This window comes from Acinonyx jubatus, chromosome A2 (genome assembly GCF_027475565.1).
Source record: "Acinonyx jubatus isolate Ajub_Pintada_27869175 chromosome A2, VMU_Ajub_asm_v1.0, whole genome shotgun sequence".
NCBI lineage: Eukaryota > Metazoa > Chordata > Mammalia > Carnivora > Felidae > Acinonyx > Acinonyx jubatus.
In genome coordinates, this window is record NC_069383.1 from 95,324,251 (window position 1) to 95,873,556 (window position 549,306).

Consider the following 549,306-nt stretch of genomic DNA (forward strand, 5'->3'; position numbering starts at 1 on the left):
CCCAGCCATCAGTGTTAGTTGCATATTGACTGTACTACCAATTGTGAATTATTTTACAATTATCTTTAAGCCACGGAATTTTAGAACTTAAGAATCATTAGGTGTAATTTTGGTCAGTCCTCTTATTCTAGTCTGAATTAACAAACAAACAAACAGGAACCGCTGAATTCAGTGATTCCCAAACTTGTATGCCTGCCCCCAAAGCCTTGGGAACCATACACGCAGATTCTTGGTTCCCCCTGGAGATTTAATTTAATGGATATTTGGAAAGGCCCTGTAATCTAAAGTTTTAAAAATGTCCTAATTGATTTTGATGCAGCCAGCTCAAGGGTGACATTTTGGAATTAACGGTCTAGCTGGTGGTTGAACATCTGTAACAATAGGAAACTCATAGCTTTTGGACCTTGAAATAAAGCCTTGTGACTGAACTCCTACATTTAAAAGAGTAAAGGAAATAAAGGCAACTTTTTAAAGTCTTCCAGGAAAGCTTTATTGTTATTTCAGGGAAATTACCTAATGCCAGATCTATGAACTTTTAAATAATGTTACCTAATTTTTATGGCATTGAATAATACTTTGAACGTAAAAGAAGATATTATTTTACTAAAAAGGTGTACAGTTTGTTAATTTTTCTGATTATTTCCTTTCTTAATTGTTTTTAATGTTTATTTTTTGAAAGAGAGAGACAGAGCACAAGCAGGGGAGGGGCAGAATCCAAAACAGGTTCCGGGCTCTGAGCTGTCAGCACAGAGCCCAACGTGGGGCTTAAACTCATGAATCGCGAGATCATGACCTGAGCCGAAGTCAGATGCTTAACCGACTGAGCGTCCCAGGTGCCCCTCTATGGATTATTTCTTCTAGCAAAGTACTTACCCAGAAAAGTTGCTCAAGTAACTTTCACCAAAATTCTGAACAAAATTCAAGTATGGGCATGAGGACTGACTTCGTTTTGTGCACAAATTAGACGATGGATTTTTAAAGATCTCTGTGTACTTTTTTTAGAACTGTTTTTTTTTAAGAGCAGTGTTAGGTTTACAGCAAAATTGTAGGAAGGTACAGATACTTTCCGTGTGCTCTACACCCCCACATATGCACAGCCTCCTGCATTATCAACATCTCCCACCGGGGGGTATGTTTATTGCCACAGATGAGCCTACATTGACGCATCAGTAAGGGTTCGGTGTTGGTGCTGTAGATTCTGGTACGTTCTGCCTCTTACTGGGGCTGTTGGCCTCACACAATTATATGTGGCGTGGTGACCTGACTCACAAAAAAATTATGATTCTAAGACCTTTTCCCACCCAGTCTGGAAAAACTAACCCGCAGCCCACCTTCTTGGATCAAGGCCCAGAGAGAGTAGGGAGTAGTGAGAGATGTCTGCCCTTCAACGGTTAAGAAGTTAGATCTCGCTGCGGCTACTTTCTGCGCCATGTGTGCCTACGAATGTGTTCACAGAAACCCCTTCCTATTGAAAGGGCGGTTTACATTTGTGTCCAAAGTCAGCTGAGATTTTTGTGTGTGAGGCCAAGCCTTGAAATTTGTATGCTCAAAATATTTCTAATGAGGAACGGTAACCCTTGCATATTTCATTCATTTATTTATTCATTGATTCATTGGGAACTCAAGGGCTTGCGTCCCAATAGTAAGTTAGCGGTAATGTTCAAAAATAAGCTGCAGGCTCCCAGTTGTGGTTCCACGAGAGAGCCACCGGACCACGTCGACCCCCTGCCTCCACCTCCTAGGCCCAGGCAAACCCCTCTCTCATCTTCCAGTTGACTTCTTTGGAAGCAGGTTTCCAGGAATGGTATGGCCAGATGGAGAAATCAGCTGGGAACTTTCTGCCTCATTGACAGGAGAGGAGGGTGGGGAAATTCTCCCAACTGAAATGTTAACTCATTGCCTATTGTGGTTACTTCGGACTGTCATCAGGAAAGTTTCCAGTGGCCGGTAAGGAAGTGGGATGTTTTTCAGCTTTCACGCTTGTGCAATATGATTTCAGAAGAAATAAACAGAGAAAACCGTGTGTGTGTGTGTGTGTGTGTGTGTGTGTGTGTCTGTGTTCAGCACAGAAATGAAAGATCGTCTGGAAGTATATGGGTATGTATTGAGAAAGTAAACAACGGACGAACCCTCACAGTGCACTCATGAGCGTGACCCTGGGCTCTATGTCGTTTGTCTTCAACGGTCAGTGTCCAACAGTCAGAGCCCAGACTGAAGCCAGGAGCTGTGCCATGGCAGGGCAGGGGTGACCCGGTGTGGGGTAAGGATGCACTGGAGATGAATTTAATGGGAACAATGCTTAGGTACATATGGAAAACTGCACTAGGGTGCCACTGCCAGTCTAGGAAATGAAGCGTCTCTCTGGAGTGGTGGCTGATCCAACCCAGACTTGCCGTTCACCCCCAAATGATATGTGCACACATGTGCAGACAGAAACTTGAACTGAACAGAAGTGAGAGGTGACGAAAGTCCTGCTGACTTCTATTCATTCAAAGTGGGAAGAAGAAGAGGCAGTCCTGGTCATGAAGGGAATTCCCGGGGTTGGAATGACTTGTCTTCAGCCTTCTAAGTGGCCTGTGATGGGCAGCAGAGTGACGACCCGTCTGGACGCCTCTGGGCTTTAGGGCCACAGGACAGACACAAACCTCCTGAAATAACCAGCAAAGGAACCCATGTGGGAAAGAGCTTAAATCAAAGGGAGCCCAGCTTACAACCTCCTGAAACTGACACTCACCCTCCACCTCCTTCTCTTCTCCTTTCTCTCCTGTAGACCCTTACCAAGTATCCCAGTTGGCTAAATTTAGATTCCTGCCTTGTGCCCTTCCCTCGATCTTCTCCAGGAAAATTCAATGAAGACCGACAAAAAGAAAAAGGATGGGTGAGTCGTAAACCCTGTTGTCCGTTAGGACCCTCACTACTCACAGCGTGGGTGGCAATTTTAGTGTCACCTGGGCCTTCATAGAAAACACAGCATTTGGGGCTCCATTCCTACCTACTGAGTTAGAATCTTGTATTTTAACAGGATCCCCAGGTGATCCCTGTGTGCTGTAACATTTGAGAAACACTGCTCTGGGACCTTCTTTCCACTTTCCTATGGTCTAAATTTTTATGTCTCCCTGCCCAATTCATATGTTGAAATCTTAACTCCAAATGTGACAATAGTAGGAGATGGGCCTTTGGAAGGTGCTTGGGTCATAAGGGTGGAGCCCTCTGGGATGGGATTAGTGCCTAATACAAGAGGCCCCGGAGAGATCTCTAGTCCCTCCCACCATGTGAGGCCTTTGCAATAAGATGCCAGCCAGGAACAGGAAAGGGGCCTTGATGAGAAGACAGCCATGCTGGTGCCCTGATCTTGGCCTTTCCGGCCTCCAGAGCTGTGAACGATAAAGTTCTGTGCTTTATAAGCTACCTATTCTGTGGTATCTTATTGTTATTTTTTAAAGATTTTTTTTTAATGTTTATTTTTGAGACAGAGAGAGAGACAGAAAGACAGACAGAGTGTGAGTTGGGGAGGGGCAGAGAGAGAGGGAATAGACACAGAATCTGAAGCAGGCTTCAGGCTCTGAGCCATCAGCACAGAGCCCAATGCGGGGCTTGAACCCATGGGCCGTGAGATCATAACCTGAGCCGAAGTCAGACGCTTAATAGACTGAGCCACCCAGGCACCTCTCTGTGGTATGGCAGCCCAAACAGACTAGGACTCGTTGTTTTTATCCAAATGGCCAATAACTAATAGCAAATGTTAGCTACATTTCTCTTGTCCTCATCTTTAATCTCCAAGGTCCCGGTGGTTGGCTCCGTAGCCATATAAAGAAAGCAAAAAAAGGGAAGAGAAGAGAAACATCTCATAGTTCCAGGTTACTGCAGGTGTGGTCCTCCGACGGCAGCATCCACACCACCTGGCAGCTCCCTGAATCTCAGGGCCACCCCAGATCCACTAACCCCAGCGTTTTACCAGGATCCTTGGTGACGTGCGTTTGTGTGTGTTAGTTTGAGGAGCCCTGGTCTGAAAAGCCATGAGATTGAACATTCCCATTTGATTTTACTTCTTGCTTGTCTTCATTTGAACACATCCTCTCCTACAAAGTTACGTTGAGAACCCACGGTAAGAGCGCTCACACCCTTTGGACTTAGTTTCTCTGCGTATCTAGTCCAGTTCTCACAGTTGGCTGAGAAGCAAAGCAAACGTTGGCTAATAAATGGGATAACTTCCGCCACTCAGTCTGCTGCGGCCGGATGGAACCGTCACCCTGACCAGGGCCAGCACACTGGGGCTTCGGCACGACCTGAGAGACAAGCTTAACATTTCCTTCCTTTCATCAAAACGTCTCTGCTCTGCACCCTCTGACTTACGTAAGCCTATAGGAACCACAAATGACACAGGAATATCTGTATAGAAATCAAACTTTCATTTTTCTACTTTTATTTCACAAAGTCTTCCTTTCCTTAGTGTCTAGGTTTCAAGTTTGTTAATGTGACTGACTAGAAACTCATTATGCTCTTATGTGTAAACACTGTATTCACGACAGATATATTCCTGAACTTTTTTTGGTGGGGTGACTTTTGTAAGGCATTGAATACCCACGTATGATAACCCTGCTTCTAATGCTTCATAGGTACTGGTGAGCCATTTCAAATGACACTGATACCTAGTGTCTCAGAACATGGGAGACAGATTCCCTGAAGCCTTCTTCCTTGGACAGCTGTTGAGAGTAAAGGAGGGAAATTATCTTACCTGTGTTAACTTTATAGCTAGCACAGGGGGAAAGGTACATATGACAGGTGGTAAATCTCCTCCAAAGCCCAGGAGACCAAGGAGAGGAAGGAACCCCTGCCATTCTACATGGAGCACAACAGGTGTTCTGGGTGTTTCGATGCAAACATTAAGTGACTTCAGAAGCAGTAGAGATCAGTGAAAGGGCCCAGATTGAAAAAAAATGTATGACGACTATCAGCTACTTCACAAAACAGGCTTCCTGTAACAACTAGGCAAACCATTGAAAGGGGACTAAGGAGTCTGCCTTGGGCAAACCAGGGGAAACTGAATCAGGGATTGATGGGAAAGTATTTGTCGCCAAAAACTCATGAGGTCTGAGGTAACCTGTTACAAATCAATTCAGTGCAAGCTGTCCGTCCAGCACCTCAGGGCATCAATAATGTTTTCTCGGTAAAGAAGCCATGTGGCCCCTGTGGTGGCTGATAGCCTCTTAAAGATAGCATGCTTGAATGTAGAATCTTCCCGATAAATTGGGGAGAAGAGTTATCATCAGCCTCGCTGTGCTGGTGAGGAAAATAGAACACAGACGTCCAGTAAACTATACCAGCCAGACCATCCTACGTCTTCCAGGCTTGCTTATCTTAGAAATCCATTTCAGGTAAGATAAATTCACCTGAAAAGACCTTATGCTTGATTACATAAAGTCGGCTACACGACTTTATTTTCTTTCATTTTGAGTCACTGTCCAGAAGGCCAAATGCAGTTCCCTTTTGAGTGAAGAGGAGGAAAACTGTTCATGGAAATTATAATTGGGGTGGGAGGAAGAAAGCAGAAGTGAACTTAGTCAAAAAGAGAGAAGAGTTTTTCCTGAATTTTCCATCTTCAGATTTCTAGCCTCTTAAAGTACCCATATAGGCTAAATCGGAACATTCCAGGGGGCGTAAACTGGGAAGTTTAGCAACCTACATCAATACCTCTCAATTCTTCATGCCGAAGAATGAAGGGGAAATTCCTATTTTTGTATATCTTTCTCAAAGGAAAATAATCTAAGTTCTAGGCCTAACTGAGTCCAAATAATTTCCAGAAAGCAGGATCCTCATCAACCTCTGAGCTCTAAAGAATTTCCAAATAAAAGCGTCTGTATGAGACAAGATCAACCTAAGGCCTTGACCAGCCTACAAAGAGCTATAGATTTCTTGGAATCCAAGCAGCCAAGTGGCAGCATATTTCATAAAACCTTGGTGAGAGCATTCTGGAATTTTCTTTCCAAATATGTATTAAAGACGTTTCATTCAGTTGTGAATTACAGTGCTTTGGCTTTGAGTTCAGGGTTAATGAACCAGTAACATGTATCCAATAAGGTGTCTTTAAACAGAAAGACACTTAAAACCAGCTTCTGTATTGATCTGTTGATGAAAACATGATGACCAAAGGCCTGCAGGAACGCCCCTCTCATTTCTCCTGGGAGCAATGGCTCCCCATTTGCTAATTCAGTGCTTTCAGTGACTTTATAGAATAATAATCGCCTTGATATGGAGAATCAACTACATATCTGGGTAACACAAGAGAGGCAGGAAGAGAAAGATTGGACAATTACAGGCATCCCTCCCCACTTTTCCTTTTCTTGAAATTTTTATTGTTGTTCATTGCTCTAGGGAGAAAAGGTTAAAATACTAAGGAAAAGTTCCATCACCAAAGACTACATTTCACTAATTCTACCTAGAAGTCAAGCTTCACACCTCTCACAGTTGAGAAATTTTATTTTACAATCTCAGTTGCCTTCTGTTGATTAGCTCTTCTTTGGGGGCACAAAAAGGGAGGTCCTCCAGCCCAACACACAAAATCCTTGGAGTTATTTACTCTCTAATTCATGCCAAGAACATCGGGTGATTGAAGTGTTCCTTTGATTTTCACAAACTTTATAAAACATTTCCTGAAAGATGCATTTGCGAGCTCTTGCAGGCCATGAAACATTCCTTTTTTCATTTCAGCTATTATTTTTCAGAGGGAAATTTCATTAACACCAAGCATGTTTTTCAAATTAAGAAAGAACTTGTGCTAGGAGAGCAATTAAGATTCTTGTTTGATAATTATCTTTGGTTAAGCTTATAAGGCTGACTGGAGAAGAGAAATTAAAAAGAAAGAGAAGAGAAAAGAGGGAGAGCACGCATCACTTTTAGCCCGGCCCCACGATCCGTAGGACTGTGAACAGTGTTTTATATTTAGCTACCCAATATTTTGAGTAGTTCTGAAATTGGAAAGCAATGTTTTTCCATGAATTCCCTGTAATAATTTTTCCTAAGGCAACTCTGACCAAAATACTCCCTTTTCATTGTGTTTTTCCAAGTCTAGAGAGAATCACAGAGTTTCCCCCTGCTACAATTATATCTTCCCTTAGAAGAGTGGAGAAGTTTGCCAAGCAGGGCAGACCCAGTCTAGTCAAACCCGGACTAAATTCACGATGTGTGGATGGACACGATAGACAGGTTTGCTCTGCTGAGAGGAATAGTGAGCCACAGGATTGCTCTCCACCACCACACCCCCCCCCCAAATGCAATGAGTTCACAGAACATCCACCATGTTTTTTTTCCTTGGACTTCCATCGTCCCAGGTGGAAACCCATGCATCACTGACCACCTACATCCTGTGTGACATCTCTGAGCACATCTATTGGCACCGCCTAAAAATCCCTCCCCCAGTATACTCCAGGAACACAAATAAATCAACTGTTCCTCAGATACAGTTTTTGATTCAGAAGTCTTAGTAGTTACATTGAGGGTATCCTTAATAGCAGCCCTGGAGTTGCAAGAACTCAAATGGGTGTTCATGGATTGGACCTCTCCTCCAGTCTGGAAAGTGTGTGCCTTCAACGTATCTGCTATGGACAGGTGGCTTCAATCCTTGGCACCATAGTACCCTTTATGTGTCTCCACCATAGCTGGGTCCCCGTCCAGCCAGTCCTACCCATCCCTCATATCTTCACATACCTACATACACATGGGACGGAGTGTATGTGCTTCATTTTGATTGCAAGAACTGACAGAAGGTAGCAAAGGAGCACTGATAAAGCCAATTACAGAGATGATATTATGAAAAAATGATAGAGTAATGGCTTCTCCAGGAAGCATACCATCAAGTCAATGGAAAGAGCGTCTTGAGCCAGGAGTGAGGAAGCCAGAATGTGATCAAGGAGGTTTCTGTGAGTGTTGGAGGAGAACAGACCCCGAGAACTGGAAACAGGAGCACTATGTGCAGGTCTCTAAGAGTTTTCTGATACAAAGAAGAAAATTGCAACTAGTGGAAGGCCAGTGATTTCAGGGGTATGGATGCAATCAGTAATGGTTGTCTGTTTTGTTTTGTATTTTGGGCTGTGTGTGTGTGTGTGTGTGTGTGTGTGTTTTCCTAGCTTTATTTTTTTTTAAGTTTTTGTTTAAACTCCAGTTAACGTAGTATAATATTAGTTTCAGGTGTACAACTTAGTGATACAACACCTGGTGCTCATCACCAGCGCCCTCCTTAATCCCCATCACCTCCTCTATGGTAACCATCAGTTGTTCTGTATAGCTAAGAGTCCGGTGGTACCTGGGTGGCTCAGTCAGTTAAGTGTCCAACCTTGGCTCAGGTCATGATCTCATGGTTCATGAGTTCAAACCCTACAGAGGGCTCTCTTCTGTCAGTGCAGAGCCTCCTTGGGATTCTGTTTCCCCTGCTTTCTCTCTGCCTCTCCCCACTCATGCTCTCTCAAAACTAAAACAAACATTTAAGAAATATTTAAAAAAATAAAAATAAATGCAAGAGTCTGTTTCACAATTTGCCTCTCTCTTTTTTCTTCGTATGATCATTTGTTTCGTTTCCTAAATTCCACATGAGTGAAATTATAGGGTATTTGTCTTTATCTCAGTGACTTATTTCATTAATCATAATGCTTTCTCTGTAGCTCCACCCACGTCATTGCAAATGGCAAGATTTCATTCTTTTTCATGGCTGAGTAATATTCCATGGTATGTATACACCACATCTTCTGTATCCATTCATCAGTTGATGGAATTTAGGCTGCTTCCATAATTTGGTTATTGTAGATAATGCTACTATAAAGACTGGGGAGCATATATCACTTTGAAGTAGTATTTTTGTATTCTTTGATAAATACTTAGCAATGGAATTGCTGGGTCGTAGGATAGTTCTATTTTAACTTTTTGAGGAACCTCCAGAGTGGCTGCCCCAGTTTGCATTCCCACCAACAGTGCAGGAGGGTCCCCTTTCCCCACATTCTCACCAATACCTGTTACTTCTTGTGTTGTTTATTTTAGCTATTCTGACAGGTATGAGGTTATGTCTTAATGTCATGATTCTGCTTTACCGAAAATTAGATCTCATCACTCCCTACCCAACCCCCTCATGCATGTCTTATTGCACTTAGAGGAGAATCTAAGCTTCTTACAAATCTCATCTCACTACCAACACCCAAGGCAAACCAGATCCATTCTATTCCCAGAACATGCCAAGTTCTTGACCATCTCAGAGCCTCCCCACCTGGTTCTCTCTACCAGCATGCCTTCCCCCAGGCTCCCTGCATGGCTGGCTCCTTCCCATGCTTTATGATCATCCCTTGTCACCCTATAAAAGCCTTCCCTACTCCAAGTACTTCCAACTCTTACCCTCTCAAATATCACTCTTTACTTCCTCAGTGGCACTTTGTTGCAACCAAAAATTGCTTTAGTGATACAGTTGGTAAGTCTTAAGATTTATTACTGAATCCCCATTGCCTGATAGAAGTAGAAAATCAACAAATACCTCTTGAATGAATAAATGATGAATAGGGACTGAAAAAAAATGAATCAATTTATCTCATTAGGGGAAAAACAAGGAGAAAACTCAAGTTTGGGAATCAACCCAAAGAGTACAAGTATTATTCAAGCATCGTGCAATTTGGAATATTTAAGAAGAGTCACTCTGTGGAATCTTAGAAAACAAGATCAAGGTGATATTTCCTTGTCGCTTTTAATTTAAAGGACTTCCTTAGAGGCTCATAAATTATCAACTTGTTCTGAATATGACTCACCCCCACCCAGATTTGAACTGCTTTTCCTTTGAACTTTGCATACGAATATTGACCTAGGCAATATTTTCACCAGCAAATGTCTGATGGCTTCCCAGGTAGGCTGCCAGAGCAATGAGATCCTAATGAATATGAATCACTTGCCCTGACTCTGCTGTCTGAACACAATGCAGGACATGCCTGAATGAAAGTTCTGTGCAGCCCCAAGGAGCTGGCCTCACCCTCCCTTGAACGCAGCTGGCACCTCAGTGAGAGCAAAGAAGTGAGAAGAGAAGTCTGTACAGTGGAGAGAATTCCCCCTTGTCAGTTACCAAGCTTGCAAAACTTTGGAAATTCATTTCTTCTGACCATTGTCTTTCAAAAAAAAAGATAAGTATTCAGGCAATGTACTTTTTAATTTAATTTTTAATTTTTATTTATTTTTATTTTAAGCCAAAAGGCTAACACTTTGGCCTCATGACAGGTTTCTGAAAAAGTAATTTCTCGACTTAAATCATTTCAAAACAAGTGTATTTCTAGCCAGATCATACAGGATTATAAAACAGATACTTATGTCTACAGAGACAAAAAGGCACTGGCCAGCATGGACAATCCTCCTGGATCTCCCAAAGCCCAAATGCATATGATATTCATGCAAATAATTATTAATTTGAGTCCCCCAAATAAGAAAGAGCTGTCTGAGACAGTGTATACACGAGTGCAAGGGATATGGGTGCACATATGGAATTTCTGTAGGCTGATGACAGGATCAATTTTAGTCCAATGAATAGAGAATTTGCAAATGTCACTAGCTTTCTTCCAGGTCTCTGTGGTTGTTGTGGCAAAGCGGGCAGGTTATTTTTTAAAGGTGCCAGTAAATTAAATGTGCTATTTAAATTAATAGTTCAATTTTATATAATGTGCATACAACAGATATAAACCCAATTAACAAATACGAAGCTAGTTATGTATTTTTGGAAAAAAAATTTTCCATCTTTTGGAACTTTCTTACAACACAGGAGCTTCCCTGTGAAAGATACAAAAAAAAAAAAATTCTTTTTTAAATTCCTTAAAATGTTAACTAGTCAAAACTAGCCATTTGGAATTAAAAGTTATGACTCCACAACAAAAGAAAGCTGGCAGATTTAATCTAATTTATTGAGATTTAAGGAACAAGGAAGAAATAATTGTTTTTGCAGGCTCATCAGGAGCTTATTTCCACGAAACATCCATAGGACGCTTTCCCACCACATGTTTGTTTCCATTATTAGGCACTTGGCCGGGATGTGTTTACTTTGGCTGCTTGCCAAGTAGCATTCATTGGGTCTCAGTGGTACCGAAATTGACAGAAAGCAAAGCACAGGGGGGAAAAGGTATTTCCAAATCACTCTTTTCACATCAAAAATATAAAACCAAAAACCTCTCTGGCAAAATGAAAATCTTGACTATGCTTCTTCTCATTTTTCTGTGATGGCAAACCCAGGCATCCTACCTTCATGGACACCTCCAAGCACTGGCTGGCTGGAGGAGGTCCCCAACCTGGAGGATGGGGGTCCTGCAAACTCTCAAAGGCTGATCTGGTAGAACTCCCAAGCATTTGTCTTCGCTGTGTCCCCCTCGCCCTCACAGCGCCTCTTCTTGGCTTCTCAACCTCTTCTGCACACTTGGAATATTCCTTCATTATGCGTGACACGATGCATTACACAGTGATTTCTAAGTTTAAATTAGATGGTGAAAATGAGTTATTGATTTGCCATAGCCCTGACATGGATATCTGCCATAAAAGATTGTATTATTGTTCACAACCATTCACTCCCCTCTACCTGTAAGAAAAACTCACATCACCGTCACTTTCTCTGGAAGACTAGTGTGCTTATGTGAGCGGATACAACGTTTTCCATCACAAGTTTCCATGAGCTCTCTTCCCTTCTCCCTCTGCCATAAGAAGGACATACACAAATAAGGGATGAACCTTTAGCTTTAGTCCTGGAATGAGAAGGTGTGCGGAGGCTTGAGGTGGAGGGAAACCATGACAGATGGCTCAGAGCTGCCCACATGTAATGGGAAGAAGAAACCAATGTATTTTTTATGTAACCGTTGAGTGTAGGAACGTTGGTTACTGAAGCAACGCGAATCCATACATCGGTCCCATCTCTAATGTCATTGAGGAGATGCATCCCGGAATATAACAAAATATTTATGCTAAACAATATCATAGTCTCAGAGCCACGAAATAAGGAAACTTCAAAGATAGACTTCAAGACTTCAAGACAGCTCCAGAGTCGAAAGCTGACTACCATTTACAGCTTTGAACTTGGACAGATGGCTTCTAATTCCTTACCTGTACAATGTGGATACTGACAGTAGCTATGTCACAGACCAATTGAGTATGTTTAGAGAGATGATCTATGCAAAGCGACAGCACAACATGGTAACCACTACATGGATCATGGTGTCATTGGTGAGGTTCTCCAGGAAACAGACACTAAGATCAGTATTAGCTGGCAGGGGACATGTTGGGGGTATGCTGGGGAGAGCAAGAGGACAGAAGGTCTGGGCAGAGGAAGAAGGGGAGTTGCTACAGAGGATTCCCTGATGAGCCCTGGAGCTGCAGCGGCCCTTCAGAGATGTCCCAAACTGAGGGTGCCCGGGGGGCTCAGTCGGCGAAGCGTCTCACCCTTGACCTCAGCTCAGGTCACGAACTCGTGGTTCGTGAGTTCAAGCCCTGCTTCAGCACAGAGCCTGCTTGGGACTCTCTGTCTCCCTCTCTCTGTCTCTCAAAAATAAATAAATCAACATGAAAAAAGGAAAGAAAAAAAAGAGATGTCCCAAACCAAAGCAAAGGGCCAAGCTTTGTACCTTCACATCAGACCAGTCATTCCGTGTGGATTGTCCCCCAGGGAGGAAGGTAATAGCTATGGGCGAGGCTGCTCTGTCAGCCAAAGGCCGTTCCTAGAGAGACTTGGCTGTCAGCCAAGGCAGGCGATCCTCCAGCAGCGGGAGGAATGAAGGCCTAAGTCCAGGAGGGGCTATGTGTCTGGGGGGCACCCCTACGTCCACCACAGCTCACTACTGTGCGACCCAGGGGTGCTTCCTTCATGTGATGAGTTTCCCCCAACTGGGTAAACCTCTTGCAGAATCCTAGGTGGCTGCTTTTCCGGAAAGAATTAGACACCTCTGTCCTTGGGACGGAAGACAACCCTCCTTCAATATCTGGGTCTCAGGACCTACACTGGGGCTCATCATCTCCCTCCTCAATAGCCATTCTAGATTCCCTTGACTCACGGCCATCACCTTCCCACGCTAGGTGACCTACCTGGGTGGTATTTCCCAGACTCGAAGGCTACAGTTGCTACCCTTGTTCATTGACTGGCAAAACCGGGCAGGAGACTATCAAGAAATGGCCCAGTGAGTCATGTGTTTATTCCTACCCCCCTCCCCACTCGGTTACAACAGCCCCTTCTCACGTCATAGCCAGGCTACCTACCCCGGGCCAGGTTGCTGTCTCCTTCCTTTGCCCGCTGGTCTACTGAGGCAGGGCCAACACAGCCTGGTGAAAATGTCCCCATTCGGGAACTACGACTTCTAACCCCACAGATTTTTGAGTTACAACGATAGGAAAAACAAGTTACCCTTAGGAACGCCCCTCAGCTTGTTTTAAAAGATGTTTACAAATGTTTTGACATCCATCCCTTCAAAAGGTGGACCCGATTTCCCCTCCCCTTGAATGTGGGTCAGTCATGGTGACTCACTTCTAAAATTTGGGAGGTTGTGGAAGTGACGTCTGAGGCCAGGTCATTGAAAAGGCAGCTTCCCCTTGGCGTACCCTCCTTCTTCTCTCGAGTGTTCCGTGGGAAGCCAGCACCATGGCAGGAGGACACTCAAGCAGCCGCTTTGTTCCTAACAGTTGAGCCCCATCGGCCGTCCTGTATCATTTCAAGATCCCACCATCCTTCTGGGATGGATCTTTTCAAGATCCCACCATCCCCTGGCACTTCCTGGTTGTGCACGGCTCTCCCCAGCATGTTGCTTACCGCTTTGGGCAATGAACTTTGAGTCACCCCGAGGAACGGAGTGGGAACAGAGTGAGTTTTCTGGCCTGCCTCCAGCGAGTCCATTTCTCTGAAGGTTTTGATCATTTTGCCCACACACGTGACCAAAGAATGATGGTTTCAGCTTCGCTTGGTGTGACTGTTGCTTTCTCCAAGCCTCAGAAGTCATCATGGCAATGGGCTAGCATTGGTCCTTAGGGTCCTCGCTGCTGCAAAGCTCCTGAGAAACTCTCACCTTATCCAAATTTGTGCTGCACATGTTTGGAGCCAATACCCTCAGCATCCTGCTGTATATACACCCTCTTCCTTCCTGCTGGTCCAGGTAGGCTGGTCTCACAGCTCTGTGGAGATACAGTCCCTGGCTTCCTCTGAGGTAAGCGCATTTCCTCCCCCTTGTTATGTGGTTGTTTGCAGCCAGGAAGGGATATGGGGCACGTCCTAAAGGAAGAGAGTAGGAGGCTTTAGGCAGAAACCTCTCAGTACCTTTAAGCAAGGGGAGGTGCACTAGACTCTTACAGGGTCAAGTGGCTGTTTCTGCAGGCCCAAAGTGTCAGGGGAGTTTAGGGTAATTCCACATTTTGACCACACCCCAATCCCAGAGTTCTCCTCCTTCCCCAACAGGGCTGTGCCAGGGGCATAGCAAACTTGCCAAGGCTAAGAAGCCGGCCTTCTCCAGAGCTCGGCTACCCCTTTAAGGACCCTTGAGCAGTGTCCCAGGACTTATCCTTAGTGTTCCTGCCCTCCATCTGCAGAAGATGAGTTTTTTCAAGCTGTCAGTGAGGCCCTATCGTTTTCACATTTCACTTTATTTTATTATTTTTTAAGTTTATTTATTTATGGTGAGAGAGGAGAGTGCATGAGAGCATGAGGGGGGAGGGGCAGAGGGAGAGAGAGAGAGAATCTTAAGCAGACTCTCTGCTCAGCGTAGAGCCCGACTCGGGGCTCGATCCCAGGACGGTGAGATCATGACCTGAGCCAAAACCAAGTGTCGGCCACCCAACCAACCGAGCCACCCAGGCGTCCCTCACATTTCACTTTAAATTGGTGATTAATCACTCTCAGGCTTGTGCTGCCTGGTCACAATATAATACCTGTGTGTTTCCACAGTTCTCACATCTACCACTGTCCTTGAACTGTGGAGGCACCTGCCTGCCAATGCATCTCTTTCCCATCCCAGGCCACTGCCAGCACTGATCACCCCGCTGCTGCATGCCAGAGGTGATGGTACCCCACTCATCGCTAGTGATGGGGTCCCCAGTACTAGCCAGCTGGCGGTGGGTCCATCTTCCACATTGAAATATGCCTGCTAGCCCCCTGTCGGCAGCTGCCGTAGGTCAGTTTCCCAGTGTAGTTGGCTGAATAGGTTCCCCTCACCGAAACATGCGCCTGCCCCAAACCTATGAGTATGACCTTATCTGGAAAAGTGTCTTTGCAGATGTAATTCAGTTCAGAATCTTGAGATGAGATCTTTATCGGTTACCCTGATGGTAAATCCTACCCCAAGCCCAATAACAAGTGTCTTTTTAAAAACACGCAGAGAAGAAGGTGTCTGAGATAGAGATTTGCATGCAGGTAGGAGCAAGATGGGGCAGAGAGAAAAGGTGAGCTCCAGTGTGTTTGCAGCATCAGTCTCGGCTGATCCCACAGGAAGCTTGAAGCCGATATGACCCTTCAAATATTTCCTCAAGGATAAGGCAGCTCCTTCCAGCCAAGGGCAATTCCAGGCTGCGGACTTGATGGCCATCCGGCAGCCAGCAACATGCCTGGTAGTTGGGGAACTGAAAGCTTCAATCCAAAAAGAGGGAATGTGGGTGGTGCTTCTGGCAGTTACCACAAGAGACTTTGATTATTATCATCATCTTTTTTTTTTTAATTTTTAAGTGCTTATTTATTCGAGAGAGAGAGAGAGCAAGTGGGGGAGAGGCAACTGAAGAGGGAGACACAGAATCCAGAGCAGACTCCAGACTCTGAGCTGTCAGCACAGAGCCCAACGCGGGGCCTCAAACTCACACGAACCGCGGATGAGATCATGAACTTAGTCAAAGTTGGATGCTTAACTGGGTGAGCCACCCAGGTGCCACTGATTATTAGCATCATTGTGAGAGCCACCTCAAAGATCGGGGCACCGGGGAATGAGCCGACCAGAGCAGATCTGAGTGTATTGATTTTACCCCCCAAAAATATTTTTACCAGCTGAATCCAAGGCAAAACACGAAGGGAAGACTTGAAGGCAAAAGGAGGTTGCCAAAAGGCCACAAGTGATGTGGGAAGAGAAAGTGAAATCAAGGAGGCCCGAGAGGCGGCATCACAGACTGACTCCAGGCGGTAACAAGGGATCAGTCTCAGCACCAGCAAGCGGAACTCGGTCTTCCCGGCTGCCGCAAGAGGGGTGGTGATGTCACATAGTAGACAGCTCTCTCTTGTTAATAAAAAGCTTCTGTTTCTCAAAAGGACGGGCAGCAAGCCTGCGAAAAGATGCGCAACGTCCGTAGTCATCAGGGAAATACGAAGCCAAACTCTGCTGAGATCCCAGTGCACATTAGCTCACCTTGGCTATAACGAAATGACGGGCAATAACAAGTGCTGGAGAAAACAGAGAAATTGGAATGCTCATTCCCTCCTGGGGTGGGGGCAGAGCGGCGGGGAGCTGAAATAGCCCAGCTGCTTAGGAGAGAACTGCCGGACCCTTCTATAGTTCACCAAACAGCTATCACATGGCCCAACTGTTCCTTTCCCAGCTCTCCACTCAAGAGAAGTGAAAACCCATGCCCTCGCAAAGACCTGCACACCAGAGTTTAGAATAGCTGCATTCACAAACAGCCTCAAACTGGAAATAACTCAAATGCCCATCCACACGTGACTGGAAAAACACAATGCTGTACCGTCCTGCCATGGAATACCATTCAGCAACGAAAAGAGATGAATGCGAATGTTTGCAAGCCCACGGGTGAACCCCATAATCACTGAACTGAGTCGAGGAAATCAGGCATAAAAGAACACATGCTGCGTGGTTGCCTCTATACAAAACTCTAGAAAAGACCAATGCAACATACAGTGATGAAAAGCACATCAGAGGCTGCCTGGAGCCAGCAGCTGGGGGAGGGCACGGGGAAACTTTTGGGGGTGAAGAGAAGATTCTAGATCTTGAGTGTGACGGTCATGACACAGGTGTATACATTCGTCAAACTTCTTCCAATTGCACACTTAAAATGGGTACGATGAAATCGACTTTGTAAAGAGACTGACCGCACGGAAGCCTCTCTGCCACTTTTCCTGGAGAAAACTGGGGCTGTGGGCGGTGGCAGAATGACTCCTCTTTCCTTAGCTCCCACAGTGATCCCAGAGTTACACATCAAAGGCTTTCTCCTCCCCTCCACAAAGCAAAATGACAGGGCTGTCTGCTGCAGCAATTATAACTCCCCAGACGGAAGAAGCCGCAGAAGGTCACGAGCATTCTCCAATTCCAATATCATCATGTATTTACCTAGGAGACCGCCTGGCCTGCTCAATCGTGTTACTTTTGCCCCCTGCTTCTTTCCATGTGGGTTCATTCACTAAGACACCGAAAGGTCAAAAGTCTTACTCAGAGTTGGTGACAATGAGTCAATGACCATCTTCCAGCCTGTAGTCTGAGCATTAGCCCAAAGTAGGAGCATTATTTAGAGTTTCCACCACCCCCAGCACCTCTCCCCCATCCCTTTTTTCCCCTTGTTCTATACTCCCATCCTGCCATGGAACACCCAAGAATACCTTAACATCAGTTTACTAGAGAAGAGTTAGCAAATGTGTTTTCATGCAACAAATAACTTCCCTGAACACCGACCAGCTGGTGGCCTCAGGGGAGTTGCCGAAGCGCCCTGTTTTATAAATGTTTAGAATAATGTTCACCTGAAAAAAAAAGGGGGGGGGGACAGATTTGCATAGGAATTCACCGTTGTGGAGCTGACCTGGTGAAAACACCTACAGGATCAACGTGGCATCTTTGTTCAAGCAGCCTTCCAAATTGCGCCTTGTGCATGGCCAGCTGTGTAAATGCCAGAGCTATTAGATAGAACTGGTGACCCAAATGTCAGGAGAAATCATCCAACTCAGTATGGAAGACGTCATTTCCTTTGCCACACAAAGACACGATTAGCTCTGACTGAGCAAGTTCTTATGGGTAACTGTACTGAGAACGTATTCAGCCGAGTGGAGGCAGAAAAAAGGAGATGCTGTTCACAGTGCTAGTCCAGACAGGAGAAAGGTTTCAAAAGTACCGATTCTTAGGTCTCATGATGAAATTCCTACTTAAGGGTCCTGGAGTAAGTCCCAAGACTCTGTATTTCTTAAATGTTCCCGAGGTGATTCAGACGTGCAGCTGAGTGTAGTCTAACCTTGGCTTCTCTGTGACTTTCCTCTTTCTGAGCACTGTGCTCAAAGAACCCCGGTCATATGCCATGGTCTACAGGAGCAGTATCCAAATGTTTGGGAATTGCTCCCCTATAACCAAGGGCACACCCCCGATATGGGTATATTTATTTAATTGCAAATGGAAGGGGGTGCTCGGTGGCTCAGTCGGTCAAGCATGCGACTCTTGGTTTCCGCTCAAGTCATGATGGGTCTCATGAGTTCCAGCCCTGTGTCAGGCTCTGTGCTGACAGTGGGGAGCATGCTTGGGATTTTCTCGCTCCCTCTCTCTCTGCCCCTCCCCCAGTTGCACTGTCTCTGTCTCCTGCAAAATAAACAAGTAAACTTAAAAAAAAATAATTGCAAATATAGGCATAAATGCATCACATTTCAAATGAATCGTGCTCAAATCCAGAACTGACCCCCAAAGACAAGCAAATCATTCAGCTGGTCTTCAGCTGTGGGCATCTCCAATAGAAAGAATAAGGATATCACAGTCAGAGTCAACATAAGCAATCTGTATCTTCTTATGTAGTGACACATCGTAAGGCCCATCTCTTTCGTTTTGAGATGGCATTATTTCCCAGTGGAATGTAAATATTGCCACTTACGTGAAAAAGCAATCAGTGTAACTTTGGGAATTTGTAACCTCCTTCCTCAAGAGATTTTTGTATTTTATTTTATTTTTTTGAGATTTTTTTTAATCCAACCACAGAATGATATATACAAATATTTATTTGTTTCACTTAACGACCTGTTCTCAAAGGATGTACAGTGAATGTGTGCCCTTGTACAGCGATGGGGAAGTCCAGATCATCAGCCCATTAGACTTGGAGTCTTACATCATCTCTGAATATGAGGCAAGGTTGAGGAGTCTTCATCCAAATTTACAAAGCGTCCTGAGCATATGCTCCCTTGCAGGGTTTAAGTGCCTCGGAGTAAAGCAACCAGAGCTCGAATTTCCCAAAATCAGAGCAAGAGAGTACAGCCCCAGCCCAGTCATAGGCCACGGAGCTGAGATGGTCTCTCCAGAGCACATGCAGAGTTCCCTTGCCCCGTTCTAAATTTCCTCTGGCTTCTTTTCCTGTTACCAAAATACAATTCCATATTTAAAGTAAATAGTGCTGTGTTGTCACAGATCTCTGATCTCCGTTCAACATTCTGAGCTGTCCCGATGAGTCAAGATCTCCAACTACTTGGCAACCCTAGGACAGATCACTGGGCCCTCTCCGTCCTTTCCTCCTTCTTGGCTTCCTGCTCCATTCTCTGGGCTTCAAGCTGCTATCTCATCTTGTTTCTTTCCCACCGGGTGCCTCCCTGGGTCTCTCTCACGAACTCTCTTGGCCTCACTTTGTCGGTGTATCTCTGTTTCTCTTTTGCCATCCAACACTAAGCATCCCTTCGTTTCCCCTGTATAAATACAAAGGAGCTGGGAAAGTGAGCCCCAGGAATAGACAGCCATTCAGTTAGAGCATTATGCCCTACAAACCTGGGAGAGGGCCTGGCCCATCCCGGCCCTTGTCAGCCCCTTCTGTCACGAGGGCCCTTCAGAGCCGCCCCTTGGACACCTGCCTTCTCACCACAGTCCTTGCGCCCATAATGCACGTCAAAGTCAAACTTTTGGCACAATGCAAGAATAGTCTGTGCTGAGCGGAAGATATGGTCTCTAACCTCAGGTTGAACTAAAAAGCACTGGAAATTTTAAGAGGCTGTCTTGACCTTTCAGGGTCACTTAGGACAGGGATCTGCCTGGCAGTTGTTAATGGCGGTTTGATTGGGCTCCAATGCTGTTTTTAAGTCTCTACTTAGAGTCTGGCCAAGTTAAACACACTTTCTTTTCATCTCTAGTCAAAAGGCCAGCCCCAGCCCCAGCCCCAGCCCCACGTCTTCAGTCATTCCTTGGTTCTTCTCTGGATTCTCTCCAGTTTGTTGACAGATCCTCCAGTCTTCATTCAAAATGACTTCTTCGCTTCTCCCCGATGGTATCGCACCGCATTTCCTCAAGATCAGCATTTTATTCTGCTTCTGCCCACACATCGAGCTGACTGTAGGAGCAGGAGCATAGGGAGAGCCAGGCAGGGCTGCTCAGGCAGGCCAGACCGATGCAGGGCCTTTCCAGAAAGCAGACTCATGTTCTCCTGGGGCCGGCAGGGTGCTTTGCCTGGTGTTTTTTGAAAATGAATGCCCTTTCTTGATTCCAAAATCCATACAGTCATTGCTGAAAACTCGCAAATCTGCAGATGAATGTGAAACCCATGGGTAATCGACAAACTACAGATAATTTCCGTTATTATTTTTTGGTTTTCTTCCATGGCTGTGTGTGTGTGTGTGTGTGTGTGTGTGTACAGATAGATAGATAGATAGATAGATAGATAGATTTTTTTTAAAACAAATTTAATTCCTTACTTTTTTATTTATTTTTAATTCAAGTTAGTTAACATACAGTGTAGTCTTGGCTTCAGGAGTAGAACCCAGTGATTCATCGCTTCCGTATGACAGTCAGTGCTCATCCCAACAAGTGCCCCCCTCAATGCCCATCATCCATTTTCCCTTCTCCCCTGCCCCCCATCAAACCTCACTTTGTTCTCTGTATTTAAGGGTCTCTTATGGTTTGCCTTCCTCTCTGTTTTTATCTTATTTTTCCTTCCCTTCGCCCGTGTTGCCATAGAGTTTCTAATATATATTTACAACTGATCCAGTCCATTTCAAATAGCACTGTACTAATCCATGGGTGGCCTAAGTACTTTATAATAACAAAATATTCCTAATTCTTTTCTCCCTCTCCTTGTATTATTATTGTCATTCATTTCCCTCACATATACTCATATGTAAATATATATGTATAATCAAATACATCATTGCTCTTATCATTTTGAACTATTACCTGTTACATCAAATAAGAGTGTGAAAAATGTTGAATTACTTATTGTTTCTCTTCTAATGCTCTTTCTTCCTTTATGCAGATCCAAGTTCCTGACTTGTACCATTTCCTTTCTTTCTAAAGAACTTCTCTTAACATTTCTTGCAAGGAAAGTCTACTGGCCACAAATCCCCTCGAAGTTTGTCTGCCTGAGGAAGTCTTCTTTCTTCACCATTGAAGGATTAATTTCTCAGAATATAGAATTCTAGGTTGGTAGGGTTTTTTCTCTCAGCACTTTAAATATTTCACTCCCTTCTCTTCTTGCTTACACAGTTTCTGAAAGACAGTTGAATGTAATTCTTATCCTTGTTTCTCTATTGGTAAGGTCCCCCGCTACCCACCTTGTGCTGTTTTCAAGACTTTTTCTTTATCTTTGACTTTCTGCAGTTTGTATGTGACATGTCCAGGTGTAATTTTTTGGCATTTATTCTGCCTAATTTCTCTGAGTTTCCTAGACCTGTGGTTTGGTGTTTGTATGAGTTGGCTTAGGCGACTGCAACAAAACACGTCGTCTGGGTGGCTCAAACCACGGAGATGTATTGCCTCACAGTTCTGGTGCTAGAATTCCAAGATAAACATGCCATCAGGGTTACTTTCTGGGGACACCTTATTCCCACCTTGTAGACGGCTGTTTGCTCTCTACATACTCATCCGGCCTCTTCTCTGTGCATGCATGAAGAAAGAAAGATAGGGAGGTGCCTGGGTGGTTCAGTTAGTTAGATGTCTGACTTTGGCTCAGGTCACGATCTCACCATTTGTGAGTTCGAGGCCTGTATCGGGGGTCTTTGCTGTCAACACAGAGCCCACTTCGGATCTTCTGTCTCCCTCTCTCTCTCCCTCCCCTGCCTGCTCTCTCTCTCTTTTAAGAAATAAACACTTAGAAGAAAGGAAGGAAGAAGGAAGGAAGGAAGGAAGGAAGGAACGAAGGAAGGAAGGAAGGAAGGAAACAAACTAGGATCTCTAGTGTTTCTTCTTCTCTTATATGGACACCAGTCCCATCAGTCTATGTCCCCACCCTCATGTCCTCTCTTAACCTCTATTATTTCATTATAGGGTCTATCACATTAGGTTAGTGCTTCAATATATGAACTTGGAGAAGGACACAATTCAGTCCATAGCAGTGCCTAATATTAATGTGGTAAATTCTCTGTCATTATCAGTTCGATTATTGCTTTCATTTCTTTCTCTCTTTCTTCTTCTCCTAGTATTCACATTATGCACATGTTCCGCTCTTTGTAGGTGTCCTATGTTCTTGAATATTCTCTTTCATTTTTTCCAGGCTGTTTCCCTTTGCTTTTCAATTTTGGAAGTTTCCGATGATACATCCTCAAGCTCAGAGATTCTTTCTTTAGCTGTTTCCAACCTAATAATGAGCCCATCGATGGCATTCCTCATTTCTGTCACAGTGTTTTTGGTCTTTGGCATTTCTTTTTTATTCTTTTTTAAGAATCCCACCTCTCTGCTTACACTACACATCTTTTCTTGCATCTTGTCTAATTTTTCCACCAGAGCTCCTAGCATCTTAATCACAATTGCTTTCAATTTATAGTCTGATGAGCCCAGCATCGCTGCCATTTCTGAGTTGGGCTCTGATGCTTGCTCTGTGCCTTCAAACTGTTTTGCCCTTTGGTATGACTTGTAGTGTTGTTGTTGTTGTTGTTGTTGTTGTTGTCATTAAAGCAGGACATGGTGTACTGGGTGAAAAGAACCCAGGTAAATAAGTCTTCAGTAATGTGATGGTAAAGTGAAGAAGAAGGCGAAGTATTTTACAGTCCTATGATTTAGCGAAGTGACTAACTAGTCACTCAGTCTTTTAACAAGCGTGTGCCCCTGGGCTGTGACCTTCACACGTACCCTTCCATTTTTCCCTGCCTTAGATGGGACATGATGTCTGGAAGAGGCAGAGGTTGGGTATCCCCTTCCCCAGTTAGGAAGACTGGTGGGGCTGAAATCCAGTATTCCTCTCCCCTCCTCATACGGCAGGCTAGCGTGAGCTGGAGTTGGGTATTTCTCTTTCCCCACGTTGGCTAGGCTCTGATAAACCCCAATAGTTTAGGCTCTGGTAAAATAGATTCTTTTGAAAGCAGCCCTTTTTCCAAAGCAAAGAACACTCTGGCATGTTTTAAAATGGCGTGTTTTCTCTGATAGTCCCTGTGAGAACCTGGTAGAGCTCCAGGAGGTAAAACTCAAAAAAGCACCCTCCTCCTGGAGTTTTAACTCACAGACTTGTCTACACTTAACATCCAGCAATTGGCCCACTGCAGTCTAGGTTTTCCTATCCTGATACTGTTTCCAGCAGACGTTTCTGCTTGTGGGTTTCAGTTCCCGTTAATGTGATTCTCTGTATCCACCTGTCTGTCCAGTTCTGGGGGACAGCAGTCTGTCTTGTGACTGCATTGCTCTGATGGATCCAAGAAGAGCTGGGTTTTCGGTTTCTACAGCTTTCTACTTCTTGTTAATACAAAGTACTGACTTCCAGACTCTTACATGCTAGACCGGAAGCTGGAAGTCCTTTTTACCCATTTTTCTATTAGGTTGTTATTCTGTTATGTCGTTCAGTTATAGACTTATTGATTATTCTGGATATCATCTGGATGTTTCTCAGATATATGGTGTGCGAATATTTTCTTTTTCTCCCATTCTGTGGATTGCCTTTTCACTTTATTCATAATCTTTTGATGCATGAAGTTTTAAATTTTGATGAAATCCAATTTATTTATCTATGTTTTTTTTCATGGCCTGTAGCTTTCCACCTCATAGCCAACAAATCATTGCCAATTCAGATTTCATGAATATTCCCCCTTTGTTTTCTTCTAAGCATTTTGCACTTTTAGCTCCTATGTTTAAGTCTTTGGTTCACTTTAAATTAATGTTTGTTTTTTTTTAATTTTTTTTAACGTGTATTCATTTTTGAGACAGAGAGAGACAGAGCATGAACACGGGAGGGTCAGAGAGAGAGAGAGGGAGACACAGAATCTGAAACAGGCTCCAGGCTCTGAGCCGTCAGCACAGAGCCCAACACGGGGCTTGAACTCACCAATGGCGAGATCATGACCTGAGCCGAAGTCGGACGCTTAACCGACTGAGCCACCCAGGCGCCCCAAATGTTTGTAAATAGTGTAAGGTGAGGAGGCTGCTTCCTTTCCTTCCGTGTCGCTATCCCGGTTTTCCCAGCACCACTTATTGAAAAGGCTGTCTGCCCCTTTGCCATTGGCTGGTCTTCATACGTTCGTCAAACATTATTTAACCACATATGCAAGGATTTATTTTGGAGCTTTATATTTTATTCTTCCGTTGGTCTCCATGTCTGTCTTCATGCCAGTACCATACTGTTCTGGTTACTGTAGTTTCGTAGTAAGTTTTGAAATGAGGAAATGCGAGACTTTCAACGTTGTTCTTTTTCCAGATTGTTTTTGGCTATTTGGAGTCCCTGGAGATTCCTTGTGAATGTTAGGATGGACTTTTCTCTTTCTGTAAAATGGGATTGGGGTAGGAATTACACGGAATCAATCTATAGATTGTTTTGAGTTGTCTTGACATCTTAACAGTATTAATTTTTCCAATTGGTGAACATGAGATGTTTTTCCATTTACTTGTATCTTTAATTTCTTTCAGCAACATATTATAGTTGCACATATTATAAAAGCACAAGGCTTTTACCTCATAGGCTAGGTCTATTCCTGTATTTTATTCTTTTTGATGGCATTATAAATAGAATTGTTTTCTAAACTTCTTTTTCCGAATTTTTCATTGTTAATGTATGTACAGAAATAACTGGGGTGTTTTGAGCCTCTCATCCTATTTTACCACAATTTGGGTGACCTTGAAGAAATCCATTAATCTCTCTGAGCCTCAGTTTCCTCATTTAAACAATACAGATTAGCTAAAAGGTTTCTATAATTTTTCCCTCTATGAAGTTCTGTGATTCTGTCTGGATATTAATTTCCCTTAATCTTTCATGTAAGGAAATCAATTCAACTTTGATGGCCTAATTCAGAGGTCATGCCTTCTGGGAGGGTCTCTTCAACTCCCTCTCCATTTTCACATGAATTCTATTACACCCATAGCACAGCTCTCTAGGTAGTGTTCCACTTACTTTTCAACCACAGCAACTAGAAAGATTCCGAATATATAATAAGCAAGAAACACATAGGAGTTGACGCATAAACAAATAAATATGGCTGACTGTCCTATAGCCAAAACCATTGGGAAGGCTCCTGGTAAACACGCATTAAAACCATTTTAAAAATCCCTTCATACAAGAAGATGGACTTAAAATTTTCTTTTACATGAGAATTTTCCCTAGCTATGAGAATGTCTTTTACATGAGAATTGTCCCTAGCTAGCATATGTATAAAACTAAAAAAAATTTAAAATAAATAAATAAATAAATAAATAAATAAATAAATAAATCAGGCTAGCATGTAAATATCAACTTTAAAAAAAGGGGGGGGGGGGAGGAAAGACTCTTTATATCTTATTTATGGGAGAGCCATGGAAATAATAGAATTGGGACATCAAATAACCCTTAGATTGTCTTAATCTAATTTAAATGATTTGCAAGGTGATATAGCCAGACTTAATTCTGAAGTATTATATTTGGCTCATATTCTCTACTATTCTGGGAGACTTCCTGTTTAGCATAGGCTTTTGTTAGAGACTAATTTCACACATATTCTTTGTTATCCATTCAAAATATCAAAATCATGTAAGTACTGTAGGTATTGGAGAAGAGTCAGAGAAGAAGCTTGGAGCTGACCTGGAGAGAGTCATTAATTTAGCAGGGTAGAAGAACAAATTTCAAATATTTTAAGGACTTTCACTTAGCATGGGTACCAAGAGTATTAGTTTTCTAGAAGAGAACAAGTCCAATGAGTGATATTTGTAATGAAACAGCTTTGGCTCAATGTAAAGGAAACCTGTCTGCGTATTAGAGCTATTCTAACAAGGAGTCGATTATTTCAGTGGAGGATGGATTCCCTGTCATTGGAAATACCTCAAGAGCTGAAGAGTTTTCTGTCACTGAAAGTTTTCATAAAGCTGAACACTCACTGACCAAGAAAAGAAGACTCGGGATACAAATTAGATGGTCTCTGAACTTCTTTCCAACTCTGAAAGTATATGATTCTATGATTCTAACACCTCTTCACAGGGAGGCCACTGGAGTATCTGAATTCACTTACACATTGTCCTCATTTATTGGTCTAAACAATACAGATTCCTTAAGAAATCCTCATAAATGGTATTCTTTCTTGCTCTTGTTCCTTAGATTATTTTTGACCACTCTTTTTTTTTTAATATTTATTTATTTTTTGAGAGACAGAGAGAGACAGAGCATGAGCAGGGGAGGGGCAGAGAGAGGGGGAGACACAGAATCAGAAGCAGGCTCCAGGCTCCTGCTGTCAGCACAGATCCCGACGCGGGGCTTGAACCCATGAAGCGTGAGATCATGACCTGAGCCGAAGTAGGACACTTAACCAACTGAGCCACCCAGGCACCCCTTGACCATTCTAATTCTAGTAATTCACTCCAAGTCCATTTTTACTCTTTTTCTGCAGCTATATGATCCTGCTTTACTCCTATTGAACTCAAAATTCCAGTTTTGTTCACACATTAGTAGAAAGAAGACAGACATTTGAGTGCAAAAGAAGAGTGAACACATACTCTCTCTTCGGACAACTCTCTTAGTTTCTCTGATCATGAGTGTACAGGATATTGATACACACCACCAAGATCCAAGATCCCACCTCGACACCAAGACACTGCCAGTTGCCAATAGTCTTGTTTGCCGGTGGCTCACAGCCATCGTTCCTGTGCAATTTCCCCTCAGCCACAGAGAAATGCCTTGTCTGGATTATTCCCCTTACCGGAAGATAGCCCACATGCAATGAATAGACACTGGAGGTCCAAAGGCTGGACCCTCTTCGATGCACAATATTTCTAATAAACGATCTCAGCTCCATCAAGCCCGGGATTAACTGAAGCCTCTGTCACAACCACATTGTGGTTCAAATGCTCCCTCTGCCAATCTTGCCCCTTCATTCTTTTACAGATTTTGTTCCTCGGAGCACTCCCAAGTGATTAACTTGCACTTAGATCTCTGCTTTCGCATCTCTTTCCTGGAGAACTTGACCTAAGAATTATCAGTCTTTGAAATGAGATTAATACTACCTCATATGGAGAAGACCAAATGAGATTTTCAAAGATGAAATTACTGAGCACAGTAAGAAACAGCTGTAGGTGCAGTCAAATTTCACTCATTTTTTTTCTTTGAACCACACTTTCTCTACTAGATACTTGACAGCTATCTTTAAAAATTCCAAAGGTTATTACACAGAGGAATGAAGCTTGTCCTCTATTGTCCTATGAGGGAGAACTTCAACAGTGGCAAAATATCAGGTGCCAAGGAATGCTTGGTGCCTAGTTGGCATTCCACAAATGCATAAGAGTAAAAGATGGGTAGATGGATGGCCAGATGTATGGAAGGATGAAAAATTAGCATAATCTTAGAAAATTCTATTATTGTTCTCGCAGAATGCAGCGGATGGCCACAATAACCACTTAAACACAATTTAACTACTTAACTCTCTGTGCTTCCATAACCCATGAGATAATACATGTTAAGCATGCAAAATTGTGTCTTCTCCCACAGCAAGCAAAGACTAAATATTACTTAGTATCGAACATCCATTTCATGCTAGGTACTGAATTAGGCTGTTTATAAATATTGGATCAATTTCTCCTTACACCAACACCAAAACAGGTATTTTTTACTTAAGTTTTTAACTTGAATTCCAATATAGTTAACATACAGTGTTATATTAGTTTCAGGTGTACCATGTAGTGATTCAACAATTCCACATGCTACTTAGTGCCCGTCGTGATAAGTATACTCTTAATTCCCTTCACCTATTTCACCCATCCCCCCACCCACCTCCTCTGTGGTAAGTATCAATTTATTCTCTATAGTTAAGAGTCTGTTTTTTGGTTGGTCTCTTTTTGCCTGTGCTCATTTGTTTTATTTCTTAAATTCCGCATATGCATCAAGTCATATGGTATTTGTCTTTCTCTGACTGAATTATTGCCCTTAGCATTACACTCTCTAGGTCCACCCGTGGACCATTGTTACAAATGGCAAGATCTCATTCTTTTTTGTGGCTGAATAACATTGCATTGTATTATATACACCACACCTTCGTTATCCATTCATCTACCAATGGCTGCTTCCATAATTTGGCTATCATAAATAATGCTGCAATAAACATGGGCTCATGTATCCTTTCCAATTAGTGTTTTTGTATTCTTTGGGTAAATACTAAGTAGTGTGATTACTGGATCATAACGTAGTTCTATTCTTAACTTTTTGAGGAACCTCCATTCTGTTTTCCACAGGGCTGCACTAGTTTGCATTCCCACCCACCTAAGCCAACAATGCACAAGTGTTCTTTTTTCTCCACATCCTCGCCAACTCTTGTTGTTTCTTCTGTTTTGAGTTTTTTTAAGTTTTTAAACTCCTGTTAGTTAACATACAGTGTAATATTACATTCTGAGAGGTGTGAGGTGGTATCTCATTGTAGTTTGGATTTGCATTTCCCCGATGACGAGTGATGTTGAGCATCTTTTCATGTGTCTGCTGGCCATCTAGATGTCATCTTTGGAGAGCTGTCCACACGTGTCTTCTGCCCATTTTTAATTGGATTATTTGCTTTTGGGTGTTGACTTGCATCAGTTCTTTATACATTATGGATATTAACCCTTTGTTGGATATGTCATTTGCAAATATCCTCTCCCAAGTAGGGTTGCTAGTTTTGTTGATTGCTTCCTTTGTTGTGCAAAAGTTTTGGTTTGTTTGTTTGTTTGTTTGTTTTGATGTGGTCCCAATAGTTTATTTTTGCTTTTATTTCCCTCACCTCAGGAGATCTATCTATAAAAATGTTGCTATGGCTGATGTGACAAAAATTACTGCTTGTGCTCATTTCTAGGATTTTTATGGTTTCTGGTCTCACATTTAGGTGCTTAATCCATTCTGAGTTTATTTTTGTTGTATGTGTGAAGAAGTAGTCCAACTTCATTCTTTTGCATGTAGCTGTCCAGTTTTCCCAATACCATTTATTGAAGAGACTGTGTTTCCCGCTGTATATTCTTACCTCTTTTGTCAAAGGTTAGTTGACTATATAATCATGGGTTTTTTGGGGGGTTTTCTATCCTGTTCTGTTGATCTGTGTCTCTTTTTGTGCCAGTACCATATTGCTTCAATTACTACAGCTTTGTAGGGGCACCTGGGTGGCTCAGTCGGTTGAGTGGCCAACTTCGGCTCAGGTCATGATCTCGCAGTCTGTGAGTTCGAGCCCCACATCAGTCTCTGTGCTGACAGCTCAGAGAGTGGAGCCTGCTTCAGATGCTGTGTCTCCTTCTCTCTCTGCCCCTCTCCCACTCGCACTCTGTCTTTCTCTCTCCCAAGGATAAATACGCATTAAAAAAATTAAAAAAAAAAAAAAACAACTACAGCTTTGTAGGACAACTTGAGGCCTAGAATTGTGATACCTTCAGTTTTGTTTCCCTTTTTCAAGATTGCTTTGGCTATTCAGGGTCTTTTGTGGTTCCATACAAAACATAAGATTATTTTTTCTAGTTCTGTGAAAAATGCTGTTGGTATTTTGATAGAGAATGCATTAAATCTATAGATTTCCTTGGGCAGTATAGACATTTTAACAATATTTGCTCTTCCAAATCATGAACATGGAATATCTTTCTATCTATTTATGTTGCTTTCGATTTCTTTCATCAGTGTTTTATAGTTTTCAGAGCATAGGTTTTTCATCTTTTTGGTTAAACTTATTCCTAGGTATTTATTATTTTTGGTGCAATTGTAAATGGAACCACTTTCTTAATTTCTCTTTCTGCTGCTTCATTATTAGGGTTTAGAAATGCAATAGATTACTGTGCATTGATTATGTATCCAATGACCTTACTGGTTTCATTTTTCAGTTCTAGTGGCTTTTGAGTGGAGCCTTTAGGGTTTTCTATACATGGTATCATCTCACCTGCAAATAGTGACCATAGCAGGTAATGTTATATTTCAAAAATAGAGCCTAAAACTCATAGGGCTTAAGAAACTTTCCAAATTCATCTTTTTTTTTTTTTTTAATTCCCAATCTTCCACTCCACCTTACTCTCATTCAAGACTTAATTAAAACAAACTTTCTTCTGGATACTTCTATGAGAAATTTGGAAATTATTTTAAACTATTCTCTCTCCTTTATCTCCGACGTCCAATACTTTATTCATTCTGCCTCTTATTGCCTCCTTTTGCAGATGCTGTTGGCACCCTGCCTCTATCTTTAACAGTCATTATTCCTGAGCCCATCAATAGCTTCTGACTTCAAGCACTCACAATTCCTTGCCTGAAGGCCTCTCTCTCCTCAGAAACCTCCTTTGTCTATGTATTGGGCAGGTCTAAAGTATCAGAGAGCTAACCCTTAGGTGTTACTCCAAACCCAATGACAGGTGAGAGTGGATAAATAGCCCCACTACCCCACCGCTTGGATAGGACAACACTGTTAATCCACTCTGGCTGCCCAGTAGAATTCTGCCTCAAATCCAATAATCTCATCGTTTTGCTACATCCTGGATTCCTTCTTTCTGCAACATCTCCAGCATACTATCCTTTATCTATATGCACCCAAATAAGTGACTTGCACTCAAACCCTTGTCTCCAGATCTGCTTCTCTGGGTACCCGGCTTCACGCTTCTCCCCTTCATTCCCACTTCAGTTTAGAAACTTGTTTCCTCCCACCCAAACTGTGACCATAATATGCTCATGTTCTTCTTGGCTTCATTCTCTCCCCTCAAATACTTCCTTCAGAGAAATATTTCTAAAATATAAATGTGATCAGGCCGCTATGCTCAGAGTTGCTTGAGGACAGACAACCATTTCCTGGAGCAACGTGGCCCCAGCCTCTCCCTAGCACTCCACACACAGTAGGTCCTTTAGGAAAGTATATCGGAGTAATAAATGGCTAAGTGCATAATGCACACAGTCTAACAGCTATCGGAACTGAACTCAAGCATACATGTGTCCAGTCCTAAATCTTGGGTTCTTCCTACCACAGTGTGCTTTATAAAGAAGGCAGGACACCCTGGGGCCAGTGACACATAGGTGCAATGGATTTGCAATTGTCTCACGTTTTAATGCATAAGATCCTCCAACCTCTTTCCATGGTCAGGAAGAATGTGATAGAATTTGAAGGGCCTTTGAAGCACCTCCATGAGATTTATTTCCTCTTTCCTCTTGTATCAGGTCAAATATGTAACAGAGACTCCTTCAGGTTTTGACCACATTAAACGCCTACTCCTTCCTTCTCCCTAATGTAAGTCACAAGGAAAGACTGTCTGGGGAGAGCAGAGCCAGGAAATACGATCGTATCAGGATGGAGCAGCTCTCTCAAGAGGGCAGGCAGTGAGGAGTGAGGAAGCTGGGAGAGAAGGCTGGCTGAATTGTTCCTTTCGTGAGCAAGAGTGAGGAAGGACAGGGTTCATAGGATTTTCCAGGCGACTCAGGAAACAGTGTCTTTGTATCTCAACCACCCCCTTGTTGGTATGTCCTGTGTGGATCTGAACCAGCCATTAAAGGACTGTCGAAATTGCATCACCCATTTGCAATTTAGAGAATGTTTTTACTTTTAACATTTCGAAAAGACTTCCTTCATCAGCTCTCCTCATGCTGGAGTTGGGAGAGGGGAGCTGGAAGACAGACAGTGAAAGCTTAGCTAGCACTTATAGTGACAGTGAGCATTCCACGGGCTCTCCGCTAGCCTCCTTCTTTGGTTGCAAACAATCTGCTTTTTGGTTCCCGAGCCCACCCTCCAAAGATCCAGAGATGCCCTAGTCTCTCAAGATGGCTCTTCAATAGGCTTTGTAGTTTCCCAGCTCCCCCCACAGATGCCTCTCTCCACATGGCGAGTCTTGCCTGGCCATGAGTGGGTCTTTGGTTCTGGTGCCAACATAGACTTAACTGGTACTGGAACAAACACAATTGTCATGTGATCAAATACAACTGAATATTATGTTTATTATTTACCTCCCATTCTGTCATTGTAATTACTTCAGGAGATGGCCCTCCACTGTCCCTTTATGAAAACTTCAGTAGTCCCAAGAATTTTCTGCCTACCCTTAAGTATAAGCAATATATCTTACATAATAACTTTTAAAAGCATTGATTCTGAAGTCAGTATGTCCAGACCAAGACTTAATCAAAACATCAAACTTTTCTAATATCATCAGATCTCCCCTCCTTCATTCTGAGGGCCGCAGTCTTAAGGAAGATAGTAGGTACTTCTTCCTTTTTCCTTCTGACCCTTCCTTCCTTATTGTTCTGTACTTACTAGATGTTTTCTGATCAGATCAGAACAGGCAGAGGATGAAGCAAAACGAGGAAATGAAAGGTCATGCTGATAGGTACTGATGAGGGCTGACTGCACGCTTGGGCCTGGAAGATGAATAAGGCTTATCCCTTCCCTTCCCTTCCCTTCCCTTCCCTTCCCTTCCCTTCCCCTACTGACACTTTCTTTGTTCTTAGGAGTTTCAATCACCAAGAGGTTTACTTGTGCTGTTACTTTGATCCTGAAAGTCACATCCTATTCCAAGTAGAGAATCAATCTTCAGCTTCTTACTGTTGGATTTCTTTACTTATGGATAGCACCCAAGACAGTCACATCCATGGCCTTGCTCTCCCTCTGTGTGTGTGTGTGTGTGTGTGTGTGTGTGCGTTCCTCTATCTCCCCACACTGCTGCATGAGAAATGAATAAGCATCCTTCAACCCAACAAGTACTGGGAACACAGACAAGTTGCAGGAACTGACATCTTGTTGTAACAGGCTGATTTAATGCTCTAGGTATCAGACTCAGGTCCCCCGTGTTTCCAAATGCAAGGGGCACATTGCATGCTCTTCAATTCGTCTGTGGAAGCCTCTCACTGGGCTTATGATGGAGCATCATCCCATTCCTACTCAGGGTGGGGGGGGGGGTACTGCAACATGGTACCACAACACCTCTTCACTAAGATATCTCCTTCCAAACGTTCCATTTTTCTCTGTTCTCAATTCTTGTCTTGTTTGAAGTCACTGTGGGGGTCCAAAAACCAGGTAACTACTTTACAAACAATTTCTGTAAACGTTGCAAGTAGCAATCTCCCTGATATTCACCTTGGTGGATGGCATTTCTTAAATTCATACCCAGGTCAGAACTGTGGTAGGAAGGGTCTTCTTTTATTTTATTTTTTTTAATTTTTAGTGTTTATTTATTTTTGAGAGAGAGAGAGAGCATGGGGGAGGGTCAGAGAGAGAGGGAGACACAGAATCCAAAGCAGACACCAGGCTCTGAACTGTCAGCACAATGCCCAATGTGGGGCTCAAACTCATGAACCGTGAGATTATGACCTGATCCGAAGTCCAACACTTAACCGAATGAGCCACCCAGGTGCCCCGGAAGGGTCTTCTTTTAACATCTTGATCCTGCCGCCAAGCTGTAAGAGGGCTCACTCCCTTCCAGTCTCTAGCCTACTTTCTGATATTCTTTCTTTTCACAAACTAAGAAATGGAGGCTCTGAGAGATTAAGAAACCACTCAAGATCACCCAGCCATTAGACCGAAGAGCAGAAATTTGAACGTAAGACTCTGTGTCCAGTCCTGGTGTTTTTAATCTCTTGGCCATGATGTCCACTGTGCATGGTCAGCAAAGTGCTTTTCTGGATTTTAGGAAATTACAGGAACACAGACTTTCCCCCAATGTTATAAAGGTTAGCTGTGTCCCACACTCCCGTCAGACACTGGAACCAACTTTGCTACAAGGGTACCAATCATACTGTCCCATGGCTAACTCAACCCTAGAGTCTTCAATACTTTGCTACTCAGAGGGTGATCCGAAGACAAGCTGCAGTGTCTGAGAGCTTGTTAGAAATGTGTTCTCAAGAGCACCTGGGTGGCTCAGTTTGTTCAGCGTTGGCTCAGGTCATGGTCCCGCATGGGGCTCCATGCCGACAGTGCAGAGCCTGCTTGGGATTCTTTCTCTCTCTTCCCTCTCTCTCTCTCTGCTCCTTCCCTACTTGCACACACTCTCTCGCTCTCTCTTTCTCTCAAAATAAATAAATAAACTTAAAAGAAGAAGAAGAAACGTGTCCTCAGTGCCTCCCCAGTAACCTCCCTACGAGAGTCTGCATTTTAGTAAGCACATTAAGATGGAAGAAACATTGGTCCCCACCGTCACTCCACGGAGACGGAGTGAACCTTCTAGCACATCTACAATTTACCTCCTGTAGCTTCCCAGGTGTCTTTTAAGAGACCCGAAGACTAAACATAATCCTCACTACACCTGTTACTTTATCATATTAGGTTATGACATTAAACTATCTTCACCCCGAAATGTCACTTTGTTGATCTAATTCTTCAGTTTTCCTAGTCTATCCTTTCAAAATAAACTCTGCTCTTTGTCTCCAAGACTATAAACTGAATCTCTAGATTAAAAATAAGTCTCCAATTGGCGAATTGATGTAGCCCAGCAGGGCAGGGAGCACTTGGGCTAAAGAGTCAAGTCTAACTGCACCTAGAAAATGAGTTGGTTCTTCCGTTCTCATCATCACAGCCTGCCTGCCCCACCCCTGCGTGTTCATGCCAGTGCATTGCACACCCGTTTCTTACACTCGTTTTTTAAATGAGTCAATAAACGTTTAGCAAGGAACGACTGGATTCCAGGCACGGTGCAAAGAGTAATAAATTAAAAGATGGGTCACACACAGATTCACAGGAACTTAGAGTTAATTAGGAAGAAAAGATACATACATGAACACTGAGCGTTTAAGCGGAATATGAAACCTCTTGTATAAAGCATCTTTTGATGGACTACACGTTGATAATACAACCGCAAACCTTCAGTGGCTCCCAACAATTCCTGCGTGCAAAAGCCATTCATCGGTCAGCTGCATTTCTGCTCCATGCTGTTGGCATTCCTGGAATCAGGCAGAGGGGCAGTCTCTTCTGGGACATGCTGACTCTGTGGCCACACCACGTGGAGTCCCTTAAAGCTTCTGCGCAGAAGTAGAAGTCACTCCCTCTCACGTTCCTTGGGCCTGACGAGGTGGGCCATGTCCAATGCCAGTACAACTCCAGGAAGGGGCCACAGAGATGGGTACAGCTGTGAAGGCAGCAAATGTGTGGAAAAATATAACACTGATCTCTCACACGCGTCACGAGAGAGGAAGAGCTGTGGTGCTTTGAGAATCTGGACACCTGAAGAACACCTCTAACTGAGAGAAAGAAGGAAGACCTCCTGAAGAGGTGTTTTTGAAACATGTGCCATGGGAAGAAGGGTGGAGGGAGGAGGGGTGGCTTCCTGGAGCCACGGAAGCAAAGACTGGGGAGGCACTATGCAGAGGGAGCAGAGAATGGGATGGCAGAGGGCAGTGATGGGAATGAAACTGAGGAACAATCACGGGAGGTCTTAAAATCCAGCGGAGGTGCTGGGACCTCACTGTGGAAGCTACGGCTAGGGAGTCAGGGCAGACAGTGGTGCGGAGGAGATGACTCCAGCCATGCTGCAGGCAGATTAATCTGGTCTGAATGCAGTGCTTCTAGGACAGGTCATGGATTTCAGAGCCCTAGTCTTGTCCTCTCTCTCTCCCTCTTTCCTCCGCCACCTCCTCTCTGTCTGTCTGTCTTTGTCTCTCTCATTCTCTGTGTGTGTGTATGTGTCTGCTTTCTCTCCTTTCTGTTTGCCTCTCTCTCATTCTCTCTCTCTTTCTCTGTCCCCCTGTGTCTCTCTGTCTCTCCCTGTCTCCCTCCCTCTCTCTCAGCATCTCTATCTCTCATTCTCCCTGTCTTTCTCTTTCTCACACTTGCCCACTTCCTAAGACCAGCGCATATATTCCCTCGTTTGTTCCTGACCCTCTCAAGAAAAATTAATTTTTTTATAACCATGGTCCTTTTACATTTACCTGTTATCTTTAATGTGCGTGTGTGTGTGTGTGTGTGTTTCCCTTACAAAGACATGAGTTCTCAAAGGGAGAAGTCTTGCTCTCTCCATTTTTTGTATCTTCAATTCCAGATCAGAGCTGCATATCTCTTGTCTGTGGAAAGGACAGGTTGGACGAGGAAAGATACAAAGACTTAGTTTGATGAACATTGCAATAGGTTATTAGTCGGGTGAAAACTTGAATGGAAGGAGTCAAATGAAATATACGGGTTGGTGTTAATATGTTTGTGTATGTGCTCTTTACTTCCAGTACATTCGGAGGAAATTTATTTCTATTTTCATAAAGTGCCTTTGTATTCCTGTTATGGAATACACTTGTAACCACATGCAAGTGAAGCCAGACCCTTAACAAGTCTGGACATATGTGCTTAATCCAAGACTAACTGAAAAGTCCTGTGGGAGCAAGATGTTCCAGTGAACAGAAACCCACTTCTCCTCTCCTGTCTTATGGGCAACCAGGATAGAAGGGGTCAAAGCGGAAGCTCAAATAGGGAAGTTCCAAATCCTAAAACCTGCTTTAATATCCACAAGGTCAATTAGCCATGAATATTTTCTTGCCTGAAATTCCCAATTGTCAGGGATTGTTCACTAATGGGTATTTCTCCAAGGCTTTCTGGATTTTGCATTTCTCTGCCTCATTAGGACTGGAAACCTATGTGATCTCAGAGAGAGCCCGGTGAGGTTCAATGGGAGAAAATAAGCCTGCACTCCTTGGAAAGGATGCTAGAGGTGACTTCATTTTTCAACAGCCTCTCTGAAGGAAATAACAGGAATGGTGCAGATTACAGAACCCCAAATTTCACCGTCAGGCTGCAGTGACGGTTACTGGGGAATTGTGGTCAAACTGGTACAGTGCAGAGGACGGTTTACGTGATCATCGCCAAAGGTTTACGTGATCATCGGCAAACACCCACGACCTTTGCGTGAGCAGGTGTTTATTTCTTGGGGCTGCCGAAACAAATGGCCACAAACTAAATGGCTCCAAACAATAGAAGGACATCCTTGCTCAGTTCTGCAGACTAGAAGTCTGAGATTAAGAAGTCAGCAGGGCCATGGTCTCTCTGGGGACGCCAGGGGAGGATCCTTCCTTGCCTCTTCCGGTGGCTGCCTGCAAACCTTGGCGTTCATTCCTTGGCTTACAGCAGCCTAACTTCAATGTTCACCTTTGGCCTCTGTCTCCAGCCTCACGTGTCCATCTTCCTTTCCCATCTGTGTTTCTGTTTTCTCTTCTTGTGAGGACAGTAGTCATATGGGATTCAGCGCCCACCCTAATGCACAATAACTTCCTTTTAACTTGATCACATCTGCAAAGACCCTGTTTCCAAATAAAGTCACATTCACAAGTTGTGGGTGGATATGAATTTTGGGGTGATTCCATTCAACCCAATATAGTAAGTCTCTGCAGGAAGAAGTGAAGTGCGGAGAGGGGACTGTCGCATACTTTGTTATCCAAGGAAACTGAAAGCCAGCCCCATGAAGGCTGGCGCACAAAGGGCTGGAGAGCTGAAGTCATGTGGCCATTTTGACGAGGTCAAGTTAAAGTAATAATAATTGAATGCACATTTTCAGATACTGTCCTAGAATTTATTCCTGAGCTCTTTATGTGTCCATGAGTCCTTGCCCTGTTTTATGTAAAAAATAAATAAATAAATAAAATAAAATAAATTGAGATATTCAGTCATAGAGATTAGAAGAATTCCATATTCCTCAAAGAATATTCTTTCTCAAGGAAACCAGCATTAACTGAGTAGATACTATGTGCCTGGCACAAATCTAAATGTCTTGCTCATGTTATCTCATTGAATTGTGGTATCAGTCCTGACAAGTATGGGTTATTTCCTGCATAATACAGGTGAAGAAACTGAACAGATGGTTTCCTTTTCCTAAGATTAGTCATGCAAGTATTTAATTACTTTTGGCACTCAAATGGAAGTAAATATAAAACCCTATTTAAAAATTCATTTACAACATTTTCTGTAAAATATTATCTAAAGTCACACTTGCTATGGGTGATGGATCCAGACATTCAAATTGTGTTTAGGTCATACATACAAACTATAGGGCAGAAATTCTCTTACTTTTCTGCGTTACCTCCATGATATCTCAGTACATGAAGAGTACACAGATGGCCTCTGATGGTAGAATTGTAAATTATTTTCATAAATCCTCAAATCGAAATTCACACTTTGATCCCCAATAAAGCAGAAAAGACCACTGAAAGTCATAAGATTCCAATTCTGCTCTGCAATCTGCCATATAACGATGACGCCATTTGGGAAACTCAATTCTCTCTTTTTCAACTCTCTTGTTTGTAAAAACCGCTGTCGTACTTCTCTATCAAGGACTCTTTCACCTTATTGCTTTATGATAGTAAGCACTTTCAAATCATAATATCTTTCTTAAGCTTCCATGAAAAATGCATGGAAACACATAGCATTTTAGATTCAAATTCTTATTTGACCACAGTCTGATTTCTTTCAGACCCATGCTAATTTGTGGGAATGTGTGGCACCGTATTGAGAATAGATGAGAATAGTTGTATCATCGCAATGTCATCTATCAATAACACACACTTTTACTCTTGACGCTCATTTTCTTTTGATTATTGTCTTCCCAGATATTTACAATTTTAAACCCATGTATATCTGAGGACAAGGGTATTTTTTTGCTCCTTGCGGGTAAAGTTATTCTCCTGGACTGCCCATAAGATCGCCTCCCTTTGTAGGAAAACCTTGGGTCCATGTGTTTGGCAGATGATGAAAGTGAGCCTTGTTTACAGGTTTTTCTCTTGACCCAGTAAAATCAGAAAAAGAGAAAGAACACATTAGTGACTTTCCTCTCTGCAGGGATTTTTCAACCTTAGGAACGTGGACATGATGTCTCCTGAAAATGAGTACTTTGGATTCATGTTGGCAAGCATGCCAATAAACAGAAGAACTGGGGAATAAGCCTTTAATAAGGTTATCTTTTATTTGCAGTCCTTGAATAGACCTGCTTGTTAGATGTAGGATAAGATTTTTACAAGGGCTAAGGTTGCAAGGGGCGAGCTTTACCTAGAGAGGCTGAGAAGCCATTGTTCACTGATGAGCAGATGTGTGGATTCCCTTGTCTTGCCTTAAGACTGTCAGGTAGCATTTCAGAGCCTCTGTGTTCGCTTATTACCAACCTTGAGTCTGAGCCTTCAGCATCATTCGCTACCTGGAAATCCCAACAGACATTTTACCGTATTTACAATGCATGGATTTAAGTAATTCAAAACAGACTATCAGTTTTCTATCAGCAATTTTAAATGGATCCCATTAATTTTTATAAAGATATAAATTTTGACTATCTAATTATCTAATAATTATGTGTTAGCTTCATGTGCATGCCTTTGGGGAAGTATATTGCCCGAACAATTAGTTCAAATATGGTTTTGGATTGAAAACCAAATATTTAAAGGGGAGAACCGGTCTTGTCTGTTTTGAAACAGGTTTCTCAGTGGTTAGGATGTGGTTGCGACAAAGAAAAAGTCCCATGATAAGCATTCAGACTGGAAGAGAATTTTTGGACTCCATATCATGTACGGATACTTGTTTCTCATGAGCAGGGTGAGTCAGTTTTAGAAATTGTTTCATCACTTAAGGACCCCAACATCTCAGGAGAAGCCATGAAAACAGCCATTAGGCATAGAAAATAACAGCAGGATTTAATGTGAAATCTGAAAGTTACATTAGTATACTAAATTCTACAGACAAATCATCTAAGAGTAAAGTAAATTTTACAACCAATGAAAATATGGAGGCCACACTCCCCCTATGGAAGCGAAGGATAAAGATGACAAACCATGGATCAGTTAGTCGGGAGAGTGGTCATTTGGGGAGTTGCTAGTTTGTAATAGGTAGCACCCCTAGACACCATCTGGACACCTGCTCAGCCGTATTCTGTATTCCGTGATTTGCCCGATCCATCCATAGCCCTGGAGAGAGCACTGGCTCCTACCAGCCTCTTTTGGCCATATGTCTTTATGGAGCTAGATTTACAACTTTTCCTTGAATTCCAAGAAAGGCCTTGATATCCTGCCAATAAAAGTATTTTTAAAATAGCTCACCAGAATCGGTTTCCAATACTTCCGATAAGAAGAAACTTGACAGGAAAGTTAACTACAAGCCTCCAACAACGGCAGGGATGGTTAAGTCTGCTGTGTTGTCAATCACGGGTCATGGGTGGGAACGTCCTTCTGCCACTTGTGACAGGCAGCTTACTCACCGTCCTGGCAACTTCACTTCCAGTAGGAGAAAGTCACTCCGGAAGGCTGAGTCCTCCCAGAGAGGATGCGTCAGTTGTGACACCTGTTACTTGGGAAAGAAAAGCTGTCTTCGAATCAACACAGTGAGAGTGAGGATACAAGTTACTCTTCCCTAAGCACGAGCACGGATTCCAAGTTAATGCCAGCAGACTCCAAAAGTCTTCTCCACTCAGGGTACTCCGTTCTCATTTTGGTAACCACATTATATGAATAATGGGCGGTTGAGATCAGTACCACTTGGAACTCGTTTGGAATTTATGGCTTCCCCCAACTCCTGTTTTCTGGATTCAGACTCAATTTATGGCTTGGAACACAGTGTTTCCTACAGGAAAAACTTTGAAATGTGCAGAAGAAGAAAGGGCTCTTGGAGAATATTAAATATCTTACAAAACATCATGCTGATGAGTAAATAAGAGTGTAAATGAATCCAGATAAAAAGTATTGTGTTTCCATTGGAATACTCAGGGGCTTAAGAGTTAAGGGAACAAGTTTTGTGGGGAAATGTGTTTCAGGTTATGCCAAATGCAAAACGTGTGCAAAAGCGTTTGAGATGTTTTTCCTCGATTAAGATGCCGCCACATTTCTCCCTCCCGGTAATTAGTAAATTAGACAAGTAAAATTTATGTGTAAATACTCAATGCGATTCATGAGCATGAATAATGACCTCAAACTTACAAACTGAAATTAAACACGGAATATTTGCAGAGTTTCCCTGGAGTAAACTTTAGACTCTAAAGAAGTTGTGAATTAGGCCATGAAGAAACAGATGAAGGCATCGACTTGTGGATTGTGATTTTATTCTTAATGTGGCTTTTAAATTATTTTGAACTTAGCCATTTTAGGAACGCCAATGTGAGAATAAAACAGAATAAACTATTTTAAGGGGGAACACAGGTTAAATTCTCATTCTCTCTAGTCCCAGAAGGGGGCAAATGCAATTGGACTTTGGTCCAGCGCAAAACAGAATCGGATGGTGTTGAGTCACACGCACGGGCCCCCCTTCCACTCTGCTCCCTCTTCGACGCTATGGAGTACAACACGTTCTTTGGTGTCTCGTTCTCTTTTCTATGCCATTACACTGAGTACTTTTGCCCAGTGTGTCTAAGAAAGTAAACACCAGGGCAGTTCTCGCTTTCTTTTCCACTGGCATCCACTGCTCTGTAGCAAACACTGAAGATCTGCTTTGGAGATCCAGCGATGAGCAGTCATGGCTTCTTCTCCGGAAGATGATGATGTCAGAGAACAGAGAGGACGCCCAACAAACAAATCCAACCTAAAACAGTTCTGAGGGTATCGAAACAGAGGAATCAAGCAACACGAGGGGCTGGGAGAAGATATGAAAAAAAAATTATCTATTTTACTTTTTTGATGAACCTTCTTGAAGAACTTTATTCCACACTTATCTGTGTCTCATTTTCTGAATCCCTCATTTCCTTGCCACTTAAATAATGTGTCAACCATTCATTGTCAGTTCCATGCAGAAGGCTTTTGTCTTCTGCATCCAGAAGCTGTATGCATCCAGGTCCCAGTCGAAGCTTCTTGGCTGTGATGTGAATTTCAAGTCGTCTCCTTCTTTGAAACTCCGTCTATTGTTTGCACATCGTAATGTGTAATAATCGTTCGTTATTTTTTTAAGTAAAGCAAAGGGCTATTGTGAAACATATCCACTGAGGTTTATAAATTGTTTTATTAAGTTAAATGCATAGTCTACAATGTAATAAATTCACATTTCAAAAAGACTATTGGGTAGAATTCTCTCAAAGAAAGGTGGATTTTGCCCACGTGAGTTAAACTTAGTTCTGTGAGGATCAAAACAGAACTGTGCATGCTTTTATTTGGTTGGTAACGATAATCCCAATTCGAATATTTGGCAAAGCAGAGGGATTCTCCTGGGAAGACAAACCTTAAATAAAAATCGTACCCCTCACATTTTCATTATGGCGAACACCAACTATGACCATAATTTACTTGCAGTGTTTCCAAGCAAACCACACTACAGAAGTGTGGAGGGATTTGCAATGTAGAGAGGAGGATCCCGCTAAGGCTTCTGAGTAACACAGACTTCACAGTTGGACCACGTTGCTTCGAGTTCTTATTCTAAACATAATCTAGTTATTTAGTCAGGGGGTGGGTAAAGTCAAAATGAGACCAATTTTAGTCTAATACCATCAGCAAGAAGAAAGAGGTACTGAGATCATGTGGGTGGGCTTCCAAATTGCCTTTTCAAATTGTTTCCCTGACAAATGGCTAGAGGCCAAGTGAATACACATGGAGGAGATATCAAAATAGCACTTCCCAAAAGCTCCCAAATGGGCCCTATTTATGGGGCATTCTGAAATGCTGTAGCTGACACCAATTACAAAGACACTGTGCCTCTGAGAATTGGCATGAAAGTAGAAGATGAACCTTAATGTGAATTTTTCAGGGCCAGGAAAAGTGCAGTGAGGTAGAAGTTACTTCTCCCAAGGCAGAAGGTACTTTCTAACATGGCGCTGCCAGTAAGGTTATGAGCCATTGGAAAGAAATCCCTTTGGAGGGAAAAAAAACGTGGAGAGAGGCCATTTCTTTGAAATTGGGCAACTTTTTTGAGCTTTTATTTCAGTTTGAATTCACATGCTGGAGCAAGTTATATCTTTATTTTTCATGATCCCTTAGAGAATGATCACTACATAGCACTTCGGCAGTGTGTTGTATCTTTCTTCTCGGAGCATCCCTTGTGTGCCAGACATTGTGCTAGACAGGGGGATTGCAAAGGTAATTAAGATTCAATCCCTGATATCAAGGAGCTTACTGTCTAATGGAGTAAACAGATGTCCTCCAGATGATTATTCCAAACTATAAGTTCCGCTCAGCAGTGTTTCTCAACCTTGGCACTACTGATGGTCGGGTTGGATATTTCTTTGTTATGAGGGACCACCCTGCATAGTGTGGAAGGTTCAGCAACATCCCTGACCTTCACTCAGCGGGTGCCAGGAGCGAACCTCCGGTGTGCCAACCCCAACTCTCTCCAGACATGGTCAGGTGGTCCTGGGAGGTGAATTCATGCCGGATGGGAACCACTACGTCAAAAGCACAGTCAAAGAATTGTGGAGGCACAGAGAATAGAGTCCATCTACCTTGGGAAGTCGGAGAAAGGATGTTGGAGTTGAGTTTTGGAATCTATCCCTGCAGCAAATATATTGCACACCTACTGCGTGCCAAGTGTTTGGTTGTGCATGAAGGTAAACAGGAGTTTCCCTAATGATGGGAAGCAGCTGTACATGGAGCTACACCATGTCCACGTACATCCGGGGAACCGTAGGGCATTTATATTTGTGACCTGTGGCAATTGGGATGGGCAGCGGGGAAGTGAAGCCAGAGAGCTACAGATGACCAATTGCGAGAAACGCCTTGGGCCTCCCGCCAAGGGAATTAGGGGTTTGGAATTTACACTGTGGGTGCTGAGAGGCTACGGAAAGGTTTTAAGCAAGAGATTCCTATGCTCGAATCACACAGAGCGTGTGTACTGTTGGCGAAACAGCCTTTTGAAAAGTCAAACATCCTGTCAACTACTGTCTGCCCCACAACACATGACCATCGTGTCTGGGCCTCCTCACTGAATGAATCCCACAGATGATGGCTCAGCACTGAGTTCCCCAACTTCACAGCTCCTGCAGGAAAATGCATCTCCGCCCCTTTCTCTGGACGGCTTGCCTTTACAAGAGCTGTGAGGTAAAAGATCATGGCTGTGTGTGCTAGAAGCTGGAAGAGAAGGAGACAGGTGGAAGTAAAACCCAAATGGAGAAAGCAGTTTGCAGAGCTCCGTTTTCCTGATGCCCTAATTTCTAACTTCCAGCTTATAAACGGTTCCTTTTGAAAAAGAAAGTCAGCCACTTGGATCTAGGTGGTTTGCGGCAGCCTGCCAGGCTCCCAGATTAAGTGAAAGTCATTACAAAATGTTTTACACACATGGGAAGAACAGGGCTGGTTCAGTGTTGGTTTGGCCCTCCAACATTAATTCTCATTATCTCAAAATGCAAACATGCTCTAACCTCCAGCAGATGACATTACTTTCTCCTTGACATCAGACATAAAAGAAAGAAAAATAAACACAGGATAGTGACAGCATTAAGCTGGTAGTCATTTTTCTTTAATATTTCAAATTCAATTCCAGACCAGATTCTCCGTTTTGTCCTAGAGATTAGGATAGGAAGATTGCCATTTTAGTCTGATGAAAGCCTTTCCTTTCCAGTTAGCTTAATTAAGGGGAAGAGGGAGGGAGCCAGGAGGAAACCAGTCTGGTTTAGATCAGGGTGAGAGTCATCATTTTTTATAAACACACCACAGATTTTTGTTGTTCTCAATGTTTCTCTGGTTCTTGGTAGAAACACCAGTTCCGTTTTCAAAACAAACTAACCCCATGGGTCCAGTGACTCGGCACTCTTGGTAAATGTTTGGTGTTTCTAATGACAGTAGACCGGAATCTGTAGACTCTAACCTGGTCTCATAAACCTGAGTGATGATGGGCAATCAGTACGGCTCCCTTGTCCTCACCGTCTGTAGGTATTAATACCATTTATCCAAACACTCCTAACACCACTTTAAAAAATCACATACGGTGTAAATTCTACCTGCTGTGGAGACTATGCTATAGTAAGTTCATAACCCAGTCCTTAAACTCCCAACTTAATGCTGACTCTCATTACCTCTCATTGCTGAGGGATAAGCTGTTTAGTGTGTAGGATATAAAATGTGTTATGTATGTTCAGGTATGTATGTTATGTTTTTATATTTAGGGTGACTAGCTCATTCCGACTCATGTGGGGCTTTCCTGGTTTGCCTAAGACTTTTCTGATTTCAGCACTGAAAGCCCCTCATCCTGGGGCATCCCTCAGTCCCTTGTAAACCAGGATAGTCGGTTGCCCTATTACACATGACATTGCAAATCATAATTTGTAGGGAAGGGACGATGGTACACCGAGTGTACTAAATCTCTGTCTCCAGTGATTGAGCATGATTCTTCTTTGACCTTAGATATATGAGTTACTTTGTTTTTTTTTAATTTTCCCCTATTTGCACACTTGGTGAAACTGACACCCTATGCAGTCAATGTCAGATCTGATGAAAGTTTCCATTCACTGTTGGTACTTACATGACAAGCAACAAACGAAGATCAAGGCAATCATATATATTTTACCTCTGATGTTTTACCAATACAGTTGGAGGGTTCTTTTCTCATGAATAATTTTTAACCATTCCATGAGCACACACAGAGTACTAGACTGCCAGAGCGTGCATTGCATCAGTGAAGTTGCCATTGAAAGGAGGAGAACCCCACTATGATGCAAAGATCGTACATTAGGAATCTATACATTACAGAGTTGGTGTTTGAGAAGGGTCATTATTCACATCCGTCTGTTTCTAATTATGCATTTATTCAAATATTTATTGTCCTGGTCTGGGCAAGATGGGAAGAATCAGAGAAATTACTAGTTCCTTTCTTCCTCAGGGAGATCAGTGATACTGCCTAAATTCTTGACAGTAATGATCAGAGGAATCAGGTGGGTTTTTTTTTCTTTTCCTTTGATTTTATATTTGTTTCTATAATGAAATGAGTATTACCACAATAAGTCTAGTTAACATCTGTCACTATACACAGTTACAGAATGTTTTCTTGGGATTACAACTTTCAAATATGCAATGTGGTATTAATGATGATAGTTGAAGTCCTGCACATTACATCCCCATGACTTATTTCTCTTTTAACTGGAATTTTGTACCTTTTGACTCCCTTCACCCATTTCACCCACCCCCTACTTTCTGTCTCTGACAACCACCAATCTGTTCTCCACATCTATGGGCTTCGTTTTCTTCCCCCTTAGATTCTACGTATGAGTGAGATTATATGGTATTTATCTTTGATTTCTTTCACTCACCATAAAGCCCTCAAGGTCCATCCATGTTGTCACAAATGACAAGATTCCCTTTTCTATGGCTGAATAATATCCCATCGCACACGTACAACACATTTTCTTTATCCGTTCATCTACCAGTGGACACTTAGGTTGCTTCCATGTCTTGATAGAAATGATGTTACAATGAACATGGGAGTGCAGATATCGTCAGGTGTTTTTTTTTTTTTTCTTAATTTGAAGGAATATACCAGAGGAATTGAAAACTGAGTTCATACCTTCTAATTATCTAATGAAAAAGTATAAAAGAAAACTATAGGTAAAGGGGAGTGGGAGGTACAGGCTTCCAATTATGGAATGAGTTAAGTCACAGGTACGAAAGACACAGCATAGGGAATACAGTCAATGGTACTGTAACAGTGTTATAATGTGATAGACAGTAGCTACGCTTGTGAGCAAGCATCAGTAGACAGATGTTGAATCATTATGTTTTACCCCTGAAACTAATGTCACATTGTGTGTCAACTACACTTCAATAAAAAAAGAAAACAATGTATATAAGAGCTAGAACCAAAAAAAAGCAGCCCAGAAACCTTAAAGAAGGAAGGGAAAAAAAATGAAAGAAAATGATAGTAGCATGGTCGCATTCTTACTGTGACCACAAATGAGGGCTGGAAAATACAACTGTGTTTCACATGTGACTGGCATTGAAAATAGTTAAATATAAAACAGGTTGTTTGTTTTTTTTTAAAGAAAGCAACTTTATTGATGTATAGTTTGTAGGCAGTAACATGCACTGATTTTAGGTGCAAATTTCAATGAGTTTTGACAGATTTAGACATCATACAAGCATTACCACAAGCAACATATAGAACATTCCATGATCTCAGGAAGTGCCTCTTCCCAGTAGATTCTCCCATTTGCCCACCCCTGACATACTCCTGCTGAATTTGAGGTTAATTATTTTGAAAATCTCAACAGGAGAAATAATTTTCCAAGACTATTATTACTAAAGTAATTGAGTCAGAAATAAGGAAAAAACCTAAATAAACCAAAAGCTTTGGAATACATTTTAAAAGTTGGCAAACAATGTTGGATGATTTCAAGGAACCTATCATTTCCAGGCAGTTTGAATGGTTATAACACATAGAAGAGGGTGAGAGTGTTCTCAATTCGATCGTAAAATCTGACAGTGATATAAAAAGGGGGAGACAGAGACTAAGACTAGACGCCCATCCCATTTGTCAATTACACATAAAAATTCTAAATCGAATCGTATCCATTCAATTTGAACAGTATATCAAATGTGATCTACATTTACTGTAGATCATTTAATAAAATCAAATAAAATACATTTAAATAAAACACAAATGGAATATTTTTTCTTGGAATTTGAAAAATGAATTCTAAAACCAAAATGCAGGGGCGCCTGGGTGGCTCAGTCGGTTAAGCGGCCGACTTTGGCTCAGGTCATGATCTCGGGGTCCGTGAGTTCGAACCCCACATCGGGCTCTGTGCTGACAGCTCAGAGCCTGGAGCCTGTTTCAGATTCTGTGTCTCCCTCTCTCTGACTCTCCCCCGTTCATGCCCTGTCTCTCTCTGTGTCAAAAATAAATAAACATTAAAAAAAATTTTTTTTAAACCAAAATGGAAGGACAAGTGAACAGGGATAGCAAATAAAATATTGGAGAACTTGATCTTAAATATGAAGCTATAGTAATAAGACTATTTAGTCCTGGTACCAGAATAAACAAATCCCTGTGATAGAACTGAATGTCCCAAGGAGATCAACCAATATTGAGCAATGAACATGCAGATTTAAGGCCTCAAGCCTGGGGGTGTTTGTTGTAGTAACGAGCTAGTGTTATCCTAACTATTACGCCATATAATTTACTGCTTAGAAAAATATACGAAGCAGGGCACCTGGGTGGCTCAGTTGGTTAAGCATCAGCTTCGGCTCAGATCATGATCTCGCGGTCTGTGAGTTCGAGCCCCCCCGTCGGGCTCTGTGCTGACAGCTCAGGGCCTGGAGCCTGCTTCAGATTCTGTGTCTCCCTCTCTCTCTGCTCCTCCCCCACTCACACTCTCTCTCTCTCAAAAATAAATAAACATAAATAAACTAAGTAAGCAATCTACTTCACTTTAGTGTAGCTGTTATATCAAAATTTGACAATGTAGAAGAGAGAAGGAAACATAAACTTTCCTTTGTAAACACAGACAATACATAATTGTCTTACATGATTTTCAACATTTTAATCAAAACCCAATTAATTAGAAAACAACCAACAAATAAGTGTGTGAACAAGTGGAATTCACTATAAAAATACAAGAATGTTTTAGGGTTAGAAATTCCAAATTTTATCACAGTAGATGGAAGAAGAAAATTGTATTAGTATTGTAGCAGATTCTGAAAAAGCATTCTGTAACATTCAACACCCAATCTTAACTAGCAAAACCTAGGGAAGCCTGGTGATTCAGTCAGTTGAGCATCCAACTCTTGATTTTGGCTAGGGTCATAGTCCCGGGGTCCTGGGATTGAGCCCCATGTCAGGATCCATGCTGAGTGTGAGTGTGGAGCCTGCTTGGGATTCTGTCTTGCTCTCCCTCGACCCTTCCCTGTTCATGTGCTCTCCCTCTCTCTCTCTAAAAGGAGAAGGAGAAGAGAAAGCAAAACCTGTACTAAGTGGAGATTTCCATAACATAAGAAAGTGTATGGATGCTAAACAAGCAGCCAATATCATATTCATGCTGAAACATGAGAATTCAGGAACAAGATAAGGAAGCCCATTCTTTCTTATTTTACTTAACGTTGCTCTGAAGTCCTGGCTATGCAAATGAACAAGAAATGAAAATTAACAGGTAACTCTTGGGAAAGAGGAAGGCAAAGATTCCTTGTACTTAAGTTTGTGCATCCAGGAAACACTAAGATTAATGGAAAATTTATTATGAAAAAATGTATAAGAAAAAAAAAGTACAAATATCTGTTATATCTTCCCCAGTAACTTCCAGACCTAGATTGGAATTTGTGGACAGAGATACTTCTACACAGCTGCCAAAACTGCAGTTGGAGACCAGAATAATTTCATAAAGAGGTCCCTGGGCTGAATCTCATCTCTCTTTTCAGCCTGTGCATTCTATTCCATTCTATTCTATTCTATTCTATTCTCTCTCCTTCGTGCACATACACAGCCTTGAACATCTGCTAGATAGAAGAATAAGTTTTCCTATATTTTTTTTCCTTATGGAGAACAGTGAAGGTGGAAATACTGTAAAGCGGCGGGGGGGGGGGGGTGGAAAGCTGAGTTTGAAGCTTCATTTGGTGGATTTCCCTGTTTTTAAGGATGGAGATCTTTTAAGTTTAGCAGCTCACTCTCCTGAGTGTGATACCAGGAGAAGATATGGTGACTTGTTGAGAAGAAGCCGTGCAAAGGAAAGCTCAGAGTCTGATTTGGCTGGAGAACAGAAGTCCTCAGCATGAAGAAAGCACAAAATTTTGTAGCAATTGACCAGAATCTGGCCAAGAGGAAAAGAGAGGGAGTGAATCTTACAACATGGCGGGAGATCAGTCAAGGAAACAGGCTAAGCGTCTAACCCATTTCCCTTCTCTCTTCCACAGCTAAGTGGTCTTAGAGGTTGTCTCCTTCCTCACCTCCACATCCATCTTCAAAGAATTCCAATTTCACTTCCTACCCCAAATTCATCTCTGATCCTGCCTTTGTCCAGAGTAACTATGTCCATATCTCCAAACACAACAGTAATGTTTCTAATTATATCTGACCTCTCTGCAGCATACAGGACAGCATACAGGACAGTTGGCTACTCACACGTTCTTGCAAATCTTTCTTACTTGACTTCTCTGCTTTTCTCTCTGTTTCACTGTCTGCTCCCTCTTGGCCCAGTACGCTGGGCATTGATAATCCCTGATGCACAAAGTGTGTGGAGTTATAGGTACAATAAAAGTTATAGAAAATAATAAACTTAAAAGGAGATGGCATCTTAGGTAGACGCTGGGGCTCAGGGGGTGACCTAAAATGATCCTAGACTTCAGATCGGACAAACCTTATTTCACAAAAAAGTATACTTTAAGTAGGGGGTGATTGAAATGGTGGTGATGCTAATGATATATCATCCCTCACTGGGGGGGGGGGGGGCTTGTGCTTTTTTCTCCATGAGAGAGAGGGGGCAGGGGGAATATGGTCTGACATCTACCACGTACCCTCATGTGGGTGAAATGTAGCAGATGGGGTGGAGTGGGGGGGGAGTGCTCCCAGGAGGGAAGATGGCAATTCCAGACTGCCTCATGTTGCCTGATCAGATGCACCTAAAGCCAACAGATCAGTTTACTTTTTCTCTATCGCAGACTTGGAGTCCTTGTAATTCAGTGGACACATAGACAAGTGCCCTTCCCTGTGCCGACTACAGCACAAAGCCACCCACTCCATGAAGGATGCCTCTCAAGTTCTCGTTTCTGCTGTAACTCTGTCAACCCCTTTCTCCTCCTTCCTCCAGAGTCCAAGAGTCCTTGATTTCTTATTCGGCTAAAACATTTACCTACATGGGGCCACTTTAGGGTTCAGGAGGCTCAGGAAGTCTCACAGCCTTCTGTGCGGTCAGTTGCTGACCACGCTAGGTGTTGTGAGGAAACCAAAGTGGTACAGAGACGATCCTTGTCCTGGAGAATATAACCACGTTAAGTGGGGGAGACCAAACACCTATGAAAAGGAGAATAACAGCGCAAGGAACCTTCAGCGAAACTTCATGGACCATGAATGTCCAGGGCAGAGAGATGAACAGGGGTGCCACATGGAGTGAGGGGACCAAGGGAAGCTTTACTGAAAGATGGGGCTTGAGCTGGACATGGAGGGGAGCATGGGGTTTACACACGTGGTGAGGAAGAGAAAGACGCAGGTGACAAGGACAGGGGCTGGGCTGACTGCTGCTTCCACATTCATCCAAACAGCTCCTCTCCTCGTTATATTGTCCCCACTCAGCTGCCTTCATCTTCATTTCCTGGAGGGAGGGCTCATGGTTAACCCACAGGAGATCCCAACGTCAACACTGTGGAATCAGGGTGGGTATAAGTCCAAGAGTGGCCTGTGGCTGGTCTCCTGACGCTGATAAAACTGGATGTCTCTTCTCTAATTTGGTTTTCTTCTCTCATAACTTCTCATGGTAGGACTCCCGCCATGTCCTCTCTGTAACATTGTTCTGGTGGAAGACACATGTTTCGTGTTAGAATTAATCAGAAGAGCCCTCTGCCTGTCAGTGCTCCGGAACCCCAATTTGTTTTTTATAAGCTTGTATGTAAGATGGGATTACGAAATTTAAATCAAAAGAGAAAGTTAAAAAATAATTAACGGCTGACACGGCATGGGTAACCCCCATGGGGGCAGCTGGTATGGGTACATACTGGCTGCGTATCAGACCGGTTGGGGCAGATGCAGGTAAGCCCCAGTTTCCACTCAGATCCTGCAAAGACACAGCATCAGGTGCTGGTTGTTTGGGACGCCATGGCTGAACACATCAGCCTGGGGAAGAACAAAATGCAGCCAAGTAAATTCGAAGATCTAACGGCTTTATTAAACGATTCATGAATCGGGCAGCACCCCATTGAGCAAATAGAAAGGAGCTCCAAGGAGCTTCACAAAATGGCAGGTCTTTACAGGAAGAAGGGTGGGGCAAGAAGTATTAGAAAAAGAACAGATTGTTTTAGACAAGGTCACTTTCCCTTGGGGGTGGGGATGGGCAGGGGGGTCTTATTAGGTGAATTACCTCATCTTCCTTTGAGGGATAGAGAGGGCCCGTGGGACAGATTACTTCACTGGTGCCGACCAGAAAATTCCTGACTGACTGGTTAAGACTACATTTTGTAGAGGCGAGTGTTGAAGCTGCAATTAAGTTAGGTATTAAGTTTGGTGACATAGCCTAGCAGAAGCGACTCCATTTTGGGCCTGTGGTTTTCTTTTCGACAGCACCATTAGAAACAGTTTTCCCCGGAGCACTCAGAACATTTGCTACCCCAACCCTGGCTCCTGAACTTAATTGCTTGCCTGCACTTCTCTAGTTAGTCTAGACATCTCAGCACCCAGGTAACACTCCACCTCGTGTCCAGTTTCCCCTCTTGAGCAGAGTGAGAGCTGTTAAAACTATTCTCTTCGCTTCTCTTACGATAGCCTGGGATGGAAAATCCAGCCCCCATTTCAATTGTCTACACATCATTTCCACTCTATCCTCAGAGACCTCCCTCTCTACACATTCCTCACTTTTGCCACCACCCAATTCTGTTGGCTATTTCACTGATGTGTATGTGGGTTTAAAAACTTCCCTGAGATCAGCCTTCTTATCTGGAATCGAAATGATCAGATCTGGGATTCTTCACATTCATGTTAAGGTTAATAATGTCCAGGGGTTACCATAACGAGTTGAAACTCTAAGGCCACCTTCTCCAGGTTTCCCTCCCCACCCCATTTCACCCCATCCTATAGATGCACGCACCCTGGGAAACGTTGTTTTCCAGGTACACCCAGTCCTAATTAAATTTCTTCCCGGGGTTAATGCAATAACCAAGTCCACTCTGAACGGTCGCTTCATGGCGGTGAAAAAACACCTTTCATCTACTCCAGGCCTTGAACTGAAACCACACAACCTCATATTGAAGGTAGTTTATAGCTGGCCAAAGGCTACTTCCAGGTTTGAGGAAGAATGTTTTTAAAGCACCATGTAAAAGTTAATAAGACTTCTTGAACATCAAATAACTATTACAACACAAGGTTCTGAGGAGTTACTGTAATTGCAAATGAACCAGAAACAGAGGAACTAAATCTCTTTTACGATACACAAGGGATTAAAAATTTAGAGGAAAAAGTGATTGGCCAAATGCAATTTGGGCCGTTGGCCAGCCGTTTGGAAAAATCCTACGTCGTATGCGCCCCAACCAAATTGTAGTCGTATGAGCTGCGGCATGCTCTTTGGAAATACAGTGTTGAGTGGCAGGTGTGGGTGGGGCATGGACCTATAGTGAGGAAATTCTGGAACATAGCTGGAAGCCAAGAAGGGGAGAGATAGAGAGGAAAGGGGTGGAGAATGTGAGATAGAGCAGGGGATTGCTTTCGAAAAGGCCCCAGAGGAGAAAGTGGGACAGAGGCAGCTGACTTTGTAGAAGAGTTGGAAGAGTAGAAGCCCCACCTCCCCAGCCACAGTGCCCTTCACCTATCAGGTGCGAGGATAATCTTGTTCTTTGAAAGGGGCCCCCAGCTTAGAACCTAGAGGGGGGCTGGGCCTGCAGATGTGTGTGCAAATGCAGTGAGTGATTATACGATATATGGTTGGAGAGGGGCACGTGCTTGGCTCAGTCGGTTGAGCATCCAACTCTTGATTTCAGCTCAGGTCATGATCAAGCCCCGGGTACGGCTCTGTGCTAACAGCGTGGAGCAGGCTTAGGATTCTCTCTCTCCCTTTCCCTCTGCTGCTCCCCTGCTCACATTCTGTCTCTCTCTCCCGAAAATAAATAAACATTAAAAAATTTAAAAAGATGGGTGGTTAGACAGACTTGTCTTGAAAAGTGTACAGAATAATTTTTATTTTTATTTATTTTATTCGTTTTTGAACAAAGATGAATTCAGATAAAATAAGTGTCAGGGGTAAAATATGAACAAATGTTTTATCTTGTTTCAAGCTTCTCTCCAAGTTAAAATACACATGCACACACATGCATGTTTTGGAAGCAAGATTTACAGGAAGAAAAAAATCACTGAATTTTATTGAAGACATTAGCACCAAGGGGGGTAGCCCAAGAGGAAGGGAGAAAGAGGAGGCTGTTCCACCTCTAGGAGGAAGTGGCTTAAAGTGCAAGTCAGGTTACCGCAGAGTTTGGAAGTCGGAAGAACAGTCCTTTGCCTTTGTTCAGGCCTTCCTTCCCCTCACAGGTGCAACAGCAAGAAATTCTCAGGTCAAGGCCAACCTGTCTACTTCTCTTGGGTAATCTCTTCTCAGACTCTCAGCCCTTCAGCATCCAGGACAATGACTAGGTAACTAAAGCACGTTTATGGGGATCCATTCGAACCACATGCCCACAAGCACCTGTATGTGTTCGGCTTTTTCAAGTACCACACGTCCCTCAGCCTCCCAAAATCCATGTCACGGGCATGTGCTCACTTCCCTCGTCTCACAGAGAAAGAAGCACTCAATAGAAGTGGAAAGAGTGGACAAAGAGAAGCAAATAAAAGAGCAGCATCAACTCTATCCGCAGGAATGGTGGATAAATCAGAAACAAATGAGATGGTCACTTGCTGAACATTTTGCAGTGACTCTGTCCTTCTGTGATTCATTTTGGCACAGATTTCAGAATCTTTGAGGCCACTGTATTTGGATTGCACTTTATAATGTCATAACCTTATAATTAGTGTATCGAACATGTTCTTGCTTTTCTTCTACTCTGCCTAGCAGCAGGGTTTGGACAAGGGAAATATAGATAAGAAACTATTAATTATCTGCCAGGAAGAAAAAATAAGGCTACTTATCTTTTGGGGCAAAATAGATCTGCTGAGCACGTGTAAGAATTATAACTATTTTTTGCATAAAATAAATAGTCTCGTTTCTGTAGTCTCTAGAAGGCGTGGTGGATTGTCATTTATCTTCAACTCCCGGCCTGTGTCCTTGATCCTCCTGTAACCCTTATTACTTACAAGAGATGACAGCAAGATCAGAATTCTGTGGAGCTGAAAATTGGACCGTGATTTGGCTGGAACAACAGTAAATGTCCTTGAAAGTGCCTCACTCCTGAAGACCGTCTGGGTTATTATGATTCTCTGGTATTTGACATTTGGTATTAAGTCCAGCTGAGCAAAGCTGTATTTGAGAAATTGTCATCTATCTCATGTCAGTGCCCCAAGTGGCTCCAAAGCCCCAGTCATCTGGTCAGCCTGCGCGTTCCCGGGACTTCTCAGCCCTGACTCAGCACCAGTACACGTCAGGGGGTCCCACTTCCAGCCTGGTCCCATTTGTAAAGCTCCGAACCTGGAGAAAGAGAAGCAGAGAAATGGCGCTCCTACCTGATTCACTCGCCGTGGTGAGTTCACAGAGCAGCAGTGAACTTCGGCTTTCTTTGAAGACAGGTACAGACCAGGCTCCGTCCTCAGAGCTCCTCCCCCAGTTTATCCAAATGAAGTCACATTGGAGACAGCAAATGTGCAGAGCAGATTTATCTATGCAGATTCACAGTCCTTGGGATTTAGGAGAGGTTGTTGCAACATTATTTTCTCCAGTCCGGGCAGAGAGGCTTGAGGGGCTTCATACTGGCCACTTGGACATACGGAAGAAGAAATAAAATGCATATATTTGAGGATGCAAAGGAAACTGTTTTCAACCCCCCCACTCACAAGAAAAAAAAAAGAGGCTAATCACAGGAGAGTTTTGCAAAATTGTCCAAGAGCATGCTTAAAGAATGATAGATTTAACATTTGCTTTCTTTGGCCTGGAAGTTTCTCAGAGTCTCCTTATATCCCTTCTTGATACATAGTATGTATTCTAAAAGGGGAGGGAGGTGTGGATTGTAACTTGGCATGATCTTCCTTTCATGTAAATCCTTAAACTAAAGGGAAGGCTGGGCAATACACTCACATAGGCAATGGGAAAGGAAATAAAGAGGAGAAACCCTCTTTTACTGTTTTTAATGGATTTTAATGTTTTAATGTTTTTTAATGTTTTTAATGTATTTTAGTGTTTTAATGTTTTTTAATGTTTTTAATGTTTTAATGTTTTAACGTTTTTTAATGTTAATAAAACTCCGGCTTAATTTAGTATAACAACACTGTGACTAATTTAAAAAAAATGTTTTTTAATGTTTATTTATTTTTCAAGAGAGAGATTGACAGAGTGTGAGCCCGGGAGGGGCAGAGAGAGAGGGGAAGACACAGAATCGGAAGCAGGCTCCAGGCTCTAAGGTGTCAGCACAGAGTCCGACGCGGAGATCAAACCCAGGAACCATGAGATCATGACCTGAGCCGAAGTCAGACGCTCAACCAACTGAGCCACCCAGGCGCCCCACGTTGTGACTAATTAAAGTACACACTAAATAATGAAGAAGTGCCTGCTTAAAGAGATTTTCAGTAAATGTGGTAAACAATAACTGGCTTTGCTTTATTATCATCAATGTTGCTGCTAATAACAGCATTGCATGAAATCAAAAAACATCTATGACTGACTTCTTGCTCTGTTTTGCCACATGTGGTTGCATCATTTAGCCACAAATATAAGATGAAAGCTATTTATAGATAGCATTTTCTTAGCAGATGAATTAAGAATGGGTAGAGTAGTATGGGGTGCCTGGGTGGCTCAGTTGGTTGAGCATCTGACTTCAGCTCAGGTCATGATCTCGGGGTCTGTGAGTTCGAGCCCGGCGGCGGGCTCTGTGCTGACAGCTCAGAGCCTGGAGCCTGTTTCCGATTCTGTGTCTCCCTCTCTCCCTGACCCTCCCCCGTTCATGCTCTATCTCTCTGTTTCAAAAATAAATAAATGTTAAAAAAAAAATTTTTTTTTTTTTTTAAAGAATGGGTAGAGTAGTGAGGAAGCACTCAATAGACGGAAGAATAAAGGGGAAACAAGTGACTCTCTCCAGAGTATTTCCACAGCTCTGGCCTTGAAGGAAGGAGCACAGCCAGAGTGCCAGGAAGTGTGGGCAGGTGAGGGTGGCAGGAGGGGGGCTGGACATGCCCCATATTCAGACCAGAGAGAATACCGTGGGAATACCAGAAGACCAGGAACGGGAGGAAAGCCACCGTCCTTCCTGCTGAAGCCCTTTAGGTAGCAGGAAGCTGCGTGGGCTCCTTTAACGCCCCGGGGTCAGCACCAGCTCCGGGCCAGGCCACGCGGGAGCCAGCCGCAGGGACATGTGGCTTACTTCTTACTGGCCGCTGGGCCTTGGCCCCCAAGCTTCCCGAGGCCAGCTCACAAAGCCAGTGTGGACACTGAGAGAGCCCTTCAGGCCATCCTACCCGGGCTCTGGACCTGGCAGGTCTCCAACTCACCTTCATGATTTCCCACCGGGCCGCATTTTGAAGGACCAATAGAAGTTTATCCAACAAAGAAACACTGAAGGTAGTGGTGATTAGAGGAAACCAGGTGGTCAAAGACACGGATGAGGCAGCACGTTCCAGGCACCTGGGTGGCTCAGTCAGTTAAGCGTCTGACTCTTGATTTCAGCACGAATAAAGTTAAACCACTTTGAAAAAGAGAAGAATGCCACCTTGACTGCGGCCTGGAAGACAGCCACCGGCCCATCTAGATCTTGCTGGGCTAAAGATTGCTCAATTTGGAGAGCTCTCATTGAACGAAAGAATTCAAATAATTGAGTATGAAAGCAAAAGCTTATTTTGAATGACAAAATAATCCAAAACAAAGTATAAATTTTATTTTTTTATTTTAAAATTTGTTTACTTATTTTGAGAGAGAGAAAGAGAGTGGGAGGGGCAGGAAGAGAGGGAGAGAGAGAATCCCGAATCCCACGTGGGGCTTGATCTCACGAACTGTGAGATCGTGACCTGAACCAAAATCAAGACTCAGAAGTTTAAGCAACTGAGCCACCCAGGCAAACCACGAAATGTAAATTTTAGAATGATAATAAACACCACGAACACAAGCGGAAACATGGAAATTCCAATAAATCTCTTGCAGAATGTTTAGAGAGAGAGAGAGAGAGGAAAAGTGTGGTACTTACAATAAAATACACAGCATGACCTAGTACACTCCCCAAAGGAGAAAACTTTTGTTGTGATTAGTTGTTGTGGAAAACAAAGTCTTCTGTTTACAATTTTCTGTATCTGACGTTTAGAAGGATCCTTTACAGACCAGCTCCTGCTTTGTACATTTTAAACTTTGCTTCTCCTTGACTCCTCAGAAGTAGCTGGTTTCAGACACCACAGACACTCCTTTTTAAAGTTTCTTTTATTTTAAATTTATTTTGGGAGAGAGACTGAGAGTGAGCGGGGGAGGGTCAGAGAGAGAAGAAGACAGAATCCCAAGCAGACTCCTCGTTGTTAGCGCGGAGCCCGATGTGGGGCTCCAACTCACAAACCATGAGATCATGACGTGAGCCCAAACCAAGGAACGCTTAACTGGCTGAGCCACCCAGCCGCTCCGCAAAAGACACTCCTATCACAACATGAGTGCTGGCCTGCTTTGTGTCACAGAGCTGGGTGCGTCAGTGCAGGGGGCCAAAGGAATATGCCTGAAAGTCACTCCTGCACCAGGATGCAATAACTTAGCTGCATTTGGAAACAAATGCCACCCACAGAAGAACCCTCTATGAAACCTGAACCAAATGCATCTCCAACTCAACTTCCCCAGAGCCTCCAAATGCCCATGACTAAGCTAACACGCCAACAGTAGAGGTTGGAGAAGTTGGAATGGAAAGAGAAAACAGTTTTTTTAAAGTTTACTTATTTTTGAGATAGCGCCAGTGGGGGAGGGGCGGAGAGAGAAGGGGACAGAGGATCTGAAGTGGGCACTGGTGCTGACAGCGAACCCCATGCGGGGCTTGGACTCATGAACCCTGAGATCATGACCTGAGCTGGATCAACCGACTGAGCCACCCAGGCGCCCCGAAAGAGAAAACAGTTTTAACCAATAAATAGATCATACGTTTCATACATTTTATCATATTTTTCATCATATTTTTCATACATTTTAATGCAGATGTAGATATAGACGACCACATTGTTCGGGCTCCTCCAGCTCTTGGCAAGGGAGAGGCGCTGAAGCTGAAGCTTATCCGTGTTTTAGGAGCTACAAGGCGAAATCTTTCTCTGAGGATAGGGAATCTCTGGAGTAACAGTCAAGGAGCCAAGGCAGAGAGAGCGCGGTGGGAGTAAAAGAACAGATGTGAATGGCAACGCACAGGTAGAATCAGAGTGACTCGGTGATGACTCAACACGGAAGATGCCCGAGAAAAGAGTGTGGCACCATGTGGTGTCATGCTTGCCCCTCTTGCCTTGTCCCCAAAATGCCTCAACCCCCAATCGTGATGTGCCAGGCAGAGTTCCCAGCCCAGCAGAGGGGGGGTCTGTCACCAGCCACAATGTCTGTTTCCGAGGTTACTTAGCAAGGCTGGGATCTTTCTCTTTGTTCCTCTGAATGAGGCCACCCAGTGAGACGTGTCTAGATTCCCTGCCACCCGGACACACCCATCTATTGGCTCTTTTTGATTCAAGCTGTACTTTGCCCCCCAACCTGGCCAAATCCAAGTCTCACACCTAACTTCCATTTGCAGGGGTAAACTGAGCGGGACACAGTTTTAAATGTTTGAAGTTGTATCTTCAGCCTGATTTTCCTCTCTGGACCTCCCCCTCCCCCCCCACCAGATTAGTAAAAACACAAGCTGAAAATAGACAGGAAGGAGAAAACCCATCCGCTAGCCCCTGGACACAACCTCGGCACGCTAGAGGGAAACGAGAAAGCATTTTTCCATCATTACGGCTACGCTACTGAAGAATCCATACCCCTGAGAACGCGGAAGCCAGCAATTGGGGAAACCCCACCGAGAAGTTTAGCTAGGCGATATGGGGATGACTCCCACAGGCACTCGATCTTTGCACAAAGTCTACAGCAAACATGCTCTTTTCACAAGAAGACTTTGCTGCTTCTCGAATAATCCCCAAAGGGGAATCGCTGGATGTCCCATAATGGATAAAACTGCTGATAGGAATGGAAAGAGTTTATGAAGGATTTTTAAACCCAAAATACCATATGTAGAGTTCAGAACATTTTATTTATACCTTTGCCTGATACTTCGCCCACGCACACAGGATTAAGGAAGAAATATATGACTGCCTGCTGGCCCAGAACTCCCTCCCCCGCTGGCCTGACGGGAGCATCGCTGACCTGGGGCCAAACGTTGATCTGGAGCACAAAACTCCTTTTCAAGTTGAAAGGAAAAGTAATAGAGAATAAAATTTTAAATAGTAAACAGGGTCCCATATATTTTGTTTTTCTTCTCAGTCTGCAAATAAAAATAAGCCTAAGTGGCCTCTTCTGGCATGAGATTACAGGTTAAAAAATAAATTCCCCAAGTATTATATAATAATAAGATAAGAATAATTAAGAATAATACAGTTCTTTTTACAAACCTTGATGGATAACCTTTAAGATGTTCTGAGGGTTGTGTTCAGGCCACACACATGATGGGCGATATTTTTTCTTTCTTTTTTATCAAAAAGACAAAAAGAAAGAAAGAAAGCTAATGTTGCTTAAAATAGAAGGAGGTCTATGGGTCTTGCATCTGAGCATTTTTTTATCACACAAAATTATCTCTATTTCAAGGACATAAAACAAAAGCCAAATGCACAACGGCTTGTGTGCACACACACTGGTGATGCGTGTGGAAAAGAGAAGCTGGTTGCTCAGGGGCCCTCAGGAGAACTAACATCTTGTATTCTGGCCCTTCTGCGACCCCAGAGCCTGCGTGGAAGCACAGCTGTGACAGAGGTGACAAAATCTACTAGGTTCCAAGCTAAGTTCCGTTTGCCCTTTCTGCCTCTCGGGACTCCACAGGCAGCTCTGAGCCCAGCAATTTTCAGCCCCTCAGGCCCCTTTTCCACAAGGTATGGAGATAAAAGGAAGGCTCCCCACTCAGTCTGCCTCTAGGAAATGAGGAAAAGACTGAAGGATTCCCCTTCACAGAGACTGGTGTGGAGGGAGCACAAAATGTCACATGACAGCTTCCGCGTGGCCCTGCCTGTGGAGCAAAGCATGGTTGGAAGGAGAGGGACGTGAGAAGGCGACGACACCTTGTCTACCATGAGCCCAGCAGTGTCACAGCTACTTATCACCCAGGATCCCTCCAATTCTCACCATAACCTTGCGAGGTGGGCGCTGCATGGGTCCCATCAGTGTGAAGTAGACAGAGGTGAAGACACTAGCCCATTCACCCAGATCAGCTCGGCTGGGCTCTGGTCTCCAGACGGTTCTAGATGTTGCTGGGCAGGTGTCTTACAGATGTGATTAGCACTGAAATCAAGAGATTTTGAGGAAAGCAGATCATCTGCCATTATGTGAGTGGGCCTCACGTATCCAGGTGAAGGTCCTGAGACAAAAAAGACTGAAGTCCCCGAGGAAGAGGGAATTCCGCCCGCAGATTGCCTTCAGACTCGAGCTGCAACGTCCACTCGTCTACTTGTCCTTGGGTCTCTCTCCAGTCTGCCATCGGCCCTGCAGAAATCAGACGGGGCGGCCTCCACAATAATGCACGAGTACTTCCTTAACATAAATCTCAGTCTCTCCCTCTCCCTTTCCCACTCTGTCCCCCTTTGCCTATATATCTCCTATTGGTTCTGTTTCTCTGGAGAAACATCCTGCCACTATTGGACCTACGATTCAAGCAGAGGGCTCTCAGTGTTTTCGTGGCACCTGACTGTCAGAGGATCTACAGACACTGTGTTGAATCCACTTCCTCGTTCATTCAGGACATACTTCTAAAGCATCTACTATCTGTTGAGTCCTGTATCAGATTCCAGAAATCCCGCAGAACTATATAAGCAGGGTCCCTGCCTTCCCAGAGCTTGGGAGTGACTGTCAAGTAAACATGCGATTACAAGGAACAGGAAAGAGAGTCAACAAATTGATAGCTGGGAGATCAGGAAGGGCTTCTTAGGATAAGTAGATTTTTTTTTTAATTTTTTTTAATGTTTATTTATTTTTGAGACAGAGAGAGACAGAGTATGAACGGGGGAGGGTCAGAGACAGAGGGAGACACAGAAGCTGAAACAGGCTCCAGGCTCTGAGCTGTCAGCACAGAGCCCGACGCGGTGCCCGAACTCACAGACCGCGAGATCATGACCTGAGCCGAAGTCGGACGCTTAACCGACTGAGCCACCCAGGTGCCCCTAGAATAAGTAGATATTTAAGTGGAGACCCGGAGAATGAATTTGAAACAGCCAAGTAAGAAAGAAGAAGTTTATTCAAGCAGAACCACTGTGTGTGCAGATTCAGAGGTGAGAAGAGTGGCCCAGAAGCCAGAGGTGTTGAGTGCCATAGGCTGAGAGGCAGAGATGCACCAGCTCTCTTTCTACAACCTGATAAGGCCTGTTAGAGCTTTGGACTTTACCCTGCTAGCAGATGGAAACATGGAAACCCTTTCTGTAGAGTCATAGTTAAAGATAACTTAAGTGTGGTTCGGCATAAGACCGGGGGAGGAGACATCAATCGGTTGGAGGTGAGAGTGGGCGCAGGGGAGACTGAGAGCTGTAAACTTAACCAGACCTGGTAATTGGATTACCAGGTCTGGGGATAGGGACCAGGGGTCATAGGAAAAGAGGAGCCATTTGGGGAGTAAGGATTCTAAATGAAATTTGGGTTTATCGTGTTTGCGTTTTCTATGTGACACCAGGGGACAGATGTCCAGCTATCCCTCCATTCATTTACTGCTCTCTCCTCATCCTCTTACTTACCTCCTGCCCCAAGGTGCTGCTGGCAGCTGTAGAGTGCTTCCCCCCCACACACATGGCACTGGGGTAGGACTGAATCCCCGCTGGCCTGAGAATAAGCATGGCTGCTATGCATACCTGGGCCTAAGTCTCCCCCTGCTAAATGCAAATGAACTCTTCTCCCAAATCTTCAGCTTTTGTTTTTGCTGAAGGTTCATTCAGCTGGGGACCTATCTATTACCCAGAAATACACACGCAGGATCTCCCTGCCTCAACTTGACTCCCGAGTGGTCCTAGGCAGGCCCGAAGCAGCACGCATCCTCCCCTGCTGAAGGCCGGGACCAAGAAACCCACCACGGTCAGCGCAGATCTGTCACCGGAAGACAAGAGAAGGAGAATGCCTGACCCAGCCACTTCTGGCTCTCTGCTCCCTGCCGGCCTCCGCCCACCACGGAGCAAACGGGGCTTTCACCCCTGCAGTCCGCATCTTGCTCCCAGAATCTGCAGGCTCCCGCCGGACTCCCGACAGAGGCCCTTGGACGAGGACAGAACGTGGTCCTGAAGGATGACTGAGCTTGTTTGTGAAAGCCCCGGGCTGGGCGGTGTCTGAGTGCTTCTGGCTGACGCCCAGGGAAGCTGAGAAGCTCCTTGGGAAACGCGCAGTAGGCTTGCCCCCGGGCCCGCAGACAGAGCCCTTGAACCTTCTCCGGGGGCGCTGTCTGCGCACCTTCTGCCCGGGCTGCTGCAGAGGGGCGCTATTTCCGCCTAAGCCAGCAGGAGCAGGGGGCTGTCTGTGTGCGCGCGCGTGCGCGCGTTTGGGGGCAGGAGGGTGTTGACACGCGAGGGGAGAGCGGCAGGGAAGCCTCTCCTCCTCCGTCCCCTCCGCCTTCCGTGGCATTCGGACAGATCACAGGATGGAATGAAAGGCAGGGAGCAGGGGCATTTTTGTCTGATTGCGGGTGCGAAGCTCCCGGGTGGGCCCCGCTTCCGCGGCTCGGATCCCGGGCGAGCCCCCCGCCCCCCGCGGCGCGGCCGCGGGGACACGTGCCGTCCGGAATGAGGGGACTCCCCCCGCCCCCGAACCCGGGCGCTAACCCCCGCCCCGAGGACGCGCCGCCCGGAGCAGGGCCGGGAAAGCTCCCGCGGGGCCGCGAGCGGGGAGGCCCGGGCGGGCGCTGCCGGGAAGGCCCTCCCCCCGCCCCCGGGGGGCGCTGTTCTCCCCCCCATCCCCCACCCCCCGCCCCGCGGCTGGGCCCGCACACTTCGCCGCCTCCGGGGCCCCGCCGCGCCGCGGGCAGCCGGCCACACGCCCGCAGGGCGGGAGCTCAGCCGGCGCCCCCCCCCCCCCCCCCCCCCCCCCCCCCCCCCCCGTCCGCCTTCCCGGAAGCTGGGGCGCAGATAAGGAGTGGGTCCGGCACTCCCCGCTTCCAGAAGAAACAGCCTCCCTTGGCCAGCTCTAGCGTGGCCACTACTACCCTAACAGTGGAATCTTCCCCCTCTGCTTTGTCACCCAGGGATGCCACGGGTCCTGGGACCGGTTTTGCTTCCCTGGGGCACAGAGCCAAATGCGTGGCCAATGTCCTGGAAATTACAGTGTGCGTTTTGTCCAAAAGCCCGCTTCCGGATCCCTCTCTCCGTATCTTCCCTTTTGCCTTATTTCTTCACTTGTTTTCATTGTCTCTTGCTGCTTTGTGGCCTCCTACTTCTGGAAATCAGCCCCCCTGGGCCTTGGCCTACTGGCCCCAAGGCCTTGAGTAGATCACTAAGAATCATCTCCTCCAAGTTCTTTACACCCCTTCCGCCAGCGAGTTCCAGAAGGCAGATTTTAGGCCTGGGGCAGGCTGACCTTGGGCTCCAAGTGGGAGCTTGAAACCTCAGGATAGGTGCTCACAGGCCGAGGGGAAAGAGCTGTAGACCTGGCCTGCCACGAACCACGTCTTCTCATGAGCTGGTCACCTTTGGATCCCCAGTATCCTCACAGGTGGAAAATGGAGGTAGGATCCCAACTTCTCAAGTGGGATGTAAGAAGAGCCCTCCCTCCCCCCATCTCTCCAGATCCATGCTCATTCCTGCCTCCCAGCAGCACCCATTCCCTCCTACCTGTGAGGCCCTTCCTCACCCGTCTGCCTGTGTTTCCGGTTCAGGCCTCCTTTGTGAGACCTTCTCCAGCCAAGGGTAAACTACAATACCCACATGGGACTCTACAGTTTATCAAGTGCTTTATATACACAATCCTATGGCATCTTCCTTGGATTTTCTCGACCAGTCCAGACAGGTCGACAGATTTTAAGAAAACTCTCTCATGTGAGTCAAACACCCCACACTGGATTCCTCCCTTTCCTTCCTGCTCTAAGTGAATGTGTGCCAACAATATTCTAAACTTCTTTTAGGTGAAGCTCACCTTAGTATCTTCTCTGTGCTACGATATCCTCATCCAGAAACAGACACAAACATGGTTTGCCATACACTTCCCACTCAAAATGGAATATATGTTCCTATTGAGTTATCCCCATTTTTAACATTGGGGATCTGGTGGCTGGTTCACCTCTTCCAGGCACTGAGGGCAGGACTGAAAGTCTGGAAGAGGCAAGAGGCTTCCTCTGTTTTCCTGAGCTTGAGATCCTTGTCACAGACACGGGAATTAATACACAAGTGACGTGGGTCACCTGTAGATATAAGCAGTGAAACCACTAAAACCCAGAGTATTATTTTGTGAAAACATCAAGTAATCCTCTCTCCCAAGGTTTCTCTACTGCTTTTCAGCCTTTTTCTCTGAAAAAAAAGAAAGAGAGAAAGAAAGGAAAGAAGGAAGGAAGAAAGAAAGAAAGAAAGAAAGAAAGAAAGAAAGAAAAGAAAGAGAGGAAAGACAAAGAAAAGAAAGAAAGAAAGAGGAAAGAAAGACAAAGAAAAGAAAGAGAAGAAAGAAAGAAAGAAAGAAAAGAAAGAAAGAAAGAAAGAAAGAAAGAAAGAAAGAAAGAAAAAGGAAAGAAAGAAAGAAAGAAAGAAAGAAAGAAAGAAAGAAAGAAAGAGAAAGAAAGAAATTCAAGGCCAAGTGACAAAATATATCGTTACTCTCTTTTCATAGATGAAAAACTGAGCAAGATGTGTTAAGCCACACCGAATGTCTCACGACCAGCCATGGGCTGAGCAACGTCTTAAACTGAAACTCTGGGCTCCGAAGGCAAGGGTCTCCTCAGGAAAACCTTTTCCTGTTGTGTTCAGTTTACTGTTAGAGAAAGAAAATGAGAACATCTTCCCAGGCAGGATCTACCCAGCCTACCCTGTGTTCTCTTGTCCACTTGCCACAGATGTGAGGGCTCCTTGTCGTGGCCCGGACACCGCTGACCAGCACTAGTGCGGTGCTGTGGGCCAGAACTACACAGCTTGGCCCACTCTTGGCTCAAATTCAGCCTCTGCCTGTTTGGTGCACATCAGCCCATGCAGCTGGCCTTCAGGAGAGAAATCCCCGTGAACCAGCTAACCCACCATGCCGCCTTCTTGTCCTAATTGTGATGTCCAGGGTTTGCCACAATCAAGAGACTGCGGCCAACAAAGAAAGCCTGGTAACCCCCCATGTTTCAGTGTCCCCTCTTCTTGGAACCCCATGTGCTCCACACCCCACATCTCCACACCTATCCTTCTCCTGTGCACTTAGTTGGCAAGCAGTTTGTGACTTAGGTATTGATTAGCTGGAAAAGTCGAGGTCCTTTGAGGGAGAAAGAGGAGGGGCCTTCTGGAAGTCATGTCCCATCCATGGCACAAGTCATCAAAGTAACTCAGATGGCAGGACTTCGGGGCCGGTGAGGGGATCGTGACACCGGAAGCAAGCTGGGGAGAGCTAGTCTTGGGCCAATCTCATTTTCTTCTTTGAAATCGCAGATATTAGCAAAGGATGTGGTGCAGAATTGAGGAGGAGGTGGGGAATAATAATCGTTCCCTTATACTAAGTGAGCACTCACTGTATGCCAGATGCTCTGCTTGATATTGAAGCACAGTTCACTGTGATAACCTGCTAAGGTAGGTAATAGCACTGTAGCCACTTTACAGATAAGAAAACTGAGGCACAGAGAGGCTGAGTCACTTGTCCAAAGCTAGTAGCTGGTGAGGCTGGGATTTGAATCCAACAGGGCTGACTTCTGAACTTTTCTGTGCTGGGCACTGTGTGTAGCCCCCTCATTATCCGTTCTCTCCTTCTTCCTTAATAACAGAACACCCATTGCTTCTTAGACTGAAAGACATTACTTGGCTTCCTTACAACTGGATGTCTTTACGTGAATGGATCTGCTCTCTGCAACATAAGTGGCAAAGAGTGAAGCAGGAACTCTGGGAAGTTTCCTTAACAAGGAGGGACTTATTTTTTCTTCTCCATATTCCTGCTTGGAACATGGGTGCGATTGCTGGAGCTCCAGAAGCCATTTTGGACCATGAGGTAACCTGGGGAAGGCCAGACCGGAGAGTCAGAAAGAGCCAAGGTCATTGATGACATCACAGATCTTCCTTCTGGCCCTAATTAGTTTACCTTCTGTGTATTGGGATGCATCTTATTTAAACCATTGCAATCTGGTTCTTCTCATAAGTGGATGAATCTTTCCTGACACACATTCTCTCCAGATATCATGCTTTCCTGGTTACCTGATTTAATCCTTATGTCCAGATTGTTAGGTGGGTGGCATCTGTTTTATGCTTGGGAAATGGAGGCAATAGGGAGGTTAAATACCCTCCACCCAAGTCACCCAGCTGGAGGGGGCAGAAGTAAGCACTCTGATGCCCAGGACAGTGGACGTCAGCTGAACATGCCCAGACTGGGCCGGGTCTAACTACATGAGAACCAACAGAGATGCTGATCCAGGAATTCTGGGTGGGGTCTGGGCGCCCCTCCTGGAAACAGTGTCCCGCGGGATTTTTAACACACAACCATAATCGCTGCCCCTTTCCATGTTTAATGATCATAATTCAGGAAAATGGTGGATGGAAAAGCGAGATTAAAGCAAGAAGAAATTGAACAAGAAGGAGAATCCCTGTGGATCCGACATATTCCAATAATGAGGAGGGAGAGAGAGGTGATCTTGCAGGCCAGGGGCTCCCGTCAGCTCCAGAGAATAGACTGTCTGCAGGGAGGTGGGTACCCTGGGCAGTTAAGGGGATCCAGGCTGGAAAGCAATGGCACTAACACATATATGAAGTGTGTTAATTAATACAAGGCCAAGGAGAAGTGTGAGATGTTGTTACAGTTACTCTCAGATCAAGGAGCCACAGCCTGCCTTCAGCTCCAGCTCATAACATCCATGTGGTTCTGTTCATGGCTAGTGTGTCTGTGGCCTTGGCCATTGGCTCCTTCCTCCTCTGCTTCTGTAGATCTGTTTTTATCACGGTGACCAAAGGGTGTTGACAGATGGAATAAGAAAGGTAATATTTACTTTCCTGTTTTCTGTCTCTTACTAAGGCTTATCCCGGCAGCGATTAGCAGTTAAACTGGCTGACAATTGTCAGACTGAAAAATACAGATATGTCATGAATTAAGACTAGCTGCAAGAAAATCTAAAGTATAGAATTTTAAAATGATGTTTTATTACTCAACAGCACGTAAAATAATGTGCCGTCTGTTAGACATTTTGAAATGGAGTGGTAATGGGATCCAGAACCTTTTGCACAGCTCGTTCTGCCCTAGCCACACCCTCCCTTTGACTCTTCCCCTTTCCTTCCACAAGTCCCCAACAGAGATTTGCATACAGGTGACCGCCCTTCTCTTTCACTCCTGTGTTACTTGAGTTCCCACCATGAACCAAGCACTGTTCTAGGTGCTCAAATACAGTGTTGATCATAAGCTTAAGGTGTTGTAAGGAAGATTCACAGTAAACAAAATCCAGAGGGTCCTCTGTGGGACTGGGCTCCGTGGGGGTGGGAGGTTCTTTTTTGTCTCTTTTGTTCAGCCCTCTCACCAAGCTAGAACTGCCTCTGCACTATAGCTAAGCCAGTCCTCCAAGATGGAGGCTGTGTGTCCCATCCGACCCAGACCTTTCCACAGCAGAGCAGCCAGAGCCTCTTGCCACACCAGGCCAATGATAGAAAGAAATGAACATAGAGAGGCAGGTGGGAGGGGGGTAATTTATAACGAGAAATACATATGTAGTCTGCATCCCTTCCTAGGCACAGAGCTTTTAAAAACCCTTGGAATTTTCTAACTGAGGAGAACCCCAAAGATGTGCTTTGTTACGTTAATGAGGTGGCTTTGGGAAAGTCCCTAGATTACCTGAGGTTAGAACTGGTTACCTGGGGAACCAACCACATGATTAGGGGGTTGAAACTTTCGGTCCAGACCCCTGACCTCCAGGGAGGGGCTGGGGCAGGAGGTTGAGTTCAGTCACCGAAGGCCAATGATTTAATCAATTATGTCTGTGTAACAAAACCTCTATAAAACCTTAAAAAGACAGGGTTTGGAGAGCTTCTGGGTTGGTGAATGTGTGGAGATTGGGGAGAGTGGTGCATATGGAGAGGACACATACCTTGCTCTACAGATCTCTCCCATCTGGCTGTTCCTGAGTTATATCCTTTTAAATTTTTTATGTTTATTCATTTTTGAAAGACAGAGAGAGAGAGAGCACAAGCAGCGGTGGGGCGGAGAGAGAGGGGGACGCAGAATCAGAAGCAGGCTCCAGACTCCGAGCTGCCAGCACAGAGCCCGACGCGGGGCTCAAACTCACGAACCGCGAGATCATGACCTGAGCCGAAGTCGGCCGCTCAACCGAGTGAGCCACCCAGGCACCCCAGAGTTATATCCTTTTATAATAAGTTGGTAACCTAATCAGTAGAATGTTTCTCTGAGTTCTGGGGGCTGCACTAGCCAATTAATCAAACCCAAGGAGGGAGTTGTGGGAACCTCTGATCTGTGCAGTAAGCCGGTTGGAAGAACAGGTGACAGCCTGGACTTGTGGTTGGCCTCTGAAATGGGGGCGGAGGGTGTGTGCAGTCTGATGAAGGAGCGTGAAGAAGCTGAGGGCAAAATACAGGCTGCACATTCCGCGCCCCACCCCCCCGGTGGAATATATGTGATATTTTTGGACACTCCTGGCTACCCAAGAACAAAGGAAAGGGGTTTAAGTGCTTGCCATGGCAATGTGGGAAACTAAGGCAAATGAAAACTTAAATTCCCCTACTGCCTACAGTTCATTGACAAGTCCTTGAAACCAGCCGAGTGACCTCCTTCTAGGAGCTCAGCTGCCTTGATGATGACACTTTGCTGGGGGCAAAAGAGAACCTTAGCTTAACATTATCCCAACCTTGAGGATCCCGTAAATCAACTTCCATTATCTCAACTGCCCCAAGATATGTGCTGGTAATCACACTCCAAGCTTATGGCTCCCCATATATGTCTGAAGGGTCTCATGACGGATTATATTAAACAGTAATTAGTGGTGTTTCCCTAGCAACCGCTAGCCCCTCAAGGTCCTGGAAACCTTGCTTCCAGAATACTTTAGAGACTCACTCTATCCCTGACCCGCTCCCAGCCTGAGAGTATATAATGACTTACCCATCACAACCCCAGTGCAGCTCTTCCTGCCAATGAGTCCTGTCCTCATGCTTTAACAAAGTGACCATTTTGTACCAAAGATGTCTTCAAGAATTCTTTCTTGGCCATCAGCTCTGATGGGGGCCACAAACCCCCATCACCCGAAAACTTCATCACAGTCTTGTGGGACTGAACCCTTACCATGTGGGATCTGACACTATGTCCAGGTAGATAGTGTCAGAACTGAGTTGTATTGTAGAACACTCAACTGGTGTCAGAATTTGGCTTGATGTGGAAAAACAGTACACACTCTCCAGAATTAGTGTCACAATTTTTGGGAACGGGGGAGAGAAATAAGAAATCAAAGCCCAGGATCAAGACCAAGTAATGTTCCCACCAGCCCATTCCCACAAATTACCTTGCAAGGTTGATGTGGGGGAAAGGGACAAGATATGAAGAGAGAGAGAAATCTGGTACTCTTCCCTGGGGCCAATGGCACTAATCCTGGAACCTATGGAAATAGAAGTCCTCATTTGTGGACACAATACAAGACTGCTAGGTACTCCAAGTTTCATTCAATGTAAAGAATAAAACCCAGTAAGACATGAATTTATCCTCCAAAAGCCCACAGCAGGGGATCCTATGAACTGTTTATGTTCTGATACCAAAACCAAAAAAGAACACTACTAGAGAAGAAAACTACAGGCCAATATCCCTGATGAATATAGAGGCAAAAATTCTCCATAAAATACTGGCAGGACCAAATTCAGCAGCACCCTAAAAGGATCATTCACCATGATCATATGGGATTTATTCCTAGGATACAAGGATGCTTCCACATAAGAAAAACAATCAGTGAGATACATCACATTAATAGAATGAAAGAAAAGAATTACAAGATCCTCTCCATAGATGCCAAAAAGAGCATTTGACAAAAATCGACATCTATTCATGATAAAACCTTTTAACAAATTAGACATAGAAGGAACATATTTCAACATAATAAAGGCCATATATCACAAGTCCACAGCTAATATCATACTCAGTGGTGAAAGATTAAAACTTTCCCTCTAAGATCAGGAACAAGACAAGGGTGCCCACTCTTACCACTTCTTTCCAACATAGTACTAGAGCTCCTAGCTAGCGTGATCAGGCAAGAAAAAGAAATAAAAGATACCAGAATTGGAATGGAAGAAGTAAAATTGCCTTTATCTATAGATAACATGATTTTATATATAAAAAATCCTAATGATTCAAATAACAACAACAACAACAACAACAAACCCATTGGATTTAATCAGGGAATTCAGTAAAGCTGCAGGATATGAAATTAATAAGCAAAAATTAGTAGCATTTTAATACATTAACAACAAATTTTCAGAAAAAGAAATAAAGAAATAGATCTCATTTACAATCACATCAAAAGCAATAAAATGTTTAGGAATAAATTTCACTATGAAGGTGAAAAATCTCTACTCTGAAAACTATAAGACATTGATAAAAGGAATTGAAGATACAAACAAATGGGAAGTATCCCATGTTCATGGATTGGAAACATCAATATTATAAGAATGTCAGTGCATTATTCACAATAGCCCAGACATGGAAACAACCTCAGTATCCATCATGGGATAAGCAGATAAAGAAAATGCTATGTAAGTGTTTTATACATATGTTTTATATATGTACATTATATAAATGTTATATATAATGTATAATAAACATTATATAAATATATATGTAAATGTGTATATATAAATATATGTGTGTGTATATATATATATATATATATAGAGAGAGAGAGAGAGAGAGAACAGGATATTTATTCAGTCATAAAAAAAGAAAGAAATCCTACTATTTGCAACAACATGAATGGAACTTGAGGCCATTATGCTGAGTGAAATATGTCAGACTGAGAAAGATGAACACTGTATGAGCTCACTCTTATGTGGAATCTGAAAACATGGAACTCACAGAAACAGAGAGTAGAATGGCAGTTGCCAGGGGCTGATGGGGTCGGGGAAATGGGAGATGTTCATCAAAGAGTCCAAATTTTCAATTGTAAGATGAAAAAGTTCCAGAGATCTATGGTGACCATGGTGACCATAGTTAACAATATTGTATTGTATGCTTGGAAGTTGCTATGAGAGTAGAGTTTTAATGTTCTCACCATAACAACAGACTGATAAATGTGAGGTGAAGGATGTGTTAATAACTTTATTGTGGTAGACATTTTGTCATATATGTATTTATAAACATATATATTTCAAATAATGATTGTACATCTTAAACTTATAAGTTATATGCCAGTTATCTCAATAAAGCTGGAAAAAATAATGAAAAACTCATAGCCTGAAAAAAAAAAAGTTTATGATATGATCCCATATGTGTAAATAAAAGAGAAGGGAATGATGCATGAATGAGTAGCAGGAAAGAAAGGAGGAAGGAGCGAAGAGGGAGGAGAGAGTGATGAAGAGTGGAAGAATTTACACTATAATATCAGCAAGGGTACTTTCTGAAATATGAAACCACATGATGTTTTAAATATTTCCTTTTGCCTTTTCTATATTTTCTAAATTTTCTAAAAGAATTTTAATTAGAGGTCCAACCTTCAGGTGCTCCCTTCCTGAAGCAGGTATATTCTGAGTTCCCCAGATAGAAATATACAGGACGATATCCCTTGACCAAGGAAGATACTGCTATCTTCCTTTGTTCACTGTCAGCCCCAGAACAACAACTCTAATATTGGTCAGCTCTACATGGTCCCGGGAACTAACACAATGAAACAGTGCTTTCAAGGTTTTTGTTTTTGGTTTTTTTTTTTTAATGTTTGTATTTATTTTTGAAAGAGAGAGAGACAGAGCGTGACCAGGGGAGGGGCAGAGAGACAGGGAGACACAGAATCTGAAGCAGGCTCCAGGCTCTGAGCTGTCAGTACAGAGTCTGACGTGGGGCTCAAACTCACAAACCATGAGATCGTGGCCTGAGCCAAGTTGGACACTTAACTGACTGAGCCACCCAGGTGCCCCTTCTAAAAAAATTTTTTAATGTTTTTTTTTTTAATGTTTTTTTCAAGGGTTTTTAACGTGTAGTTTGGAACAAGAAACGTTTACAGTAACTATTATCTTTTGTGAATCCAAAATATGCAGCTGTAGGGGCATCTGTGTGGCACAGTTGGTTAAGCATCCAACTTTGGCTCAGGTCATGATCTCACAGTTGGTGAGTTTGAGTCCCATGTTGCTGACAGCTCAGAGCCTGGAACCTGCTTCAGATTCTGTGTTTCCCTCTATCTCTGCCCCTTGCCCCTTCTCTCTCTCTCCCTCTCTCTCTCTTTCAAATATGAAAATAAAACATATATATATGACTGTTGTTCTTAAAGGCTTAGGTTAAGAAACTTATAGAGTCAATAAAATATCAGAGACTCTCCATTTAAGTTACGTGAGGCTTTGTTTTTGTTTTTTATTTTTGAGAGAGAGAGAGAAAGAGAGAGGGAGAGGGATAGAAAGAGAGAGAGAGCCACTCTCAGTGCGGAGATCAACACAGGACACAATGCCAGGACCCCAAGATCATGACCTGAGCCCGAATCAAATCAAGAGTCAGAAGCTCCACCGGCTGAGCCACCCGGGTGCCCCTAAGTCAGATGAGTTTTGATTGAGAAGGCTGTGTCAGTTCTTTCCCCTCGTCTTAAGCCCTGCGTCATCTTGTCACGTCCCCTGTTATGCACTATACAGTTATTTATGTCTTGAGTGGTGTCTTTTCTTACACTAGGAAATCTTCTGTTACTTGAAGGCTGTAATTTTAAATTTCGCACTTAAGGGCAGAGACTTGAGCGACTCTTATTCCTTCTCAACTATGCACAGATCTATGTGTGATGTGGGTAATGTTTCTGAGATATTAACCCAACGTATTGTCATTCCTGGAATGAAATGGTTCCAGTGTCTTGCAGCAATCAGCCACCTGACCTCTCATTGAATCAGATGCGTTCCTTGCTTCCCAGAAAGGAAAGAACCCATCTGAGAACGCAGAAGCAAACTTCTGAAAGGAAGCACTTTGCTGTTTGCAGTAGATAGGTATCACATCTATATCACATCCAAACCTGTGATTTCTAGATACTAGAAACACTCCATAAATCTCCCATAAATCTTAGGCGACTTCACAGCCACAACAGAATACACAATAGTAGCTCCTGGAATCCTGTGATTTGAGTCCCCTTCCCTGATAATTCTTGATATTTAAGCATTTAATGACCACTCTGGGGGCGCCTGGGTGGCTCAGTTGGTTAAACATCTGATTTCAGTTCATCATTTTGCAGTTTGTGAGTTCAAGCCCCGCATCGGACACTGCGCTGATAACTAACTCAGAGCCTGGAGCCTGCTTCAGACTATGTGTCTCCCTGGCTCTCTGCCCCTCCCCTACTTGCACTCTGACTTTCTCTCTCTCAAAAATAAATGAACATTAGAAAAAATTAATGACCACTCTGATGTGGACTTACAGGGACAGAACACTTTGGCTACAGAAAATTTCCAGGGGGGGTGTGGGGTGTGGAAAAGAAGGAAAGAATACTTACAGGCACTATTTGAAAAAAAAAAAATTCAAATCCATGGTAGGAGATATGACACCATTGGTCAAGCCCCAAAGACGCTTTCGCCAATGACGCCAGTCCCAATCCTCACCCACCATACTCACATCAATGTAGATCACTCCCCTAAAGTTCCACCCCTTTTTTCCCCTCTTTCAGACTACCTGGCAATTATTTCAAAGTCAATACCCCCTAGATCCAGGACTAATTGTAGGTGTTGTGGGAGTGCTTCTCCCTGAGATTGTCACGGCAACCCTGCTGATGATAACTCATTTGCAACAGTCAACATGGAATCCAACCCTTTCAATTAACTCTGCTAAGGGATAAATGTGCAGGAAAAGAAAGAGTTCTGTCCCCTTACACTCTAACAATAAACATGTCAAGGGCATAGTTATGGTTATGGCTCTGTTGTACTTATTCATCAACCGTTGTTATAAAATTGCTCAAATCTATTTTAAACACGAGTCCTATCTTGGACTCTGCGATTACCCCTCTGATATGGACAATCTTTTTCTGATAAGTGCTACTGAGATCGAGGGGGAGGAATCCCCAGAAAGGCATTTTCATAGTCATCCTGCAATTGTAGTTAAGTTTAAAATGCCAAAATGTCTGAGATCAGATCTGTGACCTAAACACTGACTCACGTGGTCAAATATAAAGCTGTAGAGGGATTCAAAGCAGAGTCAAAAGGCGGTCAGTGGGAGAAACAGAAAACCTAATCGCCTTAGGTGAGAAGCTGTGAGCTCTTTCAATGGTGGTTCGGGACCCATGTGTTTATCAAATGACTGTCTGGATGCTTTATCCCCTCAACGCTCTACAGGAACATACCAGGGATGGAACTGGGGGCCTTGCCAGGATTTGGCTTGATATTTCGCATTTTGAGCTGCCACTCCTGCGATAGTTATATCTCAAGGATTAAAACAGTATTTTCTCCCTAAGAAAAGCACTTTACTGTAGTCTCTAAGGATAGTTTATCAAATAAACCTTCAATGGTCTTTGCAACCAAGTCCACAGTCCCCATCAGAGTCAAACAGGCATCCGTCCAGGAAGCCTCGTGTTCAAGGCACCATTAGAATGATAATGTTCCTTTCTGCCTTCTCAAGTTAGCCCCCAATTTTTATTACAACTCTGTATTTTAAGAACCTTACCGAAAGAAAATATTTTTTTTTCTCTTGGTGTTCACGGAAAATTTAACGAACAGTAGGAGGTGATTTAGTGTGCCTGCCATGTGCAGAAAATAAACTACTTTGTTATTTTCATGTCTGAATACAAAAATCCACTGAGGCTATATTTTTCAGACATTCTTGATGATTACCATTATACAAGAAAAATTATTATCTTTCCCTCTGGTTCCAACAAAGATCAGAACAAGAGAGCTAAGCCAGGGCTTCTGAACAACTAGAAACAAAGTCACCAAAACACCCTCGCTGGCAGCTGAACTGGGGAGGAAACTGTGAAATGTACAAAATGGCAGATGTCAGCTTTGACAGGAAGCTGGTGATCAAACAGTCCATGTTTGTTTCTCTTTTACGTTCTCCAGGAGGAATTTGCCTTTCAAGTACTATTTTGTTTTGGTTTTTTTCACTTAATGGCATACTCTGTCCATGACCCATCATCTCCATCTGCCATGGAACAAAGTGGCTACCGGGACTTTCCCTCCGGGTTTTTTGAGCTATAAATGACAGTAACATTGCACCGGTTTGAGGTGAACAAATAATGATTTGATATCATTTAGGGCAAAGAGATCACCACAGTAAGTGTAGTCAATACTTTTCACTTCACATAGTTACAATTTATTTTTGTTGTGAAGAGGAGTTTCAAGACCTCATCTCCTAGCAAGTTTCACATATGTGATACAGTATTCTTAACTATGGTCACCGGGACACTTGGGTGGCTCAGTTGGTTAAGAGTCCGACTCGAGCTCGGCTCAGCTCATGATCTCACAGTTTGTGGGATTGGACCATGCGTCGGGCTCTGTGCTGACAGTGTGGAGCCTGCTTGGGATTCTCTCTCTCTCGCTCTCTTTCTCTCTCTCTGCCCCTCCCCCACTCATGCATGTGGTTTCTGTCAAAATAAATAAACTTTAAAAAAATGTTAAAAAAAAAAAAAAACTATGGTCACCAGGCTGTACATTAGATCTCCAGAACCTATTCACCTTATAATTGAAAGTTTAGACTCTTTGACCAATATCTCCCATCCCGCCACCCCACCCCTTAGTCCCTGGAAACCACCATTCTTCTTTGTTTCCATGAGTTCGATGTTTTTAGATTCCACCTATAGGTGAGATCATATGGTATTTGTCTTTCTCTGTCTGACTTATTTCACTTAGCATTATACCCTCAAGGTCCATCCATGTTGTTGTAAATAGTAGGATTTTTTTTCTTTTTTGTGAATAATACTTTATTCTGTATGTATATGTATATATCATATTTGTATCATTATATATATGTGTATATATACACACATATATATGTCACATTTTATTTATCCATTCATCTGTCGACAGGGTCGTTTCCATGTCTGGGCTATTGTGAATAATGCTGCAATGAACCTGAGGGTTTAGATATCTCGAGGTAATGATTTTATTTCCTTCAGATATATTCCCAGAAGTGGAGTTTCTGGGTCATATGGTAGTTCAGTTTTTAATCCTTTGAGGAACCCATACTATTTTCCTTAGTGGCTATACCACTTACATTCGCATAGAGGGATTTTTGTTTTGTTTTGTTTTGTTTTTTGTCCTTCATCTCACATGGTCGCTGATTGTCTCCCGATTAAGTCATTACATCCACATTGGCCACAGGACGAAACATTCAGAAACAGCAGGAGAACAAAAGCTGTTTCTCCTCACTGTTCAGCTTTGGTTTGAACTTGACCACACAGATATTGGTACTCACACAGATTTTTACCAAATTCACATTAGCATGGGTCAATTAGGAATGGATAAATGCTATTCCTTCAAAGAGGAGTGGCATGGATGACATGATTATTCTTTGAAACTTTATGAAAGGACATCGTGCTCTGAGAAATCAATGTGTGCTCAATTATCACTCCCAGGTGTTTCCGAGATGTTGATGCTAGAAGCGGAAGGGAAGGTGAGAGAGGATGGCCTCGTTTTCCAAAACTCAAGGGATGGAAAAGGGAGGAGCAAACCCTTGCCTTCAAAACTCTGGTATTTGTGATCCAAGAAAATAATCATTCGTGTATCTGGTTCCAAAAGTGCTCAAATGTCTCCCTACTGATTGGTGATGACTCATGACAGAGTCAGCAGTTGTTTGCAATGCAATGAGAGATAAAATAATATAGTGGCAATTGAAGGAGGCTTTTAAGCTAGACTTATTTCATTTAAAAAACATTGCTTTATTCCTTAATAATTTACTGTCTATGTTTTAGTGGTAACTTGTATTTTCAATAAGATAATGATGACTGTTGATGATGAGGGTTTGTTGGGATTTTAATACCTACATTTTGCCAAAGAAAGAAGCTGGTGATGCTGAGTCCTGGGAGCCACTGAAGTACCTTTGCACAAGGAGAGTGGTGTTTTCCATTCTGGAGTCTTCATCCCAAATCAATTTCATAGGCCTCTCTGAGGGGGGTTGGGGGGTGGTCTACATCACTATTATTTTATTTTATTTTGTTTTATTTTATTTTATTAGTTATTTTATTTTATTTTTTTAATTTACATCCAAGTTAATTAGCATATAATGCAACAATGATTTCAGGAGTAGATTCCTTAATTCCTCTTACCCATTTAGCCCATCCCCCCTCCCACAACCCTTCCAGTAACCCTCTGTTTATTCTCCCTGTTTAAGAAACTCTTATGTTTTGTCCCCCTCCCTGTTTTTATATTATTTTTGCTTCCCTTCCTTTATGTTCATCTGTTTTGTCTCTTAAAGTCCTCATATGAGTGAAGTCATAAGATTTTTGTCTATCTCTGACTAATTTCACTTAGCATAATACCCTCGAGTTCCAACCACGTAGTTGTAAATGGAGAGATTTCATTCTTTCTGATTGCCAAGTAATACTCCATTGTATATATACACCACATCTTCTTTATCCATTCATCTATCGATGGACATTTGGGCTCTTTCCATACTTTAGCTATTGTTAATAGCGCTGCTATAAACATGGGGGTGCATGTTCCCCTTCAAAACAGCACACCTTTATCCCTTGGATAAATAACTAGTAGTGCAATTGCTGGGTCATAGGGCAGTTCTATTTTTAATTTTCTGAGGCACCTCCATACTGTTTGCCAGAGTGGCTTCACCAGTTTGCATTCCCACCAGCAGTGCCAAAGAGATCCTCTTTCTCCCATCCTGGCCAACATCTGTTGTTGCCTGAGTCGTTCATGTTAGCCATTCTGACTGGGGTGACGTAGTATCTCAGGGTGGTTTTGATTTGTATTTCCCTGATGATGACTGACATTGGAGCATTTTTTCATGTGTCAGTTGGCCATCTGGATGTCCTCCTTGGAGAAGTGTCTATTCATGTCTTTTTGCCCATTTCTTCACTAGATTATTTGTTTTTGGGGTGTTGAGTTTGATAAGTTCTTTATAGATTTTGAATACTAACGTTTAATCTGATATGTCGTTTGCAAATATCTTCTCTCATTCTGTCGGTTGCCTTCTAGTTTTGCTGATTGTTTCCTTCACTGTGCAGAAGCTTTTTATTTTAAAGAGGTCCTAATAGTTCATTTTTGCTTTTGTTTCCCTTGCCTCTGGAGACGTGTTGAGTAAGAAGTTGCTGTGGCCAAGATGAAAGAGGTTTTTGCCTGCTTTCTCCTCGAGGATTTTGATGGCTTCCTGTCTTACACTGAGGTCTTTCATCCATTTTGAGTTTATTTTTGTGTCTGGTGTAAGAAAGTGGTCCAGGTTCATTTTTCTGCATGTCGCTGTCCAGTTTTCCCAGCACCATTTGCTGAAGAGACTGTCTTTACTCCATTGGATTATTTTTTGTTTTAATTTATTTACTTATTTGAGAGAGAGAGAGAAAGTGAGCAAGCATGAGCTGGGGAGGGGCAGGGAGAGAGAATCCCAAGAAGGCTCCATGCTGTCAATACAGAGCCCAGTGTGGGGCTCAAACTCATGAACCATTAGATCATGACCTGAGCCAAAATCAAGCGTCAGTCACTTAACCAACTGAGCCACCCGCGTGCCCCTGCATCACTATCATTTTAAAGCTCCCCAAGTAATCTTAATGTGCAGCCCAGTGTTAAGAACTTCTGAACTAGGGGCTGCAGGGAGCCCTATGCTTTTCCTTTTTTTGTCTCTCTACTCCAGAGCATTACTAGTTAACTATTTACTGGGTGTATGAGGTGTCTATTCAATTGAATCCTAAGATTCTAAAATGCAGTTCATGGCATCCTTTTCATGTCTTATTAAATCCTGTTCAACATCATAGTCTTTAAATGAAGAGCAGGCCTTCAGAAATTATTGCAGAAAGAATAGGGAAATATCCTTTTGACAGTAGGAGATTAAAGTTTAAAGGAGGATCCCAAGAAATATTGTTTTGTTTTCACAGAAACCATTTTAAAAGGCCTTTGAACTTCTCTGAATATAAGTGAGCCTAAATGAAAAATTGGAGAAAATGTGGAAAGAAGTTTTTGGAACATGAAACCTGGGAGAGATGGAAAAAGAAATAAATAGATAGTCTAACAGGAAATTTAAGACAATATGCAAACACTTGTACATGATTGCAGCCATTTTATAATCACCCAACTGGTGAATGTATTAACAGACTGCGGTACGTTCAAACAATGGGATAATATATGGCATTAAAAAGGAATGAACTGCCAATTCATGGGTAGCATGAATGAATCTCAAAAATAGGCTGAATGAAAGGGGTCTGACTCAAAGAGCTACACAATGTATGTGATTGTGTTACTAGTTTTCATTAGTTTAAGAATATTCCTCACCTTGGGGCACCTGGGTGGCTCAGTCAGTTAGGTGTCCAACTTTGGCTCAGGTCAAGATCTCGCAGTTCATGAGTTCAAGCCCCACGTCGGGCTCTGTGCTGACAGCTCAGAGCCTGGAGCCTGCTTCAGATTCTGTGTCTGCCTCTCTCTCTACTCCTCCCCCACTCACGCTTTGTCTCTCTCTCTCTCAAAAACAAATAAACATTAAAAATTTAAAAAAGAAAAGAATATTCCTCACCGTTATCCAAATATATATTCTCCACCATGGTTTCCACCTCTTTTTCTGTACTCCACTCACTCCTATGTAAGATTTTCCTACTCAATTCTCCACAAATTTTTATCTTAAACCTTCCCCGATTTTTTCCCTCAGTACTCCTTTCTGAATATTTTGTCTTATTTATCTTCCAGTTTACAAGTTCTCTTCTTTTGTGTCTAAAATGCTTTGAGATTCATCCAGTGAGTTCTAAATTTCAGTTAATGTCCACTGAGTTCTAAATTTCAGTTAATGTATTTTTCCAGTTGTTTATTTTCTGTTTAGTAACTTTTATACTTTCCAGTTATCTGCTAAAAAGTTCAGCCAGGATTTCATCAGAAACACAGTTGTAAAACTTTGGGTTTGAGTAATCTCATTGTCTGGGGTCCTTTGTCCTCTTCTGCTGTCTGCTGTCTCTGCTGAGTTTTGTGCCTGTTGTCTTACTTTTCCTTATTATGGGTATTTTTTTTCGTATGTCAGTAATTGAATTTACAAATTATTAAAAAAAAAAAAGTCTAGTCTAGAATGATATGATCTTCCTCTACAGGGGATTTACATTCATTACTATTGGGATCAACTGACTGGAGTCTCAGAGGTTGAGATGATCTGGGGTTGTAATTCACGCAAAGACTATGGAACTTCAGTTTACTCTTGGTCCTACTGTGCAGGGATATCACACAAGGTTTCTTCATTACCTTATTTGCCCATTCGTGCCTTCAAGTACATGTTTCTTAAATGTTTATTTATTTTGAGAGAGAGAGAGCATGCATGAGCAGGGGAGGGGCAGAGAGAGAAGAGAGAGAGGAGAGAGAGAATCCCAAGCAGGCTCTGCTCAATCAATGCAGAGCCTGACACAGGGCTTGAACTCATGAACTGTGAGATTATGACCCAAGCTGAAATCATGAATTGGTTGCTTAACCAACTCAACCATCCAGGCACCCCCTTAAAGCATATTTTCGTAATATTTTGCCAAGCTGTAAAAGATGTCTTCAGTGACCAGCTCGGTTTGAATTACTGATTCTACTATTAACAGAAGCACAAATTCTCAACAGATCTAAATATGAACACGTCCAAAGCAAATCACATCATGTCCCTGACACCAAGGCCTGCTTCGTGGCAGTCTTTCCCATCATGGTTAATGGTGACTCCATCCTTCTAGATTCTCAGGCCAAGTCTTGGTGTCATCCATAACTCCCCTTTGTCTCTCATACCCTGACCCAAACAAACCGTTAACAAAGTATTGGGTCTACCATCAAGATATATTTAATAATCCTGGGTGGTAAACAGCTGCGTGATAAGCAAAACGGTTTATAGTAATACACTTTATAGTAATAAATGCGTACTGTCTTGATCATGGGTCTGCAGATACACTGTGACTTGACCGACCAACGCTAGTTTCAGGGTGGCTCCCCTTTAAGAGGCAGTCCTGGCTGGGCGTGGCTCCTCACAGCGAGTTGGTCATCAGTCTACTACAAATGTGCTCACTCTCGACAAGTCTGAAGGGTCGGCAGATACTTGGGAGAAGCTCTTCCCAAAGTGATGGCAGAAGCAGAAGAGGGCAAACAAGAGCATGTGATGTCTCTTAGGCCCAGACTTGAATGGTACACGCAGGTCCATCTATATCCCCTTGGCCAAGGTCACACAGCCGTCCCCAGACTTAGGGAGCAGAGCAGTACATTTGACCTCCAGCTGGAAGGACAGTAAAGTCACATGACAAAGAGCTGGGTACAGGATGGGGTGAGTAGTTCAGTCTCCCAAAAGGCCCCTAATTACTTCTCCGCACTATCTCCTTGTACAGTCTCCTTTACGGAATCTGCTTCAGCCACGTTGGCCTCCTTGGTGTTCTCTGAAGCTTCCAGGCTTGCCCTTAGGGTCCTCACGCTGGCTGTCCCCTCTGCCTGGAACACTATTCCTCATGCAGTCATCTGCATGACTTTCTTCCTCATTTCTTTCAGGACTGTATTCAACATTGGACTTCTCCCCATTTAAAATTGCATTCCCTCTATTCTTACCTCCATACCTTCTTACCTCCTCATTCTCCCCATACCCTATCCCGCTTTATTCTCCAGCTCTGAATCATTTTTACTTTTGAGTAAACTGTACTTCACTGTGATTGTTGTCTGCTTGCCCCGCCAGAGTGTAAGATCCATAAACTTAGGAGCTTTTGTTTCGTTTGTTTACTGAGGAATTGCTATTTCCTGTTGGGCCCTCAATAGGTACTTAGAAATATTTGTTCATAAATCAACAATAATAGAAGACAATGCAAAATGAAAGGGAAAAGACAATTAGAAATTCCAAGAGAAGCAAAGAAGTTGTACATTACAGAAAATATAATCAATTCTATCTGGAGCAAGTAATATCTTCATAGTCATACTATAATAAATGCCGTTTATGAATTTAAGTAAAAATAGTAATTTAACTACAATAAATGTTCCTTTAAGTGGCCTCACTATAATTGACTTGCCAGATTAATTGACACCCTCTATTCCATCTGCAAATTATACTAACTCATTCCCATGCACACTGAATGCAAGCCCTCAGTACATCCTTTTCTAGCATTGTGTTTCCTTGGACAAACATTAACGATTCTTTGCCTTATTATCTTCATCTGTAAAATGAGGATGTCATGTAATTTTCAAGAAGACAAAATCATGACTCTTGTACAAATATAAAATGAACATGTGTCAAAAATTTTATTGAACTCATTAATTAAGGAGGAAAGCAGTAAGATACCAAACCAGTTCAAAGAGAATTTGAAGATACATACACACACAGTTTAATGATTAGAATACTAGAGTAAGATTGCTGGATTAAACACAAAATTGGTAATGCCCAACGCAGCCGTAAACCATAAACTTTGGGGTTATTTCTGCTTTCAGAAATAAATTATCTGCATTTCCATCAGACACACACAAAAAATCGATAAATTAACCTCTTTTCCCTGCATGGTTGTAAAATAGCCCAGTTAATAAGAGAATGTCAAATCTCAGTGCTGTACTGAAAGAACACCTCATCATCTCTTCTGGGTATTTCCAAATTTCAGATTCTTCAGCTGATAGGGATAATACTAAGAGGTAATACTAGGACTGTTAAGAGTTTTACATCAGCAATTATGCAGAATCCTGCAAGCAAGTCCTGGTATGAGGTCAGCATAGTCCATGCTGACCAGGACGGAAGAAGCAAGAGTAGAAAGTCAGTCCTGTGCTGTGCACTTGGGTCCCACTGGGGACTTCGATGCTTTCCCAAAGCCCCTGGGTTTGTTTCCAAACCTGTTTATTCTAATTGTATTTATTGTGGTCATTATTTGATTTTGCTTCATATTACCAAAACTAATGAAATAAGGGTGTTAACAAGGAGCTCTTTGTTGCTAACAAAGTAAAGTTGAAAAATTTGATAATGACAATTCACTAAAAATATTCTTAAGAATCTGAGAGGCAATTGTTAATGATGGGGGCGGGCAGGGATGAAACTCTACAATATTCTGCACCCAGTTTGCCTTGCAAATGCTTTTAATTTTTGTACCACTTTAAAGAAGCCAAAGCTAGAAATCAATCACAGAAGTTGTGTCCTGGGTTTGCTTTTCGGCAAGCACAACACTGAGGGACACATCCTTGACCCTCCATCAAAAGATCATTTGCTTTCAGTTAAAATTAAACACTCGTAAAATTTCATGTAGTTTTTTTTTTTTTAACGTTTATTTATTTTTGAGACAGAGAGAGACAGAGCATGAACGGGCAGAGAAAGAGGGAGACAGAGAATCGGAAGCAGGCTGCAGGCCCTGAGCCATCAGCCCAGAGCCCGACGCGGGGCTCGAACTCACGGACCACGAGATCATGACCTGAGCTGAAGTCGGACGCTTAACCGACTGAGCCACCCAGGCGCCCCAAAATTTCATGTAGTTTTTATGAATACCTGCTTTTTTTCAACTGAATGATCAACTACCAGTTCTGATTATATTGGGAAGATCTCCACAATACACAGGAAGGACAGGGGAATTAAGTAAGGCTAACATGGACCCTCATCTATCATAGCAAGTAATAAATAGAAAATGTCTCAAATTGATAAGCCAGAAAATCATAGTAAAGACATATCACTTGGAGATGTGGGGTTAAGTCACATAAGGTATCAGCACAACGGCTAAAATGTTTGCCCCTGGAGTGTAGGACTGGTTATTTTAAACATGTACATATATTTTAAAAATTCTTCAATGAAATAATTCTTTACAGTGATTTCAGGAAGAAGCCCTGAAAATAGCCTCTGTGACCTATACCATCCCTGTAGTCTCTAAATAAAGGTATAATTCTTCATTTCCATCAAATAGCCTGTTCTGCTAACCAAATCCTGCTCATTTTCTTTCCTTTATTCTATTAAATTTATATTGTTTGCCATCTACCTTTAATATTTACTACCTGTGGTGGTCTTAAAATATTTCCACAAATTTCTGACACTCCTCTCTTCCAGAGTTGGGGAGCTTAATTCTCCTCTCTCCTTAAAGATGGGCTCATGCTGACCAGACAGTGAGGTAGAAATGAAGGAGAATGACTTCTTTTTTTATTTTTTTTTCCTTTATTTTTTTTTTTTAAAGGAGAGTGACTTCTGATGATAGATCGTGAAAGCTATTTATTTCAGGTCTTTTCTTGTTCTCTCTTGAATCACTCACTCTGGGGGAAACCAGCTGCCATTTTGGAAGGGTGCTCTAGCTAACCCACGCAGAATCCCACATCAGGAACTGAAGCCTCCTAACAATAGCCTCCTAAGTGAGCTTGGTGGCAGACCCTCCAGCCACAGTCAAATCTTCAGATAACTGGCAGCCTGGAAGACACCTTGAGCATACAACTTGAGAAACCCTGGGCCAAAATCAGCCAGCTAAGCCATGCCCTAATCTATGATCTGTAGAAGCCACAGGATGGCATGTTTGATGTTGTATGCTACTTTCTTCTGGGGTAAATTTCTTTTTTTTTTTTAATTTTTTTAATGTTTATTTATTTTTGAGAGAGAGACAGAGTGTGAGTGGGGAAGGTGCAGAGAGAGGGAGACACAGAATCCGAAGCAGGCTCCAGGCTCTGAGCCATCAGTACAGAGCCTGATGTGGGGCTCAAACTCACGCACCGTGAGATCATGACCTGAGCCAAAGTCAGACGCTCAACCGACTGAGCCACCCAGGCACCCCTTCTAGGGTAAATTTCTAAACACAACAGTAAAATCACTAGCACACCATGAAAACCACATGGGTGTGGTCCCTTTGGCTTTTTCTCAGGAAGTACTCCAATTCAAAAGACATTGATATTAAATACTTTTGATTGAAGAGAGAACAGTTCTTCTCAGATTGAAATGGAGTTTATTCCAGACGCACAGGTTATGCAAAAAACACCAGAATAATACTTAACACTTATACAAGATTTATTATAGCTTATTCAGCCTTAGAATCTCTTAAGTCATTGGCAAGTTAAAATATCACAGTGTAACTGCCAGTGTGTTTAATTTTTTCTCCTCTCCATTCTTTTTTTCTTTTCACTATTCACCTGCCTCATTGCCCAAAGTCATTGAGCAAGGTCATCCCCACACCTGAATTATAACCTCAAAGAGGAAAAATAGGGGACTAGGGGCAACAAGGCTGTAGGTCAGAAATGGTCCTCAGGTCATGCTACAGAAAGCAGCACCAAAGCACAACTTGCTGTTTGCTGTCTGTGTGGTTTGTAAATGATACTCTCTTTTTTTTTTTTTTTTTTGGTCGCTAAAATTCCAAATCTCTCTCATAGGAGCTCCTAATATCTACATGGTCTTTTCAGTCTTTAAAACAAAGGGACCAAAGGAGAGACTGCCAAGCAAGGATTGAAGAACAGAGAAAGGTACAGAAAGATGACACAGAAGGGAGATAGAGAAAACATGGCCACGGTCATGTGGGGGACAAGCCAGCCGATTCCGACCACTGGTCTCCACGGAGGGCTCCACAGAGCATGTGGAACACGAATGTCTGTGACTCACAACACCTTTGACTGTCATCTCTTCACTACCTCAAAGGTGGTTTTACTTGTCATTTCATATCATCGATTCATACATTATGATTCATTGGCATCTGCCATTCATTGCAACTACTTTGGAATGACTCTTTTCCCTACAAGTCTCTTTCCCATAAACTCAAACATTTTTATCCTATTTACCCATATGTGTTAGTCTGTATTTTCCCAAATTTGACCCAGTTATATTTTCCTTGCATTTCTTCCCACAGACTAAGTATTACAAACCCCTCCTATGCAAGACTTGCTGGTAAAGTCTTTGATAAGCCGTATACTAACGGCATTAGTCAGGAAGTATTACATTTCAAGTGACAGAAATCAAACTCCAACTCAATCAAGCCTAAAAAGGACTTTATTTGCTCACATAAGAAGGAAGGGCAGGGATATAACTGGGGACAAGTGGAATAGGGACCTTGACACGTCCCCAACTCCGTCCCTGTCTGCATGGCTTCTCTGCCTGTGGATTTCATTCTCTCCTACTGCCAAAGGGCTCCGTGCCATGTGCGGGACATGAAGAAAGTACTTCTGTTGTTACATACTCACAGGTTTGCCAACAGAGAGGAAAAGGATCTTTAACCTCCAAGCAGAGTGAAAAATTCTGTAATGGGTTTTAGTTGGGTCACATGTCCATCCTGGACATGAGGGGATGGGACACTGAAGAGGGAAGGAAGACTGGCTAAAAACTCATAGAGTAGGAAAGGAGAGTGTTGTCAGATAAAGAAGGGGAAAGAAGGAGTGCCATGCAGGCAAAAATTATACACATATACTGCACCAACAGTCTAGATCCATAATTGTATGTCTATATCCATAATTGTAAATGATCTATAACAGTGAAATAAACATCCACAGAATCAGGGAAAATATTTGTGAAACGTATATCTGATAAGGATCTAATATCCAGAATATACAAAGGAAGTCTTAAAACTGCAAACAAAACCAAAAACAGCCCAATTTTTTTTTTCAACGTTTATTTATTTTTGGGACAGAGAGAGACAGAGCATGAACGGGGGAGGGGGAGAGAGAGAGAGGGAGACACAGAATCGGAAACAGGCTCCAGGCTCTGAGCCATCAGCCCAGAGCCCGACGCAGGGCTCGAACTCATGGACTGCGAGATCATGACCTGGCTGAAGTCGGACGCTTAACCGACTGCGCCACCCAGGCGCCCCGAAAACAACCCAATTTAAAAAGGGGTAAAAGACTTAGACATTTCTCCAAAAAAGATACACAAATGGCCAATAAGCACATGAAAAGATGTTCAACATCTTTAGGTGTTAGAGAATTGCAAGCCCAAGCTGCAGTGAGATACCACTCAGTATCATTTTTTTTTTTAAAGAAAGTAAGAAAATAATAATACGTATCGGTGAAAACGTGGAAAGCTGGAATGTTCATTCACTCCTGGTAGGAATGTAAAATGGCGCCACTGCTTTGCAAGACAGTTTGGCAATTTTTCAAAATGCTAACCGGGGCATTAGCACATGACCTACCAGTTCTACTCCTGGGTGGAGCTCCACTCCCATACCCAGAAGTGAAACTGTCCATGCACACAGACGCTTAGAAACTGATGTTCATAGCAACATTATTCTTCCCAGCCCCAAATGGAGACACAACCCAAATGTCCATCAATTAACGAGTGGGTAAATAAACATGGTAGATCCATCTAATAGAATATTATTCATCCATAAAAAGGGATGAAGTACCAACCCATGCTACAAGGAGGATGAGTCTTGAGAACATTACGCTAAGTGAAAGATACCAGACACAAAAGCTACAGGTTCTATGGTTCTATTCATACGAGATTTCCAAAATAGGAATATTCATAGGGAAAGAAAGGAGATTACTAGTTGCCAGGGGACGGGTGAGGGGGAATGCAGTGTGGCTGCTAATGGGTATGGGGTTTCTTTTTGAGGTGATAACAATGTTTTAGAATTAGATGGTGGTGGTGGTTATACAACCTTGTCAACATGCTAAACACTACTGAAGTCTTCACTTTAAAATGGGGACTTGTAGGGGCGCCTGGGTGGCCCAGTCGGTTGAGTGGCCGACTTCAGCTCAGGTCATGATCTCGCGGTCCGAGCCCCGCGTCGGGCTCTGTGCTGACAGCTCAGAGCCTGGAGCCTATTTCAGATTCTGTGTCTCCCTCTCTCTGCCCCTCCCCCATTCATGCTCTGTCCCTCTCTGTCTCAAAAATAAATAAACGTTAAAAAAAATTAAAAAAAATAAAATGGGGACTTGTATAGTATCATGAATAAATAGCAAATAAATAAATAAATAGCAAAAAAAACCCCTAATTTTGGGGTCAACTAAGACTATTATTTAATTGGGATTTGTTTTAGTCATGATATTTTTGTGTCTTTCCCAGCTGGAATGAAATTTTCAAGCCCCAGTACCAAATGATTTTGTTAAAAATGCTTGATTCAATTGGCTCTTTTTCCTACAAAGAAACAGAAAGAGGTTCTAAGAACTTTAGTCGAAATAATATCTATATCCTTTCATAGTTTCGTTTACTCTATTCTGGAAGGATTGTTGTCAACCCTTCTCTTAAAAAGCATTTCTTAATTATCTTTGGTCATGAATTCCAGGGTATTGTTTCAAGCTGTAATGATGGCATTATTCTACCAAAAGGGCTTGCTTTGTAATCCTGTTAATGTATTTTGAATTATCCATCATGCCGCTAGTGGAGAGGGAAGAAGAAATGATAAGTTCTAAGAATTAGGCAGGATAGTCAAGGCTGTTAAGCAGTGTGCCTTTTACTGCCCCAAACCAAGAGATACTCAAATATGAGAGGGAGGAAAACAGAAAAAGATGAAGGAAATTCTTAGAATTATCTTGGTATAGAGTCCTTTTGATCAGAAAATTAGCAATCATCCATACATGGAGGGGCTGAGTTTAACTGCACATATTTTAAAAATTCAAACTATTCTTTTCTCTTTTTTTCTTTTCTTTTTAAAAAATTTTTTTAACATTTATTTATTTTTGAGAGAGAGAGACAGAGCGTGAGCAGGGGAGGGGCAGAGAGAGAAGGAGACACAGAATCCGAAGCAGGCTCCAGGCTCTGAGCTGTCAGCACAGAACCCGATGCGGGGTTTGAACTCGTGAACCGTGAGATCATGACCTGAGCCAAAGTCGGACACTCAACCGACTGAGCCACCCAGGTGCCCCTCAAACTATTATTTTCTCAGTCATTTAGAAGTAATTTCATACTTAATATGTAAGTACTAAATTACCAAAGTGACAATTTATATTATTTAACCTGGTTCTCCTAGTGTCCAAAAGCCGTGATGAGCATTATTTATATATTCTGCCATACCATGATTAAAGTATATAGTGGACAGAAATGCATTAGTCTTGAAGTCCAAGCCCATCGTGGACTAACTAGACCATGTTTTGGTCACTGACTTCCCTTGAGTCTCAATTTTCTTATTGATGAAGAATGTTTGGCCCTATCTCTACAGAGTTAGCCGATTATCACTATGTCCCAGGCTAAAATATCTCTGCTCCAAGATGCCTTCCTTGAGCACCCCATCTAAAGTAGCTACTCAAGCTCTCTATCTCACAGCCTCATATTAGAATTCTCTGAGTAGCACCTAGGGTTCCTCCGTTTTTTTTTAAACTTATTGCTCATCATCTATTTATTCTTTCAGTGCCTGCCCCCTGTGGTATTAGACACGCTTCATGAGCGCCAAGAACCTGTCTACCTTGTTCACTAGTGTCTTGCCAGTGCCTGGCAAAACTTAGCCACTCAAACATAGTTGATGAGTGAATGAATATGAAAGGGACTCATACTAGCGGCCCCACCAGCTTTCAAAGGCTCTTGTGAGGATCAGAAAGAGGGAACAGATGTGACCAAGGTCTTTGAGGGATGGAACGCTCTGCAAATGGAAGATTTGACAACTCTGATATTGATTTTCTTGAAAGGTTAAACACACATGTCTACCTTTAAACTACCCGGATTATTTTTATACCTAATAACTTCTCCACATGGAGAGTAAGATGGCTCTCCAATTTTCTGAGGCAACATCACTCAAAAGCCATATGAAAGAGAACAAAGTGAAATTCGCAAGGACAATTACGGCCGGGTCTGTGTCTTTCTGAATTATGGTTTCTCAGCAGGATTAGTTCAAATATCTTTATTTGTCTCAGTAGTCAATGGAACGGCAGGAATCGAGTGTTTTCCCACAGCATTCCAAAAGAGGTCACTAATAAAAGGGAAGCAAATAATAACATGCCTTTATGTGAGCATGTAAGTCCTTGATGTTTTCTCTCATGGCCTGGCTCTCTGACTCAACTGGTCAAGTGATGACAAAGTAGTCAGTCACAGACCTAACCTGATGATGCAACTCTGGCCTCTGTGGTCTTTTTCAAAGTTGACTACACAAAGTCCTACCCCTTTCTTAAGGCTTCATGATTTATAGAAGGCAGTAGAATAAATAGCAGGCTGGAGCCTTGCTCAACATGTCAGTGCCTTAGTATGAATTCTTCAGGCCTTGAGTCACTTGCTTTTCCTCCTGGGAGTTGATGATTTGGAACGGTTTGAGATGTCAGTGTGGAATCTCCTAAGTCCACACAGCTTCCTGAGTATTAGGAAAACACAGTGGTTAAGACTAGAAGCTTTGGAGGCAGCCAGACCTGGGCCAGAAACCCAGCTCCTTCACCTGTGAGCTCGGTAACTTTGGCCAAGCTTCTTACTTCTTACTTCAATTGGGGTGATAATGTCCACCAACCTACAGAATCATTGGTAGGATTAATGGAAAATGCATACAAAACCCTTCACGGGTACCTGGAACATCGTGTATGCTTATTTATTGTTAATGTATATCACAGGTTAGAAAATATAGAACTCTAACTGCTAAAATTATAGGTTAAATTTTTAAAAAGTCTTGTAAAGTATACCCTCCAGTATCCAGAATGCATGCGGCCATGATGGTTGCTTCTTGACTGAAAGTTAATTTTCAAAAATCTTTGTGTGGAATATTTTTCTTGAGTGTATGGGTTTAATGTTTCAGTGAGTAAACAAAAATTAGATATATAATTTTTGCTCTATTCTATGCATAATAATTATAGATGTGTGTATATGTAAATTTACAAAGTGACGAGTGTCACTGCAGATGTAACCAGAAATGAGGAATTAAGTCTTTAGTCTGTATCTTCCCTTGAATAACTCTTAGTTTTCACAAGCCCTAGTTTACTCTTTATGATATGTAGAGATAAGACTAGATCATTGATTCCTAGAATGAACTCTCCAGAACATAGTTCAGTTGGATGAGTGTTTATTGGTTAAATTTTGTTTGGAAAATCTTGGATAACAGGTGTCTTACCATAGAATTTCCCAAATGTTTTGAGCTCTAAATTTCCCCCAGGGGAATGTAGTTGTCTACATTTCCCAAACATAATTGATTAGAGAATTTTTCTTTTTTGTCATTGAGCATCTTGTGAGACAAGAATTCTGAGAAACGCTTTTTGAAATATTGGGCTAGATAACACCCCAGATGCCTTCCAGCTCCAAATTCTAAAGCTCTGATTCACTTTTTCCTTCTTCAGGCCTAGACTGGACTTTGCCTGCTCCTTCCTACTCTTTCCCCAAGACCCAAGCTGCTAGACATTTCCGTAATCATCCTTCACTCTCCACTCTGCTTCATACAATAGATCCTTGTACAGCTTGACCATCAGCACATTGATCAGTGCAGTGTCAATCATCATGACTGCAGGTGTGGAAAGACGAGACCACGGTCTGCAGGGGAAGGGTGGAAATGGTGGTCTCAGGGTGTCCCTGAGGACTGATCTCACTACATGTCTGTTGGCTCTGGATTCCCAGGTAACGCTGCATTTCATCTCTTTCTTGGAGGACCGTGGCTGCTGCGAGAGATGAAGGATCACGTTGTTCCCCTGGATGGGTGCTTCTCAACTTTTGTCCCTTCATGACCCATTTAGAAAATGATACTATCTCTATGAGGTGCTGACGATGCTTGCAGCCTGAACTGAGAGGTTGATTAAAAAAAAGTGGGGGGGGGGACAAAAAGAAGGCCTGTGGTTTTATCATGTTTATGCTGAGGAAGAATGGAACCAAAGCATTTCAGAGTAGGGGGGGTTTAGCTTCAGGGATTTGAGGGTCAGAGATTTTTTTCTATGATGGAAGATAATAAAGACTATTTGTTTGGTATGAGTAATGGCCCCTGACAATACCAGCGACAAGAGGGAACAACCTGATGGGCACAGTCACAGAAATGATGAGGGGAACACAGCCCCAGGGAACAGTGGGCTCTTCCTTGGAGGAAGGTCAATCCTGCGCCATAACATGAGGCAGGAGATGGGTCCACGGGCAGATGGATTTGTGTTTGGGTGGAAGAAGAACACGGGGTGTCCCCATTCCTGTTGGCTGGCTTCAGTTTTTCTAATGATAGTGCAGCTGAGAGCACTGAGGTAAACGCTCAGTGGATATCTACCACTGCTCTCACTGTTGTTCTTATTGTGTGACTGTGTCTTTAACCTTGAGTGTGGTGGTTCCCATTCCTACACCTCTGAGATGGCCATCGAGAATCTCCTGACCACTATCTCTGATCCCACCCTCCTCACCTTGTCTGCAGTGTGGGTGACCAGCCTGGTATGAACCTTCTCCTCTGTGCCCTTTGGCGTTCAACCATCTTGGTTTCCCACCTGCCTCTTTGTTTCTTTCCTTCTTTTTCCTAAAGCAACATCCTCAGCCTTTTATCAGTTCCATTAGTTCCCCTTCCTTTCCCTGCTTTCCCTTCCCATTCTCCCCTTCTCTCCCTCTCTCCCCAGAAATTTATATTTATTTTAGAGATACCATTCACTTTTCCACCTTTATTTCTCACCACTGGGCCAGTCCACTGATACATTAATTTTTCTCCAAAACTCCAATAGAATCTCTAAATACTGGTTTCTTTCTGGATGCCCACCCATCATCTCAAATGCAACATGTTCTCAAACAAGTGTATCACCTTTCTACCCAAACCAGTCCTTCTTTGAAAATATGTCCAGATTCATCTGGAAGGAAGTTGCACTCTCATTACATCTATATTGGCTGCTATACCAAATTGCACAAACCAAGTGTGGCCCAAAACAACACAAATTTGCCCTTACCATTCTGGAGGTCAGAAATCTTAAAATCAATGTGTCAAGGAAGCTATGTGCCTTCTGAAGGCTCTAGGGGAGTAGCCTTTCCTTGCCTTTTCCAGCAGCTAAAGGCTGCCTGGATTCTTTGGTTTATGGACCCTTCTTCCATCTTCAAACCCAGCAACAAAGTATCCAAAGCATCTTCAAATCTCTCTACCTCTCTCTCACCATTGCTTCCATCATTAAATCTCTGACTCCGACCCTTCTGCCTCCCTCCTTCCTTTATAAGAATTTTGTGATCACATCGAACCAGCCAGAACAATATCATTTCAAAATCGATGATGTAATCAGGTTCAAAAAAATCTCTTCTGCCTCATAAGGTAGCATAGTCACCGGTTCTGGGGATGAGGACAGGAACACTCTGGGGAGCTGTTATTCTGTCTACCACAATCTCTGTTCTAGGTTAGACCTGTATGACTTCCCACACATACAACAGCTATTTAACCAGTTGCACGTCCTTTCTCCCCATTCAAATCTCTTTGTGCAGTCTTTAACAACAGTGTTCTTGCTCCCAAATAAAATTTAAAACTTTTAATATGTAATCCCAAGGTTTGATTGCCCTTGGCCGTTTCAGTTTGGCTAACACTGAACCTGTATGAAATTTTCCAAACATAATTTATGCTCTCTGGTAAAGCCAGGCTCTTCGCACCTTGAGTCTCCTTATCCTCATGCCTTGGTTTTTCTCCTAATCCTCAGAGAACAGCCATTCTCCATGTGAGCTAGGGGCTAAGAAAGGGTGAGCGTTCGAGACACCCAATGTCATGGGAGATCACAGGACCCAAGTTCACATAACATAGGGGTCTATTGTCACTGCTGCATTTCATCGTGAAAAAAAAAAAGATGCAGTTACTTACCACCCACCTTGAAAAGTCTCCTTGTCACATGCCCACCTCTCAAAGTCCAACCTTTCCCTCAAAGCACGGTTTCAAGCTCTTCCTTGAGGAAGACTTTTTCATCCACCCAGCTACAGTTATTTTTTTGTTTTTCCAAATTCCTAGAGCACTCTTCGTCTCTACAAACGTTTCCTCAACAGGCAAGATGTTGGTACTTGAGGAGGGAAAACATTTCCTTTCACCCAACTGTCCCAGACAATTGGAGACATTTAACAACACTAGCCCCTGCCCACTCAGCCCCTACTAAATCACCCATATTTCCAAGTGCCCTCCAAGAAAGTAAGGTTACCCCCCCTTTAGGAACCACTGGTTAACACCACCCATTTTATCAATCAACGATTAAAATCTTTGACCCCTGCTAGGCTATAAGTCTCTAATGAGCAGGGATTATGTACTGTGAATACCCTAAACTGTGAGTCACACAGAGCTTCCTCCACAGCACTTGAAAGCCGAATGAACTATCATTTCCCAATATGGTGTAGTAGAAAAAACACTGGATTTATAGCATTAAGAAAATTACTTGGAGGCGCCTGGGTGGCTCAGTCGGTTAAGCGTCCGACTTCAGCTCAGGTCACGATCTCGCGGTCCATGAGTTCGAGCCCTGCGTCGGGCTCTGGGCTGATGGCTCGGAGCCTGGAGCCTGCTTCCGATTCTGTGTCTCCCTCTCTCTCTGTCCCTCCCCCGTTCATGCTCTGTCTCTCTCTCTGTCTCAAAAATAAATGAACGTTAAAAAAAAAAAAAAAAAAAAAGAAAATTACTTGATCTCTGTGAGTGGTGATTCATCATCTGTAAAATGGGAGTAGAACACGATAACACCCGCATAGAACCTTCCACAGTGCCTAACAGAAGCTCTATTCAAGCCATATTCTAGATTCCTTCACTGCATGCTTTCTCTCTTTTTCCTTTATGTCCTTCACATCATATAAGCAAATATTTTTTCTCACCATTAAGCAGAGGAAAGAGGTATATGGACCACTCATGTCCCATTCACACACACATCACCCACCAGGCTCAAATAATGGATTTCAAATCGTTGTCCCATGGCACAGGGCGTTACACTGCAAGACGATGCCTCAAGAGAATTTCTTTCTCCTTCCTCCTAAACTAAATTAGTGGCATATGCTGCTTCCATTAAGAAGGATAAAATCCTTGCATTATTGGTTTAGGTAAAGTATAGCCGAAGGTTGTGACTAAATATTAGTTCCCATGAGAGGAAAGTGTATGTTACTTATATGAGTCATAGACACTACAAGGAAAACACCAGAAAGAGAAGGAAAGCCACACTTCTATGATACATTCCGGATGGCGGGAAACTCAGCAGATTAAGATAAATAATGCCCATGACCAGAAATTGTCTGACAACACTCATCCCAGCTGAGGACTTCCTTCCGGTACATTCAATAACCACATCTTCTGATCTCGATTCCACAGACAGTCAAGGAAAGGGGCCTGGGACACAATTCCCATGACCTGAAATTCCAGGTTTCTGGAAAAGGTGGATGGGCTGGGTCCCATTGGGGGGGGAGGGGAAGGGATGACAGAGGATCGGCTGTGCGTTCACACAGTGTCAAGGTAAGATGGAGCTAACACTCCTATGCTCTTGTGTCCAGGGAAGAATTCCCACGGGAGGAAGGGTTGGGATTTCTGACATGACATATAGCTGGGAAAAGTACACACACTTAAATCCCCTTACTCATCATAATAACTCAAGAGGAAATGATTATCATCTCTGTGTTACAGATAAGGAAAACTATAGTTCATAGAAGTTAAGTAACCTGCACAAATTTATAATGTTTCAAGTGGAGGCTTGAAATAGTCTTGCTTATTCTGTGTCATGCTCTATTCAACATCCTGTTAATGACAAAAATGGCCCCTAAAACAATCCTTACAAAACGTACGAGTGGATTATAAATTTAGAACACATACATGAAAATAAAAAAGTGTTTATTTTTGCCATAAATGGTTTCTAAAGTATTTCCAGAATATAATCAGAGTTCCTCCAAATTCTTCCTTGACACAAAATATCTGTTTTAGTTAAATCCCAACATCTTATTGGAGGCATCTACGTGCCAAAAATCAGTAAGTTGGTGTGCTAAGGGCTAAATAACTATTCTCTTACTTCTGGTCACCACAGAGGAAATGTTAAAATGACAGTAGAAAATTGAGGGCAGAACTTTGAATAAAGTCCCCCAAAAGCATACATGCCTCTTTCTAATGGGACTTTTGGCTTTATCAGGAGCCCTGGTCTGAGAGTTAAGCAAAGTGGATGCTACTTCTAAAGTATTGTTTCTGGGGGCACCTGGGTGGCGCAGTCGTCGGTTAAGCATCTGACTCTTGATCTTGGCTCAGGTCATGGTTTGTGAGTTAGAGCCCCACATCAGGCTCTGTGCTGATGGTGTAGAGTCTGCTTGGGATTCTGTCTGTCTGTCTGTCTCTCTCTCTCTGCCCCTCCCCCATTGCACACGTGTGCGCGCTCTCTCTCTCTCAAAAAATAAATAAAACTTAAAAAAAAACATTCCTATTAATCTCTTCATCTCACTCCTCCCTCTGAATTAAATTCACTTCTTACTGAAGCACCCCTCCAATAACAGACCTGTGGGCAGTAAATTCTCTTGGTCTCCGTCCACAAGTGTCTTTATTTTATGGTGATTAAATTATAATTTCAGTGTATATGGAATCTAAAACGACAGCTATTTTCCCTCCACACTCTGAAGATACTCTCATTCACTTGTTTTAGTGGCTTATGCTAGTCTAATTTTTGCTCCTTTCAAGACAATCTGTCTTCTCTTTCTGATTGTTGTTTAGATTTTTTCTTTGGTAATTCTACAGTTTTATTCCAATGTGTGTATGTGTGGGTTTTTCTTTTCTTGTCTTGTCTTCTCTTCTCTTCTCTTCTCTTTTCTTTTCTTTTCTTTCTTTTTCTTTTTCTTTTTTTTCTTTTCCATAATTTGTCTAGGTTTACAGTCTTCAAGCTCTGGTGTTTCCAATCCCGGGATCTAGGTATTCCTTCAATTCTGGGAAATTATCAGCCACAGTCCCTTCCATTGGCTTTCCTCTGACTCTCTACTGCTTCTTTTGAATAATTCCTGTGAATTATTACTACACAAATGTTGAATCTTCTCTTCTGCTTATCTCTTACCATCTTATTTCTTCATCCTTTTGTGAGGCTTTCTAGGTGATTTCTGTTGTCTCATTAATTCTCTCAACAATCTGCCATTTAAATTGTCTATTGAGGGCTTAGTTGCAATGAGTATTGTTTTCATTTCTGGTGCTATCAACATAGCAGGCTATTTTTTGTGTGTGTGCCAAATTAAAAAAAAATATATTCCTTCCTTTATTTCTTCAGTCATTAAGTTTGACTGGAGTACTAATACTAGAGTACTAGAGTACTAATACTCTAGTGTATAAGTTATGTTCCTTGGCCTGGGTTAGCAGGAGAGTAGGTTGGTTGCATATGGGATGCTCTGTGAGATGTAGCAGGTCAATGAAGGTCAAGGTGAGATATTTTAAGTGGGGACCTATAAAAAGGTTTTAGTAAAAGAGTGGTATGGCCAGGTCTCACTCTAGATAAAGTTCTCTGACAATAGCAGGTACAATGACTCTGAGGAGGCAGAGATCAGATTCCCGGAAGTTCTCGGAATATTCAAGAAAAGACTGTCGCTGGCAGTGTCCATGAGACCAAAAGTCCATGGTGGGAAAGACACTTTATATTTCTCTCAGTTTGACCTCCTGGAGAAAAAGAAACATTCGGTCTCCTGATTAGAATAGTGAAAATGTAACTAACATATCCGTGTCACTTTTTTTTTTTTAATTTCTGCTGATTATACACAGTTCCAACTCTTTTGTTTTCCTTTGACACACTTCTAGATTCATTTTCGTCTCCTTTCTATAAACACTTGTAAGGGCATTTTACTGATTGAACACCTCAGGCTTTACACGAAATTACTTTGGTTGTTAATCGACAGGGAGTTCATTATTCCGGAATTTTGTTTCTGTTTACATGGACTCAAGGCCAGAAGCTTTGAGGGGTGAAGAGGAGTGCTGGTGTTCAGCTTGGCTACTTGAGCTGGAGGCAAATTAGATAAACCCAGGCTCCACGGAAACGAGTGGGCCAAGATTAGGTCCCAAATAAACTCCTGTGGGTTGAAGATTCCTATGCAAGAACAGTCCTTTTTGAGAATTGGGATAATTTGTTTTTGGCAAAACACTGTTGCTTTTTTTGAGGGTGAGAAGAAAAGGGGTGTGGGAAAGGCTCTGGAAATCTTGCAAGACCTCTTGGACATGGACTATGTGTTACAAAACACATTTTTGACGAGTTAAATGTTAACCAATCAAAACCAGACAGATTGTCTTTCCCGTATTGGCTTCAAAATACAGCAGGGGAAGTGCTATTGCTGAATATGGCTGGGAACTTGCTGAACCCAGTCATTTGCAAGAGTGACAGAGTCCACATAATGAGAGGACAGAACTGGCTTTGCTGGATCCTCTTTGCAGGATGTGATTGCAGCCTCCTGGGAGGGAGAAAAAAAAAAAAAAAAAAGAACAATACCAAATCAAAAACAGCTCCAACTGTCAGTAGAGGGTGGTCCAGAATTAAAATTTAGAAGAAGAAGGAGATTAGTCTTAAAGCACCATGAATTCTTTTTGTCATTGAGAACTCATCCAAAAAGCATTTCATGACAACTTTTGACAGGCAATGATCTGGAAGCTGGATATACAGAGACAGTATTTCTTGCCCATTAAATAGCTCTTAAAGTCTCCCTGGGGAAATAGATTTATAAACAGAAAATTACAATATATTGTGATTTCATGGAATTCATGGGGGCAAAGGAAGAAGTGCTAACTCTGGTGAAATTGGAAAAGATCTCGCAGAATTGTTGGCTGTGGTGAGGGTCTCAAAAGATGTCTGGGCACACCAGGAGAAGGAAATAGCATATGTAAAGACTTAGAGCCATGAAGGAACATGGTGTTCATACATGAAGAAAGGGAAAGTGTGTCCAAGTTGCAGAAGATCAGATTGGGGCCACAGGTCAGATTGGAATGGCTCCCACGTGGCATGCTGAAGGCTTACTGAGCCCATAATGCAACAGTTGCTTAAATAAGCATTTCAGTCTTTAGATTATAACATCCCTTGTTCAATAGAGATATTTGCTTTACTTTCAGGTAAAAAGCACCTCAGTCTTCAAATATTGATGTAGTGGTAATAAGAAGACAAGAGCATTGCCCTCTGCATCTAACAGTGTTAAAAACAGAACACATCATAGAAAGACACAAAGATTTAAAAAACAAAAGAGAAAGAAAGTCCAGTTTAGAGACATCGAGGATAATTTAAATACTCAGTGTATGTCTGAAAGAAGTTCCATGAAAAAGAATGGAACAAATGGTAGGAAAGCAGCAGCATTAGCAAAAAATTTTACAGAAATGAGGGGAAAAAAAACCAACCCTTAGACTGAAAATGAATTCCAAGAATAAAGATAAATTCATATGCATATCATTATAAAATAAAATAAAACATAAAAGAAGGGATAAGAGAAATAAAATCAGGTATAAAGAAAATCTTGAAGCTGTTGAGGCTGACAAAAGAAATAGCCTAGAAAGGAATGGAAATCAGCAGCCTTCTCAATGATGTCTTCCAAGAGTGAAGGGAAAACAACCATTAAGCTTGGAGTTTATACCCAGCTAAACTATATTGAAGAATGAGAGAAAAATGCCATTTTCAAGCTTGTAAAGACTGTGGAAGTTTACTATCTGTAGAGTTCCCAAAAAGAACATCCAGGGAATGTGCTATTAAAAGAAGAAAAGCGAGGCACCTGGGTGGCTCAGCTGGTTAAGCATCTGACTTCAGCTCAGGTCATGATCTCACAGTTTGTGGGTTTGAGCCCCATGTTGGGCTCTGTGCTGACACCTCAGAGCCTGGAGCCTGCTTCCCTCGCTCTCTGCCCCTCCCCCGCTCATTCTCTGTCTCTCACAAGTAAACATTGAAGAAAACATTTAAAAGAAGAAAAGCAAAAGTAGGGATATATAATGAAATATTTTCTTAAATATTTTTAATTTAAGAATTTTTGCACTTATTCTTATGATTTTTTCATTGTTTTATTTTGTTGTTCATATTCACCTATTGTGATTATCTTCTAACTGAAAAAGTACTCAATTTTAAAGAGCAAATTAAACTCTAGACAATAAAAACAAGATTTGGGGATAGGAGAATGAAGTGTGTATAGCTTTCTATAGTGGTAACCAGGAGGGGAGAGTATATGGATTTGGTCGGAAAAAAGTACAATTAAAGTATATGTTAGAAATTTAAAGTAACCACTAAAAAAATAAAAGTATAATTTGTATATTCTAATCCAACAGAGAATGAGAAAAACATTAAGAAAACCATTTTAGTTTAACATAACACAAAAAAAGGAGAGAAAAAAAAGGACAAAGAATGAAAATGTTCCATAGAACAAATAAAAGTATATGGTTGAAATTAATCCAAATATATCATTAGCCATAATAGATATACACAAATTATATGTAATTAAAAGGTACAAATTAGCATGTTAGGTAAAAAAAAAAAAAAACAGGATCCAAAATGCAACTTACAAGATATATGCCTAAAGCTAAAATAAACAGAAAGGCCCAAATTAAAAGGATCGAACAATATATGCTACATAAATCCAAAAAAAGCTGATATAGCAGTATTGGTACCAAATGTAAGGCAAAATGTCTTAATAAGAATAAACAGAGGGTTGGGGCGCCTGGGTGGCGCAGTCGGTTAAGCGCCCGACTTCAGCCAGGTCACGATCTCGCGGTCCGTGAGTTCGAGCCCCGCGTCAGGCTCTGGGCTGATGGCTCGGAGCCTGGAGCCTGTTTCCGATTCTGTGTCTCCCTCTCTCTCTGCCCCTTCCCCGTTCATGCTCTGTCTCTCTCTGTCCCAAAAATAAATAAACGTTGAAAAAAAAATTAAAAAAAAATAAAATTAAATTAAAAAAAAAGAATAAATAGAGGCACAATATTTTAATAGTAGAATAATCATCACGCAGTTATAGTACTGATAAATTTGTATGTGTCTATGCAAAAATTCTCACAATATTGAAATTCTAAATTAACAAAATTAGAAAGAGATATTAATGGATCAACACAAAATTTAGTATAGTTGTATTAGAAATTGATAGTGCAAGCCTACAAATCACTAGTAAGAAGAGAGATTCTTTGAGCAATTACATTACTGAGTCAAAGGTCTCAGCAGCCCTAATTGATCTAATATGGAACATTCTATCCAACAACTATAGAATATGTGTTTTTGCAACGACACTTGGAACTTTTCAGTGACATATCTTTAAGTGAATGTTTCTCAGGATATTTCTTGTTCTGAACATATGTTTTCTCCTATTTTTCACTCAGATTTACTTTCTATGACTTATGTCTTCCATGTGTCTACCGAAGAGTCATCAAGCCAGTAAGATGGTGTCTGCTGTGGCTGTGATTTGAGACTGATGTGTCTCCTGGGAGCTTCCCAACTTGACCAATGTCTTCCTTTTCAGCCTTTGAACAGTCATTAGTAGAAGATTTAGTCACCCTGATGTGAATTAAGTTTAAACTTGTGGCCTTGAGTTCTGAGGGGCTCATGTTAGTTTTTGGAAGAAGAAAGTTTCCGTCTGGGACCCTCCTGCCTTTGTAGTAAGGCTCACAAGTCCAGTTGTTATCTGTCCTCTTTGGAAGTCTTCCTGAGGGTTAGTGTGAGGAATGTAGTGGAATAAACCCGAAGATGATGGACACTCACCAGTGCCCTTTAATGTCGTCACTACCCCTGACTACGTTAGCCTTTTACGGTCTTTCCCAAAGAGAAGATAATTAAGTTTTCATAATGGGTCAGGGTAAATGCATCCTCTGACCCAGGCCCATCACTCCAGGCTTCCATAGCAGGGCTGGGATGTTTCCTGTTTTCACTTTCCCAGTGACGTAGAAGAAATTAATATGCTGCCCTTTGTAAGTGACAGTGATACTCCGGTCTTACTCTAGTCTGGTCACGCATTGTGTGATGATAAGAGGTTTCCGTGGAGACATAACAACACTTCCATCTCCACACTCCCTTCCAATTTACTTTTCTGCTAAAGTGGTTTCATCTGGTATGACCCAAAATCTAATGATGTAGACAAGAGAGGTGTTGTTATCTCTGTTTGAGCGATTTGAGACCAAGAGAAGTAAAAATGACATCTAGAAGGTCTCATGGCTTTGTAGAAATGAAAGGATTACGATCCATGTTGCCTACCTAAAACTTCACTGGCACTCCCACTGCTGGACTCTGACGTACGTTGCACGCTGGTTTCACCAAACAGGGCGCAGTACCGCGCAGCTGCCCAGGAACGTATTTCATTCTGCCAGGTGGGCTTGACAACCCCTGAATATCCTCAAATCATACTTTTGGCTAAGAGCGCACACTCTGGGGCCAGACTGCTTAGGGTCAAATTCTGACTCCAGCGCATAGTCTAAGCTGTGTGACCTTGGGCAAGTTTCTTAACCTCTCTGAACCTCAGCTTCTTCAACTCTAAAATGACGATATGAATTTTACCCACCCCCTAAGGTTGCTGTAGAATGCAGTCAGGTAACGATCCACTCAAAGTGCACAGTAGTGCCTGGCAGGTAACGAGTGCTCTATAGGCGTTTGCTGCTGTGGTGTTGTGGTTACGGCATCAGGGTTACTTGGTTCAAGCAATGAGCTCCGTGTTTACCTGTTATGACCTAAACACCGCAAACAGGTCATGATAGAAGATGAGTTTAGAAGAAATGGAAGCACTTCCTCCATTGATGACACCGAGAAGATTGCATAACAATAAAGGCAGCTGGGTTTACACAGATCAAAGGTTAGACAGGCACACACGTTCTTCTCGCGGCTGCCGTGCTCCTGGACGTGGCAAGATCACCACTGCAATAGGGGTGATTCTTCTCTCATTAAGCCTCTTCTTTACCTCTATAACCAGCTCACTAATCTCAACCCTCCTCACCTCCACATGCCTTGGCGACCCCGCCTTTTGGATTGTGGTGGAAAGGAATGAACTAGAGTGCATGAAGTGCCCGCAGCCCAATCCTGTTGATGACAGGGGTCCACCGTCAAGCCACTGTGGCCCGGACAGGTTCATGCTGTTTTCTTTTCCATCACTTGGCTCACTTCAGTCCAGAACTCTTGGTTCAGCTGTGAAACTCAGGGGCGCCGCAATGCCTAGGTTGAAGTCAAAGAAAGCCAACAGGAAACGCTGGATAGTTTCAACTTTCTTAATTATCTGGAAAAGATTTTACTTCCCAAACATCCCTTTCTGTTCTTCCCTTGTCTCCATTCCCTCTTGTAGCCTGAGAGTCCCTTCCTGTGGTCTGCTAGTCTACCCGCGCCCGCCTGCTTAGGTGGGCTTTGGCCATCAGTGTGCAGGTAAGACTGTCAAGGACGCAGGATCTTTGCTTCTTGGGCTCCGTGAATAATTTCTGATCAGGGCTACCTCCCCTCCGGCCACCTCCCTCCCTGACCTCACATTTCCTCCTCCAAAGGATGTGCCATTCCAGAATTAGAGTCAGAATTAGAGTTGTCTCGTATTGAGTTGCAACCGTGCATCGTCAAGCGTCAGCTTCTAAGTAGAAGGTAATCGGTGGCCGGAAAAATTAAACTTAAGTACATTTCAATCAAACATCAAATGGCAGGTTACAAGTTCTATACAGCAAACGTATTAGGGAAGAAATGGAAGCCCTGGGACACACATAGGATCAGACTTGCTCTGAGTTAGAGCTGACCAAGCACACCCATCACCGCTACGTGAGCTTTTTGGAGCCTCAGGTAAATTACCCACCCTTCAGTTTCTCGTCTGTAAAATGGTAATAACAAGCACTGGGGCTCCTGGTTGCTCAGTCGGTTGAGCGTCCCACTTTGGCTCGGGTCACGATCTCACGACTTGTGGGTTTGAACCTCACGTCGGGCTTTTTGATGACAGCACCGAGCCTGCTCCGGAGTCTCTGTCTCCCTCTCTCTCTGCCCCTCCCCCCCTCAAAAATAAAGAAATGTGAAAAAAAATAATGGCACTTATACAACGGAGTTATGCAGATTAAATGAGCTTAGGTGTGCAAAGTACTCATGTGGTAGATAGTAAATATTCACTCGTAAATATTAACTGTTACGACGTTGCTACAGAATCTTTCTAATATTCTGCTTTTTGAGGGAACAAAATGGGGTAGCAAATAACAGATTCCCACTTGGAATCCTGGTCATTAGTCATAATCAGAGCCCCTGCATTGGTCCGGAAATATTCCAAATATAGTCACAAGGGTGACTAACCGTCCCCCCTCCTTCTTGTGCCGTGCAGTGGACTCAGGTAAGAGCAGAGAACCACGCTGTCAGTGTAGACGGACGGGGGAGACTGCTATATTTCAGGAAAACCCATCTCTGGCTTTTCTCAGACCCAGCGGAGCTGTGAGCAAACTCTTCCTGGCCGAAAAAAGAGAACACATTCATAAGCTGGAGACACAGCCCTCAGAGGTGTGCAACTTCCTGTTTCCCTGGCGAATGCCTCAGAAAACATTCAGTCGGGAATTTTAAAAATTTCCAGTTATTGTCACCCTCCAAATTGCACTGAAAGATGGATGGGGTGAGTCAGGGTGCTGGTGTGGGATAGTCGGCTGTGGGGAGGCTCACAGACTCTGCCTGGCTTTCTCAGTCACTCACAGGGGCCGGTGACCTCTGAATCCTGACCCTGCCTCTGGGTGAGACACTGTGACTTCTCACTCACACACCCAGAGCATCCGAAAACCGTAAGGTATTTCATGCAGGTCAATGACTAAACCATTCAGGGAAAACGAATGCCTATTTTTCTTAACAAAAATTTCTCCTGGGATAGTATCCCACTCTGATGGCTCATCACCAAGAAGTAACTGTTTAGTGAACTCAAACAGTCTAGTTTGGGCCCTTTCTGACGTCTCTGTGGCCCTCAGCAGTGTAGGCATGGGCTCCATCTTGAAGCCATTTTCCTGGGGCTTCAAGGACTAGACTCTCTTGTTCAGTTTGCCCCGTTCTTTCCCCCTGGCTCCACAGTCCCAAATGCACCCTTGTTCTCTAAGTGCCCCTCAAATGTCTGGAGTTTCAGGGTTTCCTTGGTCCTATTTATTCCCTTCTGGAATTGGGCCAGTGCTTCTTGACCGTGCCCCTATTACAGAGCACTTTAAAGAACCTAATCAATTTCATGGATGTTTCTCTCCGTGAAATTCACACTCGCACTCTGAAACGTGGCACACACTTTCAGGGGCTCCCAAGCCCGCCGGCGGCGTCCCCACAATCTCCCGTGGATTCATAGGAGAAGGGAGAAAATCATCTCTGACAACGGAGAACTGTCTGGCACTCAGGGCCGGCCGCAGTATCAGTAAAGGCTCGCGGGCATCCGCAGCTGGTCCGAATTATCCTCCCTGTGGGTGTCGGCAGTCTCACACAATGCCAATGCCACTGCCAGACAGCCACTTGGAGACCATGGCGAAGTGAGACCGAACACGCCTACTGCATACTTTTGACTAAGCACAGACAAAAACAGGGTCAGTGTGTAACCAAGAAAATACTGCACATCTCCCTCTTGGCAAATTGGAGTGACTTCACCTGACACTTCTTTATCAATTTCGGTTTGGTCCTTGCTCTCTGCCTTCCTTCCCTGTAGCCAAGATTGATGTAAATATCCCATCCTGGAATTGACTCTATTTTCTTTGTAATGCTTTTGTAACAGCTTTATTGAGATATATAAATTCATATACCATACAATTCACCTATTTAAATAGTATATAATTCAGGGGCACCTGGGTGACCCAGTCAGTTAAGTGTCCGACTTCAGCTCAGGTCATCATCTCCCGGTTCGTGAGTTCAAGCCCTGAGTCGGGCTCTGTGCTGACAGCTCAGAGCTGGGAGCCTGCTTCAGATTCTGTGTCTCCCCTTCTCTCTGCCCCTGCCATGCTCATGCTCTGTCTCTCTCTGTCTCTCAATAATAAATAAACGTTAAAAAAATAATAATAAATAATAAAGTATATAATGCAGTGGCTTTAGTACATTCAGAGTTTGAAGCCATCATAACAATTTTAGGACATTTTCGTCACCTCAAAAAGACACCTGTCACCCCTAGTGCTCCCCCCGCCCCCCATCCTTCCAGCTCTAGGCAACCACTCGTCCACTCTCTATTTTCCGATTCCGGTCATTTCCTGTAAATGGAATAGCGTAGGACCTGATGGCTCCAGCCCAGCCAGGGTCTGTCTCTAAGCACAGGAGAGACAGAGTAAGAACTGCTCAGCTAAGCCCAGCCTCCCCCAGAACTGTGGAGAGGTGATAATAACGTTGTTTCACTCTGCCACATTCAGGACACTTTGTTACACAGCGACGGATAAGCAGTTAGGACCAACCCTAAAGGAGCTCTGGGATCTTATTGGCGCCGACTAACAGGAGCCAGGAGGGGGACAGGAAGAACTTGTGCATATGAAAGGCCTGTCCTGTGATAGAAGATTCATGTGGGGGCAAGGCCCTGGCTTTAAGATAGTGCTGCTGATGTACCTTGGACACACTGTATATATACACACTTTGGAAGCTTGGACACACTTTCTGCAGAGATGCCAGACCTTTCTGGGTCAAACCGTGGAAAAGGGGCTCAAAATGCCCAGAGAAGTGAGCATACTAGAGTAGGTAACCTCTGTAAGGTCAGAAAACCTACCACGTTCCATGGGCAGAAGGGAGGAAGGCAAAGGAACTTCAAGGGGAGAGATTGGTGAGTCTAGCTAATGTCGCTCAGCAGTGCAGCACCTGCAAAGAAAAGCAGGCTTTAGGGTTTTTACGGCCCCGGGGCTTATCTGTGCTATTAGGTTTTGGGTGTAGTTTGGCGGGCTGTGCAAGGCAGGCGGACTCTAAATGGCAAAAATTATCTGAGTTGTGTTTACTACAATGGGACACATAAATATTTGGGTTCGATGCCAGCGGGCTTGTCAGCTAATCGGTCTCAGCTGGCTGTGAAGAACAGTCTGGAGACCCACGCACAGAGGGCATCCTCGGCTCACCCATGAAACAGTTGTGCAGAGCCTCACCTTGTTTTCCGAGCGGAGCCAAGAGCAGAGGAGGACCCCATAAAAGACTCCGGCTACAGCGCAGGCAAGCTGTCCCTGTGGGCCAAATGCCATCAAAGACCCCGTGGTTTTCATCTGATCTGTGGTGGGAACAGCATCGTGTAGAGTTTTTGGCAAGCTCTGAGAGGAAAAGTATAGTGCACACCCCTAGGGTTCTGGGGCAAGGCCATCTTGGGAGCTCCTGCTGCTGAGATTTCACAGAGGGCTGGACTGTAGGACATGAAGCCACCAACCACACAGCCAGAACCACCTGTCATGAGCCGGATGCTGTCAGACCCACCAGGCCATCATTTTAAGTTAGATGTGGTACATCAGTGCAAACCGGGATGGAGGGCACATATAAAATGCGTGCGTATGTAGCCCAGACCATCATGTCGACTACCCCTTCTGTACTGGAATCTCTGGCTCGGGTCTTGATCAACTGACAGAGGAGGAAACAGGCCAAATTTGGTTGACAAATGACTGGGCTAAGCATCGGGGTGCCAGCTAAAAATGGACTGTCCTAAGATACAGCCACCTTAGGATGTGGTCCTGGAAGTCAGTGATGAGGCTAAACCTCCCTCAGGGGCAGAGCTTGGGTGGTGCGTGTGGGCCATTCACACTGCGCGAAAAGAAAAGTGACGTGAAGTAAGAATATATATGGACTTGTGGGCAGCAGGGCAAGTCTTGGCTGTTGGTCACGGCCCTGGAAAGGGAGAACTTGCGACATCCGGAATAAGAAGGTCTGTGAAAGAGGCATGTGGGTAAGCCTGTAGAGCGGGCACAACGTGTGAGGATTCTGTGTCACATTTCTATGCCCACCTGTAAGTAAGTAGACAGACTGATTCTAGAAGCTGATAACAGTCAGCCTCTGTTACAGGCCACCTCCGATCTGCTGCAATAAACACATGATCAGTGCATTCAGAGTAACAGATAAGGAGGTTATGCAAGGGTCCCACAGCTAGGTTCTCACTCACCAATGCTGACAAGCTACTGTTCCTGCATTACCTTCAATATACCAGCAATAGATACTGATGGTGAAAGCATATGGCACCATTTCTCAGGGTAACCAAATGCCTACTTAGTGGCAAGCTGATTACACCACACTGGGCCATTTCCACCCTTGAAGGGATACAGAGATTCACCTTGGACAGGAAGAAATAGATATTCTGGGTACAGGTTTGGTTTTCTTTGCCTGTGGGGTCTCAGCTAGCACCATTATCCAGAATATTTGATCCACCTACATGGGATTCCACTTAACTCTGCTTTAGACCGAAGAGGTATAACAAAGCAGCTGTGTCAGGAAGTCACAGGCCCATGGACCCCACCAGTCCTGTGACATATCACACCGCCAGAAGCTGTCAGCCTGACAGACCCTCAGAATGACCAGCTGCAGCACCATCTTGGAGATGATGCCCCATGAGAATGGGACACCATCCTCCAGATTCAGTAGACGCACCAAATCATATATGATGTTCTGACCCTAATAAGAAGAATACAGAATCCAAGAACCAAGAGGTTGAAATAAGCATGATCTTGTTTATCATTGTTTCCAAAGATCCACTTGGGAAATCTGTTCTTCCCATTCCTGAAATCCCAGTGTCAATATAATTGCCGATTCCCAAGGTGGGGCGGGGGGGATCATGACGAATATTGCAAAGGTCCCATTAAACTTTAAGCTGTGTCTGAAGCTTCATAACTTCGGGGGTCCCTGTGTCAGTGGTCCAGCAATTGAGGAAGGGATCACCAGACCAGCAGGTGTCATTGACCCTGACGTTTGGGAGGAGGTGTAGCTGCTGTGGCACGATGCAGGGAAGAAAGAGATTTGGCCCTCAAGTGGTCCAGCGAGTGGCACTCTCCAGCCCAAATACGACAAGAAATCGGCACATGTAGCAGCCATGAACTGAGCATGTCCTATACCAGGGATCCCTCAGGGACAGAGGTCACACACCAGTAAGCCACCCATAGAGGTGCTGACGAAGGATGAGGGGCAACTAGAACAGATGGGAGAGGAAGGAAATGGGGAGTACGTCTTGCAGCTGAGGGCTGTTACGGTGGATATGGTTCCTTCCACTGACTTTCTTGTAACGTTTCCTCGGGAAAGGGGCCCAGCCACAGCGCCACAGCATCAGTTTCCATGTTGGGGCAAACTCACTTCCTGTGCTGGAAAGGGGAGGGGAGGCTGGACCCCCAAATCACTTGAGGAGCGTACCGAAATTGCAAATTCCTGACTGCCAGAGATTCGGACGGGACGGGCCTCAGGCATCTGTTTTTACGCTCACACAGTAGCCCGGGAGACTCTGATGTGGACGATCTCTGATTCCGTGTCTCCTGGAGTCCAACAGGCAGCAGCAGCCTGGAGCTCAAACACAGGGCCACGAATCAGGTCCGTGTCCTGTCCCCACATGGGCTTCAGGACCCAGCAATGCATTCTAGGGTTGCACGGAAGGCATGAGCCCCAAGGCAATCAAGCATTTGAAGTGTGGCTGGTCCAAACCGAGGTGTGCAAATACGGTGTAGACACCAGGCCACGCACGCCTGGTGTGAACCAAACATGTAAAAGCTCTCGTTCACCACGGGGGGGGGGGGCGTTGATTTCGAGCGGGACTGACAATATTTTGGATAGATGAGGTTGCATAAGACTATTAGGAAATGAATTTCACTTCTAAAAAACTTTTTTTTCATGAGGCTACTAGAAAACTTAAAACTGCATTTGTGGTTCATCATCTCTCTCTGTTAGACGGTGAGCTAGTCTGGACAGTCCACCCTGTCCCCAGACCTCAGATACGGTGTCCCCGGGGGGGGAGGGCGGGGGGACCTTTCCGGAAGCTCACGGCGCATTACTGAGAATGCTCTCCTGCAGTCTGAGTGCCCCACGGCTTATAACAAGCTCCTGGAGACCAGAACCCATCTCTTTGCCAACTGGGGCTTCCCAGCACAGTGGGCACACCCGAGGGCAGAGCCCAGCTGACCGAATAAAGAAGGGGTAGCCAGAGTAAGTGCCTTGCCCACTCTCTAGGTCACAGCTCCAGATTGGACTCCCGCCTGTCTGTAAGGCGCACACCTTTGGAACATGACACATACCGACTCTCGGGGGGGGGGGGGGGGGGGGGCGTCCTGGAAGGCGATGTGCAGACCCCACTTCCACACTTTTTCTGTGATTTTTCCTCCCTCCGGTGGGGTGTTCTGACTCCCAACTGTGCAGCTAGGTTGGTAAACACCGAAACTGGCCCTTGCCATTGACACTTGGGAAGGAGACCCGTAAGAAACCCAGACTAAGGCGGCCGGTGACCTACAGCCACCGTGCAATAACCGCCGCTGCCACCAGGGGGCAGTGTGTGACCGCCGTTTCTCACCCGGCTCCAGGCTTCACAGCCTCCAAGCCGTTTCAGCCAAGAGGGCAGGTCTCCGTTCTGAGCGGTGGCCTTTGCTGCCTCTCTCGACGGGACTTCACTGAGTGATAAAACTGAACTTTGTGACACAAAGGCCTACAACAGCCGCAGTCTAGGCCATTCACCGTGGCAGGAGAAGGTGGCCTTCGCTGCCAGATTACTGCTAGAAGGGTATCAAATCAAAGCATCGTTAGCCACCAATGGATAAGGGATGCCTGGCCTCTGTTCCCCAAGGCATGAGTCCTGTCTGGGACACTCCTGCGTTTCTTTTGTCGCTCTCCTTCCTTTCACACACAAGGACATGATTTCTGTTTGAAGTAACGCAGCAGGCCATCGGAGATGAACTCTGAGCTGAGAGGCCCCTCACTGGAGCTCCAAATTCCCTCACCTCCTGGACATTTGCACCCCATGCCCTCCTCACCTCCCCCAGCCCCCATGCTGGCTCCACGCCCCACCGCCCTGTGTCTGGCAGCCTCCCTCTCGCCCCCGACTGCCCATGACCTTGTTGTGCTCACTCTCACCAACTTTCCCCCGGTTCCTGCTGGGCCACCTGGAAATCCCACCTCCCTCTCATCTGGGGATCCCGCTGCCCCTGCACACTGAGCCTCATCCAAGAGACTTTCCTCCCTGTGAGTCTGTAACCCTCTGGCCTGCCCTGCTCTAGTCCGGAAGGCTGCCTGTGAACTGGCAGATGTGTGGGCTCTGCCCCCCCGACCCCCACCCCAGCTGGCTGAGCTCTGGCCACACCAGTTAGGGAGCCCTGGGCACCTGCCTTAATCTCTCTCACGGTCTGCTTTTCAAATCTGCTAACGTCCCTGTCCCCGGGCTTCCTATGGGGCACACATGGTCATCACCGGGGCCTGCCCCTCCCCTTTGGGAGGGCAGAGTTGCATCCTCTGGCTGGACAGACTTCACCTCTACCCATGTTGGAATAGATTACCTGGACTTGAATATAAGGACCACAACCCAATTAGCTGAAACAGTCAGGGGACTAAGGGGAAAGAGGACCTTGCCAAGTGGCCTGGGATGAGTGGAATGAACAGCAAACACACCTCCTTTGACCCTTACAACCCTTCTATCAGGTAGCGACCACCCCCATTTTACAGGTGAGGAAACAGAGGCTCACGGGAGGTTAAATAACCTGTGCCGAGCCGTCTGTCCGGGGCCCACAGTTCAAACACATTGGTGTGGTTTCAAAGTTCATCTTCGTCGCCTTGTAACTCTAGGCTCTCTGGACAACTGCTCTCACCCCATCTCGCAGAGGAAGTGTTCAGATGGAGGGAAGCCACAGCCGCCGTTTCTCACCCGGCTCCAGGCTTCACAGCCCCCAAGCAGTTTTCCCCAGGACAGCAGTCTTCCGTTCTAAGCGGTGGCCTTTGCCGCCTCTCTCGACAGGACTCCACCGAGTGATAAAACTGAACTTCGTGACAGAGATGTTTCGCTGAGTTCATACGGATGCAAAAATTTTAAATCCCAAGCACGTTTGAAGTGACAGTCCACTTCCAAAGGTACCGTTTTTACCTAATAGCCAATCCCTACGCTACACTTTTAAAAGGGAAACATTCCCGTGTGTCGGTCCCCGCCCCTGTTCTTTCCCCAGCAGCCCAGAGGGCAGAGGCGGGACACCGCTCCCGCTCCCGTAGCTCTGAACCGGGGAAGCGACTGGATGTAATTCCCTCCTCCACCACAGGGTGGCAGTACAGCATGGGAGGAAGGGCTGGGACAGTTCAGTTGTGCCGAGAAGCCACTATTCGACGTCATCCAGGCTGGCAGTTCCCTTTGAGGGCCCGCACGTGTGTGCTGAGGGGAGTGTTTAGGGAGGGAGAGAAGCTGTGTCCGCGGGCTGAGGGTTCTGGAAATACACCTTGCCCCATCTGACATGGGGACCTAGAGGGTCAGAAATACCTTGCTTGCCAACATGGTGCAACGGACCCTGCCTTTGGACCCTACACTCCCTAAGGCCAGGCCTGTTCCCCCTGCATAAAGAGTCGAGGTTCCCTGCTCGCTGGGCATCGTTGACTTGCTCTTGCCTCCTCACTCTCAGTCTAAAATGCTCTCCAAAACACACTCTCCAGCATACTCACCATTCCCCCCACCTCTGGTTTGGTCCTCATGGTCAAGCCCAGTTGCCGCGTCGGATGTCAGGGCCTGCTAACACTTAGCCTGAGTCTTTGCTCCTATCAACCCCCTCTGCCCATTTTTTCCTCCGGCCACACTTGTCTCCTTCCTGACTGCCCCTCACGGGGGTCCGCGTTCCCATCTCATGCCATCCCCTATGCCTTCCTCGGCCACCTCGTCATCTTCTGAAGGGACCCGGCCGTGGCCCAACATTTCACACATATCCCTGGACCCCTTCCCTGGGGCCTGAAATGTGAACAAGAATCAGCCCATCCCTTTCTCGCTGACTCAGTCACCTATCTCATGTCGTCTTGTTTTACAGATGAAGATACTGAGGCACAGCCGTGTTGACTTGCCCCAGGTCTAACAGCCAACATAGGCGGGTGGAGGACCATACAGTGCCAGCTCCGTGTGGATGAGCGCACCCCCTGCCCTGAACTCAGAGGGGGTGGCTGCCGCCATGTTGCTCGGTGACCGCGTCCGGATTTCCTGAACAGGAAGTGTGGAGATGAGAGTTGAGCCCTGCTTGGGGCACGTGCTGGCTGAGTGGTCTCAGGCAGGCGACGTTACCTCTCTCTGTTTCTTTATTTTAAAAAATGGTGGTACGGATACCAGGGTCGTTGTGATCACTCGCCCTAAAATACAGTGTCGGGTTAGCAGAGTCTGTGCCTGTAGTGACTACCCTACATCACTGGATCCCCGTGAGCCCAGACTCGGAAAACACCAAGAAATGCAGCCGGACCCCAATGGTTTGGTGAGGCTTCTGAATAAACACCGTAACTCAGAACCGTGTGACGGGAGACACGAATGCGATGGAGAGTGAAGGATGAAAATGCACGAAAAAGGATCAGAGGGGGGCCGCCTTGGCAATAACTCCCAAATAAAGCAAGATCCATGTGATTGCTGCCCTGTGGGGACCGGATGGAAGCAGGGGGGGCTCAAGGTGTTTCCTATTATTTCCAGAGAGCACCCCCCTGCTTCAGAAGGACCCCATTTCCCTTCAGCCTCCCGCCTGCAGCCTGAGGGGAGGGTGCCAGCCCCCGACACCCACCCCACCAGCCCGTGCACAGGGAGTCTCTCCGGCAGCCCTCAGGTGATTCTCCAGCAGCTCTCAGTTGACGCTTCAATCCCATAGCCTGACTAAGAGGAACACAACATCTAAGCTGGCTGAGCCACGCCTACACCCTCTCCAGGAGTGTTGGAGCCGTGGCCGAAACAAACAGTCTTTTCAGGTGACGGTCACTCTGAACTGAGAGCCCGGGCACTGTGGGCCACCACGTACCGCACCAGGCAGAGCCAGTCTGCTGGGAAAGAGGCATGGAGAGAAAGATGGAGAAGAGCAGCAGGAAAGGACGTTGGACAGAGAGCGTTCACAGCCACACTCGAGCCGTCGGCTCCCGTCTTCCTGAAGAGGACGCCTGCTCCTAATGACCCCCCTACCACCGGTGCGGCTGCCTCGGGTTGGTCTCTGTCACCTGACGCCTGTCAAGTCCTGGCTGCCCCATCACCCTGGCTGAGGTTGGAGGCCCCAGCACGCTGTGGCCAAGAATTGACGGCTCCTGGTGGCCTTGTCGGCAGCATCCAGGGCCCCACCGCCCCAACCCCTTCCCTGACCTGGCTGCACAGGAAGACCAGAGACGTAGATAGCACGGGTGAGAACTTGGCCGTAAAGAGAAGTGCCCTCGGCCTTAGCGGCTGAGCTCCTCTTGGGACAAGCAAGATCCTCACAATCCACCATCTGGGTGGCCTGACACCCAGCCGCCCTTGCTGATACTTTGGGCAGCCAACACCCGCACGGCCACCACCTTCGCACTTGCACACGTGGCCGGCCACAGGAAGCCGAGGCTGGACGGCAGGCACACAGGAAGCCTGGTTAGCATTCTCCAGCCCTGGCCGGCTCTGGGATATGGGTTACGTGTAAAGACCCGGATTGCCCATCCTGTCTTCACGGGCCCATGGTGTATGCTCCTGTGTCATCTGAACTGTCCCTGTCTGCCTCCTGGCATCTGGGGGCCTGAGTGGCCGCACAGGCTGGAGAGTTTGATCAACCTCTGAGCCTCTGCTGCTTTGACTCCCCCTTCACTGCACGTGCTCCATTCATGACTCACGTCCATTATCACCTGATTCCTCGGTCGCCAGGATGCGCTCAGCAGCTCTGCCCGCCTCTTCTGTATCTCAGGCTATGTGTGAAAATCATTACAATGTTGCAGATACACAAGCTCAGGAAGAAAAGCGCTCCTGCTCTGAGGCAGGAAGATCAGGCCACGGGGGCAGTGGTCCCATCCCGCGATCCCCTATCAGTGGTCTTTCCATCCCCTCCCCACAGCCACATGTTTGTTTGCTAAAGAACTTTGACGGAGATGGAAAAATGCTCACCGTCCAATGTTACCTGTGAAAGGAAGGCCGAGAACTAGATCACAAAATGTTAACAGCAGTTATTTCCGGGTGGTTGAAGGACAGGTGACCTTTTATTTTCCCTTCTGTTTTCTTTTTTCTATTTTCCACAAGGAGTGTGTATTCATTTTATGGTAGGAAAATAAGAGTTATCTGAAAAGAATTCATCACCAAAAAACTGGGGGGTAAGCATCTTAAGAGTGGCTGTCTTTGCCATTGGTGGGGACGCAAACTGGGGCAGCCGCTCTGGAAACCAGTGTGGAGGTTCCTCAAAAAATTAAAAACAGAACTACCCTCGACCCAGCAGTTGCACTACTAGGGATTTACCCAAAGGATACAGGAGTGCTGATGCATAGGGGCACATGTACCCCCAATGTTTATAGCAGCACTTTCAAGAATAGCCAAAGTATGGAAAGAGCCCAAATGTCCATCAACTGATGAATGGATAAAGAAGACGTGGTTTATATATACAATGGAATACGACTTGGCCATGAGAAGGAATGAAATCATGCCCTTTGCAATGACGTGGATGGAACGGGAGGGTATTATGCTGAGTGAAATAAGTCAGTCAGAGAAATACGGGTATCACATGTTTTCTTTCACTCATTTGTGGAACTTGAGAAACTTATCAGAAGACCTTGGGGGAAGGGAAGGGGAAAAATAGTTTCAAACAGGGAGAGAGGCCAACCATAAGAGACTCTTAAATACAGAGAACAAACAGAGGGTTGATGGGGGAGGTGGGGGTGGGAGGAAAGGGGTAATGGGCACTGAGGAGGGCACTTTTTGGGATGAGCACTGGGTGTTATATGTAAGCGATAAATCACGGGAATCTACTCCCAAAACCAAGAGCACACAGTATACACTGTATGTTAGCCAACTTTACAATAAATTATATTTACAAAAATGAAAATAAATTAAAAATAAAATAAAAAATAAAATAAAAGAGAGTGGCTGTCTTTGCACAGAACTATGTTTCTAGCCACCAGACTAACAACAACTGAGTCATGTTCTGGAGTTCTAGAGAAGATCATTTATCTCGAGATCTACATGCCTGAAGCATCCGAAGAACAAAGTTCGCGATAAAGTAATTGGTAAGAAATGACCGGGGCACCTGGGTGGCTCAATGGTTTAAGTGTCAGACTTTGGCTCAGGTCATGATCTCACTGTGAATTCGAGCCCCGCCTCGGGCTCTGTGCTGACAGCTCAGAGCCTGGAATCTGCTTGGGGTTCTGTGTCTCCCTCTCTCTGTGCCCCTCCCATGCTCATGCTCTCTCTCTCTCTCTTTCTCTCTCTCTCTCTCAATCTCTCTCTCAAAAAATAAATAAATGTAAAAAAAAAATTTTTTTAATGTTTTTTCAAAAAAGAAGTAACAGTAACAATAAACACTTTTCCTGGAGCACTTGCTGGGTGCTGCGTGTGTTAGGCATTTTATATCCACAATCTCAAGCCCTCCTCACAACAACTCGGGGGGTAGACACTGTAATTGAACCCCTTTTGCAGATGGGAACACTGAGGCTCAGAGGTGTCTAAGTAAGCCGCACATCCAGCTGCCAGGGAAGATGCTGGCACTTTGTCCTGAATCAGCCCAGACCCGCTGCTCTCCAGTGAGCAGGGACCTCACTCCAGAAACGTCATGTTCTCACTCATTCTCCTTTCTCAGTTCTGGATGTTTCTAGGGAGAAGCCCCCTGTTGCATAATAAAGAATTTGGGGAGATTTCAAAACCCTTTGCATTTCCCCAGTGAGAGCAGTGTCTTTGTCATTCATGAGCCCCTGGGAGCACGCCTGGGTTTATGTTCATAAGGTGATCCAAGGTGGGTCTCTAGATAGCTTTTGGATGGGGTCTGATCACCAGCGGAACTAACCATGTGATTAGAAGTTTGCAACCTTGAGGGGCGCCTGGGTGTCTCAGTCAGTTAAGCGTCTGACTTCGGCTCAGGTCATGATCTCATGGGTCGTGAATTCAAGCTCCCTATTGGGCTGTCTGCTGTTAGCACAGAGCCTGCTTTGAATCCTCTGTCCCCCTCTCTCTCTCTGTCCTTCCCGCATGCTCTTTCTCACTCTCTTTCAAAAATAAATATTAAAACAACAAGAAAAAAAGAAGTTTGCAACCTTGAGCCAGCCTGATCTCTGGATAAAGGGGTGCCAGCTATGGAGTTCGATCACATGGCCAGTGATTTGATCAATTATGCCTTTATAATGAGACCCTGATAAAACCTCTGGGCACTGAGACTCAGTGAGACTCCTGATTGGTGAGCACCCGTCAGGGTGAAGGTGACAGACCCTGACCGCACAACGTGGGGGCCGAGAAGCTCTGAGTCAGGACCCTCCCAGACTTTGTCCCTATGTATGCATTCATTTGGCTGGGTGCTGAACTGTGTCTTTCATAATAAAACTATAAACATAAGCATTTGTGAGTCATTCTAGAAAATTGTATGGACCTGAGGGGTCATGGAAACACCTGAATTTGTAGGCACTCAGTCAGAGTACGGGTGGCCCGGGGAACCCCAAACTTGTGGCTGGCTTCTGAAGTGGGAGCAGTTCCGCGAAAGTCACAGCGCTTAACTCGTGGGATCTGCACCAGCACCACTGTCCAGGTAGAAAGGGCCAGAACTACATCGCAGGACACCAGCTGGGGATGGCGTCACAACATGCCTTCCCTTCCCCCCACCTCACGCTCCTTCTTTGATAAGGGGGAAACCCTATGTCTGAAGGAAGCTGGAATTCTAGTGCACATGGCTGGCAAGGATGGATTAAAATCAGCTTATTTTCAAAAAAAACCTTCCTTTTGGCCGAATGTTAAATCCACTTGATGTACAATAGCTTCAGAATGCATTTCAAACGAGCTGGACGGCCGCCATGTTGGGAGCTGCCCCGTGCCTAGTCAGAACAGTGGGAAGTGATACGAAATCCCCTAAACCTGCACAGCAAAAGAGAACACTGTGGGTCAAGGCAACCCGCAGAAAGGTTGTTCCCTGACCTTCTGTCTTGTAGGTCAATGGAATGTCGGTCCGTTCTTCTCCCAACTGCCTCTGAGAGACTTGAAAGAGCGTGTTGTTGGGTGCTCCTCTGCAGAGGAGGGTGAGTGATAGAGGTCACACGGTTACCTGTGACCTCAAGTGCCACATTTATCTAAGCTCAAGGAGAAGGGGGAGGGAGCCTCAATGGGAACTGTGGCTTTTGTTCTTTGCGCGAACTTCAGGGGAAATACTCATCGTGATGCTTCATGACGTCATCTTTGGAAGGATGAGGGTCAAATGGGAGGCATCCAGGGCTCTGGGTTCATGGAGCAGCCAGTTTCTTAAGACTAGCAGGGTGGACACTGGCCTTGCAATGAATCTGTAACTGACAGCCGGCCCGAGAGCCTGAGACAGAAGCAGGGGGAAGCAGTCTCTCGGTCAGGGGACCGTGGACAGTCATGGAGCCATGACTCAAGGAAGACACGCTGGGATTTTCCATTTGTCCTTCGGCCAATGTGATTTTTCTTGCCTACCAGGTTTGCCGCTTCTTAAAAATTATCTCTGGGCAATACGTCCGGGTATGTTTTGGGTGAGCATTTGGAGGTTTAGAATCAGCCTCCAATGAAAATGCAGGTATTTCTTGCGTTGGCTCACTGGGGACATGGCCGCAGACCCCTCATCCTGGTGGTCAGGAGAGCAGCTTGGCTCCCTCCCTTTTCCCCCCAGAGCCCTGGCTGGCTTCCACCTCGGCAACGGAACTCCTTGGCCTGGCTGTTCAGTAATCCTCGGCCAGCTGGCTGCCTCCTTTTCCTCTGGGAGCGCAGTGAATCACACCTCCACAGTGCTGTTGGCCTCTTGCAAGCCCCGAGGGCCGGGGGCTTGTGTCTGCCAGCTCAGAGGATCCGCAGCCCAACTTCTGAGCGGGGATCACGTGGGACCCTTGAACTTCTGAGCACGGAAGGCTTCCCAGCTCCAGGGGAACAACACAGATCTGGAGACCCGCAGAATTCAAACGGTGCAGGGCTGGCTGCTCACCGGGTGGGGCAAGCTTTCTGGTTCCCCTCTCCTTAGAGGCCCGTGCAGGAGGGCAGGAGGTGGGGCTGGGGGTGTTCTGGCAGGCGGGCCCAGCAAAGGAGCGAACCACTTGGTCCTTTTCCCGCATCCCCCTCAGCTGCCCTCAGAGAAGGCACACTTCCATCTCACACAATCTCCGGCAGCTTGGTCGGGGCACGAGCGGGACACCAGGAGCGCGCCGGGTCATACATACTAGCAAACGCTTAGCCGAGGTTTCATTTCAATGGCTCGGGGCTGCAGCGCTGGGAGGGAGGTGACCCCTGCCATACCCTTTGTACCACTGGCATCAGAGGCACACGTTCCAAGGCTAGACCTTTTTCAAAAGGGGAGATAGGACAGGGTTTTAGCTGCCTCTACCTGGGGCGACTAAGGGATCCTCTGGATGGAGCTTGAGCAAGCATCCTAACTAGACATCAGCGGTGCGGGAAGAGAAAAGCCAGGCCACGCACGCTTCCCTCCCGCAGGATGGCCAGGCTGGACCACGTCTGCAACAGGCCTCTGGCCCGGGGAAGGGCCCTCAGGCAAGGTGGCCTGTGCCCCAGTGATGCCCCTGCTCCTTCCAGCCTGCCGGGCTGCCTGTCCCTCTCACCGGGCGAAGGCCTGGGCAGGCTCAGCCGATGTGCGGGCTGGGCCTGCAGGGCTGCAGCAGAGGCGGGTGGGGAATCAGCCTGTTACTTTCTTTTTTTTTTTTTTTTTAATTTTTTTTTTTTAACGTTTATTTATTTTTGAGACAGAGAGAGACAGAGCATGAACGGGGGAGGGGCAGAGAGAGAGGGAGACACAGAACCGGAAGCAGGCTCCAGGCTCTGAGCCATCAGCCCAGAGCCCGACGCGGGGCTCGAACTCACGACCGCGAGATCGTGACCCGAGCTGAAGTCGGATGCTTAACCGACTGAGCCACCCAGGAGCCCCTACCTGTTACTTTCTTAAAATGGTCCTGTCGCACGAAAAGAAGTTCACCCCATGCACTATTAACTGGGGGATTCCGTGGAAAGTTCCTTGCTTACCTGGTGAAGAGCCAGGGATGGCAAGCCCTCCCTGTGCGTCCCGGGCACCATCATTGCCTGAGGCGTGCTCTGCCTTTGCAAGGTGGGGATGGGGTCAGCCTCCCAGGGGAGCGGGTGTGGGGGGGGGGGAATCTGGGAGCGGATTGTGCAGAGCCCCCCTCGGCCCCTCTCTCCCCTCTCCTGCTTCCCCGGAGCAGAGCAGCTCTGGGCCCCGTGTGAGTCCAAGGACACCTCCTCCCCTCCCCACTCTCCCACATGCCGCCCGTCATATGCTGCCAGAAGGTGGTCTTAGAAGTCATTTTCCCTGAGAAGATCAAAATAATTTCCCACTCCAGTCTTGTCCCAGCAAATTCCATTCCACACATCTGTCAAAACCTGCCCTCGTCCTTGTCACCTTCTCTTATCTCCCAGAAGGGCAGGCATCTGTCCCATGAGCCAGTTGGTTTCGAGGCTTGTTCTGTTCACTGTAACGTCAACCCCTTTCTCTCTTCTGCCTCTTCTTTACTGGAGGATGGACACAGTTAAGCTTCTTGTATGACGGACAGAAGGAAGGAAGGAAGGAAGGAAGGAAGGGACGGAGGGAGAGAGGAGAGAGGGAAGGGCAGGGGAGGGGAAGGGAGGGAGGGGAACAATCACAAGAAAAATCCAACTTTCCTCCTCTCCTTGACCCACCGTGTCTTTCCTTTCCCTTAGAAGTAGCATATTTCATACTCTGATTTCTCCCACCTCAGTAACACCACTAATGCTGTAACATGTTGTATAGAGGATGGAAGCATCCTGTCACTTAATCACAGTGCTTTCTCTTTCTTCCTGGGAACACAGAGTATAACATGTGTCTTCGTCTAGGTGGCCATCTTGGATGTGATGAAATGTGGCATGCTACTCGAAAGAGGCCACCAAATTCCCCTTTGTAACACATTTTTTGTCCCTCAGCTGTTGTCATCTGGTTTCTGTTCCCAACCATTCCACTGAAAAGCGCTTCCCATGGTCACCCAGTTCTAGTTCCCGGCCCCAGTATTTTCCAGTCCGTGTTTTCCTTGACCTACGTGTTGTTTTTGGCAACATTGGCCTCCTGATATTTGCCTTACTGTTTCTAGACCACCCCTGCTGTCTCCTGCCATCCAACCTTCCTCTCTTCCCCTGCCACCCTCCTTCCCATGTGCCTACCCCTCCTCTTGGCCCATGGGGTCAGCGTTCTTGGGGCTCGTTCTTCAACCTACCCCACCTGCACCTGGCCATGGCACTCTTCACCATTTGCTTCATCTGTCACCTGTGTACCAGACGCTCCCGAGTCTGGACACCTGCCTGCAGCATGTCTGTCCTTGTACCTTCATTCCCTCTCAACCTGGAACCATTTTCTCGGCACGGAGCATAGGGCAATGTCTGGAGACACTTTTGGTTGTCACAAGCAGGAGTGGATGCTCCTGGCATCTAGTGGGCAGTGGCCTGGAATCCACTGAACGTCCTACGCCATGCGGGACTGTTCCCCCACAAAGGCTACCCGGTGCACAACGGCAACAATACAGAGGTTGAGAAGCCGTGTCACATGCCCTTCAGATGGACAATGACCCACCAAATGCCCTCTGATCATCTTCCACTGGGTACTCTGTGCTTGTCTGTCCCTCCCACTGGGCTAGATGCCTACAGGCTCACGGTGCTTTGTTCACCTCCCTGTCTCCGGTCCCCGTCGAGGAGTCTGAATAGTCTTAGGCATCCAGGCAACGCTGTGAATTAGTGGAATGTGTAACTACTACCAGCGTCATATCCCCAGATAGAATGTATGTCATCTGAAGGCAGGGACCCTCATAGCCTGCCAGTGGGTGTCTAGAGGGAAGGGTGGAAACCGCAGGGGAAGTGGAAGATTCCAGTTCAGGTGAGACGACGTATAGAACCCGGGATCCCACGCCTCTGCTGGGCTAATCATGCCTGTGGCCACATAATGCCAGGGAAATTTTAAAAAGCCAAAAAAACAGTTTAGATTCAATTACTATGTCTGAAAAGTATAAAGAGGTTGAATAACTAGGTAGAGGAGGCATGATCTAGGTCTACGTTGGTAAAGTGAGATTTTTTTTAAGCTAATATTAACAGAAAGATGGGCCCAGATTGTCCTTGGAATAGTAAGTCCATTATGAATTAAAACCAAAGGGGGAAAGCTGCCCAGAAAAGGAAAAAAAAAAAAAACCACAGAGAAAAGAATGAATAAGATATTTTGGCAGTTGATTAATTGTTCCATCTATTCTAGCATTCTCTTATTAAATTCTCATTTGGGTAATACAGAACATCTTTAGGTTCCCCAAATTATCTACACTTTTATGAAATGCCGAATAGATTGCACCCCTACCATTTCACCTCAAACTTTGCTTCTGAGTCTACGTGGGAGGTGGGTTTTTTTTTTAATTTTTTAATGTTTATTTATTTTTGAGAGAGAGAGAAACAGAGTGTGAGCGGGAAGGGGCAGAAAAAGAGGGAGACACAGAATGTGAGACAGGCTCCAGGCTCCGAGCTGTCAGCACAGAGCCCAACGCGGGGCTTGAACTCACGAACCGTGAGATCATGACCTGAGCCGAAGTTGGATGCTCCACTGAGACACCCAGGCGCCCCCAGCAGAAGGTGTTTTCTTTAAACAAAGCCTTGAACTGCACCCGACTGCCCGCTCACATGAACTGAATCTATGGCATGTGCCCCATTCCTCGGGAACCCCATTTTCCTCCCGTCCTGTCTATAAACCTTGTGTGTCGTACTTTACCTTGACCTACTCCACGGCATACGGCTTTGTAAGCCAACGATTTTTTACTGAAAGTGGAGAGCAAATTTTTTTCTTTATTTTTTCCTGTATTCATGTGGATGCCTTATGTGAGGGCTCTAGTTATGGAAGCAAAGACATCGGGGCTCATGAGAGAAGTCCTCCCTTGTGAATTAGGAAAGCTCAAAGAGTCCCTATGACTGCAGAATCCCTGCTGGGAGATGGGGCGGGACACCTGGGTGTCCCACAGGATGGAAGTCCCCTGGGGACTTGCTGACGTACCTACAAGCGTGTGCTCGAGGGCCACGTGCATTATCCCCTATATCCCTTGAAGAGAGAGGATCACTTATAAAAGAGAAACCAGTTTAGTTGTTAGACATCAAACCTTATTCGCATCCTTCCCCAGAGTCTGGTGAAGGGATAAAATGAAGGAAAACGATTACGGTCGTAACCGGCGTGCCTCCCAGGTAGGCACCCTCACGGACATCCCTGCCGGCACGTGCATCAGCACCCCAATTTGGGGAGGAGGAATGGGAGTGTCAGGACAGACGCACACTCAGCTTGTCTGTGTGTGGGGGGGTGGGGTGGGAGTGGGGGCGGGTAGGGTCTGGGTCCAAACACAAGCTCTGGATCCTTCCCAGGGAAGCTGCTCTCCCTTCAGCTACGGATCAAAGAAACGACCCTGGAACAATTTCAGTACAAAGCGTTTTTTATTGACAGTGTAAGAAACATGGTTCTTTCTTTTTGTTACAAAAGGAGTAGGTGGTTCTGAAAGCAAAAGTAGAGTCCACGCGTGGCGGGACCACAGCCCTGGGCATGAGGTGGGCTTGGGGGCCTCACCGCACGGCTGCAGGCTGATCCGAGACGGCCCCGGGCCGGCCACATCCGAACACTACGCCTACAATCCTTAAATGTATTTACAGGTGTTTTCTTTTAAAAAAGGATTACACGTTTTATTTTTTTAAAAATCTAAAAAAGGCGAAAAAAATGAACTTGTATCTTATTTTACACGTTTGCAGGATACACAACGGTAACTTGTCAGAAGAGAACATCCTCCATCAGTTCAAAACAACACGGGAAACCGGGTTACAAGACAGCTCAGACTCGGCTACAATCGTGTGCTCGCGGCCGGCCGGGGAGCGCGCGGCCCGGAGCCCCGGTCCATCCATCGGGCGACACCAACTGGTCCCTCGCATCGACGAGATTAACATAAAATAAGGCACATACATCGCAAGAATCACAACGGCGGCTCGAGAGGATGAGCCAATATATGAGGAGCAGGGTGCAGTCTCGTCAGCTCTCCAGAAAAGAACACGGAATGGTTTAACCTGTGAAACTATGGTGAACACAGATGTTCAACAGGAGGACCATGTACGAGCCTGCATTGAAAAGCAGGATGTGAAACTAGGCAGTTGCTGCTGTCTCCCTCAACGCATGGGGCAGGAAAGCAGAGAGAAGGTTGGAGGCTGGGGTGGGTCCTGTCCCAGCTGACACCAAGTCCACAGACTTGTACGTGGCCCCGACAGACCCTCCTTCCACTGACTGTCCAGCATCACTGCTCTCCTGGAAAAGTATGCCTTCTTCCTCCCTCTCCCCTCGTCCCCCTCTTTCTGAGATTTCCACGGAGAGAAGCCAAATGTGGAGCTGAAGCAAGAGTATCTCCTGCAAATCTAAGGGTAGAAGGTAAAAGTAGGAAAAGAAGAGGTGAAGGAAAACAGAGGCACAAGATGACAATGGTCCTCACCCAGCTGCCGTCCATCCTTCCACGAAGGACGAGGGTGACGTAGGAAACGATGGTAACTGAGAAATGGAGGTCGCCTCTGGGAATTTTACTGGGGAGGGCCGCGTGGAGCCAGGGACCCGCTGTCCTCACTCAGGAGACGGGAGAACGCCCGGGACCCAAGCTTTGAGACAGAGGGAGGACGGGGGTCAGACCAAACCGTGAGAGCATGTAAGATCAAGACCTGGAGATGCTCGGGTTTGTGGAAAAAGGAGACTCGGGGAATGGATCGCTGATTTTGTGACCGGATCCTGACCTGTGTGAGGAAAAAGCCTGGCTCTTTTCTGTTGGAACTTGGTAGACTCCACTCCACTGAGCTCAGATCAGTAGCTGTCTTTTGCTTTGGGGCTCTGTTCCACAGCAGATGCATCCTTTGACCTAAAAGTAGGTGCTGGCTGTGGGCGGGAAGGGTGTCAACATCCTTCTTGATTTCAGGAACATCCAATTGAAAGCAAACCCAACTTTGTTAGCCACAAAGTCCCAAAGGGCACGTTTACCTCCATGCTGAGATTCTTGGTCCAAATGAGAGAACACAAACGTGAGAAAAACGGGCTGGATCTAACATTTTGTTTTCCTATGACCTATTATTTTATTTTACTTGACTTTGTCTAATACTAATTCAAATGGCAGGAATAAAGGGAAAAAGCCACCCAATTGACTCATGAATCACTCTGGATAAATCCAAGTCCAGGGTCAATGGGAAAAAAGGAGCAGGTAGTCTGAGGTGTTAATATTTTATTATTAATAGTTTACATATTTGTAAATGTGAAATGCTGGATAATCCATGTACTCTGTGCACACATAGTATGTCTTTTATGTGTATCGACTGCACATGGGAAGTAGCTGTACTCCTTTTAGTCTTTAAAATGTTTTAATCCAAAACGAAAAGTACCAATTAAGTCCACATTCAGGACTAACTGCATAGAACATTTAACTTCTTAAATGGATGCATCGTTTAATAGACTGGGTGTAAGAAAAGGCATCCATCCACACAGCTACTAACCGTCCTCCCCAGTGCTCTTAAACACTAACAATTGTTAAAGGGATTTATTCCAAAGGTCATCATATGTGAGTTTTTCCTTTCACAACTAAGTTTTACCAATCCCTTAAAATAGGGCACTTAGAATAGAAATACTCTTTCACTACAGTGGAATTAATATATGGCAATGACATAGGCGGCTGCCAGGTTGTTTCAATACCTATATACTTGGAACTATATATAATCAATTCTCAGTTACCTATGACAACTGGTAAAGAGATGGAACTATCATTAACAAATACAGCAAACCCACAAATGTTCCCCCAACTATTTCTACCCAGTAGCTTCACTCTACAATCTACCTAACTTCTCGTCGGGACAGATGCAAGTAGCAAACTCGTGGCCCTTCCCCTCTCTCCCTGGAGCGCGGAACAGCATCGAAGGGTCATGGGGACGGAGAGAGAAAAAGCAAGACAGATAACTGAGGAGTTGAGCGTGTAGACGTACCTGCCCTGAGTGCACTCACGGACAGGAGAATTCTAAACCCCAACCGTGAACAAACTAGTTCATCTGCCAGAGCCCCAAATTCCCGCTGTGTGCAAGTGTTGAAAGCATGCCCTGACCTGAACTGGGGGGGGGGGGGCGCGAGGAGGGGGAGCAGGTAAAAAAAATCGGTTATCTCTGCTACAGCGCCCCCACCAGAGATTCTTAAACTCACTATCCTTATTCCCATTCTTGTGCCCAGTGTGGGAATTACCAAAAACAAAAACAAAACAAAACGAAAACCCTCCAAAAAACCAAAAACAAACACAGAGCACATGTAAAGGGAAATCTGAAAAGCTGGAAGCATCACCCCTCGGTCAAAAAGCACACCAACTCCTATTTCCTTTGAGTAACAGAGAAACATATCAAATCCTTTCGTCTGACCTCTCTTTGAAAAGAAATGAGAACATGCACATCGCACATTTACACTGGTTTACTAGAAAGGGGGATGGGCTTATAGTTTAAAAAAAAAAAAAAAGAGGATGGTTCTAGTGTAACAATACTGATTCAAAACTGAAATGGAAGACAGTTTCTCCCTAGAATACTTTAGGGTTGTTCAGAGTCCTTTTCCATAAAAGGAATATACTTGAAACACATCCCAGTTAGGTGAGATGAGATTGCTAAAATACATACAGAACTAAAAACAAAACAAAACAAAACAAAAAACAAAAAAACAGCAAAAAAACTGAGTCCATTTAATCTTTTAAACTCCTAAAGTTTCACGTTGGTTGGCAGCCTTCTCCCCTAACGCCCTATTGCATAACCGCAAGGAATTTGCTTTCTTCCGCGAGGGAGGTCAGCAAGGAGCTCATGTCCCCGATGGCCATGTTGGTGGTGCTCACGGACAGCGCGGGCAGCGGGAGGGACGCGCGGGGCGTCGTGAGGCGGGAGGAGGAAAGGGAAAGGTTCTGAATGATGCTGGGGCTCAGGGCTCCTGACATCAGGCTGGCGTGGTCCTCGTCGTCTATGATGGCGTCAAAATCAATCTGCACCCCTTCCAGGTCATGGCCGTCAAGGCCGTCAACCGTGCTGGTCACCTGGTTAGCACCCGGGGAAAGTAATTCAGAGTTTTCGGCGCTGGCCCCCTGTAGCAGGCAGTTGGCTTCCGAGATGGAGAAGGAACCAGTCTTCATGTCGTGCTGACCGAAGCCAACGGGTTGGTCATAGAACTGACCAGAGTAACCCTGCACGTTAGAACACAGCTGATGGGGCTGCCCTTGCATCTCCGTCTTGATGCCGTTCACCTTGCAGGTCTGACTTGTGTCACTGAGCTGTCCCTGCTGCAGAGAGAGGCTGCCCCTCAGCGCAGCCTGGCGCCGGCCGCCCCCGTAGCCGGCACACGGCTGGTAGCCCCTGGCGGCCGCCAAGCCTGCCGGCTGGCTGCCAATGCAGGGAGGCCCCGGCAGGCCGCTCTCCGGCCCTTGATAGACGTTGAGGTGTGAGGTAGCACTAACCTGCCCTAGCATCTGCTGAGCGCCGCGGCCGGCCCCTGGGTGGTGCACGCTGTCGCTGAGGAGCTGATGGGCCAGGTACCCCTGTCCCACCAGGTCTTGGGTGGCCATGCCACTCACCGCGGCGCCCGCGGACTCGCCGGGCACCCCCGGCGACAGGCCAAACTCTGGCTGGCTCCCGCTTCCCTGCCCTGAGGTGCTTTTCAGCTTTGCCGCTGGAATCCCGGCCCCGCAGACGCCCTCCGGCAAGCCGGGCGCCCCCGGCTGCCTGTTGAGGCAGTTCCCGTACTGCTGGGCCTTGTAGGGCTGTGCGTGGAAGGTGTTTCCGCTGTGCTCGGGGCCGCCGTACGAGCTGCCGGGCTCTGCGAGGCTCTGGTAGGCCCCGGCTGGGCCAGCTCCGCTCCTCAAGGCATCCTGTGGGTGCGCGCCCGGGTTGCCGTAGAGGCCAAAAGCTCGCGGCTGCGGCGCCGCGGTCCGCGGGCCGCATTTCAGCTTGGAGGAGCACAGGTCGGCGCTGCCGGAGCTGACTTCGTTCCACTGAATGGGCAGGTCGGATTTGCTGGCTTCGGTGCAGGGCTGCTCCAGCCGGCGGTACTGCTGGCCGGCGTGGCCGTCGGGCAGCCCCGAAGGCTCAAAGTCCCCGGGCCCGCTCCCCAAGCCGGGCCCGGGGGGCACTTTGCCGTCGTCAGAGACGGCGCTTTGGAAGTGCTGCTCGTATCCCGCTTGGTTCTGGGAATTCAAATACTGCACCACGTCATCGGGCAAGAAATCCTCATCGTTCAGGTTCACGTCGGCGTCCACGGTCAGGGACTCTAGGGTGATGTTCTCAGTGATGCTCGGAGGGCAGGGAGACGGCAGGAAGTGGCGGGGCGGGCCGCCCTCGGGCCGAGTGTAGTTCTGAAGCACTAAGTTCCGCTTGTCCAGGGATGGGGGCAAACCTGGGGGGTCGAAGCCGTGGAGGCTGCTGAACCGCTGCACGCGGGGCAGGGAGAGGCTCTCGGACACTGTCCTCACCGGGTCGCTGGCCCTCCTCACGCCGTTGCCCAGCACGTCCGGGGGCAGTAGAGGGCGGCGGCCCGACCCGTGGGCGCCCCCGTCGCTACACCTCCGCGGAGGGTGGACGGGGGGCAGGGCTACCGCGGGCTCCCTGCCGTCGCCGAGGAGGGCCATCCGGGTCTTCAGGCTCATCCTCTCCATGTTGGGCAGCGGCGTGGGGGGCGGCCCGCCCGTGGCCGCCGCGTACTTGGCTTTCAGCCGGTACTGCTGCGCGGGCGTGAGGCTGAGCAGGCTGGGCAGGCCCTCGCACTGGCTGGCCTCGCTGGACCTGCGCGACGCGTCCGTGGAGATGGGGTCGTACGAGTCGGCCACGCTCACGTTCTGGGGCCGGCCCTCGGCCTGGGACGCCTCGCTGGACCTGCGGCTGGAGAAGCAGGGGGAGATGCCCGAGGAGCGCCGGCTGCTCAGGTAGGCGGAGCTGATGGTGCTGGTGCTGCTGTCCCTCCGGTTGAGCATGTTCAACATGGTGATGTCCACACCAGAAAGGTCGCTTCTGTTCGGGAGCAGAGTCATGGGCCCGCCCAAACTGCAGCTGGTACTGGGCTGAGTGCCTGCGGAGGAAGGGTGGGAAACACGGATTCGTTTCAGGGTGACGTGGAACAGGCCCCGGGATTACAAGTCGGCGGGAAAGCTGGCTGACCCCCGGCGTAGACAAAACCGTAAAATCACCCTGGATCAGTTAAGCGGCTTCACACGTGGAGGTCTAGGGCAAGATGAAGAGTCCTGGGATGTGCACACAGTGCCTGGGTTACAGGAAAGGCCAAGGCCATTCCAGGAGTGTCATATGGACCGGAGGGCTTCCTCGGACATCCTGAGAAGGGGGAGTCTTCCTGAGCTGGTGGGTGGGGAGGTTCCCCCTTTAGGATACGCCCCGGTATTCAGTGCAATCTCAGGAGCGAAACCTGACATGGGTCTGCCAGTGCAAAAGGCTGCCTGGCTTCCCTTGAAACGTCAAATCAAGGTGGCTGCTGAACTGGGCCACCTGGGTGGCTCAGTAGGTTAAGCGCCTGACTTCAGCTCAGGTCATGATCTCGTGGTCCATGAGTTCCAGCCCCACATCCCGCTCTGTGCTGACAGTTCAGAGGCTGGAACCTACTTTGGCTTCTGTATCTCTGTCTCTCTGCCCAGCTCCCACTCTCTCTGCCCAGCTCCCACTCTCTCTGCCCAGCTCCCACTCATACTGTCTCTGTCTCTCTTAAAAATAAATAAACATTAAAAAAAAAAAAAAAAGGTGGCTGTGGAACTCCCAACTGTAGACTGGAAACCAGATGGCAATGCTAACCCCAAATGTCTTTGTTGCAGGGATCTCCCCACCCTGGTCTAACAGCTACAATTTCACCATCAGAACGGTAGTCATGCACACAGTATTATCATCCTATGTGCTACTTTCTGTTTCGGGATCATCCCCTTATTACCTGTTTTTAAAATATGGACTCCCCAGAAAGGCAACCCTGACACGTACGTATGGTGACAGTATAATGTGAGGACCAGGGGACATACCAACACACATCAAGCCTGGTTCCTCTCACACTGGTTTGTACAGAAAAGAACAGACAGCCCTGAGCTGACGTGAGGTAGGACACGGAACTCACCGTTTCCTATGAGAGGAGAGACTGCAGGGGCTTTGGGGGGTAGAATGGGGTTCAGTCGTGGCAGTATTCCATTCACTTGTTTGAGCCTTTCTAGTTTTACGTGTTCCATCCATTTGGTCCCTGCCGGATTCCTCCTGGCTTGCAAAGCGAGGGCCGTGGTGGCAGTGGAAATGGTCGAGTCCATGATTGGGGTTTCGTCGATGGCCCCGAGGTCTCCCACACCCCCGCCGTCGGTCAGAGGAAGCTCGAGCCCACTGTTGGAATAGTTGCTGATGGGGGACTGTTGGCTGCTGCATGAAGACTGACCACCAGGGCTTGGCTGAGATGTCTGCTGGGGTCGAGAGGAAAGCAGAGAAACGTCACCGCGATGAAAAAGGAAAGGGAGCCGGGAATGAGAGCTCGTGCAGACCTAGCCCCGCAGGGAGCTCAGAGGGTTGCATGAGAAGAACTATGTGCTGGTGAAGGGAGGCGGCCTCCCTCGACCACAGAGACCGATGGAATGCCAGGCGGATGTGCAGTGGGGGCGATGGAAGCCGGGCTTGCTGCACGGGGTGTGACTGGCACCACCTCCACTTGTGGAATCCCGCCCCAGAGGCCAGCTCTGCAAACACACTCCCTCAGGTGCAATCCTGCTTGCACGACCTGACTTTATCCTCCGGGCAAAATACTTGGTCACTCTGAACCTCAGTTTCCTTATCCCTTATAAAAGGGGGACATCTTCCTTATCTTCGGGACCGTTGTGGGAATTGTGAGGCCCGGAAAGCGCACGAAATATAAAAAGACCTGGGAAACATTTACTGATTGGCTCTGAGAGCATCAGCTGGTCTTATTATCCCAGGTGGCTTTGGCCCAGAGGTTCATGCTGCTTGGCTACAGCATACGTGGAAGCTGAGCACCAGCAGCACACGAGACCCTCTCTGAGCTATTCAGGGATGGTTCCCCAAGCTCTCTGTGACCTCTGCCTCTTTCTGTGCGTACTTGACTGCTCTGTAGAACCCCAACCAGGCTGTGGGTAAAGGCAGCTGTAGGAGGCACAACATCCATCACTTAGCTTCTGCTGTACCCGGAGGGGTGGTGGGGGTGGGGGGCTTGAAAGGCTGCAAGTTACAGCCATCTGAGTCTGGGGAATGATCGAAAGTGCCCTGGCATTTCTCTAGGAGAATCAGGCAACGTCTCCCCGCCCCCAACCGCGTGGACTGTGGAAGACAATTCTGCAACTAAACAGAAACTTGATCTAGTCCACTGATTCTCAGTCAGGGAGAGGATGCCCCCCCTGGAGCTCCTGGAGCTGGGGAGCAGAAAGCTGACTGTCCTCAGGTCTGGGGAGCACCATATAAAATGACCCTCAAGGAGCAGTCTGCTCTATCTAAAATCCCACCGGTGCCCTGGTTGATACACAGTATCACCCCTTTTGTGTTGATAAGAAAAGTGATATTTGTTCAGAGAAGTTCAGTGACTGACCAGAGTCACAGAGTCACAAAGTCAATGGTGTGACCAGCCTAGACTCCCAGCTGGGGGCTAGTTCCATTCTTCCACAGTGCCTTCCTCCACCATTACTCTATAAACTGGAGGCTGACAGCAGCCAGAAGAGCAAATCCTCCAGGGAGAGAGAACTACACACACACACACACACACACACACACACACACACTCAGTGACAGACACCTACCGCCCCAGGTGGGCTGCACGGTACCGTCGGGAAGGGGTTTTAGACAGAGGGCTTCTCAGTAGAACCCATTAACACTCGCTCTGCAACCACAGCACATACACCCAAGCAAATGAACACTTTCTAAGTGAGTGCCATGTGATACACGAAGTTTGTCCTGGGCAACCAAGCAGAGCAAAGTAAGACACACAAATGGGATCATGAGTTCGTGAAGCCTCGCTTGAGTTTTGCTTCCGCAGAATCTTGGGAGTGCCGGGCCACCTGCTCCTTCTCAAGGTACTTGGAGCATCCAGAGTTCTCTTGGTCTTTTCCTCTTGGACTGTCCACTCAGAGTGCGTGCGTGTGGATCTGTGTGGATGTGTACGTACACACGCACAGCAGACTCCCTTCCACAGGGCACAGGAGGAGATGCAAATGAGCTTGTAACGAGAGCTGCTCAGAGGAGCTCAGACATTTAAATACAGATTAACTTGCTAACAGCAAATGTATACAGATCGTCCTCAAAGAGGGAGGTACCTGTCTGGTCCAAGAATGAATTTACATGTGTCAATCTGATAATTAAATAGTCTTTGCGAACATCTGCTTGGTCGGCCCCAGTGTGATTTATTATGAAAGCCTAGACAAATAAAACGATGAGTTTCACCATCTAACTCCACATTTCCACATGCTGAACGTTCAAAACACATTGCTTCTATGTTTGAAACAGATCTGAGTAATGGTCACTACCAAAGATATCACAAAGCACAAAAAAAAAAAAACAAAAGAAAAATGGAATGCTTAAAAGTTAAATGTTAAAATGAACACAAAACAAAAAGGGCAGAGAAGCCAAAATTCCCTCACCTTATTACCCACTGTCCTTAGGAAGTGAGAACAAGACATTTAGGAGCATTACAAAGAAGAGATGTGGAGTTAATAAGAAAAAAAGAAGAAAGAATTTAATTCATAGCATGATGATCAAAGACAAGTTTTTAAAGAAAGAACATTAGAAATTAAATCTCATATGCATTAGTAAATGTTTATGAAGGTGTCTACTTCTATTTGCATGTGTATGTACACAATAACCCCAGTAGGAAATTTGGTTTTTTTTAGCCTTACCTATAAAATATGGAGCTTCGTCTCGATCTCTATGATCCCTTCCAGCCCGTGTTTCTATGATTTAATTACTTTATAAAATAGTTCACATCTTGGGGCATCTCAGATGTCACTGAGCCAAATAACTATAAGTTCCTATTTCTACCAATTTTCTTTTTAAATAATGGGTGTTTGGAGAGGAGATGACAAGTTTCCTTGGGCTAGGGATGTACATTAAAGGTACGAGAGGCTCTGGGTCCGTAGGATGTCCAAAGAACATAAATCATTGTCTCTCGATGACATAATCTAGGAGACTACAGATTCATTTTCCTTGTTTCATTAAACACTTGAGGATAAACTGTTGAATGTTCTGCACAGTACAGGTGGACTTTATTTTAGGAAATTGATATGTGGTCCCGAAAGAAAGGAGTATAGAAAACACTGCTCGTGAACTAATTAATTTTAAACTATAGTGATGAGTCATAACACACACATCAACTTTTGACTAAGGTGCCTTTTCTTTTTCTTTTCTGACTCAGGTGCTTTTTAAAAACAAAATACAGCTACCCTCTGGGAAGTAATGATAAATCTGGAGAGCTCATTTGTATTATTTTTGGCTAGACTTTATGTCGCTTTCTAAAACTTGTAAGACAAACTCAGTAAGTCGTTAAAATTCAATCAGTCATTCAACTGCACTCTGTCAACCCTGGAACTGAATGTGCATTCTTTCTTACCCATACGTACTGCTGTGTAGTGATATCACTCTGGAATTCACAGGATGTCCACCCGATTGCTGGACTGTCCTCATTTTAAGAAAACACTTCCTTAAACTGAGTATACATATGCCTGCCTGACCATTTCCAGGCATCTGTTAATCTAAGCGCACGGAGTACCTGGTACCTTTCCTGGTACCAGGAAATCTACCTGGTACATTTCCTCCATATGCAGAGAGCGCCAGACCAGAACCTGACACGTTCCCAGAGCTGACTCCATTAGGTACACTGCCAAATACAAATGTACTGAACCTCTTCGGACAGCTTCTCTTTTCATTTTTCTCATCTTTTAAAAAGTTTTAGATGTTTCAGTATGGCACATACATAAAGAAAAATCACCAACAGAAGTTTGAGAGAAGCTGCGAGTGTAGCATAAACCATCCATCAGTCACCAAACCAGAATGAGTTTTCCCTGTGACATCTTTCAAATGCCTCCCTTGCTCTCTGCCTCCTTGGTTCAGGTACCACAGCAGAAATGGTCTCTGGTCTATCAAGCCAATCCCTAGCCTGGAACTCAAGCTGGCTTTTCTAAAATAAACCAGCCAATCCCTAGCCTGGAACTCAAGCTGGCTTTTCTAAAATAAACCAGCTGTGCCAAGTCATTCCCCATCACCAGTAAAATCTAATCTTTCTTATACTCACTCGTTTTTACTTCTGCACATCCTCCCAGGGCCCCACGGTTTCTGCGGCCCTGCCCCTGCCCCTCTCTAAGTGCTGAACTTGAGGGCCACCCCCTCAGCCTCGCCAGTCACATCCTCAAGTGCGCGGGTGGTTTGTTCCCCCCTTGAATGGTCTCATGCAGACTTGTGTTAAAGACCCAGCACATGGAGTTGTAAATATTTGCCTATTGCTGGTCTGTCTACCCTGCTGGACTGTAAGTGCCTAAAGACCGGGGGCCACGGCTTATTTATCTCAGGGTCACCCGGGCAAAGCACAAGACAAAAAACATGTTTCCAGAAAGATAGAATGGATGATTTTCTACATTATGGCCCTGCTGAAAATGTAGACAGTCATGCCTCTCTACCTGCCACAACAAAGTGGTCTGGCTCCAGATTGATTTAGCTAACCGTTAGCAAAGCTTGATGCTCTTTTCTGAGCTCTTCTACACTGATTCACCTTGAGTAAGGAACCCAGGTCTCTGAGCTCCTGACCTCTTCAATCAGAGAGCCCAGGGCAGTGAGGACCCGGGCAGTCTGGTCCCTCCTAATGCCCTAGCTGGCTTTTGAGAACGACCTAGGGTAGCTTGAGGTCAAGCAGAAGGAAAGTGAATGACATACCATGGGCTTCTCTGCCTTGACTGCTTTCACTTGGAGGCATTCTTCCCGCTTTGAGGTAGTGTTGCTGAGGTCCTTCTGCTCACCAAGGGCTCCCTGAGTCTGCCGGCCAGGTGACCTGGACTGTGAGTGGCTGCCGGAATCTCGTGGTGGGGGAGGCCGAGGATGTATGTCCCCACGCTGCTTCTTGGTGACATGAGCCTCTGGGCCATGCACTGTCTTCACATGCTTCCGGAGGGAACTGGGGTCTGTGTAGCGCTTAGTGCAGCCTGGGATTTTGCACACATACGGTTTCTGCCAAAAGCCACATGGAACGAAATAAGAGACGGTTATCAAAGGGATAACGCCCCAGCCCAACAGTCTCATGGGTGCACACCGTATCTTGAATTCCTTCAAAAGCACTGCCGCAAAGCTGTGACGTGTTCAAATACCTCTACGTACTAAGTGTTTAATAAAGGCCATCTGAATACCGGTCAGTGAATCTAGCTTTAATAGGCTATTCTTTTAGAGAATGTGCTAGGAGAGCGAGGAGTGCGTAACTTGCCTGTATGTTCTTGGAAACATTTATCCTGAGAGTAGGAAGAAGTATCCTGTGTCACGGTAGCTACTCAATAGGTATTTGAAGATGATGGTAACAAAAGATGGTGGTAGTGACCACCATCTTCTTCTAAGAAGAAGGCTTAAAGACACCTGTCACCTAATCAGAAGAAAGCTATATGCCTTGGGGAGGGTCTGTGTGAAGAAATTCCTTAGGGATGTCCTGGTTCTCAGACCAAAAAAATCCCTACAGCCTTTGTGGAAATGTGCTCTCTATACACAGGCATAATTTTAAAACATTGCCAACCCCTCTTCAATGTTAGAGATCACTAAAATATGCCCGTTTGGGTGGCATTACCACGGTCTGGGATGAACAGGGCTCTGAATATCCAGAACCTTTCGGATTTTCAAAGCTCTAAAGCCCTGTTAGACCGTCTATGAAAGCTCACTCACAAACTGAGAAGGGCTGTTGGATGGTGTCCTGGACATGAGGGTTCCTGATCTAGGCTTTGCTCTTGAACACTGAGGCCTGTGAATTATTTCATTTCCTTTGTGGGCCAGCGATCAAACCTACAAATGCTGTCATTAAAAAGTATATGGATGCTTATAGCTAAATTATTCACTGAAATCACAGAATCACTGTCACCGACTCATGACCAACCTCAGAACTGAGATCTTGTTTACCCGGCTTGAAATATAACATATGCATGAGTGCTTATATGAGTAGATGTCTATGTATATCAGAAGGTAAGCTATTAAGTAAGTGATAGTCATAAAAAGCATGATTAATGTAATGTACCCATTATATTAAAAAAGATGTCCTGTCTTAAAGAATGTATGTGTCTAAAAGATGCTTTTTCACTAAAAGCCCAAGAACAGACTGAGTGCTACATAAAACGATGAAATGTCCTAATGTAGTAAGTGAAGACTCCGAAAATTATCCCGAGAGACTTCACCTCCAAATTTGCGATTCTTTTGGGTAGAATTGATTCCCATTAACTATGAATTACTTCTATTCAGAGGCTTGTGTGATTTGCAGCATATATATAATGAGACGAGCACATCAAATTCTATGCATTAGGGACAGAAGAATGGCTCCAGCGATCAGGGCCATTACCTTATAGTGTTCTGACATCGGCCCTGTGCCTGCTCACCTCACTGCCGTGACAGGCTGTTCCATCAGCGGGAACACTGGGATGTGTGGTGCAGGTGTCAGGGAGGGGTTGGGCCGGGGGAGGGCACACAGCCAGGCCAGCACTATGCATCTGAGAAGCTCCTGTTCCCATAAATATATGCATGTGTATACTATGGGTTAGTTGGGAAAGGAGGACACAGCTAGAAATGAAGAGTCTATGCTTCCAGGACCGACAGCACCTACAAATACATATGGACCCATCCATGTGCTCTTGTGTGTGAGCATACACACTATCCCCTTAAAAAAAACCATCAGAACACGGGTTCAGGAAACTTAATGCGTTAACGAAAAAACACATTAACCCAATTACGTGGCTTCGCCTCCAAATTCAGTTGTGATCAATGGCTGAGATGAAACAGAACTGTAGGTGAAGATAAATGTTGCCGGTCTCATGGTCCGAGATAACTCAACTTCTGCCATGGCTGTCTTCTTTTTGACCCCCTGAACCGAAGGTACTTTGTGAAAGCCATGGATACTTTTGTGTACTTGACTTTGTAGAATTTACCCAACTAGATTTTTCAATAAACATTTCGTGGTCCCTACTCTATGCAAGACTCTGTGAACACAAAGTTATATACCCTAGGAGTTGATGTCAGGGGATATAAAATACGCAGGAGAAATATGACAGCATGTAATTATCACCAGGGTAAACTCTGAATGCTACAGAGTGAGGTGGACACAGGGGAACCATTTTTCAGTTGGGGTGATTGGAGGAGGCATCGGTTATTAAGTTTTTACATCTGGGTATAATGCCCAGCTCACTGGGTCATGGTAAGGGTTAAACAGGACAACATACACGAAATGCTCACCCTGATGTGTTGCACACAGTAATTACTCAATGAACAGAACTTTATTAGGAGGAGGCATTGCAGCTGGGTCCTGAAAGAAGAACAAGATTCTGAGGGATAAAAATTAGGGAAGGGGATGCGAAAGAAAAGCCAAGGTCCAGAGTCAGGACTGCTTCGTGCACAGGGGCATGGCTGTCAGTGCCATTCACAGCCACAAAGGTAAGAGGTCAAGCCTGGAAGGGCAGGCTTGGGCCCAGTGACAGCAGGTACAAGCCCAGGGAGTCTAAACTTTCCCTAAAGGTAAGAGGGAGCCATTGGAACTTTCTGGAGAAGGAGATACAACCGAGTCAGACCCCAAGGAAACTTGTTTAGTGTGGCTTTGGGAAGACATAAGCTGTGTGGTCTGGAGGAAGGGTCCCTGGCAGAGGTCACTGCTACGGCCCCACATGGGTGAGGCAGCCTGGGGGTGGGTGGGGAGGGCCAGACTGGCTTCTAGCCCACGGTATTCTGTGCTGAACGTGGAACAGCAAGGCGCTGTGTCACCTAACTAGCTCTCCCTATTTGTTTAGCGAATGAATGAAAGTACAAATAAGAAAGCAAATAAGTGAAAGAAGATATCTAGGATTATCTAGGACCGTCTTATGACACAAATCTAGACTTCCTGGACAAACTTAATTTTGGTGGATGTGAAAATGTCCATCATTCGGAAGGCCCAAGCCTTTCATGCTCAAGGCTGTTAATTTATTTTAGATAAACTGTTCCACCCTGGTGAAAGAGAGGACTGACCGAGGTATCTATTACTCTCCTAATGGATAAACTTTCATACAGCATCGCACTCTTTACCTCACAGAAGTGTACAAGCTTAGCTGTAATGCATTTAAGCATAGCAAACTGCGGGGCACATATTTTAGGTCCATAAGAAAGACACAAAGCTGAGTAAGTATGTTTGTACATGTGCATACCACTAATCTTAACACACTCACTGCCCCAATTTCTCCATAAGAACAGGGGTGGGCCCTGGGCCCTGGGCCTATATACTATAGGAATGAATGTCTTCTAAATTTCTAGTCATAATTGTGCATATATATATATATATATATATATATGGAATGCAGTTAAGTATTTTAATTTAATCCTAAGTTAATCGCATTCCCTAAAACATTTTAAACTGAGATATAATTCACACACCATTAAAAGAACACTTCGAAATTGCACAGTGCAGTGGCATTTTGTACATCCGCAATCTTGTGCAACTGTCACTACTATCAATCAAATTCTAGGATGTTTTCATCATCCCCAAAAGAAATCCTTACCCTATTCCCTTCCCCTCAGCCTCTGGCAACCACTTACCTGCTTTCTGTCTCTATGGATTCGCCTAGACTCCCTAGAGGTTCTCACAAAACAAGTACAGTAGGTGACACTACAAGAAGTACGGGTAGTAAAAGCTTTTTTATTATGTTTTAAAATATTTTCCTTCGTTTATATTTGAGAGACACAGAGAGAGACAGAGCATGAGCGGGGGAGGGGCAGAGAGAGAGAGGGAGACACAGAATCCGAAGCAGGCTCCGGGCTCTGAGTTGTCAGCACACAGCCTGATGCTGAGCTTGAACCCACGAACTGGGAAATCACGACCTGAGCAGAGTCGGGTGCCCAACCAACTGAGCCACCCAGGTGCCCCTGTAAAAGCATTTTTGACGTGAAAATATGGGTATGTGGGATCTCCCCCAAAGCATCCTCAAACAGTTGACTAATAATGAGATTCCAAAGGATGCAATCTCCTTAGTCCACCATGACCCTTTCAAAAAGAGTTCACACATGTGAACCTGTACATATGAGCTTCAGTGTGAGTGTGCTTTTAAGAAAGTGTGGGGGACGGTTGGGTGGCTCAGGGGGTTAAGCGTCTGATTCTTGATTTCTGCTCAGGTCATGATCTCGCGGTATGCATCGGACTCTGTGCTGACACTGCAGAGCCTGCATGGGATTCTCTCTGTCCCTTTCTCTCTGCTGTTCCCCTGCTCGTACTCTTTCTCCCTCTCTCTCAAAATAAAGAGATAAACTTAAAAAAAAAAAAAGTGTCGTTAATCTCTTCAGAGATGTTTTTGCTCTGTCCCTTAAGCTGAAGGGACATTTGGCAAGGACCTTAAAGCCAATGGTCCCTGAGCTGAAAGGTCAAATGCTCCTCTCTCACACACTGCAACCACACTGATGACGTGCTTAGCGGGGCAGAACGATGTCTCCTGTTGACAAATTCTGGCCAGCCATCGCATTTTTACCCAAAACGTGAAGAGCTTTTTTGTTCATCTCTGGATTCATTCAAGAGAAGGCATCACAGACAAGTCAGAACTTGAGCTAGACCTTCAAATAGAAGCTGGAGGCCTACAGGTAGACATGCATTAAAACACAGGCAAAACAGGGGCACCCGGGCGGCTCAGCGGGATAAGGGTCCGACTTGGGCTCAGGTCATGATCTCACGGTTCATGGGTTCAAGCCCTGCATCGGGCTTTGTGCTGACAGCTCAGAACCCGGAGCCTGCTTCGGTTTCTGTGTCTCCTCTCTCTCTCTGCCCCTTCCCTGCTCATGCTCTGTCTCTCTCAAAAATGAATAAAAATTAAAAAAAAACCAGAACATAAGCAAAATAGTTTGGAATCATTTTCATTCTTACGCTCCTTCTGACATTTTGGGGGGATAAGTACCTACAAATAACAGCAACACAGCAGGAACCACCCATTAACCATGGGGCTTTTATTCAATATGCGGTCTTAAATGACTGACCAGCAACCATTCTGGCTTGCTGAGAATAGCTCTCCCAAGATCCTCTGGAATTGAGAATGTCTGGAAATCCTGTTTAGCCAAGGCTGGTTGCCCTGTGAAAGTCTTTTTGGATATAATGCATTTAAAGATACCACCTGGAGAAAGCAAACAAAAGTGGCTGTCTTAGCAGTAAGCTATCAGCTGTCAGCACACTGCTTCTGATCTATCCTGGGTGCTTACAGGGTCGTCCTCTGCATGGATCCGTGCTATTCCAGGCGGAGCAAGCGGTAGCAATGCCACAGTTAAATGCTCCGACTGTTTGACCAGTAGGTGGCAGTTCTGAACAACGTGAGACTAGTCAGGGGTTTGAAGTTCCCTCCTGATCTGCATTCCGCGGCAAACCAGGCCCCTTTTCAGCCCCTACCTCTGAGGCTCCGGGCCCCCACCTGCAGCCGCAGCCAGTGCACGCTCATGCTGGGGATGGCAGACAGGAAATCAGATGGGATGGGCCTCCCCTCCGTGTGCATTGCCCACGAGGGCTCTTTGTTTGCACCACGAGCTCTGGGCCCAAAGAATGTCTCGTGGAGGAGCCTCACCTCATTGGAATGCGTCCTGTTTTGGTGCTTGGCGCGATCGGAGGCATTTGAGAAAGCCTTGTTGCAACCTTCGTGCTCACAGACGTACGGTTTCTCTCCAGTGTGGGATCTCAAGTGCGTTTTCAAGTTTTCTAGTCTCGAGTAGGCCTTTGTGCAACCTTCAAACTGGGGACAACAGGTAAATCTGCATTACTCCACACAGTCCCGGCTAATGCCCAACAGTCCCTCAGAGTTGATGAAAGACTGACGTCTGGAGGGTCAGCAGCTTTTCAAAACCGAGGAACAAAAGTCCACTAAACTCTGCATTTATTGGGATTCAGATGGGGCTCAGTGCAGTTCAAGAGACTGCATTTTCGGGGCTAGTAAAAGTCCTGGAGGTCTTTTTTTTTTTTTTTTAATAGACCACTCAATGTGCACAATGGGTTTCATTATCTGCTCACTGATCTCCTCAAATTCCCACTGATTTTAGATTCAGCACAAAGTTCACTAATATGGCTTTGTGTCCATACAAAGGCACGGAATTTGATCATGTTTGTAAAGGGCCTTTAAGATGTAAAGTGCAGGGCTGAGCAGTGCCCATGTGTTTGGAGGCACCTCAGGGAAAGAGGCTGAGTCCCAGCCACCCTGCGGGTCGATACCAGGCCATGGGGACAGACTAGGAAGGCAAAGAAAAACTCTCAAGTCATCTGGGTTATACTTTTAAAAGTGAACTCAAGTGTTTCAAGTCCAGGCTTGTACCTCCTTCTGCCCTCCGAGTCCTCCAGCGTGATGGGCATTTGTGCTGGGGCCGGCGTGGTGGTCACATGCTTATTCCCAGTGCCTGCGAGGGCGTCCCAGCCACTGCTGCCCACTTGCCACTCCGCACAGCTGTGCTATCTGATGTGCTAGCTGCTTGCCAGCAGAGGCTGACTTTATATTTACCGTTCTTTAAATTAAATTAAATTAAATTAAATTAAATTAAATTAAGGGGCACCTGGGTGGCTCAGTCGGTTAAACGTCCAACTTCAGCTCAGGTCATGATCTCACGGTCGGTGAGTTCAAGCCCTGCGTTGGGCTCTGTGCTGATGGCTCAGAGCCTGGAACCTGCCTTTGGATTCTGGGTCTCCCTCTCTCTCCGCCCCTCCCCCGCCTCTCTCTCTCTCAAAAATAAACATTAAAAAAATTTTTAAATTAAAAAATTATCAGTTCCTTGGTTGCTCTGGACAAGTCTCAAAAGCACCCAAGAGGCACATGTGGCTCATGGCCACCTTGTTGGACAGCGCAGACGACTTCTACTGTCCCCCAAAACGTGGCTGTTGCTCTCCACTTCTGGCAATCCCCCCCATTTCAGAACCCCTTCTCAGAACTACCGGCGTTCAACACAGACCCCCGTGCCTCCAGCCACCCAGCCGCACCCCCCTCAGCTTGGTTCATCAGCATAGCATGTAGAGGCCCGCGGGTGACCCTGAACCCCAACCTGACACGCACTAGTGCCAGATGGCCCCAAGCCAGCAGCCTGTGCCGCACACTTACAGTGCATTTGTGAGGCTTCTCCCCCGTGTGTCTCCTCATGTGCACCACCAGCATGTACTGGGCTTTGAAGGGCTTCTGCTCTCTCGAGCAATCCAACCATCGGCACACAAATTCCTTCTTCTCACCATGAATATGGTCATTATTTATATGCTGGGGGTTGGAAAAAAAAGAAAGGGAGAGAGCAATGCAGGACTCCTTTCTGAAGGCTACAGAAGGGGGCACAGAAAGTGCCCCAACCGGAGGCCCTAAGGAACATAAGACAATTTTATATACAAGTGATTTTGTGTCAGTTGGTATGTTTCTTAAATAAATCTGTGCACGCTTCATTTCTAAGTAGCAGGAGTCTCCCTGTTCGGAGGAAGCTGGGTGTCCCAGAAATGCCTCTGAAGGTGGGGGGGGGGATTGTGAAATGAGGTGACCCGCACATCCTCGCTGGGCCTCTGCAAAGTGGGGGGTCTCATGGTCGACAGAGCAGCTGGGTGCTCCCCAGCTCACACGCGCTCTGGGTCCCGGATTAGCGCTGTGGCTGAGACTGCAGAGAACGGGAACACGAACACACGTGTGTGTGTGCACACCTGATTCTGCATAAAGGGCCAGCAAAAAACCAAAGCACCTTTTCAAACTACACTTTAGTTCCAATTTGTGGGGTTTTTTTCTCCTTGGGTAATAATCACAGACAAACGAACTAGATACTGAAGAGAACCAGGGAGCAACAAAATGCTTTAGTCTCAGGATCCTAGCCTTCCTCAGGGACAAAATAAAGGGATGGCTTCCCTAAGTGCTAAGGTTCTTTCCAGCTCTATGTAATTCTATTAACTTGGTTTTTAATATGAAGATAAATTTCCCTGAACTCCTTAGCAATTCAAAGTTTTCAAATAATGTTAGGCTCCCTGGATTCACACCCCAAGACCCAGGAAACCTAAGGAAGCACCAGAGGCAGAGAAAGTTCTCAACTAGGATCCCATTTAAGTCAATTTAAATAAGATGATGATGTGATTTAAGTGTCCAGTTATGGGTTAGTGAGGAAAGCTGGGTCCTGGGTGGAATCTGTTGCTTTTATTCTCTGGCTACCCCAGAGAATTATTCTCTGGTTGCCTTCATTTAAGGCTCTTGCAAGCCCTTTCTGAAACATCCACGGAAACCCCCCACAAATGACTCTGTTCAATGAGAGAACGCTCCCTTTGGGTTCCATGCACTGTGTGCTGTGACAGAACACTTAATTACTTTCTTGCTTAGGCTCCGGCTCCTGAATGAGTGGTCTCCAGGGGCCTGAGGGCAAGATGCCACCCTCAGTCGGCCTTTCTCTGTTCCTCCAGGAGGCGGCCCGCTAGAACAAATGACGTTGGTCCCACTTTCTGGAGTTGAAAAATGGGTGCGGGCAGAGAAAGGCAGTTGCTGTGAACTCTCTGTCAGAGAGTTGAGCAGCTGTCGGGAAGGTGGAAGAACCGAGGAGAGTGGGTGACTGAGCAGAACACAGCGGGAGACAACCAGGGTCCTCTCAGAAGCGCTGCAAGCCACAAGGAAACCACACAGAGTCACTTGGGTCCCCAAGGGTGTAGCAACCCAGGACACACAGACGTGGGTGTCCTCTGAAAAGCCAACTATCCTAAGTACTAGCATTTCTTAAAAGTTATGTATATGAGGGTATGAGGAGAACAGAGGTGCTGGACAGGGGACACCATGCAATCTTCAAATTTATGCTTCAAGCGCATCTTTGCGGCCCACACCTATCAGCCAGGACTGTCCCGAGGTATGCCAGAGCCCAGCCTTTAAGCCCATGGAACACACAAGGGCTCTGCAAACTCTCCTTTCCAGGGGAAACAGCTGCTGATCACACAAATCCATTCCCTAAACACTGCTCTTGGTTCACTTTCTCCCAAGCCATTGGAAATAAGCTACTTGGATTGAGGTACACAAAAAGAAAAAGGAGACAGGAGGGGAAGGAGGAAGGAGGAGAGGGGCAGGCTGAGCTGGAAAGCTGAATTAGAACCAGGGCTGAGCCTCCTCCTGGAGGGCAGGATCCACATCTTTTAGCTTCTTATTCTCAGCAACAGACCAGTGTCCCTGGCACCTGGTAGGTCCTCGGTAAATACTTGCTGAATTGATTCGGACTCATGTGCACACTGAACTTTCGCTGGACAGAAGAGCTTGAACTTGATGCTCCTGCTGATCTAACTCAGCTTCATTTCACCTGGTATCCATACAACATGACTGCAAGTAAAGGGTTCTATTACTTGAGGATAACACACTCTCAAGAATTCAAAAGGATTTGAATGCTATGCAGATGTGAGCTCTACCCTGCCGGGTGGAGTAAGTGAATACAAGGTGAGTTCACTCTATTTTGCATGTACACTTCCTGGAGAGAACTGAGTGCTTGTTACCCAAGACTCCCAGGTCTCCGAGGGGAGACGCGTGGGGCTACCTGAGCATGAGCTGGAAAATCAGAGTTTTCTGAGTGGATGCTGCATTTAAGCTGAGTCTCAAGTTTTCTAGAAACACTTTTTCTCATCAATTAACAAACTTTCCTGTACGATCTGCGATTGCAACGTTTTACTGGTCTCTCATGCGTGTACTGGGGCTGTATGTACTCGGATCCACTCCACACCAGGCCCTGTGCCGGGGAATCAGACAGACATGCTTCCTGCCCTAAGGAAATGACAGTCTACCGGAGCCAAGCAGATAATGGCTTAAATTACCATATAATTATAGTTGTGATCAGTGTTATGAAAGGAAGTAACAGTGTTTTCTAAAAATAATTAACAGGGGGTCTCAAATTTGTGTCCAAAGAGCAGGGTGAGTTTCTTCAATGACGTGGCAGGACCTAAGCGAGGGGCAGAGACCAGCCAGGTGTGCAGATCAGGAACGGGGTGGGGAGAAAGGGTCAGCACGGCAGAAAAGTGAGACCTGTGGGACAGAACCTGGTTCCTTTGAAGAATAGTGTGAGGAACATGCGTGGCAGGAGAGGATGGGTGGATGGGTCTAGCAGACACAGGAAGCTTCCAGCACTGCCACTGCGTGGTGCGGTAAGAAGGTAAGAGTTTCCATGGCCTGGGAGGATGCCGCTGAGGTAGGCGAGCTTGGGCCCACTTGGGATGCAGAGTGCTGGGTCAGATCACCAGCAGCACAACTGCAGGATACAACCTTGGACAGAACGTACGTCCAGAGAGCAGCACTTGGATGCCTGCCCCCAAGGACAGAGTACTAAGGTTAACAGGCCTTACTCGGGGCGGGGAGCTGGAATGAGCAACAGGGGAGGCATCAAGGGTGGCCAGTGAAGTCAGAGACTCTAGGAGGAGAGGGAAGGGGTCTGTGCCTCTGGGTGAGGTAACTGAGGAGAAGCCAACACCCCAGCAGCCCCCTCAAGTGCATGCCAAGAGATGGAAGGCTCTGAAGGAGAGGTTTAAACCGGAAGGCTGGGAAGTCACAGCAGCGGTCTACAAAGGTGTGGAGGGACCCGCTGCAAAGCTGGAAGAGAGAACTGACAAGGAGCCGGAGAGCACAGTGACTAAAAGATCCCCTTTTCTATTTATACCTCAACAACTCTCATCGATCTTGGCCTCTGGGATGATCTCTAACCCGGGGATCCCATGGAGATCAGCCATTGGATCCCCACATGGGGAGGGACGCAGAAGAATCTGCACCAGGAAGTAGGAGCGACCTCACTTTCCCAAAGGTTAGCATCTTGGGGATTTTCCTTCTTGGTCCCTGTACAGGAGACCTGAGTTCCATCTCATATGCTTTTATAATTTGCTGAAACTGCTCGAGTGAAAACTTGGAGTGAGACCACAAGTTATTTTTCTTGAAATGAGATCCTACCACCTCAGCCGGCAGGGCCCAGGTCCAAGTGCTGAGCACAGGACGTAATCAATTACTCTACAGAAATACGGATGCATCCTTCTGCCTACTTGGGCAGCTCAAATACATTTTAAGCTGAATACATTTCCTGGCCCTAGATTTCAAGTGAAAATTCAAATTCTAAGAAATCATAGATTTTACATGTCCATGGGTCCTAAATATTTACATTTCTTTCCCAAGCTGCTTTGGCCTCTGTGGTGAGTGTCCACAGGAGGGCTCATCTTAGGGCGGACCCTATGCTACAGTGGGAAGAGTGCGGGGCGGGCATCGGAAAATGCCTCCCAGATCAATTTCTGATGAGCTGTGTACCTTTGGACAGCTCAGTTCTCCCACTTGAACCTTGGTTTTCTTGTCTGTTAAATCTTGGTGATGAACCAGAGATCAGGTGTCGGCAAACATTATCTGTAAAAAGCCAGACAGTAATCTATTTTAGGCTTTGGTGGTCAGAAGTTTGTAGGCACTCAAACTCTGTCGCTGTTTTAGGCGAATGGCCACAGACAACGTGTAAGTGAACAGGTACAGCTGTTTATCCTTGACACTGAGCAGTTCACATGTCAAGAAATATTCTTAAAATTTTTTTCAAGGGGCGCCTGGGTGGCTCAGTTGGTTGAGCGCCTGACTTCGGCTCAGGTCGTGATCTCATGGTTCATGAGTTTGAACCCCGTATCTGACTCACTGCTGTCAGCACAGAGCCCACTTCAGATCCTCTGTTCCACCTCCCACCCCTGCCGTGCTCTTGCTCTCAAAAACAAATAAAACATTAAAAAATATTTTTTTTCAACCATTTAAAACTGTAAAAACCATTCTTAGCTCAAGGGCTGTGCAAAATCATGCAGTGGGCCAGACCTTACCTGTGGGCCATTGGTCTGCTCACCCCTGATTAGGTGATTTCAGTCTCTTCCTTGGACTAGCAGAGCCCATGACATTCTTTTAAAAGTTTTCTTTATTTTGAGAGCAAGAGTATGAGCAGGGGAGGGGAAGGAAGAGGGAGAGCAAGAATCCCAAGCAGGGCCTGTGCTGTTAGTACAGAGCCTGATGCGGGGCTCGAACTCATGAACTGTGAGATCATGACCTGAGCCAGAATCAGGAGTCAGACGCTTAATCGACTGAGTCACCCAGGTGCCCCAGAGCCATGACTTTCTTGGTCAGGCTGGCTCTCAAGCCTGAGGAAGTAAAATTAGAGGGAGGGAGGTTTCAGTGCAGGGCAAAGAAAAAGCCATGGGAAGGAAAAAAGCCAGGATCCTAGGCTAAACAAGGGAGGGACCTAGGCCAGACAGACTCCCCCTGCATCGTGATCCTAGGATGGGGTGGATTTTGCTCACCAAAATCCCAGGTAGCTAAGAAGGCTATACAGAGTGAATTCTTAACATTCCACAGACAGAATGATCCCATGTGAAGCTGGCCTGAAATTCAATGGGCATGTGTTTATTTGTGGTTTCATTGAACATTTGGCTTCCTTGCAGTGAAAACGTTAATCAAATATATAAATAATTTAATTGGGAGGGAAAATAATGCATGATTAAATTCCAAACTAATCCAACACAAAGACATGCAATTTGCCAGAGGCCCAAGCTCCAGAAAGAGATAGATGGTATAAATTACGGTGCTGTATGTCAGCTCTCTCAGCCGGGCCGCTCAAAACTCTCCCTGTCTGAACAAACAGGATGGGGATGCCAGGACCAGGCAACTCCCCGAAAAGGCCGGGTCCCACCACACAGCCTCTCCATGATTCCATTTTCCAAGCGGTGTTGTAAGCCTTTGCCTCCGGAAATTGATGGCTGATGAAACAAATAATACATCTGAGGTGCCCAGAGCAAACCAGCCAAGTTGCTGTTTCCCCACTGAGATGTGTTTGCAGCAAGGTGAGCCAGGGCCAGGCATGCATTCCCGTCTTGTCTGCTCCCCGTGGAGCCTCGGGGTGCAGAGGAAGGTGGGAGAAATCTCTCTGTTGTCCGCCTGGCCATGGAGGCAACCAGCTACTTGCATCAGCCTCGGAGGCTTCAGTGCTGTGGGAAGAAAGACCCTGAAGGAAAATGGGGGAAGGGAAGCTTTTCTGTCACCATCAGCAAAATGGAAGCCACAATGGACTTCACGAAGCTAATCAGAATCCTTTCTTCTGGCTTCGTTATTTCACTCCCAGTAAAGAGCAGGCAGTTCCTCTGCAGTCTAATTGCTAACCCTTCAGATGAAATGCACGCGTGTGGTCTATCGACCCCGAATGTTCGCGGCTCTCCAAATAAAGCTGCTATTCAAGCGGTTCGTGAACCTTGGAAGCACACTGGTGCTTTCTATCTGCCTCCCTCTCCTTCTGCCAGATTCCCCGCCGATTCCCACTCAGAAAGCACAAGCTTTCTAGACGGGTAAGCAGCTTCCATCTGAGCAACCGGGCGCGAGGTGGGTGTGGAAGCTTCTCTCATCCCCGTTCAAACTCTGCCAGCATAGCACACTGGTCAGCAGACAAAGTCCTTAAATCAGGGGCGCCTGGGTGGCTCAGTCGGTTAAGCGTCTGACTTCGGCTCAGGTCGTGATCTCACGGTTCGTGGGTTTGAGCCCTGCGTTGGGCTCTGTGCTGACAGCTCTGGAGCCCGCTTTGGATTCTGTGTCTCCCTCTCTCTTTCTGCCCCTTCCCCACTCGCACTCTGTCTCTCTCTCTCTCTCTCTGAAAACTGAACATGAAAAAGCCTTTTTTTAAAAATTAAAGTCTTTAAATCAGACAGCTCCTTAACATCAAGAAAGTAAACTCCCCACTGTCGTAATGAAAATGTTACCGTTACGCCCACTGAAAACCAGGGACAGCAGGAAATGTAAAAACTTGGGACCCAACGCTCACCACCATGTCCACATGGCTCCCCTGTGCATATACCTTACACACCAGTCTTTCTGTCAGTTTCTACTGTTTCTCAGATAACACAGAACCTTGCCACCGATGTAAAAGGCTTCCACAAAGTGCGCTCCCGCCAAGTTTTTCACAGCACGGGGTACGCGTAACAAGCGGACTGCGCGGTCTTCAGTAGAACGGCGCTCAAGTCGGATCTCTCTCCACACAAACCCATGTACGTAGGTATGTACAAACACACACATGGAGACACACATACACAGCACCCCTGCTTTGACGGAAAAGAAAATAAAGACTCAGAAAGTAGTGTATCTCATATATGAATGCTCAAGACAATGGAACTTGCATTATGGGCTTGCAGGTGGTTGGGTTCACTGAAGCCTGGGGACTCTTTCTGATTCATCCCTTTGCTACATTTCTCTGTTATCTTAACCCACGAACACTCCACTATTTGATGCCATGATCTTATTTTATTTTATTTCATTATTTTTTAAATGTTTATTTTTGAGAGACAGAGAGAGAGAGAGAGAGAGAGAGAGAGACAGAGCACAAGCAGGGGAGGGGCAGAGAGAGAGGGAGACACAGAATTTGAAGCAGGCTCCAGAGCTGTCAGCACAGAGCCCAGCGTGAGGCTCGAACCCACAAACTGCGAGATCATGACCTGAGCCGGTCGGACACTTAACCGACTGAGCCACCCAGGTGCCCCTTCGTGAATTTGTTTTAAAACCGAAGGAAATAGAACCAAAACCCTGCCTTCTCAGAAACTAGAAATGTTCAATTCTAAATCTTTTTGCATGGCCACCAGGTGAGCTCATAACCTAGGCTTGAGCCAGTGAATACATTTAACAGAATTCAATAATTTATTAACTTTTAGGGATTTGCTGAGGACGTAGGTTAAGGAGGCCCCCTATTCTGGTAGAGGATGGGCTATAAGCAGCTAAACAATTTTAAATAAGCTCCATTTTCAGTTTGAATCTTGACTTTATATTATCGATCTATAACAGCTGATCCTTGAACAACACAGGATTTAGGGGTGCCGACACCGTGCACAGTAAAAAATCCACATGGAAGTTGTGACTCCTCAAAAACTTGACCGGAAGCCTTACCGATATTATGTTAATATTATGTGTAATCAGTCAATTAACACACATTTTGTATGTTATGTGTATTATATACTGTCTTTTTACAATAAAGTAAGCTGGAGAAAAGACAATGTTATTGAGAAAATCATAAGAGAAAATACATTTATGGTGTTGCACTATATTTCTTGAAAAAAATCCACACATAAGTGGACCCACACGGTTCAAACCCATGTTATTCAAGAGTCAACTGTACTATCTCTTAGTAGTCCAGAAATATTTCTGCAAAAGAGAGAGGAAAAAATAATTTATATTGGATTAAAGCTTAATTTTTATTAAAGCTGATTTAAGAAACTGAAATTGCTTGTCTCCAAGAAACTGCAAGAATCCTTCAAACCTTTCATCTGAAAGGAGACACACGCCTTCTTGTTTTGTGTATTCTGTCACACATGGGCCATTGCTGGAAAGTTGTACAACTGTCGTGACACAGATTCCATTAGCAGTACCCTATGTTAGGATTTCTAACGGCATTGCTAGGCAGAAGCAGAAAAAGGCAGCAGCCTCAGACTATCAGAGCTGAAATAGGCCCTTTATCTCTATATGCACTTTAATTTTAGATAAATAAAATAATTCAAATGGTTTTGTTGGCACCCATCAATCTTCCTAACAGTATGTGATGCTTGCTGTAGGAGGGATCTCCACGAAGACCTCACAACACAATTGTTTGAATCCATGCTGGTTTATACAAGTATTCCAGCCACCTTCTAGTTTTCTGATATAACTAAAAAATTACACAGAGAAATATCAAAAGGACTCAACACGTTGGGTAAAAAACAGCATTCTCTTCTTCTTTCTGGTTTATGAATATTAAGAATTAGGTAGAGATAAAAAGCAAAAGTCCGCTTCCTGGTTAAGAGGGAATAAACGAAGGGGCGCCCAGGTGGCTTAGTCGGTTGAGCGTCCGACTTCGGCTCAGGTCTTGATCTTGTGGTTCGTGAGTTTGAGCCCCATTGTCGGGCTCTGTGCTGACAGCTCGGAGCCTGGAGCCTGCTGCAGATTCTGTGACTCCCTCTCTCTCTGCCCCTCCCCTGCTCATGCTCTCGGTCTCTCAAAAAATAAATAAACATTAAAAAAATTAAAACAAAAAAAGAAGGAATAAATGAATGGAGTCCTTCTGACAGGTATTCAAATCTTGTTTGTTTCAAGGCACAAATCTGTAACAAAACTATTTTCTTTTATGTGTGAGGAAGACAAAGTTCTTTAAAAGAAGGCAAATGTCAGACAAAGGGCCTCGCAATGTTGCAATTAGACAATGGAAACTAAGCTACCACCCTCAGTGCCACCCTGACCCCGTTGGCTGGAGGTATGCTCCACCCACTGGAGCTCCATCACATTCCCCCTCAAACTGAAAGGAATGATGTTCCGACACCTGTTACAACGTGGGTGAACCCAAACAATACGCTAAGTGAAAGAAGGCAGTCACAAAAGGACTCAGATTGTATGATTCCATTTATACGAATGCCCATAATAAGCAGGTCTCTATAGAAACAAGGTACACTAGGGGTGCCTGGCTGGCTCAGTGGGTAAAGCATGCGACTCTTGATCTTGGGGTTGTAAGTTCGAGCCCCACGTTGGCTGCAGGAATTACTTAAAAATAAAATCTTTTCAAGAAGAAAAAAAAAAAAGAAAGAAAGAAAGAAGGAAGGTAGACTAGTGGTTACCTGTGGCTGCAAAGAGACTGGGAGGTGGGATTTCTTTCTTTCTAATGAAAACATTATAAAATTGATTGAGGGGATGGTTGCACAACTCTGTGTTTATATCAAAATACACTGAGTTGTATACTTTAAATTTTTCTTAATGTTTATTTATCTTTGAGAGAAAGAGACAGACAGAATGTGAGTGGGGGAGGGGCAGAGAGAGAGGGAGGCACAGAATCGGAAGCAGGCTCCAGGCTCCGAGCTGTCATCACAGAGCCCGAAGTGGGGCTCGAACCCACGAGCCATGATATCATGACCTGAGCCAAAGTCAGATGCTTAACCAACTGAGCCACCCACGTGCCCCTGAGTTGTATACTTTAAATGGGTGAATCACATGGTATATGAGGTAGGGTTTCCCTAGTGTAGTGGTTAACATGTTTGCCTCACACAAGTATAGTAAGTGTATGTCAATAAAGATGTTACCCTCTCCTCCCTCCAAAAAAAAAAAAAAAAAGAAAACCATGAAAGTGTGCATTTGAACACTTTGAACAGCAGCGGTTTGAGTTGCATGGGTCCACTTATATGCAGACTTTTTACAATACATTATTATAAATTTATTTTCTCTTCCTTATGACTTTCTTAATACCATTTTTTTTCTAGCTTACCTTATCATAAGAATACAGTAAATAATACATGTGCAAAATATGTGCTAATCAACTATTTATGTTCTTGGTAAGGCTTCTAGTCAACATTAGGCTATTCGTAGTTTAGTTTTGGGAGAGACAAAAGCTATGAACATTTTCCACTGCATGGAGGGTCAGTGCCCCAACCCCTGTGTCGTTCAAGGGTCTACTGTACTTGGTGATGGACTTTGGTGACAGGGGATTGTGGGTGGACAGAGGAAAAGTGGTTGAGAAATGGATCTGACTTTCTCCTGCATCCATCCCCAGACAGAGTAGGGGTTGGGCCTAGCAAATGGTTTCTCTGGCAGCACCAGGCTGTACCTTAATCATAGCTTCTATTACAGAATTCACACACACACACACACACACACACACACACACACACACACGATCCACAGACAGAGTCAAAATAGAACATACTTCAATGATACAATATTTCCTGGTGGATTTCATACTGGACTCAGAGTTAACAACCTGAGAATGTCACATAAGTGACAACTTCTCTGTATATCCCTTCCTCATCTTTCAAGTTGTAGAGATGAGTAGAAAGACGGAGAAAAGGGAACTCTGTGCAGAGATGGAAGCAACACTAAAACATCCTACGCTTGTATTATTTCAAGTGAGTTCATGCAAAATAGTGCATGATTTGAAAAATCCGGTATTTTCTAATGCATTATATAGTTTAACATGTACTAAAATCTCATGGCAAATTCAAGGGTAGTCAATTCAGAATTTTTATATTTTTGGTTTTGTTGTTACCTTGAATTATAAAATTACCAGGTGTAAATGTCTCATTTGCGATATAACTGACCTGGCTTGTATCTCCTCCCACTCCAGAAGTGTGGCAGGTACTGGCTCAGAATCATGTATACACAACGATAGTATACTGGCTTCATAGTAGGATGACCTAACACCACAGGAAATTTTCATTTTTGAGAAGAATTTTTAAAAAGTAAAATGTAAGCGTTAATATAGATTAATGTTATTCATATTACTTAGTTAAAAGGAAAACATCTTCATTCTTGAAAATGGGTTCAGGGCTTCTAACTCCTTGTAAGGATTGTAAAAGTTCTTGATCTCTTGTAGTTTTGTTCTCTGAACTCTAAATTATTTTAGAGGGGTGGCTCAGTCAGTTGAGTGTCTGACTTCGGCTCAGGTCATGATCTCATGGTCCGTGAGTTCGAGCCCCGCATTGGGCTCACTGCTGTCAGCTCAGAGCCTGCTTTGATCTTCCTCCCACCCCCTAGCCACCCCCCCTCCACCACACCCCTGCGCCTTTCCCCCACTGAGCGCTTTGTCAAAAAATAAACATTAAAAAAAATTTCACAAAACATAAATGTAACTCTTCTCTTTTAAGAAGGTTCTCTTATAGTTTAATAAGGTGTTTTGTTAAACAAACAAAAAACCTTTTGAGAACTTTTCTGGAAGGGCCAGCATTTAAATCCCACCAAGATTTCAAAAAGAGAGGTAAAGTGCTTTCATCGCATCTTTCAAATTACTTTCTTTCTACAAATTACATTCTTTGTACAAATTACTGGGCACATTTTGTTTTTTATCTTATTCTTTCAAATACCAACTTTTGTTTGAGGCAAAATAACAATAAAAATACAAACGCGTCTTAAGGAGATGGACTGGGGGCCCAGTTGCCAAAAAGACAAATACAAAGAGTTAAGCAAGTAAAGATTTAGGATTTAGTAACACCCGTCTAGAAATAAGACTGCTAACTGCAGACAGGCAAGATAATCTTAGTTGTGTCATCACGGGATGAAACAGTTTGGAAAACCAATCTCCAAAACACATTTTTAAAATTTTTCATCTTTTTGCAATGAGCCAATCCACCAAATACAGTGAGTGCCAACGTTTCTGATCACAGCACTAGCTCCCAAGACACAGTGTGAAAGCCCCACCTTCTGGTTCTTCAATTGGCTCTAGACTAAGGCCACAGGGCCCAGGAAAGGTGGCCAGAAAATGCATCCTTAGTCACTCATAGGAATGGATCATCCCTACAAACCCAGTGTATCTGGAAAGTGTTACCATCCACAGTAATGGCAGATATCACCAAATTAAAGATTTCAAAAGTCTAACTGTGTCCCCGGGATTAAAATCCTCCCACCCTATGGACCTGGATTTTGGCCATGAAGAGAAAAGAAGGTTAATGGGTAGTTTCTCTGTATAATAATAATTCCTGCTAGTTTTTGTAGAGTAGTTATATTCTTCAACCTATGGTCAAAGCAATTCTTTTGTTATAAACTTTAAAAGGTAGGTTGGATTGGTACAATAATATAATGGCAATTATAACAGGACTCCTTGCACTTCTAATTTTAAGGAGTTTAATGCTTACACACACACACACACACACACACACACACACACACACACACACCCATACACATGATGAAGGAAGACTCAATTTTAAAGTCTTCCTGAATGCAAAAAGGTAGATGTAAACTGTTCCTGTTTGAGATGGAAGACAGAAAGAGTTTCCATTATCTAGAAGCAGAAAAAATTTTAGCTTTTAATGAGTTCTTAATTTTTATGATCTTGGCAATCCACATGGAGCATACGGGCACTGCCCTTTGGAAAGAGCCTGAATATATAGTGTGGTTGTGAGGACATTTGAAATTCAAGAATACAATAAACACAGAGGAGTAAAGATGAGACAGGATTTGAATGGGTGGTCTCTCTTCACCGCCCTTATAAAAGTGTCTATGCTCCATCCACATTACTGAAGACTGATTCTGGACATTACAACAATTGGCCTTGAAACTGGCATACTGTCTTACAAACTCTTATTCATTTTATTTATTCATTTTTTAAGGCTTACTTATTTTGAGAGAGAGAGCAAGAGAGCCAGCATGCATGGGGGAGGGGCAAAAAAAGGGGCAGAGAGAGAGAGGGAGAGAGAATTCCAAGCAGGCTCCACAGTTCCAGCACAGAGCCCAATGCGGGGCTTGAACCCACGAACTGTGAGATCATGACCTGAGCTGAAATCAAGAGTCGGATGCTTAGCTCACTGAGCCACCCAGATACCCCTTTGATAAATTTTCAACCCTAATTTTGAGGTCTAAAATATTTGTCAAAACAATGACAGATACAATAAAATATGTTTGAATTTCAAATGAAAGTCTATTTTTAACATTTGGAGAAAAGTCCAGACTCTTTTTTCCTGGGATCCTTTGAAGACATGAGGCAGAGAGTTATTCTGGTGCCAGCCCAGACCCAACCTCGTCCCTGAGGGTTTCTGCCCACTACACTGCTAGGGGAGGTTCCTGTCTGAAAAGTGCTGGGAGTCTTCCTTCAGAGTCAATGGGAGTTTAGGTGAGTGTGTGTGTATGTGTGCAAAGTAGGGGTGGGGGCTGCTAATGACAGAAACCCAGGCAAATCTCAAGAGCTATTGGAAGAAAGGAAAGAGGCAGGCAAGCAGGCAAAATTATCCACTTGGAAATCTGCCCACAAGTCCCCGCTGAGCTGACTTATTCATTCACTATTAACTCAATGCTTATTTATGATATCACAGTTACTGTGCTAAACCCTGAAGAGGCAACACTGAGTAAGACATGTCCACTGGATTTCGTCCAAGAGTGGCTGTTGGAATGCAGAAAGGAGCGCTGTTTAAAATTAGCTTTCACATCATGGACACCATTGTAAATAAAAAGCAAGCCACCCAAAGGAATGCACCACCCTCTTCCTTCCCTCACGGCCCCACATGACAGAAAACTAGTAAGCTCAAGGCCCCTGGCTTTGCCAGTTTGTCTTAGCAAAACAGGATGGAAGGGGAACCCTAGGACATCTCCACGTTAGCAAGCTTTTCAGTGTGTGGAACTTTTCCACCACTCTTCAATGAACTCTTATTCACCCTGGCGTACAGGACCCCTTCGAAACATCTTAGTCCCTATTGCTGGCACATGTGAGTATATAAGAATAAAATATCCTGTATGATATGGGCACATGCTAACTATTCCATATGCAGATTGTAATTTCCTTTATCATGTCAGTAGAAAGCATAGAGTTTATAGAAAGAACATTGGTCCAGGCATTAGGATATAGGAATTCATTCGTATACGGGGGGCAAGACAAGAAGAGTAAGGCATGTGCACTGTGTCTGAGATAATATTTGAAGTGGGGTGAGTGGGAAACAAGTGGTTTAACTACAGTGGTGACAGAATGAGGTCAGGGCAAGCTTCACATGCAGGTAAATGAGCTGAATCCAAAATAAAGAGAGGGAACCCGGCACAGAGAAAAGTGTATCCCAGAGGAGAGAGAGCTACAGAGGTCCAGGGTCAAGGAAGATCATGATGTGTTGGCAAATGCCACTGAGTGTGGGCTTAGTGTGTAAACACACACGTGTGCATGTACATAGTACAGGGGGACACGTGTGTATGTACATAGTACAGGGGGATGAGTGTATGTGTCCGTGTGCACGTACATGTATATAGTACAGGAGGGGTGTGTGTGTGTGTGTGTGCATGTACATAGTACAGGGAAATTTGTGTGCACGTGAGCATGTACATGTATATAGTATAGGAGGGGTGTGTGTGTGTGTGCGTGTGCATGTACATAGTACCGGGGGATGAATGTATGTGCGTGTGCATGTGCATGTATATAGTACAGGAGGGGTGTGTGTGTACGTGTGTGTGTGGGTGCATGTGCATAGTACAGGGGGCTGAGTGTGCGTGCCTGCGTGTGCATGTACATAGTGCAGGAAGGGTGTGCGTGTGTGCATGTGTGTGCATGTACACAGGAAGGGTGAGTGTGTGCGCGCATAGGTGCATGTCCGTGTACATAATACAGGAGGGTTGAGGGAGGGAGCTGGGAGTATACTGCAACAGGACTTCTGCTACCACCTAGGCTGGTGCAAAACCACGAGGGGTGCCGGATGCTCTAAAGCACCTATGCCCCAGACAGCCACCAAGAGGATGGAGAGAAAGAGCTAGATTGAGAGACAATTTGGGATAGTTTGTGGATGGTGAATTAGAGACAGGAGGAACAGATAATACTCAAGTTTCTAGCTTGAGAGATTCTGGGAGAATTTGAAAGAGATGATGTTTCTGTTTGGGGCAAGACATAATGCAAGTACCTCCAGGACATCTCCATAAGGACATCCGGCAAAGAAGACAAGTCTAAAGATTTAAGAATCTGAGAAAGGCCTAACCGAAGGAGGAGGGCAGCCCCTTTCCCCACGCCATATTATCTTTGGTGACCCCCACACACAGAATCTTAAGGACTTCACAAAGGCCAACGTGAAAGACCCTGACCTATGGAGACTTTGCGGAGGATGAAGGAAGTCACTGGAGATGATGAGAAACCAGTGTTTAAGAAACAGAATGAAACAGAAGTGGAAGAGGGACAAAGGAGACTGCATGCAATGGTGGGGAAGGGGGTGCCCTGGGTGTATCCGGAGGGCCCCCGGGCATAAGCTGAGACAACAAAAGTTAGGCTTTCTAGCAGCAACAGCTTCCCAGCTGTAGTATGTTTTAGGGAATCAGATAGGGAAGAGAGCATCATGGGGGAGCTTGGAGCTTCCGAAGGACAAGTGGACCATGTGTAACTCCCATGCTGGAAGGGACTAAAGAACATTGACAGAGACCACAAGTGTCCATTATTACAAGCTCTTTGCTGTTTTGGACCCTCCGTGATTCCCCTGAGCTGTCTGTAAAATTCCATTCTTCGTAACAGCATTTCGTCGAGGCCTGCAGGGCTGGAGAAGCAAAGATTGCTCCCCGCATCTCGCAGCATGGTCACCAGGGGCTGAGTGCCCGCAAGACGGGATGGACGGGGTGCGGGCGGGGGACACATGAGACCTGGCCCCTGCAGCACACGGAAGCAGTGCAGAACCAGTGCCTCAAAGGAAAAGTCCACTCCTGAGACTGAACGATGTAGTTGGAGACACCTAGCTCTCATCTGGGACGGGGTCACTAAGCCAAGATTATTGGACCTCCTTCAAGTCCTCCTTCCAGTGTCACCTCCTTAATGAGACTAATCACCCCATTTATAGTACACCCTCCTCACCTCTGAACTCCCCACTCCCTTGGCCTCGGCTGCTGGATTTTCCCCATGGCCCTCATCACCTCGCACACACTATACTTTACGTACAGACTATTTCTGATTTATTGTCTGCCTCCCCATGAGGATGTAAATTCCACACAGGCAGAGATTTTTATTGATTCTGTTCCCTGATGTGTTCCAAGTGCCTGGAATGGTGCCCAGCATATAGTAAATGCTCAATAAATATTTGTTGGAGGAATGTGTTATTGGAAATACCAGGTTGAGAACTGATGTGGGCCCAGATCTCAGCGTTACCCCCAGCCCATCGCCTTCCATTTGTGCTTTGAGAACCAGAAGCCACAGGAAACAGAAGCAATTTCCTGTGATTCTTCTTTTCTCAACAATCCGATAAACCTCAGCCTCCCATACGCCTTCAGGGTCCACCAAACAGAACCCCCTTTTATGCCGTGACTGTAGATTGAGGTTCTGAGCTAGTAATGACATAATGCAGAGTTATCTTAGTCGGTTCCTATACATATTAATGAAAAGGAATTCTAAAATTTATTTTTGCCCACCATCACGATGTTGATACAACTTTGGGGTAGGGGCTCTGGCATTTAAGTCCTAATTCTGTGGAAGTCAAATCATCTGAAGTTTTGCTAAGTTTCTCTTGAAATAATTCAAAATGCTTCAGATGAAGGAGAGAGGAAAAAAAAAAAAAGGTCAAGTTACCCTTGTGATTAGGCTCTACTCTGTCTCCCCGGAATTTTGCCCCCTGGCTATTGTGTTTGTCGATAGTTTATACAGAGATTTCTTCCTCATGCAGGGCTGTTAAATCGCAGAAGACTGAAGGGCATATTTCATCTTTAATCTGCTTGTGAAAATCTCATTAATGTAATGGAAATTTCGCCCCCTACCATGACTAAAGCACTGGAAAAGACAGCAATGAGGAAGTAAGGCTGCTCAGACAGAGTTTCAATTGGAGAAATAAATAGGGAAAACACAGGTTTAAACCTGGCAACTTTAAAGGTGTGTGTGTGTGTGTGTGTGTGTGTGTGTGTGTGTGTGTGAAATGATCTGTGGCCTTCACAAAAGAGAACTGGGAAGTTAGCCCCCCTTGTGCTAAAGCACCATCCTTCTTCACATGGTGAAATCACTCCCGGGGGAGGTGACTTTCTTTGAATTTGAGCCATTCCTGGATTTTGTTGTGTTTGTTTTGCCTTTTACCTCTCTGCCAAAGTAAAAATTTGATTTCTCAAGAAGTGCTAATTTATTCCTAAAAATATGCTTTTAATTTGGGGGTTTGATTCTATAAAACGTTATTTTTTTTATAAGCCCATTTTCCTAGGAAAACGTGGCCAGTATACACTGTGCAATCATGCAACTTTTAAAAAGTTTAATTTGACCCTTCAAATTGCCTCCACACTGCATATTAACAGAATATTAATATAGTGTAATTATAATAGTGCAGAAACTGGTTAAAACGTTATGAATTTTAACACTCTGTAGGGGAAAAATAGTGAATGTACTAAAAAAAAAAAAAAAAAAAAAAGCAAACAAAAAACCCAGAGACTGAAGCTAATTGAAACTCAATGTTTGGTCCAAATCTTGTCACCTGGATATTTAAAGCAAAAGTGTCCTATTTGCCATCTTATCTACATTACCTGCAAAGCGATTTCTGTGCATTTCAATTTTCAGGTAACTCAGCTACAACAATGAGGAGCAGCAGCATGTTTTAAGGAGGAGTCAAGTTGAGCGCTGGTCCCAGGCCCTCCTAATCGAGGCCCTTCCCATGAATGGATAGAAATCCACTGCACAAGGCCACGCGAAGGTGCTGGCCAGCATTATGATCATTCTTGCTCGGCCCTCTCCTCTCCTCTGTTTCTAGGGATGGGGCAGGCAGGCTGTGTGCTGAACACCTTTGCTCACACCAACTTCTATACCGGGCCTGCTTGACCAATGTCTTTCCACGTGGTTCATTCTCTCTGACCCTTTACCTCCTACAGGGGGATTTTCCTGATGCTCGGAGAGGTTCAGAAACTTACGTACTAGTGCACCACAAGTTTGTGGAAGAGATCAAAACAGAATCCAGAGCTAAACTTTTTACCTACACACAGATGAGGCTGAGGGAAAAAAGTGGCAGATTCAAGGTCAAGAAAGAGTGAACTCATTTGTCAGAAATAAAGAGCCAAAGGGCTCATCAGAGGGGGGACTTTTTTTTTAAATTAAATGCTACAGAAAGTGCACTGTCAAGAGAGGGTGACCTGCACCCTGAAGAAAGGAAAGAAGGAGGGAGGGAGGGAAGGAAGGAATGAAGGAAGGAAATATATATCCCTTTGGGGATGTATACGAACACACACACACACACACACACACACACACACAAACTGTATACTGCTTATACTTTGTATGAATTCCAAGATCCTAGACTCTGGGGTACTACCAAAACCATAACCAACATTACGGGGGTTAAATAAGTTATCCTTGGTTGGCAATGGCCTTGACCTCTGGCAGCTCGTGGTCTGGAAGGAGATACCGAGCCGGATGAATTCCCTTTTACTTCAAATGGCAAATTTGCTGGTTCTGGAGACCATGGTCTGTGGTTCAACTCCCAGGAGGTATGTGTTAACAATTCATAGGTCTGATGGAGAGAGAACTGTTTAGGGAACTCATTTTAGGTAGCTAAATGCCTTTAAATTCTATGTAACCTCCATTTACGCAAACTGCAATTCCTCTTTATTCCTGTCTTGCACCAGTATTATTAAAATAAGCGGGGTACTTTTCCTGACTTGATTTGTCATTAAAAAATTATTGGTTAGAATAGTGATTTTTCTCCCCGCCTCCCCACCCCCCAAGACCACGTGAGAAAGAAGGCAGCTCTTCCCAGAGCCATGGCCTCTTTCCCAGTGGTTTTCCCTGAGCTTCAGCAGTTCAAACATACCCAACCTGTGCCTTTAAAATGCTCAACACAGAGAATTCCCTGTGGGTTAGTCAACTGTTGGCTCATATACAAAGAAAATACTGTATTTTGCTCTGAAGAGCTTTCTGCATCAATTTAAACACAGTGAGACAGACACAATATCCCAGAGAGGAAAACCTACCTTATTACATTCCTGACCCAAGAGAAAGGATTTGCCCTTAGGACATAAAAGGAATCCGTGGGGGTGTGGGGGAAGAGTTATCTAATCCTAAACATAAGAACAGTTCATAATGCAGCATGACAGTGCTTTTAATCGCGGACATAATTGTAATATGTCTATATAATATGATACAAGGAAAGTAAACGAAGCTTGCTTTTTAGCCTTAAAGGCTTTCTTTGGTGTTCCACTTTAGGTCCTCTGGATTTTATACATGCTTGGGGGAATTTTCAGGGGGAGGTAACGTGATATTATAAGGATTCTTTCTCAGTAAGATCACATCTTGTTCCGATTTGAGCCGATGCGTCCTTATGTGGCAAGTGTGGTAAAGCGAAACGTTGAGCTCTGTGAATGCAGTGTTTTACAAGCCTTCCTTGATTTCCTGTGCAAGGTCCACGGGGCCATGAAACCATGGGCAGAAGCACTGGGATTTTTATTTCTTCATATTGGAAAGCTGCTGGGAGAGACACTCCCTTAATCTCAGCTGAGAGTGGTGTGGGCGGGAACCATTTCCCTTTTATGGCTATATAAAAAAGATTTTTTTCTAACAGAGGTTTGGGTTTTTCTTCTCTCTGATGTTTCTATACACTATATAATCTAAGTCTAAGATGCCTTCTCTCAGAAAAGAACTGCATCCTTGCCTTGCCGGTTGGAAGGCTGGTAAGAAAACCTGACTTTCTGAGACGTTCAGCTTTTATTTTTTCCCCTTTAACATTATTTATGGAAATAATTTTACAACATCCTTAAAAGCTGCTATGTGGTGGCTGGACTTCGCCAAGTTTGCAGCTGACGTTTTTACACTGGGCTTGCCTAGGACTAAGGATTTGTCAATGTTCACATTTTATTAAAGTGGATGCTATGGACTATTCCTGGCGGAGCCAACGATCATTCCAGATCACAGACTATCAGAGCCACTGCTGCTCTGGGCATTCATATGATCAGATGAGCAGAGAAGAAACATACCATGAGACAGAAACTTACAAAGAAAAGAGGGAAAGAAGGAAAGAGCTCGTGTCCCAACTGGATGGTAAATGTGCCCTAACTCTCCTGAACACTGAAATTCTTCTAAGGATAGTCTGCTCTGCATTCTACGTGGATTTATCTTAAATGAGTATGGCTGTTGGCCTTCCTAGTCTGCTTCCAGAGGAGGGGCTACGTCTCCTTCGTCTTGGTGCCCACAAGCCTTCCCCATGACCCCCACACAGCAGGTGCTCAGGAAATGGTGCTCAGCTGAACAATATGAATCCATAATGTGATGCAATCATGTCAGTTTCCTCATATTTCATTGTTGGGGGGGGGGGGGCGGTGGTAGGCTATTTACCCACCTAGAGGCCCTAAAAAAGATTATCTCAATTCAGCTCTCATACAGATGTTTTTCTTGCTGTACTTTGCATGGAAGCTTATACTCTAGGACTGAGAACATCTTCTACATGCCTAATGCACAGAGACTGTCTTTTTGTTTGTTGATTTTTTTGGCGAGAGGCAAGGATCCGGAATTCAACTGGCCTCACCAGGTCGTCCTAGGGTAATGCTTGGAAAGAGGAGGTGAATGAAGGAAGTGGTCATTAGGGAGTCAGAGGAGCCAAGAGCTGACTTCATTTATTTTATAACTAAACGGAGACAGCTGAAGTAATCAATATATGGCAGCTCTTCTAAGGTTATTCACACCACAGGCTCGAATTCCAAGCATGTGACAGAGAACACCGTATTTTCTTTACACATATTTAAAAAAAAATAGCTCTTTCACTGCTTCTTATCTGAAGTGTCCAGAAAGCCTGTAAAAACCGTTCAAAGGATGCCCGGGATTTGTGGTAACCTACTGCTTCTCACTATGGCAAGACATGGGTTATGTCAAACAAATTGGTAATGAAGCATTAATGGGCCTATTCCACAGCCATCAGAGAATTTTTGCCTTCCTTAATGCCTCCAAAATATATTCCAGTTCTAACTCTTAACACCTCTCATCGGCCTATGAAGTACGAAATGCATTACTTTTAACAAGAAAGTAAAATAATGAATTGCAGCATTTCAATAGCGCACTTAATTTTATTGGCAGAGGTTGGGAATGGTGTTAACATAATATTGGCTCCATACAAATTACAGTGACAGAGCCAGCTTAATGCTCAGGCGATGGCTGTGTCCCCCTCTGCATTGCTCACCAAATTATCTTTCAAGCTTTAGACACCAGACGTCAAATCACTTTTTTGTTAAATAAAGCTTGAGGTGAATGTGAATTAACATCTTCAATTAATTTCTTCCTTTCTTTTCGCCTAAAAGTATTCTTTTTCAACCAAATCTATTTCTTTTCTTTTTTTTTAATGTTTATTTATTTATTTGGGGGGGGGGAAGAGAAGGAGAGAGAGAGGGAGAATGAATCCCAAGCAGGCTCCATGCTGTCAGCACAGAGCCTGATGGCAGGCTTGATCTCATTAACCGGGAGGTCATGACCTGAGCCGAAATCAAGAGCAAGACGCTTAACCTGCCGAGCCATCCAGGTGCCCCTCGATCAAATCTATTTCAATGTCTGTTTACTTCTCTGCATTTCCTCCCCTATGGTTTTTCAGCCTCTATGGGGTATGATGAGCACATGGGTTTATTTATTTATTTAATTTATTTATTACTTTAATAAATTATTATTTTATTATTTTATTTTTAATAAAATTAAATTAAAAAAAATTTTTTTAACGTTTATTTATTTTTGAGACAGAGAGAGACAGAGCATGAACGGGGGAGGAACAGAGAGAGAGGGAGACACAGAATCGGAAGCAGGCTCCAGGCTCTGGGCCATCAGCCCAGAGTCCAACGTGGGGCTTGAACTCACGGAGAGTGAGATCGTGACCTGAGCTGAAGTCGGACACTCAACCGACTGAGCCACCCAGGCGCCCCTAAAATTAAAATTTTTTAATGTTTATTTTTGAGAGAGAGAGAAGAGTGTGTGAGTGGGGGTGGGGGGACAGAAAGAGGGGGAGACACAGAATCTGAAGCAGGATCCAGGCTCTGAGCTGTCAGCACAGAGCTTGACGTGGGGCTCGAACTCATGGACTGTGAGATCATGACCTGAGCTGAAGTCAGACACCCAACTGACTGAACCACCCAGGCGCCCCTATGTATTTATTTTTTGATGAACACATGGATTTGAATCTTGCTCAAGCGTATCCAAAATTTGCTACACGTAGTAGGGAGTTTTTTGAAAAAGTTGGAAGTTGACTTAGTATGTAAATCACATTATTCAGATGAGTTGGGTTTCTTGTTGAAAGAGGATAGTGTTCTATTTTCCTCACTTTCCATGGGACACAACTGCATGGGAGGAATTACTCTTCATAAAAGTCTAACCTCTGATGGCAAAAACTATTATGAAAAAAATTGAACCATCTGGATGAACATGGGCGACACATGGAGGAGACGGGGAACACCTGTTTCCACTGTCGTATCCAGAACAACAGCAGAGCTGAAAACTCAGGCCATGACTGACCTGTTACTAACTCAAGCAGCATAGTCTTGAATCAAGTCATGTTGCCCTCTGGACACATCTGAACCAGGAGGTGGACTTATCTGAAGAGGTGGAAAAAGATTTTGATTGATTTTACTGCATTCCATTGGCTCTGGGGACCGGGACCATACTGACCACAAAATTAGGCAAATATCCTCTCCCATAAAAACCACAATTGCTTTCAAGTCACCCCGTGGTTCTTCCCGCCTCATCAACCACTCCTTTCATGTTCGTCACACACTGTATCTCCAAGCACCTTACATTTATGGTCCTCACTCTCTCATGGTGAAGGACCCTCCCAGGCCACTCCCATCTGTACATGAGGGAGGTGTGGTCCCAGGTCCTGTCACACTAGTGCACTCAGCGCAAGAGTTTGAAAATACCCAAATTTGTCCACACGTTATTTAGTGAGAGGAGCCACTGATGACAACGCTTGGACGCCAAACTGGTGACAATACTAAAATGCCACAAAAGTGTCTAAATGAACAGTCTTTTCTATCCCAGGGCCTGCTACAGAGACAGAGAAGCAGGGGGTGGTCAGCAACACGCAGTGCATCATGGGCTGAGCCCTACTGCTGAACAGCGCTGGAACCGAGAGCCCAGCCATGTGTGAGGGCCACACCACGACACGATGCACCCGGGACAGAAGAACTAACAGTGGTCTCCCACCTAGATGGGTGGAAGGAACATTCCACCTCCGCCCTGCTGGGGTGACTGCTTGCCAAGCACGGAATCTGCTTGTGCTGAGCCAAGTGCATGCCTCTGTTTATACAGACAAAGAAAGCATGGAGGAGAATGACAATTTATATTTGTGTTTGCTTATGTACTCATAAAGGAATTCCAGAAAGATGCAGAAATCAAGAGCAGTTGTTACTGGGGCGCCTGCATGACTCAGTCAGTTAAGCGTCTGACCTCGGCTCAGGTCATGATCTTGCGGTTCATGAGTTCAAGCCCTGCGTCGGGCTCTGTGCTGACAGCTCGGAGCCTGGAGCCTGCTCTGGATTCTGTGTCTCCCTCTCTCTCTGCCCCTCCCCTGCTCATGCTCTCTCAAAATGAATAAACATTAAAAAAAAGAAAAAGAAGCTAGGCTGCCTCACACAAAAAAGCAATCGAGTGGAGAAAAAAGTACGTGGAAGGCTGAGGGGAACAGGGAGCTGGTTAAAACATGTGCCAGCAGAGCGAGATGGGCAGTGGGGGCAGCGGGGAGCCCAATGGAAACCAGAGAAACCAAACTGAACCAAATTAAATCAAGGTGCGTAGTATGAACACATATATGTCCCAGGAAGAAAATCGGTAGAATACTGAAAGTAGAGAGAAATCAAATTGGAGCAAACAAAATGTTCTAAGCATAAGCCACACCTGAACTTAATGAAACAGACCTAGCTACGTTTGGCATCATAAAGAAATGAAAACGAAGACAGGGGGCGCTCCATCAGAGGAGGGTGTGACTCCTGATCTCGGGGTTGTGAGTTCGACCCCACATTGGGTGTGGAGATTACTTTTGAAAATAAACTTCTTTTAAAAAACGAGAGACAGAAAAACCAGAAATATCCTTCCAAAGAAGCAAGCCCAGGATAACGCAGTTTGGCTATGTACCAGATTCCCAGACTTCATGGCTGTGCCCACACATTCTCCTACCGAAGGGCCACAGACCTACTGACAGTAAAGGATCAGGTGAGTCTTGGGACAAGACATGATGTATTTTGTTCATTCTAGCTTCTTGCCAGGCACCTGTCAGTATCCCACAGAACTAGTTTCTGCAGAACGTATTTTGGAAAATGTTGAAGTATATGGGTTAAGAGAAACTAAAATTTTCTCCCCCAAATAGTTGACTCATGTAAATTGCTACTAATGCAGAAAGGCAGATTTCTTAAAAAAAGTTTTTGCTGTTGACAAAGTGATCCAAAAAAGGAAAAAAAAAAAAAAAAACTCGAGACAGGAAAAGCCATTGCATGAGAGGATGAAGCACTGAGACCAAATTAACCAAAGAGCAAAGTAGGGAGGTTGCTGAAAATGTGGATATCACAGGGAAAATACGCAACAATACACGGGTGACTTACATGGTAAAATTAGTCATTGTTTAATGGTAACGGAGTCTGTACGTCCCAATTAAATTGATAAAGGCAGAAGAGAAGGGGGGGATAATTTTTTAAAATGATAAGTTATTTGTCCTGCAAAATAATGTACATGTGGGTTTATTTTTGGTATCGATTTTTTGGTAGTTAGAAATCATGCATATATTTAATAAGTGTATTGGTGAAGATACTGATATTTAGGACATTATATTTACTTTCTAATTGGCCATGGTAAAAATAAGAAAAATATGGCAACACACACACACACACACACACACACACACACACACAAATAAAGAGAAGAACGGAAAAAGCACACAAAAATTCCCATTCAAAATAAATAGCTCCAATCGACCCACTATAGGTAAAATCTCTCAGATGATTATAGACATAACCATAAACCTTATGAGGGGGTCAACTGAAAACAACATTATAGAGAATTGTTAAAAACTAAATGGATGTGATATTAGTGATAGTAACTTTGATATTAAATCAGACTTTAGGACAAGAAGATTTAAGCGGAGCAAAGAGAATTGTTTTCTCTTGATAAAAGTATAATCCTTAAAGAAAAGCAACACTTTTCTCTGCCAAATAATAGAACATCAAAATACATCAATCAAACCTGTTAAAATTACAGTGCCAGTTCATGATGGAGTAAGCAGACGAAGGAATAAGTGAGACAAACAGATTTTGAATAGCATCGTTAGAAAAGCTGAATGAATGAATACTGCCTCAGACTCTTTCTTTACTTTTTACTTGCCCAGAGAACACTGAAGGAAACAAATGCACAGCACGTGAAAATAACTTCATTCAAAGCAGGGTCTGCACACCCACCTCTTACATATAAAATTATGAAATAACATAAGCTTAAATGCACTCACAGACAGAACCCCAGGGGACCTAAGCAAACAGCCTCCCCATTCATGTACTTAGGAAGAGCTCCACGAGGGCTAGGATTTCTGAGAGGCATCTCCAGAACCCGCAACGGTGCCTGGCTGACAGCAACAGGTCAAAAATATTTGTTGATGAGTAAGTGACTTCCTATCTACTGAATAAATCATAAAAAACTAGAGAACGTTCTGAAATATCAAAAGACTGTCAAAATTATGAGATGGAGTCTGAATTAAAATGAATGCTGACATCGCTAAGTGCATTTGTTCTTTAAAAAGAAAAAAAAAAACTGGGGCGCCTGGGCGGCTCAGTTGGTTAAGCAGCCGACTTTGCCTCAGGTTATGATCTCACGGTTCGTGGGTTTGAGCCCCACATCGGGCTCTGTGCTGACAGCTCAGGGCCTGGAGCCTGCTTTGGATTCTTTATCTCCCTCTTTCTCTGCCATTCCCCCACTCCTTCTCTGTTTCTCTCTCTCCAAAAGTAAATAAACATTTAAAAAAAAGAAAAAAGAAAAAGAAAAAAAATAAGATGAACATTTCATTCTAGAAGTCATAGAAGAAAGCAAAACTCAATCCAAGAAAAGCATGAAAGAGAAAACATTTTTAAAAAACAGACAAAAGGACACAAATTAAAATGCAAACACAGAATTAAGAACTAATTCCAGAAATGCATTTTTGAGGAAAAAAGGAAAATAAGAGAAATTACTGACATGCCCAAGCAGTTGGGGGAAAAGACAAATGGCAGAAAATAAAATAAAAGTAAAGTAAAAAATAAAATAAAATGAAAAAGGTAAAAAGTAAAGTAAAATAAAAAATTAAGTAAGATAAAAGTGAGACAACTAAGCACACAGAGGGCATTTATAGAAGAGTTTAAGTAACCACAGCGTGATGACACTAAACTGAAAATCTCAAAGAAATGGGTGACTTTCTGGTAAAAATAAAAGTAACTCAAATCAGCTCAGAAGGTTGAAAATCCAGATATGACCCAAACCATAAGAAAAACTTTTTAAAGTTATTAAAGGATTTTATTCTCAAAAGACTCCTGACTCAAACATTTTTATGGGAATATTATTTCAAATATTCCAGGACCAGATTTTCATGCTATGTAAGGTACTCTGGAGAGAGAAATGATGGAAATAATTTAGAACGTTCAAAAAAAAAAAATCTGGCATGACTCTGATACCAAAGCGGCACAAAAAGAAACTAAGATACAAATCTCAGTCATAAAAATATGGAAATTATAAATAAAACAACTAAACCCAGTAATATAATGACTTAGCTGGCACATTCTAGAGTGACAAAGAAATGTACCATAGCACATGGTAATCTCTCTAGGTAGCAAAAAGTTAATGAAGTAACTAACATGACAATCTTTTGAGGTAACATTCTTAGAAATTTCCAAAAGAAAGATGGGCACTTCATTCACATGTCCCAATATTACACATCTTAAATGAGTTACACAGATGATATTCAGAGTCAACACAGCTTCATTAAAACCGGATACAAAAGAAGGCTTATAGCTACCATCAGAATTATCTGACTGGATTTCAAAAAATGTATCCAATGCAATGAGACAGAAACACAATACCTATCTATTAGAAAAAAGACACAATTATTATTACTGGCAGGTGATAGGCGTGTATTAGATAATAAAATACAGAACCTTTAGGCCATCAAGAGCATTCAGGAGGTTAACCGTACACAAAATAAATAGGAACAGACACAAAACCCCAGCACCTTCCCTTTGAAAAGCAACAGCCAATTGGGAAAAAAATGTGGGGAAAAACTTTCATGCTCAGGAATGGGCAAGGAAAGAAATGCAAAGTGGTCATAAGAAGACAAATATTAAGTTAAGAAAGCTCAGACATAAGTGCACCTGGCCGGCTCAGCTGGAAGAGAGTGCAACTCTTGATCTTAGGGTTTTGTGTTCGAGCCCCATGGTCGATGTAGCGATTACTTAAAAATTAAAATTAAAAAAAAAAAAAAAAAAGAAAGCTCAGATATAAAACAAATACCCTGTAATCACACGGGAAAATTGAATTTTGAGAAAATATGGATTCTTTTCAATTTAAGGTTTTAACAAAATTCTAGGCAAAATCCCAGTGGTATATTCTTTTACATTTAGTCAAAATCATCCTGAAGTTCATCTATAATCATCAAGATTATATTTGAAAAAAAAAATCCAAAACGGAAACAAAGAATTTTACACAAAGGTGTTTATTATTCCTTTTTCTTTTTAATGTTTATTTATTTTTGAGAGAGAGAGAGAGAGAGAGCGAGCATGGGGGGAGGAGCAGAGTGAGAGAGGGAGACAGAGGATCCAATCCGAAGCAGGCTCTGTGCTGACAGCAGAGAGCCCAACGTGGGGCTGAAACTCACAAACCATGAGATCATGACCCGAGTCGAAGTCAGACATTTGATCGACTGAGCTACCCAGGCACCCAAGATGTTTGTTATTTCTGACAATAAAAAAAAAGTCAGGAAACTCCCAAATGTTGAACACGGATGACTAAGTGATTGTGCTATATCCATATGATGAAAATAAGATCCAAAATATAAATGCACACACCAGTGCACTGAATATATTCTCTGTTGCAAAACCTACTGTAAGAAGAGAGAAAAATCTGTAACAATTTTAGTAAAAGTTGCCTTTGGTTTTGTTTATTTTAAAGGCATTATGGATTATTATTATTATTTTTTTTAGTTATCTGAACTTCAATGCTTCTGTGTTGCTTTGGGATTCCTTCTTACTTTCCTCCAGTTAAGGCTGAGTCAGTTGTACGCTCCTCTGGAAGGGTTCCCTTCTGTGTATCGTTTTAGTACTTAGAAGTCTACTTTAAGGATGGATGGAGAGATGGATGAATGGGTAGAGAAGTCTCGACCTGCTTAAAAAGTACTCTTCACCCTGAATTCACACACAGACACACAGATGCACTTTTGCAGCCACCGTGTTAAGGAGAAAACCAGTCGTCGTACAGGGCACTTACTTACTATACACCGGGCCAGTCTTGGTCCTGGGAGGACAGCAGTGAACAAACAAGGTTCCTAAGGTCATGGTGCTGCTCACAGCTTTGTGGTGGGAGGCAGACAATACAATGTTTAAAACAGAAACAAGAAAGTCATGTTTTCAACTGTGAGATCTGTAAAAACTTAAAAGGCAGGCTAAGGGGAGGGATGGAAAGAGTGTATGTGTCATTTTCTACAGGCAGGTCAGGGAGGCCTCTCAGATATGAGAACTTTGGCAAGGGCCTGGAGGAAGGTCTGTGGATTCTATGAGAAGATATAGATCCAGGCAGTGGGACTCACAAGTGCAAAGGTCCTGTGAAGGGCATGTCCTTAGTGTATGAGTAATACTAAAGAGGCCCATGGGGCTGGAAAGGATATGGAAGACAAACAATATTTGGGCTGTGAAAATTAACAGGAAGAGCCATTACACACTACATTAATTGCACACATTTAATTACCCCCCAAAACCCTTTTAAATTTTACACTGCATTGCAATTAAAAAATTTGGAAAGAAAGTTCCAGCATGTTGGAACTAACTGACTCTTTGACTTTAAACGCATCTACAGAGGCCAGCAGCTTTATAGAGTTTTATGAGTACAGACAAAGCACTTAATCCCAAGAGCCAAATTACAGGGTTGAAAAAACTCATGAAGTGTGAGGGAACGAAGAGTTCCAGCGAAGCTCAGGAGCTCTGAAAACAAAATAAAATGCTGGAGACCTGAGTTCTCATCATCCTCTGTGGTTATTCACTGCACCAACAAGCCCTTCGAGGGGGAACCGTCAGGTGCCTCCACTGCCCTGATGGTTTCTGTGACATACACACAGGGATCCATGGTGCCTAATGACCAAGAAGTCACCCCAGGAGAAGCGCTTCAAAATTCCCCCGGAGCCCCGCCCTGGGGACAGCACCAGCCTCTGCCCTGCTGGCAGGAAGCAGGGGACCCCCGGCCCTGGAAAAAGCCCACTTACCCCCATGAGCCTCCTTTTGTCCATTATCCAGACAACGTCCACCTTGGTTCTGCCTCAACCTAATGAGCCACTGGCCTGGATGGGGAGGGAGGGCAGGGATAAAGGCGGAGGACATTTATCTTACTACAATCCCTGCTTCCTGTCCAAAGTCAGCTGGCAGACTCCAGCTGGTGAGAGATGCTGAGGAAGAAAAGGAGGGAAGGGAGGGGGATTAGGCAGCTGTGGAGGAGGGGATAGAGACCTCAGGTCCTCAGATCACTACTTTCTCGAAGCCCCAGGTTCAGTGTAGCTTCTATAGCCGAAGGGATATAACAGCTCTTAGAGCCAAACTAGATGCACTGTTCCTACCGCTAGGAACCACCTTGTTTGACCATATGTCTCCTCTCAAAAGACAGCAAATATGTTAAGACAGTAAGGGACAGGAGCCCCGAGTGAGGCTGTCCAGCCCGATGGCGTGCCCTGCTCTGGAAAGTCAGTGGGGCAAGCGGTCCTCCGCTTTTTGCATGCACAGCAATTACCTGGGAGCTGGTTAGAAGTGCAGGTGCCCAAGTCCCCCATCCAGGGTGTGGCTCAGGATGAATAGGGACTACTGCTCTCGGGGCCTTGGGCCACTGAGATGATGGCTAGTCTAATCACCAGGGAGCAAATAAATGACCCAGTGCCCTCCCCAGAAGACTCAAGAAGGGAGGCAAAAATTCCACTTATCAGAGTTTTACCAGGGACAGCAAGGCATACAGGGAAATGAACATATGGGATATATCATAGAACATGGTAAGAACCCCAGAACCGAGGGACCAGTGGAAGCCAACATCACTGAGCAGTTCTGGTGTTAGACCTAGCAGAGAAGGGCCCTGCCTGGGCCCAGTGTTTCCAGGCAGGGGAGTCAAAACACTGGTCACTGACAAGAAGATAAAGTGCTCGTGTCTGACGGTAAACCCCCAAACACACTGTTCATTCAGCTGACAGAACTTACTTCTGAGGCAAGATTTTCTTGACGAAGAAAGAGGTGCTTTGATCTACGCTCGGCACAGCCTTCTTATCTCATTGCAGACCAGTGACGTCTGTGAACTGGCAGCTGGTCTGCAGACCATGCTCTGCTTCAGAGGGTCTTGGTGTAGCCTCTTCCAGCCACACACCTCCCCCACGGGGTGAGGAGTCAGAGAAGTGTGGCATCCAGCCTCCCTTCTGGACCACACCCTGGATCCTGGCATTCTGGAGCTCCCTGGCCAAACAGAATCCACGCCTGTTTCCAGGGCCTGGACAGGCTGGGCTCTTCTTGGGTTCCTCCTTCTGAAGATGAACCATGCCATCACCTGATGTACGTGTGTCCTTGGGCCGAGGGCTGGCTGCTTGGGGAGCTGGGAACGGGGCCTGGACGTGCAGACCCGCCTCTCCACGCCTCTCCAGGGCTGAGAGTGGGAAGACAAGGAGGCAGGCAAGACACAACCATCCTGGGCCACCACACCTAGCCCAGGACTCTGAGAAGCCTGCTAAGTCTCGATCAAACCTGGCCTTTCAGCTGTCGTGAAGGTATAGGAGACAAGACCAAGTAGAAAACGCTCAACAGTTTGTTGGCCTGACTTACAGCTTCTAAATATTTCGACAAACAATATATGAGCCTCTGTACTTTTGCAGATATTAGGGGGCAGGCCTAAAATGACCCAGCAGTGACTAAAACTCCAGATTTGGGCAGCCAGGGTCAGTTAGGCTTATTACCAAACTGGAGACGTGCTATTCCAAAGGAGACATCTATCCCTTCAGTGGGCCAGACAACAGCCCCAGACTCAAGAGAGACATTACTAACACGTACCAGATCCCTAAAAGGGATGGCCAGGAAAACAAACGTGCATTTAAAAATAGCTTTTTAGGGGCGCCTGGGTGGCTTAGTCGGTTAAGCATCTGACTCCCGGTTTCAGCTCAGGTCATGATCTCACGGTTTTGTGAGTTCGAGCTCCGTACTGGGTTCTGTGTTGGCCAACAGGGAGCCTGCTCGGGATTCTCTCTCCCTCTCTCTCTGCCCTTCCCCACTTGTGCTGTCTTTGTCACTCTCAAGTAAATAAATAAAAAACTTGAGAAAAAGGAAAAAAAAAACTTTTTTAGTACTTAAGGTAAAGGACAGTTTAGTTTTATTTGGCTCTGTTTACTCATTTCTCAGTTCCTCGGCATTTCTGAGGAATTCCTGATGACAAAAGCACACTCAGGGTAGAAGCAGTAATGCGGTCAGGTCACTTCTCAGGGGACAGAAGTGGTGCTGGTTTCACACGTGACAGGTGAGGCTCCACCAGGTGTCCTGGGCTCAGCCGAGGCTGGTGGCCTGACAACCGCTCACAATGAAGGGTCATTCTTATGTGTGACTCACGAAAAGAAATGGGGGGGGGGGGATGAAGGGCCTGGTACCTACTAGGAACTGACCAACATCGCTGCAGACGTCTTAGCTCAGGACACAAGGTGATGGAGTGAAATGAATTACCAAGATAAGGAAACTAAGGAAGGAAATTAAAAAAAAAAAAAAAAGGAAAGAAGAGAGAAAGGAGGAAAGAAGCAGCTAGTGAGAGCCATTTGCCACAGCACAATGGGGAGAAGGAGAGAGAGGAAAAGGTTGAAAGTATATTATGTAATTGTGAATGTGTGCGGAACAGTTGCAAAATCAACGCTGGGACTGCCCAGAGGACTGCCGTCTGTAAAAAAGGGATGAAACACGGAAAAATCGGGCTTCAAGTTGCCAAAGATGTATGCCACATAGCCACAGCCCGAACCCAAGAGAGACCCAAAGTCGTTTCTGAGGAAAAAAAGTCCTTTTCCAGTATTTGAAAGTATTTGATCATTTACCTGTCAATCAGGTTAGCACTAACACCTTTATCTGAAAGTATCTCAAAAAAAATAGAAGCGATTCATTTATAGATATGTGATCTCAGCAAACCAGACTGATTTCTGAAGAACACTCTAAGGCAAATTTTCATATATAATAACCACAGCAAAATAACATGAGGAAACCCCCCCGGAAATCCAAGAAGTTTTTGGGTTAGAGACAGTGCTGGCCTACAAGGAAGCCCCTGGCCTCACAACACACAAATTCTTATCCTAAGCTTGTCATCGGACGGACTCAGGGGTTCACTTTTCAAATGGTGTGCCAGTCAAGTTCATTTTACTAATTAGTAACATGTTTTATAATAAAAAAATTTTTTAAGTAAGGAAAAGCTTGGGAGAGGAAACACTGTTAGGAACTGATAGAAAAGGGAGATGATTTTATTAATTATTCCTAGTCAAGCTCAAATGCCAACCTGTCCTCTTCACAGAGCACATAAATGGTTTCAAGAAACATCTGTCATGTAAGAGGATCTCTCTCAGCTTTGACAGGAAGTAAAGTTCACCTAGTCCAGAACCCACTGGAAGCTCTGAATTACCTGTAACACCCCATTCCCAGGGCTGTCCAATTTCAGGGAGTTCAAGGAGTCCCTCTTTCCTGGGGCAACAGTGTGGCCAGCCCTCATTGTCAAATCAGTTCTCCTCACGTTGAACTTAAATCTGTTTGCCTAGAATTTCCAGGCATTTGGCCTACAATCTGATACTGAGATCAAGTCAGATCCACCTTCCACAAGATAGCCGAGAAACCCTCAAATATGTGAAGACAGTCAGCACGCCCCCAGATCTCTCTGCCCACCAGAAAACCCAGATATCTCTCCAGTCTTACAAGGCATGTCTGGATCTTATTCTGCTTGATCCAACGACCATAAATCTGTGTATCCTGAGAACACAGAACACTGGGCTGAGTGGTGTTTTCCAGAGAGAGTTGAAGCACAAGGCTAATAGAGTGTACTTCTGTTTCTGTAGTTGAGAATGCCATTAGCTAGTTTTGGCGGCAAATCTCAGTGCCTAGTAAAAGCGAATTTATAGTTAATTAAAGGCTTCTGTTATTATCATAATTTTTAATCTCCTTGGAGCGATTTCAGTATTTTGATTTTTCAAGATCTTTGAGGACCCCGATTCAGTCATTAAGTGGATTTGAAAACTCCTCGTAAACATCTTTGATGATAATTACACTCAGTGACTTCGTCCCGGAAACAAACAAACACCAAATTGTTAAGTAAAACAAGGCTGGGGGCCAAGCCCAGCAGCCTGCTTCTAGAAACAGCTCACTTGGCTGATGTCCAGCCATCCCTTATCATCCACCCAGTGACTACATCTCCTAACTGCTGTTTAACACAATCCTCATTTTCTGTCTTGGCCTAAGTTGCTTATTAAATGTCTTGCTGAAGTCCCAACACATACTTACTGCATTTTCCTAATCAACCAGTCTCACAATATTGTCAAAGAAAACATAAGCCCGGTCTAGAGTAACCTTTTTCTCAGTGAGCCCGAGAGTCCCGGCGATTACAATTTCATCTTGTAGTAAGACAACAAACTTTTAACAATAAAAATACAGTTTCTTCTGGAACTGGCTCACAAGTCTCCACCTGTGATTTTCAGAATTCATTTTCTTGCTCTCCTTGGAAAGTGCAGAATAACACTCACCAGCTTCAACTTTCCAGCACCTTATCCATTATTTAAGATTGTTCAAAACTGTTTGATAGTGGTTCATGGTTACGGGTATAAGGAACCTCAGCCCTCTGGGTCCAGAGAAGCCCATCCGCCCGAGAGATTCTGCCACCCAAGCTTCTGGTCTGCTTTGCAAGCCATGGTCTTACTTCCTGTTCCAGTAGGAAAGGCATTCTTCTTCGTGATGGTCTTGCTGCTCCCTGTTCTGGAAGGGAAGCCTTGAGGACAGGCCTCGGCCAGCTTCTGAATGCACCCTCAGTTCCTTGTCCCCCGTGCATGTTCACTCAAACACACAAAAAATAAGAGCCAAGTAAGAAGGGAGCTGTTCTGTTCTCATTCCCGTGTGTCACCTGGTCCCAGGGGAACGTGCTTCCCTCTCCCAGACCCTACCTAGTGCTTCAGAGGCCAGTGGAGAGGATGGAGGTCGTCTCCATGTATGCACTTCCTTTCCAGCTCCTGTCTGTAGGCTTTAAAAACCTAACTTTATCAAAGAATTCCGCTGGGACCTCTATTTTTCATATCTGTGCTAGCTTTAAAATTGTTTCTTAATGTTTATTTATTTTTGAGAGAGAGAGAGAGAAAGACTGAGCATGAGCAGGGAAGGGGCAGAGCGAGAGGGAGACACAGGATCTGAAGCAGGCTCTAGGTTCCGAGCTGTCAGCACAGAGCCTGATGTGGGGCTCGAACCCACCAACCGTGAGATTGTGACCTGAGCTAAAGTTGGGTGCTTAACAGACTGAGCCACCCAGGCTCCCAGAGTTGTATTTACTTTCAATGGTATCCAACTTGCATAATAAACCTGAGACAGCTTCCCCTTGCAAGACTGTAATGGATAAAGAGAGAGACAGAGACCACGTGGTCTTGGGGGAAGGGGTGAGGGGGGTGGAGCAGGGGAAGCAAAAATGCATACATTTAATAGCTAAGGAAGTCTGAAGGCCAAATCTTCATTACATGCACCAAACAGCCATTTAAAACAAGGTGATTTGTGTATAATGGGGCAAATTTCGTGGTCTTGAATAAGTTTGTTAGCTTTTCCAGACCTCACTGCACTTGGTTAAAAAAGAAGGGCAGGTTAGGTCATTCGAAGATTCTACAATTAGCAGTGGTCACAACAGTACCACCCAGCAAGGGGCTCACAAAGTAGCCCCCACACAAGGATTATGTTCATTCCACTAAGCTGAATATCAACTAGATCCCCATTCATCCAAATCAGCATTCAGAAATAAAATTTGGTCAGCCTATCGGTCTATTTGTCTAAGCTCATCTCACCTAATGCTTTGAATATTCAGTCTATGCATTTGTCCCAAACAGTCTTACCCCGTATGGGGGGGAAAGTAATGGTGGATGTACGGAGCTATTTGCTGAGGGATGCCTGCGAGCCCATGCATGGCAGTGCCACAAGGCACCCCAGGGTGCGGCACCCAGAAAGTAAGTCTGATCCACAGCCCAAGGAAGCTAGGCAAGGCCTGGGCATGGAGGTGAGGTGCCCAGGGAGGCAAAAACGGTGAGTATTTCAAAGAGGCTAATGAGGTTAGAGGTAAGACCACCTAGGAAGGCAGAGCCTGTACAACACAACTTCAAAGCTGCTATAAAGTCTGGTAGTTTCTCAAATATGTTAAACACACAATTACCATATGACCTACCAACCCCACTCCTAGAAACAGAGCCAAAAGCAGTGCAAGTAAGTGTTGAAACAAAAAAACTCACCCATGAGTGTCCATAACAACACAACAGCTAGCAGACAGAAACAATCCAAAAGGCCCACCAACAGATAAAAAGATACACAGAATGTGGCATAGTCATACAATGGAACATCCTTCAGCCAAGCAAAGGAATGAAGCACTGACATCTGTCTGCTACATTGCGGATGAATCCTGCACATGCTGTGCTACGTGCAAAGAGCCAGACACAAAAGGCCATATATTATATGATTCCACTTCTATGAAATATTCTGAACAGGCAAACAGTCCACAGACACAGAAAGCAGATGAGTGGTTTTCAGGGGCTGTGGAAGAGGAAGGAAGAAAAGTGGCTGCTTAATGGGTAGTTTCCTTTTGCAGTGATGAAAATGTCCAGGAATCCATGGTGGCGATGGCTGCACAAGATTCTGAATGTGCCAAGTGGCAATTAATTGCATGCTTTAAAATGGTCAACATGAGTATGTCCCGTCTCACTACTGCAAGTCTGAGCTATAGCAATTAGGCAAGAAAAAGGAATGAAAGGCATCCAGACTGGAAAGAAGTAAAATTGTCTCTATTTGCGGATTACATGATTTTAAGTATAGAAAACCCTAAGGGGCGCTTTGGTGGCTCAGTTGGTTGAGTGTCCACCTCTTGATGTTGGTTTAGGTCATGATCTCGTGGTTGTGGGATCAAGCCCCATGTCAGGCTCCACACTGAGCGTGGAGATTGCTTAGGATTCTCTCTCTCTCTCTCTCTCTCTCTCTCCAAATAAATAAACCCTTAAAAAAAGAAAACCCTAAAGACATGAGACCAAAATAAGGTTAGTAAACAAATTCAGTAAAGTTGCAGGACATAAAATCAGCATACACAAATCAACCGTATTTCTATACACTAACAATCAGCTATCTGAAAGTGAAATCAAGAAAGCAATCCCACTTACAACAGCATCAAAAATAATGAAATATCTAGGAATGCATTTAACCAAGGAGGTTAAAGACATGTATACTGAAAATCGTAAGATGTTGATGAAATAAATCAAAGAAGATACAAATAAATGGAGAGACAGTCCATGTTCTTGGGTTGGAAGAATTAGTTTTTGCTAAAACATCCACAGCACCCAAAGTGATCTACAGATTCAATGTAATCCCTATCAAATTTCCAGAGGCATTTTCCACAGAAATAGAAAACATTAACTCATAATGGACAAAAGACCTGAAACCATAAAACCCCTCAAAGTAAACATACAGAGAAGTTTCCTTGACATTGGTCTTGGCAATGATTTCTTTTGGATTTGACACCAAAAGCATAGGCAACAAAGCAAAAGTAAACAAATGGGACTACATCAAACTAAAACACTCCTGCACAGTAAAGGAAATAATTAACAAAATGAAAAGGCAGTCTACACAATGGGAGAGAATGTTTGCAAACCACACATGTGGTAAGGGGTTACTATCCAAACTATATAAGGAACTCCTATCACTCAACTGAAAAAAAACAAATAGTGCAATTTAAAAACGGGCAAAGGATCAAAAATAGACATTTTCCCAAAGGAGACATACAAATGGTCAAGAGGTATATGAAAGGGTGCCCAGCGTCACTAATAATTGGGGAATGCACGTGAGAACCACAATGTGATACCATCTCACACCTGTTAGGATGTCTTATAAAAAAGAAAGAGATAGCACATGTTGGCAAGAATATGGAGAAAAGGGAACCCTGTGTACTGCTGGTGGGACTGTAAATTGGTGCAGCCACTGTGGAAAACAGTATGGAGGTTCCTCAAACCACTGAAGCTAGAACTCTCATCTGATCCAGCAGTCCCACCTCTGTGTGTATACCTGAAGGGAATAAAATCTCAAAGACATGTCTGCACTCCCATGTTCATTACAGTATTATTCACAATAGCCAAGACATGGCAACAGCCTAAATGTCTGTCCACAGATGAGTGGATAAAGAAAATGTGGCAGATATAACTGACCAACAAAGCAGGGGTCAGCACACTTGAAAGTCCATGTATAACCTTTGACTCTCCAAAACTTAACTACTATTAGTCTACCATTGACCAGAATCCTCACTGATAATATAAACAGTCCATTAACACCAAATTAGTACATGTATTGCATACCGATTCCTACAATAAAGTAAGCTAGAGAAATAAAATGTTAAGAAAATCATAAGGGGCGCCTGGATGGCTCAGTTGGTTAAGCATCTGGCTCTTGGTTTCGGCTGAGGTCCTGGTCTCATGGTTCGTGAGTTTGAGCACTAACAGTACAGAGCCTACTTGGACTTGTCTCTCTCTCCGTCTGTCTCTGCCCCTCCCCCACTCACGCACACCCTTTCTCTCTCTCTCAAATAAACAAACTCTAAAAATAAAGAAGATCATAAGGAAGAAAAAATGTATTTATGGTCCTTATTGAAAAAAGCACAAATACAAATGGACCTGCAAAGTTCAAACCATGTTGCTTAAGGGCCAATTGTGTGTGTGTGTGTGTGTGTGTGTGTGTGTGTGTGTGTGTATAAATGCATATGTGTGTGTATAATGGAATATTATTCAGTCATAATAAAAGAAAGAAATCTTGTCATTTGTGACAACATGGATGGACCTTGAAGGTATCACACCAAGTGAAATAAGTGAGACAAAAAAAAAAAAAAAGGGCAAATACTGAATGGTATCACTTATATGTCAAATCCAAAAATAGGAAAAAGAAAAGTCAAACTCACAGAAAGAGAGACTAGAAGGCTGGTTGCCAGGGGCTGGGGCTGCAGAAATGGGGAGATGCTATTCAAAGAGTGTAAGCTTTCATTCATAAGATGAATAAGTCCTGAAGATCTATGTATAGCATGGTGACCAGGGTTAACAATACCATATTGCATACTTGAAATCTGCCAAGAGAACAGATCTTAAGAGTTCTCACCACATACATAAGAAAAGATAACTGTGAGGTGATGGATGTGCTAATTAACTTGGTGTTAATCATTTTGCAACATATACATATATCAAATCATCACTTTGTACACTTAAAAAATACACAGTTTCAGTCATCAATTACACTGACATAAAGCTGGAAAAAATAAGCTGGTCAAATGGTCAATTTCATATTATGTGTATTTCACCACAGGTTTTTTTTTTTTAAGTTGAAAAACACACATAAACTGGGCTGCAGCCAGGTGAATGAACCAGCTGCGCCCCTAACCAGGAACCTCCTTTCATCCTCTCTCCGGCCAGCCTGTATGGCTCATGCCTGAGGTTTCCTGCCTCTGAGCAGAAAGGATAAACCTAAGGAGCTCGAATGTCAGCGCGATATAAATTACGGCGGGGGAAAAAAAAAGAAACAACGTGATGCATGGCTGAGGATCTAAAAGAGGAATGTCCACCATTGTTTGTGATTATGGATCACATCACAATCTAATAGCAATTTTTATTTAATCAATAATTTCCATGCTGAACAGACAGCCCTGTTACAGAGAATCGACAGGCAGGTACTGATAGCGACAAGCCTCGTTATTAATCTTTCCTCCGCTGGCTTATCAGCCAAACTACTGTAAAAGGCACCGCCAAGATGGATTTTAGAAGCCACCTTTCTCCTCTTGCCCCTTTTCTTCTTCTCTCTCCCATAACATATCACATAACGTAGACTCTACATTTATTTGAGTAACCTGGGGCTTGAGTGGCATAAAAAGGCAGTTCACATTAAGCAATTTCACAAATCAGTGGGACCTCGACCATCGCTCAGGGTTGGCCATTATAGGCTAATAAATCATACTTTCTCTTTGAGTTGTCAATCGCCAAAAAGCTTTGTACAAACGTTGGCATCTGTAATTCCGTAAAGGCTTTTCATCTTGAAATAAGATGCTCTAGACTGATAACAAGAATAATCCCCTCTTGATCAAGAAAAAAAAAAAATCTGCATTTTAGCAATTAAAGCTGCTGCCAGAAGCCAAAAGGCTCAGTACTGAGACTCTAGTGAAGTTTATCTCCGCAAAACACAAGGAGAATACAGTGAGGGTTGTGTTGTATTTGCAGTCGGAACTGCTTTATCTTGCCCTGGGAAATGTGCCCTCTCTCCCCAGGTGGGACAGGAGAGGAAGGTGTGAGAACTTCCCATGCTTCCTGGAAAAGCCACTGGGAAGCCCTGCTCTTCCTGAACCAGGTACATAAAGAAGCGTCCTCCCCAGCGCAATCTGGTGACGCTGACAGGTGACAGGTGTTTTGTTCTCCTGACGAGGAAGACATTTTCAGAACTTCAGATTATTCATTCCTAACTAGAAAAAAAGGCACACCCCAAATTAAAACAGTGACAAAGAGAAATGTTAATAATCACAAAAACCATCAGTAAGTGGGCCCTAAAAACTTGAGTAACACTTACAGCCGCCATGTTCTGTAAGTCATCAGAGATCATTCTCCAACAGACCCAACCATTTTGCTTTAAAGAGAGACAGCAGGGTCGCGCTACCCTCAGGTAATGAGCCGGGGGCCATGCACACAAAACACAGGGGTCCTATGGGCAAAACTACCTTCCGGGTGCTCAACTGGCAACCTGGAAGCTTCTGACTGCTCTCTGAAGGTCATTTACAACATCCACATGAGCTGCAAAAACGGTCACTGTCTGACATCTCCAAATTCCCAAATTAAAAAAAAAAAAGTTTAAAATAACTTCCACTGCAGAGTCTCACTTCTGGCCCTGCCCCATTTAATACATTGCTGGTACAGCTTCTGGAGCTCTGCAGCGTTCGGCCCTGACCTTTCTGTGGCTCATACCGGTTCACTCCTTCTTCTCATCAGAAACCTCTGAATTCTCCTTACTCCACCTGGACCAGAAGTCACACTCCCAGTTCAGCAAGCAGGTCCCAGGAAACTCACTGTGCTTTAATCTCACTTCCGGTTGCCCTCTGCCTCCAGGAGCACTGTGGTTCTGTATCACCACACTACTCACCACTCTTCAAAACCAAAAGCACAGGATGTAATTGTATCTCTAACCCCACAAAGTGTCAAAAACCCCAGACTTTTATCATATTAGCCACTATCACAGATAAAATTCTCCTGTACTTTCCACTTCCATTAAATTCTTCCTGTGGTCACTTCCACACAGAAGCCCCAACACCTCCCCATAATGGTCTTTCCCTATTTGAATCCACCTGTCTTTTCAAGACCATGTCCAAATCCACAAGACCTTTCTCTTAAGACTTAACCTTACCTGTTTTCCTGCTGCTCTGCCTGTACCTCTGTAGTCCTCCCAATAGTCTTCCCCGTATGTTCCCCTTACTCAAAGGGGCAGACATAAAAGATATATGTGCCCGCTCTTGTTCCCTCTCACTGGCCCTGACCATGACCCCAACTCTGGAAGTCTGACATGCAGGAGGCTCTTTTCTTCTAACACTATGCCTGCAATTTGTGTAGTGGGCACCAGGTGGTGATGATGCATCGTTAACAGGTAAAATCACCAGCCTACACAGGTGAGAGTGAATCAATGACATATTCATAGCTTTCTTATTTTTTTATGAAAAGTCTTTACATATTCTTTTTTAAAATTTTGATGAAAAATCTCCTTAATCTCTCCATTCTTCAATTAATTAAGTTGATTAGTACTTATTCTTCCTCATATTTGAATAATGCTTTAGAGTTTTCAAAGGCTTGCTTTATATGATCTCATTCTGTCCCTACTAAAAAAATAAAAATAAAAAACCCTGTGAGGAAAGTGGGATGGTATTAACATCTCCACTTTACAAATGAGAAACCGAGGGCTGAAATTATAGAATGACTTATTCAGATTCAGAAACAGTTCTTGGCAGATGTAGGAATCAGAGATAAATGCCCTCCTTCCCACTCACTGATTAATGCTAGTTTTACTGGTAATTGGATGGGGTGGGTTTGGGGTGGCTTACATTTAAGGTCTTGGCCTATCCTTTAAGGATATGCCACTTATAGCTACCTTGCCAACATTAATTGTTCTAGAAATGAAAAAAAATTCATCTATGGCAGTATTTAGCTGATCCCAGAAAAGACTAAATGTCCCTGAATTTTCAAAAAAGTCCTTGCATTAGAAAATTGCTTTCTGTTTCTGGAGCTCTGTTTTCTGTCAAAGCAGGAGCCTGATCACCATGCTTGCCATGATCTCAGAAGCTGAAGTCTGAGTGACTTCTCTTGGTCTGCAAAAAAAAACAGTGATGGAATTTCTTTACCAAGACAAAGGACTTGGCTGGTAAGAGTCCTTGCTGAGTACCGAGTGCCTGACCTTAAAAATGTTGCTTTAAAATTAAGATCTGTAAATCTGTACATATACACACATGTACACAAACACACATACACACCCAAATACATACCCACAAGTGTACACACATACCACGCATGTACACACGTAAGCACACACACGCAAGCACACACACGCACACACACAGGCACACACACAGGCACACCACATATATGTATATTTAATAGCATTTTGTTTGAGACTAACAAGCTCATCTTTTCTTTTTTTTTTTTAATTTTTTTTTTTAACGTTTATTTATTTCTGAGACAGAGAGAGACAGAGCATGAACGGGGGAGGGTCAGAGAGAGGGAGACACAGAATCTGAAACAGGCTCCAGGCTCTGAGCTGTCAGCACAGAGCCCGACGCGGGGCTCGAGCTCACGGACTGCGAGATCATGACCTGAGGTGAAGTCGGCCGCTTAACTGACTGAGCCATCCAGGCGCCCTGCTCATCTTTTCTTTATAATCTGAACATTCTAGAGCACACTCAAGGAGGAGAAAATTTATCTTAAATCACAAATATCCTTTTTTTTTGTTTTGTTTTCCACACCACAAGAGGAAAGATTTGGGACAGAACAGGTGGCAGTTTTGCACGACCCACCCCCCCCCCCCCAAGGGATATTTGGCAATGTCTGGAAAGACTTTGGGTTGTTACAATGGGGGAGGTTCCCTCCGGAATCTAGTGGGCAGAGGTCAGCAATGCTGCTAACGGTCCCATGACAAGGTCAAGGATGGCCCTCACATCAAAGAATTCTCTGCGTTATTGTGCGGAGGGTGAGAAGCCTTGGTTTTGGGTGACCACCGAAGAGAACTTTGAGAAGGACATCAGGACAACAGAACATATAATAGCATGAGGCTCTGAATCTCAACACTGCAGAGGCAAGAATAAGGAGGGATGTACAGTATAAGGAACAGACCTGGAGACCTCTTTCCAGTCCTTCTCTCTCAGGAGTGGATGAACCAGGGACCCTTCGGCATCTCTATGCAATTATTAATTTCAGGGTGACATACCAACCCCAACACGGCCTGAATACCAACCTGAACCATATTTTTTATGGGCAACATACATGAAACTTAGCAGCCGGTAAATGTCTTTACACTTTTAACTTCTATGATTATTTTTTAAGATTTTACTTTTAAGTAATCTCTACACTCAATGTGGGGCTCGAACTTACAACCCGAGATCAAGAGTCCCACGCTCCATTGACTGAGTCAGGCAGGTGCCCCTACGCTTATCACTTTTAGAAAGAGAATCACTAATATTTCATGGAGTATAATTTTTAGCTAATTCCCTCAACAGTTTTAAGAGGTAAATGCTATTATTATCATTATTTCACAAGGAGGAAATGTGACGTGTCTTGGGTAGAGAGCAGGCTTTGAACCTGGGTCTGTCAGCTTTGAAATGTACATCGCACGGGAGTACAGTGGCAAGCCCAAGTATTCTTTCGGATCAGGTGCCATGTATTCTTACAAAGTCATCATCACCGTCACCATCATGCCTCACAAGTCGACCCCCACGCTCTGCTTTGACCTGAACTATTTCCACCTGTTTCCCAGAGGTCTTTTCTGATATTCCTTATGTACTTCTCTCCCTCCTGTAAGTCCCCAGAATCGCAACTACACAATTCTGGCTTCATTACGTCCTGCCTTATATGCAATCACTATGCTTTTATGATTCTTTGTCTCGCCCTTGCAATGAGAATGACCAGTCCTGGAGGATTAGGTCTAAGTCCTGTGGACAGTGTGCCCACCATGAGGCTGGGGCAGGGAGGCGGCATGCCGGCTTCACCCAACACTCTTCTGGTGAGCGGTTGAGCAAATGCCTGATCTACTAATGTCAGCCTCTCTCTCTCCTGATAAACAACAGGACACACTGTACTGGGCAAGATCTGCTACAGGCAAGTATATTTCAACAAGGTACACAGCCCAGCCCAAAGTGACCGTCAATCCTTCTTGTATGAAATGGGTCTACTCAGAATATTCCAGAGAATCTTACCTGAAGTATCATTCAGGACCAGCTCAGAGGAAAATCCTCTCCAAATGGCAGGAAGAGTTGCTTGGATTAAGAATTCCCATGAAGTATTTCAGCAGGGTACTATGAAACATTTTTGGGGTACACCACGGCAGAACAAATTTAAGACAGACATCTTACTTAAAACACTGGTTTCTTTTTTTAATTTTTTTTTCTCAGAGAGAGAGGACCAGGGTGGCGGGGGGGGGGGGGGGGGGCGGGGGGAGAGGGAGAGGGACAGAGAGAGAATCCCAAGCAGGCTCCATGCTCAGCATGGAGCCCGACACAGGGCTCGATCCCATGACCCTGGGATGATGACCTGAGCCCAAATCAAGAGTCAGATGCCCAACGGAGCCACCCAGGTGCCCCTTCAAAATATTGATTTCTTATTCTTTGTTCAAGAGGTAAGAACCCTTACTCAGTAAAAGAGAAATTTTAATTCCACAATTACTCAAGTAATTCATATACCACCTCTGAGAAGTGTTAAATGCAATTATTCTGGAGGGCACTTAATCTACAGGGTTGAAAAGATCCTGAAAAAGATGGCAAGGGACTGTGTTCTACAAAACCCCACCTGGGGGCAGCCATCTGTAACAGACTGTACATCCCACCTCACCCCCACCTCCCCGACTGCAAGGGGGTTCTCGCCAGGGCACCCAGGTGGGTTGCCAGGCAATAAGTGGGCACCTGAGAGGAAGCCTGTTTGCCGTCCCTATCCTAAGGACTATCTAATGCAAATCTTTCACTTGCTTTTACTAAACTGAGGTCCAAGGAGGTTAAATGGCTGGGCCAAGTCCCATCTGTTAGAACTACACTGGGAAGAATGGTTCCTGGCCTCAGTCAAGTGCACGTTCAGCAACGAGGAATATAAAATAAGCCTTGGAGCAGACTCCCAGAAGCCACAGACCCAACAGCATGGCTCCCCTCCCCTCCCCTCCCCCACTCAACCCTGAAAAAACAAATACATAAAACAAAGAGAGGGGAAGCACTCTTTTCCACCTCCGTCTGTTTCTCATTAGGCCTACTGCATGTGATCTCTGCTTGGCCTTGGATGCTGGGGACTGCATTTATTTCCATGGCTGTTTCACGGTGTGATAAGTGAGAAAATAACGTTCTGAAGGGTCATGTGGTTCCAGGGAGGTCATCCCCAGGGTCAGGGCAGAGATGGGGCTGCCACTCAGAATGTCGCTGGCCCTGGGAGGCCTTCCCTGGTGGACCACACAGCCCTTCGTGCCCCCCACTCAGGCTAATCTCCTGAGTGTCTCTATGGGAACGATTTCTGCAGGTGCAGCCCAGTCAGTAACTTTAAAAAGACGTGACCCTTGAGGCGCAATTGTCAGAGGATAGCTTTGAAGTTTGTGGTTCTTAGTCTGCATTTTACACGCAGTATTTCCAAATAATTAGAGTAACTAAATTAACTAGCAACTCCATGTAGGGAAAATGAGATCAAAATCTCCACTCATTCATTTTACATTTTATGTGCACACAAGACTAATTTCTGCCTCGTATCTGAGACCGCGATCACATCTTACACTTTTCTCTTAGGTAAAGATACACAATGCAACTTTAGCAAAGGGATCAAAATTAGATGGAAAATATTTAAAATGCAAATTTAGGATCATGGTATTAATATGAAAATAATGTCTTCAACACATCCTCACTTCCCCGCATTTCTACGGATGCACCAATTCTTCACAGATTAGATGTGCCTTCTTTACATCTAAATCTCTAGGATATTAAAAAGAAAGCCCTTCATTTTCATGCTGCCTATGTACAGAATTTGTTTTCAAATGGCAGCAAAGGTGATTATAACTGTATTCTTCTGATAAAGGGAACTACAGCATGCTTTAGAGATCAAAATTTGCAGCATAGGAAAGCATTTAAAATCCAAGTAGGTGGTTAATCACTCTACAAAAAGGTGAATTTCTGACACCATGCTTAAAAGATACAAATGGAGCACAGGGACTTAAATGCCACCCAGTTGAGGCTGGGACTAATATCGACACAACTCACGTTCTCTGCCCTTGGGCCCGCTGGCAGGAGAAAACACCCTCCTCGTGGAATTGCCTGAGGCCCTCTCTGCGGGCTCATTCTGCTAGGGATGGGTGGGGAATAAACAAAGGCTAGTATCCAAACTCTATAAAGAGCTCACCAAACTCCACACCCGAAAAACAAATAATCCAGTGAAGAAATGGGCAGAAGACGTGAATAGACACTTCTCTAAAGAAGACATCCAGATGGCCAACAGGCACATGAAAAGATGCTCAACATAACTCCTCATCAGGGAAATACAAATCAAAACCACACTCAGATATCACCTCACGCCCGTCAGAGTGGCTAAAATGAACAAATCAGGAGACTACAGATGCTGGCGAGGATGTGGAGAAACGGGAACCCTCTTGCACTGTCGGTGGGAATGCAAACTGGTGCAGCCGCTCTGGAAAACAGTGTGGAGGTTCCTCAAAAAATTAAAAATAGATCTACCCTATGACCCAGCAATAGCACTGCTAGGAATTGACCCAAGGGATACAGGAGTACTGAGGCAGAGGGGCATTTGTACCCCAATGTTTATAGCAGCACTCTCAACTATAGCCAAATTATGGAAAGAGCCTAAATGTCCATCAACTGATGAATGGATAAAGAAATTGTGGTTTATAGACACAATGGAATACTACTTGGCAATGAGAAAGAATGAAATCTGGCCTTTTGTAGCAACGTGGATGGAACTGGAGAGTGTTATGCTAAGTGAAATAAGTCATACAGAGAAAGACAGACACCATATGTTTTCACTCTTATGTGGATCCTAAGAAACTTAACAGAAGACCATGGGGGAGGGGAAGGAAAAAAAAAAGTTAGAGAGGGAGGGAGCAAAACCATAAGAGACTCTTGAAAACTGAGAACAATCTGAGGGTTGATGGGGGGTGGGAGGGAGGGGAGGGTGGGTGATGGGTATTGAGGAGGGCACCTGTTGGGATGAGCACTGGGTGTGGTCTGGAAACCAATTTGACAACAAATTTCATATTAAAAAAAAAATAAAGCAAACTACTCTGTGAATGTGAAAAAAAAACTGTTAAAAAATAACGTGCCTATTTACAGACCTTAGGAAAGAACACTGTATGTGTTATTTCTAAGCCAGAAAGGGGGTTACTTCACTGAAACAGAATGTAAGGAAGGACAGTGCTAGAGCAAACAGGTGCCCATTGGGGATGGTGATTAAACTACTTTTATTCGGCTCCCAGGCTCCCAGCAGTGATGTTTGCAAGCACACGCGGCCACTGAGCAGTGGCGACCCAAAGGAGGCGCGCATCCTCCGCAAACACTGAGGGGACGTCCAATGTCATTCAGAAACAAAGTGTGCGGGTTTCAGAGAACCTGGGACTGACTGACGGGTGCTCACGCTGTATGCGTTTCAGATGCCTCAACCCTCTTAGAGCAGAAGATGGGTTCTACCTTCTAGGACAGAATTAACGCAAGAGGGAAGTGGGTCTCAGGAAGGTTTGGAAGCCTCACTCATCCATGCGAGAAGCCAGGCGAAAAGACAAAAGTGGGATTTTTTACATTCCAACAAAAATTACAACTTCACCTCGGCTCGGGTCATGATCTCATGGTTCATGAGTTTGAGCCCCACATTGGGCTCTGCACCCACTTCGGGTTCTCTGTCTCCCTCTCCCTGCCCCTCCCTACTCTCTCTTTCTCTCTCAAAAATAAACAAACTTAAAAAAAAAATACAACAAAACCAGAAACACTTCAAGAACCAGTATTCTACAACTGTCAGAGATACATTTAAAATTAAGATTCAGGGACACCTGGGTGGCTCAGTTGGTTAAGTCTGACTCTTGATTTCAGCCCAGGTTATGATCTCATAGTTCATGAGTTCGAGCCCCGCGCCAGGCTCTGCACTGACAGTGTGGAGCCTGCTTAGGATTCTGTCTCCCTCTCTCTCTGCCCCTCCCCCACTTGTTCTCTTCCCCCCCCCACCCCTGTTCTCTCAAAATAAATAAAAATAAGCTTTAAAAAAGTAAAAAAAAAAAAAAATAAAGATTCATGTCTTTTGTAACATACAATACACAGCAGCAAAAAGAGAGTCTAATTAATTTGGAGTTGAAGGGAAAATGGGGACTTTTCGACTTATTTTGAGTCATTAGAATACGTGCTTTCAGATGTCGAGGGAAGAGAAAGCACTTGCATCTTGACAAATCAATAATAAATTCCGTCTTAATCAAAGGCGCTTTGAATTAATTTTTGTACCGTACCTCCTTCCTACACTCTCGTTCGTTCTATTTTAACTGACACCAAGGAAGGGACAAAGTATAACAAAAACGTGGTTCACAAAAGTACACATCTATCTTCTTAGCTTCTGGGCACAGAAATAAATTTATGACAAATTTAATACTAGCTTGAGAGTAACTAAGCCCAATTATAATTATCTGGCTGGGAAGAGAAATTAATTAAACATCCTGGTGATAAAGACCCCACAGCAAACCTAGAAGAAACACACCCATGGAGGAGGACAGGCGCTTGAAATAAAGGAGAGGAGAAGGGAAAGGCAATATTTAGCCCATCTGCTGGGACAGTAATGGGACGAGGTCATCTTTTCAAGAGAACACGGAGTGCATTACCCTGGAAGTGAGACTACCTGGCGGGCAAAGCCAGCCGGGTCCCTAATTCTCCTCTTCAACTTTGTGATTTGCTAATGGGAAACACATGTCTCCCTTTTGCACCAAGTTCAAATGACTCTGGAATTCCAACCGTGCAGCTCAGCGACTGAACCAGAACAAGGGGAGAACTTGTCAGGATTTAAGAGCTTTCAGCAAAGCCCTTCAATCGCAGCCAGCACCCTATTCCACGGAAGGATATCAATTATAGATAGTGACTTGCTTTAGCAGGCAGTCGGGACTGTCAGACACTAGATAGACAGCCATGAAGAATCATGAATCTTTCTATTAACTGTAAGAGGGGGAAAAAGAATGGGTCATGGCTATAAATAAGGCAGAGCATCAGAATGGTTTAACACCTTGCCTCTTGGTTGTATGTAGCATGAAAATGCAACTAATTCCCAAAATGTCCTCTCTCCGAGGAAAGCTGTGGGAATGGAAACAGTTAATACTGCCCTCCGTCTTTAAGAAAGTGGGTTTCGCAACTGGCATTTTTTCCACCTGCCACCAAAATAATGAGGTGGATGTGAAGTAGCTTTTCCTGCAATCAACAAAAAAAATAAAGTGTCCATGCTACAGCAGGCCATTGCTGGTGCTAACGAGACAGCCGTGAGTGGGAAGGTGCTCATGCATCCTGCAAAGTGAAATCAACTTAAACGCACGAATTTGGACTTTCCACACTTCAGATAACAAGTAAAAAGGTGGAAAATACGTGATATAAGCTGGTATTTTTATTTACGTCACCGCAAATCATAACTTTAATCCACTTAATTTGCTTAATTTATCTCAGACTAAAATTAACATCAAAAGTAATATATTGGATTTTCCCCTAATCCTGACATGAGTAACTCCTACCTGATTTGGAATAAAAAATTTCCACTGTACCTGGATTTGTTTATAATTTTTATGATACAACAGACAACACAGTGGTCATTCAAGGCGACAGTTTAAGCAGACATTCCTTCAAACTACTCAGATCTCTCTATGAAAACACCATCACTACCCAAAACCTTTCACCCCTGAGATTAAGTACAAACACCTACAAGAGTCACAGTCTTGTAAAAGCTTTCACATGAAACAGACAGCAAAAAGGTGGAGTTATTACCAAAATTCCCCCAAAATGCGACCTCCAACCTGGTGCCTCATGAGGAGCACAATTCCTTTTAAATGTAGGCTCAGAGGAAGCTCCCATTCCACCCCCACATTTGACAACAGCTGAACCATAATTACAGCCCCCCTTGGAAACTACAATGACCTATCCGCAGAGAAGGCACCAGGAGATGGGGACGTTGTCAAAAGCAAGCAGCCCAGACAGCATCTCGTTCGTGATGGTGGTTTGCATGCAAACAATTTCCCCCTCGTGGATGTCTGTCCACTCGTTGTATCACAAAGGGTATTCCTGACATCCTTCCTCTTCGGGAAAATTTGCCTACCCGAAAAGAAAAATTCCAAACTTTTTTTTCCCCCTTTAGTATTACAATGTCTGTGGTTCCCATTAAAAGTCAGCAAGCAAAAAGGGCCATTAAGTAAGGCTTGGCTTAGAAATAACACTTGCATCAAATTAAAGAGAGAGAGTCGAATTAGGTTCATGGAAAAATCTGGAAATACACCTTAATTAAAAACATTTGACTTTCTAGGTTCTTGCTGCGCTGAGAAATCTCTAATTCTTCCTGCACAATTATAAGGGGACATGATTACAAAAGAAACGTTTGGGGGGGGAAACCCTGCTGATGTCATCATGTTAACTTCCCAAAACATCCTGTACATAACGGATCTCAAAACCTGACAAACCTAAGACTATAATGTGATGGCAGCGTGCAGGATATATTACAGAGGATGAGCCAAGTTGCGGAAGACACACTGGGGGAGCTCACGAGGCCCATGAAAAACGTGGGCTGTGTCAGGGGATGTATAATTTTAGTGCTTAAATGGAGAAGGGCTCTCAAGAAGTATGGATCATCTACAATTAAAAGTTACTATAAAAGAAAAGAGACTGGGGGTAGTGTGTGTGATGTGTGCACGTGTGCTGGGTGGACAAAGAGTCCCCACGAAAGCTGTTCTGTCAGATCTTCTGTCACATTAAAAGCTGATGAAAAGGCCACACTCTGATGAAGCTGATGAAAAGACCATCCTTAATGCCTCGATGGGACCCCTGTGCTTCTGCACAGGAGTGTGAGCCTACAGCTTTTTATCCTCTATCATTGGAAGGCCCTTCCGTCTCAGTTCCTCTGGTGTGAAAGAAAAGTCCCAAATAAGATGAAGCACTGGTAAAGGAAATATGCCCACTCAGGTATGTGGGAGTGGGGAGGGCACTGCATTATCGGAAACAATACTCGGGCGGGGTGGGGGGGGGGTGGGCAGCAAAGACTCCTGAACCTGGAAGAATAAGACAGAGCGTGGATCTCAATGTGACCATGTTGCTGGTCTCAAAAGCACACGCCACAGGACACATTTTAAAATACACATCACTCTTTCCATGAGACTCTCCGCCCTGCAAGGCTTGGCCGGAAGTCAAGAAATGGTGCTAATGGCTTCTCCAAGCATCTACCTATCTCACACAGAGTACTAATTGCCTCATAAAATAGTGGGAGGCTCCTCAGATGGTGAGAGTTTGGAAGAAGAAGGCAGAACGGAAAAAAGGAATCCCCCACCTCTAAAATTTTTTCTGCTGTTGCCGGGTCTTAGAGAGGAGAATCAAACTTGGTTAAGAGGTTAATAATAATTCATGTCCAGCTTACTATTACTCAATAACCATCAAAGACGCTAACTCAAAATAGTGTTTTCTGGCTTACAGGATCAGAGTCATTACACTCTCTATTGAAGACTTTATTGAATTTTACACTAAGCTTTAGCTGACTGAACAGGTCAAGCACCGTGGCTCAGAGTTTTCTTTATTCTCAGAAAAGTCATAAAGCCCTCTCCAGTTTGCAACGCTGCTAGCTAAGAAACTTGACTCGGCGCAGGGTCAGGGACGCTGACCCCACCGACAAGGTCGCAGAGCTGTAAAGCCCAGTCCCCGCGGCCCCCCACTTACGTGCACCAGCTGCTCCTGGGTGTCGAACTCCCGCGTGCAACCTTCCCAGTGGCAGTTTGTTTCATAGATGACTTCAGGCTCCTGTTTGCTTTCGTCTTTGTCCCCTTCCTCCTTCACTAGGGTTGTCCCTTCCGGCTGTTCCTGGCAGGGCAGGGAGGAGAGAGGGAAAGGATTCAGACACAATGGAAAGAAGGCAAGAGAAAGGGGAAAAAAAAAAAAAGACCAAAAAAAAAAAAAAACCCAAAACCCAACCACGTGATTTCGGTTGGTCTGCCTCCTGACGCAATTTTTCAGTGAAAATAAAATACAGCCCGGGTCTATTAGCTGGATTTTGTGACTCGAAGAAGTCAAACATATAGAGTCATCTGTGTGCATGTTTTCTGATTTGTGGAATGTATCTTCAGAGATTGTTAATTTGGGATTAAAAACAATAGTCCAGGGGCGCCTGGGTGGCTCAGTTGGTTAAGTGTCCAACTTTGGCTCAGGTCATGATCTCATGGCTCATGGGTTTGAGCCCCGGCGTCGGGCTCTGTGCGGACAGCTCAGAGCCTGGAGCCTGTTTTGGATTCTGTGTGTGTGTGTGTGTCTCTCTCTCTGTCCCTTCCCTGCTCATGCTCTCTTTCTCAAAAATAAACATTTAAAAAAAAAAAAACAGCAGTCTAAGCTATGATGATGATAAGAAGTGGAGGCCAAACCTTGCCCCTGAATACAAGAGGAAAAAGAAATTAAAATGTAATCCCCTAAGAGAAGCAATTAAACTAGTTCATGTTGTCTTTACTCAAAAGACTGGTCTCTTTTGGTCAGATTCTTTCCAGTGTATGAATTTGTTTATTCTCCTACTTTGGAATCAGGGACGTGGTTTGCTAGTAATTCTGATTCTGCTTTCCCTGCCATTGGAGGCTGTGACCGGCACTTTGTGGGTTTTATAGGGATCGTGTCTTCCTGGTTCAACTTCTGATCTCCAAAGATGTGGCTCGCTGCCCAAGGACCACAGCATCTAAAGGTTGGCGGCATGGTCTTTTATCCTCTTCAAGGCAACTTCGCGGCAATGAAAATACAAACAATTTCCAGAATGCTGGGAGAGTATTAGGTGCATAGACTTGGGATCTAATCTGGGACAGGGTGACAAAAACCGTAAACAGGCACTTTGGTGTAACCGCCAAAGTTGTTGGCCGGCAGAATTCCAGCGGAAAGGTGGATCTCAGAACCTACTACACCCATTTATTCCATCCTCAAAATGCTCATGCAAAAGGAAATTTGGGTGGAGGTGGTCTGAGCTTGGGGCTGAAGCAGCCTTGGATGTAGAATCCAGATTCTGTGGACGTCCAGACTCCTGTCCAGCCCCTATTTCCAGGAATTAAAATTCACTGACCTCCTTCCTGTGTTGGGCACAGGGACCCTAGGAGATGGTATTATTATGCCTCTAGGCACAATAAACATATTTTACAACTGAAGCTCAGAGGATCTAAATGCCTAAAAGCAGAAACCAGATTAGAATTTCTAAACTTGTCCTTTCAGGACTTTGGAGAAAGGACCAGAATCTTACTGGCCTTCAGGTAGGTTAGCTGTGCCTTGATCCATGCCCTCCTGTTCTCCAAGCTCTCCTGGCAAGTGGAGAAGGCAAAATAAGAACAAAGAAGAACATGATGGGTGTAGGGAATATCACTAGCTCTGCCCAGCTCAGGCTTAGGGCCAGGAGTTCATTATTTCAGGCCTCAGACCAGGGCTAAGGACCAAAGCTATCAGCGGTCAGTAACAAATTAATCCAACCACTGACACCACACACTTCAGGTTATAGCCCACACAGCTTCTTGCATTTTCTTTGTGTTTGCTTCTGAGCGAGAAAAACAAACGGAGTCACTCCACAACTGGCCTTTTGTCAAATGCATGGGTACGGCCAAGGTCAAGGCCAAGGCCACAGTGAATGAGGAAATGCTGTGAGAGACGCCAGCCCAAGGGGAGCAACGAGCTGACCGGGGGAGCTGCGGTGCCTCACCTGCTGACCCCGTGGCCCTGGGCTGGGCAGGTCTTCGTCGGGTTTGATCTTGGACCGTTTGTTGTGCATCAGGTCACCGGTGCTACTCACCGCGGACTCACTCGTGGGCTTGTTCTGCCGGTCACATTTGCAGGGACAGAGACAAAAATTAGGTTTTCATCAATGAGCGGGACCATCGCTAAAACATGCAACTCTAGACAAGCAGACTTATTTGGCATTAGAACAATAACACTGATAATGCTCCCATCCCACGATTGCAGAGCTCAGAAAGTGTGTTTGAAGTGAGAAAATACATCCACGAGGCAGCTCCTTGTTTACACTCAGGACTAAAAACTCCCTGTGGCTTTTAAAAGCTAAGAGAATAGAGCAGGGGGGCCTGGGCTTTAATGAGCTCCCACAGCGTGTTTAGAAGAACAAAGTGGTGAGTTGGGTAGGGAACCAAAAGAAACCATCTGCAAAGTTCTCTAATTCAAGGATGCAGATTCTTCTCGGGGCAGTATTAGTGAGGCGATAAGAGGACACAGAACAGAGGGCACAGCATGGTTCTATGCTGCCCGTGAAGTATCCCATGATTCTAGGCGCCAGGGGGCAGTAACCGAATGAGAGCAAACCCTCATGCAATGTAGTCTACTGGGCAGGGTTAGAGACAAAACCAGGTCAGAGGGAAGCCTCATCAGGCAGCCCGCTTTTCCACCAAAGATGAGATGACTCTGGTAGAAGAAGCTACTGTTTGGTGAGGAACACATACGGGGTGCATTCGTCAAACCTGAAGCCTGCGGCCCTGGGTTAGGAAGACAGGTTACAGTAAGGAAGCCATGACCATGCTCGGAGCTCACGAGGTGACGTGGCTCTCCTCTAGGATTACAAGACGGATCAGCTCATCGAGCTGTCTCTCTTACCTGTGAGGACTCAGAAGGGCCAGAGCTGACCTGGACGGGGTTCAGAACCGTAGGGATCCCAGGAATAGGCCTCTGCGTTGGAAAAGTTGGGGCAGGGTGGATGAGTGGAGGGCTGTGTCCAAAGGCCGAGCCTAAGCTCTGTTGTCGGCTTAAGATTTGCTGATGCATATGGAGAGACACGGGTGCAGAAGGGTAGGTGAAGCTCAAGGCAGGGCTGCACGGGGGAAATAAAGAGAAGACCATCATTTACGCAGAACGCTGAGGTTACCGCAAGCGCGCTATGCGCGCATCTTTATGCCTACTGTTACATCCCAAATTACGTGAGGTCTGTCTGTTTAAATTAGAAGCTAAAAACAGTTATTGATGAACACCTTGGAAGCTTCCAAGAGAAACACGGGTACTGAGGCAGGACACGCGCGTGCGTGCACCCATACAGGCGCGCGCGTACGCACGCACACACACACACACACACACACACACACCTGAAAGAAGCTTCAGCAAAACGGAAACAAAAGGCGTCTGCTCAATAACGGCTATTTATTGCAATAACAAACTTCATATAAAAATGAGAATGGGTGACGACATGCTTTATAGTACTTTTATTGGCTCTCAGTGCTGTATGTTCCTTCGCATGGGGCAATTCCTTTAATCTCGGCTCACGCTGCGTGCTTTCATATGTCTCCAGATCTTATTACAAGAGGAAGGAAAATCAATTGGTTAAATGTGTTTTGAACACCATGCTTGTCATATCACTCATTTGTTTGTAAAGATGGAAAGCTTGGTTCATCCAGAATGCCACCTAAAGAATTTCCATCAGTGCCGTCTGGTTACAGAAGCTGATGGATTAACCTCTCCTGGCTGAAATCGGTGATCAATGGGCTTCGGTGGAGGAATATTCCAATGGGAGAGCACAGCCCCCTCTCCCAGCTAAATGGCATTAAATGTCTATGAAAGCCCATTATACATGCTAATGCCTGTCACCGCTTCATTATGCCACAGCGTCGCCCAAGCCACTACAGTAAATTCCGAGGAAGCCACACTATTACCTAAAGATTTCTCGACAAGTAGACAGTGCCAAACCATTCTTTGTGCCAGCACAGTTTAGGAGTCAAGTCCTCTTAAAAGAATGAAGTGTTCTTGAGGAATTTTCCAATGGTTTTAAAAAAATGCATGAAAAACTCTAATTGCATTCATGAACATTTCTTTCTTAAAAATAATCGGTGAAAAAAAACATATATATGTATTTCCCCCATCCTGCTGCATAATACCCAGAAAGAATCAGGGTTTCTTGTAGTGTCAAAGGTAGAATTCATGCAAATTTCCAATCTGGTGGGTTAATTACTATTGCTGTTAAGCGCATTAACTGAGAATATAATAATTACAATAACAAAATGCAAACCATTTCAACAACTTTAAGTAATAATTCCGAAGATATACTCTGTTCATTAATGTGACTCCACATTTTGCCTATTTGACTACAATCCATGAAAGGCGGCTTCAATGGGATTACATTACTATTATTCCTACAGAGAACCTTGCATTACAATAGCTTGCCCATTTAAGACTGAATATCATTAAGAATACCCTATGAGAATTTCGCCAGGCTTGGAGGAACTCTCCTTTCATTCTGTATTGTAGTTCTTTAATAAAGGAAAGCAGAAACATGGTGAAAACAGTCATTGTTCACAGTAAGTTAGGGAGAAATCAGTAATAATATTCTGTTTCTGCGGTGCTACAGTTTCTGCGTGTGTTTCCGAAAGCAACCATGAATGATTACGGCAAGACTCAGCTAAGGTAGCCGCGTGGATGATTGATAGGGCATTAATCAAAAGATGCATATCTGCCTCAGAATTTGTCCACAAGCTTTCTTCTAATAGCTGATTTCATGTTCACTGAGCTCTATGCCCGTTTGTCCAATTTATTTTTCAGTGTACAAGCCATTCATCAAAAAACACAATGATTTAACACCCCCACCCTTCTCCTTTTGGTGAATGGGTATTACGGAGTATAACTACCTTATTCTGCTCATTAAAAAAGCAAAAACCAAAAGAGCCCACTACACACGTATTTACAGTGAGACACAGACTTTGCAGGAGCCTCCAGACATCTTGCCAGAGTTTCCTGAGCCCACACGACCAGGCAGGTGTGGGAGGGAGCACGGACGGTCAGTTACACTTCTAATTCTCAGAGGCACGACATCTGGGGGCTCAAAAAAGTCAGGACCTGATTAGGAATCGAGGCCATTAGAGAAACCATTTCATAGGGCAGGAAACACCCTCAGTTGTATATATGAGCAACGTACAGATGTTCATAGCCACGCAGGATGGGTCTATTTTTCCTTTTAAGAAGACGTGGGAGAGCAGGAAAGCAAGGCCCAGCCTCCTGCTGCGGGGCGGGCCCTGTCCTCAAGGTACAATCAGTTTGACCTCAGCGGACAGAAGGAAGGGCGGGGACAGCTTTTGACACATTTGGGGAACCAACGTCCCGTCCCCTTGTGGGCCTGCTTTTTTGCAGGTGACAGGAATAAACCTCCAAAATCCATGTCAACTCTTAGGGATACCACGAGAACAGGCACAACGGATGAGCATGTTCAACCTCACTGCTTATTCCTAAGGAGCCAGCCACGGGAGCGCTCTCTCCTCCACACGCAAAGGGCAGGCGGTGGCGGGCACCCGCGGTGGCCTTGTCCCAGCCTGCAGAGCCGGGGCCACCGCTGGCTCCTCGAGGCGCTGCGGGGAGCTGGCTGCTCCTCTAGATCGCAGAGCCTCTGCAGAACTCGATGACAGACGTGGTTCTTGGCTCTGTCACAGCATCAGCCAGGATCTGGAGCCAAGGCTCTGCTCGCTCTCCGGAGAGTGTGGAGGGGGAGGCAGAGTTGGTGAGGAAGGAGCAGAAGAGGGGCGATGTTTGGGCACTGCATAGGGATGTCGGCAACAACGGAATGGATGCACGGGGAGAACCGCTGAGGAATTCCCACGGGAGGGGGGTCAGGGATCAGCAGGAGAGTGCCCGCACACCGGCACTGTGGTGTCCTTCCTGAGCTCCGTATGGCTGGGTCTCAGCTTTTACACGTCACCTGCTCAGACAGCAAGGCCTTCTGAGACTCACGGTCTGTCTCAATGAGCCCCTCGGCATGACTGGTCCAATCACTCTCTCCTGTTGGACATCTCTGTTCCCCAGTCACACCGGCATACTCCGAAGTCACACCCTCCCTCCCTCTAGACGGAAGGGTCCTGAAGAGCTGACCCTTTGGTGCCTGGAACACTGCCCAGCACACAGCGGGCACTCAACGGTGAGTCAGCGAGTCACCAAATCTCTTCCTCAGTTCCCAATTGCTGCCGCAGCAAATTACCACCAACTCAGTGGCTTAGTTACTATCACTTAAGTCACACACACTATCTTGGTGGCTCACGAAACCAGCGTGTGTTCGTCTGGAGTCCACAGGCACTTTAGAAGCTGCCCGCATCCTCTGCTCATGGCCCCATATCACTCCGACCCTCTTCTCCAACTCGAACTCTGACACACCCCTGCCTTCCTCTTGGAAGGATGCTTTTCATTACATCAGGGCCACCTGAATAATCCAAACTCATCTCCTAGTCCCAACATCCTTAACCACAGCTACAAAATTCCTTCTACCGTATAAGGTAACGTGCTCATGCGTTCCTGGGATTAAGACGTGGAATCTTTGGGGGCCGATCACAGTCAGAGCAGTCCATTCAAAGGAAAGCGTGTTTTCCTCTGAAAGCTACAATTTGACAACGTGTCTGTAAAACACAGTAGAAACTAAATTAGTGTCTAGGTTCCGATTGTTCTATAGGACGTCAGTGGCTGAGGATAGTCTTTTGCTGAACACGGAGGTCAGAATTAAAAAGAACAAAAAATAAATCCTACCTTTAGAAACCCTAAAAAAAAATAACTTGCTAAATAGTTCATGTATTCATTTCATAATTTCCTAGAGATATCAAGTATTGCTATTGTTGGGAATTTTTATAAATCTCTTCTGTGTCCTCTAAAGGAAGACACAGTCTATTTAAAACTTGGTCTACCTGAACTTTATTACTTCAAAGTCTTTTACATTTCTGTGCACCCTATTCTTTCCTGTGGATCACTTGAAGAAAGATTAATTTTACAATCGGACTTCTGGATCCTCATCACTCAATATTTAGCTATATTAAATATAATTAAAGAAAACTTTTTAGAGCTTTCACTTCTTTTCCCAATGACTACATGAAAGGTGGGGTAACTTAAAACACACAAACATTCATAACAATGTGACCTCTAATTATCTATATTTAGTCAATGAGACTAGGAGAGAAGCATCAGATGGCCCCCATCTTCCCAAGCAACGTGCTAACAAGGTCACAGGCCTGCCGAGACAACGATCCCAAAATAAGTCTTATGGAGGAGAAGAAAAAGAAGTGCTAAAGTCACAGAAGTCTGAGGAATATGGGTTCCACAAGCCCGGGATCCTGTGGTGCTGTGACTACGGGATGTGTATTCCAAGCGTCCCAGCCCAGATACAGCAGAGGATCTTCTAGAAACTAGTGATCCTGGCAAAACACTTTGAGCAACACTCTCTTAGGACAACAGTTATAAAGTCAGAATAAATTAATTTCAATACTAATTTGACCTTCCCTTTTCTCAAGAGCAGAAAAAGAGTAAAAGAGGGATTTTAGGTCGTTGACTATAATATAGGTGGTATTCTCTTCCATCAAATATAATTTCTATCCATTAGGACAGATACACAGTTATTAAATTTTTTGTTTTATACAATACCTTAAAGGGGCATTCCTCTATGTTTGGTGACTTGGGGATAGAACTCTGAGCACATGTAAATAAAATTACACACGCACGGTCACTTGGGCGCATGGGTGGCTCAGTTGGTTAAGCGTCCGACCCTTGATTTCAGTTCAGGTCATGATTTCAGTTTGTGAGATCATGAGATCTAGCCCCGAGTTGGGCTCTGCACTGACAGCACGGAGCCTGCTTGGGATTCTCTCTCCCTTTCTCTCTCTCTGCCTGTCCCCCATGTGCATGAGCACTCGCTTGCTCTCTCTCTCTCTCTCTCTCTCTCAAAACAAATAAATAAACATTTTAAAAAAACAATACAAAAAACAAAAACTACTCACGGTCAGTTCCCCCATTATGTTCAGCTCTGAGCTAAGCTAACAATGATCAACAAACTGTCAACTGAGTGGGAAAAAGCTCTTCTATTTTCCAAAGGTTTAAAATGAAAACTCCCAAAGTCTGAATCTTTGAGAGAGTTTTGATGTATTTATTCTCTACCAAAAATAGAGGTAAAGTTTTGTCAATCTTCTTTTGCGAAGCGTGGTTAAATTTTGCAAACTGGGCCTCATTTCTTAATTTGCAGTAAATACATAGTCTCACCTCACTCCTCCGGAAGTCTCCTGTCTGAGAATCTCAGCAAGTATCCCCAGTCTGGCTAAAATTTGGAGTGTTAAGTAGGAAGAAAAGATGTTAAATGAAATGTCCTAAAACGCACACACTAGGTCATTCTTCAACTCGGTTACGTTTTAACTAAGTACTTCTATAGATCTCATTTATAGTCCCAAAGCATAAAATCATTTTTAAAATTGGAAAAGTTACATATTATTACAATCAATATAGAGAACTCTGAAATTCATAATCAGTTTTTACTTTCACAACATTGTTTTTTTCACACCAAGGAAGTAATGTGAGTCAACATTTGTACAGAAACCTTGTGATCAATCTGTGAATCAAATTTATATTTAACTCCTAGAATGATAACGTAAGTGGGGACGCTAGAGTTGGTATTGCAGACAATCATTCCTTAAACATTTATTCAACCTTACTATACGTAAATGTATTTCACAGTCATTACTATTCAAGTCAGATGGATGAAACCCAATTTAAATGGCTGTAAGATAAGCCCGTGTGTTTTAGAAACAGTGCAGGAATTCTACACACGGTAGGAGTAAGAGGGTGGGTGGGGTGCCTGGCAGTGAAATATTGGAACAACACAGCCGCCTAATTTGGCCTGCTGCAGTCCTATATGTTGGGAGGGTAAACAGAGCGGATTACAATATTGAAAGAGCTCTGTCTGTCACTAAATAAAAACCAGGAAAATAAACCGAGGAATCATAAGAACAATGGCAAGGGGCCAGGGGCGCCTGAGTGGCTCAGTTCAGCGTCCAACTACTGGTTTTGGCTCAGGTCATGATCTCACAGTTTGTGGGCTTGAGCCCCGTGTTGGGGCTCTGTGCTGGCAGTGCACAGCCTGCTTGGGATTCTCTCCCTCCCTCCCTCTCTGCCCCTCTGCCACTCGTGCGGGCATACAAGTGCTCTCTCTCTCTCTCTCTCTCTCAAATAAATAAATAAATTTTAAGAAAGATAGCTAGAGGCTGGATCACCCAGCCACTGCACACTTAAAGGTAAAAGTTTCCGTTTTATCATTTAATGACTTCCATCCAGACGTAAGATGGCGATTTTCCTGAGAGCTGCCAAGGGACGTCCACTTGCACTGAATTGGCTATGGTCCCTGTGTGTTAACGTACAACCTAGACGGGGAAAGGAGGAGGAGACCGTGGGGCACTGAGCAGCGCTGCACACATCTCACTTAAATTTGCTTCAGCAGGGAGGCCAATCAGATCCCAGGGTCATTTCTGGAACCCTCACCATCTCCAGCCAGCGTGAAGGGTAAAGCACATGTGGTGCCTCTGGATTCTTGGGAAATGTCTTGTTTTCAGTATAAAATCGGTGCTAACTTTTATAAATGTGTTTTTCAATTGTTCTGGTGGTTGCATTTTGCTCAGACGTGAATTTCTGAAACGCCCTTAACAGAAATGCGCGTGATACTTTTATGATGTATTACCTTAGGCCCTGGCACTGGGATCAAGAAACTTCATGCTGTTGAGGCGCCTGGGTGGCTCAGTCGGTTAAGCGTCAGACTCTTAGGTTTCGGCTCAGGTCATGATCTCATGGCTCATGAGTTCAAGCCCTGCATCAGGCTCCGTGCTGGCAGTGCAGAGAGCCTGCTTGGGATTCTCTCTCCCTGCCCCTCCCCAACTCACTCTCAGAATAAAGAAATAAACTTAAAACAAACAAACAAAAAGAAACTTCATACTGTAATTTCTGTGTAAAGAATCCAATGGGGACATTTGCCTTTCCGGAGCCGATTTCTCCAAGCTCTTTGGCTCATGAAACTGGTATCAGAGGTCAAGTTAGGCAACAGTCAATGCCTGGTAACAAAAGGACCCCACAGTTGGACACACTGGCTTCAAGAAGAGAGAAGAAAGAAAAGTGGGGGCGGGGGGTGGGGGAGGAGGCATTCTAATCAAAACGGACTTTGTGGCCACTCTGTGGCTATTGCGCTAACGGGGTTGTCCACGTTCTGGTTACAGCTGTGGAATTTCCTGCACCACAGCTGCCATTCAAAGCAAGAACAATTCTTTGCAGTTTTGCTGAGAACAGGCTGACAGCTATTAGAACTTGTGTATGTACAGGCCCCAGGACACACATGCCTGCACGTGCTTTTATTTGAAAACAGAAAAATAAAGCTTCCACTTCCATCCGTAAAAGCTCCCAGGACAAGTTTACTGGAAAACCCAGCATCCTCGGAAGTAAGGAGCACACGAGTAAGACCCGCACACTCACAAAGCAAGTAAATATCACCCCCACATTTGCACTGACGCATACGTGCTCTGTGAATACTGCCTTGGGCAAAAATCCATTCGGCTTTATACGACAGAAGTGTTTTAAAAAGCTCTAAAAAGCCACTTTCCATTAAACAAACAACAGACAGGACCTCCAGCAACATGAATACCAGTGACACATTCTCCATGTAACTGCTCGGCCATGCAGACGTGGGTAGAAAAAAACATCAGTTTTTCAAAAACATCCTCAGGTATTAATACTGGTCCCCTGTTATGAAGAGCATTTCCTCCCAGGCCTTTTAACCGTGCCTCCCACTGGAGATTTTTAAGTGAAGGAAGGCCTCGCGGACAGAAAGAAGTTCAGGGTTGGCATACACTAGGCTCTGCCCCGTAAGTAGCTGAGCACCTCTGATCTAGCCCACTAGCCTCTCTGAGCCTCAGCTCCCTGGACCCTGACACAATGCAGCCTCCTTGGGAGCTTTGAAGGCTTCCTGCTGTTCCTGGATCAGTGGCCCGGGCTGTGCACAACCTGGCCCCTGCCTGCCTCCAACCTCAGGCTTTGGGACACCCTCCCTGTTCACTGCCATCTGGCGCCCTGGGCTGCTGACGGTCCTCAATAGCCAAGCTCTTCCCGTCCCAGAGTCTCATCTGCCCCACTCATTCTTTCGTACCTGATCGGAGGCTTGTCCCCTTCATGAGTTCTGTGAGGGCAGGGGTCATGCCTCTCACCCATTTTGGTAGCCCCCATGCCCAGCACAGTGACCAGCACAGAGCTGAATATGGAGCTAAATCTCTGCGGAGCGAATGACTAACTGATTAACTGAAGGGCTATATAAAGCCAATGGCCACCTATGGCAGTAAATAAGAACGATCTTTCTCCGTTAGTATTCATCGCTTTCGCTGCCACTGGGGGCAGGAGTTTGTTGCCACTTTCAGAAGATGCAATCAGTGTTTCAGGACCCTGGGGTCATTGGCACGGTGTTCACCTATCCCTCAATGTCGCCCCTCCCAACTTGTGACCAGCACACATAAGCTCGGAGCTGAGCAGCTGCGGAGGCCGAGCTTGTTCCTGTCCGGCCTCAGGAAGCGACAGCGGACCGGACAGACGCGCACTTCCTCCGGCAGCTGCCGCTGGACAGGGACACACAGGCTGTCCCGTCCCCAGCTGGAGCCCACGGTGCGGGCAGCAGACAGCCTGTTCCCACTGGTGGCGCTGCGGTGATGGGCACCTGACTCCCGCTTCCAGGGAGATGTCGGTCCTGGCCACGCCAGACCCCAAACCACTAAGGACACACACCCATCTTTGTGTTGGCCATTAAAGTCAAAGCTGGAACACTGGAACAATTGGATTGGAAATGAGTGGGTTCCTCATCATTCTGTTTATGTTCACCAGAAGACAACGGGGACAGGAGGGTCACTGGAAAGCCCTCTCTTCCGACAGCAGTTCAATCTTGAGGGGAAGGCAGCAGCAGAAGCAGGGGTACTGCTACGGTACTGCCCTTAAGGGGTATTTATAACATCCGCCTTAACCACATAGAGCAGAGGTTGCTGGTTGTCTTTGATAAATGGGAATCATCTAGGCCTAGACGGGAGTCTTCAGGGAGACAGACAAGGTAAAACTTCTTGAGACAGTCGAATATTTCACAACCTTTCTAAGTGCGTGGGGTTTTTCTGAATGGTCATTTTAGTCATGATATATATAAGAAAAAGGCTTATGGTGGACATTGGGACAAGATGTTTGAAAAGTGAGACATTAAAATCAAGTATCGTGTTTAAACATGCTTTTGGGAATAAATACTTGCTGCTTTTCTTTTTCCAAATGTTTATTTATTTTGAGAGAGAGACAGAGAGAGAGAATGAGCAAGCATGAGTCGGGGAGGGGCAGAGACAGAGGGAAACAGAGAATCCCAAGCAGGCTCTCCCCTGTCAGTGCAGAGCTCAATGCGGGGCTCCATCCCATGAACTGTGAGATGGTGACCTGAGCCAAAGTCAAGAGTCGGACGCTTAACCAACTGAGCCACCCAGGCACCCCAATACATGCTTTCCATGGTATTTTTATAGCACTCTGAAATATTAAGTAAGAACCATACACAAAGGGAGACATTTGCTTTTTTTGTCCCTTTATTTTGTATCCATCCCTCTATCTCTCCATAGCTATCAACCTATGGACATACACTATTCATAAAGACTGGAATATTCTGAAAGTCAGAATTATTCATCTACCACGTAGGAAGTTCATTTAATAAAGGTGGTGATGAGAATTCTAATTACTCACTAAAGAGCTCCTTCAGTTATTCACTCAAGAAATATCCACTGAGTGGGGTCAAGGTGACAAGGCACAGACGTTGTGGGGGGCAGTGTGCAGCCATGAAAACACAGCCCTCTGGCACGTGCATTCTAGCAGAGGGGATGCACACAACAAAGTTCTGGATGAGCCAGCAAACATGGCATTTCAAATAGTGGCAAGCCTGTTAGCAGCCTCTTGGAGAATAGCACCTGAACTGGACAGCTAGGTGAAGAAGATCGCTACGACGTTTGTTAGAAAACTGAACGTCCTCTTTACAACTTAACCAACAACATTATTCTGTGCACTGCTGATGTCAGAAGCAGGTTAGGTAATGAAAACAATGAAAAAGGCAAATGCGTTTGGGGTCAGTTAAAAAACAGGGAATTGGATGGGGCACCTGGGTAGCTCAGTGGGTTAAGCGTCCGACTTCAGCTTAGGTCAATCTCAAGGTTCATGAGTTCAAGCCCCGCATCGGGCTCTGTGCTGACAGCCCAGAGCCTGGAGCCTGCTTTGGATTCTGTGTCTCCCTCTCTCTGTGCCCCTCTCCTGCTCACACTCTGTCTCTGTCTCTCAAAAATAAGTAAACATTAAAAAAAAAAAAAAAAAGCAGGGAATTGGAGAATTGGCATGTGACCTTCTCCAACTTTCTCTTGCAAAGGCCCACCACGTTGATGCGTAAAACAAGGGGAAGAGTATGCTTTCCAAAATCACCGTGACATGAAAACAATGAGAGTGCCTCACACCAAGCACAGCAGAGATTACACGCATCCTAAGTCCACACTTGCTCCTGTATCTTGCCCTCTGGACAAAGTTAGCTACCCTTTCTAGCTTTCTGTGCTCATGCTTCTTCTCTTTCCCTGCCATCCACTGGTCCTACTATGTACTGATTATTTCCCAAGTGAGTTTTTAGTGCACACGTTCAAACTGAGAACAGGGCAAGCAAAGCACTAACATCACTCCCGCTACAGGACGGACAAACAATGCTGATGATAATGATTCTAATTACTGTATTATATGGCACGCCGATCACGTCCTGGGTTACCTGCATTGCCTTCCATGCATTAAAAGCTACATCTGACCCTAACACACACTGGCTGTCTACTGAAGAATGAGAGGTCAGGCTGCCGGAGAGAAGACAGAATGGAAAGGATCCAAAGGTGAGGAAGAACATGAGCACATGGTGGCTGGGCCAAATGTGAACTTCCTCTTCCAGCTCTAATGAGAATGACAGGGTCTGTGTGGCAGCTCTTTGGAGGCAGGGGAAAATGATCAAGCCAAGTCAGAATTTGGTACTAGATTACCTGGGCAAAGGTGAGCAGATCAAGAAGACAGAGAAGATGGGGGCAGGGGTGAGAATAAAGAAAGACAATGTTGTGACCGTCAATGGACCGTATTCAAATCTGAGGCTCTTAGATGCTGGAAAAAAACTCAAACTAGCTGGGCAGAGAGCCAGGAGGAGGAAAAATTAAAAAGAAGCAAGAAAAATAAATGCGTATAAGTGATTCTGGGTGAGTATCATTTGGGAATATCTTCGCATGCCATATTTCTCATACTTTGATGATATGACCTCTAGTCAAGCCACATAACGGTTACATAATTTCAGCAAATTGACATACAGCCACTGGCAGTCGAAGACGCTGTGAGTATTTGCCAGGAGTGCAGAAACAGCCAGGCTATGGTTCTGAAATGGGCACCCTTCCTCAGAGCCCGACTGGGAGGGTCATGGGGGTCGCACGGCCAGACCTTGATAGCTCATCTCCTGCACGGACCATCCAGGATCAGTCGTCCTGAGACTTTGCCAGTGGCTAAAGGTCTTCATCCTGGCACTGCAGATGCATGCCAGCGTCCGTAAAATGTGTCCTTTCCTACACAGCGGTGTCTTGTCTGTAGCTTACACATGTGAACACTGAACTTCAAAGAGCTGACAGGCAAGGAAAGTTGCAGAGCTGGGGGCAAACCTGAACTCTGACTACAGACGCGCCCAACTCTAAACCTACATCTGTGACTGTTGTGGCTAATCCTGAAGACACCCCAGGACCTCTCTCTGAGCACTGACTGCTATCATACAAGCAGAGTTACTTGCTTTTTCCTCCATGTTTCCACACTTCAATGAGCATATTAAAAGAACAAAGAAAAGCAGAAGAAAATGACATCATGTCAACATGGGGATTTACAATATTTAAACACTAACTTGTGTGCCAAGGAGCATTACTGATATTGAACAAGCAAAGAATTAAAGCTGTAATTGAGAACATTGTTGAAAAAAGAGTGGTATTCATCATTTGCTAATATGATATGTTACTAACTGCTAACCCTTTTTTTTTCCAGACTGTTGGGGCTTCCCTAGTATGTATATCTATCACGAAACACCCGTCAATTAAGAACTAAAGCTACTGTCCATTTGTAGAAACACATCTATAAACAAATCCTCACTTACTCAAAGCAAGTGGAAACAGCCTTTTTGATATGTACTTTTCAAAGCAAGGAATCATTCGTGGTTTGCAAAACTCCTGTTCAAAAAGATTGCTAGTCATTGAATCCTTCAACTATGGGGAAAAAACTGAGGGGAAAGGATCACGAAAGCTGATAATCACGGGGGCATAATGAATTAACCAGAACATGATCTAATTCTAGGCCTGAAATAACTCTTTGGTAATGCATAGAGTTCAAACCAAGTGTGAAGATACCTACAATTCATCGCCCGGCTTACTTTTATTCCCTACTTATTGACATCGGCCCAAGTTTGATCATTAGCAGTGAGAAGTATTTTATAGCAAGCATGTTTACAGAAGCCTGTGTTTGTCCCTTCATGTACAAGTACAGACACAATGTAGCACCACAGGAAGTGTCGAAATGTTCCCGGTGTACTCCAAAGGAGGATGACAAGAAGAGATCTTTCAAATTAAGCTAAAAATACTTCACAGGAAAACGGGGAAGTCCTCGTTTGCCCCATCGCCGCGAACAGGTAGGTCTTCCAATGTCATCACATTTATTTCCCATTAGATTAAAAACCCTGCTGACACCTTTCCTTTGTAGACCTTTTCTGCGTAGTGAACAGCTATGAATTACAACCACGCCTGGCCTTCTGATTTCCGCTCCTGTTCCTCCATGTGTTACACACAACCAGGTATGAAGCTGGTTTTCTCTCTAGAGAACTCGAATTAGTAAGACGGGCTTGGATGAAAGACTGGCCATAAGCACTGCCCCTAGACAGTGGATTCCATCATACGTGAGTAAGTCCGTATCTCCGTACAGGCTACTAACTAACGTCTGCGAAACAGTATTACTGGCCCAGTAACTGGCTCTAAAATCCACTGTAGTGATACCTGACCGGCATCCCGGGTCAGGCCCAGTGTCACGTGATTGTGTTTGTCCTCAGAGGCAGTGGGTCTTGCAAATGCAGGGCCCGCCAAGCGCTGACCCTTTATCGAAGAAACACATACTGGATTCGGGGGAAATACATACCTGATTGCACTTGCAGACAAGTGACCATAGGAACCACTTGCTGAAGAGCTGCTGCGGGAATTATTGAGAATCGTGACCAAGGAGTTGGGAGATGTCCTTATCATAGTCTGAAGGTCAAAGCTGTGATCGGACAGCGGTGATATGGACAGTGTACGTTTTCGGCTCGGCCTGGCTGACAGCCTGGGGCTGGGGAATCTGGTGCCTGTTATATAAACAAAACGGAGCCCGATTACCTGCGGTTGTACTCAGTACCTATTTATCGCTACTCGCCTGGGTGGAAGAAGCCGGCAACTTGCGGTGACAAGGACCTCTCCACCCACTTGTGATCTACTGGCTACAATTGAGGAAATTAGGGAGAAATATTTATCTTCCAGGGCTTACCTCAGGGGAGCTCTGTTTATTAATGTGCAGGCAAAATGATAAATTGCTAAACAAAAGGGAAAGACTTTTATGTGTTATCCCTCTCATTTCTAGTGATTTATGAATCTGACGGCTGCTTAGATATTCCCATCATTAATTCACCACAAGCGACGAAGACAGTGGTTCCCACAGTCACACAACACACCCCCCCTCCCCATCCCAACACACACCATTTTAAGGCAATGAGCCGAAGGAGAAAATGAATTAAAGCATCCTCAGATTAAAAATTCAGCTTAGTTAGGCTCTCATTTCCCCATGATTTCTATAGTTATCTGATCCATGTATACTTAGAGCTTTACCAGAACTACTGATAAATACATTATCCTAAATTAATGGCTCTCAATTGGGGGCAACTATGCCCCCAGGGGACATGTGACAACATCTGGAGACGTTTTGGTTATCACAATTCATGGGGTGCTACTCGTATCTAGTGAGTAGAGGCCAAGAATGCTGCTGAACAGCCTGAGATACACAGGGCAGCCCCCCACGACGAGAAATCATCTCTCCCCACTAGTGCCTACACCGAGGAACCCTGCCTCAGTCCCCTACACTAAAGGCATGAGTCCCAGTAAACATTACAAATCTCAGGATGCGGTTTGTTTGCAGATTTTCCAAATCTAGAAAAAACAGATTTTTTAGGGGGGAGGGGAAACCATGCAAACATTATAATGAGAGCTGATGAATCTAGTTTAATTCTCTGGACCTTGCTTCTCCAGTCAGAACTAATAGGGAATAAAGCGCTTATTAATAGGAATCTCAGTTTTTATTAAGATTCCCCCGATGAAGCTCTAATCTGAAGGTCAGTAACTCCTACTTAAATGAGTGCCAACGTAATACAATGCTTTTTATCTAAAGAGTTAAAAACTGAATGCCTTCTATTTGGTAGATACTAGAGGTCTGAATTTCAGGAACTAGTATCAATGTGTCCCAGAGGCCCACACTCCTGCTTTTTCTAAGGTCACATTTACATGACAGAGTCATCAAACTAAAGTTTAATGAAAGAATGAGAACATCATCCCACTCCATAAGAGGCACATCAAACATGATTAGCTCTGAGTAACAATGGAGGGTTTCTATTTCAGAGTATGGGTATACCTGCATATGTAGGCACGGCAATTTAGTAACAGCCAAAACCCTGAAGTAGAAGGTAAGCCTTCTTGATAGAAAAAAGTCAAGGCACTTGGGTCTCTGGAAAATTCAATGGGAATATTTTCTTCATCATGGACATTGACACAAGGTAACAATCCAACATGCTTCAAGATATTTAATGAAATGAAACAGAAGAATATGAAAGATTCTATAGATAATACTACAGAGTAAAGAGATATACTTTATAGTTAGAAAAAATAAATGGCAAACCGGAGCTTAGGAGGTTAAGTTAGCATCATCCATGTATAAACCTGGAGAACCAGTGTGAGAGACGAGTATGGTACCTTTTCAAATTTTTCTTTCAGAGATTCAAATTTGGGTTCTTCATTTAGATTAATTTCATTACCAGCCTGATTTAGGCCACGCTAGTAGAAATATAGCCTTCCCAACTATGTACACAGCTTTTAGTGTTTAAATCAGCATCTTACTTTTACTAAGGCATCTGCCTTACACACAAATGTTTCACATTTACTCACCAGGAGAGGCTAATTTCATCCTAGTTTTCGATGAAGAAACACTTTCCACTTCCAAATGACTCCGAGGACACACCAGACTTACTGTCCACCTCCATATAATCCTCAGCAATAACCCTTCTCAATGGGTCTCAGTTGCCACTGGCAGAGTTAAGAGTGACAGGACATTCTAGACAGAGATCATCCCTGGAACACCTCTAATTTTTTAAAATCACTAGATGAGGTGGCTATCTGATGCTATAAAGCGACAAAGGCCTCATACCCCCTTATATCATCCAAAGAGAGAGCCCAGAGGCCTTCCTTCATCCCTGCCATGGAAACCTTCACATTGTCCATGGCCTGGCTAGTCCAGCCTGTCTGTTTTTCCCTCCAAGATGGGCTCTTATATATGTCAGTTGCCACCAATACCAATAATACAGTTTTCAGGAGCCCTCAACTCTAGAATGTCCTTTATAGGGATTACTTGCTCTCCTATCTTTTAAGGCCATTAATCCCCAAAAATTAGGAATTAGAGCCATAAAACAGACTGGCTTCTTCAAACATGCAACGTAGGGTACTCTACCCTGTAAGTGGCTGAAACCCAGATATGCCCATTGCTGGCACATTAAAAAGTCAAGTGCTCATTAAAACCAGTTTCTTGTGGTTTCTGCCACCTGAAGAGTCCTGAAGATCTGGTTAACAGTGGATCACAGTGACCGGCTAGATCCCGGCCAGGCTCTGCCTCTGCAGGTACACATCCCAGTTAGGCATTTAATTTACAATCGTTTTGCTTCTCCACTGGAAAAGTCTCCTATGACTGAAATGCTGGGTACTCTTCTTATGTTGTGTTTAGCTAAATGTCATTTCCATTTTCTTAGCAGGAAGATAATATTTTAAGCACTTTCTAAGCCTTGAATATACTCTACCTAACCCCCTAATAATCAAGCAAACAGAGAAAGTCAGCATTTTGGAACAGTGATTTGGAATCCTCTGTCAAGGGGAACAGCTAAAACACAAGGTGAACATTTTAAAAACAGCTGAAAGAGGGACACCTGGGTGGCTTAGTTAAGTGTCCAACTCTTGATTTTTGGCTCAGGTCACGATCTCAGAATTCCAGAGTTCAAGCCCCGCATTGGGCTCCACGAAGAACCTGCTTGGGATTCTCTCTCCCTCTCTCTGCCCCACCCTATCTCTCTCTCTCAAAATAAATAAATAAACTTAAAAAAAAAAAAAAGCTGAAAGAGAAAGAGATGTGGCCCAGTTCTTCACTGATTATATGGATTCCTTCTGAAATATAAGCCCGGGCATTCTTAGCATTCCAACACAGATATCTCTGATCTGGCTTTCTGTTAATTGTTTTGTTTCTCTGCTCTAATAAAAAATTCTGACAAAGAAAAAGGAGGTTTCTTTTTATGTGATGAATGATAGGACATCTAAATTCCTACTTAATGACAATCAATTTACCATATACTCAGGCAAATTAAAATTCCTTTAATTAGTTTTTACAAAGTAAAAGGGTAGCTTCATCCTTTATTTAGATAAAAACCGCCATTGCCTGACTAAACACATTCTCATCAAATATAGAAGGTAATATGGGCTGACCTTCCAAGGATTCTCCCCTATTTTAATTCTTTATTTGCAGATTTTTAAATAACTAATTTGCATAATAACACTGAACTTGTTTTTTTCAACAATCCCTAATTGAAATGTGATTATGATGAATCTGAAATATAAGCTCTTGACTCTGCAAAGCCAAACAACGAAACCCCTGCAGAAGATGTAACACGTTTCTTCTACGTTGTGTGTGGTAACGAACTCCCCAGTGGAAACCATCGCAAGTTAGGATCCTATGTGACACACTGCGTTATTTCATGGCCGTCAGGAGACTAAGGCCGTAGATCTTACTCTGTGTAAGCCAATCACCCTCTCTTTACTCCAAACCCGAAGGCTGAATTACTCACCACTGCTAGTGAGCGGACCAATGCATACCTTTGTCACATAAGAGTCCAGAGAGACTGTAGATGAGAAAGCACTGCTACCAGGAAAAACAAACAAAACCCAGAGCAAATGCCCAACTCAAAGCCATACAGTTGTCATATTCATAAGGGTCGTGGCTTTCGCTGACACCTCCGCTGATGCTTCACGTCCTCTTTCTGGCACCTGGCAAATGGAACTTAAGGAATCTGAATAAATAAGAACTCTTGGGATGTTCTGAACCATGGTATTTATAGGCTCATTTGTCTACATGTCTAGATAAGTGACCCAAAGGAATCATCAGAAGCCTTGAGGGATCCAAAAATAAGGGATATAAAAAGCATTGGGGCACCTGAGTGGCTCAGTGGTTAGGTGTCCGACTTCAGCTCAGGTCATGATCTCTTGGTTCGTGAGCTCAAGCCCCACGTCGGGCTCTGTGCTGACAGCACAGAGCCTAGAGCCTGCTTTTGATTCTTTCTCTCCCTCTCTCTCCGCCCCCTTCCCACTCATGCTCTGTCTCTTTCTCTCTCTCAAAAATAAACATTAAAAAAAATTTTAAAAAAAAAGCATCAAATGACGCCCTTATCTTCTACTGTTAGGTCCTAAAAATAGCTCTGGTTTGGAAATGCTTTTTATTTTTCCTAGATAAAAGGTCTTCGTGAAATATAATTTTTCATGTAAAGAAAACATGAGGCAAAATAAATGCATGGAAAAATTTAAAAACCAAGTACAGATTTAAAAACAAAATCAACTCCCAAAGCATAAAATCCAGAAAACCAAGGAGTGAACTGGGTGAAGCCCATCCATGGAATCAAACACGTTCCCTGATTTTGTTATCACGACAATCAGGGCAGGAGAGCTTTTTGAACAGCTGCCAAATTACAATCGCCGGCATGTTCCAGCTCATCGGTATCCCTGAGCTCTGCAAGGAGTCTCGGGATGGCCAGATCTGTGGAAGCTTCTTAGCAGACCAAGGAAAGGAGTGCACCAAATATTCTTTCCCCTTCTCTGGTTTCAGAAGTTAGACAATCACCTCGTCTTTGCATCTTCCTCTGTAATTCACGCGTTAGCATCTGCCACCACCAGGACTACAGAAAACAGCCCCATCACTTACTGTCCATGGCGTGAAGATATTCCATGTGGATGGCCCCAGCGCCGGCAGTGGCCGCGGAGGGAATGATGTCTGCATAGGGGCTGCGCTGGCCAGCTAGCAGAGCCATCTGGTGATAGTATTCTGCTGGGCTGACCCCGGCGTGGGGGGCTAGGAGAGGAGACAAGGAAAGCGTGGTGACTAGCTGGAAGAAGTTCAACAAGAAACGCTTCTGGAGGCAACGTCCGTCTGCTGAGCCATCCACGTCAGTACTCCCTTTTATGGCTTATTCTAATAAAACGGCCGGAGCTCAAACTGTGTTTTCACTGAAGTCTGCTCTAGAGAGCTTCTATTTGAAAAATAAGACAGAAACCGGGAGGGAGGCAAACCATAAGAGACTCAAATACAGAGAACAAACTGAGGGTTGCTGGTGGGGCGTTGGGTGGGGGGATGGGCTAAATGGGTGATGGGCATTAAGGGGGGGGCGCTTGTTGGGAGGAGCACTGGGTGTTCTATGTAAGTGATGAATCACTAAATTCTACTCCTGAAACCATTATTACACTATATGTTAACGAACTTGGATTTAAATAAAATTTTTTTAAAAAGGATAGAAAAAAATGAAAATAAAACTGAAAAATAGAAAAAATAAAATACATCCTAAAAATCTGTAAGGCTAGTTTAAAGAAATAACCAAGAATTCCAAATGATTAGAATGTATATCTATTCTCCTCCCCACGTTCCCCCCCCGTCCCCAAGTTAAATTGTTTCTTATATGAAATCACCGTAGGTTCACATTTCTTACAGTGGTAGACAACTCAGACCACCGTGATATCTTTCCGGACACACTCAAAATACTTCCCGAAGCTTCTGGCAGGGGTGACCGAGTCAGCTCTCGCTACCTGGAGGGCCCAGGGCTTATAAGTGGAAAAGACAGCACAGCTTTAATAACACATGATGGGCTGATAAGCTGCAATTTTGTGTTCCATAATTTTAGAGCTCTTTTTTTTTTTCCTTTTTTTCATTACAAAATCAAAAAGGAAATATACCTATCAATCTGGGGCAATTTACTGGCAAGAGTCAGCTCAGTACGAGTGGGATAATCATGTGTTTCCACTGCCAATTTATGTGCAAAAGCGGCAAGACACTGTAGCAGTTCCGAGGGTGGTCTCCAGATTTTCCAAGAGCTGGATGCAAATCCCGACTCCTCTTACCGCTGCTGCAAGGGGCTGTTGGCAACAATGATTGCAACAGCCCTTGGGAAGTGTTTACTTAGCACATAGCATTCCATCAGGAAAAGTTTGTTTTACAATTACTAGGTAGAAGCATGGGGATTCTAGCAATAGGTCTGTGTATGTTTTCCATCTGCGTGCACATACTTTTTTCGTGATAAAAATATATGTAGATATATACAAACATCTCAGACTACACGTGAGAAACATCTGTGACTTGACTTTATGTGATGGAGTATTAGTTAGCCTCTTGAGAGGCAGGAAGAGGGAGGAAGAACGACCAATCAAAGAAAGCTTTATTCAGGAGCATCTGGGTGGTTCAGTCGGTTGAGAGACCAACTTCGGCTCAGGTCTCAGGTTTGTGTGTGGGTTCAGGCCCCGCGTAGGGCTCTGTGCTGACGGCTCAGAGCCTGGAGTCTGCTTCAGATTCTGTGGTCTCCCTCTCTCTCTGCACCTCCCCTGCTCATGCTCTGTCTCTGTGTGTGTCTCTCTCTCTCAAAAATAAGCATTAAAAAAAAGTTAAAGAATGTTTCATTCATACTCATCATCAAATATTATGGAAAACAGATGAGAAGGCGCTTTAACTAGAGGTGCCACTTTCCACTGGCCCAATGAAATTTCTGCAAGGCAGGCATAATTCCAAGTCTGTTGTGAGCTGGTCGCCCTCACCCATCTCTCCCTCTCTTCTCCTGCACTGTCATTCCCATGAACTCCCAAGTACTCATGGAGATGGCTCTCCATTTTTTCCCCACTGTGAAACCAAATCCAAAACAGGAGAACTTAACTTGGGTCTGATTCTCTTACATTAATTTTTTTTTTTTTTAATGTGAATCTTGTCCAAATGGCACAACTTATTCCTTAGGTACCTTACAACTCTACCCACTGCACTGAATCCAAAGGAAAGAAACGAGCCGACAGCCATTGCTGGACCACAGCTGCTCCTGGACTGTGACTGGAGAGATGCTCACTGAGAAACCTCCTGCGATCCGTGCCCCGCCCTCGCCCCCCCCCCCCCTTCCTACCATGCACAGCCGCCCCGGGAGGGGTCTGCAGGGAGGACGTGGGCGGTGCAGGTTCACACCACTACTCGGTGAGATGGCCTGCGTGGCGTTCCTGTGAGCTCCTACACAAGCACCAGCCGCTGCGGGCTGCCGTAGAAAACTCACAACCCATTATTTCTAATTAATATGGCTCACACCGTTCTGGACCTTAATTCAGATTCCAGCAATGGTGGACAAGTGAGTTTGCATATGTATGCACGTGATGGGAAAAGCTCTTCCTGAATCAAAGGAACGTTTCATAATTTGACAGTTACGGAATACACAGCTCCAATTAAAGAGTCTTGTGAGAAGTAATTAATTGGGAAGCTAATAGAACCAACAGGAATTTGACCCTTGAGAGTTTAAAATGAGCATCAAGTATAATAAAATTAAAGTCAAAGTCTGGTTCTTTTCCCGTACATCCCTCTTCCACTTCTCACTGGGCATGGCCAAGGATGGAGGGCACGTGCAACAGATCTAGACCATCATGTTCTCTAAGCCTGGCTGCTCAGAGCACGGTCCACAGACCAACAGCGCTGACGTGCCACCTGGGAGCTTTACAGTGTGCAGAACCTCGGCAGCCCCCCAGACCCACCCCCCGCACAGAATCACATTTTATCATCCTCCCCGGGTGGTCCGCGTGCACAGTGCAATTGGAGGTGTTCTGCACGTGCAGAACAGAAAAGTCTCCATCGGAAGGTAAGCACAATGGCCGGTTACACGTGCGTGCTGTGTGCACGTGAAGTGGCAGAACAGAACAGTGGATGGGAGCAAGGTCTTTGGAGTCCCTGAGTGCTGGCTGTGAGTTCCACGTACCACTTAGTAGCCACCGGGCCATGTTGCCTGTTACATGGCCCCTCTGCCCATTGCTCTCCTCGCCTGAAAATGGAGACGGTACCCCCACCCTCATGGAGGTGTCCCAAGGCTAAAGCGAAAGCATGTTCTTAAAGCACTTAGCACAGCACCTGGCACACGGGAAACATTCAGTAAACATCAGGGCTGCTCTATACCACGCTCCAGGTGAGGCACGATGGGTGGAACAGGGGGAAAGGGCTGGTCGGGGACTGACTTACCGTCTGTGGGGCTGAGCCCCCGGGCGGCCGAGATCATGGAGAGGGACGGGCTATGAAGAGACCGGATGTAGTCCATGTAGGGATTGATGTAGGGGTGCGGAGGGCTGAAGGGGGGCTCAGAAGCTGCAGCGGGGTTCCGGTGAGGGGAGATCCTGATGAAGGGCAGGTCTGAATACGTGGGGCTACTAGATAAGGCAGAAGGCCTGGACAGAAAGAAAACCAGACACAAGAGGTGCGGGTGAGACAAATATCTCCATAGGCACAGGCTGTCTGTGAAGGAAAAGAAGAAAGATTTTTAAATGTCTTGGGGGAAAATTTATCAGCCATATATGTTTCCAGTACCATTACCTTAAAACCGTGGTGACAAATGCAGGCAGAATGCTACCACGCGATTGTTTGGGCCAAGAAAATTAACCTGAGACATTTCGTGGCACTCTGAGTACAGAAAAATAAAGGTTGGCCTCTGGCTTCCCTTATGACAAAAAATTCTACACACCAGGCACCTGAGTTGAGCACAGTTCTGTGATTCTACGTTCCATTTGACCAGAACATTAGTTTTACCACTGCGGACTTACCTCTCACCATCATGGCATTGCACTAAAAAAGAAAGACCGAGAAAAGGAATTGCAAATTCATCCGGTCACGCACACAGCAGAGTTGTCCACAAATAAAGAACGCTAATTGCAAACGTCTGCAAGAAATGGGACAGGAGACACTCTATATCCGTGTTTGAATGCTTACTGCAGGGGTCATGCAGCTGTGAGAAAAACCAGTTTTACAGATCTGGGCTTCACTGTTTGGGAGACCACTCCTCCTGTCTGTGTGAGCCAGCACTGAGAGAGCCTTTCCTCTGACGCTCATGTTTCGAGTGGCGCCCTGGTCAGCCGTGTCCAGCAATGAAGTAATGAAGGAGTACCTGGGGCTATGAAGTTGGAAAAGAACGGGGTTTTGATCAAGTGCATGCCTTGGTTATAATGAGCTGATGAAAATAGATTCTAAAACACACTTTGCTGCCACCATGGCCTGAGTCAATCCTGGGGAGTCCTTCCCCGGGGGATAGAAGTTTCTAGAATGGCCAGTTTGGGCATCCACCCCGCCCTCACCGCCTGGTTTCGTCTCCAATAGGAAATGTTTTGTGTGGGTAATCCAGTGAACTGGCTACGATAGGCTGAATGCCTGTGCTCTCCGCTTCCTCATTCACAGAGGGGGTGGCCGTAACAGCAAGAGGCCACGATACAGACAGATCTACTGGAAAGGGCAAATTCCTCTTGAGCCACTGTGGCTTTAGGCGTAAGATGAAAGGGAGGGGAGAAACATTTTTTCATCACGCCTCCCGAAGCAAAGGCGCCCTGCCGGCCGGGTGCTGGGCCCCATCACCCTGTCAGAACATAATCTTGGGAGAAGCCAGCTCCACCAAGTGCACAGCGAGGCACGAAATAAATGAAACCGAAGATCAGATAATGCATTTTGTCTCAGCGGAAAATAAAAGAGGGTGAAATATGGTCGGTGGGGGGGATAGTCTCATTTGCTCTTTCTTACTCTTTTTCACTTTGAACTTAAAAAAAAAAAAAAGGAGGCTTTTTATTTGTTATTCAGATGCTACTTTTGGTGAAAATAAAAATCCAGAGTTTTCTAAATTTACACGTGGGCAGAGGGAGAATTCACCACCTGACAACAGCAATTTCTTTTCAAAACAACTTGAGGCTTTCTGCACCCACTCAGAAACTAGTAAAATTACTTACACTTACATAGAAATCAGCACAACCTAGGAGGCTCTCCTATTTTAGCTTTTTATGACAAAACAAGTTGGCTCTGTGTCCTTGGTTAAATCCGAAGTTCCCCCCAGACATGTTGCTACTTTAGAGCATGGGGAGCCTCCAGTTCACTAATTCCCTTTCTACTGGAAAGGAAAATCAATCTTTCCAGTTTGATTCAAAAGTAATTCCTACAAAATACAAATCTATCTGTAGATTTATGATGGGAGACCAACACAGCAGAGAGGTGGAAACGCAGACATTTCAAGAAATCCACTAGGTAACAGCCTGTGATCCCCAACATACTCGGTCTCAACAGTTTAGACTAAAACTCGGTGGGGGCGGTGGCGTTTCTTTTTCCTTTTAGACAAAAATTGCAACGTGTAATTTTTCTGGAATTCCAGAATTGACCAGGGTCGTGAGAATATTCCTAGAGGCCTAGATTTCATTTTGAAGAATCAGACACAGGAAATAAATAAATAAATAAATAAATAGTCAGCATCCAGAACAACGTGAAAATTCCAGAGGCGGGGCCGGGACAGTCACCAGTCCCAAGGAAGCAAGGAAGCCAGGAGACAGGCGAGGCCCACCTCCTCGTGCAAGTCCATGGAAATCTGACATCTGCACCCACCCGCACCTGCATTTGACCCATACCCACAAGAAGACTGAAGAGAACTGCAAGGAGCAGCCAGGAACGAGGACTGGTCACGGCCCCCCCACAAGATGCCAGGGCCCCGCCCTCCCTCTGCACACCAGGAAGGAGCAATAGCAGAGAAGAGGGCCGGTTCCTCGTGGAGGCGAAGTCGGGAACCTTCACCCACTGTGGTAAATGCCACGTTCACGCATGTCCCTTCCAGAGACATGATGCTGAGGAGATATGAGGTCTGATAAAGGTGGTAGGACATGCCTTCAGACAGGAATGCAAATAAGAAAGCTGTCAAGTTATTTAATTGCCCTAAAGCAACAAACCTTCTAGAATTCACAGGCCAGCCATCCCCAGGATACAAATAGGAAAATGCTCAATAAGGGTTACCCAGTGAGGGGGCCATCAGGAATTCTGGACACAGGTGAGTCAGACCACCAGACCAGTGGCACCGTGGAAGGGCTCGGGGGCTGAGGGGAACCCATGTGTGACTTCGTATGCAATGACCACCGTCTCTTAGTCCTTATGGGTAAAATGGGAAGGATTCCTACCCCCTGGGGGGTCTTGGCAACTTCATCTAAGGAAAACCTTATGCACTGAGTCTGGTATCTAATAAATGTTCAATGTGTGCATACATACATAATACATATTATACTAATTTGTTCTACTCTTAACATACATACGTATGAACAAACATGCATACATACTAGGGATGGCAAATATAGCATACTATGAGATTGTCAAACACTGAAATATTGGAACCCTCTTTTCAAAGCAATACCTGTCTGCTTCATTCCCCAACCCGACAGAGCCCTAGAAGCACCTCCTTGGATTTCCAAGTAAAATCGTAAAACCACACAAGGTGGTTAAAGCATGAACTCAGTAATTTTTTTATGTTTATTTATTTTTGAGAGTGAGAGAGACAGAGCACGAGTGGGAGAGGGGCAGAGAACGAGGGTGAAGAGAATCTGAAGCAGGCTCCCAGCTCTGAGCTGTCAGCACAGAGCCCAACAGGGGGTTCGAACTCACAGACTATGAGATCATGACCTGAGTCGAAGTCGGACGCTTAACCGACTGAGCCACCCAAGTGCCCCTGAACTCAGTAATTAAATGCAAGAGCTTTGAAAACACTGGACTTGAATGCAGTCTGTCGCTGACTCTGTCACTGAAGGTTAAGTTCCCTTTTACACAACATGGAACAACTGCCCCCTCCTGGGAGGGGCTCCGTAAATGCTAAAAAAGCCCTGGGCACTCAGTAAATGGTGGTGGTCGCTGATGTTCTTGGTGGTCCTAAGAACCACCCAACAAAACTGGTGTGTGTGACTCTGAACTCAGCAAACAAGTGTCCAAATAGCAAGACTTTTGGACATTCCTTTCCAATTTCCCTGCTGTTCCAAATTCTTGGCAGCGAGATCATCTGTCAGTTATTTTGTTTTAAACTGTAAAGCAAATCTGAGAGGGCAGGTTGAGGTCTTTAAATGTAACAGGTGGATGTGTTCAATGCTTGTATAGAAGCGCCATTCAAGATTACAACCAGACGGATGGATTCTTGAAGGAGGAGAAGGTGGGAGGTGTGGAGGAGGCACCCACAAAAATCTTCCCTATAAATGACATATATTCTTTCACAAATTATCATAAACTTGACCTGGTAAATATCTGCCAAGCTTACTAAAAGTCTGCAGTGGGGATTACAATACCACCAGGAAAAGAAACTACAGCTGTCTCCTTCTTGGTTTATATTTTTAGTAGATACACAGAAACGGAATTGAAGACTACCGTTGTCTTTCTCTGCCTTTATAGCTTTCTGTTCTTTCCCTGTTCTGGGGCTGTACGTGGCTCGCTCACCGAAGGCGGCAAAAACCACGGAGAGAAAAACCCAAACAATAAACATTCTAGGAAGAACACGGACACTTAGAACCTGCTCCAAGAACAGAGATTCTGCTATTTATGTTGTCGCCAAAGAGTATAGAAGTATGCCTGGGACCCTCCAAACTAAATCATACAAACTGCTGTCTGGGAAGCAGAGGCCCAAACCACAGAGGGTCGTCAGGGCGCAGCTGATGTCCCGTTACCCCTCCACATTGGCTCACGTGAACGAGGCCTGGCGTGCCCACCCAGGGATGACACCCCATATTCCGCTTCCAGTTCTTCCAAGGCCACAAAAACCCAGTGAAGGGCTGTCGTGTGGTTTCCACATTGCCCAACAGGTAGACGAAGTACAGTTTCAGATAAGAAAGAAGGTGGGGATCATTTTGGTGTTCTCCCAAAAAGACAATAAAGCAATATAAAGTTGTGTTTGTGGAGACAACTTGACCTCGGATTAGGTTCTTCACAAGGTCATGAAAATAGACTACGATGAAAAGAATAGTGGATTCTTATTAGAGCATTTTTTTAACGGCAATACTATGATAAACCTAAAAACAAAAACACATATTGCAGAGGATAACTGGACTTCTTAGTTAGAATGAAATAGCATTATATAATCTAATTTGTTACTGCCTTTTCATCTATCTTATTGGGTTACTGAAATGCCAAGATTAAAATCACAGTATTTAATCACCTGCATTACCCATTATGAGAGCATTAAACCAGGTTTATATGCTGGATTATTACAATGGCTTTCACATTGCTTGGGACACTGGAAACGTACACATACTTCTTGCACCTTTGCATGAAGGCTCCAACTACCAGAAGAATGAAGTGTTGGGGTTTTTTACCTAACAAGTTTACCTTTTGTTTAATTTTGTTCTTTGTATAACCAGTAGATACTCTTCATATTCAAGAAGTGGCCTACCAGAGAACAAAGGGGAGTTATCCCTTATAATGTATTTTTAACCAACTAATTAATTATTCAATAAGCATGATTTTAATAAATCAAACTTTATAATAAAAATTAGCTTTCCATTCAGTGAAGGAAACAAATAACACAAACGTCCGTGGCTAATACGCTAGATGCCCGTCAGAAATTTGCACAATCCTGGACTTCACCTTTTCCTCCATTCAGGGTGAGCTTCCAGATAACCTCCCTCTGTCCCAGGAGCATTGTGTGACCATGAAGTGTACAGACGGCTGTGTCGATTACTCTCTATTTGCCAGCCTTACCCCTGGAGCCACTGCATGCCCAGGAAGGCTGGTCTGTACAGACTCCCTTGATGGGCTGACTTTCCCTCTGGATTCTACTAACGAGATGCACTGGCAAGAGCTGGTGCTAGAGGAAAGAGTCAAGGTATTTACTCCCCTCACTTGCTCTCGCTGGCTGGAGTTTCACTGGTGGCGTTCCAATCCCAGGCCACAACTCCAGAAGTGTAATCCCATCCGAGCCTCTAGCCCCCACTGAATCACTTTTCCCTTCAATCTGCACCTTCAGATTAGGGTTGGCAACTGCTTCCAACTTCTGCTAGTCCTGGAGGCTTTCCTATCACTTTGGGGGCCTTTAAACTTGTCCACCCCTGTGTAAATACCTGCTCCGTTAAACTACCACAGCCTTGGGGTGTCTGGGTGGCTCAACTGGTTAAGCATCTGACTCTTGGTTTCAGCTCAGGTCGTGATCTCACAGTTCATGGGTTCAAGCCCTGCGTCAGGCTCTGCACTGACAATGTGGAGCCTGCTTGGGGTTCTCTCTCCCCCTTCTCTGCCTCTCTCTCTCTCTCTCAAAAATAAATAAATAAACATTAAAAAAACAGCTGCCACAGCCCTAGCTGATAGCATGGATCCGTTTCAGATCCCAATGCCATCACCTTTAGAGCTAAAGAGTATTTCCCAGGAGTGTGTAACTGACTTCAGGCTTTTACAAACTTACCATGTTGGATTTCAGTTTTTAAAAACTACGTGCATAACTACATAGATGAATATTTTCAATGATATGTTCATTTGATATACATTTTATGGAAAAGCCACTTACTAAGAATCCATTATGATTTCACCACTTGGAGGAATTTCAGGAAACAAAATACATGATCATTTGGTTCCTGCTTTCAAAGAGTTTATAGCCACATAGGATGAACAGCATATACACGTGAATGTCTAACCAGCAAGTGCTGAGCGCTGTTGAGTCAGAAAGCACCAACAGGAAGCTTCCAGGATGCATGTTGGTTACAAAATATATGGAACGTGAACTGCACTACAAAATGAAGATATGATTTGAATAGAAGTGGCCTTTGAAGATGAAGGCGAGTATATTGCTTGTTGTACACATTAGTGCTAGGGTGCTGAATATTATCTTATATAAAATTCAAGGGCTATGGTTAAGTTCTTTTTTTTTTTTTTAATTTTTTTTTCAACGTTTTTTATTTTTATTTATTTTTGGGACAGAGAGAGACAGAGCATAAACGGGGGAGGGGCAGAGAGAGAGAGAGAGAGAGAGACACAGAATCGGAAACAGGCTCCAGGCTCTGAGCCATCAGCCCAGAGCCCGACGCAGGGCTCGAACTCACGGACCGCGAGATCATGACCTGGCTGAAGTCGGACGCTTAACCGACTGCGCCACCCAGGCGCCCCTATGGTTAAATTCTTTAACAAATAACACAGAAATACTTGTTTTAATGGTAAAACATTATTTCAAAGGATTTTCCCAAATGATTTTCTTATTTGTGTTTCCTATTTACGTCTGAGTATAAAAGCAGTTTATATCCATAAATGGAAAAGTTGAAATTATTTCAAATCAGCATTAAAAAAGTTACTCCCTGGGGTGCCTGGGTGGCTCAGTCGGTTAGACAACCAACTTCGGCTCAGGTCATGACTTTTTGGTTCATGGGTTTGAGCCCCGCATTGGGCTCTGTGCTAAGGGCTCGGAGCCTGGAGCCTGCTTCAGATTCTCTGCCTCCGTGTCTCTCTGCCCCTCCTTGACTCCCCCACTAGCACTCGTTCCCTCTCTCTCTCCCTTTCAAATATAAATAAACATTAAAAAAAAATTTTTTTAAGTTACTCCCTATGTCCAAGCTATCCAGATCTAACCAAAATCAGTATTTTAACTTATTTAGTACCAGCACTTTTTTCAGGTATTATGTACTTTTTAAATACTCAAATTTTAAATTATACTTTCTCCCTCAATATTAAAAGGTTCCTGTAATATCTTTTACCAGACTGCACATCAACATCATCAATAAGTGCAGTGCAGAGTAAAGCCATCATGAATCATCAGTACGCATCCACAGAGTTGGCTAAAAAGAGGGACAGTGGCAAGTGTTGATGAGAATCTGGGGCAACAGGAACTCTCAAACAATGTGCATATATAAGCTGGCACGACATCTTTGGAAAACAGCTGGGTATTACGTACTCGAATAAATGCACACCCTATGGTCCAGCCATTCCTTTCCTTGATACATCCACAACAGTAATGTGTGCACGTGTGCCACAATGTCCTAGACCATTCAGAGCAGCGTTATTCATGTTAAAATCAGAAACATCCAAATATCCATCAAGACCAGAATGGTGGGGCGCCTGGCTGGCTCGGTCAGTGGAGCGTGAGACTCTCGCTCTTGGGGTTTTGAGTTTGAGCCCCACACTGGTTGTACAGATTACTTAAACAAATAAAATCTTTAGAAAAAAAAAACAGTACAATGGGTAAATAATTCATACAATGAAACAGGGAACGGCTATGAAAAATGGCCAACCACAATGTGGAAAACCTCACAATGTTGAATGGCAGAAGCCCGGTTACAAAAAGGGTATAATATACTGTATGAGCCAATTTATATAAAGTTCAATAACAGACAGATCTGAACGCTAGCATTAGGATAGTCAGGCTAATGTTTACCTTTGGGTGTGTGGGCTTCCAGGGTGCTGGTGTTCTATTTCTAGATTTGGCTAGTGGTCAGAGGTTCTTACTTTGTGATAACTCATTACAGTTCATTGAGCTATATGTGTATGTTTTATGTTTTTTTAAAAAGGAGACACACATCTCTATGTGCCACAGTGGTTTCAACCATTTCCATTAAATTCAGACAGTCAAATAGATATATATGTATATGTCTTGAAATTTACAAATTATTGATGCATAAAAAATACCATAAATAATAACATTTACTGCTGTTAAACAGACAATGTAGTTGCACATGAGTGTAAATTCAAAGTAAACCACGGAGGACAGGCTTCTGTATGTTAATTCTAAGGAAGGAAAGGTCCTGCTAATAAGCCAATCAAAGGGAGAGGCCACGTGAATATCCCCAACCCTTGTCAGTCACCTCCTCTGTCAACTGAACCAACGCTATATAGCTATCACACGGATAATGCAATTGTTTATGGCTGAATTTGACTTGATTCCTTCCTGAGAAGGCTGCAAAGAATAACTTGACAAAATTTACCTCCCTTCTGTACTGTAAATATAATTCTGTGTTAACAGATTGAGATTTCAAGGTCAGGAAAACAGTCAAAGAATTTTTAAAAGAAAGGCCATTCAGAAGGTACAATATGGGGGAATGTAGGTAATGGTACTATAATGGCACTGTAGGTGCCAGAGGGTGGCCACGCTTGTGGTGAGCACAGCAACGTGTACAGAGTTGTCCACACACGATCATGCGCACCCGAAACGAATGTAATATTGTGTGTTGGCTATACTCAAATAATAATAATAGTAAAATAAATAACAAAGTCCATTCAGGTAACCACAATGTGCAATGTGCTGTTATCAAAAAGAGTTCTTAACAAACACTATTGGTTCAAATAAACCCCTAGAGCTAAATGACCACCTCCCACGCCGTAAGTCTTCTTTCTGCCCCAACTCTTGGATAGAAGAAGCCTGATCGATGCGTGTCTGTAACACGTCACAAACGAGGGCAGAAGACAGAGAACCAGTGGGGAAGGCAGGATCCTCAACCCAAGTGGCAGCTGATCAAACAGTTTCTAAATAACCTGTCATTGGTTTTGAATATTTCAGTTCCATGAAAGCATATATATATTTTTTAGCAGCCTCTTTTGTTATCCTAATGGACCCCAAATACTCCATACGACGGTATGCTTCTTTTTCCGATGTGTAATAAATATATGAGAAATCATCTTCCTTACCTTCAGTCACTACCCAATCACTGTATAGTTTGTGAGAAAAACAGAACCATTAAAAAAAATTAACAGTATGCAGTTTTTAGAATTATTAATAGAATATATAAATACATATCTTAATATAGAACATGTGTTATTTATGAACAGATTAAAAAATAGAACTATAATGTATTAATAATAGTTAACGTATTTATAATGTACTGTAAATGTAAATATAAGGACTAATTATTAGAAGAACTAATATGTTGCCTTGTCACAAAGTCCACAGAGATACCACTTACAAGGAAACCACTCTGACTCCCTAGTGCAGAAGTTCAGACGTCCGGCTGTGATTCTTTTGCTAACCTGATGCCTGGCAGATGGAGGGGCATAGAGCTGTTCTCAGTGGTAAGATTCTGGAACACTGAACGGGGCCCTGTTTTCTAGAGAGCTTCCCATCCAGTTTGTGGTAACACAGCAAATGAACCCTGTCCTTTTCTCCTTTCCTCCTCTAAGACAACAAGCTGTCCTTTGGAATAGTTATCTTCGCCTGTGAATGCTCTCTCTCTTCCCCTGGGCAGGCCACGGGGGAGGCCAATCCCGCCAGGCCCACGGGGCCTCTGGACTCACTCCCCTCCGTTTCTCCCTGTGGAGGGTAATTCTTACACAGGTCAACGTTATAAGCCCTGAGACAGATTTGGTGCTGAGTGACCAGATCTTTAATTTTTTTTTTTTCTTTAACGTTTATTTGAGAGACAGAGAGAGACAGAGCATGAGCGAGAGAGGGGCAGCAGAGAGAGGAGGCCCAGAATCCAAAGCAGGCTCCAGGTTCTGGGCTGTCAGCACAGAGCCCAACGCGGGGCCTGAATCCACGAATTGTGGGATCATGACCTGAGCCAAAGTCGGCGCTCAACCAACTGAGCCACCCAGGTGGCCTCTGAGTGACCAGATCTTTAGAAGTCTGCTCTGCTGCAAGCTCTTTAGGCCAGGATGGAAATGAAGCAGTGTTGTACTGTTTAAGTGTTAACGAGAAAGAAGGCATAAGGCATTCAGCCTGGCACCTGTCCCATGGTAAGTTCTCAGCAAACACTGGCCCCTACAACCAACACCCTCCTTGCCGCTGCTATTTTCTAGAGCTCTGGGTTGGTTAAGGCCAAAGTCACCCAGCTTTCATGGGCTCCTTGTTCAGTGACTTCCCAGGACCCCCCAGGGATGGAGCTGTTCTGCAGCCAGGATGAGTCAGCTATTTGACACCCTTAGGAGCACCCCACCTGGCCTCACCTCACACAGCAGATAAATGAGCGACTTGACTTGACCTTAGTAAAGCGAACAGCATTTCTTTCCTCCCAAAGTAAATTCAAGGGCATGGTTATTCTTGGTTTTATTTCAAAAATTCATTGCCATGAGAAAAGAAAAAAATGGGGGGGAGGGGAGTTTTGACAAAAACTTCGAAGTCTGATTTCTCTGACATTCCTGCCAACTTTCCATTCATTCTAACAGACCTTATTTTTTTGGAATTTAATGAATTACCAATTCTATCCAAAAGCAGCACTCCAAGTGGCAGGGCAGTGTTCTTTTCCAAAAAGAAAACGCACAGCAAAACAGAAAGATACGGGAACCCAATAGTGTGGGGTGACTTGGCACAGACCTAAGCCCCGTGAGCTAACTAAGGGTATCTAGAAAAACCCTGGGCAATGTGACATTTGTTCGTCCAGGTGTTAGGCTTTCTGATCATGTAGAGTTCTATCAACCATGACATCCTTCAGCGGGGGAACTTTTGGATCTGAACCGTGATACCCACCAGGTGCAAAGAAAAAGGACCATAAAGTACATACAAGAGATTCGATTAGAACTGTTGGATTCCTGGGTGGCTCAGTCGGTTAAGCGTCCAAACTTTAGCTCAGGTCATGATCTCACAGTTCATGAGTTCAAACCCCCATCAGGCTCTGTGCTGACAGCTAGCTCCAAGCCTGGAGCCTGCTTCCTCTCTCTCTGCCCCTCCCCTGCTCACACTCTGTCTCAAAAAAAAAAAAAAGAACTGCTGGATTTAGAGGCACCTGGTGCCTAGTCAGTTAAGTGTTCAACTCTTGATTTAAGCTCAGGTCATGATCTCATGGTTCATGGGATTGAGCCTCATGTGGGGCTCTGTGATGATAGTACAGAGCCTACTTGGGATTCTTTCTCCTTCTCTCTGCCCCTTCCCAACTCATGCTCTCTCTCACTCACTCTCTCTCTCAAAATAAATAAACTTAAAAAAAAAAAAAAAACCAAACTGCTGGAGTTAACCAACTCAACACACAAGTCTGTGTGAATTTACCTGGAAATTTCAACAATTTAAGGTAAAGAGATATTTTAAAAATCTTGAGAGCCCCCACGCCAGGATCTGTTATTTCACTGAGAGATCACTTAGTAGGAGGCTTCAGATATTGGGTGCAAATAATTAATTAGAAACAGGAAGTTAGGTTCCAACAGTAAACCCTTACTTCACGTTGAACCCTTATGCAGGTGGTATGGGGAATATTCATGCCAAAGACAAGGCTGCATCTGGAATTCTGGGCCCAGATGAGTATGAGTCTTCTGTGTTAATTTCTATTTTGGGAGGTTATTTCAAGAACCAGCCAGAGTATCCTTTCTCAGCAGCAATCTGGCATGCCGAGCATAGGTCTGTCTTCCACTAGCCGGTGTCGACTTTCTGTATACTCCATCACTATGACAATCCTCATAATAATTATTATTACTATTAACTACTGACTAGGTTGTTTTCAGGGTTGTCTCTTATGATCCTTGGCAAAATATATCTGACTCACGCTTTCTCTCCTTCTTTAAGTTATCCTTACTTTAAGGGATAATAGGGAAGTTCATCAAGGAACTATTATTAATTACCTAAATGGCGCTCCTCCAGAATAAAATCCCCAAGATTCGCTAGGTGACTCCGGCCTAGTAAAGGTAAAATGAGTGGGCCCGTTTGATTTGGCAGGCTATTTAGATTTCACTGGCTATAGACCTCTAGGACTCTACTATGTGCTAAGACTTTATGCCCCAGTATACCTATCAACATTCCAGAATTTTCACCCTTGGGAAGGTATCAGACTTTTCAAAAATAAATTAAATACGGCACCAGAGTATATCTAATGTACTAGGGAATAATTTGTCTATATTACTCAACAGAAAGGAAGCATTAGCTTCCACGTAAGGGGATGAGAATTTCCGTAGGGTCCTGACTATCCTGGCTTCAGAAAACTTTGCCCTGGGCACAGGGAGGAACATCCCTGTGGAAAAGCGACAAGGAGCCTGGCCACCAGAAAAGGGCCCACCAGGTGTACTAACTACTATCCCCTTCTCCACGGCGAAAGCCAGGATTCTGATGCCACAGCAGGGGCAGATTTAAGCACATGGAAATGTCTAAATGGTGTGCTGGAATTCCTGGCTTGATCCTATGACCCTTAGAGAATGTGTGCCTAGGACCACACACTTACTGCAAATGGCTCTTTGGGCTTTACGTGCCTCATTTGTAAAATGTGAGTCTTTGGCAGAGAGGATTTCCATTCGACCCACCAGGCTTAAAGTCTCTCTGGTCCTAAAATCGCATAATTTTTCTATGGTTCAAATCTTTTGTCCCTGTCTGCCACTGATGAGCTCCGACACCTCATGTGATGAAGTCTGTTACTTAAACAAAGTTTGGTTGAAAATTTAGGGACTCTTTTCTTGAGTGTCCTACAAATGGGATCTCATTTCCTTTCCTTTCTCTCTTGAATGGCATTTTCCATCAGCACAGCGACTAATGTCCCCCCTGGGCCACTCTGGACTTCGACTTTGATATTATTCCCAGGAGAAATGAAAGGGTCTGGTTTTATGCTGATTGGATTTGGATGGTGATTGATTAGAAAAAAGTGGGACCACGTAGCCACGCCAAAGGCTCAGTACTGAGCCACGGCTTAAACACTAAAGGAGCTTTTTACCAGTGAGTTCACAGCTATTAGATATTTTTATATTAACAACACTTTTCCCATCCAGGTTTGTGCATTTTATCTTTATTCTTTCAAATCCTGAAATTGCCTGGATAAGAGGGAGGGTTTATATATTATACACACACAGACACACACACACACAGACACACAGACACACACACATTTCTAAGAGCAGCCTGAACTTTTAGGGGAAATTGAAGAGGCTTTGTGTCAAGTACAGCTAAATCCAGCCTTTCCATATCAAACCTCTGCTAGAAAATTACTGTGCAGATGATAAGGCAGAAAGATATAATAAAAAGTGACTCTACTCAATTTACACTGCAATATTGGTATGACTGAATATTTTTCATTCAGGTGCCTGATAAAATCGCTAAACTGTATTGCAGATAAATAAAGGAGGCTTCTGTCAAGAATAAACACCATTAATCATGAAGTCTTACCCTCCGAGAGCCTGTGCTATGCATCTGCACAAATATGCCAACACAACCTGCACACAACACATGCTTCCCTCCTCTACAGTGTTCCAGGCTGAAGCCGTCCTCCCCTTCATCCTGGAGGGTTTAGGCAGCAACAGCATTTCCCAAACATTGTCTACACTTTAGGTTTACATTCCTGCAACTAGGCGCATTATTATAACACTTGGGAAAACTGGCTGTGCTCTTGGGGTAAAAAAACTTGACAATGAAAGAATTTTTTTTTTTTTTTTTGCTGATTACATACCTACAAGACACAATATATATGTGTTACATATGCTATATACTGTATCCCATCAAAGCCAAGATGCCATTGAGCTAAAGATGCAGCATTATGTTAGGTACCACTCAGAATGACAATACTTATCACTTTCAATTCTTGCTTTATACTTACCAAAAGAGGTCTTTTAGACTTATTCACACATAGATTTTATCATGGATCACTCCAGTACTTGCACAAAAAGGGAAATATAAGGAAAAATAATTTTGTTATGGATACCTGAAACTTCCTCACCGCTACCACGTCACCAACAGTGATCATGAAACGCTATAGATTATAAGTCACGTCCCAATTTCAGAGACGGGGACAGGTGGAAAAAGGACGTACCACTTAGACTAGACTCAAATACGGTAATATGATGGATACGTATTAGGTAATTCTGCCATTTGTCAAATACCTGTGACCCGACAGATGCAGGTGTTAAGTGCTATCTATATGCTCCTTCACTGAGTTCTTGATGGAAAATGGGATTGGATAATGAAATTGGGCTTCCATAGGGCAAATACCTAAATACCTAAGCTGGATTCAAACCCAGTCTATGATTTTCAACACAAAGGAAAACTACCCCAAACCAAACACAAATATGGGCATATATGCTTCCATACACCTATATTTTAACATGATTAAGGCTCTTTATTTTTTTTTTTATGTTTTCTTTATTTTTGAGAGACAGAGACAGACTGACAGAGCAGGAGCAGGGAAGGGGCAGAGAGAGAGGGAGACACAGAATTGGAAGCAGGCTCCAGGCTCTGAGCTGTCAGAACAGAGCCCGACGCGGGGCTCGAACTCACAGACCGCGAGATCGTGACCTAAGCCAAAGTTGGATCCTCAACCGACTGAGCCACCCAGGTGCCCCAACATTATTAAGGCTCTTAATAGAACAGATGGTATGGCTTTCCAGTTACCTTTTTACTCCAAAGGCAACCTGTTTGAATGATATTTAAAGGGCTCTCTGTGCTGGCAGCAGAGGGATGTGCAAAGCGTCACTTGGAGAGCATGAGGAAGAATGAGGGAGACATGCTCTGGGTGTGGGCAAGACTCTCCCCACAGACCTTCACAGAAGGAAAGAGGGGCAGGAGACAAAAATGACATGAGGGCCACAATATTTTCATATTCTATTCCTATTCTAAGTGCCCCACACAAAGGGGAACAATGAACAAATCAAAACTTGCCCATAACGGTGGGATGTTAAGGATCTTACAGATCATTTACTCCAACTACTCTATTTCATAGATAAAACCAAGGAGGCTCAGTGAGGTCAGGGACAGTGTTCAAGGATCCGGTTAATTTGTGACAGAGCAGAGAATGGAACTTAACTGAGGGCCACATTTATTTTGGAAAATAACGTAGAAACTGGTTTTAAGAAGATGATCATCACAAGCCATATGCCAGCAGAGTTATAGTTGAATTTTCTGAAATTACACTTTGAAACCCAAGAAAAAAGTATTATCATGGGCTAAGGATAACCAACTTTATACTGGGGTGTGCTCAGAGATGATTACTGAGCAAAACTGTAATCTGGTACAGGAAGTGTCATGGCAGCTGTGTTTCAGCTCATTGGGGGATCTGTTTTCAGAGCTCATTCCAACAAGAAAGCGCCTGTCTAAACCAAGAGAGGTTTAACTGCCATCTTCCAGACAAATCCTCCCTGGGTGACGAACTGTGATCCTGCAGAGTGAATGCAAGACTGGCGAGGGCCCCTCCACAGAAGGTCTGTGCCCCACAGTTTATGGCCATTCCAGGGCTCACAAAGATCAGGCACCAGGAGCCCAGTTCAAACCAGGCCCAGCAAAAAAAGGGGAGGACCCCAAGGAATCAGGACCGTGCCCTGGCTGTACTGTTTGGGGCCTCCCCCAGGTCACGAAGGAAGAGCTTCTATGTATAAATAGGTATTTATACTGAGTACAATTCTTATCACAGATTATATGTGATCAACCACTTTGAGCAAATTCCTGGGTCCTGATTTGGGAAGTTCCAAGTCAAAACTACTTGCAGGCACTCAACCAAGAAATGCAGGTTCCCAGGAAGGTACCACATACCCCACCTGCTTATTAGAGTCTAGACGCTCAGGTATAAAAGGATGGGTTCTTCCGAACCCATGTTCACCCAGAAGGTGAACAGATCTCTGACAGAACTTTGTTATTAAGACAGCTGGATTTTTTTCAGCGGTAGCACAGTGTTTTACCAATACCTGTAATGAAGGTAGACCTCATTACCCAAATATTTAATCTTTATTAACAGAGGTTTAAAAAGCATTAATTCATAAGCCTGGTAATTGCTCATCTCTGTCTCAGTCATTAACCATACTTCAGAAAATAACATATATGCACAAGAAAATATCACGGCTAGGATTAAGGTATCTGAATAATCTTTATGACCGTTGCTCATTATTTCTAAACACACAGAAATGCACTTTATGCAAATGAATGTGAAATTCCTTCAAAATGCAGATTCAACTTAAATGGAGCTAATGGGCTCTCCCCAACCCCCCCCCCCCCCCCCACTCCCTGCCCAGGATGATTTATGTTACTGAACTGGGCATGGGTGTCATACCCTGAACTACCTGAACTTCCCTCCTCCAACAGCCTTATTCACATGGAAAGGAAACCAAATGACTAGGATCACCCTTCAGCGACTTTAAAGCTCATGATGCTTCAACAGCAGCTGTGTTGCGAAACTGGAATGGAGTGCCACCCTCTCACTAATGAGGCTACCAAGTGTCTTTAGGTCTCCATGTTAGAGGCACTTAGTAAGCACCCTGCTTGGCAGGGACCCACGGCAGGTCGAAGCGATGGACTAATCACACAGGCTGGAATCAAATGGGCTGGAAGAATCTGGAGACTTGTGGCCCGGAGGAATGTAATTCATGCAGAAAAGCGTTGTCAGAGCAAGGCCAGGGAACCTCGTGGGAAGAAAGCAAAATAAACAGTTCAACAAAGAAAACAAAGAAGGGCCAATAGCCTTTTCTAAAGCTTGAGTACACTGAGCCTTCAGTGGGGCCCTGGGACAAAGGCCTCATCAAAGAACGCCCTTGCAAAGCAAACAGACCAAGAAGGATGTTTCTTTCTGATACACTTGGGGGGGAAGGGGTAGACTCCACTTTTCATTCCTTGCAATTCAGTGTTCACATACCTCCCTCCTCCCAACAAACAGAGAAACAGCATACAACAATAACCAAAATAACTGCAAAGTCCTATGTCTGCCTGGGTCAAAAGATGGGGCAAGGCGGGAAGGTTAACCCAGATTATGTAGGGCGTAATGTATCTTCTGACTGTTCTTCAGATCACAGGAAGCCCTTGGCAAGTGCACGAACTGCGCAGGTCAGACCCACACAGTCTGCAAGCCACATTCTAGAGAATGGGGCCAGACCCACGAAATGCTCAAGGACTCCATGTAGAAAATCCTCTCATGCAAATAGCATATGACATTCGTGCAAATAGCATATGACATTCACAGGGAGGGTAACTATCCGAGTTGGAGAGAAGCCCTCCGTGGGCTTAGCACTGTCTTTTACAGGAAGTTGGACCCCTTTTTTCAGCCCCCACACCCACAATTCCCGATTTCCAGTGGAACGTTGACTTAGATCATCCGTCTCTGAATACACGTAACTACATGTATCGCTGTGTCCTGAAATCCAAAGACTGAGGTGACCCGATTTTGGTCATTAAAACAAGATTAAAATACTTTAGACTGACCTTCTTGTCCCCTCTTGACTACTTCCATTAAGAAGGAAGATCATGTGTACTAATCCCAAGGACAAACTGAAATTACCACACAGAAAATGGATAGAAGTGAGCTCTGTGTGGATGCATAGAATACATAATATATGTAGTCAAATAATGAAGATACAGAGAATACTTACTTTAAATTTTAAAAATCCAATAAACATATTAGGTACATAAATAATATATTCCAATATACAGCTGACCTTGAACAAAATACAGGTTTGAAATGTGCAGATTCACTTACCTACAGATTTTTTTCAATAAAACAGCATATTACAGTCAGTGTGTTTTCTCTTTTGTGATTTTCTTAACATTTTCTTTTCTCTAGCTTACTTTATTGTAAGAATACAGTATATAACACATACAACATAAAAAATATGTATTAAAGAACTGTTGCCGTTACTGTTAAGGCTTCTGGTCAACAGCAGGCCGGTTAGCAATTAGGGTTTTCAGGGAGTCAACAGTTATACCCAGCTTTTCAACTGCATTGGGGGGTTGGTGCCCCTAATCCCCACATTGTTCAAAGGTCAACCGTAGTTCTAACATTAATCTGTTATATCCCAGGAAAATATGATGTAAGAAACCTTTTAAAATCAGACTCCCTCTCAGAGCTCTGATAGTCTTTGTAACTGATTGACAATTTTGAATTTGTTTCTGAAAACTTTTACTGGTGTGCACCACTTATGTGGCAAACGTGTAGGCTAGGAATATGGGAATTTTGTTCTAAGGGGGAGCCAGAGAGTACTTTGAATAGAGGCAAGAAGCATTTTAGTAAGCCAGGAATGCTTTCTTTGGACTCTGTCTTAAAATGTAAATCATATTCAAGCAACATGGTTTGGTGATTTGTTTTGCAAATGAGGCAGATCATTTAACTGCTAGTGCCTCTCTCTCCTGCTCCTTCCCACCCCCCCCCCCCGGCCACCCTGGCCCCATGTAATAGAGATGCTGTTCATTTCTGATGAACTTGGCGATATTTGGGTACTATTTGAATGTCCTGAGAAGAAGAGTATTGGTGGTTCCCTGGCTAGACCCTAACTCATTCCCAGGCAGTGGGAGATGCACATTAGCCGTGTAAGGCCCTGGGGATCACTTAACCTGCAAGGACTTAAGGTAACTCCTTCAGGCAGAGCTCTGACTACCAGGGGGTGACGGGGCCTGGGGAGGATGGGGCTCCTTAGGAACTATTCACAGGTATAACTACTGCCCAGTGCCACAGGGCTCTCAGAGGTGAATCTATAAAACCCCCTTTAACTGTGATTCTATACAATAATGCATTTTGGTATTAGTTTAGATTTTCAGATTGAGGCTAACCTTCCAATTCCCTTAGAGCAGTCCCAATGGAGAACTTTTTAATGAATCTGTGATCTCTCTGAGGCTGTATAATTAAGTTTTAAATATCTATAACTTATAAACATGTGAAATGCTGCATAAACCAGAATATTAAGTGACTGGATTTTAGAATATCTGTGGTGTTAGATTACAGACCTTTATTTTTTTTTTTTTCTTTACTGGAAATGCACTCTCATGCCCTAAAGGCAGTTTCTGCCACTTCTTAGCTATTCCTGCACATTCTTTTCTTCGTGCGTGTGCATGTGTGTGTGTGTGTGTGTGGAGGGAGACAGAGACAGAAAGGAGGGGAGAGACAGCAGCAAAGGGTAGAGATCTAGCATTGCACTTGATGTATTTCCATACCAGAGGTTCAAAAACCATGCGAGCTGGGTTAGCTCAGGAAGCAAACATGGGACCAATAAACCATGGGACCAAGGTGTGGATTTTTACCCAACTGCAATGTAATGATACCCACTATTATTCTGATATGTCTTTAACAAAGATTACACCAAAACTACAAATGGCCAAGGTTTTTTTTTTCAATGTTCTTTTCAATACAGTTATCTAATGAATGTTCTGCCAAAACACCCCCCTAACTTTAGGACTCAGAGAATGTGTTTCAAAACTGACCTTTTCCCCGATGCTTCCTTTCCGTATGCCCAGGTCCGTGGCATCACCAAAGATGCAAAGATCTTGCTCATGTGTTACTTGAGATTCAGAAAGTTAGCAAGGGCAGGTTTCTAGAAACAAATCTGCGACCATTTTATTTTCTGACATATGAATATGGTTGGGGGCAGGGATAGGGATTCGAGAGTAACAAAAAAGAAATGAGTGACAGGCAGTCCTGTGTCATAGGCCTTTGTTCTCCTGGGGAAAGGTCTGAAATGAACTCAGCCTGCTGTGCCGCTATAGGAAATGGCATGTCTTTGTTTAGGTGGAAAAATCGGGTTCTGTTACCTAAGTGAAGGAGAGAGGGCCACAGCGGGCAGGGCGGCTTTGGTCCGGGTGGTATTCATCACAGGGAACTCACCTGAAAGTGTCTTCCCTTTGGGACAAACCCCGTTCAAGTTCCATTTTCTCAAACGCATATTTTGAAAAATAAATACAACCATGGCAGTAAATTTCTGTTTTCTTTGAAGCCAGGCTTAACATGAGTGGAAGCATTGTACTCAAAGAAAAAAGTCTGTTACAGTCCAGTAGCCCCCAGGCCCCCTGCAACAGGTTTGACAGCAGGCTCTATAGAGCCGGCGGCTTCCGGTTCAGTGACCGTGAATACCTCCAGTCAATATCTGCTCCCAGACCTGACCGCTGAGCGCAGCACAAAGAACACAGGAATTTTATCCAAGAAGCTGCCGCTCAGACTCTGTGAATGTGCGCTATAATTAGGGCCTGCTTTCTCTGCAACCGATGACCGAATTCAATATTTCAGTCATTAGAAATACTGCAAAACAGAAAGAAGTGCTATGCCCTTGGAGTATACGTTTATTTGTTTCGTGTTCATTTCTTGATGCAGAATAAGAAATGTGTACTGGTTGGTCTAAACTTAGGCCGCCAGGCTCACTCAAATGTCTAAAGTTTCAGGATTGAAACTCGCCCACCTTTTCATACTTACACAGGGAACTTTGCATGAAGGTGGTCTAAAGTCGTTCTTAAAAATTAGGCAGGCTTTCCATTTTTTCCGTTAATCATGAGAAATGATAACCAAACAATAAGAGCTATTTGCTTTTTTTTTTTTAATTTTTTTTTTTAACGTTTATTTATTTTTGAGACAGAGAGAGACAGAGCATGAACAGGGGAGGGTCAGAGAGAGAGAGGGAGACACAGAATCTGAAACAGGCTCCAGGCTCTGAGCTGTCAGCACAGAACCTGACGCGGGGCTTGAACTCACGAACTGCGAGATCATGACCTGAGCCAAAGTCAGACGCTTAACCGACTGAGCCACCCAGGCTCCCCCAAGAGCTATTTGCTTTTTTAAAGTGACATGACAGGCAATGAAAAAGGGTTGGGATTAGCAGTATGAAAGTCTAAAAGAAGAAAATACTGTGCACGTGTTCACAGATTAAAAAGAAAGAAAAATACAGGGCACCTGGGTGGCTCACTTACTTGAGCATCTGACTCCTGATTTCGGCTCAGGTCATGATCTTACAGTTCATGGGATCGAGCCCGGCATCGGGGTTCTGCTAGAGTCTGCTTGGGATTCTCTCTCCCCCACCACCACCACCCCATCCCTCCCTCACTTGTTCATTTTCCCTCTGTCTCTCTCTCTGTCTCTCTCTCTCTCTCTCTCTCTCTCTCCCTCCCTCTCTCAAAATAAATAAACTTAAAAAAAAAAAAAAGATAAAGCAGAAAAAGGGGACAAAGGTAGGGCTGGAAAGGGGGTGGTATTTTCGATTGGGGTTGGCAAAGTATCTTTTAGGCTTTGCAGGCCATATTCTCTCTGTCTCAGGTACTCAACTAGGCCCTTGATTGCTAAAGCCACCACAGACAACAGTAAACAAGTGGCAGTCGCTGTGTTCCCATAAAACTTTATTCACAAAACCAGGCCATGGGCCTGTACTGGGCTTACAGGGCAGTTTGACAAACTGCTCAGTCGATGGTCTTCAAAGAAGACCTCTCAGATAAGGAGACATCACTGCAGACAAATGTATGACATGAGGGAGCAAGCCATGGCTATCTGAGGGAAGACGGTCCCAGGAAGACACATGTGGTGACCTAGTCCAACATGGCTTACGTTCTATACAGTACACCGTTATAATCGCTGACCATTATTTACCCATGTTTTAATACAGTCTTCTCAAATGTAAAACTGTTAGGCTTTGCCCAATAGGCTACCAATTGACGAATCACAATTTACCAGCCCACCCCCTATGGCTGGATATGTAAACTTGCCAGTTGTTTGGTGTCCCAAATTCTACAGCCGCAAACATTGATGTGTATCTGATTTTTCCAGCCATTGATAGGCTTATCGGGTCAAAAGGCTTTTTAAGGCTCTTCACGCTGCCGTATTTCCTACCTTAGAAATCCGCATAAGACACTGACAGCCAGTGACACTGAAAACTTCCTATCGGGTACTGTTACAACTATTTGTGCTCATCGAGGAAGCATAGACTAGACCAGCAAAATCTGCAGTGTTGATTTTCACAAACAGAGGAAAATAGTCAAGTATAAAGGGGGTCATAACATCTGATGCACTACTTACTCCCAAGCCTTGTAATCTCTCTGGGTCAAGGCCTCTGTATCTTTACAATAAAGTTGGTAGTATCCACCCCATCATAGCATTGCTCTAAGAATTATAGGAGATAATTATGTCAAGTGTCTAAAATTGCACCTCGCCCATAGTTAATTAGGCAAAAAAATGTCATATAACAGCTATGGCCATTATATATTTTCTCACGTTGTATTATCTATTCATTTCTTTCCCCCCCCCCTTCTTTTTGGAAGTGTGCTACCCTTTTTAGGTTTTCCATTTAAGATTGTTAATTTCATTAACTTTATTTCCATATGAAGGGCCGGGGAAGCAGCAATAAATGTATATTAAATGGTACCCAGTCACATTAGGTGCCTATGGACTTTTACCACCAGTAAATGATTTAGTTCCAGGGAATGCATTGCACTAAGGAGCATCACATCGCTATAGGCGCTCCTAATATAATCTTAATATTAATTAAGCTTTTGATTTTGAGTTCTAAGTGTGCTAGCCTTGTTGGCATAAAGGTGATACACTCTCGTCAGGCTCTGGGCTGATGGCTCAGAGCCTGGAGCCTGTTTCCAATTCTGTGTCTCCCTCTCTCTCTGCCCCTCTCCCATTCATGCTCTGTCTCTCTCTGTCCCAAAAATAAATAAACGTTGAAAAAAAAAATTTAAAAAGGGGCGCCTGGGTGGCGCAGTCGGTTAAGCGCCCGACTTCAGCCAGGTCACGATCTCGCGGTCCATGAGTTCGAGCCCCGCGTCAGGCTCTGGGCTGATGGCTCAGAGCCTGGAGCCTGTTTCCGATTCTGTGTCTCCCTCTCTCTCTGCCCCTCCCCCGTTCGTGCTCTGTCTCTCTCTGTCCCAAAAATAAATAAACGTTGAAAAAAAAAAAAAAAGGTGATACACTCTAACAATAGTAAACAAACAAAAACAGGAGAAAGACGTTGGCAGTGATCCTCTAGTGGCCTAAGACAAATAGCCCATCATCATTCCTGAAAAGAATATTTATGCATAAGGCGTGGATCTGGCCCAGCATATGCAAAGAAACACACAGATAGTCTTTGTACTCAAGAGATGTAATTATAATCAAGTTCATTTCTTCTTTTTTTTTTTTTCTTGGCAGGGCGAGTGGGTGTTACACAATATTTGCTATAGCTATTTGATGGAATCTGTCATTGTACTTTACCAGTCCTAATAATGTTTACGGTAGAGCACTGAATGGAAAAAAAGGACTTTCCTTTGTTTATCTTACTTATTATTTTTTTAGAGAGAGAGAGTGTCCACAAGCAGGGGAGGGTCAGAGGGGGAAAGAGGGAGAGGTGGGGGAGGGAATCTCAAGCAGGTCTGCGCTCAGTGCAGAGCCTGACAGGGGGCTCAATCTCACGACTGACCATGAGATCATGACCTGAGCCAAATCAAGAGTCAGACGCTTAACTCACTGAGCCACCCAGGCACCCCTACTTTGTTCATTTTAATTCTTTTTTTTTTTTTAAGTTTATTTATTTTGAGAGAGAGTGTACTTGAGTGGGGGAGGGGCAGAGAGAGAGCAAGAGGAAAAAATCCCAAGCGGGCTCCAAGGCTGTCAGCTGAAGCCCAACACAAGGCTCCATCCCATGAACTGTGAGATCATGACCTGAGCCGAAACCAAGAGTCAGACACTCAACTGACTGGGCCACCCAGGCACCCCTACTTTGTTAATTTTAAATTGTACTATTCAAACAGTCCAAACTGGTTATGCCCCCAAATACAAATACAAGGTTCTGCTCAATCTCTGTACTTTACTGGAGGGAACAGAAACAGAGAAACCACTATCATGTGTATGGGCCCATCACAAAATTTTAAGTAAGTGGCCAGACTGAAGGCTGCTTTGAACAACTTACATGTGCTCATGATAGGGACAGGACCTAGGAAGACAAGCCAGGTGCTGATTTCAGGGAGGGCAGGAAGAAAAGAGGGAAGGGAACTGAGTAGCAGCACAGGCCACCTCCTTACTCTTCCTTTGTCTAAGCTTTTACCATAATGATGCATCTTTTCTTTGACCTTTCTCTCCCTGGAAAGAAATGTATTTATTCATGCTCCAAACTTGCTACTCATCTTCCTGCTCTCCTCCCTAAAAGGCAGTCACAATCATGGGGCAAAGCCTTACTTATTTCCAGAGCACTCGATGTCACAGCTAATATTAATGATCGGCTGTGCACGGAGTCCTCTCCCCAGGCGCCAGGCTGCGGACCACTTTCAGTAGGAGGGACACCTCTTCTTGCTTAGGTGGAATAATTCCAGTGAGTCGGGCAGCCCCGGGAAGAGCCACATTGACTCAAGCGAGAGGATAAAGAGCCGCCGAATAAAATGGAACATGAGCGCTCATTTCTCCAAAGAAGAGGGAAGATGAAACTGGCTTGCTGAAATGAATGAGTGACGTGGATGGTGATATGGGGCAGCCTATGTGGCTGCAGGCTTGGGCACAGTGTGGCACACACCCACAGCTCCAGACAAGGGCAGCTCTAGGCTCAACTGGCAAGCTCTGTGGGGCTTCGATTATTGTAATGGGTTAGTCACTAAGGACCCCGCTTAGGAAAATGAATTGCAGAGTTCAGTATGAAACAAATGGACTGTCTGAAATTCAATTCATATTGGTCCATAAATGAGACAACTCTGCGTCAAAAAAAATTTTATGTAAAAGACAGACATTTCTCCCAAGTAAAAATCCAGAATAAACGTGGAATTTAAAACTTTATAATTTGCGTTTCTATTAATACACTATGTTTAGTTTATTTTTATCTTTATTTTTTTAGAGAAAGAGAGCGAGCACCTGCACCTGCAAGTAGGGGGGAAGGGCGGATGAAGGGAGGGAGAGGGAGAGGGAGCGAAAATCTTAAGTAGGCTCCATGCTCAGCCTGGAGCCCGACCCTGGGATCATGACCTGAACCAAAATCAAGACTCGGATGCTCAACCTACTGAACCATTCAGGCGCCTCTAGTTTTTAAAAGGGTGCGTGCTTAAATGAATTCTAACTCTAATTAAAAAAAAAAAAAAAAAAAAAAAACGAAACAAAACAAAAAAACATGCACTCAAAATGCAAGAGAAAGAGTACTTTCTTCATTGAAGCAAGGTAAGTCACTTAAACATCCAACTGTATTCTGGGGGAGAGGAGCATTAATATTGCGATTGTCTAAATTTCCAAGTGAAATCTGAAAATACAATAATGTTTGGCCAAGAGAGCATCACCCACCCCCACAGATTACAATAAGGCCTCCTGGAGTTATGCAAGGCTGCACCCTGATAACCATGCAAGGCATGGAATACACAGAAGACCAGGAAGGAAAAATCTGCTTGACTCTGGATATACATTCAGGTTCTGTCATTAATGCTCCAAAAAATCTCAGTAATATAATAAGATGCATTCACTGGTATTTTTCCAGAACATTACACTTTTCTAGATTTATCTACTGGGCACAAGTCCTGGTGAAGTCAGTGGAGAGTAACTTTCAGAAGAAAAGGGGAAATCCCCCACCTCCAATGTTTCTTAATTTCCAAACTACTTCAATTAAGTAAACACAAAGCAGGAATCATATATTTTATATGACAACCTTTCTGCGACAACTCAAAGAAAGATGATGTCTACATTCCATGTCCCACTTGTAAGTCCATGAATTTAAAATCATGATTCTGAGTTAAGAAAGGAAATACTAGCAAATTCTACGATTATTTCCAGGACACTCAAAACAATGTGAGTTTCTAGACTCTGGTCTACACTGCCTAACCGTACACTGTGGACAATGCCCTGAGAGTTAAGTAGGGTAAGCTAAAGGCATTGCATTTAACAAGCTGGGTTCTAAGGGACGCATTTCAGTACATATTTATAAGGCTTGGTGGTTATTATTAGGCTGTAATTGTAGTTGTTCTAACACCTAATAAGCCATGGTTGGAAAAACAAAGGCAGGTTAATTTGTGATTTCCTCTACTCATTCAGAGGCAAATTAAGTGTCAAACAGCTAATACAGAACATATTTCATTTTATGAGATTTTAATTTAATTCTGCACCATATCGTTGATGCCTTAATATAGGGTGGTTTATCTAAAAAGAGAAGCAATTTATAAACCTCTTTCAATAGAATCTTTAATGATAGGATATGATAGCATAATTATCACAGTGCCTGCCATCCTTCTAAACAGAGATCTGTCAGTATTTCCATCATCAACACAAATCCTGTTTTCAAGAGACTTATAATTTAATTTTTAAAGCTGGCACCAGAAGGACAATTATGTGTACAAAATAATGAGAATATCCTCAAATTCTGTCTTCTTATAATTAAACATGTTTATTCTAAAAACTTTGTAAGCTCACTTGGCCTCATTTTCTATGAGAAAATTATATAGCAAGCCATGTTGGAACTCACGTTCTAGATGAAAGCATTTTACTTTTCCAGGATACTGCTTTACCCCTAAGCATAGATGTGCTTTTTTTTTTTCTTTTTAAATTTTTTTAATGTTTATTTCTTTTTGAGAGAGACAGAGCACGTGCACAAGTGGGAGAGGGGCAGAGAGAGGGAGACGGAGGACCGAAGCAGCTCCATGCTGGCAGCAGAGAGCCTGACGTGGGGCTCGAACTCACGAACCATGAGATCGTGACCCGAGCTGAAGTTGGATCCCCAACTGACTGAGCCACCCAGGCACCCCCAGAGGTGTTTTAAGATTCTAGCAACCGAGCCATACTTGCCTAGATTACTCTCCGCTCCTAAAATGATCACAAGCGTCTACTTATAGCACCTCAGAAGGTGCAAAGGCAAGAAGGGGTTCATGACTGAGCGAGGCGAGTGTTTCTGAGGCCCCCACTTCCTGGAATGCTAACCCCCAACATTTGTTTAGAGCTCTATGCTCTTAAAAGCGTTCACATGAACATGACTTCATTGAACTCTTCCTGCAATCTGGGAGAGTGGGGTAAGGCAGAAAACCTCATTTCCAGGGGATGAAACCAATCCACTCGAGAGTAGGTTACCAGAGTTCCCAGCACAGGTGAGTGTGAATAAAGAAAGAGTGGGGGATTGGAGCTCATCACGACTCCCGGATGGGCCACCTGAGTGTTACTGAGCACCTTTTTCGCAAGGTACCGGCCAAAATGAGGAACAGCCTCGGGGGATAGCCAGTAGGGGTGATACCTGAATTAGAACTTGAGGATGAGGAGTTTTAAGCAGGAGTCTGCCACCCCACCAGCGAGGGAAGGCCACTGAGGGCAATGCATAATGCATAAGGAAGATTCTGTTACAAAGGCACATGGGATCTGAGATGTCCCCTAGCCTTCTGGAGTCAACTGCATAAGCTCATTGTCCCCACCCAGATCCCTGCTAAGGACTAGCAGTCCCAGGAAGGCACAGACCCACCTTCTCACTATGCTCTGCACACAGCAATGGCACTCCTCTCAGAGCTCTCTGGGGCTCCTCTGTGGGCTCAGGATTATCTACTGGCCCTATATTATGAATTTTGATAACTATCTGTTTAGGCAGCTAGCAAACAATTTAGTCCATTGCTGTGAAAGCATCCTAATGCTTGGCTGAACACCAGGAAGTCCTGAAATCTATAAAAATCCCAGCTTAGCAGTCATACCTGAGATGCAACCCCCAACCCTAGGACTTTCCAAACTTGACCTGCCTCATCTTGTGGTGTTTTTATCACAGGTGAGCTAAAACTGAAGGTACAGCAATCAAGGTCTAGAACACAAGGTGTGGGCGACATGAGGGCTTGCTACTGCATTCTGCCAAAGAACCAAGGCTTGGGATTTTTATTGGTAAACTCATATTTGAATTTAATAACAAGGCGAACTATAATGAACCCATAGGAATTAGTTCATTCTGTCATATAAACTCATTTTGGTGGGGGTTGGGGGGGGGGGGATTGCTCCATAACAGGGTTTTTGAAAGAGTGAACAATTCTGAAATCCCACAAAAATCTGATTTAAGTCACCACATCACAGAGACTGGAGTCTGGGAGGAATCTGCCACCTGCATCACCAAGGCTGATCTGGCCCTCGCTGGCTCCGCACCACGGGGCAGGGCCTCCTCGGAGACCTTTGTGGTCCCATCTGCCCCACAAAACCTCCCTACAACGGGGTGAATGACATGGCGGGTTTCAGCCTGAATTTGGAATTTCCTTCCCTTTCTATAGGAGCTTTTAATTGGCCTCATGGTTTTATTTCAGTATATTTTTAGCAGGCTTCAGAACCCTGTAAATACTCACTCGTGTTCCAGTGAAAAGTCAAAGAATAAGTCACGAGTCTCCGTATTCTCTCTCTATAAATACCCACTTCTCCGTTAATGCTTATGGAAGTCTGCACCACAGATTTATTACTTACCTCCAGGCAAATCTGCTCTGAAATTACAATTCAATAATGGGGGATGGATCCAAAAAACTGTTGGTAAAATATTATATGTGTACTTGGGCATGTAGTTACGGCTGTTAATATCAATTAATTCTGTTCACAGAGGAGGACTTGTTTTAAAACAACTTCATTTTTCTTTGGCATATACGTAATTACACAGCTTAACTAATAGCCACGGAGATGCAATCTACCATCTAAATAACCAGCATTATTCTTCAAAGTATTATTTGTGCTTTTCTAACTTTACTGTCTCAGAATGAAGGGTGATTACCAGATCTAACTAGATGTATACATCAAGGCCATTAGTAAGGGAGAGCCCCTCCCAGACCGCAGCTCCAGTAATCACAGTATCTGACAATGTTTCTGGACATGACTACCAAAAAAATAGCATTGCAGTTTGCAAGCCGAATACTCTTTTTACCCCCAACCTGAGTACGGTAATATTTATTTCCACAAAATGTTCTGCTTTTTTTTCTAATGTATGTTATCAAAGTCATGCTTTCCTCTTATCTTTGTGTAAATCGCGTGAGCGATCGCAAGCGCCATTTTGTTGGGGAGACATTCCCATCCGTCAAGTCACTGTTGGTGGACACACCGTGGGGGGTTATGAAAATTTACCACAGCATTTTCATTACAATTCATTGGCGAGCCCTGGGACAGGACTTCCAGGTAATCTGAGTTTTAGCAGGAAAAACTTCAAACCCAATCTCTCCCAGATCCATATTCTGAGTAGTAACTTCCCATTAGTAGGCCCCTACTTTTTTAATTTAGTATTTACAGCCCACAGAACACACGTCAGCAAAATATATAGTGAATACTTGCCAGCCACCTAGTGTGATAGGCATTCTTCAGGAAGCAACGGGGATTTGCTTCAGTGCGTCCAGGAACAGACAGGCTTGCCGTATTTCAAAAGTAAATCTTATACTTCTATTACACCTTCAAAGCCCAGCAGCCGCACTGTTGACAAAAAGTCGTGAGACAGAAAAAGCTAGTATCCCGTGCTGCTTCATTAAAGGGTAAAGTTTTATTACTTACACATGCAATGGAGGAATCGGAGACGGGTCATAATGGTAACGCCCCTCATGATGTCTCGCATCAATCGGCACAGGAGGGTGGAATGCAGGAAAGAGATGAGAAGGGTCTGAAAAAGAACGAAAATCCAACATGGGTAAGAGGAACACCCTGAAACAGAATCCCAGCCCACGACACAACACCGTTATACTGTCTTGACAACTTGGGTGGAGTCCACTTTAAGAATTTGTGGAAGAACTCTTTAAAGTGCATTATGAGGCTACGGGTACTACGGAAGTATGACCAAGCACACGGCACCTGAGAAGGTGGAGGCTAGGAACGCAGTAAACCCAGACAGGAAAGTAAGAACAGGGACTACTGTGTGTCCCACCCTGGGAGAAAGCCTGGAGGAGCACAAGGGCTGGAGGGAGCCACAAAACCAAAAGGAACGGACGACAAGACTCTTACTTTCTTTTAAATTGTACCGTCAAGTGAAATTTAGACAACGATGTAATACACATACTAGCTTCCCTTCTCCCATATCCCTGATGCTTTTTAAAGGAAGCAGTATTTTCTAAAGTCCCTGCTTGAATGCATGGGTCTACATACACGTTATGTCTACACTTACATATAAGTGTATGATACACACACTATTTTAAAGTTTAAATGCACGATCTCCTCCTTCCCGTCCTGGGCCAGACCTCCACAGTCCCACACAAGGGCAAGGGCAGCCAATCTATAGGCTAGCCAGAGAAATGCTACAGGGCCTGGCCGGAAGAGGTGAGCTGACCCCTCTCGGACTGACAAAGAGAGGCTGGGAGCAAACAGAGGAATGCTTCCCCCACAGCCCTGACATTCACCTTGGACCCCGACCAGCCTCCCTCCTGCTTAGGCTGGTGTTTAGAGTTTCCTGGGGTCCTGTGTGTGCACTTACTTCCGGCCGCTCCTCTACTTCACTACAGTAACGTAAGCACACGGTCTCCTACAAATCTCATCAAGGGCTTTTTTTTTCTTCCCTAAATAGTGATTCACTGCAAAAGCTGAAGAGAATTTTGCCGCATTTTATTCTTAGAAGCACGGCTGATACTCGAGTTTTCCCTGAGTTTCAAGAAGCAAAGTGACGGAGCAAAGATGCGTCTCCACGGTGATGAGCCTTGCGTTACGGCAAATATGCCAAAGCCTCTCTTCAAATATTATCTCCCACACGTGTCTGTCCTGGCAGCCTGCACAGAACCATCCTGCTGCTACTGCCCCAAATCTTCCCCGGGAATTGATGTGCACACCAGAGGTGCCTCAGGAGGGCTTCAAGCATTTTCTAAATGTCTGAAGGTTTTGCCTAAACCTGAGGTAGCAGGTGGCGCAGAGGATCCCAAGGGAGGCGCTGCGAACAGGTTCTGAGTGGTGGCTGGAAGAAGTGACACAGAACCTCTAAGTGGGGAATGGGGGGCTGTGCCAAACACAGACCGGCACCCACACCGTGGATTTGCATAAGCCCCCATATCCGAGTATTAGGTGTGCATGGGGTGACTTTGGGTGTTTTTTCATTTTCCTCCCTATGCATTTCTCTTTTTTCTAGATTTTCTTCAACAAGCCATCTCTTAGAATGTAAACATAATAAACTCTTTTAAGTTTTATGTTTATTTATTTTTGAGAGAGACACAGTGTGAGCAGGGAAGGGGTGGAGAGAAAGGGAGACACAAAATCCAAAGCAGGCTCCAGGCTCTGAGGTGTTAGCACAGAGCCCGAACCTACAAACCCGTGAGATCATGACCTGAGCCAAGATGCTTAACGGACTGAGCCACCCAGGCGCCCTATAATAAAGTTTCAAAAAAAATTATGAAATTTTACTTCCCTTGTGTTGAACTTTGCCCTGGCTGCCTTCCTTTGAGAATCTACAAGTATGGTTATGAGGAAAAAATACAATAAGAGTGAAAAACCATTGACGCAGTGTTGACCGAACCAAGGAGGTGCGCAAAGCTATGGCTCCACCAGATTTGGAGCCTTTCTTAGAAAACTTGTGGGATTGGAAGAGGAATATTGTAACAAAAAGGTCAATTACTGACTGCATCCTGTGCTCGTTGTAAGATAGATGAAGGTGGGAGGAGTGGCAAATAGGGAGAGGAAGCATCATCCTGGTATGGTCAGGGCACTGCCACTGCGATACCACAAAGTGTAAGCCACTGTATAAATTCCACATGAAAAATCAATAATATATACATTTTTTAAATTGAGAAAGAGAGCACGAGCGAGCTGGGGGCGGGGGGGAGGGGCAGAGGGAGAGAAAGAAAATGATAAGCAGGCTCCATGCTTGGCATGGAGCCCAACTCAGGACTTGAACCCACCACCTCATGACCTGAGCCGAAATTAAGAGTCCGACACTCAATCCGCTGAGCCACCCAGGCACCCTGAAAAACTCAATTATATTTTAAGTGCACCACTCAGGACTTAAATCTAAAGGATGTGGGAGTTGCTCTTTTGTAATGCAAATCTTGGTAGCTGGAATGCTAAGTGGGAAAGTTTACCCCACACTGTTGTCACATTCAGCGTGCCACCTAAGTCGGTCATCCTGCAGAGCCAAAATGTCCGACCTCACATAACCATTTTCCATGAAAATTAATCCATCCTTCTGCAAACAACATACAATCGACTGCAGCAATTTTTCTCACTAGCTTGAAGGTCTGACGCACATTCAGTGAAATATTTCCTGGTTTTAAATTCTGAAACAGGCCTAAATGAGTCAGATTCAAGTCAGATAAGGCGGTTGGCCACCAGACATGGGGGCGGCTCTTCTTTCTCTTCTCCCCTTAGGGGTCGCTGCTCCTGCAAACGTGCTGGCCTCCAGCAGACTTCGAACTCGGCACACCTTCATCAGCTCTTAGCAATCAGAGAAACAAACCCCCTAGCACTGTGTTTAAGTCAAGCATTCACAGAGTCTGACCCTCCTCCTAAGGCTTTCTCCTCCACATTTTCCATGGCCGTGGTGAGGGACGTTGTGACAAACACGTCAGAGCTGGAGGAGCTTTTCACTTCTCTCCTTGTTGGCTCTTGGCCGTGGACTGCGTGATTCAATTCTCTCCAGCAGATAAGTGGGTGTCGACCGTATCTGATTTTCTCTATGTGGGTTCAGCGATGAATTACGACAGGGCGCAAATCCACGTTTTTCATATATGCGGGGCTCGAAATGTGTGGATTTATTCCACATTCGGTGTCTGCCTCAGACATCCAGGAAGTAACACTCCTTATCGTTTGAGTATTGATAATGAAGTGCAGTGATTATGTGCACACAGGCGAAGACCAACCTGTTAATCCTATAAAATCAAGGGTGTACCCAAGCAGCATAAAAATCTCCTCCCCAGGAAGACCTGGAAGGGCTATTGTGGACATCTGAAAGGCACTGCCACCTTGTCACTTTCAAGAAGTTAGTGTGTCTAACAAGATTTTAATTCACTCTTATTCTCTCCCTCCCTCCTTCTTTCAGAACCAAAGAGCAAACGGCCCAGCGCCGCAAAACTCTTTTGAGAGGAAAACAGAAGACACAATTATTGGGGCATTTTATAGTCGTTTCTCACTGTTGAGTTTGGTGTTTGGTGAGCTTAAAAATTTAATTCTGACTGGAAGTATGGGATTGTTTATGTCCTAAGGAAATCTGCGAACTGTGCATTCTGGAATTAGGGTAAATAACAAAAATTAATGGATCTCATCGGACTTGAGCAAAGACATCTGGCCTCAGTTTAAGTATTTTACAGTTTCTATTTGTTTCCCTTTTGATTTAGTCTAAAATAACTTCTCCTGGACTAACGAACATCTGTGCAAAGAATTACACTTTGTGGGTCGCTTATCTGTGGAGACCACACCTCGGAAGCTACTTTCTGGGAAACTGCGATGGAACATCCCTCTTCCAGCTCGAGACATGCTTGAGCACAGCTGCACGGTACCGACGAAGGGAAAAAAAAGAGTTCGATCCTGTGCTGTAACACCCGTGGCATCACGTGACATCAACCCTAACACATTTCTCAAAAATAAAAAAGTTCCCGAATCCTCCAACGCTGGGTGCTCTCCTTGCCTCTTGGCTCGTCGCCTCTGCGCGGACGATCGGCAGCGTATTCCATCACGGGCCCAAGAAGCTGTCCAAGAAAACCCACGCGACAAGCACAGGCCCGTGTCGCCAGCAGCCACCATAATTATCCCCCTCACGGGTTATTATTTACACATGAGCAGCGCAGCTGTGCACATCATAACTCAAGTGTATGTGCAATAAGTCACCGCACCGCAGCCATCTCCTGTTCTGGCCCTTGACAAAACACCACATGATGACTTTTCCAAAGTCAGGGGACAACTGCTGGAGCAGAAGGAAGTGCCACTAAACCTGGCTGCCTCCTATTTATCATACAATTTCCTGACTGATGGTTCCACAAACCCGCTGCTAAGTGCTGTGTACTCTACTGTCAGCAAACTAACGGGCTAAATGGAAGACAGGGAGAGTAATGTGCAGAACTGGTGGAATCAATTTTACTGAGGGAATTAAAATTCTACCAGGTGGGGGTGAGTCTGCGGAGCCGCGGTAAGCAGTCAACTGTACATGCTTATGGTTGCAAAGATGATTTATTGCATGCTTGCAAGAAGCTTGACTATTAGACTAAAATTCCTCTTCTACTAAACCGAGACTTGAAGAGTGTGTGTTATCCGAGGCTCCAGTGCAATAGTCTTTAAACCCCATAAATATGTAATTGGCTTGACACGTGTTTAAATGGAAATGCATAGTAAAAATATTTGTGCTGGGTATCGTCGTCGGTATTCGGTTTCGTGCTGCCTGTCATCATACTGCGCATTAAGGATCTCATTAGGAATGAGAGGCATTGATTTTTAGGTCTCTGCACAACAGCCTGGGTTGATCATAAAACCTGTAGCCAGAGAAAGACACTTGGAGATTTATCTTCAGTTGCATCTTTCTCCCCAGAAAATAGTTTTAGTATCCTCAGGCTGTAAGATCTCTTAGATGCCATTCTGGAAAACTGCCTTTTAAGGCTTGAAATTTCCATATAAAAATCGTAGATTAAAAAAGAGAGATCAAAGTAGGCTCACTTCGTGCCCTAAAGGAGGATGATTCACCAGATGGCACTTGAGTGGCCGAAAGTACCCAGGAAATAGCACAGGGCCCACAAGAGCAAAGTGCCCAAGTTCTCCTGGCTTATTTAAATACTGAAAGCGTTTGCACATTGACTTCCGAAGTTATTCGAGAACGGAACTAGAGATTATTTTTCCTGTCATTAGGGTAAACCCTGCCCGTAGGAATGTCCAGTCCCCCCAGATTCACTCAATTGCCTATCATCAGCAAAAATATCATTAAAACCCCACGTGGCCAACATCCACTATACCAGAACCAAAATAATCACCCAGTGACTACCAAATGAGAGGTCTCAAGGAGGACAGAGAGAGAGAGAAAGAGAAAGAGAGAGAGAGAGAGAGACCCTTCCTCCTCCAGTGAGATGGTGAAGAGTTACCAGGGCCTTGTCTCCCCCTCTTCTGCTTTGGGCATCTCCAACCATCACATAGATGCCTGCAAGACCTTTGCCTGGGCTCAGTGGCCTGAAGGAGGCATCACCCAGTGAACGGACTTTAACACCCAGGCTCCTTCACACAAAAATCCCTGTATTCCCGCCCATGGGCAGGAACATGCTTATGAACAACATGGCACCAGAAAGGAGACGATCTAGCCCCTGAGGACATCCCAGGGATGCCTGACCAGGAATGTGTAGAACAACAAGGCAGTCTATGGCCCTCCTAGTCTGCAATGAGTGGAATCTTAAGAGTGGCATCCCACAGGGATCAGCTGTGAACCTGCTGAAACCTCGCCCAGTGGACTCACCCCATGGAGCAAGAGGAATCTTCTTTCTGGTCTTACATGAATGTGAAATGGAACCAGAAACATCTCCAGTGTCATTAGTGTATATCATCTTGTTTATAAGGCCTTCTGGAGCGTGGTGCAAGTTCTAAGAAGTTGGTTCTAATACAATCTAGAAATCCATAGAGATGTCTTGAACTTAAAAAAATTTTAAAAAGATTATTTTGTCACTTTATACCATGGCAAGAGCCTTAACTTGGAAAGAATATGCTATGGGAGGGATCTGCTAACTACTGTGTGTGGGCCAGCTTTTGCAAATAAAGTTTTTATTAGAATACACGTATGCTCTTTTGCTTACAAATTGCTTATTTCTGCTTTCACACTACAATGGCAGAGTTCACTAGTTATGACAGAGAACACATGTTACCTATGTGGCCTTTTACAAAAAATTGTTTGACGGACCCTGTCCTAGAATACCACAATAAAGTAATTTTCAGAGACTCTTACTTTTCGGAAAAACCGCCCGCCAATTTTTCTCTCCTATCCATGTAGTTTTGGAGTGACAACACTATATATGTGAAGTACTTATATGTCACTTTGTGTCACTTAAAAACATCTTTATAGTAGGAGTTTCCATGCTAATAATTATTCTGAAAAGGGATACTTATCCAGTGATTTTAGCAAAACCTATGCTAAATAAATTCTAAGATAAGCACGATGATGGATGAAATTGACTATAAATCTAGCAAGTAGCAGCAATATCATTTACACTTGCAAACTTGTTTCCTTATAAACTAAGTAACATATACACAAAGTTTCATAGAAAGCTAATAAACAACAAACACTATACTATTTCTAAAACCCAATCAATTTTATTTTTGGCAACTATCCAACATTCCTGAACCTTCTTGTATCAATTTCTACGGGCATTCCCCACTACTCAAATAGCAATCTTTCTATCATTTCTTCCATGCAAGCACATAGGCATATTACTTAATATTTTAGACCTCGATGCTACCCAGCACTACACTCTGGTCATACCATAATCCATCCACACCATGCTTCCAAACAAACGTAATCATGTATTTCCACGAGAAAATGACAAATAGCCCTCTGCCTTTACCACCTAAATGTGTCCTGGGTAATGAACAAATAAAATGGCTGATTGCTCTCCTTTTTGGTTCTTTCTGACTTCCTTCATCAGCAAGCCTTTGCACATTTCTCAGCCACAAATCTTATCCACTAGATTCCCAATGGCGGAAACAGACCACATCTACCTACTGGCCAACCAATGGAATCCTTCCATCCACCCTCTGGAATGTGTCTTGCCTATCTATGATCCCACATATGTGCATCCATGACAGTGTTGTTGTTTCTCGCTTTCCTGCCAGGATAGGAGAGAAAAAATAAACAGAAGAAAAAGCAGCACAGAGAAATGAGAGATGGTTCACAGCCACCATGCCTAAACGGAATTCTCTGAGGGAAATCATGTGACAACATACAAGGAATCATTAAAAGGGACACTAAAAGTGACAAATCCATTTACTTTGAAATACGCTAACAGTGTATTTCCAGTGACAATCAGTAAGCCTGGAAATTAAAAGGTGGGAATTGATTACTAATAACAAAGTCTTCTATCAATGACCATTTATTTGTGCAGCACAATTCAAAAGCCAAATTCATAGCTCTAAAAATATACAGTGGGATTTAATGCCGATAAAATGAAAGCAGAGGATGAAATGTTTGCAGGAAAAATGTTTGGTATCTCAGGTCTAACTACAGAGGCCTTGGAGACACAATGGACTCAAAAAGTTGCCTGGTTTAGTTAGTAAGCCAACAATTAATCAACAAAGGTAAGGTCTAGAAGTTGTATCCTATCCAAAATCAATCTACTCAAAAACTCCACTTTTTGACTGTTGCAAAATTAGCAGAAGCAGGTAGTGAAATGTGATAGCAAAGGAATACATTGCTTTATATTTTATAAAACTCATACACATTTCCTCATGGGATGCTCTTGGCAACCCTAAGAATCATTTCCAAAGCTTTATTATTATTCCCCTCAGTTTTGTTTCACTTTATTCCCTATTATCATGATAATCCCGAGAATTAAGAAGGAAAACTTCCATCATCTGCCCAGAAAATTAGAAGACCTACCCAACGCTGCATAAAACTAAGGCCTTGTGATCCAAGTTCATGCTCTTTTTTTTTTTTTTTAGATTTATTTATTTATTCTCAGGAGGGGGGAGGGTCAGAGAGAGAGAGAGAGAGAGGGAGACAGAGAATCCCAAGCAGGCTCCACGCTGTCAGTGTAGAGGAAGATACGGAGCTCGAACTCACGAACCCGTGATTATCATGACCTGAGCTGAAATCAAGAGTCAGATGCTTAACCAACTGAACCACCCAGGCACCCCGTTGGTGCTCTTTCAATTTCCCTGGCAGAGCACACTAGAGGTGGCAGAATTCCAGGCACTATGAAGCCCCAACTGGAGTGTCAATCCTGCTTCTAGAGTAGGAAACTCGAGGAGATCTCTGGCACACAAACCCAGTCCCTCCTGGGAGGAGAAGAGGGGCCGACGTTCGGAGCATCATGGAGTTTACCTGTGTCTTCCGTGTCCCACAGCACAGGACGATGCCACTAATCCAAGAGAGCCACCCATCCGAGTCCACTTGAGAAATATTTTGATGGCAATGGAAAACCAGGAGTGACCTCAAGGGTGGGCTGGATGGTGTCTTTGCGGCCAATAAGAAATAAATGCAGCATATATTCAGCTCAGTATCAGACAAGAAACTGTTGAAGAGTAGATTATTGATTCTCCCCTCCCCCACACTTTAAAGTCCACTATCCACCCCATTTCTAGTTCCCATCAACCAATCCCCAAAGGTCTTCCAAAGTTTTCCCCCATGAACGGTGATTACTAATAATGAAAACAATCGCAAGTGTAAGTACAATTCACTGAATACCTGAATGTGTCAGGTGCTGTACTAAGTCAGACTCACGACCTCGTTTCTGCCTTCCTAAGACCCTGGAGAGCAGGTATGAAGAATATGCCCATTCTTCCGGACAAGGAAGATGGTTACGGGTCTTGTCCAGGCAAACGCAGGAGAGCATGACATAGCCGGTGTCTTTTTCGCTCCAAAGCCAGTGCCCTGAGACTCTACTGACACTGTCAAGAGTTCAGGCTTTTTATCATTTCTTATCTAACCTAACATCTCCAGACTTATATCCTTAAAACCTACAGTGGCCATGTCCCTCCCTGCCCCCAAAGTCTGCAGTGGCCCAGGAGAACCTTCCAGATCCAATACGACCTCCCAGGGGCAGTCAAGGCCCCCAGTAACCTGGCTGCATCCAGAGACTCCCCCATGCTAGTGCTCCTGTGCGCAGCCGTCCATTGTTTCTGATGCTGTCCCCTCATTCGAGAACAAACGCCCTCTTGCTCAATTCCTACTCTGTCTTCGAGACTCATGCAAATGCCACCTGCTTAGTGAAGCTTCCCTAGGGACCCTCATACGGAATATTTGCTCCTTCTTCCCTTCTCCGGCATGCAGGTGGGGTGGAACCACCTGTGCAGTTCTGTCTGCACCTGCTCGTGCTCAGTCATTGCCTCTCCCACCAGACTCTAAGCTCTCAGACGGCCCTTGCGCCCCTACGCAAGCAGTCTCCCTCGCACAAGTACGGGACCACTCAAGACTGAGCTGTAGGCATGGCTGTGGGGGATAACCGCTCCCAAAAAAGACAAGCGCTTACTCTGTCCCACCACCATGCCAGGAGACAAGGAAATGAGTCCCTGTACTGGCAGGCACACTGTCAGATCAGGATTGTCCGCTTTCCGTCCCAGGCTATCTGGGGCACGGGGCCAGGTGGGGTGTCGGAACCCCATAAATATTTATTATAAGAAAGGTAAAGGAGGCAGGGAAGACAAGGAAGGAAACTGAGGCCACGCAATGGCAGCGGTGGACCAGGCCAGTCTCCCACGTGGGGGCTGCAGATTGCTCCATCACTGCACAGGCCTTCCCACAAAAGCAGGGGAACCCAGAGACGCACCTGCCATCTCTTTGCAATCCTCCCTGTGCAGGATTCCAGGTGCTGCCCACATTCAGAACATGCACAGGGCCACCTCCTGAGGGATGCCTGCATGCCCTGGGCAACGTCATCGTGGCCCTGCAGGGCTGCCTGCCACATAGCCAGTCACTTCATGTGGGCACGCAAAGCCCCCATCTAAACCCACCCCGCTGCAGGCTGGGCGGACAATGGCGGATGCTCAGAAATCAATACCCTCCCCACGTTGGGCCTTTTCCAAGATGCCGAATGTCCTTTTCCCGCCAAGAAAATGTTGATGCCTCAGTGAATTCAGGATACTTGAGAGGGCTAACACCCATATGGAAAAAGCTCTTTGACACAAAAGGTTGGAGGTCAAAAGTTTAAAAGCTCAGGACAGAAAATGACAGGGGCCCCTTTGCCCACACTCTCCCTCTTTTTGTCAATAACATCAAAGGCGCTGGCCAGCTCTTAATGCTATTATTGTTACGCCTTTGGAATCCATTGAAATTCCAGCACATTTATTGCACACCGGGAACACTGAAAGGCTCTACTTTCCTTAAACTCTGAATCCTCACTGTCTATGAAGCCTCGTGAAGCAGGAGCACACAAAGCTTTTAGGCAAAGAGTTTATTTTAAGTGCTTCTTTCGCCATGATTGTAAAATAATAAAGCACACAAAGTGATCCCCTTGCAGGGATGAGCAAGGAAATGAGAGAGAAGGGGGAGAATCCACCGCCGATAGGGTAAAAAAAAAAAATCTCCTTCACATTTTTTGGCTCCTAGGAATGCAAGAACTGAAACGTTCTTTATTTTTCTTATATTACTCCTTCCTCCACAATCCTAGATGAGCTATTAGGCACATATTTTGCACATGCGTGCAAAGACATTGGCCACGTTACCATATATCAAATGGCATCACTTGAGGGAAACATCTTTCTGCTTAAGAACAGTGCTCTATTAACATGGCATTGACCGCCATGGCATCCCCATCATTAATGATGGAGGTGACCAAAGTGTGGAAATGCTCAATGCCTGAGACTTTCCCTGGTCCATGAATAAAGCTGAGCTTATCAACTCATCACACAGATAGTAGGGACCCAGGAAGGATGAAATTCAAAGGAAAAAAAATCAAAATCTATTTAAGGTCATCATAACCTCATGCCTGAACTCTCTCTCCACCCCTCCTGGAACAGTGGCCATCTGGCAGTGTGTCCTGTCAGCCCCTGACGAGCAGGGTCACTCACCTTACCTCTCACCTGCCTCCCCCACGCTGAGGGCGTGACAGAAGGGAATGCCCTCGAAGGTCCATCGTGTATACCGTTGCTGTCCATTCTGGGTGTGCAGATAAAAACCCCCAGAGCTGCCCGCATGTGGATTCAGAACAACTCCGAGGTCCACTCGCCAAAATTCACAGTGGGACTTCCTCTCTTGTCGGCTGCCCTTCCTTGGCCACCATCTCATCTGACTTCCTATTTATTGATTATTAGCCTACTTCCTTTGGGGCTGCTAAATAAATTTCAGATTATCTCCGGTTTGTTGTCTCTAGGAGTACCTGCTCTCACAGTGATGCCCTTGGATGTCTAAACTGTACTGCAGGCAAGAGGCACCTCGCACCCCAAACTTCTGGTACAACTCCTCATCATGCCTATAGAGAACAGAGGCCACTCGCTTCCCTCATCTTCTCCATGTTTCCTACTGTCCAGACAAGTGAAACTGCCCAAAAACGACCACCAGGAATTCGAATTGCCACCATTCTGCTTTAGGACTGAGGTAATGGTAGATAAATGGGGGTGTCAACAAACCTTCTAGTCTATTCAGCTGGGCACTGTCTGGGACCCTTGGTTTAAAAATTTTTTTAAGTTTATTTTGAGAGAGACAGAGACGGCACAAGACAGGGAGGGGCAGACAGGGAGGGAGAGAGACAAAATCCCAAGCAGGCTCCGCACTGTCAGCACAGAGCCCGACACAGGGCTCAAACTCATGAAACTGTGAGATCATGATCTGGGCCGAAACCAACAGTCGGATGCTTAACCCACGGAGCCACTCAGGCACCCCAAGGACACCTCTTTCCAGAGAGGCCAATGGTTGTAAGACTACTTTCATTGAGCAGAGGCTTTGAGATTGCTGCCTGCATCTCTCTCCCTGAGGCCCAAGCTCGCCTGGTCACTTCTCCAACTGCTGCCAAGGCTGCCTATGGCCCACCGGCCTGCATCCTACCTCAAACCTCTGCATTGATCCTGGAGAGATGCACTGCCTCAGGAGGTGATCTAACTGGCCGGTTCTTCCCAGGGCCCTCCATCAGGACATGGCAGCTGTCACCTTGTCTAAAAAGGCCCAGGCTGTCAATGTGATCTCCCCCTGGGTCCTCTCTTCCCTCTCTCCAAAGTAACCCTGGCTTCTAGACCAATTGCATGGGACCCAGCCTTTACAAACTACACTTAGTAGGTGTCTAAATTCAATGATGTCCATTTCTTCTTCCCCTCTGAGGGCAGAGAACATGATCTACTTCTGGAGTCACTATCAACACCTGGTATACCTGCGTACCCCAAAACCCCAGGGACTATGGCCTCAATACATAGACATGCATCACCCCTGGTAATGGTGGACACACCCTTCCAAAGATGACTGTATCCTACACTTTTCTCAGTGAGTTTCCACTTGCCAGAGAAGAGTCTAGACACATTTCCAGACAGCAAGGCTGCTTCTCACCCTTCGCTGTTTGTAAGTATTAATAAAGACCCCAAGAACGATAATTTGAGAATCTCGATGTGTTTAAAACAAACCATGGGTTTATTTAAAAAAAATTTTTTTTTTTTCCATGAACCGTGAGATCATGACCCAGGCTGAAGTCAAGTGCTTAACTGACTGAGCCACAGGCGCCCCCAAAGCATGGGTTTAAAAACTGATTCCACGAAATAGACCAAGTTGATGGTAACCTACTGGTCATCTTGGAGCTAATGTGTAGTTGCACAAAATTTATCACCCATCCCGTAGGAGATTTTAGAAAAGCCATGCTTCCCACTCAGTTTCCCCTTGTCCAAAATCAGAAGGCCAAACATTTAGCACACTGAATAATGAATGCATGTGGCGGCCTTTATAGGGCAGTACATACAAGGTACACCCTCCCCACAATAAATGGCTGCTCTCCCTCTGTCCACACAGCTAAAAATGCTTCCCACTTTAAACCATATTTTATAGATTTACACAGAAACAAATGACAATAATGACTATAATCATATTTTTTTTTTTACCCACATAAAAAAGCCCGTAAGACCCAGCCCTATTTGCTCCACAATGTTGTCCAGGGGCCAAGTGACACAGGAGAAGGTGGTTCATAACTCCTAAAGTACTCACATTTAAGGCATTAGTGTTGATCCTAAGTGCTTCTTCTTCAATACCAACATCCAAATAAACATGGAGAGTCAACACCTTTACACAGATACTTTCAACTTCAGACCTCATCTGATTGTTCAGCCCAAGTTTCCCCCTACACTCAAGCCTTCACTGGTCACAAGCCACATGAAGGGTTCTCCATGCCTTTCTCAGTGAGCTCTGTAGCAAAGACCCAACTCTGTCCCCTGAATTCCAGATTAGCCACACAAGGTTGTCAGCTCAACCATTAGGGGAGAGAAAAGAAAAGAAAAATAAAGAAAAAAAAAACAACAACCACAGAACATTCAAATAGCTATCATTCACTGAGCACTTACTGTGTGCTAAGGATTACCCTAAACACTTTTCACATAGTTTTAAAGTCTTTTTTAAGTTTATTTATTTTGAGGGGCGGTGGGGGGGAAAGGGGAAGAGAAGGAACAGGGGAGGGGCAGAGACAGAGGGAGAGAGAGAGAGAAAGAGAGAGAGAGAGAGAGAGAGAGAGAGAGAGAGAGAGAGAGAGAGAATCCCAAGCAGGTTCCCCACTGTCGGCGCAGAGCCCAATGCAGGGCTTGAACTCACAAACCCTGAGATCATGACCTACACCGAAAACAAGAGTGAAACGCCTAACCCACTGAGCCACCCACGTGCCCCACTTTTCACACAGTTGCAAAATTGTATTACACAACTACTCGGTGAAGTAGGTGTTTGCTCTGTGAATTTCACAAATGAGAGAACAGGGGTGAGAGAAGACAGGAGGTTAAGGGCATTCAGGTAGGAACTGGCAAAAGCTTGGCCTCAGGTACAGAGAACCCTTCCTTGAGCTACAAGCGTGAGCCAGGCCCCCACTCAGGGGGCCCACGCTTGCTTTAATGTTCTGCCACTGCCATTTTGAAATTTTTAACAATTTTTGAGCAAGGGCCCACCATTTTTCTTTTGGCAGTAGGCCCCACAAATCACCTAGCTCACCTTGAGTACAGCAATAATTCCCCTCACAGGTATCCTGCCGCTTCAGCAGCTCAAAGGCCTCCTCATCCATCCACGCAGTTATCCCTAGGAGCCCACTTCCACCCAGGCCTGAGGCGGGAATGGCGCGGGCCTTCCTCCTGGGGGGCCCTTATTTCGGCCACACAACCTCTGGTCCGGTCGCCCCAGCGCCTCAGACACTTCTCCCAGACCTCAGGGACCCAGCTCAGCAGGCTGCAGGTCCACAACACGTCTGGCCCTGGAGGATGCAGGCTGTCCCCACTGAGACCCTCTCTGGCTAGCCAGCCTCCCCTACTGCTAACAGAGTCGCCCCACCATCCGCCAGCCATCCTGAGGGCTAATTGGCTGGTTTTAATCAAGACTGAATGAAGCAGAAGTCCCTCTCCACATAAATAAATCACAATTACTAACTGCAAGACTTGAACGGCTTTCTCCTCCCCTGTGGCCTCGGCAGAGGAATTCCCAGGCCCGCCAGGGCAAGCACAAAGCCCCAGCCCGGCCCCGCAATATCCGCTCGCTGGGCTCCGTTTATCATTTCAACAGTTCCTTAACGACTCTTCCCGGAGGGGAGCGAGGCCAGACTGTTTTCCTTCCCTTCACAAAGCAGATATGCATGGCTTATTTGAATGTCTCCAACGTTTACTTTAGTCCCGGTTAAATACCTTCCACGGCAGAGTCAAACAAACAGTTCACTTCATTAGAAAGGCAAACAATTTAGCGAGAGAATACCAGCACTTGAGGGGGACCGAGCTGGGCCGGGAAACCCTCCGCCCAGGAAACGGGGGGCCTGGCGCTCAAGCCCGGGCAGCAGCGCGTGGAACTCACTTCAAAAGCCCTTTCACAAATACTTCACACATTCACTGGTAATTAACAGATAACCCCAAAGAGATTATCTGCCCCGAGGCTGAGGGCCCTAGAGGATTATCCACAGGGCTGCTCGGGAGAAGGCAGAGCGGGGAGGGCACACCCTTTTTCTAGAAGTTCAAGTCAATAAAATCATCTGGGAAAACACCAAAGTGAGCAGCCACCCCAGGTTTAAAACAATGAAGTAACATCCCATTGAAACAATATTCATTTTACCAACAGCTGCAGCGCTGTGCCTGGGAAAGACACGCGTTCCCGGGCAACAAGTGGGTGCACGGACAGACAGAAAGTTCGGGACAGGGACCAGGACAGGAGTGTGTTCCAAGATCCCAGCTCTGGGCCCTCCCAGCACACACCTGGGGCACACTGTAAGGCCTGCGGGAAGGATCATGAGCAGATTAGAGCCATTGCCTCTCTGGCAGCTGTGAGGGACCCCACAGCGGAGAGGGTCAGTGGCCCCTTGAAACCTGAAGCCACCTGTGGGACAGCAGGCGCGCCCCCACTGCTCCAGCCAGATGCCTCAGCCTGGCCTCAGAACCCCTTTGCAGATGGAGACAGAGCCCCACGCCCGTCACCAGCTTCCCCCACGCCAGTGTACCTCAGGGCCTCACGTCACACCCTCCCACCCACCCAGAGCAAGAGCACAGGAAGTCATTTGGGGCGCATATTTAAAAAACAGAAGGACTCCACTCTCTTTCTTCTTCAAGAACACACATATACCCCCGGCCCCCACCCCACGACCGCCCCACACATATACACATATCACAACAGAAAACTGTAACATCAAACGAAAATGGTCTGGACAGTGCAGGCATCATCTTATTACACTTGAATCTGGGGTTTTGCCCATGTTGTGGTTGTGCTGGACAGGGTCAGATTAAGCAATTCTGGTACTCATGGCTTTTAAGAAGTTGGTAAACCTCAAATGCCAACTGCAATAAATCATACAAGTCTCTATTAAAACTATAAATCACTCATGAAATTTAATACTGTCATGAAGAGTAATTAAGCGCTAATGTAATAAATCTACAAGAGAAAAAAGAAACACAATAACACAGAATCTTAAGAGTAAGGGATTGCTCATGGATTAGAGCTTTACGACAAATCTCTGTGCCCCCTAAATAAAGCCTGCGTGTTTTCCTATCCAAAGCCAGAGGTCCTCAATGGAGTTAAAAAAAAGAAAAAGAAAAAGAAAAAGAAAAAGAAAAAGAAAAAGAAAAAGAAAAAGAAAAAGAAAAAGAAAAAGAAAGAAAAAATCATGGAAGGGCCACATTCTCGAATAAACTCGGGACCAAGAGCCAAACATAATGCCCTTCTTTTCGACAGGAAAACACCTCCAAAACTTTACTTCCATCTCATCCTATTGAGGAAAACGGAAAGGAATGAAGAAGTAAAGCGGAAAACGAGAACAGACAGCCCAAGAGGCATCTGGGTTTGAAAGGAAGTTTTAGGAACAAGTCACAATAGTTTTTCACGATGTTCCCATTTCACGTATACACCCTTCACATAACTGCTTTGTCGCCGAGGCACAATTTTTTTCTCACTTCTTCAACTACTCTGAATCTCCAAATTTTAGATAGGATAATGAGAACCAGGAAGTGTTCTGGACTGCTTCAGTCACACACCGCCTCAGGACTCCAGAACCGACTGGTAGAAGACGAACCAGTAAAAATCGATTCCCGGCACCGCTGTTTCCCAGGGTCTGTGTGGGCCCTGTGGACAGGAAGAGCCTGACAGGCCTTCTGCCCAAGAGGAGCACAGGGACCCACGTGTCACAAGGATCCCAGCTCAAAGTCCTGGAGGAAAGATGGCACTTAGGTGAGCAGTGGGTAGCAGGGTGGAGAGGAAGGAAAAGGGTCAGAGAAGCCTTTTCTCCTTCAAGAAAAGCCTTGTTACAGAGGTGAGAGGGTCGGGGCCCCTGGGTAGCTCAGTCAGTTAAGCATCAACTCTTGGTTTCGGCTCAGTCAGGATTTCGTAGGTTTCGAGTCCCACATTGGGCTCTGCACTGGCAATGTGGAACCTGCTTGGGATTCTCTCTCCCTCTCTCTGCCCGCCCCCCCCACCTTGTGTTCTTTCTCTCTCTCTCTCTCTCTTTCAAAAATAAATAAAAAGTAAAAAAAAAAAAAAAAAAAGGTGAGTGGGAGCCTGGGGAGGGGACCTAGAACAGGGGACACAGAGCAGCAGGCTGAGCTTGGGGACCTATAAGGATCTTGGGGGTTGTTTCACAGCAGGGTCTTCCAACTTCAGTGTGGCTCCAAACATGTGGCTGTTTTCTTAAAATGCCAGTTACTGACTGGGCCCACCCTCAGAGCTGCAGATTCAGTAGGGGGGCGGGGGGCAGGGCGGGCTTGCAGTTCTAACAAGGAAGTTCCCAGGTGGTGCTGATGCTGCTGGTCAGGGGACCCACTTTGAGAACCATTGCCCCAGAGCCGCATGGAAGAAAATGAGACCGTGCCTGTGTCCCTGGAGAGACGGAACTGACTGACGGGCACTTGGGAAGTACTGGCTAGGTGGTAAGGGAGACTGGGTTGCAGTGGGATGAATTCGGTGAGGAGTAAGAGATTGACAGGCTCAGTGGGGGTGGGGATGAGTGGGCAGAGGATGGATAGATAAGAAGGATGACAGGGCACAGGCATGAGGGACAAGGGTGGACGGATGGCAGATTCCTAAGGTCTCTCTTCCATGGCACTGGGGGTGAGGGGGGCCAAGAGGAAAGGCAGGCAGGGGCCCCAAAGAGAGGCAGGTGGAGAACGGTTCCATCAGGGACGGGTGGGGTTTGAGGAAACCAAGGCATCCAGGCTCCAGCTAGATGCCTGGATTGAGGTGGGTCCACGTCTGGAATTCCGGAGCCAAGTCCAGCCTGGAGACCGGAGGTGCACCCACGGAGCAGCCGATACCATCAGAGGGAGTGAAACTGGCCAGGAGAGGGTATAGAAGGACAGGAGGACACCTGGGGGAAGGCCAATCGTTAGAGACGAACAGAGGAGGACAAAGCAGGGCTGTGTGAGGAGGAAATATCAGAGACCCAGGAAAACCAGCAGTGAGTGGTTTGGAAGAGCCCAAGGGAGGAAGCAGATTCAAGCAAAATGCACAGAGGCCAGGCTGCCTGGGGCGCAGGGGGGTTGTGCACCACACCGCAGAAGTGAGTGAGGTTGAGAAAGCAGAAGAGATAGAGACGCCCTCCCACACCCTCAGAAACGTGGCCCCTGAGAGAGAAGAGAGGGTAAGAGACCAGACAGTGGCTAAAGGACATCCAGGGAAGAGCTGCCTGTGGGTGTTTTCACTTTGTTTACAGATGGGAGGCACCTGACTGAGTGCTAAGTGGAGGGGATGGCACCTGTCACCAGGCCAGAACAGGAAGCAGGTTAGCCCCATTCATTCCCCAGAAAGGGAGGGAAGGGGCTGACTTTGAGCTGTTGGGTCAAGGACCTGATCTGTTCCCATCCCTGGCTCACTTGAGAAATGTCAGACCCGGCAGCATGGCTGAGTCAGAGGCACCTCTTTTAAAATTGAGGCCATATGGGGTGCCTGGGTGGCTCAGTCAGTTAAGCGATCTTTCAGCTCAGGTCATGATCTCACGGTTGGTGAGTTCGAGCCCCGTACCAGGGGTTTGGAATTCTTTCTCTGCCCCTCCCACGCTCACTCTCTCAAAATAAGTAAAATAAACTTAAAAATAAAATGAAATTGAGATCATAGTTTGTTTGTTTGTTTTTAAGGTAGGGACTAGGCCCTTGCTTTCAGGAGTTTTGGCTTGAAGGATGCCTTCAGAATAGTGACGCTCCTTGCTTCCTTCCCACTGGCAAAAGGAATTGCTGAAATCAGCCAGGAGCCTGTGCTCCTGGGTCCCTCTGGACCCCTGACCCACAACTGTACCTCCTTTCCCCCCTGAGATGCTCTCAGCCTGCAGAGAAAGGAGGCAGGGATTTGAGGAGCCAGATCAGAGCCAGGGAGAGCAAACAGAATGAAACAGAAATCTACAGTAGAAATCCACCGTCAAACCAGATTCTAGCCAAGCACCAGGTGCCCCCCAGAGACAGCTGTCTAAAAGCCGGACGTGAGCCCAGAGACAGGGGACTGCACCCGGGAGTGGGGAAGAGAGAGGCAGGTGGGGGCGCTGGGTGCTGGCTGCAGGGGCCAGAGGCCCAGTGGGTTTTACCAAGGGGCAGCAGCAGGGGCTTCTCTGAGCCCAGCAGAAGGGACGTTTAATAAAAGCTGTGGTCAATTTCATCCCTTTCACGGCCTTGAGTTCGGTCTTTTTATTTACGGTCCCGGACACGCTGTGGGAGATCAGAGGAGCTGGGAAAGGAGCGGGAAGACACAGAGGCAGAAAGAGTTAATAGGCAACAGCTTTTAGAGGGTAAAGCGTTTCGGAAACAGAGAATTCACTGGCACTCCCTGCTGCGTTTATTGCTTTCGCTCAACAGCTGGAGAAAATGTTTGATCAAAATATTTGTATTATTGTGTTTAAGTGAAATGACATATGACAGCTCATTATCCCAAACTCCGAATTCCCACAGCATCTGTCACAGCCACCCTACTAGAGACAGTCACTCGCCCCGGAAGATGGAGAGGCGTGGGGGGAGGGGGGGGGAGATGTGAGGCATCAGCAGGCATCAGACCCCAGACGTTCCCAGTCCCACAGGCCCCAGACTCCCAGTAAAGGGGCTGGTCACTGCTGGAGGGACAGACCAGCCCCTCCCGGGGCATCAGCAGCCCTCGTTCCTCTCCTCGGCCAGGCGCTTGGGGATAACACCCCAGGCTTCAGTGGCCGAGGACATGGTCAGCCAGGATCTCCCCTCTCAGACATTATTTGGCAAGATTATTTGGCATGCTCCATTTATTAATCTGAATTCTAACAAAATGTCTCTCCCAGGCCTTCTGCCTCCAGGGAGATTTGAAATTCGAAGAAAATATAACTTTTTAAAAATCATCATGCCATTTTCTGCACCCTGAAGTGAATAATTATGTGATGGCACAGAACTCGTCTTTGTAAGCCTAACTACTCCCTTTTCCATGACAACCTCTGAGTAAAGAAAGGGTCCCAGTGCTGCTCCTGCCATGTTCTCCCAGGATACCCTGCGGAACCCGATGGAACAGAGATGTCTGATATGCTCTACGCCAGACACTCAAGGGAAGCAAGTTCATCTGTCGAGCACTTACTGCGTGCCCAGCCCATTTCTGAGAATTTGATTGACCTTGTTCAATTCCCACAACCATCCCAGGAAACACGTGGTATTATTTTCTCTTCCCAGATCAGGAGATTCGTGCTCAGAGAGGCTAAGCACAGGCCCACGGTCTCGGTGCCCATGTGGACGAGAAAGCGCAAGAGTGAGGCTCTGAACCCAGAAGGTCGGGCTCTAAGGCACCTCTGTTTCCCACTCCCTCCTGGTGCCACCCACAGAGAAGTGACGAAACTGCTGGATGCCTTTCCAAACGCTGGGCTGGAATGCACACAAATATGCCTGCATCTGCCTTCTTCAGCACTCATTTAACCAATCCAAATGCTTGGACAGAAAAGTGCATGTACCCTCATCTCTGTGCCCCTGCGCAATATACTGCAGAGACGTCCATCCTAATGGCTTTAAGTTTTAGCTCCACTGCAGCAACTTACCAGTGAAGACCTCTGGAGCCCTCCCTCTTGAGACTTCTGAGCCCCAATTTCCTCACCTACAGAATCAGGAAGGTGAACCATTTCTGCTTCGTGGCATACCAATGCCATGTGTGGCAAAGAGCCCTGAGGACGTCCCCCGGGATCAGCCATTTCTCTGAACATCCATTTTCTCGGGGATAAAACCTGCCGCACCCACCCACAGGCCATTTCAGGGATCCTAAGCAAAATGAGATAATGTATATAAAAGTGTTCTATGACCTGAAAGTGCTATGTCCGTTTCCATCCTGCCATTTGGAACTATCGTAATGCCTCGTCTGTAACGGTGCTTTTGACTCAAAAATTAACATGTCCCTAATGCCGTCATGGGCCCAACTGCTCAGCTACCCCAAGAGAAAGCAACATTAGCACCGTGCCCAAGACGAGGATGGTGCAGGACTCTCTCCATCCTGCCTGGCTCCAGAAATGGATGAACCACAATTGTCATAGCCAATTCCTACTCAGTCTTGTTACACGTTTTGAGGCTGGGACACTTAAGCTTGGGTGAACACAAGGTGCATACTCCTGAACTCTAATGGTGGGACACTTATGAAAATAATGCACTCCCTCCTGGGACTAGAGCCACCACCCCACCTGGAGAGGATGGTTATGTCCGGAGCACCGGTGGCAGAGGCTGAGAAAGCTTTTCCCCAGAAGACCAGCCTTCACCAGCTTCCAAATGGCCCACACTGGGAATCCCCAGGACATGCCATTTTCAGAAAAACCAGTTGCTGTGTCAACAGTAACTTCGTGTTTCATACGGTGAATGCCAAAAATTAGGGGTAGGAGGTACAAATGCAAACCAAGATTGCACTCTCATCACAACACTAACCTTGAATGATTACTTCCTCTGAATTCAATGGCAACCAGTAGTCCACTCGCCAATAAATGACTCAATAAGTAAATCCACCAACCAATGAATGACTCAATCAGTACATAAAACAGGACACAATGAATAGTTTTTTAAGTTAATTGTAACAATGATTTTTAGTAGGTTTCTTTCCCTCCATAACGTCAAATTTTTCTACAAATAAACATACAGTATTTGAAAAGTTAAAACAGAAAAACCACTTTCAAAACAGAGCCCGATATTCTAGGAGCTTCTGTGGAAAGCATGCTCATGCCAGGATACCTTCTCTGCATGGGCACGATTCCCCACCTTTGTGCTAATCCACTTTTTTCTTTGTAACCGGCATCAACATGTCTTTGTAATGAAGAACTCCTCATTCGATTACGGGTTAAAGTCTGTGTCATTCTCACACGCTATTCCACTGAGCCTAAACACAGGCAGCTTTCTCAAAGCAAGTGGGTAGTTAACATGCCAAGTCAATCAAAACCCACTGGACACCGCCCTGCAAGTGTTTTCTTAGGAAGCTAAAAGCCAGGCTTTCCGGAGCTGTCCAGTACAGCCAGAGCACCTGAGAAGACCCTTGGTGGCTGTAACTATCCAGCAGCGTGTGTCCAGCCTCTATGCTGCAGAATTATTAGAAGGTAATAAGTCACCTGTTGTCATGGATTTAACTGTGTCCCCTGAAGAGATACGTCAAAGCTCTCACCCGTGGAATATGTGAATGGGATCTTATACGGAAACGCAACTATTTATAAAAGTAATCAGGTCACTAGGGAGGGCCCTAAACCAGCAGGACTAGTGTCCTTCAAAGATGAGGGCGCAGACAGGTCGAGGGCCACGGGAAGGCAGGAGGAGACACGGGAGTAATGCGGCCATTGCCAAGAAACAACTGGGGTACTGGAAGCTGAAGATGAGACAAGGAAGGCGAGGTTTCCGAGGGACTGGGGACCCTGATTTGGGCTCCGAGCCTCCAGAACTGTAAGAGAGTAAACATCTGTGTTTTCAGCCACCCTGTGTGTGGTACTTTGTCATGGCAGTCTTTGGAAATGCTGTGGTTTTGAAGACAAGTCCGCATTCTGTTCTCTTCCTGGGCAGAAGCAATGATGAATATTGACGAGAAACAAGATAAAAATTCTCAGAAAATCTGAGGAGAGCAAAGCACATACAGTAGGCTTCTGTCATGGTTTTGGCTGTGGAGCATCCATTTCTTCTTCCCAAAGAACTCTGATTTCCTTTGGGGAAGGACTCCTCTATGGTAGGTGGGCTTTCTAGGAGCCTCACCCTCAGGACGGCGAGGGCTCCGGGCCCTGAGAGCCGAGGTCTCTTCTGGGAACCTGAGACTTGGGTGAAGGGAGGGGGGAAGGAGAAGTGGCCACAGTTCATCGCCCACAAGAGACTATCCCTCCTCAGGGCCCAGCTGACCATTCCTGGCCACTAACGCCACCTGCTTCACTAGATTTTTGGACCGTGTTTGGCTTCTGACGTCATCCCAGAAACTCCTGTTGGTGCAAGAATTGGGATCAGTTTTTGGTGCCAGTAACCAAACAACCCTGGCTGAGGTGAGAAGAAAACCACCCAGCCCAACCGCTGAGGGGCCAGAGCGGCTTGGGCGAATCACTTCAGGGACTCCTCAGGAAAGTCAGGAGACTACTCTTTATCTGGCTGAAGGCAGGCCCTGGGTCAGGTAACCCCAAATTCTCATCCAATGCCTATGATTAGGTTGTCTACGATTCTAAATGTTTCTGCTGAGGAGGTGAGTTAGGGAAGGGTGGGACATGGGCCTGTGAACTGCAAGTATAGGCCAGTCCTGCTCTGGCTTGCCCAAGTCAAGCAGGGCCTTCCCAAAGCCTAGTCCTAAAAACTCCCTAGTTACAGGTACACGGAGTGCCGTCTCCGTGACCGACCACACCGGTGCCGCGATGCTTAACTGAGGCATAGCACAGCACACACCAAATTCCAAACCCAAAAGGCTTCAAAAGCTCCATCCTGCAGATTAGACCCTGCATTAATTATACGCTGCAGCAAAAACCAGATCTCTTCACGCTCAACCAGCCTAAACCAGCAAACACCTACTGTCTCACGACTTTGGTGGGTAAGGAACGTGGGGGTGGCTGAGCTGGGAGGCTCAGGCTCAGGCGCGCTCATGAGGCCGTGGTCAAGCCGTCCACCTGGGCCACGGTCACCCCAGGTCCTAACTGGGGATGAGGTGCTTCCTCGTTCACTTGTGGAGCTGCCAGCAGGCCAGGTTCCTGTGTCTGTCCAGATCTTTCCACAGGCTGCCTGAGTGACCTCAGGACAGGCAGGGCGGCTGTGTCCCCCAGAAAGAGCGAGCCAAGAAAGTGCAGGAGAGCCACCCTGGAAGAAAGCCATCATCCTTGAGTGACCTAATGTCAGAAATGACCTCCCCTCACTCCCGCCTGCTCCATTTGCTAGAACAGTCATTAAGTCCATCCCCCTACTTGAGGAGGAGGGATTAGCCCCACTTCTTGAAGCAGGACAATCAAAACTCTGTGGACATATCCGTACAACCACATGGTGCCATAAATAGCTGAATTTCTTATCTAATCTCCAGTAGATTCAGTGAAATAATTCAAAGATCAAATGTATCCTATTAAAAAGGAAGCAGGGCTAGGGGCCAAACATTGTGGCTTTGATCCAAGTTCCGACAGTCGCTCCGTGTGACCCAAGATAATTGGCAAACCTCTCTGTGACTCTTTTCTCAGCTGTTACGCTCCGGCCAAGCACTGTGCTAAGTGCTCTACCCATACTGTCTCGTTGGATCCTTTTATCATTGCAGTGAAGTGGATATTTGAACCTTCATTTTGCAGCTGCAGACACTGAGTCACAAAGAGGTCAGAGAACTTACCCAAGGTTACACAAGAGCCAGGCTGGACCCCTAAATCTGCCTCTTCGGAGAGAAAATGACACATGAAAAGGTCCAGAAAAGAGCAACAAGTAGAAATAAAAGCATACCATTTTTGAAAAGGCGTTACCATTAACCATAAAAGACAGCAAAACTGATAAAAGAAGAGATAATAATCGTGATGACTATGGGTTTGCTCTAGGATGGTGTGTTAGGCGAGCGGTCAACTAAACTGTTAGCATTTATTGTATTCCTTCTTGTTCACTGTAACTCCCTGTGAGGACCCCATATGCCAATGCACACAAGAATGCTTATTACTTCCACTGGAGGAAGACAAAAGCACCATGCAGTAAAATGCTGCCTGACAGGCTACTAGTTAAGATTCTTTTGGGGCATCTGGGTGGCTCAGTCAGCGGAGCACCCGACTTTGACTCGGGTCATGATCTCATGGTTTCATGCGTTTCAGCCCAGGATCGGGCTCTGTGCTGACAGCTCAGAGACTGGAGCCTGCTTCAGATTCTGTGTCTCCCGCTCCTCTGCCCCTCCCTGCTTACGCTCTGTCTGTCCCTCTGTCAAAACTAAATAAACATTAAAAGAATTTAAAAAATTCTATCACACTCGCCAAAATCTTGAACTTAACTTCTTTGTCTGTCAATATTAAATCCAGATCAAAGGCCATTAGGAAAGGCAATTACGTAGCACATAAAACTTACCCTGAGATATTCAGTACTCAACATCCTATAATACCCAGCCAAGATGCCCCCTGCTTTACAAAGCCTGCCCTGACTTCCCACTCTTAGGCACCAGTTCTAGAAGTTCCCACTTCCTCTTATTACAATTGGAAAAAAGACAGCAGGAAAAGGATGTCTTACTAACTTTTGAATCCATAAACCCAATGGAATCTAGCACAAAGGCCTTTCCAAATATTTATGGAGTTAGCAAACCATCCCGAGATTAACACGTGTAGTGGGTACGACGTTATAAAGCCATCATTTAATAAACACACATTTCTGAGGTTCAAATTCCTGGCTTCCGAATGTTTAAAGATGGATGGATCAAGGAACCATATAAAGCTACAAGATAACGCCAGCACTATGGACCCAAAATCCATGTGCTGGAACACTCACTCCAAGTGGAGGCCCCAAGGTAGAGCCTTTGGGAGGTCATGAAGTCAAGAAGGTGGAGCCCTCATGAATGGGATTAACACCCAGAGAGCTAGCTAGCCTTTCTTTCTACCGTGTGAGGACTCAGGGAGAAGATGACCATCTAGGAAACAGGAAGCCAACCTTCCCAGACGCCCAACCTACCAGCGCTCTGATCTTGGACTTCCCACACTTCAGAACTTGGAAAAATAAAAACCCGTTGTTTAGAAGTCACACAGCCCACAGTCACTTGTTGCAGCAGCTTAAGGGACTAAGACAGCCAGGAACATTACCAACTATGATGTGGATTTACTTAAAGAAACAGACCACGAAATTCTGCCTTCATTTTACAAGTAAGAAAACAGAGGTCTGGACAGGATACATAACTTGCCCCAGGTCTTTCAGAGCCAGGCGTGAAACTATGTGTCCTTAACTCCTGGTCTGGCCGTGTGTCTGTCAGGTAGGTACCCTGAATTCAGGTGGGCAGCCTGAATTTTCCTGTCAGCACACCGATAACCAGGCTCTAAACGCTTATTTCCTTTTTCTGCTTAGTATTTTATATCTACATACAGAACTGGATTAGAACGTTAACCTCCCTCCCTCTATTTTTCAGAAAGCATCTTGGTTCTGAGAAGCATAAATTCAGCTTCAAATTTGTATAAAAATTACAGGAAGGCGAAACTCTATGGGAAAAACGAATTATTGGCAAAGAGAAAGAGAAGTGGGAAACACAAAAGAAAGGTGTTGGAGAGGGAAAAGGCAGGGCGGTGGGGAAGGAGAAGGAAAAGAAAAAGATTAAGGAGGAGATCCTATGTACTTCAGTAAATGGGAGATGATAGAAAATCTTTTCAGGCAAACGTGTGTCTGAAATAAAACGCAGCATTCCCTAGTTCCTCTTCAGCAAGCAAACAGCGGAATCTGCGGGGCTGGAATCCTTCCATGGAGGTCTGGGCCTGCACGGTGATGGAGCCGGCTCTCAATTCACATCTGCCGAATGGAAATGAATTTCCCTCAAGCCGGCAGGAAGCTCTCTGCCTCACGGGGTATGTGAGCGCCTCCCCAGCTGGCCTCACTCCCAGGAGAGCGATTTTAATGCGCAAGGTGTGAGGTGACACCCAAGATGCTTCAGTCTGAGCGGCCCAGACCCTCCCACCAGGAAATCAAATTTCTCAGGACATCCCTCAACTTGGAGCCCTTCTTCCAGTCCCTAACGGTTTCTCTTATCCTTTCTGTGTTTGGTTTTCTGCCACAAGGGCCAAACTGTTGAACAGCCCAGCGGGGCTGGGTGGGAGCCTGTGTGTCTCTGGCCCCCACCCCGTGGCGGTTCTGATGTGTTCTGCAACGGAGCAGGTGCACCTCACTGCCCAGCAAGCACCTCCTTGGTCTGGCCCGCAGGCTCCACACTGCTAACTGTAAATACTTGACATGCACACCCTCTCTGGGAGAGAAAAGCCCAGAGGCTGAGTGCCAGGCTGACCCTCAGTGCTGGGAGGGATGCCTCTAAGGCGTGGGGACTTCCCCGCCCAACCCTTTAACCTGCTCTGGCAAACGGTACCATGCTGCATGCTGTCGACGGTCTCCCAGGGTCCCTTGAGCTGCTAGCCCTGTAGCCACAGCAGCAAAGCCAATAGGATCCCCAGTGACCAGCAGGTGTCAGGGTTAGAGCGTTGGGGGAGGGGGACTGGGGATGAAGGACCTCCTATCACTTCGAGTTTTGTGGCCACATGAGCAAGGATGGGCCCTGGCCAAGGTGGCTTCCTGCCTCCAGAAAGGTGGGCTTTGTACTTACTCTGCTGCTGGAGGCTCGTTCTCTTAGATTCCTTTGCGGCAGCGGCCTCAGAATACTGGCTGGAAATCTAAAAGTATGCTGGGTGGAGAGAACGTGAATGTGAAGACAGGCTAGAAGGTGGCAAGCATTCACGCAGCCGACGTTGTTTTCAAAAGAATGTCTTCTGCTCAATAATGTGTTTTTCTGACCTCATGGTGTGAAAGTAGCCTTTTTGTTTGGAACTGATGGCAACAGCAGATGATGTTTTTGTTATTGTTTTATGTGTGTTCCGGCATCCCAAGCCACCCCAGCCCTCGTGTCCTTATTTGGACAAGTAAGTCCTTGGCATCCCCGCGCTGGTCTCTCCCACAGTATTGTGTTTTTTAAACTTCGGTGCTCAAAATCGGGGGACTCCCGACGTGTGGTAATTAAGGAACAGTGAAGAGTCTTGAAGACAGAACGGAGATGCAAAAGCATTGGGATGGCTGAAAAGCAAGGGCGGCGAGTCATGTGTGAACGTGCACATGAGCACAGCGTGTATGAAGTTCAGGAGACGGAGTGTGTTTGGCATGAGAAATAGGTCACGGTACAACAGTCACAGGGCTAAAGCAGCAGGCGAAGCCAAGCCTGAGCTCCTCACTTGTTGCAGCCTGAGAAAGGCACAGGGGCTGGGGGACGGGGACAGGGAGCTGGCAGAGGAGAACAGTGGAAGCCAGGTGGCTCTCTTCCAGGGTTTTTGTGAATGGGTGGGTGTGGAGTGCTCATTTCCTGAGCATTCCAGAGGAGGGAGGAGCAGTCACCACTGAGGGGGGAGGCAGGCTGAAGGAATCCGTCCCTGGGGACAGCTGACATCTCTGGACGTTTGTTCAAAGAACCGCTGTCCAGGATTAGCGACCCGAGGGGGGGTTGGTTTCCATTTTGTTTGTTGCTGTTGTTACTTTATGAAATAACCAAGCTTGCCTGGGGGACGTTGGATTCTTTGCTGTTCCTCCCCATCACAGGCACACTGACAAGTTGGGTTGGGCCAAGTCTGAGAACCCGAGGTTTTATGTGCCTGGCATCCAGAAATCATCGACTGCTTTTTGACCAAAGCCATTGCTCAGCAGGGTTGGTGGTCAGTGGAAGAGTCAAGGGAACTCCTGGACTCAGGGTAATGCACAGGGCGGTGTTACCACAATGCCCAACAACCAGAAGGAAAGTGAAACATGCAGCCGGTTCTTGGAAGAACGTGAATGCTTGGTGAGTTGGCAAAAATATCTGGATACTTAAGGTAACTTCTCACTATCGGTGGCCATGTTTAGCACTGTGCTTAGTTCAGCCCACCAATAAAATTAAAGGTGTGTCTAGGCTTAACTTTGCTAATCCTGATGAGCCAAGAATGAAATGTGTGTTATATCTCCCTCCAGAGTCTTGACTAGCTGCGTGGACCTTATCTGCACAAAGATTAGAAAACTATGCCTCCCGAGGGGAGACCCAGCTCTTCTGGCACTCAGCTTGATGAGAAGGGTGGATCTTCTTGCAAATTAGAAAGAGGGACCTTTCCTCTGGGTAGACACACAGGTACAAAAAGCTCAGCTTTCTTTGCTGGATCCTTTGTGCAGTGAACAACCTGTACAACTGTACTCAGAGGCGCTGCCTCCCTCCATAGTTTGCTTATATTTAAGAGAGAGAGACAGAATGGGAGTAGGAAAGGGGCAGACAGAGAAGGGGACACAGAATCTGAAGCAGGCTCCAGGCTCTGAGCTGTCAGCACAGAGCCTGACACGGGGCTTGAACTCATGAACTATGAGGTCATGACCTGAGCCGATGTCAGATGCTTAACCTGACTAAGCCACGCAGGCTCCCCTCGCAGGGTATTTATTAGAGGACAGCAGGACTCCTGGGGCATCTTCCTGACAAATCAGATCCAGTTCTGGCTGGTGGCAAAGCAAGCCTGGCGTGGCGTGGGAAGCAGAGTCCAGAACAACGAAAGGGAGTAATAAAGATTACTGAAGACTTACCACACACTCGGCAGAAATAAATAACAGATGGGTAACAACTTGAGTGGTCTATCTGCCAGTCTCCAAAGCACGCTTTGCAGGAAAGGCACCGAGGAGGATAACACTGGACTGAGGCCCAAACAAGGGCAGGGTGTCCACACGAGGGTCCGGGATCAGAGGGCGTCCCAATGTGGATGACTGCAGATCTAAGGCAAGCCGAACGGCCCGATTAAGGCAGAGCATTCTCACGGGTGCCCGGGGGCAGGCAGTCAAAAGTCAGATCAAGGGGTCTGGGTGATGCTGTCAATGGGAGCCACAGCCATCAAGGAGGAGGGTAACACGCTCCTGGGGCATTTAGAGAAGATTAATGAGGCTGTGACGGGGGGAAAGACTGAGGTGAGAAAGCCTGAAGGCCACTATAACAGTACAAGCGTGACTAGTCCAAGTGTCAGGGGGCAGAACGGAAGTGATAACTTCATGACACGTGATCGTTTTCCAAGGGAGAAATGGGAGGGAGGGAGGCCTCGGGAAGGTAGAAGATGTCTGGAACGGTCAGTGTCAGGTGCAAGAAAAGTAGTACCAGAGCACCTGTAAGTGTCCATGCGGTGATGTACCATTTCTACTGGGCCATTTGGCTCTGCTGTCGGTTCACGCTCTGTGGTCCAGGAAAGAGCACAGAAAGCAGGTAGCAAGGGTTTCGGGTTTGAGCACCGTCCACAGTGTGACTGCAAGCATTCTGGGCAAACTGGGTGAGCTGGACGCACTCGCTCGAGATGACCCCATACGCAGTGCACCAATATGGAGAATGTAATGGCGGGGCCCCCGGAGTGGCCATCCTCACACCCAGCTCCAGTATAATGTCCTGGAGATCAAAGACATACGAGCCTGAGAGCAGAGCCCGTAAAGGAGACGTGTTCCAGCTGACGACACCCACAAACACTGACTGTGGAAACCTTACCCCCTTCTGCATGACAGATATTTATTTCGCCGGGCTCTGGGAAGTCATAGATCTCATAAAGCTGTTCAGAAACCAAGCCTTTATTTTCCAAATGGATGACGCTTCACCGTGCAGTGCTCCCACTGTCACAGGCAAGGGAGCCGACCAAGGAACCTCAATTGTTGAGGGACAGTGTGGGTTCCATTCCTTGGTGACCCAGTTAGCTTTATGTGGTTACACAACCTAATAATTCCAACCACCTAACATTCTTCCAACAAACGGTAATGAAGAATGATGGTGCCTGACATTAGGTTGAATGCCGGAAAAGTCGAAGGGCTAGAAAGATGTTAACCCTACGAAGAAGATACTACCGGCATCCCAGTTGGACAGATGAAGGAAATGAGGTCGCGCCTAGACGGGCGAGAGGAGATAACCAGGAAAACATGGAGCCTGAGGAATGGAGGGTGCACAGCACGATGTGAAAGTACCAGACGTGCTTCCTTCAGAGCAAGGACGTGTGGAGGACTGAGTTGCTCATTAGGGCCAAGAGGCCTGAGGAAGAAGGAGGCGTCCCTCTGCCTTCTCTAGGTGGACACAGCTGTACCGTGACGTGAAGGGCCCAAGGACCCTACCGCCATGTTTCAGCCAGAGGCCCCTGCCCGGACAGTATTAATTCTGTCAGAAATCTGTCCATGCAGATATGCACGTGTACGAATGCTGGGAGGGACATAATTTAAGAAAACAACACAGGATTTTCAAAAATGAAGAAATAAAGGAGAAAGGGAACAAAAAATGGGTAGGAGAAAAATGCTGGGACCTTTTCTCAAATGGGTCCCAAATCCTTTTCCCACAGTTTTGCAAAACTCAAACCGTACCCTACATTTTCATTTCTCCAAAGGAAATGCTATACAAATCACCTCTCTTCTCATCCACCCACCTGACAGCCCAGGTGACTAGGACATTGCATGAACTCCATCAGGCCTCCAGGGTGCCACGGAGCATATGTGACATGGACGGCCTATAGCCGGCTCCCCACAGGAAGTGTCTCAGGGGGCCAACCTGGCAAGTTGGGGGGGCCAGACAGCAGGGCCAGTAGGCTATGAAGTTGCGTGGGTGAAAAAACAAAATTCCCTCTCCAAGAGAGGTCATTTCGTGGTGGTCAATAGTATATATAAGAAGTTGTATGTCCTGGGGTGTCTGGATGGCTCAGCAGGGTAAGCGCCCGACTCTTCGGCTCAGGTCATGATCTCCCGGTTCATGAGTTCGAGTCCTGTGCTGGGCTCTGCACTGACTGGGCAGAACCTGTTTGGGACTCTCTCGCTCCCTCTCTCTCTCTCTCTCTTTGCCCCACCCCTGCTTTCTCTCTCTCACTCTCTCTCAAAATAAATAAAGAAAACATAAAAAAAAAAAAGAAGTTTTATGTCCTGCTATTTCTTGTCACACCTGACAGTGGGAAGGAGTTGGCACAGACATTTTATTTTCATAGCACATTGTATAATTTTGGGTTGGTAGCAAGTACTAACATCTGTCACACCTACCCACAACTATGGTAAAGACAGGACTGAACTGGAGACTGTGGTAGGCTACCTTGGGTTTTCCCTTGAAAATCCCGAGGAAGGAAGCGCCGTCAATCGGCAGCCTTCAGGGGACAGCATGGCCCCAGCACAGTGCTGACCTCTGCACATGCTTTCCCAGCGCTGAAGAGCTGTTTTGAAATCTCTCTAAGGCCACAAGGTGGAAGCTTTCGAGTCACATACACTTCTGCAAAACCTGCCCAGACAACAAGTATCGGGTCCCAAACACATCACACGGAAGCAAAATTCAAGTGAGGCGGAACACAGCTTCTATGTGACCAACCTTCAGGTGCAGGTTCCCTATGGAGGTACTCAATTAAAACCACTAAAATTTTGTGTCCTTTTTTTTTTTTAATGTTTATTTATTTTTGAGAGAGAGAGAGAGAGCGCATGAGCAGGGAAGGGGCAGGGAGAAAGGGACAGAGGATCTGAAACCAGCTCTGACCGCAGACAGCCTGATGGGGGGCTCGAACGCACAAACGTTCAGATCGTGACCTGAGCTGAAGTTGGATGCTTAACTGACTGAGCCACCCAGGTGCCCTGTAAACCTCTAAAATTTTGTTAAACAGCAACACAGGAGCTTCTGAGGATTCCTGTGGTGTGATCAAACATGGGTGCTGGTTAAAATGCGTGGAGGAAACAGAGGGAGGGGCAAGATGAACAGCCTGGAAACTTCACTGACACCAAGAACTTCTGAGCCTTTGAAACTGGATGAATAAATAACTGAGCACCTGCATTAATAACTGGAGGAGCAGGCCTGAGTTGGAGCTCTACAAAAAAATGAATTAAATTGAAATTTTTCTAACCCCTCTTTAAATATGCAGGAAACCTTTTGAAGTCATTCATGAAACTTACCCATGTGCTTTTACTGTGACAGGAACAATGTATAAAACACCAGACAGATGTCCTTTTGAGGGGATGGGGAGGCCAACACGGGCCACTGGACTCTCCAGACCACATAAGGTTTCTAACTAGTCATGCTGAGTTGGGGGGCGGGGGGGGACCTGATGACATGGGGAAGAGTGACACAGAATGCCAACAGATTCCACAAGCACAGACAGCCAAAGCCACATCCCTTCCACCATCCCATAACTTAGCAGGAATTCAGTCCACGGTATCGCAATACAAGTGCCTCATTTGAAGGTCCCTCCGTCACAGAACCTTCCAGCAATTCTCCCCAGTCTATAAAGGCATCCAGGGGCCCCCTGACTGCCGTAAAGGTCACCACAGACAGATGTCACCTATGAACTGAAAGTGTTTTTCGTCTCGAGGGTGGAACTCAGGAGGCTCCAACGTGGAGATGCGCACTTTCAATCAGGGGTGAATGCTCAACCCGCCAACCAGAGTTCTCTATTTTGTTGGGATTCCCAGGTCTCTAATCCAATACTGATTTTGGGGGTGCTGGCATTTAAAACCCACTATGTTAAGGCATGTGGACTGCTCAAGTTTCATTCAATATGGTGGTCAGGACGTGAGACAGGAGAGAGAAGAAGAGAGGAAACCAGCCCAAGGAAGGAGAGGCCAGTAACCAATGGAAACGCCTTCCCATTCCAGGGATGCCTCTTCAAGCAATGCCTTCACCTTCACCACCTGGGTGCCCCCTTCCATGACTCGAGTCCTTCACTTGTGATGCCGTCAGCAATCTGACAGGCAGTTTTTCCATCGTGCGGTAACGCACACAAAAACGCCCATCGGAAACATTGTGAGAACAAGGCGCTTTTAAACACTAATGGCTGCAACTCAGTTTTAAGAAAACGGAAAAACTGAGCACTCGGAATGGGGAAGCTGTCTCATCTACGGGGCACCACTGGGCTCCGTCAAATGGGTGCAGGAGAGGCAACATCGTCTGAAACTCAAGCTTTCAATGAAAGACCAGGGCTCAGGGTGGAAAATAGTTCTGACTTGTTTGAAGCCTGCTTTTGCTGATGAACAGAACAAACGATGGTTCAGGCTGGAGCTGCCAGCTTACATGAGAGAATTTCTGGAAAAGGGTACTATCTCAGAGGCCACGCGTGCTAATTGACAGTAGAGTTTATTTTTACTTTTTTAAAAATTTTTTAGAAATTTATTTGAGAGGGAGAGCAAGTAGGGGAGGGGCAGAGAGAAAGGGAGAGAGAGAGAATCCCAAAGCAGGCTCCACGCTGTCAGCGCAGAGCCCGGCACGGGGCATGATTTCACAAACCCTGAGATCATGACCTGAGCCAAAACCAAAAGTTGGATGCTTAACTGACTGAGCCGCCCAGGCACCATTAAAGTAATGGCTGTGGATCTGGTGTAGACTCATATGCCATTAAAAAAAATTTTTTTATAATGTTTCTTTTGTATTTCTAAGGTGGGGGGGAAGGGGCAGAGAGAGAGGGAGACGGAAAATCCGAAGCAGGCTCCAGGCTCTGAGCTGTCAGCACAGAGCCCGATGTAGGGCTCGAACCCACAAACTGCGAGATCATGGCCTGAGCTGAAGTCGGACGCTTGACCGACTCAGCCACCCAGGCGCCCCACTCATATGCCATCTGAAAAGAAAACCAAGTTGGGGCTTTCCTGTCCCCCACACCACGGTGGATTCGGTGGGCCGCAGTGGGCTCCGAGGCACGTGGTTTGTTAAATGCTCACTGGAACATCAACGCCTGCTGTCTCAGGCTGAGAGTGCAGCTACATAGGCTAGTGCGTCAGAAGGTCCTTCCACACACAAAACACAGGGAAGGATGAGCTGATCTTTAACATGGATATTTTTTAAAAAAATAACAGAGCTCAAAAGACCATCCTCAGATTTGCAAATATTCTCATTCCCTCTAAAGCTTAATAACCATGAGATACATCCACAGGGATTTTCACCTATCAATGTGTGTTTTCAAGTGTTTTTTGTTTGTTTGTTTGTTTGTTTTAAAACAAATGAGCTCCAAAATAGCTACCACTGCCTGTAATATTGAGTCTTGGAGCACCGTGGGCTGGGGGGGGGGGGGGGGGGTGGAGGTTCAGATGAGCACGTCTGCCTCCTCACAACAGGTCTGGGAAGGCAACACCTTCTCCCCCGTTTCCAGGTGTTGAACCTGAGGTTTCGAGGGGACCAAGCAAACGGCCCAAGGTCACAGAGCCAGCAAGCAGCAAAGCCATGACTAAGCATGAGCCATCGAATACCCCCGAGTCTTTGGCAGGTGTTTAAGTGCTATTACGGGCACCAGTTGCAGCTGCCTTCTGAGTTCCGAAGCTAAGTTACCTCCAGTTTAACTCACTTGCCCGATACGGTTAACATAGGATGACAGACTGTCAGGACAGTTTAAGAGCCCCTCAAGGAAGGGGGGCGGACGTGGTTCCAAACAAGCTCAGCGACTACTGTTTGGACATAGAAACTGCAAAACCAGCGTTTTGAAAGAGTCCCCAAACTCTGAAAGGCAGAATAACACCAAAGCCAACGTGTGATCCCTTTCCTGGTATAGCGGAGGCCTTCAATCTGCCCTCTTAGATCAAGTGTCCATGTCGTGTGGCCGGCAGGGCGGGTGTCAACCTCCCTCTGGAACAGAGGATGGGCTCAGAGAGAGGGCGGGAGGGAGGGAGTGGCCCTCACACCAGTCTGCCAAGTCAAGAAGCGGCTTTGAACCCTGGTCTTCCAAGTTCTGTGAAGAGTCTTGCCTTCATACTTTTGTTAGGAAAAGAGGCCTTGTGGATGAATCTGTCCAATGCCTGCATTTCTATGTAATCAAAAGAAAACCAGGAAGAATATTTGAGGAAAACCATTTTTAAGTCAGGAAGAGTCCAAACTCGTGTTTTTCTCAGACTGGTTCCTGATTCACATGAAGAACCTTAAGAGTTTCCGTGGGACCGTTGACTTGTAGTTTCTTTTCACAAAAATAAAACTCGGAACTCTGAACCAGGTGAGCCACAGTGACCAGCATAGCATCCGTGGTGGTTCCACAAGGCCAAGGACGTGGGCCATCTCGAATGGCCAGTATGAGGTCAGCGTAATGGACGCTCTCTTCTGGAATTCACTACAGGGGTTTGGGAGCTTCTTCCCAAGGGCTCGGTGGCTTCAGAATGCCTATCAGTTTCCACCTAACCATGGGTCTCTTTGCTGCATTAAAGCACAAAACACTGAAATAGGATGGACGTAAAACTAACATGGCTTCCAATATCTCACATTTCCCACCTAAAAATCTGGTCGCTTCTCTACGAATTCCATAAGGGTGTGGTTTGGCACTAGTATCTCTCTTACCATCAGCAGAAATCTAGGAAATCTTTCCAAAAAGGCCAACTCTAAATAATGTGCCACAGCGACATGGGGGCCTGATTTTGATTTCTAAACAATTTGACTAGGAGCATATAAAGTCACAACAACATTAAGCGGAGTAACTTTCTAGCCCCTTTTTGGTTCCCAATATGAAATCTGCTGAAATAAAAATGGACAGCCCAAAGCTTCCTGGGATGTGTTCCAGATGAACTGGGTCATACACATACACACACACCCTGAACCACCGCACTGACAGAGGGAGTTGTTTCCATCTGTGTCCCTCAACTGAGGGCAGTGGGTCCAAAGCTGAGGACTGCTCATGAACTCAACTTTAAATTTAATTTGGGGGGATGCTAATTGTGGAGCAGTGGAAAACGCTGGCGACATTTTGACTTTAGCAGCCCCGCTGCCCTGATTAAAAAATATCAGCTTTCCATCTGCGAGACATTTCCAAGGTGGACTCCTTACAAATTGTCAAGGTGCAATTTGTGCACAGTTAGTTCTTTGTTTAATCGAGAAATCTGCCCGAACCCTGATTGGGCTGATTTCCCTAAGGCCGGGAGTGAAGGTTATTTCCTTATGCCTTTTGGGAGCAGCAATCTCTCTAATACGTTTCTGAATTATTCCAGACCGTGCTGAGGCTGAACATGAGAACAAAGCCCTGGTTCCACAGCAGAAAGACTAACCGAACTCCCAGCTGGGAAGGTTTAGGCAGAGATTTATAAGTACAAACACTGAAGAAATTTGCAAGTAATTGCATGTATTTGCTTTCCGTTGTGCGATGCAGTAAACCAGTATTTATTAAAATATATCAGCAAGGTACTGTTTATTACCCCCTCTCCTTGATGCCTTGCAGAGAGGAATAAAGTGTTTGGCTTTTCTCATTTCTTTAAATTAAGAGGCCAAAACAGTTATTTCAAAAAGTGTCAAAAAGAAACTGAAATTGGACACGTACTCTCGGTGGCTATGGCCCCATACTTTTAACTTGGTGCTGATGCGTAAAAATGGCTCTCGATCGTTGTCCTGATTTTATCTGTAAATCTTCACTTTCTTTTTAATTCATAAGTTTCCATGAATCCAACAGTGGGGGAGCAACCAGTAATGATTTTCACCTACGGAATTTCTGTTCTTGCTCTGGCACGGTAGCCTGCAAACCCGACTGCTCCAGACGTACACGTTCCAAAGAGATAAAAACAACAGGCTCAGAGGACCATACATTAAGAAGGGGAGGACTTAAGCAACAAAAAAAGATACTCTGCGCACTGCCTCCGGTCTCTGATTCTCCCTCCAACCAGTTACTTTGGGCTTTAATGTGGCAGTGAGGGAAAGTCGGAAGATACCAGACGGGGCACATTCCCTCCCCCTCTCCACTTTGATGGCAGCTTGTCATCTGCTTCAGGGTCCCCGTACTAATGATGGACCCAGAACATACTCGAACACGATGGTCTTCACTGACGCATCAGCCTCATCCGGAGAACGTGTTAAAATAGCTCTTTGGGCCCCAGACCCAGAGCTTCTGACTGAGCAGGACTGAGGCGGGGCGCCAGAATCTGCATTTCTAACAAGTTCCCTGGAAGCTGTTGGTCCCGGGACCACACCTGGAGAACTGCTGGTATGGCAGGTAGACGGGCAGGAAGTTCAGAGCAATAAAGGCAGGACGGACAAAAAAAAACCCCAGCAAATAGTGGCAACCAGATTGCATCTCATCCTCTTCCCTCACACAGAAATGAAACACCAGTGTATGCGAGTTTAGCCAACAAAAGTCAGTCACCACGCACTTGTACATGTGGTGGAAGATACTGCCTCCATCTGGGATTTCCCGAGGCCCTTCCTGCCTTTCCTTCTGTCTGAAGCTCCCTAAGGATGTGGATGGCAGCGAGACTTCCAGTCTGCAGGTTTACTCCCTGAAGGGGTGCGCGGTACTCAGTTCCCCACCTCCTCCATCAGAGCACCCACAGAAGGTGGGTGTGAGCTCCTGGACAGGGCCTAGTACGTTGGCAACAGGCACTCACTGAATACTAGCTGCAGCCCTTTTAAAAGTCTAGTCACCAGGGTAAAACCAGAACCCAAAAACAGAAGCAGGAGAGCACCTCTTCCCTCCCCCAGAGGCTGAAAACTCTGCAGGGCATCTTGGATTTTCTTAAATTTAACATTTGCAATTAATACGTCCCAGATCTTAAAATAAAAAAAGTTCCAAGCGGTCACGTGACCGCCACCCTCACCCCCACCCCCACCCCCTGCATCTTTATACCCGACCACAGAGAAGTCCTCACTAAGGTCGTCACAGGGAGACCAATGAGTAACCAAGGAGGAATATCGAAATGCAAACTGCGATTACTTACCCAGGCAAGAAAATCAGACAGTGTCTTTTTTTTTTTTTTCTTAACTTAAAATGTTTTATCGAGAAGATGCTGGCTTTTCATAGTTTTCCCAATTATAAAACCATCACCTCTGGTCATGTAAAATCAGATTTTCTATGATTTTTACTTGAGAAGAATGACAAGGTCTCTATACGCTGAAATTGGCCAAAAATGATACCACCGCAGCCAGAAACACCTGCTCTGTGCCAAGAGTGTTCTTTTTTTTTTTTTCCAGTTTTACTGAAATATAACGGACTTATAGCTCTGATAAGTTTAAGCTGCACAGCATAATAAGCTGACATACATATGCGGCAAAGTGATCACCAGCATAGGTTTAGTTAATGTCTGCCTCTTCACATAGTTCCAAAAAAATTTTTTTTCCTTGTGATGAGAACTTTTAGGATCCACTGTCTTAGCAACTTTCGAATATACCAAACAGCAGTGTTAACGCTAACCTTCATGTGGTCCTAACTTAACTCCCTTAGGAGAGGTAGATGCTTCACACCGATGAGGTGTCCCATAACCAGGGACCCATCCTGTGCCCATGTCTGCGCTTCAAAGACCTGCTCCATCCCTCAGGACAAGCCTCGGAACAGCTGAGCAAATCCAGGCTCTCTAATCCCCTCTGCACCAAGTGACGAATCAGAAAAGACATCACACTTTTTGATAATCGGGTTTCCCTAGAACCTGCAGCAGGGTGAGAAATGATTGAACGGGGAACGATTTTTACTAGAACAAACAAGTGGCTTTTAGACCTTACAAACAAAATGGACAGAAGGATAAATTAGGCTATTAAATACTGAACTACTCCAAACGTCTTATTTTATCTCACGCCTCTACTGTTTCATAGTGTTTATTACAGATGTTAACAAAACAAAGCATTCATATCAAGGAAAGTCTAATGGCAAGCCCATTATGGCGTTTATTTTATATATGGATGTCTGAAATTTGTGTTGATCAGCTCTTCAATTAACAGTTTCCACTCTGATGGATTATTGGACAGACAAGGCCAACTTTTGTTTTGTTTTGTTTTGTTTTGTTTTGTTTTGTTTTGTTTTGTTTTACCAGTCATGGCTATATTTTCCCATTTCTGGAGATAATCAAGACCAATCAACATCTCTATATCCTGAATCTGATAATCTCAATAATAAAACCTCACTTTAAAGTTTATTCATTTATTCTGAGAGAGAGAGAGAATCCCAAGCAGGCTCTACACTGTCGGCACGGAGCCTGGTGCAAGGCTTGAACTCACAAACCATGAGATCATGACTTGAGCTGAAATCAAGAATCAGATGCTTAACCAGCTGAGCCACCCAGACGCCCCCATAAGACTTTACTTCAAAAAAATTCAAAGTCTTCACCAAAACATTAACAACAGAAAAATAATTCGTAAATTTGGTGGTTATTCCAGAAGATGACAGTGTTTTCATATTTAGTAAGGTCTGTGCTTTTGCTGATAACACACATCTAAATATACATGCATTAAAAGCCCTGTAAGGGTTTACATTTCCATCCCCTAAACAAAAATTCAGGCACACAAAACAAACTGTACAAATTATCCTTACTGCCTCTTGCTAATTCACTTTAGGCACAGCACTCAGGAAATAATAAATAAAAATTCTCCACAGTGTCAAATAATTTGGTAACCAACTTTCTTTACCACATAGGGAAAGTAAGTGGATTTCCTCATAAGGACTCAAATTCATATTTAAGCAACTATCAAAAAGATGAAATGTAATTCAAATGGGGATATCATGTGTAACAATCAGTCGACCAAATTTATAGGACCTTTTTAAGACAGACGATCTGAATAATTACCAATTAGGAATTTAAAGAATTGAACTGACATTCTGATCTTCAACCTAAAGCAATAGTTCTCACACTGTTGTATAAAGACTGGTTAGAAGCACAGGATCCCAGGGGCGCCTGGGTGGCTCAGTCGGTTGAGCATCTGACTCTTGATTTTGGCTCACATCATGAATGGTTCTGGAGTTCAAGCCCCACGTTGGGCTCCACAGTGTGGAGCCTGCTTGAGATTCTCTCTCTGCCCCTCACCCACTCAGGCTCACTCATGCTCGTTCGTGTGCTCTCTCTCTCTCTCAAAATAAGCTAACATTTAAAAAATAAACAAGTAAAAGCACAGAATCCCAGACACGGTTCTAACTCTGAAGCTCTGGGGTGAGGTCCAGGATTCTCCATGGCCACACAAGGACCACATGGTCACTTTCGAGGCTGCAGTTTCAAGAGCCACCCTCGAAGGCAAGGCCCTGGAGGTCCACAAAAGTCAGTCAATCTCCGTGTGACTCTCCAAACCACCTTTTGCCACCATCCTGCCTTCCATTACACATTCACTCGTAGGGGGGAGAAAGCCAGCCTCCATTTTCCTTTTGATAACTGGCTAAATTTCCATCAGTGTAAACACACAGCCACAATCCCCTGCAGAAGTTGCAAACTCAAGCACGTGCTTCTCTCTACAATGTCAGGTGGTCCATGTGACTACATCTTTTTCTTCACTCAATCGACTGCTGGAGCCTAGCTTTCTTCTGTCATTTTAAAGACTGCGTCGAATTCAAAGAGTCTGAACTGCACAAAATTCACATGTGGACAACGCTTACTCTAGGAACGTGGCCAGGTACGGCGCCTGCTTCAAGCCAAGTGCCCTCCCCCGAAGAACCAGACTGACACCAGGGGAGCCAGGGAGAGGCAGTGAGTTGGATGCAAACTACCTTGTAGTCAAGCCAACAAAGTGACCCTGAAGCCTTGACTTAGGGCCACCACCAATCCCAGAACCAGCCCAGCCCCATAGACAGGAAGCTGAGTGTGGCAACACCGGGGCCAAAAGTCACTCCTCTACTTGTCACCAGTCAAACACATGCCCCAGAGGTCCCCCTTGCCCCCTGCGAGTGCCACCTGACGGTGTGTGAATTGCTTTGATCCACCAAAAGCTCCAACTGTCGGGACAAAGTTTATCTCTGGAATTCAAAAGATCATTTTAGTGAGTTGCTGTTTGGTGCATTAAACGGGTCCCAAACAAAAATCTGCACTTTTCCTCACCAGTGGGATTATTTAAAACAGAGCATCTCATAGAATGAGAGTTTGTCCTGTTCTTTCAAAGAATTCATTTCTTTTAAATGAAGTGTTCCAAACGTACGCAACTTATGCAAACAGATGTCCTCCTTGGTGCACCTACACAACCCGTCTTAAAAACTGTGTTTTGTCAAAGGAACTCACCGACACATTCTGGAGCCAAGCGGCATCATAATTTCTATCTAAAATCAGACAGACAAGATGTGAAAATAGAGTGGGAAAAAGTATACATTAAAACCGCAAAGATCAGAGTGGATTAGTAACAGAAGCTGGCTATTTGGAGCTAATGGTTCTCTCTGCCTCGGAAGCACGGCCAAAACCCGGCCCTCGCCAGGAAGGAAAGCAAAGGATGCGGAAATACTAGCGGCCTGGAGAGGCAAGGCTGAGGGGGTGGGCGAGGGGCTGCGGCCAAGCCACATACAGGTGGCACCACGGTCCCCGGCTGGGCCTCTGGACAAAACCATCCCTTGTAAACCTTAAAGAGGATTAATCCTCAAGGAGCACTGTAATGAGACCTTAAAAGACTGAACAACAGCAGCCTATCGCGGAGGAAGGCAGTCGCCTGCTCCCCAAAGTCTTGCTAGCAGAGTTACATCAAAGCTAACGGGCCCCAGATAGCAGGCTGCTGCAGGAATCCCTTATCTCGGCTCCGGCGGATGCGGCCGCTGTGATTGTCTTGAACTGCCACCTGTCCCAGGCATCTTTGAAGGCAACGCTAAGCCTCTGATGGATCTGACCTCCTTGAGCTGAGATCCTTTTATGTCTTTCTTCATTTTCTGCCCTGCTACATTCTTCCCCTGCCATGCACACGACATGAAACAAAGGGAGTTCTCACTCCTGACTCACTGTCCCCAGCCATTTGAAAGCAAAGAAAAACAATGTTAAGGATTATACTCCGCCCGTAATATGGAGCTGTCCTCAGGAGACAAGCCTCTTATTTTTGAGAGTATAACTAGACCGCACTGACGCGGAGGAGCTTTACAAAGGGGCTCGATGGCGCTGGATGCCAAGACGCGGAGGCTGCTCGCCTGTGATAACTTAAGAACACGCAAAGGGTCCTGCGGAACTTAATTAATAATCCTGTGTTTGAACGGGAGGAACACAAATTCTACAATATTAAAGCACGCTCACCAAGTCACTGCACTTTGGGACTTGAAATAGGATGGCGACAGGAAAATGTCCCTCGACCCGATTCCACTCCAAAGGATTAAGAGCAAACAAGCAAACAAAAAAAGCTGATAGGAGGGGCGCCTGGGTGGCTCGGTCGGTTAAACATCCGACTTTGGCTCACGTCGTGATCTTGCAGTTCGTGGGTTTGAGCCCCACATGGGGCTCTGTGCTGACAGCTCAGAGCCTGGAGCCCGCTTCGGATTCTGTGTCTCCCTTTCCCTCTCGCTCTGCCCCTCCCCCCACGCATGCTCTGTCTTTCTCTCTGTGGTTCTTGGGTTCAAGCCCCACGTTGGGCTGTGTGCTGACAGCTCAGAGCCTGGAGCCGCTTCGGATGCTGTGTCTCCCTTTCCCTCTCTCTCTGCCCCTCCCCTCACTCATGCTCTGTCTCTCTCCCTCTCTCGAAGACAAGCATTAAAAAAAGTTTTTTAAAAAACATTTACAAAAAGCTGATAGGAAAGGGAAAGTTAATGCTCACAAATACTGCAGGTGAGGAAAGTTTAAAACCTGCTCGAGTTCCCTGTGGGGCCTTTCTCAGAGGCTGGAAGTATCTGACATTTCCAAATCACCCTGGGAGGAGGGCCGTGTGTAGGTTTCCGCGAAAAGGGCTGCCGTTTAAGGGGAGGGAACGAGGCCGAGCTCCAAATTCATTCAATACCGTATTTCTCAACAACCTACTTCGCTGTCACACCAGTCTCTCTCCACATATTGCTTCAATAAGACTCACTTCTGTGACTCTTTCTCACGTCTAGTGAAATTCTAACACTCCTTACGGACTGATTAGGAGTAGTATTTATTAATATTTGGCTTCATTTCACTAAAGATTCCAGGCAGCATTAAAGAATTCATGCGAAAAGGTAGAAAATGCTAACGGAAAAATAATCCAGTCAGAGAACAGTCGAGATGCGGTCAAGACGTAGAGAAAGTTGAGCAGGAAATATACAGGCCACAGATCCCGACAGGGTTAGGATCGCGGAGCCACCAATTCAAGTCTGACTTTCCCAGTAGCCAAAGGGAAAAAAGAGAATTGAAATCAGCTACACAGCATTCCTTTTGCAAGGAATCGCAGAAGCGAGGCGCCTGGGTGGCTCTGTCGGTTAAGCATCCAACTTTAATTCAGGTCATGATCTCGAGGCTCTCAAGTTCGAGCCCCACGTCGGGCTTTGTGCTGTCAGTGCAGAGCCTGCTTCAGATCTTCTGTCCTCCTCTCTCTCTGCCCCTCTCCCACTTGCACCCTCTCGCTCTCTCTCTCAAAAATAGATAAACATTTGGGGAAAAAAAGTCACATAAGCTCCCCACCTCATAGCATACTGTAGTCTTGCGTCTGTCTATATAGTATTTTCAAACTTCGGAAAAGCGCATAGGTCATGGGAATGGAACCAGCAATTTGGAAATTGCCACCGAAGCCTTCTTGGGGCTTGGGCTCCATAACCCATTTGTTCAGAAGAGGGTCAGCCAACAGGGCTGGGAAGCCACGGCACGCTTGGCTCTGGCTTCTAGGACCACCTCCAGCCCAAAGGAGTGAGGACCCCGCAGGAAACCAGTGGCGAGGGGCTGCCCAGAGCCAGTCTCACTCCAGCCACCCCTCCTGAATGCTCCCCACGCCCGGCTGGGCCGCACCAACCCCAGGCCTATTCCAGCTCTTCCAGCTTGGATTTTCAGCTTTTCAAGTTTTCACCAGCCTCCAACCGCACAGCACGGTCTCGTCCCCTGAATGACAGCCTATCTTCCCGTTCCTGACATGGTTCGATTGCTGGCGGCCCAAGGAGTAAGGAGGAGCCTTTTTAACGGGGGCCGGGGGGCTCTGGGAGAGGTGGACAGCGGCCTCAGGCCCTGAGCAAACTGCCTTCCACTCCTCTGTCCAAGCTGGAACAGAGACGTTTCTCCTGGACACGTTCTTCAGGGATGCTCAATTCAAAAAAGGAACACGTTGACATTTACTCCATGTGAGGCGGGCAAGCAGAAACTAAGTTTTCCAATTTAAAAAACAAGGTTCAGTTTTGTACAATATCACTGATCTCTCCAAGTTGATGATTTTTCAATAGTGTGGTGGCATTAAAGTGGGCCAGGTTAAAAAATAAATTCAAAAGACGCCGTCTTAACCAACTACTTTAACTAAGAAAAACAAACACATATATAGGAACATATACAAAGATGTTAGGAGAAAAACTTTCGTATGCAGCAAGTCTGTGGTAAATCGGTGCTCAGTTTAAGATGTAATTAGGGGCGCCTAGGTGGCTCAGTTGGTTAAGTATCTGACTCTTCGTTTCGGCTCAGGCCATGCATGATCTCGCAGCTCTGTGGGTTCGAGCCCCGCACCGGGCTCTGTGCTTGGCAACGCAGAGCCTGCCTTGGATTCTCTCTCTCCCTGCCCCTCCCCTGCTCACACTGTCTCTCTCACAAAATAAATAAACTTTAATAAAGAGGACATAATTTGATGATATGCATTTTTTAAAAAATGTTTAGTCTGAGAGAGACAGAGAGAGCATGAGTGGGAGAGAGGCAGAAAGAGAGAGGGAGGGAGGGAGGGAGGGGGGGAGAGAGGGAGAGAGAGAAAGAGAGAGAGAGAGAGAGAGAGAGAGAATCCCAAGCAGGCGCCATGCTGTCAGCAGACAGCCCAATGCAGGACTCAATCCCACAAACCATGAAATCATGACCTAAGCCAACAGCAAGAGTTGAGCCTCTGACAGGTGCTTGGATATCACGCATTTCAATTGTTATGCATTAGCCAGAGCTGAACTATTTAATTCAAGTTTCTATGGAACCATCATATTGATTGCCTTTTTTTGGAGGGTGGTCTACTTGGGTAAAGAAAATAAACTAGGGGAAACTTTTCTGAGGAAATGAGTAACTAGCTCTTCAAGTGAGAAAAAAAAAAAGTTAAGACTTTTAAAATACGTGTTGGCTGGGACGGTAGTTGCCTTTGGGAAATTATACTATTGAATTACGGTATGTTCATTCCATAAAAATACAACACAACTGCCTTACCTAGTTTTTTAATCTAAGTAGAACTTTTCCCAGTTCTCAGGGTTAAATTCCATTATTTTCGAGCTTCTCAAATAAAATCACAGAGAATAAAATACATTCTAAAAGCTAAAAGTAAGGAAAGTAATAAAGAAGGATCCAAGAGCATCGAAAGGACATGGGAGGACAGTCCCTGAGTCACACCATCTTGGTGAGTGAGTACCTTCCTCGGGGCTGAAGTCCGGGACATGAACAAGGCAGAAGCCACTGTGCCCATGCGGGACAACTGCCCCTGGGAGGGAAGCCGATTTGCTGGTGGTTTTAGCGTGTTCTCTCCTTTACTCTGCTCCCACTCTGGGTCACCACTACTGTCCCCTTTTAAAGATGATAAAACCAGAGTTCAGTGCTTGCTCAATGTCACCCTGTCAGAGGGTGACAGGGCCAGGCCTGGATCCTAAGTTTAACTGACTTTAGATAGGCCAAAAATACAACAACAACAACAAAAATTAATTTATAATTTCCAATTTAAGATGGCAGGCGGGGCCAATACATCTCTTGCCTTTCCCTCTGAAGAGGTCTCTGAAATACAAGGGTGGAAGCAGACGCTTTAGTAATAATAAAAATATTTATAAATAAGAATAAAGTTTACAGGGCACTTACTTTGTGCTGGCAACTTCTATAAACTTTATATTAAATCACTCAATCCTCAAAACAAGCCTATGAAGTAGGTGCTATTGTAACCTCCATTGTAGAGGTGAGAAGGTGAAGGCTTCCTTAGCAAAGGTGAAGTAATTCGACCATGATCACATTGTGGAAATTGGCAGAACCAGGATTTGAACCCAGGCAGCCTGGCTAATTTCTGCAAGACACCACTGGGCTGAGACTAGAACTACAGCTGCGGCCTGTGGAGAAGCAGCAGCCTAGCATATTAAGAGGGCAAAGACAAGGGTAACAGCTGGCTCACCAGGAAGTGTTGGCCTGGATAGACCTTTACATGGAACACCTGTGCCAGTCATGTGACCTGTCTCCCGCCCCAAGGTACCAGGGGGCACAGGTAGCCCGAATCTTCCCAAGCGACGTCGTTATGCCTCTTCTTCAACAAGTTGAACGGACTCTCCCAGGAAAGTGAAATGAGTGTACATTCTGGAACACTCTCACTGAAACGTACTCGCCATGGGAGCCACACCAGCTCTTTCCTCCAGTCAGCCCGCAGATTGGGACCCCTGGAGGTGCCCAAGGCACACTGGTTCTCACTGCTCCCCAGAAGCAAGCCCTCCGCACCCTAGCATGTGGAGGGCGCTGCTGCATTTCCTGCCAGTGGAAGTCCACTGGAAGGAGATCCTACCAATCAATATGCATGGGCAGGATGTTCGCTCTGAGGAAAGGAAGCCTCCTTCCTCACCTGAGCCTGAGCAGAGGAATCCCGGGCCAGCCTCCATCATCACACTCTCAGGGAGAATAGACACCTAGGATCGGTAGGCTTATGAGAGGAGGACGAGGGGCCAGGGGAGGACAGAAGCAACAGGAAACCATAACCCCAGGGGCAACTTGTGAGGATCGTAAAGAAGTATTACATACAAAAGGCCAGAGCAACATGCTACAAAAAAGGGAGCCATCGAGTATTTTTTTAAAAGAGCTCTCAGAAGAACTCCCGGGTGGCTCAGTCGGTTAAGTGTCTGACTCTTAAGTTTCAGCTCGGGTCACCATCTCATGGTTTTTGAGTTCAAGCCCCACAGTGGGCTCTGTGTGGACAGTGAGAAGCCTGCTTGGAATTCTCTCTATCTGTCCCTCTTGTGCTGTTTCCCTCTCTCTCAAAATAAATAAGCTTAAAAAAGTAAAGAGCTCTCAGAAATTGAAAACGTAATGACTAAAATTAAAAGGTCCCCAAAAGCACTGGAAAATGAATTCAAGGAAATTTCCCAGAACACAGAACCAGAAGCAAACAGATGGGAGAATATGAAAGGAAAAGATATGAGACACAGAAAAATAACCCAGGAGGCATAACAGTCAAGTAAGCAGAATCCAGAAAAGATGAACAGGGAACACGGGGCAGTACAATGATTAAAGACAGAATGAACATAAAACATCTCCAGAGATAAACAATGCAGCTTCAGACTGGAGAGGTCTACCAACCGATAAGCGAACGGACGAAAATTAAAGTAAGTTACATTTAAAATATCTGCATCTGGAGATGGGTTTTCAGACACTAAGGGCAAAAAGATCAACATCTACAAAGGAATATAAATCAAAGGGGCATCAGACTTCTCATCTACAACTTTGCATGTCAATATAAAAGGCACCAATGCCATGCAACATCTCAGGGCAGATGATTTTTTAAGTCAGAATTCTAGCTACACTATCACACAAAAGCAAGGGCAGGATAAAGGTACCTTCACCAATGCAAGGACTCAGAAAGTGTTACCTCCTCATTGGTGGGAAGTTACTTGCTACATCATGGTAAACTAAAACAAAGAATGGGAAAGGCATAAGACCCCAGAAATAGTCGTTTCAGTGTGGATGACCATGAAGGGATGTCCCGAGACACCCAGTTCAGACTTCTTGGGAGAATGAAGTGCCCAGGAAAGATGGGGGCTCTCCCTTAGGTGCAAATGATAAGGTTAGGAGGTCGAGGGGAAAGGAAGGATGTTTATAAAGACAAGTAAGAGAGGAAAAGCTAAAGCAGCTACAAAAATGCAACACAGCAGCTATGCAAGCCATGAAGAGAAAGTAAGAACAGACAGACGACTTGTTCTTAATGCTAACCCGTCTCTGCTGGGTCACACCAGCCCTACAAAGAAGTGAGGCTACAGATGCTTAACTGATTTCCAGCCTTTAAAGTCAACCTGTGGACGGAAACACGGCAGATGTGATGCTGGCTGGAAGATTCTAGGGAGATATTAACACTGGAAAAGCTAGGCTCCAAAAGATGGGATGGGGAAAGTCACCTAATATCCTCACCTTTGAACTAGAAAATCAAAAACTACTATGAAAACTTGATTAGAAGAAGAAGAAGGATGAGGAGGAGGAGGAGGAGGAGGAGGAGGAGGAGGAGGAGAAGAAGAAGAAGAAGAAGAAGAAGAAGAAGAAGAAGAAGAAGAAGAAGAAGAAGAAGAAATAGAGGTTTAAGATAGTCTTTACAAAAATACTCACCTGGGTGGCTCAGTCAGCTAAGCATCCAACTCCAGATTTCATCTAAGGTCAGGATCTCACAGTTTTTGAAACCTCATGGTTTGTGAGATCAACCCCCACATTGGGCTCTGCACTGACAGAGCAGAGCCTGCTTGGGATTCTCTCTCTCCCTCTATCTCTGCCCCTCCCCCACTCTCATGCACACGTGCTCTCTCTCTCTCTCTCTCTCTCTCTGAAATCAAAAAAACTTAAAAAAACAACGACCATTAGAGAAATAATAGTAAACATAATTAGTAATATATTATCTATATTGAAAGAGATGAGGGTACAATGTGGGAAGATTAGAGGTTTCCTCTCCTACTGGGGAGTCGATAAATAGTGCTGAGTGAAAGCATCCAGAGTCCGTATGTCAGGAAATAAAGGTGTAAGCACAGTGTGGGGCTGTGATGGTTGTCTACCAAAAGAACTAAAACAGAAATAGCAAAAACTGTCCTTGCCACTGGGGTTGAAGGAGAAAGGATGGGGGTGACTTTAGCTCTCCGTCCTAAGCTCTCACGCACTTTATCCTTTGTTGAAATGAGCATGTTCCCCTTGTAAATACAATTTCAATGAAAACACAGTAAAAGCTTACTTTACAAAGAGAACTTCAAGGTTTCACCTGGATATTTTCTAGGGAAAATAAACTAACACTGGAGTAATCAAATAATCATCATATATTAAAAATCTTTCACAAATCCATTTTGCCTATTCAGTTTTTACTTATCAGTTTCAGGGAGACAATGCAGCTCAGACCTGACTCAGCTTGCCAGTTTGGAATATCATCAAGGACAGGAGTGGAATCCTAGCAAAACCCTCACAATTCCTAAGTGGAGTGGAAGCTCACAGTTTCCGAATGTCATCTCACTTTGGCATTACCTCAATATTAGCTCTGATGGTGCGACTCAACGTGACATCATTTGACAGAGATGAGCCAACATTAACAGGTTTTGCAAAGCCTTTAGCCAAGGCTATAAAAGATCCTAAAAGTTATTTCAAATAAAATGAGCTCTAAAAGAACACAAGGTATCTTCACTTACCCCCTTATCAACTGCTTTAATGCCCTGCGTCATCACCATTCCCCGCTGCTATCCCTAGTGCCAAATCCACTTCTACAATTTCAGAACACAAAAAGGCCATCTTCAATATTAATCTCAGAGAGAAAAAAGTGGTTAGAAACATTTACTTCAAAAAAATTTTTTATGTTTATTTATATTTTTGAGAGAGAGAGACAGAGTGCAAGCAGGGGAGGAGCAGAGAGAAGAGGGAGACACAGAATTCGAAGCAGGCTCCAGGCTCTGAGCTGTCAGCCCAGAGCCTGACACGGGGCTCGAACTCAGGAGACGTGAGATCATGACCTGAGCCGAAGTTGGCCGTTCAACCGACTGAGCCACCCAGGTGCTCCTAGGAACTTTTACTTTAAACAGTGAAATTATGGGGGCCCCCGGGTGGCTCAGCCGGTTAAGCGGCCAACTCTTGACTTTGGCTCTGGTCACGATCTAGCGGTTCATGAGTTCAGGCCCCACATCATGCGCTGTGAGCACAGAGCCTGCTTTGGATCCTGTCTTCCTCTCTCTGCCCCTCCCCCACTCATGCTCACTTTCTCTCTCAAAAATAAGTATTAAAAAATTATTTAAAAAAAAAGAAATTACTTAAAAGTACAAACCAAACACAAAAGCACATTACCTATGCCATGAGACTACAGGGAAAAGAACACATAGCTCCTCAGGATGTTTTCATTTCTACCTTGGCCCTTTGCGAAACTAGTCTGGCATTCAGATGGAGTGTGTGTTTTGAAATAAATACTTTACCTTGGTCTCAGATACTATCAGCTAAGTAAGGACAAGCCGGCATAGAACACACAGTCGTGAATACCGCCAACATGTCCAAGTTCATTAACTCCAAAACTCAATCACACCATGCAGCCAAACAGAGCTTCTCGGCCAGACTGAATCAGGGTCTCATTCCCGACCCCACTGAGTCCCCTCCACACGCTTCATCGGAGGGAATTCGTGAGGCAGGATTGACCCCAAGTCAGCACCCTGCAGGATCTCGACTGTTCTCAGAAGAGAGGCCAACCACATCTCCGATATCAAGCTCTGTTTAATAGAACTTCTAACTGGAATCTTAATACTTGGGACCTGAATCGGCAGAAATAAAAAATCCATGCCTTAAAGTAATGCTCACCTGGTGGCTCATCATGACAGAGGATTTCAGAAAATCCAAAGATTAATAGCAGGTGACTGGCATCAAAGCAGCAAGGCTTCATGGTTACCAAAAAGTAAGAACTTTTTAGGAATATCCTATCAGGGCAGATTAACAAGAAGGAACGATAAGGCAGGTCTCCAAACTTCTCCTCTGTGGGGCAGACAGTCCCAAGCGCTGGCTAGTCGCCTCTGTCATGACTGGGCTATCTCAGTTCCTCCCTCCGTGTGGTGGCTGTGCCCCTGGACGGTGAGACCATGTGGCCACCAACATGAAATATCAAGTTCAAACAAGCAAGCTTGAAAAGGATTCATGGTTAAGAAAAATGGAGTGTGAATGACCAAAAGCTGCACCTGTATGCTTCATGCCCTGAACTCGGTTCCCTGCGAATCAGCAGAAGACATAAAAAGAGAGGAAAAGAGAATCATTGGTGGCCTCCATGATACACAAAAGTGCCAAATGAAACTTTTGCCTGCGCTGGGTCAGAGGCCATGCCTATAAAAACTCAGAAAATCTATTACCTATGAGTTGCTTAGACTTTAAGGACAGGAGCCGTGTGACAGACCAGTTACACTAAGGACACTGAGGTCGGACCCACCAGGTGGGAGGCACAGTGACATCAGCAATGACAAAACCTAACTGTGTGCCCCTTAGGCCACAGGCCAGAGCCTGCAATCACACGTCCCCAAAGGGCCCCAGGAAGGGCACTGGAGAGATATAAACGCACATGCTTGGCTGACATACGAGCAAGCGTCACTATCCACTGATGTGAAATTCGCCCCCAAAAGGCCTAAAATTCAGGGGAGCATTTCAGATTGCAGCTCCGAGCCCCTCATAAATTAATGAAAGGCAGACATGAAAGTTACTAACAGCTGGAACGGATCAAGCGGAAAGAAAATGCAGCATCGGCATGTGTTATGTGAATTTCTTAGAGTCCATAAATTTGATATTTGGAAGGAAGAAGGGAAATGTTAATTAGGAGAAATTTCATACTGGATTTAAATTTGCCATGCAGTCAGAGCTCTATTGTAAAACCCTCTCGGAATCAGAAATCACCCCCGACAGACCCGGGTCGTGCCCTTCACCTGCCACGTGATACTTGCTGATCGGTTCCTTTATCCTTTGCGTGTGTTTCGCACGGTCTCTACCCAAAACAGAAAAATCAAGAGCGAGGGTCATACCTTTTAATTCTTCTGCGTGTGGCATTAAATGAACGTTGAGGAATCGAACAATAACTTAAGAAGCCGTCCCTCTGCCTTTCCTAAAAGCCGGGTAACAGCTGGCCTTATGTTTTACACTGCTGCAGTTAGAAGTATCTCAGGAGATCAGCTACTCTGAGGTCTCAACGCTAACTTTTCTTACTGTCCTGCTACAACTTGCATTTGATTACCAGATCCAGATAGATCTCAGGGCAGATCCGGTACCTGAAAACAGCTTTATCCAGGTAGGGTCCTGGGTTTTACATCAGTCTGTCAAATAAGCAGTGCCTGAGAGCAGGGGATCTCATGGCCTCCCTGGGATGTTCTGTCTCCGCCCTCCTCGGCATGGGTCTCCTGATTTGAGAGTTGCCACGTGTCTCTGTAGCCTGCACCGGCCCTGAGATTCATAATCAGGCCTTTTCATCTTTCCTCATAAACCATTCCTCCAGCCCCTTAATCATGCTAACTGCTTCTCCCAAGATCCTTACAGTTTTTCTGAGACCCCCAAGCCCAGAGACCAGGAACTGCCCGTGTCAGCAGGACACCATGATGCCTCTTGTGCATGATGCCTCTTGATGCAACAGGCTTGTGTTCCCTCTCTCTCTCTCTCTCTCTCTCTGCAAATAAATGTTATTCTAAATGTAAATGAAAGGGTGCTCTCTCTCTGCCACTCCTTCCCCTAGGGTCCCGTGTAGTCACACAGAGGGACAGGGTAGGGATCACTGTCCCCAGACAGGGCCTGGGTGGGGCCAGATACTGCATTATTCTGCTGATATGTGAAAGCTCCAGTTATTTATACAGGCTACTTTTCAGAATCAAGTTCACATGATGAATCGATCTGTGGTCCAAGCAGACAGCCTATTTCCCAAAAGCCACTGCAGGTATGGGGGTTAACAGGATACGGTGAGGAAGGCAAAGTTTCACAAGATAAGTAAAGAGCAGTGTCGTAGAGCCTCCCTCCCTCACTCTCAAACCCTCAGCCATGGAGTCCAGACTCCAACTAGCACCGGGAGCAAGATCCCTCTGAATCTCAGTTAACTCACGTGCCAAGTGGGTTTGTGCAAAAACTGAGTCCTTAGCCTAGCACCTTGAGCACAGCAAATACTCCACATAGGGTCCTGCTGTGGGGACTGCAGTGTTTCCCAACACACTTCTCCCCCAAAACAGAAGGGCGCCGAGAGGACCAGGATGCCTGACCGTACTTAGGTCACAGGTAACTTCTAACTCTTCAGGAGAGTATCCCTCAGAAGCAATTTCTTCTCCCTCCCACATAGCAGGGCCTGGAGCACAGCGACCAGAGGGAAGCACCTGCACTCTCCCTGCCTGGGACACGCTCATCAATGGCTGCACACCCTCCCAAGGGCATGCCAGACCCTCGCCTGTCACCACCGGCAGCACCACCACCTGGTTCTGGTAGAGTCCCCCAGCTCCCCCAGTAAGGCTGGGGATGACCCACTGCCCGCCTGGTCAGGCCCTCGCATGGCTGTGGACTGCCATGTTGAAAGCATGGTTTAAGAACTTGAGCTCTGGAACCAAATGATGTGGGTTCAAATCTTGGCTCAGCCATTTCTGAACCATGGAAAAATGGGCAACTTCCTTAGCCCTAATGGGCCTCAGTTCCCTCCTCTGTCAACAGGGAAAATCATGACATCTTTGTGGGAATTAAATGAATTCAACGCCCTGACGTAAGTTGTGGCACAAGGAGGGAGAGTTCACTATCTGCCCGCCCTAATTTCTAAGACGGGAGGACTATTTCCCTCCCACCTAGGCCACGGTAACAGCCTGCTGGGTCACTTCCTAACTCTACACTTCTCTCATGAAGTCCCCACACACCAGCCAGAGCAATACTCCCCAAGAAAAAACCCAATTACGTCACACCATCCCATGGCTTTCCAATGGCCCCCAATTTCCCCCAACCCCGTCCCCCTGCCTGCCCCTAAACTGCCCCACTCACTCACCAAGTCATTACACCAGCCTTCTCTCTTCCTCCTGGACACGGCTACAGCAAGCCCACAAATTCCACTCTTGAAGTGGAATGTTCTCCCCTTCGATCTTCCCATGGCTGGTTTCTTTTCGTCATTTGGGTCTCAACTGCAAAGACCCCTTTGAACAAGGCCTGACACATTACTACACCCTGAGCCTCTCCCCACAACACCACCCGATTATTGGGCTCAGAGCACCAGCTGTGCTGGCTCAATGACATCTCTACCCAGGTGTTAGTGCAAGTTCTCTGGCTGTGGTGTGGGCTCCACAAGAACAAGAACCTGACTGATCTTGGTAAATGCTCAACCCTTCAGGACCTAGACAGTGTCTGGTTCATAGCAGACTCTCAAAAAATGCACAGGATTTTTGAAATGAGAATAAACGTCAAGCATCATGTACCCAAGTAAGACTTGAAGCCCGTCCACCGGGGGCGGTGGTGCTCAGAAGGGCCGGGAACCTCACAGGCTTTCAGGTGCCTCCAGCTGCTCATCGACTCTCTCTCTATATCGTCAATTTACAGCGAAGTGATACACAGACTACATTCAAAGCATCATTAACGATAAAAGATAGTACATGAAAAGGCATCCAGCAGCCAGAGATACATTAAATATAAAAGTAAATTGCATGTTTGATCAAAAGTGTCAACCCATGTGGTCAGATTTGTGGAGCCAGGCTGAGATCTCAGAAGCCAAGCGTACGATCCATCATATTCCAGATGGGTGGGGAGCAGGGCAGCAGTGACATTTGATGACACACCTTACTTACAGGGAGAAACAGGGATGGGGAAGGACTCGTGAATTCTTGCTGACTTTGAAAACAGGCTTATCCCATGAAACCAAGCTGAAAAAAAAGCAAGCTGCTTCCTAGCCTCTGTCATGCACACTTGTCTGATCGTCTCTAAATTAGGACACAGGCAACTCCTTTTATTCCCCTCACGAGTCATAAGCACAATCAGGATGCAGATATGGGCCCCCCTCCAGGGAATGAGTAAACACCCAGCTTCCAGGAGCAGGCTTCCTCTGACCTGCACAATGTCTGCTGATTAGCCCCACAGCCCCCGCGGAGGACACGCATCTCCTCCTCAGGGGTCCCACCACCTTCTCCTAAGATCGTCTCCGTCCAGGCTGGATTGCTGGCTTTTGCCACCACTGGAGATCTTTGTTCCCATTTCCCCCCAACAGCATTAGCTACTGGATTTTCCAGCTGAATTTCACTTTAGTTCAGGACCCTGCCCCCAGCCTCACCATAGGTACCTTGCACTTTCTCCAGTTTGACTGATGTTAGATTTCAGTTTTCCAAGAAAATAAAACTCAAGGTTTTGGGGGGTTTTTTTAACCATGAACATTATGTATTTTGAAGTTACAATGAGTCTTGAAAGAAGACACTCTTAATTCATTAGAAATTAAGCTGCATTTTATTGTCAATGTTTGGGATTTGTACTTGGGAGATCAAGAAAGATACCATGGGGCAGGGGGGCAGGGGGTGGCGTTGCCTGGGTGGCTGACTCGGTCGAGCGACAGGCTCTCGATTTCAGCTCAGGTCATGATCTCACAGTTCATGAGATCGAGCCCCACATCGGGCTCTGTGCTGACAGACTGGAGCCTGCTTGGGATTCTCTCTCCCCCTCCCCTTCTCCGTTCGTCCCCTGCTTGCACACATGCTCACTCACTCTCTCTCAAAATAAATAAATAAACTTAAAAATAGAAAGAAAGCTATTGTGGCTATCTGGGTTACCCAACACAGAAGAGCTCAGAGTCTGAGAAAAAGTATTTCGTTGTCTTCAGAGGAAGACAAGCCACATCACCCAGGGAGGCAGCATGTGCTTGATGGCCAATGAAAGAAAGGGCCGCAGCCAGAAGTCGGGAGGGTGGTTGTCAGACAGGAATCCTGAGCCTGCAAATCCCAGCGAGGAGCTGAATTAAACTCTCAGAGACAAAGAAACTCTGGGTTAGCAATGGGAAACACAGTTATCCAAAGATCTGCTGAAATACCCAAGAGCCATGAAACACAACATGTCCTGGGGTGAGATCACCCCAGGGATCAGGCAGAGGTGCTCCCCCCAGGAGCCCGTCTGCTACCACTCCCTTCCCTGAGCTCCGCCCTCCAGCCACCCTCCCCCTAGGTCCTCACAGGGGTCAGGATTTCCTTTGCAAAGGATCTTCTCTACCTTTCTGCCACAGGGATTAGTTCAGATGTCCCTTCCTCCAGGAAGCCCTCCTCAAGTCTGGGTCCGTATATTGTTACCCGCTCCCAGAGGACCCTGCATCTGCCTTTCTGACACATTCTTTGTGTTGGTTTTTTTGTATGAGCTTATCTATTTATCTCCATGTCCCACCAGCCTGGAGGTCCATGGGAGCAGCAACTTTGTTCATCCTTTCTAACGCCGCTAGTCCTTTGTTCATCCCTTAGGACGCCACTAGTAAGCACACGCTGAAATAACAAATGACTAACAGATGAACAAAAGATACCAACAGCTGAATGAATCAAAAATGTTCCCCTGGACCCCCAAAAAGGAAGGGAAGACATTAGGAAGAGAAGAACAATTAATTTTAGGAGAGACCCGACGTAAAGACCAAAATGTAAAAGCTAAACAATTTGAGGAAGTTGGATACTTTTCAAAGAGGACTGTAAGAATCCAAACTCTAGCAGAACAGAGGAAGGATGGAGCAATAAAATGCCAGATCAGTTACCCTACATTAAATCAAAGTGTAAAAGGCACAAAGAGAGAAAACTCCAGCCCTTTCACTAAGAAGTATGAAGATACCGCACAAATTTATAGGTACAAGATCAAGAAAGCTGAAGCAGGACAGGAGATACAACTTCCAAGAGACATCAAAGGTAACATTCTTTAATTATACAAGAAAAAGGAGGAGGGACCAAGGGTAATGTTGCTTCCATTAGAAAATGGGACAGAAAGCTGTTCACAGATGGCTGAGAAATGGTAAGAGTTCCTGTGTTTCTCAGGCTGTACTCGAAGAAAGGCTGGGGGGAGGGATGGACGGAAAGAACTATAAAGCAACTAAAAAAAAGTGCTGACTGCATTGGGTGGGTGCCAAATTAGGGAAGGAAAATAATTACATGGAATATTTAAACGACTGAGTTTATAATCCCAAACCGATTCGTAGACGGAGGCTCCTGTTAACATGGATTACACGCATATTTGGACACTAACAAGTTGGAAAGATGTTACTGAAATCATGAACTGCCTAGAGATTATTGAAAGGAAAACAAATCGGTAAAATCTGGAAGAGGGGACACAAATACCATGATCGCCTTACCGACAGAAAAAAATCCTACACCTGTTCGATTTCGGACGGGCATCAAACACTCGGGACAGGCGGATTTCCCGTGCTGACCTCACGGTTCTGAAGAGAGGATCCTCATCCAAGTCTATAAGCAAATGGCCAACTTCTTCCAAAGGACCACAATCCACCTCCTGTGAGAGTCCTAGCAGTCTTACATGTGCCGTATGTACATGGAGGCAAATATTTTTGCTGGTTTTGAAATCTACACATTCTCTGAGTGTGCATAAATGCCCACTTTCAGAAAGGACTGGGTGACTATGCTTGGATCAGAGGTGACACAGAGGAACTAAAAATAAAATAGAGGCCGAAGCATCAGTCTCTTCAGGTTGCCGAATGGCCACTTCAGAGTGGCAAGCTTGGGACAAACTTCACCTGGGCTGTGACTCCGGTCAGGTAACAGAAAGGCTCACCCTTCTCTGTCCTGCGGAGGCACCGAGGAGTCCTCTCAGCCCTGCCCCAGGAATTCTGGTGGCTGTAAGAATGAGGGACCATCCCTGGACGGCCCACCCCATCATTCTAAAGACCAACATACACGGACAACACAGAACACAGCCGTGAGGTGCTGAGGTGAGAATTATAGGTCTACTTGGTGTCAGGGAAGGGAAATATATCTGTGAAATGGAACTTAAAAAAGCCTTTCAAAGGACGTGGTCTCTAAATAGGCCCTGAAGAACAAGTAGAACTTGAAGACAGGAGGAAAGCACAGAGTGACACCAAGAGGAACAAGGGTGTGAGCGGGGTGGCCGAGGCAGTGGCCAGGGAGCCTGACCTGGAGGCCTCTGGTGGCCGCCATGGAAGAGGGGTCTGTGCCAGGGTGAGACCGAAGACCAACTGATTTTCCCTAGAACAGGGTCTCCCTTAGCCTTTTGTGTCTGTCCTTCTGAATGGCCTTCAAGCTTCTCCCTGGTCCCCTCCAATAAATGCACCCCAAAATTCAACGAATAAAGCCAAATGTATTTTTCTAAACGCTACATGCTTTTCTCACTGCTGGTTCCCAGTTTTGCAGGCTACCTCCCAAGACTGATACGTAGAATCACAGTCATATCAGGTTCAAGAGTAGTCAAGATTCACTGGCAAGCATCAATCTGGAACCCTAGGAATCATCCCTAGACTTCCACCACTTAAGGCAACAGCTCTTTAAAAATCTACGGAAGTGGCTCACAGTTTCCAATCCTTAAACGTTACCTCTGGACTACTGAAAGAAAACCTGGAAAGTTACACTGAATTTCTAATAGAAAGCCAAGAATAATCACAGAGCTATTCTTTTTTCAATTTTTTTTTAATGCTTGTTTATTTTTGAGACAGAGAGAGCACAATCAGGGGTGGGACAGAGAAAGAGGGAGACACGGAATCCCAAGCAGGCTCCAGGCTCTGAGCTGTCAGCATAGAGCCCAACGTGGGGCTCAAACCCACGAACTGCGAGATCATGACCTGAGCTGAAGTCGGTCACTTGACTGACTGAGCCACCCAGGCGCACCCCAATCATGGAGCTATTCTTAAGCTCACAAATACGAGTTCTGCAAAGGTTCATAGATTGTCTGCACCTCCCCATTCCAGATCTCCCTACAGCTCAAGACTATCAGTGGAGGAAGCAACGTACCTAGCAAAGCCCCCAAAGTATCAAGTGACATCAGTCCTTCTGACTAAACAGTGTAATTTCCAACTAAAAAAAAAAAAAGAGAAAAGAAAAGAAAAGGAAAGAAAAGGAAAGAGAAGAAAAACCAAGGCTCTACAACATTCCTGATTGGTTCATCAACTAGATGCGAATGGAACCGTGTGCTTGGGCAACTGTCACTGCCTGTGCTGTCTGGTTGACCCCAAACTGTTCATTTGTGCCCCGTAGGCATTTTTGTCTCTCACAGTCTCCAGATGACACTCCAACAGTAAGAGAAATGTGAGCAAGTGCACCTATTAAATATGTAAAATACTCATCTTCTCTTCCACTCGCTTAGAAGATGTATTTCTAAGGGGGGTAAAAAGTCACCTAATATAAAGACAGACAGGTAGAAAAACATTACATTTTTTTTTTTTAGCACACAAGAATGCAAGTGGGCTCAGCCCATCAGCTTTCTGCGGAAAATAAATAAATGCAAGCAATTAAAAATTCAGTTTCTTTTCTTTAAGCAAATTCCTCAGGTTTTGCTAATTAGCAACTAATAGTTCTGTCATCCGAGCTGGGAAACATAAGGAGGAATACCAGCGGTGTGTTTTCAATCAAAGCATTTGCATGCAGGAATGAATCAGATTTTCCGTGAGGGACTATTACTGCTTGGGAGCAGTTGGGGGCAGAAGAAAAGCATCGTCACAACCACAAAACTGTAAAAGGGACCTGAAATTTTAGAAAAGGGGACCTCCTTCTCCTCCTTGTAACAGAACCAGCAGGGGCCCTGCAAGGCATGCCTGGTGAATCTGAGAAGCTCCCCACCAAGACTCCAGCAGGGACAGTCGGAACACACGAGCCTTCGCAATAAGACAGAAGACAACGCAACCCATGTTTCCTGTCCCAGGGACGAGAGGAAAAGTTAAGCATCAGCCGGGGTGCAGGGATGCCTGAACTATGACGTCACCTGCCTTCACAAGTTCCTAAGAGAATGAAGTGCGTGGTGGTTAAGTGCAAGCCGGGGTGATGGTAGTTTGAAATAACCTGGCTACGGATGGAGCAGGGGCAAAATCAAAGTGTAGGAAGGGGACAGGGGTCCTAACCCTGACTCCGGTACAAGCAGGTCAGGGCTCTGAAGCCCGGCCCCTCCCACGCTCTCCGGGACGAAAAAGCGCTAGTGATCACGCAGCAACCCGCCTGGCAGCGTCACCCCACGCCTGAGCCGCGGAGCTTGAACGTCTACTTTCTCGCCTTGATATACAAGCCCTCCGCCACTACCCTTCAGGGGAGAATACCCTCCGGGGCCCCCTGTGAGGATTTTATTCCAAACATATGTTGCGAACGTTTGAAGTGCCCGCTCTCCCTGGTATTCCTTTTTTTTTTTTTTAAGTCAAACCCACAAAACCTAAAATACTCTGAATCCAGCCAACTGCAGTCTGCGAAGATGCAACATTCCATGCCCAAGGATAATAAAGTCTTGTGCAATAAAGATTTTACAGATGTCCTTCTGAGGGTAAAGAAACGATTTTCCCTTTTCCGGTCTTACGGGAAGCCTGCCCACACGTTAGAAATACAAAGTATATATAGAAGCACAAATTAGCCATCTTGGAAAGTCCACATTTTCCAACCACAGAGAAACGAAGGAATTCCTGTGAGTGTTCCCATGCGCAGCGACACTGGATTGAGGATTGTTTTCTCCCCAACAACCTGGTGAAGCCAGCACATGACTCAAAAGAAAAGGGAATGAACGGCCTTTAAAAAGAGGTTTCTGAACCTTGAGCCACTGCAGGGCTGCAGTACCGACAGGTAAAGAAATGGGACTGAATTTCCAGGTCTCATTTTAAAAAGACGGTGCTTCGCTCACACCCTAAAAAGTCTTGAAGATGTGACTTCAGCATCACATTGGTCATTCATTAGCTTTACCTGGATAATTAAATCCAGATCAGGGGGATGGATTTTATTATAAAGTGCTAAAAAAATACTCATTATACTGCAAGAAGATTAAATGACCCAATAGGGTTCGAGACAAACTACAGTTACATCCTATCCAACTCCTTGAGGCTTAGTTGAGGACATCTTTAAAAGACTTCGTTTGGGGCGCCTGGGTGGCTCAGTCGGTTAAGCGGCCGACTTCGGCTCAGGTCATGATCTCATACTCCGTGAGTTTGAGCCCCGCGTCGGGCTCTGGAGCCTGTTTCAGATTCTGTGTCTCCCTCTCTCTGACCCTCCCCTGTTCATGCTCTGTCTCTCCCTGTCTCAAAAATAAACAAAACATTAAAAAAAAAATTTTTAATAAATAAATAAAAATAAAAGACTTCATTTGAATAATTCTGCACCTGTCATGTTTTCCAGATAAGTCTGTATTTGCTACATAAAACACTTCTGCCAAGAATTTAACAGGTGAAAACTTCTCAAAATCATCTAAATGCTTCCATACTTCCTTCACTTACAAAAGAGCAAAAGATTAGAGAGAATTCACTAAGGTTCAGGGAGAGAGGTTATGTTCAGAAGGCCACCATGCACAGTGCCGACACCAACCTTTTTCCCAAGGTTTATGGCCCACTTGATCTCTGATCTGTGGAAGATCTGTGGATCTCAGGGAGGCAGAGAAACACACGCGACTGCAGCACTAACAAAAACACCTTGGTTTGGAGAGTTGAACTAATCACATACAGGTGCTGATGGTGGCGGTGATGGTGGCAGTGATGATGATGATGATGGAAAGGAACAGGAGGAAGTGGAACAAGAAAATGACATAAACTTTAATGAAGTGGACGCCCGGGGGGGAAGTGCCATAATCATGTGAAGCACTCATCATGAGCCAGAGATTTTATCAAATACTATATTTGCATGGTCTCCCTTAATTGTCAGGAAAACGCCACAGAGCAGCAGTTACATTATAACGCCAAGTAAATAGTTAGCAAATGATTTTTCGAGGGGTCAACATGCCTGGCCAAGTTACACAGCCACAAAATGGCAAAGCTGGACCTTGAGCCGAAATCCCCTAAATGGTAATCTGATCTGGGTAATCCCTGGGATTCCCCCAACCATGTTATATATGTCATGATATCATTTATTTAGGGCCAGTTTAGAGAGTACATTGGGATGGTGGGTCAAAATGGCATTTGCCAGTTGGTTATAGGCAACGTACATAGTTTGTCAGCCACCATGCAATTTTAACAGTGACTTGAACAAAACAGTGGGGAAAGCTGAAGACATCAAGCTGTTGGTCTATGTCCTCTAAACAGAACAGTCCCAAGCCCCGCTAAGAGCTCTCCAGTGCCCTATGCTAGTTAATATCCCACTGGTGGCCCAAGAGAGGTGGGTCACAAACACGGTGCCACAGATCCCAGGTGCGCAGAGAGCCTATCCCTCAATGGAGGGAGAGGATCCAATGGGCAAACCGTTAGAACCAACGAACCAAGAACAAGCTGCAAGTTAAATAGCACGGAGAGAAAGTTAACGGTCATCTGCCTACTTCCATCAACCGCAAGAGAAGTATTCGTCAGCTGTCCTGCCCAATTAAATACCTCACTAATTAGTGGGCATCTGGAATAGAAAACAAAACATAAATAAGAGACGGGAAAAGTTTGTGTTCACACATAAGAATGAAAACAATGCAGGGAACTTGTGTCTAATAAGCTAGGCTGGAGTCTTTCTAAAAAGTAAATACACTCAGGGAGTAAAAATTTAGGATGCGGATTCCCTCCCATTTTCTGCAGGAACAGAGATCCAACAGAGACCCGTTAAATAAAAATACAATGTAGGAAACAAGACTGTGCCCAGAGAAAAATCCTGCCAACACTGTTTCAAACTCTCCTAAAAAAAAGTAGAAAGACAATGAAATAAACTTTAATGAAGGAAGAAAAAGAGGCACGCCCCACTCCTCCTCACTTCTAGACTGGTAAAAACAACTGCAGCAATGAGCACTTTTTGATCAGAGAAGTTGTTATTTTTGACTGGTAAGCACTTTTTGATCAGAGAAGTCGTAGCCTTGTCCAAAAGCTTACAAGAATCCCTAAGACCCTTTCCTCTATGCTTCTGACCACTTAAAAAATAATTCGCTCTGCACTTACAAAAATAACGTACCTTCCGTCTTTACTAACAATGTAATCTGGTCGGTGGGGAAGGGGGGGGGGGGAGCAGTTGCTGAGACGTAAGGTTGCTCCGGGCTCTTTGATCTGCACCCTGATGAGGGAACATTCCCCTCTGCTGCAAGCCAGCTAACGAAGGGATGAAATTAGCTTTTATCCTGGGCACTTTCTTGAGCAAAAAGGAAAAAAAAAAAAAAAAGCACTAATCAGCTGTCCTCACTAATCAGTCATCTGGCTAATGACCTTTTGCCTTAAAACACTAAAATTTCTGAATGATGTGGAAAAAGGGAAACACAAACCAGTGCCCCTCACTGGAGCTCAATGGATCATCTGGAATTGGAGCCAGGAAGGTTAAATGGCAAGTCTGTATCCCGGCAAGGTGATAAATCTGTAATCAAGAGCTGTAAGCTTTGGCACCTCAATGTGAACTTCATTACTCCACAACCAAATTATATTGTTTTTAACTAGAAACAGGCCACAAATAAAGTCACCCCTTATACATCATTCTTTGGAGAAAACCATCATACACTTTTGTTCTGAGTGCTAGTGATTCACTTAAACTTCATTAGTGCTGGAAAAGGAGCTTCGCACATTTCTGGCATGCTGGCTGGAGAGGAAAGCAAAACAGGTAGCAAAAAAATCTTCCGCATTAAGGAATTTAGCAACGATCTGTTAAAAGAGGTCTGTTCATCCTCAACAGCTACGCAAAAAATCATTAAAAATGGGAATAGCTGTTGTTAAAGACTCCTGCCAATGCAGCCCACTTTAATAACTACCCCCATCAACCAATTTTCCTCCTGCAGTGTCTACTTGGGTGGAAGAAATCTGGTTCTCGTTCCCAGCAAAGGTCCATGTGGATTAGCCGCAGATGGACACCTTCCTGAAGGCTTGATGTTGCTTAGAGATGTAAGAAAATGGCTCTCTCTAAAAGGAGGAATGGACAGGATGTAGGAGAGGGGGAGAAGAGTGGGGAAAAAAAGTCAAATAAACATTTATATCAATTAATACCAGCACAATAATTCATGAAGCACGCGTGCACGCGCACATGCCTGGCCTTCCGCAGCTCCCGGAATGGGGGCCACGGGACAGGAACCACTTACGGTAGTGGGGCTCCATGTAACCATTCCTGGGGTCCATGGCAAACACAGTCCCGCGGTACGGCACAGAGGGCTCAGCCAGGTGCGGCAGGGACCCATGGATCTCCTTCTTGATCAGTGAGGCCCTCTCGTCACTAGATGTCGAAGGCTCCTCGCTGATCTTGCCGAGCCCCTGGACACTCTGTGGCTGCATGGTGACTGCGTTTCTTCTCTCTCTGTGATAGGTCTGCCCAGGACTTTCATCTTCTAAGGAAAGGAGGAAAACGAAAGCTCCGTGAGCCACTGGAAGGAGTGATTCAAAAACAGTAATCAATTAGGTCTCCCTCTCTCTCCCTCCTCCCCAAAAGAAGCCTATTTCTCATTCTTGGCAACTTTGAAAGCTACACCATGATGGGATAGTCTCCAGGCAAAACTGCTTATGAATGAAGGTCCAAAATACAAATCCAAGGATGGTGGGGGGGGGGGGGGGGGAGGGCAGGAAATGAGCCTATTAAGTTGAGATGTAGGGGGTCAGCAAATTATCATCGCCAGCTTACAACCGAAATCTGCCAGAGAGGCTTTTCATCAGGGACTTGCCAATATCCCTGCAGGTCCCAAGTGGAGCTGGAAGCTCTGCCAGCCTGAGGCTGTGATGTCCAGCTTCCCCCTGACTGTCTGAGGAAGCTGGGCCGCTCAGGTATCTGGGCAGCTCAGACACCCGCTGAGGCTCTGGGTGATCTAGGGATCAAAGGGCCCACAGTGATCCAGAAGTTTTCCCATTTTTGTCTTTTTAGGTCTGTAACCCACTGGTTTACTGGAGCTTGAAATGGGACAAAAGACCCACTAGTTACAAAGGGATAAAGGTGCCAACCGTGGAAACCTACAGTGCCCTTTGCAAGTTACTTCGCTGCAGCCCACAGAACATTGCTGAGAACCAAGAAGAAAATGGAGCAAGACTGTAATTCCCAGGGCAAGACGGCTCTGTGGGTGAGGCAGGCGTCAGTTGTGCGGATACGGGCACATGTTCTGCAGGGGTCCGGACGCCGCTTCAGACATTAAGAAACAGCTTTCTGAAATTCCACACACATTCAATATTCCCGCCTCCAGTATTTCCATTCCCTTTGATCCATAGGACCTTCCCATCGACCCATTATGGCTCTCTGGGAATGGGACTGGAGGACCTCTTCTATAAGAGCAGATCAAAGAACCCACGCCTAAAACTAAACCAAACGAGTGATCTGAACCCACCACAAATGGGCCAATTCATCTGTTAGAATCATACACACATTCTAAACTACAAACTCCCAAACAAGTTCTGCAGTTCATCAGCAGACTGTGTTCTGGAAGGTCCGTGCTGACAGAAGCAAAGCCGTTTGCGCACGGCTTACACATCTAATTTGAAAACTATTTTCCATTCTTGATCTTAAATACACATATATGTATATGAGCGATAATGCTGTTGTGCATTTCAGATGGACAGATTTTGAACACGGTTTATCCCAACATATAAACTTCTCTTCAAAGTATTGCATAAAGCAGTTCTATCTGGCCGAGAGCCCCTAAACAACAGAAAAAGTATGCTTTAGCAGATTCATGGCTGTTTGTACAAATTCAGAAGCAAGTACAGCTATAAACACGGGCAAGCATGAATATATAGACTATAGTCACGACTACTGTTCTGTGTTGACTAATGGCTTGAACTACCCAAAGCAACTTGAATCCTTCTGCCTCTGTCTGAGATTTGAAGAAATAAGCAATTGTTGTTTCAGCCTAGCAAATGACTTGCAGAACAGAACAGACAATGAGGTGTGCTTTGGTCTTTACAGTGAATTTGCTGACTGCTGCAGGGAAACTGTGAAACATTACTTTAGCATTGTTTTGTGCAGATCTTCTCCCCCAAATCTTGTAATTATGGAATAGATTATGAGTTTAATGTATCAAGTAACTACTAAACAGAAGGAAAAAATCAGTGTAATCCCACCCTTTCCCACATCGATCTTTACAAAAGCAATTCAAAGCGCATGCTTTTGTTCATTTAAAAACAAACTACCAAAAAAAAAAAAAAAAAAAAAACCAACCAACTCACAAAACCCTCCATTTTTATTTTCCCTTCTGACTAATCCTTGTAGGTGCCACTCCAACCTCATACTTCATTAGCAGTGAAGTCGCAGGCTATAGAATCAGGGTTTGCAAAAGGGTGTCAAAAACATTAAACCTCTTAGTCAGTTTTATAAAAATTCCTATAACCTGCAAATGGTCAACGTCATATTTTCCACTAATTTGCGCCTGTATTAAATCTTTATTTCAAATTTCAACCTGAAGTGAACTCGTGGCACTGAGGTGCAAGTTCTGTAGGATGGACCTTCATTTGGAAAACCCAAAAGCCCTCCCCCAAGAGCCGTTTTGACACATAATTAGCATTCTCTGGTTAATGAATAACCAAGCTCCTCCGCTAATCTGTTCCAGGTTGAAAACAGGATTCCCTTGACTTAATCTTCCTAGAAGAAATTAACTTCTCTTCTCTTCTCTTGGAACGGCATCCCTGTAATAGAGTGAGTTTCTTAGAAGCCATGCCTTCATGATGAGCCGCTGAATTCCAACTTCACAAACAGTTGAATAATTGGGCCTGGTCTGAGCAGGGCCCTCCCATGCCCCACCCCCAGTCTCCTGGAAGAAGGAAGCAATTGGGGGGCGGGAAGGAGTGGAAATGGGGTGTCTTTTCAGCTAAGTGATTTTTTTTCACAAGTACTAAACTTTTATTATTTTCTTAATGAGAGTGATAACTAACGTGTGACTACGCAAGTTATAACAAGGAATAAACAAAGTTCAAATAGTTAATACAGAAAACCTTAACTCATTGCTTTAGTAAACTGCAGGCAAGAATGTTCTGAGTGTGCAAACTTTCATCACACTCACTTTTACGACAGGCGATGCCAACACAGTTTACCCACCCCCTCCCTCCTCACCAAGAAATTCCAGTAGGCAACTATTTCCTGAAGTTTACCTCGTATACTAAGCTGCTTCTCGCTTCTAACGTACACTCAGATCAAACCCTGACAGTACACACGCTCCAGAATACAAACAGCTCTGAGGCTAGAGAGCACGCTCTCTGCAGTGAAAAGGAAACTTTCCAAGCCATATTCCTGCCTGCTCTTATAAATTTAGCAACCACTTCAGTAAGCCAAAAGAAGAAACTGTCTAATCTTGTTCAGTTGTGCCGAGTTGTTCAATAAAGTTTGAGAGTCAGTGCAGACAGGCTACGCCAGGCCAAATTATTGACAGAAACATACTGTTCACCATGGCAACAAGCAGAAGTCGGCTGCAAAAATGTAAGCCAACAGCCCACTGCTCCAGGAGCATCTGCCAATGGACTTTAACGGCCAAACACAGGCAGGGGGCTGTTCCTGCTTCTCTATGTCAAACAGCTGCTAACTCGGGGGTCACACGGAAACATGCAATTCACTAAAAAGTGTCAGGAAAAAAACAATTTTAAATACTGTCATCAGAATCCCTCTTTGGACCTCCTTCCTTCTGTATATCCACGCTCGAGTGCAAGTTAACAAACTCCTGCCCCCCGATGGAGAGCTGCCCAAGCATCGCATTTTACAAACTGTCCCAGATTTTTCCAAACTCACCCAAAGGCAACCGACATCATCGAGTCTTAGTGCCATGATCGCTGGAAACTCAAAAGTTGCCTCCTTGCAAACACCGCTCAGATCACTGACAATGAAGCCTTAACGAAACTGTGTGGTGAGAAGCGGGACTCGAACACACGCTCCTGTGCACTTACTCGCAAACACCTGCACGATTTCTCCTCGCAACCCAGGAAGCAACGGCTTTTTGGCCTGGACCTTGGATAAAAGTTTCAGACGATTCTTCCGGTATAAAAATAAAACCCTGCACTGCATCACCAACCAGAAACATCTCCTGCAACCCTGGCAAAATTAGCTGATGAGGAGAGCTCACGGTGCACGTGGTTGCCTTTTTTTTTTTTTTTCAAATTAACATCGATTTTTAAACTGTTCCCTTAAATCCCGTTTTAACACCATTACTCCTCTCTTCCCCCAAGACAGAGAAGACACAGAGTATAAGACAACGGGCAATACTTACAACTCGGACCCCAGGCTCTGGCTAGCTACTTTCTGCAAACTTCTCTTGGTGGGCTTTCTCTAGTGTGCAGACCCTCTAGGAACATTCTCGGTGTCTCCCTGCCTCCCTCACCCTCTCCCAGGCAGTGCCGCTCCCATTAGAGGAATTAAAAGTGGTTGGAGCCATGCTAAATTTAACAAGCTCATTAGTATTCTTTCTGAGTGCTTCCGAGTGAACTCTCTCTATTCAAGCCGCTCTCTCCAGCAGAAGGGTCAGGCGGCTAATCATTAAATCAAACTAATGTCACCCTATCACAATCAGCCCGAGAGAAGGAGGGTTTATTATTTCAGTTTATGCTAAATAAACGGTTTTACAAATGGTCCCCAAGCAAGGTCAACAGCAGCTTCAATTACAAGACAAACTTAACAAGAGTTGCTATAAACCAAGTACTCTGTATTGACTTAAGAACAGGCTCAACTCCACATATTGCCACTGGCGGGGTTGTACCGGAATGCATATTGTAAAATAAAGGAGCTTCTTTCTTTGCCAGAATTTGCGACTGCACAGCACAGCGACTCCTCATTCACCTGTCTCCAACCAGCTAGCTGCTCAGCTCAATTCACCCCACACAAAGGCTGGAGCCCAGACCTCAATGGACCGAGTGAAACATGTTCAAAACTAGGCTCTCTATTGTGACTGAATTTCTTAACATCTTTTCAAAAAGCGGAGAATGCCTTGAGGCTAAAGGAAGAAACAGGCTAATGGTGAATTGGGAATTCTGAGCAAATTTCAGAGCCCTTTCCTCCTAGCTTTTGAGGTTGAAAGCAAGCTCTTTCCTTTCAAGTTTCAAAGTCCTTTTTCCTCCCGCAGTGTCACAGAAGGATTTGAAAAGAAGGTAATTGTGCTCACAGTCTCCCTGATCAGAGCTTACGTCCTATTTCTGGTATTTCGGAATACTTCTTGCAATAATAGTGCATATAGCTCAATCCCTTAACCGGCCTGCACTCTGCAATTGCTCATTAAATGAACAATTGCGGGTATAAAATGCCTTTTATGTTCAAGGTCTGGATATAAGATAAGCATTCTAGGACTCTAAATTTGGTTTACTAAGGAAACTCTCCATCATTAAATTACAAAACTGAAGTCAGAATATCAGGCTTTCCCAGAAAAGTGGCACTCAGGTTTCGGTGAGCCAAAAGGAAAGGCGGATGGGGGCAGGGGGGTGGGGGGAAGGGGTGAGGGGAGGAGGCAACAAAATGTTAAGGGGAGAAAAAAAAAAAAAAGACTGGATGCTCAGATTTCTAGCCGAATGGGCTTCTAACAGGAGAATAGTATTTCCATGTTTCAGAAGGTCTGAGTGTGTGAAACCTCACCATTTCCATACTGAATGATTAATAATAAAGTCATCTTCAAATGGATTAAAACAGAGGTCTGAGGCCAGGTCAGGATGCAAATGACGATGTGGATGTCGGACCCCTCACAAGCAAACATCGCCCCCCCCTTCCTTAAGCCAAGAAATAATCCTCTACCCCCACACAGTGCTATAGTCTCTGCCATCTCACGGGGTCCCCACAACAGTCCTACTGCAGCAGGACGAGGGGCTGGGTCCACTGTCCAGATCAGAAACCGGCAAGCAAGGGACACAAGGAGAGTCCCAACCATGCCCTGCTGAACGAAGCCACTCAGCCCTGTTAACGGGACAGGGGGTCTATTTGTGAACAGGTTTGGGGAGTGACACCTGGAGTCTTTAGGCACTCCCAGCCTCGGCCACCACAGCCGTCACCAAAAGAAGACAGAAAGTAATTCCAGTTTTGTGCATAGACATTTTCCACTAAATAGACATTTAGCGCTAAGTAGCGCTAAAACTCCGCTACTCCCCCAGTAAATTTTTGTGAATGTAACACACCCTTGGGAAGCACCCAGGGGGCCCGAATGACAAATCAATGGTGAATCATCTGACCTCGGGGCCTGGGTACCATGAGGCATCCCAGCAGCACAGGCGTGAGACGCACACATGCCCTCTGCCCGGCCCTCGCACCCCACCGAGGCTCAGCCAATGGCTTTTGTGCACTGCAGCCGCCTGTGAAGTGTTTCCACCAGCCTGGGGCCCCACCCTCCCCTTCTGAGCAAGCAGCAGAGCCCAGGTTTCTGCTTTCCTCCCAGGAAATCGCCTCGCTGTGTTTGGAAAGGGCATTATTTCATGTTTTCCTATGATGCGTCTGTTGCGTCTTGTCAGCTTTACTTCTTTGGGGATTTACATTTCGACGTTCTCTGAATAAAGACCCGGGGGACCCAAGTCCTCGCCTCCCTGTTTCGGAATTCTCCTCCAAGACTTTGACCAAAGAGAGATCAGAAACGAAAAAGGGAAGAGGCTGAGTAGATTCAGAAGCATTGCAGAATTAGGCTGCGAAGGAGGAATAAAGTTCCCGTAGGTTTTAGAAGCACAGTCTTGCCTCTTTCCTTCTAGACTGCAGCTAGGTCTCAGCCAGGGGCTGCTCCCTAGAATGTCTGGAGCTTGGCTTCCAAAGGCAGCGAGCAAACAATGCCTTCTCTAAGAACATTTCCAATGCCCTTGGGGTCAGACATGGCCCTTGAGCGGCTACACATACATCTCCCATTGACAATGACTGATGACAGAGGGAGTGGCCCAGATGGATCAGGAGAGAGCACTCCGCTTTGTCTGCACCCTTTAAACCAACTGCAGGGCCCGCAAGACGAGGCCAGCAGCAGGATTTGGAGCTCTGGAGAAATTCCAGTGGCAACCCTCCCCCTAAGATTATGGCGTAGCTCTCTCTTCCCGCTTTCATCAAGCAGGACGTCCCAGGTGAAAGGAGAGAAAGCAGAAAATGCTGTCCTCAGAGGACGGGCATCTTAATGTGTGAATGTTTCTAGAGTTCTTCTGCCGAAGAACAGAACGTAGTCTAGATCGACCAACTTCCCACCAGCCCATCACCAGGAACTATCTCCTCCAAAAAAACAAGTCAGTGCTCAACCCAAGGCTGATTTCTCACCTCCCTCCCTACTACGCTCACAGAGTTCCATGCAACTTCAGAAGGGGAGCCGGGACAGAAGAAAGCAGGCAAGTAAGGCAAAATGGGAATTCAGATCACCTAAAACACCAAACCTGCAATGGCTGTTAGTACCGCTCCAAGCCCAGAGCTCCGCACGCCCAGCGAGCAGCCTCCTGCCTTCTCCAGAGACGATACAATGAGGGCTCCTTGCCCATCTGGAAAATCACGAGCTGATAACGCTATCAGCTTGTCTGAGGCCTCACCAGGCATGCCCGGTGGCCCACAGGGCTTCCATTCACTCTCCTCCGTGCCTCTGACCCCTGACAAATCCGAGGTCTATAACCCTGCTCATCCTTGCTCCTGGGCATTGGAGACCAGAACAGCAAGGTGTTCCTGTGACCTGGGGAACGCTACCCAACCTGGTGGGGCGTTTAAATCCAAACCCAAACCCAACAGTACTAACCAACTTTGAAAGTTCCAGACAGAAGGCACGAGCCAAGTCCCGCCTACGCCAGGGAAGAGAAAATAAAACAGATGAAACAGAACCCTGAGGGCCCCTGCAGGCATTCCTGTAAAAGGGAGGAGGAGATCTTCCTTATTTTCCATGAGCTTGAGAAGACCCTTCTTCGAATGAAGGATTCTAAAATGTCATGAAGCTTCTTCTATTAGCCTGCTATTAGTTGCTGGGCGCTGCTTACACAGAGTGAGTTAATTAGTGACATCAAAGGCAGCACAATAAATTCTCAGGAGGGCCAAAATTTTTTTTTTCTTTCCGTTTAATAGCGCATTTATGCCTATCTGTGAGTAACAGTCTCACGAACATTTAGGCATTAGAGATGTGTTTCAGAACTTGGTTTTCATCTTTTAGAAGCATGAAGAGCCTCTCTTTCTCACTTTGCACAAACAGACATGAACGGTGCAGACTCCAGAAGACTCACAACCAACAGTTTACCAGAAACAATGAAATGCCTGTTCCCAAAGCCGGAGCGTGCAGGTCACTGCTGCCCGCCGTGTCCTCTGATGGGACAGGTCCTATCACTCTGGAGATCCACCCCAGCCCATTCAGCGGGAGGACTCAGAAGAGCCTTCTCTTCCTTTAAAGGCACGCAAGAATATTCTGGCAGCACTGGAATGGTGGCTTCCAGGTTTGCACCCCTCCTCCACCTCAAGATCAAAGTCCCATTCCCTAACCTTTCTACCATTTTTTAAATTGCAAGAATGAACACAAATTTAACTGGCTTCATCTGCTGTGTTTATGATGCATGGTTTTTGTTTTCAGAAGACTGCATAATGAGAAAGCCTGAGCATATGGTGGTATTATATTTTTAATAAAATTTTAAAGACCATGCTTACTCCATTGCAGAAATCAGACCCTCCTGGAGAGCACATTTAAATATCAAGAGAATATCATTACTGTACCGAAATGAACCAGAGGCTCCATCCCTATGACAAGATTAGGGGAGGGGAGCAGGGCTCACTTTTGCTGACTTAGCCTCTGGGCAAGGCCAGGTGGTGCTGGGTCAGGTTTCTACAACAGAAGCTCCCTCTAGCAACCACCCACTTTGACCTCAGCTATGAAATGTGTGTTTGAGAAACGCAAATTAAATGCGTTTGGATTCTTTACAATTTTACCATAGGTAAGGCAGGAGACTGCCTATCCGGCCTGTTTCACTCAGCCATAAAAGTCGGCAAGTTTGTATAACATTTTCAAGTAATGGCTCAGATACCATCTTAGGAGTGAAGCAGGAAGGGCCACAAAACCTAATCTCTCCAGAGCACATGTTCTTGGTCATAGCCAACACAGGATGCTTTGGTACCCGCTCCCCCGGTCAACTGGGCACGGTGGACACCAACTATCCCGTGAGACTGAGAACCAGGACACAAGTCAGACCTTTCTTTTGCCTCTGTTTCAGATTTCTAGGCACATTCAGGAGAACCTAACGTCCCAACACTAAGGGAATGCATTTTTTTAAGAAGTCCCAGTAAGAGCAATTAAGGAAACTGAAGACCAAATTCATCTACCTTTCTAAAATACAAGTAATTTTGTTTTCACTCATTCTTCCTACCAGTCTCTTTTCTCAAAAGCCTGCCAACTTAAATCTACTAACCACTGACTAATTAATAACAGCTTACATTTTCTTACTATGAGGTTGGAAGGACGATGCTTGCCTGTGTCGCTTTGTCATCACTGTAACTTGATTAGAAAGGCACCGTTATTTGCCAGATGAGAAAACTGTGACACAGGGAAGCTTGGTTACTTACCCAGATCACACAGCTGCTCCTCAGGCAGAACCTGAAGCCCACGGAGTGAGAACACTAAAGCCCACACTTAAATATTTGGCTACCGGACCTCCCTACTCAGTGATAAATAAAAAATAAATTTGACTTTTGGTCCAAAATTCAAGTTTGTATAGACCTACAAACTTCATAACTACCCAACTCTGCTGCTACAGGATGAAAGCTGCCATAGATAAGACCTAAACCAATGAGCATGGCTGTGTTCCGATAAAACTTTATTCATGGATCGTGAAATGTGAATTTCATATCATTTTCACATGTCCCATTTAAAATGTAACAAACCATTCTCAGCCCATGGTCTGTATTAAAATAGGCAGCATACTGGATTTGACCACATCGGAGGCGAAGTACTACCCTAAAGGAACATTCGTCCTTTCGACACAAAACTTACATCCAGAAAACAACTGGGAACATTCCAGTAAAACTGTATGAGCAATATTATTGAGTATGAGGAGAAATACTGAGAAATATTCATTTTCTCACACTATTAAAATATTTCCACAATTGGCCAGGTGATTCCACTTCCAGGATATATTGAAGGAAAAAATTAGCAAAGAAGACAATGATTTATATTCAAAGCTGTTCATCATAGTGTTATTTATACGGAAAACTCATTAACCAAATGCCCATTATCTTATTTGATGGAGTATGGTCATTGACTACAGTGCATGCAAGGATTTTAACGAACACAGAATAGAACTGTACTGATTGGCAGGAACTGCTCCGAGGCCCTCTATGCCAAACCTAAGAGGTAAGCGTGATTGCGATTTGTGTATGTGCAAAAACTGAGGCACATTTGTCCAAGAAAACACAGCTAGACAATGGCAGAGCCAAAACAGAATCTAGAGCCCATTCACTCACCCACTACCATGCTTCCAAATTTCTGGAGGAAGGGATGGTAGGAGGAAAAGAAATATATAATTATTTCTACACAAAATTCCTAAGTTGAAAAAAAAAGAAACCCCTTAAAGGAAATGTACCAAAACAACATGAAAATATCTCTGTGGATTACTTTTTTCTTTATGTTTCTGTATTTCCCGCCATTTTGAAATGCAAAAACAGCTGGCTTGTTTACTTTTACTTCTATCGTAAGTATGACCTTTACAATAAACCTCTAGAGAAGTCCAAATTAAGTTCACCCAGATTCAAAAATTATCCCACAGATTTAGCTCCTGAAGTCTTGTTTCGAAATATTTATTCCACCTCTTAAAATCCAAGTGCCTGGCAGGCTTTTCGTACACCTAGTAAATAACTCTTAACACTGACACTGAGCTGTACAGAGATTTCAATAAACTTGTTTATTTACAATTATAGGATTATTTTTTTTAAGACTGATTGATTGATTGATGGAAGTAATCTCTACATCCAACGTGGGGCTTGAACTCATGACCCTAAGATCAAGAGTCACACACTCTACTGACTGAGCCAGCCAGGCGCCCCTAAAATTATATGATTATTTAAATTAGTCCATATCTATGCACAAGTGCCTCCCAAACAACACCAAATGCCCTAACCTCCCTCCCTGCCAAACTTGGTAACTCAGCTTTCACCAGGCCACGCCTGAAAGGTATAGAGGGGAAACTGCATTTTAAACAATCATTACTACCATGGCTAGTGCTCACACTTACTGAGCACTTACTAAAAGCCGGGGTGTGTGCAAGTGCTCCGTCTGTGTTAATCCCTTTGAATGTTCACAGGCCCATCAAGTATGCAGTCGCATCACCCTAGTTCTTCAGGTAAACATCCTGAGGCTTAGCAAGTTTAAGCAACCCGCTTGGAGTCATACTTCAGGTAAGTGGCCAAATCGGCATGACTCCCATCTATTGTAAATGACTAGTAACCCCTGCAAAATCTCTACTGCAAAGTCTCTACTGCAAAGCCCTTAGAACACTGATTTGCTTCCCATTTTTCTATATGTATGTGGGAAGATTACGGTCATTGTGAAAACTATTCTACCTCTCCCCGTGAAAGGTATCAGGAAAAGATACTTCAGACTGCAATCAAGTGACCCGTTATCTTGCCATAGTGTTTCTGGGTTCTGAATAGTTAGCAATTCTGCAAAGGCATACTTAATACTGTCTTCTGTAGGATTGTGTTGCAGACCTGGATGCAAGAAAAAGTCTGAGTACTTGGTTTGTGTTCAAATTAACAACAGCTCCAACAGTTAAAGCCGTACATAGTTTATGGAAGGGGGCAGATGTCCAATAGTTAAAGAAGCATATGGTTTATGGAGAAAGGGGGAAAATTGGTGCTTGGAAGCAGCTTCGCTTGGATTATTTACCAACAAATGAAAGGCCCTTCACGTCGCCCCCAGAGCATACTCCCCTCCCACAGGCTGCAGAGGAACGCTGAATGAGTCAATAAAATCAGCGACACACTAAGCAGGGACCTTCTCCCCAACGAAAGATGATTATCGAATTATGGCAAATTTAAGAAAGTTTTCTCTTTTTTAATCAAGAACAAAACCAGACTACTTCTTAAAATGCACTATTAGGAATTGTAACTGTTCCTAAAAGTGCCAGATATATTTCCATCCATGCAATATTAAAACTAACAAGCGTCTTTTCAATTTCTTTTAATGACAGGGTATGCAATAAAAATACAGCAGTGCTTCATTTAGCCAAAGGAGCTGAAGCAAAAAGAAGCAAAATAAATAAATAATAAACTTACATGGGCCACTTACCAAAAATAAAATCATTTAATTCAACCTTTTACAGGAGGTGCATGTAGCATTTTGAAAGCAAAAATTCTCATAACACGAACCTCTCCACTTAAAAATCACTGCCAGGGGCTGGAACCGGGGCAAGATGTTATTTCTTTTTCAATTTATTTTTTAATGTTTGGGGATTAATGACATCAACAGCCATGTCGTATAATAAGGCAGCACGGTGTAATAAAAAGGGTTAGAAAACGAACGTCCCACACTTGCCTCCAGCCCTTCATCGGTGTGTGACCCAGGGTAACTTGAAATATATCAGACTGTCAGTTGCCTTACGTAACAGGCAAATAATAAAACTTGCCCCTCGTACTTGCCAGGGTCTTCTGAGGGTTAAAGAGTATATCAAAAAGGATCTATATAAACTATGGCATTTATGAATGCCAGGCACCAGCACTAATCCCCTCATTATCTGTTTGATAGCAACACAAAGCAGGGGGGTGGGCTGCAAGTGCCCCGGGCCAGAAGCTAGGAGGCTGATATAAGGCCTTATATCAAATGATACGCCAGTCCACTCCACCAACCTACTGCATGAGATGAGGCAGAAAAGTGCTCCAAAATCCACCCCCCCGCCACCCGCCCGCCTGGGAGCAAACCAGTGCGTACCTTTACCAAGAGCCAGGCTACACATCTGTAGCATTTCTGCTGTTTCAGAACAAGATTCAAGACAATGACTTGTAATTACAACTGATCATCTCTTTCACTTACGTCTTTGATGTACCTTGGGTCAGGCTCATAATCAACATTTACAAAGCATGCCTACTTGAAACTGGCACTGACAAGACTCCTCTCCTCTCTACTTGGTTTTCAAAGATGACTCAAGACACTTGAACCTTCCTAAGAAAACCACTTTTTGTTTCTCCAAGGATGATATTTACTAAAAAAGAGTACACAAATTCCTTGAGGGTGACGGTTGGCCGCTGACACTCATGGCCCGCTATTGTACACCGGTGGGCTAAGAGTGGATTTTATAGTTTTAAATGGCTGGAAAAAATCAAAAGAAGAAGAGTATTTTATAACACACGAAAAGTGTGCGAATTTCAAATGACAGCGTCCACAAATGCACAGCCAAGTCTGTGGATTCTCATATCATCTGTGGCTGCTTTTGCACTACAAGAGCAGAACTTGAGTAGTGACGAGAGACCAAATGGTCTATACAAATCCTGAAATCACTACTAGCTGGCCCTTAATGGGAAGCATGTGCTATCCTCTGACTTACCTGTCTATCTCAGGACATGATAGGAACACCCACCAGTGAAATGATGGGGCATACCTGGGAAACATACAAAATAATAAGGCAATGCCATTTTCAAAGAACTTAGTATTGAATTGATGCTTCCAAACCTTAAGAGAACTCTAAGGTGGATCACCCCCATTTTACAGATGAAAGAATCAGGTTTAGACACGTGACCTTCGCCCAAAATCACAAGTCAGTAAAGCTGGGGATGAAATCAGTCCCCCATGATTCCAGCCCTGACAACGTATATGGTTAATGAAAGGAGGATTCAGGCTTTTCTCGTAAACCTGAAGACAGAATACATTTCCTGTCTCCCCTCTCGATGTGCTAAGTGCCAAGAGAACTAATGAATTTCAAATATACAGTCTGAGGAGCGTGTGATTAAGGGTGGGCCTTCTTATCCAGCTTAGCGTATGTCTGCAGTTGTCTTCGCTCTGCTTGCTTTTTTCAAGAACAATCACAGAACACACAAGTACACATTTATGTCAAAAGTGACACACTCTCCTTGGAAGTTAAAGGGGATAGAGCTCATTTCCCACACAACAAGCTATTTGATGCACCTTTTTTTTTTTTTTCCAAGTACCAGGAAAAGTACCCTCCATTGAGCCAGATATGTTCCCTCATGACCGGTTGCTAAAAGCAGGACCACCCAGAGTGCGCGCACTTTTGCCAGCAGGGATAGAGAAGGCTCACGCAAGAATCAAGGTTTGAGACTTCCTAGTCCCACCAAATTTGGGGCTCTCCTGACCAGATGCAGCAGCAAATGCTGTCAGGGTTCCCAGACAGTGTTTCTGCAACTTGCATGAAAAACTGGGTCCAGGGGGTTTAGGTCTGGCTGAGTCAAAGAACACAAAGAACACACATGGGCTCGGGCTGGCGGTTCTGCACTCTAGTCACATAGACGCATCCTTGTCAAGGTCCCCGTATTCCCCAGCACCTAACCTGACCTTCCGAGAGGTGTATAAACAAAAGGCTGCTGCCTTTGTGGCTCCTGTGACTGTGGTTTTCCTAGACATGGCATTGCCGGAGAAAACAGCCACGGCGTTGGTACAATGGACAGGTGGACAGTCAACTTGGCGTTGAGAGACAGCTACTGGAAGGAAAAAGTTCTTCAGGTGTGAGGGTGGGTGTCCAGACCCCGGGGACCTTCTTAGAGGACATCTGGGAAAGTCTTAGGTGAATCTACTCTAATTCAGATTGTCAAGAAGGCTGGCCAAACCCCACCTAACCCCTCAGGGATGCCTTCAACCATAGTATTAGCAATGGCTCTGATGCTCCAAGATTGTCCACCTTGGCCTTGAGGGCGTCTGCATGGTTTTGTTTGTTTGTTTTTGCACTTTTCTTTCTTCTTTAATTCACATCTTGCTGACACAAGTGGAAATTCGTACTTCTTGGCAGAAAAGCTTTAACTTTACTGCCAAGCCATGCATGCAAAGTCTTCCATTGCCGTCTCATTGCCTGGAACACTTCGACTCAAGTCTTCAGGAAGAGCTGGAGAAGACAGCAACCAAAACATATCATCCAGGCAGTTTTATTGTGCCTGACAATTCTATTAATTCTATTGGGTCTCTTTCATCTATTCTATAATTTATAGGGGGAAAAACGTCCCAGTAAGGTCCGGCTAGCAAATGTAACAGCCTTCCCTATAAAAGCATTGCGTTCTCCGTTCGCTGAGCAGAACATCAGCAACCACCGCAACTTTGGTCCCGGCTCAGCCTCAAGAGAAGTTGCCTCCCCTTGGCTCTTAAGTAGTGCAGCGACAGTAAAGGAAGCTCAATTTTATTTGTCTTCCTTCCTATGCATTACTGGTGCTGGATTCCCGGGGAGGAGCGGTCCAGCAGAGGAAGAAGGAAACGCTTTTTTTTTTTTTTCCGACTTCCACCTGGTCTTCAAATCTGCACCACAAACCCATCTTTTCCTGCCAAACAGCAACAGTTTTCGCAAATTACGGAATTCCATCCAAACACTGTTTCTGGGCAATACTGACCTCTTTCTGAAGTATTCAGGCAATCGTCTTCCTTGCCAAAGGCCTCATAAATTACTCGGAGTCAAACCGAGACGGGCACTGACCTCTATCCACCTGCCTTCCCTCTCATTCGATTCCTTCTTTGCGCCACGTTAAAGAGTACTTTTTAACTGCCACATACCCCAATGCTGACACCAGGGATGCTCATCCCAGCCACCAGCTCGCCTCTTTCTTAGAGTCGCCTCCCTCTGATTTGACTTTTCTCCAGCTAAATCTCTGTTGGACCCAACACCGCCTCCGTCTGATACACCATCTGTCTTCTGTACACATCAGAACCACTGAACAAACCCTAAGATCTCCTGACCACCAGTGTCTGGACTTTGTATGGCTTGCACTGGACTCCTGAAGTTGTCTGCAATGTTCCAAGAAGTGTCATTTGGCAGTTTTAATGGCTTCCTCTCTGCACCGATGCTTCCATTCAAGTAACTTTTAAGTACCTGTCTTTCTCTATCATTTAAATTTGAATGGCTCCAAAATGTGAATATCCAGGCCACTGTAAATTCATTTAGCCAATTTTAATCGGTCTAACAAAAATCATCGCTGGCCTGGGTGGCCAGTCTGGTTAAGCACTGGGCTCTTGATTTTGGCTCAGGTCATGATCTCATGGTTTGTGGGTTCCAGCCCTGCACTAGGCTCTGCGCTGATGGTTCAGAGCCTACTCGGCATTATCTCTCTCTCTGTGTCTCTCTCTGCCCCTCACCCACTCTCTCTCTCTCTCTCTCAAAATAAATAAAAAACTATTAAAAAAATCATCGCTAAAAATATCCTGTACATACCCCTGCACTACAAAGTTCTGAAAAGTGTTAATGTTTATTTTTGAGAGACAGAGACAGAGAGCGAGCAGGGGAGGGACAGAGAGAGAGGGAGGCACAGAATTCAAAGTAGGCTCCAGGCTCCAAACCATCAGTGCAGAGCCTGACGCAGGGCTCGAACTCATGAATTGTGAGACCATGACCTGAGCCAAAGTCAGACGCTTAACCAACTGAGCCACCCAGGTGGCCCCAAAAGGTGGGGTTTTACTATGGTTGTATGCTCCCGTGTTTCATTCCATTTAAAGAGTCTACAAAGAGGTTTCTTTTTTTTTTTTAAGTAATTAAACTCCACATTCTAGGAGTTTTATTAGTGCAAGAGAAAGCAATAATGAAAGATGAAGAATTAAAACCTATTCAACAGACTGCACTCCCTGGCAGGTATAGTGAATCTGTTGAATACCTTTTGCTTTAGAGCAACCCCCTACAGAAACCACAGAAACCACCAAAAGTGCTAGTAAATTACTTCCTTATCCAACATGAACTGTCTTGCTGTGTTCTTATTTGAAAGTTTTAGGAGTTAAAATAATTTGCAAGAGCATCAGGGTTTTCAAGGGGGGCTGGGAGGATTTTTATTTAATTACTTTTTAAAATAACCCCTTCAGAAATACGGATTCCTAAAACCCAAAGACAGACCCATTTTTCCACATGAACCCTGAAAAAAAATGAGAAAACAGAAGCCACAGACTAGCTTAATGACACTGATCAGGTCATGAAAAGAAATGTGTCGCACAATTTATCGTGTCATTAAAAACTGTATAAGGTCGGTGCATTTGGGGGTCTCCTTCCTCACTCACTCCATGGCTGGCCTTGGTTTCATTGAAAACTAGCCGCTGGTGATACCAAGTCCTGAACCTGTTTACTGCTCTGCCATACTGACCACGGAAAAGAACACTTAAAAATCTCCTTAAAAGTGAACAAGTGAATTCTGTAAAGTCACGGATCATCGCAACATTCTCAACAACTCAATCAAAGACGTAGAACCCGGTGTGGCAAAGGAGCTTCAAACCATAGAAAAAATTCGCTATGCTGGGAAACAGGTATCTCGTGAATCCTAAAATCTCATACATTTGATCTTAATTCCAAGAGTGAAAAACGTGCAGTACTGAAGACCAAAACACTGTTACAAGTTCCTGTGACCCACTGCCGGAAAATCTTCTCCTCTGCTCGCAAACCTTCCAGGAAGCCAGGGGTCGACAAGACCAATCAATCCCAAGCTCCCTGGCCTGAATACAGGCTCTGTGCACAAGGAACCACCTTCAGCCTCCTCCCTCCCCAGCCTCTGAGGCTGCACCCCTCCTGCCCAATGCCTCCAGGGCATCTCTCCCACTCTCCATAACTAGCTGCATATTTGTTTATCTCGGCCAGGAGAACCCCTAGAATGTGAGCTCCCTGAGGGCAGGGGCTGCATCTAGCTGCTGCAGGTTCTCTTACACACCAAGCACACCACAGGCACTAGAGAATCCCCTGGGGGGGTGAATCCGGAACTGATATGCAGAAGGACTAGCAGGTGCTGTCTGGTCCTGACCGGGCAGGTCTGCTGCTACTACTGTGTTGTTTCCAAGGGGGGGTGGCAGCATCGACCTGATCAGGATGAAGGCCAAGGAGGAAAGGATTCTGGGGTGTCCGGTGCGGGGGGGGGTCTGGCAATGGGGCCCCAAGAAACAAGATGCCAGAAACGGAAGCATAGCTTTAAACAGGGGAGGGGTGACGAAGAAGGGAGAGAGGGAAGGAAATCAGCTATGGCACCATTTCTCCAGGGGCTGGTTCTGCTTATCTGTGCTCCTTTTACTGTTGCCAGATTATTAAGAACATCACGTGGGGGGGGGGGGGGGCGCCTGGGTGGCTCAGTTGGTTAAGCATCCGACTTCGGCTCAGGTCATGATCTCACAGTTCGTGGGTTCGAACCTCGCATCGGGCTCTGCGCTGCCAGCTCAGAACCTGGAGCCTGCTTCAGATTCTGTCTCTCTCTCTCTCTCTCTCTCTCTCTGCCTCTCCCTACCCCACCCCCTCTCTCAAATAAAAACATTAAGAAAATTTTTTTTAGAAGAACACCATATTGTTGTTCATCAATTTAAGGCTAGTGTCCTTTGATGGCAGATAAAACATTAAGGACACCAAAGCAATGAGAGTGAAAATAAGCAAACAGACAAAGGACACATACTGTTCTACCAAGGGACTCCCTCCCAACATCGGTGTTTCACCTGTTCAAGGTGGAGATTTGTCATGTGTCCAATACTCGCTTCTTGGGAGTCACTGGGGAGATGAAAATGTAGCCACGCATATGAGAGAAGTGTAGAGTGGTTCGTAGTTTACAGAGATACCCATACAACTGGAAATATACCGACAAATACCTGGCTCTCCTCAAGACACTGAATTGTCGGGTTGGATGTGTTTGCAGAAGGTATTGATAAGTTTTAAAGAGATACACACAATTGACGGATTAAAGAATAATAATTTAAGAAACAAGCCTTTCCCTCCACGTACAGAGAGAGGGGGCGGCAGAGGGGAGGAAGGTAACTGCCAGTTCCTTGCAAGGGCAGGGCATTTTTATGTAGCACATGGGTTTTTGGTTTTTTTTTAAACTCTCAGTCTTTCATCTTCTCTCTGGTGAGGACTGCATTTGCCACAGGCTGATAAGTGAATGTGGCAGAACTTCAAAACTCATGTCAGCCAAAGAATCTAGAGACAGAGAGAAAAAAAATCAGACATAAAGCTGGTAAAAGGCAGCTATAAATTTTTTTAATGCCTTTTATTTAATTCTACCAAAAGATCACACAGCAATGTGATCTAGATTTGGTCCATCTCTCAAACTCGGCTCACGCACGCACATGGCCTAAGTCCAACTCCTTACCCCAAAGATGTGGTTTTCATTAAACCAGTAAACCCAGGCAAGTTGCTTGTAAGACCAATGTGTTAATAAACTCTTTCCTCTGAAGACCATTTGAACCTTCAAGTTTACTGGGGCGAATCAAGAACTGACAAAGAAGAAAATAACAGGACAGAAAATGTAATTCTCCACGTAAAGATGAGAGGCCAGCCTGAAGCCCACAGCCATTAGCTACAGTTTAGATCGGTCCTTGGTACCTTGTTAAGAGAACTTCATTACTCTCATCCTAACTAAAAGGAACTCCGTGGAAAGACAGGACAAGAACACGGTCCACGCAAGTTCACGCTGCTCTTCTACTTTCTGTTCAAGAGACAGAGGTGCAGGGGGGCCGAAGAGGCATGTGGACACATGAAGCTGGTTAAAATGCCATCTAACACCAGGGCTACCAAGACATCTACTAGAATATTTACAACAGCACCATTTGTAACCAAGAATCTGAAACTGCCAAATGCCTGTCAGCAGTGGAAAGGAGCCACATCGTGGCACATTGGCGCACAAAGGAATACTACAGAGCAAGGTGGACGGACATCTACAGCTACGCAGAAGAGGGGTGCATCTTACAAACATAATGTAGAGCAAGAGGGAAGAAGCCAGACACAAATGTACCAAGTACAAAAAACAGCCACAACTCACCTACGCTGGTAGAAGTCAGGGGTGAGGGGGCTCAGAGGTGCTTATGATGGTCAGTTTCTGGGGCTTGGTGCCGGCTGCACAAGTACACTTGGTCTGTGAAAATCTACGACATGTGCACTTCCCTACACGCACCCTTCCTTCAGTGGAAAGTGGGAAAAACTTCCAAACCGTTTCTAAACATCCTCTTCTTCAGACTCCACTCCTGTGCTCCCATTCCCAAGTGCTATTCTCTTTCTTAAATATGACACTTCCACCTGTGTATTTCAAGTGGCTTAATACAAATACACTCAGGGGCACTGGGGTGGCTTAGTCAGTTAAGCCTCTGACTCTTGATTTTGGCTCAGGTCGTGATCTCGTGGTTCATTGGTTCGAGTCCCACATCAGGCTCTGGGCTAACAGCACGGAGCCTGCTTGGGATTCTCTGTCTCCCTCTCTCTCCGCCCTTCCCCTGTTCTCTCACTCTCTCTCTCTCAAAATAAGTAAATAAACACTTAGAAAATACAAATACATTCAAACTCACACCATCTAAAAAAGTGTTACTCTACAACAGAAAAAAAACAAAAACAAAAAACTCCCTAACAGGCAGGGGCGGGGGTGGGAGGGATGAACAGGCAGTTCACTGAAGAAGAAATTTAAATGCACCAGGAGAAAATAAGACGTAGTTTTTAACTTCATTACATAATAAAGGAAGTGAGCACTGAAACAGGACACTGGTTTTTTGTTTGTTTGTTTTTTGGCCTTGCTACCAAATTAGGAAGAGTGGGTGCAGGCTGAGTGAGTAAAGGAGAAAACAACATTGCCAGCAGGGTAAAAGCAGTACATTGAGTACTCTCACGTTCCTGTCCACCAGTTTGGTGACCTGTGTGACAAGTCTTAAATGTCTATCCCAGATGGCCCAATACTCCCTTTGCTGGGTACGTATCCAAAGGAGTCATTTAGCTTCCATGCAAAGTCTTGGTTTCAAGGATGCTTGCTGAAATGCTATGTGTAACAGCAGGGAACTCCTAAATGGCCCAACAATAGGAGAAGAATAAGCAGAGAGGAGAGGTGGGAGGCCAGGAAGGAAGCATAGACCAGAATGGTCACAGGGGTGGTTATCTCTGCGCAGTCAATGAGGAGTGGTTTTTATTCTCTTCCACTTGCTGCATTTTCTCACATTTTTCTAGAATTTAAAAAAAAAAAAAAAAAAAAGCCTTCAAGGAATATTTAATTTAGAGAGAAACAGGTCTTTGCAGAGCTATCTCAGGCTTAAATATTATCCATTTCCTACACAGAGCGCAATGGCTCTTTAAGAGAGCTCTTGGTCTTTGTGAAATATGAGTTAGCGGTAAATAAGAGTGATGCCAGAACCCTCACCGCAATTGCCACAATCAAGTATTTGAGCATTTTTTTTCCCCTTTCCTAAATCCCCCTCGGGGGTGGGAAGGAGGTATTACGCACTCTTTGAGCTCATGCCCAGTTTAACCCTGATTCCCCAGACAAAATACAACCTGTGAGGATTCATGTGTCTCTCCTCCCTGCAGCTAACACCCAGCTGACTCAGCACACGGCTATTTATTAATCATTCTGCGTGCAATCACACAGTTCTAGAAAAACTGCAATGGCAATGTCTTCCCCTGCAAACTCACACTGTTTTTTCCAGCTCTTCTGACCCTCTGCAGCTCTAGGCACTATATTGTCAGATCACTCTGTCCAGCCTCTCACCTTGGCTTGGAACAAGTGTTAGATTCAAAAGTGTTGGTTGAGATTGCAAAATTCTCAAAGGTTGCTCAGAAATATGGGATGTGTAAAAAAAATAATAATAATAACATAATAAATAAACAAATAAAGCGGGGGGGGGGGGGCTGGGTGGCTCAGTCGGTTAAATGTCTGACTTCAGCTCAGGTCACGATCTCACGGTTTGTGAGTTTGGGCCCTGTGTCGGGCTCTGTGCGCACAGCTCAGGGCCTGGAGCCTGCTTGAGATTCTGTGTCTCCTTTTCTCTCTGCTCCTTCCCTACTTGTGCTCTGTCTCTTTCTGTCTCAAATAAACGTTAAAAAAAAATTTTTTTTTTAAAGAAATCTGGATGGGATGTGATTTTGTGCCCTTTTCTATCATATAAGTAACTGTGTCATGCATTTCACAAAACAGTATGTTTTTGGCTTCTGTATGTGAAAACCTTAGGATTTTAAAAATCCTTTCCGACAAGAAGAACTGAAAAAGGAGATCATGAGTCAAAGCACATACGGAAGGAATTAGACAGGAGAGTTTCCAACTCCTATGCCATGATGGGGAAGCGATGTGAAGATATGCATGTGTAGAAAAAAGGCTAGAAGGGAATGTGCTAAAATGTTAATTTTCACCCATATGTGAGTAGTGGAATTAGGGTGAACTTTAGTTTCTTTTGCTATGTTTTTCAATATTTTCTACATTCAGTATTGCTTTGCTATTAGAAAACCATAATCAAATGCTACGGGACACAGAAAGTGCAGTGAGACAGAAAGGACAGAGGCTGGGCATCAAAGGCCCTGGGATGTGGGGCTTCTCACAACATGAGAGTTTATAATTTCCAAAGGTAGTTTTTCCAAAGGTATGCCGATGCTTGGCACTGAACTCTCCTGAGGATTCCCCTTCCCACTGCAGAAAACATCGGACATTCATTATCCACACAGGGGTTAGATACTAGAAAAATAAAGGAAAGACCTAAGACCATGTTTTATCTATTTCTACTAGGAATTCTCCCCTATGTTTTAATGATGTTTTGGGGGCGAGGGGGGAATGTCTCTTTTTTTACCCACAAAAGTTAAGCACAGTGTGCCCTCACACTGACCCTAAGGATAAAATCATGTGAACAGCTCCAAAATGAGGCAGGGGACCCCTGCAGGATTCACACATGCTGCTCAGGTCCCAACAGCTCATTTTGGGTGGATCTCCTAGGTGCCCTCACTGCCCCACCATGGGCCTGTAGGACAGAAGATAGACAGCACTTTGGACAGCCACCGCGGAGGATCCCCGGAGCTGGAGAGTTTGCACTACTGCGTTTCTATCAATCAGCACAATTAGATGGTAAAATGAAGAAGCGGAAACGCTTAACGGGCTAAAAAGATGAAGTGGCCTCAAAACCATCCTCGGCACTGCCGTCCTGGGTCATAGCCTGTCCAGAGGCTCCCTCGCTGGGTGGTGCGGGCAGCTCCGGGGATGGATGGCACTCAGACATCTCAACTCCCCCGGTCTGCCCTCCCACCTGGGCTCCAACGCGCTGCCCAGGATAGGAGAAGAGTCTTCAGCAGCAGAGGTGAGATTTACCCTGGAGTAAAGGTAACACAAGTCCTCACTTACTGTTAGCAGCTTGCATTTAACAGGACACTTGAAGAGCTCTGCATGGACCCTGCAGCTGCCCTGTGAGCTGTGAAGAGGACCGCACATTGTACAACGGCGGAAACCGAGGCTCAGAGAGATGAAGCCCCCTATTCAGAACCCCATTGGTAGGGAATGGCAGTCAGAGCGAGACAGACAACCAGTCAAGACAACCGGCCAACGAGCGCGATCCTCCCCAACCCCAGCAGCGCCTCTGGTAAGACCCTGCCCTTTGGAGGGGGGACCGCTGTCAGCCACCTACTGATGGTCCCTTGCTATCTTCCTGCCAAGTCAAGCTGTTGTGACAATGGTTAGGTTTTCCTCTTGCATCGTGCCACAGGCAGCTGCACTGCAGGGGCTCCTGAAATGCCTGAAGCCTGGCTCATCTGGGGAGATAGAGCCTTCATGAGCACCAGGCTGGGTGAGCCGGGCTGCCCTTGACAGACACATGGGCAAGAACAGTCTAACACACTCTGAGAGCTCTTCTCCCTCGTGTGTTCCTGCACACCCCAAGTTACTTACTTCTAAGGCCCAAGTCTGGCTCTAATGTCTGGAAAGGGAGTTTTTAAACTGTGTTAATATTACCTTTGTGGTCTCTATAATAAGTCTAGTGACATGAATGAATGAGCGTCCTGCACAGACCTGGGGTAACAAGGTTGCAGTCCATTTTTGCTTTTGTGTAAAGCTGCCCCGACTTATTCTGATTTAGACGTCAACACACAGAATAATATTCTCCAACAACGTTTCTTCTGTATTTTCCTGTTCTCCTTCCCTTTCTTCACTTGCCTACCAGAAGAGACCTGCCAGAAGAATGACTAGAACATTCCAAACCAGGCTCCTGTCCTAAGCACATAGGGTTTTCTGAGTCACTGGTCCCCCCAAAGCAGAAAGAACCTCGGGTAATTCTGCAGGAACACTATCAACTGAAATAACAGCCAGTGGCCTCAAGAAGGGCCTGTGTTCTCTCCAAAGTAGAAGGGACCCAGGGCAGATAAGGGAGAAAAGTAAAAGCTGTCACTGAGAACAAAAGCAGAGCTCATCCATTCGGTTCTTACAACTTTATACGTGTGGACATTACATATTGGACACGCACCTGGCCACTGCCACGTGGCTTTGGTTTCCGAGACGTGTTGAGGGATTACAGAAATATTTGGCCAACTGTGATAACTCTACAAAATATCCCAACTTAAGATTTCTTCCAAAGGACCAAAAGGACAACGCAAAGCAGATTCCTGATGGTATCGGACTAAAAACAAAATTAAGCGTATGATGGTTTCACGTGTTCTACAGGGTAAAACTTGGCAAATATGCCAAGGGCATTCATAGTCAGAGTGTAATAAAAATACACAACCCTTCCAATTGCTCCCAACTTTCAGGGGGCATTTTTATCACACTGAAAATCAATTAAAGATGCCCATCACCTGTTAACACCTGGGCACCTAGTTTTTCTTTTCTGCCTTCTTCCACCTAAACCAAGTAAACTCCCCCACCCTCAAAGTTGCAGATTTTGTTTGGCCACTCTCATCTGTGAGGAAAGTGGGCAACTGACCCTCCGATTCTGGTTTCCTGACTGGCTCCCTGGGAACCGGTTCCACATCGCGTCTACAGAGGACACTCTGTGTCCGTCTTTCCACTGAATCCACCTCTCCGCCGACTCCACGCACTTGGCCTCCTTCACCCCCGACGCCTGTGTATTCATTTCCTCCCCTGGAAACATCCACGGCTCCGTGTTGCTAACCAGCTGCCGGAACGGAGCAAAGCCTCAGACATCGGCCCTTTGCCGGCCGACCTGGGAGTTCACGGTGCCTCTTCACCGACACACAGAGCATAACTGAAGCCCGTCTCGGTTCACACACACAAAAAAGCCTTCACATGTTCACAGACCTCCTCTTTCATCTGCAGCTTCTGTTCGTTTTTGATGAACTGTGTTCGTCCGCTGCCCCCTCCCTGGGGCCGCACAGAGGGTGACAGCAGGGCCGTGGAGTCTGGCTGCCGGGGTTCAAGGCCCCGCCCCTCTCTGCACTCAGCTTCGGTTCCTCGTCGGAGGCGCGGGCGCGAGCAGAGCAGCGGGCTTGCCGCGAGGATTAAGCGGACGCACATGAGAAGCGTGCTATAGATGTTAGTTCTCAGAAGAACCTCTCACCCCACGCTGCAGACGCTCTGTCGGCAGAGTGTGGGATGTCTCTGCTGCCTGATTTACAGAAATTCAGCCGGTTCCCTCGGAGTCGCACCCATTGTGAGTCCTTTCAGTTCCAAGAGAGGCCTTGAGGCTAGCTGATCAAAAAACACACCGTGCGTGTGGCATTTCATCCACCTCCCCCGGGGTCTGTAACCAACAGGGATCGATGTTTTTAGCTGCCACTTGGCGGTGACGCGAGCGCGAATAAAGTCCAGGGGACCAATCCCCCCGCCCCCCCCCCCACCGCCCCGCCCCAAATGCTCGCCTTCTGCACCTCAGTCCAGTTGTGCGAGCCGAGGAAACAAACTTCAGCCCTCTGGGCCTCGGTTGCTTCCTTTTGAAAACCGGAGGTGACGGCAGTTCCCCTTACAAACGTTCTGCGGGCAGGGAACAAGTTTAGTTTTGCAAACTTCTGTGGAAAAGCAAAACCTGTGGGAGTAAGTTCGCCCGCTAAGATGAATAATAACACAGCGACATCCGAAGCTAGTGAATGCCATGCTGTGCGCAACCCTTCACGTCACTGATTTCCTTAAATCTTCACCACAATCTTAACCATTCCTATTTTGGCAGGGAGAAAACCAAAGCTCAGAGAGGTTAAGAAACTTCCCCAAGGTCACACAGCAGAGTCAGAAACAAAGCCTGGGCCCAGGGAATCCTCAGCACTACTGTCATTTGTGGCGTGTCTGAACTTGTCCACCGAGCTCCACGTCACACACAATGATGGAGGAGGACAGCCACACGGGTGAGCCAGCAAGGTCATCCAAATCAGGTATGGTGACCAATAAGTGTCAGATGTCCCAGCCAGCCTGTCATGAAACCCCATCTCTACTGGATTTAATGTGCACTCAGACCCCATTACCCGTACCCCACATATGTTGGGGCTGACCCAAGGATATCCTCAGAGATTCGTCGAGATGCCAGAAGGAGCTGGGTTCCAAGCAGAGGTCCAGAGAACGCCGCCTCCACAGTTTTGTGTGCTGCTTTGCCCCTAGGTTCTGACAAATCCTGTTCAGGCCCATACACTACTCTGTTTCTCTGTTTCTCTCTCTCTTTCTCCCTCCCTCCCTCTCCAGGTGCTTGGCCCAGCTTGGCCCCAAAACCTCCTCAGTCAGAAGAAACAGAACAAGACATGAATTCATGCAAACAGATGCCCAAAGTTAGCTGTACAAATAACAGCCTCCCAGCCCCGGTCTGAACTCAGCTGGGACGGCCTGCCTCCTCACCCTTCAAGTGTCTCAGACAACCTGCTTCTTTAGCCCTAGGCTACAGAGAAAAAGAAAAGGTCCAAAACTTAATTTGGCGAGGATTTCCTCCAAGGCACCGCTTCCCGAATCTTCAACAAGCTGTGCTGCTCTTCTCTGGACCTGAGTTGAAGGCAGCGTATCGATCGCCAGGTCTGCAGCCCAACTCCTGAGCTCCGCTGCCTGGAGGGGCTGGGAAAGCCGGCAGGGCCCAGGAGCCCAGGAGGAGCGCAGGGGCTCTGCCCTCCCCTGGGCACCCGTAAAACCCTTCCCTGAATTTCAAGGTGACGGCCAACATACTGCACAGAAAGCACACACCAGACTAAAATACGGGAGCGGACCCAGGTCATAAGTGAACACTGCAAGGGGCCAAGAACGGGGGCACTTGTGTTTATTCCCATGTAATTTGCCTACTTACTGAGCCCTGTTGTGTGACACAGGGCATTGTGCCAGGGGCCGATGGGACCATCTCTGTACTCCCTCTGGGAGCTTACAGGCCCCTGGCAGAGCCTGTACTCTAGTGGGGGTGAGCAGAAGTGGAGGGGGGTCAGCAAAGTCCCCAGGGGACCCTCAGACTGAGTAACGGGAAACAGCTCGAGATTCCAGCGCTGGGAGAAGAGAGAACCGGGGGGACGGTGGGCACAGGAGGTCGGCACACTCAAAGAACAAAAACATACAGGCCACTCCCGAGACTTCAAACGTAGAGGAAGGTGTCATCGTGATGGGTCCTCCAGAAGCCAGGGGCACTGAAAGTGAAAAGGTTAACAAGGGGGCAAAATGAGGCCACGTCCACTGCCATCACCGGCCTGCAGGTGAGGAGGCCCAAGTGCAAAAAGGCAAAGAACAGATATAGTAAATGGCAGCATCCTTCTGACGCCAGGACCCAAGCCTGTGACCCATGATCTCCAGTTCCACTTTTCTGCGGCTTTAAAATGTAGAAACATAAACAAAGCAGGCAAGAATATCCAATGGGAAAAAAGAATGTCTCTTCAACAAATGGTGTTGGGAAAACTGCACAGCAACATGTAGAAGACTGAACCTGGACCACTTTCTTACATAATACACAAAAATAAACTCAAAAAAGATTAAAAACCAAAATGTGAAACCTGAAACCATAAAAGTCCTAGAAAAGAGCACAGTAACTCCTCTGACATAGGCCATAGCAACATTTTTCTAAATATGTCTCCAGAGGCAAGGAAAATAAAAGCAAAAATAAACTATTGGCACTACATCAACATAAAAAGCTTCAACACAGCAGAGGAAATGATCAACAAAACTAAAAGATAACCTACAGAAGGGGAGAAGGTATTTGCAAATGACATATCTGATGAAGGGTTAGTATCCAAAATATATAAAGAACTTATACACATCAACACCCAAAAAAACAATTCAATTAAAAAATGGGCAGAAGAAGCGAACAGACATTTCTCCAAAGAAGACATCCAGATGGCCAACAGACACAGGAAAAGCTTCTCAACATCACTGATCATCAGGGAAATGCAAATCAAAACAACAATGAGATACCACCTCACACCTGTCAGAATGGCCAAAATCAAAAACACAAAAGACAACAAGTGTTGGTGAGGATGTGGAGAAAAAGGAACCCTCTTGCACTGTTGGTGACAATGCAAACTGGTGCAGCCACTGTGGAAAATAATGTGGAGGCTCCTCAAAAAGTTAAAAATAGAGCTACCCTATGACCCCGCATTCATACTACTGGGTATTTATCTGAAGAATACATAAACACTAATTCAAAGGGATACATGCACCCCTAGCAGCATTATTTACAACAGCCAAACTATAGAAGCAGCCCAAGTATCCACTGATAGATGAATGGATAAAGAATATTGTGTGTGTGTGTACATATATATATATATATATATATATATATATATATATATTTTGCTATATTATGTATGCATACTGTTATTTATATCCTGTTATATATAGATGTTATATAATATTCCTTTACATATATGTTACATACCTACATACATATATACATATGTATATAACAGAATATTACTCCACCATAAAAAAGAATGAAATCTTCCATTTGCAACAATATGGTTGGAGCTAGAGAGAATAATGCTAAGTGAAATCAGTCAGAGAAAGGCAAATACCATCTGATTTCATTCATGTATGGAATTTTAGGCACAAAACAAGTGAGCAAGGGGGAAAAAAGAGAGTAACAGACACACAAGCCAAGACTCTTAACTACAGAGAACAAACTGATGGTCACCAGAAGGGAGGTGGGGGATGGGTGGGCGAAATAGGTGATGGGGATTAAGGGGAGCACTTGTACCACCTGAAACTGAATGTTAACTATTCTGGAATAAAATAAAATGCAGAAATTACAAATGTCAAATTTGATGCAAGGATGATCATTAGCAAGCAGTTTAACAAGGGGATGCAGGGACTAAAGCCAAACTGCAAAGGGAATCAAGTTCAAAATCGAGTTTAAAATCATAGATCAGCAGGGACAAGTAAGGGGCGTTTTTTAAAAAAAATTGTTTTAATGTTTTCATTTATTTTTGACAGAGAGAGAGAGACAGAGCACAAAGTGGGGGAGGGGCAGAGAGAGAGGGAGACACAGAATCCGAAGCAGGCTCCAGGCTCCGAGCTGTCAGCACAGAGCCTGATGCGGGGCTAGAACTTATGAACCACGAGATCAATACCTGAGCTGAAGTCGGATGCTTTACCGACTGAGCCATGCAGCCACCCCAATAAGGGGCATTTTAATCACAGAAAACCAACGCAAACAACTACCAAGCCCCTCAGTAGAAATTCTCTGTGCCTCCTGGCCTTGGTCTGCCCAAACAAGACCATGCTAGAGCATCATGTCCTGGTGGGGTGCTTAATTCCTTACATTTTCCCCCAATTTTTTTTTTAATTTGGTGAAATACACAACATAAAATTTACTGTCCTAACCACTCGTAAGCATTCAGTTCAGTGGTGTTAAGTACATACGTATTGTACAACCATCACCACCACCCTGCTCCAGAGCCATTCACATCTGCCTAACGCATAACTTCGGATGAGGTTCTATTTGCGCACTGTCATGCACAATTCTATAAACATTCCTAACACCCTGACATGTGAGGGACTGGCCTGGATGTTGGAGCACCGAGACAGATATGACACAGCTCTGCCTTCAGGAAGCTCGAAGGCTGTTCACAGAACCGGATAAACGCATTCTCAAATCAGCGCTAAAACAGATTTCAGGTGCTGTGCAACTTACAGACCAAGTACACGGGGCAGATGCTCTGCCCCGGGGCCCACGGACAGACCAATTGCACGGAGCAGATGCCCTGCCCCTGGGCCCGTGGACAAGGAGGGCCCAGCTGCGGCCCAGCTGAGAGGATGCTGGCCAAAGACAGCAGGCAAATGTCATTGTGGACTAGAAGCCACCTACGCAACTTCTCTCCTCTGGAACAGAAAGTTCCAGAAAAGTCAGTACAAAAATGTGTATCACCCAAAGCGCTGACAAAGTTTTAAAAGTTAACTTGATGTTTCACACATGTAGCTTCTGCTGGGACCCTCGCTTACAGGAGGTAGTTGGTTGGTCACACCAATGAGACCAAACTGCCGGCCCCCAAGAAGCAGGTGCTTTAATCCCACAGTCACACGCAAAAGTCCCTTTGGCAGCTACCAGCGCTGCAGAAGCCACGGTGCTGACCACACTGGAATACGTGCCTTCGCAAAGATAGCCTGCTCTGGCCACCTAAGCTAAGACAGAACAAAACAAAATGACCTTGCCTTTGATCTCCAAGGAACTCATCATCCCCTCTCCTGAGGCAATGAGAGTTATTTCTTCAGTAGCACAACAGAAGGGCCCCACCAGATGTAGCTCCAAAATGTGGGCTATACCACCATAATAAACATGGATCCCCATCACTGGGAGCTCAGTTATAGAACAAGCAGGCAGCATTTGTCAGAGGGTATCAAGAGCTATAGAGAAATAAAACGATAAGTGGTGTAAGTGGAATCAGGCCATGGAGGCCATGCGGAGGCCAACAGGCGGAAGTTCCCCCTGGAGCTCACCGAAAAACACACCCGAAAGAGGTAAGGGAGTTAGCAGAACAGATTCAGAAGAAGAAGGAACAGCTGGACAAGAGGCTCCAAAACGGCCCACAGGCCAGTGTGGCTGGAGCAGAGACAGGGAGCGAGAGACTATGGGTAGCAGGGGAGGGACAGAGGCCTTTGGCTCCGAGTGATGGTGACCATTAGTAAATTCTGAGCTCAAGAGCAACACAATCCCACTGACTTCGTGTAAAGGCTCACACTGGCTCCACGTTGACAAGAGACCACAGGGAAGCAAAGATGGAGGCAGGGCACAGGGCTACTTGCCATCCGGAAAGGAGCAGCAGGTGGTGAGCAGGGAGCAGGTGGCTTATGAAAGCACAGCCGACCAAATTCCCTAACAAGCTAGACTTGGGGTTGGTGTGCAAAGAGAAAGAGAGGAAGAAAGGACACGGTTCCGACATCTGGGGCCTGAACAACTGGAAGATGGCCTTGCCATCCACGGGGGATGAGAACGGTGGGCATGAGCAGGTTAGGGTGCGAGTGCTGGAAATCAGCTCGGTGTTCAACCTCACGTCTAAGAGGTCTATCAGATTATTGCAACAGAAACGTCTAAGAGTTGAATATACACGTCTAGAGTTCTGGGGAGAGAGGTCTGGGCTAAAAGAATACATCTGGAAGTTATGAGCAAGTCAAGAAATCAATGGTATTTGAATTCATAAGCCTGGTTGCTGTTGCTAAAGGAGTAAACTGAGAGAGGGAGGATGACCCAGGACTTAACTCTGGGGCACCCCAAATCGAAAGGCCAGAGAAAAAAAGAAGCCAGAAAAGGGTACGGATAGGCAGTGGCCAGAAAGCAGAAAGCAGGCAGAGGTGTCAAATAAAGAAAGTACTCCGAGGTACGTCCAGCGCCACCAAGAAGCCAAGTACGATAAGGACTGAACGCTGACCACTGGAGTCAGCAACGTGGGGTCCCTGATGGCCTTGCAAAGCAGAGTCCATGCAACAAGAGACCAGGAGAGAAGCCAGAGCAGGTGTAAAAAGGGAAAGAGGGGCGCCTCGGTGGCTCAGTGGGTTACGTGTCAATTTCGGCTCAGGTCATGAGTCAGGTTCGTGGGTTCAAGCCCCACGTTGGGCTCTGTGCTGACAGCTCAGAGCCTGGAGCCTGCTTCGGATTCTGTCTCCCTCTCTCTCTCTCTGCCCCACCCCTCACCCCACCACTTATTCTCTCTCTCTCTTAAAAATAAATAAACTTAAAAAAAATTTTAATGAAAAAAAATACTGGTTTTAGCATCCTCCCAGGGTTAAACAGTACCATATAAGTGGTGCCTACCTCTGTAACTGCCCTTCACTCTGTTCTGGCAAACGGCACCATGACAGGTGGCAACACGCAAAAGGTTCACATGTGCCAGACTGTTCATTGTGGGGGTGAGTGGAGAAGGGACCTGAGGCACCTCAAAACGGCCTTTTCTTACCCCAACCAGTCCCATAGCAATGGTTTAGGACAAGCAAGCATTTGGAAAGTGAATCATTTCTGGGAACAGCAGTGGGGGAAGAGGTTCCTGGCAGGAATCCATGTCCCTTACAGGTAAATCAGTTTTGTTTTCCTTGCAGGTGACCAACAGACCTATAACGGCCTGGACTACCCCCAACAGAATCCCCAAATGGACAAGAACATATAGGATGCAACCAGTCAGATCTATACTTATCTTGCATAGTGGCTCAAGTCAAAATCCAGAACTCAGTTTCCCCTCTCGTCTCTGTTTGACCTCCCACATCCCCCTTCCTCTGCACCTGCCTATCATGAAGGCAGCCTGGCAGCCGCTTCGGTCTGTCTCCAGAGCGAAACCATCTGCACCTCAACGGCCTCAGGCAGGAATCCTACCCTCACCCCGCATATTAATCAGGCGATCTTCCCAGAACTCAGGAGGTCAGGGCGCAGGATCAGAAACACGATGTCCTAGGTGTGGGTCCCCAGCTCTGCCACTTTCCAGCCCTGTGGTAAATCATCTACCCTGTGTTCGGTTTCCTCACCTGCAAACCGGGGGACCAACAGCACCTACTCGTTAGGGCTGTTGTCGAAGTGAGTCCCACCAAACCTAACAGGAACGGCACGTGCCAAGCGTCTCCACAAAGTGCCTTCTCTAGAAGAGCTCCTTTCTGCTTCCACACCTTGAGTCAGTCCCATCCTACCTAGAATAAAATCTAAACTCCTTGCTTCGGTCTCCTTTCCTTCCATGCCTCCCCCTCTCTTACAATTCTGTTTCTGTTCTGGAACACACGGCGCCTGTGTTCCCGATGGGGCCTGGCCATGCGCTCGGCCCAAAGGCTCTTCCTCCCTGCTCCCACGGCCGTGCCTCCTGGCTTCCTCGCCCTCAGCCCCTCCCCATCTCAGTCCTTCCGTGACTGCCAGAGCATCCATTCCACCTGCCACCCTCATGTCCTGTGTACCGACGGTCTTCCGACTGGAAGGCTGGCTGGGTCCCCACTGCAGGGCCCGTTTGGTTCAGTGCTTTAGCTCCAGGACCTGCAACACTGCCTGGTTTTCATAAGTGGACAGTGCACACTGGCTGATGGATTGCTTCTGGGAATGAATGAATGAATGAATGAACAAAGGAACAAACATGCATACATAAATATACATATGTATCCATAAACATATATATACACACACACATATATTGTGGTGACCAAAAAAAATGCCCAACGCAGATCTCCCTTCACTGAACCACCTGTTGCCCCAGCTGCTGTTGGCCAGCAGCCTTCAGCTCAGCCCATGCAGGGATCACCTGAGCCACAGAGTACCGCCTTCTTCAAGGTCACCCTCCTTTCTGGAGCAACCGTCACCTCATGACTCACCTATATGGGAATATGGAGATCTGGCCACCCCAGGACAACACTTACAGCCTATTCCAGGTGCAGTACTGCCTGCGGGGCCAGCCAAAGCTGGTGTTGGGCCCTCAGTGCATCTGGACATCTCCCTGCAGCCACTTCGGCTCCTCCCCATTCACAGCCACCATCTCCAAGGCACTCTGGAAGAAACATCCTGCATTTCAAGCTTCACCTCACACAAAATGCAACCTGTATCACACACAACGCTGCTAAGGGGGACAGGGGACACGGGCCCCCCTCTACCCAGGCACGCAGGTCCGTGGGCTTGGGAGGTCGGCACGCCTGGCATTTTCTGCCTGTGCTACTGAGTCCTCTGTTCAGCCTGGACTTTTATATACTTCAGTGCCTGGGGCTCAAGGCCCAGCTGGCCAAGGTGGTGCTGCCTCTGGAGACCACATTTCCCGGGGGTCTTCGGAATCCACACCTGTTCAGATCTACAAGTGGTATTCTTGTTGAAATCCAGCCACTATCTTTTTTTTTCTAGGCTTATGGGAAGTAAATCGAAGTAAAAGACTGCTTCCAATTCCCCATCACACACTCATGTTCTCCTGCATCCTCTCTCCAGCATCCCTTCAGATGCCCAGAAACCTTTAAAGTGGTAGTTTGAGCCCTACACCCAAAGCCACCTTTTTCTAATAATTACGGCAGGATGCTCAGAGATCTTTTTTGTGCAGGTCTCATGCTACCAGTGAGCTGTAGCTGCTGTCCGGCAGCACTAAGAATGTACAGATATCCACATGCCTTGCTCGTGCATTCCAGACCCACCCGTGAGTCCGAGCTTCCCTTGGACGATCACATCACAGACGTGCTGCTACACGGGTGCGTGCGTGGTCGGCTCCACCAGCCAGTGGTCCTCTCTAGCTGGCGACCGAGGCTGTTAGTGCCAAGAACTATGATTAAGGGGCGCCTGGGTGGCTCAGTCGGTTAAGCTTCCGACTTCGACTCAGGTCACGATCTCACAGTTTGTGGGTTCGAACCTCACATCGGGCTCTGTTCTGACAGCTCAGAGCCTGGAGCCCGGTTCAGATTCTGTGTCTCCCTCTCTCTCTGCCCCTCCTCTGCTCACGCTCCATCTCTCTCTTTCTCCTTCCAAAATAAATAAACATTAAAAACAAACCAAAACCAAAAACAAAACTGTGATTAAAAAACAAAAAAAGAAAACAACCTGGTGTCAGCATCCAGGACCTGCTTTCTGGGGCTGACCATCTAGACAAACATGACCTCCTGGAGCCCAGGGGCTTGACCTGTCCCGCAGTCAACTTGGCTCCCTCTCTGCACTATGGCGGCCACTTCTGTAACAGCTGGCTGGTGCCCAGAGAGGAGCAGGGGCTGAGGATTTAGCCTCCCTGACACCCTGTGTTAAGCAAATGATCCCACAAGCCCGAGCATATCGGCAGCAACCACAGGTATGAAATTCTAGCTCCAAGTGTGTCTGGGCACTCCAGAGCCGAACAGTATTCTTACAAACCACCGCTTTATGCTACAGAAGCTCGCATTTGAAACAAAAAGCAATCGGATCTGAGCTCCTCTTGCTGGCTTTCCCTGACAACTCCCTTCTGATGAAATAAGTGATCATTCTCTCCTGTCTCCCCCGCCCCACACACCCCCCCCCCAGCATTTTTAAAAACTCCCAACCAGAATACTGGTTGCATGGCATCATGAAAGAATTTGGAGGTATTCTCCTCTGCCCGGCGAAGTTTGCATTGCTTGAAATCTGCCCTCCTCACCTTGGTGAGCGTCCGTCGTGACCAGCACAGTGCACAGGCAGGTACACAGGAAAGATTTACAGAAAAGACAGTGAAGCTCTTGATTGCACTGGAAAAAAAGGCACTTTCAAGGTCCTCTCCATTCCCAAGGCAACGTCATGTGCAGCAGGAAGACACAGTAGACAGAAAGCTGGAAAACCACACGGCCACCCAGATGAAACTGCGGTAGACAGACAGCCACTGACTTCGAGGCCCATCAGTGTGACTGTGCCAGGGGACGGGAATCAGAGTCCTTCATCATGTCTCGCCATGAAAAGGCCCACAACATCTGCAACAAATAACCTGAGGTGGCCTCTAAGCCTAGACAACACCATCTTTAAAAACTTGAATTTTCAGGGATGCCTGGGTGGTTCAGTCGGTAAAGCGTCCAACTTCGGCTCAGGGCATGATCTCATGGTTCATGAGTTCAAGCCCTGCATCAGGCTCTGTGCTGACAGTTCAAAGCCTGGTGCCTGCTTCAGATTCTGTGGTCTCCCTCTCTCTCTGCCCCTCCCCCACTTGTGCGTGCTCTCTCTCTCTCTCTCTCTCTCTCTCTCAAAAATAAATAAACCTTTTAAAAAATTTTTTAAAAAACCTGAATTTTCAGTGAGTGCAAACAGACCTAACTTCCGGTTCCACACCATATCAGCTTTCAAATCCTAGGCCATCTCATTTTTATGAGAGCTACATTTGGGGATTAAATAAAAGAATACCTAAAAAGAGCTTTTAAAGGTTTTGGTGCTCTCTAGAATAAAAACGACTGAGTAGTGTTAACGATTATCATTAGAAACAGTGTTAGCAATAAAATTATAAGGGAAGCGCCTCCTATGCAAGTAAACCTGCATATATTTTATTTTTTGAAGGGCTAAAGTTTGAGATGTAGGATATGGCTATTTAATATCTACATGAATAAGGAAGAAGAAATCAAGAAACAAGGTTATCAAGAAATCAAGAATAAGGTTTATCCCTGGAGATGCCGCCACCACAGAGTAAAATAAGTTCCGTAATCAGTCATTTCTGTGGCTGTGGCTGAGGAGTTTTACTTTTCCAATGAGATTTATATTACTTTTAGTATCAAAAAAAAAAAAAATCAAAATCAAAGCAACTGTATTGGTTTGAATAACGTGTCCCCCCCAAAATCGTGTCCACCCGGAACCTCTGAGTGCGACATGATTTGCGCAGAGGGTTGTTGCTGATGTAATTAGTTACATTCGATGAGGTCATGCCGGATTGGAGCAGGCCCTAAATCCAACGAGTGGTGTCTTACAAGGAGGCCAGTAGCCACAGAGACAAACACAGAGAACACCACGTGAAACAGAGGCCGAGATTAGAGTGATAGAGCTACCAGTCAGGGACCAAGGATGGCCAGGATTCTTCCCCAGAGAGGATTATGACCCTGGCCACACCTCGACTTCAGACTTGTGGCTTCCACAACTCTGAGGATAGATTTCTGTAAGCCACCTCGTTGGTCATAATTTCTTACGACAGCCTGAGAAAACCAGCAGGGGAAAAGGACTCTATTGTTTCATCTACTGCATCGTAAAAGATTAAAAATATCAATGTACACATTGCTGGTGAAAGGGTAAATTGGTTTAGCCTTTCTGAATATGTATTCTTTGATCCAGCCATTCCAGTTTAAGAAATATATGCAAATAATCAGAGAGAGAAACGATAAATTAGCTGCAAGGCAAAACACCACAGTGCTCTTATATTATTTATTGACAAAAATCTAAAAAACTAACTCTAAGTAAATGACAATACAAGACTGATAAAGTAAATTTATTCCAACCAACCGGTGGAATATTTGGAGGAGCAAACTCAAACTGTATAATCATTAACCAAGAAAAGAATATGCAATGTACAGAAATCTTCATCCAGGGCACCTGAATGGCTCAGTCAGTTAAGCTTCTGACACTTGGTTTGGGCTCAGGTCATGATCTCACAGTTGGTGAGACTGAGCTCCACATCAGGCTCTGTGCTGACAGCATGGAGCCTGCCTTGAGATTCTCTCTCTTCCTCTCTCTCTGCCCCTCCCCTGCGTGCACATTCATGCATTCTCTTCCTCTCTCGCTCTCTCAAAATAAATAAACATTAAAAGAAAAAAAGAATCCTTATACAGGAGAAGCGGTGCAGGAAGTCAATATGTGTAAGGACAAGGTAGAAAGAGACAAGAAACCACAAAAGTGAACGATCTGGTCGACAGTTAACATCACCAAGCTCTTGCACTAAGCACTAATCATGCTCTTCCAAAAGTAAAGTTTTTGGGTTTTGGTTTTTTTTTTCTGTTCTCCATTTGTAAAAGGTAATCAGGAAAAGCTGCCATCAGCCCAAAACAAAATAAAACGATCAGTGGAGAAAATAAAACATGGGAGTTCGGATAACGTAACGTGTATCTTCAAGCACGTAAAGTATTAGTATGAACACCCACTTTGTACTCCAATGGCTTTGAAGAATAAAGAAAAGGAAATAAGTTTAAAAAAAAAATAGCAAGTTAAGACCTGATGACACAGAAGTGAAAATATCCTTACCAAAATCTTACAGAGTCCTGGGGTAAATTAGCAAGGATAACAGGAGTCTGTCTTCCTCCCTGCCAATTAGCAGCACCAGAATGAACCATTTCCTTTCTCGGCTTCCGAGAAGCAATGGCCTAAATCAACACGCTCTTGCAGTCTTTCCCAGAGCCAGCGTATCATATTACGTCTTGACAGACTCAGGTACGTCCTATAATGAACGCTCATGCTCCAGAGTTAAGTGTGTACACACACGTGCAATTTCATGGCTTGCAAAACTACAGGGACAATGCAAAATATATTTACGTTTGCACACACGATGACGAACAGTCATCGTAGATGGTAACCAAACTGGTGGCGCAAGCACAGTTTTACTGTTACAGAATCCAATATACGAATTCACGTGCCAAGTTTTTAGAAGTTGTAAAGAAGAAAGCAGGAATAAGTGAAAATAACGGTGACGTCAAAAGAACTATGACTTGGCAAATTGAAAACCATTATAACTTATCAGAACATTTCAAAGCAGGTTGTTTGCGGGGCAAGGGCACGATGAAACGGAAGGACCACAAGCAAGTGCACCTACGATTAAAAGGACAGAAAATAACAAGCACCAGCTGGGGAGGAGATAGGACTCTGGATAAGGAAGAGCTCTTGGTTTCTTTTAATGAAGCACTCATTGCAATCAGATCATAAAATCTTGAATTAAGAGCCGGAAAATATGAAGGATCCAATAACAACCAAGAAACTGGAAAGCCATTCAAGAGGATTTCCAATAAAGGCTTCAGACCTAGTTCCTGGTAGTCTTAGGTGTGAATTCATTCAAACTTCCAAAGGACAGATGATTTCGTGTTACGAAAAAGTTTCTAAAGGAAAACGTTGGGAAAAAAATTTCAATTCATTTGAAAAACTAATGCAATTCTAATGTCATAATCTAACACTACGTGAACGAAGGAGAAAAACTAAAAATTAAAACTACTTATAGACAAACAGTAAAACTACTAGGCTCCTAAGTACACTATTAGCAAATGAAATCACATCAAGAATCAAGTAGATTCTACACCAGAAAACATGATTAAGAATATTATGAGATACACTGATAACTACAAGACATTAATAAAAGAAACCGAAGACACAAATGGAAAGAATTCCATGTTCATGGATTAGAAGAATTAATACTGTGAAAATGTCGATACTACCCAAAGCAATACACAAAGTCAATGCAAAACTCCAACGGCATTTTTCACAGAAAGACCACAAACAATCCTAAAATTTGTACGGAACCATCTAAGATCCCAAATAGCCAAAGAATCTTGAGAAAGAAGAACAAAGCTGGAGGCATCATACTCCCTGATTTCGAACCATGTTACAAAGCTATAGTAATTAAAACGGCCCGGTATTGGCGTAAAAAACAAACACAGAGATCAATGGAACAGAATAGAGGGCCCAGAACTAAAGCCACACATATGTGGTCAATTAATTCAAGACAAAGGAACCAAGAATGTGAGGTACAGTGCTATATACAAGGGTTCCCTTTTCTCTACCTCCTGACCACCGCGTGCTGTTGCTTGTCTTTTTGAGCCTAGCCATTCAAACGGGTGTGAGCTGATATCTCATTGTGGCTTTGATTTGCATTTCCCAAAGAAGACACACAGATGGCCAACACACACGTGGGAAGATGTTCAACATCACTCATCATCAGGGAAACGCAAAACAAATCCACACTGAGGGATCACCTTACACCTGTTAGAATGGCTAGGATCGAAAAGACAAGAAATAGCAAGTGTTGGCCGGGATGCAGAGAAAACGGAACTCTTGTACAGCACTGGTTGGTGGGAATGGAAGTTGGTGCAGCCACTATAGAAAACCGTAGGGAGTTCATCAGAATATTAAAACTAGAACTACCATCTGATCCAGCAGTTCCACTTCTGGGTATTTATCTAGAGAAAACAAAACACTAACTCAAAAAGAGACCTGCACACACATGTTCACTGCAGTCACATTCTCAATACAGAAGGAATATTATTCAGCCATAAAAAAGAATGAAATCTTGCCATTTGTGACACTGTGGACGGACATTGAGGGCATTATGCTATGTTAAATATGTCAAAGTCAAGTACCATATGATCTCTCTTACATGTGGAATCTAAATATAAAGAAACACATATATAAACAAAGCCCATTGAATCAAGATCCTGAGAAGAGATCTGGGTTGCCAGAGGCAGGGGAAAGGGGGTGTGGGTGAACTGTTATGGTGTAATGGGTTTTTCTTTTCTTTTTTTTTTAGTTTAAATACAATGAAATTTTAAAATTAGCATTATGAGAAATGTAAAAAGATCTTCACGTGGTCAAGGGAGAAAAACCATATATCACAAAAACAAAAGATTATGAAAAAGGTATTTGGTAAAATCCAACACCCAATGTTACAAAAGTGCCAAGCCCAAACTAGAAAGATATTCCCTTAGCATGATTAAAAAATAATAATAATATTAAAGTAACAGCCAAGAGGGGTGCCTGGGTGGCTCAGTCGGTTGGGCACCTGACTTCGGCTCAGGTCATGATCTCACGGTTCGTGGGTTCAAGCCCCGCGTCGGGCTCTGCGCTGACGGCTCGGAGCCTGGAGCCTGCTTCAGATTCTGTGTCTCCCTCTCCCTCTGTTCCTCCCCTGCTCTCACTCTGTCTCTCTCTCTCTCTCTCCCAAAAAATAAAATAAAGATTAAAAAAATAATAAAAAATAAATAAATAACAGCCAAGATAGTTATCATCACTCTTAATCACTATTATCCAGGAGGCTGAAGGCAGTTCAACAAGATATAAAACAGAAATCAAGTATACAGCAATTGAAAAGGGAAGAAAAATGTTTTTATTGGCACACGGTGTTACAGCGTAACCTAGAAAGCCAAGAAGACGTACCAGAAAAATTATTAAAACAAATAAGACATTTAATATAGCCATAAAATAGAAAATAAATATCCAGAAATCAACAGCTTTTCTATTTACTAGCAATTACTAGTTAATAGAAACAGATCATTTCTGAACATGCATTAACTGTCAGAAATGGTGTGAAGTTCTTAACACAGTAGCTCGTTTAATTTTCAAAACAACCCTAAGAGGTAGATACCATTATTATCCACATTTATAGGTGAGAAAGCCAAGACTCAGCAGGATTACCTGTCTCACCAGAAGGCACACTGCTGGCAAATGGCAGAGCCGGTGGGAGAAGCAGGCCATCTGAAAGCCAAGTCCTCACGTCCCCTCAAGTTCCACCCCCACCTCCCGATTAAACCTAAGGGCACACTCCTAACTCAAGCAACAATGCCAAGAAATAAACACATTGAGGAATACATACAGCCCATACGAGGACTAAAAAATAACAAAAACTTTCTGACAGTCACAAACAAGACCCTATCTGAATAGAGACATGCCATTTTTCATAAAAATGTCAATTAGTCCCAAAGTAATAAATAGATTTAATGTAATTCCTATCACAATCTACTACAGAGATAGTATTACTTTTGTTGCTTGATTTCCTTGCAGGGGATGGCGGGGGGGGGGGGGGGGGGGGGGCGGAGACGGAGTTTAATAACGTGATTCTAAAGTTCCTCTACGAGAAACAAAAGGGACTATCCAGTCAAGAAATGTTAATAGCTGGGAGTAAACTGTCCTTTCAGATGTCAGTCACAGTCTTCTCTAGGCTTGGGTCCATGCGGTTCATTGTTCCTACAAGCACCTTCTTAATAGAGTTCTCCGTATGCCTTTGGTGGCCCCTTATTTCGAGAAACATAAGCAAAATGCAAAAGAACGCATAGAACCTAAACGCAACAGGGGCATGAAGACTCAAAAGAATATAGGCTAAAGTTTAAAACAGTTCTTGTGTTAAGGTGACGAAACCATGTTTGATACCTAGTTTTTGGTCTTCAAACTTCAGAGTTAGAATCTTTGTCATTGAAAGTAAAAAGTAAAAAAAAAGGGGGGGGGGGCAAGGGAAAAAGGGAAGAACAGATGTATAAAAAATAATTTAAAAATTATTTTAGGGGCACACGGGTGGTTCAATCAGCTAAGTGTCCGACTTCAGCTCAGGTCATGATCTCGCAGTCCGCGGATTCGAGCCCCGCATCAGGTTCTGTGCTGACAAGCTCAGAGCCTGGAGCCTGCTTCAGATTCTGTGTCTCCCTCTCTTTGTTCTTCCCCTGCTCGTGGACTGTCCTTCTCAAAAATAAATAAACCTTTAAAAAAAAAAAATATCTTCGCGGGGCACCTGGGCGGCTCAGTTGGTTAAGCATCTGATTCTTGATTCTGGCCCAGGTCATGATCCCACAGTCTGGGAGTTAGAGCCCTGCGTCTGGCTCCACGCTGACCGTGCAGAGTCTGCTTGGGATTCTCTCTCCCCACCTCTCTCTGCCCTTGCCCCGCTTGCGCACTCTCGCTCTTTTTCTCAAAATAAATAAATAAACTTAAAAAAAATTATCTTAGAAAAAAGAACACATCTTTAAAAGATAGCATACGTACAGCACATTTAACCTGGAAAAGCGAGGCCGAGGAATCATCCAGCAGCTGTACTAAATGATGCTGCCGCCTCCTCAGATGAGCACACCAGCCTGGCCTTCCAGCCTCACATTGGGGGGCCTCCTCCGCCGGGCTCCCCCACAATCCAAACACCACCTGAGCTGAGGCCCTTTGCAGCCCTTCTCCACCACTTAGCACCAGATCCACAGGGCACTGCGTTCTCTATTTGCGTGCAAACCAGACTGGAGGACCCTGGGGCAGACCTGCTGCCCCCTCCCAGCTTCCCAGGCCCGGGAGGCCCGCCCACCGGGAGGCCCGCCCACCGTCTGGGAGCCCTTGCCAGACCCAGAAATCCTTGTTGATTCAGAGACTGCAAGTCAGCTCCAGGGCTCTTAGCAAGTTTAAGGTTTCAAAAGACGGGGAAACGGCCACATCAAAAAGGTGATGATTTTCTGACTCAGCTCCAGCTTTTTTAAATATTATGTTTCTAAATAAAGTAAATGGATACTCTAAAGGAATAGCTAAAGGAAGGTCACAGAGCAGAGCAACTACTCAGAGACTTGATAAATCAAATAAACAATGAGGCCAGCCCAGAAAAGCAGAAAAGCAAGCTACAGACCCTCTTGCCTTTTTGTTTTTCCATTAAGGAACTGTTCTTATAAACAATGAGCCCATTCAAAAGGGGTTTTTAAAAATCCCTGGAGGAAGCTTCTATCTCCTGGACCCAAAGCGCTGCTCACCCCTTTTCCCCCTTGCCCGTGAGCCCCCGCCTCTGTGAGCGCCATCCCCCGCCTGCATTTGGATGGAAACACCTTTGATCAGCAGCTCCAAGGAAAAAAAAAAAAAAAAATCAAAACACTCCTAACTCCAATTACTCAGGAATTAGACTTGTAGCAAAAGGTGAGCAGAAAGTAAAGACGTGTAGAAAGAATCTGCTTCTTTGTGGACCTCTTCTGTGCAGACAAGCAATAGAGGTTTTTGATTTTGTTTTTGCAACTTTTAATGGAGAATTATCTGAACATCCACAGCCACCGAAGGCCAGGATTCCGAACACAGCGATGTACGTGGATGGCTGACTGGACACTCTCACGCCTTTTAACTCATTATTTATTTTTAAACACATTGATTATTGGTTTATTGCTAGTTGTTATAACCTGTCTGGCCTCCAAGGATTCCTAAAGCTGAACAACCCAGGCAGTCAGCATACACACCGTCCCATCTGATTTTTGTTTCTTTTTTAAAACTTTTAATGATGAAACATTCCTAATGTACAGAAAAGTACTAATAATGATACGGTAGAATTTTCCAGGCTACCTACAACCCAGATTTAAGCCATGTGAACATGTTCCCATATTTGTTTCAGGTAGTTTTAAGAAAATGGGACTTCCTCTCTCCTGCCCCTCCCAGAAATACAAAAACAGCAAATAAGCTGATATTTATCTTTCCTATGGATACTTTTGCTTTCTGGCCCTTGACAATAATATTGATTTTTTTACGTTTTAAAAATGCATAACGGGGGTGCCTGAGTGGCTCGGTTGGTTGAGCATCTGACTCTTCATTTCGGCTCAGGTCATGATCATGATCCCGTGTTGGGCTCCGCACTGAGTGTGGAGTCTGCTTGGGATTCTCTCTCTCCCTCTCTTTCTCCCCCTGCTCCCCCCTATTCGCTGCGTGCGTGCGCGCACACACACACACACACACACACACACACACACTCTCTCTCTCTCTCTCTCACTCAAAATAAATAAATAAACATTAAAAAATCCATAAGTGGGGGGCGCCTGGGTGGCTCAGGTGGTTGAGCATTTGACTTTGGCTGAGGTCATGATCTCATGATCTGTGAGTTCGAGACCCACGTCGGGCTCTGTGCTGACAGCTTGGAGCCTGGGGCCTGCTTCAGATTCTGTGCCTCCTCCTCTCTCTGCCTCTCCCATGCTCATGCTCTGTCTCTCTCTGTCCCTCAATAATAAATAAACCTTAAAAATTTTCTTTTAAAAAATCCATAAATCTCTGTGCCTTGCCCTCTTTCCAGCCAGTATCAACGCTGCAGAGCAATTTTTTTTTTTTCAGAAGAACCTTCCCTCTCACACTGTATTTGTTCTAATGCTGATCAACCTTATTATGGACACATTCTTGCCTGTACAGTATCAGAATGAGGAGAACAAACTGAGGAAAGAAGGAAAACATAAATACAATTAGAAAGGATGGGCCCAAACTTGATGGTTTACACACATTCTCATTTAACCATGCTCTTTCAGAAAGACGACATTTCTTCCTCTGTCTCGGGGTGTGCACTGTTGTCCCATGGGGCTCAGGCCTACAGTGGTGTCTTCCTGCTCTGCTTCCGTGAACTCACGCCTTCCCAATGACCATCAACACTTCCAACCCAAGCCTCTTTTCCCAAGGTTCCAATCACTTGGATGGCGGTGAACCACCTGTCAAGGTGAGGCCCTTAGAGTCTCCAACAGCGCTCTCGCTCCTGTCTCAGCGAGAGGCACCACCATCTACCCAAGAAGCCCACCCTACAGTCCTGGACTGCCTCTTTCACTGTCCCTCCTTCACCCCCACAGCCCTATTAAATACACCCTGCCAAACTCAAGCTCGTGTCTCTAGTGCATTCCACTTGTCTCCTCCCACTGCCACCAAGGAGTCTAAGTCACCACCCGAGTGCATGAGAGTTCATGCAGTAGCCTACAAGGTCTTCCTGACTTCTGTGCGGCCCCCTTCTGCCCTGTTACAAACACTACAGCTGTAGTGATATAACCCAAATACAGTCCTATCATCCATGCTTGAACACGTTACCTTCCCTTTGGATAGAATCCAAACAAGGCATCCTGGACCTCCACAACCAAGACCCAGTCTCAACAACACGCACCTCCTCTCACTCCATTCCTTAGCTCCGCTGGGGTTATTTTAGTTGCTTAAATACACAAGGATCCCTTTCACCTGCTGCTTGTCTGGAACCTAATTCCCTCTGTACCCACCTCCTCAACTCTTCTTACTTGGCTTTCTTCCAATTCATTTTTTTTTTTTATTTTATGGGTTTTAGAGTGAATATCTCTTCTTCCAGAAAGTCTTCCCAGATGCCCACCTCCAGTCCCAACAATGTCAGCACCCCTGCTTTACGCTCCATCACAGCAACTGTGGCAAAAGCAACGTCCGGTACACACGATGTTTTCAAAAACTATTCACGTTAGAAATTAATGGATGAAGCAACAGGCATTCAATAAATCTGGTTGACTGTCTTCACCCTGCAGGACACATGGGCCAACTGAAAAGACACAGTGTGTCATGCTCCATGTATCTTGGCTCTAGCTAGAATGGCTGTAATTAAATTTACTTCCATTTTGATCATTTTTCAAACGTGATTGTGCTGCCAGCTTGTCCAGGTGGAGTGTCTCAAGTAAGCTAAACAAAGTGAAATGCAAAAATGAATAGTTAGAAAAGCAAACAGCCTCTCATCCTCACTAACGTTAAGTAGCACATCTATAAGTGAGGCAGGTCCCTGAGATGTTTCAGGAAACAATTCTGGGCCTATTCACTTAGCTATGACTAAAGATAACTTCATGGTCCTAAAAAGAAAGGGAAATACTTTTCAAAGGGGCCTATATCTAAATGTAGATACAGATATCCCCCACCTTTCAAGAGTTCACGTCCTGCTACTTTGCTCTAACATTACTACCTGTTTTCATAAACCTGAGGACGATTTTTGCTTTTCCAAAAAAAAGCCGAATGGCAAAATTAGCAGTCAGCCTGTGTTTTGCAGGGAGCTGTTACAGAGGTAGCGCACATCCCAGGCTCTTCCAGCCCCTTCCCCAGAAGCTGCACTCAGTACCTAGACACCACTGTCTGTGAATGTTTGTTTTATCGCTATTTAGTCTCTGTATCTGTTAGCAAGATGTGTCCTAAGGTATCAGAAAAGCCTGACAGGTAGTTTTTGGGTCTGGGAATGCTAAAAAAAATTTTCCATCTAAATTTCTTTTCTTTTGAGAGAGACAGTGCGTGAGAGGTGGAGGGGGAGAGAGGGATGGGGTCAGAGGATCCCAACTGGGCTCGGCGCTGACAGCAGTGAGCCCAATGCAGGACTCGAACCCACAAACCATGAGATCACGACATGAGCTGAAATCAGGCACTCAACTGACTGAGCCACCCAGGCGCCCCAAATTTTCCATGTAAATGAACAGTCATTGCTTCTTCTTCATTTTACACCATTTCAACTTAGAAAGGTTTCACAGGAACGCTCTACTTTCAGATGGGGAGGGGGGGACCCATACACTATAAATCTCTCTTAGCAAGAAGTAGCGAAGAAACATAGTTGCAGGTCAGCTCTTCTGATGTAAACTAACAATTCTTAACAGTGTTAAATTGGAGCTTTGGGAAACATGGAGGAGACCGCAGGTATATGAGAGGATACACAGATCATCGTCCCACAAAGCAATCTTGATTAACATTTTATTACTCAAGATGAACCTCCCAAGAAAGACCTTGCAAAAAATCTGTATTTAGGGGCGCCTGGGTGGTTCAGTTGGTTGACAGTGTCCAGCTCTTGATTTTGACTCAGGTCATGATCCCAGGGTCATGGGATCAAGCCCCACTTGAGGCTTCAGCATGGAGCCTGCTTAAGAATTCTCTCTGGGGTGCCTGGGTGGCTCAATCGGTTAAACAACCGACTTCAGCTCAGGTCATGATCTTGCGGTTCATGAGTTCGAGCCCCGCATCAGGCTCTGTGCTGACAACTCGGAGCCTGGAGCCCGCTTCGGATTCTGTGTCTCCCTCTCTCTCTGCCCCTCTCCCTCCCTCCCTCTCTCTCCCTCTAAAAAATAAAAAAATAAATAAAAAATAAAAATTAAAAAAAATAAAAAAACAAAAAAACAAAAAAAAACCCAGTCACTCACTAGAGAGCTGAGACGTTTGGCCACTGGACAGCCTTGAAGCCATATGTTCAAACACTCCCCAAGTTAGTCTTCATTATACAACTTCAAAGCAGGAAACAAATGTCATGCTCCTGGAGCAGGGAGCTCTACTGACTTTCCAAAGAAGGAAGGAGGCCACCTTCGCCCACCTTTGTGTTTACCATTTGCAAGAGGGCAGCTCACTACTCCCAGGCCTGATGGCGATCTCAGGCTTCACCATCCCAGCCGTGGAAGCAAGCACTGCCCTCCTACTCTGGACAGAACCAGCTTCCTGACGGGGTGTCCCAGAACCTGGCAGAGCCCCTAAAAGCTCACACCATGTGTGCAGAAGGCTCTCACTCCCCATCATCTTCACTAAGCCCACAGTGGTGTTTCCAAAGAAACCAGTCAAAGACCGTAAAGACAGACTGAAAGTGGGAGCAGACTAGAATGATCTTGGTAAATATAGGTGTAGCTGCCCCAAAATACATGGCACAATCATCTGCTCTGCAAGTTCATAGAACCCACCGGAAGCTGAAGAGAGTATATAGAACAGCATCTTATAAAAGAGGTGAAAATTCTCCTAAATCCCTCCAAGTGTAGGTTGAGGTCATTTTTAGACCCACCCATCCATTCCACACGTATTTACTGAGCCCCCACACTGTGCGAGCCCCTGTTCCAAGCACAAGTACAGTGTAAAGGCCACAGGAGAGGCTCTTAGTGCTTAGATCCTGGTGCAGAGACAGTAACATGCAAACACGTGAAAAGTAAAATACCTTCAGAGGGAGACAAATTTTCTGGAAAAAAAAAAAAAAAAGGAAATGTGATAGGAGGTGCCAGGCGAGGGCAGAGAGGGGACTGCAGAGAGCCAAGAGCGGATGCCTGGTCTCTGGAAGGAAGCAGGTTGCGGGGGAGTCTTTCCAGCTCCCCCACCTGTCAGACCCGGGCTGCAGAACCACCCCCTAGCGGTGCTGAACTCCAGGGACGTGGGAGGATTGTATGACTGGCCTCACAGGCCAGGGCAAGTTCTGTTTGTTCTCCAACCAGCTTCTACCTCATCACATGGTGGTTTGGCAAGACCTGGACTGAAGGCCTTCTAAGCAAATGGCCCTGGAAGATATCAAGACCAAAGAAGTTCCCTCAAGAGATTGGTTTAATATCTAAATCTTTAAGAATCAGTAAATCCCTCTTAAGGTTTAACTTCGATGCCTCCTTCAGACATGCCCTCCCCCACACATGTACTCACAGGAGCACACATGCGCGTGCGACACATCCACGGATTAACTTTCCTGCAGAGAAAATGTTGGACTCTTAGTTTAAAAATAATCAGATAAAGCACAATTAATGAGGGGCGCCTGGGTGGCTCAGTCGGTTGAGCATCCGACTTCCGCTCAGGTTATGATATCGTGGTTCCTGAGTTTGAGCCCCAGGTCGGGCTCTGTGCTGACAGCTCGGAGCCTGGAGCCTGCTTCAGATTCTGTGTCTCCCTCGCTCTCTGCCCCTCCCCCACTCACACTCTGTCTCTCTCTCTCTCAGAAATAAACATTAAAGAAAATGTTTAAAAAACACAATGATTCTGAAGATGCATACCTTAAAATTCTCAAACTTCTTTCAGAAAGTTTCTTTTTTCTACCATGGAAAAGGCTGGGGACAATCTCCCTGCCAACTACAATGACAAAGCATTTCTCCCCCTAAATTTACTATGATGATAGATAACAAATGGCATCTATAAAGCAGTTGGTCAATAACCAAAAGCAAAACAATGCACTGCAAATCTGAAGAACAGAGTTAGAAATATGCCAGTTAGGCGTGCAAGAGACAGCAGTGCTTTGAAAACGCACAGTTTGATCCAAATGTTAGATGTGGTTTTCCCTACTCACCACAAAGTTGGGTTACGAACATTTCTAAAATTTCTGAAAATGATTTTCAGGCTGCCGGCCTGCTTGGGAGCAGATGAAAAATTTCCATTGTTGATACACACGCGCTTGTACGCAAGGTAAACAACAGACAGGATACCGAGTTCTCCTAACTCTGCAGGAAGCACATTAAAAGCGCAATCAGGGAGCGCCTAGGTGGCACAGTCATTTGAGCGTCAGACTGCAGCTCAGGTCATGATCTCAGGGTTCGTGGGTTCGAGCCCCACGTCGGGCTCTGTGCTGACAGCTCGGAGCCTGGAGCCTGCTTCGGATTCTGTGTCTCCCTCTCTCTACCCCTCCCCTGCTTTTGCTCTCCCTCTCTCTGAAAAACAAACATTAAAAAAAAATTTTTTTTTTTTTAAAGCGCAATGAGAACTCTGATTTTCCTGGGACACAGTGCTCCCCTCCGTTCCGCATCTCTCCGCGCAGGCCTCAGCGCCAGCCAGGCTGGGCAAAGGCTTCTGAGCTCCTTCCTCTCCTGTCTCTGTCAGTTTTGCTTCCAGGGTCACAACAACTTTTAAAGCGAGTTCTTATGCGTGATGGTTCTTGCACAAAAACAGAAGAGAGGTGATAACAGACACGTGTTGAGGGTGTGTGCGTCGGTACGCACACGCGTGTGTCCTTTTTACTTGAGCCTCGCAAATCAACAACGTGGCGAGCTCTTTGAGGGCAGGAGTCATGTCAGGCTGAGGCGAAGAGGAAGAAATTTTATAAGGATAAATATCGAGGTCTATACTGAGGCCCAAAGAATCAATACTCAAGTCATTTTCATAGAGTGGCAGAAATAGGACTTGGCAGTGAAAGGTGAGCTAGGGGAGCACTTTTCCGTCGAGAGGAGTGCATCAGCTGTGAAAGGCGGCTGTGCCCAAATCCGGCCTGAATCTCACGCAGGAACAGAAGCGGTCCCGCTCAGCTGTGTTCTACACTTTCATACAGTGAATACTCAAAGCCAACCCAGAAAAGAAAAAAGGTAGAAAGAAGTAGGGAAGGAGGCCCTGGGGGTTTATTCGTCTTCAAATATTTGCAGTATCTGTGGAAGAAGAATTAGCATGACCCTACACGGATCCAGAAGACCAGAGAATCAACCACGCCTCTCACGTCCGTGGTTTGAAGTGCTTCTGACCAGGACAGGGTGGGAAAGGGACAGGCAGGCTTGAATTTACGGGAAGGTGGATCACTGACTCGGCACCTTACCTGGGGGAAGGGCGCGGACGTGTGGAGGGCAATCTGGGGGCGGGCAGGCATTTCCCAGTCAGGGAGTGGACACCACGCATGGCCACGGAGTAGGCACAGTCCACGCAGTACCTCTCTGTGCAAATGTATCCCCCCCACCCTCTGCCGGCAAGGCCCAAGTTTATTCAGCATCCTCCAACTTCTTCAGGGAGGGCCACCAACTTGGAACGGAGGGAATGGAGTGGATTGGAAAACCCCCTCTACCTCTCTCTACATCAACTGCATCCCTAGAAGCTTCGTTCCTCCAAGATTTTGAAGTCAGAATTCCACTGACCCTACTTTTTCACCTGCAAACTTTGTTTCTGAAAATTGCTGGCCAATTAAAAATTATTAGGTTTGGGGTGGGGGGGGGCACCTGGGTGGCTCAGTCCATCAAGTGTCTCATTTCGGCTCAGATCAGGTCATGATCTCGCAGTTCGTTAGTTCAAGCCCCACGTCAGGCTCTGTGCTGACAGCTCAGAGCCTAGAGCCTGCTTCGGATTCTGTGTCTCCCTCTCTCTCTCTCTGCCCCTTCCTGCTCATGCTCTGTCTTTGTCTCTCTCAAATATAAATAAACATTTTTAAAAAAATTATTAGGTGCGGGTTTTTTTAATGTTTATTTTTGAGAGAGAGAGAGAGAAAGAAACAGTGTGAGCGGACAAGGGGCAGAAAGAGAGGGAGACACAGAATCCAAAGCAGGCTCCAGGCTCCAAGCTGTCAGCACAGAGCCCGACGTGGGGCTTGAACGCACGAACTGCAAGATCATGACCTGAGCCAAAGTCAGACGCTTAACAGACTGAGCCACCCAGGTGCCCCTAGGTGTTTGTTTTTAAAATAACTTGTCTCCTATAAGGAGCAGTGGTATACACATAAAAAGTGATGCTCACAGACCAGCGAGTTCTGTAAATTTACAATAAGGCTGGCAGGAATGGTTTTCTTGGGTCTGAAAAGATGCTTCTCACACTGGACAGGCTAGTCTGGCCATTCAGTTTGTGAGAGGCCCAGGCTCCGAGTTTTATTCTCGCTCTCTCATGACTTCCTGGGCACTGTGGGAAAAACATGAGACAGAAGAATCTCCTTCAGTCAGGACTTTCCAGGGGGAAAAAAAAAGACATTCATATCTGGACTGGTTCAAGACGAACCTGTCTGAAAACAGAGACACAAAATGCACTAAGCACTCTAGGATCTGAGAAACAAGATGGTGAGCATTTCAGAATTATTCAGTATCTGGGCCGCCTGGGTGGCTCAGTGGGTTAAGTGTCCAACTCGTGACTTCAGCTCAGGTCATGATCTCACGGTTTCATGAGTTTGAGCCCTGCATGGGCCCTGTGCGGACAGTGTGGAGCCTGCTCAAGACTCTCCCTCTTTCTCTGCCCCTCTCCTGCTCAAACTCTCTCTCAAGATAAATAAATAAACTTAAAAGAATTTTCCAACATCAATGAATAAAGAGTGAGTGGCCAGCACTTGTAGGCAGTTGACACATGAGTCCAAGGGGTAGAACTCTCATCGCCACAGCTGTAAGACAGGCGATGCAGGTCCCCATCCCAAGACCCACTGGCCATGGGCAATGACACAAGACGACCCTTCTACTGAGTGCTTGTCGTGCCTTTTAAAGTGTTTCCAGAGACTGTCATGTGTATTTCAAAGCAGCCCTTTTTCAGTTTTCTGCGTTGAGATGGAAACACGTGTTTCAGTTTTCTAATGGCAAAGAAAGGACACAGATTTCAGAGAGGAAACACCCGCGTGCTGTGTACTGACACAGAACCAGAGACGACACATGCTCAGTGGCACTTGTACAACTTGTGTATGTGTACGTATTTCATGGGGACTTCGTCGTGGTTGGCAATGAAACATCACCCAACAGAAAATTACCACCGCTCACGTTCTGCGGCAGCTGCCGCTTCTGGTGTTTTGATTCAAGACACCGAAGTGTGGTATCGCCACTTGTGTGGCTCGCTACCCCACCCGGCTCTGAGCAGAAGGAGGCCGAGAGCCAAGAGAGCAGGAGCCTGGGGACAGTCCCGCTTCTGACCAGCTAGGGGACCCTGGGAAGCCAACCTCCACGGCTCAGTTTCCTCACCTGTGGTATGGGTGTTTAGCACAGAGGACTCCATCTGGTTCTGGCAGGCTGTGATTTGTGGCGAACAAGGGACATCTCAGCAAAAGTGCTGTGAATTTCTTTTGAAAGAGCCAACATGAATACTGGGCCGTGGCCGCTGGGATCACAAGGCACAGGGTGGGAGCACATCAACCCCACAGGTTCTTTCCTTCACTCTGCCCTCCTTTCCCACACAACCGAGCTGGCCACAAGAGGCTCTTTGCAAGGTTTCATACGATGGTCACGCTTTCTGAATCCAGAAAACACTGAACTAATTTGGCCAAAGGAAACACAGATGCCTGAATGCTTGCCCTCCTGCACCTCTCCAGCTCTTTTTCAGGAAGCAATTTCTAGGACTCCACATGTGTATCTGTCCCCACAGCAAAATCCTCAAAGCTGTCACTCCGTCATCATTAACAGAACAAAGAAAGAAGAGAACCAGAAACCATGAAATTGCCTCGTTGGTCCTGCAGGCTGCACAGGGCAGGCCGTCACACAGCGTTGAGGATGCCTGGGTGCTTGGGGTCTCTCGACACTTCTTGGGGTTTCCACGGGGCTTCGGGCAAGCAGAACCTGCTGTTTGGACGGCTCTGGCTTCCTCCCCCCAGAGCAGCCTATGCGCAGGACCTCCCCACACATGGAATGATGGATTCTCCTAGGAAAAGAATTTGCCTTCTCCAGGAGGGGTGGCCAGCTGGCAGGGGAACATCGCTGTTTTGTTTTCCTAGTCCAATCCTTGGGCATCTCTTCTGCCCTCCTCCCCTGCTGCTTCCCTCATCACATCCACACATCTGGCTACCTGATGGCCCCCAGCAGCTCACAGTTCCTTCTCCAGTTGCCAAGACAGTCAGCGTGAAGCCGGACCCCTACTCCCCTCTCCCTGGTCTTAGTCAGCATATCATGGCCATGGGCTCCCGCCCAGCTGCAGTCCTTTAAGGAAAACCAACTAGGGATGGGGAGGAAGAGGAGAGTGTGAGTGTGTGTGTGTGCGTGTGCATGCAAAGCTCAGCTCTCAGTATTCTGGACAGACATAAATTTAAATCCTAACCATTCCTTTTAAGAAACACTAAGCAATACACGAACAGGCAACAAAAAAGGGATTTTAATATGCTTTCCATATTAAAAGGATTTAAGGGGCACCTGGGTGTCTCAGTCAGTTAAGCATCTGACTTGGTTTTGGCTCAGGTCGTGATTTCACAGTCTTGTGAGTTAGAGCCCTAAACTGCGCTGTGTGCTGGCAGTGTGGAGCCTGCTTGGTATTCTCTCTCTCTCTCTCTCTCTCTCTCTCTCTCTCTCTGCCCCTCCCCTGCTCATGTTCTGTCTCTCTCTCTCAAAAAAAAATAAACATTTAAAAAATTTTGGGGGTGCCTGGGTGGCTCAGTCGGTTGAGGGTCTGGCTTCGGCTCAGGTCATGATCTCACAGTTCGTGAGTTCGAGCCCTGCGTCAGGCTCTGTGCTGACAGCTCAGAGCCTGGAGCCTGTTTCAGATTCTGTGTCTCCCTCTCTCTCTGCTCCTCCCCCACTCACACTCTGTCTCTCTCTCTCTCAAAAATAAATAAACATTGAAAAAATTTTTTAAATTTTTAAAATAATTTTAAAGTAATTATTTTTATAATAAAAGAATGTATTCTATTTAAGTTTTTAAAAAAAATTTTAAATATTTATTTTTGAAAGAGAGAGAGAGAGAGCAAGCCAGGGAGGGGCAGAGAGAGAGAGGGAGACACAGAATCCAAAGCAGGCTCCAGGCTCTGAGCTGTCAGCACAGAGCCCGACGCGGAGCTCGAACTCACAAACCGTGAGATCATGACCTGAACCAAAGTTGGACACTTAACCAACTGAGCCACCCAGGCACCCCAAAAATAAAAGAATTTAAAAGGTCAAAGTGGATACAAGCACACAAACACACACATAGGAACCAGCGTTAAAAAAAACAAAACAAAAAAAACAACATTGAACTCTTAACAGTAAACAAGACTGCGATAAGATTCCAACCATAAGGTCATTGGCCCATCTTTGGTCAGTGTTATCCCCCAAATCTGAGCTCACCTGAAATTCATTGGATCACGCACACAACAAAGCAATGCACTCCACTGCTCCGCCGGGTAGCCCTCCTGGTTCTAAAACCACGCACGACAGCGTTTCTACTAAAAGCAAGCAATTTATGTCGGGGCAGTGGTCAGTACTGATTTTATCCATTGCACGTCAGTAACCACGCAGTATGGTGGATTCATTCAGGACATCCCTATGAATGAAGGCGAGGCCACGGCTCTCCTCCCTTTGAGGGCCTTTCAGAACTGTCCTCTTGGGCAAATAAGTGACCCAGGGTGTGAACCCTCCCTGCGTGTGTGTGTGTGTGTGTGTGTGCGTGTGTTACCACGCTGAGCGGCTGAGAGGAGACACAGGAGCCCTGCATCTGGCTTCCTCCAGACCCCAGCTGCAGCCGATGGGGTTACAGATGCTGTCCAACCCTGGTCACGTCCGCCCTGAGCCGGGCCCCTGATGCTCCCAGGGGTCCTACCTGTGAATACTCAGCACTCCCCATTCCTCACAAAAATCTGCCATTCCTAAACCCACTCCTGCTACTTTGTGTCACCCTTTACAAATTCACGGAGGAAATGGAGACAGGCAGACACAGGATCTCTGCATCTCCCTCCCTTCCCTCTAGTTTGTACCAACAGATTCACTCACAGGTGAAGCTTCACATCCCAAGGTCCCACCACGCGGGCCGGCCCAGCAGCACGGCCCCGTGGGTCCTGCAAAGCCTCATGGCCAGGCTGTCACGGCCCCCACCCTTGCTCTCTGCACCCCTCACTGCCCTCCACCCACCATCAGACTCAGATGCCCATCCTACATCTCCAGCTCACGCGCCCTCCACCTCCTTAACGTGCGACCCACACAGAACGGCTCCCCTGCCCCACCCGCCCGGCCTCCCTCTGCAGTCCATTTTACTGCCATCTCACTTCTGCATCCCCCTAACCTAAATCAGCCTGGACACCACCGCTATCTCCCCCCCACCCCGCCCCATCGGTGGTCCTGGTCCTCTAGCCCAATCCCCTCTTACCTGCCAGATGCCCCTCCCGAGTCCCGCCCACTGCTGTGTCCCCTTCCCTTTCACTCCTTCCCATTGCCATTACTACCCACATACTTCTGAGATGAATCCTGAATCTTTATCCTCAGCCTGTCTTCCTCCTGAGCCCTTTCTGTCCGGTTCCAATACACCCTGGAAGTCACAGGGCTTAAAATCGAAAGCTCCCTCCCACCGGGCCCCTCCTCCCCTCTCCCGATTTCCTGCGCATATCCCGGCCTCCCCTGGTCCCACTCACTTCTCTCTCTGCTGCTTCTCTTGCCTTCGTCTGACATGACCTCCCTCTGCCCTCCACTTCCGCAGCAGGTGCACCGCCCGCTGGACGCCTGGGGGCCTCCACGCCTCCACTCTCCCCTCCAGCGACTTAAGCAGATGACACGCTCTCACTCCCCTCTTCCCACTCACATTAAGCATAAAGCCCGGACTCATCAGCTGTGCATTCACAGGCCTCCACTATGTGGCCTCAATGTGCCCCTTCCAATGGCATTTCCATAAGCACAACCCATGCATAGCCGCTACATGGCCTACGCTGCCGGGTACCATTTCCCCAAATCACCAAGAACGTCCCCACTTCCAAGGCTGCTCCCCTCTGCCTGGAATGACTTTCTTTATCTTATTCTCCAGCCACTCCCCCACAACTCCTGTCTGCCCCCACCTTAACCCTTTATAAGATCTAATTCAAGTATTACTCTTCTATGAGACTTGCCTTGACACTCTGTGGGCATCACTTACATACACCTAGTAAGTACACTGTAATGTGGCCGTTTACTCATCCACGTGTAAATATCTTGAGAGCTGGCCCCATATTTTATCAATCTTCAGCATCAGATACAATGTTTGGCACTTAGCAAGGCCTTAGGAGTATCTGTTGGCCATGGGCAGCATAGCAGTAAAAAAAGAACCTTACATTTACAACTCCATGGACTTGGGCACCAAGGAGTTGGGAAAATAGGATGGTCCGGGGTTTCCTATATTTTCTTTCCCTGCATCCTATCCCCAACCTCTCCCTGAGCTTTGTTCCATTCGAGTACGCATAAGAAAAAAAAGAAAAGGTTCTTATTAGACAGAAATCCCCTGGGCAGGGTCTAGACATGAAAAGTTCTATTGTATCCATGATTTCCCTGAGACACTCCTGCAGGAAAAAAGGGAAGTTCAAATTTCTCTGTGGGCTGGCAAATTTTCTGTACTTATTGGCATGGCTCTGGTGAATGCGTATCTCCCCAGACAAAAGGCCAACAAAACACTGAATGATCTGAAATTTGGAGAAGACGCAAGAGTCGTGTCTCTCAATTATTTCCAAAAGCTCTAGGCAGCAGGTTGTGGGCATGCTTTCCAGTGAAAAAAGCTGAGGCTTCAGAAACCACTGGAATTACACCTTTGATGGCAACACTTCCTATCTTCAAAGGGGTGTACGTTTTGCTACTTGGCGTTCTTCAAGATGTGTGTGACGGTCTTCTTTTTAGGAGTTCTGCTTCCTACACATGTGGCACAGAAACACGTCCCACACAGCCCCGAGACCATATGCCTCACCCACCTTTTTTTCTCTTCGATGTGGCCATGTCCAGCATCATCTTAAATCCAGCACCCCTACTCATTAGTTAGCTGGGGTTACCCCACGGTCAGGATAACTTAAGGTCAAAAGTAAGAAAGCCAAGATCCCTTAGGCCTTTTCCACTGCTATCAAAGTTCTCCCGACAACACCAGCAAACAAATAAATAAACAAACAAATAACAAAGAGCCTCAACCCACTCCTAATCCCTGACCCTGGCATTGATTGATTTCAGCAGAAAAAGCCACCACGGAACAGATACCACTATCAGGGAATACAGAGGGCAGCTGCTGGGACTGGATAAAAATGCAGCCTGATGCAGGGAAGCAGAGCACGGTATTTCTCCTGCGAGAATACAAGGGATATTTGCATTAACTCAAGCACTTATCGATGTACCGGCAACTTTCAATTCAAGACAGATGAGACAAAGCTAAAATTAAATTGCTTCCAGAACAAGGTAAAGTAGAAAAGGTGAGAGTAAAGCAAACACCTGTTAGGTCTTACCAACTGCTATTTCCTAAGCATCTTCCGAGAAGGGGCAGATTTCTAAAAACTACTTCTGAAGATGAATGCAGAACGTGGATGCCAAAGGAGTGTGCATGTGTGCGTGCTTTGATGGGAGTCACCTTGCGAGGACGCGGCTGAGGACCAACCAAGACTGTGGCCCACGACCATCGGGTTCCAGTAAGGCCTGGCCAAACCAGCTGAATGTAATTCCAAGCAGAATTTCAAAAGGGTATCTTTTAATCGCGACGTATTTCAGAGAATAACATAAGCACCATCAAGAAAGATTACCCACCACCCAGGTCTAATAACTTTACTATTTTGCTGTATTTGCTTAAAACCTTTCCTCTTTAAAGAAATAAGGTGGTACAGGGGCGCCTGGGTGGCTCAGTTGGTTAAGCATCGGACTCTTGATTTTGGCTCAGGCCATGATCTCACAGTGTGTGACATCAAGCCCCAAAGGGCTCTGCGCTGACAGCACAGAGCCTGCTTGGGATTCTCTCTCTCCTTCTCTCTGCCCCTTCCCTGCTTGTGCTCTCTCTCTCAAAAATAAATATATAAATATTCCTTTCAAAAAAGAAATAAGGTGGTACATATATATCTGAACCCTCCCCACCGTATTCCCTCTCCACTCTCCCCAGAGGTAACCACTACTGCTGAACTGATTTCATCGATCATGACTTTATACTTTTATCGCATATTTATGAATTCATTAACAACACAATTCAAAAAGATGTCCCTAAAGCTCATCTAGGAGAAAAAACTGAAGAGAAGCCAAGAAGCATTTGAAAAGGAAGAATAATAAAAGATGATGGGCACTATCAGGTAAATGTATTGTACGTTGTAATGTCTGAAAGAAGGTAGTACTTGACTGAAGAACAGGCAGGTCTAGAGGCACCTGGGTGGCTCAGTGGGTTGAACGTCCGACTTTGGCTCAGGTCATGATCTCGTGATTTGTGAGTCAAGCCTCGTGTCAGGCTCCAGCACGGAGCCTGGAGCCTGCTTTGGATTCTGTGTCTCCCGCTCTCTCTACCCCTCCCCTACTCGTGCTCTGTGTGTCTCTCTCTCTCTCTCAAAAATAAATAAATATTAAAAAAAAAAAAAAAAAAAGAACAGGCAGGTCAATAGAATAAAAACAGTTCAGAAAAGGATGCTACAAAATAGAGTAAGGCAGTGTCAGATAGAAGTTATCATTTCAATTCAGTGACAGAACTCACAATTCTTTATCCCCAAAGAACTACAAATTAAAAAAAAAAAAAAAAAAAAGATTTTGACACCACCGAAAAGGATACCCTCTGGATCTGCATGCTGGTTAGATGATGCGTTAAGCTTTGGGAAAAATTCATCATTCTGCTCCCACGTGCCCTGTGCACTTTTCTATCTGTGTGCTATACTTCAATTAAAAACTTTTGGGGCGCTTGGGGGGCTCCGTTGGTTAGGTGTCCGAGTTCGGCTCAGGTCATTGATCAAGAAGTTTGTGAGTTCAAGCCCTGCATTGGGCTCTGTGCTGATGGCTCGGAACGTGGAGCCTGCTTCGGATTCTGTGTCTCCCTCTCTCTCTGCCCCTCCCTGACTCATGCTGTCTCTCTCTCTCTCTCTCTCATTCAAAAATAAATAAATGTTAAAAAAAAAAAAAACTTTTAAAAATGAGGGGAAGTTTTCACCTATGATACTATGCTGCCAAGTGCTCCTAAGAAGGCGCAGTCCCAGAAACAGCTTGCTGGAATTCTAAGTTGTTACCACCCTTGGAACTAATTCGGTAAGACACAGTCAAGCCACACAGACATTTTTAGGATCTTCATCATATCCTCGTTTACAATGAGAAAAAGAGAAGAAAAACGTCAGCATGCAATGACAGGGGACTGGCTGACTACCCCCACATCACCAGTTAAGCTGCAGAAGGGTAGCACGTGACATGGAAAATGTCCCCCAAGTATGGCTGCCTGGACATGTAGTCCCTGCTAGAGACGGCGACAGAGAAAGACTGAAAATAAGCCCAAGGGTTAACAAAGGCCAACCCTGGATGGGGAGACCCAGGACACGTCCCTGTGTTTCTTTGTGCATTCCTGAATTTCCCAATGAGCACGTGTTCCTTTTATAAAAACGAACAGGTAAAAAGGTTGGAGAGGAGAGCAGAAAATAAGAGAGATAGTCCTAAGGGCTCAGGCTGCCCAGACGTTGCTTAAGCGAGAGGTGCCCTTTACTGTTCGTACTCTTGAGTGTCCATTTTCACTGAAACGCTTTTCCAAAATGCGTTATTTTACCAGTCTCTGTATTATGAGCCATCTCATCTTCCTTATGGGGTGCAGTAGTGTCTCCCTTCCACACGCGCCCTCTGACCTTTGGCTCCGTACCCTTCCCTGGGCTGCATGTGAAGGGCACCAGTAACACTCCCCAGCTTCAGCCTATAAATTCCCCTCTCAGAGAATAATGACAAATGCGGGTTATTTGAGAGGTTCGGTGTTTAGGAGCCTGGTAATCAAAGTTTATTGTGCTCTCGGTTTTGTATCCTTTTTTCCACTCCAAAGAGTTTAAAGCACGTCGAGGAGCATCAAAGAAATTTGCAAAAGCTCTCAGCGAAGCCATGCTAAAACAGAACTACATCAAACCAGATGCCAAACAGAAAACTATGCGGAGCGCTCCGTAAGGGGAGTTCAGGAGGTTTACAAGAAGGCCAAGGTCCGGGAAGAGGTAGTCACCCAAAAGGCAAAATGCTCCTCCAGCCATCCCCACACAGACTATGACCCTGTCCTACCAAGAAGATGAACACTAGAAATCGGGCCAGGAGTTAATGAAACCATGTCTGGATCAAGGACACACACATCTCAGATTTCAGAGGACCCAGTGCTTTTGTGTAATTACCTGTAACGATCAGCAATTCAGTCAAAATTGGGCAGAAATCTCCCTAGAGTTTTAAGACTATTATCTATAGACTGCCCTTCAAAATACCTGGGATGGTCTTGACTTACCAACGTGATGGCACGTTGTGGCCTAAACAAAATCAGCAGCAGCTTTTACCCCAAGACAGACATGTACATATGACCTGTACAATCCATTTGAAAGAATTGTGGATTTCCCTGTCTAAACACAGATTATGTTACCTCATTCCTTTCAAGGTCCTCTTATTTACCAGACATCTTTCCTGTCGCCATACATTCTTCCAAATTCCTGGGGAACCTAAGGTGGATATCATGGAGACAAGAGTTTTTGAGGGGAAAAGCTCTTTAAAATTGCATGCCCAAGCTCCTCGTTTAAAGTGAGATAAAGTGATGTGCACACGGAATCTTCTGAATTCTTAATGTGCAGCCCCCTATCAAGTAAGCTGTGTCACCACTGTGGTTATCCCTTCGCATTTTACATGAGAAAGATTCAGTTTCGTGGTCCCTAATCACTGTAGGGTTCTTGTCTCCTAAGATAATCATTCCTTCAAAGAGCCATCGTACTCCTTCAATCAATATTTTCCTAAAGAAAGTCAGAGCTCCGAAATCTTCCCACAGACAAGTTGCTTCTGGCGAACACAATGTCGTGAATGTCTTTAAGAACCTGAACAAAGAGGGCACAGGCACCTGTCCATAAAGCGTTGCATAAAATAATTTCAAGGTGTTGGTCCATTTTCTGAAGCAGATCCACGAGCCTCAAGGGTTCCTAGACTGCCAGTTAAGCCCCCATGCTGAAAAAGATGGTTCATTTCGCATGGTGCCACGTTGCTGGATAGAACTTGTTCCCAACTGCATGGAGGCAGGAGCTAGGCTTTCCTAGGCCATGGAAAACTGACATTACCTTCATGAGAAAGATTTTCCATAAAAACTTACCTCTCTTTTTTTAAGCACATAGAATCTCTCAGATGTACTTCAAAATGAAAAGCTTCTCAAATTAAAACAAGGTACAAAATTAAACCAGCACTTAGATGTAAGATCCATACTTGTTTCATTAGTATACCCACGTATTACTAAATTTGTGTATTTAAACACTGACTTTCTCCCTGCCTCCAATCCCTCCCCTCAGCAACGCAAAAATCATTGATCTAGTCTAGCATGGTAATTAAGCACTATTTTTGTAGCCTGGCCCCAGCTAATATAACCACTTCTTTCTTAACACACGAATGAGATTCTCTTCTTTGCAACTCCTTCCCAACCCTGAACTTCCTGAACCAGGAATAAGCAACAGGCACATAGTTTATATTTAAATTATATGATCTTTTTCTTCAAAAAGAAAAAGGGAATAGATAAGGAATTTACAAAGCACCTTCTTATCCCTCACTACCCTTATCATCTATTGTTGTTTTGAAAGAGAATTAAGGGATAGATACTTTTCAGATAGTCAGATGAAGGCCTAGCAACAGGTACATATAGGACCCTGTTCCCCCTGGACAGTCTAAGAAAACAACCAAAGCAAACCAGAGGAGTGCTGTCTGGTGGTATACCAACACTAGTCACCAGCAGGAAGAGCCACAAGAGAAATGTTCCTGCTATAATGTTGCAACTGCCTCTGTTCTAATACCCAGCCCTTCATATCCTTGGATTCTCTAGTATTCAGCCAGTATATATGCTGGGTGCCTGTGTGTGCATGTTTTTAAGCATCTTTTTTTTTTCTTCCATTCACCCAGTTTTTTGGGGGTTAAACTGATGGATGAAAATAGTCTCAATGTGCATGAAACTGATCAAAGAAGGTGCTTTGAATTTATGTGAAAAAGTTTCCCATTAAGATGGTAGCTATTTTTTTCAAACATGATTCCTTTTAATTGCGGAAAACAGCCCAAAGGCTTTGTCAAGGGGCACATGTTTTCTATAAATCAAAACATAAATAAATGTGAGGTTATTTCACTAGGCATACATATGGTTTCTGCTAAGTAAACTCTATTTATAAAACATTGTTAGCCTTCACCGGAACTGCTGTCAACATTTATAGGAAAGGAACTTTTCTACTGCTCTGCAACTTGCCAGGATTTGAAAACAAGCCTAGAAACATTAGTTTTTCAAGACAGATCTGATTCAAACTTAATGTGAAATGGGCCACTGTGTGTTCTCTAATTTTTAAATGCTTGGAAGAAATCTTCGACTGAGTATTAGGTTCATATTTTACCAGAAAATGTTTACATTTCTGGAAGTTCCATTATTTCAACCATGCCATTGTTCTTTTCTTTCTAGAAGTTCTCTTTTGGTTACAGGCAAAGGCCTGAGATTATTTTTCTTATCACTGCCAATAGAACAAAAATATTCTGTGAAAGGGGAGTCTTTGACATCCCTTAAAGCTTAGTGTTCATAATTGCCTCACCATCTTCTCCCAAGGGCTCATTTGCATGATCTCTTCTCTTTAGACTATAAACACATTTATCAGTCCTACTCAGGGCGGTTCTCAAAATGAAGTTTTCTGTGAAAGGAATTAGCTATAAGCAAGTATGAAGCAATAGTCCTTGACACCCCAGAGCAAACCGTACAAGGTAACAGTAACTGTAATAATATTGTACATTCTCCATTTTCCACTCAACTTTTCTTTCTTGGACTGCAGTGCCTTCCAAAACAGAATTTTTTCCTATGCTTTTGCAATCAGTCCCTACTCTAGGTGGACCTAAGCCAATAGTTACAGTACAACTGAGAGCGCTTCCAGAAAGAGCTCTCTCGCTCTCTCTTGTTGCTTTTTTTTATTTTTAATTATTATTATTATTTCTTTCCACCTTGAATCTTCCCCAGTTGTCCCAGTTTCTCACCTCCTTGGCATGGAACGCATTAATGTTTGTTTCTGACTGGCAAGACGAAAACGTTAACTAGTTCCATAAAAGTAACTAAAAGGACTTTTTAAGTCCTAAAATCTTAAATCTCCAAGGTAATAAGGCATTTAAATATACTTACTGGTGACCTACCTAATACACCATTACCCATATATAATTAAACTGCTTCAGGAACAGTGTAAATAGTTTTACTCCCAAATACTGTCCCAACTTATGTGCGGAATTCCAAAATATGTATCCCAAGTTATATAAGGAATTCTACATCTTTGCGGTACACTTAAAGGGGAAGGCTGCTTATAAAATGTAGCCATGGTTCCAATAAACTTAAAAATAGATCCAGAAGAAAAATCCACCGTTTTCTCTGTCATTCGTTTTTGTAATTTTGCAGATCAGGAGCTGGCTGCCCTAATGGTAGACGCTAACGAATTTGCAATGATAAGGAAATATAAGGAATTATAAGGCAGAATTCCCCAGAACTTCTGTTCCTAATCAATCACCAGAGATCAGTGACATCATTAGAGCCTTTGATCACGGCTCCTCTTTCAAGCTCAGATGGGACTGGATTGATCCTCGCTGGCACCGAGGAAGGAGAAACACCTAGGAATACAGTTCACCGTGAAACATGAGCAGACATCAGCATCTCTTCCCCTCCTTGGGGAGGAACAGGGAGCACATTCCAGGGCAGCCCGACACCAAACAATAGAGCCACCTCGTTAAATCCAAACCTAATTCCCATCTTACTAGGATTCCCAAAGCGCTTTAAAGGCGGAACAGACAATAAGCGACTTTTCTTTCAGTTTGGTCTTCCTTATCCACTGTATGTACCCAGGACAAGCTCCAAATCCCTTCACCATGGGGAGGGAAGAGGTTCTGTGGATTTTGTTTCTCCCATTCTGCCCATTCCTAAGCGCTTAATTCAGAACTTCCCTCCCCCCCCCCGCCCCGCCCACCCCTCCCCTCCACCAACTTCTGAATTTCACTTCATGAATCTTTACTAAAAACGCTGGCTAACTCCTCATTGGCCAAAAGGAAGGTCCTGGAATACCATGTTGGCCTCGATAATTTCAAAATTACTTGGACTGCAATCACTCAGAATGTCCTGATCTGAAATGGTCCCTTTGGGAATGAAAGTTTTAAGTGACCTTTACTACTTTAGCTCCCTTGTTTGTTTTCCACACACCCCCCCCCCACTTCTTATTTGTAATATGAATCTAATTGAGCTTCGTGAACATGGTGGAACGTAGTTTTTTATCTCCCTCATCAGCTGATCAATGATTTCATTAATAAGACAGATAACAAAACTGTCATATCATCGACACTGTTATGAAAGATGATCCTGGCTTCCCGCTCCATTTTCCAAGGTCCAGGGTTCTCTGTGGCAGCTCTGAGTCCATTCAATATTTTCCACAGACAGAGAAAAGTGAAAATCCATTTTGAAACCAATTTCAATTAGGATCCAGAAGCTGTTATCACAGGTGTCCCGGAATGGGCCTGTGAGTGGAAATGTCGCCTATCCATTCTGAAATGAAACCTTATCAGGGGCTACAAAGATGGCTGGGGACAGCCTATCTGTAAATTACTTTCCGTCCTGTGTTAACTCAACCTTAGTCCTGTCATATGGAATTCTTTCCATCCACTGGTAATAATCTAATGACTAACTAGACACAGCGCCCAAACGGCTTGCAGCCGGACAGGGCTGTCCCCTTAAACTGGGGTGCAAACGTGAACACACTTGGGCGGCAGGCAAGCCGAGGGTCGGGCATGCTTGAAATGATAGAACTAAAAGTTTATTATGGGAAATAAAAGAAGCCCGTCTCCACCCACTGCATTCCTGGTGATTTTTCAATTGCAAACTTCATTAATGCAGCACCCAAGTCGCGAGGCTTTTCTCTCACATCTTCCAGGCTCCTTTTAGCAAATTATCCCATGACGGCGGATTTATTCAGTCAAAGACCTCGGACTTTGAGAGGCAACAAAAGAATCAAGAGACTTTCTGGTCCACCTGCCTGGCGAATGATGAGCCAGGGAAAAGTCTCCCCCAGAGAAACCAATCAAACCATTGTGTGGCACAGCCAGACCTTTTCAACTGTCAAGCCAGAGAGCAGGGGGAAAGATGAAAGGGACACGGGATGAAGCTACCATTTACGGAACCATGTGGGAATGGTCTCCTAAGATTTAATAATTGGGATGGAACTCAACTTTCTACAACCAAAAGGGAAAAAGAGAGAGAGTGAGAGAGAGCCAGCCCGAGAAGAGGAAAGAGTCAAAGAAAGGGGAGGGTGGGGGGGAAGAGTGAAAAAGGAAAAAAAAAATAGCAGTCTAAGTCAGAGTGAGGATAACTTTTATATAAAAATTTCCTCTACCCAAGATGAAGTCCCATCTATAAAAGTAGAGGGGAAAGAGAGTGAGGTTACAAAAAAAAAAAAAAAAAAAAGCAAAAGGAGGAAGAAAGAAAACAGATTGAACAAAGGCTTTGATATTTTTTTTTTCTCTAGGTTGGAGCTACATTAAATGTTGTAACGTTCTCGTGCAATTAATTCATGGAGGCAAAACAGCAAAAAAAGCCCTCATTACTATGAGTGCCTTGTAGTTTTAAGTAAAATGACATTTTAAATTGGCCTAAAAGGAAACAATACATTGACTGGACGCTCAAAAAAAAAAAAAAAAAAAAGAAGAAAAAAGAAAGAAAGAAAGAAAGAAAGAAAGAAAGAAAGAAAGAAAGAAAGAAAGAAAGAAAGAAAAAACACAGACTGGCAGAGACACTAGGTCATATACTTCTGGGCAATTTTCAAGAACATTTTACTTCTACTACCAATTCAACATGATGTATTCAAAAAAAAAAAAAAGGAAAAACGTAACAGTAAGTAATGTTAACAGGGCCTAAAAAAAATCATGGACTTTTAAAAAATACGAAATAAACATAACATCCAGGAGCTACTGCTGCTCTAGAACTTTCTGTTATTACTGTTGACTCTGATGGTATGTATTGCTGAGCCAAGTTTAAAAAAACAAGTGTGTATCAAAATTTTGGGGGGTGCTGGAACTGTTCTGTGTCTTGATTGTGGTGGTGGTTACGTGACTTTAGAGATCTGTCAACACTCCTAGAACTACACAACAAAAAAGAGTGAATTATGCGGCACATAAGTTTTTTAAAATAACATGAATTACAGCAGATATATTTGGAAAGATTTCCATGTAAACAAGATAACACGGAGATTTTTGCTTTTACCGTCACCCCGCCTCCTTCTCCGGCTGGGACCCTTGCGGATCCAGCGCTCGGGATGGCAATCCTCTGGCATCGCACCTTGCGAGCTGTCTGGAAGCACCAGCCCTTCACCCACCTGGGCCAAAGAGGTGCGAGGGGGAAGGCCACCAAGCTACCTCCTCATTGGGAGACCGCCCACCCACAAGCGCCATTTTGTTTGGCCCCGAGCTGTTACTGCTGAGGTTACTGTTTCTGATTCTGACCAGTTTCCTTCTGGCAATGTGAAATAACCACATCGCTTGATCACAAGTAATCAAAGCAGCCCAGAAACTTTCCGCCGGCAGAACACATCACGCTGTGGCTTTTCACTCCCAACTTTGGAAAGCTGTGGCAAGATGGGCTTGATACTCACTCCTGATTTATCTGAGGGCCCAACAACTGTCCTTTCCAATAACTATATACATGAGAAAAAGGAGCCTTGTCCTCAGGGAAGCCCATTGGCACAGGAATTACTGATTTCATCCCATAATCTGAATGAATATTTATGAATGAGAAGTAGACCCTGAAAGCATTTGATTAGTTAAATCCAAACTTGTACCAGTTTCAGGACCAGGGATTCGAGGTAGCTTGCTGATCCCGGCTCCCGTCATCTGCTCACTTGCTGTTAAACTGGGTCCTGAGGACCACATTTTCAGGGTTTTCTGTAAACCAGTAACCTCTGATTCTCTCAATCAGATTAAAGCTTATCCACCCCTAGAGTATTTCCAAACGATGCTGTGCTGAAAGCGCAAGATGAAATGTGTCCGTGAATGAAATCCTGCCAACTTATACTATTACTAACAATAGCTGACATTTTGGGTACTCACTGTGCCAGCTGCAGAGATGCTAAGTAATTAGCCTAAAATCACACAGCAACAAAGTGGCAGAGCTGGGATTCAAACCTCAGCATTCATACCTGTGCTCCATAGGCACCTTACAGCCGCTTGAGTACCTGCTGAGGCTCTCAAGCACAAAACACTGAAGTGGGGTGGGGTGGTGGGGTGGGGGGGGGGGGGTAAACCAGGTGCCCCTTTCAAAAAGTTTTAACTAAATGGTAACAATTAAGAATTACGGAGGGGGGAGGGGGGAATAAATGGAGCACAGGATTTTTAGGGCAGGGAAACTATTCTGTATGATACTGTAACGGTGTCTACGCATCATTATACATGTGTCCAAACCCACACAAAGTACGACACAAGGTATGGGCCCTAATGGAAACTACACACTTCAGTTAATAATAGTATACCAGTATTGGTTCATAGGGGAATCTAGGGAGGAAGGGAGTGTGCAGGAACTCTCTGTACTTTCTGCTCAATTTTGCTATAAATCTAAAACTCCTCTAAAATACAGGCTATTAATGAACGTAACAATAATAAATAAAATACCAAGCAATCAGGCATTAGTAGGTAATTCCCCAAAAGGACACAAGACTGCACAGAGAGAAAAGACTGAAGACACAGTCACATCTGAGAAGAACTTACACTCCTTCTGTGGAAGAGTAACACGCAAACGAAGGCAAAGAGCCCTTCAATTTACCTAAAATATGGGTTACAGAGCCGACAGTATGGTAGCAGCATGTAGACTAGAAAGACTGCAGTCAGACTCTGGAAGATACCTAAGTGTCAATCAAAGGATTTTGAACTGTATCCTCTATGTAGCTGGGAATCACTGAAGGTTCTAGAGGAGGGGCGTGGCGTAAGCAGAGCCGTAAAAAGATTAATTTGGCAAGAGCAACTTCCATAAATGACAACAGCAGAGGAAAAAAGGCATGGTGAGTGGATAGAAGGTTGCTTTAACTGTCTAGGCATGAGGTAGTAGGTTTTAAATAGCACAGTGCAGTAGGGTGGCCTGAAGGGACCCAGGAGTGAATAATTACAGAGGAAAATCTACCAGGACTTCAAAACTGGTAGGATGTGGGAAGCATGAGAGACGGAAGGGTCAGAGGTGACGGTGTGGTTTCAAGCCTGGGTGACTGCAGGAAAGATGATACACTTGGCCAAAATAAGAATCAGAGGTTGCCAGGTTCAGGGGCACGAGTTTGGAGCTCAAGAAAGCCCGGGCTCTTATGAGAATCAGATTATCCATCATTAGTCACTTGATTCAAAAAGGTGAAATCTCCTTTTAAGAAACATATAAAATCTAACTCTAATACAACCAAACCACCTCATAAATGAGAAACACTTTACCCCAGAAAAAGAATCAAGAAAAGGGATGCGCATATGCTCTTTCTTATTCTAAGCCACATAATGTTAGTTTTCAAGGTTAAAAAAAACAAAACAAAACAAATTTTCTCAAAATTCTCTTCCCTATTTTCTGGCTCCCAGAAGAATGCATTCAGAAGAATGCTACAAAACAAAAACTTTGGTTTCGTTATCCCTCCTTCCTTAAGATAAGCAAACTTGGTTACAGTCAGGATTTGTGAAACATCTTGAACTATTTTTCAGAGTCCAGCAAATTCAAAATTACTTTTACCAAACATTTTTCCCTTAATTTCAAAACCTATGTGTATTCTCAAGAAAACACAATCCCTTTGTTTTGGATTCATAGCATTTACTCATCTACACACTCTGTCCAATAACTACGGCTGACATTTGCTAAGCTCTCACTCCGTTCGGTGCGTATAGAACGGTACAGCATTGCCTCACTTAATCCCCTAAAGATCCTGTGAAGTGGGTCTAATTACTTTCTTGCTAAACAGATGAGGAAACTGAGACTTTGAGGCGTTCATTTGCCCACACCCACACATCTAGTCTAGTCCTGTTGCCAGAATTCAATCCAAGCTTTCACATTCCCAAACTTGTGGGTTCTCCTAACCAACATCCTATAATTTGAAATCCATTATTTCCGACAGCCCTTCCCATCCATCTGTCATGTGCCAGAAAACAAAATGTGGCCGGGGGGGGGGGGGGGGGGGGGGAAGGGTTGAACATCTAAAGGGGCAAAAAACCTAAAACTCACAACCTGCTGTTTATATAGCACAAACTGCCCGCCATTTCTGAGCAGAATTAAGCACGTCGTCTCTTACCATAAAAAATAGTCAAGGAGACGAGAACTCATGGTAGAGAACAGCCAATGAATTCCAAATTCCCAACGAAACGCTGAGCCAGGAGACCAATTGATATCACGATTAACACTGAGAGGTGTTACTGAACAGTTTGAAAGAAAATCCCAAGGCCAGGAAGTGACCAAAGGTTAAAGTAAAAAAAAAAAAAAAAGTATCTCCTTACATACTTGTAGACCACAACTCTATCCCCTTACAAACCTGGAAGATTTTTTTTTAAGCTGAGGGGAAACAAGCTCTTCCTTTTGAAAGAAACGAAGAGAACAGGGAACTTCCTCTCCATTGTTAATCTATCAACTTTGGTTTCATATTGCATCACCATTAACATTATAATTTCTGCTTTCTATCACTTTAAGGTATGTTCCCAATAACCATCAGAGTCAATAAAAGATCTCTGAGACCTTGGCCTACATACGTTCATTATTAGTGCCCTTCTTTTTTTAAAGCAGAGTAGTAGGTTAATAATATCAGATTGCTCCTTTAAAAAAATCATAGGCCAAAAATGACATAAAACATTTCAAAATGAAAAGTCAGTATTGGCAAGTCATGGAAGGAAATGCTTTGGAGTAAGGATAATGTTTAAAACATTGGACTATCTGGATTAAAAAGCATTTACCATTTACAAAACACAACAGGTAGCTTTCAAAGTAATGAATCCCTACCAGCAACAAACAGATTATTAAGGCACTTTGCTTGTGGTGCTAGCATATTAACACACTTGGAGGTTTTTAAGTAAACAGTGGCACCTAATAGCTGAGTGTTCGCTGTGCATGTGAAATATATTAGATGCCAAAAATAATCCTTAAGTCACAATTGCATGTAACAGAAATCCGGAAAACTAAGTCTTTTCTTCTGTCATTTATGTTTAACGAACAACACCGAAGCTTAAAATCAAACTATGGCACATGAAACACACATTGTGGTGGGTAAGAACACTGAATGCTTTCTGTGTCGATATCGGTTCTTACATGTTACAAAAATCAAATAAGGCCTGTCTTTTTCCCATAGAAGATTCAGAACGCAGTTTCTTACTTGTGCCATTTTAAATTTCAGTGTTAAGAGGCAAATGCCTGTTTAGAAGGTTGTTCATTTTCGAACCCTACATTTTAGCTGTGTGAATGTGTGTGTTTAAACAAAAGTCTGTTTCAATGTTATTCTAGGAGTACTCAGCTGAGGAAACTAAGAAAACAGATCTGTAAGGACATGCAGTGGAATGTGCGTGGTTTGGCTTGGAAGCTCACAATCAGGAACAAATTGTAGCACATAATGGCTGGAAAAGTTAATTAAGTCAACCTAACACAGCACCAGTAACAAAACTTCTTGTTTGCTTGTTTTATTTTTATTTTAACCCTTGAAACTGTGGATGGGAGAAAAAAAAAGGCATGGAATACATGCATTTTGGTTCTTGTTGCTAAACTCACCTTTAACTGCTCATTGACAAATCCCTGAATGTCAGACCTTTGCAAAGAAAGCCCCTCGACACGGTAGCAATCACTACTACCTCGAGGGGATCCAAATGATTTTCATTTTCTTTTGGTGAGATGTTTGTAAAGAGAAAAGAGAAAAAAGGAAACAGAAGAGGCAAAAGGAAAAATGACCATGGCAATGACAGCTACCTGCCAGCACCCCCACACGCTCTACAACCCACACCAAGCTCAGACCAAGGCTCCCAGACTAGCTATACGAACACAGCGACGTGCGGAGGAAAAGCATGAGACCAGGTAAGAGTTTGCAGAACAGAGAAGAGGCTGGGTCATTCCAGCCCCTGGCACACGATCCTAGGGCTGTAAAGAGGCTCCAAGCTCGTTAGGTAAAACCTGCAGAGAACTCTGGGGGAAAGATCTTACAGTTATTAGCACCGCTTACATAAAGCAATCACGAAGAAAAAGGTCTGTTCCTGTCTTTAAATCTGTTTGCAGGGTTTCCTGGAATCTTCCAGAATTGCAATCCATGCATAAAAACACCACTTCCATTTTTCTTTTACTTGGTTGGGTCTTTATATTCTCCCAAAATAAAAAGTTAATAAATCCCTTAAAAGAAACAGGAACACTGGAAAAATAGTCAGAGCTCCAGGATTACCAGGACAGCTCTCCTTCAGGCAGGCATGTGCCTTGCAAACCCAACTAATGAGCATTTGCCCCCAACAGGACAGGTTTTCCACCCATTTAGGAGGCCATGTGTACTTCAAGGGCACAGGCCGATCAGGGCGGGAAGCCAGGGGATTTGGGCTCAGGATCCGTGATTACTGCAGACGACAGGACCAACTTCGTGAATCCTGACTGCTCCTTCTCTAATGTTCTTGGGTAGCTTCTTGGCTGCCACTTAGCTCTGCTCCCAGTCACCCTAAATGGTTAAATGAGAGGAACTCAGGGTCCGAGTGGCCCAAGACAGACACAGCAGCACCAAAACCCTCCCGAGCATGCGTGGGAGAGGCAAAGGCAGTGGCACCTTTGCAAGGACAGACAGACCACTAGTGGGATCCCCCTGTAATCCACAAATGACAGTGACTCACAGAGGGTCCACACAGCACGGCTCATCTATCAGTTCACACGTGCTCTCATCCGTTCTCACACACCCACGTGCGCACTCCTCTACACTCATGCTCACGCACACCCACACGCTTCGACGCACCCTCACGCGCACTCACGCACACACAAGCCTAAAGATAACCAAAAAGTGGATGTTTTGTGAACCATAATACCCAGAAAGTGCTTATTCCTACATAATTACCATTCTGTTGAAATTACCAAACCATCTACCCGGCATAGACTAATTCTATTTTTGAAATAATAAACTTGTCTAATTTTTCCGAATTCCAGAAAAAAAAAAAAAAGATGTTTTTTAGGAGAAAGTACGTCTTCTATAACCTCACTGGAAGAATAACACAAATATTCATCTCAATTAAAATAAGCTCCCCGTCCTGGGGCTCCTGGGTGGCTCAGTCAGTTGAGTGTCAGGCCCTCAATTTCAGCTCAGGTCATGACCTCACGGCTCCTGAGATAGAGCCCTAAGCCAGGCTCCGTGCTGACAGCATGAAGCCTGCTTGGGATTCTCTCCCTCCCTCGCTCTCTGCCTCTCCCCCACTCACGCTCTCTTTCTCAAAATAAATAAATAAACTTTAAAAAATTAAATACCACAAATAAAGGGAGAAATACGGATAAATTTCCACATGTACATAAAGTAAATTCATTATTTTAGACATAAATATATCTCCCTACGGATCAATTCAAAACTGGACCCATTCGCAGCAGATTTAGTGCCAGCCCCTCCAGTGGCCCAGACAAGCCAGCAGTGCACACTGGTGACATCCGGGAAGGAGAACGCAGGAGCGGCACGCACTCGCCATGAGCAGGGATGGGCACAGGGACCGGGGACCAGGCTCCTCAGTGTCAGCTCAGGCAGTGCCAGTCAGGAAAGGCAAGTGCAGCTTTGTTTCCTGGATGTCTGCCTTCAGAGTCAAAGGATCTGAGCTGCAAGTTACCTTCCAAAGTAGATTCAGACTCCCCAATTGTATATAAAAAAATTTAAATCAAGCCAGTAAACTCTTTCTCGGAATAAATAAAATAAAAGCCCATTGGGAAGGAGGTAGCACGTTGGCTCACGGAAATCAGTGTGTCCAGATTTGCAGTGCCCAAAAAACCGGGAGAAAAGTCTGGCTCATTCTTCCTAAGAGCACATGGAAAAGTGGAGAACAATGAGAGAGGGGGACCAGGGAGGCTATGAAATCTGCAAAAAGCAAAGGTACCAACTGGCCTACGAGAGTAGAAAAGAGGGGCAAAGGAAGCGGTCACCATGAACCTGTTCAGCCTGCTTTTTTCCAGAGGGGGCTCTAGAATTTGTTTGCAATGCTCCATGCTTGAACTGAAATGCCTCTCAACACTGCTTAAAATATTAAAAAATACAACATACGGGAACAACAGCTATGTGTTATCTGCGAACACAATTAAGTCCATTTTTATAAGCAAAACCTGCATCTCAGATAGCAGTGTTACCTCGAGGTCCAACCATTAACGGCTTTTAAAATTCTTTCGAATGAACTCCAGAGTTGGGGGGGGGGGGCCGCAGGGGGGTGCAGATCCCTAAATCTTGACAAGGCAACTTTTGAGTCTTTTGTAATAACTAATAACTAATTATTCCGACTAGTGGAGACTTTTCCGTGTGAAATGCAAAGTATTTTGAACTCCTGCCAGGCTAATCAAGATGATTTCCAAAATGCCACAACAGGAACTTCCTATAATAAATAACCTATCACATTTACATCTCAAATTAGAAAATTTGGAAGAAAACATGTAGCTGCGGTGCCAAAATAGAGACTGCTAAAACCTGCCCGTCCCACGCCCCCCAGCCTCCACCCCCATTTGCTTTCTTTAGCCTCTCAAGGAATAGACCCCGGTCCAGGTGCAAATGCTCAATGCACCAGGAATGCAGAGAACACAAAAATGACTGTAGGCTTGGCTGCCGGTGATCCCCGTGGCCGCTCACCATTGGAAGTGGTGCTGGAGGCCACGGCTTTCTCGCTGACATCTGTTCGCGTGGAGCATTTCACTATGGAATTCTCCACTTTCTTCTTCTCAGGGGTGGTGGAACTGCGGGACTGGGCCTCCATGATGCTTTCTCATTACTTCAGCTCTCTGCTACCAGGAACGCCTAAAACGAAACAGTGCCATCAGCTTCCAGGAAGAGTGGGGGGAGGGGGGCAGGAAAAAAAATCTCACTGAGAAGCCCGCTTCACCTGCCGAGCTTTAAGCAGGGTCCAAAATCTGGAAGACCCTGGCCCACAAGTTTTCTTGCAAAAATACCTCCAAGTCGGAATAACGAGCCAGTCAAATTCTGTCTACACACGCCAAAGGAGATGGCAGGGGAAATACCCACAATGTGAGACTTTCCCCAAATTCCTACAGGGGCATCTGTTATCAAGCGATGTCAAGATACCGATTTTCAACTGTGTTTAGAGTGTGAAACCCAAGGGTAAGCCACATCTACAAATGCCACTTCGTGTGGTCAGATTTGTAGGCAGGGGCACTGTGACAGCCTTCCAAAAAAGGGGAAGGTTTGTAAGTATCAGTTAGATGTTTTAAAGAGCATGACCATTTCTCAAAATCCAAGCCCTGCTCGAAGTTTGGAAGCAGAGGGTAATCTGAGCCAGGAAGCCAGTGATGTTTGCTCCCCTCTCTAAGATGATCTGAACTGCAATACGCCCTTGGATTGAATTAATCCTAATTCAATCAGGTAAACCAGACTCTTTAAGCTTTCTTAAAACATGAGAACGTTTCAATCCATTTGTGCTACATTTTTAAAACCAACAAAGGCGTCAGAACATGCTCTGGATCCCACAGGAAAAGTCAAAAGATTGCGGACAGCAAAGCCTGGGACTGCTTAAGAAATACTGAAACCCCGCTAAAGGCAAGCACAGTGGGTCCTCTTTCACTGGCTTCATTCGTGTGGTAATTGTCCTAACTCATCATTCATCAATTTTCACTCTCTTAGGTTCTTGTTCTTGTTTTGGTTTTTTTTGGGTTTTTTTGGTTTTGTTTTTTTGCAGTCGTGAGCTGCACCTACAGAGAAGACAGGAGAAAATGAAAGGTACCCTCTCCCACATGTTTTCTTCAAGCCATCTAGATTGCGAACACTCATGGTGTCCCCTTCTTCAGGCAAGTCTGCTGATTTTCCACATTCAGCTGACATCACCGTGTTCCATCAAAACAACGATCAGCAAAATAAAATAAGCAATTGCTTAGCCCACTGAAAGAGTTAAAATACCAGATGAAATCTTTTTAGTCATCCTCAACTCCGATTTGCGAGGGAAATGTAAATTCTTTCTTTATTGTACCAGAGAGTCCCCTAGATCTGGAATTCAAGTAACTAGAAAAGCTTCCGATCCCGAGGCTGCCTCCCACTGGAGCACCAGCTCTTCTGCTAACTTCTACTGTCATTCACTGCAAAACACGCAAGTTTTTTAAGAACAGCTGTTCTAGAATAAGAAAGAAAAAAGGCAGCCTGGAGTTAAATTTACATATCAACTGTGAGATCCCCTGCAAATTCGGTAACATGCCTCAAAGAGCACTCAGTAGCAAAGTACAACAGTAAAGGAGCCTCCGGACTGCCCTGCTGCTGGGCAACACACACCCTCAGGAGCAGCTACCTGAATGGTGCCCCCTGGAGTTTTCCAGTGGTTGGGTTTTCTCATCTGTCACATGACACAATCACACCTTGGGACCTGGGGCTTAACCTTGGGGGAAGGTGGGTATAGTCCTCTTTAAGAGTATGTGAAAGGTTATGGATCTTCAGCCCAGAAAAATACTCTGAAACACACACCAAAAAGGGTACGTTTGATTTCCAAGGGATCACAGGCCCTCCAAGCTCTCCCATGAATCCAGATAGAGAACCCTTGGAGGAGAGACTCTCAACAGTCTCTTTTTGCTCTAACGATCTCAGAGCCATTCTAATGTTTTGGACTGCTCCCCCTAGATTGATTTAAATATTATCTTTAAAATATACCATGAGAACACTTCATCCAAGCCCGAGTGCTGATTCCCAGGGTAGTAAAAGAGCCACCTGGACCAGCCTTGCTACAGGGCTTGCAAAACATTTGGATTCCCAGGTCCAATCCCTGAGGGCTCTAGCAGGTGGCACCTGGAATCTTTATTTTAGCCAGGACTGGTGATCATCAGGCTCACTGAAGCTTGCAGACAACCATTCCACACCTTTGTGTTCACTGTATGGACCCCGTGCAACAGGTACCCATTTTAATTTTGCTGATTCGATGACATAAGGAGTGAATGGCACCCCAGAGTACTGAATGTCAACAGCCCGCCATCAATAATGAACTCATCTTCCAGAATCTTTTGCAGAACGGCCTCATGGCCATCTTCTCCTCTAGATCCTAACTAAGCTCTATGAAGACAAGCACCACGGTCATCTTCCTCGTACCTCCATACCCATAAGAATGTTTACGGAGTAAATAAGTGATCCAGAGATGACCCAGTGGCCTGGAGAATTCTGCAATGTCTTGACTCTTAATCACCACTGATTTTGCTACATATGTTGTCTTTTATACCCAGTGTTTCAATTATATAAAAACTAAAAACTTTAACAGGAATATTTAATTAATCAAAACAGTCCGTTTGCAACCATTTTGGGATGAACAGGCATTTACTATAATTGTTTCCCTCAAAACCCACATACAGTTTTATTGGTTGCATTTGGATGGGGTTTGCTAAGTTAAAAATGCACATGGAAACAAGCCAATGGAAGAAAGAAAAGAAAAGAAAAGAAAAGAAAAGAAAAGAAAAGAAAAGAAAAGAAAAGAAAAGAAAAGAGGAAACACATGAAGAGATGGGATTCCTTCCTGGCTAAGAAGGAAGTCTCTCCCTAAGTAGAGGGAGCTAATTAACATTGGTGAGGTGACAAGTCGCCAAAGTTCCTTGACAAACTTGGGTTTTGTGGAGTTGTTGGTTTTTCCCCCAAGCAAAGGACTTCGTTTTAACAAAGCAATAAACCCTCCAAATACTCATCACCAGAGAGAGAGGCTCACGTGAGAAGAGGTAAAGCCCCAGGCACTGACGGAAAATGCACTAATTAATGGTCTTCGAGAATACTAATTCCTATCCCCTCCCCCTGTTCGAAATGGATTTCTAAAAAATGGGCCTTTGGTCACTCAAGAATCTACCCCTTTCTTCTATTTTGACAACTTATTTTTGGATCTCATTAGTTAGTAACTAATTATTTAAAAGTGTGGTTTATGCTTGGAACAGGGCTATAAAAATGGCAACTTGCCAAGGCAGACATCTGCTTCCTGTATATCCCTATAAATTATATCAGCTTATTTTACTGATAAAAACACAACTTTGTCCCTGTCAGTTGCAAAGGAGAAAGTTTTAACATTCTAGGCTCTCACACCTCATAGCAGAGAAGGGTCTGCTTCTGGCTGTGGTGGCAGTTTTTTCAGAGACCCGTTAAGCCGTTTGGAACTCAGTCCTGATTTGATGTACAAAAGCCTGAGGTACAGAAGTGACTCGTATAAGCCAATGGATCAATCAATCAGTCAATCCTGGTGGAATCTTAAAAGTCACGAAACTGAAGCAGTGGCCCCATGGTACTATTTTTACAACCTGGAATTTCTGAGATAATAAAGTGTAAGTTATTTAAAACATAAGTTGCGAGGAACACTTTTCGGTTCGGCCTCACTTCGAAGATTCTTCTCTGAGGAAAACATGCCACTGGTTTTTAGATGTGAATGAAAGGTGACTCTTCCCCACCCTGACAGTGTTCCCTCCTTGCCACACTCCACCCTGTTGTTCAGGCCCTTTCCACCACTGCAGCACTGCATGCAAGATTTGCTGGCATGCCCCTTGACTGTTTAGGCTTATGGGGAAAAAAATCTATTTGTAACTGATGTTGGAGCAGTTTGAGTATGGGGGGGGTGGGGAGGTGGGAATGCAACCCAGGAAAACTCTTGATAGTGTGGACCTGCTCAAGCTTGAGGCTGCATAGGTGAATGGAGGGATAAAAATTCCTTCCTGAGAGCAAACAGTCCTGGCTTTTCCCGTTCAACTGTCCTTGAACCTTTTGTCATTTTCCCGGAGGCCTAAACCCAGGGCACGATTAATTCCAGAACCCTATTCTCAACCTAATCCGTTGCCTACTAGAAACCTGGCTGTAGGTGGGTCTTTCCTCTCTGAATTTTAAGTCCGAACTTGCATCAACCGCCTCCAGAAGCAAGCATCCAAAGCTTGCTGGAGCCACTGACCAGCTGTCGGTGGAGTTAGCGCACGGCTCCCGGCCAAAGTTGGCTAGACTGCAACGGACCAAATTCTGACCATTCTTGTGGGGACCTACGTTTGAAACTGCACTTTCACACAGATGGCCTCGAGTGGCCCGCTCTTTAGAGCTGCAATAGAAAACCACCACCACGACCACCACCCAGGAACTTTCATCACTGCAAAGAGGAGTCCCCACCATTCAGTATTATAACAACTATCCAGGCCTTGGGCCCTGGTGATTTCGGGAGAGCTCCCGCGCTCGGCCTGCGCTTCCTCGCCGGCCTCCCTTCGTGCAGTCCCGCCGACGGTGGCGGGCTCCCGGTCCTCGCGCCCGTCCCGCTCCCCCGCGCCCCTCCCCGGGCGGGCCTGCAGCTCTCGGCGGGCGCGCGGTGCTCCGGGCCCGGGTCGGTCCGGCGGAGGGCTCGGCGCCGCGCCCGCCCTCCTTCCCTCCGGCGGCCGGCAGGCCCCGCCCGCGGCCCCGCGGCCCCCCGCGCCCCGCGTCCGGGTCTGGCTCCCAGCAGCCGCCGGGGTGGCGGGGGCGCAGGCAGCCCCCGCTCCGAGTCGCATTCCTGAGGCGGGCTTCCTGCAAGTCGCAAGCGGCGGGGCCCAACGCCCCGAGCCCGCCGGGCCTGGGCAGGGAAAGGAGCGCCCCAGATCACTTCCATCGCGCCGGCCACCCCGCTCCCCGGGAATCTTGCCGGGCATTGGAGCACTCTGCAGCTGGCCGGGCAACCCTTCCCGCGGACCGTCGTCCGCGGTGGCCCTGCTTTCGTTCACACGGCTGTTTCACCAGCTGAAACCAGAGAGGTGCAACTTTGCAGGTACTGTCTGCAGTGCAACACCCTACATGTCTCGCCGTGATAAAACATCGGGGGAACTCTTGGGGTCTTCAGGAAACCAGGGGCTGTGAGCTTCACTCCCCAAACTTCTAACTCGCCGTCCATCAACCTGGCCCCCAAATGAGGTTTCTGCACCAGCTGTCCTAAGTAGATTCAGATGTTGTGAATGGTGAAGGCACAGACACATCTTGTCTCTCAGGGAGGGAGGCCCTCAGTGGAGTTCCAAAGTTCAACCTCAACCATGAGGCTTTACGTAGTAAATAGGATGAAAAATCACAATTCTGGCAACGTGCAGAAATCAGCCTTTCCCCTTGCACATCTCTGCAGTGAAACCTGGGATCCACATGCAAGCAGGCTTTCTTCATAACTTCAACAGTTAAAATTTCTTAAAGAAAGCACCAGTGCTAAAACCAACATTTAAAATGATGTTTGAACTGTATACAAGGACTTTCTAATCTAAGGTGAAATGAAACAGTAGTTATAAACTGATAATGCATCCTTTGTGAACAGCAGACTACTTAATTTATTTCCCTAATCCAGTTGGTTTATTTTTAAGTTGCCTGAACTTGGGCAATAATTCTCTTTCATTTTTTTTTTTTCCTTAATGCATTCAAAGATGTAAAAAAACTAAGTTAAAAGCTTGCTGTGGTAACCTGATGCGTTTCTGATAGGTTGAAACAGCTCCTGCCAATGAGGGATCAGAGAGAAGGCATTCCAGTAGACAGCAGCGCTTTTAACAGCACCATGATTAGGCCTGAAGTGAGAAATTATTCTGTGCAGCCTAGGGAACTATTGCTCACGTGGAATAAGGCTTTCCTCCAGAGAAATTACATTTACTTACACCTGCCTGTATATTTATAAGCTGAATGATCTCCTTAATGTGCTCATGTTTTAAAAAGCCAGGAGGAACCAGCCTGAGTAAAGGTATCTGAGGGGTCCCCCCTGCATCACTGAGGAGTGACATTTCTCTCACACTTCACTAACTAGCACATTGACTCCTACTCCAAGATGCTACTCCTGAAGCATCTTTTAAGGAAATTTTCCTTAAACTATTTAATAGGAAATTTTCCTATTAAATAATTATACCTTCCTACAGCATTAAAACTCAGTTTCTAATGAAAATGAATCCTTCAGGAAGAGGGCGAAAAAATCAACAAGCACAAACTAATGCTGATTTTAACTTTAGATCGATTCTGGAAGTAAAAACTGGGTCTGAGTTTCAAGGAGCAACATTTAGGAAATGTAAAAGGTTTCAGTGGATTTCGTATAACCATGCATTAAGAAAACCTCTCCCAGGTTTGTAATATGGGTGATGTTTCCTTGCGCTCCAACTGTCTTCCTGAACTTAAAATCAATTTCATATGCAGAACCTGTGACCCGCCAACCGTTCCCAAGATCTCAGGCTTTCTCTCCTCACCCTTCCCTGCCTGCACTGCTTTCCTTTTCTGCAAGAAAAGAAGCTCTACTTCCTAAGTTCTTAATGAAATCTTCATGAATGGTTAACTACAGCATTTTTAAATGTACAATTATTTTTACCTTTACGTACGATTTTACTTTTCCTTAATTAGAAAAACCTAAAGGGTTGGTTGCAAATAAGAAAGCCACGATCTGTTCCAAGTTGCCTCAAGTGGCCTCTGGTAGCCTAGAGGGTTCCCCAAATCTGCTGCCTATTGTTTTCGATCTTTCTTTACTACATTTGAGGATCCTGATCTCAACTAAGCAGCATTCATGACAGACATCCCAAAATGGAATTACTCTAAAAGGAATGGAATTACTCGAAGGGGAAATGACTGCCTGGCTATGGATTAAGTGAATTTGGCTTTAGTCAATTAATGACATCTAAACTTTGAAGAAATCCACATACTTAACTTCAACCATTGAAAAGCTTTTTTGACATGAAGTAATCACTGCTATTACGGTTAAAATCGCAAATGACAGTTTGTGCACCGGCCTGCCATCTGTATTTAAGACAAAAGATCAGCAGCTACTCTTTCTCTGCTGCCAGTAGCACTTTATGAGAAACATTTGAGGGGAGTATAAGGTCATTATTTAATACTTGTTACCATTTCGGAGTTTTGCAAAATGGTAAAGCATCATCCAGTTTACTCCGGTTAGGCTTTGCAACTCCGCTTAGGCTTTGCAGGAAGCGCCCTGCATCAGCAGGTGCCACTCACAAATGAGTAATAATGTGGAGTAAGCCAGCACCCCCACTTTTCTGTAGGTTTGCCGAAGACAGTCCTCAGACAGAAAGTGAGATCTAGAAGTCAGTTGTCAGTCTACGGATCAGCTGAACTCATGAAAACTGTATTTCCCTTAAACCCACATATTATCACAAAAACATCCTGTCTGATCAAAGGTGTTCCTTGTCTCCATCGCTGAGGTCTACAGGAATTACAAGTTTTCACACATTTTCATAAGGAAAAAAAAAAAAAAAAAACCCTGAATTTAAAAATTCTTCTTATAGAACTTACATAACTTTCGGTTCCTAAAATTATGTGTGTCTTTACATTCAAGCTTAAGGGGAGAGAATGAATGTCCTATAAATAGTAATTTACTTTTCAACCATCACAAATACTAGACCAAGAATACCTGCTGGGTGTAAAAATCAGCTGGGGATATCCCAAAGGTACTTACTGTATTTTCTATGATGTGTTGTTCATCATACTTTATCCTCACAATTTTTTAACTTGTGACTCTGGAATCTTAATTGTGATTTAAAAAGCAAATTTTCAATAATTTAAGGATTTTTAATAAGTCTTAGTAAAAACTGGCCCCTGCTCCACTCAGCCTGTAAACTTGGCTTGTTCACAGACAGAATTCTTCAGCTTATCGTTCACACCCGCCCCCCACACCCCCAGTCATGTACAAAACTGCCAATTCAAACTATACCAAACTGCACACCCTCCCGGTGAAATGCTTGGGTATGGGATTTCATTTGAACACCCACAGTCCACACCGCAGGTGCTTTTCTGAAGAGCCATGACCTGGTCCACACTGCTGGCCACTCTATTCAGCTTTCCATTCATATGAGTTCATTAAGGCTTCATTCTTGGGAGGCTGGCTGAGGTTTCTCTACACACAGGTAACTCTCTTGAGACTGAACTCTTCTTTTTAAAAATATCACAAAATGAAAACAATAATACAGTGTCACTGCCTCATGCCTTCATTACAGCAACTTGTGAGTTATCTTTCATCCAAATTGTGAGTTTTCAGTTCCTTGTTATAAAAAACGATACTTTATGGTGTAAAGCACCCTGGAATATTGTTAGGTATTTTATGCAATTTTCAAAAAAAGTCAGGGTGGCTAAAGCTAAAAACGTGCAAATGAAAATAAGCACATAAGATACCACACTGCTTCCTGAGGTACTCCAACAGGCAGAGATTTCAAAAAAATTACATTTGTCTCCCATTACTTAATTTTGGGGCATAAAAATTATTCAAATATACAATCAAATGCTTATGTTTCAAACATACTCTTCTCTTTCACGCGCGCGCGCGCACACACACACACACACTGTTGCCCCCCTCCCGTCAAAAAAAAAAAAAAAAAAACGTAAAGAAAAGCCCCAAAGCTGTTTCAGGCCAGCAATCAATCCAATTTACTGCAGGTACAATTTCTATGTACGGTGCATGCCACAACAAAACCACAGTATGATGCCAACAGGGCCCTTAAGAAAGTTCTCCCCTAAATCTCTGGAAAGGAGCTTTAAAAGAAAGCAAGGATTACAGTCAGCTAGAAGGTAGGGAGGGGACTTACCTCAAACCCAGCCAAGCGGAAATCAGAGCAGTAATTCTACAAGTCGACAGAGTACACTTTCAAAGCTATAATGGTGTGAAGAAGTGCCGGGCAGCATGGCCTGAAGGCAGCACTAATACACTGATGACTAATGGCTGGGCCAGGGCGGACAATGAATTTGGGGCTTGAAAACTAACAGAAACCATGCAGTACTTTGACAAATGGGCTTTCACAATTTCATTCATTGAATAACCTTTAAGCACAAAATTGGCCGAGTTCTCTTGGGAATTATATGACATGTTGTTGGACGATGATGTAAGTATTTTCTTTTCTAATTATGACTCTTCTGCAAAATGCAAAAGCACCGTATATGAGGACACGAGTGCAGATACTACAGATGCAGATGTGGAGAACACAATATTGCCTTTCAGGAGGGGGCTGGAATGTTCCAATGCCACCTTATTAACTATGTAATGGCTTGTTCATTCAGTCTCTTTAGAGAGCCATAGATTTTTCTGGGACATTCTGTCGGGTTGAAATATACACACACAGAACAAAAAACACTTTCACATTTAAAAAAAAAAAAAAACCTACAAGTGGCCATGAGTAGCTAAGAAGTGTGGTGCTAAAATATAGTACATTTCGACTTACACGTGGAAAAAAGTCTAATTTTAAGGGGCCGGGCAAAGGCAGGGTGCCTTAAAACAATTGAGACACCACGTGAAGTTTGCACTTAGGAATGCATTTAACATCCCAGGCCTTTCAGAGGGCTCCCTTCCCTCATCCCTGCCTCACTGGTCCTTCGATTTACAAATCCTAATTTTGGCAATTTTTAGAGAGAGAATGAAATATCTAAAGTGTCTCTAAATTAACAACACCACTTACTCCAGACAGCATTGCCTTTAGCAGCTCCTAAAAACTTAAGAAAAGGATCTTGAAACAGGAAGCTTAGTGAGCTCATAAAACTGTTGTTGGAGCCAGGAACACATAGCATATTTAATCTGCAAACTGTGGGAGTCTACAGTGATTTCAGCAAGATCTGAGGCATGCCCTCAAGGTTTGCTGGGATCTGGGATTAGGGGGTTGATAAGAACCTCTACTGCCCATGGACATGTTTTTCTTCTGCAGTTAAACACAAATGCATAGAGACGTCTGACTGCTGCTTGGCGTTACTGCTCAAGTTATATAAAAGCTTTGCAGCTCCTTTTGCTGTCAATATATCAAAGTTTAAAAAAAAATCATCAAAGTGTGAAATTTCATTTAAAGTCTTCGCCAGTCTACAGCTCTATTTCACAGGCCCATCACATAAAAGTAAAGATGAAAAATACACTGAAAGTACTCGGAAAAGTTTGCAGCGGTACCCCTGCCCTGCTGTTGTTTATTCTGTCTCCCTTTATTTGCTTTGAAACTCGAACAAATCAATTTTCATCTAGAAAAAAAATGACATGAAGTCAAGGGCAGCATCTTCTACCAGCCTTTAATGAAAGAACAACCTGAAGTCATTATTAGAGTTGGGATATTTTGCTAAACAAATTAAATTTATACACGCGTGCGCACGCGCGCGCGCACACACACACACACACACACACACACACACAGAGGCACATTCCCTCTATAGTGACTTCAACGTTTTAATTGCTTCTCATGATATAAGTTGGCAGAAAATTTTTTGAATCTTCCAAAACAAGTCAGACCGACTATGGAATATGAATGCCAGCAAAACTAAAACCTCCTTCAAAGAACTCTTTAGCTGGGGATTTACAACAATTGCATAGAGAAGAAAAGTCTGACTTTTAAGATAATCTACTATAGTCTAAAAGCATTAACATTCCATTGCTAAGGTTTTCTTGAGGATTTCATGACTCAGTGATTCACTCTTCCTCCAAGACTGGTTTTCCTTAGTACATTACTGCCTCCATATAAGTAAGTGCATGGAACAATGATCATTAAATCGTTTCCTTTCATACACTCCCAAACCCAAGCCTCCAAAAAGGGGGGGAGGGGAGAATCTCAGTAAGGCAGGATACCTTCCACACAGAGAAGGACCTGGGAGAGGCGAAGCACAGGGTTAGTCTGAAACCCTTGCAGCGTGCAGGTAATTAAGAAAACTGGCCAAGAAACAAAGGAAGGTCCAACTTTTAGGCTTGGGCATCAAGTTGATAAATTAATGACTCTTTCATTAAATAAGTAATGAAAGAACTCAACAGAGCCATTTTTCATCAGTACTGAATTTTCTCATTTCTGTCTGTAGTCCTTTGCAAAGTAGGCATACAATAAAAGTGTGTTTAGATCAGGGCTCGAGGAAGGAATACACACACGTCAAAGGTACTGGGAATTAGTCGGTCTCAGAGTTGGACCTACTTTTAGCCTATGAATAATAACACAATCTATACCTTGTGAAGTGCTTCTGCATGTGTGAAATTTCACTAGACACCTCTCACATTGGACTCATTCAGGCATCTTAAACCAAAGCTTCCCGAAGGCTGACTTTAAGAATTATATACCCTGAAAGGATCTCCCCTTAGGCAGGGAGTTTCTAATTAAATAGCTTTTAGTATAAAATAAACTCTCTTCTGTCTGTAAGTATGCTATTACAACTAATTTAAATGTTATTTCATGTTTGTTTTAGGTCAGACTATAGTCTAACTGGCCCAAGTGTTTGTGTATCACGTATTAAGACCCAATATTTCCTAACATAAACAAATTCTTTAGATACTTCACACAGTTTACATTGTTAAGACCAATCGCCACGGTCTGCATCAAGCCCCTCAACTGAAATGCTGTTCTGCTTTAGAGAAATGAAGAGATTTTGAGGTGATTTCCCTACTTTAAAACACAGCATTTTCTTCCTTGAAAATAATCTTGACACATGTAATTAAGAAACTGTCAGACTATTATTAATTTTTAATTTAAAACCTAAATGAAATAATTACAGGAATCAATCAATAAGGCACCTATTCAAATTACAGAACAATTACATAAATACTCAAAATTAATACTTTAGGCCAATTCTTGAAGATCTCAGTCTGTAATATGCTAAGACATCAAACAAGGTAAAAAAAGTGTAACGTGGAAACGATGAATAGTTCCTGCCTGAAACAGACTGAAATGAGGTCATTTCAGTTGGCCATGGCAGAGGCCCCCCACCAGCCATGCCCAACACACTCAAGCTGGAACTCTCTTTAAAAGTTCATTTATTTCCACCAAACACACATTTCAGGGATCTAAAGCATGGCCTCATCCAAATTTTGTACAAAATCACATTTGGAGGGAAATGTCTCGTTCTTGGGAATTTCCAGCAAAGTGCCCTGGAAAGACTAATCGCGGAGGAGAAGGGGGAGAAAACAAGGCGAGCAGAAGGTGTTTTTTAGAGCTAATAATACCAGTCCACCTAATGGCACTGCCCGGGTCTTTGCACAGCGGCCGGCCCTCCATACCTCTGACTAAAGGGCTCTTTTACTTGGAGACGCGGACAGTCCATCATTTCAAACTGAAATGGCAGCTGGAAAATGTGGAACAGCTGGCAAAGAGCTGGGAGAAAATGTTTTACATAAATATATGTACATATAAACTGGCAGAGGGCCACGAGCACTGTACCCACGGCCAGAATCTATTCGGCACTGCACACCAGGGAGATGAGAAGTTGGAGGCAGCAGGAGTCGCGAGGAAGATGCCTCCTTAATCCTCCTTCTGCGCGGGGTCAGCCAGGGAAGCCTGGGTCCAGCCCCTCTAGGGACCGCATCTCCTGAAGGAGGTGCAATCAAGGACAGGAACACAAAGTTCAGGGAAGGATAAAAGGCCGGGGTGTGCAGTGGAGCTTTGGCATCTGGCAATCTGCTTAAAAAGTCGCTTCACAGACTCTCCAAGTTTGGGGTAAATATTTACTCCCTCTCCACTTCCTCCCGCCCATTTTCCCTCTGCAACTCAAGAAAGTAACTGTCCCCTGCAGAGCGATTCATACCCAACTCCGCTCTGCGAAAACGCGGCCTCTTAAAAGATCACTGCACGGGCCACGATTGCCCGTACCCCCGCACTCACTCCCTGCAGCTTCTAGCGCTTTTATTTCTTTTGTTTTCTTTCTTTTCTGGTTTTTTTATTTTTTATTTTTTTGCGCTGTCCCTGGAAAGGAAAAGAAATAAAAGAATCCCAAATCATACACAGATGGTACAACTTTCACTTTTCCTCTCCGACGACCGCGGCGCGCGCCTCCGCATCCACACACACCGCACCCCCCCCCCGCCCTCCCGGGGGCGGCGCGGGCTGCGGACGGCCCCCGCAGCGGCGCTCCCCCGGCGGACCCACCTCGCCGCCCGCGCCCGCCGCCCCAGGGGGACGCCGTGGGGCGGGGAGAAGCTCCGGGAGGGGAGCGGGGACGCGGGCGCCACCAACTTCGTCCCCCTCCGGGATGGGGAAACTCTCCGGTCCGTCTCCGGCTGGCCGCGGGCTGAGACACTTGGCAAAGGAGCTCCGGGAAGGAGGGAGCGAACGAAAGCCTCGCTCCGACGCCGCATGGGTCGCTCTCCAAATCTGGGCGCCTTTTGACAGCCATTTTCATTTCCTCCCGCTTCCCCCGTCGGGGACCCCCTCTCGACCCGGAGGCGCGGGCGCGGCCGCAGGAGCCGGCTGCCGGGTGCCCCGGCCCGCGAAACAAAGAACTTCGGGCGGGACGTACCTGCGGCGGCGGCGGCTGTCAAGTCCCCGAACTTCCCATAGACCCGCGTCCGGGGCGCGGGCGGGCGGCTCCGGGCTCCGCGCGGCCGCGGGCGGCGCGGGCTACGGCGAGCGGCCGGGTCGGGCGCGGGGTGCGCCCGCCGCGGGCATGGTGCGGCGCGGGCGGCCGCGGGGCGCGCGGGGAGGGCTGGCGAGCGGCGAGGGCGAGTCGGGGCGGCGAGTGTGCGCGAGGGCGAGTGTGCGAGCGCGCCGGTGCCGGTGGCGCTGCCCCTGCCCGCTCCCTCCCGCTCGTGCAGCTCCGGCATCGGTTTCAGGGATCGTGTAATCCGATCCCTTCTGACTCACAGGCCCTGAGTGACAGTTCTGATTTGGTTCACCCGCGGGAGGGAGGGGAAAGGGAAAGAAAGCAAGCCCCCGCCGCAGTCCCCTCCTGGCATCCAATCGACTTTCTGGAAGAAGGTCCCATCCCGGCCGGGCCGCCCGCGGGGTGGAGGAGCCCCCCAACCCCGACCCCCGCGCCGCGGGCGCTACTCACGGGGTGGAAAAGTTGTCCCTCCGCTCTCTCTTCCCTCCCTCGCGCTCCCTCCTTCCCTCCTCTCTTCGGCTTCCTCCTCCTCCTCCTCCTCCTCCTCCTCCCCGCGCTCCTCCTCCCCCAAGTTTTAACAGAAGTTGCCGGACTCTCCCCTCTCCCCCGCGCTCCCTCTTCCTCCGCCCCCGCCCCCGCCCCGTCCCTTTTCTTTCGGCCACTCGCCGGCGCAGTGGGGACGCGCCGAGCAGCGGGACGCCGGCCGCCGCAGGGGGCGAAGTTGGGAAAACTTGGAGTGCAGCTCGCCTTACTTTTGCTTTCTCGCTCCTTCCAGGCCGCGCCGGGGCCCGTGCTTCCCCGCCCGCCGGGTCCCCGCGCCGGGAGTGGGTCCCAGCTGCGACGCGGGCGGCGGCGGCGAGGAGGCGGCGCGCCGCGGGCCGGGGTCGGGGGCTGGGGGGGAGCCCGGGCGCCCCGAGCCACGCGCGCGCCTCTCCCCGCCCTCCTCCTCCTCCGCCTCCTCCGCCCCTCCCGGGTCCTCACTCAGACAGATTCTAGCCTGCTCCTCCTCTTCCCCCTCCTTGACCCCGCGCCCGCTCGGCGCGCCGAGGCCCCACCCACCGGGCGAGGGGAAGGGGGCCCGGGCGTGATGTCACGGCCGCCCTCCCCGCCTGCGCCCGCGGCCCCGCCCGGACGCCCCCGCCGCCCCCACCCCAGCGCCCGGCGCACGGGGCTGCGTCCTGCCCGCTCCCGTCGCTTCCCACCCCGCGTCGGTTCTCCTTTCTCTCGCTCCCAGTTTGGGCTCCCCTTTCTTCTTTTAAGGCCTCTCTGATCACACCCCGCCTTACCCCCCCCCCCCCCCCCCGCTCCTCCTTTTACATTTCCCCAAGCCAACCCTGAGACTCCCTTGCTCGCCGGAGGATGCTTTTGCAAGTTCAGGGTTTTCCTCTCCACCGGACTCATCTGCCCTTGGGGCCAAATCTGGGAAGTGGGAACTCCCACTACACAGCCTACTGTCCCCATGGGCCACTTTATAAAGGACACAAAAACAAAGACCCCGGCTTTGGAGCCTCGACTCCGACGTGGTGCTTTCCCCTGGGCTGCGGAGTGTCTCTGTCCCTGATTTCCTTGCAGCGGCTCATACTAGTGAGAATTCTTTTCCTTCCTCAACCGGCCAGTCTACGTTCATCTGTTCCCTCTGAATGTACCCAACGTGGACGTGTAACTTAAAAAAGGAATTCCCGGTGGGGGTTGGGGGGAACACACGAAAAAAAGCAAGGAAAGAAAACCCTGTGACATTCCAAAATCCACTCTTCCTGGGGGTAAGCGGAGAGTCTACCCACCCACCAGCCGCCAGCCATGCCTGGAGCTGAGGGTGCACTTGTGTTGACTCGCTGAGCTTCTTGACTGAAGGAAGAACGTGGGTGGATGAATGATTAGCTATTATGATTTGAAGAGCGTTTTGAGATTCAAATGCTTAACTGGAGAATTTTTTTAACGGAATCGATGGTGGTGTTCACTATTTGTTTCCTGGGACTTGTTGCTTATCTCAAAAACACGACAAAGCAGACCCTGACTTAAGCTTTTATGGTAGAAGCTGGAGATAAAGTAAGGCTGAAGGTCCTTTTTTAGCCATTGATTTTAAGATTTCTCTCTCTGCCTTACCACTCTTTAAAAAAATAACTATATACACCACCACTGACTCATCATACTGAGCAGGGGTCTCAGGATACCTAGGTGGTGGTCCCAGCTTCCCCTCGCTAACTGGCCTCAGGCCCAGGCCAGGGAGGATTCTCTGAGCCTCCCTAAGGCTCTGAGTCCATCTGTGGAATGATGATAGGAAAACCAGGCCACATACCTCCCAGGATGTGTGTGGGTTTCCAATGAGATAATGCATGTGAAAGTATAAAGGGACACAAATGTGTAAGAATTATTATCCTCCCTCCAGCATCAGTGAAATTTTATTTTTTTGTATTCGAGCACTGCTTCTGCCTCAATCACATGAATGCAAATAATACATCCCGATAGCCTCTTCTGTTCACCCACTGGCAAAAAATAAATAAAAAGAAAAAAGACAGCCAATAAATCAACAACTTGAATAAACTAGATATTTTGACTTTTACTTAAAACAGTCTTGGAGCACATTTTGGATCATGAAGATCTCCATTCTTGGTTTTTAAAAGACAAGAACAAAGAAAAGGCAGCTAATCTTTCCTCTTACCCCGTCAGAAGAGCTAAAAACAAAAGAGAAAGAATGCTGGTGTCTCCCCATTTCCTCACGGTAGATCCTTGGCAGAAACTTAACTGCTCTCCACTGTAGTGGTAAACATATAAGTGAGCACATTTTGCAAAATGGTGGAGTAAAAAAAAATAAAACATGATTTGCCTTAGTGTGAGTTAAATACTGCCATAATGCTGTGACTTTAAATCTATTTTAACACAAGAACTCTTTTTCCAAATGAAATCTTGTATGGAATCCTAAACTGTAAAAAGAGAGTTACTCTGGTCACAAGTGGGGTGATGGGGTCTCAGAGTCCAGCCCCCTCGCCTTTCTCTTTGTCACTCACCCCCTTTCCTGCAATGGCTTCAAAGACATCTCTAAAAATCCCAAAGTCATGCTGGAAACATTGGAACTTGTCAGGATAAACAGGGACTTAACAGAGGTACTGGGCTCTGAGATGGCCTTCCTCCATGTCTAAAATTCCACCATTATAGATTCATTTATTGCCATCTCTCATCAGTTCTCTTTTCAAATGCAAATATCCTAGGAAATTTTAATATAGTGAGTCCTCAAAACGATTAAGCCTATAAGACAGACCTTTTTTTTTCTTCTTTGGCAAAAATTGGCTGAAGTGGGAGACTTGAAGATATTTGTATTAGTTTCCTAGGAATGCCATAACCTGAGACTTACAGGGACTTACCATACCTGGGTGGCTTAAAACAACAAAAATCTATTGTGTTACAGTTCTGGAGCCTAGCAGTCCAAAATCAAAGTCTCAGCAGCTCCCTCTGAAACCTCTAGAGGAAGTTCTTTCCTCGCCTCTTCCTAGCTTCTGATGGTGTCTGTCAATCCCTGGGCTTCCTTGGCTTACACAGCTGCTCCACTCCAACTCATGCCTCCTTAGTCATATGGCATGCTCCCCGTGTCTCTCCTCTTCCTAAGGACATCAGTCATACAGGATTAGGAGCCCACCCTAGTCTGGTATGACCTCATCTTAACTAAGTGCATCTGCAACAACACCGCTCCCAAATCAGATCATGTTCTGCCATTCTGGGAGTTAGAGCTGCAACATGTCTTTTTGTGGGAGGAACTCAATGCAACGCATAACAACCTTGAAAAAGGTAGCCAGAGGGGGATGAGGATCTGCATTTGAGAGGCCAAAGGATGAACCTGAGAACAAACTTCACATGCTCCTCTGCCTTTCTTTGCCCTGTCCTGTGTGCTGCGTGTAACTACCATTCTTGCCCTTACTTACCCCTGCAGCTCTTCCGTCCCCTCACCGTGGCCCCCGAGTAATTGTTGGGAAATTCCAAGGGGATATTTCATGTGTACTGAAAAACTCCTAGTGGCAAGTGACAAAATTCCAAGTCAGAGTGGCTTCCGTTCATTTTAAAGGAAGGGAGAGGGAGGGTATCGGCTGAGAAGTCCCTATGTGGGTAGGTAGGCTTCAGGCAAGGTAGGATCCAGAGCTCAAACGATGGCTGCTGAATTGTTGCCATCTTTCAGCTAGGCTTTATTCACATTTAACTCAGACTTTCTTTAGGCAACCAAAGAGGTGACCAGAGGCAGCTGCATTTTACTTAATCAGTCTTACTATTTGCATTCCCAGAGAATAATCACCTTCCTCAAGGGGGACACATACGCCGCTTGGCCAGGCAAGAGAGAGAATTGCATGTCAGGTAAACAATTAACACACATCCTGTATAAAGCCCAACATGGTGGCTGCCATTTTCTTCCTCTTTGTGCTGGTCTCCTCCTGTAAATGCAGGACTACCCCCTTTGCCTCAGTTGCCCACCACAGGGCTGCCTACAGGGAGGTGATGCCTTCCATCTAACATGTTCTCGGGCGTCCTCAGTGCTCTGAAGTCCCGTACATCCCACATCTGCGTGGGGAGACAGATTCTCTTGGTCTTTGGAGTTTTATTTGATCACAAGGCTCTGAAAATGTTGTTCCTCATGTATGAATATCTTACCACTTTTTCTCTTTGAAAATAGCGCAGAAGTACTTAGAATCTTTTTTCCCCTTAAGGATTAACACCTCCTTCATGTCCCTAAACTGAAGATAATGAAGGCTCTCATGATGCAAATACAAATATTCACACACACCCAGGTTCGCACCCACCGACGCATCCAGCAGTGAGACATTACCACTGGACCAAGCCTCTCTGCTGTGTACTCTTCATTTATGGTGAGTGATTTCCCAGGAGGCTCCTCAGTCTGGCATGCAAATAGACTACTTGCAGATAGCATAAGGATCCCACCCAACATGTCCAAACTTTTCTGAAATACAGCAGAGAAAACAGCCTAACGCCGAGACTGGGACCATTAGTATCTCTGTCTGATAGTCCCAGGAGTTTGTAGGTATCAGTTAAGACATCTTTCCCTAGAGATTCTCAACACCTTGAAAAATGATGGGAATTCAAATACTGTATTGCCTACGTTTGCGAACCAGACCCCAGCTCAAAAAGAGGGTTTCTTAAGTCCATTCTTGATCCCCCAACCGCCCTGCCCCCTGAGTAAGAGCAGCTAGAGAAGGCAACCTCCTCTCTCCCCAGCCAGCAAACCCTGACTTGCAGATTGTCCCCTGGACGTCATTACAAGGAGTGGGGAGCCGGGTGGGAGGCATACAAGGTATACAAGGGAGACAGAGCAAGAACCAAGGTTCTAGACCCCCGTGTCACTGGCTCATTGCTCTTTCTAGCTCACCCTCCCTCTTCTGACCCCCTAATTTCCTAAAGTGCTCTCTTCTGGATTCACTCCCAGGGCCATGACAAACGATTCCTAGACTGAGCTGATTGACTTGCTGAGGGCAACACTAGGCCCAAGAGGCCTCCTGCTGCCCTCTCTCATTTCCTGGCATCGTGGTTCTGTGAGCACTGCACCCACCAGCCAGGGTGCACGGAGGGAAAGCATTGGTGGGGGGCGGGGGGGTAGTGATGCAGGCCAATCCTCAGCCACGCAAAGTCACAGGGGTGCCCCTGGGAAGGAAAGACTCTCTGAGGGGGAGCAGAATGGACATGCGTGAGCTCCCCCAGGCTGACTGGCTGCTTGCCAGAGAGGGAGTATGCTTCACACAGGTGTCCTTCCCAGGGTCTCTCACTCAGCACCCGCGTAATTTATTCTTCCATCTTCCTGGAACACTGGGATTATAAATGTAACCCAGATGTCAGCTGTGTCCCTCTTCACCTTGGAGATGTAGCTGTAATTGGCTTGGACCTCAGCCAGTCCCACAAGTTGGGGAGACCGAAACCCCTCCCTTTGGATCTCTGCAAAGTTCAGAACCCCACAGGGAAAGTTCACACTCCAGGGGAAACCCACCCGCAGGGGGCACGGGGTGAGTTTCATAGACTCTACCAATGATTTGGGTAGCTTGGGTGGATTTTCTCCATCCCTCTCTTCTAAAAACAAAATAAGTTTCTTTCTGTGTCTCAAACAAAGCGGTTTAGTGACCAGCATCTGTTTCTGGAGATCTCACCTTCCTTCCCTAGAAGCTTATTTATGTGACATGCTAGTTCACCTCCTCCGTCTCTCTCCACCCAGGTCCGCTCTACTACCTTCTGGATCATCTCCCATCCACCTGGCAGTAATGCTCATCCCTTCTTTGAGTTTCCTTCAAGGTCAGGCAGTGACCTGTGGGACACGTGTTGTCCGCTGATGCATATTATTTGAAATGCGGGAGTAAATTTGGCCCTGTCCTCCCCTATGATCTCTATCACTCCCATACTTGCAGCTACACTCATTGACATGATGTGTCTCCCTCCTGAAAACATCTGAGGTTGCGTGTTTTTGCCTGAAACAATCGACTCACACAAACCGTGGGTTTTATCGTGAGTCTTTTCATTAAACAGTCTGCAAAGGAGAGGATGTAAAGGAGAGCCAACACAATGCAGCAACTAGCTCCAGTATTTCCCGCTAGAATGTCTGTCCTTCGTCTGTCTCCGGCCATGCCTCATTGCATTATTTTAATTTGCTCTGCTCTTCTCCTGTTCAGTGCCCAGCCCCACTGATTTCTCTTTCCTCAGGCCGAACGATTCACTTCTGCCCCTCTGACCTGGGTGTTTCGAGAGCCTCCAGCAAAACAAGGGCCCTGCAGTCAAAACAAGGATCCATCTTCCTTGGAAAGTGGTTTAGAACATCTTGTACAAGCTCATCTTGTCTTCTGGGTCTCACTCCCGACCCTTCTACACACGTACCCAGCAACTCATCACTGTATATTTTCCAAAAAAAGATATGAAAGAATTCCTATGAGGAATTTCCGTGAACAAAACTTCCTTGTATCTGCTACCTAAGAAACTGGGAAAAGGGAGGCCGCGTATCTGGGAACCCGATGAAGAGTTAGGATATTTTATTAAAAAACGAGCGACAGTGGTCATGTGTTTGGGAGCCATGACACTCGTAGAAAGAGGGACCTCGCCCACCTCAGCCGCTATGGTGTTCTGTAACGACCTGTAGAGCAGTGCTTATGGTGGCCGTGGGAGAATGTTAGAGGACACGGAAGAGAATATGTGTCCTCAGAGAACGGAGCAGGGGGAACGAAGGACAGAGGAGCGCTGTGCTGCGTCATCCAATAGCTGAGAGCGGAGAGCCAGTGATTATTTGCATACCTTTGACAGACAAGGTGAAATGTAGGCCTTCTCTATCTCTATCTCCTCAGCTGTCTATCCATAATGCATAGCATCTGGTTCTGCTTTTCAGGATAATGACTGCAGTCTCACTGCTTTGGGGCTTTAATATTAATCAGAAGCCTACAAGACAGAACAGACCCAGACTCCGATCAGTTCTCCACCATTGCTATCTCTGTAACTTTGCCAAGTCAATTCACTCAGTGTGCCCATCTGTAAATTGGAAATAATGATATCCATCTCCCAGAGTTATTGTGGGAAGGCAATCAGATGGTGTATCCAAAGGGGTGGGCCTTCTGTCTGGTTTAGGAGATGCCAGGAAGACCAAATTTCCTCTTCCTCCTACTTTTTCTGCCAACCGAGTTCCAGGCTAAGGAAGCCACGGCTTTTTCATACTCGATTAAGGAAGACACGTGAGGATATGTGGGGATTTATGTCTCTGTCTTCCTCACCTAGAAACGGGGGACTTGGTTTGAATACTTTTTCTACTGAAACATACAAAGTCACAGGACTATTTCAAAAGTCTATTACTCACAAAGAGCTCTTGGGAGAAATATTTCTTCAGAGAAACAAGCTGCCAATTCCAGATAACTTGCTACTCTTCCTTGTTCATGATCCTTTCGAAGTCATTTACCATTTATCATTCGGAAAGAGCAAAGATCCAAAGCTCCTGACCCTCAGATACTCTAGGTTTTTCGTTATACAAACCCATCAACGAGTGCGATTTGCTGGATGACAGTGTGCAGGCAGCACTCTGTGCAGAGATGAGGTTTCCTTCCTAGTGTAGACTGCATACACCCGGGAAACCTGGGATTGATTGTCCGTTCAGTATTTATTTATTCACTCAGCAAACGTGCACTGAGCATATGACACGTGACCGGCTGCACCCACGTTGTGGGTGGGGAGCCCACAATCACATTTCTTGCCCTCACTGAGCTTAGCACCTAGCAGGGAGGGCAAACACAAGCACACACACACATTGTGGTGAGCACTATAAAGAAAAAGAACAGGGCAATTTACGACAGGTATCAGGGTAGGTACCTACCATAAAGGGGGTAGCCATGGGCAGGAGCGGGGGGGGGGAGTGGTCTCTGAGAAGGTGTCTGTGTCTGAGATCCGAGAATGGTGAGCAGTGATGAAGGCAGAGGAAGGCAGAAATAGCATGCCTGGCTGCAGGCTCGGAGGTAGGCGGAGTTTGCCAGGACGGAAGGCTGGAGTTGGCTTGACTTCTATTCCGCATGTTACGGGAAATTCATCCCACAGCCTTAGGTAATGTCAAAAAGGGTTTCAAGATCCTTGTCTAAAAGCCTGGGTGGCTCGGTCGGTGAAACATCTGACCTTGGCTCAGGTCATGATCTCACGGTCTCTGAGTTCCAGTCCCACGTTGGGCTCTGTACTGATAGCTTGGCACCTGGAGCCTGCTTTGGATTCTGTGTCTCCCTCTTCCTCTGCCCCTGCTCATGCTCTCTCTCTCTCTCTCTCTCTCTCTCTTTCTCTCTTTCCCTCTCTCTCTCTCTCTCTCAAAAATGAATTAACATTAAAAAAATGTTTTTAAAGACATGTTGTTATAATGAAAATGTCAGTATGTGCCTAATTCATAATATTACTCCTAGGTAAATTAAGAATGACACATTGCATTTCTTTTTCTTTCCTTAATGTTTCACATCATATTTGAAGGACTGATTCTACATGGTGCTTCAGTTCCCAAGATACCATCCAGAGAAGCAGGCTCCACTTATTTACCAGTTGAAATACCAAATAAAAAATATTCATTCTCAGGTGACTGGATGGCTCAGTCGGTTAAGCGTCTTTCTTCGGCTCAGGTCACGATCTCACGGTTTGTGGGTTCAAGCCCCGCATTGGGCTCTGTGCTGACAGCTCAGAGCTTGGAGCCTGCTTCGGATTCTGTGTTTCCTTCTCCCTGCCCCTCCCCTGCTCACGTTGTCCCTCTCTCTTTCTCTCAAAAATAAATAAAACATTAAAAAAAATTTTTAATTAAAAAAAAAATTGAATCTGCCCACTTCTTAAGCCCTACCATTTCAGGTATGTTTTAGAGCATAAGTATACAAAGTTACATGTGGTATCTCTCTATACAGCATATTTTAATTTTTAAAAAATGTTTATTATTTATTTTTGAGAGAGAGAAAGATAGTGTGAGCAGGAGAGGGGCAGAGAGAGAGGGAGACAAAGAATCTGAAGCAGACTCCAGGCACTGAGTTGTCAGCACAGAGCCCAAAGTGGGGCTCAAACTCACAAACCACAAGATCACGACCTGAGCTGAAGTCGGACACTGAACCCACTGAGCCACCTCGGCACCCCAATGTGGAGCATATTTCAAAGAGAGGCACACCAAGGAGCACGTTAGTCTGAAGGCTATAAGTAAAATCAAGGTTGAGCCCAAAACGCCAATGTGGTGTGGCCTTATTTGCTTGTGAACTTGAATTAACAGTGCCTGAACAACTGCAGTCAGATTTCATCTACACATGCAAAATGAAGTGGAGAATTGAGTAAATTATCTTCATATGGGCCAGGCAATTAAGGCAAAAAGTGGTTAGTTAGCCTGGATTATCCAGATCCTGGTCTTATCAGAAGGCTGCATCAGAAAGCCAGAATAAAACACCGTTCTTTTAAAAAATGTTAAATAATCACAGTGCTGATTGGAAAGGTGCTGGGTAGATAGCCATCAAGGTTAAAGTCTCCCAAAGAGGGAGCCAGGCCGTGAAGAATCCATTCAAGCCTGCCCAAATAAAAGAGACTCGGGCAGTAATTAAATTCCTGCATATTTCTTGAACCCAAAGAGAGGGCATTCAGCTTGGACAAAGCACCTTTCACAATAGAGCTTCTATTAAGGACAAGGTTTTAGGGTTTTTAGAAACTTTTTTTTTTTTTGTATTGCCAATTATACCATGCCTAGATATCTATGTTTCCCAAGGGAAATGATTCACAGCCCAGAATCATAACCTTCAGCTCCAGCTTGTTGTCAGGATCCCAGGGGCACAGGGTGGAACCACAGAAGGGTCTACTGGTTTATGGTACTCTGGCCTTTCCCATTCTTATCTCATTTCCAGCAGATCCCTGTCATGGAAGTAACGGAAGGGAAGAAGTCCATCCACTTGCTATCAAGTCACTATTGAAGGGGTACCTGGGTGGTTCCGTTGGTTAAGCAGGGGACTCTTGATTTCGGCTCACGTTGTGATCTTGTGGTCATGACATCGAGCAGTCCGCAGTGTGGAGCCTGCTTGGGATTCTCTCTCCCGTTCTGTCTTTCCCCCGCCCCCACTCATGCACACTCTAACTAACTAACTAACTAAATAAATAAATAAATAAATAAATAAAATAAACATTTTTTCAAAAAGTCAGCATGGAAGCTCCCTTTATCGTTAAAATTCAGCTCAGTGTTGGTGACAAAGCCTGAGCTCCAAGAACCCTGGGAAATTTTAGTTCCTGAAACTTCTTGGCATATGTTTTTGGCAAGCTGCTCCATTGCTCTGAGCTGCAGTCTCCTCATAGGGTAAATGGAATCCTGAGACCTATTTAATAAAATGATTTAAGTAATTAAATAAAACAATACATAGATATTCACCTTTATTTCTTTTCCCCTTATCTTAAAGATACTTAGAGTAGTTCCAGGGTGCGACCTCCATATACCTTTGTTAAATGAATAAAATAGATAATGGGGAGAGAGAGAGAGAGAGAGAGAGAGCACTCCACAAAGGAAAGACCATAACGAAATGATGCTGGATACTATTCTGCTCAAACAGGGGTTGGAGGGCTCATGTGATACACAGGTCACAGAGAGGGGAGAGGTGCCCGGGAGGTAACAAAGATCACATCCTCTGGAGCTGAGCCCCTCCCCTTGCTCTCTGTGCCTCCCTCATCGATTTCCACCTTGTGTCATTCCACCGTTGTGGTTCAAAGGCATGAGGGCATCGGTCTAATAAAACTTGGCCCCTGGGTCTCATGTGTCCACCTGGGGTAGAGGGGCTACAGCACCCACTTAACAGGGGAATAGGCAGCCGTGCTGTCAGCCCAGGACATCAGCCTACCTGGCATCTTCACTGGGTTCAATCACTATTTTGCAGCCTCTCCCATTCTCATGGTCTCCCAACTTATCTCTATATGTAGGCATGGTCTAGAGGGAATCACTCACGTGTGAGAGTTTTCTGTTCCTATTTATGCATTTATTAACAATTGCACACTTTCTTTTCTGATGGACGAGGCCATCTTTGAACACTGCCTGTGGCCTCCTAACAGGGAAAAAGGAGTCACTGCACCTTATCAAGGAGTTGTATTGATTCGAAGAGAGCAGACTGTACATATGGTTAAAAACTAGAGCTGCCCTAGACCTATCTCTGACTGTTGAGCCCAAGGGAATTGCCAATGTTATGTTTTCTTCCCTAAATAATATCTTCATGAAGCCCTCTAAACCAGCTGTTATCTTCAACTGTCAACAAAGTTTTAGTCCTTTGGGAGTTAAAGTCTTAATGGATGATGGATGATTACAGTCTTTTTTTTTTTTTTTTTTTCCAACAGAATACTATCCCTTCTGCTGAGACTACCTGGCAAAAGTTTGTCCCTGACATCTTCTGGGAATGGGTTTATATGCACCCATGTGTTATGTGACAGCACTCCAAGCAAGCCAGTCTATAATCACAGACCTTTGAACGTGGTGGCTCCTGCTGTGGCCTCTCAAATACCTGAAAGTTCATGGCTCTCTCTTTATTTGCTGGTCACAGAAACCCAATGGTTTAAGTCAAAAAGAGTGAGACATTAGAGGGCTAATATAAGAGCAAGCTTCGGGAAGGGAGAATGCAGATGACCTTCAGAGTATCTCTGTTGAGACTCTCTCTTCGTCTCTCATCTCTAGATTTCTCTGGGTCATGGCTCGGGTGTCTTGCCGAGGACTGTGTTTCTCCCACCACAGGGAGAACACGTACTTCAGATGGAAGAAAATGAACCACTTATGGCTTCAGACCCTGGAAAGGGAATGACTTTCTACTCTGATTCTTTTCAGAAATCCCAGTTGGGACTTGTTGATTGCTTTGATTTGTAGCAGGTGAGGGAGAGTGCATGGTAACTCCCACTTTGTCATATTGGTGATAAGCTGGTGGCACCAACCTCAGGCTGGGTACCGGACTGAGGGGCATGTGGTAGAGGTGAAGGGTGTGGTCGGAGGCAGGGCTGGGAGAATATGTGCCATTTTGATACTTCAAGCTTGAAGTCTGTGTGGTAATAAGAGGTAGAGATATTTTTAGGATAGTGGGCATATAAACATGCAGTTGGGTCCAGGTGGTGGGGGGGGGGGGACAGGTTTGAGCTGGAGATAAAGACTTGATCATCCTAAATACATATTAGGGAAAGCTATGGAAAAAGATGGGTTCACCAAGAAAAGCATAGAGATCCAAGGAAGACAGTATGACACAACCCTCGGCGGGGACAGCACTGAAGTGATGGACTGATGATGACAATCCACCCAGGAAGGACTGAGAAGAGGAAGCTGGGGCCATAGGAAGGAAGCCAAGAAAGGAAGGGTTGTTGCGGAATGAAGCAGTCCCCGTTCAAATGCAAAGAAAAGTTAGACGAGGTGACAATTCAAAAGTGGCTCTCGGATTTGGCAATTTGGCTTCCTTAGGAAACACTGAGCATCTGATATGTGCCAGGCACAGTTCTAGGTGCTGAAGAGAGGGTGAGGAAGGCAGGAACTCACATGGTGCCTCTCTAACTTGAACGTGAATGTCACCTACTTGGGGATCATGGTGCCATGTGTGGGCTGCGGCAGGAGCCTGTGGTGGGGGCTGGGGGTCTGCATTTCTAACAAGCCCCAGGTGATACGACACTGATCATTTATAGGCCCCACTTTGATCCTCAAGAGGTTAGACAGTATGACCATATAGATCATAATAAGAAGTTGGCTTTGATTCTCAGTGATGGAGTGAGAACTATTGGTGTCTTTTTTTTTTAACTTTTTCTTTTAATGTTTATTTATTTTTGAGAGAGACAGAGACAGAGACAGAAAGAGAGAGAGAGAGAGAGACAGAGGGAGACACAGAATCCAAAGCGAGATCAAAGCTCTGGGCTATTAGCACAGAACCTGACACGGGGCTCAAACTCACAAACGGAGAGATCATGATCAGAGCTAAAGTCAGACACTTTTAACCGCCTGAGCCACCCAGATAGATGCCTCTATTGGTGTCTTTGTAAAGCAGTTTTAGAGGAGCGTGGAATTGCAGTCAGTTTACATTGGGAAGTCAGAGAGCAGAGACGAAATACCGAAAGGAAGGAGATTTTATGTTGAAAGGGGAACTTTCTGGCAGCTCAGATGGAACTTTTGGCTGTGTGCATACCACTTTGGTCAACCAACCACAACAAGCAGGAGCATTTTCCAGGTGACACTTTCTGTCCCTCAAACATACCTGCCCTCTTCCCATTTTTCAAACATAGCATATGCCATTTTGTGGGCCCCTCTAGTCTTCACCAGTCATAGTGCTTAGAATTTGGTCTCTGGGAGCATACAATTATATAAACAAAACAAAAACGGATTATATGTGAAATGTTAACATGACGACTCATTTGAGAAGCTGGAAGGTTGATTTTTTTGGACCGGTGGCTTCTATGTCAACATTTTCATTGATTTAGCCTAAAATTATTTATGCCATGAATTTGGACTGCTTTCATTAAGCCACTTATACAGACGCAGGCCTAATGTCTGGCTTTCCAAGGTTTGAGGTAGATGTAATTGCTAATGTTATTTGTTTTGTTCTGAGGGAAGCATCGGCACGGTGTGTAGAGGTAGGGGTAGAAGGGAGAGGATGAACATTGTCAACTGTCTTCTGTGATCGCTGAACTAAGATGTGATGTCCCTCCTCTAGTCCCCAGCTGTATGGAGCTGGGGGCAGTTCTAGCTTGCATGGAAGGTTGCCCAGGACCGATGTGGACTAGTTGGGTATGAGTTTCCAGGCTACCTGTTGATTAAGAACTTCCAACTGTGACCCTCTACTGTCATGGTCCAATGTATTGAGAGGCCACAAGGCTCATCCAGCTGCAAACATCTGTAGGTTTCAGAGGGAACAAAGCAAATGATATTGCAGAAAAAAAAGAATGCAAAGTACTCCATTTCTTTTCAGCCTACTGCCAGGTTTCTGTCTCTCGTTTCTTTTAAGTTTTTTGTACATGATCCAGTATTGAATCTTAGGATGGGTTGACATCACACCTAAGGTATTAGAAAACAATGAGAAATCATTGACATTCTATTGGGCAGGGGCTACAGAACACTTCAGAACACTTCTGCCCATCCCTCCCTACAGATTAGCTGCCTCCCCAGGCAAGAGGGGCACAGAGCTGGGGCATGGAGGGGCTGGTCTGGAGCTCCAGCTCTGGGCTGGTTTCCTGTAGGAGGAATTTCTCTTTACAAACTGTTGCATAGTTGTGACAGCCCAGTGGCAACTTGGAATAAAACATGAGCTTGCCCTAGGAAGAATTACAATTCTATTTCTGAGTCTTCCTATCTGATCCACCCATCAGAACAATGCCAAACTTCTGGTAGAAATATGTGCCACTGGGTTACCTGGGTGGCTCAGTCAGTTAAGCGTCAGACTCTTGATTTTTACTCAGGTCATGATCTCATGGTTATGAGATCCAGTCCTGTGTCAGGCTCCCCACTGAGTGCTAAGCAGGGAGCCCGCTTGGTATTCTCTCTCTCTCCCCCCCATTCCCTGCTTGTGCCCTAGATAAATAAATGAATAAACAAACAAACAAACAAACATTAAAAAAAGAAATATGTGCAACTGAGAAACACAATGAGTACTTGTAGTGTTTGGATCTGTATGCCAATGGGTGAAACACTCTGGAAAAGGGATTTGATATTTTTTTTGTAGATTCCTGGAAGTACATTCTTTAACTTAAATAAATAAATAAATAAATAAATACCCATTTAAAAAGTCATACCAGTGTAGTTTTTAGTCCTCTTCTAAAGACCCCCAAACCTCAAACTGGTAATAAACTATAGAACGATAAAAGTTTCTACAGTTTTTCCCTCAATGAATCCCTGGAAATCTTCTTGGGAAGCAAATCATCATAAAGTTGCTCATATTTTCCTACAGGGACAGTGGCATAATTGGGAGTTGAGATACTGACTAAGGATTTGAAGTGAAATAAATCATAAATATGGCCGCCAATCTACCATGAACGCAAAGCCATAACTGCTATAAACCTCAGTGATCACTTAACATTTTAAAATTATGTCCTAAGTCACAGAGGCCTATAATTTTATTACCATAAGGGACCTCAGTGATTATCTTGTCCAGCCCACAATTTGGAGATAAGGAAATTTAAATCAGAGAAGGTTAAGTGATTTGCTTAAATTCAGTTAGAAGCAGAACCACGACCAGTCCTCATCCTCCCCTCTGCTGAGTCCTTCCCCGGCAATTCCTGCAAATGGAACATGTAAATAATGATGGTGCAGGAGGAGCCAGGAAAGTTACTTTATCATCAATGTGACCGAATGTGAATCTTTTCGTTATAATAAGATATGAATTTGACATCGATTTCATAATTCTCTTATCCTTCTTAGCATTTAGGAGAATATTTTAGGGGACTCAACCCTGCAGTCGTAGCACAAAAGTAGCCAGAGACAACACGCAGAAGAATGAGTTGTACTGTGTTCCAGGAGATCTATTTATGGACGGTGACATTTGATTTCATCTAGTGTTCATAACTTCCATGTGTCACAAAATGTTCTTCTTTAGATTTTTTCCCCCAACAATTTAAAAATATGAAAACCGTTCTTGAAAACCATTCTTAGCTCCAGCCATACAGAAGCAGGAGGAGGGCCAAATCTGGCCTGTAAGTTTGCTAACATGTCTGAGGGAGAAAGGGGGGGGATGAGGGGTTCAAATGAAAAAAGACCTAGTTTCAATTTTTGTTCATACCTTGAGGTTGTTACCTCACTTTCCCGTGTCTTAGTTTGACCATGTGGGTGATACCACCTACTTCATAGGAAGGCTGTGAGGACTGAGTGAGTTAACATGCACAGGGCCCGGCGTGGAGTCTGAGCACTGCAGGGCTCAGTACATGTGAGTTCCCTATGCCGCCTTTTCTCTTTCTGACCCCCATGTTGGTACACACACGTGCATGCACACACACACTTCTCTTACTTCCTAATCCCCATGCAGGTACATACATATGTACCCACACACATACCCCTTTTACTTCCTAACCCCCAGGCAAACACACACACATGTACCACACACATACATTTTTTTACTTCAAAAATGTTTATTTCGGCGCACCTGGGTGGCTCAGTCTGTTAAGGGTCTGACCTCGGCTCCAGTCACGATCTCACGGTTTATGAGTTCAAGCCCTGCGTCAGGCTCTGTGCTCACAGCTCAGAGCCTGGACCTTGCTTTGAATTCTGTGTCTCCTACTTTTTCTGCCCCTCCTCTCCCCCTCTCTCTCTCAAAAATTAAAACATTAACAAAAAAAATTTTTTTAAGTTTATTTCTTTCCTTCCTATTCCATTCCTTCTTCCTTTTCCAAGTTAACCCATGGCATTAAAGTGTGTGGAGCTTACACAAGACCTAGTTGCGATGGCCGGAAAATAAGTATTCTCTATAATATGGACCTTTGTTATTTTCAGACCTCAAAAGAAAAATAAAAACAACAGCAACAACAAACCACAAACAAAACCCTGAGATCTTCAGGAGTCCAAATGCAGGAAAAAAACCTGATATGTGGATGTGGGTGATTCATTGAGGCGAGAATGAGAAAGCTTTCACAAACTCATCAAAGTAGATGTGCTTCAATTTGTCAGAACCCAGAACCTTCTGCAACCTTCGCTCGGGAGTCATCACTGTGCTGAAAGGTGTGGTCCAGCTCACATGGCCCTTTCTCAGGCCTTGGCTCTGGGCCCAACATAACTAACTTCCAAGCAGCCAGAGAAATCTCACTCATGACAACTGTGCACACTGTCCAAGCACTGTGAAGTTCCCATGTAGCCTAGCGCATGGCTGACACCAAAGTGCCCCCAAACCTTCTTCGGATCCATGGACAACCCTGAAGGGATGCAGTCACATAAGGGCAACTGGATGGATTTGTGTGAAGAAAGGGGATGCCATTTTTTTCTTTCAACATAAAGGCCAGTGGGAAGTTGGGACAGGGGAGGGGAAGGGGGAAAATATTATGAACACTTGCCTCTGTAATCAGACTTCCAACAACTTGTCAGAAAAGTTAGCAATTTCTTCCTGTCTTCCTGAGTCATTGCTATGGAAACAGGGGACAGAGTGGTGTTCTTCCATTCATATATTCGTCCGCTGGCGGGTTATTGAGTACCAGGCACCATGATAGGGGCTGGGAATTCATAAGCTTAAGCAACAGTCCCTGCTCTGAAGGACTTTGCTCTGATGAGGGAGCAGTGGGAAACAGATGAGAAAATGAAAATTTCCACGCGCTGTAATAAGTGCTATGGCACTGTGGACTCCTTGAGCTCCTAAGAGAATCCGCTAGCCTAGTGTGAGCTGCACAGGGAAGGTTAGCCAGAGGAAATGATGTGTGAGCTGAGGTCATAAGGTTGGTGTGATCCCAGGAGGCAAAGGGAGGATAAGAAGGGGCACGGAGAGGAGAACGAGGGAAAGAGAAACATCAACAACAGCTGACATTGCTTAGGTGCTTACTACATGCCAGGTATCTGGGGATTGTTGCCTGGGATGTTGACGTGTATCACCTCGATTATGAGGTAGTTATTATTGTGATGTCCTTTTAACATGATAAAACAGAGAGGTTAGGTAACCGGCTCAGTGTCCACAGGTAGTAAGTGACAAAGCTGGGATTCAAACAGGCATTCTGGTTCCAGAGCCTCTACTCTTAACCACTACATAGAAAAACAGCAAGAGAGAGCATGGGGTGTTCAAAAGAAACTGCATGGAATTATCTGGTATGCATGGGAGTTAGCCGGTGTGGTTGAATGGGAACACACCTATGGAAGAAAATGTTTTGAAAAGTGAACACTCTTCACATAGAGCTGAACTGTGTGCAGAGAGGTGCTCTCAACTTATTCTCTCTCGTCATAGTACACACAGAGAGAACCAATTAGAGCAGCTAGATAGAATTTGGGGGGCATAGCTGTGATGCTTGATGAAAACTTAGTTACATTTTCTTTATATTACATAATTATGACAAAAATAAAATTTAAAGTATTAAAGAAATTATTAATAAACTTTATATAAAAGTTCTAAGTAGGGGTGCCTGGGTGGCTCAGTCAGTTGAGCATCTTGGTTTTGGCTCAGGTCATGATCTCAGGGTCCATGAGTTCCGGCCCCGCATTGGGCTCACTGCGGTCAGGGCAGAGCCCGCTATGGATCCTCTGTCCCCCTCTCTGTTTGCCCTTCCCCTACTCACACTGTCTCAAAAATGAATAAGTATTTATATAAAAAAAAAGATCTCAGTAATATCTTTTCAACATTTTTGGTGAAGAACTTGAGCTTCTTCCAATCAACATAACCTTTTTGTAACAGGTTTTATGCTTCAGATGTCTATCAGGAGCTCCCCTCAAGATTTTGTAACGTTCATCTCTTCAACAAGAGATAGTCACCATCAACAAGAAACTTAGTCCACACAGGTAATAAAACATTTTAAATGTTTTATTTTACAACCCTTCAAAATGTACAAAAGTTAAAATTATATTAAAATATCTAAAAGTTCTTGTTTTTCATCGACAAAGGTGGAAATGAGAATGGATGTCCACTACTATTTACAACTGCACCCAAACCAGTAAAATATCTAGGAATAAACTTAGCCAAAGAGGTGAAGGCCCCGTGCTATGAAAATTATAAAACAGTGATGAAAGAATTTGAAGAGGACAAAAAGAAATGGAAAGACATTCCATGCTCATGGATTGGAAGAATGAACAGTGTTAAACTGTCCCTACTACCCAAAGCAATCTACAGATTCAGTGCAATCTGTATCAAAATACCAACAGCATTTGTCACAGAACTAGAACAAATAATCCTAAAATTTGTATGGAATCACAAGACTCCCAATAGCCAAAAACAATCTTGAAAATGAAAAACAAAACCGCAGGTGTTACAATTCCAGACTTGAAGTCATATTACAAAGTTGTCCTAATCAAAACAGTATGGTACTGGCATAAAAAGAGACACATAGATCAATGGAACAGAATTGAAAACCAAAAAATAAACCCACAATTGTATGGCCAATTAATCTTCCTCAAAGCAGGAAAGAATATGCGATGGGTATTCTTCTTCAACAAATGGTGTTGGGAAGACTGAATAGCTACGTGCAAAAGAATGAAACTGGACCACCTTCCTACACCATACACAAAAATAAACTCAAAATGGATTAAAGATATAAATGTAAAACCTGAAACCATAAAAATCCTAAAAGAGAGCACAGACAGCAACTTCTCTGACATTGGCGTTAGCAACATTTTTCTAGATATGTCTCCCTAGGCAAGGGAAGTAAAAACAAAAGTGAACCATTGGGACTACATCACACATCAACATAAGAAGCTTCTGCATGGCAAAGAAAACAATCACAAAACTAAAAGATAACCTACAGAAAGGGGGAACATATTTGCAAATGACATACTTAATAAAAGGTTAGTAACCAAAATATATAAAGAACGTACATAAATGAACACCCCCAAAACAAATAATCCAACTTAAAAATGGGCAGAAGACATGAACAGACATTTCTCCAAAGAAGACATCCAGATGGGCAATAAACAACATGAAAAGATGCTCAACATCACTCATCATCAGGGAGATGCAAATCAAAACTAAACTGAGATATGATCTCACACCTGTCAGAATGGCTAAAATCAACAACACAAGAAAAAACATGGGTCGGCGAGGATGCGGAGAAAAAGGAGCCCCTTGCACTATTGGTGGGAATGCAAACTGGTGCAGCCACTGTGGAAAACAGTATGGAGGTTCTTCAAAGAGTTAAAAATAGAACTACCTTATGATCTAGCAACTGCACTACTGGGTATTCATCCTAAGAATACAAAAACACTAATTCATGGATACATGCACTCCTTTGTTTATAGCAAAATTATTTACAATAGCCAAGTTATGGAAGCAGCCCAGGTGTCCCTCAATAGATGAATGGAAAAATACATATATATGGATGAATGGATTCCATACATATGTATGGAATATTATCCAGCCATAAAAAAGAATGAAATCTTGCCATTTACAATAACATGGATGGAGCTAGAGAGTATCATGCAAAGCTTATAAATAAGTCAGTTAGAGAAAGACAAATGTTATATGATTTCACTTATATGTGGAATTTAAGAAACGAAACAAATGAGCAAAGGGAAAAAAAGAAAGAGAGAGAGAGAGAGACAAAGAAACAGACTCTTAACTACAGAGAACAAACTGATGGTCACCAGAGAGGTGGGTGGGGAGATGGGTGAAATTGGTGATGGGGATTAAGAGTGCACTTGTATGAAGAACATTGAGTAATGTATAGAATTGCTAAATCCCCCCGTTGCACACCTGAAAACGAATATGACACCGGATGTTAACGATCCTGGAATTAAAATAAACTGAATAAAAATAAAAAATAAAACATTTTATTTTACAACCATCCAAAATCAGACAAAAGTTAAAATTACATTGAACTATCTAAAAGCCCTTCTTTCTTCTCATTGACAAAGGTGGAAATGAGAATGGATTTCCAACGCAGTCAAACCATGATCAGGAGAGCGTCTGAAGGTACTGATGGAACTCACATCAGCAGAAGGCACGAGCAGGGTCAGGGTGGCTGCCAAGCAGCCAGCTGAGCCGACTAAAAGGGATGGTCACGTCAGCCAAACTGGACAGATGTATTCGTTTATGAAGACAGCGTTTCCTGCCCCACCTCCTCTGTCACCCTGCTCCTCAACCATCAGCATCTGGGGTTGCTCCCCATGCCCCCAGTGCACCTGCAGCTCCAGGAGCGCCTTGTCCACAATGCACTGTAGCGCCCGCTGCAGCTGCTGCTGAGGCGGACACCCAGGGTTAGGGTGTCAGCATGTCTAGTGGGCGCGGGTCAGGGCTCTCCACTCCTGCTGTGGGACTAAGGTCTGCCCTCGGACCTGCTCTGCTACCCGCTGAAGAGCCCTAGACAAGGCTGCTCACAGCCTGAGGCCACCCGGCTGGCTTCCCCAAGGCCGAACCAATTGATTTCTGGTAGCACATCTGCAACTCATTCATGGCTCACCAACTGGGAAGTTCTGAATTAAACAGTGCTTAAGCATGAAGGCTCTGGAGCCAGACTGCCTCGATCTGAGTCCCAGTTTCTCCTCTTCTCAACTCTGTGTCTTCTGGGTAAGTTGATTAAAATTTTTATTTCCCAATTTTCTCATTTGTAAGCTCATAGGCTTTATGTGTGTTAAGTGACTTTGCACATGAAGTGCTTTAAACCTGTTCTCGAAGGATGGGAAGTGCTCAGTAAATGTGAGCCATGGTTATTACTCCCCAATCCATGAATTTAGTATCGCTTAGTGATTGAATTTGGCTGTTGGCTTCATTGTTGAGGTCTTTAAGCTCTGAGGCCTTTTCTCTTTTATTCTCAAATACTCAACTGGTATTCATTTATTTGTTCATTCATTTAACAGGCCTGTATATGCCAGTCCTGGACTAAGTGCTCATGATTATAAGATGAAATATGGTTCCTGCATTCATGGGGCATTCAGTCCAGTAGGGAAGAAAGATGCCAAACAAGTAAATGTGCATATAGAGACTATGCTAAGTGTCAAGAAAGCAAACATGGGACACCAAATGAGAGCTTAACAGGTTAAATTACTTAACTCTGCTTGGAAAGTGGTGGGGATTTCCCCACCTTTACACAAAGGGACATTTACTGAGGCACGCATACTGAGCAGGAGTTGGCAAACACATGGGCAGGATCAGGGAAACTCTTCTAGGCTAAAGAAATCACATCCACAAGGCCTTCCATCCATGTCAGAAATAGAGCAACAGATAGGCTGAACATCATGACCATGTGTGGACAGGAGTGACCAGAAATAATCACCATTAATATGTAAAGGTCAGATCTTGCAGGGCCCTTCTGGGCCATGTCAGGGAGTTTCTTGTTAACCTAAGGTTTTGAAGGGTTTTGAGAGAATAGAAACATGGGCCAAACTGATGGATTAGAAGGCAATGGAAGCTGTGAGCCCATTAGGTGCTGCTTGCGATAACCCCAGGTGAGAGATGGTGGTGGATTAAACCACCTGGTGACAGAGGAGACTGAGAGAAACAGGTGGATGATGGTATATTTTGCAAGTTGTATTGACAGGATCTGGTTAAAAATGTGGAGGCAAGGTGAAGAAGTGGGAGGAGAGAATTATGATTCTCAGTTGTCTGTCTTGAGCAAGTAGGTAGACGATGGTGTCATTTTACCGGGATTTGGGAAGAAAATTTAATTTTGAACATGGGTTCAGGGGCTTGTGAGATAGCAATGTGAAGATGTCTGGATATGCAGTTGATTATGTCTAGTGAACTATAAACTTTTTTAAAGAGAAAGGAGTCATCGATGTATAGTTGGTATTCAAAGTCATTGGAATGAATGAGATTGCCCGGGTAAGCATGTAGCGAGGAGGACAAGACCACTCCGTTCACATCCCTGAACTGCAACATGTAGAATGACTGCAGGTGAAGGAGTGGCCAAAAAGGTAAGAAGAAACCCTACCTCACAGGATGAAGAAAAGGGAGTATTCCCAAGAAAAGCACTGGTCTACTGAGTTTAACACTGCTGAACAATCAAGGAAGATAAACGTCTAAATGAGCAATACTCAGTTGATTAAGCATCCAATTTTGGTTCAGGTCATGATCTCCCGGTTTGTGAGTTCGAGCCCTACATCGGGCTCTGTGCTCACAGTGCAGAGCCTGTTTGGGATTGTGTCTCTTGCTCTCTCTCTGCCCCTCCCCTGCTCCCTCTCTCTCTCTCTCTCTCAAAAATAAACAAATAAACATTTAAAAAAATATAAATGAGCCATGAATTTGGCAATAGAAGTTATTACTGATGTTAGCCAGAAAACTTTTTGTGAAATGGTTAGAGAAGAGCCAGGCTGGTGAGAATGGGAAGTGAGGAAGCTGAAGAGTGTTCATTTGAACCCATTTTCTATTCACTGCCCTATATCTTTCCTTCTTTTTATTACCAGAATTATTGAAATGCTAGCCTACATCTGTTGTCTCCTTTCCTACACACACATTCCTTCCTCCATCCCCAGCCAAAGCCATTCACACGTTTATGAAATGTGTTTTCCACTTCCAGAAGGCATCGCTGGCAATCTTCATGAGAAGCCCCGAAATCTCTGACTTCACTTGATAAATAGGAAAATAAATCCCATCTCTATTTAGTAGGCATTTTCAGGTACCAGGTGCAGAGGTAAAAGTGATAAGCATATCGTCTTGACCAACTGCTGGTGGGAGCCAGAGATAAATAATTATAATTAAGTGTAACAGTTGCAGTGGGTGGAGCACTGAGATTTCATGATATCATCTAGAATAGTTCTTTTTCTTATCTTAATCCCATAACGGGTAACTTTCACATGCATGGCAAGTTTCATGAACTTCTTCTACTCCTTTGCATTTTAGTCAAGAAAGCATGGCGGTACTGGAATGCAAATGGGAGCAAGTGACATGTTAGGGAGAATTTTGAATCCATTCTAATGAATGAAAAAGGCAAAGGCTCACAAACTTCAGAACTTTATTATTAATAACTCATCCCCTGTAATACACACAAACTGGGTAAAAGAAGTTGAGTACAGTTGAAAGCCTCCAAGGGGCAGGTTCAAGTAGTTGGGTGTTGAAGGTAGGGAAGAGGTGAGGAAAAACAGACAAGGAATCCACTCATGAAGTACCTTTGGGTCAAGGAAAGGTGTTATCCAGTGGAGTCAGAGGGAAGCCATTCTGGAGGCTGGATTGAGCCAGATGGGCTGGGAACATGGAGGTCGGTTAAAAGGCTATGCAGTAATCCAATGGGAGATGATAGTGGCCCAAGCTAAGGGAGACTGTCGAAAAGAAAAGAAAACATTTGCAAGAGAAACAAATGTCATAGCTTTCCATAGCTATCTGATCCTACTTTACCCAGTAAATTGCTTCATTATGCTCTTTTTCACTTTCCTCTTCTTACTCTTGCCCCATGGTTCATAGCAAGATGAGTTAGTTGCAAAGAGGAAATCTAGTTTTGTTTTCTTTTCTCTTTATGCTCCCTTTGAAAACCCACCAACTCCCATGGAATCAACTTACATTTTGGTGCTGATGGTTCCCACCCAACCTCCCAGGAGCCCAAAGTCACCACGAGCCTATCCGAATGTAGGTCTTTGCACCTTGGCCTTTACACTAGCTGAGTTTTTAACATTTTCTGGTTTCCCTCATGCGTACTAATTCTCCTAGTCACTGAAATTCACAACTTCAATTTAATTTAAAATTATCCTCTTCTAAAATTCCCTTTAAGCAATCAGCAAGTTGCTTCAGATTTTTCCTTCAAAATACTTCTTATATGCATCTTCTTCTTTAGCGTTCTACCACTTACCACAGTGCTAGGTATAATGCAGGCACTCAGTATTTATCGACTAACTGCCTACCCAATTCTAGTACCTTAAATCTTGATGTCTTGACCATTGCTACCACCCTCTAAAATGGCTTTCATCTGCTTTTTCCCCTTGAAGGAAGCTTTTTAACACCTTCCCACTGCCAGTAGAATGAGACCCTAGCCCCATAATCGGGCCCCAGCTACCTGTGTAAATTTATTAGAGTCTAAAGGGGTCAAAGAGGGCCGAGGGCACCTCAGGCACACAAGGGACACATGAGCATTCCTTTCTTCATTCTATCTTCATTCTATCGGTCCTCTGCGGGGATCTTTCCCCAAAGACTGTTTCAAAGCATTGTGCAAAGGAAGTCTCTCCTTTTCCTCCACTCCCAGCCTCTGGTAACTCCCATTCTACTCTATGTTTCTGTGAATATACAATGGAATATTATTCAGCCAAAAAAAAGGAAGAAAGAAAGAAAGAAAGAAAGAAAGAAAGAAAGAAAGAAAGAAAGAAAGAAAAGAAAGAAAGAAAGGAAGGACATGCAACATCATGGACAAAAGTGGAAGGTATTATGATAAGTGAAATAAGCCAGAAAGACAAACATTGCATGATCCCACTTCTATTATTTCACTTGCCTTCTAACCTGGTTGCCTTAATTCCAGATTTGCCTTTTTCTCTAATCCATTATCCATCGGTAGCAAGGGATTGCCAAATGATAGCCAGAGGGCCAAATCTTGCCTGCTACTTATTTTGTAAATAAAGTTTATTGGAACACAGCCAATGTCATTTGTTTACATTTCTGTCAGTGGCAGCTTTTGAGCCACAAAGATAACCCTAAGTATTTGCACCAAGATCCCTGATAGCTTGATAGCTGTCTTCCCCTTGTGTTATACTCTGTCTGCACGAACATCCTTTGTGTTCTGCCTGGCCTCCTCCTCATACCCAAGATCTTTGTACATGTGGTTCTTTCTTCCTGGGATGCAATTCATGCTTTTCCCCTGGTTTCTGTTCTCCTTTCACCCCAATGTCATGTTACACAACACAATCCTGGTCCTCTTTCAGATCAAAACTTAAATGTCTTTTCCTTTAAAAAAATTTCTCTGACCTTCACAGTCTAATTTGGTCACCTTGCTCCATTCTTTCATGGCACACTCAGCCTTGTTATTTTTTTAAGCAGCTTTACTGAGGTATAATTTGCATACCATGGTACTGTATATACATTGTAGCTAGAGAATCCAATAGTTTTTAGTAAATTTATAGTTGTATGACCATCACTACACCGTTTAGAACATTTTCAGGGACACCTGGGTAGCTCAGTCGGTTGGGCAACCAACTCTTGATTTCTGCTCAGGTCATGGTCCTGAGGTCATGTGATTGAGCCCCACGTTGGACTCCAAGCTGAGCATGAAGCCTGATTAAGATTCTCTTTCCCTCTCTCCTTCTGCCCATCCCCCTTCTCTAAAAGGAAGGAAGGAAGGAAGGAAGGAAGGAAGGAAGGAAGGAAGGAAGGAAGGAAGAAAGAAAGAAAGAAAGAAAGAAAGAAAGAAAGAAAGAAAGAAAGAAAGAAAGAAGAAAAGAAGGAAAGGAAAGAAAAAGAAAAAGAAAGAGAAAAATAAAGAAAGAACATTCTCATCATCTCAGAAAAAACACTCATGTCTACTTGCGGGTAGTCCCTGATCCTACCTAGACCTTTAGGCATCACAAAAATGCTTTTTGTCTAAATTTGACTTCTGGGGACACTTCATATAAATAGAATCACATAGGGGTGCCTGGGTGGCTCAGTTGGTAAAGCATCTGACTCATGGTTTCTGTTACATGGTTTGGGCACTGATGGTGTGGAGGCTGCTTGGGAGGTATCTGTCTCAGTCTCTCTCTCCCTCTCTCTCTGCCCCACCCCTACTTGTGCTGTCTCTGTCTCTTTCAAAAAATAAATAAACTTTAAAAAAAATTTAAAATGATTTAACATCTGGATTTATTTACTGAAGATAAGGTTTTTGACATTCACCCATGCTGGAGCCTATTTGTCCTTTTTCTTCGATGGATAGTATTCCTTTGCATGGATGCCCACATTTTGTTTATCCATTCATCAGTTGATAGATATTTGGCTTGTTTTCTATTTTCTTTTTAAAAGTTTATTTATTTATTTTGAGAGAAAGAATGCACGAGCAGGGGAGGGGCAGAGAGGGAGGGAAAGAATCTCAAGTGGGCTCCATGCTGCCAGCGCAGAGATCACAACCTAAGCTGAAATCAAGAGTCAGATGCTTAACTGATTGAACCACCCAGACATCCCTTGTTTTCTATTTTTTACTAAGATGAATAACACTGCTGTGAACATTCATGCACATATCTCCACAGACATGCATGTTTTCGTATATTGCTAGAAGTGAAATTGCACAGTATAGGGTCAGTTACATCACTTTTTAAGAAACTGATGAATTGTTTTCCAAAGTGGCCATACCATTTTACATTGTAAACAGCCGCATATGAGGATTCCAGTTTCTCCATATCCTCACCAACACCTGATATTGTCTTTTTTAATAGTGAGTGTGTAGTGATAGTCCAGTATGGATTTAATTTACATTTCCCTGATGACCGATGACTGTGAGCATCTTTCCATGTACAAATTAGCCATTTGTATATCTTCTTTAGTGAAATGACCTCTGAAATATTTTGCTTTTTTTAATGAATTGTCTTAACGCATTATGAATGCTCTATATATTATAGATACAAGCCATTTATGAGATATATGATGTACAAATGTTTTCTCCTAAAGTGTGTTCACCTTGTTTTTTCTGTCTTTTGGAGTACAAATTTTTTTTTATTTTGATGCAGTCTGGTTTATCTGTTATTTCTTTTATGGATCATGCTTTGGGGTCCTAAGAACTCTTTGTCCATCCCAAGGTCTTGAAGATTTTCTGTTACAGTCCCTCCTCCCAGAAGTTCTTTAATTTTGTCTGTTCAATTTAGGTTTATAATCTGGTTTGGGTTAGTTTTTATGCATAGAGTGATATGAGGGCTCAAGTCCATCCTTGTGTGTTTGGACATCCAATAGCTGCAGCACCAGTTGTTGACAAGAATATCCTTTCCCTTCAGAAGTGTCTTGGCAGCTTTGTCGAGCACCAAGTGATCATAAATATAAGGATCTATTTGTGGACTCTCAAGTCTATTCCACTGATGTATGCCTATCCTTGCATCAACACCATCTTGATTATTGTGTATTTATAGTAAGTGTTGATATTTGCTAGTATATGACTTCCAAATTTGTTCTTTTTTTTTCCAGCTAGTATATGACTTCCAAATTTGTTCTTCTTTTTTTTTTCCAGCTAATATATGACTTCCAAATTTCCAAATTTGTTCCTTTCTTTTTTTTCCTCCAAATTGTTTTGACCATTCTTGGTCCTTTGTTTTTCACATAACTCTTAGAATCAGCTTAACAATTGCTAAAAAAAAACCCAAAAACCAAAAAACAAAAAAACAAAAAACTGCCAAATTGCTTCTGGGTGTTTTGGTAAGGATTGATTTCAATTTGATTTCAATTATTCAAAACTGTTATCTTTTTAATATTGAGTCTTCCAGTCTATGAGCATGAAATTTTTCTTTCTTCATTTAAATCTCCTTCGGTTTTTCTCTGCAGTCTTTTGTAGTTTCAAGTGTAAAAGATTTGCATATTGTTTGCTAAATCTAAATATTTTATTCCTAAATATTTTATTCTTTTTGTTACTGTTATGAATTGAATTTTATTTTGTTTTCAGAGTTTTCTTTGCTAATAAATAGAAATACTAATTCTTTATATTTATAAATATATGAAATAAATACAGATTTGCTACTAAACATAAATGTTGTTTCTATATATTTCTATATAATATATTTCAGTTGATTTTTATAAATTGATCTTGTAATCCTGCATTCTCCAACCTTGTTAAAATAGTTTATTAATTCTCAGAATTTTGGGATTTTCCACTTATAGTAGTATGTCGTTTGTGAATAAAGGCAGTATTACTTCTTTAATAAGATGCCTTTAATTTCTTTTCCTCCTTCCTTCCTTCCTTCCTTCCTTCCTTCCTTCCTTCCTTCCTTCCTTCCCTCCCCTCCCCTCCCCTCCCCTCCCCTCCCCTCCCCTCCCCTCCCTTTCCCTTCCCACACTGGCTGAATCTCTAATACAGTGTGGAATAGAAGTGGTAAAAGCAGGCCCCTGATATCAGGAAGAAAACATTAGCTCTTTTGCTGATAGGAGTGATGTTAGATATGGGTGCTTTGTAGATTCTCTTTAACAGATTAAGGAAGTTCCCTTCTATTCGTGTTGTTGGTTTATCACGAATAAATGTTGGGTTTACCAAATGCTTTATCTATATCTACTGAGGCGATTATGTTGTTTTTTGTCATTTATTTTACTATTATGGTGTATTACATCTGTTGCTTTTTGGATTTTTAAGCCAACCTTATATTATGGAGATAAAACCCACTTGGTCATGGTGTACAGTTCTTTTTACATGTTGCTGGATTTGGTTCATTGATATTTTGTTAAGAGTTTTGTGTCTCTGCTCATGAGGAATATTGATCTGTAGTTTTCTTTTCTTGTGATGTCTTTGTCTTTGGCATCCTGTAATTTTTCCTTTACACTTTTGATTATAAATATGTAACTAAAATGTCATGATTTCTTTCTTTTTTGTTGTTGTTTATTTATTTATTTTTAGAGAGATAGAGAGAGAGAAGGCAAGGGGCAGAGAGAGAATCCGAAGCAGGCTTTGTACTGTCACCACGGAGCCTGATGTGGGGCTTGAACCCACAAACCGTGAGATCATGACCTGAGCTGAAACCAAGTGTCAGACACTCAACCGACTGGGCCACCCAGGCACCCTATTTCTTTAATATCTGTCTCTCTAACTAGACTTCAAGCTTTATAAGGTCAGGGAATGTGTCTATCTTATATATTTCTGTGTCTTACACACACTCAAGCCAATTGTTGAATGAATATAAACAGATATGACACCCAGGTGCCAGTATTTTATATATTGATCTTAGCATAATACACATATTACCTGCAAGACTTCAGCATTTTTAGTCCTCTTTGCTCATACTTAGCTCTGGTCCATACACTGTGGTCAAGTTCAGTTTTGTCTTTTTTTTTTTATTGTTGATAATGTGTTAATGAAGGAGTGTATATATTCACACGTGTAATCCTCTCAATGATGATTTTTTTTTCATATTTTGAATCCAGAATCTGTTGTCTTCCAGGAATTGTTTGTATTACCTTCAAATTGTATTAGAATGCTTTCTTGATTATTTGTTTATCTATCATCCTTATTGAAGTATAATTCACATATAGTGTTGTATTAGTTTCCGGTGCACAAGATAATGATTCAACAGTTGTATACATTACTCAGAGCTCATCACCCACCTCCCCTCTGGCAAGCACCAGTTTGTTCTCTGTATTTAAAAGTCTTGGGTTTTGTTTGTCTCTTTTTTTTTCTTGTTAGTTCGTTTGTTTTGTTTCTTAAATTCCACGTATGAGTGAAATCATGGTAATTGTCTTTCTCTGACTAGTTTTACTTAGCATAATATGCCCTCTAGATCCATCCATGTTGTTGCAAATGGCAAGATTTCATTCCTTTTTATGGTCGAGTAATATTCCATTCCAATGTCCCGTATCTTCTTTGTCCGTTCATCTACATTGGTCACTTGGATTGCTTCTATTCCATCGTTATTGTAAATAATGCTGCAATAAACATAGGGGCACATGTATCTTTCAAATTAGTGCTTTTGTTTTCTTTGGGTAAATACCCAGTAGTGGAATTATTGGATCAGATAATAATTCTATTTTTAGTTTTTCTGAGAATGGCTTCTTTGTTTTCCTTCTTACGATCAAGATGTCACCATAACTCTTCTTCCTGTTTGGTGCACGAACATTGTGCTTGTTGTTTTAGTCTGGTTCATTGTTCAGAATGCAGCTAAGCATGTATGAACCAGTTTGTTGTTGATTCTCATGTGCTGTACATCCCTGGGCTGGAGATCTGGGCCCAGTGGGAGATATCCACCGACTCGGTTGTCTGTTAATATTACAGCTTCTCCAAGCAGTCAGATTATTCTCAACTTGTCTATAATCGTGTTCCAAGCTTAGCTAAAAGAACCTTTTTGTTGTCTTCAGCATGGTCTCAAATTTTTAACTCAATCTAAGCTTTGACTATTGTGATGTTATTCTTATAAATAAATGCTACTATTTTTGTGTCTGCAGAGTAGAATAAAGAAGGCAATTCATGGGCCTGTCTACTGCACTCTGACATTCAACAAATATAAACATCTAATGGGGTATGTTCCTTCATAAATAAATGGTAGCATTATCTTTAGGGCTTAGAACCATAACTTTGTATTTTATGTGGTATTTTATAGGGAAGTGGTTGAGAATGTGGCTATTCCTGGTTAGGCTCGACCTCTAATCCTCACTGTGTTTTATAATCTGTGAACAAAGAGTTTAACAATTGTAATTTGTTCTTGGGTTGTTCAGATCAAATCATGTAATTTATGTAAAGTGCTAATCCAGTGCCTGACACATAGTAAGCTCACAATATATTGTTATTATTTTTGTTTATTATTACTCACTAGTTTAAGCATGCTATCTGCATTTGTAGGGATTTCTACAGACTAGAAAACTATTTGTGGCCCCTCATGCAAGTGGTTATGTTTTGAGAAAACACAAAGGACCCTATCTTTTTCTCCAATCTGTATTCTCTGATAAAGGAAAACATTTAGGATCTAAATCAAAATACCATAGAGCTGCTTTCCCCTAGGCTTTTGACTCAAAGTAGCTTGGATTCAATTCACAAGAATTTAATCTTTGCTAAATAATCTGCAGGTCCATATGTTTTACTTACCGTTTTGTTCCATATTCAGCCAAAGTGACTTAGTGTGGATAACATCATACACCTGTGCTATTGCAGCTTTTCAGGACTGTGTTTTGGCGCTGTATGTATACAAAATAACTAGGAAATTTATCATGAGAAAATGCTGACTGCAAAAGCCTGTATCTCCCACACAATATTTATCAGGAGGAGCATTATAGGTACCGGAATAAGGGGTAAAATCATAGATTTCAATTATGTAGTGAATTGTGGGCTACAAAATCTCTAGAGAATATGATAATTTCTACAGTGTGGGGAATGACACATACAGTGAACACCTGCCTACCAGTTCATGTTTTCTACAAATAATCCCACCAGCAGAATCAGGTTGTGTTTCCACAAATGTTCATGTATCTGTTGAAATTCCCACTGCTCTTTGCACATACTGTGCTTCATGTAAGCAAAAGTAATGCATGAAACCATTTTATTCATTCACTGTATCAGGGCAGTGGGAAGATGTCCATAGTGTGTCCATGTATGAAGGGTGTAGTATTTTTAAAAAGTATATGTGTGGGGGCGCCGGGGTGGCTCAGTCGGTTAAGTGTCTGACTTTGGCTCAGGTCATGATCTCACAGTTCGTGGGTTCGAGCCCAGTGTTGGGCTCTGTGCTGACGGCTCAGAGATTGGAGACTGCTTTGGATTCTGTGTCTCTCTCTCTCTCTTCCACTCCCCCACTTGTGCTCTGTCTCTCTCTCTCTCAAAAAATGAAAAAACATTAAAAAAGTTAAAAAAAAAAGTATATGTGCATGATGTGTGTGTTTATAAGCATGCACATATGTAGAAATGGGACGTGTAAGGAAGAGGGTGCCCTAAATAATTACCTCTAGTGGGTTAAGTTTTGATGAACAAGGCAGTGAGAGTGTGCACTCACTTTCTAATGTAATTTTAAAAAGCCAGTAATGTGTGTTCAATTTACATTTTTAGAAGTTTAGCTACCCCTTGAGAATGGGGGACAGGGGACAGACAAGAACAAGAGCTGGTAGAGCAAGAAGGGCATCTCAAAGAAGGACCACGTTGGCTTGCACCAGGGTGAAATGGAAATGAAAATGGGAACAAAACAAGAGATTAGGGATGCATTTTGCAGATAGAGACAAGAGGGCTTCCTGATGGAAAGGGTACAGGCAGAAAGGCACCGAGTGGAATAAAGGAGGAATCCTGTTTTCTTTGGCCTGAGAACCTGGGTAGTTGGTGTTGTTATTTACTATATTGAGTCTGGGAAGCCGGCGATTGCAAGGTTTCTAAGATGGCTGCGGCCTATCATCCATTCGTCCATTCTTAGCTACTGACTGACTGATGTACATGGCACCAGTATTCTGAGCACTGGAGATTCAGGAGTAACCAAACCAAGTCCTAATCTCATAAAGCTTACTGTAGGGCATTAGACAGAAATAAACATGTGCATATTTAATAAGTGGCATTATGTATTTCATATAGTCATTAGGCGTTACTGTCCAGTAAGCCACAGACGAGAGGACAAGACAATATCCAGTCAAATGTGCCCTGCTCAGAGGTTTGGACTCTGTGTTTGAGACAACAAGGGGCCAAGGACAGATTTTTGACCAAGGATCCTTTGAAGGTAGAGATTTGAGTGAGTTGAAAAGTGAGTTGTATTCTGGATTGACACGGGCACCCTGAGGTACAATTTTTATTTTCTAACTAGACATCGAGTGAGTCGCATAATTTCTGAGGCAGAATCTCTCAGTAGTTCTGAGTGTTTAAGAGTTACTTTAGGGGCACGTGGGTGGCTCAGTCAGTAACGTGATTGACTCGGTTTTGGCTCAGGTCATGATCTCACGGTTTGTGAGATGGATTCCATGCCGTGCTGCCAGCGCGGAGCCTGCTTGGGATTCTCTCTCTCTCTCTCTCTCTCTCTCTCTCTCTCTGCCCTTCCCCCATGCACTCTCTCTCTCTCTCTCTCTCTGTCTCAAATAAATAGAAACTTAAAAACGAGTTACTTTATGGCACAACTTATAAATAATGCCAGTGTATCCTTTTTATGAATTACTTTAAACAAACTCATACAGGGGCAGTATCCCAAGTACCATTTGCTTGCTTGATCCACTTCCTAAGAATTCTGAAGAATCATCCCTAACATAACTTTTAAGTTATTCAAGCGATATATCCGATATTTAGCTTTATGCCTAGATGTAGAATGTTAAGGAGAATGGGAAAATGAACAGGATGCACCACCCGCTGTCTTACGGCAGCAAGAAACAAGCAAAGGACAAACTTTCTTTTTTTTTTTTTCCAATATATGAAATTTATTGTCAAATTGGTTTCCATACAACACCCAGTGCTCATCCCAAAAGGTGCCCTCTTCAATACCCATCACACACCCTCCCCACCCTCCCACCCCCCATCAACCCTCAATTTATTCCCAGTTTTTAAGAGTCTCTGATGCTTTGGCTCTCTCCCACTCTAACCTCTTTTTTTTTTCTTCCCTCCCCCATGGGTTTCTGTTAAGTTTCTCAGGATCCACATAAGAGTGAAAACATATGGTATCTGTCTTTTTCTGTATGGCTTATTTCACTTAGCATAACACTCTCCAGTTCCATCCACGTTGCTACAAAGGGCCATATTTCATTCTTTCTCATTGCCACATAGTACTCCATTGTGTATATAAACCACAATTTCTTTATCCATTCATCAGTTGATGGACATTTAGGCTCTTTCCATAATTTGGCTATTGTTGAGAGTGCTGCTGTAAACATTGGGGTACAAGTGCCCCTCTGCCTCAGTACTCCTGTATCCCTTGGGCAAATTCCTAGCAGTGCTATTGCTGGGTCATAGGGTAGGTCTATTTTTAATTTTTTGAGGAACCTCCACAACAGCTAACAAACTGATCAAAAAGGATTTAAACAATATAACAGAAAGTGAATTTAGAATAATAGCTATAAAATTAATCGCTGGACTTGAAAACAGTATAGAGGACAGCAGAGAATCTATTGCTACAGAGATCAAGGGACTAAGGAATAGTCAGGAGGACCTAAAAAATGTGATAAACGAGCTGCAAAATAAAATGGAAACAACCACGGCTCAGATTGAAGAGGCAGAGGAGAGAATAGGTGAACTAGAAGATAAAATTATGGAAAAAGAAGAAGCTGAGAAAAAGATAAAAAAATCCAGGAGTATGAAGGGAAAATTAGAGAACTAAGTGATGCACTAAAGAGAAATAATCTACGCATAATTGGTATCCCAGAGGAGGAAGAGAGAGGGAAAGGTGCTGAAGGTGTACTTGAAGAAATCATAGCTGAGAACTTCCCTGATCTGGAGAAGGAAAAAGGGATTGAAATCCAAGAGGCACAGAGAACTCCCTTCAGACGTAACCTGAATCGATCTTCTGCACGACATATCATGGTCAAACTGGCAAAATACAAGGATAAAGAGAAAATTCTGAAAGCAGCAAGGGATACACATGCCCTAACATATAAAGGGAGACCTATAAGACTCCTGACTGATCTCTCTACTGAAACTTGGCAGGCCAGAAAGGAATGGCAGGAGATCTTCAATGTGATGAACAGAAAAAATATGCAGCCGAGAATCCTTTATCCAGCAAGTCTGTCATTTAGAATAGAAGGAGAGATAAAGGTCTTCCCAAACAAACAAAAACTGAAGGAATTCGTCACCACTAAACCAGCCCTACAAGAGATCCTAAGGGGGATCCTGTGAGACAAAGTACCAGAGACATCGCTACAAGCATGAAACTTACGGACATCACAATGACTCTAAACCCATATCTTTCTATAATAACACTGAATGTAAATGGACTAAATGCACCAACCAAAAGACATAGGGTATCAGAATGGATGAAAAAACAAGACCCATCTATTTGCTGTCTATAAGAGACTCATTTTAGACCTGAGGACACCTTTAGATTGAGAGTAAGGGGATGGAGAACTATTTATCATGCTACCGGAAGTCAAAAGAAAGCTGGAGTAGCCATACTTATAACAGACAAACTAGACTTTAAATTAAAGGCTGTAACAAGAGATGAAGAAGGGCATTATATAACAATTACAGGGTCTATCCATCAGGAAGAGCTAACAATTATAAATGTCTATGCGCCGAATATTTGGGAGCCCCCAAATATATAAAACAATTACTCACAAACATAAGCAACCTTATTGATAAGAATGTGGTAATCGCAGGGGACTTTAACACTCCACTTACAGAAATGGATAGATCATCTAGACACACGGTCAATAAAGAAACAAGGGCCCTGAATGATACGTTGGATCAGATGGACTTGACTTGACAGATCTATTTAGAACTCTGCATCCCAAAGCAACAGAATATACTTTCTTCTCGAGTGCACATGGAACATTCTCCAAGATAGATCACATACTGGGTCACAAAACAGGCCTTCATAAGTATACAAAAATTGAAATCATACCATGCATACTTTCAGACCACAATGCTATGAAGCTTGAAATCAACCACAGGAAAAAGTCTGGAAAACCTCCAAAAGCATGGAGGTTAAAGAACACCCTACTAAAGAATGAGTGGGTCAACCAGGCAATTAGAGAAGAAATTAGAAAATATATGGAAACAAATGAAAATGAAAATACAACAATCCAAACGCTTTGGGATGCAGCGAAGGCAGTCCTGAGAGGAAAATACATTGCAATCCAGGCCTATCTCAAGAAACAAGAAAAATCCCAAATACAAAATCTAACAGCAAAGGACAAACTTTCAATAAGTCCTCTCACAGGAGCTAGCAGACCCTTTCAGAGGCCTTGGCAAAAGTTGCTACACTGCTTCCTTGCCCGAAGAATGGATTTTGTTGGTGTATTAGTGGGTCCCTCCCCTGCCCCAGGATTTGAACCATAACTGGCATTCATGACCCCTTTGCCCTTTGCAGGTGGATGGGTGTAGGGATAGCCTCGGGGCTCCTGGCGAGCCAATGGGCCTACTGGGAAGTCTGCTAATAGGTTTCTGAGAGGCGGGCCCTTCCTGCTTTCTTTCCTGCTTGTGGACATCAGTGAGTAAGGAAGTAATTCTTGAAGCCTTGGCTGTCCTTGGGACCAGGAGGAGAAAGCCAAGGTAATCAGAATGAAAATGACCCAGAACCCTGACTTTGTTGAGCTGCTGGGTTAACCAATCCTGGAAATTTTTACCTCCGGATTTCTAGTTCAGTGAGTTAACAATAACCTTTTGTAAGTAACTTTATTCTTGTTGCAGCAGAAATATATCCTGATACACGGGACAAAAGCACTCTTACTAGCCTCGCCAGAAATTTTGTAGCATCTGCAGCGTGTAGAATTTAAAAAGTCACCAAAATCTTTCTGATTCTTTGAAAAGTCAATCAAGGGAGCCAAAATACATAGTTCTTCTTGTACTGTTTCTAGGTGCATTCAGATTCATGATTGGCCCTTCTCAGAGAATTTTGTAGTATGTCTCTATCTGTCCCAGAGTTTCTCATCTTAATTTTGTCTAATACCAGTACAAATATTTAGATTTTTGCTTATTTTTACTGTGTTTCATGTAAGTAACACAGAAACACGTGTGGATCTTGTTTTTGTTTTTCCAGTCCGACTAAGTCGAGTTCAGTTCCGTTCTTTATGTTCATTGTGATTACTGAAAAATTCAGCTTTATTTCTGCCATCTTATTTTTGTGCCGTCCACTTATGGTTTCCCCCTGGCTTCTTCTCTTTCCCTCCTTCTGGTGATTAATGAAATGTGTTCGCTTTTCTCATCCTGCTAATTCCTGAGGTAGAAATGACGTATTTCTACTTTCAGTAGGTTGTCTTCCAATTTTTACCACAAACATTTTACTTCATAGCCTTGTGAAATATAAAATAAGTCCGTAGCTGTGGTTTTCCCCTGAGGAGAACCAAATATTTTAGCATACTCGAATACGTTTTCAAATTCTTCCCACTCGTCGACCTTCTCGATTAATCCAAAATCGAATCTTACTCATATTGCTGTTATATTTTTGGTGAATAATTAATTAAATCACTGCTGTAGTTCACTCTTAGTTTTGCCTCATGTTGCTTTCTGTATCACATTCTGTCCTTGCAGTTTATTTTTCTTTTTGCTAAATCTCATCCTTTGATATTTCTTTCAGGAAGAGTCCATTGGTAACATTCTGTTTTAGTTTTTGGGTGACTGAAAAATCACTTTATTTCGTTTTCACTCCTGAATAAACTTTTAGTGAAATATAGAAACCTAAGTAGCTAGGTTCTTCTCACCCTTCCCCTCCTCTTCTTCCCTCTCCTCCCCTTCCCCCTCCCCTTCTCCCCCTCCTTCTCCCCTCCCCTCCTCCTCCCTCTTTCCCCCTCTGTCCTTCTCCCCCTTCCCCTCCTTCCTCCTTTTGCCCTTTCACCTCTCCCTGCCCCCTTCCTCCCCCTCTCCTTTCTCCCTTTTTCCCTCTCCCTCTCATCTTCTTTCCACTTCTTCCTCTGTCTCCTCAGCACTTTAAAGACATTACTTCCTAGACTTTGGCCTCAGTTGTTGCTTATAAGAAACCTGCTGTCTCCGCAAGTGCTATTATTTTTTTTAAAGTTTATTTATTTATTTTGAGAGAGACAGAGACAGAGTGGGGGAGGCACATAGAGAGAGGGAGAGAGAGAATCCCAAGCAGGATTCATGCTGTCAGCACACAGCCCAATGTGGGGCTCAAATTCATGAAACCACGAGATCGGGACCTGAGTTGGAGGGTTAACCGACTGAGCCCCTTTAAGTACTACTTTTTATGGGTAATGGGTCTCTCCTCTCTGTTCAATTTTAGTATTTTCTTTTTATCTTTGATGTTCAGCAGTTTCACCAAGATCAGTTCAGTTGTAGATATTCGTGACACACAAGGCATGGTTTCTGGGAAACCTCATGTCTTTCTTTCATTCTGGTAAATTCTAAGCTATTTTGTCTTTCACTAAATCCTGCATCACTGCAGATTCCTTTGTCACATACTGTGGACTTCCTCTCAGGAGAGAGATGAAGTCTCACAAGGCTGTGTTTCCACGCACCTCCATTGCCCACCTTCCCTGAACTTCTCTTTCTTCCTTCTTCCATGCTTCCTTCACCTCCTGCAGATTATTCTGAGCAGAACCAGCTCTGCTTCTAAGACCCGCTGGTTAAGTAAGTTGCCCAAAGTCTCACAGTGATAAAGCAGTAGAGTACCCCTTCACCCCCCTGCACTATAGAACCTTCTGGAAAGGGGCTGAGAAAATGAGACAGGTTAATTGGGGTTCAGGAATGGCCCGGCCAAGATGTGTGGCTCACATGGGGTCATCCCACAGCCTGCTGCTGGCAGCTCACAGGCCTGGCTCTCACCGCCCTCCGTCCTCATTGCTGCTGGAGCGTGATGGTCTTGGGGCCTTGGTTGGCCTGCACAGCTGGTCCCTTTCCAGGCCCCGTTCTACTCCTGTGCTGGAATGTTCCAGCTTTCGAGAAGTGTTGAACTGCAACTACTCTGTCCTCCTTGGGGGTGGGGATGGAGCGTGGGAGTCTGGTCTTCCTCTACTCTCTTTTCAGTCCCCTTCTGGCACCAAGGCTCTGTCCTCCTTTCTCTAAGGCCTTCTCTTTTTGCTTCTTAATAGCCTTTTCTTCTCTTAAAAGCCTTCCTCTTGCATATCAAAAACTTTGGCTCTCAAAAGTATTGTTTCTCATCTGGGATCAAGAGCTTATTTTGGAAGCTAAAAAACCACTGAACACTGACTATTTCTTTCTCTCTGTGTTTCAACTGTCCCCCTTCTCCTTCAGGTTCTGTGGGAGCTGTACAAAGAAGAGAAGAAAAGCACAGACATTTGTATTTCAAGATGTTTCCTGCCCTGGCATTTAAAATAGAGCCTGGCATACAGAACATATGCAAGATATATTATTAGCAATCTTACCACCATCTCAATAATTTTTAAGTAGCTAGCTCAGTAGTGTCATATACATTCCTAATGTTGTGTAACCAATCTCTGGGACTTTTTCATCTTGCAAAATCGAGACTCTGTGCCCATTCATCAACAACTCCCCCATTCTCCCTCCCCCCCCCCCCCCCCCCCCCCAGTCTCTGGCATTCTGTTTCCTATCTCTGTGATGTTGACTACCCCAAGTACCTCTTATGAATGGACTCCTACAATACTAGTCTTTGTGGGACTGGCTTATTTCACTGAGCATGATGTCCCAAGGTTTATCCGTGTTGTAGCACATGTCAGAATTCTCTCCCTTTTTAAGGTTGAATAGTATTCCATTGTGTGTGTATGCCACATTTTCCTTTATTCATTCACCCGTTGACGGGCTCTTGTATTGTTTCCACCTTGTGCAAATCTCTCTTCAAGACTATGCTTTCAGTGCTTTTGGATATATACCCAGAGTAGAATTGCTGGATCATATGGTAATTATAATTTTAATTAGGGCACTCCTGTTCTAGAGCGGCCACAGTGTTTGACATTTTCACCAACCATACAAAAGGGTTCCAATTTCTTCACATCCTTGCCAACATTTGTTATTTTTCTAGGGGAGAGGGGTTGGTTTGCTTTCTTGTTTTGTTTTTGGTTTTGGTTTAGTAGTAGCCATCCTAAGGGGTGTGAAGTGGTATCTCTTTGTGGTTTTGATTTTCATTTCTCTAATGATGTGATGGTGAGAACTTTGTCATATTCTTGTTGGTCATTTGCCTCTTGCATTTTTGCAGTGTCTACTGTGTTCATTTCTGAGTAAGTGCTCCAACACATAGCTGTCCAGTAAGCTCTTTGGTAAACACCTCCAATCTTTTTAGGTTCTCCATTGGCCCCTCAGCTTCTGACCTTTTTTAACTACGGGAGAATCTCAGTTTGCAAGCATAATTCATCCAGAAACAGACTTGTAATCCAAAGCACTTGTATATCAAAGCGAATTTCCCTATAAGAAACAATGGAAACTCAGATGATTCATTCCACAACCCAAAAATATTCATATAAAAATTATTACAATACTGTAAAATAATACAAAACAATCAAGAAAATACAGAATATAAAGAAAAATTTTAAAAATTAACCTGCAGTTACTCTTGAAAACCTTTGTGGCTGGTGTGAGGAAGACGAGAGAGAGGAAGGTTATTGCATAGGATGACTTTCACTATCACTAATGGAATCATTGCTGTCTATTGGCTCAATGGAATCTTTTTTCTGCATGGGGGCCATTGTATACTCTTGCACGGATATTGACTACAGCACGGTATTAATAAACTCTCATCATATACTGTATTTAATGTAACTGGCAATAAGGCAGCAGAGGAAAGGGTCTATATATGCAGGCAGCCTGACCTAGAATGAAGCGAAGCATTCCTAAGCTTAGTCTTGCGCGGAAAAGCAAAGGACTGTCCATAGGTACTTTGGAGCAACAAAAATACACTAGTACCGTTGTGGGCACCTTCCGTCGTTCTGGAAAATCATTGATTTCTGCCAAACACCGTGGCCAGAGATGGAGCATCTTGAGCATGGGAGATGATAACCCACAATTCCACAGAGAGAGAGAGAAAGGGAGAAAGAGAGACAGAGAGAGAGAGAACCACTGACTCAGTTGTGATCAAGTGACATCTGGCATGATGTACTACTTGTATTGCAAGACATCACTTGTTTATCAAGTTAGAATTTATTAGAAATGTTTGCTCGTCTCGTAGAACACTTGCAGACGTTACTTGCAATCCAAGGTTTTACTGTACCTAGTTTTACTTATTCTGCCCAAGGCTTGATCATCCATAGGATTTTGGCTTTTAGAACTTCTCTGCTGAGGAAGGCAGAGACTAAGGGCTTATTTTAGACTAAGTGGTTGCTTCTCGGAGTGAGGGCTGTGCGGAAGCAGGCAAAACTAAGTAGGTATGGCTGTTTTGTGAAAGAAAAGGGTAAGGGGTGGGATTGGGAGCATGGGAAGACCCGAAGCATCACGTCCAAGGAAGCAGCTGGCAAGCAAAACTTGGATCCAAGGCAAATTTCCCACAATATGGAATTGGGTCTGTGGTTCACCTCTGAGGTCCTATGGCCCGTGGGGTGGGGGTGAGGGGTGTACTTGTGCTTAGCTTGCCCCCATCAGGGCCTCGTGTGCATGTACCCTGGCCCCACCTGCTACCCTGTTCCACCAAAGGGCTCCTCATGGGCAAGGAGGAGGCTGGAGTAGGAAGGCAGGTGTAGAATGAACGGGATGTACTTTGAGAAGTATCTCCAACCCAAAATGCAAAAGGCTTTCACTCTTATGGCAAATAGAAATTAGTCACCTGATGACTATAGTATTTCACAATCAGGACTTGAGCGCTTTGGGGTGAAATACGTCTTTTACAATCTGGATGTTATGTCGATATGGTGGATTCTTTTATTTAATTTTTTTTTCCCCTGAGAATTCATTTTGGTAATTACTTACATATTGTCTCTTCTTTCCCTCTGAGAACATGGACACATTTTCTAGGTATAAGGCAACATGAGAGGCACAAAAGGCTGGTATTCTGATTGCTATGTGAAAATCTTCAATTTTGAGTAGTGGCTTTCATGCCCAAATCTCTGTCCAGTGAATCCACAGGATTCGAAGACATTGCATCCACCTGGCATTGATTTGATTCTTGCAAGAATTTTTGCTTCTGCTTTCATTTTTGTTTTGAGTCCATGCAGCTTACATGGGCCTGTAGTATGAGTAGGAATGAGTCTAGTTACCCATCATCTGAAGGCATTGCTCTGTATTTAGGCAATCCTGTTAGTGATCAGCAAAGAAAATAGTGCCATTGTGTAGCATGCTGAGATCAAGACAAAAATTTGGTGTTACCACCCCCCCACCCCGCCCCTCTCCTTGTTTGTTTAAATCATCAAAAATGTGACATAAATACCCAATTACTGGTAAGGGTGGCATAAAATGGGAACTGGTAGGCACAGCAGTTAGCAATATTAACGTGCAAAGAACAGTTTTGGAAAGTGATATGGCAGTGTGAACTGACCCTGCAGGCTGCCTCTTGTGGGCATGGTTCCACTACATTGATGGTGAGACTTCAGGAAAGTACTTACCTTCTCTAAGGCTGAATTATCTCTTCTGCAAAATGAAGATGATAATAATACCTAATTTAGAAGTGCCCTTGTTAGGATTCAATGAAAATAATTACTCAGGGAATCTAAGTAAGGAATTTAAAAGAATGAAAAGGTTGCATATATATCACTTATAATTTAAAACTTTGAAAGTCACTTAAATGTCCATCGGTAAGAGATCCATCAAGCATATTATTGAATAGCTGTTTGGTGGAATGTTTTGCAGCCATTACGTGAATATTGTTGAAGATTATGCAGCAAAACAGAAAGAATAGAAATTTCCAAATAACTTAAATTAAAAGCGTAAAAAACAAAATTTATTTATAGCACGATTAGAGCATATAAAATGTAAGTATAAAAGAAATAAGTTTCTTGTTCCCACAATGGCAATGGATGGTTGAGTTTTACATCTTTCCTGGTTTTTCCATTCCATTATATATTGCCTTTGTAATTAAAACACAATAACATTATTAATTACCTTTATTAATCCTACTTAGGAAAAAATAGTTACTTTAAAAAAATCTAGATAATGCAGAAAATCATGAATAATAAAATTAAAATTACCTTTAATCCTGCCGTTAATATTTTAATTTGCTGCATTGTACTTTTTCAAAATTAGCATTGCTTTGCTTTCTGTTTTACCCCTGGGCCTGCTTCTCAGGCTGCCACTTTTACGTCTCCTCTTTGTCTTTGATCTTTCCAAAGGGGCCTATTCTCCCTGTTCTAGGAACTAGGCGTGCCTGCCTTATTGAGAACACCAGTTACCCGCCCCCCCCCCTTTTTTTGTGAAATGTTCTTGTGTCTCCCGTCAAAAATACTTTTCAGAGGTGAACTGTGCTTGCAAAACTTCCAGATAAAACCCTTCTTTCTGTGGTGCTGTGTGGATCTCCCCCCCGCCCCCCACCGTGCCATGCTATTTAGTAGGTGGCTGTTTTCTCTTTAATCATCCTTCAGTGATGCGAGACCCACCCAGACCATTGGTTCCCTGCACTTTCACTGAGCCCAGGAAGACTTCTCCCAGCTGGAAAGCAGGAGGGGAGGCCAGCGCACTCTATTCCCTTCTGACAGGCTTTAATTCTTCTGGATTGAAGCCGAGTATTCACCTGTTCCTTGCCCAGCGTTCTCAGAAGTGGGGAGACCTTTATTTTTATGTGAACAGAAGCTCCTTCCTCAGATGTGCCCACGTACAGTGCTCGGTCCGGGGGGCACATCCCCGGGGCTCTTCTGCTCTTGCTCCACCTGTCATGTCTGATGTGAAAGAAACTACCTACCTGTTGATAACACTTATTCTCTTCTGTTTCTCGCTTGGGCACAGGACAGAGAAGGGAAGAGTCTACCGAGCAGGATAGGTTTTTGTGTATGGCTGTCACTTACTTTATCAGAGTCAGTTTTAGGACCTGGAGGCTCTCTCACTTGGTACCAGAGCCAACTAGAACAGTGCCTCTTCCAAAGGAACAGGACACACGTGAAACCCACCTTTTTCTCCTATGAGTTGGAGCTTCTGGACGAATGTAGAAAAGAATGCTAACAGGAGGCCGCTAAATGGGTTTGGTGAGCAAAATATTTGTGTTATAAGTCAGTAAATCAGCAGTGATGGTTATATGGATTTAAAACAAATTTTTTCCCCATTATTTGCAGACCATAGATGTCCCAGCTAGGAGTAGATAGTGGGGGAAATTTGAAACTTCTTCCCACCTATTTTATGAGAGGTGATCTTATATTTCAAAGGGGAAAGCATGTCAAAACCAGTTCTGTTTCTCAATACAAGTACCTATGCTCGGCAGTAATTTTAGCAATACTGCCAAGAAGTTTTCAAAATTTTACTTGTGATCTTTGGTTTTCAGAGATGCTTTCTTTTTTTTTTTCTATTTATTATAATAGCACTGTGGGTGAAGACACTCAAGAATGCCTTTTTAAACCGAATGTTCCTGATTTCAATATAAATACTTGATTAAATATCCTTTGAAATAAAGTGTAGTGTCTGGCCCTTTTTTTTTTTTAATTTTTAAATGTTTTATTTATTTTTGAGAGCAAGAGAGACAGAACTTGCGTGGCGGAGGGGCAGTGAGAGAGAGGGAGATACAGAACCGGAAACAGGCTCCAGGCTCTGAGCCCTCAGCACGGAGCCCCACATAGAGCTCGAACTAACAAGCCATGAGATCATGACCTGAGCCGAAGTCAGACGCTTAACCGACTGAGCCACCCAGGTGCCCCTGGCCTTTTCTAACATATCACTAAACTTCCCAAAATAGTGTAAAAGTACACGAATATTTCTCCAAAAAAAAAAAAAGAAAAGAAAAGAAAAGAAATTGGTCTGCAGAGTCTTTGAGGAATTTTTAAAACTGTAAGGCCAGTGGGCATGGATTTGAGAATAAAAGTTGGTACCTCACCCACCCAACCCCTTGTTAGAGCACCGCATTTCTGCCTGTGAAATTGATGGAAGAAAGGAGAGAAGATATCCATTCTTCCCTCACTTCCCCACTCTGTGACTCAGAGCCGGGATTTGACCCAATCGGAAAGCTAAGTGGTCATCACTTTACTGTCTGGTTGCCCTGCTCTGCCAGGGCGAGCACTTCCTGAATCTCAAAGGGAACAGAGGGTGGACCGCAGCTGGACACTGTAGCCAGGGACATGAAGTTGTCCACGGTGCCTCCCGGGAAGGCACTGAGAGCTCTGCCCATGAAACAGGCATGAAGACAGGTGTGAAGAGTGGATTAGAACACCCCCTACGTGGACTATCCCAGAGAAGATCTTCGAGGCGACATAGAGGCCGCAGTTGAGGTCATGAATTAAAGAGAAAAGCGTTTTGGTTTGGTTATAATATCCGAAGAAAGAGGCAAGGCAGAGGGACAGAATCTAGGCCGAAAGTGGGCATTACAGCTGGGGGAGAGGAGGCTTGCCCTGCATCTGGAAGGGAGAGAAGAGGAGATAGATTTCACCATAGATTTCCATGGTGAGGGTGGGAAGGAGGTTGAGCTGAGCAATGGGGACCACCGTGCATTCTGGGGAATGTAAATTTCTACACTTCTTTGGCCAGTGGGGAACTTTGGGCTGATTAAAATGATCCAGAAGTAAATTCTCCTCTGCTGGCTCAGATGGCCAGCCAGGGGAGTCAAGGAGACCCTGTCTGCGGGGCAAGAAAGTTACACGTGTCTATTGACAACTTGTTAGCAAAGCTCTTGGGCAATGATATTTTGGATGGGTTTCCAAGTGTATCACTACATCAGTTATCTGGAATCAGTGCGGAATGATGCATTCTGGAGAGAAGTATGGTTTGGGTAATTTAAAGGACTCCTTTCTTCCCCCAGCCGTGGCTGCATTACCTCCGATTGTATTTTTGTAGAAAATAATTTTGTGATAACAAAAAATCAGAGACGGATAAACTACACAATTAAACTTGGTAGAAGTGCATAGAAATTGCTTATTATTTACTTTATAGGAGAAATTATTAGCTTCTATCACAGTTTTATATTATGAAATTATGCTCTATAAACTTAAAAAATAGCCCAGTAATTTCATTATGGTTACCTTAATGGTATAAACAGCACAAATGCACAGGCATAGGGCAAAATAAAACGTAGGAGGATTTTTCTGTCTGCCTTAGTAACAGAGAATGAGTCAGGTTTGAAATACAATGCATGCATGCGGTAAAGCCCAGTAATTGGAAGTTTTATGTCAGAAATATTGTTGATGCAACTATGTCTCACCACGCGGTAGGACTAACCAGACAACCCACAACACAAGGAAATAATAACAGAGGTTAAAGACTAATTTATATTTAAAAAAGCAAAAACAGCAGCAATTAAGAATTGCAACTGACCTGAGACAGCAAAACGGACTAAACTATTAACAAAGTAGACATTTCCTCCCCAAACTGGACGTTTTGAAATTTACATGTGCATGCCGGGTAGGACGTTTACAGGTGAGAGGGTTTCGTGTGACAGACACATATCTAGAAGAATACTGATGAACAGTCCTCAGTAAACTCAAGGAACTGTTCATTGTAGTCTATGAGCGCCAAGTTTAATGGTCTTGAACATCTCTATTGGTAAGTTGTGACTACGTAACTCTAAATAGTAACGATGTCCAGACTCAGGAGCTCCCTCCCCATCAGAACTCACAAGTGGTCTTGTGGACGTGTTCACAGAGCCCTTAAGGACTACGCTTCACGAGCTGTTGAGCTAGAATGTCCTTGGTGTAGGAGGGAAGACAAAGGTCTTGTCTGGGGTTAACAGGTTCACTTACTACCAACCCGCGAGGCAGAGAAAACCTGACTCCCGGGGAATGAGATCTAGAATGATGTAACACTCCTCCACCACAAGTTGAGAACTGTTCTTAAAAGGACTGGCATTTTTAAGAAGCATTTTTAATGGAAATTACGCCAAAGATGTGTACTAATCATTTCTGTGCCTTTTAACTAGAGTATCCTCGTACCAATTAAGTTGTCTTCATCATTGTTATTAAAATCAGTTGTTGCAAAATGATGTCATAAAATGATACCCAAAGGGGTGTCTAAGAGTGGGATGCTTCCACCTAAATTACATAAGCATAATCTCCTCCTCAAATCCAGAAGGTTTAATAGTTTTTTTCCCAGTCTTCTTTCTTGCAGTCAGCTTGAAATTCTCCCCTCTCAATTCTCCAGCCTTCTAACTTCTTGCTCCTGATTGTGAAGAACTATGATGTTTCAAAACATATTCTTTTTTAAAAAAATGTTTATCTTTGAGAGCGAGAGAGCAAGAGAGTGAGAGAGAGAGAGAGCTAGCAGGGGAGGGGCAGAGAGAGAAAGAGACAGAGGATCCGAAGCAGACTCTGGGCTGACCACAGACAGCCTGATGTGGGGCTCGAACTCGCAAACCGTGAGATTGTGACCTGAGCCAAAGTCAGCTGCTTAACTGGCTGAGCCACCCAGGTGCCCCTTGTGTAATTCATACTTTAAAAAATTGTGATTGGAAGTCCTTGGATTTGAAGGTAGTGTTTTGGTTGTAGAGAAAAAAGACCTTTTTTGGTTACAAGCTTTATCAGTTTTAGATTACTATTATTATTGAGTTAAATAATAACAACACTTTACATTTTTATGATACCCTTCAATTTGTAAACATGTTGACCCATCTTATCTCAAGGAGTCCTTACCAAAATCCTGGTAGGTAGGCAGAGCTAAGCACACTTCATCCATTCATTCACACAGTTAATTAATATTCACAGATGCTGATCCCTGTGCCAGGAACGGAGGAAACCAGGACTCTGAGAGTTTACATAATACAGAAAAAGCAAATGCCTAGGGAATAACAAATCCTGATTTGACTCGTGGGCTCTCTATTCAGGGATCTTTCCCTTATAATATGGGGTCCAAATGGTTGCATTCTTTGGGGGTAAGGGGTAATTGCATCATTTAATAATCTATATTGTTTTCTGAATTAGATATTTTTATGGAGAGAGTATTTAAGGCACATCCAGCTCAGAGCCATGACCATTTGTAAAATCAGAGTCGAGGCAGTCAGTCAGCCCACTGGCTCTAAATGGGACATGATCCTTGACCAGGATATCATTGCACAGTACTCGTCTCTTACATACAACATTTAAAAAAAAATCTTTGCTATTTTTAGCTCTGAAAACCTCAAATAGGCAGAAACATCCCTTCCCAGTCACTTTTCTTGAAGGCATTGGAAGTCTTTTATCTAGTGAGGCGGGTAAGTGGCTCCTTCCTAATGTGCAAAACCCAAAGGCCTCCATGACCTTTTCATCTCCTATTGTCTGCCATGTGGATCCTCCCTGAATCTGTCTTCCCTGCTGTGCTTCCCCAGACAGAAATCTTTTTAGAAGGCCTTAGGTTTCCAAGTATTGTCAACTTTTCTTCCGGAAAATAATCTTCCTTTACCGAAATATATGCCTAGGTCCTTGCCCAAATACGACTGTGTCAGAACTAAGGAATAAATAAGAGTCCACGATATGTCCTTTCCTGCAATGATAGAAGTGGAGAATTCTGGCTAAAAAGAAAAAGAAGAATAAAACAAATTTCCTTTGATTCATAGAAAGGTAGAGCTGGAAGAAACTTTAGGAATGGATTCTTTAGAAGAGGTGTCCTTCCCCTTGGCCGTGCCTGAGGGACCTGGCCCCGGCCCTCCAAAAGGTGATGTAATTGCTCAGTCTGCTCTGAGAAGTTGGACCAGGCAGAGAGGGACCCTGACTGAGGACTCATTTGTCTGATTCGCCTCCACGGGGCATAGTGGCATCATAGTCAAAAGTGTGCTTATTATGTATTGCCCGAACATGCAATTGATATTGGATCAGGATATTTCTGGGAGTAGAGAAAGGAAGATCAGGACCACATTTTGCGATTAGAAGAAAGAAATCAGAGATGTTGAGCTACTACTCTCTTCTTTTGTATGTTGAACACTAAAAGTAAACGAAATCTGAAAAAATCATGGGCTTTCTGAATTGACAAAAATCATGGCACTCGAATCATAATTTGTCTTATGACTTCACTGAGAATGCATGCCTAAATTTAATAATTATAAACCTTTCCTTTAAAAATTTTTTTTAAATGTTTATTTTTGAGAGAGAGATAGAGAGAGAGAGAGATACAGAGTGTGAGAGGGGAAGGGGCAGAGAGAGGGAGACACAGAATCCGAAGCAGGCTCCAGGCTCTGAGCTGTCAGCACAGAGCCTGACGCGGGGCTCAAACCCACGAACTGTGAGATCCTGATGTGAGCCAAGGTCGGAAACTTAACTGACTGAGCCATCCAGGCACCCCTAAACCTTTTTGTCAATCTATTTTTCCCCATAAGTCTATGTGTTAAATGTAAGCTCACTTAATCCCCAAATGACTCAGTGAGCTACTATTATTTCCCTCCACTAAGCTACAGAGCAGTTATGGAGCTTGTCTGTGGTCTTCCTGTAAGTGACAGAACAAAATTCCACCCAGACTGCCAGGTTTCTGACCCTCAGTTCTTGAGTACTGTGATTCTTGTCATTTGGAAGCATCTCTTTTTGCTCTCTAGCTTTCCAGAAGGAGTCAGGTTTCAAAGCTATTATTATAAAATATTTATTCAAACTGGTCAAAGAAATGACTTTCCTGAAAATAATTCAGGCTTTTCAATTAGCCAGTAGAGGTGAGAGATGATTCTGTGTGATTCCAGCTAGATGAAAGCCAGCAGGCACTGGGTCACATCTCCAAGCTCTCCTGCTGAGGAGCAGAGAAGGAATTTATCCCAAACACCAAGCAAATACCAGGACAGCAGCTCAGCTGCGCTATCCCTTGGCAAACGTGGTGGCCAGAGTCATCAACGTGGGGGAGAATAATGATCAAAACCGAAAATTTAACATTAACAAAATACTGCAAAACATTACAATAAGTGAAGGGATCCAGACACAAAAAGCCACATGTTGCTGTTGATATGAAACATCCAGAGTAAGCAAATCCATGGAGACGGAAGACAGAGTAGAGGTGTCTAGGGGCAAGGGGGTGGAGGAGAATGAGAAGTTATTACTTCATAAGTACAGGGTGTCCTTTCGGGGTGTTGGAAATGTACCGGGACTAGACAGCAGTAATGGTCGTACAAGATTGTGAATGTACTCAAAGCCCCTGAATATTACACTTTAAAGTAGTTAAAATGGTAAATTTTGTGTTATGTGAATTTTCCTTCAATTAAAATAAACATTTCAATTCTGCAACACAAGAGAAGGAAACATCATTCTGAAAATTCAGGAGAAAAACGTGCCTATGAAGATAATTTATTATAAGAACCAGAAAAGAAGCATTCTCAATAACTTCAACTGAATGTGAGAAGTTATGACCCCTTGTAGCAGGTGCAGAGAGATCGAATGAGGGGATTCTCTGGGGTTAAGGCAATGGAACAATGTGAAAGGGAAGTTATATGTGATATGGAAGGTTTGAAATAGAATCCAAATTGCCGCGTAGAATTTAAATCCGGTTGTAAGCACTCAAAAGCTGGATTGACACCGTGAAGAAGTGACTAGCTGAGGCACAAGAAGAACCTCAGATGCCCTCTTGGAATGCAAAAAGAAAGAACAAGTAGAAGAAATGATGGGAGGGGCGCCTCAGTAGCTCAGTCGGTTAAGTGTCTGGCTCTTGGTTTCAGCTCCAGTCATGATCTCACAGCTGTGAGATCAAGCCCTGCCTCAGGCTCTGCGCTGGCAGCACGGAGCCTGTTTGGGATTCTCTCCCTCCCCGTTTCTGCCTCTCCCTCACCTGCACCATCTCTCTCTCAAAATAATTAACAAACTAAAAGAAAAACAAAATGATGAGAGTGTAGGGAAGTACCACAGACAGAATGGGAGAGCTCAGAACAGCAGACTCAGTGATCCAAAACAATTGAGGTCTTTCTGCTAGAACCAAGGTCTACAAGTAGAGGTAGAAGATATAATATTACACATAATATCCTTGAGAAGGGACCATTTTGTATCCACGTTGTGATTTTTTTAAAGCAAAGACAAAGGAAGTGTCATACGAATTAAACAGGACAGACTGGTTGCTTGCAAAAAAACAAAAGTTGAGCTGGACACAGACACATAGATTATTAGAAGACGTTGGGACAAATTCTGTCGGATTTTAAGGAAAAGCTATTGTGAAACAAGTATTTTTTTCCCAGCCCATTTATCATAACATGCGAAGGCAACAGAGAGATCTTCTGAGAAAGGGAGAGCTGAGAAAATATAAATTTGTATCTTTCTTTTAAAAATTGCTTGAGTAAAATGGTACAGCCCCTCTGGAACACAATTTGGCAGTTTCTTGTAAAACCAAACAGGCAATTACTTATGACTTAGCAATTGCATGCCTGGGATTTATGCCAGAGGAATGAAAACGTATGTTCACACAAAACATGAATGTTTGTAGATGTCTGACTTGTAAGAGCCCCAACCTGGAAAAGTCAGATGTCCTTCGAAAGATGAATGGCTTCACTGTGGTACATCTAGCCAATGAAATACTAGTCAACAATAAAAAGGAACAAACTGTTGATGTACTCAGCCACTCTCCAGAGAATTATGATTAATGAAAAGGCAATCGCCAAAAGTAACACACTATAAACGTTCCATTTATATAACATTCTTGAAGTGGGAGAAAAGAGAAATAAATAAATGGAGAACAGACTAGTCATTCCCAAAAGTCAGGGACCGGACAGGGGTGCGAGGGTAAGGGCATGAGGTGGGCGTGCTTATAAAGGGCAGCATGAGCCATCCTTGTGGTGAGGGAATTACTCCGGGTCTTGAATGTGACGGTGGATACTCGAACCTTCACAAATGATAAAATTGTATAGGTTTAACACACGTGCAGTCACACATGAGTGAGTACATGTAAAACTGGGAGAATCTGAATAAGATCTGTAGATTGTATCCGTGCCGATATCCTGGTTGTGGTATGCACAGGCCTACCTCAGAGATATTGGGAGTCTCGTTCCAGACCACCGCAACAGAGCAAATATCTCAATAAAGCGAGTCGAATGAATTTTTTGGTTTCCCCATGCATATACATGGATGTTGCGTTTAGCAGGCATGAAAACGATATTAATCTCGTTTTGCATCTCCATCGGAGCTCTTGGGTGACCAGTTACATTGTCAACGGGCAGTAATACTTTGCAAGGAACTTTTTCTTCCTGAGTCATAGTTCTCAAGCGTGGGCTTAAAACATTTAGTAAACTGTGTTGTGTGCAGATGTGTTGTCATCCAGGCTTTCTTGTTCCATTGACAGAATGCAGGCAGAGTAGATTTAGCATAATTCTCAAAGGCCCTGGGATTTGGGACATGGCAAGTGAGCACTGGCTTCAACTTTAAGTCAGCCGCTGCCTTAGCCCCTAACAAGAATCAGCCTGTCCTTGGAGGCTTTGAAGCTTTGAAGCCAGGCATTGACTTCTCCTCTGTAGCTATGAAAGTCGTAGATGGCGTCTTCTTCTAACAGAAGGCTGTTTTGCCTCCATCAAAAGTCTGTTGTTTGGTGTAGCTGCCTTCATTAATTCTCTTAGCTAGATCTGGATAACTTGCCATAGCTTCTACATGGTATGGAGATGGCTTCTTTTCTTAGACCTCATGAACCAACCTCTACAAGCTTCAAACTTTTCTTCTCCAGCCTTCATAGAACTTCCTTCTATGAGAAGCCTTCACTTCTCTCAGCCTTCATAGAACTGAAGAGAGTTGGGGTCTTGCTCTGGATGAGGCTTTGACCTAAGGGGATGTTGTGGCTGGTTTGATCTTCTATCCAGACTGCTCAAACTTTCCCCATGTCGGCAATAAGGCTGTTTTTCACTGGAGTGGTGCTATTATTGTCCTTCCAGAACTTCTACTTTGCATTCCTAACTTAGCTAACCGTTTGGCACAGGAAGCCTAGCTCTTGGCCTGTCTTGACTTTTGACATAACTTCCTCACTAAGCTCGATCATTTCTGGCTTTTGATTTAAAGTAAGAGATGTGTGACTCTTCCTTAATGTGAACACTTAGAGGCCATCGTAGCGTTATTCACTGACCCAATTTCAATATTGTTGTGTCTCAGGGAATAGGAGTCCCAAGGAGAGAGAGAAAGAGAAAGAGGTGAGGGAAGGGCAGGCCAGTGGAGCAGTCAGAACACACACAACATTTAGAAAGTTCAGTGTTTCATATGCACATGGTTTGCAGCACCCCAAAATAGTTATACCAGGTAATGAATAACATCAAAGACAAGTCACACTGGGGTGCCTGGGTGGCTCAGTTGGTTAAGCGTCCGACTTCAGCTCAGGTCATGATCTCGCGGTTCATGAGTTCTAGCCCCACATCAGGCTCTGTGCTGACAGCTCAGAGCCTGGAGTTGCTTAGGATTCTGTGTCTCCCTCTCTCTCTGCTCCTCCCCCGTTCATGCCCTGTCTCTCTCTCTCTCTCACAAACAAACATTAAAAAAAAAGTCACATCAAAATCACTGATCACAGATCAGTGATAACAACCATAATAATAATGAAAAGTTTGAAATATTGTAAAAGTTACCAAAACATTGCACAGAGACACAAAGTGAGCTCCTGCTGTTGGGAAAACGGGGCCCCTTTACTTGGGGGCCCAGGCTTGCCACAAACCTTCAACTTATAAGAAACACAATGTTTGCAAAAAGCAATAAAACGAGATGTGCCTGTGCTAGAGTTTTACAAGACACTGGGGGAAACTGAGTAAAGTGTATACAGGAACTCTCTGCAGTATTTCTTACAACTGCATGCAAATCTACAGTTATCTGAACTAAAATTCTAGTACAAAATCACCTGCAATGTACTCTGCTTACTGAAAGTTTAATCAAGTTAAGATCTGAAGCATGGAAATATGGAAGAAAGTATAAATACCATTCTAGATTTGAATCCTAATGTCAAAAATAATTTCTGAAAAGGACTAATTACTACATAAGATGAAACAAATGAACAACAATCTGGTTTAAAAACTTCCTTTTCTATGAGCAAAGAATGGGAGGTAGAGGAAATAAAATGGGAATAGTTTATTTTTCTAGCTATGAGGAGTCAAAAAGAACTTTTCATTTTTAATGTTTTTAAAGTTAAAAAAATTTACTTGCGATTTAATTGATATGTGGCATTGTATTATTTTGGGATGTTTTATTGTTTATTTTGACAGAGGAGTAATATATATATATATATATATTTATTTATTTTTGGGACAGAGAGAGACAGAGCATGAACAGGGGAGGGGCAGAGAGAGAGGGAGACACAGAATAGGAAGCAGGCTCCAGGCTCTGCGCCATTAGCCCAGAGCCCGACACAGGGCTCGAACTCACGGACCGCGAGATCGTGACCTGAGCTGAAGTCGGACGCCCAACCGACTGAGCCACCCAGGCGCCCCGAGGAGTAATATTTTTAAAATGCTTACAGATAACATGAAATAGGATTGAAATACGACGTATACCTTTGAAACCTTTGGGAACAATAAACATATAGCAAAACAAAGGAAAGGAAAAGTAAGTAATAAATAATAGAAAGCAAAAAGAAGACAAGTGAGGGTAATCACTGGCCAGGCCAATAAAGCTAAATACACAAACTACCTGAGTAAGATAAAAAAAAAAAAAAAAATTATCAGATAAGTTTAAAGACAACAGTGAACTGTATGCTGCCTTTGAAAGTCACACCTAAGGGGCACCTGGGTGGCTCAGTCAGTTAAGCATCCGACTTGGGCTCAGGTCCAACTTGGGCTCAAGTCATGATCTCGCAGTTCATGAGTTCAAGCCCCACATCTGGGCTCTGTGCTGACAGCTCAGAGCCTGGAGCCTGCTTCGGATTCCGTGTCTCCCTCTCTGTCTGCTCCTCCCTGCTTGTGCTCTGTGTCTCTCGCTCTCAAAAATAAATAAACATTAAAAAAAATTGTTTTAAAAAAGAAAGTCACCTCTAAACTGTAATTACACAGAAAGTTTAAAATCAAAGGTTAAGTGCTTATTCAGCAAATACAACCCAGGAGAACACAAGAGGTGGCATCATCACCAATTTGAGAAGAGCACGTCACCAGTGATGCTGCAGGACTGGGGAGAAGAGCAGACTTGGAGGTCCACTTACCATACGTCTTGCTATTCCAAAGTGAGAAGTCAAGCCAACAAACCTAAAACACATCCTCTCCTCCTACCTTGACACGTAAACCTTCAGAACAATCTGGAATTTCAGGATGCAGAGCAGAATCATCAGACAACTCTGAGTATTGACATGGAACATGGTAACCAAGTGCAAGTCGGGGGGCAGCTCTGGTCAACACCTGACCCAACCCCACCCCGCCACCCCCCACTCCCCCATCCCCACTCCCCTGCCCCTCTTCCACCATTTGCCTTCCTGGCACAGCACCTGGCCTGCTCATCTCCCTACCACACCCAACACCTGCCCTGGGTCCACCCTTGGTGCCTAGGGATGTGCATTTCCCTTGGAAGATGACCTTAGCAAGAGGCTTGCCTGGGGTTGTTATCTGCTTCTTTTGCTTAGCAGAACCTCACGCAGAATTTTCCAGAGGGCTCCATGTTCTTTTACAAACGTCCTCACACTGCCATGTAACCTCGACTTATCCGGAGCTCCTGCAAGGAAGGCATTGGGACATGGGGAACGGGCTCTCGGTCCCCCACATTTGGAGTTCAGACAGTGCAGATTTATGTCCTGAGCTTCTGCTTTGTATTCTGTTTAAAGTCGGGAATGGTTTATAGCTTTAAAAAAAAAGATTTTCAAATTTCAATTTGAATGACTTAATTTGGGGTGCCTGGGTGGATCAGTCGGTTAAGAGTTCAACTCCTGATTTTGGTTCAGGCCATGATCTCACAGTTCTTGAGATCAAGTCCCCTGCTTTGGGCTCTGCACTGGCAGCTAGGAGCCTGCTTGGGATTCTCTCCTTCTCTCTCTGCCCCTCCCCTGCTTGCACTCTCTATCACTAAAAAAAAAAAAAAAAAAAAAAGAATGACTTACCTAGTTTTCTACTGTTGGGTATTTAAGTTGTTCCCAGGTTTTCTTTATGATGAACACCTTCCCCAGCTTTATCTAGCTAGTTCATATTCTTCCATGAAAAGTCTTTTAGTTTTTTTCCCCACCTTTCCCAAAGAAAGGCTTTCTTTTCTTTTCTTCTTTTTTTCTTTTTTCTTTTCTTTTTTTTTTTTTTTTTTTATTAAGGCAACCCAGTTGGATTTCCTTGCCAGGTGTCCTGTAGGAGCCAGGTCCCCTGTGTGGCACTGCATAGGTCTGCACAACCTGTCTCTGAATAAGATCCTGAGTCCCTTCCACCTCTGTATTCCTGCAGAGGATGGGTGACTAATGTTTGTTGGGTACGTGGATCTGCTATGGGAGTTTTTGCTCAAGTGCTGTGCGGGCTGAACCAGCAGGCACACGGATCCTGGGGAGAGTTCATTAAAGCAGAGGTTCCTTCCCAAAGCCACCGATGCCTGCTGCCCCTCCCCCCCCCCCCCCCCCCCCCCGCCCCCGGGAGGACTGAAGCAGACAGCCTTCTCTCTGTTGTCTTCCTGGGAGGATTTTCTTTGGTGGAGAAAATGTTCAAACAGTTACTAGAAACAGGAGGGCCTGCTTAGAGGTTCCCTTTTACCCTGTAAAATGAATGAGCAGAAATTCTGGTTTCCACGGCCATTGTTTTATGAGTTTGGTTAGTATGTGTGATTGTCCCTGAGTTTGGTGCACACGGTGAAAAACAGACCAAGTCCACTTTCCATCCCTCTCTCGCTGGGGTCCGGCTCCTGGAACATGTGGACCCCATTACGGTGGGAGTAGCTCTGAGCAGCTGGCCGGATGCCTTCCTCCCAGGCCTCTCTATCTTCTGCCTCATCGCTACTGCAACAAATTAAGTATCTTTTTCTTTCTAATCACTTCCAAAACGTGATTATAGATTTATGCCTGTCAGCATGTGTGTTTAGAAGCCGAAGGCTCTCCTTCAGTAACTGGCCCTAGGAGGAAACACAGGCCCACCTCATTGTATTGTTCTTCACTTTACTGCCCTTTGCAGGTACTGTTTGCTTTTCACATTGAAGGTTTATGGAATTCTGCGTTGAGCAAGTCTATCTGCGCCATTTTTCCAACAGCATTTGCTCACGTCCTGTCTCTGTGTCAATGAAGTATTTTGAAATTAAGGTATGTTGTTTTTTAGATATGATGCCATTACACACTTTATGGACTACAATTTAATGTAAACATAACTTTTATATGCACCAGGAAGCCAAAAAATTCATTTGACTTGCCTTATTGCAATATTGGCTTTATTGCATTATTTGCTTTATTACAGTGGTTGGGAACCAAACACGCAGCATCTCTGAGGCATGCCTGTCGATGCAAAAGACAGAAGTAAATCCTGGCTGTTCTAGACAAGCAAAGAAACTCAGAAATGCAGAGATCTCTCAGAGATGGAGGGGGCGACTGGTAGGAATTCTGTACTTCCTGGAGGGTAAGTCCTAGTCAAGGTGTAAGGTCGGGGTGATGTAAGGGGTGGGGGAAATAATTCTGAGGAAGCGACTCATTACCCCCAGAACTGGCATGTAATCAAACACTGATTATAGGTGGGAAATTGCCTTCTTTTGATTCTCATGCACTTAAATGGTGCTATAGAAAAGGAGTCTTAGATGCCCTGGCTCCTATCCAGGACAATATTATTTAATAATAATAGGTGCTCAGTTCTCACCTTGGTCGAGTTTGCAGGGTGGGAGGTTGGTTCACTGATGCCCCTTTATGTTCTTTTAGTACCTTTCATCCCCAGGGACTTTACAACGTGTTATTTATCTTCAGAGTCTGCTCTGTGTGTTTGCGTGTTTTGGGTAAGGGCGCGGGGGAACGTAACAGCAGCAAATGTTAGCACATCACTTTATGGCCGGGGCAAAGAAAGCATCAGAGGGCGTGTGATTTGTTGAAGTCCAGATCTAATGGCTGTCAGTAGCTGTTCTTGGCAGCGCGGGGAGGTTTAGATGCCCAGGGGTTGGCAACACTTACAGATTCTTGTCGTGGGAATGATTCATTTAAATACAATATGAGTACATGGTTTACATTTCCTCACAGAATTAAAAGAAATACAGGCAGCAAATGCAAGCTGGCTTCCACTTCTCCGAATGATTACAGTCTTACTAAATGGTGTGGTTCATAGTCATTCTTAATATGTCATGTATATTTCTATAAGTTCTGAGGGAAATCAGCCAACTGAAAATAAAAGGAAGCGTTTTGAATTTTCTACCACAATGATAAGGAAATACTGTGGAATGGAGATTTGAAGCTGACACGAACTCCAGGTCCTAAAACCAATACTGAATTGTTTCAGCAAATAAGTACCTGCCCCAGGTAGGTCTGCGTAGCCCCCACTCCCAAGCCCCCTCAGCTCCCCTCTTTGGATATTTATTGCCCCTACTTGAGTCATTTTCCCTTACATACTGCTGGAATATGGTGGTGGGGAGAACCAGAGCAGATTTTTCCTCCATCAGGGCCTTGGAGGGGTGCTCTGGAGATGGGACTGGGATCATCAGGAGCCGTCACCCAGACCCTAAATCTGCTCTACATCTCCATGCAGCATTGCCCGTTCTATGAAAGGGGGTGATGCCAACTTCGGCCTCATACCCAGAGCTTGGGGACATGAGTAGCTTCTCAGTCAGAATTTATAGGAAGGTATGAGGGTTTCTTCCTTCATTCCAGACGATCTCTTAGATCATGGGTTCAGGCCACAACAGCTCTCACTGTGGCATCCACACCGACCTTTTAAACACTTTAGGTGGCTGGGAATAGACCTCTGATCCCCTCCCCTAACGGAAACACAGCCCCCAAATCCACCAGATGCAACATCTCTCCTAATTAATGCCTAAATGAGGGAGGGGGGAGCGGCTCAAAGTATGAGCTTAACGTGGACATCAAATTTGGATGGCATATAGCTGTCTTTAATAAACCTCTCTTGAAATCCTTTGACATCTGGATTAATCTATCAGCCATGTTGTCTGATACTTCAAGATTAAGGCAAAACTGGCAGTATGTGAACCCCCACATAGGCTAATAATTTAGGGGACCTTCATATGACATTTATAAACTGGGTATTTGACATCCATTGAGGGGAGAGGCTGAATGGCTGGAGAGGAGGACCCCAGGCATCCTGCCCCCTAACCTTAGTGGGCAGTTTACAGGCTACAGTGGTCATTGGACTCTCCATCCACACCCCAGCGGAAGCCCCAGCACACCCTGTATGTGATCCAACAAAATTCTTCTAATCACAGTTGTCTCTCAGAGAACTCTACAAAATAAGGTTCCTCCCTCCCCATTTCTTTCTATTTTTCGTGTAATTCGGGGTCATAATAATGTTTTTCTCTCCCTTTTAGACTGGAAGCCGAGTTCCTCTTGGCCTGCTCTTTAGTCTAGCCCTGTTAACGGTAATGCTAATTAAAAGCCTTTAGTGACCAGCCCAATAAATTCAGCCTCAACTCTGAATACTGGTCCAAATACAAAACATACCACGTTAGCTGGAGGTTCAAATGTCACTTCTTCTAGCTGAAAGCATTTTGCTCTATCTTGTTAAAAATAAAACAAACCCAAACCACCTCAGACTTTTATTGTTGACCCATGCAAACAAGCCCATTCCTGCTATCTGTTTTGCTGTCTGTTAAGTAGTGAGATTTATTTCCCAAAATACAAACCATTTTGGTTATAAAGCCAACTGGCAGTCCGCTTAATTAATATATTACCAGGGCTAAGAGCTTGGGATCACAAGAGCAAACCATATGAGATTTTTTGTGTGTGGGGGGGGGCGAATTTCAGGCTTTTAATTCCCAATAATTTATCAGGGAATAGCATGGAGAACATACAAGGGATACATTTGCCGCTAGAATGCAACTCTTAAGTTAGAGATTAAAAACAACAACAACAAAACAAACCAGAGGTGAAAGAGTTATCTTGAGGTCAATATTATAGTAGGATATTTTTATAGAAATCATTAAAAAACAAGCTCTAATGATAAAGCAGGACTCACTGATTATTTACTCTAGATAAACAAGAAATGTTTAGGAAACCAAACTGTCTACTGTTTTAGAATCCTTTCATCTTCGGGTTATCTGGGACCTAACCAAATGTTATCTCTTCCACTTTTGATCTGTTTGCAGAAAGTTTGGGGAGGCGGAACGTCCTTCTTTAGTTTTTAGGCAAAATTATTAAGACTAGGAATACAAGCTACCAGTTTTCTAGACTGTAGTTAAAACCCTACTATCAGGCACCATCTATAAAAAATAACTCATGATGGGATCATAAACCGAAATATAGAATCTAAAACTGTAAAACATCCAGAATAAAGCAGAGAGCAAAACTTTGTAATGTTGGGTGGGGCAAAGATAGCTCAGATGTGGTGCCCGGAGCACAACCCATAAAAGAAAAAAAAAAAAAAAGATAAATTGGCTCCATCAAGATTAAACACTTCTGCTCTCTAAAAGCCATTATTAAGAGATTGAAAAACAAGCCATCAACAGGGAGAAAATATTTACGAAGCACCTATCTGACACAGACCTTGTATCCAGCTTATATAAAGAACCCTCAAAACTCAATAATGAGAAAGCAAACAATATAATTTAAAAAAATGAGCTGAGGTTCAATTAGACAATTCACCCGAGAAAATATGTGAGTGGCAAAGTAGCACATGAAAAGATGCTGAACGCATTGGCATTAGGGAAACACAAATTTAAACTACAGTGAGTTTCTAGCATATACCTATTAGAATGGCTAAAACACATACATGCAAAACCAAAAACCAAACCAAACCAAACCAACAAAAATGGCTAAAGACAATAACAAAACCCCCAAACGAAACAAAAGCCAAAAAATCCCAACGTGCTGGCCATAGCAAACCCTGGAGAGGATCAGGGGCAACTGGAACCCTCATTACACTTCTGGTAGGGATGCAAAGTGCTGCGGCCACTCCGGGGAACAGTTGGCAGTTTCTTCTAGAGTTAAACATATACTTACCCTACCACCCAGTGAACCCATTCCTGGTGACTTACCCAAGAGGTATAAAAAACTTATGGGTCACATAAAACCTATACGTATATATTTATAACCATTTTATTCATAATAGCCACTAACGGGAAGTCACTCAAAGGTCTTCAGTCAAGTACATGGTTAAGCAAAGCATGGAAGCCATACCATGGAATACTACTCAGCAGTGAAAAAGGGTCACATTACTTATAAGTGCAGCAGCATGAATGCATGGCAAATACATTGTGACAAGTGAAAGAAGGCAGATTCCCAAGTCACATACGGTATGATTCCATTTACCCAACGGTTTAGAAAAAGCAGAACCATAGGGACAGAAACAAGTTGGGTGGGGCTGGGAGTAGGGACAGGAGTTGACCCCAGAAGGCTTTCATAGGATGTTTCAGGGTGATGGAACTGTGCTATGTAGTGATTGTGGAGGCTATTATACACTGTATTCATTTGTTGAACTTAATGGAACCCTTCCCTGGAAAGGTTGTATTTTATTGAATGTAAATTATGCCTCAAATAGAACATCTTTAATATCACCTCCTCAGAACAGATAGTCTTAATTAGGAAAATGTCTCCTTTTAATAATCTACTTCACTGTCATTGGCAAAGTTCCGTGCTTATAAACAGATCCCTGCTTTGGTGAATCACCTCAGAGAATTTTCAAGCAGCCCCATTTTTATTCCCACTCTCTGGCTTTGTTCAGGCTCTCATCATCTCCCAAGAAGAGTATAACAGTAGCCTCCAAACTCCATCAGATCTTCTGTGATCCATATTGACCTTTCTTTCATGGCAATACTATCACTTTTCTGCCCAAACCCCATTAACAGGGTAAGCTTTCCCTTACCCAAGGATGAAATTTGATGTCCTTGGCAATGTTTGTGGCCTTGCCCTTGCCCACAAACTGCTCCCTTCACTCCCTCAAATGCACACAAACTATCTGCTTGCATCTGTCCACATTTTCATGCCACCATACTGTTCCCTCTGCCTGAAATTCCTTTCCCCATCTTGTTTACCTTGTTACTTCTTACTCATCCCTTAAGATTCAGCTAAAGGCGGATTACACATACTTTTCATCCCTTCCACAGCATTCTGGGCATGGAAAATGTACTTTAATAGTAACTTTTGTATCTGCTTATGTTGTTCTGTCTCTGCTATTTCCTTCTGATCTCCCCAAGGTCTGTTCCCTTGAATCATTCACCATATCCTTATGGAGCACCTCCTTTGGGATAGGAATACGTTGTGCTAGGCTTGTGGGAAAGAGTCCCTGCCCACAAATAGCCCACAGCCTAGTGGGAGAGAAAGAATGACAGCACATTAATGTTCACACACCCTGAGAAGCATATTGATAGAAGTATATGCAAGAGAAGGAGATACCTGGGGCAATGATTAATAGTGAGTTTTTGCTGATTAATAGCTAGTTGCGGTGTTCTTTGAAATGTTCTAAGACCACATGTGAACATGCCCTAATATGGCTTTATCACCTTATTACAGAAGAGAGAATGTTTATTCCTCTAGGTCTTTTAGCAGTTCTGAAAAGCAGGCTTAATTTATGTATTTATGTACTTATGTATTTATTTATAAATGTTTTATTTATTTATTTTGGGAGAGAGAGTGTGTGTGAGCAGGGGAGGGGCAGAAAGAGAATCCCAAGCAGGCTCCACACTCAGCACAGAGTTTGGTGTGGGGCTTGATCTCACAACAGTGAAATCATCACCTGATCCAAAATCAGGGGTTGGATGCTCAACCGACTGAGCCACCCAGGAAATGTAGGCTTTAAAATTGCCATTTTACTAATTTGGCACATGGGAACCAGAGTGGTTGACTGAAGCAAGTAAGGAGAATGGGGTTGGAACTGGGAATGCAATGCCCACATTCTTTCCACTGTCACATTCCCTCTACGTAGATCTCATTACTTAGGTGCTTTCCCTTTGGTTGTGTTTCTTTTCTTGTGTCTCTTTAGCTCCTGACCTTACCTTCTCCTATTTCTAAAGCTTTAACTTGTTTTGGACACTTTACTAAACCCAAAGACATAGCTCCAGGCTGATTTGGGTAACCCATGCCAAAGTTGATATTCAAAATACTTAACAACCAGGGACGCCTGAGTGGCTCAATCAGTTAAGCATCTGACTCTTGATTTTGGCTCAGGTCATGATCTCATGGTTCCTGACATCGAGTCCTGTGTCCGTCTCTGTGCTGACAGTGCAGAGTCTGCTTGGGATTCTTTCTCTCCCTTTTTCTCTATCCCTCCTCTGCTCATGTTCTCATTCTCTCTCTCTCTCTCTGTCTCTCTCTCTCTCTCTCAAAATAAATAAATAGACATTAAAAAAAAGAGCTATTCAAAATATTTAACAACCAGACTTTATGGGCACTGATCCATCAACTGGTGCCTTCTGGCCTGAGGACTACCCCTCTGACCAAGCCCTGGACCTAGACTTACTCCCTGGCATTTTCCCCCTTGATTGGAATCCCTGCCAGCCCTTCCTGGGCCCCTGGTGAAGGAGACTTTCAAGGAGAATCTTGCTATCTAGAAAGTTTGGTATTCTTGCAGAGAATGGTAATCCAGTAGGATATATGTTTAAGAGAAGACTTACCCAAGGGAGAACAAGAACTTAGGAAAAAGGATAGCTGAAGCTCATGAGGAAATTAGAGCAGGTTAACAATGACAAATAGCCCTGGAGTGGTCTTTGTTCATTCTGTGTTGGACTCGAGGTGGAGGTCACAACTTGGAAGCATGGTGGTGTGAAGGGTCAGGCAGGAAATGGAGGGCATATCAGCATGATAGAGCAGGGTCATGAGCACCTTCCGTGGGTTGAGGGATTGACTGTTGATCCAGATGTGGAGGGCCCTCTGTGTGCCATGGCATAGAATCTGCATGCTACACGTATCCTATAGAAACGGAAGAGACCTAGTGACCTTCAAAGAAGAGTGGTTGTCCCATCAGAACATTCGGAAGTGTTGGGCAAGATCAGTTGCCAATTTTGTCTGCTGGCCTCGCCGGAGTGGGATTTCTGGAAGGCCAGTGTGGTCATATGTAATCCATTGTGCAAGTACCTCTTCGCTAAGGTATCTAAATTTATCTGTTCAAATGTGAAGTTTTCTCAATTCTGTTAGTAGACCCTGATCTTGTATTTCAAGTCTTACGATCTAGCTTTAATGAAATGAATATCAACTTATAAAAGATCATGTCCCTGACCTGTAAAATGAAGGCATTCTTTGTCTGCTATATGGGAAAAAAAAATCAAAATTAAGAGGCCCAGGAACTAGATGACATTATGTATTTGCATATTTCTCTAAGCTTACAGAAAGCTGTCATATGTAGTATCTCTCTGGCACTTAAAAGCTCTCTGGGGTGAGCAGGGAAACCCAAAAGCTGGAGGTGAAGGTGGAGCTAGTTTCAGCTCAAGTCGAGCCCAAAGTAATATTTCCTGGATTCCCTTGACATGAAGAACATCCATTCTGGGCAAGTGATACAGTTCTAGCATATACTTTTGGTAGCACATATCATAGATCCATGTGAGCCAGCTTACTCAAGAAAAAGCAGCATAATTATTACCACACAATGTCTCCCAAATCCTAAGTGCTGAGCTTTAGGATTGGGTTGAAACGTGAGAATACCACCAAGCTTCTTTTTTCATTTCTTTCCATTTTGTAGTGGCTTTATTGTCCACTTAAAGTTTACAATTCAGTGGTATTTAGTATATTCACAAAGTTGTACAGCCATCACCACAATCGATTTTAGAATTGACTTTTTTCCCTCTTAAATAGGTTTCATGCCCAGTGCAGAGCCCAATATGGGGCTTGAACCCATGACCCTGAGATCAAGACCTGAACTGAGATTGAGTTAGACGCTTAACCGTCTGAGCCACTCGGGGCCCCTAGAATTAATTTAATTTTATTTTATTTTATTTTATTTTATTTTATTTTATTTTATTTTATTTTTTATATGAAATTTATTGTCAAATTGGTTTCCAAATAAACACCCAGTGCTCATCCCAACAGGTGCCCTCCTGAATTAATTTTAGATTTATATATTTAGAATCGATTTTTCATCATCTTCATTAACCCCACTAACTCGTAGCAACTGCTGATCTGCTTTCTGTCTCCAGATTTTCCCATTCTGGACATTTCATTCAAACAGAATGATATAATTTGTGGCTTGTGAGTCTTACTTATTCCCTCCCCGTAATATTTACAAGGATCATCCATGTCGTAGCATGTGTTAGTACTTTATTTCTTTTTATTGCCAAATAATATTGTATTATGCAGATATGCTACATTTTATATCCACTCATCAGTTGATGGATATTTATGTTGTTTCCACCTTTTGGCTATTAAGAATCTTTGTATACAAGTTTTCATGTTGACATATGTTTTCATTTCTTTTGGATTTATAAGGAGGAGCAGAATTGCTGGACCATATGGTAACTCTGTGTTTAGGAGTTTGAGGAATTGCCAAACTTTTCCACAATGGTTGTAGACAAAATGTGTCCACTCCCCACACCATTCATATGATGAAGCCCTAACCCCAAATATGATCTTATTTGGAGGTGGGGCCTTTGGAAAGTTTAGATGAGGCCACGAGGGTGGACCCCCAGTATGGGATAGCATCCTCATAAGAACAGGAAGACACCAATGCTCCCTCTCTTTCCACCATATGAAGATATAGGGAGACGGTGTCTGTCTGAAGGCAGGAAATGGATTCTTACAAGGAACTGAGTCTGCCAGAACCTAGATTTTGGGCTTTGCAACCCCCAGAACTGTGGGAAACATCTTCTGCTTAAGACACCTAGTTTATGCTATTTTGTTTTAGCAGCTTGAAGTAATACAGTGGCTGAACCATTTTACATTCCCACAGCAAAATCCAAGAGTTCCAGTTTCTTCATATCCTTGACAGTGCTCATTATTTTTTGCTTTTTAAAAAAATTTATTTATTTTTATTTTTAAATTTGCATCCAAGTTAGTTAGCATATAATGCAATAATGATTTCAGAAGTAGATTCCAGTGATTCATCCCCTACATATAACACCCAGTGCTCATCCCAAAAAGTGTCTTCCTCAATGCCCCTTGCTCTTTTAGCCCATCCCCCCCACCCACAACCCATCCAGCAACCCTTTGTTTGTTTTCTATATTTAAGAGTCTCTTATATTTTGTCCCTCCCTGTTTTTATACTATTTTTTGCTTCCCTTCCCCTGTGTTCATCTGTTTCGTGTCTTAAATTCCACATATGAGTGAAGTCGTATGATATTTGTCTTTCTCTGACTGACTAATTTTGCTTGGCATAATACCCTCCAGCTCCATCCATGTAGTTGCAAATGGCAATGTTTATTCTTTTTGATTGCTGAGTAATATGCCATTATATATGTATATATATATATATATATATATATATATATATATATATACCACATCTTCTTTATCCATTTGTCTGTGATGGACATTTGGGCTCTTTCCATACTTTGGCTATTGTCGATAGTACTGCTATAAACATTGGGGTGCATGTGCCCTTTTGAAAGAACACACCTGTGTCCCTTGGATAATTACCTAGTAGTGCAATTGCTGAGTTGTAGGGAGTTCTATTTTTAATTTTTTGAAGAACCTCCATACTGTTCTCCAGAGTGCCCGCACCTGTTTGCATTTCCACCAGCAGTGCAAGAGTTCCCCTTTTCTGCATCCTCGCCAACATCTGTTGTTGCCTGAATTGTTAATGTTAGCCATTCTGACATTCCGACTGACACAGATACCACTGTGAGGTGGTATCTCATTGTGGTTTTGATTTGTATTTCCCTGACGATGAGTGATGTTCGGCATTTTTTCATATGTCTGTTAGCCATCTGGATGTCTTCTTTGGAGCAGTGTCTATTCATGTCTTTTGCCCGTTTCTTCACTGGATTATTTGTTTTGTGAGTGTTGAGTTTGATAAGTTATTTATAGAACTTGGAGTATATTTTGGATACTAACCCTTTATCTCATATGTCATTTGAAAATATCTTCTCACATTCCATTGGTTGCCTTTTAGTTTTGTTGGTTGTTTCCTTTGATGTGCAGAAGCTTTTTATCTTGATGAGGTTCCAATAGTTCATTTTTGCTTTTGTTTCCCTTGTCTCTGGAGATGTGTTGAGTAAGAAGTTGTTGCAGCTGAGTTCAAAGAGGTTTTTGCCTGCTTTCCCCTCATGGATTTTGATGGCTTCCTGTCTAGCGTTTAGGTCTTTCATCCATTTTGAGTTTATTTTTGTGTATAATGTAGGAAAATGGTCTAGGTTCATTCTTCTGCATGTCACTGTCCAGTTTTCCCAGCACCATTTGCTGAAAAGGCTGTCTTTATTCTATTGGATGTTCTTTCCTGCTTTGTCAAAGATTAGTTGGCCATACGTCTGTGGGTCCATTTCTGGGTTCTGTATTCTCTTCCATTGATCAAAGTGTCTGTTTTTGTGCCAATACCATACTGTCTTGATGATTATAGCTTTGTAACTTATCTTGAAGTCTGGGATTTTGATACCTCCAGCTTTGGTTTTCTTTTTCAGGATTGTTTTGGCTATTGGAGGTCTTTTCTGGTTCCCTACAAATTTTAGGATTATTTGTTGTAGCTCTGTGAGGAATGCTGGTGCTATTTTGATAGGGATTTCACTAAATATGTAGATTGCTTTGGGTAATATCAACGTTTTAACAATATTTGTTCTTCTAATCCATGGACATGGAATATTTTTCCGTTTTTTTGTGTGTCTTCTTCAGTTTCTTTCATAAGCTTTCTATAGTTTTAAATGTATAGATTTTTCACCTCTTTGGTTAGGTTTATTCCTAGGTATTTTATAGTTTTTGGTGCAATTGTAAATGGGATCGATTCCTTGATTTCACTTTCTGTTGCTACATTATTGGTGTATAGAAATGCAAGCAATTTCTGTGCATTGATTTTACATCCTGTGACTTTGCTGAATTCAGTTCTAGCAGGTTTTTGGTAGAATCTTTTGGGTTTTCCATATAGAGTAGCATGTTGTTTGCAAGGAGTCAAAATTTGACTTCCTCCTTGCTGGTTTGGATGCCCTTTATTCATTTCTGCTGTCTGATTGCTGAGGCTAGGACTTCCAATACCGTGTTGAATAACAGTGGTGAAAGTGGACATCCCTGTCGTCTTCTTGACCTTAGGGAGAAAGCTCTCAATTTTTCCCCATTGAGGATGGTATTAGCAGTGGGTCTCTCATATACGGCTTTTATGATCTTGAGGTATGATCCTTCTATCCCTAGTTTCTTGAGGGATTTTGTCAAGAGAGGATGCTATATTTTGTCAAATGATTTTTCTGCATCTCTTGAGAGGATCATGTGGTTGTTGTCCTTTCTTTTATTAATGTGATGTATCACATTGATTGATTTGCGTATATTGAACCAGCCTTGCATCCCAGGTGTAAGTCCCACTTGATCATGGTGATTAATTCTTTTAATGTATTGTTGGATCCAGTTGGCTAGTATCTTGTTGAGAATTTTTGCATGTATGTTCATAAGGGAAATTGATCTATAGTTCTCCTTTTTAGTGGGGTCTTTATCTGGTTTTGGAATCAAGGTAATGCTGGCCTTATATAATGAGTTTGGAAGTTTTCCTTCCATTTCTGTTTTTTGGAACAACTTCAAAATAATAGATATCAACTCTTTTTAAATGTTTGGTAGAATTCCCTGAAAAGCCATCCAGTCCTGGAATCTTATTTTTTGGGGGATTTCTTATTACTAATAAAATTTCTTTATTGGTTATGGGTCTGTTAAAATTTTATATTTCTTCCTGTCTCAGTTTTGGTGGTTTATATGTTTCTAGGAATTTCTTCATTTCTTCCAGATTGCCCAATTTATTGTCATTAATTGCTCATAATATTATATTATTATTGTTTCTATTTCTGTAGTGTTGATTGTGTTCTTTCATTCCTGATTTATTTATTTTGGTCCTTTCATTTTTCTTTTTGGTCAAACTGGCTAAGGGATTATTAATTTTGTGAATTATTTCAAAGATACAGCTCCTGGTTTCATTGATCTGTTCTACTATTTTGCTTTTTTTGTTTTGTTTTTTTGGTAGCATTGATTTCCACTCTAATCTTTATCATTTCCCATCTTCTGCTGGTTTGGGGTTTTATTTGCTGTTTTCTTTCCAGCTCTCTAAGGCATAAGGTTAGGTTGTGTATCTGAGACCTTTCTTCCTTCTTTAGGAAGGCCTGGATTGCTATATGCTTTTTTCTCTTATGACTGCCTTTGCTGCATCTCGGAGGTTTTGGGCTGTGGTGTTATTATTTTCATTGTCTTCCATGTACTTTTTAATTTCCTCTTTAACTTCTTGGTTAACCCATTCATTGTTCAGTAGGATGTTCTTTAGTCTCCAAGTATTTGTTGTCTTTCCAAATATTTTCTTGTGGTTGATTTCAAGTTTCATGGCATTGTGGTCTGAAAATATCATGATATGATCTCGATCTTTTTGTACTTGTGAGGGCTGGTTTGTGTCCCATTATGTGATCTATTCTGGAGAATGTTCCGTGTGCCCTGGAGAAGAATGTGTATTCTGCTGCTTTAGGATGAAATGTTCTGAATGTATCTGTTAAGTCCATCCGGTCCAGTGTGTCATTGAAAGCCTTTGTTTCCTTGTTGATTTTCTGCTTAGATGATCTGTCCATTGTTGTAAGTGAAGTATTTAAGTCCCCTACTATACTTTGTTTGTGATTAACTGATTTATATATTTGGGTATCTCCACATTGAGGGCATAAATGTTTACAATTGTTTGATCTTCTTGTTGGATATACCCATTAATTATTATATAATGCCCTTCTCCATCTCTTGCTACAGTCTTCATTGTAAAATCTAGATTGTCTGATATAAGTATGGCACTCCAGCTTTCTTTTGGCAACCATTAGCATGGTAGATGGCTCTCCAACCTCTTACTTTCAACTTGAAGGTGTCTTTAGGTCTAAAAGTGGTCTCTTGTAAACAGCCTATAGATGGATCTTATTTTCTTATCCATTCCGTTACCTTATGTCTTTTGATTGGAATGTTTAGTCATTGACATTTAGAGTGAGTAGTGAAAGATATGAACTTATTGCCATTGTGTTGCCTGTAGAGTTGGAGTTTCTGGTGGTGTTCTCTGGTCCTTTCTGGTGTTTGTTGCTTTTGGTCTTTTTTGTTTTGTTTTGTTTTTTCTCCCCTCAGAGAATCCCCCTTAAAATTTCTTGCAGGGTTGGTTTAGTGGTTATGAATTCCTTTAGTTTTTGTTTGTCTGGGAAACCCTTTATCTCTCCTATTTGTTTTTCTTTTCTTTTTTTATAAAAAGACATGATTTAGTGACAATGCACAATCAATTATTCAACCAATCAATTGATAAAGCACTGAAAGAAAAAGGTCGGTGGACATTAATAGAGGTTATACTGAAAATTTATAACTAAAGGGAAAGAAATAAAGTAGTTATCATGACTTCTTGTATATATTATATTTCAGGTTAATCAAAGAAACCCTAATTGATATGAGAACTTAGTTTTATTCGGATTAATTCCAGCTAATAAATGCAGAAGGAATAAGAAAATAAGAAAATTACCAGTTTGAAAACTCTAATGAAATAACTACTTTAAGCAATTGTCATCAGTGGTTTGTTAACATCCTTAAGTAAAAGAAGGTTGGAGAACTTTACAGTGAAGTGATACAAGCATCATCACTTGCACCCACTGATCTATCTTGTCATCAAAAAAGTGGGATAACCAAACATCATATTTCTCTTGATGTAATGCAACATGAAGTTCACAACTCCACTTATGAAGATTTTCAGAAAGGACTCAAGTCTTTTCTTATGACAAAATGTGGGCTCAATGGATAAGTAACACAACTGGGAAGAAAAGTGGCCAAATCCAGAATGTAGATATTCCACAGGAAAACTGTATAGACTTCTTCAACAACTTAATGGCAGTCACAATTTCCAGATATGCTCAGGAGCTGTGAAGATTCCTGCCTTGGCAGTGGAGTAAGCTTGTTGTAGCACACATGACAGCCCTAGTTCTCTTCTTGAGTAGGATGATCTGAACCCATCAATTTTTCTACCATTTAGCTCTGCTCTCAGGAATATTCTTTGTTCCACTACCTTGCATGGCCACATCTGAGATGAGCACTGGAGAAAATGTCCTTCTTAGCATCTTCATAGCTTTCACTGCCTGCTTTTCATTGGGCTTCAACATGTAGAATTTTCTTTAGGGATCAATCCAACATTGATTTTTACAGGGCAGGCTTCGAGTCGGTTCTCTGTGTAGGTAATCGTAGTTCTAAATCTTGAATAGCCTTGATTTTCAAGTCTGAAGATACTATTATCTTAATCTTACTGAGCAAGCCTGCTCTGCTTTTTCACCACTCCCCTTATTAATTAGGCCACTCTGAGGCTATCTGAAGCAATGGGTTTGAATGAGAAAGTAACACTCAAAACCTTGTTTTGCCAGTATGTTTTTGTCTTTTTGTGTGGAAGAAATTTAGTTTTATCTCCTATCATGGCTGTTGCATCAAAGCCAATGTTTATAACTGTATTAGTTTCAGATACGAAGCAGTCATCATTTCACTCCTGTAAGACTCTAAATTACACAACTCTCAGTTAATATAGATTGTTAACTGCAGGCAAAAAGTAACTTGGTAGACTGTATTACCTTCAATTTCTGCTTGTTGGCAGGAGTTCTAACCAGAATTGATCTCTCATAAGACTTGGTGATAGCACTGTAGTTTTTCATTGCCATATACAGAAGTGTTCCTTCTGAATTCTCAGTTGGTAGTACACTGTTTTGTGGCAACAATATTTTCAGGTCCAGTAAGTAATAAGAATCTTCAGCTTGTGAAGTCAACATTAAGAATACTGCTTTATGAAAGATCTGGAATCCAGGTGAGACATTACAGAACCTTTATCAGTTCTTACTGGGTAGTGGAATATAGTGATCAAATGTCCATGTTTGGTTCATAGAACAGCACTGGGTTAATGGCCTCCATTTTTTGGTCAGGGCCTATCTCTCCTATTTCTAATGACAGCCTTGCTGGATAAAGAATTCTTGGCTGCATATTTTCTGATTCAGCACATTGAGTATATCCTGCCACTCCTTTCTGGCCTGACAAGTTTCTGTGGATAGTTCTGCTGCAAACCTTATCTGTCTTCCCCTACAGGTTAAGGATGCTTTTCCCTTGTTGATTTCATAATTTTTTCCTTGTCTATGTATTTCATGAATTTGACTATGATATGCCTTGTTGATGGTTGTTTTTTGTTGAATCAAATGTGAGTTCTCTATGCTTTCTGGATTTTGATGTCTGTGTTTCCCCAGGTTAGGAAACTTTTCCACTATGATTTGCTCACATAAACCTTTTACCCCTTTTTCTCTCTCTTCATCTTCTGGGATCTCTATGATTCAGATGTCATTCCTTTTTAATGAGTCACTGAGTTCTCTAATTCTTATATCGTGCTCTTTTGTCTTAGTTTCCCTCTTTTTTCTGCTTCATTACATTCCAAGGTTTGTCTTCTATATCACTGATTTGTTGCTCTGCTTCATCCATCCTTGCCTCCGTGCAACCCATTTGAGATTGCATCTCAGTTATTGCATTTTCAATTTCATCCTGGCTAGATTTTACTTCTTTTATCTCTGCAGAAAGGGATTCTATGCTAGTATTCTTTTTTTGTGATTCTAAATTCTGGTTCAGACATCTTGCTTGTATCTGTGTTGATCAAGTCCTTGGCTGTCATTTCTTCCTATTCTTTCTTTTGGGGTGAATTCCTTCATTTCATCATTTTGGAGGAAGAAAAAGAATCAATAAAATAAAAAAGTTAAATTAAAAAAATTAAAAACAACATAAAAAAGTCAAGTAAATGTAGCTAGATCCTAGGTGTGTTTGGTTTGGTTGTTGAAAGAAGCTTGATAGAATAGAGAAGAAAGGGAAAGAAAAGGAAAGGAAAGAAAGGAAAAGCATAAAAAAGTAAGAAAATGTTTATAAATAAAAAATGCATACAATAAAATAGAATAAAAGTAAATTAGGCTAAAAAATCTACAAAAAATATAGGAGAAAAAATAAATAAGAATATTTTTTATAAAAGCAGAAAATAAAAATATTTTTTTTCTCTGTATCCAAGAATAAGAACAGAAAATAAATGAATAGATGGATTAGCTAACAGAATGAAATCCAAACGAAATTGAATCCAGTTTCCCCTAGAAGTCAAACAGTGAAGCACTTTATACTCTGTATACTAAGCAGGGGCAGAGACTTGTGTTCATCCTCTAGGTCTTGGTTGGCACAGTTGGACAAGGTTTGGTGTAAAGGCTCCATTCTGCACTAGGTGATGCTTCTTAATTTACTGGGGTGGATTGGTGTGGCACATGTACGTGTATATGTGCATGTGCAGGGAAGGTGAAAATGGTGACACCCAGCTTCCTAGTCTTTAGCATCAGAACTCTGTGCTCTTGCCAATAGGCAATCAAGCACCCCTCCTTTGTCTCCAGCTTCTGTCCTCTCCCCACTTCTACACTGTCTGCGACCAAGCTGTCAGCCTGTCAAGTTGCACCTGCCTCCTGAATTTTTCTCAGATGGGGCTGTGTTTCCAACCCCCCATTTCTGAGGGCCCTGTGGCCTGAACTCACTCTGACCATCTGGGGGATGATCTCCCTGAGCAATGATCAGGTGCCGGCTTGCCCCGGGAATGCTCACACAACCACACCACTGCAACGGCCTAGAGACTATAGCCGTTTGCCAGCCCATTCCAGAAATATTTCATGTGATGGTGTAGCAGTAGTGGTTCAGGGACTATGGTAAATCACAACACATATCTGGTGCTAGGCTTCTCTGGAACCTAACATCTTTGTTCCAACACCAGCAAATATGGCTATAATCTGGATTCTTCTGGGACCTTTTCCTGTGGGTAGGCTGTATGGCTTCTACCAAATGTACTCCTGGCAGGGGAACTGACTCTCCCCATGTGGCCTGACCTTGCTGTCTGCTCCTGGGGATTTGCCCTTCTCACTGAAGCACTGCCAGGTATCGAGCTGCAGAGTTTCTGACTCTGTACTCCCTGTTTATTGAATCCTAATGATAAACCCTCTCCTTTCTCCTTTCTCTCCTTTTTTTTCAGTTCCTTGTGGGTGTTTCCATTCTTTCTCTTTCTCTTCAGCTTCTTTCAGGGGGCATGTTTTTATACCCTCTTCCCTGTCTCCATCCTCTCTCTGCAAGCAAAAACAGTTCTCCATGCTCTATGGCTTCTCTCTCACTCAGTTCACCTCTCTGTGCCACGTACCTGCCAAGTTCTGTGACTCAAGTTATGCAGTTTGTTGTGTTAGTCCTCAGATCAATTTTCTAGGTGTGAAAAATGGTTTGGAGCTGATCTAGCTGCGTTTCAAGGATGAAAAAAGTAGGAATATCCATGCTGCTCTGCCATCTTGGTTCCTCCCTAATTATTTTTCTATTTTTTGCTTTTTTAAATTACAGCCTTCCTACTGGGTTTGGAGTGGTATCATATTGTGGTTTTGATTAGCCGCCAATGACTACTGATGTTGAATACGTTCTCCTGTTCTTGTTGGTTATTTGTATATCATTTTGAGAACTGTCTATTCAACTCAAAATTACAAAATGCAGGTAAGAGCATGTGGAACACTATGTAGACAATAGAAATGCAAGATATTTTTTTTATGGACATAAAAAGACATGATGCTAAGAGCTTGAGGATATTGAATTATGGAAGTAGGTGGTTAATGGTAGTTCAGAAATTAAAAGATAGAAGCAGGGGCAGAAGATAGGAAGATTGAGAAAGAGATGATGTCAATGATTGTGCTACATTTCTTGGACTTTAAAAGAGATGTAACCATTATGTAGTAGTGTCTTTAATGTGAGATCCATATGTGAGTAAAAAATTTCTATTATATGTATGGGACAGGTTTCTCAGTGTCAGCATGATTGACATTCGACCAGATTATTCTCCATTATGGGGGCTATCCTGTGCACGGTGAGATGTGCATCCCTAGCCTCTACCTATTAGATTCTTGTAGTACCCCCAGTTGTGACACTTTGCCCCATTTCTCCTCAGCTGAGAACCACTGGTGTAGGATAAGGATGGGAGGAGTAATTCCTGCTCAGTCCTGAGGTAAAGTTGGATGACTTGCAAAATCCCATTCCAGGCAGGTCCTAGCTGGATAGTACATCCCAGGTATCTGCTTCATTGGTGGCCCTTGGTGTTTTCTGCAGTTGATTTGCATTACCTTTTTGGCCACTAGTTCCTCTCATTTAAATCCATGTGGGTTGTGTCTTGCTGGCTTCCCAGATACTTGAACAATTCGGACCTCACTTCCCTCTTTTCTGGCACCTTTTCTTCTCACCATGTACCTTTGCCTCAGCTGTGATGAACTTCCAAGTCTTCCCTGGAAATGGCTATGCCCAGATATGACTCCAGCTTTATAAACACTGTTCTCCCAGCCCAGAATGTCTTCCTCTACTTCTCAGCCAGAAAACACCCATAAATCTCTTTTTAAGACCTAGCTCAGATGTCATTTCCTCTGGGAATCTCTTTCTGACAACTTTAGGCAAGATTGGTGTGACTCCTTCCTCTGTACTTCTAAAACACTCACTTAATAGTTTTATTGCAGAACTTTTTGTACAGAATTTTAATGATTTGCTTTAATTGTTTGTCTCACTTATCCATAAAAAGTTAGATTCCTGGAGGGCAGGGACACTCTGCATCATTTGTCATGCACTAGGCTTCTATCACTTGGCCTGGAACACAGTGGGTGATTTATACTGATCGATGTATGAAGGAAGAGTGGACGATTGATGTCAAGGTACCCCGTCGACGCATCCATAGCACAACTGGATGGTCAGTTTGGATAATAAGTTTAGGTTTTTCAGTTCTCCAATAGCTGATGGAGTTCTTTGATAAGGAATATTGAACAAAAAGGAAGGGATTTGAGTTGAGCAGAACCAGACAATCCTATGGAAGGGGCACATACAAATCTACCTCCTAATTAATTTAGACCTGCACACGGCTAATTACAATATGTAGAGTGCAGGTAAGATCTTGTTCCATCACTCATCCTTGTTCTGGTAATCACAGTGCCTAGCAGCCATGTCTCATTGGGGATCCGGTGTCAGACTAAGCCCCACCCTTGGTGTCTGACTCACGTTGTCTGCTCTGGAATCTTGGTGCCAAGTCCTTGTCCCTCTCTTATAGGACACTTTGTGCTTCTCTGACTCCTGCTGCCACTGTTGCCCTGGCTCCTCTGGGCCTGTGCAGTTCAGCATTGCCTCATGCTGCACACAGGCAGAAGCTGCCTTTGTGGGTCAGGACTCTGCTTCTGTTGTGCTGCCAACCTGACTATGCTAGCTACATTCCCACCTGTCTGGCCTCACACTGACCATCCTTCATCCCATGTTTGTGCCGTGTCCCTCCTGACGTGCCCAGGTCACTGCTGTACATCTGTGCATCTGCTGTTTGCTTTCCTCAGCACTTTGGGAGGGACTGTTTATCCCTGTGGTTTCTGGTGGGAAGAAATAGTTTCGGGGCAGAGCCTTATGAAAAAGTTCTTAGAAACAGATCTCTTTCTCCTGGTTTCTTTCTGCCATCTGCATTGAAGCCTCCCCTGCTGGAGCTGGATGGTAGGAATTCTTGTCTATTGCATGCCTCTGCTTAGATAGCTGGGATTGGAGAAAGCCTCAAAAGTTTTTGGAAATCTTTGGTTTAAGTACAGAAGAAAGTGTACACTGAGTTTCTATTTGGGGAAGAAAGGGAAACAAAACCACATGCATGTATTTGCATGCCTATACATAGAACTTCTTTGGAAGGATATATGCAAAAGTAATGGAATTGGTTGCTTGTGGGAAAGGGATGCTGGGTAGTGGGGAGACAAGGGATGGGAAGGAAATTTTACATGTTTATTTTGTAACCTTTGACTTCTCAGCCAAAGAAACGTGTTATCCATTTCAAATATTAAGTGGACAAAAGCTACAGAGGAACAGAAAAAGAAACAGCAACATTTATAAAGATGTGAAGAGATGTGCAAAGGAACTTTTAACAAAAGAAGCATACATTTAAACTGGAGGTCAATTTTTATGTGTTCAGTTGGCAAAGATCAAAACATTAAGTACTACAGTGTTGGTGAGATTGGGAAGTAGGTTCTCTTATGTAAATGAATCCAACTTATGGAGATTCGTAGCTATCAGCATGCTCTACGACACTGCAATGTCTCTTCTAGAAACTTACCTACATATATATATATTTTATATATCAGTACAACACAGATACAAAATTCATTGCAGAGTTATTTGTGCTAACAAATGACTACAAACAATCTAAATCTCCATCAATGGTGATTGGGTGAAGAAATTATGGTACATTTATATAGGTATAATATTGTCATTAAAAAGAACATGCTATATTTACATGTGCTTATATGGAATAACCTCCAAGACATTTAGTTCAATGGAAAAGTTATGACGGAGAAGAGTGTGGATACAGTATGTTCCTCTTTTCATGGCACGTTAATCCTTTAGAACATCTATTTTTCAGGGCACCTGGGTGGCTCAGTCTGTTGAGCATCTGACTTCAGCTCAGACCATGATCTCACTGTTAGTGAGTTTGAGCCCCGCATCAGGCTTACTGCTGTCAATGCTGAGCCTGTGTCAGACCCTCTGTCCTACTCTTTCTCTGTCCCACCTCTGCTTACTCTGCAGTGCACTCTCTCTCTCAAAAATAAATAAACATGAAAAAAAGAACATCTATTTTTCTATTCTTATATCTGTCATTTATTCCTTCTATCTATCTATCTATCTATCTATCTATCATCTATCTATCATCTCTATCTATCTATCTATCTATCTATTGTCTTTTATAACCTCTCTCCCTCTATTGTATCTCCCTCCCTCCCTCTCTTCTTCCTTCCTTCCTTCCTTCCTTCCTTCCTTCCTTCCTTCACCTGCTTACATATAGAAGACTGTAGAAAGCTATACAGGAGACATTACCAGTGGTTGTCTCTAGTGAGATATATTTCATTTTCATCGGATACCCTTTGGTACTGCTTGAACTTTATCATATTAAAGCATATATAAGGGAGGTGGGCGGGGAGGGCTAAGCATGTGATGGGCATTAACGAGGGCGCTTGTAATGAACACTGGGTGTTGTATGTCTTAAGTAATGAATTACTAAATTCTACACCTGAAACCAATTTTACCATATATGTTAACTAACTAGAATTTAAATAAAAACTTGAAAATTTTAAAAAGTCAAAAAAGCATATATAACTTGTATTTTAATATTTGTATTGTAAAATAACTGCCAAGTCTCTATTTACTGTTTTCTTTGCTCAGTGGAACAAACCAGAAAAAGTACAGCTCAGTGATTTATCCCAGAGTGCGTACCTCTGCCAACACCACTCACAGGGAAAAATGAAACCCTGTTAACAATGTGGATGCTGTTCTGTGCACCCGCCCAGGCCCTGCCCTCCCCTCCTCCCCAAGGTAACCATGATCTTGACTACCAGGATAATCACTTTTTTGTTTTTCTTTCCCATTAAAGCATTGCAGCTTAGTTTTGCATCCATTTTGACCTTTATATCAACAGATTAGTATAGTATGTACTCTCTTGTGTGTGACTTCTGTTGGCCAACTTTGTGTTTGGAAACTCGTCAGTGTTGCTGCATGGACATATATTGCTCATTGTCCTTAGCACACAAAATTCCCATCGTGTGAACGAATATACTGCACTTTATACGTTTACTGTGAAAGAATAGTTAAGTTTACAGTTTAGGGCCATTACAAACAAAGCTGCTGTAAACATTCTTGTCCATGTCTCTTGGAGTCACATTTCTATTGGATAAAAAAAAAAAGAATGAAATGTTTTGGCCATGTTGTAATGTATTTTTAGTTTTAGTGGTTAATGTCAAAGAATTTTCCAAAATTGTTGTACCAATCTGTGGTCTTCCCCAAAAAGAAATGAGAGTTCCTTTTACTCCCCATCGTTGCTGGTATTTGGTATTGTTTTCTGTTTTGTTTTGTTTTGGCCATTTTAATAGATGTGTAGTGAGTGATATCTCATTGTTTTATTTTACAGTCTATAATTGCATTTGATGTTGATATGCCTTTCATATGCTTATTTGCTATTATCTTCTTTGGTGAGTTGTTGATTTAGATCTTTTGCCAACTGTTAAATTAGGGTTTTTTTTTTTAATTGAGTTAAAGAGCTCTTTGTATCTTTTTAATGCACACATCCTTTATTATATCAGCTTTGCAGATATTTTCTTCCAATCTCTGGTTTTTCATTCTCTTAAACTCTCAATAATTTTTTATAGATTTTTATTTTTGCTTAGAATTTGGCCCATTTTTGTTAGATATATTCACATGGGTTTGATAATGTTGATGTTATTACAAGTAATGTTACCACAAATGTGATCTCTGATATATGGAAATACCATTACAATTTATGTTTTTCTCAAGTATTATTTCTAATAATTTGTCTGTACATTCTTTTGTTTATGCTAACTTTATTTGTTTTAGGTATTGTATACTAGCTTCATAAAAATGTTTTGAGGTTTTCACTTTTACTCTCCTATTTTCTGGGACAATATATGTAGTGTTTTGATGATCTGGACTTTACATATTTAATAGAATTTCTTAGGAAATTATCAGAAGTGGGACTTTTTTTGTAGGATAATTATTAAACACTTTTTTAATTTCCTCTATGAAAATAGGTTGGTTTAGACTTCCTGCCTCTACTAGGGTAAATTTTTACAAATTGTATTTCTCTGTGAAATTATTTACTTTATCTGATCTTGGTTTTCAAATGACATAGTTGTGCAAAGTGGTGCCTTATGATTTTCAAAATTTCAACTCGTTTAATATTTATTACTTTTTTATTTTGTATATTTTTGCTTTCTTTTCTTCCCCTTAAATGTATTCCTATTGTAGGAAGTTGTAGTTTGTCTATGTTGACAATTTTTTCCTCAATGAAACAGCAGTTTGGCTTATTCATTTGTTGTATTATCTTTTTATTTTCTACCACATTCATCTCCTTTTATCATTGTTTCCATCCTTGTTCAATTTATACTTTTTTCTACTTTTGTAGAGGCTTTTATTTAATTCTTATAACTTATTCTTCAATTTCGAATGCTATACGACTACTATTTAAGGTTATTAGTGTTTCTCTAAACATTTATTTAATTGTGGTCTATATATTCTACTATGTGGTGTTATCATTTATGGTAGACATTCTGCAATTTTAGACTTTTTTCCCCCACTTTTTACATGAGTTTTTTAGTAGAGAGTTCTTTTTTTTTAATTTCAGTGCATCTATCTATCTATCTACAAATTTTATTTGTAAAATAAATTTGTAGATTTATTTATATCTATACCCACTGTGGGGCTCGAACTTACAACCCTAAGAATCAAGAGTTGCATGCTCTACTGACTAGGCCATGTGGGTGCCCTAATTCTAATCCATTTAAAATTTTGCTATTAATTTCTACTTAAAACTTGCATAGAATTTTTTGAGATTTTCTTTGTGATCTAATTATGTATAGTAAATCTTTGTAAATTGTCTGATTATGCTGAAGAATTCAACATCACTAGGAAAATTTCATATATATATACTTAAAATTTATGCCTTATGGGTAATATTGCTTAGAACTTTTATAGTATAACTAATTTTTTGTCCCCTTGACTTGTCTTAGGCTGAAAATAGTGTTTCAAAATCTCTTACTATAAATATATTTCTGCCCATTTTTCCTTGCATCTATATGTTCTGCTTTATCTTCATTCTAACATGTTTTTCTTTGCCATGTTTAATGCTTTTTGGCCTATATTTAATCTTATCTGATATCAGGCTCTCCATCCTTGATTTTATAGTATTGGCATTTGCCTGGTATATATTAGCCCAATTCTTTATTTTTAGCCTCTTTGAATCAATTTGCTATAGAATTAGATTTTGTCCTTTGGATCAATCTGAAAGTCCTTTTATTCCCCATGGGTATTTTATGTTATTACCATTCATTGATATGACTGTTATGTCACATTATTTTATATTTATTGTGTACATTTTATTGTATTTACTGTGTTTTCTTTCTTCGTGTAATCTGTTTTCTTTGCTCCATTTTATAGGTTTTTTTCCCCCTGATATTTAAGTAAGTTTTCATTTTTATTCTATTGGTTACCTTATTACTATTACATTGTATAATGTTCTTAGTACTTAGTTTTCCTTATTTTGGCTTCTACTATTTAGTTTGTTTAAAAGATATTTTTTGACTTCCACATGTCTTCAATGCAATAGTAAATTCTACTTCCTTCTTTTTTTCTCCCCATTCTTTCCTAGTTTGTCATAACAAAGCATTTACATACTATTCTTCTTTCTTTGTCCCTGCTTTGGCTTTGGTCTTAGATGTATTATTAAATATATTCAATTGTTATCAACAACCCTTTTGCTGAATTTTTGCCTGGTTATCTCTTGACTATATGAAGCTGATCCTTTACTCATCCTTGGAATGTCTTGTGAGTATAATGTTTCCTGAGATTGTGTATGTATAAAATAGCCTTGGTATTTCAAGGACAGCTTGGCTGGATATAAAATTCTTCATTGACACTTTACTCACATTTCTTGGAAATTTTGATTACTGTTCTCTTGAGTGGTATATTTCTGTTACAGTGTCTTTTGATAACCTGTGTCCCACTTTATGACTTGTCTTTTGTTTACCTGTGTAGAGATACTTTTCTTTTTCAAATCTAATTCATTTATTATGGTATATTTTGGAGTTAACCATTCCAGCTCAGTTATCCAGGTACATGATGGGCTCTTTCAATATGTAGATTAGGCTTCTTTTATTTACAAAAATTTATTTATTATAATTTTAAATACATTTTTAGTTACATTGTTTTTATTTTCTATAACACCTGCCCCCACCCCTCAAATGCTCAGGGACTCCAGTTATATGAATGTTGGGTCTTCTTTGCCTGTCTTTTTGTATCTTTTTTTTCTCTCTCTCTCTCTCTTTTATCCTATTTAACTCTGACTTTATTTTTTTCCTTGGTGGTTTTCATTCCTCTCCTCAATTATGATCAATATATTTTCAATCAAATCTATTTGCCCTTGGGGTGCCTGGGTGGCTCAGTTGGTTAAAAGGTCAACTTTTGATTTCAGCTTCAGGTCATGATCTCATGACCTCAGTCGTGAGATTCAGCCCCACATCGGACTCCATGCTGGACATGGTGCCTGCTTAAGATTCTCTCTCTCCGTCTCCTTCTGCTCCTCCCCTGTTCATGCTCTCTCTTTCTCTCTCAAAATAAATAAAGAAACTTATGAAAAAAGTCTATTTTTCCTTTGACATCTAATTATAGTTTTATTTTCTAGAGGATTTCATCTTTTTAAAAAAACTTTCTTCCTGAATTCTCTCAATTCCCGTTTCCCATGGTTCCATTTTCATGTACTTTTGATTTTTGTTTTTAAAATTATCCGGTTAGAATATAGATACAGATATAGATATAGATATAGATATAGATATAGATATAGATATAGATATAAATATGATTTTTGTTTAAAGATATTTATTCCAGTTTGGAGTATTATGTTTTATGGTTGTTTTATGGTGAGAATTTTCCTTAGCTGAAATATTTTATTCTTATTTTCTGTTTTCTCCTATTACCAGCCTGTGTGGCTATTACTTGCTTTTTTCTATTCATTTTGAAAGGTCTTATTTTTTTTTTTTTTTTGGACAAATACTTGTAGGAAGATATGATGGGCTTGGGTAAGCCTTAGCTCAAGAATGCCCATTTCTTTTAGTATAATATAGTTCAGGGTTTTAAAAATGTTTACTTATTTGAGAGAGAGAGAGAGAGAGAGAGAGAGAGAAAGAGTGAGAGAGTGCTCCTGCACACACGGATGCACCAGTGGGGAGGGGCAAAGGGAGAGGGAGAGAGAGAATCTCAAGCAGGCTCCACTCTGTTAGCACAGAGCCTCATGAGGGGCTCAATATCACAAACCACAAGATCATAACCTGAGCCAAAACCAAGAGTTAGATGCTTAAGTGACTGAGGCACTCAGCCACCCCAATAAAGTTCAATTTTTTTTTTTAAATTAATGCTTATTTATTTTTGAGAGAGAGAGAGAGAGAGTCCACATCAGCAGGGGAGGGGCACAGAGAGAGGGAGACACAGAATCTGAAGTGGGCTCCAGGATCTGAGCTATCAGCACAGAGCCCAGTGTGGGGCTTGAACTCATGAACTGCGATATCATGACCTGAGCCGAAGTCGGATACTTAACCGACTGAGCCAGGTGCCCCAAAAGTTCAATTTTTTTTTTAAAAAAATGATAGTTCTCTTTTCTGTGCAGGGATAGGGGACGGATTTGGTATACCTCCTGAATTTGTATTCTTTTTTCTGTAGGCCCCTAATTTTCACTGCTTGTAATTCCTTCCTTGCCATGACCACTGAGACTACAAAGTCCTACCACCACTTTCCCAATTGACACCCTCTGCTCAGAAGTGCTGCCTTCCTGAGACCCAATTTCTGGTCTTGTACTTTTCCTTCTAATTACCTATTTGCCAGGGAAATCTTCTAAGTCTCAGACCTATTGTAAGAATTTCTCCATTCTGGATTGAACTCATTTTTGGGGATGAGGGAGAGGATAATGTGTCTTGATCTTTAGTCGTCACTGTTAACACCATGATGCATTTTCCTGTTTTATTTATCTTTTCAGGAATCCTGCGATAAGGCCCCAGCATGTGCACTGGGGCTGGCTCTGCTGGTTCTGCAGTGTTTGTTTCTCACTCACATGGAATTTTATGTTTGTGATAGTCTTTATTTCTTGGTCATTCTCTAGGCATAGTTACAGGGGGCTTAATTTGCTTTTTGTTGTTGTTGTTGTTGTTGTTATGCTACCTAGTTTTTGAAGCATTTGTTAAGAGATTCAGATTTAGGTTTGTCTAGTGGCTCAGCTGGTTAAGTGTCTGACTCTTAATTTCAGCTCAGGTCATGATCTCACAGCTGGTCGTGAGATTGAGCCTTGAGTCAGGCTCCGTGTTGGGAATGGAGTCTGCTTAAGATTCTCTGTCTCCCTCTCCCTCTGCTCCTCCCCTTCTTCGCCCTCCCCCCACGTTAAAAAAAAGAGAGAGAGATTCAGATTTAGGGGTCTGGTTATCCTCTAGAAGCCCTGGAGACCATTCTCTTTTAAGACCTCAGGATATATTTCCATTGTTTTCTGGATCTTACTGTTTCTGCTTAGAAGTCAGATGTTAATGGGGCACCTGGGTGGCTCAGTCAGTTAAGCTTCCGACTTCAGCTCAGTTTATGATCTCGTGGTCTGTGGGTTTGAGCCCCAGGTCAGGCTCTGTGCTGAAAGCTCAGAGCCTGGATCCTGCTTCATATTCTGTCTCCCTCTCTCTCTTTCCTTCCTGTGCTCATGCTCTTTCTCTCTCTCTCTCTCTCTCTCACTCTCTCAAAAATGAAATCAACATTAAAAAATTAAAAACAAAATAGAAATCAGATGTCAAAGTGTTACTATTGACAGTAAGTCATTTGTTACTTTCCTCTGACAACTTTAAAACTTCCTCTTTTCTTTCCTTTTCAGCACTTTTTCTATAATGGGCATAAGATTTCATCCTCCTGGGGGCTCATAGTACATTTTGAATCTATGGCTCGATGTCTTTCATCAGTTTTGAGATACTTTCAGTCATTATCTTTTCAAATATTGCTTTTGGGGGTGCCTGGGTGGCTCAGTCAGTTAAGCAGCCGACTTCAGCTTAGGTCATGATCTCGCGGTCCGTGGGTTTGAGCTCTGCATCAGGCTCTGGGATGACAGCTCAGAGCCTGGAGCCTGCTTCGGATTCTGTGTCTCCCTCTCTCTCTGCCCCTCCCCCACTCATGCTGTGTGTCTCTCATCTCTCAGAAATGGATAAAGGTTTAAAAAAATTAAAAAAAATTGCTTTTGACCCATTTTGTCTCTCTCCTCTTTTAGAACTTAAATTATGTGTGTTTTGGGCTCCTTCTCTGTTCTCTGTATTTCTTACACTCTCTTCTGTATTGTGCTTCTTTTGTCTTTCTTCTGGATGTTTTTTATTCTTAGATATTTTCTTCTGACCTAATTTTCATTTACTATTTCTCTTTTCTAGTGTGTCTTCTGCACTAGTAATCCCATTTATTGAGTTGTTAATTTTAGTAATTGTATATTTCATTTGTGGAATTTACATTTTAAAAATAGTTTCCAGTTTTTTGCTGAAATTTTCTTTTATTTTGTTAATTAAAAAAGTTTAATGTTTATTTATTTTTGAGACAGTGAGAACCAGGAAAAGGCAGACAGAGGGAGAGGGAGACACAGAATCTGAAACAGGCTCTAGGCTCTGATCTGTCAGCACAGCGCTTGATGTGGGGCTTAAACTCACAAACCATGAGATCATGACCTGAGCTAAAGTCGGATGCTTAGCCAACTGAGCTACTCAGGCATCCCCACTGAAATTTTCAATACTATCTTTTCTGGGGTGGTCAGCACTTTCAGTATGCTAGGATTTCTGACAGTGAAACCGGAAAAGTCTCAGACAAATCAGGATGTGCCAATTATTTTATCTTCTTAAACATAGTAAAGAGCATTATTTTAAACTTTGGTTTGTATACCTCCAACACATAAAATCTATTTCTATCATCTATTTTTTTCCCTTGCTGCTTTTCTTTTATGATATCTTGCGTGGTTGCATGCTTGGGCTACCTTGAACTCTCTGTTGGACAACATATATATTTTTTAAAGTTTATTTATTTTGAGAGAGAGAGTGTGTGTGTGTGTGTGTGTGTGCACCAGTGGGGCAGGGACAGAGATAGAGAGAGAGGGAGAGAGAGAATCTCAAGGAGGCTCTGCACTGACAGTGCAGAGCCCAATGTGGAGCTCAAACTCCCAAAATGTGAGATCATGACCTGAGCCAGAGTTGGACTCTTAACTGGCTGAGCCACCAAGGCACCCCTTGACAACATATTTTTAAAGTAGTTTATAAAATAACTTGAAGTTTAGTATGAAATTATCTTTCCCCAGGAGAATTTTATGTTTGCCTTTGTCAGATATGTAAAACTACCATCACTCTGGGAAGCCTGATAACTTTTAGGAAAATGGGATCACTTTAATCCCATGGTGATTCAAAGGTGAGCTGAATTCCCTGCAAGAACCTGACTAATCAATTCACGCTTAATTCTAGAATCAGCTCTTTGAGGTCCAAGCAAAGCACTGGGAATGTACAGGACCATCCCATTTCACTGACCCCTAGATTCTGATCTCTGTTTTGCCAATTTTGTGAGGCTACTAAAAATTCTAGTCTCTAAGCCATTTCCTTCATTTTCAGCAAAGTCCCCCAAAGAAAAATGCTTCTCAATGTTGGTTTCATCTTCCTGGGTCTTCACCCTCCATCACATCCTTGCACTAACTTATTAGCTCTCTGATGCTTTCAAATACATTCTGAACTGCTTTTATCATGATTTTCTGATACTCTGAACTGATTTTCTAATTATTTCAGCAAGAAAGTTGGTTCAAATTACTGACTCCTCCATTATTCTGTGTTTCTTAAAAAAAAATAAAGCATGCTAATTTGAAAACTCCTTGGCCCCTCTTCACACTTTAATATTACATAAGCCACAGAGTCAGGTATATGGAGACTGAGGAAGGAGTTATGTTGTCTATATTTCTAGAAATAAATCACCCACAAATTCCCCTGTTCTTTAGGCCCTGGGTTTCTGTTGCCAGAAAAATCTACATCACATTTTCCTCTAGCCAATCCTCAAAACTGCACAGAAATACCTACAGCCAAAGATAAAGGAAAGAGATCTGCCTTTCTTGGCCCTCTCATTGCTATAGGGATTGGAGCCGCCATGATGATTTTAGCCCACTCCTTGAAAGCTCTTTAACTCCCAGCTTCCAGTTGGACACATTTCTTGTCTATCCCCTGCTGTCTAGTTTAAGGAAAAGCTAACTGGGTTACATTTCCATAAGGTAAAGAGGCAGACTGTGCTGGTAGTTTGCTCTGGGTCGTACCGGTATCCTGCGCTAAAGAAGGTGGTGAATCAACAAAAATCAAGTGAGCAAAGATTAATCCAATGATTAGAACATCTTGGAGAAGCTTTGGCTTTTGGCCAGAGCTTGAGAAGCAGCTGAGACTTTGGCAAGATTAAGATGATGGATGTGCCTTGAGGCAGCCACAGATTTCTAAAATATGCAAGAAAGTTTCTTCTTCCTCAGAGTTCTTTCTGTGATCTTCCTATGCTCCCTTTGCAGAAGGAGACAAGGGTGCATTGCATATGGCAGAAGATACTTCAAAGGAGTTTGTTTAGACTAGCAAGAATGTGGCATTTGTTTTTGTAATCTCCTGGGCTCTAGTTAGAAGTTAGAGAGATGGTAAGCACACATTGTTTTGGGGTTTTCTTGTAAGTATCCACCACATCTCCCAAGCTTATAAAGTTTCCCTTGCCACATAGTCCTGCTGGGGCACATGGTGATCTTTTCCACTTATATAGGTGGTTGGATGCCATCCACTTAAATTGATTCACTTAAAGTTGAAGAAAAAAGATTTTGTTTCTTGCGTCAACATCCTTCCCAGATTTCTATTGTTGAGTGTTGTCCTAATTAAAATAAAAATTTGGTTTGAAGTCCCCTTTTAAATGATCTCTGGTTTTGTTTTGTGTTTGGTTTCATTTTGTTTCCCCTCCTCCCTCTGCTGTTTAAAATTAAGTTTATTTAAATGCAAAGAATGCACTGTTTATTCAACCAAATGGTATCTTTATGTGGAAAAGGAAAACACACACACACACACACACACACACACACAACCCGGAGGTACTCTACTGCCTCAGCTTAATAACTCAGTGGTTTTTTTTTTTTTTTCTCTTGTGTGCATTTTTACTTCCAGCTGGGCTGCACACATAAAACTGTGCTGTGGTGAGAATCTTTGGTAAACTATGCTACTTAACTGTTCATTGAACAAACAATTGCTCGTCATCTCCCAACCTTAATGAAATACTATTGTGATGACTTCTTGTAAAAAAAAAAAAAAACCAAACAACTTGAACAACCGATTTTCCATCCACATAAAATTTGTACTGAGCGTGGGCTTGTGGGAGTTTTGTTTTTGTTGCCATTGAGAGTGTCAACAGCGTGGAGACAACATTTCCTTTGATTGTATTACCTGCACTGTGATGTTTTTCATTTTGCTGCAAAGTCTGCATGTGGAAACGATCAGCATTTTCAGGTGTCCTGTGGCCGTTTGCTATTGTGTACTATATTACTTTGAGGTCCACTGTAGAAGAGAAATGCCGTTATTTCTCTTTTCTATCCTTGTAATTAGTAACCTTTCTTAATTCTGCTGGGAAAATTTGGGGGGCAATGAGGAGGAAGAGAGAGTGCAGAAATTAACCAACTTCAGTCTAATGGTCAACTCTGCCCAACATTTTGTTTCATAAAACTAACACAAAGGAAACATTTTGTGGGAGATGATGATGATCTCCTTAAAAGGTTCAAATTCTAAAGATTCTGGACATCTTCCAAATGGCCTTAATTTCCTCAACAACACATTATATGCTATTTATTACCTTGCTGTGCTTAGGCTTACCCATGTTTCTGGCCTCTATCACCTCTTGGGGGAAAAGAATTCTATAAATGTATAAAATGGTTTTCCCTTTCCTTTTTTTTTTTTTAAATAGACTTTATTTTTTTTATAGAGGTTTTAGGTTTATAGCAAAATTGAATGGAAATTACAGAAATTTTGCATATGTTCCCTGGCCCCTCACATGCACAGCCTCCTGCATTATCAACATGCCCCACCAGGGTGGTACATTTGTTACAAATGATAAACCTACATTGACACATCATTAGAAACCAGAGTCTATAGGGGCGCCTGTGTGGCTCAATTAGTTAAGTGAGCGACTTCAGCTCAGGTCATGATCTCACGGTTCATGAGTTCGAGCCTCACGTCAGGCTCTGTGCTGACAGCTTGGAGCCTGGAGCCTGCTTTCGATTCTGTGTCTCCCTCTCTCTCTGTTCCTCCCCTGCTCACACTCTGTCTCTCTCTCAAAAATAAATAAAGATTAAAAAGAAAGAAAGAAACCTGAGTCTATAGTTAACATTAGAGTTCACTCTTGGTCTTAGGTTTTCTATGGGTTTAGCCAACAGTGTAGTGACAGGTATTCATCATGGTACAATATAAAGTGATTTCATGGTACAATATAGGGTGATTTCACAAAGTCTTCTGTGATCTGCCTGTTCATCTTTTCCTCTCTCCCAATCTCTAGCTACCACTGATTTTTTTTTTTTACTGTCTCTATAGTTTTATCTTTTCCAGAATGTAATACAGTTGAGACCATACAGTATGTCAACTTTTCAGATGGGCTTCTTTCATTTAGAAACATGCATTGAAAGTTCTTCTCTGTCTTCTCCTTGCTTGATAGCTCATTTCTTTGTAGTGCTGAATGATATTCCATTCTGTAGTTGTACTATGGTTTATTTATCCAGTCACCTACCAAAGGACCTGTTGGTTGCTTTCCAGTTTTTGTGATTATAAACAATGTTATAAACATCCCTGTGATGGTTGTTTTGGTGGACACATTTTCAACTTCTTTGGATTACCAAGTAGTGCTGTTGCTGGGTTGTATAGTAAGAAGTGTGTAGTTTTTTCAAAAATTACCTAACTACCTTTCAAAGTAGCTGCACTAGCTCTCATTCCCATCCATAGTATATGAAAGTGTCTGTTGTTCCACATCCTTCCCTGTATTTGGTGTGGTCAGTGTTCTGGATTTTGGTCATTCTAGTAGGTATGTAGTGGTATCTCATTGTTGTTGTTGTTGTTGTTTTTGTTTTAAGTCTTTTTTTTTTATTTGAGAGAGAGAGAGAGAGAGAGCAGGGGAGAGGGGCAGAGGGAGAGAGAGAATCCTAAGCAGGCTCTAAGCTAAACAGGGAGCCCGATGCAGGATTTGATCCCACAGCCCTGGGATCATTAACTGAGCCAAAATCAAGAGTTGGTTGCTCGACCAACTGAGCCACCCAGGCCCCCTCTCATTGTTGTTTGAATTTGCATTTCTCTCATGACATACATGAAGCATCTTTTCATACGCTTATCAGCCGTCTGTATATCTTCTTTGGTGAGGTGTCTACTAAGGTCTTTCATTTTTAATCAGCTTTTTTTGTTTTCTTATGTTTGAATTTTAAGATCTTTGTATATTTTGGATATGAATCCTTTATCAGATGCATCTTTTGCAAATATTTTCTACTAGTTTGTGGTTTGTCTTTTCATTATCTTGACAGTGTCTTTTGTGGAGCAGAAATTTTTAATTTTAATGTAATCTAACTTATCAATTCTTTCTTTAATGAACCATGCCTTGGCGTTGTATCTAAAAGAATCTTTGCTAAATGCAAGGTTATCTAGGTTTTTTCGTATGTGACCTTCTATGAGTTTTATAGTTTTGTGTTTTATATTTAGGTCTGTTACTCATTTTGAGTGAATTTTTATGAAGCGTGTGTGTAGATTAATTTTTTTTTTTACAAGTGGATGTCCAGTTCTTCTATCACCATTTATGAGAAGGACTGTCTTTGTTCCGTCACTTTGCTTTTGCTTTTTGTCAAAGATAAGTGATTGACTGTCTTTATGGGATTGTATTTCTGTACTCTCTATTCTGTCGATTTACCTATTTCTCTTTTCTTTTGCTAATATCACACTCTCCTGATTACTGAACCTTTATAGTAAGACTTGAAGTCAAGAAGTCTCAGTCCTTCAACTTTGTTGCTTTTCAACATTGTGCTGGCTATTCTGGGTCTCTTCTCTCTACCTATAAACTTTAGAATCAGTTTGTTAGTATCCACAGAGTAACTTGCTGAGATTTGCCTTTGGATTTCATTGAATCTATAGAGCAAGTTGGGAAAAACTGGTATTTTGAAATATTGAGTCTTCCTATCCATGGATATGGAATATCTCTCCACTTATTTAGCTTTTTATTCCATTCATCAGTTTGTTAGTTTTCCATATATATATATATATATATATACATATATATATATATATATCTTATCCATATTTTGTTAGATTTATGTCTAAGTATTCTAAGTATTTCCATTTTGGGGTGCTAATGTAAATGTTATTGTATTTTTTTAATGTTTATTTATTTTTAAAGGAGAGAGAGAGAGACAGAGAGAGAGAGAGAGAGACAGAGAGAACTAGTGGGGGAGGGGCAGAGAGAAAGAGGGAGACACAGAATCTGAAGCAGGCTCCAGGCTCTGAGCTGTCAGCACAGAGCCTGACGCAGGGCTCAAACTTATAAGTTGGTGAGATCCTGACCCGAGCTGAAGTCAGACACTTAACCAACTGAGCCACCCAGGTGCCCCAATGTTATTGTATTTTTAATTTTAAATTTCACTTGATCATTGCTGTGTATAGGAAAGTGATTTACTTTTAAGCTGTACATTCTGAAATCTTGCTATAATGACTTATTAGTGCCAGGTGTTCTTTTGTTGATCCTTTCAGATTTCCTAAATAGCAATCATGTCATCTGAAAACAAGGACGGTTTTATTTCTTTCTTCCCAAACAGTATTCCTTTCATTTCCTTTTCTTATGTCATTAGCTAGAACTTCCAGTGTAATGGTTAAAAGGAACGATTGAGATGGTACATCCTTGCCTTGTTCCTAATCTTAGTGGGAAAGATTCAAGTTTCTCACCATTAAGTATGGTGCTAATTGCAGGTTTTTTGTAGATATTCTTTATCAAGTTGAGGAAGTTCCCACCATTTGTACTTTACTGAGAATTTTATCATGAATAGTTATTGAATTATCCTTTACTTAAAAAAAAACCAGCTTTGTTTTTTTTTTATTTATTTTTTTAATTTTTTCAATATATGAAATTTATTGTCAAATTGGTTTCCATACAACACCCAGTGTTCATCCCAAAAGGTGCCCTCCTCAATACCCATCCCCCACCCTCCCCTCCCTCCCACCCCCCATCAACCCTCAGTTTGTTCTCAGTTAGCTTTGTTAAGATAATTCACATGCCACAAAATCAATCCATTTAAACTATACAATTCAACTTCTTTAAATTTTTTTTAATGTTTATTTATTTTTGAGAGAGACAGAGCACAAGTTGGGGAGGGGCAGAAAGGAGAGACACACACACAGAATCCAAAGCAGGCTCCAGGCTCTGAGCTGTCAGCACAGAGCCCAAGGGGGGGCTTGAACCCACAAACCATTGAGATCATGACCTGAGCAGAAGTTGGATACTTAATTGAGCCACCCAGATGCCCCAATTCAATTATTTTAGTATATTCATAGAGTTGTACACAATCTAATTTTAGAATATTTAATCACCTTTAAAAGAATCCCTGTACCCATTAGCTGTCATTCCCAATTCCTTCTTCCTCCTGGCCCTAGTGAACCACTAATCCACTTTCTACTTGAATAGATTTGCCTATTCTGGACATTTTATATAAATGTAATCATACAATATGGGCTTCATGTGTCTAACTTCTTCCACTTAGCATTATGTTATCAAATTTCATCCATGTTATAACTTGTATAGTAGATCATTTATTTTTATTACTAAATAATATTTTATTGTATGGCTATGCCACATTATTTAATCCATTCATCTGTTGATGGATATTTGGGTTGTTTCTACTTTTTGGCTATTATGAATAATGGTGCTATGAATAGTCATGTGTAAGCTTCTGTGTGGACATATTGCATTGCATTTTGGTGTATATCTAAAAATGGAATTTCTAGATCATATGGCAACTCTGTGTGTGTGTGTGTGTGTGTGTGTGTAGAGAGAGAGTGATAGAGGAATTGACAAGTTTTTTTCCAGAGTCAGCCATTTTACTTTCCTACTGCAATGTATGAAGGTTCTTTTTCTCTATGTCCTTGTCAAAACTTGTTATTGTCTTCTTTTTTGTTTGTTTACTGTAGCCATCCTAGTGGGTGCAACATGATAGGTCATTATGCTTTTGATTTGTATTTCCCTAATAACTAATGTTGTTGAACACCTTGAATGGGCTTATCCACTATTTGCATGTATATCTTCTTTGGAGAAATGCTTATTTAAATTATTGGTCTATTTAAAATGGGGTTGTTTGCACGGCACCTGGGTGGCTCAGTTTGTTGAGCAATCGACTTCGACTCAGGTCACGATCTCAAGGTTCGTGAGTTTGAGCCCCATGTCGGGCTCTGTACTGACAGCTCAGAGCCTGCAGCGTGTTTCAGATTCTGTGTCTCCCTCTCTCTCTCTCTGCCCCTTTGCCACTTGTGCTGTCTCTCTCTCTCAGAAATAATAAATGCATAAACTTTACTTTAAAATTTGGATTATTTGCTTTTCTTCCTTTACTCTTCTTCTACATTTTCCTTTTTGAGAGCTTTTTGAGATGTTTGCTTGACCAGTATCTGGCAGGATTACATATATTCTTGTTTACAGTCTTCATGATTTTCTTGATGCTAATAATGGCTCAAGCCTTTCAGTCCATCTTCATAGAAGAGCCTATCTACCCCTTGGGCATTTTAATTGCTTTTTTCCTGGCCTTTCCCTGATTTTATGAAGCTTTTCTTGAGCTGTACAGATAAACATTGTAGGTGGCTGTTTATTGTTGTGCACAATGGGAGGGAAGTAGTCCCTAGTAGTCCTCTAGTCCCCAGAGAAGGGTCTGGGATAACTATAGTGACTTTCTTCTGTCATAATTGGTACCTTCCTTCTGCTACATTAGGTTTATCTGTCTTTTATACAGGTGGAATGGAGAAAAGAAAGCCTGGAATTTATTATAATAAGTAGGCCTGATTGAGAAGGCTGCTTCTGCTACGTACAGTTTTGTGACTGGGGGCAAGATGCTTAATCTCTTCATTAGTAAAATTGGGATGATCATAACCACCTCATATTATTATCGTGAGGATTAAACTGCTAATGACTGAAAGGCAGCTCACACAGTGACTAAAAATGAGCCGTAATTGCCCAACAAATATTAGCTGCTTTCCCCTGTGTCGACATAGAAACTCTTATTAGCCTCCCTTCCTACTTGTTGCTTTAGGTACTATCACGCCATCGTAATTTCTCAACACCTTAAATCCATTTTTTAAACCTTCAAGCCTTACGTTTACCATAGGACATGCTACAGTCTGGTATTTGTGTCTCCCCACCTATCAATTCATATGATGAAATCCTAACTCCCCCAAAGATGATGGTATCGGGAGGTGGGCCTTTGGGAGGTGCTTAAGTCATGACAGTGGAGCCCCCATGAATGGGATCAGTGCCTTCTAAAACAGGCTCCCATAGGATCACTAGTCCCTTCTACAATGTGAGGACATAGCAAGAAGTTGCCAGTTTCGAACCAGAAAGAGGGGCCTCAGGAGAACATGACTATGCTGGCACCTTGATCTTGGACTTCTAGCCTCCAGAACTGTGAGAAATAAATTTCTGTTGTTTAGAAACCACCCAGTCTATGGTATTTTTGTCGTAGCACCTGAGGAGACCAAGACATTATACTATAAAATTTGCAGATTAACCTAATTCCGGCACTGGTTCCCCAGACCTATTTTGTACATTTCCTTGCCATTTTGAGAAACGTGTTTGTATCTGCACGGGCAAGTGCACTCTGCTCATTTCTGTACTGATGACAAAGCAGCCTTTGTCAATGAAGGATTACATGTTAAGAATAGTTTTTTTGGCACATTGCTTCAATCTCTCAGGTTCTTAATCACTGGTTGAGTGGAATCCACTTTCTCCTTGAAGTGACTCTATCAGAGTCTACAGAACTCATTTTCAGTTTTGACTGATTGATTAGCTTTCACTCTGAAATTTCTCTGCATTTCCTTTCTGACTTAGCTCCAGTTTTTCTTATATCACATGCCCTTTCTTTCTTAGATCCCAGTTTCAGCTTTCCATAGTACATCCTCAATAACACTTCCAGAAAGGAAACGTCAGGAAAAACCTGACAGTCATGCTGTCCATAGAGTCTTAGGTTCAATAATCCTGTCCCTCCAAATTTCAAACTTTGTTCTATGTCCATCTAGCATGCTCATAAGAACTTCACTATTCTGATTACTGTTCATTTGTAAATAAGCATTGACACCCCTCCCCCTCCTGAAGATTTTAGGGTATTTTTTTCAGTCCTGCTCTTCTGAGTCAAGATGTGTTTAGGAGTGGGATTTGCTTTAAGTTTGAACACTAGCATCCCTCTTGTGCTTTGGTGGAGGTGAAGGAGGGGAATGAGGAGGAGATTTCCCAAAGCTTCCTCTTATTTCCTACATCCTGTTTTCTTTTTCCAGAACTATTAGAGAGATGTTAAACCTTGGGGTTTATCCGTGGTGTTTCTTAACTGCTCGCTTATGTTTTCTGTGTCTGGTATTTTCTAGTGTCGGAACACTTCCTTCGAGTTTCATTTTTAGAGCTTCAGTTAAATTGTAAAGTTGCTTTTGGAGGGGAGGAATCATATTTTCATTTCCATAAACTCTTTTTTATTCTTTGATGTTCATTTTCAACAACAAAATCTCTTTCTATCTTATAGACCCACGGCCTTCAAAACCTTTTGAGGATATTCATTATAGCTTTTGAGAAATTTGTCTTCTTGTCTTTAAATAATCCATATTGGTTTTTCCGAGGGTCAATTATTGCATTTAGTTCTTTGTCTTTTTTGCTTTGCATTTGGTTTTCCTCAAATATCTGGTCGTCTTGGTTATCCATTTACACTTAGGAAGAAAGAGTTTCCTCTGAAGCTGTTTAGATGTTTTCCCCCATCTGCCATATCCCTCAGTTCCAGCTTCCAGTGGTGTATTTGTATCTTTACTTGTTGCTCTGGGGTATGATTTTTCAATCATCTGGGGTGATTTTTCCAAGTATATCTGGCAATGTCTGAAGACATTTTTGGCTTCCACAAATGGGGTTACTACTGGCATCTAATGGATATAGGCCAGTAGATTCTAAACACCCAATGGTACAAAATACAGTTCAAAGGACACCCTCCACAACAGAGAAGTATGCTGCCTAAAACATCAACAGTGCCACTGCTGAGAAACTCTCTAGGATATATGGGCAGAAAGTGCAGGCAGGCTGATCATTCTCTTTAGTGTTGAATAGGGAGCACCTTTCCTTTGGGGTGCTGATATTAGGCATCTGGCCTTCCCAGGGCAGAGTGCTCACTTTCTGAGGAAACTTCCAGTTTATTATGACAACATATGTTACTGTTTCCTATCTCTCAGCATTATGAATGGGAGAATGGTCCCAGATGTTGTGTGGGCAGTTTTTAATTAATTACCTGTCCATGGGTTTCTGCCTATGGCTCTTACATTTACATTCAGTGCTTTCTGACTGGGCTTGGAAGTTCTCTGGTTCCACTGAGGAGAATCAATATTTCCCACCTTTACTACAGCCTTTCCTAAGCATATTCTTAGCTATCGCTTTCTTTTGAAACAGTCCTCTTTGTATCTTCAATAAATTAAGCAAAAATCTCTTGTCTTCTGATGACTACCTTCCTGTCCTCTATGTTTTTATAAGTTTACTCATCTTTATTCACTCTTACTCTCATTTCAGTACAAGTTTAGGGAAAAAAGAAGATAATCCACTTCATAAACAAATTGAAAGTACATCTAAGTTTAAAAGTAAAAAAAACGAATAATTTTCTTGTTGACGGATATCATTTTATCAGGCTTTTATTATACAAATGGTTAGCTTTTCTTGAATTTAATAACCTCACAAAAGTTTTTTAGCGTGTCCTCTTCCATCATAATATTAAACTTAGTACCATAAAATGCGAATGCAGAAGAGATTTTAGAGGTTTACAAGATCAAGCCATTCTTTCATAGATGAGAGAATCGAAGTCACTACAGAAGTTATTATTTATGTGGTCCACCTAGTGAAGAAGTTTTCCTAAGTACTCTGGGCTTGCTGTTGCCACTGAAAAGAAGCCTTCTCTTTCTTATTTGATGTGGGAAACTGGGCCTTCCTCTCAAGTCCTGGCACATAAGCCAGTATTTCCAAAGAATGCTCCATGGAAAACAGATCCCACCAGGTTACCTTAAAAGCGAGTTTCATAAGCAAATGTTTCAGAATGGATTCCAAGAATATCAATACATGTTAACATATTAAATGTTCTTAAAAAAACTCTCAGTAAAGAAAAACTTTTTAAGAACTTCACTTAATCCATTATTTCTTATGCTTTATCATATGGCTCCAAGTTGGCTGTCAGTTCGCTAATGATCTCACCTCTGACCATAGATCGGGGCTTCCAATCTGTTGCTTTGCTTAGAGAGGTAGGGGATGTTTTATTAATAATCAAAAGCAAAAGAATTAGTTGTCTTGATATAAAGAGAGTATGGTATCTTTGTGGGTGGATATAGGAAAACAACTCAGTGAAATTATGCAAACCCAAAGGCTAAGAAGACCAAACTCCGGGCTTAGAATGCCTTATCTCTAGGGACAAGATTTCCTCTGGAAATAAAGGAGGAATTAGGGTCATTTGAAAGATGGGGCCCAGTTTTATTATCAATATAGTATTAATGGGAGAATAAAGGAAATATTTAGAAAGGCAGGCTTATTTGGAGGCAGATAGAGGGCTTAGATGAGTGACCAAAGATGGTTTTGATGGCCAGGCTGGACGGATGTAAAAGACAGATGTCCTGAGAAAATGAAACTAATTCTAACAGCGGAAGAAAGGCCAGACCCAAAGAGTAGCTCAGGTTGGTTTCTTTAGAAAAATCCAGGACCCAGGAAACAATTTCATGAAATTTACTTTAAACTGATGACCAATTTAAGAAATGCTCCCCCACCCCCACCGCCAAGAATTGGGAAAAATATATCACACTGTTACAAATAGTCTTTATAAGTTGAGAAGAAAAGACTAACAAGGCCAGCATGGGACACTTCCATCACTGGATGATGTAGGAACTTCCGAGGTCCTGAGACAAGGTGCCTAAGAAATCTTTGGAGCTGTGACTTTGGAGGGCAGCACAGGGAGAGTAAAACATAGTCAAGGGGACCAAAGCAAGAAAAGAATAGCACATTGGGTCTAACTAGAGAATCCTTCCTGTGTGCTGTTTCCTAATTCCTAGGGAAGTCAAGGAGAGCAAGATTTGCTTGAACACCGCTGACTTTGGCAGAACTAGGCTACCTCTGCCTCTCTTTTTGGAGGACCGCTCACAGTAAAACCTAAAGGAACATTTCTGAAAAAACAAACTCCCCAAAACCTATTGTCTCAGTTAGATAGCAGAGGAAAAAAAGAGAAAATCAGCCACCTAGCTACGTCAAACAATTGTAACTGTAAATATGGTAACAAAAAACCCCCAAAATCACATTTCAAATAAAGTTCATTCTATGGAGGAAATTGAAATGGAACCATATGTGACAGAAATAGATGCTATTTCATTATTGCAATGTTAAAGGTGAGGTACACATGGCAGAGATATTTATCTATACCAGGCTTCTGGAGGGACAGGTTTCAGAAGCACCAATAGTTGTTTCAGTTTAAGAATATGCTACAGTGATTGACCAGTTGAGGGCAATTTAGAGACAAGAGTAAAATTATCTGGGAAGCACTCTTGGTGGCTGGATCTAAGCAAATCCAGAGCACAGGAAATAAGGTCATGGACTGACAATGTAATGGGTGTTAATGATCTTGAACACAGAAGATGAGGAGAAAAATAAAAGACACCCTGGGCCCATGGGACACCACCATTACAAAGTTCTGAATTGTGTAAGAAAGCAGAAATATCTCAGCTGTCATTCTCTAGAGGAGTAGTATAGATGAGGTTCACCCCCACCCTCTGCCTCCTTCCACACACATGGTAAACACAATTCCACAGTTAACCTTGTGATTGTCCATACTGGACAAGTTTTGTAGACTGGCCTCTGGCCCCTCTCATTTCTCTAGATAACCTTGATGAGGTTTCATGAAATTAATGGGGCTCAGGAAGTGTGCAGATGGAATTAGCCTTGTGATCGCTCGTCCTCTCTCTTAAGAGGGACAGTCATATCCTTGGCTGACCAGAGTCTTTGAGCTCATGTCAAATGAGTCAGGAGAGCAAAAACTTGGGATTGTTGCATTGGTAGTTATTCCCCACTCCTTATGTTTCCATGACAAGCAGTTTCTGTTAGTAACACTCCCGGCTTCTGTCTATACCCTCAGCCCCATGTAGACGGTAACTTTTCTAGAAGACAGTGAGCTCAGCTCCTTCTGTCTTTCTCTTTCAGATCTTCCTATTTTTAAGAGGTGTACATTCTGGTTGCTTCTCTACCACACAGTAAATAACTGGGTAGGAAAGTTTGTCTATTTTAAAAGGAGGTATTAGCAAGCCCAGTGAGCCATAGAACTAAAGCCATGGCCTTCAATCAGTTTCCTTGGGAAGAAACATAGTGTTTTCCTGTTGGTGTGACTGACTTTTGTGTCTGACTCTCAGTGGACCTTGAACTTGGAAGAAGAGAAGTGTTCTTGTTTTAATTTGCCAAGGCTGCAATAACAAAGTGCTCCAGACTAGGAGCTTAAACAACAGAAATTTATTTCCTCACAGTTCTGAAGGCTACAAGTTCAAGATCAAAGTGTTTGCAGAGGTGCCTTCTTCTGACGCCTTTCTCCTTGGCTTGTGGAAGGCCATCTTCTCCCTGTGTCTTTACTTTATATTCCCTCTGTCCATGTCTGCATCCTAATCTCCACTCCTTAGAAGGACACCAGTCATTTTGCTAACCTAGTGATGTCCTTTTGACTTAATTACTTCTTTAAAGATCTTATCTCCAGTGATGGTCACATTCCGAGATACTGTGGTTTAGGACTTCAACATGTGAATTTGGGGGGACACAGGTAAGCCCATAATAGGTACACCCCAACTGGTACGTGTAAATGCATTTCTAGCCACATCTAAGGGTCATGCTTTTTTATTCCCCTGGCACTTTTTTATTCCTGTAGTGCAGGCATGACACAGAGTTGCTTGTCAGTATAGCTATTAGTTCTGGACCTTAGCATAAGTTTTCACCCCTGACTCTTAAAATGACTTATCAAAATGGCTTAACAGCCTGGGTCTAATAAAGTTAATTACATAAGCAAATAACTGTAAGAAGATTCAAATCATCACAGCTGGAAAAGAATGTGACCTCAAATATTTCGACCAGGATTATAAATTACCAAAGCCATATAGCTCAAAAATGATTTATGTTATTAGTCATTTCTAACAATCGATTCACTTTCATGACAAGAAATGTGGGTTTAGAATATCAAAGGACCTTGGGTTTCCCAGTTGCAGAAGGTTAACCTAAGACACTGGAAAGCTTCAGTGGAAAAGTCAACAGGATGTTGAGTCTGTACCTGAATCTTGTAGTAAGGAAGCATGTGAGTTGCATAGAAATGGATAGAAGGAACTACATGAGAATGCTTTGTGTCCTCAGAAGCTAAGGGGCTAAGGCAAAAGAGCAGGATTTATGGGGTAAGTCTTCTGGAAGGAGGCACTATTGAATCAGACCCTGATGAGTATGTGGGATGAAGCCGTAACAGGGAAGTTGAAAGAGTGGAGAGTGTCATCTACAAAGACACAGAATTGGAGGAACAAGATGTTTTCACGGTTTGGGGAACTGAGTCTTGTTAGGAGAATGGGAGCATAAACTAGAGAGGTTCAATGAAAAAGAAAATCACATCCTAGACATCTAGAGGAACTTCTGGTATGAAGGCAGTATTTTACAGCTGCCTTCACTACTTGAGAAACCCAGGTTGCTCCTTAGAGACGAAAGAGGTATGCATACAAGTGGCAGGGATCAGGCCAGATTGGTAGGCAGGGGCCAGATTTTGAAGGGCCTTTTCTTTGATCTTGTGTTGATTTCTCTCCCTCCTTCACCATACGAGTCCTTATTTTTACTCATTGAAAGCCATCATTTCTCCAAAACCGATTGTTGTAAATCCTGACATTGTCCTCCAGGGTGATCTTGTAGGTAAATCAAGTCACTGTGTTTTTTCATCCACTATTTATATCCTTGAGATTAAGGGCAGGATGCTGAAGGCAGGTAAGTAGTAATTGTTAAAGTACGTGTAGACGTGCCCTTCCGCATTTACTTGGACCCACTCGTTAACAAGTCTGAGAAAGCATTCTGACACAGCAGCACACAGGCTTTATGCAAACTTCGATTAAATAATCAGAAGTGTTTATTTGTTTCTTTCCTCAGCATGTAAAGAATAGCCCATCAATGAAGGACCCTATAAAATATTGCGTCTTTTTATTTACCTTTCAGTTTTTCACTGCTGGGAAAATAAAATTCCTTTGATCCGAAATTGTTGTAAGATGAACTTTTGAAGTTCTCTTCCCACCTCGTCTGGAATCTTTAATCTTTACAGATCATGAAAGTAGAAAAGATTGTTGCAAAATCATTGGTTGAATTTAAGACTGACAACAGAGTGGCTTTTAAGAGGCCCTAGCTGTAGTTTTGGGGCAGAGACTGACTTCCCAAGCTCTGTACTTACTGCAGCATTTTCCATGCTCTTTTCCTGGCCTATTGCTCTGGGCACTGCAATAGCCTGTCTTTCTTACCTCCTTTCTCTATGAAAGCAAGAATCTGAATCTTTCCGAGTCTGGTTCTTTAATAGGTTGCAAAAAAAAAAAAAAAAAAAAAAAAAAAAAAGGTTGTCTATGAAAAATCAGAGATGTGGCTTGCTGCCTATGTGTAATATAGGCGTATTATAGAAGAGAAATGGGCAGTCCATCAGAGGTAGGCCAGCCCTGCCATGTTTGTTCATCTCTTTTTAAAAGAAATTTTTTTTAATGTTTATTTATTTTTAAGAGAGAGAGAGAGACAGAGCATGAGCAAGGGAGGGACAGAGAGAGGGAGACACAGGATCCCAAGCAGGCTCCAGGCTCTGAGCTGTTAGCACTGAGCCCGACCCAAGGCTGAACCCACGAACCGCCAGATCATGACCTGAGCTGAAGTCATATGCTTAACTAACTGAGCCACCCAGGTGCCCCATGGAAAGATCAAGGGCATTCATCTCTTTAATAAATTGTTACCAAACAGCATTGTACACCAGGCATATTCTGGAAGTGCAATTTTATCAAATTATTTAACTTCTCCATATTATTAAAAAAATTTTTAATGTTTATTTATTTTTGAGAGAGAGTGTGAGCTGGGGAGGGGCAGAGAGAGAAGGAGACACAGAATCTGAAACACGCTCCGCGCTCTGAGCTGTCAGCACAGAGCCTGATGTGGGGCTCAAACTCACGGCCCCTAAGATCATGACCTGAGCTGAGGTCGGACGCCCAACCAACTGAGCCACCCAAGTGCCCCAACTTCTCCATATTTCTGATTCTTCCCAATGTCATTGTACAGATAAAATAAAATAACCAATTTTAAGTGTTCACTAGTATATGGCATGAGGAAGCTCCAACAAATGTAGATACTCTTTCCTCCTCTTTATTGACTTTTGAAGATTAAAGTTTAAACGTGCCTGGTACCCTAGAAGAGTGTGAAGTCAAAATTTCTTGGTTCTTGTCTTGCATCTACTTGCATTTGCTGAACTTGTCCAATTTTACATAACTTCTTTGAACGATAGTATCTCCACTTGAACCAGAATCATTAATATGCACCTCGTATTAATATACACGTGAAGATTTATTGACATTAAATACAGGCCTGGTACAAAGCCTGGCATGAGAGAGAGAGAGAGAGAGAGAGAGAGAGAGAGAGAGAAGTTGCTATTGCTCTTTTCTTCCTATCGTGGGTTTTCCCTCCATATATCATCGTCCTTTAACCCCAATGACTCTAAAGTGCCACACAATAAGAAATTCAAACTCATGGAAAGATAGAAAGGATGGAACCTTTTATGTAAGAACGCTTTAAGGTAGGCACTTCATATACATTTTTAAGAGAGTTATAATGCTCTGTTACGTGTTTTCACAGCAGACTTAATCATATGTTTTCAAATTACTCTTTTACAAATGAATTTTATTCACGAATGTTCAGAATAGGAAGAAAGGGTGAACACACTCTCACAGAACAAAAATATCCTGGAGAAGTTCTGTGTGGGTAAGAAAGAGGCCAAATCAAGAAAACAAAAGTATTCGTGTTACAAAGTGAGGACAGGATGAAATTATTAATTATGTATCATCACATAGCAGATTTGGTTTGATCATGAAAAGGAAGATAACAACATGGGAAGGAAGATGCCCACTGGATCTCGGATTAGATGATCAGATTCCTGAAGTATCATAGTTATTTATTTATTTAGTTTTTAATTTTAATTCCAGTGTAGTTAGCATGCAGTGTTACATTAGTTTCAGGTGTACAATATAGTAATTCAACAATTCTCTACGTTACTCAGTGCTGGTTACAGTAAATGTACTCTGAATCCCCTTCACCTCTTTCACCCTTTCCCCCACTCATTTACTTATCTATTTATTGCCATTAATACCACAAAATACTTGAACAGTTTATAATTAGTTCAGAGGAGCTGCCAAAAAAACCCAGGAGCAGCAGAATGATAAGAATAAAGGTAGCAACAAATGCCAAGGAAGGAAAAGAATCTGATGTCCAATTGCCATATAATGTTGCTTAAAACATTCAGTTTTTCAACAGAAAAAATTGTGATATAGAAAGGAAAAGGAAATTATGGCCCATACACAGGAAAAAAGTAGTCAATAGATACAGTTTCTGAGTAATCCCAGACATTGATCTTACTACCTGACGATTTTAAATCAGTCAATTTAAATATGTTCAAAGAACTAAAACAAAACATGTCTGAAGAACTAAAGTCTGAAAACAATGTCTCACTCAATATGGATTATCAATAAAAAGATACAAATGATAAAGAAATTCAGAGAAATTCTGGAATTGGAAAGTACAAAAATTGAAATAAAAAATTCACTAGAGGGAACCACCAGCAGATTTGGACAGACAGAAAAAAGAATCATCAAACTTGAAAAGAGGTCCACTGAAACTACTTAGTCTGAGGAACAGAAAGAAAAAAGAATGAAGAAAAGTGAACAAAAAAACCTCAGAGACTGGGAGGACACCTTAAAGAGTACAATATATGCATAATGTGAATCCTAGAAGGACAGAAGGGAGGGAAGGGGCAGAAAGAATATCTGAAAAGATAATGGCCTCATACTTCTCAAATTTAATGAAAAGCATAAATCTATGCATCCAAGAAGTTGAACAAACTCTAAGGAGGATAAAATCAAAGAGATCCACAGCTAGATACATGATGAAATTGTCAAAAACCAGACACAGAGAGTCTTGAAAGCAGCGAGAGAAGCATCATGCAGAAGGAAGCCTCAGTAAAATTAACAGCTGATTTCTCGTCAGAAACCGTGGAGGCCAGAAGACCGTGAAATGATATATTCAAAGTGCTGACAGAGAATGTTAACCAAGAATTCTATGTCCAGCAAAACAATCTTTCAAAATGAGGAAGAGGAAAATGACAAGGATGTCTGCTCTGACCATTTCTATTCAGCACAGTGCTGGAGTTTCTAGCCAGGGCAATTAAGCAAGAAAAAAGGAAAAGAAGAGGCATTCAATTTGGAAAGGAATAGTAAACCTACTATTTTCAGATAACCTGATGTTTTATATGGAAAGTACTAAGGAATTCAAAAGGAAACTATTAGAGTTAATAAACAAGTTTAGCAATGTTACAGGATATAAGATCTAAATACCAAAATAGTATGTCTATCAATACACATCCTAAAATAAAATGAAGAAAAAATTCCATTTAAAATAACCTAAAATGAGGCTCAGTTGGTTAAGCGTCGAACTTCAGCTCAGGTCATGATCTCATGGTCCGTGAGTTCAAGCCCTGCATCGGCCTCTGTGCTGACAGCTCAGAGCCTGGAGCCTGCTTCAGATTCTGTGTCTCCCTCTCTCTCTGCCCCTCTCCCACTCGTACTCTCTCTCTCTCTCTCTCTCAAAAATAAATAAACATTAAAAATAAATAAATAAAGACAGAAAGACAGACAGAAAGAAAGAAAGATAACCTAAAAAAGAATAAACTATTTAGGAGTACATTTAACAAAAGAAATGTTAAGATTTACACACTGTAAGCTACAAAACATTTTGAAAGAAATTTAAGAAGACAAAGTGGAAAGATACTCCATGTTTACAGATTGAAAGACTTGATATTAGTGCCAACACCCCCCAAACTGACCTACATAATCAGTGAAATACCTATCAAAATCCCAATTGCCTCCCCCCCCCCCCCCATAAGTTAACAAGCAGAACCTACAACTTATAGGGAAAATGTAAGGGACCCAGAGTGGCCAAAACAATTTTGAAAAAGGTGGAAAAATTTGGAAGATTCACATTTCCTGTGATCAAAACTTAGCACAAAGCTTCAGTCAGCTTTGTAAGAAGACATTATGATATTGGCATAACAATGGATATACATCAAGGTGATTAGAATGAAGAATCAAAATCAATATCAAAAGAATTAAGAATGAAAAAACAAACCCTAACTTTTATAGTCAATTATTTTTCATCAGGAGTGCTAAGACACTTCAACGGGGAAAATAGTCCTTTCTACAAACGGTGCTGTGTTATGAGATAACCACATGCAAAGGGATAAAGTTGGACTCTGTCTTCATACCACATACAAAACTTAATTCAAAATCAATCAAAAAGCTAAATGTAACAGTGAAAACTGTAAAACTCTTCAAAGAAACGTAGGTGTAGCTCTTTGTGACCTTGAATTAGGTGATGGTTTTATGGCTATAAAATTCCAATAATGGTTTTTTCAATAGAATTTTGGTTGAATAAGCAACCGAAGGAAAAAGGAAGCTGACTTCATCAAAACTAAGAAAAAATTTGTGCCTCAAAAACCACTATCAAGCAAGTAAAAGGTCAAGCAACAGAATGAGAGAACATGTCTGCAAATAATGTATCTACTAAAGGGACTCATACCTAGAATATACAAAGAACTCTTACAATACAAAGACAAAAGACCCAATTTAAAAACAGGCAAAGGATTTGAACAGGTACTTCCTTATAGAATATGCACAACAGGCCAGTGAGCACGTGAACATCTGTTAAACATCATTAATCATTAGGGAAATGCAAATCAAAACCACAATGAGATATCATTGCACACATACAAAAATAGCTGTAACTTAAAAAATGGACAACAAGTCTTGGTATGGAAACAGGAAAATTGGAAGCTTCCTACATCGCTTGGAGGAGTAAAATGGTACCATTTCTGCAAAGGTCACTTTGGCAGCTCATCAAAACACTAAATATGGAGTTCTCATACAACCCAGAAATTCCACTCCTAAATATATACCCAAGAGAAATGACAACACGTGCCCACGGAAAAGCTGGTTCATGAATGCTCACATCTGCATTAATTAGAATAAGCCCAAAGTAGAAACAACCTAAGTGTCTATCAACTGGTGATTGGGTAAACATAATGTGGTATGTACATTATATCCATTCAACAGGATAGTATTCAGCCCTCTAAATGATTCATGGATGAATCTCGGAAACATGCTGAATGACGGAAGCCAGACACAAAATGTATGTACTGTATTATTCCATTTATATAAAATGTTCAAAATATGGAAAGCCATAGATTTCAAAAGCAGATGAAGAAAATTAGCGGTTACCTAGGAATGGAGGGAGGGAGAAATTGGGTGTGACTGCTAGTAGAAACAGGGCTTTTTTGTGTGTGGTGATGAACGTGTTCTAGAATTATTGTGGTCATGGTCATCAACTCTGTCAATATACTACAAACCATTGAATGGCACACATTAAATTGATGAATTATGGTTTATGACTATCAATATGATACGAGAAACATATCTATTTTTGAGCTCCAGTGGCATGATATCCAACTGCTCGCCTTTAACCTCCTTCTGAATACTTCAAAGATGTCTTAAAGACAGTGTATCCAAATTGGATTAACACTGTCCCTCTCATCTCCTGTTCCCCTTTTAGATTTCCCTGTCTCGGTGTACAACTCTGTTCTCTCATTTGGCTATATGATGCAAAAACCCAAGAGTCGTTTTTTATTCACTTCCCTCTGTTTAACTAAGTCCTGCCCATTCTATTTCCCGGGTTTTTCTTTCATCCATTTTTGTACATCTCCACATTACCACCGTAGTAAGTCTGGACCATTTTAATGGTCTCCTAACTAATCTTTCCATCTCCATGGTTAGCTTTCTCCACATTGAGTCAGGATGTGTTTTCAAAATGCAAATCCAACTGAGCCTATGGGCCCAGATTCTAAAGAGACCCTGCGTTGAATGGCTTCTTTCTGCTCGTTCAGCCTTTCACACCTGATTCCTACTTAAAAAAAAAAAAAATCAACAAATCATACAAGTAGATGGCCACAAAACTGTTAATCATGTTTCAAAGTCTTAAAAAATACCTATGCTTGAAACACACCCACTATTCAGGATTTTACAAGTAGGAAGATGATTATGGTTACTGCATTAACATGGATTTTTCAATAATATTTTTAATGGCAATGCTTGATAGTATTATTATAATGGCTTTGACTGTAAATTCATGTTTCCATAAAGGGATAGAACCCAATTTTTCTTTTTTCACTTTCCCCTCAAATTTTAAAAGCAGAGGAAGACTTCTTGCAATGGAATCTTATTAGGAAGCCCAATGTGAAATGAGAAAATTAGTTGCCCTGGTAAGATAATGGAACCTGGGCTTCTGTCAGCTTGATCTTCTTCTTAGCTTCCGACCTAGATTCTGAACCACCTAGGGAACACAGCTGAAATCCACTGGCTTAACCTATCAAACATTATTAAAAAAAAAAAAAGGAGCAACGCCATAGCTTTAAACTTTTCCATTTGCATTGATAGTTCTTCTAACGTATTTATTTTTGGGAATTTTCCATGTACCTATTTTTTATATCATCAATGCAATCCCCATTCCTCTTTTCCTCTTGTAGTTCCTTCATGTTGATTTATATTAATTTCCATTCCTTTCCTGGCCACCTGTACTGTATTCATTTCTCCTGTGAGAATAACCTCAAGGGTTCTTCATGACAGTTTACAGCAAAATCCATCATTTGAGATGCACTTTTTCATTTGGGAAGATGAATGGTGCTTTCAGAGGCATTGACTATTTACCCTTTCACTGACCCTGTAAATGCCGACGATTTGCCCATGGAGCACACTGAGAGGAGCACATAAATGCCAGTTCTCACAGAAAGTCTCTCTGTACTCTTCTACTCAGATGACATCTCTTCAAATATCTGGCTTCCGCTTCTCCAACTCTTCCCCCGCATTCAAGTACTACTGTCTCCAGTAGTATGCTGGTAAATGTTTAAATAACTGGCTCTCCTGGGGGGCCAAGAGCCCTGATTTATAGCGTTTGCCTCTTACATCCTGGCCGATTCCAAACCACCAATGTTGCCACTGAATGGCGGAGTGAGGCACAGACGTAAATGGCAGAACATTACAGAGCATTTGCTTCATACAGAGACCGCAGATAGGGATAACTTCGAGAGCGTAGGTCGTAGTAAAACAATTGGGAAGTAAGGAATTTTTAAGTATTTGTGTTTAACACAGAGATTTTCCTCAACTCACAGTGGAGTTTCATCCATTGTAAGTCGAAAATATCATTAAGTCAAAAATACATTTCATACACCTAACTACAGAACCTCATAGCTTAGCACAGGCTGAGACCACTTATAAGAGCTGAGAGTTGGGCAAAATCATCGAACGTGAAGCCTATTTTGTAATAAAGTGGTGATTATCTCATGCAATTTACGGAATACTGTACTGAGAGTGAAAACCAGAGTGGCGATGTGGGTGCAGAATGGTGGTCAGTGTTTTGGTTGTTGACCCTCATGATCATGTGGCTGAATGGTAGCTGTGTCTTGCTGCCCTGCCCAGTATCACCAGAGAGGATCGTCCTGCATATCCCATAGCCTGGGAAAGGATGCAAATCCAAAATCAAAGTATGGTTTCTACTGAATGTGTATTGCTTTTCCATCACCCTGAAGTCAAAAACTCCTAAGTCCAACCATTGTAAGTTGGGAGCCATCTGTAATTTGCTCCATTGTACGTTGGGAGCCATCTGTAATTTGCTCCATTGTAAGTTATAAGATTGGAAGATATGACTCTTCACGACAGCTATGGTTAACAACTGTTTTTGCAAGATTCCTGAAAACTTGACGCTCAGCCCTTGTGACCTGGCATGAACTATAGCCCCAGCACTGTGCTGACCGTGGCAGTAACTGGAGGTGGTAGGGATGCAAGAGCTATCTTGCCACACGTCAAAGATTAGTGTGAGTAGACATGGCAAATTGGTGTGAGTGTCACCTCTCATCAGTTGTAACTTAGGAGTCTATGTTAAAGAGAATTCTGAATTTCGTTATGCAGTGTCCCATGGTTTATTAACAATGTGTCCTGTGGGCTAAGAAGGAGGGTGTGCTAGATTTTATTCCACATATTTTCAGCCCTCTTATAAGCATATTTTCTTGCTTAGGCAGTATATGGGATTAGGAGGAGATACATTTGACTCTCCCTTCACATCTATGCACACCATCTGCCCATGCCCCACACAGGACTTCTATGGTCTTTCCAGGTACCAGGGATACTGCCCCACCCCCACCTTTCCGTGTTTGCTGCCGCAACCCAGACCCTGCCCTCCACACCTCCTCCTGGCGCTCTGCCCTGCTGGCCACAACGGTGTGCTGAGAGGATGTCACTAAGGATGCTGACTGACATTCTGGAAAGCTCTGGCACTTGTTTCCATGATCTTAGCTCTCTGGCTGTCTAGTCCTTGGTTCCATATTTAATCTTTTGATATCTGTTCTGCCCCCTGCATTTGGTGGCTCACGTAGAATCCCTTCTGTGCTTTACAGACTTCAGCTTCTGGTTTTTCTCTCAGCGCAGCCTGTGTTAGGCGCCCTAGGCTGTGGGAGAAGGGACATTCTTTTACCTACCTGAGGCTCAAGGCCCAAACAGGCGAGACTTCCTGTTGCCTCTCCTCTGTGTCATAATCCTCTCCCTCCTCCCAGCCATAGGAGTGAGATTCAGTGCTTATTCACATCTCAGTAAGATATTCTAGCTGGGATTACCTCCACAGTGGCTGATATACAGCCTGTGATCAAGCGTTAGTTCTGCAATATTTTATTCAACCGATATGCTCTCTCTCTAGGAGGGTTAAGACTTGAAGAGAGAAAATCAATCAACTGTATTTTATGTAATTCCTCCAACCCTTAGAAAATATACTTTCTTTTTTATCACTAGAAAATGGTGAGCGGGAGTATTAGGAACGAAGGTGACCTTCCAATCACTTTTACAGGTTAAATATATTTGAGAGAAAGGTGTTGGCATTTTCATAACAACTAGAGGCTCAGTGTTTTTCTTTTTTATGCTAACCTTTGGCTTTAAAAAATAGCTAGAAGTTTCTCCATATTTACTACTTGGATGACAAAATGCCCTTTGCCCTGAAATGAGGCTGAAATCTGGCTAACATGCTTTGAACAGGAAGGTTTCTTGGACTTTCAGGAAGATGAAAAGCAAACATAGAAACAAAAAGAAAAGACAGTGGTTGGAGCTGTGGCCACTTGACAAAGGAAAAGTGTTGCACGGTTTAGCTTCATATGTTTTTATTTTTAAATTAGCATTGAATTCATCAGGTGTTGGGTTTCTAACATCAACCCTGAGATCCTGGGCCTGTCATCGTTAGTGTTCACCTCACTGAGACCAGACGTAAGAGTAGATGAACAGGTGGCCGATATCATATAAGGACAACATCAGAAAAATGGTACCTGAAAAATAACTACAAAATTAAAAAAAAAGTGAAGGGATCTTCATTGTAAGGAAGTGATGAATCGCTGAATTCTACCCCTGAAAACAATACTGTACTGTGTACTAATCAGCATTTAAATAAGTAAATAGATAGATAAAATAAAGGCAAAGAAAAAAACAAAGTGAAAGGATCCTCAGAATGCAAATTTGATGAGCACCAACACACTGATTTTGTGGAGTCTGGGAAGAATAGCTGGGGATTTGAACAGTTCCATTTACTGGCTTTGCTTTTAATTAAGATCTAACTTCATAGCTTTTGAATGCTGAGGGTGGGGGGATGGGAATCTGAGATAAAAATTTCCTAAAGAAAATGAGAACAAAGGTAAAGAAGAGGGAATGCGGCTGCGTTACAAACATGGCGTCCAGGAAATGCCTTGAATGGAGATAAAGTGGAAGTAACTTCTGCTTCTTATGTGCTATTTACTTGAAGCATGTTTTATCTTAAACATATCCTTCTGTGTGCTGTTTTCATTACCCTCATTATGAGATTATGAGAACACTTACTTAGTCTAAAATTCTTGTCTTTCATTCCCTCAAGACTCATCAAGGGCTGGATTAATGTAGAAGGGGAAAGACTATTGGAAAAGAATCTGTTCTTTACTGAATCACAAGGCACATTACTTTTAAAAAATATTCGTAAGAGAGAAAAGGTCTTTTCACAGTGGTAACGCTTCATATTTTAGTTGAAAATGTGCATCTAATTAAAATTCCATATGACAATCAGAGTATATTATTTAGATACCAAATGATTATTAAAATCATATTTAATTGTGGCCTAATAAATATAACAGATATGTACCCTGGAAACAGCTGTTAAACATCACCAAACTTTCCTTGATCAGCTTTGTTTTCCTCAAGCATTCCCCAGTTACAATCAGCCCGGTTTGAACAACTGTTTCTTGCACACACGCGTGCCTGTGCAGGCACACACACAGAGGCACCACTGATGTGAAGACAAGAGATTTTGTGTAAGTGAATGCCAATTTTGTGAGGGTTCTGAATGATTAAAAAATAACAACCACCACCGACCAAGCCTGGATTTTCCATTTTTACTATGGTGCACCATGTAGAAACAAAGACCATCTAGAGGAGATCAGGTTTGGGTTCCATTGCAGATGGAAAAGAAGAGAGGTCTGCAGAGTTGGGATGGCTGTCCAAAGACAAGGGAACTACAGCTGCATGGTTTAGCGTGCCCGGCAGTGCTTGGAGGCCCCAGCTTTTCCTCCACAATAATTATGGCTGTACTCGGTCAAATCTCTGTGTTACTTTGAAAGCCACCCACTCTCATTTTCCAAATAGCCAACTAAATTAAACGCTCTATGAGGAAATGGGTTCTGTGTAGCCAAACATCTCAACGCAATTCATTACGGTGAACCTGTGATTCAGAGATTGTAGATGAGGCCATCGCTATGACCAGATGGGTGGGCAGCATTGCAAAGGGGGAAGGGTTCAAGTCTTCTGCTTTTTGGGGGCACTTCACTCACTTTGTGACTTCCCAGGATGCCAGTTCTCTTGACTCCAGACCCTTAAAGTCCTCAGTGACAGACCAGTTGAGCCCCCATCAAGGCAGTATCACACCTGATTCTCTTCTACCCCTGCCCTCTGCCATTCTGCAGTTACTTTTACTTTTCTTTCTGTTCCTAGTCCCTTCCCCACCAAATCCCTGTTCCTTAACATCTAGACAAGTGGCAAACTGTTTAAAATAACTCGCATGAGTCAACAAACTTGCGGGGAGTTATCTCAAATTATGAAGAGGGCCACGTAAATGGATCTTCCCCTGCCTCCCTCCCCCTCCCGACTCACCCTCCCCCCACCTCCCTCCTGCCTCCCTCTGCCTCTGATTTTCTTTTGTTTTGGAAAAGCAACCCAGGACTTCTGGGTAAGAATGTGATGTCAGCACAAGTGTCTAATTCCTCTCCTTCCAGTTCCCCATTAAAATGACCGATAGGTGTAAAAATAAGCGAAAAAAACTGCAGCGCGTGCTGACGCTTGGGAAGGCTGAAATGTGCACACCGAATCTCCAAGAATTTCTGCTGGATGAGAATGAATTGAACGGAAAGACAAACTCGTGACTCACCCTCAGGAAGAGGGTCAGTGTGCAGACGGAGTAAGTGGCAGAGACACGGGCAGAAACCTGCTGGCAACCCATAGGTTAAAGGAGCCAGGGCCGACATGAGGTTAGACCGTTGGGAGGTCAGGAGAACATCTGGATTCTTTCAGTGTGTTTGAAAAGTGTAAGCTGCTCCCTCGGGGGAGCTGGGGCATGAGGCTTCCCGGCAGCCCCGCCTGGGCCGAGGGAGGCAGCCCCTGCTGGGGACCACGGGGTGTGATGAACGGTTTTTGTGCTCAGAGCTTCAGATGCATCTCGGTTTATTTCCTAAGGATACGTTCTTGGAAGGAGGATTACCAGGCCCAAGGCTATGAACATTTTTACGATTACCGATCAGAAATCGCGCCATAAAACGATTGTGTCGGCTTACACTTCCCCTAAGCAGCACCCTGCTGTATCCTTTTTCGCCAACCCTCACTAACGATAGATGGGAAATGCCAACTCATGGTTATTTAATCTGTGCTTATGAATGAAATGGAATTCGTTTCTCTTTTAACACGCATGCATTTCTTCGTTTTGCATTGCTTTGCCCATTTTTTCCCATGTTGGGGCTCATCTATTTCATGTTGATGAATTGCTACCTATGAGGGAAGGCACCACCTTCGAGAGAACTATGGGATTCGGGTTCTTTATTTCCATATTTTAAGGCAGAGAAAAACCCGGTTCCTAGGGATGGCACACTAGAAATGCAGACAGGTAAGCAAACTGGGTGATACAAACTCACTCTTATAATTTATAGCCTTGCTTCCCGCCCTTTTCTTGGGCCTGATGGTTTTAGAAGATGCTCTGATTTCACGCTGCTTTTATTTTTATTTTATTAGTGTGGGGATCTGGGTGTATGTGTTCCAATTCTGACTTTGTGAGCTTTCAAATTATATCACTTTGTCGGATAAATGAGGAGAGCAGGACACTTTTCTTTCTGGGAATGCTTCGGAAGGAATGGGCTGGGTGTCCATCTTGTCTTGTCATATGTCCGTCTCTCTTTTCTTAAACAATATTGACAGATCCGGGGAGACAAAGGCTGATTTGCTTATCTTTTTATCCACCCCTCCCCACCCCCAGTAGCCTCGCAAGGTGCCACAGGATGGGTGCCTGATGCATAAATGATTGATAGGAAGGTTTTAAGAGACTGAGGAGCGCGACCCTAAGCAGCGAGGACAAATGAGCTGGGAGCAGAGGGCCCCCAAAAGGAGAAGATTCTGGCAGTCAGAAACCAAAGATAAACATTGCCTGTTTTATAGCTTTGCTTTCGGAGACTTAGGTTCCAGGGCGGGTAGAGCTAATTCCACACTTAAACAAATATATTCTACATGGCTCACAAGGAGCTCACACAGTCATTCAAGGCAGTCTAGCAGGGCTCAATTCCCTATTAATAGCCACACTCAAACTGGTCACACAACTCTGCCTGCCCCCCCTCCCCGTGCCCAAGGAAATTCTTATGATCCTTAAGTTTGACGGGCTTTTTTTTTTTTTTTTTTAAGTAAGTGATTTCAATTCTGAGAAATGGGAAAAAGTAGCTGGTGCGAGATACCTGGATATCTTATCCTTCGCTTACTTCTCTCCTGATTCCTGCAAATGCTTTACAGATGCTCCCCCCACCCCCCTACTCATGCCCTGGAGGCATTGCTCTCTTCCCATTTGAAGACCCTAATGAAATGGGCTGGTTCAGAGCAGCAGCAGCCTGCAGTTCCCTGCAATTGAATTCCACTCTCTAATGAGTTCCCCTAAATCTGCCATCAGATGACTTTATTGACTTTCAGATCATAATTAACCAACACTCACTTTTTCTGCAGTTATTTTGACTTTTTTTTCCTCCTCATTCTGTGATTGAATGTCTGGACCCAACCTCAGTCATGGATTCCGACAGATATTTAATGACCAGACACCAACAAGGGACACTGTCTCTCCTTGTCACTTCTGAAAGAAATATTACTGGGGTGGGGGAGGGTGGGGGAAAAAAGCAGCCTAAAGTATTTTCCAGAACCACTGGATGTCTTAAAAGGTAAATAGGAGGAAAGCAACCCATCAGTGGGTAATTGACACTGTTTGTGACGTTTTTATTACTTTTCAATTAGAGGAGGTGATAGAACATTCGGTTACCTTCTAGCCCAGTAAATTCTCCAGCTCAGAAAGTCTTGGCTTCATTAGAAGCACATGCTGGTTAAAGTTGTAGATGAACAAGGCTAAATCAGTTGCCACCTTTTCCTTTTTGCTTGTTGGCAGACTGAGATAAAATCCTGTGATGAATGAGCAATTAGGCAAAGACCTCATTATTTTTGCTAAAGGGACATGTTCTGTTCAGCATCCCCCATCATTTAAATTTGATTTCCAGAGTGTCCAATACATTGCCTAAGTTGGTGACCGCTCATTAAATAGATACTGCATTTCAATTCACGGGTGCACGGGCTCGCGCCCGCCACCCGGTCCGCACGCCTTTTGTAAAGTGTTCTTTGAAATAGCGAGCAGATAGATTTAAGTACTTCACAATAAAGAGTCAGGACCTGGCACCTAGGGGATACAGATGAGTCAATTAATTAGTGAGGTGGTCCTTAACGGGCTGAGCCATGAGTCCCATTTTCCTGATGGGAGTTTTGTGGCCCAGAGGAAATTAAGATCAGTTGGACACAGAGCTAATTGCGCAGATGTCACTTAAAGGCAATTACCGTCCTTTCCTCTAAAGCCAGGTTTCTGCCTTTCAGCCCTGATTTCCTCCTGATAATCACAACATGCTTTTGTAACCCTGTCCCACCACGCACAACTGTGTATTCTGGGACGGTTTATTCAACTTTGCTGAGCCTGGTTTCCTCATTTGTAGAGTGGGGATGATGCTACCTTCTTCGCAAGGTTTTCGTGAAGTTCAAATGAGGTGCTGCTGCTAAGGTGCTTGGCCCAATGTTCGCTGGCTTAGAGCAATTGTTTAGCGTGGGAATGCAAGTAATAAACATCAATATTAAGAATGGCAATCTGGATTTCATGCCTGCAGATGGGAAAGCCGCTGAGGTCCAGAAATATGTTGGGCCCAGAAATACGTTGGTCCCGGTAGGGACCCAGCAGAGGTGACCTCTTACTCCCCAGCTGCACCCTAGCAGACTCACAGGGTGAACCTCAGAACGGGCAGAGCTCCTGGAACCCATGAATGATGTCCATGTCTGCACAACGGGGCTGGGGAGGCCTGGCTGATGGGCACGAGCAGACCTGGCTTCTGCCGCTCTGGTTTGAACGATCTCAGACTGCTTCTCTTGGTAGCTCCTACTCTAAATTTGAAGCACAATTTGAGGGGACTCATGTTGAAGTTCAAAGGAGTCTGGTAACTAATTAAAAATGTCTTTCCCAGGGGCGCCTGGGTGGCTCAGTTAGTTGAGCTTCCGACTCTTGGTTTCAGCTCAGGTCGTGATCCAAGGGTTGTGGGATCGAGCCCCGAGTGGGGCTCTGTGCTGAGCATGAAGCCTGCTGGAAATTCTCTCTCTCTCTCTCTCTCTCTCTCTCTCTCTCTCTCTCCCTCTCTCTCTCTCTCCCTCTGTCCCCCTCCTCCCATCTGTGCTCTCTCTCTCTTTCTAGAATAGAAAAACAAATCTTAAAAAGAAAATGTCTTTGCCAGTTTGTGGCTGTCTGTTCTCTCTTGAAATATGAAACCCAGATGAAGATGGTTGGAGATCTTGTGGGCCCAGAGCCTGTCAGCTCCTTGGTGTGGCCGACACCTGGCCTGTGTCAGAGCCTGAGGCTGGGCATTGGGGGCTTGAAGATGTGCCTATGTTGGCTTCATTCAAATGGAGAAGCCGCTTGTAGTTATCATTTAAATATTATTATTTAAATTATTCCTTGATCAGAATTTGAGTGGCTGGAGTCTAGGGTCTAGAATGCAGCCTAGTGTCCACCTTGCAGCCATGCAGAGCCCCTGGAGACTGGACCGGAAGACCGCCCAGGCTTGCTAGAGCACAGCTGTCCAGGGCCAATGTCTAAATCAGGCTGCCTTTTGGACTTTGGAAAAAATTGACTCATGCAGGCAGATTATGCTGAGAGAAACTTTGTACTGTCTTAAAACAGAGTCCTGTGTGCCGTCCTTCAGGAAACTCACAGGAGACTGTGAGTGATAACTCTTGGTTGTTTGAACTGTTTCCAAAACCCCTTCTGCAAAGTGGACCCACAGCTACATCCGAATGACGCATGGCTGCTCCATCTGGAGAAGCACAGAGTACTGGTTACTGGACAGACCTTGGTGCAAATCCCGGGGCTTCCATTTGGGCAGAGGAGTTTGGGCAAGTTGCCTTACCTCTCCAAGCTTCAGCCTTCCCTGCTACAATGTGGGGGAAATGCTGCTTATTTCAGGGGTTTGTGAGGAGGATGGAGACAGGCACTGCGAATTGTGGGTAGCACAGGAAAAATGAGGGCAGTGAGTGTCCAGTACAAGGCAACAATTGACGCTGTTGACGTTATTATCTCTATTCTACCTCTTCGATGCGTCCCAGGAGGGAAACACTTTATTATACGGTACAACTGGGATAATAGAGGAAAGCGATAGAGCATTGCCGGGCATCAGGGCCAGCAGGACCTCACCTCATGCTCACCCCATCCTGCCTGTTGGGTATCATTGGGCATTTTGCTCAAGGAGAAAGCAGGCCTGTAGAGTGAGGCGGCTTACATAGTTAATTAGCCAGGAAGCAGAGGGGCCAGGATTCAGATCCAGGCTTGCTGGACACGACAGCTCATGCTGTTTCCACTAAGAGTACGGTGTCCACACCTTCCAGAGTCGTGTAGGGCATAAGCCTTTTAGCTGAAGGGTGAGGTGTCCCACTGGGGCCACCCTGCCTGTGGACTGCACGATCTCCTTCCTGTTCTAAGCTCCTTCCTTTCTTTGCACATGTTTTCCAAGCATGGAGTTCTTCTCTTTTCCTAAATCCCTCCTTTTCCTCCTTAATGTGTACTCATCCTTTTCTAAGGTACTTGCATTCTGATTCTTCTGATCTTCAGAGTTGGACTAATGATCCTTCTTGGATTCCTAAAGCACTTGCTGCACATAGGTTCATCATCACCCCTGCTGCTCTGACTTGGAAAGATCTATCTATCGGCCTGTCTTCCCACTAGGCTGAAGCTGCTTGGGACCACATTCATCCTCACTGTGATATATTGAGCCTGACCACAGTAGAAGCTCTATGTGAAATTACACCCAACTCAATTTAGAATTTTGCTTCCAAGCCCCTGTTCCTTCATTCCTTTATCTATAAAATAGAAATGGAATAAAAACAGCAAGAGTGATTCTGTTCTGGATCTGGAAGACTGCTCAGGTGGGTAAACTCCATACCTACTTAATTAGAGCTTTGCTACTAAATGCACACAGGAAACAGGACACATTGACCACACATGGCTCCAAAGCACATTTAATTAATCGTTAGATTCTTAACTGACATTTCAGGGTTTCCAAGGTTTTCATGTTAAAACTAAATTATATATTTTTTGAACTGACATGAATGAGCATATGAGAAAACACAATTTTCTACTCTAGAAACACAACACTACTCTTCAATCTCAATTTACAGAGATAATAATCCCAGATTATTAGTGGCAGTTACCATCCATTCTTCATCCTATTAGACCAACGTTGTCCAATAAAACTTTCTTGTGATGGTGGAAATGTTCTCTGTCAGCACTGTCTAATATGGGCTATATACCGAGCACTTGAAATGTGGCTACTGTGATTGGGGAATTGAACTTTTAACATAATTAAATTTTCATTAATTTAGATGTACATAGAAATAGCCTACATGGCTGTTGGATGCCATATTGGTCAGTACAGGTCTATATCTTTTCTTTGAATATGCAAGCCTTTATGTTCTTTATAGACATAGATTAAAGAAAAACACATTTCATTTATATTGATCAAAAGAGAATGCCTGGAAACTGTTAGTACTGGGAACTTAGTGGTTTTGCTCCTCAGGGGTTGTTTGTTTCTGACACTGAGTAGGGGTTTTGTCATTCTGTTCTAGGCCCTTAAGGGAATACGCTAAAAAAGATGTGCACGAACAAGTATGATGTTGGAAGTGGACTCGTGATAGTTGGGTTGCGAACTTTTTTTCTTTTTTCTTTTTTTAAACTTCCAGTACAAAGAAATACACTCAGGTGGGAGAAGAATATCTTTACTGTATAACTGTAAGTGGCATTCTTTAAGAAAGTTACAGAATTCTTTTCTCTAATGCTGATTATAAAGAGCATATAAGTTCTTAGTAATCTAGGGTATATTAGTCATTCTTATAGACAGGTGATAGACTGCATGGTAGGTTCTATGAGCTTGATTCTGATAAATTCCATATTCCACTCATAGATCTTAGCAAGAAAAAATTCATTTTTTCTCTTTCTGACTACGCTGAAAAGTTCTTAAAGAAATATATATTAAATTTTGACTGATAGAAATGCCATGGTAAGGAGGATAACGCCACATGAGATGTCAGAGCAGGAGGGGCGGGGGTGGGGGGGAAGGCTTAGATGGGCATGTGAAACCACAGCCATGGTTCCACCCTTTAGGGAATGGGTTGGGCGATTGCATGTCATATTTGGGGATTTGAGGCCCCACCTTAACCGAACTGGCTTTCTCTGTTAGTCACATTCATTGGCCAATTGCACAGTTGCTTTACCATGGCTGTTCTAATGAGTTCCAGTTATGAATTCAATCCCTACGTGGACCTGTGAGTGCAGTCAGCATCTGAAACTCAGCCAGCCGCCATTTGTCACAAGGAGATGGGGGTGGGGAGGTGGGACAGAACGCGGCAGAGGCACTGAGCAGAATACTTACCCAGGAACTACTAAAATCCAACTCTTCATTCACATATATAAAGGGTGGAAGTGATGATGTTTTTGAATTAAAACTTCCTCCACCAAACAAACAAATAAAAAAAATAAAATCAGTGGGAGCTTGAATTAAACATTGCCAAAGAAACCGACTCAACTTTTATTCCAAATTTGAGATCATCTTAATCATCTTTACTTACAATTGCAAAACATCTGTCTACGTGACAGATCCTCTAGGACTCTCGTTAGAAAGAGAGGTAGGAGAGGAAACAAAATTACCTTGCCTCTCAATGGATAAGAAAGTCATTGTCTTCTGGATGACTTCGGGAAAGTCAAATTTCTCCTTGGCCTTAAAGACACTGTGGCCTTTGGCTGAGAATTCATCAAAGCTGATAATTTGTCTGTTGAACTTGACTCAGAGGCCTGTGGCTGTGGGATCAAAATGTGGCCTTTGGATCTGTAGCATCAACATTATCTGGGACACTTAAAAATTCAGGGTCTCAGGACCCACCACTGAACCTGAATCTGCATCTTAATAAGACTTCAGGTGGTTTATATGCACATTAAAATCCGAGGGACACTATCTCAGAGTGTCTGTGCTTTAACTCCTTAGGGGATCCTGATGCTCAAATTCTGCTTGGCCACTAAGGTCCTTGATTATAGAATGTATCTTGCAATCTTTCTGATCTAAATCAGTTTTTCTTTCTGCACACCTACGATGCCCGGCATTTACAATGCATTCCATTTCTCTGCTTTTCTCAAAGTTTTCTGCCTGGAGATTTGCTGAAATGCTGCCGGTTTCGCTCTGGGAAGCCAGGTGGGTGTTTTTGAGACAAAGATTTGCTGTGAGTTGATTGCCATCTATGGCTCTGAAAAATTAAGTGGAAACATCTGTTCTAAGGTCAAGATGAATTTAGTTGACACTTAGGACAGATCCCTGAAATCCACACACAACACAGGGCCAGAGGCTTCTTGTTTAGGTTGCTGTTAAGGAGCGCCTCTGCCAAGCCCGCAATGGACATCAATCACATCCTGGTTGCTGGCTTTTCAAGTGAAGGAGAAAAGCACAGAAAACATGCAGCAGCGAAGGGCAGAGCTGTACAATTTTGCGTATAGAACAGAATACAGTGGGAAAGATCTGTGTTTCCTGGATTCAAATTCTCTTCATTGCTTCCTAGGGAAGAATACGTTGTCTTAGAACCTTAGAAATATTTTTCATTCCAAAATGGCTGTCGTCTGGAATTTGACTGCATTCCGGCCTTTGGTTACAGTGCCTGGATACTACCCCAAACGTAGAGAATTGGATCTCCGCGGGTGGGGCCAGACACCTCTATGTATTGCCACACGTAATCCTGATGCCTGGGCACAGCCCAGGTTTGGGGCTATATTGGGGTATCTTACTGATCTCAGTAAAATTCTGTTGAAGATGATGCCGATGTCATGGTTACAAGGAACCAGTTCTATAATGGGAGCTTTGGCTTTCTAACTTGAGGTTCACCTTCTGGATTATTAGCCAAAAACTCTTGCCCATGAAAACTGACCCAACCTGTGAAGAAAGAGGCTGAGGTCAAAAAGGTTTGCCTCTGTGCTCTGGGGCCAGAAACCCCTGGACTGAATGGGGCTCAAAACCCACCTGCATGCCAAAGATGATAATTCTACAAGACTTTTATTTGTATTGTACATGCTGATGAAAAGGGCCATCAGGGGTGAAAATCAGAAACACAGAGAGTGTATTAGGATGGGCCTTTTAGGCACCACCTGGCACTTGGCAGAGTTGACTGAGTTGAGATACTCACCATAATAGTGCTGTCTGCTTGTCTGCTCTAATTTTAGACTTCAATTCTGATGGCTAGTTTTGGGCTAGTAGAAGTGTAGCCTGTGAGTGTGTATGTGAATTGAGTATAAGTAGTCTGAAACTACTGAAAGGGGTTTAGCCCCCTTTCCTCTGTAATTACTATATTCTGTGATATGGAAAACTGTTATTTTATCAAGTTGATATAAAGTTATATATAAACACAGTCCCAAATCTCCTCTTCCAACAAGACTGCCTTCCTCAAATACACTCTATATAGGAATTCTGGATCGTGACAAGTCTGAGCCTTTTCCCTGCACCTCGTTGTCTTTCTTCATGGACTTCCTGCCTCATCCCAGCCCCTGGCTTAAAATTGCTAGTCTTTCTTCTGTAGAGTAAAAATCTGAGCTTGAGCCCCATGTTGATGGCCACTGTCCTTGCTGAGGGACATCCACAGTGGCTCTTGCCTGGCTGAAAACATCCATGGGTCTGCCATTCATGGTTGTAGTGTTCTACTCAGTTAGACCCTCTGAAATTGACTGTTGGCCTGGTCTCTTGCCTCCCTCTTGGACACTAAACTCTGCCTGCTGGGCTGGACTTCCTCCAAGCATCAGCAGCTGGGTCAAGCTGCCTACCACCTGTCTCACCCCAGGAGGGAAGGACTGGTTTTAAGGTTCCAAGCCCTCCTCAGTCTCACTGTCTTCAGCCTCCTCAGTCCACTCAATTAACTGAGTCATGCTTGGCTGTTTTCCAAGATATAACCCAGATGGAGAGAGAAGTTGTATTTTGTTTTCAGGAGGATGGCTCTGTAAGGGTCCTTGGAATGATCTAGTCACTTTCCAAGAACATTATCTGACACCTTGAAAGAACTCCTCATAAGTTAATTCATACATTTTATTGCCATTACACCCTCCCCAAGTCTTGATGATGTGACAATCATCAGCCTTCCCATCTTGTAGGAAAATGATCTCAACTTTTCCCGCCACTAATCACTGCCTAAAATTTTATTTATTTATTTATTTGTTTGTTTGTTTATTTATTTATTTATTTATTTTTTGCATTTCAGTTCTCTGATTAATCTTGTCTAAGCAAAGAAGTAGGTATGTTTATTAGCAGGAGACACCCATGAGAAGATCTTTTCAAACCTTGGGCATATATTGTGTAATTAATAACAAACTTTTTGGGTATGCATGGATATTTTTCATTCCAAAGATTCCCAAAGCACTTTTACAAGCTTAACTTGGGCTAAATATCCCTATTACCTCATCCAGCTCTGAAATGTAGCAACCTCTAGGGGAAATTGTGGCAGCTGCTTAACAATGCACAGACATACTGTACCGCAGCATGAACACAGGAGGCTGCTGGATTCACAGCTCTCTTTTATTTTGCATGGCAAGAGATGCAGATCAGGAGAACAGAATCAGGAAATTGCCTGGGAACACTACCACCGTCTGTATGAACATGCTCTTCATAGAATCTTAGAGGAACAAAGCACATTCACCCAAGGCAAACATCCCAGCCAAGCAACACTTCTGGAACTAGTAGGTTAAGGAGGGAAAAGATTGGGCAAAAAGATGTTTCTGGAAGGTAGCCTAGGAGGGTAGCATTTTATACAATTTCCTCATTGTTGAGAATCTGAATTCATGCAATTGCTTTATGTGTTATGGGTGTGGTGTATTTCCATGTTCCTCTCTCGATGGATTCCACACCTCTCTGCTCTATTCCCTGAAAGACTGACCTTTATGCAGTGCTTGGGGTTTCCCTGCCCTTTAGTTTCTGGGCTCGGCCAATGGTGTTGGGTACTCATTTCATTGCACTGGGGTGTGATATTCTACCACTAAAGTCTGCCAGTGTGGTCAGGTGGCCCTCTCTTCCAGCTACAGCTGCCTCTTCTGTATTACATAACCATTACCTTTCCTTCCCTTTTAAATCTAAGGTGACAAGGACTCCCTGATACTGCTAGTCCTAGGGGCATAACTTTCCCTTGTTAATTTTCCTGACAACTATCCCACCCCAGGTCACCTTTTCTAAAGAACCCATTCATGTATTTGTCTCTTCAAGTACACTGTTTGAGTGTGCCATCTGCTGGGACCTGACACTTTATGATAGGAACATATATGAGAAAGTACAAAGAAGAATAAATATTTGTATCAATAATTAATTTTTATGAGCATCTACTTTGGGCCATGTAAGGTTTACATGCTTTACATGTACAATGTCATTTAGTTTCTCTTCATGCAACATATATTTTGATTATATCTGCATATCAAGTATGACTCTAGGCTTTGGGAACTAGTGTTCAAAGTAGAAGAAGACTTTGAACTTGTGGAGCTTAAATTCTGCTGGAGGAGCTCAGAAATATGAATTCATACTCCAATGTATATGGATAAAAGACTGGAAATAAGGGAGTGAGAGAAGGGCCATAATTTCATGGGTGGTCGGAGAAAGAGGCTTTGGTACGGTGGTGCCATGAGAGCAGAACTGTAAGAAGTCAGCCCTGTGGGGATCTAGGAAAAGATCAGTGTAATTACTGTTTCTGTTTGATGGATTTTTAAAAATGCGGCTTTGAAGAGTTAAATGACCTCCCGAAGGTCATATAGCTAAAAATCAGGAGAGGCAGACATGTCTCATCAGAAAGCCAAGCACAGATCTTTCCTGAGCACCTAATTCAGGAGAACAGTAGGTCTCGACAAATACTCGTTGAAGGACTGAATGAAGGAAATTACTTGTGTAATAAATCATAACTAATAATAACTGATTCTATGTTCATTGGTAATCTAAATAATATCTTCCTGGGAACCAAGGATAGGCTTTTTTAGATTAAGCAATGGGCTGAGAATCCCTGATATGCAAGATTCAGCATTAGAAAACCAAGTGATGAAATTCACAATATCAACAAACTGAAAGAGGAAAATCATATGATTTTCTCAATAAATGCACAAAACACACTTAACAGAACTTAAGATCCCTTTTATGATAAGGAATAAACAGGAACTTTACTAACCTGATGAAAGGCATATAGGAAAAACTTATAGTTGATATTTTTAATTATTGTGTCTTAATGGAAGATTGAATGCTTTCATCCTTGTAAACAATGCTTTCTTTGTAAACAAAGAAAGTCAGTCTGCTGTCACCACTCCTATTCCACCTTTTTAGTGGAGTTAGTAGCCAATGCAATAAAGGAAGAAAAGTAGGGGCAGGGGGAGGCATACAGATTGGAAATACATAAATACATCTGTTTTTATTTGCAGGTCAATGATGGTCTATGTAGATGCAATGGACAATATTTGTGACCCCCACATATTCATATGTTAAAACTCTAATCTCATTGTGATGGTATTTAGAGGTGGGACCCTTGGGAGGTAATTGAGTCATGAAGATGGAGCCCACATGAATAGGATTATAAAACAAGGCCAGAGAATTAGCTATCTCTCTTTTTACCTTGTGAGGATATAAGTCAGCATTCTGCAACCCCAGAAAATGACTCTTACCAGAACCTGAAAATGTTGGTACCCTGATCTTTGACTTACAGCCTCCAGAAATGTGGGTAATACATTTTTGTTCTTTATAAGCCACCCAATCTGTAGTGCTTTGTTATATCAGCTCAAATCCAAAAGGATTAAGGGATTAATTAAGGCCTGTTACAGAAAATCTCAAAGTACCTACAAAAAAATGCTCCTATAACTGACAGATTAATTTAGCAAGATCATGGGATGCAAAGTCAGTATTAAAAAAATGAAATTTAAAATTAAGAATATTTTGAAGTACCATTTATAATAACAAAACATGAAATTCTTGATACAGAAAAAGACTTAACATTATAAGTATGCATATATATGCTAAAATATGTATGTTAAAATTGTAAAACATTCATGAGTGATATCAAAGTAGATTTAATAAAAGTGGGACTTTATCATGATCATGGATTGCAAATCTCTATATTGAGATGTTGGTTTATACCAAATTGATGTATAGATACAATGTAATCCCAAGCAACATTTTTTTTTTTGGTAGAAATTGGTAAGCTGATTTCACATGGAAAAGCAAAGGACCTAATATGGCCAAAACCATACTGAAAGAGAACAAACTTAAACAATTCATACTAGCTGATTTCAAGATTTAATATAAAATCATAATAATCAAGATAGCGTGGTATTGATGAAATAATAGACAACTGGATCGATGAAATCGAGTATAAATACCAGACATAGGTCAGCACAGGTGCAATCAATTGATTATTGACAATAGTTCCAAGGTAATTCAATGTAGGAGGAATAATCTTTCCAACAAATGGTTCTAGAATAGTGGATATGTACATAATATCTTTCACCAACATCTCATACCATACCAAAACATGAAAAGTTAATATAAAGAATGATTTTATATTCAGGGATTAAAATAACAATGGATTGGTTTGTAAAAAATAACAACTCTGAAGAATAGAGTCATAGCAGTTATTAAGAGAAACCATGATCTCCAGGGCTGAGATCTAGACTTTGTTAGACAGGGCACGGCTGTGGGTCTTTGAATGGCAAAGAATCACTGTGGTGCTGTGCTGGTGGAACATGCTGGAGAGCTGCCCTCTGGAACTTGTTCATAGCAAAGTGTCTTACCAGAAACACTGGCCTACACAGCTGCCCTCAGGGCTGCCAGGGGATGTCATTGCTTGGTCACCAGTCTGCTGACTCTGACGGAAGTGCCCTAGAGCAGCCAGCTCTGGAGAAGCTGTGGGTATTACAGGAGCCTGTGGTATGAGCACTCTAAAACCAGAAAACAAAACTCCTTTCCTCCTGCAGTCTCTCTAGTACCTTCTATTGACAAGGCTTCAATGACAGTAGGAAAAGGAAAAAATATTTAATGGGCGCAGATCTGTTTTCAGTGAGCAGGCAAAAAGAATTAATTTGGAGGTGAAAGGTAATAAACTGATAAAGGCACACACCTAAAATTTTAACACTTCCAAGACAAAACATAGAAGGAATTTGTGTGACTTTCGGTTAAGCAAATATTTCTTAGGAGGCAGAAAACATAAATCATAAAAGAAAAAGTGATACATTCAACATCATTGAAATTGGAATCCTTTGTTTTTTTAAAAGACACTGTTAAGAAAATGAAAAGACAAGCTACAGATTGGGAGAGATTATTTGCAAAGCATGTAATTGAAAAAGGGCTTGCATTATAAATATATAATGTTCATATATTGCTTGCTAGAAATCAACCAACCCAATAAATAATGAGCAGAAGACCTGAACAGTCACTTCAGGAGAAAAGGTTTACAGATGGCAACTAAACAGATGCATGATGTTCAATATCATTAGTTTTAGGTAAAGAAAAATTGAGATCAAAATGATACTACACATCATTTGGGATGGCTACAATTAAAATAAACTGACAATAGCAAGTGCTGCATGGAGATGTAGAGCAACTAGAATGCTCATTCATTGCTGGTGGCAATAAAAAATACTATAGCCACTTTGGAAAACAATTTGGAAGTTTCTTACAAAGTTCAATGCCTTCTTGACTTATGACCCAGTAATCTTATTCCTAAGTACTTATCCAAGAGAAATAGAAATACATGTCCACATGACCCTTATAGGTAATGTTTATAGCGGTTTTATTCAAAATTGACCCAACAAGTCTAATATCTCTCAGTTGGTGAGCGAATAAACAAAGTGTGCTAACTCCACGCAGTGGAATACTACTCAACAAGAAAAAGGAATGAATTACTGGTATGTGCGTAATTAATGGATCCGAAAAGCATTATGCTGAGTGACAAAAGCTCATCACAAAAGTCTACATGATTCCATTTATATGACATCCTTGAAAACCAAAAACCATGGGAACAGAAATCAGATCAGTGGATGTAGGGGTATGGAAGGAGGAAATTGATTACAAAAAGCCACAAGGAACCTTTTTGGAGTGATGGAGAAATATCATATCTTGATTATAGCATCGTATACATTTGTCAAAACTCATGGAACTGAACTGAACAAAAAGAAAATTTACTGTATGTAAACTATTCTTCAATAAACCTCACTTTAAAAAGTTCAGATTTAAAAACATTCACATACAATTAAAAGGTGCCTGTGGGGCTCAGTCAGTTAAGCGCCCAACTCTTAATTTCAGTTCAGGTCATGATCTCATGGTTCATGAGTTTGAGCCCCACATCGGGCTCTGCCCTGACAGCACAGAGCCTGCTTGGAATCCTCTCTCTCTCTCTCTCTCTCTCTCTCTGCACCCCCCCCACTCATGTATGTGCATGTATACACACACTCTCTCTCAAAATAAATGAATAAACTTAAAATACATTTATATGCAATTGAAACACCAAATCTTTAGTGTAGGTATTGAAGACCGCATTTAGTTATTTTTCCCTTACTCATGGACATTTAAAAAAAATCCCAATTATTTGCTGTTATAAATATAGTCTATGAAAACCAGATACAAGACTCTTGGTGGATACACATCCTTGATTCTTTTGGAATTGGAATCCACTACATTCCTAAGCCAGAAATCGCTGTGTTACAGTTTACATATATGTTTGGTGGAAATTGCCAAAAAGTTTCCTAAAATGGTTGTAATGCTTTATGATCCTGCCAATACATCTGACAGTTCCAATCGCTGCACTTTCTCTCCAAAGTTGGAATTTCCAGTTTTTGAAAAATGAGAATTCAAAATTTAACTTTAGCCATTCTGATGGCTCTATAGTAGATCTCATTTTGGTTTTAATTTGGATTTTCCTGGTAAGAAATGATGTTGGGCACCTTTTCATATGCGTGTTAACTATTGTGATATCTTCTTCTATGAAGAAGAAATCTTCTATGAAGAAGAAATACCTTTTCCAATCTTTGGAACATTAAAATGAATGAATTGTTTTTCTTTTTTTTTCTTATTGATTTTAGGAGTTATTAATATATTCATGATGAGGGTCCTTATCAGATATATGAGCTTCAAGTATTTTCTCAGGGGAAAGTTTGACTAATTATAGTTTAGATGAGAGTATGCTGAAAAACACAACCAGTGGCTAAAGCACATTAACCTTTTTTTTATTTTTTATTTCAGAGAGAAAGAGAGTGTGAGCAGGGGAGAGGGGCAGAGGGAGAGAGAGAATCCCAAGCAGGCTCCGTGCCCACCATGGAGGGATTCCACCCCTTGAGCTGAAATCAAGAATAGAATGCTTAACCAGCTGAGCCACCCAGGTGCCCCTGAACCACATTATTCTTTTAAAACAAAATAGCTAATGTAAGAAGAAGAAAAGACTTTGGTCAGCTCCTGCTGTCCTTATCTTGGTAGACTGGAAACTGGCTAGATGTTCACCAAACCCGTTCTTTATCTTCTCACCTACTTCAAGACTATATTCCCCAGCCTTCCTTTCAGTTGACTGGGACCATATTACCAAGTTCTAACTAAAGGAGTGTGGTTGGAAGTGATGCATCCTGCTTCCCAGCCTGGCTCATAAAAACCACTCATTCTTTTCCTGCAGTCTCCTGACTGAGTGGAGAGGGCTCTGAGTCTCTAGAGGATGGTGGAATCAGAAGATGGAGGGGTCCTGGCTCCCTGAATGACAGCATGGAGCAAAACTTCCCTCCCACTCCCTTCCTAACTTGATTGCCAAATGGACTTGATGTGAGTGAATAACAGACTTCTCATGTGTTATTCTGATATTTTGTGTTATCTCCTGAAGAAGCTGGTATTACTCTACTTAGTATCCTTGGATATTTAAATCTGCACTCCTGTAAAATCAGTACTGTGAAAATTCTGCTTTCTGAAACAATGGGAGTCATTTAATCCCTTCACTCCTGAGCCATGGCTATCATCAGCACCTCTATTTCTATGGTTATTCAATGAAAAGATCCGACTTTTCATCGAATCATTTGGGGGAGGAATGAAGCCAATAAAGAAATAGTACATGGTTTGAATCAGTTGATACTGAAGGATGTTGAAGAGACTACCCATTTGTATTTAGTTCTTTTTTGCTCCTGCAAAGGAGGCTCATTTCCAGTTGAGAATCATCCAGGTACTATGGCAAGGGAGGTGCTTTGATTACTTCCACTTGAGGACATCACTTGCCAGCCTGGGTGACGCTGCATCTGTCAGAAGAGCACCTTACTCTGAAGCTTCCCATGGCAAGAAAATTTTAATTATAGAATTAAAATTGGCAAGTATCTGCCATTAGAGAGGGGCTTTGATTAACTCAGAAACTTGCTCTAGAAGGCATCATAACCATATTAGTCTGGGCAGACTGAGTTGGAGGTGTCCATTGGCTACACGTGGGTGGGGATCCAGGACCTCTAATGGGCCAGAAGGATGGCAGAGTGATGGCCGTGTATGTGTTCCTGGGTTACATGAGATCCAAGCTGGAGAGCTTCGTTATTATCCTGAGGCCCTCTCCTTCAGCTTATCCCACCAACAGCTGCCCTCCTCTATTCTGTGAGGCATAGCATAGGAACCTTACAAACTCCAGCCCAAAGTGGAGATTCAGCAAGCCTGCTATTCCTACCTTTTAATTCCTACTGTGAGAACAGTTAGAGCAGTAGCAGTGAAAATCACCTGTCTGAGGAGGACCAGGAATTAGGACAAAAGCCAGTAGCACAGCCAAATGCCTGTCAGTCTCCTACCTGGCATGGAGAGAAAGACCACTCTGGCAAGCCCACAAGCCTGGCCCTCCTCTACCCATACTAGCAACCGTTGGTGGAGCCCCCAGTGAACCACCTTGCCCCAGGGTGTATCCTCCAAAGGAAATTCCCTTCATCCTGGGCAACTTGGACAAGTGGGAGGTTAGCAGAATTTGCCTTGCAGTGTGATCATGGGAGCAGCCATGGTGGCAGGGACCATGGGGCGGTCCTTCATCTGCAGACACGTGCGATTCAGGTCAGCTAGAAAGAACTGGCATGAGGCTGAGAGCAGAGCGTAAGAGGAGACCTCAGGTAATGGGAAGCCAAGGTAGTGATACAAACAAGAAAGCAAGTCAGGAAGTCAAGCACACTCTCCATGCTTTACATGGAGCATGAAGTTCATGAGCTCCATGGAGCCCAATGAGATGGCGTAGATCAGCCAGGTGTTGGATACACACAGCTGCAGGTATGAGCTGAGCAAGAAGCACACAGCCCACCTGAGAGAGGACTTCATTCAGTGGAGGATGAGGGTGTGAAACTGGCCTTTACTCACAGGGTTCAGAAAATAGGACATACGGCACTTCTATGACTTTCCAAAGCAGTCTCCAAGATACCTGCTGAGCTTAAAGGACTTCCAGGAGTCACTTGGAAGACAGGCTGGCTCCTGGGTGAACATCAGAGATTAGACTGTTTCCCCAGGGCATTTCTCCCCTCCTCTGCTCTTCTCCATCTTGTCTACTGTGTTTATGGGGGGGTGGGGTGGGAAATGGCTCTGTAGAAATAAACACAGGCTCTCTCTCTTTATACATAATATGCCAATTCATTGTCTAAATACAGTATTTTAAAAACGCCACCCTGCTTTATCACTGTACTTGTCACAAGACACTCATCTACCACTTTACAAGAGGAGGGTTCTGAATCCTTCAAAGTTCTCTTCTGAGAATGAAACAAAACACTTCTCTTGAGGGAAATTGAAACCCAGAGAGACCATCCTATGAACAGAACAAGTGTTACTACACTGTAGAAGGGTCTGTGTTTGGAGTGGTTGCTGAGAAAAAAAGGCCTGAGGCTCACATCTATATGGTAAATATTGCTGTGAGGCAAGCACTTCAATATTTTTAAGTCTAAAACAATTACAATGTATTCTCTCTCATGGTCCGGTGAGTTTGGCTGGGCTCAGTGAGGTGGTTTCTCTGCTCCTTGTTGGTATCTGCTGGGCCCACTCCTGTGGGTTCATCCAGCTGGTGATTGGGCTGGGGTAGAAGGTTCCGAAAGGCTTTGGTGCTAATTGTGGGTTGACGTGCCTTAGTTCTTCTTCACGTGGCTTCTCTCTCACAGCAGGAGAGCCAGAACTTCCCTACAGAATGGTGGGTTCCAAGAAGGATCATTCTGGAAGGACAAGACCCATTGGGCAAATGCTTATCAACCCCTGCTTGCTCACTCTGGCTAAAGTCACATGGCCAAGCTCAGGATCAATGTGGGAATGGGTCATTCAGGGGCGAGAGTACGGGGATGCATAACCAATGGGGAGCCCGTGTCACAGTCTACCACAAACTGCTGTGTGGCAGAACAGTAGACTCATTCAGAGAACCGGACAAAAATGCTCCAGATGGTGGCATCCACAGCTGAATGTGGAGTAGAAGAGGCCACAGAATTCCATGAATAAGTGTGGAGGCTGATGGGATGCCCACTGTCACTATCCATGACCATCTGTGGTCTTTCTGTGCCATCCCATGTCATGATTCCCAGGGAGGCAGGGTCTGATTTAAAATGTTCCAGTGGACTGCCAATGCCTGGTATGTCACCATGTTGGGAATACAGGAACCTACTGTGGTAGAGAGTGACACGTCTACTGTGGAGGTCACACCAATAGGAGACATTGCTTTTTCACACCGATGTTCAGGACAGCATCCAGGTTGGCCAAAGCACAGAGTAGCTGTCAGCAGCCTGGCTGAACTTTGTTGACTGGGGAAATGGGGGAGGCTTGGTAAGGCCTGAAGGTTTGGGGGGGGGGACATTACTCCCTGTTCATTTTCAAATCTTTCCCTAGCTTCACTTCCCAGGGAAGTCCCGTACGGTTCAGTTATTTTTAATTCTCATCAGAATTCCCTCCCCTCTTTATTTTAACATGCATCTCTCTTCCTGATTTCAAGTCTGCATTTCTACTGGCCTCTCAGCTCTGGGCATAGAGGAATCGGGTATCTTGCTCATCACCCGTGTCTCCATTGCCAATATCGAGGGTGTTGAAATTGAAAATTGAAAACTGCATTCCCTTCTTACCTTCCACTACCTCTCCCTTCCCCAGAATCATTTACCTTTGAAACTGCTGACTAATAAGCAGGCCAACGACCTTGGGTCTCTGACCATGGCCTCCAGTGATAACTGTTTTGAGGAGCCATGGCCCCAGAATGTGGTGCTCAGCTGGGCTGATGTAACTGCTGCCCTTCGACACGGTCATGTAACTCAGCCGTCAGTGGGTGGTAGCATCCTTGGAGAGTTACATGACAGTATCTGCAATCCCCCATTCTCTGCAGAATGGGGCCTTGAGCCAAGTTTCAAATCCCAATGGGGATTCTTGAAAGCCAGACGTTTCACCGGGTCATCCCAGAGTGGTTTTCTGCTTCCAGGGAATCCTTGATCTTTCTCCCATCTTGCATAGTTCAGCTGTCCCTTCTTATTATCCTAGATCCACCCAGAAAGGTTCAGCTCCTTCATTTCCTCTATGTAGCACTCATCTAAGGCCATGTACCGTCCTTATTCAAGATTCAGGAAGTAAGTGTGGGGGTTACATCAGAGGGTAGCACAGCAGATAGAGTAGACTGTCAGACTTCATCCATCTAAAGGCCTGCTGGTCCCCTTCTCCTGGGGCCCCAACCCTAATGGGGAATGTGCACTGAGGGGTCTCCTGTTGGCCCCAAACTCCACTTCTTCTTGACTTTCACCACTCCTGTCAATCTCCTTTCATCCTACTATTCCAAACCCCCCTTCAAAAAAACTTATTTTTATTTTTAAGAAAGTTTTCCAACGGTTTTTGAGTTATACTTGAAATGCACAAAACTGCAAATATTTATTTTTTATTTTTTAAATTGTTTTCAACTTTATTTTTTTAATTTATTTATTTTGAGAGAGAGAGGGGACAGTATGAGTGGGGGAGGGGCAGAGAGAGAGAGAGAGAGAGAGAGAGAGAGAGAGAGAGAATCCCAAGGAGGCTCTGCACTGTCAGTGTAGAGCCCGATGTGGGGCTCAAACTCATGAACCATGAGATCATAATCTGGGCCGAAGTCAAGAGTTGGATGCGTAACTGACTGAACCACCCGCGTGCCCCCAAACTACAATATATAAAGTGTATAATATCTAAAGTGTATAATTTCATCAGGTTTGACATATATACCCCCATGAAACCATCATCTCTCAAACATTTTCGTCACCCCCTAAAACTTCCTTGTGGCCTGTTTAATCCATTTCTTCTCCATCCCATCCCCAGGCAATGGCTGATCTGCTTTCTTTCTATGTAAATTAGCTTCTACTTTCTAGATATTACGTAAGTAGAATTTTTTTTTTTATTTTTTTTTAACATTTATTTATTTTTGAGACAGAGAGAGAGCATGAACAGGGGAGGGTCAGAGAAAGAGGGAGACACAGAATCTGAAACAAGCTCCAGGCTCTGAGCTGTCAGCACAGAGCCTGACGTGGGGCTCGAAACCACGGGCCGCGAGATCATGACCTGAGCCGAAGTCAGATGCTTAACCGACTGAGCCACCCAGGCGCCCCAACGTAAGTAGAATCTTATAACGTTCTCTCTCTCTCTTTTTTTTTTTTTTTTGCCTGTCTCTTTCACTCAGTGTGATAATTTTGAGACTTACCCACATTGTTGTGTACACCGATCGTGATTTGTCTTTATTGCTGACCAGTGTCCCATTGTATTCCACTTCACAGTCTATCCATTTATCTGCTGATGGATTTGGGTTGCTTCTCGGTTTTGGTATTACAAACTAAGCCCCTATGAACGTCATGTACAAGTCTTTGGGTTTCATGCTTTCTGGTAAATACGCGTCAGTACCATCTCATACTTCCTCCAGCCATGGATGAGAATTTCAGTCGTCCCACGTCTTCACCAACATTTGCTATGGTCAGTCATTTACAATTCGGCCCTCATTTTGTGTGTGTGTGTGTGTGTGTGTGCGTGCGTGCGTGTGCATGTGTTTTAAAACACAACAGTGTAGCTGTCTCTTGGCTTCATTTCTTCAGAAGGGGAGCATGTGCTTAGGTTTACAGGGAACAATGCCAGGTTATGCGTGTTGCCCCAGGGAAATTAATAGTATCTGCTCTTCTCCTCCAAAGTGTCCTGGAGTGCATGATAAAATATCTGATTCCTCTACTTGTAGCCCAGCCGGACATGGCCCTGGGTTGTCCTTCCACATTCACAAAGGCTCATCAGGGTGTTTTGTCCAACAGATTTTTCTCTAAAAGGAATGTTCCTGCTTTCCTTAAGGGTTGTTTTTCCTTACCATAATGCCACCCAGTGAGAAGAGCTTGCCTCAAGATGAAGCCGATACTGAGGAAGGAGGGAGAGGATTGGGAGGGGTGGGTTCGGATCATGTCCAGGTGACATCCCTCGAGTCACTGGGTCTCTGTACTTTCTGCTCAGTTTTGCTGTGCCCTGGAAAATCTCTGAAAAATACTCTGAAAAATAAGGTCTATTAAAGCAAACAAACATTTTAATTTTCACTTATTTTTTTATATATTTCCCTTTGGCCACAGAAGTTATTTAGAAGGCCATTATAAAGTTCTAATTGGAACAATTCTTTACCTAAATCTTTACCATTATCTCTAATTTTATTTTACTGATGACAGTGTGTTTTTCCAAATATGTTGACACTTGACAGGTGGCTTAAAATGAAATAATTTTCTAAAAACTATTCATGGGCACTGGAAACAAAATGATACTTTCTGTTTTAAAGGTAAAAAGTTAGAAATATATCTTTCAAATAATTGTAATTCTTTGCATGAATAATATTTCTTATAATCTTAAAACATTTGTCTACTTGCTTAAACAAAGGCTGAGTGAACTTTCATTTCTTCTGCCATTATGGGTTTGTCATATTTTCTATCTCTATTTTTAACTTAAATATCCAGACAGATAATAGCATTTGTCACGTAAATTGATTGATTGATATATCCTTTTGTGAATGGTACTCTCACAACTTAAAATGACGCCTGTCTCGTCACTTAACTGCACCATGAATTATTTTGACCTCAGACTTTTCTATTGCTGTTTATATTTGTCTTGCATATGTGCTTAACATTTTCCATTGGCTTATTTTATTTACTTGTTTTAGGATATCAATGATTTTGATGCTGAAATGATCCTCCCTCCAGCTAGGGAAGCCTCTTCAAATGCTCTGTGTCCTTTGACACAATTTCAAGATGATCCAGTCTTACCCTGTAAGTGTATGGGTGCAGGAATCAGATCTTGCACTGGGGATTTCTCCAAGAATTTCTGATTCCCTTACATGGGAAAGAGTATTTAGAGAAAACAATCAAGGCACATCATAATTCTATGGCTTCAGATAACTAACTTGTTGCAGTAAGAAATTATGCCTACTTTACCTAAGATTGCCTGGTAAGATGCAAATAAGTATGGTGGCTTTATAGAAACAGACTGTGAAACACTCTTGACATTTTTGTGGCAGTGCTTTAAGTAAGTAGGTGAAACTTTCCAACATCTGACAATAGAAAACAGAAATCAGTAGATAGCTATATCACAGAGTGTGAAATAACTGTCTTGTTATAGAGACAAAAAGAAGAAACAAACGTGGTTGCCACATAGCCAGTAGGGTGCACTCACTGGAAGGGGTGTGTTTTCTCTCCCCGTGCATCGTGTTTGTGTTATACACCCCTTATGCACAACAACGCTGCAGGGCCTTGACCAGGCGGCTATGTCCTATTTGTCATTCACTCACTTATCAGGCACATATCCTGTGATAAATACTTTATTAACAAATAAATTTAAAGATGCCACAAAAGATGCCCTTTTTTGGCAGGGGAGAGGACAAAGTAACTTATGGGAAATGTAGTTTGTTCTGTATGTTTTTTAAACATGCTCTTTTCAGTTTCATATAGTTACAGCTTGCCTATTCAAAAACCATTTCCATGTGTGACTTAGGAAAAGCAAATATTAGAAAACAAAGCATCAGCTCAAATCATATTTCGTTGCCAGATTAAATGTGAAAATCATTAAAAGACAAATTATTTGAAACAATGATTGCTCCTCAGGAAATCCACAACAAATAAAAAGAATAGTTGGGAAAGTACTTTTAATATATTATCTTTTTTAGAAAAAATTCTCTGAGCCTTTGTTCTTAAGGAAGCAAACTGCTGTTTTACTTCCCCGAAGCCACTGATAAAACCGTGCAAGAACATCAGAGAAAAAAACGAATCCAAGATAGGTGCCATCCCCAAGGGAACAGAGCATTTCTTTGTTTTATATTTCCATTGGAAATCTGGAGATTTTGCATGCAAACATCTTATTTCATGGCACTGCTTCTCAAATTGAGAGATTAGATCTAGCTGCGCATAAAGGTTTTTCAATAAGGTAGGGTTGCACAGTCTTCTGTTTATGGAAAATTGATGCATCACCTGATATGGTTTCAATTGCTAACTTTTGTTTCACAAAAGCTGGAAGGAATTTCAACCAACCATTATCTAATCAAGAAAATATTTCCTACCTCTCTTGTCTTTAACATAACTTGCTGCCAAATGTAGTTTTGACTATTGTAAATCACTATGCATTTTAACAAGCAAAATGGACTCTCTCGTTTTGTTAGAAAAGGTACAAATTATTGAAACTATCCATCATTATCAGTGGGATGCCCCCAAATTTTGTGTGCATTGCAGAATGATTATGACATAATTTAATGTTATGTTGGTTATACTACTTTAAGTAGAAATTTTACAATCCTGAAATACAGTTACATATTATAATACTTCGCCTAACCCTGACTCGGTAGTAAAGTCTGCACTTTGGGTGTTGATTTAACTATAAAATTGACAGTGACTTATAATATCAAAATCCCACCTGGGTTCAACACGGTATAAAGTACAAGAAGAAGCAAATTCAATATGAATTGTGAAGGTTTTTTGGTGGTTTTCAAATAAAAAGGAAATTATCTCGGGGCACCTGGGTGGCTCAGTCGGTTGAGCGTCCGACTTGAGCTCAGGTCATGATCTCACAGTTCATGGGTTTGAGCCTGGCATCAGGTTCTGTGCTGACAACACAGAGCCTGGAGCCTGCTTTGAGTTCTGTGTCTCCCTCTCTCTGCCCCTCCCCCACTCAGGTTCTGTCTCCGCCTTTCTCAAAAATAAGAAATAAACGTTAAAAATTTAAAAAAAATTAAAAGAAAGTTATCTCAATCTATCCAATTGGTGTTCCTCGTGGACGCAAAAAGTGCTTGAAGAAACATGCCATAGTTTGTAAGGTGGCTTCTGTCTCCAGAGACGTTCGTCCTCGATCATCCAGTTTGACTTGACTCGAGAGGATGGTGATGCATGTTCAGGAAAGAGGGCCTGACTGAGGAGGACTATCGTTATCACCCCTGGAGCCTTCTGGAATGTATGCTCAGGGAGCCAAGGTGGATTCTGGAGCTGTTTGGGTTCAGCCCCTGCTTCCACGTCTGCCTCAGTGACTTTGGGCGAACGTCTTTAGGTCTTTGTGCCTGTGCTTCTGTCCAGTGGGAAGTGTTTCAAAACCAGAGGTTTAGATGAGTAACGTATGTAAAGGTTTGTAAAAGGGCCTGGAGTGTGAGAAGCGCTACCTACACGACAGCGATTTTTCATTATTATTGAAGCTTCGTTGCAGACGGTGACTTGCCACCTGTGTTGAAGGCATTCCTTCAACACACATTTGCGTGTGCTTACAGAAGAGATACGTAATGCGTGCTTTTGGCTTATGTGAACACAACCGCAGAGTCTCAGGCGGAGAAGGAACCAGTAAAACAGCACAGTCCCCTTGTTTGCTCCACCAGCGAGAACCAGGACACCTGAAAGGGAAGAACCCGGCTGTTCCCTCAGTGGGTGTCAGTCTCCCTGTGTCTCCCCTTGTAGAGCAACAGACTGCCACTCTAGTGTCTGAAGCATCACCGTCGCTTCCGGTGAGCATAAAACAAAAGCAGGGGTCTCTTCCAAAGGTGGAGAATTCATAGTGTTGGCAGGATGGGCGCGCGCGCACACACACACACACGTGCCCTCACACACATCTGTATACAGACATGCACACATACACCTGCACACACACACACACACACGCTCGCATGCACACACACCTGCTATACAACTGTACACACACACACACACACACATGCCCTCACACACATCTGTATACACACATGCACACATATACCTGCACACACACACGCTCTCATGCACACACAACTGTACACACACACACACACATGCACACACACGCAATTTGCAAGCACCCTGTCACCATACCTATGATCATCCCCTCCCCACCCCCCATTCTGGAATCCAGCCCTCTGCGTGGTGACTCTGTGTGTTCTGTGCCAGAGGATGAAGATACACTTGTCTACGACACACAGCTTCTGTCCTCAGAAGCTAGTCACCCAGTTCAGACATCCTCACGTTTAGCGTACGGAAGAACCATCTGGGGTGCCCATAAACATGCAAGCTCTTCCAACCCATCCCTAGAGCGTCTGGGTCAGTAGGTCTGGGGTATCGTCTGACAGCCCGTTGCTCAACGCACAGCCCAGCTGATTTTGGCGCATGTGCCCCTCAGACCACTCACGGGGCTGATGGTCAGGCAAGAGGCACTTGCCAGAGATAATGTAGGAATATGTTACAGAACCTGGGAGTCAGAAGTAGAGCCAATTCTAACGAGGGAGTTGGACCAGAAAAGACGGTAGAGCTGAGGCACAGCTGCCGTGGGTGATAACAGAGGTCACACTTGAGAGAGCCCCAGCTCCGGCTTCTGTGGGCCGTCCATCTGAGAGCCCCGGTGCCTCAGTCTAGTCTAGAGGTTCTTTATGACCTGCACGTGTTCTTCCCCCTCCCCTCCAGGACTCAAAGCTTGTGGGGACCTTGATGCACAGGGGCCTTGCCCCCCTCCCTTTTGTGGCAGAGCTAAAAGGGCAGAGCAACAAGGTCAGGCAAAGAGAGGCTCTGACCTTGCGTTCCTCGCCCTCTGTGGGCTGGCCGTGGGGCCAGTGCAGTGGGGTCCAAGCGATACTCCACAAGCAGAAGCAGAGTCCAGTCTAGTAGGGTTTGTAGGGGTCGGGAGAGCTGAAGGACCACCAGGCTCCGAGTGAGCCCAGGATAGATCCCAAGTCAACCAACACCTGTAGACATAAGCCTCCGATGCCAGCAGACAGTCTGCGAGGACTCGATGGAGGGGAATCCCTCCCCCAACCCACAGATGGTGAAATTCCATCTTTCACAGAAAAGAGGAGTCCGAAAGACCAGTTTTCCCCCACTGGGTGAATGAACTCTCAAAGGCAGCTTTAACTACCGACTCCGTTTCTAAATAGCTCCATCAGTGGTTTTCAAAGTGTGGTCCATGGACCAGTAGCATCAGCATCGCTTGAGAACTTGGTAAAAATACAAATTCTCAGGCTCCATCCCTTGCCCTGGAGAATCAGAAATCCTGGGGAGGGGCCCGGGGGTTTTGTTTTAAGCCCTCCAGGGAGAGGATTTTGATGATGCCAAATCCAGAACCACCAGTCTACTCGAGGTTCTCAAATGCGTCCACACATCTTTTAGTGTTACTGCTCCGGGTTCTGGTTCCAAGGACGGTGCTTTAACCAGCAGGGGTGAGGTCTGGGCTTTGGGAGTTTTTATGATCACAGGTGATCTAATGTGCAGACTGGTTTGGGAATCACTGGGTCAGACTGAGATTACTTTTTTCTTCTGCATTAGCGGCAGGGGCCTCATAAAGGATTCCGGAGAGAAAGGCAGTGCATTTCCTCCTCACAACAGGCAGGGCGGGTTATTTCATAACCTCATCACACTTCTTTCCTTTCCTGCTCCCTCCAATTTGGCGCTTCCCCTTCCACCTGACAAGCTCGGGTATCCTGGTTGTGACTTCCCCCCACCCACGCCCATCACCTTCGGCTATTTCTTGAACAGGGGGTGCACGTCCAGGGAGGCTGCCATGGAGAAGGCTGCTGTGAGCAAAGAGAAGATGAGCTGCGCTTTCCCCAGGCCGCCAGTCATCAGGGGATGGTCTTCAGACAGGACATCCAAGCTTGGACGGAGGACATCTGGCCAGCGGACAGGCAGGCTCGGGTCATTCTCGGGGCTTCTCCCTCTCAAGCCTGAATGGGGATTTAAGCCTGCATAAGCCTCAGCGTGTCCAGGCAGTGATCTACCCCTTACAGCTGAGTAGTGGGGGCAGCAACAATCAGGGACACCTCCAAGGACGCTTTGAAGCTCGAGACCAGGAGCTGGACACTGAGGGTTAGTTGGCTGCATGCTGTGCATCCTGCTGAGTGTCTCCTGAAGAGGAACTGGACTTAGTTCTGTTAGGAGAGTGTGGGGTTGTCTAGGGCGCCTGGGTGGCTCATTCGGTTAAGCATCTGGCTTCCACTCAGGTTATGATCTCTGGGTTCGTGAGTTCAAGCCCTGCATTGGTCTCTGTGCTGACAGCTCAAAGCCTGGAGCCTGCTTCGGACTCTGTGTCTCCCTCTCTCTCTGCCCCTCCCCTGCTGGCACTCTGTCTCTCTCTCTCAAAAATAAACATTAAAAAAAACTAAATAGCATGGGGTTTGTTTTTTGCTTTATTTTTTAAAAGGTGTTTTGTTGGGGCGCCTGTGTGCCTCAGTCGGTTAAGCTCAGGTCATGATCTCACAGCTTGTGAGTTCGAGCCCCGCATCGGGCTCTGTGCTGACAGCTCAGCGCCTGGAGCCTGCTTCGGATTCCGTGTCTCCCTCTCTCTCTGCCCTTCCCCCACTCACACACACTCTCTCTCTCTCTCTCTCTCTCTCAAAAACAAAGAAACATTAAAAAAATTAAATACTCCAAATGGGTGGCCATCTATAACAATGTGTCATGAGCAAAATGACTCAATGCACAATTACTTAATGGTCACTCTTGGCAACCACCGAATTCTGGGAATGCAGACACATGTGGGGGAGGCACTGGCCCTCCAGAGGCCTTTAGTTCTAGTGCATGAGGGGGCGCAGACGGCCGCAGTTCACTTGGTGCTGTGTGTGTGTGTGTGTGTGTGTGTGTGTGTGTGTGTGTGTAACGTGAAGGGAATCTCCAATCGTGCTTTTGTGAATCCCAAATCCCTGTCAGGAATAGGGGTGGTAATGAGAGAAGCTGTTCTGGGCCTTCTGTGACATCAAGGAACATATATCTCTGCATATGAAAACAGCCTTCAGGAACGCGGGACTCAGACTCAGTTCACAAGCCTTCAGGAAGGCGGGACTCAGACTCAGTTCATAAGCGGTTGTCTGTGAAGCTCCTGAGACCCCGAGGGCAGAGGGGACAGGAAGCCATGGGCTTTGCCTTGTCACTCAGGAGGCTGGGGAAGGTACTGACCCGGAAGGAGGTCCTAGCAGCACGCGGTGTTATCCACATGGGAAGAGCCAGTATGCGCACAGCCTAGGCCCAGAAGCCTAGGGCAAATGACCGGAGGAAAGGGTTGGGTCCTACCAGGAGTGAGCTTCGATTGCATCCGCCATCCAGGGAGGAAGTGACCACGTGCGGGGATGAGTGGCCGGGGCGGGCTCTCCTCCACGAGGATGTTTGGTCAGCGGGCCATCTGGCCCCAGCCACCCACCAGCTGCTCTCAGAGAGGGGACACCTGACTGAGCCCAGGACGGCTGAGGGGCAGTGCCAGGTCTGCACTCGGCACTCGACACCCAACGGGCTGCTGAGAGCCTGCCTAACTCTTCAGATGGCTCAGAACTTGGGTGGCAAACAGCCGTGTACTGTGTCAGGCCCTCCGAAACGCAAATACCGGGAATGGGAAATGAGGGTGGAACAGGGAATCACAGAGAAAATGTTCTGGAATTTGATGGCAGCGATGGTTGCACAACTCTGTGAATCTACTTTTTGGAAAAAGCCCCGAACCGTACTCTTTAAGACGGTGAATTTTATGTTTTTTAATGTTTACTTATTTATTTAACAAAAAAAAACTTTAAAAAAATTATATTATTTAAAAAAAAATTTTTAACGTTTTTTTTATTTTTGAGAGAGAGAGAACTCCTGCAGGAGAGGGGCAGAGGGGGGGGGGGGGAGGGGAACAGAGGGTCTGAAGTGAGCTCCGGGCTGGCAGCCGTAAGCCCTATGGGGAGTTCGAACTCACAAACTGCAAGACCGTGACTCGAGCCAAAGTCAGATGCTCAACCAACTGAGCCACCCAGGCATCCCGAAGATGGTGAATTGTAAAGTATGTGAATTTTATCTACATAAAAATAAATAAATAAAAATTTAAATAGATTTACATGTAAATTGTAGATAGGATAAGAGGAGGCAGAGTCTCTCTCTAGGAGCTTTGTGGAGGCCTGGGCCCTGGATCTGAGGCCAGACAACCCAGCGTTCAGCATAGGAGCAGTCCCCAGCCGGTGCAGCTGGGCCAGGGTGCAAGGGAGGAAGCTCCCCGAGGACGCCTCACCCAAGCCTTGGTAGGTGGGCTCTTTACATGTCCATATCCAGCAGCCCCTCTGTGTTCATCTTCGTGCTATTTCCTTTATTTAGCCATGAAATTTAATTAACATCTCATAGAAAATTCCAGTCTTATCCTTTCTGTTAATCTAGTCAGAGAAGTCACGTCTGTGCCAGCAATGGAGACACGGTTGTGAGCAGGGAGCAGAGAGCACGAGCAGTCTTGAGACTTCGAGAAGCCCTTGTAGGGGAGAAAGCCATGTCCCAGGGGATGGCAGGAACCCCGTCGAAAACCAGACCACAGGAAGCCAACTACCGGAAGCCCTAGAAACACTGAACAAGGAGACCTTGGGAAGGGCTGAAATGTCTACTTTGAGTAGTCAAAGTAGTCATGGAGATTTGAGCCGCTGCTATGCTGTTAAATGGGCATGAAAGAAGTAACCTCTCAATTTTGAGTCACATGCTGGTAACTGATTTATAATTTAAATGTAAATTTAATTCACACGCATTTAATTTTTTTAAATTTTTTCCCCATAACGATAGAGATGATATGGTAACTGCTTGTCTCTGTTATTAAATAGTATTCTGTAACATAATTTAAATGCCCATAGATTTTGCCATTATGTGGGATTACTACAATTTAGACAATGAATTTAGACATTGTATGACATATAATTTTCATAAGCAAATTTTTTTAGATACATCTTTGCACAATTCATGATTACTGCTTTAGTTTAGTATAAACCTTCCCAGTTCCCTTAGATTCCTCCTCTCAGAGTTTGCTCTCAGGGCTCCTAGGTAAAGCAAGGGACAGGCTGAGTGCTGTGTGTGTTCTCACTGAGGCCTCCCATTGCGATGTCTGTCTCACATGACCTCACATATTTCTCTTAGTTTTGACTCTGTAGCAATAAGCCTCCTCTCCATCGGCTCAGGCAAGTTTCTGGATTATTTGTTTTTTGGTGTGTGTTTGTTTTGACAATGAAACGATACGACCTGGACTTATGATGTAGTCCCATAGGAGGAATTGTTGGATACAAGTGAATAAAATTTTTAATAGAGAATATATCCTTATGTACACACACACACACACACACACACATAATCTTCACTTACATACACACAACACGTACACATATATTTGGAAGCTGACCCCCAAAAAGATTTTACCGTTTTCAGTTTCTATATCCATTTTCTATGTCTATTAGCATTTTTCTAAACTTTTAGGTCAAATGTAGTATTCCAATGCTTTTTAATTTGGAATCTTTATGAGGTTGAATTTTTTCAACATATATAAGGTATTTGTTTCTCTTCTTTCATAAATGGCCTTTCTTGTACTTTATTTTCACATTTAGGTAATTGCACCTTTCTTATTGACTTCTAAATAATTTCCTCTCATTGGTTTGCAAATATTTTTTTATTTGTGAGTGTTAATATGATAAAATGTGATGGTGGTTTTAAAATTCCTGTGTTAGCATGATACTTAAAAAGTCATCTCTATCCAAGGCTATATTTGTATTGATGTATGTTTGCTTTCATATTTTGTATATTCATTTCACATTTATTTATTTAAAAATTTTTTTTAAAATTTATTCATTTTTGGGAGACTGAGAACAAACAAGGGAGGTGCAGAGAGAGAGAGGGAGACATGGAATCCAAAGCAGCCTCCAGGATCTGAGCTGTCAGCACAGAGCCCAATGGGGCTCGAACCCACAAACCGCAAGATCGTGACCTGAGTTGAAGTCGGATGCTTAACTGACTGAGCCACCCAGGTGCCCCTCATTTTACATTTATATCTTTAATTTGTGGCTTATGGTCAGAATATAGAATTTATGTGGCTTATGGTCAGAATACAGAATTTATGTAGTTTATGGTCAGAATATAGAAAGTAAATTATTGTCTTTCAAAATGCTTCATTAGTTGTCCCAAAACCTTGTATTCATTAAATATATCCTTTCTTCACTTATTTGAAATTCTACACTTATTATACGGTAAATGCTTAAATATATTTTGGTCTTTGGTTTTACAAATTCTTTGGTTTGATATTCTAGCATTGTGCTGTTACCTATCCCTGTATATATGTTATGGTCCTGGTATGACACATTTTCCTCTGTGCATTTATTACTTAATATTTACTTTTGATATTTATATGTATTTATTTTTCAAGGCTGACTTGAAAACCATGTAGTCAATGGGCCCTTCCACACACATAAAAGTCATTGGCTTCCTCATCATTATCATCCTCCTCCCCATCATCATCCTGGTGAGCATTTCACGTTTCACTGAATTTAGAATGATGGGAACGTACGTAGCTGTATTAGGGTTCTCCAGAAAACAGAACCATAAGACGTGTGTGTGTGCGTGGAGAGAGACAGAGAGCGAGACTTTTTTTTTTAAGTTTTTATTTATTTTGAGAGAGCATGCATGAGCCAGTGGGGGGTGGACAGAGAGAGAGGGAGAGAGAGAATCTCAAGCAGGTTCCTCACTGTCAGCGCGGAGCCTGATGCAGGGCTCAAACTCACAAACTGTGAGATCACGACCTGAGCTGAAATCAAGAGTCAGACACTCAACCCACTGAGCCACCCAGGTGCCCTGAGAGAAAGAGAGAGATTTCAAGGAACTGGCTCGTGTCACTGTGGGGCTGGCACACGTCCGCACTCCTCAGGGCAAGCTGGTAGGTTAGGAAGCTAAGGGAGACCTGATGCCACATTCCCAAATCCAAAGGTTTCCTGGAGCAGAATTCCTTCTCCCAGGGGGTTGGCGGGGGTGTCCTCAGTCTTTTCTTTCAGAGTCTTCAACTGTTTAGAAGAGGCACAACCCAGCCCACAGGCGCGTATGGGGGACCTGTGCACTCGTGGCCTGTCCACGTGATAGTTTTGTCCTCACTGTTTTACTCTGTTTTCTAATTTGAGGTAATTGACCATATATATTGTTCAAATAGGGGGATTGCAATAGAAATCCAGAGTTCCAGATTCTTTAAAAAAATTTTTTTAATGTTTATTTATTTTGAGAGGAGGGCAAGTGGGAGAAGGGCAGAGAGAGAGGGAGACAGAGAATTTCATGCAGGCTCTGCACTGTCAACTTAGAGCCTGATGCAGGGCTCGAATTCACGAGCCATGAGATCATGACCTGAGCCGAAATGAAGAGGTAGGCACTTAACTGACTGAACCATCCAGGGGACCCCAGATTCTTTTATAAGGCAGACGATCTTGATCTTGGAGCCCTGAGCCTGTTTCTGATGCAGGGGCTGTGCACGTGGATGGAGCACAGGGCTCCCGGGGAGCACAGGCATGTTCCCCCACCCTGGCTTCTTGCACATGGAGGTTGAATGCCAGTTACCACTTATAATGATACTTACAATACTGTTTTCCGTATCTAAAGTTATGAAAAATAAACTATTTCTCCTATCTATGTTTCTATCAAAATCTGGGAGAATAAAAGACTAAGAGACTAAGAGAATAGATGTTTGAAAAAAAAACAAGAGAGACTAATTATGAAAGAGAAGCATGTCATTTCAAGTGTGAAATGCAAATTTTATTAACATGTCATTTTATAACAAGCCAGAGCTCGTTAAATGTGTATGTATGTATATACGTGTGTGTATAAAAGTATATATATACACACACACACATAGATTATATGTATAGAAATACGTGTATATTCCTATACATGGAAAAAGTAAGTGATTTAAATCTGAATAAATTGAAATAAAAGGACCTAAATTTTAATTTCAGAACTTGAATAAAATAGTCGTGCTGCAGTAACATAAAGACCTACGTTAAATGGAAAAAATCGCCTAGGTGTCAGAATATTTTCTAGATAATAAATTTATATGAATGTCTATTCAGTGCAGCAAAAATTGCGTGATTCTCACAAACATTTACAAATATTAATTTAATGGGAAATAGCAGTTGCTCTGTCTGGTGGAGGTTGATAGTTTCCTGCCAAATTCTATATGGACGCTGTGCTAGAGACTACGTTTCCCAGCCTCCTTTGTGGCAACGGTGGCCATGTGATTAAGTTAACGCCTGTGTCATGTGTCAATGTATGGAACGTGAGCAAAAGGGATAGATATTCTTTATGTGTCATTTGTTGAGAAAAATGCTTATCATGTTCTTCAGTACTTTCTCTTCCTGAGAGTGGGTCCTCAGAACCACATTCCAATCATGTGGACAAGATAAACACCTCAAGAAAGGCTGGAACAAGATGGAACCTACAAATTATGCATGAAGCAGAGTAGCCCAGCCAACCAGGGCTCCACACACTTTGAAACTATTCGATGGGAGTGAAATACATTTCTCCTTTCTTTATGCCACTGTATTTTGTTATAGAAGCTTACATTTTTCCTGAATGCCTTCAGCATATTGAAATATGGCTAAGAAGTTATAGAAAGAATGCCATGAAATTTTAAGTCACTCATGGCATTTTCTATCATAGCTGATATGAAGACAAAAATAATAACACTGCCTTGTAAGTTATGTTAACTTATGGTGGCAATGAGAAATCTTACACACCAAAAGAAAATTTGGACACAGTGTCCATGAAAATGCAAAGTCAAGGAATAACTTATTTTTGTGTGTTGAGTTATGTTAAGAATTTTAATACAATCTGTCAAAATTGGAAAATCTAACTATAGATGATGTTCCTTCCATGCTAAGGGTTACCACCCTATTTGTCGAGAAATCTATATCTAAGGTACTAACTTTTCATTTACTTACTGCCTCAAATGAAGTAAAAACTCACTTTGAGTTAAAGAGTTAGAGACAGAATATAGCATGAATGTGGGTTAATTAACACCATGGCCTGGATACGCTCAAGTCGCGAGATCTTGAGACAAAGTTTCAATGCCCTTGTCAATGACTTGGATGCACATGAGTATGCTCTTCACAGAGGGTAGATGTGGATTAGAAATGAACTGACTTGTTAGATCATTCAAGGAAAATACCCCACCTCACCTCACACAGAAGAAACAAAGACTTGTCCTCCGCTTTGCCAAACATTCCTACCTACTCTGAAAATATTCTATAAGAGAGCCTATAGATAGATACTCTGTTATGATTTAACACTGTCAGATACGATGGAAATCAGCCTCAGCTCACTTTCTTTCATTGCAATCAGCTTC

The 549,306-nt window shown here is 44.1% G+C and overlaps 1 protein-coding gene across 5 annotated transcripts; it reads right to left on the reverse strand.

Moving 5' to 3' along the window:
- Positions 1 to 124,470: 124,470 nt before the first annotated feature.
- On the reverse strand, positions 124,471 to 402,031 carry GLI3 (GLI family zinc finger 3). Of its 5 annotated transcripts, none has more exons than XM_053218660.1 (15): positions 401,913 to 402,031; positions 387,852 to 388,016; positions 313,967 to 314,209; positions 249,680 to 249,785; positions 219,936 to 220,138; positions 216,618 to 216,764; positions 211,509 to 211,710; positions 198,123 to 198,336; positions 197,224 to 197,337; positions 195,228 to 195,368; positions 143,360 to 143,509; positions 141,848 to 142,012; positions 135,984 to 136,274; positions 131,197 to 131,524; positions 124,471 to 130,155 (listed from the first exon to the last, which is right to left on the reverse strand). In XM_053218660.1, exons 2-15 carry the CDS (start codon positions 387,973 to 387,975, stop codon positions 127,850 to 127,852), a joined length of 4,734 nt encoding a protein of 1,577 aa, XP_053074635.1. In that variant the 5' UTR covers positions 387,976 to 388,016; positions 401,913 to 402,031; the 3' UTR covers positions 124,471 to 127,849. The 5 variants fall into 5 exon arrangements, with proteins under 5 accessions (XP_053074635.1, XP_053074634.1, XP_026927403.2 ...); XM_053218659.1 differs by having other exon boundaries at positions 131,197 to 131,527; XM_027071602.2 differs by lacking the exons at positions 387,852 to 388,016; positions 401,913 to 402,031 and adding an exon at positions 338,872 to 339,388 and having other exon boundaries at positions 131,197 to 131,527.
- Between the last annotated feature and the right edge of the window lie 147,275 nt (positions 402,032 to 549,306).

What these genes read in the sequence shown, in the direction of transcription:
- GLI3 (XM_053218659.1), bottom strand. Translation starts at nt 387,975, where the DNA reads ATGGAGGCCCAGTCCCGCAGTTCCACCACCCCTGAGAAGAAGAAAGTG. An exon ending in CTCCAGCACCACTTCCAATG is followed by an intron (nt 314,210 to 387,851) that starts GTGAGCGGCCAC and finishes TCCTTTCCTTAG; the next exon opens with AAGATGAAAGTCCTGGGCAG. An exon ending in ACAGGACGCATTCCAATGAG is followed by an intron (nt 136,275 to 141,847) that starts GTGAGGCTCCTC and finishes GGCTTTTGGCAG; the next exon opens with AAACCGTATGTGTGCAAAAT.